We start from the raw sequence: 542,596 nt of genomic DNA on the forward strand, positions 1-542,596 counted from the left end.
CACACACACACCTTCCTGTGTTTTTATTGTATCTATATAAAAGTGTTGGTTTGGTTAAAAAATGGGAAGGTATATAAATTTTGTATTTTTCTCTATAAACCTTCATAAACTCTCTCTCTCTCTCTCTCTCTCTCTCTCTCTCTCTCTCTCTCTCTCATGTGTGTTTCTGGCATTGGACGATCTGGACAGATTAGGGACTGTGTTGGTTTACCGCCCGCCTCACTGCCCAGCAGTCTCCCTGCCTCAGTTGACAGAGGTTTTCTTAGAGGTGGTGTAGAGGACTCTGTTGGTTTGGGGGACTTCATCATCCATGTTGAGGCAACTGTTTCTGGGGTGGCTCAGGACTTCATGGCTGCCATGCTAACCATGGGGCTGTCCCAAAATATCACCATCCCAATGCATGTGACAGGCCACACTCTGTACCTTGTTTTCTGAACTGGGCAGGAAGAGGGTCATATGATAGTGTGGGACATTGCCATCAGTCCCTTGTCAAGTTCAGATCACTTCCTGTTAAGACTGAGTCTATCACCAACTTTTAGGCTTGGCAGAGGCAGGGCAACTCTTTGGATGGTTCGTCTTTGGAGGCTGGTGGATTCAATGGGTTTCCAGATGGCTGCTGGGAGCCATAATCAAGCAAAATCTGGAGGACACCATGCTAGTGCCCCCTGTTCTGGAATGGTAAACATTCAAAATATTTGGAGAAATGAAAAAGCTTGGTTTAGGAGTAAGGATTTAAAAGAAGAACTCTGCCCTACTTAAAAATGAGAGACAGGCTGACATGACCTCACCTTGTGTCTGTCCCAATGCTTCACTTTGGCACAAGACACAGTCACTTCCACTCCATCCAGTGAAATCACTCTTATGCCAACACTCGGCAGTGAGGGGGGGGGTGTCTGTGGCCTGGTGTTGGAGGACCACAACCATGCGAAGGTTGTCATTGGGTTGGATTCAGAAATTTTGAGAAGAGGATGCTGGACTTTATGGGCCCTTCACCTGATCCAGCTTCAGGGCTCTTCTGATGTCAATCATGTTCAGCCAAACTCAACTTTCTCCCTCCTTGAATCTTGTCAGTCTCTTGAGTCTATGTTGCGTTCGCAAAGTAAAGGGAGGACTGGACCCTGATTAAAAACAAGACACGAGGCTTTGACCAGCAAGGCTCTCGGAGAAAGTGCGTAAACCACACCCCTCACCAGGCCATTTTATTAGCAAAAGAATCTTTTACACAGTGCTCGTAAGAACCAATCATATTTCCTCTGAGCATTTCATCAAACCCCACGTGGGGAAAAAGTTACACTACAACACTAATTAGCATGCATATATTTTGGGGTAAATATGTTGAGAACTACAAAGGGGTAGTAAATAAGTTGAGAACTACAAAGGGGTGGTAAATAAGTTGAGAACTACAAAGGGGTGCATCTGGCAACCCCAGAGCTGAGAAATAAACATGATAAGAAGGATGGCCAGAAAGATGAGATCACTACCACCTTCATGTGAGATCTGTTTTCTGGCTTCAAGATTAACATTTTAAGATTATATATAAGAAAACTACATCAAAGTAACTTGCCCACTATCTTTATGGCACAGGATGCCTGCCTGGCGAAGCAACTGCTGTGTACTGCTGTGTACGTGACGTGAGGATAGAGAAATGGGCAGTAGAGTCAAAAGGGCATGAAAAGGGCATGAATGTAGAATCTTATGGGATTTAATCAGAAATTATCGTCAATATATCAAACCCAGTCAACACAATGTCTTCATCGTGGACACGATGGCTTGATGTATATTTTATAATTCCTCATGGTAATCCCATCTGATCCCTACAAGTCAACATGTTTTTCTCCTGCTCTGCACCTGCTCCTAGAGGAGACCTTTCTTCCTCTTACTATTATCAGAACCACAGTGATCTATTATTATCCCTCTTGCACACCCTTCAAATGTTGCCTTTGGGAACAATAACACAAACATCAAAATCAAGAGCAGCAGGAGGTTATTTATTCCACCATACCTGAAAACTATGATATATAAAATGTATTTTGTGCAACAGAGTCCTTACAGTCAAGATATAGATCAGATGAAAAGGTGCAGGAGATAAGTCCTTGTGAAACTTAATCAGAACATAGGAAGCTGCCTTCTAGCTTAGTACTATCTACTGACTGGTAGCAGCTCTCCAAGTAGAGGACATCCTTAGCCCTACCTGGAACAGTTAGGAGAGGTTGGACCTGGCACTTTTGGGTGCAAGCAAATGCTCTACCACTGAGCGAAATACCTTCCTCTTTGTCTCTGAAGCCAGAGCTGGAAACGTCTTTGCAAGAGTTTAGGCTTCTTCTGATTAGCTGGCTGTGGAGTTCAGAGAAACAGACAGAAGGGAAGTGTAGCAGGTGGATTCAGAATGCTAACACTGCTTTTGTTGCTCCCTCTTGTAACCTACGGAATGCAGCAGAAAGCAAAATGCTCACTGAATCTGATCAAAGATTACAATCATGCTGTGAATTTTTACAGGCCAGGAAACTATCTTATTAGTGGGATTGTATCTTCAAGATTCATTGGAGATCGTTTGCCCTTCACCTTCTCCAGCACCCCCTTGAACTTTGTTGATGCGTGAGTAATGCATTGATGTGTTTCTGCTACACTCCAGTTTTCTTGATGCACCTAGAATCATAGAATCATAGAATCATAGAGTTGGAAGAGACCACAAGGGCCATCGAGTCCAACCCCCTGCCAAGCAGGAAACACCATCAGAGCACTCCTGACATATGGTTGTCAAGCCTCTGCTTAAAGACCTCCAAAGAAGGAGACTCCACCACACTCCTTGGCAGCAAATTCCACTGTCAAACAGCTCTTACTGTCAGGAAGTTCTTCCTAATGTTTAGGTGGAATCTTCTTTCTTGTAGTTTGGATCCATTGCTCCGTGTCCGCTTCTCTGGAGCAGCAGAAAACAACCTTTCTCCCTCCTCTATGTGACATCCTTTTATATATTTGAACATGGCTATCATATCACCCCTTAACTTCCTCTTCTCCAGGCTAAACATGCCCAGCTCCCTTAGCCGTTCCTCATAAGGCCTGGGTCAGCCCCTCTGAGATTAAAGTGACTGAAGCTAGGGTGGGTCTCTCCTGGAGGTCTATGGGGTCCTGGAGGTCTATGGGGTGTGCCTGTTTCAGGTTTTCTGTAGTTAGCAAAATGAGATTCATTCTTTCATTGTGTCTCATGGAACCTTGAAGCATTTTTTGGCAGGAAAACTTTGGAGTTCTCCCACTCTCAACCTGATAAAATCTTCTGGAAGTTTATGAATTCATGGCCCAGGACTGAGCCACTACCCTCACCTTGAGATGAATGGAAGGTTGGTTCTCTCACTCAAAAGTGAGTGAATGTTAAATGGCAGGTTTGTCCTTTATAGCTGGGTGCAATGATAGATGGGGAGCACAATTTTCAATGCACAATTATTTTCCCCAGGCTCAAAGCAATCTATGCAACTGAAAACTGTAACCCTCTACTATGCTTAGGCAGGTGTTCTTCTCATGCTTTGATTCCAAACATGCCAGCCATTTTATGGGAAGCAATATTTGTGAGATATATAATACCTGGAGAAGACCTTAGATAAAGTGGTAGCTACTAACCACTGGACAAAGTGGAGCAGGGCTTCCCCAATCTTCCCTTCCTGTAATGGAGAGGAGGATTCCATGCCATGGAAGGCTCTGAGTGTGAGAGATTTTATTTAAGTAGATATTATAATCATTTTATTTATAAAATATAGGGTGGGAAAGAAATGAGGAAGGAAGAAAGTAAGAATGAAAATAGAATGGTACATAGCCAAAATATTATTGAGCAGAGGATGCTCAGAGGGAGAGGCGTTGGTGAATCAGCCCTGTAAAACATGATCTATTGTGCTACCAATCTGTTCGGACCGGAGCCAAGAAGCACACAGAGTAGTTTTGATTTTGAGTCCATCAATGCCTTATGACAGGGCAGTTCACTGTGTTAATCATGGACAGCTGTAGAAATGCAGCAAAAGAACCACCTTGTTCATTATTGCTGTTGCGTAAAAAATAATGAATCGTGGCAAAGTGGCAAATGAGGAAGAATGGTTGAGTTGTGTTTCCTCTCCCCACAATTTCAAATCACACTTGAATGGGGCAAATATACAAGTCGTCCCAATAACAACCTTGTATTCATTGTGGGGGATACATGCATCTTGCAGCCATGCATGAGAGTCAGACTTGGTGGTGTCATAGCCAAAAACCAGTAATCTTCAGTGACAGAGTCCTTAAACAGGAGATGGATGGACATCCTGGTCCTTCCCGTGTGGAGCGGCAGCATAGCTGTCAACTTTTCCCTTTTCTTGTGAGGAATCCTATTTGGAATAAGGGGATTTCCCTTTAAAAGGGGGAAACGTTGACAGCTATGAGCTGCAGGTATCAAAACTTGCATCTCCTCCCCTGAACCCTGAGGAGACATTTCTATCACCGGACACTGGTAATTGGTCCACTGATTCCTAAGTTGATCAGGTGAGCCCTGAGGAGAAATCCTCATAGCTTGTATTCCTGAGGCCTAGAAGAAGGCAGTGACTTCAGAGAAAGGTGTTGGTGCTTTAACTAGCCAAACGCAACATTGAGGTCTGCCAGCTGCTTCAGGACACTGATGAGTCAATTTGAGTCATGTTTTTGTAGTTGGATTCCTCCTCTTCATGAAGGAGGAAGGAGAGAACTTTGAAGCCAAAGGGTAAGCCCACCCAAGGCCAGCCCTAGAAGCGCCTTGAAGTGAGCCTGTGGGGCTCAAACCTCTGTTCTCCCGAGGATGGGGCACTACCAACTTCTGACTTGAAGGACGCCACTGCAGGAGACTCAGTCAGACCAGAGGCCCCCTTGCTCTGTCAGTGTAGAAGGTCATTGAAGAAAGCTGGGTCCTTTCAGTCGAGCAACAAAGGTGGGGCCAACAATTAAGGGCTCGGTTTCAGCTTGTTCCTTGCTGGAGCAACTTCAGAACTAGTAAATCTATATGTCTACATGCTCTGACTTGCCTTTGTAATCGTTTGAACACATGAAACAATTAGTGTTCACTTTTCAACGTGATCCATTTTGTGTGTGAGAGAGAAAGTTCCTCCATGCAGTGAGAAATGAGGAGCCATCGGCAACTGTGTTTGCCTCTGTCCCCTGCTCCTCCCAAAATGTCATGTGATGTCACAAGTCATGCATGTGATGTCATATGCACAACCGTCCTCCTCAATCTTAGGTTCAAGTTTATTCATTCATTCATTCATTCAGTTTATATACTGCCATTCATCCTAAGATCTTGGGCCAGTTCACAGAATAAAATACTGTTGGCACCTCTGCCACTGGAGCTGGTGGTGGGTTCAGGGGGCTGATTTGTGTCCTGGTTTTTTCTCCATTCTCCTCTCCTGCAAAGATACCATGGGCATCGCCCCACTTTTCTCTACTTACTGGGCTCCTTACCCATTTGCCAGTGGCGTAGCGTGGGTTGTCAGCACCCGGGGCAAGGCAAGTAATTTGCGCCCCCTAACCCGTGGATTTGTGCCCCCTAACCCATGGATTTGCCCTAACCCCAGATGTTGCGCCCGGTGCGGCCCGCCCCCCCCTGCACCCCCCACGCTACGCCACTGCCATTTGCTTTGATTTACACAAAAAAGAATGTGACTTTCAATTTCACTGAACTGAACATGACTATGTGTCATAATTCTATTTACAGTTTTGTGAATAAGAGTGCATGGCAAATTCTTAACTTCGTGCTGGCTGTTCAGGATGTCAATCATAAACCCAAACTCCTACCCAACATCACCCTGGGTTACAGCATCTATGAGACCCTTTTTGATGGAAGAACCACTTCTGATGCTCTGACACATCTGCTTGCTGGTGGGAGAATCAATATCCCAAACTACACCTGTGGAAGGCAGAAAACATTACTAGCTGTTCTTGAACGGGGTGAATCCGACATCTCCATGCACATTGCAGGCATGTTGGGCATCTACAAAATCCCACAAGTAAGAATGGTCTTCAAGTCATTTGCCATTTCATGAACCTACAAGTTATGCTGAGGATGCTATAACTATTCTAATAAATAAATTGAGCAAAATGATAGTAAGAAAGGAACATAATGCTAAATGCACAACTGCTTCAAAATAGATATTCTTCAATATGCATTTACAAAACAATAAATAGCCAATCTTTTTAATTTTCCAAATCTAAAAATAATGTATTAAAAGCCATGCTAAAAAGAATAATGGAAGAAAATGGCTTTATAGATATTTGGAGATTCTACCACCCTAATGATAAAGACCTCGCTTTCTATTCTCATGTTCACAATTCATACATCCATAGAGATTTTCACCAATTGCTTCATTCCCAGAAGCAAAAATGACTGAAACTGAAATCCACCAAATGACTTATGCTGATTATGTTTGGACAACTTGTTGTTGTTTAGTCGTTTAGTCGTGTCTGACTCTTCATGACCCCCTGGACCAGAGCACGCCAGGCACTCCTGTCTTCCACTGCCTCCCGCAGTTTGGTCAAACTCATGCTGGTAGTTTCGAGCTTGTTTGGACAACTACGTCCTGCCAAATGAAATAGAGGTGAAGTAACACAATATAACCCTGAGCCTAGCCCACAGCCAGCCGGCCAAGAAGGGAACTCCATGGTGAGGACCAGCACCATTTTTCTAGAAAAAAAGGGCAATGCTCAAGCCTAAAGTTTCAGCTCAATATCTCAAAGTTTCTCTGAGAGTCATGAGTCACCAAGGAAGAGGAACAAAGCATAGTTTATTCAGAAGCAACCTTTATAAACTTTCCACTGAGAAAATAACAAGTTAATGCAGCATTGATCTACAAATCTTTCCCCCAATAAACCTCCTAGGGCTCAGAAGCTATAATTACAGCTATTCTTAACAAATGGACCTAAACTTGCTGAATCATATAGAAAACTTCCTTTGCTAAACCAAGGTGGCAAGATATGGTCCTAAGTAATTGCTAAACTTTTGATTTATACTATACATAAATATGTACCGGTATATCCACACAAAAGCAGCTTTATAAAAAATAGGAAACTATGAGAGAAAATAAAAAGAATTACTGACTGCTTCAAATTCAGTAAAAAATTAAGCTAAAACCAATCTTACTGGTTTCAAACGTGGGGGGGGGGGACTTTGGATAGGGTTGAATGGCCCTTTCTAGAAAGAATCCTTCAAAAATGTATAGTATAGTTGTTTTATTATTTTCAATGACCAATATCAATATAAAAACACCAATTACAAAAATTAGAAGTTCAGAACAAAATTAAATAGTATAAAATCACATACACAATAAAAAACAGTGTGTGTATGTGTGTGTGTATGATTTTCTGTTTTTCAACTAAAATACTAATTTAAACATCCTTGCAATATCAGTGACTTCCCTTCTTCACTTTCCATAGTTCATTTTGCATAACATTAATCTCTGCATATTTTACAAAACTAAACCATTCAGTATTCCATTATTACATCCATCAAAACTTATTTACACTGTTGAATTTATCTTAATGCTGCCAGCATTTAAAGTGTACACAATTTCCCCCATATATTCAATAAACATTTTCCTATCTTCTTTAAATGTATGTTCTTCTTATTCTATTTGTTAAATCTGCAAGTTGTGCATATTCCACCAGTTTAAGTTGCCATTCTTCTTTGGTTGCGACCTCTCCCGTTTTCCATTTCTGGGCTAACAAAACACAGGTGGCAGTAGTGGCATACATAAATAACTTTTTTTTTGACACTTGGAAATTTCTGTCTGAATTATCCCAGACAAAAAGGACTCTGGCTTTTTTGGGAAGGTACCTTTAAACATTTATTTTATTTTATTTTATTTTATTTTATTTTATTTTATTTTATTTTATTTTATTTTATTTTATTTTATTTTATTTTATTTTATTTTATTTTATTTTATTTTATTTTATTTTATTTTATTTTATTTTATTTTATTTTATTTTATTTTATTTTATTTTATTTTATTTTATTATCATTTCCCAATACTCTTTTACCCTTTTACAAGTCCACCACATGTGACAGAACATACCCTCAACTTCCTAGCAACTCCAGCACTTATCTGATTCAGTCGTATACATCTTAGCAAGCCTACTCGGACTTAGATACCTTCTGTAAATCATTTTCATGTAGTTCTCCTTCAAAGAATAACATGCTGTGAACTTCAAATCACTTTTCCAAAGTTTTTCCCAGAGGCTAAAGTCTATATTTTGATCTATATCCATTGCCTAGTGTGTCATAGAAGCTTTGAGAAGCTCGTCTTTTGTTTCCCAATCTAATAAGAGATTGTACATTTTAGATAAAAGTTTTTCTTTATTTTGTAGATCTTTTTCAAATGTCAAGCTTTGGTCTAAAAAGTCATTTTTCCTGTCTGTTTTAAACATTTCATGTAACTGATGATATTGTCACCAATCATGGCTCTTTACATTTTCCATTGATTTCAGTTTAGGTTCCCCTCTGTAAATTGTAGCAATTCTCTGTAAGTTGCCCACTGCCTATCCATATTGACTCTCTTGATTCTAATAGCCTCTATAGGAGATAATCATAAAGGTGTTTTCTTTTCCAGCAGATTTTTATATTTCCTCCCAAACTCTATATAGATTCTCCCTTAGAATATGGTTCATAAAACTTTTATAAATTTTTGCCTTCCCATACCAAAGACATGCATGCCAGACAAATTTTAGATCCTGACCTTCTAAATCCAGGATGTCTGCACTATCCAGTAATCCATTCTTTTAACCAGCAGAAGCAGGCTGCCTCATAATACATTTGCAAGTCTAGCAGGGCAAAGCCTCTTCTTTCAATTATGTCTATGGAAATTTTATGTTTAATTCCTGGCTTTCCCCCTGCCAGATAAATATAGAAATGTCCTCCTTCCATTTTTGGGAAGCAGCCTGAATTATTTAAATAGTTTGTGGCTCAGTTGCACAGCTCGTTTCCAACCTGAGCTGCGTGCGGATTATTGTGGGACCAATTTTATATAACTCCCTTCCAGTTGAGGTCAAACAGGGCCCTTCTACACTGAACTTATGCGGCCTGATGAAGACTTGTTATCATTAATGCTGCAGGCATTTTAATTGAAGTTTGGTTTAATAGTTTCTTGGTTTTTTCCTATTGACTCTTTCTTAACTGCTTAGTGACAACTGCAGTAAAGTGCAGTACATTGGAAAAGTAAAATTGAAATACTTTTTTTCAAATAAGGTGTTAATTAAATTTGTCATCTAATCTTCATCCTGAAAAGCAAAGCTCGGTCTCTTTCCCTTCTCTCACCAGCTCAGTTCTGGCTTTGTTCTTCACGATAAAAAACAGTCGCCTTTTGTCAACTGCATGGTTCCAAATGAAGCAGCTCAGTATGATGGGGTAGTTCAGCTCCTCCTGCACTTCAGATGGACATGGGTCGGCCTCCTTGCTTCAGACAATGACAATGGAGAAAAGTTCCTGAACACCTTGATGCCTAAGATGAGCAAAAGGGAAATTTGTGCTGCCTTCACTAAAAGAGTACAACGGAAAACTTCCTTATGGTTTTCTCATGAACCATCTCCCTTGTGGAGACAGGTCACTGTATTTGTTTACTATACAGATTCTCAGTATGGATTTTATGCTATCATAGAGGTACAATATTTCTTTGAAAGGACACAAACTGGGGGGAAAGTCTGGATCACCACAGGTGTTCAGGACAACATCTTGTTTTATGAGACTGAAGCCTTCCGGTATGCCCATGGTTCTTTGTCCTTTGCAATGAAGACCAAAAAAGGGGCAGAAAAGGACTACTATGAGCCAAAAGCTTCTGCTTCTTGGCATGAAGCATTTGGTTGTTCATATTCAAAGCATCCCATATCTGTGAGGAATTGGGAAAGATGCAGAGAGAAGGAGAATCAGATGCTGCTGCCCCATGAGGAGATTGAAGGGATCCACTCCCAAGATAGCTACATAACTTACTACAGTGTCCAAGTTGTGGCTCAGGCCTTGAATGCAGCCTATTCATCCAGATCAAAGCAGAGGTTGATGGTGGGTGGAGGAGACAAGATGGAACGTCAAAATCTACAGTCATGGCAGGTATGGCACCTCGCATCACACACACACACACACACACACACACACCCTACATGCCCATGGGGATTTTTGGTGGGGGTTTTCAGAGAGATACCTCTCATATTTAGGTTGAGGTCACCTCCCAGGATTGATTCTTCTTTGGAGAAGGAGAGGAATTTGTTTAGGGGTTTTGGGGGGTTTTTGGATGAACTCTAGATGTTTTGTGTTTGGGGCATATATGGAGCCAATTGTCTGTTTAGTTTTGCCTATCTAGTGCCCCTTTAGCAAAAATGAATCTGCCTCTTTTATCTTTTAGAACTGTCATGGTTTTGAGGTTCAGGTCTCTACTGAGCACTATAGCTACTCCACAAGTCCTTCCTGAGCCGGCTGCAACCCATTGTTGCTAGTGTTTCTCACCTTACATTGTCTACATCGGACCTATTCAGTTGCGCTGACATAAAGTGTGAAAGTGGGGGGCAAGGGGGATTAAAATTAGATTTGGGTTAAAGAGTGGGGTGTAGATTACAGAAATTGTCTCTCGCTTTTGAAGATTGTGATCTATTTTCCAACTCTGGAATCATCATAATAAGAACATAGCATACCCTACAAGTGTCCTGGAAAAACTGGGACATCCCATTTTTTTCTCATGTGCATATGACAAATGGAAGGAATATCCAGCCAATGATTTCCAACTCCAAACATCTTTATAATCTATGACTGCCAGGGTCCTGATGCCACTGTATAATCATCCTAAAGTCTAAACTACTGGGCCTCTTGCCGATTGGTGGTAAGCTCCTGTTGCTTTGTCCCAGCTCCTGCCAACCTAGCGGTTTGAAAGCTTACCAGTGTGAGTAGATAAAAAGGTACCACAGTGGTGGGAAGGTAAACAGCATTTCTGTGTGCTCTGGGACTCGTCACAGTCCTCCCTGCACCAGAAGTGGTCTAGTCAAGCTGACCACATGACTTGGAAAGCTGTCTGCAGACAAATGTCGGCTCCCTCGGCCTGAAAGTGGAGAAGAGCGCCACACGCCAAAGTCAAATTTAACTGGACTTAACCATCCAGGGGTCCCTTTCTTCTTCTTCTTCTTCTTCTTTTACATTACAGCAATTTATATAGTTTCCTTTAAGACTGGTACTATAAAAAAGGATCCTGTAGTAGAACGATAACTGCATCCTTCTTAGAACTTTGTGTTCCACCTTTACTAAATCCATGATGACCATTCTTTACATAACTTCTCAGAATCATAGCCAATCTTTTCTAATGGATGCCATCCAACATGATTTTCTCTGTTGTTCTAGCTTCATTCATTCTTGAAGAAAGTCAATACTTCAGCTGATGGACAGTACTTGGATGAGAATGGGGCACTGGCCATTGATTTTGATATTGTGAATTGGGTGCTGTTCCCTAATAATTCTCATGCTAGTGTGAAAATTGGGAGCATAGAGAGACAGAAATCTGCAAATCTGAAGTTCACCATTAGCCCAGAAACAATAGTATGGCCCACACTGTGTAAGAAGGTAGGAGATATGTTATGTGCCTTTTTAATATCTATGATATCTGCTACATTCTAACAGCTTGTTGAACATTACATATGAGGTTTTTATTGCAATCATGGACACTTCCCTGGAGCTAAATCCCATTGAGTTTAAAGGATCTCCCTCTTGAATAAGCATCTATAAAATTTGACAGTGAAAAAGTGGCTTACAAAATGAACAGCTATGATAAATATATATTCATCCAGTTGGGAAAGCTTCCTAAAATGAAAATGGGAAGTGCAGATATACCTCACGAGAAAACTAGGCGCTAATTTTTGCACTAGGTTCAGCCTTCATGCCAACCTCAACAATGCCATTTTGCCTTTGAAGCAAAGCAGAAATCAGTCAGTCCAGCATAATCTCACAACTGCACAAACACATAGCAGATGCGATGGCAACTGTGTCAGGAGTTTAGTACCCCATTTTGTAGGAGTATTTTTTATGAAGGCTGGTTCAATTCTGATGTTTGTGCTTATTTTGATCCTAGCATTGCTGTTAGGTTCTTGTTCCTCATATCTTTCATGCTGCCTGGATTGTCTGTATGTATAGAAAAGTGCAGTATATCATTATTAAAGGGAAGTAGAAACACTAAAGAAATGTCACAGCCATACTGCTCTACAAAAAGCAAAAAATAAATCATTCCTAATTGGGTCTGAGCTCATTTTAGGCCATTGGAAGATGCTTTTAATGTTTCATGCTTTATTATATTTTAAACAGGGTGAGTCTTTTAAAAGAGGTCCCGTGGAACATGGAGCTCTAAAGGGCAGGGCATTCTTTTCACACATGTTCCACAGGGCATGTGCTGGAAGCTGCCCAGAGTGGCTGGGGAAACCCAGCCAGATGGGTGGGGTATAAATCATAATAATGATTATTATTCTGGGATCCTTCCAAAACTCAACAATCCATTTCCTAAAGCCTCGAAGCTCCTCCTTCTATTTATTTCCAGACCACGCCTCATGCAAGATGCACAAAGAGCTGTTGCCCTGGATATGCCAAGAAGATTCAGGAAGGGAAACCCCCGTGCTGCTATGATTGCACTCCCTGCTCAGAAGGGACAATCTCTACTCAGGAAGGTAGGACATAACACCGGTGGAAAGAAGCCATGGGTTGAAGGTTCTCTACCAGTGAACACAGCGTTCTTTCTTGATTTTTCCCATATGCCAACCAATTCCCACAATGGTAACAGCATTCAGACTGCTGTAGGTGTATGACTAATGTTAACATACTGAAGTCTCTCTTTCTCTGTGCAGATGCCAGTGAATGCACCAAATGTCCAGAAGATCAGCATCCAAACAAGGAGCAAGATCATTGTGTCCCCAAAATGATCACTTTCTTGTCCTATGAAGAATATTTGGGGGTCCTCCTGGCTTCCTTCGCCCTACTCTTATCTTCAACCACAGGCTGCATTTTGGGAATATTCATGAAATACAATGAAACTCCCCTAGTCAAAGCCAACAACAGAGACCTCACTTACATCCTCCTCTTCTCCCTCCTCCTCTGCTTTTTGTCCTCTTTCCTCTTCATCGGCCGGCCAAGGAAAGTCACCTGTCTTCTCCGACAAACGGTCTTCAGCATCGTCTTCTCATCTGCTGTCTCTTCTGTGTTGGCAAAAACCATCACTGTGGTTCTGGCCTTCTTGGCTACCAAGCCTGGGAACAGGCTGAGGAAATGGCTGGGGAAGAGTCTGGCCAACTCCATTGTCATTTCCTGCTCCAGTGTGCAAGTTGTCATCTGCACCACCTGGCTGGGACTTTCTCCTCCATTCCCAGACTCTGACATAAGCTCCCAACCTGCAGAGATCATCTTGCAATGCAATGAAGGGTCTGTGGCCATGTTTTACGCTGCCCTCAGCTACATGGGCTTCCTGGCTGCCGTCTGCTTCACAGTGGCTTTCCTAGCTAGGAATCTGCCCGGGGCCTTCAATGAAGCCAAGCTGATCACCTTCAGCATGCTGGTCTTCTGCAGTGTTTGGGTGTCCTTTGTGCCCACCTACCTGAGCACCAAGGGGAAATACATGGTAGCTGTGCAGGTCTTTTCCATCTTGGCTTCCAGTGCTGGGCTTCTGGGCTGCATCTTCATGCCCAAGTGCTACATTATTATACTGAAGCCCGAACTGAACACGAAGGAGTACCTGACAGCAAAAAACTAAACAGAGGGAGGGAGGGAGGGAGAAATAACCATCTTTCCTGAGGATGATTGTCTCTATATCACAGAGATTTGAGTGGAAGAGTGAACAGGCTGGAGTTGGCCTCACCCAGCTGTGCCCACCTGGGTATTTGGTGCAGCATCAGGGGAGACCTGAGGGTCAGGGAGGGGTAGTATCTGGGTCTAAAGAGAACCCACGTCTCTGTCTAGTTGGGGGGGTAACTAGAATGTGTGTTCCTCTTTGGAATCATCATATACGATCATGGCTGCGAAACTTTTATATGCACAAAGAAGCAAGGACACATCATGACCAACAATGGAATAATGGCTGTTAAAGCTAACAGGTTTAGCTGAGCTGGCAAAATTGACATGTTGAATCAGAGAAAGCCATTATTAACATTTTTAAAGACCGGAAACCTCTCATAGACTTTTTGCTTGAAAAAAAATTGGAATAATGACATCTGGATTTGAGGGTTGAAAATAAGGTTTGTTTATAGGTTTATAGATTCTCTCTCTCTCTCTCTCTCTCTCTCTCTCCCCCTCTCTCTTTCCCACAAACACCTTTCTGTGTTTTTATTGTATCCATATAAAAGTCTTGGTTTGGTTTAAAAAGGGGAAAGTATATAATTTTTGTAATTTTCTCTGTAAACCTTAATAAACTATGTAGACATGTAGAAGTTGACATGTTCTTTAATCTTTCTTTAGCTTAACTTTTTACTTAACAATAGTTTGGATTTCTAAATATATCTGTTTTTATCGTTGTCTTTTCCCCAGAAATTTATTCTTCTTCTTGGGTTATTTTTTGTAAACCTCTATCTATAATAAAGTGGTATGTGAATTTTGTTTAAAATAAAAATAGTAATTTAGGCCACATTATGGAGGTGGATAAGGCTATAAACAGCCACTAGCTCTTATGAAGATGACCTCCCTTCACTGTTTGAGGCAGGAAGACTGTGAGTGCTAGTTTTTGGGAATCCCATGTAGGGAAAGGGCTGCTGCACTGATCCCCCTGCTAGTGGCCTTCCCTTTGGGGCAATTGGTTGTCCATTTTGAGAAGAGGATGCTGGACTTTATGGGCCCTTCACCTGATCCAGCTTCAGGGCATTTTTGATGTCAATCATGTTCAGCCAAACTCAACTTTCTACCTCCTTGAAACTTGTCAGTCTCTTGAGTCAACATGTTTTTCTCCTGCCCTGCACCTGCTCCTAGAGGAGACCTTTCTTCCCCTTACAATTATCAGAACCACAGTGATCTATTTTTATCCCCCATGAACCCCCTTCCAATGTTGCCTTTAAGAACAATAACACAAACATCACAATCAAGAGCAGCAGGAGTTTATTTACTCCACCGTGCCTGAAAAGTTTGATATATAAAATATTTTGTGTGCCTCAGAGTCCTTGTAGTCAAAGTCAGGTGAAAGGGTGTAGGAGATAAGTCCTTGTGTAGCTTAATCAGAATATAGGAAGCTGCCTTCTAGCTTAGTACTATCTACTGACTGGTAACAGCTCTCCAAGTAAAGGATGCTCCAAGCCCTACCTGGAACAGTTAGCAACAGTTAGGAGAGGTTGAACCTGGCACTTTTTGGGTGCAAACCAATGCTCTACCACTCAGCTATATCCTTTCCTCTTTGTCTCTGCAGCCAGAGCTGGAAACGTCTTTACAGGAGTTTTGGCTTCTTCTGATTAGCTGGCTATGGAGTTGAGAGGAACAGTCAGAAGGGACGTGTAGCAGGTGGATTCAGAATGATAACACTGCTCTTGTTGCTCCCTCTTGTAACCTACGGGATGCAGCAGAAGGCCAAATGCTCACTGAATCTGATCAGGGATGTCAATTACGTTGCAAATTTTTACAGGCCAGGAAACCATCTCATTAGTGCATTAGTATCTGCAAAAATCATTGGAGAGCAGTACCCCTTCACCTTCTCCAGAACCCCCTTGAACTGGGTTTCTGCGTGAGTAATGTATTGACGTGTTTCTGCTGCACTCCTGGTCTCATGATGCACCTGGGTCAGCCCCTCTGAGATGAAAGTGACTGAAGCAAGGGTGGGTCACTCCTGGAGGTCTATGGGCTCCTAGAGGTCTATGGAGGTACATGGGATATGGCTGTTGCAGGTTTTCTGTAGTTTGCCAAATGATAATCATTCTTTCATTGTGTCTCATGGAACCTTGGAGCATTTCTTGGCATGAAAACTGTGGAGTTCTCCCACTCTCAACCCAATAAAATCTTCTAGAAGTTTATGAATTAGTGCCCCAGAACTGAGCCACAACCCTCACCTGGAGATGAACGGGAGATTGGTTCTCTCACTCAGAAAAGGTTGAAAGGCAGGCTTATCCTTTATAGCTGGGTGCAGTGATAGGCACAAAGGATCTGATTTCTTTCCGCAGGGTCTGTAAGACAGAGTTGTTCTGCCTGGCTTTTGGCTTGGAATCAACTTGATCCCCTTCCCCTCTTTCCTTTTTCTTTTCTCCTTCTGTGATGGAACTCTATTTGGGGACTTCCCTGGCTTTTTTTCTGGCCCACCTAGGACCAGTCTGGATAGTTGGCCTTGGTGAAGATTTGACGTTTTCATCCCCAAAAGGTTTTTGATTTGAGTTTCTACTGAAACCAGGCTGTATGGTAATGTTGTATTTTAATCTTGTTTTTAAGTTGTATTTTAATCAATTGTTTTTATACCTGGTGTTAGCTGCCCTGAGCCCGGTCTTGGCTGGGGAGGGCAGGGTATAAATAAAATTTTTTATTATTATTAAAGTAATCTTTGCAACTGAAAACTGTAGCTCTCTACTATGCTTAGGCAGGTGCTCTTCTCATGCTTTGATTCCAAACATGCCAACCATTTTATGGGAAGCAATGTTTGTGAGCTATATAATGCCTGGAGAAGACCTTAGATACAGTGGTAGCTACTGACCACTGGACAAAAAGGAGCCAGACTTCCCCAATCTTCCCGGCCCTCGTGGGGTGGAGGATTCTAAGCCATGAAAAGCTGCTGAGTGTCAGAGATTTTATTGAAAAAAGTATTAGAAGCATTTGATTTATAAAAAGGGTGAGAAAGAAATGAGGAAAAAAGTGAGTAAGAATGAAAAAAGAGTAAAAATGTTGTTACAATACCATACAATAACCGAATATATTCTGTGTAAACACATTCCAAATACTATTGTATTTATACCAATAAAGTCTGTGTCTATAAGCTGTCTGTTCATATGCTGCCAGTGTTGCAGGGAGACAATATACAGCCTTTCCGTACTCCTTTCCCAATTTTGAACCAATCAGTTGTTCCATATCCAGTTCTAACTATAGCTTCTCGTCCCACATAGAGATTTCTCAGGAGACAGACGAGGTGATCAGGCACTCCCATTTCTTTAAGAACTTGCCATAGTTTGCTGTGGTCGACACAGTCAAAGGCTTTTGCATAGTTAATGAAGCAGAAGTAGATGTCTTTCTGGAACTCTCCAGCTTTCTCCATAATCCAGCGCATGCTTGCAATTTGGTCTCTGGTTCCTCTGCCCCTTCGAAATCCAGCTTGCGCTTCTGGGAGTTTTCAGTCCACATACTGCTTGAGCCTGCCTTGTAGAATTTTAAGCATAACCTTGCTAGCGTGTGAAATGAGTGCAGTTGTGCGGTAGTTGGAGCATTCTTTGGCACTGCCCTTCTTTGGGATTGGGATGTAGACTGATCTTCTCCAATCCTCTGGCCACTGCTGAGTTTTCCAAACTTGCTGGCATATTGAGTGTAGCACCTTAACAGCGTCATCTTTTAAAATTTTAAATAGTTCAGCTGGAATATCATCACTTCCACTGGCCTTGTTATTAGCAGTGCTTTCTAAGGCCCATTTGACTTCATTCTCCAGGATGTCTGGCTCAAGATCAGCAACCACGCTACCTGGGGTGTACGAGACATCCATATCTTTCTGGTATAATTCCTCTGTGTATTCTTGCCACCTCTTCATGGTGTCTTCTGCTTCTGTTAGGTCCTTACCACTTTTGTCCTTTATTATGGTAATCTTTATACGAAATGTTCCTTTTATATCTCCAATTTTCTTGAACAGGTCTCTGGTTTTCCCCATTCTATTGTTTTCCTCTATTTCTTTGCATTGCTCGCTTAAGAAGGCCTTCTTGTCTCTCCTTGCTATTCTTTGGAAATCTGCATTCAACTTCCTGTATCTTTCACTATCTCCCTCGCATTTTGCTTGCCTTCTCTCCCCCGCTATTTGTAAGGCCTCGTTGGACAGCCACTTTGCTTTTTTGCATTTCCTTTTCATTGGGATGGCTTTTTGTTGCTGCCTCCTGTATAATGTTATGAACATCCATCCATAGTTCTTCAGGCACTCTCTCCACCAAATCTAAATCCTTAAACCTGTCCTGTGGTTTTTCCTACTTTCTTCAGTTTAAGCTTGAATTTTGTTATAAGAAGCTGATGATCTGAGCCACAGTCAGCTTCAGGTCTTGTTTTTACTGAATTTCAGTTTCTTCAGCACCAGTAGTTGGTGAATATACCTGGATTACTGTGACGTTAAAAGGTCTGCCTTGGATTCGTATCGAGATCATTCTGTCATTTTTGAGATTGCGTCCCAGTACAGCTTTTGCCACTCTTTTGTTGACTATGAGGGCCACTCCATTTCTTTTACGGCATTCTTGCCCACAGTAGTAGATATGATGGTCATCCGAACTGAATTCGCCCTTCCCATCCATTTTAGTTCACTGATGCCCAGGATGCCAATATTTATTCTTGCCATCTCATTTTTGACCACATCCGACTTACCAAGGTTCATGGTTCTTACATTCCAGGTTCCTATGGAATATTTTTCTTTACAGCATTGGACTTTCCTTTCGCTTCCAGGCATATCCGCAACTGAGCGACCTTTCGGCTTTGGCCCAGACGCTTCATCAGCTCTGAATCTACTTGTCCTCCGCTCTTCCTCAGTAGCATGTTGGACGCCTTCCAACCTGAGGGGCTCATCTTCCAGCGTCATAACTTTTATATGCCTGTTGTCTTTGTCCATGGAGTTTTCTTGGCAGGGATACTGGAGTGGCTTGCTGGTTCCTGCTCCAGGTGGATCACGTTTGGTCAAAACTCTCCACTATGACCTGTCCATCTTAGGTGGCCCTGCATGGCATAGCTCATAGCTTCTCTGAGTTATTCAAGCCCCTTCACCACAGCAAGGCAGTGATCCATGAAGGGGGTTCTGGTATTTATGTTGCTCATAATTAAGCCTCTTCAAGATTAGGAGTAAAATAAGGTAGCAGATACAATATTACCCAATTAGCCATCATTTTTGTTCACACAGATTAGCATTGTTTGCAGTTTAGCATTATTTATGGACATCTCAGACCGGAAGTGTTGAGCGTGAGAAATGAGGAGCCGTCGGCAACTGTGTTTGGCTCTGTTCCCTGGCTCCTCCCGAAACGTCATGCATGTGATGTCATATGCGCAGCCATCCTCCTCAATCTTAGGTTCAAGTTTTTATTATTTATTTATTTATTTATTCATTCATTCATTCAATTAATTTATAAACTGCCATTCATCCTAATATCTCAGGCCAGTTCACAGAATAAAATACTGTTGGCACCTCTGCCACTGGAGCTGGTGGTGGGTTCAGGGGGCCGATTTGTGTCCTGGTTTTTTCTCCATTCTTCTCTCCTGCAAAGATACTGTGGACATTGCTGCTCTTTGCCCAACTTACTGTGCTCCTTTCCCATTAGCTTTGATTTATACAAAAAAGAATGTGACTCTCAATTTCACTGAATCTAACATGAATATGTGACATAATTATTTTTGCAGTTTTGTGACTAAGAGGGGATGGCAAATTCTTAGCTTCTTGCTGGCTGTTCAGGATGTCAATCATAACTCCAGGCTCCTACCCAACATCACCCTGGGCTACAGCATCTATGAGACTCATTTTGATGGAAGAACCACTTCTGATGCTCTAACAGATCTGCTTGCCGGGGGGGAAATCAATATCCCAAACTATACCTGTGGAAGGCAGAAAAGGTTACTGGCTGTTCTTGAACGGGGTGAATCCGACATCTCCATGCACATTGCAGGCATATTGGGCATCTACAAAATCCCACAAGTAAGAATGGGCTTCAAGTCAGGCACACCCCACATTTGCCATCTCATGAAACAACGAGTTTTGCTGAGGATAATATAACTATTTTATTAAATAAATTGAGCAAAATGATAGTAAGAAAGGAACTTAATGCTAAATGTACAATTGTTTCAATATAGATCATCTTCAATATGCATTTACAAAACAATAAATAACCAACCAACCCCCCAAAAAAGCCATGCTAAAGGTGGAATTATACTTGGAGGTGTTTCAATGTTATGATTTCATCTATGATCTGAAGCAAGGCAACGTAGCCAATACCATTATTATTATTATTATTATTATTATTATTATTATTATTATTTTATTTATACCCCGCCCATCTGGCTGGGTTTCAAAAGCCACTCTGAGCAGCTCCAAACAGAATATTAAAAACACGATAAAACATCATTGAAAGAAAATGGCTTTATAGATATTCAATATGCATTTACAAAACGATAAATAACCATTCCCCCCCCAAAAAAAATCTCCAAATAATGTAATAAAAAGATATGCTAAAGGTGGAATTATACTTGGAGGTGTTTCAATGTTATGATTTCATCTATGATCTGAAGCAAGGCAGCCTAGCCAATACCTTTAAAATAATAATAATAATAATAATAATAAATAATAATTTTATTATTTAAACCCTGCCCATCTGGCTGGGTTTCAAAAACCACTCTGAGTGGCTCCAAACAGAATATTAAAAACATGATAAAACATCAGTGGAAATAAATGGCTTTATAGATATTTGGAGATTCTACCATCCTACTGATAAAGACCTCTCCTTCTATTCTCATGTCCACAATTCATATATCCATAGAGATTTCCCCCCATTACTTCATTCCCAGTAGCAAAAATGACTGAAACTGAAATCCACCCAATGACATATGCTGATCGTGCCCCAATATTGATAAAATACAACTTGCAGAAGTTCTAGCTCACAAAATACTATGTTTGGACAACTACATCTTGCCAAATGAAAGAGTTAGAGGTGAGGTAGCACAATATCTTTATTAATGTTTTTGGCCACAATATTACTCCAGAGGTAACCTGATCCATTCTGACTCATCTCTATTGACCTTATGCGGCCTGATGAAGATTTTTTATTATTATTCCTGCAGGCATTTTAAGTGACGTTTGGTTTAATAGATGTACCTTCTTGGGTTTTTTCCCTATCAACTCTTTCTTAACTGCTTAGGGACTACGGCAGTTAAGTGGAATACATTGCTAAAATAAAATAAAAATAGCTTATTTCAAATAAGGTTGATAATTAAATTTGTCCTGAAAAGCAAAACATCACTCTCTTTCCCTTCCCTCACCAGCTCAGTTCTGGCTTTGTTCTTCATGATAAAAAACAGTCCCCTTTTGTCAACTCAATGGTCCCAAATGAAGAAGCTCAGTGCCAGGGGGTGGTGGAACTCCTCCTGCACTTCAGATGGACATGGGTCGGCCTCTTTGCTTCAGACAATGGCAATGGAGAAAGGTTCCTGAGCACCTTGACACCTCTGATGAGCAAAAGGGAAATTTGTGCTGCCTTCACTGAAAGAGTAAAACGGAAAACTTCCATGTGGTTCTCTCATGAGCCATCTGCCATGTGGACACAAGTCAATATATTTGTTTACTATACAGATTCTCAGTATGGATTTTATGCTATCATGGAGGTACAATCTTTCTTTGAAAGGACACAAACCGTGGGGAAAGTCTGGATCACCACCGGTCTTCAGGACAACATCTTGTTTTATGAGACTGAAGCCTTCCGGCATGCCCATGGTTCTTTGTCCTTCGTAATGAAGACCAAAAAGGAAGCAAAAAAGGACTACTATGAGCCAAAAGCTTCTGCTTATTGGAAGAAAGCATTTGTATGTTCATATTCAAAGCATGCCTTATCTGTGAGGAATTGGGAAAGATGCAGAGAGAAGGAGAATCAGATGCTGCTGCCCCATGAGGAGATTGAAGGGATCCACTCCCAAGATAGCTATATAACTTACTATAGTGTCCAAGTTGTGGCTCAGGCCTTGAATGCAGCCTATTCATCCAGATCAAAGCAGAGGTTGATGGTGGGTGGAGGAGACAAGATGGAACGTCAAAGTCTACAGTCATGGCAGGTATGGCCTCTCGCATCACACACACACACACACCCTACATGCCCATGGGGATTTAAGGTGGGGGGTTTTCAGAGAGATGCCTCTCATATTTAGGTTGAGGTCACCTCCCAGGATTGATTCTTCTTTGGAGAAGGAGAGGAATTTGTTTAGGGGTTTTGGGGGGTTTTTGGATGAACTCTAGATGTTTTGTGTTTGGGGCATATATGGAGCCAATTGTCTGTTTAGTTTTGCCTATCTAGTGCCCCTTTAGCAAAAATGAATCTGCCTCTTTTATCTTTTAGAACTGTCATGGCTTTGAGGTTCAGGTCTCTACTGAGCACTATAGCTACTCCACAAGTCCTTCCTGAGCCGGCTGCAACCCACTGTTGCTAGTGTTTCTCACCTTACATTGTCTACATCGGACCTATTCAGTTGCGCTGACATAAAGTGTGAAAGTGGGGGGCAAGGGGGATTAAAATTAGATTTGGGTTAAAGAGTGGGGTGTAGATTACAGAAATTGTCTCTCGCTTTTGAAGATTGTGATCTATTTTCCAACTCTGGAATCATCATAATAAGAACATAGCATACCCTACAAGTGTCCTGGAAAAACTGGGACATCCCATTTTTTTCTCATGTGCATATGACAAATGGAAGGAATATCCAGCCAATGATTTCCAACTCCAAACATCTTTATAATCTATGACTGCCAGGGTCCTGATGCCACTGTATAATCATCCTAAAGTCTAAACTACTGGGCCTCTTGCCGATTGGTGGTAAGCTCCTGTTGCTTTGTCCCAGCTCCTGCCAACCTAGCGGTTTGAAAGCTTACCAGTGTGAGTAGATAAAAAGGTACCACAGTGGTGGGAAGGTAAACAGCATTTCTGTGTGCTCTGGGACTCGTCACAGTCCTCCCTGCACCAGAAGTGGTCTAGTCAAGCTGACCACATGACTTGGAAAGCTGTCTGCAGACAAATGTCGGCTCCCTCGGCCTGAAAGTGGAGAAGAGCGCCACACGCCAAAGTCAAATTTAACTGGACTTAACCATCCAGGGGTCCCTTTCTTCTTCTTCTTCTTCTTTTACATTACAGCAATTTATATAGTTTCCTTTAAGACTGGTACTATAAAAAAGGATCCTGTAGTAGAACGATAACTGCATCCTTCTTAGAACTTTGTGTTCCACCTTTACTAAATCCATGATGACCATTCTTTACATAACTTCTCAGAATCATAGCCAATCTTTTCTAATGGATGCCATCCAACATGATTTTCTCTGTTGTTCTAGCTTCATTCATTTTTGAAGAAAGTCAATACTTCAGCTGATGGACAGTACTTGGATGAGAATGGGGCACTGGCCATTGATTTTGATATTGTGAATTGGGTGCTGTTCCCTAATAATTCTCATGCTAGTGTGAAAATTGGGAGCATAGAGAGACAGAAATCTGCAAATCTGAAGTTCACCATTAGCCCAGAAACAATAGTATGGCCCACACTGTGTAAGAAGGTAGGAGATATGTTATGTGCCTTTTTAATATCTATGATATCTGCTACATTCTAACAGCTTGTTGAACATTACATATGAGGTTTTTATTGCAATCATGGACACTTCCCTGGAGCTAAATCCCATTGAGTTTAAAGGATCTCCCTCTTGAATAAGCATCTATAAAATTTGACAGTGAAAAAGTGGCTTACAAAATGAACAGCTATGATAAATATATATTCATCCAGTTGGGAAAGCTTCCTAAAATGAAAATGGGAAGTGCAGATATACCTCACGAGAAAACTAGGCGCTAATTTTTGCACTAGGTTCAGCCTTCATGCCAACCTCAACAATGCCATTTTGCCTTTGAAGCAAAGCAGAAATCAGTCAGTCCAGCATAATCTCACAACTGCACAAACACATAGCAGATGCGATGGCAACTGTGTCAGGAGTTTAGTACCCCATTTTGTAGGAGTATTTTTTATGAAGGCTGGTTCAATTCTGATGTTTGTGCTTATTTTGATCCTAGCATTGCTGTTAGGTTCTTGTTCCTCATATCTTTCATGCTGCCTGGATTGTCTGTATGTATAGAAAAGTGCAGTATATCATTATTAAAGGGAAGTAGAAACACTAAAGAGATGTCACAGCCATACTGCTCTACAAAAAGCAAAAAATAAATCATTCCTAATTGGGTCTGAGCTCATTTTAGGCCATTGGAACATGCTTTTAATGTTTCATGCTTTATTATATTTTAAACAGGGTGAGTCTTTTAAAAGAGGTCCTGTGGAACATGGAGCTCTAAAGGGCAGGGCATTCTTTTCACACATGTTCCACAGGGCATGTGCTGGAAGCTGCCCAGAGTGGCTGGGGAAACCCAGCCAGATGGGTGGGGTATAAATCATAATAATGATTATTATTCTGGGATCCTTCCAAAACTCAACAATCCATTTCCTAAAGCCTCGAAGCTCCTCCTTCTATTGATTTCCAGACCACGCCTCATGCAAGATGCACAAAGAGCTGTTGCCCTGGATATGCCAAGAAGATTCAGGAAGGGAAACCCCCGTGCTGCTATGATTGCACTCCCTGCTCAGAAGGGACAATCTCTACTCAGGAAGGTAGGACATAACACCGGTGGAAAGAAGCCATGGGTTGAAGGTTCTCTACCAGTGAACACAGCGTTCTTTCTTGATTTTTCCCATATGCCAACCATTCCCCACAATGGTAACAGCATTCAGACTGCTCTAGGTGTATGACTAATGTTAACATACTGAAGTCTCTCTTTCTCTGTGCAGATGCCAGTGAATGCACCAAATGTCCAGAAGATCAGCATCCAAACAAGGAGCAAGATCATTGTGTCCCCAAAGCAATCACCTTCTTGTCCTATGAAGATTATTTGGGGGTCCTCCTGGCTTCCTTCGCGCTACTCTTATCCTCAACCACAGGCTGCATTTTGGGACTATTCATGAAATACAATGAAACTCCCCTAGTCAAAGCCAACAACAGAGACCTCACTTACATCCTCCTCTTCTCCCTCCTCCTCTGCTTTTTGTCCTCTTTCCTCTTCATCGGCCGGCCAAGGAAAGTCACCTGTCTTCTCCGACAAACGGTCTTCAGCATCGTCTTCTCATCTGCTGTCTCTTCTGTGTTGGCAAAAACCATCACTGTGGTTCTGGCCTTCTTGGCTACCAAGCCTGGGAACAGGCTGAGGAAATGGCTGGGCAAGAGTCTGGCCAACTCCATTGTCATTTCCTGCTCCAGTGTGCAAGTTGTCATCTGCACCACCTGGCTGGGACTTTCTCCTCCATTCCCAGACTCTGACATAAGCTCCCAACCTGCAGAGATCATCTTGCAATGCAATGAAGGGTCTGTGGCCATGTTTTACGCTGCCCTCAGCTACATGGGCTTCCTGGCTGCCGTCTGCTTCACAGTGGCTTTCCTAGCTAGGAATCTGCCCGGGGCCTTCAATGAAGCCAAGCTGATCACCTTCAGCATGCTGGTCTTCTGCAGTGTTTGGGTGTCCTTTGTGCCCACCTACCTGAGCACCAAGGGGAAATACATGGTAGCTGTGCAGGTCTTTTCCATCTTGGCTTCCAGTGCTGGGCTTCTGGGCTGCATCTTCATGCCCAAGTGCTACATTATTATACTGAAGCCCGAACTGAACACGAAGGAGTACCTGACAGCAAAAAACTAAACAGAGGGAGGGAGGGAGGGAGAAATAACCATCTTTCCTGAGGATGATTGTCTCTATATCACAGAGATTTGAGTGGAAGAGTGAACAGGCTGGAGTTGGCCTCACCCAGCTGTGCCCACCTGGGTATTTGGTGCAGCATCAGGGGAGACCTGAGGGTCAGGGAGGGGTAGTATCTGGGTCTAAAGAGAACCCACGTCTCTGTCTAGTTGGGGGGGTAACTAGAATGTGTGTTCCTCTTTGGAATCATCATATACGATCATGGCTGCGAAACTTTTATATGCACAAAGAAGCAAGGACACATCATGACCAACAATGGAATAATGGCTGTTAAAGCTAACAGGTTTAGCTGAGCTGGCAAAATTGACATGTTGAATCAGAGAAAGCCATTATTAATATTTTTAAAGACCGGAAACCTCTCATAGACTTTTTGCTTGAAAAAAAATTGAAATAATGACATCTGGATTTGAGGGTTGAAAATAAGGTTTGTTTATAGGTTTATAGATTCTCTCTCTCTCTCTCTCTCTCTCTCTCTCTCTCTCTCTCTCTCTCTCTCTCTCTCTCTCTCCCACACACACCTTTCTGTGTTTTTATTGTATCCATATAAAAGTCTTGGTTTGGTTTAAAAAGGGGAAAGTATATAATTTTTGTAATTTTCTCTGTAAACCTTAATAAACTATGTAGACATGTAGAAGTTGACATGTTCTTTAATCTTTCTTTAGCTTAACTTTTTACTTAACAATAGTTTGGATTTCTAAATATATCTGTTTTTATCGTTGTCTTTTCCCCAGAAATTTATTCTTCTTCTTGGGTTATTTTTTGTAAACCTCCATCTATAATAAAGTGGTATGTGAATTTTGTTTAAAATAAAAATAGTAATTTAGGCCACATTATGGAGGTAGATAAGGCTATAAACAGCCACTAGCCCTTATGAAGATGACCTCCCTTCACTGTTTGAGGCAGGAAGACTGTGAGTGCTAGTTTTTGGGAATCCCATGTAGGGAAAGGGCTGCTGCACTGATCCCCCTGCTAGTGGCCTTCCCTTTCGGGCAACTGGTTGTCCATTTTGAGAAGAGGATGCTGGATTTTATGGGCCCTTCACCTGATCCAGTTTCAGGGCTCTTCTGATGTCAATCATGTTCAGCCAAACTCAACTTTCTCCCTCCTTGAAACTTGTCAGTCTCTTGAGTCAACATGTTTTTCTCCTGCCCTGCACCTGCTCCTAGAGGAGACCTTTCTTCCCCTTACAATTATCAGAACCACAGTGATCTATTTTTATCCCCCATAAACCCCCTTCCAATGTTGCCTTTAAGAACAATAACACAAACATCACAATCAAGAGCAGCAGGAGGTTATTTACTCCACCGTGCCTGAAAAGTTTGATATATAAAATATTTTGTGTGCCTCAGAGTCCTTGTAGTCAAAGTCAGGTGAAAGGGTGTAGGAGATAAGTCCTTGTGTAGCTTAATCAGAATATAGGAAGCTGCCTTCTAGCTTAGTACTATCTACTGACTGGTAACAGCTCTCCAAGTAAAGGATGCTCCAAGCCCTACCTGGAACAGTTAGCAACAGTTAGGAGAGGTTGAACCTGGCACTTTTTGGGTGCAAACCAATGCTCTACCACTCAGCTATATCCTTTCCTCTTTGTCTCTGAAGCCAGAGCTGGAAACGTCTTTACAGGAGTTTTGGCTTCTTCTGATAAGCTGGCTATGGAGTTGAGAGGAACAGTCAGAAGGGAAGTGTAGCAGGTGGATTCAGAATGATAACACTGCTCTTGTTGCTCCCTCTTGTAACCTACGGGATGCAGCAGAAGGCAAAATGCTCACTGAATCTGATCAGGGATGTCAATTACGTTGCGAATTTTTACAGGCCAGGAAACCATCTCATTAGTGCATTAGTATCTGCAAAAATCATTGGAGAGCAGTACCCCTTCACCTTCTCCAGAACCCCCTTGAACTGGGTTTCTGCGTGAGTAATGTATTGATGTGTTTCTGCTGCACTCCTGGTCTCATGATGCACCTGGGTCAGCCCCTCTGAGATGAAAGTGACTGACACAAGGGTGGGTCACTCCTGGAGGTCTATGGGCTCCTAGAGGTCTATGGAGGTCTATGGGGTGTGCCTGTTGCAGGTTTTCTGTAGTTAGCCAAATGAAATTCATTCTTTCATTGTGTCTCATGGAACCTTGGAGCATTTCTTGGCATGAAAACTGTGGAGTTCTCCCACTCTCAACCCAATAAAATCTTCTAGAAGTTTATGAATTAGTGCCCCAGAACTGAGCCACAACCCTCACCTGGAGATGAACGGGAGATTGGTTCTCTCACTCAGAAAAGTGAAGGTTGAAAGGCAGGCTTGTCCTTTATAGCTGGGTGCAGTGATAGGCACAAAGGATCTGATTTCTTTCCGCAGGGTCTGTAAGACAGAGTTGTTCTGCCTGGCCTTTGGCTTGCAATCAACTTGATCCCCTTCCCCTCTTTCCTTTTTCTTTTCTCCTTCTGTGATGGAACTCTATTTGGGGACTTCCCTGGCTTTTTTTCTGGCCCACCTAGGACCAGTCTGGGTAGTTGGCCTTGGTGAAGATTTGACGTTTTCATCCCCAAAAAGTTTTTGATTTGAGTTTCTACTGAAACGAGGCTGTATGTTAATGTTGTATTTTAATCTTGTTTTTAAGTTGTATTTTAATCAATTGTTTTTATACCTGGTGTTAGCTGCCCTGAGCCCGGTCTTGGCTGGGGAGGGCAGGGTATAAATAAAATTTATTATTATTATTAAAGTAATCTTTGCAACTGAAAACTGTAGCTCTCTACTATGCTTAGGCAGGTGCTCTTCTCATGCTTTGATTCCAAACATGCCAACCATTTTATGGGAAGCAATGTTTGTGAGATATATAATGCCTGGAGAAGACCTTAGATACAGTGGTAGCTACTGACCACTGGACAAAAAGGAGCCAGACTTCCCCAATCTTCCCGGCCCTCGTGGGGTGGAGGATTCTAAGCCATGAAAAGCTGCTGAGTGTCAAAGATTTTATTGAAAAAAGTATTAGAAGCATTTGATTTATAAAAAGGGTGAGAAAGAAATGAGGAAAAAAGTGAGTAAGAATGAAAAAAGAGTAAAAATGTTGTTACAATACCATACAATAACCTAATATATTCTGTGTAAACACATTCCAAACACTATTGCATTTATACCAAGAAAGTCTGTGTCTATAAGCTGTCTGTTCATATGCTGCCAGTGTTGCAGGGAGACAATATACAGCCTTGCCGTACTCCTTTCCCAATTTTGAACCAATCAGTTGTTCCATATCCAGTTCTAACTATAGCTTCTCGTCCCACATAGAGATTTCTCAGGAGACAGACGAGGTGATCAGGCACTCCCATTTCTTTAAGAACTTGCCATAGTTTGAATTTGATATGTGGTTTGTTCTGTGTTGGTGTTTTCTTCATGTAATGTCTTTTTCTTTTTGTTTATAAGCTTTTGTTTTTGTTTATCTTGTATGTTCTTGGTTATGTTGTTTTCCTGTCTTAAAAGAAAAGAATTCAATAAAAAGAAATTTAAAAAAAAAAGAACTTGCCATAGTTTGCTGTGGTCGACACAGTCAAAGGCTTTTGCATAGTCAATGAAGCAGAAGTAGATGTCTTTCTGGAACTCTCTAGCTTTCTCCATAATCCAGCGCATGCTTGCAATTTGGTCTCTAGTTCCTCAGCTTCTTCTAAATCCAGCTTGCACTTCTGGGAGTTTTCGGTCCACATACTGCTTGAGCCTGCCTTGTAGAATTTTAAGCATAACCTTGCTAGCGTGTGAAATGAGTGCAATTGTGTGGTAGTTGGAGCATTCTTTAGCACTGCCCTTCTTTGGGATTGGGATGTAGACTGATCTTCTCCAATCCTCTGGCCACTGCTGAGTTTTCCAAACTTGCTGGCATATTGAGTGTAGCACCTTAACAGCATCATCTTTTAAAATTTTAAATAGTTCAGCTGGAATATCATCAGTTCCACTTGCCTTGTTATTAGCAGTGCTTTCTAAGGCCCATTTGACTTCATTCTCCAGGATGTCTGGCTCAAGGTCAGCAACCACACTACCTGGGGTGTACGAGCCATCCATATCTTTCTGGTATAATTCCTCTGTGTATTCTTGCCACCTCTTCTTGATGTCTTCTGCTTCTGTTAGGTCCTTGCCACTTTTTCCTTTATTATGGTAATCTTTGTACGAAATGTTCCTTTCATATCTCCAATTTTCTTGAACAGATCTCTGGTTCTTCCCATTCTGTTGTTTTCCTCTATTTCTTTGCATTGCTCGCTTAAGAAGGCCTTCTTGTCTCTCCTTGCTATTCTTTGGAAATCTGCATTCAATTTCCTGTATCTTTCACTATCTCCCTCGCATTTTGCTTGCCTTCTCTCCCCCGCTATTTGTAAGGCCTCGTTGGACAGCCACTCTGCTTTCTTGCATTTCCTTTTCATTGGGATGGTTTTCGTTGCTGCCTCCTGTATAATGTTGTGAGCCTCCATCCATAGTTCTTCAGGCATTCTGTCCACCAAATCTAAATCCTTAAACCTGTTTTCTTGGCAGGGATACTGGAGTGGCTTGCTGGTTCCTGCTCCAGGTGGATTACATTTGTCAAAACTCTCCACTATGACCTGTCCACAGCAAGGCAGTGATCCATGAAGGGGGTTCTGCTATTTATGTTGCTCATAATTAAGCCTCTTCAAGATTAGGAGTAAAATAAGGTAGCAGATACAATATTACCCAATTAGCCATGATTTTTGGTCACACAGATTAGCATTATTTATGGACATCTCAGACCAGAAGTGTTGAGCGTGAGAAATGAGGAGCCGTCGGCAACTGTGTTTGGCTCTGTTCCCTGACTCCTCCCAAAATGTCATGCATGTGATGTCATATGCGCAGCCATCTTCCTCAATCTTAGGTGCAAGTTTTTATTTATTTATTTATTCAATGAGTTTATATATTGCCATTCATCCTAATATCTCGGGCCAGTTCACAGAATAAAATGCAGTTTGCACCTCTGCCACTGGAGCTGGTGGTGGGTTCAGGGGGCTGATTTGTGTCCTGGTTTTTTCTCCATTCTTCTCTCCTGCAAAGATACTGTGGACATTGCTGCTCTTTGTCCTACTTACTGAGCTCCTTTCCCACTTGCTTTGATTTATACAAAAAAGAATGCGACTTTCAAATTCACTAAATCGAACATGACTATGCGACGTTTTCTTTTTGCAGTTTTGTGACTAAGAGGGGATGGCAAATTCTTAGCTTCTTGCTGGCCATTCAGGATGTCAATCATAACCCCAGGCTCCTACCCAACATCACCCTGGGCTACAGCATCTATGAGACCCATTTTGATGGAAGAACCACTTCTGATGCTCTGACAGATCTACTTGCTGGTGGGGAAATCAATATCCCAAACTATACCTGTGGAAGGCAGAAAACGTTACTGGCTGTTCTTGAACGGGGTGAATCCGACATCTCCATGCACATTGCAGGCATGTTGGGCATCTACAAAGTCCCACAGGTAAGAATGGGCTTCAAGTCAGGCACACTCCACATTTGCCATCTCATGAAACAACAAGTTATGTTGAGGTTAATATAACTATTCTAATAAATAAATTGAGCAAAATGATAGTAAGAAAGGAACTTAATGCTAAATGTACAATTGTTTCAATATAGATCATCTTCAATATGCATTTACAAAACAATAAATAACCAACCCCCCCCCAAAAAAGCCATGCTAAAGGTGGAATTATATTTGGAGGTGTTTCAATGTTATGATTTCATCTATGATCTGAAGCAAGGCAGCCTAGCCAATACCTTTAAAATAATAATAATAATAATAATAATAATAATAATAATAATAATAATAATTAATAATTAATAATAATAATAATTTTATTATTTAAACCCTGCCCATCTGGCTGGGTTTCAAAAGCCACTCTGAGTGGCTCCAAACAGAATATTAAAAACATGATAAAACATCAGTGGAAATAAATGGCTTTATAGATATTTGGACATTCTACCATCCTACTAATAAATACCTCTCCTTCTATTCTCATGTCCACAATTCATATATCCCTAGAGATTTTCTTTTTTAAAAAAAGATATTTATTGAAGTTTTACAAAAACATAAATTTAAAAGATCATATAAAAAGAAAGAAATACAATAAAAGAAACATAGAAAAATACATAAAATAAGAAAAAGAAGAGTAAAAACAAATCCATTTTTGTAACCCTAACTCATTATCTTATTTCCTTGGCCTCCTCACACCTCCCCTTTTTGTATACCCATTTAAATTATCAAATCAGCAAATCCTTACCCTCTTTCGTTTATCTTAACTCTATATCTTAACATATTATAACTCTATATTTTCATCCATTATCAGTTCAATTTTGCATACTCTTATTAACTTTGTTGCTAATGCCACTTATTTTCAATCCAACATCATTTTAACATTCATTAATTTTACAGTGTTTCTGCAGATAGTCTTTAAATTTCTTCCAGTCTTCTCCCACCAACTCTTCCCCCAGGTCTCGGATTCTGCCAGTCATTTCCGCCAATTCCATATAGTCCATCACCTTCATCTGCCACTCTTCCAGGGTGGGTAAATCTTGTGTCTTCCAGTACTTTGCAATCAGTATTCTTGCTGCTGTTGTTGCATACGTAAAGAAAGTTCTGTCCTTCTTTGGCACCAATTGGCTGACTATGCCCAGGAGAAAGGCCTCTGGTTTCTTCAAGAAGGTATATTTAAATACCTTTTTCATTTCATTATAGATCATCTCCCAGAAAGCCTTAATCTTTGGGCACGTCCACCAAAGGTGAAAGAATGTACCTTCACTTTCTTTACATTTCCAACATTTATTATCGGTCAGATGATATATTTTTGCAAGCTTGACTGGTGTCATGTACCACCTGTATATCATTTTCATAATATTCTCTCTTAAGGCGTTACATGCCGTAAATTTCATACCGGTGGTCCACAACTGTTCCCAGTCAGCAAACATAATGTTATGACCAACATCTTGTGCCCATTTAATCATAGCAGATTTAACCGTTTCATCCTGCATATTCCATTTTAACAGCAAGTTATACATTCTTGAAAGCATCTTAGTTTTGGGATCTAACAGTTCTGTTTCCAATTTTGATTTTTCCACCTGGAAGCCAATTTTTTTATCCAAATTGTAGGCCTCTCTTATTTGATAATAATGTAGCCAGTCTCGCACTTTATCTTTTAATTTCTCAAAACTGCAATTTCAATTTGTCTCCATCTTATTCCAATATTTCCCAATATTTCGGCCAATTGGCCTCCATATTGAGCTTTTTCTGAGCCTTTGCTTCCATTGATGACAACCACCTTGGGGTTTTATTTTCCAGTAAATCTTTGTATCTTATCCAGACATTGAACAATGCTTTCCTGACAATATGGTTTTTAAATGCTTTATGTGCTTTAACCTTGTCGTACCACAAATATGCATGCCACGCAAAAACATTATTAAAACCTTCTTAGTCCAAAATGTCTGTGTTCTCAAGAAACAGCCAATCTTTCAACCAGCAGAATGCTACTGATTCATAGTAAAGTTTAAGGTCCGGCAGGGCAAATCCACCTCTTTCCTTTGCGTCAGTTAGTATTTTAAATTTTATTCTAGGCTTCTTGCCCTGCCAGACAAATCTAGAAATATCTTTCTGCCACTTCTTGAAACAGTCCATCTTGTCCAAAATTTGCAATGACTGAAACAGAAATAACATTTTTGGCAATACATTCATCTTTATAGCTGCAATTCGACCCAACAAAGAAAGCTTCAAATTTGACCATATTTCTAAGTCTATCCCTAGAGATTTTCACCAATTACTTTATTCCCAGTAGCAAAAATGACTGAAACTGAAATCCACCCAATGACTTATGCTGATCGTGCCCCAATATTGATAAAATACAACTTTCAGAAGTTCTAGCTAACAAAATATTATGTTTGGACAACTACATCTTGCCAAATGAAAGAGTTAGAGGTGAGGTAGCACAATATCTTTATTAATGTTTTTGGCCACAATATTACTCCAGAGGTAACCTGATCCATTCTGACTCATCTCTATTGACCTTATGCGGCCTGATGAAGATTTATTTATTATTATTCCTGCAGGCATTTTAAGTGACGTTTGGTTTAATAGATGTACCTTCTTGGGGTTTTTTCCTATTGACTCTTTCTTAACTGCTTAGGGACTACGGCAGTTAAGTGGAATACATTGCTAAAACAAAATAAAAATAGTTTATTTCAAATAAGGTTGATGTTGATAATTGAATTTGTCCTGAAAATCAAAGCATCAGTGTCAGGGAACTGTCATCTGAGATGAAGGAGGTGAAAGGGCTCATGGAGGGTGAGAGAGACCACTCAGCGGAGGAGGGGACCAGCAGGGGGAGAAGTGGAGTTCCAAGGGAAAGTGAGTCGGAGGGAGGGCTCAGAGACACTTCAAGCGAGAACAGTGGGGAGGTTTCAGGACCTCCCGTAGGGACACCCACTCCTCGGCGGAAACTGTCACGCCGAGAGTCCAGAAGACGCGTTTCCGTTAAGGAGCTTTTATGCTGGAAGAAGTTCCGTAAACGCCCACTGTCCGATTCAACAAGCGATTGATGGAGCCATGCTTAAGGAGCTCCATCACAGACAGAGGTTTGGGGACTTAGCCAAACTCTGAGGGATCAGGATTTTACGCACAAGCAGCTCACCATCCCATCACAATCAGTCTCTTTCCCTTCCCTCACCAGCTCAGTTCTGGCTTTGTTCTTCATGATAAAAAACAGTCTCCTTTTGTCAACTCAATGGTCCCAAATGAAGAAGCTCAGAACCAGGGGGTGGTGGAACTCCTCCTGCACTTCAGATGGACATGGGTGGGCCTCTTTGCTTCAGACAATGACAATGGAGAAAGGTTCTTGAGCACCTTGACACCTCTGATGAGCAAAAGGGAAATTTGTGCTGCCTTCACTGAACGAGTACAACGGAAAACTTCCTTGTGGTTCTCTCATGAGTCATCTGCCATGTGGACACAAGTCAATGTATTTGTTTACTATACAGATTCTCAGTATGGATTTTATGTTATCATAGAGGTCCAATCTTTCTTTGAAAGGACACAAACCGAGGGGAAAGTCTGGATCACCACCGGTCTTCAGGACAACATCTTGTTTTATGAGATGGAAGCCTTCCGATATGCCCGTGGTTCTTTGTCCTTTGTAATGAAGACCAAAAAGGGGGCAAAAAAGGACTACTATGAGCCAAGAGCTTCTGCTTCTTGGTGGAAAGCATTTGGTTGTTCATATTCAGAGCATGCCTTATCTGTGAGGAGTTGGGAAAGATGCAGGGAGGAGAAGAATCAGATGCTGCTGCCCCAGGAGGAGATTGAAGGAATCCACTCCCAAGATAGCTATATAACTTACTATAGTGTCCAGGTTCTGGCTCAGGCCTTGAATGCAGCTTATTCATCCAGATCAAAGCAGAGGTTGATGGTGGGTGGAGGAGACAAGATGGAACTTCAAAGTCTACAGCCATGGCAGGTATGGCCTCTTGCTTTTGAAGACTGTGATTTATTTTCCAACTCTGGAATCATCATGATAGAAACATAGCATACTGTACCCCACAAGTGTCCTGGAAAAACTGGGACATCCCATCCCCCCCCCTCATTTGCACACAGCAGCTATGTACCCATGTGACAAATGGAAGGAATGTCCAACCAATGATTTCCACCTCCAAACATCTTTATAATCTGTGACTACCAGGGTCCTGATGCCACTGAATAACCATCTTGTGGTCTAAACTATTGAGCCTCTTGCCGATTGCAAGGTTGGCATCTCAAATCTGCACTAGGTGGTGAGTTCTCATTGCTTTGTCCATCTCCTGCCAATCTAGCAGTTTGAAAGCTTTCCAGTGTGAGTAGATAAATAAGTACCCCTGCAGTGGGACTCATTACGGTCCTCTGTGCACCAGAAGTGGTTTACTCATGCTGGCCACATAACTTGGAAAGCTGTTTGCCGACAAACGCCAGATCCCTCAGCTTGAAAGCAGAGATGAGCACCACACTCAAAATCGAATTCGCCTGGTTTTAACTGTCCAGAAGTCCTTAACTTATAGCTTTCTTTATATCTTTTCCTTTAAGATTGGTGCTATAGAAAACAGGATCCTGTAGTAGAATGATGACTCCATCCTTCTCAGAACTTTGTGTTCCACCTTTACTAAATTATGACCATTCTTTAGATAATTTCTCAAAATCATATCCAGTCTTTTCTAATGGATGCCATCCAACGTAGTTTTCTCTTTATTTCTAGCTTCATTCATTCTTTAAAGAAGTCCATCTCTCTTCCAATACTTCAGCTGATGGACAGTACTTGGATAAGAATGGGGCACTGGCCATTGACTTTGATATTGTGAATTGGGTGCTGTTTCCTAATAAATCTCATGCTAGTGTGAAAATTGGGAGCATAGAGAGACAGAAGTCCTCAAATCTAAAGTTCACCATTAGCCCAGAAACAATAGTATGGCCCACACTGTGGAAGAAGGTAGGAGAAATGTTATGTGCTTTTTTGATATCTATGATTTCTGTTACACTCCAGTGGCTAGTTGAACAGTATTTATGAGGCCTTTATTGCAATCATGGACATTCCCCTGGAGCTAAATCCCATGGAGCTTAACGGATCTCACACTTGAATATGTATAAAATTTGACAATGAATAAGAGGTCTACAAAATGAATTACCAAATGAACAGTTGTAATAAATATATATTCATCCAGCTGTGAAAGCTTTCTTATTATTATAATTTTTATTAGTTTTTTAACATATCATTTTCAACAGTAATTAAACATGCTTTTACATCTTATTCAAATTTTTGACTTCCATCAATCCTGTCTGAAAATTTTCCAATCTAATCGCTCAGTATGCATTTCTTATCTTTCCTATTACATTTCAAACTCATAACCAATATCTCTGTCTTTTTCTACTTTGTAACATTTCGTATATTTCTCCTTACAAAACTTCTTGTAGTCCTACTAGTGTAATTTGCTGATTACAGTTGCTCTTCAAATAATTCATATACTTCTTCCAATCTTCTGTAAATCTCTGGTCCTGCAGGTTTTGAATCCTTCCTGTCATTTTGTCCAATTCTGCATAGTCCATTAATTTCGTCTGCCATTCTTCTTTCATCAGAATTTCTTCTTGTTTCCATTTCTGGGCTAACAATACTCTTGGCGCAGTTGTTGCATATAAAAACAATTTAACATCTTGCCTATTAATGAAAAACTTTCTAAAATGAAAACACTTAAGAGGTTTCACAGCCATGCTGCTCAGCAAAAAGCAAAAAAGGAATCATTCCTAATTGGGCCTGAGCTCACTTTGGGTCATAGAAAGTAAATATGCCTTTTCATGTTTCATGTTTCATTATCTTTTTATATGTGCTAGAAACTGCCCAGAGTGTCTGGGGAAACCCAACCAGATGGGTGGGGAATAAACAACAACAACAATAATGATAATCCTCCAAAAACTCAACAATCCATTTCCTAAAGCCTTGATGCTGCTCCTTCTATTGATTTCCAGACCACGCCTCATGCAAGATGCACAAAGAGCTGTTGCCCTGGATATGCCAAGAAGATTCAGGAAGGGAACCCTCCGTGCTGCTATGACTGTGCTCCCTGCTCAGAAGGGACAATCTCCACTCAGGAAGGTAGGACACGACACCAGTGGAAAGAAGCCATGGAACTTCTCTACCTGTGAACACAGCGTTCTTTCTTGATCTTTCCCATATGCCAACCAATTCCCACAATTGTAACAGCATTCAGACTGCTGTAGGTGTGTGACTTATGTTAACATACTGAAGTCTTTCTTTCTCTGTGCAGATGCCAGTGAATGCACCAAATGTCCAGAAGATCAGCATCCAAACAAGGAGCAAGATCATTGTGTCCCCAAAGCAATCACCTTCTTGTCCTATGAAGATTATTTGGGGGTCCTCCTGGCTTCCTTCGCCCTACTCTTATCCTCAACCACAGGCTGCATTTTGGGAATATTCATGAAATACAATGAAACACCCCTAGTCAAAGCCAACAACAGAGACCTCACTTACATCCTCCTCTTCTCCCTCCTGCTTTGCTTTTTGTCCTCTTTCCTCTTCATCGGCCGGCCAAGGAAAGTCACCTGTCTTCTCCGACAAACAGTCTTCAGCATTGTCTTTTCATCTGCCGTCTCTTCTGTGTTGGCAAAAACCATCACTGTGGTTCTGGCCTTCTTGGCTACCAAGCCTGGGAACAGGCTGAGGAAATGGCTGGGGAAGAGTCTGGCCAACTCCATTGTCATTTTCTGCTCCAGTGTGCAAGTTGTTATCTGCACCACCTGGCTGGGACTTTCTCCTCCATTCGCAGACTCTGACATGAGCTCCCAACCTGCAGAGATCATCTTGCAATGCAATGAAGGGTCTGTGGCCATGTTTTACGCTGCCCTTGGCTACATGGGCTTCCTGGCTGCCATCAGCTTCACGGTAGCTTTTTTAGCCAGGAATCTGCCCGGGGCCTTCAATGAAGCCAAGCTGATCACCTTCAGCATGCTGGTCTTCTGCAGTGTTTGGGTGTCCTTTGTGCCCACCTACCTGAGCACAAAGGGGAAATACATGGTAGCCGTGCAGGTCTTCTCTATCTTGGCTTCCAGTGCTGGGCTTCTGGGCTGCATCTTCATGCCCAAGTGCTACATTATTGTACTCAGGCCTGAGCTGAACATGAAGGTGCATCTGACAACAACTAAGCATGGCATTTGTATTTAGCACTGGGGGTAGGACTGGGTCATTACATTTTGGCACCTGAAGCAAACCATAAAATGATACACAAAGGCACACACCAGGGAAGAAGGGGTGATTGAAGATCGACATTGGGAACAAGGGAGGAATCAAATCAACTTTACAAGCCTCGCTTGTCTACACATACATGTACCTGTAACTATGCTCCATTAATTTCTTCGCTGCCGCCCATTCCCTCAGAATGGTTCAAAGAAATGAATGAGGTATAGTGGAGACTGGTGTCTTTGTCATACATGGTTTATTTACACATATGTACAACCTGAGCCTGCCATAGAGAGGTTCACAGCTCTGACTCTCTCGCTTCCTGGCTTACTACTTTGCCACCCATTTGGCCTCTCACACAGAGCCCCATCCTTTGTTTCTCTTAATGGCACCTTGCCCTTGCTATCACCTCACCAGGAAGCTAGCCTGGCTATTAGAAGGGAGCCCAGTCGTTCAGCCCAACCTCACTGAATTCATAACAGTATTAACAAGTGAAAATCATTATCTAGCAGAGTGCATTCCAGTTGCTTAACAGCTTCCAGAAAAGCCATTAAGTGGCTTGCCAAGACCTCCTTGTTGTTGTTTGTTGTTTTTTTTTTTTTTTAAATACATATTTATTAAAGTTTTAGAAAACAAAGAGTTCATCATTTCAAAATGTATCATTTCCATACATAAAGCTCAAGAAAAACAACAATATGTGACAGAAAAAAGAAAAAAAGAAAAGAAGAAAAATAAAAAAAACAGAAAAAAGAAAAACACTCTTTCTTAAATTTGTAAAGTTCCATACCCCTCTGTCTTGACCTCCTCACATCCCCCTTTTTTGTGTTCCACTTTACTCCAATCAGATTCAGCAAATTCAAAACCTTGTTTCAACCATACTTAATGTTATATTCTAATTATTATGTCCCCATTTTCCATTTTTTTTTTTAATCCGTACCTCATCTTATAAAATATGACATAATATTGTTCTGTTCATAACCCCTTATCCTTTTTTTTCTTGGATTCTTCTTTTCACACACCTTTGGCCAAGGTCACACAAACCCTGTTACTTTTACTTCTCACATCCTATTGACACTCGAAGATTTTACAGTATTTTTGTAGATAGTCCTTAAACTTTTTCCAGTCCTGTTCCATCGATTCTTCTCCCTGGTCACGGATTCTGCCAGTCATTTCAGCCATCTCCATGTAGTCTATCACTTGCGTCTGCCATTCCTCCACGGTGGGTAGATCCTGTGTCTTCCAATATTTAGCTAAAAGTATTCTTGCTGCTGTTGTTGCATACATAAAGAATGTTGTTGTTTGTTGTTTAGTCGTTTAGTCATGTCCGACTCTTCGTGACCCCATGGACCAGAGCACGCCAGGCACTCCTGTCTTCCTCTGCCTCCCGCAGTTTGGTCAAACTCATGCTGGTAGCTTCGAGACCCCCTTAGCCCCTTTCAATTGGTCCAGAGTGGCGGAGGGAGTTTGGGAACATTTTAGGCAAATCCTCTATACTCCTTGTTGACTTGTGAGGTAATCTGATTATAAATTTAGTTTCAAACTGTCACTATTTAGGAAAGCTAGTTTGAGTTTTCACAAATGCCTGTTATGGGGCTTTGCCTCAGGAACAAAACACAAAAATACTTTGAATCCTCACATGACAAAACTCCTGAGGTAATTTGTATTTATTCAATTATTTTAATGTGGCCCCCTAGAAAAAGGAACAACCCTTCCCTCTTCAGACCTTGCGTGGAAAGAGGGCAGCATTTCTCCACAGAGAGACCATTTGGGCATGACCTTTCAGCACCCTCAGGAAAAAAGAGCGGGAGACTCCCATGTCTCTGCCCAGATGGTTCATATATCCGTGCTTGTTCTGAGGAGAAAAGTTTAACCTTTTCTCCACAGAAGCATCCAAATGCATGGCACCACTCCTTGGCCTAAACACCCAACATTTCAGGTCTGAAAAACGAGGAAGAAAGACTGTGTCAAATGTAGAGGGTTATTCACCACAGACTAGTCAATCTCCCAAACTTTTGATTAACACCATTTCCAGCAGCTGGCAGACTCTGCATCAGATACAGCATCAGCCATCAAGGCAGGAAACTAGTAACCAACTTAAATGGGGCTTTTTTTCCAGCTGGAGCTTGCCGGAACAGAGTGGGTGCCATTGCTATTATAAGAGAAAGAGTGATGCGTTCGTGGTGAGTTCCGGCACCTCTTTTTCTAGAAAAAGAGCACTGAACTTTACCCTGATGGGAAGGGAGAGAATCCACTCAGCCAGCCAAACAGTTTGGAAGGCTTGTGGGAAAGCACTGCAAGAGGGTATTGTGTGTGCCAGACTGCATACGCACGGTATCCTTAAAGGGCCATTTAAATAACGTCCCCCATCCCTTGTAAATAAGGCTGGCTATAAGCAAGAAGATAGGCAGGTGGCGGGTGGAGGAGGCTGAGGTTGGTGTGGCAGTGCCCCAGTTGTGCTACTGGACAAGCCTCCATTGGTCATTTGGACTGATCCAGGTGTAGGGCTTTTCTAACGCTCTTGTATGCAAAGTTCAGGCCAAACTCAAACACCTGACTGATGACAAACTTGGACATCTTCATGCCCAAGTGCTATATTATTATTCTAAGGCCTGATCTGAATATGAAGGAGCACAAGATGACAAAACACTAAAGATGGCATCTGATCTTTATCAGAGCTGAACTCTAATAAAGAGGTCGACGCAACATCTTGCAGGAATGAACTCTCTTGTTCAGGTGTGGGAATGACACGGAGCATCTCCTTCAAGTTATGAAAAATAAGATTCCGGCTTTTATTTTATTTTATTTCTGTACAGAAATGACCAGGAGAGATTTCTTCCCAAATTCTCTGGCCCCGTTCTAATGCATTCCATACCATTTTTATACATTGATAAACCACATTCCACAAATTAAGTTTAAATTTTCTATCCAATCCAAATACTGGGTTTCCCTCACTCCATTTTCCTTATAAGGAACTAACCCATGTGATTGCTCTAAAGTTACCACAGTGGAAAGCATGCGCACTGACTACCAGTTTAAGCAAAGGAGCTTCCTCATGATCTGCTAAAATTTTATTGCAGGATCAGATTTCACCTCCAGTTACCAACCACATCCTTCTGAGCATGCTCAGTAAGTCAAAAGCTTATATGGTATGATTCTCTACTACAGACTCTCCTTCATTTGAGGTTTTAAAGAAAAGGTTGGATGGCCACAGTCCATTTGTCCACTGGCTGTATGGACTGACCCATTTGTAGGGCTCTTCAAATCCTATTGTCACAAAAGTTCAGGCCAAACTCTCTCACACACACAAACACATGGCTGATGTCAGACGGAAAGTTGCATCTGCTATCCCTCACAAACATATTTTTCTCCAGTTCTGTCCCTTCCCCTCAAACCTCAAGGATGTCACAGAGATGAGCTTTCTCCCTATTGTAATTACAGAAATAATGGTGGTTTTCTATAGCCGAAGCCCAAGAGAGATTTATGGATGTTGCCAAGGCATCAGAATCAAGGCCAACATGAGGTTACTCATTGCATCGTTCCTGGGGGAATAATATCTCTGTCGGAGACAGAGTGAGTCAAGATTTAGAGCAGGTGTAATTGGGGGAGATGTGTGTGTGATCTTTAAAAGCTCTGAAGTCACCAGTGACCACGAGCTCCATGGGTGATGACACTGCAGCTTTGGTTTTGCGTGAGATTCCCCTTGCATAAACTCACAGAACAGGTGCAGGAGCTACAGCCAGAATGGTATCCCTGCTGCTACTTCTACTGGTCCTATTGATGCCTCGGGGAGTCTTTGGAAACCCCAAGGCAAAATGCCCCCTGAATCTGATCAGGGAAGAAAAGGGAGCGCAGAATTACTTCCGACCTGGAGACTTCCTCGTTAGTGGGATCATCTCTCCAAAACAATTTTTCGATCAACTTCCATATATCTTTTCTCAGCCCCCGTTAACTAGGTTTGATGAGTAAGTAACTGTATTCTGGTGTCTCTTATGTTTCTTTACATACATACACACACACACACACACAGAGAGAGAGAGAGAGAGAGAGAGAGAGAGAGAGAGAGAGAGAGAGAGAGAATTCTGAAGCAGGAAATGGATTTTCACCTTGAAACAAGGATATGTCTCTTCTCACGACAAACATACAAGCTGTTCTTTGGTGATCAAATCACAATTCTTTTCATTAAATGGTGAAGAGCAGTTTCAAATTGTTTTATTAATCTGTTTATTGCAGTTTATTGCAGTCAGCTAGACACTACTGGCACATTTTGTCTTTCCTGTTCACCATCCAAGAGATCAACAGGGACCCCAGGATCTTACCCAACGTCACCCTGGGCTACAACCTCTATGAGAACTTTTTCGATGCAAGGATGACTTCTGACGTCATGCTAGATCTGCTTTCAGGTGGGGAAAGCAACATCCCAAACTATACCTGTGGAAAAGCGAATAATAACCTGCTGGGTGTTCTTGAAGGGGCCAATTCTGTAATCTCAAAACAGATTTCGACCATGTCAGGCATCTACAAAATCCCACAGGTATGAAGGACAGAATAAAATCCAACTTTTTATTCAGGGGAGTCAAGATCTGCATCCTGAGACCAAAACAAATCACTAATCTCTCCCTTCCCTCACTAGATCACTTATGGCTTTAATGCTCAGGCTATGGATGATAAATCCCAGTTCCCTTTTGTCTACCGGATGCTCCCCAAAGAAGATACTCAGTCCCAGGGGATTGTCAAGTTGCTCCTGCATTTCGGATGGACGTGGGTTGGCCTCTATGCTTCGGACAATGAGAATGGAGAAAGGTTTGTGGGTGCCCTGTCAGCTCTGATGATCCTCCGTGGAATCTGTGTTGCCTTCACACATAGGCTAGCAGAAAGCAATCCATATCGATCACTCGGGCCAAAGGTGCCATTTATCATATGGAGGCAAGTCAATGTATTTCTTTACTACGATAACACTTACACGGGATGGGCACCAGTCATGGCACTACAAAATATAATCATGGGAGGAGCTGGGGCAAGAGTTTGGATCACAACAGATTTTCAGGACATCAACATGAATTTGCATTCAGCTCCAAAGGATTTTGAGAACATCCATGGTTCCTTCTCCTTTGTAATGAACACCAAAAAACTAACCAAACGTGATTACTATGCACCATCTTCATATCTTCTTTATTGGTTTTGGAGAAAAGCATTTTATTGCTTATATTCGAAGCATACCTTGTCTGTGAAAGGTCGGACAAAATGCACCGGGAAGGAGAAGCTGGAGACTCTGCCCCAGGAGGAGCTGGAGAGATCCCTGTCCCAAGACAGCTACAGCACTTACTTCCATGTCCAGGCCGTGGCGCACGCTTTACATGCTGCATGTTCATCGAGATCAAAACGGATGCCGAGGATGAGTGGAACAGACAGTTTGGGGTGTCAAAGTCTACAGCCATGGCAGGTATTTCCTTTCGCCTTTTCGCAAACTTCAATCCATCCTTCCAACTGTGAAATAAGATCTAGTAGCAGGACAAGAATTTGTCCTTTCCTGAGGCAAATCCAATTGATGAGGTTCTTGTGCAGATAAATATTTCTGCCCACCATGGGGATTTCATAAGAAGACCATCCCACTTTCCTATGGTTACTCCTTAGTGCTCTGAGAGGAACCCAGCCATCTTAACTGTGAGTACTGTGTCCAGTTCTGGGCACCACAGTTCAAGAAGGACACTGACAAACTGGAACGTGTCCAGAGGAGGGCAACCAAAATGGTCAAAGGCCTGGAAACGATGTCTTATGAGGAACGGCTAAGGGAGCTGGGCATGTTTAGCCTGGAGAAGAGGAGGTTAAGGGGTGATATGATAGCCATGTTCAAATATATAAAAGGATGTCACATAGAGGAGGGAGAAAGGTTGTTTTCTGCTGCTCCAGAGAAGCGGACACGGAGCAATGGATCCAAACTACAAGAAAGAAGATTCCACCTAAACATTAGGAAGAACTTCCTGACAGTAAGAGCTGTTCGACAGTGGAATTTGCTGCCAAGGAGTGTGGTGGAGTCTCCTTCTTTGGAGGTCTTTAAGCAGAGACTTGACAACCGTATGTCAGGAGTGCTCTGATGGTGTTTCCTGCTTGGCAGGGGGTTGGACTCGATGGCCCTTGTGGTCTCTTCCAACTCTATGATTCTATGATTCTATGATTAACTGATGTTGGTGTGTCCTCATCTCCTCCTCTGTCTCTGCTGGCCTTCAGTGAGCAGCTGCAACATTGACAGAGCAGGGACACAAGCCTTCTGGTCACACAGGTCTTCCCCACGATGCTGAGATGTACACTCATTTAGCTTTTTCTATTTTAATGTTTATATACTGCCCTTTGTTCTCTCTCTCTCTGTGTGTGTGTGTGTGTGTACACTGGTTGGTTTATAATATATCAACAGAACGCAATTACTAAAAGTGCTTCAAAACAATACCAACTGTGTATAGGATAAAACAGAAGAAAAAAAGAATAGCCATAGCAAGGACCTTTTCCACGTACTAACAATGCTTATTGAAACAAAGATATTAAATAATAGGAACTTTCTAACTTTGTGTCCATGTGCAGAAATTAGCACCAGGTGTGTAACAAAGCAGCAATTGGCACAATTGGCACGGTTTTGGTTCTTCTCCAATATGTTGTTTCCACTAAGATGTACGCTGCGATGGAATGACTGGCTCTCAAATTGCTGCTAAAAATTCAATAAGAAATCACCCCATATGTCCATTAGCATAAGCCAGGCATAGACAAACTCGGCCCTCCAGATGTTTTGTTACTTAATTCCCATCATCCCTGACCACTGGTCCTGTTAGCTAGGGATGATGGGAGTTGTAGTCCCGAAACATCTGGAGGGCTGAGTTTGCCTATCCCTGGCATAAGCGTTGATTCTGCATTCACCGCTCTTGTCCCCAAGAGCTCTAAGAGCTCTGGCCAGCTGGTCATTAATGCCCAAAGTGTCCAGGGCAACCCAATCAAATGGGTGGGTACAAATATCATCATCATCATCTAGGTCAGTGGTTCCCACTGGGGGTCCTTGTAACCCACCGAGGGGGTCTTTGACACTATTCACATAACAAAAACACTCTGCCCGCCTGTGACTCCCAGCAACTTTCATTGCAGCTTCACCCCTTCTTAAGAGCAACCCAGTTTTCTAATACCTCCATGGGTGGAATGCATTTGGATGAGAATGGGGAGCTGCCAGGCAACTATGACCTTGTGAACTGGGTGGTGTTTCCCAACGAGTCTCGTGCCAGAGTGAAAGTTGGGAGTATAGAGAGAGAGACATCCATTGACACAAAGTTCACTATCAACCCGGATGCTATTTTGTGGCCCCAGAGGTTTAACAAGGTAGGGGAAACTTTTTCTATATGGCATCTGTTGGTATGTATTAAGTTGTGGAATAATTCACACAGGACTTGGACTGCAGTCCTTTGCCCAGTGCAGGGGTGGGAGCTGACATACAAGGGTGTCCCCCTCATACTGGGAGCCCCATATCCATGAAATGGACATGGAATATCCACATTCCATTTTGAAATCTGGAAATTTGGGTTTCATAGTGACACCATATATAGGCATAGAAACAAGGAACAATGAATGTTGAAACAAGCAAGGAAACACACCAAAGAGGTTTTTCAGGAATGTGCCAGAAGTCCTGGCAGGGCTAGTGGTCCATGAGATGCTGTTGGGCCCATTCCAGACTCTATCAACCAATTCCATAGAGAGAAATTGTCCCCTTGATGCACCTTCCTCTCTTTGTGCTTAGACTGTGCCTTGCTCCAGATGCACAGAAAGCTGTCACCCTGGATATTTCAAGGTGATCCAAGAAGGGGAGCCGGTTTGCTGCTATGTTTGTTCTCCGTGTGCGGAAGGGACCATCTCCACCCAGGAAGGTGGGTGACTCCAAGGGAGAGGCCATTTCTTGGGGGAATAGAAAGAGGGCGAAGATTCACTCAGATACATTTTCTGTTGAGATCTGAGAGCAATTTCTTAACAAGCATCTAGGGCTGAATTTAGACATACAAAAAAAGTTTCAGGAAAATGTGTTGTAAACATCATAATGGGAAATCACTCTACAGTGTCATCTGGTGCCACAGTGTTATAACACATTTTAAATACTTTTAAAAAAACAACAACCCACTGTAGCTGAGTTGAGTCACCTTCAGAGTTTGTAATCATCTCCCACAAAACAAAATACCTTAACTGCCAAGGCTGAAGGTACAGAAATGTGTCTTCACTAGGCAAAGAGAGTGGGAGAATGAAGACTATAGACACACCTCTGGAGGGAGGTCATTGCCTCCCAGCTTTACCTACATCTCAAGGTGATGAAAAGTGAGAAAAATATTGTGTGTCAACTCTATGTCCTTGGAGAAAAGGAGGGGTGCAACAGTGGAAATTAAATAAGTACACAGATAAAACTAAATTTTTCACATTGTTATTTCCTGAACTCCAGAACATCAGCAGAACATCTGATGGTGTTTCCTGCTTGGCAGGGGGTTGGACTCGATGGCCCTTGTGGTCTCTTCCAACTCTATGATTCTATGATTCTACGAGCAGCACCCCCCAAAAAAGTATAAAAGCTACGTGGTTATGGGTGCAAGGAATACTAAAGCCACTCTTTTTCTCATTCTCAGATGCAACACACTGCACCAAATGTCCAGAAGATCAGCATCCAAACAAGGATCAAGATCAATGTCTTCCCAAGATTATCAACTTCCTAGACTACGAAGAGAATTGGGGGATCCTCTTGGCTTCCCTAGCCCTCTTCCTGTCATTAGCCGCAGGCTTTGTGTTGGCAATCTTCATTAAATTCCTAGAAACTCCAATAGTCAAAGCCAACAACAGGGACCTCTCCTACATCCTCCTCATCTCCCTCCTGCTCTGCTTTTTGTCCTCTTTCCTCTTCATTGGACGGCCAAGGAAAATAACTTGCCTTCTCCGACAGACAACCTTCAGCATCATCTTCTCAGTTGCTGTCTCTTCTGTCTTGGCAAAAACCATCACTGTGGTGCTGGCCTTCTTGGCCACTAAGCCAGGGAACATGGTGAGGAGATGGCTGGGGAAGAGTTTGGCCAACTCCATTGTCATTTCCTGTTCCAGTGTACAAGTTCTCATCTGCATCCTATGGTTGGGACTGTCTCCCCCATTCCCAGACTCTGACATGAGCTCCCAACCTGCAGAGATCATTCTGCAATGCAACGAAGGGTCTGTTGCTATGTTTTATGCTGTCCTTGGCTACATGGGCTTCCTGGCTGCCATCTGCTTCACAGTGGCTTTCCTAGCCAGGAAGCTGCCTGGGTCGTTCAATGAGGCCAAACTGATCACCTTCAGTATGCTGGTCTTCTGCAGTGTTTGGGTGTCCTTTGTGCCCACTTACCTGAGCACCAAGGGGAAATACATGGTAGCTGTGCAAGTCTTTTCTATCTTGGCCTCCAGTGCTGGACTTCTGGGCTGCATCTTCATCCCAAAGTGCTACATCATTATACTGAGGCCTGATCTGAACACAAAGGAGCACCTGACAACAAAACACTAAAGACAACATCGGATCTGTAATAGGGTGGAACTCTAATACAGCGGTACCTTGGTTCTCAAACGCCTTAGTACTCAAACAACTTGGAACCCAAACAATACAAACCCGAAGTAAGTGTTCTGGTTTGCGAACTTTTTTGGGAAGCTAAATGTGCTCCGTTTTGAGTCTTACGCTTCCGATTTGAGTACCACACTTCTGTTTTGGGTGCCACAGTTCCGTTTTGAGCGTTACGTTCAGGTCTGTCTGTTTTTGTTATTTATTTTGCGTTTTTGTTTTTGCAGCTCCGTTTTGTTTTTGTGACTGTGTGGAACCCAGTTCAGCTACTGATTGATTGATTGATTGATTGATTGTGTGATCGCAGTACATTGTTTATTGCTTTCATTTTATGGATCAATGGTCTTGTTAGATAGTAAAATTCATGTTAAATTGCTGTTTTAGGGGTTGTTTTTAAAAGTCTGGAAGGAATTAATCCATTTTGCATTACTTTCTATGGGAAAGCGTGCCTTGGTTTTGGAACGCTTTGGTTTTGGAATGGACTTCCAGAATGGATTAAGTTTGAGAACCAAGGTACCACTGCAAAGAGTCTGAAGCAGCCCCATGCAGAATTGAACTCTCTTGTTCAGGTGTGGGAGTGAAATGGAGCATTTCCTTCTCCTGTCACCCTCTGAACCATATATTTAATTGGACTTAATTTAGGGTTAGATCCAGGGGGGTATGCCCCAAATGGGCCAGGGTTGGGTGGAGGAGGAGCTGTGTGCTACTTCTTAGTAGTAAGTAAAATACTTACTAAAATACTTACTAATTAATACTTCTACAGCAGAATCTGGACCAGAACCATGGCTTCCTGTTGGGACAAAAAACATTTCTGGATGGGATCCATTCCACAATTCTGTGAAATATATTTGTGTTAGTTTTTTTATTAGGGATCAGATCTCCCTCCACCTCTGGAAAATGATCTGTTTTGCCAACAGAGTGACAATATTAAGGAGAAATGTTTGTGGTGTTCGTAAGTTAGATTCCTCAGGGAATCAAACTCTACCCTGGCAGAATTCCTGGTTTCAATAATTATTTTAACTTTGTAATGCATTTTATTGTGTTTTAAGTTTTTGTTTCTTGTAACGGCTTCAGCTACACAAATAAATAATATTCATATTTGGATGGGATCCAAGGCCTGTGGCTTTCTATTTTGCTTCTTTTTCCACAGCACAATAATTACTTATTTCAAACTTCCATACGTCATATAGAGTGTGAAATTGTTTGTCCTTCTTTTGGTTTATATTCAAAGCATCATCCATCGTTTTCAGCAGGTGGTGCTGAGTTGTAGTGTTTCTCCAAGGAGTTCAACAGATCTGATGTTGTAAAGGACCCCTGACAGTTAAGTCCAGTTGCAAACAACTCTGTGGTTGCAGTGCTCATCTCACTTTATTGGCCAAGGGAGCCAGCGTACAGCTTCTGGGTCATGTGGCTAGCATGACTAAGCCGCTTCTGGGTAACCAGAATAGTGCACGGAAACGCCGTACCTTCTCGCCAGAGCGGTACCTATTTATCTACTTGCACTGTGTGCTTTCGAATTGCTATGTTGGCAGGAGCTGGGACCGAACAACGGGAGCTCACCTCATTGTGGGGATTCAAACCGCTGACCTTCCAGTTGGCAAACCCTAGACTCAGTGGTTTCTCTACTGAAAAACCAAAAATGCACCAGTCTGTACTCAAATGCTCCAAGCTCTTTATTATTCCAGGAATCTTTTCCTGTGCCTCTCGCTTCCCTGAAATACTTTTTGAGAAGTAACTCGAATGGCAGACAGCATCTTTAATATCTTTGCAGCAAAGACCCTAGGCTGAATCTTTCACATAGGCAATCAAAAGAATCTCAGAAAGTCCAGGGAAGACTGCTGTAAATATGTGGGACAGAAATCCCATCCCCCAAATGTCTTCTAAAAGTTGTGTAGTTATTTATGTCCTTGACATCTGAAGGGAGGGTTTTACACAAGGAGGGAGCTACCGCCGAGAAGGCCCTCTGCCTGGATCCCTGTGACCTCACTTCCCACAGGGAGGGAACTGCCAGAAGGTTCTTGGAGCTGGACCTCAGTGTCCGGGCTGAACGATGGAGGTGGAGACTCTCCTTCAGGTATACTGGGCCAAGGCCGTTTAGGGCTTTAAAGGTCAGCACCAACACATTGAATTGTGCTTGGAGCCAGTGTAGGTCTTTCAGGACCAGTGTTATATTGTCTTGGCGGCAACTCCCAGTCACCAGTCTAGCGGATGCCAGAAGGTCATTGGAGCTGGACCTCAGTGTCCAGGCTGAATGATGGAGGTGGAAACTGGACTGAGGTCATGTATGATTTGATCCCCAGATATAGGCCTCTGGCTTTGTGATGAGGGAGAAAAGGCATATCCTCATTGCAAGGTGAAAACCCATTTCCTACTTGGATGCAATCCAAGCACATCAAACCACAATTGTGACCTTTATATTAGGAATTTCTGCTGTAGGTTGACAGAATAATCTGTGCACATGCTTTTGTTTTATCACATTGTATGTGATCCTACCTGGATTAGGTGCTGCCTTAGTGTTCAGGGAGTCCCCAACATGCCTTTTTTTTTTTTTAGAAAGTTACAAAAACACCGTGGATTTGATTAGAAAAAATGTTGTGTCAAAATTATTCAGATAGTCATAAATATATATTAAACAGGGTAATCCAAAGTTTGTTTTGGTGTGTAGAGACCTAAAAGTCAGAACTTTATTGGGGCAGCTCATTCAACTAGTTGGAGTCCAGCTGGGCCTTCAGATCTAAAGTACATGATGGAAAATATCACTGAAAGATTCTCCTCCCCTTCAAACTTTGCCAGGCTCTCAGGGGCATCTGAGTATTTGACACATAGACATGAAAACTACTTACTGTTGCTCTTGATTGTGATGTTTATATTGCTAGGCTCAATGAGGTTGTGGGAGGTTAAGGGCCCTTTGTGCTTTGGAAAGAACAAGAATAAATGACAATGACTTTGGTAATTATAGGGGGAATACACAAGCGCCTTGCAACATCCTCCATCTGACTCAATGCACAACTGTATGGCTGGAGAAAAACAAAGCGTGTGCAAACGCAATGATATAATAATAATCATACTTTATTATTTGTACCCTGCCCATCTGACTGGGTTGCCTCAGCCACTCTGGGAAACTTCTGATAAATGGCTAGCAAAGGGAAAGTTGGGTTTGGACGGGCCTTTACCAGTCCAAACAGGGGTCATCTACATGGTGCCCTCCAGATTTTGTTTGATTACAGCTCCTAGCAGCTAGCATAGCCAATGGTTAGGGCTGATGTGAGTTGTCTTCCCGCAATATTTGGAGGGTCACAGCACATGGCCCACCCCTCTTGTTTATGAACATCTACATAACACAGAGTAACTGGCTTCCTTTAATGAGGTCTACATGGTACTGCCATCTGGTCTGGTCTTCTGTCAACATTCAATACCCTACTTTTTGATTTTCTTATATCAATTTTATATCCCAACATCCTGCTAAATTAATCAAGCAGTCAGGACATTTCCAAGGGTTTCTTTCAGGTTTCCCCCACAAATTATGCGACATGGTCATTGCAGAGATCAATTTTTTTCTCTCTCTACTAGTTGTAACTCTGTGGGTTATATCATTACATCTGATTGCCTCTGCTAGAATAGAATAGAATCATAGAATCATAGAGTTGGAAGAGACCACAAGGGCCATCGAGTCCAACCCCCTGCCAAGCAGGAAACACCATCAGAGCACTCCTGACATATGGTTGTCAAGCCTCTGCTTAAAGACCTCCAAAGAAGGAGACTCCACCACACTCATTGGCAGCAAATTCCACTGTCAAACAGCTCTTACTGTCAGGAAGTTCTTCCTAATGTTTAGGTGGAATCTTCTTTCTTGTAGTTTGGATCCATTGCTCCGTGTCTGCTTCTCTGGAAACAACCTTTCTCCCTCCTCTATATGACATCCTTTTATATATTTGAACATGGCTATCATATCACCCCTTAACCTCCTCTTCTCCAGGCTAAACCTGCCCAGCTCCCTTAGCCGTTCCTCATAAGGCATCGTTTCCAGGCCTTTGACCATGTTGGTTGCCCTCCTCTGGACACGTTCCAGTTTGTCAGTGTCCTTCTTGAACTGTGGTGCCCAAAACTGGACACAGTACTCCAGGTGAGGTCTGACCAGAGCAGAATACAGTGGCACTATTACTTCCCTTGATCTAGATGCTATACTCCTATTGATGCAGCCCAGAACTGCATTGGCTTTTTTAGCTGCCGCGTCACCCTGTTGGCTCATGTCAAGTTTGTGGTCAACCAAGACTCCTAGATCCTTTTCACATGTACTGCTCTCAAGCCAGGTGTCACCCGTCTTGTATTTGTGCCTCTCATTTTTTTTGCCCAAGTGCAATACTTTACATTTCTCCCTGTTAAAATTCATCTTGTTTGTTTTGGCCCAGTTCTCCAATCTGTCAAGGTCGTTTTGAAATGTGATCCTGCCCTCTGGGGTGTTAGCCACCCCTCCCAGTTTGGTGTCATCTGCAAATTTGATCAGGATGCCCTTGAGTCCATCATCCAAGTCGTTGATAAAGATGTTGAATAAGACCGGGCCCAAGACAGAACCCTGTGGCACCCCACTAGTCACTCTTCTCCAGGATGAAGAGGAACCATTGATGAGCACCCTTTGGGTTCGGTCTAATTGGGAGTGTAAACAACAAGGGGAATAAAGAACAGTCTCTGCAAAATCTGAATGAGTCTGATTTTGTCCTGTTCTCTGAAATATAGACTTTAGAATTAAAATATATGAACTTGATCCATGTGATAGATTCCCTGCCTAGCCCAATATAATCCAATACACGATATATAAAGCCCCATTCTAAACGATCAAAAGCTTTCTCTGCATCAAGAAATAATATGCCATATGGTTGTTTCACTTTATTGGTAACAATAATGTAAAGTAACACCTTATATATGTTTGAAGAGAATTTATGTCCAAGGAACATGAAATAGATTCAAAACTGAATTATTGTCAAATATACAAATACATAGGGACGCGAGTGGCACTGTGGGTAAAAGCCTCAGCGCCTAGGGCTTGCCGATCGAAAGGTCGGCGGTTCGAATCCCTGTGGCGAGGTGCGCTCCTGTTGCTCGGTCCCAGCGCCTGCCAACCTAGCAGTTCGAAAGCACCCCCAGGTGCAAGTAGATAAATAGGGACCGCTTACTGTCAGGAAGGCAAACGGCGTTTCCATGTGCTGCGCTAGCTCACCAGATGCAGCTTTGTCACGCTGGCCATGTGACCCGGAAGTGTCTCTGGACAGCGCTGGCCCCCGGCCTCTTGAGTGAGATGGGCGCACAACCCCAGAGTCTGTCAAGACTGGCCCTTACGGGCAGGGGTACCTTTACCTTTACATACAAATACATATTGACTGGAAAATACCACAGAGCAATCTAGAAACCCATTGGATCAAGTAGCCTCCAAGGGTGGACCAACTGCAAAGAGGAAAAGGTGCTGATAGCCTCAATCTTAACAGGAAGTGATCTGAACTTGACAAGGAACTGATGGCAATGTCCCCCACTTTCAGATCACCCTCTTCCTGCCCAGTTGAAAATACAAGGTCCAGAATGTAGCCTGTCACATACGATGGGATGGTGACATGTTGGGACAGCCCCATGGTCATCCTGACAGCCATGAAGTCCTGAGCCACCCTGGAATCATTTGCCTTGGCCTGGAAGTCCACCCAAATTAACAGTCTGGGAGTCCTCTACACTACCTCCGAGATCACTTCTGTCAGCTGAGGCAGAGAGACTGCTGAGGAGTGAGATGGGTGGTAAACCAGCAGAGTCCCTCATCTGTCCTTACTACTCAATGCCAGGAACACACACTCTAGATCCCCCAACTTGACAGAGAACTTGGGGAGAGAGAGATGGGATCTCTACAGACCACAGCAACTCCCCCTCCCTGACCCTGAAGTCGACCCTGATGCTGCCCTGAATACCTAGGTGGACATAGCTGGGTGAGACCAACTCCACCCTAATCACCCACCCAAGTCTCTATGATATAGACACGATTGGCCTTGTCATCCACAATGAAATCATGGACAAAAGAGGTCTTACTCTGAGCTGACCTGAGATGCAACAGCAGAAGCCGCAGGCCAAAGAGCTGGCTGATAGGACAGCTGCAATTCCCCAGGTTGGAGGAGCAGATAGCACACAGCACAATCACTAACTGCCTGTGCCATGTGCTCCTGGTCTGGCCTGCCTCACCACCCACACTATACCTCCCCCTACTCTGAACAAGTGCAACTGGGGGCACCCTGCTCTCCCCAGCTCCTCTCTTCCCAGAGACATCGCCCTTCCTTCAATAGAAATAACAACAAAACCCCACAAACGTTAAACCCAGTTAATTCTCTAAACAAGATCCCAACCCAAAATGTTGTTCAGCAGCCTCAGCCTTTACACCTGGTCAGTCAGGACCCAGTGCTGTCTAAGATCAGGCAGGAAAAGGCTTGTTAAATAGAGTGCAGGTCTAGCAGACCTCACAGCCAGGAGGCAACTGAGGAATAGATAGTGGGGAGAGATTACAGTGAGAAGAGAGGGACATGGACAGATAAAATGTGGTTGTTTAAACCACTGAAAGAGATTACAGAGAGACTGAAAGGAAAATGACAGTTTAAAACAAAAGCTGAATGTCTGAACTCCCTGGAGGAATACAAGAACTCAGCATAACCTGTTGAAAGTGATTGACAATGCTTTAAATAGAAAAAGGAAAGATTGATAATATCTCTCTCTCTCTCTCTCTCTCTCTCTCTCTCTCTCTCTCTCTCTAGTTTTTTGCCATCAGGTACTCCTTAGTGTTCAGTTCAGGCTTCATTATAATAATGTAGCACTTGGGCACGAAGATGCAGCCCAGAAGCCCAGCACTGGAAGCCAAGATGGAGAAGACCTGCACAGCTACCATGTATTTCCCCTTTGTGCTCAGGTAGGTGGGCACAAAGGACACCCAAACACTGCAGAAGACCAGCATGCTGAAGGTGATCAGCTTGGCTTCATTGAAGGCCCCAGGCAGCTTCCTGGCTAGGAAAGCCACCGTGAAGCAGATGGCAGCCAGGAAGCCCATGTAGCAGAGGGCAGCGTAAAACATAGCAACAGACCCTTCATTGCATTGCAAGATGATCTCTCCAGGTAAGGAACTCATGTCAGAGTCTGGGAATGGAGGAAAAAGTACCAGCCAGGTAGTGCAGATGACAACTTGGACAGTGGAACAAGAAATGACAATGGAGTTGGCCAGACTCTTCCCCAGCCATTTCCTCAGCCTGTTCCCTGGCTTGGTAGCCAAGAAGGCCAACACCACAGTGATGGTTTTTGCCAGCACAGAAGAGATGGCAGATGAAAAGACAATGCTGAAGACTGTTTGTCGGAGAAGACAGGTGACTTTCCTTGGCCGGCCGATGAAGAGGAAAGAGGACAAAAAGCAAAGCAGGAGGGAGAAGAGGAGGATGTAGGAGAGGTCCCTGTTGTTGGCCTTGACTAGGGGAGTTTCATTGTATTTCATGAATATTCCCAAAATAAAGCCTGTGGTTGAGGATAAGAGTAGGGCAACGGAAGCCAGGAGGACCCCCAAATAATCTTCATAGGACAAGAAGGTGATCATTTTGGGGACACATTGACCTCGCTCTTTGTTTGGATGCTGATCTTCTGGACATTTGATGCATTCATTGGCATCTGCACAGAGAAAAAGAGACTTTAGTCATACACTTACAGCAATCTGAATGCTGTTACAATTGTGGGGAATGGTTGGCATATGGGAGAGATCAAGAAAGAACACTGAGTTCACAGGTAGAGAAGTTCCATGGCTTCTTTCCATGGATGTTGTGTCCTACCTTCCTGAGTGGAGATTGTCCCTTCTGAGCAGGGAGCACAGTCATAGCAGCACGGAGGCTTCCCTTCCTGAATCTTCTTGGCATATCCAGGGCAACAGCTCTTTGTGCATCTTGCATGAGGCGTGGTCTGGAAATGAAGAGAAGGAGCAGCATCGAGGCTTTAGGAAATGGATTGTTGAGTTTTTGGAGGATTATCATTATTGTTGTTTATACCCCACCCATCTGGTTGGGTTTCCCCAGACACTCTGAGCAGTTTCTAGCGCATATAAAAAGATAATAAAACATGAAGCATGAAAAGGCATATTTACTTTCTATGACCCAAAGAGAGCTCAGGCCCAATTAGGAATGATTCCTTTTTTGCTTTTTGTTGAGCAGCATGGCTGTGAAACCTCTTAAGTGTTTTCATTTTAGGAAGCTCTCCCAGCTGGATGAATATATATATTTATTACAACTGTTCATTTGGTAATTCATTTTGTAGGCCTCTTATTCATTGTCAAATTTTATACATATTCAAGTTTGAGATCCATTAAGCTCCATGGGATTTAGCTCCAGGGAAGTGTCCATGATGGCAATAAAAACCTCATATGTAATGTTCAACAAGCTGTTAGAATGTAGAATATACCATGGATATTAAAAAGGCATGTAAAATTTATCCTACCTTCTTCCACAGTGTGGGCCATACTATTGTTTCTGGGCTAATGGTGAACTTTAGATTTGAGGACTTCTGTCTCTCTATGCTCCCAATTTTCACACTAGCATGAGAATTATTAGGAAACAGCACCCAATTCACAATATCAAAGTCAATGGCCAGTGCCCCATTCTCATCCAAGTACTGTGCATCAGTTGAAGTATTAGAAGAGAGATGAACTTCTTTAAAGAATGAATGAAGCTAGAAAAACAGAGAAAACCACGTTGGATGGCATCCATTAGAAAAGACTGGATATGATTTTGAGAAATTATCTAAAGAATGGTCATAATTTATCTAGTAAAGGTGGAACACAAAGTTCTAAGAAGGAAGGCGTCATCGTTCTACTACAGGATCCTGTTTTCTATAGCACCAATCTTAAAGGAAAAGATATAAATAAAGCTATAAGTTAAAAATAAGAAAGATAAAGGACTTCTGGACAGTTAAATCCAGGCAAATTCGATTTTGAGTGTGGTGCTCATCTCTGCTTTCAGGCTGAGGGACCTGGCATTTGTCGGCAAACAGCTTTCCAAGTTATGTGGCCAGCATGAGTAAACCACTTCTGGTGCACAGAGGACCGTAATGAGTCCCACTGCAGGGGTACTTATTTATCTACTCACACTGGAAAGCTTTCAAACTGCTAGATTGGCAGGAGATGGACAAAGCAATGAGAACTCACCACCTAGTGCAGATTTGAGATGCCAACCTTGCAATCGGCAAGAGGCTCAATAGTTTAGACCACAAGATGGTTATTCAGTGGCATCAGGACCCTGGTAGTCACAGATTATAAAGGTGTTTGGAAGTGGAAATCATTGGTTGGATATTCCTTTCATTTGTCACATGGGTACATAGCTGCTGTGTGCAAATGAGGGGGGGGGATGGGATGTCCCAGTTTTTCCAGGACACTTTTGGGTTACAGTATGCTATGTTCCTATCATGATGATTCCAGAGTTGGAAAATAAATCACAATCTTCAAAAGCAAGAGGCCATACCTGCCATGGCTGTAGACTTTGAAGCTCCATCTTGTCTCCTCCACCCACCATCAACCTCTGCTTTGATCTGGATGAAGAGGCTGCATTCAAGGCCTGAGCCACAACTTGGACACTGTAGTAAGTGATATAACTGTCTTGGGAGTGGATCCCATCAATCTCCTCCTGGGGCAGCAGCATCTGATTCTCCTCCTCTCTGCATCTTTCCCAATTCCTCACAGATAAGGCATGCTTTGAATATGAACATACAAATGCTTTCTTCCAATAAGCAGAAGCTCTTGGCTCATAGTAGTCCTTTTTTGCTTCCTTTTTGGTCTTCATTACAAAGGACAAAGAACCATGGGCATATCGGAAGGCTTCCGTCTCATAAAACAAGATGTTGTCCTGACGACCAGTGGTGATCCAGACTTTCCCCCTGGTTTGTGTCCTTTCAAAGAAAGATTGGACCTCTATGATAACATAAAATCCATACTGAGAATCTGTATAGTAAACAAATACATTGACTTGTCTCCACATGGCAGATGGCTCATGAGAGAACCACAGGGAGGTTTTCCGTTGCACTCTTTCTGTGAAGGCAGCACAAATTTCCCTTTTGCTCATCAGAGGTGTCAAGGTGCTCAGGAACTTTTCTCCACTGTCATTGTCTGAAGCAAAGAGGCCGACCCATGTCCATCTGAAGTGCAGGAGGAGTTCCACCACCCCCTGGTTCTGAGCTTCTTCATTTGGGACCATCGAGTTGACAAAAGGAGACTGTTTTTTATCACGAAGAACAAAGCCAGAACTGAGCTGGTGAGGGAAGGGAAAGAGACCGATGCTTTGCTTTTCAGGACAAATTTAATTATCAACATCAACCTTATTTGAAATAAACTATTTTTATTTTATTTTAGCAATGTATTCCACTTAACCGCCGTAGTCCTTAAGCAGTTAAGAAAGAGTCGATAGGAAAAAAAACCCCAAGAAGGTACATCTATTAAACCAAACTTCAATTAAAATGTCTGCAGGATTAATAATAATAAATCTTCATCAGGCCGCATAAGGTCAATAGAGAAGAGTCATAATGGATCAGTTTACCTCTGGAGTAATACTGTGGCCAAAAACATTAATAAAGATATTGTGCTACCTCACCTCTAACTCTTTCATTTAGCAAGATGTAGTTGTCCAAACATAATATTTTGTTAGATCGAGTTTCTGCAAGTTGTATCTTTATCAATATTGGGGCACGATCAGCATAAGTCATTGGGTGGATTTCAGGTTCAGTCATTTTTTCTACTGGGAATAAAGTAATTGTTGAAAATCTCTATGGATATATGGATTGTGGACATGAGAATAGAAAGAGAGGTCTTTATCAGTAGGATGGTAGAATCTCCAGATATCTATAAAGCCATTTTCTTCCACTGATGTTTTATCGTGTTTTTAATATTCTGTTTGGAGCTGCTCAGTGTGGCTTTTGAAACCCAGCCAGATGGGTGGGGTATAAAATAATAATAATAATAATAATTAATAATAATTTTAAAGGTATTGGCTATTTTGCCTTGCTTCAGATCACAGATGAAATCATACCATTGAAACATCTCCAAGTATAATTCCACCTTTAGCATTCCACCTTTTTATTACATTATTTGTAGATTTGGGGGGGAAGTGGTTATTTATTGTTTTGTAAATGCATATTGAAGAAGATCTATATTGAAACAGTGGTACATTTAGCATTAAGTTCCTTTCTTACTATGATTTTGCTCAATTTATTTAATAAAATAGTTATATTATCCTCAGTATAACTTGTTGTTTCATGAAATGGCAAACGTCAGGTGTGCCTGACTTGAAGACCATTCTTACTTGTGGGATTTTGTAGATGCCCAACATGCCTGCAATGTGCATGGAGATGTCGGATTCACCCCGTTCAAGAACAGCCAGTAACCTTTTCTGCCTTCCACAGGTGTAGTTTGGGATATTGATTTTCCCACCAGCAAGCAGATCTGTCAGGGCATCAGAAGTGGTTCTTCCATCAAAATGGGTCTCATAGATGCTGTAGCCCAGGGTGATGTTGGGTAGGAGCCTGGAGTTATGATTGACATCCTGAACAGCCAGCAAGAAGCTAAGGATTTGCCATCCCCTCTTAGTCACAAAACTGCAAAAAGAATTATGTCACATATTCATGTTAGATTCAGTGAAATTGAGAGTCACATTCTTTTTTGTATAAATCAAAGCCAATGGGAAGGGAGCCCAGTAAGTAGAGAAAAGTAGGGCGATGCCCATGGTATCTTTGCAGGAGAGGAGAATGGAGAAAAAACCAGGACACAAATCAGCCCCCTGAACCCACCACCAGCTCCAGTGGCAGAGGTGCCAACAGTATTTTATTCTGTGAACTGGTCTGAGATATTGGGATGAATGGCAGTATATAAATTAATTGAATAAATAAATAAATAAAAACTTGCACCTAAGATTGAGGAAGATGGCTGCTCATATGACATCACATGCATGACATTTTGGGAGGAGCCAGGGAACAGAGCCAAACACAGTTGCCGATGGCTCCTCATTTCTCACGCTCAACACATCCGGTCTGAGATGTCCATAAATAATGCTAAACTGCAAACAATGCTAATCTGTGTGAACAAAAATCATGGCTAATTGGGTAATATTGTATCTGCTACCTTATTTTACTCCTAATCTTGAAGAGGCTTAATTATGAGCAACTTAAATACCAGAACCCCCTTCATGGATCACTGCCTTGCTGTGGACAGGTCATAGTGGAGAGTTTTGACCAAACATGATCCACCTGAAGCAGGAACCAGCAAGCCACTCCAGTATCCCTGCCAAGAAAACAGGTTTAAGGATTTAAATTTGGTGGACAGAATGCCTGAAGAACTATGGATGGAGGCTCGCAACATTATACAGGAGGCAGCAACGAAAACCATCCCAATGAAAAGGAAATGCAAGAAAGCAAAGTGGCTGTCCAACGAGACCTTACAAATAGTGGGGGGGAGAAGGCAAGCAAAATGCGAGGGAGATAGTGAAAGATACAGGAAATTGAATGCAGATTTCCAAAGAATAGCAAGGAGAGACAAGAAGGCCTTCTTAAACGAGCAATGCAAAGAAATAGAGGAAAACAACAGAATGGGAAGAACCAGAGATCTGTTCAAGAAAATTGGAGATATGAAAGGAACATTTCGTACAAAGATTACCATAATAAAGGACAAAAGTGGTAAGAACCTGACAGAAGCAGAACACATCAAGAAGAGGTGGCAAGAATTCACAGAAGAATTATACCAGAAAGATATGGATGGCTCGTACACCTCAGGTAGTGTGGTTGCTGACCTTGAGCCAGACATCCTGGAGAGTGAAGACAAATGGGCCTTAGAAAGCACTGCAACTAACAAGGCAAGTGGAACTGATGGTATTCCAGCTGAACTATTTAAAATTTTAAAAGATGATGCTGTTGAGGTGCTACATTCAATATGCCAGCAAGTTTGGAAAACTCAGCAGTGGCCAGAGGATTAGAGAAGATCAGTCTACATCCCAATCCCAAAGAAGGGCAGTGCCAAAGAATGCTCCAACTACCGCACAATTGCACTCATTTCACACACTAGCAAGGTTATGCTTAAAATTCTACAAGGAAGGCTCAAGCAGTATGTGGACCAAGAACTCCCTGAAGTGTAAGCTGGATTTAGAAGAGGCAGAGGAACTAGAGACCAAATTGCAAACATGCGCTGGATTATGGAGAAAGCTAGAGAGTTCCAGAAAGACATCTACTTCTGCTTCATTGACTATGCAAAAGCCTTTGACTGTGTCGACCACAGCAAACTATGGCAAGTTCTTAAAGAAATGGGATTGCCTGATCACCTCATCTGTCTCCTGAGAAATCTCTATGTGGGACAAGAAGCTACAGTTAGAACTGGATATGGAACAACTGATTGGTTAAAAATTGGGGGAAATTCCCCTTAATCAAAGGCTTGACAACATGACAACACTGGCAACATATGAACAAACAGCTTATAGACACAGACTTTCTTGGTATAAATGCAATAGTATTTGGAATGTGGTTACACAGAATATATTAGCTTATTGTATGGTATTATAACAACATTTTTACTCTTTTTTCATTCTTACTCACTTTTTTCCTCATTTCTTTCTCACCCTTTTTATAAATCAAATGCTTCTAATACTTTTTTCAATAAAATCTCTGACACTCAGCAGCTTTTCATGGCTTAGAATCCTCCACCCCACGAGGGCCGGGAAGATTGGGGAAGTCTGGCTCCTTTTTGTCCAGTGGTCAGTTAGCTACCACTGTATCTAAGGTCTTCTCCAGGCATTATATATCTCACAAACATTGCTTCCCATAAAATGGTTGGCATGTTTGGAATCAAAGCATGAGAAGAGCACCTGCCTAAGCATAGTAGAGAGTTACAGTTTTCAGTTGCAAAGATTACTTTAATAATAATAATAATAAATTTTATTTATACCCCGCCCTCCCCAGCCAAGACCGGGCTCAGGGCGGCTAACACCAGGTATAAAAACAATTGATTAAAATACAACTTAAAAACAAGATTAAAATATAACATTAAAATGCAGCCTCATTTCAGTAGACGCTCAAATCAAAAAATTTTGGGGGGATGAAAACGTCAAATCTTCACCAAGGCCAACTATCCAGACTGGTCTTACGTGGGCCAGAAAAAAAGCCAGGGAAGTCCCCAAATAGGAGTTCCATCACAGAAGGAGAAAAGAAAAAGGAAAGAGGGGAAGGGGATCAAGTTGATTCCAAGCCAAAGGCCAGATGGAATAACTCTGTCTTACAGACCCTGCAGAAAGAAATCAGATCCTTTGTGCCTTTCACTGCACCCAGCTATAAAGGACAAGCCTGCCTTGCAACATTCACTTTTGAGAGTGAGAGAACCAATCTCCCGTTCATCTCCAGGTGAGGGTAGTGGCTCAGTTCTGGGGCACTAATTCATAAACTTCTAGAAGATTTTATTGGGTTGAGAGTGGGAAAACTCCACAGTTTTCATGCCAAGAAATGCTCCAAGGTTCCATGAGACACAATGAAAGAATGATTATCATTTGGCTAACTACAAAAAAACCTGCAATAGGCATATCCCATAGACCTCCATCGACCTCTAGGAGCCCATAGACCTCCAGGAGTGACCCACCCTTGTGTCAGTCACTTTCATCTCAGAGGGGCTGACCCAGGTGCATCATGAGACCAGGAGTGCAGCAGAAACACATCAATACATTACTCACGCAGAAACCCAGTTCAAGGGGGTTCTGGAGAAGGTGAAGGGGTACTGCTCTCCAATGATTTTTGCAGATACTAATGCACTAATGAGATGGTTTCCTGGCCTGTAATAATTCACAACGTAATTGACATCCCTGATCAGGTTCAGTGGGCATTTTGCCTTCTGCTGCTTCCCGTAGGTTACAAGAGGGAGCAACAAGAGCAGTGTTATCATTCTGAATCTACCTGCTACACGTCCCTTCTGACTGTTCCTCTCAACTCCATAGCCAGCTTATCAGAAGAAGCCTAAACTCCTGTAAAGACGTTTCCAGCTCTGGCTGCAGAGACAAAGAGGAAAGGATATAGCTAAGTGGTAGAGCATTTGCTTGCACCCAAAAAGTGCCAGGTTCAACCTCTCCTAACTGTTCCAGGTAGGGCTTGGAGCATCCTTTACTTGGAGAGCTGTTACCAGTCAGTAGATAGTACTAAGGCAGCTTCCTATATTCTGATTAAGCTACACAAGGACTTATCTCCTACACCCTTTCACCTGACTTTGACTACAAGGACTCTGAGGCACACAAAATATTTTATATATCAAACTTTTCAGGCACTGTGGAGTAAATAACCTCCTGCTGCTATTGATTGTGATGTTTGTGTTATTGTTCTTAAAGGCAACATTGGAAGGGGGTTTATGGGGGATAAAAATAGATCACTGTGGTTCTGATAATTGTAAGGGGAAGAAAGGTCTCCTCTAGGAGCAGGTGCAGGGCAGGAGAAAAACATGTTGACTCAAGAGACTGACAAGTTTCAAGGAGGGAGAAAGTTGAGTTTGGCTGAACATGATTGACATCAGAAGAGCCCTGAAACTGGATCAGGTGAAGGGCCCATAAAATCCAGCATCCTCTTCTCAAAATGGACAACCAGTTGCCCGAAAGGGAAGGCCACTAGCAGGGGGATCAGTGCAGCAGCCCTTTCCCTACATGGGATTCCCAAAAACTAGCACTCACAGTCTTCCTGCCTCAAACAGTGAAGGGAGGTCATCTTCATAAGGGCTAGTGGCTGTTTATAGCCTTATCTACCTCCATAATGTGGCCTAAATTACTATTTTTATTTTAAACAAAATTCACATACCACTTTATTATAGATGGAGGTTTACAAAAAATAACCCAAGAAGAAGAATAAATTTCTGGGGAAAAGACAACGATAAAAACAGATATATTTAGAAATCCAAACTATTGTTAAGTAAAAAGTTAAGCTAAAGAAAGATTAAAGAACATGTCAACTTCTACATGTCTACATAGTTTATTAAGGTTTACAGAGAAAATTACAAAATTTATATACTTTCCCCTTTTTAAACCAAACCAAGACTTTTATGTGGATACAATAAAAACACAGAAAGGTGTGTGTGGGAGAGAGAGAGAGAGAGAGAGAGAGAGAGAGAGAGAGAGAGAGAGAGAGAATCTATAAACCTATAAACAAACCTTATTTTCAACCCTCAAATCCAGATGTCATTATTTCAATTTTTTTTCAAGCAAAAAGTCTATGAGAGGTTTCCGGTCTTTAAAAATGTTAATAATGGCTTTCTCTGATTCAACATGTCAACTTTGCCAGCTCAGCTAAACCTGTTAGCTTTAACAGCCATTATTCCATTGTTGGTCATGATGTGTCCTTGCATCTTTGTGCATATAAACCTTTCGCAGCCATGATCATATATGATGATTCCAAAGAGGAACACACATTCTAGTTACCCCCCCCCCAACTAGACAGAGACGTGGGTTCTCTTTAGACCCAGATACTACCCCTCCCTGACCCTCAGGTCTGCCCTGATGCTGCACCAAATACCCAGGTGGGCACAGCTGGGTGAGGCCAGCTCCAGCCTGTTCACTCTTCCACTCAATCTCAGTGATATAGAGACAATCAGCCTCAGGAAAGATGGATAATCTCTCTCTCCCTCCCTCTCCTCCCTCTCCCTCCCTCCCTCTCTCTGTTTAGTTTTTTGCTGTCAGGTACTCCTTCGTGTTCAGTTTGGGCTTCAGTATAATAATGTAACACTTGGGCATGAAGATACAGCCCAGAAGCCCAGCACTGGAAGCCAAGATGGAGAAGACCTGAACGGCTACCATGTATTTCCCTTTGGTGCTCAGGTAGGTGGGCACAAAGGACACCCAAACACTGCAGAAGACCAGCATGCTGAAGGTGATCAGCTTGGCTTCATTGAAGGCCCCAGGCAGATTCCTAGCTAGGAAAGCCACCATGAAGCAGATGGCAGACAGGAAGCCCATGTAGCCAAGAACAGCGTAAAACATAGCAACAGACCCTTCATTGCATTGCAAGATGATCTCGCCGGGTTGGGAGCTCATGTCAGAGTTCGGGAATGGAGGAGAAAGTCCCAGCCAGATGGTGCAGATGACAACTTGGACAGTGGAACAGGAAATGACAATGGAGTTGGCCAGACTCTTCCCCAGCCATTTCCTCAGCCTGTTCCCTGGCTTGGTGGCCAAGAAGGCCAGAACCACAGTGATGGTTTTTGCCAACACAGAAGAGACGGCAGATGAAAAGACAATGCTGAAGACTGTTTGTCGGAGAAGACAGGTGACTTTCCTTGGCCGGCCGATGAAGAGGAAAGAGGACAAAAAGCAGAGCAGGAGGGAGAAGAGGAGGATGTAGGAGAGGTCCCGGTTGTTGGCTTTGACTAGGGGAGTTTCATTGTATTTCATGAATATTCCCAAAATGCAGCCTGTGGTTGAGGATAAGAGTAGCGCGAAGGAAGCCAGGAGGACCCCCAAATAATCTTCATAGGACAAGAAGGTGATTGCTTTGGGGACACATTGATCTCGCTCCTTGTTTGGATGCTGATCTTCTGGACATTTGATGCATTCATTGGCATCTGCATAGAGAAAGAGAGACTTCAGTATGTTAACATAAGTCATACACCTACAGCAGTCTGAATGCTGTTACCATTGTGGGGAATGGTTGGCATATGGTGAGAGATCAATAAAGAACACTGTGTTCACTGGTAGAGAAGTTCCATGGCTTCTTTCCACTGGTGTCGTGTCCTACCTTCCTGAGTGGAGATTGTCCCTTCTGAGCAGGGAGCACAGTCATAGCAGCACGGAGGGTTCCCTTCCTGAATCTTCTTGGCATATCCAGGGCAACAGCTCTTTGAGCATCTTGAATGAGGCGTGGTCTGGAAATAAATAGAAGGAGCAGCATCTAGGCTTTAGAAATTGGATTGTTAAGTTTTGGAAGGCTCCCAGTATAATAATTATGCAGCCACTGGGAGAGATCATCAGGAGGTTTGGGCTGGGTGTTCATCAGTATGCAGATGATACCCAGCTCTACCTCTCTTTTAAATCAGAACCAATGAAGGCGGTGAAGGTCCTGTGTGAGTGTCTGGAAGCGGTTGGAGGATGGATGGCGGCTAACAGATTGAGGTTGAATCCTGACAAGACAGAAGTACTGTTTTGGGGGGACAGGAGGCGGGCAGGTGTGGAGGATTCCCTGGTCCTGAATGGGGTAACTGTGCCCCTGAAGGACCAGGTGCGCAGCCTGGGAGTCATTTTGGACTGACAGCTGTCCATGGAGGCACAGGTCAAATCTGTATCCAGGGCAGCTGTTTACCAGCTCCATCTGGTACGTAGGCTGAGACCCTATCTGCCTGCAGACTGTCTCGCCAGAGTGGTACATGCTCTGGTTATCTCCCGCTTGGACTACTGCAATGCGCTCTACGTGGGGCTACCTTTGAAGGTGACCCGGAAACTACAACTAATCCAGAATGCGGCAGCTAGACTGGTGACTGGGAGCGGCCGCCGAGACCGCTTGAAAGACCTACATTGGCTCCCAGTACGTTTCCGAGCACAATTCAAAGTGTTGGTGCTGACCTTTAAAGCCCTAAACAGCCTCGGTCCAGTATAGCTGAAGGAGCGTCTCCTCCCCCATCATTCTGCCCGGACACTGAGGTCCAGCTCCGAGGGCCTTCTGGTGGTTCCCTCACTGCGAGAGGCCAAGTTACATGGAACCAGGCAGAGGGCCTTCTCGGTAGTGGCGCCCGCCCTGTGGAACGCCCTCCCATCAGATGTCAAAGCGATAAACCTGACATTCAGAAGACATCTGAAGGCAGCCCTGTTCAGGGAAGTTTTTAATATGTGACATTTTAGTGTATCTTTCATCTTTGTTGGAAGCCGCCCAGAGTGGCTGGGGAAACCCAGCCAGATGGGTGGGGTGCAAATAATAAATTATTATTTATTATTTATTATTATTAATTATTATTATTATTATTATTATTATTACCATCATCATTTATACCCCACCCACTCTGGCCAGTTTCCAGCACATATAAAAAGATGATTAAAACATGAAACATTAAAAGTGATTTCTTTTTTGCTTATTGTCAAGCAGAATGGCTGTGAAACCTCTTTTGTGTTTCTACTTCTTCCCTTTAAGATTGTTACTGCACTTTTCTACACATACAGACAATCCAGGCAGCATGAAAGTGTTTAGGAACAAGAACCTAACAGTAATGCTAGAATCAAAATAAGAACAAACATTGAACCAGCCATCATAAAAAGGTCCGACAAAATGCAGCACTAAAACAACTCCTGACACAGTTGCCATCACATCTGCTATGTGTTGGTGCAGTTGTGAAATAAGGCTGGACTGACTGATTTCTGCTTTGCTTGAAATGCTAAATGGCATCGTCGAGGTTGGCATGAAGGCTGCACTTAGTGCAAAAATTGACACCTAGTTTGCTCGTGAGGCATATCTGCACTTCCCATTTTCATTTTAGGAAGCTTTTCCAGCTGGATGAGTATATATTTATTACAGATGTTCATTTTGTAATTCAGTTTGTAAGTCTCTTACTCATTGTCAACTTTTATACATGCTTATTCAAGAGTGAGATCCAATCAGCGCAAGGTCCATGCTTGCAATAAAAGCCTCCTATGTACTGTTCAACTAGCTATTAGAGCGTAACAGAAATCATAATATTAAAAAGGCACATAACATTTCTCCTACCTTCTTCCACAGTGTGGGCCATACTATTATTTCTGGCCTAATGGTGAACTTTAGATTTGAGGACTCCTGTCTCTCTATGCTCCCGATTTTCACACTAGCATGCGACTTATTAGGAAAAAGCACCCAATTCACAATATCAAAGTCAATGGCCAGTGCCCTATTCTCATCCAAGTACTGTCCATCAGCTGAAGTATTGGAAGAGAGATGGACTTTCTTCAAGAATGAATGAAGCTAGAAAAACAGATAAAACCATGTTGGATGGCATCCATTAGAAAAGATTGGATATGATTTTGAGAAATGATATAAAGAATGGTCATCATGGAATTAATAAAGGTGGAACACAAAGTTCTAAGAAGGATGGAGTCATCTGTCTGCTACAGGATCCTGTTTTCTATAGCACCAGTCTTAAAGGAAACTATATAAAAAAGGCTATAAGCTTAAAAAGAAAAAAGGTAAAGGACCCCTGGACAGTTAAATCTAGTCGAATTCGATTTTGAGAGTGATGCTCATCTCCACTTTCAGGCCAAGGGAGCCGGCATTTGTCCGCAGACAGCTTTCCAAGACATGTGGCCAGCATGACTAAACCACTTCTGGTGCAGGACGAGTCCCAAATCACAATCTTCAAAAGCAAGAGGCCATACCTGCCATGGCTGTAGCCTTTGAAGTTCCATCTCGTCTTCTCCACCCACCATCAACCTCTGCTTTGATCTGGATGAATAGGCTGCATTCAAGGCCTGAGCCACGACTTGGACACTGTAGTAAGTGATATAACTGTCTTGGGAGTGGATCCCTTCAATCTCCTCATGGGGCAGCAGCATCTGATTCTCCTTCTCTCTGCATCTTTTCCAACTCCTCACAGATAAGGCATGCTTTGAATATGAACATACAACTGCGTCATACCACGAAGCAGAAGCTACTGGTTCATAGTAGTCTTTTTTTGTCCCTTTTCGGGTCTTCGTTACAAAGGACAAAGAACCATGGGCATATTGGAAGGCTTCCGTCTCATAAAACAAGATGGTGTCCTGAAGGCCTGTGGTGATCCAGACTTTCCCCCCGGTTTGTGTCCTTTCAAAGAAAGATTGGACCTCTATGATAACATAAAATCCATACTGAGAATCTGTATAGTAAACAAATACATTGACTTGTCTCCACATGGCAGATGGCTCATGAGAGAACCACAGGGAGGTTTTCCGTTGCACTCTTTCTGTGAAGGCAGCACAAATTTCCCTTTTGCTCATCAGAGGTGTCAAGGTGCTCAGGAACTTTTCTCCATTGCCGTTGTCTGAAGCAAAGAGGCCGACCCATGTCCATCTGAAGTGCAGGAGGAGTTCCACCACCCCCTGGCATTGAGCTTCTTCATTTGGGACCATTGAGTTGACAAAAGGGGACTGCTTTTTATCATGAAGAACAAAGCCAGAACTGAGCTGTTGAGAGAAGGGATAGAGAATGGTGCTTTGCTTTTCAGGACAAATTTAATTATCAACCTCAACCTTATTTGAAATATAGTATTTTAATTTTATTTTAGCAATGTTTGTACCACTTAAGTGCAGTGGTCACTAAGCAGTTAAGAAAGACTCAGCAGGGGGGTGGAGAAGGTGCATCTATTAAAATAAACCAAAATAAAAATGGCTGCAGTAATAATGATAATAAGTCTTCAGCAAACTGCATAAGGTCAGTAGAGAAGGGCCCTGTTTGACTTCAACAGAAAGGGAGTTATATAAAATTGTTCCCACAATAATGCACACACAGCTCAGGTTGGAAATGAGCTGTGCATCTGAGCCACTGGGGACCGCAAACCATGACTCAACCTTAAGGCTTAGTGATTGAGTAGGGTCATAATGGATCAGGTGGTTCTTTTAAACAATCCTTTTAAACAAATACAAGAAACGTGAACCTAGCTCGGTAGCATAAGGGCAGGCAGGGCAAATTTAGAGCACTGGTGTTACATGCTGGCAATAGCCTGTTCCTGTCAGTGGTCTAGCTGTAGAATTTTGCTTCCCTTGGAGGCTCCAGACCAGGTCCAGGGGTAGCCCCATATAGAGCACTTTGCACTAATCAAGTCTTGTGGGTCACCATGTCCAAACTATCCCAAAGACAGCAACCTGTTATTTTGTATGAAGTCCAACCCCATCCAGAACAATTATATTAAAGGTCAATCCACTCTTTGAGTCTGCCGCTGAGATTCATTTGACGGATGGTCATCTCTAGGTCAGAACGGTTCTGTTCTGACAGATAAATAAACATCTAGAACTGCTTTTTAATGTTTATGTGATTTTATACTATTTTATTTTGTTCTGAGCTTTAAAATTTTGTAATTCGTATTTTTATCTTGATACTGGCCATTGACCGTAATAAAACAACTATACTTTCCATCGTTCAGATATTTTTTGTATCTATATTCCACAAATATAGGTTTCTGCTGTATCACAGATTACTGGCCAGGTTATGTCTGGAGTAATATTCTGGATAAAAAAAAAAATCAAGCTATTGTGCTATCTCATTTCTAACTCTTTCAATTGGCAAGACATAGTTGTCCAAACATAATACTTTGTCAGATCGAGTTTTTGCAAATTGTATCTTTATCGATATTGGGGCATAATCAGCAGAAGTCATTGGGTGGATTTCAGTTCCAGTCATTTTTGCTACTGGGCATGAAGTAATTAGAGGAAATCTCTATGGATATATGAATTGTGGACACGAGAATAGAACGTGAGGTCTTTATCAGTAGGCTGGTAGAATCTCAAAATATCTATTAAGCTATTTTCTTCCATTATTCTTTTAAAGTTATTGGTTTGATTGCCTTGTTTTGTAGCACCCTGCTTGTGGTTAACGCTTAGCTGGAATGAAATATTCAACGCAGCAATAGAGAAATTAAAATAATAATTTATTTGTCAGACAAATAAATGAGAGACACAGCGGTATATGGTTACCAAAGCTCTGCCCTTTCAGCCCTGATGGCCAGCACTTATATTCCCTCAGCCCAGCCCCCTTGCTCCTCCTTTGGCTGCCTCTGTCCAATCAGCCTGGTTGAAATTCCTATTGGCTGTTTGCTAGAACCAATCATAAAAGATACACCCATTTCCTATTACCTTTTATGGGAGACAAAGAGCTATATTTCCTTCTATCTATAAATGGCAAACAAGTAGCCATATATCTTACATTTGCCTCAACAAGGCACCTTAATTACCAGATCACCTTTTGCCCTATTGCCCTATTGCCCTATTCCAAAATAGATGGCTAAAACAGATGCTCATTCTGTCTTAAACAGATCTTGGGTTCACATTCTCACACACCATCAATGAAATAAGAATCTAACATAAGAATCTAACATTTCTTACTTTCTAAATCCTTTGCATAATTACATTTAAGCCAATATATTTCATACATAACATATATAGATTTTTAGAAGCAAAGGCCTTTTCAAAGTAAAAAAGGAACTTAGTAAAAACACTTTCCAAAAGCAATCACTTAAATTTACACCCCCCTTTCAAGCCAGCTGCTGTTTCTATTAGCTCTTGCCCTTTAACCTTAGGAAAATGTGGCTAAAGTCTCTAATGGGAGACACATGGTATTATATTTTGTTAAACAATGAATCCTACTATTTACCAACTCTTAATTAGTGCTTTTGCAGCTTGATTGTATTCTGTTAATATGTAGGGTCAATAACCTTTTGCTCCCAGCCTGTAATTCCCTTTTACAACTTTGAGAATTTTGGCTCCTGCTATAAATCAAGGGGGCCCTTGTCCAGGAGGATAAACATCTGCCAAAGTCTTTTAGCCAGCTTGTCTTCTGCCTGGCATAAAAACACACAAGCATCTGCAGATATATATATTTTTTAAGCTCATTTTAAAATACAAGTCTTGATCAGATGCCTCAGTTTGAGATATGACAATCAGAGATGAAATCATACCATTGAAGTCACCTCCAAGTATTATTTCACCTTTAGTGTGGCTTTTTATTACATTATTTGTAGATTTGGGGGCGGGGAAGATTAGTGATTTATTGGTGTGTAAATGCGTATTGAAGAATATTTCTATTGAAGCACTTGAACATTTAGCATTATGCTCCTTTCTTAATTTGCTTAATTTATATATTAAAATAGTTATATTATCCTCAGCATAACTTGCCTAACTTGAAGCCCATTCTTACTTGTGGGATTTTGTAGATGCCCAACATGCCTGCAATGTGCATGGAGATGTCAGATTCACCCCGTTCAAGAACAGCCAGTAATGGTTTCTGCCTTCCACAGGTGTAGTTTGGAATATTGATTTTCCCACCAGCAAGCAGATCTGTCAGAGCATCAGAAGTGGTTCTTCCATCAAAATGGGTCTCATAGATGCTGTAGCCCAGGGTGATGTTGGGTAGGAGCCTGGGGTTACGATTGACATCCTGAACGGCCAGCACGAAGCTAAGAATTTGCCATGCCCTCTTATTCACAAAACTGTAAATAGAATTATGCCACATAGTCATGTTCAGTTCAGTGAAACTGAAAGTCACATTTTTTTTGTATAAATTAAAGCAAATGGGAAAGCAGCCCAGTAAGTAAGGCAAAGTGTGGCAATGTCCACGGTATCTTTGCAGGAGAGGAGAAATTATTTATTTAATTTCTATACTGCCCTACAGTGGTACCTCTGGTTACGTACTTAATTCGTTCCGGAGGTCCGTTCTTAACCTGAAACTGTTCTTAACCTGAGGTACCACTTTAGCTAATGGGGCCTCCCGCTGCTGCTGCCGTGCCACCACTGCACGATTTCTGTTCTCATCCTGAAGCAAAGTTCTTAACCCGAGGTAATATTTCTGGGTTAGCGGAGTCTGTAACCTGAAGCCAGTGGCGTAGCGTGGGGGGTGCCAGGGGTGCCGGCCGCACCGGGCGCAACATCTGGGGGGGCGCGAGTCCAGAGGGAAGGGACAAGTTCCTTCCTCCGCCAGGCTCCCCGCCACCACCGCCACCGCCAGCCTTGCGCCCTAGCGCGTGCGCGCCCCCTGCCGCCGCTGCGGCTGCGCTCCACTCACTGCTCGCAGGAGGAGCAGCCGCTGCAGCAGCGCCGACGCCGCCACCGACGCCTGGTTGGGCGCGGGCAGCCTCCGCACCCCGACGCCGACGCCATCCCCTCGGCCCAGCCACAGGCGGGGGCTGCTTCTGCTGACTGGGAGGGAGGAGAGCTCCGAGGGGCCTCGCCGCGCCCTGTGCTCCCCAAAACCCTTCCGAGAGGAAGCCGGCGGGCAGGCGAGGGTCTCCCAGTGGAAGGGGGTGCCACTGGCTCCAGCTGTCAGTGCAAGTCTCAGCCGCGGGGGGGGGGGGGGCGAGGACGGAGCGCGGCTGGAAGCCCCCGGACCTGGCCGGGAGGAGGAGAGGCGCTCGCCAAGCCCGGATCTGGAGCGCCTCGGAGCGCGGGCTCCACCTACAGCCCAAGGAGAGGAGGGGGCGCGGAGGCGCCCGAGGGGAGGGGGCTTCGGCTGCCTCGGCCCACGGGGGCTCCACAAATAATAAATTTAATAAATTCCTGCTGAGCATTTGGGGCGGTCCTTGGCTCCTTCGCTCGCCCCCAGCCCCAGTGGCGTAGCGTGGGGGTGCAGGGGGGCCGGCTGCAACATCTGGGGGGGGCGCGCTCGCACTCGAGTGCTAAAATCCACAGGTTAGGGGGCGCAAATTACTTGCCTTGCCCCGGGTGCTGACAACCCACGCTACGCCACTGCCTGAAGCGTATGTAACCCGAGGTACCACTGTATACCCAAAGGTCTCAGGGCTGTTGGCATAAAGGATCACATACATAAAATCAAAATAAAAACAGTAACTCTAAACAAAAATAAAAAACAAAATAAAACAACAACAACAACAACAACAACAAAACAAAAAGAGCCAGCATTTTTAAAAGGGTATTGGATGTAGATCAGGTCAGGCAAAGGCCTAGATACAAAGGAATATTTTTGCCTGGTGCCTAAAGGTGAACAGTGGTACCCCCGGTTGCAAACGGGATCTGTTCCGAAGGTCCAGCCACATCCCGAGGAATTTGCAACCAGAGGTGCTGCTTCTGCACATGCGTGTGGCACTGTTTAGCAGTTCTGCGCATGTGCATGGTGTGTAGAGCGCTTCTGCGTATGCACACACGGTGAAACCCAGAAAAATACTTATGGGTTTGCTGCATACATATCCCGAAGGATACATAACTGGAGGTGAACACAACTAAAGGTACCACTGTATAGTGAAGACGCCAGGCGATCTTCCCTGGGTAGAGCATTCCACAGACAAGGAGCCACTGCAGAGAAGAACCTGTTCTCGTGTTGCCACCCTCCTTACCTCTTGAGGAGGAGGCACACAAAGAAGGGCCTCAGAAGATAATCTCAGGGTCTGGGTAGGTTCATATGGAAAGAGGTGGTCCTTGAGGTGTTGTGGTTCTGAGCCATTTAAGGCTTTATAGGTCAAACCAGCACTTTGAATTGGGCCCGGAAACTAATCAGTAGCCAGTGCAGTTGGACCAGTATCAGTATAATATGCTCAAACTGTCTTGCTCCGGCGAGCAACCTGGCTGCTAAACTCTGCACTAGCTGAAGTTTCCAAACTGTCTTCAGAGGCAGCCCTACGTATAACGCATTGCAGTAATCTAACCTTGAGATTACCAGCGCATAGAAAACAGCAGTTAGGCTATCCCTGTCCAGATAGGGGTGAAGCTTGGCCACCTAGGACTTATTTCTATTATTATTATAGAAATACTTCTATAATAATAAAGTGTGCAAACAAAAGGTAAATATCTTCTCTGCTACCTTATTTTACTCCTAATCTTATAGACACAGACTTTCTTTCTTTGTATAAACACAATGATATCTGGAATGAGTTTACACAGAATATATTAGGTTATTATTATAAATTATATGTGTATTAGGATAACATGAGTATCCACACCTGTATGGTATGTATGGTAATGTAACAGTATTTTTTTCTCTTTCTTTATTCTTACTCATTTTATTTTTCATTTTTCTTCACCCTATCTTTTTATAAATGAAATGCTTGTAATATTTTTAAAATAAAACCTCTCACACTCAGCAGCCTTCCAGGGCTTGGAATCTTCCACCCCATGATGGTAGGGAAGATTGAGAAAGCCCTGCTCCACTTTGTCCTACAGTGCTACCACTATATCTAAGGTCTTCTCCAGGCATTATATATCTCAGAAACATTGCTTCCCATAAAAGGGTTGGCATGTTTGGAATCAAAGCATGAGAAGAGCACCTGCCTAAGCATAGTAGAGAGCTACAGTTTTCAGTTGCATAGATTGCTTTGTGCCTGGGGAAACTAATTGTGCATTGAACATTGTGCTCCCCATCTATCATTGCACCCAGCTATAAAGGATAAGCCTGCCTTTTAACATTCACTCACTTCTGAGTGAGAGAACCAATCTCTTCTTCATCTCCAGGTGAGGGTAGTGGCTTCATAAACTTCTAGAGGTTCATGCCAATAAATCCTCCAAGGTTCCATGAGACACAATGAGAGAATGAATTTCATTTTGCTAACTACAGAAGACCGGCATCAGCCACACCCCATAGACCTCAATGAAAGACACACACACCCTTGGCTTCAGTCACTTTCATCTCAGAGGGGCTGATCCAGGTGCATCCAGGGAACTGAAGTGAAGCAGAAACACATCAATACATTACTCACGCATCAACCCAGTTCAAGGGGGTTCTGGAGAAGGTGAAGGGCAAACGATCTCCAATGAATTTTGAAGATACGATTCCACTAATGAGATGGTTTCCTGGTCTGTAAAAATTCACAGCATAATTGAAATCCCTGACCAGATTCAGTGAGCATTTTGCCTTCTGCTGCATCCCGCAGGTTACAAGAGGGAGCAACAAGAGCTGTGCTATCATTCTGAATCCACTGCCTACACTTCCCTTCTGACTGTTTCTCTCAATTTCATAACTAGCTAATCAGAAGAAGCCTAAACTCTTGCAAAGACATGTCCAGCTTTGGCTTCAGAGACAAAGAGGAAAGGATATAGCTCAGCGGTAGATCATTGGCTTGCACCCAAAAGTGCCAGGTTCAACCTCTCCTAACTGTTCCAGGTAGGGCTGAAGATGTCCTCTACTTGGAGAGCTGCTTCCAGTCAGTAGATAGTACTAAGCTAGAAGGCAGCTTCCTATGCTCCGATTAAGTTTCACAAGGACTTATCCCCTACACCCTTTCACCTGAACTCTATATTGACTGCAAGGACTCGTTGTGGCACACAATACATTTTATACATCAAACTTTTCAGGCACAGTGGAGTAAATAATCTCTTGCTGCTCTTGATTTTGATGTTTGTGTTATTATTCCCAAAGGCAACATTTGAAGGGTGTGCAAGGAGGATAAGAACAGATCACTGTGGTTCTGATAATTGTAAGTGGAAGAGAGGTCTCCTCTGGGAGCAGGTGCAGAGCAGGAGAAAAACATGTTGACTCAAGAGACTGACATGGTTCAAGGAGGGGAAAAGTTGAGTTTGGCTGAACGTGATGGACATCAAAAGAGCCCTGAAACTGGATCAGGCGAAGGGCCCATAAAGTCCAGCATCCTCTTCTCAAAATGGACAGCCAGTTGCCCCAAAGGGAAGCCCACAAGAAAGGGGTCAGTGCAGCAGCCCTTTCCCTACATGGGATTCCCAAAAACTAGCACTCAGAGTCTTCCTGCCTCAAACAGTGGATGGAGGCCATATTCATAAGGGCTAGAAGCTGTTTATGGCCTTATCCACCTCCATGATGTGGCCTAAATCTCTATTTTTATTTTAAACAAAATTCACATACCACTTTTTTGTAGAGGGGTCACTAATATGGTGTCCTCCAGATTTTGTTTGATTATAGCTCCCAGCAGACACATCTTGTAATTTATTTTTCCTCTCATCATTTATATTTTTAACCAATAGTTTTATCTTTATTAATCCTAAGACCTGCTACCTCACCAAAAACTTTTTATCTCTTGTGATACTTTCGTGATTGACTCTATTGGTTCATCTACAGAGTGGCTGGGGAAACCCAGCCAGATGGGCGGGTATAAATAATTTATTTTTTAAAATTATTATTATTATTATTATTATTATTATTATTATTATTATTATTATTTCACCACATCGTCTGCAAATGTTCTTAATTTATATTGCCTCTGTCCCACTCTTACTTATGGATTCATTGTTAAAACTGTGTTTCTGCAAGACAATCTTACTTGGCTTCGAGTGATCGCTAAAGAAGAAGAAGATACCTTTAATGTCTTGATTACATCTTATTATTTGCGCCAATACTTCTAAAACTATTATAAACAACAAAGGTGAGAATGGGCAGCCTTATTTTGTTCCTTTAGCTATTTCACAATTCTCAGTCAGGGCATTATTTACTATCAACTTAGTATATGTTGCCTTGACTCCTTTTATGAAAGTGTTTCCACAACTCATATATTCTAAAATGTTAAATTTACTGAATCTGAAGCAGTCGATAAATCTTTTTTTGTTCTCTCACAGTTTCCTATATTCTTATAAAGTTGGTTTTGTGTGGATATACATATTTCTGTATAGCATAACTCAAAAGCTTAGCAATTACTGAGCGTGATCCCGGTGGGTGCCATCGTGGCTGCCCCCCTGCCCGCACTGGGCGCCACTGCCCCGTGGGCAGTGTGCCACGACCCCAGGACGCACACCACACCATGTCCCCAGTACGCATGGCGCGCCATGGCCCCAGGACGCGTGCCAGCCCCGTCCCCACCTGCTCTCCGCCCCACCCCCACCCCACCCCCGGTACCGGAGCATGAAGCGCCGCCACTGACCTGCTGCCCACCATGCAACATCCACCAGCCACAGAGGGAAAAATACAAATGGTAGCAAATCATCATTGTCCTTTAGTAAGGCTTATGGAATACAGTTAACAGCCAGATAATGTATAAACATTTGCTACGAAGATATTAAGAATGCTGTCTGCCATTCGAGTTACTTCTCAAAAAGTACCATATTTTTTGCTCTATAAGACTCACTTTTTCCCTCTTAAAAAGTAAGGGGAAATGTGTGTGCGTCTTATGGAGCGAATGCAGACTGCGCAGCTATCACAGAAGCCAAAACAGCAAGAGGGATTGCTGCTTTCACTGCGCAGCAATCCCTCTTGCTGTTCTGGCTTCTGAGATTCAGAATATTTTTTTTCTTGTTTTCCTCCTCCAAAATCTAGGTGCGTCTTGTGGTCTGGTGCGTCTTATAGAGCAAAAAATGCGGTATTTCGGGGAAGCGAGAGGCACAGGAAAAGATTCCTGAAATAATAAAGAGCTTGGAGCATGTGAGGACAGACTGATGACTTTTCATTTTTCAGTAGTGAGAAGCTAGAATTAAATCAAGTTGGAAAAACACTAGAACTCAGCACTACCTGCTGAAAATGATGGACGATGCTTTGAATACAAACCAAAAGAAGGACAAATAATTTCACACTCTCTATATTTTTATTTATTTCTTTAAGATTTTTCACTTGCTCTTTGCCATAAAGCCCCAGGATGGATTACAATATATAATTAAAACAACAACAACAACAAACTGTTACAATAATTAAACAATTAGAACCACTCCAAAGAGAACAGAATAGTATGACATATGGAAGTCTGAAATAAGTAATTATTGTGCTGTGGGAAAAGAAGCGAAATAGAAAGCCACAGGCCTTGGATCCCATCCAAATATGAATATGAATATTATTTATTTGTGTAGCTGAAGCCATTACAAGAGACAAAAAATGAAAACAGAATAAAATGCATTACACAGTTATAATAAATATTAAACCAGGAATTCTGTCAGGGAAGGGTTTGCTCCTCTGAATAATCTAACTTATAAACACCACAAACTTTTCTCCTTAATATTGCCACTCTGATGGCAAAACAGATCATTTTTCAGAGGTGGAGGGAGATCTGATCCCTAATAAAAAATTAACACAACTATATTTATTCCAGGGTATTTCCAAATTCTTTTTTCTTTCTTTCATTTTAGAAATACCCGTATTTCTGCACCATAACTGATTTGTAGAATGGATCCTACCCAGAAATGGTTTTTGTCCCAACAGGAAGCCATGGTTCTGGTCCAGATTCTGCTGTAGGAAGTATTTATTAGTAAGTATTTTAGTAAGTATTTCACTTACTACTAAGAAGTAGTGCACAGCTCCTCCCCCACCCAATCCAAAGACCCCAAAGCCTACTGGATCTAGCCCCAAATTAAGCCTAATAAAATATATCGTTGAGAAGGTGACAGGGGAAGGAGATACTCTGTCGGCCTCCAACACCTGAACAAGAGAGTTCAATTCTGCAGGGGACTATTTATTAGAGTTCCGCCCTATTACAGATCTGATGTTTAGTGTTTTGTCGTCAGATGCTCCTTCGTGTTCAGATCAGGCCTCAGTAAAATAATGTAGCACTTGGGCATGAAGATGCAGCCCAGGAGCCCAGCACTGGAGACCAAGATGGAGAAGACCTGAACGGCTACCATGTACTTCCCCTTGGTGCTCAGGTAGGTGGGCACAAAAGACACCCAAACACTGCAGAAGACCAGCATGCTGAAGGTGATCAGCTTGGCTTCATTGAAGGCCCCAGGCAGCTTCCTGGCTAGGAAAGCCACTGTGAAGCAGATGGCCGCCAAGAAGCCCATGTAGCCGAGAGCAGCGTAAAACATGGCAACAGACCCTTCGTTGCATTGGACAATGATCTCTCCAAGTTGGGAGCTCATGTCAAATTCTGGGAATGGAGGAGAGATCCCTAGCCAGATGGTACAGATGAGACCTTGGACACTGGAGCAGGAAATGACAATGGAGTTGGCCAGACTCTTTCCCAGCCATCTCCTCACCCTGTTCCCAGGCTTGGTGGCCAGGAAAGCCAGCACCACAGTGGTGGTTTTTGCCAAGACAGAAGAGACAGCAACTGAGAAGATGAGGCTGAAGGTTGTCTGTCGGAGAAGGCAGGTCACTTTCCTTGGCTGTCCAATGAAGAGGAAGGAGAACAAAAATGAGAGAAGGAGGGAGATGAGGAGGATGTAGGTGAGGTCCCTGTTGTTGGCTTTGACTATAGGAGTTTCATTGTATTTAATGAAAATTGCCAGCACAAAGCCTGTGGTTAAGGATAAGAAGAGAGCAAGGCAAGCCAAGAGGATCCCCCAATACTCTTTGTAGTCTAGGAAGTTGATAATTTTGGGAATACATTGAACTTGGTCCTTGTTTGGATGCTGATCTTCTGAACATTTGGTGCAGTGCGTTGCATCTGAGAATGAGAAAAAGAGTGGCTTTAGTATTCCTTGCATCCATAACCACGTAGCTTCTAATACTTCTTGGGGGCGGGTAATGATCTTCTGGAGGTTAGGAAATAACGATGTGAAAGATTTAGTTTTATTTGTGTATGGAGTGGTACCTCTGGATACACATTCTTCTGGTTGTATATCCTTCAAGTTACGCACGCGGTAAACCCTGAAGTATTTTTCCAGGTTTCGCCACGCATGAATGTGCAGAAGCACTCCCTGCACTGTTCGCATGCGCAGAACAGGCACCTCTGGTTGCAAATTCCTCGGGATCCAACCGGAGCTCCAGAACGGATCCTGTGCCAACCAGAGGTACCACTGCATATTAAATTATCACTGTTGCACCCCTCCTTTCCTCCAAGGACCTAGAGTTGTCACACAAGATTTTTCTCACTTTTCCTCCCCTTGGAATGTAGGTAAAGCTGAGAGGCAATGACCTCCCTCCAGAGGTGTCTCTGCTGTCTTCATTCTCCCACTCTCTTTGCCTGGTGAAGACACATTTCTGTACCTTCACCTTTGGCAGCTAAGGTGTTTTGTTTTGTTGGAGATGATTACAAACTCCAAAGGTGACTCAGCTACAGTGGGTTGTTGTTTTTGAAAAGTATTTAAAATGTGTTATAACACTGTGGCACCAGATGACACTATAGAGTGATTTCCCATTATGATGTTTACAACACATTTTCCTGAAACTTTTTTTGTATGTCTAAATTCAGCCCTAGATGCTTGTTAAGAAATTGCTCTCAGATCTCAACAGAAAATGTATCTGAGTGAATCTTCGCCCTCTTTCTATTCCCCCAAGAAATGGCCTCTCCCTTGGAGTCACCCACCTTCCTGAGTGGAGATGGTCCCTTCCGCACACGGAGAACAAACATAGCAGCAAACCGGCTCCCCTTCTTGGATCACCTTGAAATATCCAGGGTGACAGCTTTCGGTGCATCTGGAGCAAGGCACAGTCTAAGCACAAAGAGAGGAAGGTGCATCAAGGGGACAATTTCTCTCTATGGAATTGGTTGATAGAGTCTGGATTTGGCCCAACAGCATCTCATGGACCACTAGCCCTGCCAGGACTTCTGGCACGTTCCTCAAAAACCTATTTGGTGTGTTTCCTTGCTTGTTTCAACATTCATTGTTCCTCATTTCTATACCTATATATGGTGTCACTGTCAAACCCAAATTTCCAGATTTCAAAATGGAATGTGGATATTCCATGTCCACTTCATGGATATGGGGCTCACAGTATGAGGGGGACACCCTTGTATGTCAGCTCCCACCCCTGCACTGGGCAAAGGACTGGAGTCCAAGTCCTGTGTGAATTATTCCACAAATTAATGTATATCAACAGATGCCATATAGAAAAAGTTCCCCCTACCTTGTTAAACCTCTGGGGCCACAAAATAGCATCTGGGTTGATAGTGAACTTTGTGTCAATGGATGTCTCTCTCTCTATACTCCCAACTTTCACTCTGGCACGAGACTTGTTGGGAAACACCACCCAGTTCACAAGGTCATAGTTGCCTGGCAGCTCCCCGTTCTCATCCAAATGCATTCCACCCATGGAGGTATTAGAAAACTGGGTTGCTCTTAAGAAGGGGTGAAGCTGGAATGAAGGTTGCTGAGAGTCACAGGCAGGCAGAGTGTTTTTGTTATGTGAATAGTGTCAAAGACCCCCTCGGTGGGTTACAAGGACCCCCAGTGGGAACCACTGATCTAGATCAGTTTGAGAGCCAGTCATTCCATCCCAGTGTACATTGAAGAAGAAGAAGAAGAAGAAGAAGAAGAAGAAGAAGAAGAAGAAGAAGAAGAAGAAGAAGAAGAAGAAGAATAGTAGTAGTAGTAGTAGTAGTAGTAGTAGTAGTTTGGATTTGATATCCCGCTTTATCACTGCCCTAGGGAGTCTCAAAGCGGCCAACAATCTCCTTTCCCTTCCTCCCCCACAACAAACACTCTGTGAGGTGAGTGAGGCTGAGAGACTTCAGAGAAGGGGTGAAGTGTTACTAGCCCAAGGTCACCCAGCAGCTGCATGTGGAGGAGTGGGGACGAGAACCCGGTTCACCAGATTACAAGTCTACCTCTCTTAACCACTACACCACACTGGCTCTCATCTTAGTGGAATGAAACATTGTAGAAGAACAGAAACAGTGCTAATTGCGACAATCACTGCTTCGTTGCACCCCTGGTGCTAATTTCTGCACATAGACACAAAGTTAGAAAGTTCCAATTATTTAACATCTTTGCTTTCAATAAGCATTTCCAGCATGTGGAAAAGGTCCCTGCGATGGCTATTCTTTTTGTCTTTTGTTTTATCCAATACACAGTTGGTTGGTATTGTTTTGAAACTTTCAGCACTTTTAATAATTCTGTTCTGTTGATATATTATAAACCAACAAGTGTTTACACACACACACACACACACACACACACACACACACACAGTATATAAAGATTAAAATAGAAAAAGCTCAATGAGTGTACATCACAGCATCATGAGGAAGACCTGCGTGACCAGAAGGCTTGTGTCCCTGCTCTGTCCGTGTTGCAGCTGCTCACTGAAGGCCAGCAGAGACAGAGGAGGAGATGCGGACACACCAAGTGGGTCTTTCTCAGAGCCCTAAGGAGTAACCACTGGAAAATGAGAGGGTCTTCTTCTGACATAACCATGGTGGGCAGAAATATTGCTCTGCACAAGAACCTCATCAATTGGATTTACATCAAAAAAGGACAAATTATTTGTCCCCATACTAGATCTTATTTCACAGTTGGAAGGATGGATTGAAGTTTGCAAAAAGGTGAAAGGAAATACCTGCCATGGCTGTAGACTTTGACACCCCAAACTGTCTGTTCCACTCATCCTCGGCATCCGTTTTGATCTTGATGAACATGCAGCATGTAAAGCGTGCGCCACGGCCTGGACATGGAAGTAAGTGCTGTAGCTGTCTTGGGACAGGGATCTCTCCAGCTCCTCCTGGGGCAGAGTGTCCAGCTTCTCCTTCTCGGTGCATTTTGTCCGACCTTTCACAGACAAGGTATGCTTCGCATATAAGCAATAAAATGCTTTTCTCCAAAACCAATAAAGGAGATATGAAGATGGTGTATAGTAGTCATGTATGGTTCTTTTTTTGGTCTTCATTACAAAAGAGAAGGAGCCATGAATGGGATGGAAAAACTCTGGACCCAAAAGTAAACTATAGTTGATATCATGAAAATCTGTTGTGATCCAAACTCTTGCCTCAGCTTCTTTATGGTATCTTTGTTGTAGGGCCATGACTGGTAGCCATCCTGTGTAAGTGTTCTCATAGTAAACAAATACATTGACTTGTCTCCATATCATAACTGGCACATTTGGCACAAGTGATCGATATGGATTGCTTTCTGATAGCCTATGTGTGAAGGTGACACAGATTCCATGGAGGATCATCTGAGATGTCAAGGCACCCACAAACCTTTCTCCATTCTCATTTTCTGGAGCAAAGAGGCCAACCCACGTCCATCCAAAATGCAGGAGCAGCTGGACAATCCCCTGGGACTGAGTATCTTCTTTGGGGAGCATCCGGTAGACAAAAGGGAACTGGGATTTATCATCCAGAGTCTGAGCATTAAAGCCATAACTGATCTAGTGAGGGAAGGGAGAGAATAGTGATTTGTTTTGGTCTCAAGGTAAAAATCTTGACTCCTCTGAAGAAAAATGAGGTTTTATGCCCTCCTTCATACCTGTGGGATTTTGTAGATGCCTGACATGGTCGAAATCTGTTTTGAGATTACAGAATTGGCCCCTTCAAGAACACCCAGCAGGTTATTATTCGCTTTTCCACAGGTATAGTTTGGGATGTTGCTTTCCCCACCCGAAAGCAGGTCTAGCATGACATCGGAAGTCATCCTTGCATCGAAAAAGTTCTCATAGAGGTTGTAGCCCAAGGTGATGTTGGGTAAGAGCCCAGGGTCCCCATTGATCTCCTGCATGGTGAACTGGAAGGATAAGATGTGCCAGTAGCGTCTGTCTGACACACTGCAATAAACAGATTAATAAAAACAATGTGAAACTGCTCTTCACCATTTAATGAAAATAACTATGATATGATCACCAAAGAACAGCTTGTACGTTTGTAGTGAGGGGTGAGAAGAGACATATCCTTGTTTCAAGTTGGAAATTAATTCCCCGCTTCAGAAGAGGTGTACTCTCTTCATTGAAGCAGAAAAACACACAACTTTAAAAAAACAAAACTGAATGAAGACATTCCTTTTTGAAAGTTTGTGGAACCTTGTTGCCAAGGTTGCTGTTGCTTTGGGGGTCCCTTTGTCTTCTTGCATAGATGCCCAGTTGCTGAAATGGAGAGCTCAGCCTGCAAGTCTATTCCCACCACCACCACCATATCCAGTCCTAGCATCTTCTTCCCTCACCTCAATGCATCCTTTTCATCCCTGATCAGATTCCTTTGAGCAAGCAACAAAGCAGGGATGACAAAGGGAAACAGGACAGGTGTGTTATAAACCTGTGGCCCTCCATATGTTGCAGGACTCCAATTCCCATCAGCCCCCAGGGAACATAGCCAGTGACCAGGAGTCAGAGAGATGAAGTCCAGCAACAACATGATGGTCCCAGTCATGAAATAGGGGCATTTTCCCTAGTAAGTAGGGAGTGGAAGTGTGTGTGTGTGTGTGTGTGTGTGTGTGTGTGTGTGTGTGTGTAAAGAAGCATAAGAGACACCAGAATACAGTTACTTACTCATCAAACCTAGTTAATGGGGGCTGAGAAAAGACATATGGAAATTGATCGTAAAATTGTTTTGGAGAGATGACCCCACTAACGAGGAAGTCTCCAGGCCGGAAGAAATTCTGCGCTCCCTTTTCTTCCCTGATCAGATTCAGATGGCATTTTGCCTTGGGGTTTCCAAAGACCCCGTGAGGCATCAATAGCAGCGGCAGAAGTAGCAACAGCAGGGATACCATTCTGGCTGTAGCTCCTGCACCTCTCCTGAGAGCCAGTGTGGTGTAGTGGTTAAGAGTGGTGGACTCGTAATCTGGTGAACCGGGTTCGCTTCCCCGCTCCTCCACATGCAGCTGCTGGGTGACCTTGGGCCAGTCACACTTCTTTGAAGTCCCTCAGCCCCTCTCACCTCACAGTGTTTGTTGTGGGGGAGGAAGGGAAAGGAGAATGTTAGCCGCTTTGAGACTCCTTCGGGTAGTGATAAAGTGGGATATCAAATCCAAACTCTTCTTCTTCTTCTTCCTGTGAGCTTATGCAAGGGAAATCTCATGCAAGACCAAAGCTGCAGTGTCATCACCCATGGAGCTAGTGGTCACTGACTTCAGAGTTTTTAAAGATCACACACACATCTCCCCCACTTAACACCTGCTCTAAATCTTGACTCACTCTGTCTCCGACAGAGATATTATTCCCCCAGGAATGATGCAATGAGTAACCTCATGTTGGCCTTGATTATGAAGCCTGGGCAACGTCCAGAAATCTCTCTTGGGCTTCAGCTATAGAAAATCACCATGATTTCTGTAATTACAATAGGAGGAAAGCTCCTCTCTGCAACATCCTGGAGCCATTCTGTGGTTTGAGGGGAAGCGACAGAGCTGGAGAAAAACATGTTTGTGAGGGATTGCAGATGCAACTCTCTGTCTGACATCAGCCATGTGTTTGCATGCGAGAGACTTTGGCCTGAACTTTGCTGACGATAGTATTAGAAGAGCACGACAACAGTTCCCTTTTTTTAACAGTTAAGATCAGCTTGACAGTGGAATGGTCTCCCTGGGGGGGGGGGGGAGTTTGGACTCTCCTTCCTTTGGGGTTTTTTAAAGGGGAGGTTGAACGGCCGTCTGTCATGGATGCTTGAGCTGAGGTTCCTGCATTGCAGGGACTTAGACTAGATGCCACTTGGGTTCCTCTTCCACCTCTACAATTCTATGATTTACACATATATACATACACCTGAGTCCAGTCAAAGAGTTCAGAGCTTTTGCATGACACAAGGGCCTGTTAGGATTTTTATCCACCCGTGCTGCTCCAGTACGTAGCACTAAGTTAACAACAACAACAACAACAACAATTTATTATTTATACCCCGCCCATCTGGCTGGGTTTCCCCAGCCACTCTGGGTGGCTTCCAACAAAACACTAAAATACAATAACCTATTAAACATTAATAGCTTTCCTAAACAGGGCTGCTTTCAGATGTCTTCTAAAAGTTTGGTAGTTATTTTTCTCTTTGACATCTGGTGGGAGAGCATTCCACAGAGTGGGTGCCACTACCGAGAAGGCCCTCTGCCTGGTTCCCTATAACTTGGCTTCTTGCAGCGAGGGAACCACCAGAAGGCCCTCGGCGCTGGACCTCAGTGTCTGGGCAGAACAATGGAGGTGGAGACGCTCCTTCAGGTATACTGGACCAAGGTATATCATGTTAGTGTCTGAGAGTGTGAGACAGGAAGTCTCAGCACTGTTGGAAGTTTAGTTTCACTTCTGTGTGTGATACTGTTCTGTACTGCTGCTGAGAGAGCACAGACATGCTGATGGATTCTTTGTATATAGACTGTAAAATAGTTTAGAGCTACTAATTGACTCTTCCTTCTGCTATGAGATGCCAGAAGACAAGTGTGCTCCTTTCAGGAGGGAGGGGTTGCTTACTGCCAGTCTCTCTGGACTGAGGGAGATTTACAGCCAGAGAGTGACCATCGGAGAGATGCCCCGGTGTCTTGGGAAGTTGGCAGCCTTCCAACAGGGTCCTCTCAACTCCAGACACCAACCGCCAAGCTCTGGCCCTCAACTGCCTTCTCATTCACATTCAACATTCGCTTTCAAACTCCCAGCCAATCATCACTCGCCACCAACATTCCGGTTCTCTCTCCCAGGGCCGGCCCACCAATGAGGCGAGGGGCTGCAACCGCTTCAAGTGGCAGGATCCACAGGGGCAGATCTGGCCTCCAAGGGATGCATTGCCTGCTGCTCCTGCCACAGTGGCAACAACAGCTGAGGCATTGCCCCTTCGAAGCCAGATCTGCCCCTTCCATGGCATCCCTGCCCATGCTGCCGCTTGGTGAGCAGGAGGGGCTGCTGGTCTCCCTCCCCCTCGTTCCCAATGTAGCTCTTTGTTCCCCCCTTGTTTCCAACCTAGATCTTCACTCACCCCGTCTTCCTTGGCAGGTGGACACCATTTTGTGGTTCTCCTCAGGTGCCAAAATGTCTTGGGCCAGCCTCTGTGACTGATCCTTAAGGAGGCTGTGCTTATGTAAATAAAGGCCCACTTTTCCACTTAAATCGTTGGTCTGCTGGCGTTCCTCTGTAGAATCAGGAGATTCATTTGGGAGACCATGAAGGGAGAGGAAATAAAACCCTACCGAGGAAATAGGGGTGATGTATTTGAAGGCTTTATTAACCCAACCTACAAAAAAACCACCATAAAATAACACCCACTCAGGTTAGGAAGCTATCGGATTATTAGATTGATAGATATAGGCAAGCTCTAACACTTACACGGGTTTCTCAGTTAGGAGAAGGCAAGCAGTTTTAATTAAGAGTAGAAATCCAGTAAATGAGAAAAACATCACAGGAAGACAAGACGGCAAGTTTCCAGCAGGGTCCACAGCATGCCAAAAATGAGAGAGGGCGCTTCCCTTCCACGTAGATGAGGTCAGGTGTTTTTGAATAGCCTGCCCACCCCATGTAAAAAATAATGATGATCAAGTGTCCTCGGTTTTCTAAATATTCTCCTCATCACGCTCTACACAAAAGCTTTGACATCCTTAAGCGATGGAACATGCACAGGGACCGATTCTGAGCGTTTTGCTCCATCTCCAAGAAATTAACCAAAAAGATGCACGTGTAGCAACCGGTGGAAGTGCCAGGTTTTGAAGTGGAAGACCCGCCGGGTCTGATGGCACATGAACCCAAAAGCCTTTGAGCTTTGCCAGTTACCTGAGGTTTTCGTGGCTGCCTTCCCGGGACTTCCGGGGTTCCTCCTAGCCACAAGGTCCCCATTGAGAAGGCGCACTGAGAAACCCCCAGGGTAAAAGTGAGGGCTGCAATGGAGTGCTTCCACCCAGCGCTCCAGCCAGCCACGAAAGCCTGCCCTTTCCCAGGTCACTCCATTCCCTATCCCTTCTGCTCCAACATTCAGCATCGAGTCGCAGGACCGAAATTCGGCTGTTTCAGGTCCTCCCACCCCACTGCTATCCCTGGCCCCAAATGGTGTGTTGTGCGTTTCCCAAAGAGGAGGGTGGGGTTATGGGCAAGGGAGTGGCGGTGGGGCACTGGAGGTATAAATGACTGACGACATTGAAAAGCTGGTATCACTGAACCTAAAGAGTTTTAACTAGCTTCTGAATAAATGTGCAGTAAATTGTTACTGTTTGGAAATTTAATTGCGTCCTTAGCTGCAAGTTTTGGTGTTCCCTCAAGCCAGCAGATCCACTCCCCCCTCCCCGGAAAAAATGCATGCGATGGGGCCATTTTTACTTCACAAGGATCCATGCTATGAGGATCCTATAGATGCAGAGCTCCTTCAAGGCTGTGTTTTCTTATTGGGGGTGGGCTGGGGAGGGAGTGCATTTGTGGCAACTACAGGAAACTACAGGAGGTGCCTCAACAGGAAGCAATGTAGGGATCCAGGAAATTGCAGGCCTTAACAGCTGCTCTGGGTAAATTGATGGAAAGCATTAATAAAGATAGAACTACCAAATGTATAGAAGAACAAGTCTTGCTGTAGAAGTGCCAGCATGGCTTCTGCTACTGAAATAGTTCTTTGAAGAGTCGAGCAAGTAGATACAGAGAAGGGGATGATCCAGCTGACATTGTGTAGCTCGGTTTTGTGAAAATGTCCCCCATCAAAGACTCCTGGGCAAACCTCTGCTTGGCCGCTGTGAGGAGAACCATGCAGCCCAGGACTCCCTGCACCTCTGCCCCCGAAGGTATTCACTTCCTTGGTGTGATGACGAAGCAACGTAAATGAATAAACGACGGCAAAATAAATGCCCCCATGTGGCAAAGCAGGTAAGAAAGGGGATCCATCCTTGCGGTCATGGATACTCACACTGAAACCAGGAGACAAACAGGATGGGATCACAGAACAGCAGCCTCCACCTTTTTCACACCTTGGACCCACCTTTCACCAAAGAAGGATCCATTTCTTAATTTTGTGGGGTGCTAGTGCCGCTGTAGTGACCCACCTTGAGACCGAGACACAACCTGGTAAAAGGGTAAGAGAACTTCCTCATGCAGCGCACAGTTAAACCACGGAACTCCCTGCCACCGGAGGCAGGAACGGCCACCAACTTGGATGGTTTTAAAAGAGGATTAGACAAATTTGTGAGGGAGGAGTGGGCTATAGATGGCTCTGCATACCAGTTTCTGGAAACCACAGGAGTGGAGAGTTGCTCTTGTGCTTGCGGGTTTTCTATGGGCCCCTGATTGGCCCCTGTGAGAACAGGATGCTGGACTAGATGGTCCATTGGCCTGATCCAGAAGACTCTCCTTACGTTTTTATGTTAAGACGAAATGCCAGACAACATGGAGCCTCTAAGGGCAGCTGATTTCTCAACCCCACACATTATCTAGAGGACAGTTTGCATGCTGGTTGGGTCCATTGGCCCGGTCACCTTTGCCTGTGGTTGGGCCTGACAGGCTAAGAAAGCTCATCTAATTACAGTGGTACCTCGGGTTAAGTACTTAATTCGTTCCGGAGGTCCGTTCTTAACCTGAAACTGTTCTTAACCTGAAGCACCACCTTAGCTAATGGGGCCTCCGGCTGCCACCGCGCCACCGGAGCACAATTTTTGTTCTCATCCTGAAGCAAAGTTCTTAATCCAAGGTGCTATTTCTGGGTTAGCGGAGTCTGTAACCTGAAGCGCCTGTAACCTGAAGCGTATGTAACCCGTGGTACCACTGTATTCATACATTTCTTCTTGGAAGGTGGTAGGCTCTCCTTCACTGGAGGTTTTTCAAAGGAGTCTGGGACGCCACCTGTCAGGGGTCCTTTTGCTGTGATTCCTGCACGGCAGGGGGTTGGACTAGATGACCTTTGGGTCACCCTTCCAACTCTGTGAGTCTATGACCACCAGAGACACAAGTCATTTAAAAGGTAGGACCAATGCACCATCTCAAGTTCTGAGTGTTTCTAAAAATTCCCCAGAGTTTCCCCCGTTTTAAAAAATTACCACTGATCTATGGTTTCTCTTCCGGCACAAGTTCAACGCACTGAACATTTATGTGGTGCTTCAAGTGATAAGCGAGGCTGTTGCTTCGGCTGAAGCTTTTCCCGCACTCGGAGCACTGGTACGGTTTTTCCCCCGTGTGGGTCCTCTGGTGCGAGGTGAGGTTGATCCGCTGGCTGAAGCCCTTCCCGCACTCCGAGCACTTGTAGGGCTTCTCCCCGGTGTGGATGGTGCGGTGCAGAGTCAGACTCACCCTCTGACTGAAGCTCTTCCCGCACTCGGCGCACGGGTACGGCCTCTCCCCCGTGTGGACCGTCCGGTGGCGGGTGAGGTTGATCTTCTGGCGGAAGCTCTTCCCGCAGTCCAGGCATTTGTACGGCTTCTCCCCGGTGTGGACCCTCTGGTGCTTGTACAGCGTGGAGCTCTCGCTGAAGCGCCTCCCGCACTCGGAGCACTCAAACGGCTTTTCGCCCGTGTGGATCCTTTGGTGCCTCAGGCGGCTGTTGCTGCACCGGAAGCTCTTCCCGCACACCGTGCAGATCCACCACTCCTCCCCTGTGTGGACTCGCTGGTGCCGAGTGAGGTGGTACCTCTGGCTGAAGCTCTTCCCGCAAACCGAGCAGATCCACCACTTCTCGCCCGTGTGGACTCTCTGGTGCCTGGTGAGGCTGTAGCGCCGGTTGAAGACCTTTCCGCACTCAGAGCATTCCAGGAGGGTCTCCCGCTTGTTGATCCTCTGATGCCTTCGGACGCTGGGCTTGCTCGCCATACTTTCCGCGCACAAGGGAGGGAGCGCCTGCATTTCGTTCCCATCCCAACGTTTTTCTTGCATCGGGGCTTCGTGGAAGTTGGCTCCTTCAAGCAAGACACCCTCCGCCTTGCAAACCAGTTCTCGCGGCTCCAAGTCACTTCTCTGCTGTTTGGCAATGATCCCGCTCTCCATCGCTTCACCTGAAGGGAGAAAGAGGAAAATGAACCTCACGCCACCAAGCAAAAGCCCAACTCACTTCTACAGTGGTACCTTGGTAGTCGAACGGCTTAGTTGTCGAACAAATCGGCTCCCGAACGTCGCAAACCCAGAAGTGAGTGTTGCGAACGTTCTTTGGAAGCCGAACGTCCGACACAGCTTCCATGGCTTCCGATTGAGTGCAGGAAGCTCCTGCAGCCAATCAGAAGCCACACCTTGGTTTTCAAACCATTCCATGAGTCGAACGGACTCCCGGAATGGATTAAATTTGAGAACCAAGGTACCACTGTATATCCCAGTTGTATCATAACTTTTTTATTTGAAACTGTGATGCGACTACATTTGGAGTATTGAGTACAGTTCCGGTTGCCACACCTCAAAAAGGATATTGTAGAGCTGGAAAAGTTTCAGAAAAGGGCAAGGGGATGCAGCGACTTCCCTTTAAGGGAATGTTACAGCACGTGGGACTTTTTAGTTTAGAGAGAAGATGAGTAAGAGGCGATATGGGAGAAGCAAATATGGAGGAAATGGGCAGAGAAAAGCTTTTCTTCCATTCTTACAACACTGTGGGCAAATTAAATCTGCATACCGCTCTTTATCGGAAGATACCAGGGTGGTTCACAACAGAAAAATACAAAATGAGAACAATGAGTACATAAGGAAACAAAAACAAAACGAAGAGCTCCCCTCCTACAAACACATTTTAAAAGTCATAGCATGTTAATCAGCCAAACACCTGATTGGAGAGAAATGCTTTTCGCCTGGCGCCTAAAGACATGTAATGAAGGTGCCAGGCAAGCCTCCCTGAGGAGAGCATTCCGCAATAGGGAGCCACTGCAGAAAAGGCCCCGTTCTCATTTTGCCACCCTCCAGGCAACCCTCCATCCCAACCCTTTTCTTGCGTTGGTAAGAAAGAGATGGTACCTGAATAAGTGCCTCCAGAGGATGATGATCGCAGGGTCCAGGTTGGTTCATAACTATGGGCCTAACCCCACACAGGAGACAGTGATGGCCTCCAACCTAGATGGCTTAGAAAGAGGACTGGACAATGCCATGGAGGAGAGCTCCAGCTATCAATGGCTACTAGCCATGATGGATATGTTCTGGCTCCCATCAGAGGCAGCAATGCTTCTGAGTACCAGTTACTGGAAACCACAGGAGGGAAGAGTTGCCCTTGTGTTCGTGTCCTGCTTGCAAGTTTCCCATAACAAGCATCTGGTTGGCCACCGCGAGAACAGGGCACTGGATTCCATGGGCTTCCAGCCTGATCCAGCGGGCTCTTCTTACATTCTTAAGTCTGGATAACTGGTCCATTGCCTGTTTTTGGATGGCATTGTACCCCCACTCATCACCCGAGACCCAGTGGCTAAGAGTGCCTTGCACCAGCTTCAGCGGATGGGACAGCTACAGCTGTTTCTTGACCAGGACAGACTGACCTCTGTGACCCATCACTGCATAGCTTCTGTTAACAGGGGAAAAGGTGAGCCTTACCCAGAGAGACCAAGTTCCCATAATTCTCCACCATGACCTCCCACTGCAGAGATCTTTGGTCTGGATGCAGCAGAGCCCACTCCTCCTCTGTGAAGTACACAGCCACCTCCTCAAAGGTCACCGGGCCCTGGAAAGAAGAGGAAAAGAAAATGCTCATCACAGCTAATGGAACAATTTAAAAGAGAGAGCTGTGAGCCCTACATACGCAGGCTGAGACCCTACCTGCCCACAGACTGTCTCGCCAGAGTGGTGAATGCTCTAGTTATCTCCCGCTTGGGCTATCGCAATGCGCTCTACATGGGGCTACCTTTGAAGGTGACCCGGAAATTACAAATGATCCAGAATGTGGCAGCTAGACTGGTGACTGGAGTGGCCACAGGGACCACAAAACACTGGTCTTGGAAGACCTACATTGGCTCCCAGTACGTTTCCGAGCACAATTCAACGTATTGGTGCTGACCTTTAAAGCCCTAAACAGCCTCGGCCCAGTATACCCAAAGAAGCATCTCCACCCCCATCGTTCAGCACGGACACTGAGGTCCAGCTCCAAGGGCCTTCTGGTGATTCCCTCCCTGCGAGAAGTGAGGTTACAGAGAACCAGGCAGAGGGCCTCCTGAGTAGTGGCGTTGGCCCTGTGGAATGCCCTCCCATCAGCTGTCAAGAAAATAAAGAACTATCTAACTATCAGAAGACATTTGAAGGCTGTTTAGGGAAGTTTTTAATGTTTGATATTTATTGTGATTTTAATATTCTGTTGGGAGAACAAGAAGAAGAGTTTGGATTTGATATCCCGTTTTATCACTACCCTAAGGAGTCTCAAAGCTGCTAACAATCTCCTTTCCCTTCCTCCCCCACAACAAACACCCTGTGAGGTGAGTGAGGCTGAAAGACTTCAGAGAAGTGTGACTAGCCCAAGGTCACCCAGCAGCTGCAGGTGGAGGAGCAGGGAATCCAACCCGGTTCACTAGATTACAAGTCCACTGCTCTTAACCACAACACCACACTGGCTGGGGAAACCCAGCCAGATGGGCAGGCTATAAATAATAATATATGATGATGATGATGATGATGATGATGATGATGATGGTGATGATGATGATGTTACAGGGGACTGGACTAGATGACCCTTTGGTTCCCTTCCAACTCCACAACTCCACAATTCTATGATAAACCTTTGAAAGGGACAGAGGCTCTCCCTGCAAGATCCAGAGTTCGCTCAGGGACGCTCAGATCCTTCTCAGCTTTGGAACATCCTTTGATTGGGGTTAAGAGACACATCCTTTCAGGCCCACAGACGTGTACAGGTGATGGAGGCACCCAAGTTGACCCTCCTTCCTCAGTTCCCCAGTTCTTCCGCTCCTACCTGTCCGGGCAACTGCGCAGCAACCATTTCCGCTCTGTCACACATTAAGGAAGGGCTGAGACCATCCGCCAGAGGAGCTTGGCTATCTGTGAAGGAAGAGAAAGGAAGGAAGTGGAAAGGAGGCGAGATGCTGCACCCGCCACCTCAGTTGTTTCTCAGTCCTGAACTGCCTGGGGCTTAATTACCACATTGGCCCAAATATAAGCCACACTTTTTTCTCTGACAGTGAAAAGTTAAAGTGTGCCCCCTCCTTCATGTGCCCCCTCCTTGAGAGGTCTGGAGGGTGGCAACATAAGAACGGGCCTTCTCTACAGTGGCTCCCCATCTATGGAATGCTCTCCCCAGGGAAGTTCGCCTGGCACCTTCATTATACACCTTTAGGCGCCAGGCAAAAACGTTCCTTTTTAACCAGGCCTTTGGTTGATCCAATTTCCATCCTATGCCCTTTTAAAATGTTTGTGTTTTTGTGGTGGGTGGGGCTATTGGGTGGTTGTTTTTATTTTTATTAGGTACTTTGTGGTTTTATATCTTGATTTTATTCTGTGAACCGCTCTGAGACTCCCGGGTATAGGGCAGTATATAAATTCAATTAATAATAATAATAATAATAATAATAATAATAATAATAATAATACAATTATACAAAAAAACTTGGATTCCCACCCCTCACCCCAGTTTTAAAAAGGGCTGGAGATGAGGGCAAAATTCCCACCTCCCCACCCTTTCACCACTGATGGAAGGGAAACTTAAAAGTATGCAAGTTTCCCATTGGGGCATGGGAGGGGCACCGTGAGAAAAGGATGGTTCATTACGTGGGCAAGGCTATTCTTACATACCCACCTTCCCATTTTATCCTCACAACAACCCTGCAAAGCAGGTCTGGCTGCGAGGCAGTAACTCTTCTTATGTCCTAAAAAGCAACGTCCAGATTCTAGGCAACCCCCTCGAGAGACCAAGATCAAGCCAAAATGTGCTCCCAATTCCTCCTTACCCAGCAAGGTAGAAGCATCCCCTCCAACGCCCCCCGGAATGGCTCCTCGGAACAGCTGCCTCCTCCTCCTGCTGGCTGGCGGGACCTTATCTACTTTGGGGGAAGAAGGAGCCCCTTTTCTCGTACCTTGAACCTGAAACAAAATGTGGGGATCCTCAAGTGGGGAATGGAGAAAAGGGATTAGGAAGAGGGATTTGGATGGGAACTTCCATCCAACTGTTGGAATCGGTTTTGGCATAGAGTTCCTCAGCAAATAGGTAATGTGATTCTAAAAGAAATATTTTACAAGCTTCTGTTCCACTGTAACAGTGTCGTTAAGCCCGGACATTGAGGTCCAGCTCCGAGGGCCTTCTGGCGGTTCCCTCGCTGCGAGAAGCAAAATTACAGGATATCAGGCAGAGGGCCTTCTCGGTAGTGGCCCTGTGGAACGCCCTCCCATCAGATGTCAAGGAAATAAACAACTATCTGACTTTTACAAGACATCTGGAGGCAACCTTGTTTAGGGAAGTTTTTAATGTTTGATGTTTTATCGTGTTTTAAATATTCTGTTGGGAGCTGCCCAGAGTGGCTGGGGAAACCCAGTCGGTTTTATGTATGCATGCATGCATGTATGTGTGTATGTATGTATTTTTATTATACCTAACACCACCACATCTTACCTGGATATACAGAATAACCAATGTTGCTTGTGGAGGTGTAAAGCCACAAAAGCTGGGGTATGGCATATACTCTGGGCATGTCCCAAAATCAGAAAATTCTAGGAAGATATGGCGAAGGAAACTCAAGTAATAGCTTGCTATATTTTTACCCATGGATCCCCCAATTTTTGCTATTCAGACACATTAAACAAACAACCAATAGATAACAGGGAATGAATGCAACACCTCATAACTGCTTCTAGAATTATTATTTTTGTCAAATCTGGGTGGGGTAGGGGAATGAGAAGACCGTCCATGACAGAATGGATAATGAAAATCAGGAACACAGTGAGCATGGTTAAGCTAACGTATGCGGCAAAAACCAGAAAGGACAGAAAACAATATAATGTCTTTATTGAGAAATTGAGTCTTTTAATATAAAAGTACTGGAGCAGTAACATGCAGGATAAGGTAAATCCATTTGTGCTACTAATTGATTGAATTTTGCTCCTGTCTCGTTAGTTTTAGATACCCCTTCTGCTTTTGCTTTATTTTATTTGGCCTCTGCTATTAAACTTTGCTTTCTTTTATTATAACAAATTAATGGGGCGGGCAGGGGGAGGAATTCCAGGGGGTTGGACTCTGGCTCCTTCCCAACTCCCATGATTTAAAGAAAGCGCTCTCACCTGCTCCCTTTCTTCCTGCCTCTTCTCTTCCACCTGGCTCAGGAGGAAGCCTTCTGCCAGGGCCACTGCCTGGGAGCTGGTCTCCGCTCTGCACTCCCTGACCCAGCTCTCCATCTCCGGGGGGAGGATAGTCAGGAACTGCTCCAGAACCACCAGGTCCAGCATCTGGGCCTTCGAGTGCTTTTCCGGCTTCAGCCACTGGCGGTAGAGGTGGTGGAGGCGGCTGCAGACCTCGCGGGGGCCCTCGGCCTCCTGGTAGCAAAACGCCCGGAAGTGTTGGCGCTGGACGTCTGAGCTGGCATTGCCCTCGCCCAGGATCTGCTGCACGTTCCTTTCCCAGACCTCCCCAGTGCTCCCAGTCTGGGGGACGTAGGGGTCCTTTCCTCCCCAGGGAGCCACTGAGTCTGGCTTTTCCATCTCCCAAAGTTCCCAGAAGGAATCCAAGGATTGCCTTGTTTTTGTTCCCAAGCCAAAGGCTTGATTGGCGTTGGAGGGGAGGGCGTCGATGTCCGGCAAAGTCTGCAAGCCCCCCTCTTGCACACGCCTAAGGGAAAGATGCTTTGCTAGGAGCGAATGGTGACCCCGGCTGGAACCTGTAAAAGACGGCAGAGACTTATAAGCAGCCAAGACAAAGTCCCGTCCCCGTAGGCTGGATGAGGTAACTGTTAGGTGGATTTGTAGCTGGTTGACTGACTGAACCCAAAGAATACTCACTGGTGGTTCCTTGTCATCCTGGGGGAAAGTGACAACTGGGGCGCCGCAGGGTTCTGTCCTGGGCCCGTTGTTGCTCAACATCTTTATAAATGACTTGGGCAAAGGAATTTGAGGGGAAGTTAATCAAATTTGCAGATGTCATCACATTGGGAGAGGTAGCTATCACTGAAGAAGGCGGAATCGGGATTCAAGGTTCTTACACTTGGGCAAGAATAACAGCTGCACAAATATGAGATTGGGGACACCTGGCTTACTAGTCATACATGTCAAAAGGATCTAGGGGTCTTAGTGGACCGTAATCTTAACAAGAGTCAACAGTGTGATGCAGCTGGGGGGGGGGGGTTAATGCTATTCAAGGATATCAACAGAAGTCTAGTGTCCAGATCAAGGGAAGTCATAGTACCACTCTATTCTGTCTTCGTCAGACGACACCTGGAGTACTATGTACAGTTCCGGGCAGCATAATTCAAAAAGGATGTTGTCAAGCAGGAACGTGTGCAGAGGAGGGCAACCATGATGATCAAGGGTCTGGAAACCAGGCCTTATGAGGAACGATTGAGGGAGCTGGGCAAGTTTAGTCAGGATAAGGGGAGACTGAGAGGAGATATGATAGCCATCTTCAAATATCTCAAGGGCTGATGCATGGAGGATGGAGCAAGCTTATTTTCTCGTGCTCTGGTGGGACAGTCTCCCTGGGAAAGCTGTGGACTCTCCTTCACTGGAGGATTTTAAGCAGAGGTTGGGTGGCCATCTGTCATGGATGCTTTAGCTGAGATTCCTGCATGGCAGGGGGTTGGGCTAACTCTACCATTCTATGATTCTATGAATTTAAGGGACTAGAGGTAGAAGAGGCAGTGTGGTGCAGTGCTTAGTGTGTTGGGTGTGGAGGTGGGAACATAAGAAGAGCCTGCTGGGTCAGGCCAATGGCCTCTAAAGTCCAGTGTTCTTTTCTCATGGGGGCCAATCAAATGCCTGATAGAAACCTGCAAGCAGCATCTGAACAGAATGCTTTCCAGCAACTGGCATTTGGAAGCACTGATGCTTCCAATTGTGAAGGGAGATCATGGCCACTGGGCCCATCACCTCCTGGCAAACAGAAGGGGAAGAAATGGAGGCAGTGAGAGATTTTACTTTCTTGGGTTCCATGATCACTGCAGATGGTGACAGCAGCCATGAAATTAAAAGATGCCTGCTTCTTGTGAGAAAAGCTATGACAAACCTAGACAGCATCTTAAAAGCAGAGACATCACCTTGCCAACAAAGGTCCGTATAGTTAAACCTGTGGTTTTCCTAGTAGTGATGTATGGAAGTGAGAGCTGGACCATAAAGAAGGCTGATCGCCGAAGAATTGATGCTTTTGAATTCTGGTGCTGGAGGAGACTCTTGAGAGTCCCATGGACTGCAAGAAGATCAAACCTCTCCATTCTTAAGGAAATCAGCCCTGAGTGCTCACTGGAAGGACAGATCCTACTTTGGCCACCTCATGAGAAGAGAAGACTCCCTGGAAAAGACCCTGATGTTGGGAAAGATGGAGGGCACAAGGAGAAGGGGATGGCAGAGGACGAGATGGTTGGACAGTGTTCTCGAAGCTACAAACATGAGTCTGACCAAACTGCGGGAGGCAGTGGAAGACAGGAGTGCCTGGCGTGCTCTGGTCCAGGGGGTCACGAAGAGTCGGACACGACTAAATGACTAAACAACAACAACAATAGGTAGCCCTCTCCACTTTGTCTACAGTAATCCTCTTTCAAAGCCATCCGGGAGCCACTTGGCTCCCCCCCCCCCAAGAATCATGGGAACTATAGTTTACCCCCTCACCGAACTACAAATCCCAGAACCCACTCAGTCATGAATCTGGCACCATCCCACACTCCAACCTACCCCAAGGGGCAGTTGAGAGGTTTAAAACTTGGGACGGGAGGCCTCTCTTTGGAGAGAGAAAAAACAAACTGTAAAAAATCAAGACCAATCAGCAACAAAGGAGGCTAAAACCAGCTTTCTGCTTGCCAACCCCACAGCGAGAGGTTCTGCCCTTGAGCCCCAGCCCCAACCGGTGCGCTCCCCCAACACCTATTTCTCTCCTCCTAATGCAAACTGGTTTGATACTGGTTCCAGTGCAAATCTTTTGTTCTGACGCTGGCAGCCGGGAGAGGAGGTGGGAGAGGGCTGGCCAGAGCAGCCCACCTCTTTTTGGAGGAAGGGAATAACTGGAGTGGGACGGGGGGGGGGAGCGGGGAGAAGATCTCCCCCACCCTTTCTCCCCAGCCAAGCGCCTGGTACCCCTCCCTCCTTTTGTCTCCACCCGCTGCTGAGCCTTTCCCCTCTTCTCCCCACCCCCACCTTTGCAGCCCGCCCCCAAATGAATTTGCCACTCACCTGCTCCCCACTCCCACCCCCAGCTTGGAGGAAGAGCCAGCCTGAGTGGGTGGCTGGGGGGTCCCGGTGGTGGTGGGAGGAGGGGAGAAAACCCCCAGGCTGGTTGGATGCTCTGTGCGCCGCGCAGCCACCCGCCCCCTCCTTCCCTCCCGTGCCCCCTCCCCTCCTCCTCCTTGCACGCCTCTCCAGGAACCCAGCCTCGCTCGCTTTAACCCCTTCCTCGCCGCGGACCCACACAGAGAGGGCCTCCCTCCCCATCGCCCCCCACCCACCCCCGGGATCCCTTGGCAAATGCCCGGAGAGCAGCCGCAAGAGGACTTTGCAGCTGGGGACGCGGCAGAGGGGCTCCCCTTCTCTCCAGGATCTTGCATACAGAAGCCCACCCACTCCACTCCCTCTGCCTGCTGCCACCCCCACCCCACCCCACGCTAAGGGGTCCACCGCGGCTGCAGAAACGCCCTTGGGGCTCTTTTTCCATAAAAGAGCAGCCCCGTGACGTGACGCCCCCAGAGGCTGAGCCTCCTGAAGTGAGCTGGGAAAGGAATCCAGTTTCTTGTGTTGCAGGAATTTATGTATAGGTTGAGGGGGGGTTGCCCCTCCAGCAGATATCATGCACGTGCAGCCCACTACCAAAACCAGCGCAATCACTTTTGTGACTTTTATGATTTGTCGCCACAAAACACTTCATCACAGTTTCTTCCTATCTATTCAAAGGGCCTTTGCTGCACAATACCAAATGTAAGAATTCACTGATCAATGTATCTATGTACTGGCTCACTGGAAAACTTCAGAAATTCATATAGACAGGTGAGCTCAGCTCCTCAGCAGCCCCTCTGCCTGAGGGATAATTCCTGGCATCCTGATACCTGAGTGCCAGACAGGTAGCCATTCCAGAAGTAACAAACCCAGATGAAGGGTGTGATTAACTTAGTTGGGAAACAGGGAAATGTAAATATCTTTTTTGTTACACTTGATAGGTGTTTGGTGGAGGGCAAGGAGAACCATGGGGCAGGGTCCAGGATGCTCAGATTACTGCCACCAGACCTCCCCTTTCATGATGTAACCGTGATGTATGAGTGATGTGGTTTGGGGGGGTGTAACATGGGGATTAGCAGCTAATAAAAGTTTGGGTTCTCTTTTGTTCGGGGCTTCCATCTTGTTCCACCTGGTGGCAGGTGGGAGTCCTGTCGTGACAATCTTCAATAAAGACCAAGCCTACTAGCTGCTGTTTTACTCTGGTATTCCTGGCTGGTGTCCTTGTTTTTTGTCCAAGTGAGCCGATACCTCATATCAAGACACAAGAGGGGATGAATCCACAAACCCTGGGCCCCAGGCATTGGGGGTGGGGGGAGCAGATCTTGGCAAGATCCCAGATCTCATGCCCGAGATCCCCATAACCTTCCTAATCGGCCAAAGTCTTGCATGCTAAGCTCTAGTTCGGTGTTTCCCAACCTTGGGTCATCACCAGCTGTTTTTGGACTACAACTCCCATCATCCCTAGCTAGCAAGACCGGTGGTCAGGGATGATGGGAATTGTAGTCTGGAAAAAACAGCTGGAGACCCAAGGTTGGGAAATGCTGCAAGTCTAGTTGGTCTTCTCCCGGTTTGTGGGGGCCTCTCGTGTTTTGTTCCCCTCCAACGTTTCTCCGATGACAAGAGGCACGTCCTAATCATCCTGGTCATTTTAATATTTACACCCCACTCTTCTGACTGGGTTGCCCCAGCCACTCTGGGCAGCTTCCAAGATATATAAAAACATAATACAACATTTTTTAGAAAAACCTTCCCTATACAGGATTGCCTTCAGATGACTCAGGGGTCAGATAATTCCATCCCCTCCAACATTCCTCCGATGGAAACACGGACGTCCTAAGGAAAAGTTGGACCTTCTCGGATCAAATCAGAAACCAGGGCGGCTCCTCTAAAGCAGGGACTGTCCCTGGAAAACAAGGACACTTGGAGGGCCTGACTACTGGGAAGTTTTTAATGTTTCATTTTTTTTTACTGTGTTTTTAATATTCTGTTGGGAGCATCCCAGAGTGGCTGGGGAAACTCAGCCAGATGGGCAGGGTATAAATAAGAAATTATTATTATTATTATTATTATTATTATTAAGGCACTTTCCAGATCCGTACTTTCCAGACCCTAAATGTTACATCTGCTGTGTTTGCAAAGCCGACTGGTTCTTATCTGCTACTGGGGCAGTTTTGCGGTTCAGGGAAGCCATAATGAAGCCTTCTGCCTAAAACCTTTGCTATATGGGAGGGGAAGCAGTTACAGGAAAGCAAAGGAAATTGTTGAAAAGCTTGGAAAGGTCTGTTAATAACAGCTGCCCACTTGGGTCCACGCAGGCCTAGATGCCTTCTGGCTGGCGATCCGATGGATTCCAGAAAGACGAGGGGAGATCCCCTTCTTCTAGAGCCCAAAGACTGAAGCGGCCTTGATGAGGGGCCGTCGTTGAGCCACTTGGTCCTTGAGGTTCATACACAGTACAAAATTGTGTGGAGATGGAAGATGTCCCAAGGGTCACCTAGTCCAACCCCCTGCAACGCAGGAATCGCATCTGTGTTATATATTCTGCATGCACAGAATCATAGTTGGAAGGGGCCTCATCTGGTCCAATCCTGCTCTCCAGGATTCCCCAACAGATTCATCACCCAATTCGTGTTTGTTTGTTTGTTTGTTTGTTTGTTTGTGAAACTGAAAAAATAACCTCCATGTCGACCGAAGTTTGAGAGAACCTCCTGGAGGTTATTTTGTCAGATTCCCTCAGAAACAAAAAAAAGGGGGGGAGTGAGGAGTCCCTCAAACCTCAAGTTTAATTTCGACCGTAGCTATTAAGGAAGCCAAATGCCCTTGTAAGCATTCCCACAAATGTCCATTGCAAGGGTCTTCCCTGGTGACTGGGAGCGGCCGCCGAGACACACCAGTCTTGAAAGATCTACATTGGCTCCCAGTACGTTTCCGAGCACAATTCAAAGTGTTGGTGCTGACCTTTAAAGCCCTAAATGGCCTCAGCCCAGTATACCTGAAGGAGTGTCTCCACCCCCATAGTTCTGCCCGGACACTGAGGTCCAGCACTGAGGGCTTTCTGGTGGTTCCCTCACTGCGAGAAGTCAAGTTACAGGGAACCAGGCAGAGAGCCTTCTCGGTGGTGGCACCCGCCCTGTGGAACGCCCTCCCACCAGATGTCAAAGAGAACAACAACTACCAGACTTTTAGAAGACATCTGAAGGCAGCCCTGTTTAGGGAAGCTTTTAATGTTTAACAGACCACTGTATTTTAATACTTTGTTGGAAGCCACCCAGAGTGGCTGGGGAGACTGAGCCAGATGGGCGGGGTATAAATAATAAATTATTATTATTATAAATTATTATTGGAGAGGGCCCAAAGCCTTCGAATCCTCACATAACTGAAACTCCTGAGGGGATTCATATTTAGCCGTTCATCTGACTGCGGCCCCCTAGGCGAGGGTATCTTGTGTCCACAACAAGCTTTCAGGCCTAGAGGAAAGACATGGAAAGGGGGCTTTCCTCACAGAAACCGTTTGTTTTTTTGTTTGTTTTTGTTTTGTTTTACCCAGACATTTTGCCACCTTCGGGAAAAAAGAGCGGCAAACTCCTCAGATGGAGGGAGGCTCCCTTGTCTCTGCCCAGATTGATCATATATTGATCCCTGCCTGTTCTGAGAAAAAGTGTGTCCCACCTTTTCTCCACAGAAACGTCTCTGGAAACTCTCCAGGCTTCCAATCCAGGCTCCTCATCCCCTTTTTTAATTTCTGAGGGAAACCGACCCAATAACCTCCACGACGACCACGGTTTGAGGGAACCTCCTTGAATCCCCTCAGCACAAAGAGGGAACACAATGGTTGCCCATGTAACCACAATCTGCCACACCATACAAGTCTCTGGCAGTGATGATAAGACACAAATCCGTGGCCCAACAACTCCTTGACCCAAACCCCCAACGCTTCAGGGTTGGAAAACGTGGAGGTGAGACTTCCGGAGGCGGCGCGACCGGTAATGGCTGCCTTCTCCGAGTAAGGAGAAGGGAGCTCCGCTGTAAACGGGTCGTCCGCTACGGCGAAGCGGAGACCCATTCAGGAAAACCACAGGTGGCAGAAGCCTGTGGTCTCGGGACCCGGCGGGCGCCAGAAGCAGCCCCCAAAACGTTGAAGGGACCCCGTAAGGGGCTCCGGATCGCGGAGGGGGTAGCGGCGCTGTGGGTCGTTGCGCAAACAGCGAAGTGAAGCCGCATTGCTGTTGCCGGTCAGCGCTGTCCTTTCTTCCTGCAACTTTTCTGAACTTTGGAAACTACAACCCGTGAGTAAATTTGGACATTGAAAACTTTCTGAAACTTTTGTCAACTTTCTGAAACTTTTTGAGAACTTTATGAAACTTTTAAAACTTTTTTAAAAAAGTTGAAATCTGGCTGAAAACGGAGTGAGGATAAGCAGGAAGCCCATCTCCCGCTATACTGAACTTTAAGCAAAGAGCAGGAGGAGTGGAGACAAAAAGTTATGCGTTAACTAAATGCTGGCACCCTGTTAAAGCAGTTTTCTGAGTGAAAGACTTTGAGCTATTGACTTTTGCTGGTTATATTCGGGGTGCACTGATATCCTTCTTCTGTGGCACCAGTGGATTATAAAATAAATAAGAATCTCTGGTGCTGGAGCTGCCTGGATGAGCACCAGTTTGCAACTTTGGATACATTGAATTCAGATTTTGAAACATTCTGAGTTGGAACTGGATACTTTGAAACTGTTGCAGTCAAGGCACTGTAAGAAACACTGTTTTGCTTTAAGTTTTACTCTGCTAAAAATAATACATTGTGGAGGCGATAGACATGGATTTAAATTTATAAGTTTAACTTGGATTTGATCTTTTCCCTGAAGACGTATTAAGCTCCCTCTAGAGGATTTTGGACTTACAGCAGTGACTTTGTTTTACTTTCCCTTTCCCGGCCTCTGTTTGACTATTGCATCTGGGACTCTGCTTTCTCATGGGAACAACTTGGATTGACCTTGGATTACAGATAACTTTGGAATGAGTGGCGCAAGGAGAAGAGGAAGGACTAAACAAACAACTCTAACTTTATCTGCAGCCTCACAGCGTAGATCTTCTGTGCCGGCCTTGCCTTCCACTTTGCCTCCAGACATAGAGGCGGCCTCCCTAATACAGGCAGGGGAGGGTGAGACAGAGGAGCTGCACCTGGGAGATATGGCTTCAGGGACAAGTAGCTCTGTCTTGGAGAAAATTTTGGAGAAACTGGAGGCTCTGGACAAGAAGGCTGATTTGCATACAGCTAAAATTGAACAGAACACAGAAAGCTTGAATAAGCTGACTGGACAAGTTGCACAGAATGCCCAGTCTATTGGAGAATTAAAGGAGGCTGTAGGTGAAAATCGTAAACTGGCTGAAGATACTAGTCAAAGATTGGAAGAACTTGAGAAAGAAGTAAGACCACTCAGCAAACAAGTTGGAGAACATCAGATTTACTTTTTGATGACAGAACTGCGAAACAGGGAGACCAACTTGAGGATACGGTCAATACCAGAGGTGGAAGAAGATAATTTTATTGAATTTCTAAATAAGGAATTTGCCAAGTTTTGGAAGTTAGAGGAAAAAGACTTTAAAATTGTATCTGCTTTCAGGCTTGGCAGAGTCAGAAGGACAGAGAAGCCCAGAGATTGTTTGATAACACTGAGATCAAAGGAGGAAAGGGACAAGATTTTGGGCCTGCACTACGAAAAGTCACTAGACATTTTGGGCAAGAGAATTGAAATCTACAAGGACATTCCTAAGCAGTTGCTGGACCTTAGATCTAACTACACGGAATTGGCAAGACTGTTGAGAAGCAACGCAATTATCTTCAGGTGGGAGTTTCCACAAGGATTATCCTTTACCTACAGAGGGAGAAAGATCAAAATCAAAACGGTGGAAGATAGAGACAAGTTTTTGGGAGCACACGGAGAAGACCTCCACAAAGGACTTGGATTGCCAGCGCCAGAACTTCCAGGGGAGCCCGCCCCCTCGGATCCTCAAGGACCGGAGAACAAGGTACCACCCCAGAAAGAATAACCAGATCTATCCAGGATGTCTCTGCAGCTTTTGAGTTGGAACATAAATGGCTGTAACAGTCCCGAAAAAAGGTCTAAAATTTTTCATATTCTAAAAAAGGAACAATTGGACATTATATGCTTACAAGAAACACATGTGATTAGGCTCCATAGAAAGGTGTTAATAAATAAAAGGCTTGGTCAAGAATTTATATCATCGGATACAGTTAAAAAGAGAGGTGTAGTGATCTATGCAAAAGAGAGCCTTTCACCAAAATTTCTCTTTAAAGATGAAAGTGGAAGAATCCTCGCAATAGAAGTACAGTATCAAGGAGAAAAAATTTTGATATTAGGAATTTATGCTCCAAATGAAGGAAAATCGGATTTTTATAAGAAGTTGCACGAGATCATGCTGGATTATCTGGATTACAACAACGTCATCATGATGGGGGACATGAACGGGGTCGTATCAACAAATATGGATAAGTCACAGAACCAGAACATTACTAAAGAGGGAAGACTACCTAAGACCTTTTTTGAAATGACTGACAATATGGACTGGGTTGACATCTGGAGAGTTAGAAACCCCCTGGGAAGAGAAGGAACATTCTTTTCTGAAGCTCAACTGACTTGGACACGAATCGACCAAATATGGATAACTAGAAGTCTGGCACCTAAGGTGAGGAAGGTGGAAATCTGCCCCAAAACATGCTCCGACCATAACGCCTTGAGAATGGATATGACATTGATCCCAATCGGCTCCTTTAGATGGAAGATGAATGATGGCCTGTTTAGAGATCAAAGAATTGTAAAGAAGGCCCAAAAAACCTTAAAGGACTATTTTGAGATTAATTTGAACACTACGGTGGAAAAAAGAACTATCTGGGATGCAAGTAAAGCTGTGATGAGAGGGTTCTTGATTCAACAGAATTCCTTAAAGAAAAGACTGCAAAATGAAAAGAAAGATAAAATTCTGGAAAGTATCAAAGAGTTGGAGAAGAAGTTAAGATCTAACCCGAAGTCCCAACCGATTCTGAGAGAAATTAAACTTTATCAGGCGCAATATTCCAAGCTGATAAATCAGGAAATAGAATGGAAGATTAAAACAATGAAACAAAAAACTTTTGAATCGGCAAATAAATGTGGGAAACTGCTAGCTTGGCAGTTGAAAAGGAGACAAAGATTAAATACAGTAACAAACTTAGAGGTTGAAGGAAGGAACATTCAGAACCCGGGAGAGATTAGAAAGTGCTTCCAGAGGTATTTTAAAAAGTTATATACTCAAGGGCCACAAGATGAAATAGAGATTACACAATTTTTGGAGAGAAATGGATTAGCAAAGCTGTCAGAAGAAAATAGAACAATTTTAAATGGCAAAATAACACGACAAGAGATTGAACAGGCCATCCTGAGTCTGAAACAGGGCAAATCACCAGGGCCAGATGGACTGACCTCTAACTACTACAAGACATTGAAGGATTATTTGATACAACCTTTGTTGGAGGTCAGTAATGAAATAATGGAGGGGAAGAAGGCGCCTGAATCGTGGAAAGAAGCATTTATCACATTGATTCCAAAGTCAGAAACTGAAAAGACACAACTCAAGAATTACCGTCCCATCTCCCTTTTAAATGTGGATTACAAAATATTTGCAGATGTTTTGGCACGAAGATTTAAGAAAGTTTTAAGTGAGATAATCCATAAAGACCAGGCAGGCTTTCTCCCGGGCAGACATATGTTTACTAACACAAGGAATATCATAGACATATTGGAACTTTTACAAACAAACATAAACACTAAAGCAGTTTTAATTTTTATAGACGCGGAGAAAGCCTTTGACAACATTTCTTGGAAATTTATGAAGGGGAATTTAAAAGAAATGGGAGTGGGACGGTGGTTTGAGAACGGGATTGAGGCAATATATTCAGAACAAAAGGCTAAACTGATAGTTAACAATGTGGTTACAGAAGAGTTTAAAATTGAAAAAGGTACACGACAAGGCTGCCCGATTTCCCCATTACTGTTTATTTCGGTTCTGGAAGTGCTCCTGAATATGATTAGGGGGGACCGGTTGGTGGAAGGGATTCAGGTCGGAGCGAAACAATATAAACTTAAAGCTTTTGCAGATGACCTAGTTCTGACATTACAGGAGCCGGAGTCTAGTTTGAAAAGAGTACTACAACTGATTCAAAACTTTGGTCGAGTGGCAGGATTTAAGTTAAATAAGCAAAAAACTAAAGTTTTGGGGAAAAACGTGACAGATATTGAGTTGGAACAGCTTCAGAAAGAGACAGAACTAAATGTGGTTAAAAAAGTTAAATACCTAGGGGTAAACATAACAGCAAAAAATCTGAGTTTATTTAAAGATAATTATGAAAAATGTTGGTCAGAGATTAAGAGAGACTTGGATAGTTGGTCAAGACTAAAACTTTCTTTGCTAGGCCGAATAGCTGCCATCAAGATGAATGTATTGCCAAAAATGTTATTTTTGTTTCAGACACTGCAGATTGTAGACAAGACAGAGTGCTTCCGGAAGTGGCAGAAAGATATTTCTAAATTTGTCTGGCAGGGCAAAAAGCCCAGAATCAAATTTAAAATATTAACAGATGCGAAAGAAAGAGGGGGCTTTGCCCTGCCAGATTTAAAGTTGTATTATGAAGCTGCAGCTTTCTGCTGGTTAAAAGATTGGTTACTTCTTGAAGATACGGATGTCTTGGATTTGGAAGGTTTTAATAATGCGTTTGGATGGCATGCATATTTATGGTATGATAAAGCTAAGATAAATAAGGCCTTCAAGAACCATATTGTCAGAAAATCAGTCTTTAATGTCTGGACAAAATATAAAGACTTACTGGAGAATAAAACTCCGAGGTGGCTGTCACCCCTGGAGGCTAAGGCTCGGAAAAGAGCCAATATGGAGGCCAACTGGCCAAAATATTGGGAGATAATAGAAAAGGATGGTGACAACTGGAAATTGCAGAGTTTAGAAAAGATGAGAGACAAAGTGCGAGACTGGTTACACTATGCTCAGATTAAAGAAGTGTTTAAAAATGACAAAAAGCTAGGATTCCAAGTGGAAAAGTCAAAGTTAGAAACTGAACTGTTAGAACCTAAGACTAAGGTACTTTCAAGAATGTATAACTTGCTGCTGAAATGGAACACACATGACGAAATGGTAAAATCAACAATGATAAAATGGGCGCAGGATATTGGGTATAATATTATGTTTGAAGATTGGGAAAGGTTGTGGACCTCTGGGCTGAACTTCACTGCATGTAATGCGTTGAAGGAAAATGTGATGAAAATGATGTATAGATGGTACATGACCCCTGTTAAACTGGCTAAAATATACCATTCGTCTGATAGCAAATGTTGGAAATGTAAGGAAAATGAAGGAACATTTTTTCACCTCTGGTGGACCTGCCCTAGAGTGAAGGCCTTTTGGGAGAAAATATATAATGAATTAAAAAAGGTGTTTAAATACACCTTCACTAAGAAATCAGAGGCCTTTCTCCTGGGTATTGTCGGCCAGAGTGTGTTAAAAGAGGACAGAACATTCTTTTTGTACGCAACAACAGCAGCAAGAATATTAATTGCCAAGAATTGGAAAACTCAGGAGCTACCCACTGTGGAAGAATGGCAGATGCAACTGATGGACTATATGCAATTAGCCGAGATGACCGGCAGAATTCGAGACCAGGGAGAAGAAAGGATGGAAGAAGACTGGAGGAAATTTAAGATTTATTTACAAAAATATTGTAATTTGGCTGAGTGCTGAATTGGATGCCAGTGCAGACAATTGTCTACCATTAAATTAGATTTAAGGTTGAATTATATGTCAAAACCAAATTAAGATTATTAATTAAGATGAATTAAATGATAATTTGTTTGAAACTAATTTAATAATGATGTAAGTGTATGCGGGAGGTGTGGGGGAGTCCCATGTAATAATTGAGAGATGTTAAATGGACAATGATAAGTGCTTATCTAATATATGCTTTATTTGAAAACTTTAATAAATATATTATAAAAAAAAAATAAAAAAAAAAAAGGAAAACGTGGAGGTGATCCTTTGTCAAATGTAGCCTTGGCTTTATTCATCACAGACCTTACTCAAATCTCACAAACCCTGGATTGCTACCTTTTCTAGCAGCTGACAGACTCTGGGGAAAAGGGACAGAGCACCAGACACCAATGTAGGAAAAAAGAAACTAACTTAACCACCTTGTGGGACATCATAGAATCTTAAGAGTGGGAAGGGACCCCGAGGCTCATCTAGTCCAACCCCCTGCAATGTAGGAATCTCAGCTGAAGTGGCTTGTGAAACACACTGTAGGAGAGAAGTGTGTGTGGGTCAGGCTGTGCTCACAGAGTGCCGTTAAAGTGCATTAAAAAAATGTCCCCCTGTCCAAAAACAAAAATAAGAATCTTTATAATGTTGGTTTATCGAAAGTAGTTTAGTTGGGCGTTACATCGGAATGGATGAGTTGAATAATGTTTATATATAGCTGACACACAAAGAATCGCAAGTTCTTTATTCTCTTTTTTTCCTTTCCCTTTCTCATATCTTTCTCTCATTATTTCCTCCTGTTTCTCTTCCCCTTCCCCCCTTTATTCCTTCTCATGCTCTTTTCAAATTCTAATAAAAATTACTCCAAAAAAGAAAAAGAAAAAACAGAATTTTTAATTTAGCGAAGTACAGATTCAGTTTGTGGTGTTTGGGGGCTCATTCTTTATAAGCTAATAACATTTGTTCCTGCTTTTTTATGACTTCTGTTTTTGCTTAATTAGCCTTTATCAATTATTGCTTATTATTCATTACTGGATTTGTACATTACCTGCACTGGAACTTATAGGTGACTTACATACATTCAAATGGTTTACCCCAGTTGTCATTTCTTGAAGCATAGTAAGGTTACCTCTCCACCTGAAGCTCTTTCCACACTCCATGCATTTAAACTGTTTCTCCCCATAGTTTTAGTTACAGGTAAGTAGCCGTGTTGGTCTGCCATAGTTGAAACAAAATAAAAAAATTCCTTCCAATAGCACCTTAGAGACCAACCAAGTTTGTTATTGGTATGAGCTTTCATGTGCATGCAAACTTAGTTGGTCTCTAAGGTGCTACTGGAAGGAATTTTTTAATTTTGTTTCTCCCCAGTGTGGGTTATCTGATGTAAAGTAAGGTGAGCACTCTGACCGGGTTTGAAATTAGCAGGGCGCCAGGTGCGTTTTGTGCCTAAAGATTCTCCATTTGTGAGCACCTCAAAAAAGTATGGGTGCCACTTTTTGCATAGAAAGAATGTTAAGGACTTTTGGGGAAACTACTCACCCATCCTTCGCCTGGACCGTCCCTTTTTCCTCCACCTGCCCTGACTCCAACCTTGTGGTGTTAATGTTTAGTCGTTTAGTCGTGTCCGACTCTTCGTGACCCCATGGGCCAGAGCACGCCAGGCACTCCTATCTTCCACTGGTGGGTGTCGTGACACCCCATAAATCACAGGTCCCCTCTCCTGGGTCACTTCCCTGCCCCCCTTCCTCTGCCACATAAGGTGTGCAAGCAGCACTCTATTCTTTTGTAGTCCTCAGCAACATTTGACACCCCACCAGCCCTCACACCACCTTCCCAAAGTGGGGAGAGTAAGGTGCTGGGCTCCAAAAAGAGGTGTGAGGGTCGTGTCAGGGTCCTAGAGTCCTCCTACCTCCTTCCCAAAGCCAAGTTAGCACTTTTCCAGCTTTAGGAAGTAGGTGGGAGGGCTCTAAGATTTGGGCCATGCTGTTCTAATACGGAGGCCACGCATACAGCTGTTTTAATCTAAGCATCATTTATGTTGATATTTGATGTGCATCTGAGCAGATGGTATCCCAAAGAGCTTCAGCAACAGGGCAAACTGAAGAGCTGTTCAGATTGCGAAACTTTATTTAGAATAAAAGATAGGGGGAAAGCAAGAAAACAGGTTGAACAGCTCAGGTTTTAATTTTAAGGTCTGGCACCACCATCCCTTTGGAAGGACTGGCCTGTGATTCTTTCCCTATGTGGAGAGTCTGATGTAATAAATAAATAAATAGTCACAGTCATTTATATCACATTTCCCAACTAGGCACTCTAAGCCACTTGGGGACTCTGAATACTTGATGGGTGAAACCTGAGACACATGAGAGTTTCACTTAAAGAAAGGGTGACAGCAGCAGACCAATGCCTTTTGCCACACCTCTGACCAAGTGCCTAAACTTTGCCTCCTTTCTTTCTCCACTTACTGCATTAATAATAATATGCCAGATGGCCAAGACATTAGGCCGAATGGGGAGACCATCTTGGGCAATTAGCATAGAAGTTGCTAGGAATTTCTTATTTTTCTTAGAGGCAACAAAACCTATCATCATGCATTTTGAGGTGCCACAAGATGCTCAAGTTTCCTCCCTGCTATGGTTCTTCCATGTGTGGTAAATACTTCAGTTTCTAGTGAAGTGCTGTTTACACTCAGTGAATCTCGATTTGTTACTCCCTCTGTAAATTCTTCTGTGTTAAGCAAGTTTGCTGCATTTACTGCTGTTCTTCATATTCCAATCACTTAGAGGTGTTCTCCCCTGTGTGAGTTCTCAGATGCAGCCAGGTCTTCACTCCCACTGAAGCGCTTTCCACACTCTCTACATTTTAATGGTTTCCCCTAGTGTGGGCCCTTTGATGTACAGTAAGACTTCCGCTATATCTGAAGCTCTTTCCACACTCCATGCAGTTAAACGGTCTCTCCCCAGTGTGGGTTCTGTGATGAAATGTAAGTGCACTCGCACAACTGAAACTCTTTCCACACTCCATGCATTCATACGGTTTCTCCCTCGTGTGGGTTCTTTGGTGTAAAGTAAGTTCACTCCTACAACTGCAGCTCTTTCCACATTCCATGCATTCATATGGTTTCTCCCCAGTGTGCTCTCTTTGATGTACTGTTAGTGTAGTCCTCCGGTTGAAGCTCTTTCCACACTCCATGCATTCAAACGGCTTCTCCCCGGTGTGGGTTCTTTGATGTGTAGTAAGGCTTCCATTCCGACTGAAGCTCTTTCCACAATCCATACATTTAAATGGTTTCTCCCCAGTGTGGGCTCTTTGATGCACAGTAATTGCACTCCTACAACTGAAGCTCTTTCCACACTCCATGCATACATAGGGTTTCTCTCCAGTGTGGTTTCCTTGATGTGCAGTAAGGCTTCTTCTTTGTCTGAAGCTATTTCCACACTCCATACACTTAAATGGTTTCTCCCCAGTGTGGGTTCTTTGATGTAAAGTAAGTGCACTCTTATAACTGAAGCTCTTTCCACACTCCATGCATTTATGCAGATTCTCCCCAGTGTGCACTCTTTGGTGTATTGTAAGATGGTGATTGAGACTGAAACTCTTTCCACACACCATACATTTAAATGGTTTCTCCCCAGTATGGGTTCTTTGATGTCCGATAAGCAAACTGCTTGTACAGAAGCTCTTTCCACACTCCATGCATTTATGCGGTTTCTCCCCAGTGTGGGTTCTTTGATGTAAAGTAAGATGGTGATTGAGACTGAAGCTCTTTCCACACACCATACATTTAAATGGTTTTTCCCCAGTGTGGATTCTTTGGTGGGCAATAAGGTTTCCGCTCTGGCTGAAGCTCTTTCCACACTCCATGCATTTGAATGGTTTCTCCCCTGTGTGGGTTTTTTTATGCTTAATAAGGTTACCAGCACTGCTTAAGCTCTTTCCACATTCCGTGCATTGAAATGCTTTCTCCCCCGTTTGGGTTCTTTGACGCAAACTAATGCTTCCACTCTGACTGAAGCCCTTTTCACACTCCACACTGCTCCTTCCTGTGAATTCCTCCTGTGAGTTCAGGGTTACATGGAAACCAATGTCCTGAGTAGTGGAAGATTCCCTTTTCCCATTATTTGACATGTTTCTGCCTACATGCTTTTGGCGTGACAGTTGATTTACAAATGTCTCTTTCCCTACATTATGCTCCACATTTCCTGACGGCTCCTCATAATTCTCTCTCCTCTGCCCATTACCTGTTTTGGGGGTGGAAGAAAAAGAAAATGTTGTTCAAACTGCAAGGTAGAAGCAGAGACTCCCATTGAGAATCGAGCCCTGTTCTCTGCCTCTTCTACCATTTTCAAACACGTCCCCCACTTATCTCCCCACACAGCTGAATCTGAAGTTAATTTCTCAAGACAACACAACGAGTCCATTCCTGCTCCACCTCACACAAGCTGTCACCTCGCACTTCTGTGTCTGATTATCTCCCCCCTTTCTCAGAGCACCACCCAATTGGATCGTCTCCTTCCACCCAAGCGATGAAGTCTGGTTTGGGAAATGTTTTCAAAGCAGCCAGTTAATTCCAAGTGCAAAATACCCAGGCATGCCAAGCCCTACTACTGCCATGGCTCCCTTCCCAAAATAAGGGAAAGGCAAGATCTTAACACTCCGTCTGAGGGATAGAAGAAGGGCACATGGTCCCAGCAGAATCCACCTGGCACTTGGGAAGAGGATCTCACTGTACATTAACCTCAGAGGCAATGTGGAGGCTATTTTAAATTTAAACCTCAGCCTGGATGCCATCTCTGCTCTTTAGAAGAAAACCCTGTTGGACCCTGTGTGGGCAGCTTTTTACAGCCTTAGGGCCGGGTGCTCGCACTCTGTGGGACCAGAGGCAGAACTGGGTGTAACAACGAATGTAAATGCAACCTTTGGACAGGAGCAGTTTCTACACACACTCTTTCCTCTACCCAGGCAAGCAAGAAACACCTTCAGATTTCAAGGACACAACCCAGGCAGGAAAAGAGGACTCAAGGAGGATGTGAAGCAGAGGTGGTCATGGATCATGGCCTGGGGACAGCGGTAACTGGGGCGGGGGTGGAGTCCCATGGGCTGCCCCCCCCCGGGTCTATTTAGTCCCAGAGTCCTATAGGAGCCAACTAGATGCTGACAGGAAGCACAGAAGCAGGACATAAAGGCAACAGGCTTCTGCTCTCTCTCTTTCCAGAGGAAAGAAAGGACCCCAAAATGCAGCTAAACATCTACCTTCTGATATCTCCCCTTCTTTAGGGACCTGGAGAAATGGATCTTGTTTTTCTTCCCAACAGGAACCGAGGTCTGATTCTACCAAGGAAAGCAATAATATTAGCTACTTTTGGCCACAAATCACCTGGCCATTTCAAATCAATCCATATCTACGACCGCAAAAGCAAAGAGGAGGGATTACCATACCCGGATCCTATAAAGACATGCAACATGAGCAGGAGAGGGCCTTGTGGTCCCCACTGTCACAAGGGGCGTTTGTGTGAATATATGGATGCTGCTTCAGAGAGCAAAGCTGCAAATATTGTAGGGTACATCTCCAAAAATGGGGATCCAAGCTGGCTATTCTTCTTAAATTATTCCTACTCTGCATGAATAAATGGCACAAAGAGCTGGTTGACACCTTCCACATCTAACAGGCAAGAGGGATAAAAATGCTTCCTCACCTAGAGAGGCCACCATCTCATAATTCTCCTCCATGACTTCCTTGTGCAGAGCTCTTTGGCCACGATCCAGCAGAGCCCACTCCTCCTCCGTGAAAAAGACAGCCACCTCCTCAAAGGTCAAGAGGGCCTGGAAGAAGAAGAAGAAGAAGAAGAAGAAGAAGAAGAAGAAGAAGAAGAAGAGGAGGAGGAGGAGGAGATAACTTCTCTTAGATCCCCTTCATCCCTGTCTGTTTTGTTGGTTGGTCGTAAGCCTCTTTGGATCGCCCTGGGCAAGATAAATCCACTAATAGAAATACAGTGGTACCTGTGGTTACGTACTTAATTCATTCCGGAGGTCCGTTCTTAACCTGAAACTGTTCTTAACCTGAGGTACCACTTTAGCTAATGGGGACTCACGCTGCCGCCGCACAATTTCTGTTCTCATCCTGAAGCAAAGTTCTTAACCCGAGGTACTATTTCTGGGTTAGCAGAGTCTGTAACCTGAAGTGTCTGTAACCTGAGGTACCACTGTAATAACAAATATTCCCCACGCAACACAGAGGCTGGTTTGTCCCCCTCTCTTCCCCTTCTCCCCTCTCCTCCCCACACCAGATACTCTTTCCCTACCTGAGGGAGCTGCCTGGCAACTCTTTCCATCCAACCCCTAAGAAGAGACGGTCCAAACGGTGCCTCTGAGGCCATTGCGCTGCCTGTGGAAGACAGAGGGAATGGAGGCGTAAACTGGGACACTCCTGGGACTCTCTCAGGTGTTGCCACGATGCACTTCAAAGCAGGGAGCAGCTCTCAAGAGGCCATTCCTGGGCCTGCAGGGGAAAGACAGGGAACAGGAAGGATGTCATGAAGATCATGATATTAAAAGTTGCTTCAGTTTTTAGGGGATTGTGGCTTGGGGGATGGAGGCATGCTGGCGAACTATGGCGCCCCAGGCCTTCCTCTAAGGAATGTACATATGTGTGTACATCTTGCTCAGCCTATAGCATTACGAAGCCCTCCTGCCAACCTCAATGTTTTCATGGCAAGCGAGGAGACTGGGCAGGAGTGAGGCTGGCAGCAACAGAGAAGAAAGACCTTCAGCATCCCTGTGCTGCGCCAGTCCTGCAAGAGGGGCCAGATCCCTCCCCCATGCCCACCCACCCGGCTTTCATCTCCCCCCCCCCCCAACAATCTTCCCAGAGCATGTCTAGAGAAGCCTCTTTTTGGAGGCAGCATCAGAATCAGATGGGAGGTAATGTATTTCTTCCCCCCAAGTCCAAAACTGGGGAGTGGGCATTTATTTAATTCATCCGGTCTTTTGCCATGAGGCTTTTAAAAGTGCCCTTAAGATCCCAATCAATTTCAAATACCGCCATCCATGCACCCATTTCCCTTGAATTAATTTTATAATGAATGGTTTTAGAGTGTTGTTTGTGCTGTACTTTTGTACTGTTTTATTGTTGTTAGCCGCCCTGAGCCCGGTTTCGGCTGGGGAGGGCAGGATATAAATAATTTTTATTATTATTATTATTATTATTATTATTATTATTATTATTGCCTAGCGGGAGGGAGACTGACTGGGTGTTTTTTCAGGCTCCAGGAAATCCAAAATATGCCCTTTCCCTCCTGTTTTGAAGCAGGGACTCCTCCCCATTTGCCTCCCCCCTCAACATGACCAACCTCAGAAAGACCCTTTCCTTTGTTCCAAGGAAACCACAGTCCACCAGCCCCCCCCATCTACGAGTTCTGAAAGGGGAGATGGGGGGCTTCCCCCTCCCCAAAAACCCACATTTTGCTTCCCTTTGACTCTTTCCAATAGCAGCCTCTTTCTTGCTAAGGAATCTCACAAGATGATCGAGGGTCTGGAAACCAAGCCTTATGAGGAACGGTTCAAGGACTTGGATATGTTTAGTCCAGAAAAGAGGAGACTGAGAGGAGATGGGATAGCCATTGTCAAATATCTTAAAGGCTGTCACGTGGAGGAGGGTGCGTGCTTGTTTCTGTCCTGCTCTGGAGTTTAGGACTCCTAAACACCAGGAAGAAGAACTTTCTGACAATAAGAACTGTTCAACGGTGGAACTGTCTCCCTCTGGAGGTAGTGGACTCTCCTTTCCTCTGATGTTTCTAAGCAGAGGCTGGAGGGCCATCAGTCCTGGATGCTTTAGCTGAGATTCCTGCATTGCCAGGGGTTGGACTAGATGACATTTGGGGGTCCCCTTCCAAACTCTATCTAAGGCCGACTTCCTTTAGCATTTTGTCTGCTCCTCAGCCGCTGTGAGTTAAACCACAGAGCCTAGGACTTGCCGATCAGAAGATCAGCGGTTTGAATCCCTGCGAGGGGGCGAGCTCTCGTTCCTCTGTCCCTGCTCCTGCCAACCTAGCAGTTCGAAAGCATGCAGTGCAAGTAGATAAATAGGTACCGCTCCGGCGGGAAGGTAAACGGCGTTTCCATGCGCTGCTCTGGTTTGCCAGAAGTGGCTTAGTCATGATGGCCACATGACCTGGAACCTGTACGCCGGCTTCCTCGGCCAATAAAGCGAGATGAGCGCCGCAACCCCAGAGTGGGCCACGACTGGACCTAATGGTCAGGGGTCCCTTTACCTTTTACAGCCCCACCTCCTATTCAAAATCTCCTCCATCTCCCGCAACCCAAAGGCGACTCTGCTCTCCAGCTCTGGGGCTACAAAAGCAGCTCACCAAGCCCCCCCCATATAGGGCACTGCTTCTACTGCGCCAAATCCTTCCTCCCCGCTGCTATCTCCCCACCCCAAGGGGGCTTTAGCAAAGGAGCGGAGGGAGGGGGCGAGTGGAGGGGAATTGCAGATATAAACGAGAGCGCTATTAGATAGTACGGACAGAGCAGGACTTACTTCTGAGTAAACATGCATGAGACTGGGCTGCACAGCGGTGCTTCCCGAAGAAACGAGATCCACTGGGGAGGCGGACTACAGTTCCCAAGAGGGAAAAGTGGGAGCGGGGAGACTTTGCAAAGGGAATCCTTTCCCTCTCCCCCCACCAGCTGCTTGCAGATTCAGGTGCAAGGAAAGCGAATCTTTCCCCTCCCCTCCCCCACCAACCCCGAAACACCCCCAAATACGCAGCACCTCTTTCTCCTCTCTACGCCTCCTCCTCGCCTGGGAATGTGCATGGAGTCCCCACCCCTCCATCCAGCCTCTACAACCCCACCCCACCCGCGCCACAAACTTCCTGCCTCTCTAGGAAGCGGAGCTCATTGACCCTGGGAGAGGAAGGGGGGAGTGGCAGGAGATCCGCCCTCCCCCTCCCCCTCCCTGCAAAGAAAAATCCCCATTTCTTTTGTGAGCAGGTCGGAGGTTCGATCCCCGGTAGCGGCACGGAAAGAGACCCACCCACAGCCCCCCACCTCTGGAAAAACTACTCCTGGATCTGAAGGTTACACAGGTTTACATTTATCTCTGTTAATTGGGGTGGGGGGAGAGATCCCGCCACTGTGACACCCATTTTCCAAGGGGAGTGTCGGCCTGCAAAGTAGGCCGGTGTTGTTCTTCCCGTTTTGCTGGAGGGGGTCAAAGTCAGTTCCTTGGGGGGGGGGGCAGCTCAATGACAGAGGAAATGCTTTGCATGTATAGAGAAGTCCCAGGTTTGATCTCCGGCGTGAAAAGAGGACCAAACCCCCCCCCCCATTTTCAATTCTCCGCTGTGGGGAGGAGACCCCCCCGTCCGACTCCAACCATGTGCAAACCCTAAGTGCAGGCGGGGGGGGGAGCTGCTTCACTGGGGGGAGGGGTGTACTCCCCCCCCCCCCACCCAGCACCCAATTTTAATCTCGATCCGCCTGCAGCAGTTGCCCCCACGGTAAATGGAGGGTGGGCATAGCTGTCAACTTTTCCCTTTTCTTGCCAGGAATCCTATCCTATTTTTTTAAGGGAATTTCCCTTAAAAAAAGGAAAAAGTTGACAGCTATTGGGGGGGGGCGTGTTGCAATTTCCTACGGAGCCCAAAGAGGAAGAGGCAAAAGGCAGCGCCCTCACGTCCGGTTCCCATCCGAGCGCAGGGCGTGGGGAGCAGAGGGAGGTCTTAAAAGGGGGGAGGAGGAGTATCAGTGGAAAGCACACCCTCCTTCCGCGTTCATATTGCAAGGAAGGTAATCGGAAAAGCGAACAAAGGAAGCGGGTGGCCAGAGAAGACAAAGAGGTAAAGGTGCAGCAAGGGGGGGGGACGGCGGCAAAGAGACACCCTCCCAAAAAAAACCCAGCGACAGGGGCCTGGATCTATGCAATACAGCTGCAAACCCAACATTTGCAAGGTTTCCGTTGCACGATCTCCTTTCGTGCAACCCCCCCCCCCAACACGCGTTTTCCTTGGGGGGGGGGGCAAGAGATACTCAGCTGCCCTGCACTCTCCCCCCCCTTTCTGGCGCCTGTGCTGGAATTGAAATGCGGTGCCCACCATTAGGGGGTCCTTGCGGGAGCCCCCGTCCCCAAGCAGGGCTGTGTTTGAACCGAGGCCTCAGACGTGACGCCGACGCTGCGGATTCCTGTTTCTCCCAGGCAGGGATCCCTGGGGCGTGCCTGGCTCCGCGCGTGTAGCGAGAGGCGCATCCGTGTCGCGTGGGGCCCTTTTGGCGGTAGAGGCGGAGCCAGCCTTTCTCAACCTGTGGGTCCCCAGATGTTGTTGAACTACAACTCCCATCACCCCTAGCTAGCAAGGCCAGAGCTCAGGGATGATGGGAGTTGTAGTCCAACAACATCTGGGGACCCACAGGTTGAGAACCGTGGTCCACGCAAGGGTTTAAGGAAGCGAGAGGGGCCTGGATAGAGACCCATCCCCACTTTCTTCTTCTGCTTATCCCCCCTCTGTGTTCTTCTTGCCAAGCCCCTCCAGGTGGAGAGGATGGCGCGCTGGGGAGCACGGCTGTCAACTTTTCCCTTTTCTTGCGAGGAATCCTATTCAGAATAAGGGAATGTCCCTTTTAAAAAGGGAAACGTTGACAGCTATGGCTGGGGAGACCTTGGGTGAGAGGGGAGCCGGTCCAAGGGCGCAGGGGAGACTCCGGGAAGTAGGGGGACAGTGGATGTTTTGGGGGGCTGGGGAATGAATAGAAACATCCTTTGGGAAGATAAGAACAGCCGAGCACTGGCAGAGAGAAAGGTAAGAGACAGAAGCGGCCTTTGGTGTGGGAGATGTCTCCATCCTGGGCGCTGGCTTATGGGGGGTCCAGAGGGCATGGGTGTAGCCAGGATTTATAGGGGGGCACATTTTGGGGGGGCAGGGCAGAACCGAATTGTCTGTGACACAATTGGTCAGTTAGTTAAGTATTTTTATTTATTTACTTGATGGGGGAACAGCCTCCCTGCACCCCCCTGAAAAGAGTGGTTAAATTCCCCCACCCCCACCCCAGGTTTTCAGGGTGTGTGTTTTTTGTTGTTTCATAAAATTTCATTGAAACTTTTTCATAATACCATATGATTAAAAAACAAAACAAAATTAATTTAAATGACAACAAAAAGAAAGAATACAATGTCTACCTGTCTCAAAGCAGCGTTTGAAACTCCTGTTGCTCTGGGCGAATTTTGCGACAGGGAGTTTCATTAGCACGAGCAGTTTCTGAGCTCTGGGCTCAGATTTCAGATTAAAATTGCAGAGTGAAAGGAAAGGAGAGCCTTTTCTGCCTCCCCACTTCCAGCCACTCTCTGAATTCTGGAGAAGAGACCATCTTAAGAATATTAGGGGAGCAGGCAGGAGAAGCATGGATTTGTTTTTTGCAGCCTAGACAATCCGTTGTTGTGCCCATAACCTAAGTGGAAGGTGCCATTTAGCTGCTAGCTTTCATATATCAGTTTCTAACACTGTCTCAAAGGTAGATCTTAACCCTTGTCTCACACAGAAAGGGGAGGGACCTCACCTGGGGGGGCTTCCATTTCTTCTCCCAGCTTGAAACCATGGGAGACTGCCCATTTCCAGCTTTTCGCACAGGGTCCTTAACCAGTCATTCAACACCTTCAGGTGTGTACACAGCCCACAAAAACATGAGTCATAATATGTTCATTAGCCTTTAACTTGTGCTAATAATTGCGGTACATGGAGGATGCTGTGAAAATGCTTTTGGGATTTATATATCAATTATATATTGAAATCATCTTCATTACTTCTGGTTTTTGGTAGAGTGAGTTGCAACCTGTGATACTGTCCATCGGCACCAAGTGAGAATAGATGTATGCACTTTCACAGCCTGGTTGGCTTCAAGGGTAAAGGCCCCAAGATCATGATAGACAATGCCCATTGCTGGAGGGTTTACATGGAGACATCTGAATAATAAATATAATTTCAGTTATAGAAAATAAAGTGAGAAAAAATAAGAGAGAGAAAAGGTGCAAAAAATACCATATTATTCTCATACTGCATATATGGTTATTAGAAACCTACTATGTTCTCTATGAACTCAGTCCAAATGTCAGTATGTTTATCCAGACAAAGTCTACGTATGTAAGTAATCCATTCATCCGTAGTAAGTGTTGTCATATCATCAATCCATCTGAAGACAGCCCTATTTAATGAAGTTTTTAATGTTTGATGTTTTATCATGTTTTTAATAGTCTGTTGGGAGCCACCCAGAGTGGCTGGGGAAACCCAGCTAGACGGGCAGCAGAGAAATAACAACAACAAAAGCAACAACTAATATTAATTAAAGAGGAACTTGTCTTTATTCCTCCAATTCATCAATATCAGTCTCTTGGGCACATTTAGGAAGCGCATAATCAACTTTTGTAATCCAGTTGATATCTTACATGCAATCGGTATATAATTCCAAAAGATATTTTCCTCTGAAAGTCTTCACTGTTAGAATTCAGCTTTTTCAGTGTCACACATATTCCTTTGGCCACCACCCCCCCAAAAGAGAAAGGAAAGTGAGAGAGTCCTGGACAGAGCAGAGGGGAGAATATAATGATGATGATGATGATGATGATATAATAATAATAATAATAATAATAATAATAATAATAATAATAATAATAAATTTATACCCCGCCCTCCCCAGCCAAGGCCGGGCTCAGGGCGGCTAACAACCAATAATAAAAACAAGTTGAATGAATACAACTTAAAAACAAGATTAAAATACAACAATTAAAATATTGAAACATTAAAATATTAAAATGCAGCCTCATCACAGGAGGAGAAAGGAAAAAGGAAAAAAAAGGGGGGGAGGGAATCAAATTGGCTCCAAGCCAAAGGCCAGGCGGAACAACTCTGTCTTATAGGCCCTACGGAAAGAAAACAGATCCCGCAGGGCCCTGGTCTCATGAGGCAGAGCGTTCCACCAGGCCGGAGCCAGAGTTGAAAAGGCCCTGGCTCTGGTTGAAGCCAATCTAACTTCCTTAGGGTCCGGGACCACTAGGGTGTTGCTATTTATGGACCTTGAGGCTCTCCGTGGGGCATACCTGGAGAGGCGATCCCGTAGGTACGAGGGTCGTAGGCTGTGATGTTAAATTTAAGAAGTTCCTTTTTCTTCTTTGAAACCCTAACAGGATTTTTTTCCTCCACTCGCAAACAGCAACAGAGAAGGCATTCAGAATTCTGAGAGGCCATCTGCAATTTCACTGGGAATAATGAAGAGAACATTAAAATGTGTGTAATATGCTTCAGCCAGTGTATGCACTTAGTTAACATCAATGAACTCACCCAGTAGACAAAACATTTGAAACTATGGAGAGTGGAAAGAGCTTGAACTGGATTGAAACTCCTAAGAAACATCAACAAACTCGCACAGGAGAGAAGTCATTTAAATGTATGCAGTGTGGAAAGAGCTTCAGTATAAAGAGAAGCCTTACAATACATCAACGAACTCATACAGGGGAGAAACCATTTAAATGTATGGAGTGTGGAAAGAGCTTCAGTATAAATAGAAGCCTTATAATACATCAACGAACTCACACAGGGGAGAAACCATTTAAATGTCTGCAGTGTGGAAAGAGCTTCAGTCAAAGTGGACACTATAAAATACATCAGCAAACTCACACAGGAGAGAAACCATTTAAATGTTTGGAGTGTGGAAAGAGCTTCAGTCAAAGTGGACACTATAAAATACATCAGCGAACTCACACAGGTGAGAAACCATTTAAATGTTTGGAGTGTGGAAAGAGCTTCAGTCGAAGTGAACACTATAAAATACATCAGCGAACTCACACAGGGGAGAAATCGTTTAAATGTATGGAGTGTGGAAAGAGCTTTGGTCATAGCGTAACCCTTAGAATACATCAGCGAACTCACACAGGGGAGAAACCATTTAAATGTATGCACTGTGGAAAGAGCTTCATTATAAAGGGAAAACTTACAATACATCAACGCACTCACACAGGGGAGAAACCATATAAATGTATAGTGTGTGGAAAAAGCTTTACTTCAACCAAAAACCTCAGACTACACCAAAGACATCACACAGGGGAAAAACCATTTAATTGTATGGAGTGTGGAAAGAGCTTCAGTCAAAGTGGATCCCTTAAAATGCATCAACGAATTCACACAGGGGAGAAACCATTTAAATGTATGGAGTGTGGAAAGAGCTTCAGTCATAGTGAAACCCTTAAAATGCATCATCGAACTCACACAGGGGAGAAACCATTTAAATGTATGGAGTGTGGAAAGAGCTTTTCTCATAGTGTAGCCTTTAGAGTACATCAACGAACTCACACAGGGGAGAAACCATTTAAATGTATGGATTGTGGAAAAAGCTTCAGTGAATGTGGTAAGCTTAGACTACATCAACGAACTCATACAGGGGAGAAACCCTTTAAATGTATGGAGTGTGGAAAGAGCTTCAGTGATAATGGGAACCTCAAAAGCCATCAGCGAACTCATACAGGGGAGAAACCATTTCAGTGTATGGATTGTGGAAAAAGCTTCAGTCAAAGTGGATACTATAAAATACATCGACGAACTCATACAGGGGAGAAACCCTTTAAATGCAAGAAGTGTGGAAAGAGCTTCCATCATAGTGGACATTTTAAACTACATCAACGAACTCATACAGGGGAGAAACCATTTAAATGTATGGAGTGTGGAAAGAGCTATAGTCAAAGTACACATTTAAAAATACATCAGCGAACTCATACAGGGGAGAAACCATATAAATGTATGGAGTGTGGAAAGAGCTTCATTGATAGTGGGTACCTCAGAAGCCATCAGCGAACTCATACAGGGGAGAAACCATATAAATGTATGGAGTGTGGAAAGAGTTTCAGTCAAAGTGGAAGCCTTAGAGTACACAAAAGAACTCACACAGGGGAGAAGCCATTTAAATGAATGGAGTGTGGAAAGAGCTTCAGTCAGGGGACATTTTAAAATACATCAGTGAACTCATTTATAGAGTGCTGGAAGAGCGGCAGTTGATTTGGACATTTTAAGATACATCAACGAACACACTCATGGGGGGAGGAACTTAAATGTGTGGGTTGTGTTTGCAAAGAGCTTCCCTAAGAGTGGAGCACTTAGAAAACAGCAGTGGATTCACACGGGGAGAAACCATTTAAATTTATGGAGTATGAAAAGAACTTCAGTCAGAGTGAAAACATCTCTGAAGAATAGTGAACTCACATGTGAAGAAACCATTTAAATGCATGGAGTGTGGAAGGAGCTTCAGTTGGAGTGGAGATCCTTATATACATCAGCCGTTAAATGCATAGAGTATATGTGACGTTCTGGTGTCTGCATGTAAAGTTGTACCCATGTATTAAAGTAATGAAGGTAATGTCTCACAATAGTAAATGCAATATAATAGGTCATGAACTGCTTGCAGTTTGTGGAGAACATGAATCTGCAATGCTGGTGGGAACGTTGATGCTCTTTTAGTTGGCTGAAGTTTGGTCTTCAGTTGAGAGAGTTGGAAATGTTGGTGTTTTGGGTTGCTAATAGAGTATTGTGGAAATTAGAGGGTGAAAGTTGTGATGCTTTGGAAGCAGGGATGGTTAAATTAGTAGTATACGAACAACCGTATAACACCTATTGTTGTAATTACACTAAATGAACAAATAAGACACAGAAAGAGTGAAATAATCTTATGTACATAAAGTAATGTTGAAACCCCTGTATAGTTTTTGTTATTGATAAATGTGCTACAACTCCTCCTCATTCTTGCTTATTTGAAGGACTCAATGTGCAATTAAAACATTATCTCCTGTGGCAGCAGGAATAAAGGATTAAATAAAGCTTTGAGCCCCAGGCCCTCCTCTCTGTGGCTGGGCTGCACATCTGTGCCTCAGGAGATCTGAAACTGTCACGGTCAGAGCCACTCAAGTAGCAGCTCGAAGCAGGCAGGGTGATGGTGGTGGACACGAATCTCCCTTTCCCCTTGGATCGTGTTGGGCTGGAGGCTGTTAGTTAACCCATTTAACAAGTAAACAATAGATTTCATATAATTTAGCGCTGAATGAAATGTATGTATTAAATCGTTTTAGAAATAGCACTTTTATGTGACCGACTGTTCTCACCTTGAGTTTTCCAGGCATAGGAAGCTATGGAAATGGAATGCTAAGGATTGGTAGGTGGACAAAAAGTGAGTGAAATATAAATCCTAAGATTCCAAGACACCTGGACACCCAAGATAACGGACAGAAAAAGAGTTTTAGCTCCCTGACCTGTGACCTTCCCTTTCATGTATAACTTCTATGAGCTAATGCCTGTACATTTCTTTCAAAACTGTTTTAAAATGAACTCCTGACTTGGAGTCACTGACACTATTGCAATAGCTTATCTCAAAATAAACTGGGTCTCTTCCGGATGTTGAGTTTTCCTATCTCTTGGCTGTGTTTTTCTTTGAGGTGTTACTCCCTCCCCTGGACATTAACCTTTGAGAGAATGTAGTCTAAACACCGACAATCGGGAAACTCTGACCTGTGAGTGCTCCAATGGGAGAACAGCCTTTAGCAAAGGTGTCATGGACTTTAAAGGTGATCAAAACCATGACAAAAGGGGGGAGTGTTCTAAGAGGAAAGCACGTTTGGCAAACCCTCACCACAATCGACTCCCACCTGGAAACCTATGTCCCCAACAGTGGTGTAGCTAGCCGCTTGGACACCCAGGGCGGTGGGGCTTGTGCCAGGCGCACCAGAATATCAGCGCCTGAGGCCCGTTCTGCTCCAACACCCAGCAGACTCACATTGCTTTTTGTGGGCAGCCCAGAGCCTGCATGCGCCCAAGTCATCGTATCACTCCCAGGAGAGACGCATGGCTCTGGCGTAGTGCCACTCCCTGTGGTGTGGCGCTCATTGCCCCTGACCCCTAGCTATGCCTCAGATCCCCACTGTGGAAGGATGTATGGATCCAGAATTTGCCTCCACAGTCAGATTTCCCTCACCCTGTTCATTCCTGGGAAAGGCCTTTTCCAAAGTGGCTCCTAGTTTCTGGAAAGAACTTTCATAAAGGAGCCCCAAACTCTCTTCCTCTCAGAGGCAAACTCCTGATTTTGCCACCTCTGCTCTTAGAGTAGCCATAACGTGAAACCTCAGGCAATGTAGGTATGTGGGGATTCCCAAATCCTGAGGTTTTCCTCTGAAAGTATTGACCTTTAGTAGGTCTGGTGGTTGTGATCAGGGACCGAAATTTCCAACAGCTGATCTGTACTGGTTGTTGTCAGGCAGAAGTGTGACGGACGGCAGAGCCGGACCAGAGTCTGGTCATTCAGTCCCCCTGAAATTCCACTGGAGGGATGGAGCCTCTCTCTGATTGGACAACAGCACTTTTGGAGGGAAACTAAAAGGAGTCCTTTCTGAGGGAGAGAGTTAGATAGGGTTTGATATGAGAGAAGATGAAGAGGGATTGTTTTGGGGTGGGAGTTGGGGAGGAGGATAGGATTTGCCTGAGGGAGAACTGGTTCTGGTTTCAGTTAAACACCCACCCTGAGGAGAACGTCCATGCCGTTGGGGGTCTGGGGAAGGTCTACAAACGGGTGTCGTGGGAGGGCTGACTCTGAGGCAGGAGAAGCAGATCCTGGGGGGATTCAGGCTCCCCTGGGTCTCCTTCCAGTCAGGAGGGGGCAGTTCTTCTAGGGAGAGAAGACCCCCCCAAGCCAGTCACAAGGGGGGAAGGGGACCCCTGGGTCTGTTACGCCATTTTGGAATTACCTCAGCAGTGCTTAGAGAGAAGGGGGGGCTGAGGAAAAATGCCCCTCGCTCATGAACCTGGGCATTGATCGGGGAAGGAAGATGTGTTGTATTATCAGTATTTAACTGAACCACCTGACATAACTAAGGAAAAGAAACTGAAATATAACAACTGATATTTGAGTAAAGAGAGGTTAAGTAACACTGTGTTTAAGCCTGAGACAGCTTATATTTTATGTAAATAAGTTGACTTCTACCAAGGAAAACGCATTTCCTGACCCATTTTCTTTCACAAACTTCTTTTTTGTTAATAAAACTTTCATGGTTGTTTGTTATTCACTCACTACAAGATAAACTGTGGTAAATTGGTGAGATCTTTGAGGTTGGTGTACTGTTAGGTGTGCACACTCTATTTAAAGGGGGGCAGTTAGTGGGGTGAGTCTGCCGCATTCTTGACTGGTGGTTAATCATAGATCTGCAGAGTTGGAAAGGACCCCTGAGGGTCATCTAGTCCAACCCCCAACAATGCAGGAATCTTTTTGCCCAATGTGAGACTTGAACCCACAGCCCCGAGATTAGGACTCTCGTGCTTTGCAAACTGACCTATCCCAATGAATTCAGTGGAACCTCCTCCAAGGTAACTGGGTAAAGTACTCATTCTTGAAGTGGGAAGTTTTTAATCCTTGCAAAGCAAACAAAGCTGCACCTTCAGTCTTCCAAAATGGTATTCAAGATGCAATACCCAGACATGACCGCAGTTTTGAAAATCCTCCATACAATTCCAGTTTCAGTTGCTTCAAATGCAAACTGGAAGTGATAAAGTGTGGTGGGATTTCATACAGTATTCTCTGGGCATGTGCAGAGTTTGCTGCTCTCTCTAGACAAGAGGCAGGGAAGCCGTGGCCAAAGAACCGCCCTGCAGGCTTGGTGTAACCGCAGAAAAGGGGCCTTGCGGGCTGAGATGCAGGATCCCAGAGCCTCCAGTATAGGAAGAACTGAGCAGGGAAGAACAGCCCCCCCCCCTTCTATCATAGAGAGGAGAGAGATAGAGAGGCCTCCCTGCAACCCCTGGGAAAATCCTCAGTGCAGGTTCCCTTCCGAGCACCGGCAAGGGCTGCTCTGCCCCATAGCTCTATGGGCCGGACTTTTCCTGGCCGGCGGGAAAAAGGAGCATCGGGAGGGGCTTTAGAAAGGGGGGGGCGTCGCTGGACTAACTCCTCCCGCCCTGCTCTTTCTGTTGCAGGAAAAGACATCGGAAGAGCGAGCAAGGGAGGCGGAGGGGCAGAAGAGAGGACAAAGGGGTAAAGATGCAGGGATGGGGAAGGGGGGTGAAATGGGGAGGGGGGAGGAAAGGACAAAGACCCCCTCCTTATCCCCCCCAAAAACCCAGATCTTACATGGGACGATGAAGCCCCTCCAACACAAGAGATTCCCCCCCCCCATTACACTTGGCTATGGGATATGCATGGGGGGGGGGTGCAGGGGCCTTTCTGCAGAGGAAGTCCTTGCAGGGTTTCCGTGGCGGCTTCTGCTTTGAAGGACCCCCGCCACGAACATTAGTTCCTGAGGGAGATAGAGGGAGTCCGTGGAAGGGTGAAGGGGCGAGAGAGGCCTGGATAGAGACCCCCCCTTCCTTCCTTCCTTCCTTCCTTCCTTCCTTCCTTCCTTCCTTCCTTCCTTCCTTCCTTCCGTCTCTCCCCCTCCCCCCGTCAGTGGCTCGTCTTGCGAGGCCCCTCCGGATGGAGAGGTGGGCGCGCTTGGGAGATATAGTGCGCGCAGGGCGAGGGTGGATTGCTGTCAAGGGGGGCGGGTTTCTGGGCGCAGGGGAGACGGAGGGAGGAGGGCAGAGGAAGTTGGGGGGCTGAGTGATCAATGGAAGCGTCCATGGCGGGGGGAGGGGAGCCCTGCCGAACAGAGAGATGCACGTGGCCTTTTGGAAGAGATGTCTCCATCTTGGATGTTGGAGGGGGAATCTCCGGAGGGACAGGAAGGAATCCCTGAAAAGGGGGGTCCCATTTCCCCACCCACTTATTGCCAGGAAGCGGATTCTCCCCGCTCCCCCCATATGCTCTGGCTAGACGCTGGGGGCTCCGGAGACAGGACACTTCTTTCTCCCAAGTCCAGCCACTGGAGAGAAAAGGCAGGAAGATCCTGGGAGGAACCCCTCCCTTAAGTTACTGGAGACTTCCCCCCTCACTCAGGCTTCCAGTTTATTGGAGGAGGGGGGTCCCGTGTGGGTGGTCCTTGCCGTGTGCTGGCAGGAGGTCCAAATTTCAAGAGGGCAGACCTGGTGGGCAGAGCAACCCCCTGGCCAGGTCAGCTGCATGAGAGCTCCAGGGAGGGCAGAAGAGAAAAGTCAGGAACGCCATTTCCGAAGGGATCTTCCTTTCTTCTTCCCTTTCTCCTCCTTTGTCTCCTCTGAGTTCCTTTATCCTAAGAAGTTGTCTTCCTTTTTCTTCCTGTTCTGTTGTTCTTGCTATACAGTTACCTGCTGAAGCACAAATTGAGCTGGCGAGAGGGTCGTCTTGCCCATCTCGAAAGTTTGACTTCCAGGGGAGAGGGGATGTTGACAACTCACACGAGACCCACTTCCTCCCTGCAGAGAAGAAACCTATCACGGTAAGTAGCAATGTTCACTTTCCACTGCACGACTGATCATTGATGCTGGTGTACAGTGGTATCTCGGGTTAAGAACTTAATTCGTTCTGGAGGTCCATTCTTAACCTGAAACTGTTCTTAACCTGAGGTACCACTTTAGCTAATGGGGCCTCCCACTGCTGCCGCGCCGCTACCATGCGATTTCTGTTCTCATCCTGAAGCAAAGTTCTTAACCCGATGTACTATTTCTGGATTAGAGGAGTCTGTAACCTGAAGCGTCTGTAAGCTGAGGTACCACTGGAAAGCAATAAAAAATATGGGTGGAGGGTGCTATGAAAATGCTTTCGGGATTCATATATCCTTGATACATTGGTGGGCTTCAAGGGTAAAGGACCCATTATCATGATAGACAATGCCCATTGCTGGAGGGTTCTGACTGATAATCCTTTAATTCCTTCTGCTAAGCTTATATTATTCAGGAGAACATCCAGAACTGATATGAATAACAATGGTGATAGTGGACACCCTTGTTTTGTCCCTTTTGTAATTTCAATATTTCAATATTTTCTGTTAATACATTATTTACAATAAGTTTTGCCTTTTGTCTTGAATATATTGCTTTTATACTTCTCATAAACAATTGACCCATTTTGCATCATTTCTAAGTTTTTAATCTTAAATTCCCAAGATATATTATCAAAGGCCATCTCAGCATCCACAAATATTATGGCTGCCTGCTTTTCATTCCTGGCCGTCAAGTACTGAATAATATTCCTTATATTGTCCTTCATCTGGCAGTCAGGAATAAAGCCTTAATATTTGCAAATAGTTCATAATCACTGTTCAACAAAGAAATCGGCCTGTAGATTTTAACCTGTAATAAGTGAGTCTGGTTTGGGTATCAGTGTAATATATGCTTCTTTCCAAGTCTCTGGTATTTCTCCTTTTTTCAAAATATTGTTCATCGCTTCCTCCAATGGTGCCAGTAGGCTGTAGCTGAAATTTTTATAATATTTAATAACAACAACAACAATTTATTACGTATACCCCGCCCATCTGACTGGGCTTCCCCAGCCACTCTGCACGGCTTCCAACAAAATATTAAAATAGGGTAATGCATCAAACATTAAAAGCTTCCCTAAACAGGGCTGCCTTCAGATGTCTTCTAAAAGTCTGATATTTAATGTTTTCTTTGACATCTGGTCGGAGGGCGTTCCACAGGACAAGTGCCACTACCAAGAAGGCCCTCTGCCTGGTTCCCTGTAACTTGGCTTCTTGTAGCGAGGGAACCGCCTGAAGGCCCATGGCGCTGGACCTCAGTGTCCGGCTAGAACGATGAGGGTGAACACGCTGCTTCAGATATACTAGACCGTTTAGGGCTTTAAAGGTCAGCACCAACACTTTGAACTGTGCTTGGAAACGTACTGGGAGCCAATGTAGGTCTTTCAAGACCGGAGTTATGTGGTCTTGGCGGCTGCACCCAGTCACCAGTCTAGCTGCCGCATTCTGGATTAGTTGTAGTTTCTGGGTCACCTTCAAAGGTAGCCCCACGTAGAGCGCATTGCAGTAGTCCAAGCGAGAGATAACCAGAGCATGCACCCCTCTGGTGAGGCAGTCTGTGGGCAGATAGGGTCTCAGCCTGTGTACCAGATGGAGCTGATAAACAGCTGCCTGGAACACAGAAATGACCTGCGCCTCCATGGACAGCTGTGATTCCAAAATGACTCCCAGGCTGCGCACCTGGTCCTTCAGGGGCACAGTTACCCCATTCAGGACCAGGGAGTCTGCCACACCCACCCGCCTCGTGTCCCCTAAAAACGGTACTTCTGTCTTGCAGTAACTCCATCCAGTCCTGGTGCTTTTCCTGATTTTAAGTCCTTTATTGCTCTCCAAATTTCTTCCACTTCTATTAATTCATTCAGTCTGTCCTTCTTTTCTGTTGGGATTTGTTGCACTCCGTTCTTCTTTAAAAATTCTGCTATTTTGACTATATTATCTTTTCCAGCTTTTTTATACAACTGTCTATAGAAATTTACAAATCATTTTCTTATTTCTTTCAGATTCTCTATTTCTTTCTCTCCAATTTTAATTTTATATATGTCTTTTGAGATTTTCTTTTATTTATCTGCCATGCTAGCCATTTTCCTGGTTTATTTGCGTTTTCAAAGTTCTTTTGTTTCATCGTTTTAATTTTCCATTCTACTTCCTGATTCACAATTGTTGAAAATTGACTTTGTAATATCTTAATATTTTGATTAATCATTATATCATTTGGGTTTTTAGCTAGTTTTTTTCCATTTTCCATTATCTCATTTAAAATTTCAATTTTTTTATTTTCTCAGAAAGTTTTGGGTAGTTCCCTTCTTTTGATTTTATTCTCTTTCTCATTCTATCAATTTCCAATGATCCACAAAGTCAAATAATTTCTCTTCCAACTTTCTATAAAATTCAGTCTTACTGCCATTTGGTGCATAAATCCTGACAATTATCAGTTTTCCTGCCTTCTTTGTCCTTAAAGATTTGTCTCACTTCATTTTTTTTTTAATACAACACCGTCTGATGAAATAAATTCACTTCCTAATTTCTTTTTTACCAAAATTCTTCTGTTTCCTTGCATCATGGGTCTATCAAAAACAAATAATATCAGAGTTCTTATTAATTGAATATTTTCAATACTATATCTTTTAGTTTTGTTATTCAAACCATTAACATTCTATGTCATATGTTTTAATGCCATTTTGTTACTATTTATTTTTGAACTAAAGTCTTTTAAACTTGTCCTTCTTCTCCTCCTCCTAATTTATTTTCTTCTTCTTCTTCTTGGTCTATGGTAGTTCCCTGTACCTTCGGAGGAAATTCTTTACTTCATCCATCTTTTTCAGTTTAAATTTCTTTTCCTTGTAGTAGAATGAGACTCCTTCCAGATACTCCCATTTAAAATCTATATTGTTTTTTCTCAGCACTTGTGTCAGAGGTTTATATCTGTCGCGTCTTTTCAGCAGATGAAGTGGAATGTCCTTAAATATGATTATCATTGCGCCATCAATACAGAGCTTCTTTTCTCTATCTTTTTAGCAAAATTAAATTTCTCATCTTCTTATCTTTAAATATAATCAAACAACTTCCTGGAAACTTTTTTCCTTTTTTTTAATTTAACTTTTATTCTAAAAGCATTCAATACTGTATTGGCAAATTCATCTTTTTCAATTCCTACCCATTGTGCAATTTCAGTAATCAATTTTTCTCTCCTGCTGTTTCTGGGAGAGATCTGGTTTTCAAATTTGTCTCTCTTTGCATCACAATGGGGTGGGGTGGGTGTTTAGTTGGGTGTGGGAATTTAATTATGTTGTGTTTGTAACTTTGTTTTTTGTTTCTATAGTTTTATTGTTCTGTTAGTTTGTTTTCTGTATAGGTTTTAATTTGATTTTAAGGGGAGGGGTCAGGGCTGCCCGGGAGTGGGTCCCAGCAAACAAAATGGCTGGGGCAGGTTCCACAGGGGGGATGCACTGGGACAACCGATCTCAGTGATCATGGCTGGGAGGAGGAGTTACGCTAAGACTACACCATGTCATTACCGAGGAAGCAGGCTTAGTTGTTGTCTGAGCACTATCCCTGCCTCCAGGTCTGGTCCTGACCGGACGGATACTGGAATCAGCAAGGGATACCCACACGACTTGAAGGTGCTGCTGTGCAATGCCAGGTCAATGATCCATAAAACCACTGTGATCCATGACTTGATTGTGGATGGAAGATTTGACCTGGCATGTGTAACAGAAACTTGGTTGGATGAAGCAGATGGGCCTGTCCTTGCCGCTGCTTGTCCACCAGGTTTCTCTTACGCACAGCAACCCAGGCCTTGTGGGCGGGGAGGGGGGGTGATTTTTAGGAAGTCATTAGTTTGCACCAGGTGTCCTGAGTGCATGTTCTGGAAGTTGGGCAATAGGGGCAGTACAGGATTCCTATTGGTGTACCGACCTCCCCGCTGCACCAAGGATTCCCTGCCCGAGCTGCTTCAGGTCTTGGTGGATGTCCTCCTGGAGACACCTAGTTTGGTTGTCCTAGGGGATTTTAACATCCATGCCGAAACGACCTTACAAGGGGCCTCTCGGGACTTCATAGAAAGCATGGCCTCCATGGGGCTGTCCCTGAATAAGTCTGGCCCAACTCATAGCCACGGGCATGCCTTAGACCTGGTGTTCACCTCTATGGATGTTGCTGATCTGACACTAAGTAAAAGTGAAACCAAAGAAGTGCCATGGTCAGATCACTTCCTGGTGCAACTGGACTTCTCCGCGACCCTTCCCCTCTGCAGGGAGGTGGGACCGATTCAGATGGTCCGCCCCCGCCACTTAATGGATCCAAATGGTTTCCAGAGAGTGGTAGGGGATGTTTTATCCCATGTTGATGGCCTTTCAGCTGATTCCCTGGTGGCCCGCTGGAATGTGGAGTTAACCAGGGCTATTGACTGTTTGGCTCCAATGCGCCCTCTCCGATTGCATGGAGCCCGGAGAGCCCCGTGGTTTTCCACGGATCTGAGGGCAATGAAACAATCGTTGAGACGGCTAGAGCACCGGTGGCGGATAACCCATTCTGAATCTGACCGGACACGGGTTAGAGCTCAATGTCGAGCCTACCAAGTGGCAATAGCGACGGTGAAGAAGACTTTCTTCACCACCTCTAGCATCTGCGGAAAACAGCAGCAGGAGACTCTTTCAGGTGGTTCGCAATTTAGCGGAACCACCTGCTCCATCAGGGCCCAGTACGGGCCACATGATCTCCTGCAATGCCTTTGCAAAGTTTTTTTGCAGATAAAGTCGCTGTGATTCGAGAAGAGATAGACTCCACCGTGGGAGCAGGGCCGGGGCGGGAGAGTGCTAGAGTCCTGTTTAGTCAAGTTGTGTGGGATCAATTCCAATCTGTTACCCCCGAGGATGTGGACGAGTGAAACCAACCACTTGTCTCCTTGATCCTTGCCCATCCTGGCTTATAAAAGCTAGCCGGGAAGGACTGGGCGATGGGCTTTGTGGGGTGGTGAGGGCTTCCCTCCGTGAGGGAGCCTTCCCAGACCCGGTGAAAGAGGTGGTTATTAAACCGCTTCTTTAAAAACCATCTTTAGATGTGGCCACGATGGCCAACTATCGCCCAGTCTCAAATCTTCCATTCTTGGGCAAGGTGATCGAGCAAGTGGTTGCTGAACAACTCCAGGCATGCCTGGAGGATGCGGACCATTTGGATCCCTTCCAGTCGGGATTCAGGCCTCATCATGGGACTGAAGCTGCCTTGGTCGCACTGGTTGATGATCTCCGGCGGGCTAGAACAAAGGTGAGAGCTGTTTCCTAGTTCTGCTGGATCTCTCGGCGGCATTTGATACCATCGACCATAACATCCTTCTGGACCGTCTTGAGGGGCTGGGAGCTGGGAGCACTGTCATACAGTGGTTCCGCTCCTTCCTCCTGGGCAGTGTTCAGAAAGTGGTGGTGGGGGATGAGTGTTCAGACCCCTGGGCTCTCACTTGTGGGGTGCCTCAGGGTTCTGTCCTCTCCCCCATGCTTTTCAACATCTACATGAAGCCGCTGGGAGAGATCATCAGGGGATTTGGGCTGGGTGTTCATCAGTATGCGGATGATACCCAGCTCTACCTCTCTTTCAAATCGGAACCAGTGAAGGCAGTGAAGGTCCTGTGTGAGTGCCTGGAGGCGGTTGGAGGTTGGATGGCGGCTAACAGATTGAGGTTGAATCCTGACAAGACAGAAGTACTGTTTTTGGGGGACAGGAGGCGAGCAGGTGTGGAGGATTCCCTGGTCGTGAATGGGGTAACTGTGCCCCTGAAGGACCAGGTGCGCAGCCTGGGAGTCATTTTGGACTCACAGCTGTCCATGGAGGCACAGGTCAAATCTGTGTCCAGGGCAGCTGTTTACCAGCTCCATCTGGTACGCAGGCTGAGACCCTATCTGCCTGCGTACTGCCGCGCTAGAGTGCTGCATGCTCTGGTTATCTCCCGCTTGGATTACTGCAATGCGCTCTACGCGGGGCTACCTTTGAAGGTGACCCAGAAACTACAACTAATCCAGAACGCGGCAGCTAAACTGGTGACTGGGAGCGGCCGCAGAGACCACATAACACCGGTTTTGAAAGACCTACATTGGCTCCCAGTACGTTTCCGAGCACAATTCAAAGTGTTGGTGCTGACCTTTAAAGCCCTAAACGGCCTTGGTCCAGTATATCTGAAGGAGCGTCTCCACCCCCATCGTTCTACCCGGACACTGAGGTCCAGCACCGAGGGCCTTCTGGCGGTTCCCTCACTGCGAGAAGCCAAGTTACAGGGAACCAGGCAGAGGGCCTTCTCGGTAGTGGCTCCTTCCCTATGGAACACCCTCCCACCAGATGTCAAAGAGAACAACAACTACCAGGCTTTTAGAAGACATCTGAAGGCAGCCCTGTTTAGGGAAGCTTTTAATGTTTGATGTATTTTAATATTCTTTGGGAAGCCGCCCAGAGTGCCTGGGGAAGCCCAGCCAGATGGGCGGGGTATAAATAATAAATTATTATTATTATTATCCCACAATTCCTCCTGTTCCTTATTCAGCTCTGACACTGCACTTTTATTTTTCTCATCCTCCTTTTTTAAATCCTTTCTTGTTGCATAGGTTTCAATCCTTCCTCTAAATTTTGTGTTCTCTTGCTTACATCTTTTATCTGGGCTTTCATCTCATTCACAGTTAAATCTAATTTTTTGTCCGTCTGCTCCCATCTGCTTTCCATATTTTTCTCACTTTGTTTAATTTCTTTAATATCTTTATTCTGTTACAAAAACAGTTTTGCAACATCTCCTTCCCTTCCATTTCTTGTTTGACCCTCTCCGGGTCCCTCCTGGTGTTGCCCCCTCCCCTCCTTTTTTCTGTTATTTCCTCTTTCACCACTAGGTGGCCCTTTCATCTCCAACCAGTTCTATATCAAATGTATATAGCTGAGAGGGGGACAAAGGGTAAATGCTGCAATAATCCAATAATTATTTGTACAAAAAGAATAAGAGAAAGGAAGAGAAAACGTCTTCCACCATTTGGTTGGCTAATCCACAGATCTTTCGCACTTTCCACTGTATCCCCGTCCCAAGAGCAAGAAGAAATCAAAACCATGTCCCAACGAAACCAAATTATTCCGCCTCTTGGTGGCTTAATTCAACTTCCATCGCTTTATATTCCAGGAGAAAGGAAAAGAGGAAGGTATTCCCTACAATTATAATGTCTTAACAATGAAAAAGGTGAAGTTAAAAGAGAGAGAGAGAAAATAAATCCACCATGCTCAGTAACCAAAAGAGGGGGTTGTCCCCAAGTCTCTTCCTGTAAATATCTCCTCGATTTTCTTACAGTACCAGACTTTTGCAGTTTTTTTATATTTGTCTCTTCTGGTCTGGTATTTTAACTCACAAAAATAGCTCCATAAACATATTTTTTTACAAATTGCGCAGTTTAAATTAAAATTGAAAGTAAAAGCCGGAAGCTCCTTCTCCAGAGATCTCCTTCAACTCCCAAAGGGCTTCAAATAAGTTTATTTTCTAGGCATTTCCACCTCCCTTTCTGTAAACCAAATCTTCACAACTAAAAGAGTATATTTATTATTTTTTATTCACTGTAGGAGATTAGAATCTTACTCAGTTTTGCAGGTAATTCATGCAGTGTAAATCAATCAGTCGGGGCTGACCTCCTTTTTTATCCCTGCTGTCTTCCGAATCTTTTCTCAATTAAAATTTCCCACCAACCTTTTGCCAGATTCAGGTTTCTTTTTCTTCGAGAACTGGCTGCTGTGCAGGATAGACTTGAGGATTCACTCCTTGCGAGTAGTTAATGGCCTCCGGCGCCGGCATCTTGATCTCGCAGCACTTTCCGCTCCCCAAGGGGAGAATTTTCGGCGGTGGAGAGAACTCCTTATGGCGCTGCTGGCCTCAAAATAATCCTTTTGAGTGTTTTGGGTGGGCTGCGGCCCCCTTGGACTCCCCCTTTGTCTCGCAAAGAGCTGAACTGTCCCCTAAGGGCTGAGTCCCGTCTCTTCTCAGCTCTGCAGACCAACCGGAAGTCGCTGTTTGATGTTTAATCATGTTTTAATATTCCATTGGGAGCTGCCCAGAGGGCTGGGGAAACCCAGCCGGATGGCTGGGGTTTGAATAATATATTATAATTAATATATTAATTATATATTTCCCCCCTTTAATTTATAGTATCATTCTCTTGGCCACATTTAGGAAAGGCATAATCCACTTTTGTAATCCAATTGACAGCTTACATGCAAATGGGATATTATTCCAAAGGATATTTTCTTCTGAAAGTCTTCCCGTTAGAATTCAGCTTTTTCAGTGTCACACATATTTGCTTAGCCACCCACCCAAAGGAGAAAGGAAAGTGAGAGAGTCCTGGACAGATAATTTCCATGAGGATAGTTCTATATTACAAGAAGGGCATGAGTTCAAGTAGTCCATTCCCAGGCCCTACTTCCTCAGGGAGACGTAGAGAAGAGAGGGGAGAATCTAGGAGATGCTTTTTTTAAAAAAAAGGTGATGTTAATTAGACTCACTTTGTGTTAAGTTCCTTTTCCCTCTTCCTTGAAACCCTAAAATGATTTTCTTTCCCCCCAAAGGAGAAGGCGATCCAAATTCTGAGGAGACACCTTCAATTTCATTGAGAATAATGAAGGCAAAGTTAAAATGTACATAATGTCCTTCTGTCAGTGTGTACACTGAGTTTACAATAATGAACTCAACAGAAGAGAAACCATCTAAAGCTATGCAGAGCAAAAAGAGCTTGAACTGCACCAAAATTCTTAGGAAACATCAACAAACTCCCAAGGGAGAGAAACCAATTAAATGTATGGAGTGTGGAAAGAGCTTCAGTCAAAGTGGGAACCTTAGAACACATCAGCGAATTCACATGGGAGAGAAACCGTTTAAATGTATGGAATGTGGAAAGAGCTTTGGTCGTAGGGACACCCTTACAATACATCAGCGAACTCACACAGGGATGAAACCATTTAAATGTATGGAATGTGGAAAGAACTTCAGTCAAAGTGGAAACCTTAGTACCCATCAGAAAACTCACACAGGGGAGAAACCATTCCACTGTATGGAGTGCGGAAAGAGCTTCCATCAGAGTGGGCACCTTCGAATACATCAGCAAACTCACACAGGGAAGAAACCATTTAAATGTATGGAATGTGGAAAGAGCTTCAATCAAATTGGATACCTCAGAACACATCAGAAAACTCACACAGGGGAGAAACCATTTAAATGTATGGAGTGTGGAAGGAGCTTCAGTCAAAGTAAACTCCTTAGACTGCACCAAAGAACTCACACAGGGGAGAGCCCATATAACTGTATAGAGTGTGGAAAGAGCTTCAGTCAAATTGGAAATTATAGAAGACACCAAAGAACTCACACAGGGGAGAAACCATATAAATGTATAGAGTGTGCAAAGAGTTTTCGTCATAGTGTAACCTTTAGAATACATCAGCGAACTCACACAGGGGAGAAACCATATAAATGTATGGAGTGTGGAAAGAGCTTCACTTCAACCAAAAACCTTAGACTTCACCAAAGAACTCACACAGGGGAGAACCCATATAACTGTATAGACTGTGGAAAGAGCTTCAGTCAAAGTGGAAGTTATAAAAGCCACCAAAGAACTCACACAGGGGAGAAACCTTTTAAATGTATGGAGTGTGGAAAGAGCTTCCGTAATGGTGGAACCCTTAGAAGCCATCTACAGACGCACACAAAGGAGAAACCATTTAAATGTATGGAATGTGGAAAGCTCTTCAGTCAAAGTGGAAACCTTAAGAGACATCAGCAAACTCACACCAGAGAATAACCATTTAAATGTAAGGAGTGCAGAAAGAGCCTCGGTCAAAGCAGACATTTTAAAGACCCCAGAGAACATTCACAGCAGGGGGGGGAGCATTTAAATATGAGGATTGTGTGTGCAAAGAGGTTTACTGATAGTGAGAAATCATTTAAATATATGGAATGTGGAAAGTGCTTCAGTCAGTGTGGAAGGAACTTCAGTTGGAGTGCAGATCTTAATATACATCAGCCGTTAGATGCATAGAGTATATGCGAAGTTCTGGTGTCTGCATGTAAATTTGTACCCATGTATTCAAGTAATGAAGGTGATGTCTCACAATAGTAAACGCAATATCATATGTCATGAACTGTTTGCAGTTTGCGGAGAGTGTGAACCTGCAATGCTGGTGGTCAATGTTGATGCTCTTTGAGTCGGCTGAAGTTCAGTCTTTCGTAGAGCGAGTTAGTAATGTTGGTGTTTTTGGGGTTGCTAATAGAGCATTGTGGAAATTACAGGGTGAAAATTGTGATGCTTCGGAAGCAGAGTTGTTTAAATTAGTAGTATACGAACAACCGTATAACACCTATTGTTGTAGTTATACTAAATGAACAAATAAGACACAATAAGACACAGAGTGAGGCCATCTACTTATGTGCATAAACCCCTTCTGTAGTTTTTATAATTGATACACTAATAGTGTTACAAGCCTTCCTCTTCCTTGGTTTTCTGAAGGGCGCAATGTTCAGATAAAACATTCTTTCCAGTGGCAGCAGGAAAAGAGGAATGAAGAAAGCAGGGTTCCTGGGGTGTCCAGAGGGGGTGTGAAAGAGACCCCCACCCCCCACTCCTCTGGATGAATAAAAGCAACCCTGGGGGAAGAGAAGGTGGTGGAGAGAGAGAAACATGGCCTTTGGTGGGTGATTCTGTTTGGGGTGCTGTCAATAAGTTCTCCACAGGGGCTCGGGGGCATCCTTTGCTACTCTCTCCTTCCCAAGGGTCTGTGGCTCCTCCAAGTCCTCCTAGGGAAGGATCCATTAAAAAGGCTTGGAGGGAAAGAGTGTTCTAGACCAGCTGCTGCATCCTTGTTTCTCTTTGGGGGGCTGGATCTGCCCCCACGTAACAGTGAATGAAACATATGTACCTTTGTTATACCTTCATCTTACTTTCTGTAATGGAAGCTACTGTTTAAAAAGTTTAGAAATAGGAAATTTATGTGTCTGACACTTTCCCCTTGAGTCTTCTTCCCAGGCGTTGGGAGCTATTGGAATGGTAAGCTAAGGACTTTCTAAAGGTCTGGTTGTCTTTTTTTATATATATATATAAATTTTTATTAATTTTCCAGTATATATTAAAACACAATACAACTGACAATACTTAAACAAACAAACATACAAACACGTATAATTTCATACCCTCTTTTTCTTAAACCTTGTTTCAACGACTTCCCCATACCTCCCTTTTCTGCATCCCTGTTTTAAACTTTTCCAGCAACCCCTAATTTCAATTACTTATAATTCACTTTCTTTAATCTTTTTTCTCTTACCCAATTTTTTGTCACTGCAGTTCTGTTTTACGTTACCGATGACATTTTAGCACTCATTAATTTTACAACAGCTCTTAAGATAAACTTTAAATTTCTTCCAATCTTCTTCCACCGTCTCTTTTCCTTGGTCACGGATTCTGCCAGTCATCTCGGCCAGTCCCATATAGTCTATCACCTTCGTCTGCCACTCTTCCAGCGTGGGTAGTTCTTGTGTCTTCCAATACTTTGCTAAAAGAACTCTTGCTGCTGTTGTAGCATACATAAAGAACGTCCTACCTTTCCTTGACACCAATTGGCCTACCATGCCCAGGAGAAAGGCCTCTGGTTTCTTATGAAAGGTACACTTAAGTACCTTCTTAATTTCATTATAGATCATTTCCCAGAAGACCTTGATCCTTGGGCACGTCCACCAAAGGTGGTAGAAAGTACCTTCAGTTTCATTACATTTCCAGCATTTATTATTGGGCGTATGATAGATTTTTGCAAGCTTGACTGGGGTCATGTACCACCTATAAATCATTTTCATAATGTTCTCTCTTAAGGCATTACATGCCGTAAACTTTATACCGGTAGTCCATAACTGTTCCCAGTCAGCAAACATAATGTCATGACCAATGTCTTGTGCCCATTTAATCATAGCTGATTTAACCATCTCATCCTGTGTATTCCATTTCAACAGCAAGTTATACATTCTTGACAAATTCTTAGTATTGGGTTCCAACAATTCTGTTTCTAATTTTGATCTCTCCACCTGAAAGCCAATTTTCCTGTCCTGTTTGAAAACTTCATTTATCTGGTAATAATGAAGCCAGTCTCTTACTTTAGACTTCAATTTCTCATAGCTCTGCAATTTCACTTTTACCTCCTCTTGTTCTATAATTTCCCAGTATTTTGGCCATTTAGATTCCATATTGTTTTTTCACTTCCTTAGCTTCCATTGGTGACAGCCACCTAGGGGTTTTATTTTCCAGCAAGTCTTTATACCGAATCCAAACATTATATAGTGCTTTCCTAACAATATGGTTTTTGAAACCTTGGTGAATTTTAACCTTGTCATACCATATATATGCATGCCAACCAAACCTATTATTGAACCCTTCCAAATCCAAAATGTCTGTGTTTTCAAGAAGCAGCCAGTTTTTCAGCCAGCAAAAAGCCACTGATTCATAATACAATTTTAAGTCCGGCAGGGCAAACCCCCCTCTTTCTTTTGCATCAGTTAATATCTTGAATTTTATTCTGGGCTTTTTGCCCTGCCAGACAAATCTAGATATGTCTTTCTGCCACCTCTTGAAACAGTCCATTTTATCCACAATCTGCAATGTTTGAAACAAAAACAACATTCTCGGCAAAACATTCATCCTAATAACAGCAATTCGGCCTAACAAGGAAAGTCTCAAATTTGACCATATTTCTAAATCTTTCTTAACTTCTGTCCAACATTTCTCATAATTGTCTTTAAATAAGTTCACATTCTTAGATGTCAAATTAATCCCCAGGTATTTCACTTTCTTTGCTACCATTAATCCGGTTTCACTCTGAAACCTCTCTCTTTCAACAACCGTTAGATTTTTCTCCAATACTTTCGTTTTCTGTTTATTCAGCTTAAAACCTGCTACTTGACCAAATACTTGTATTAGCTCTAAAACTCTTTTTGTACTAGTGTCTGGCTCTTGTAAAGTTAATACTAGGTCATCTGCAAATGCTCTCAGTTTATATTGTTTAGCTCCGACCTGAATCCCTTTAACCAGCTGGTCCCCTCTGATCATGTTTAATAAAACCTCCAAGACAGATATAAAAAGTAATGGGGACATTGGGCACCCCTGTCGTGTCCCTTTTTCAATAGCAAATTCTTCAGTAACCACATTATTTACAATTAATTTTGCTTTTTGTTCAGAATAAATTGCACCTATACCATTCTCAAAACCTTGGCCTACCTCCATCCCTTCAAGATTCTTCTTCATAAAACTCCAAGAGATATTGTCAAAGGCTTTCTCCGCGTCCACAAATATTAATACTGCCTTAGTATTAATATTAGCTTCTAATAGCTCCATAATGTCTATTATATTTCTCACATTGTCAGATAAATGTCTTCCTGGAAGAAAGCCAGCCTGATCTTTATGAATCTCTCCCACCAAAACTCTCTTCAGTCTTTTTGCCAAAATGTCTGCAAAAATTTTGTAATCCACATTAAGTAGTGATATAGGGCGGTAGTTCTTAATCTGGTTCTTCTCAGTCTCAGATTTTGGTATAAGTGTAATATACGCTTCTTTCCACGATTCGGGTGCCTTCTTCCCCTCTAAAATTTCATTGCAGACTTCCTTCAGCGGTTGTACCAGCCATTCTCTCAATGCTTTGTAGTATCTGGAAGTCAATCCATCTGGTCCTGGAGATTTTCCCAATTGCATATTTTGAATGGCTCCCTCTATTTCTTGCTCAGTTATCTTCTGGTTCAAAATCACTTTACTTTGTTCAGAAATTTTTTGTAATCCATATTTTTTAAGAAATTCTTCTATCTCTTTTTCATTCACCGGCCCTTGTGCATAAAGTCTCCTGAAATAACTCTGAAAACAGTTTCTAATCTCATTTGGTTTATAAATGTTCCTTCCTTCAACTTCTAGGCTTGTAACCATATTCAATTTTTGTCTCTTCAATTGCCATGCCAGAAGTTTCCCACATTTATCTGCCGATTCAAATGTCTTTTGTCTCATTTGTTTTATTTTCCATTCTATCTCCTGATTCATCATTTCCATATACTGCCTCTGATAAAACTTAATTTCTCTCAAAATTTCATGTGACTTTGGCTTTGATCTCAGTTTTTTTTCTCCTTCTTTTATCCTTTCCAGAATCTTATCCTTCTTCTCATTCTGTCTCTTCCTTTTTATAGCGTTCTGCTGTATTAAAAATCCTCGCATAACGGCTTTACTTGCGTCCCAAATTACTCTTTTCTCCACCTCTGTTCTCAGATTTATCTCAAAGTAGTCCTTCACCACTTTCTGGGCCTTTTTGTACACCTCTTCATCTCTAAATAGGGAGTCATTCATCCTCCATCTGAAGGAGCCAGCTGTTGTTAAGTTCATCTCCATCTTTACAGCATTATGGTCGGAGCAAGTCTTTGGGCAGATTTCCACTTTCTTTATCTTTGGTGCCATCCCACTAGTTACCCAAATTTGGTCAATTCTAGTCAGGTCATTTTTGCTTCAGAAAAGAAAGTTCCTTCCCTCTCGAGAGGGTTCCTTGTTCTCCAAATGTGAATCAGGTTCATATTATCTGTCATTTCAAAAAAAGTCTTTGGTAGTCTCCCATCCTTGGAAACCACCTGTCTTTGTGCTTTATCCATGTTTGTAGAGACCACTCCATTCATATCTCCCATCAAAATTACATTGTAATCCAGATAGTCCATTAATGTCTCATGCAATTTCTTGAAGAATTCTGACTTCCCTTCATTTGGAGCATAAATTCCTATTATCAATAATTTTTCTCCTTGAACTTGAATTTCAATTGCCAAATATCTTCCTTGTTCATCTTTAAAAATTAATTTAGGAGCCAACTTTTCCTTTGCATAGATCACCACTCCTCTTTTCTTCACTTTGTCTGATGAAATAAATTCCTGTCCTAATCTTTTGTTAATAAGTAATTTTCGATGTACTCTGGTCACGTGGGTTTCTTGCAAACAAATCAAATCCAATTGTTCTCTTTTTAAAATATGAAAAACCTCACGCCTTTTTCTGGGAAGATTCAGTCCATTACAATTCCAACTTAGAAATTGCAGAGACATCTTGTTATTTACTTAATTGTTCCCCCAACTGCCCCAAGCAGTTGTTCTTCCTCTGTTGGTGTTTTAAGCCCGAAAGATAAATTTGAAATATCTGTTACTTCCTTTACATTTGTAGGTTCCACCACTTCCTTCAAAAGGTCCTCCTCATTCCTTTCCAGAAATTGTTCTTTATCTTGCACTGTTTTTATTTTAATTTTCTTTCCTTTGTAGTTAAAAGACAAGCCTTGTGGAAACTCCCATCTAAATAGTATATTATTCTTTCTCAGCAGAGTGACCAAGTCCTTGTAATGAGCTCTCACTTCCAAAATATATTTAGGGATGTCTTTGTATATCTGCACATAAGAATCCAATCTCCAGAGTTCTTTGAAAATGTAAGTTTAATATTTTATCCCTCTCCTCCTTAGATCTTAAAGTTATCAAACAGTCCCTTGGACTCTTTCTATTTTGTCTCCTGCCCAGTCTAAAGGCGGTTACTATCTTGAATTCCTCCTCTTTCAAATTTCCCTGCCAAAATTCCAAAAACTCTTTTGTAAGAAAGTCTATCAAATTATCATTTTCACTTTCTGGAACCAATCTCAGTCTCAAATTCCTATCTTTTCTCTGCAGTTCCAATAAAGACAGGGCCGCCTCGTGCTCATCCAGCTTTTTGCAGACTGGTACTAACTTTTCCTGTGTAGTTTCTGCAGAAATTTTTGCCTCCTCAGCAATATTTTGGATTACAGCATTTTCTTCAATTAATTTATTTATTGTCTCTGTATTGGATGTGACACTTTTAGTATTTAAATCTAATTTTGTTGACAGTTCTGTCAGCTGTTTGGAATTTTCTGTGCTCTGCTTTGTCAGAGCTTCCAAGGCTTCATTTATTTTGACTAATGCCTGTGTCACTGGCTCCATAGGTATAGTTGTAACTACGCCTGCTGAAGCTGAACCTGATATTGAGCCCCTTTTCCTCTGTGCAGCTTTACTTTTAGCTCTTGTTGTTATCTCTTCTGCTGGGCCACTCATGTCCCAAGGTCTTTCCCACAGGAATTACTTTCAGATGGAAAACTCCACCAGCTTGCTCTTTACAGTGTAATTAGTAACTATTTCCCTACAACCCTCTAGAGGGAGCAGTCCAAAGTTCAAAATACAAAGAAACAAGGATTCCCTTCAAAAGTAGCAACAAATTTTCCAATATGTTTCCAATAGTAGAACTGTCAATTAGTAACTTCTCCAGAGTCCCAAACTTATAACAAATAAAGTCCCCACTTTGTAGTAAATAGGCAAAGCACCGACTTTGTAACAAATCTCTAATGGCAGTTCTCAGTCCCGGTGACTTACTTTCCAGGCAGTCCTTCCCAAGGATTTAAAACGGTAGAAAACTCCACTTCTTTACTTCTTTCATGCAGGTAATACAAATTAAAATCTCCCCCCCAGCTCCTGCTTGCTGAGGGGGAGGTTCAGATCCAATGTCCGAGTCCGTCAGTTTTAAAGCTATTTTCTGTCAAATTGCAGTTTTGTATTTCGTTGCTTTAGCTGTCATGCAGTCCGGGGAAGGCAGACTTCCTTACTTTTTACCTTCCCCGTTTTCAGCCAAATTTCAGGAATTATTTTAAAGTTGTTGTTCAGTCCTACTCACGGGTAATCCAATTAAGTTCCAAATGTCAGGAAGGAATCGGCGCTCTCCGTCTATGGCGACGCGGCTTCACTCCACGGGCTGGGTAGCGAATCTCAGCACCGCGCTCACCCGATGCCGCTCTGGAGCCTTTAAAAAGGCTCCTTTGCAGTAAGGGGGGGCGCTTAAGGTGCCCACCGAGTCTCCGTGTTCACAGGCTTCCGCGCCTGTGATTTTAGGGGTCCCCGCTTCGCCGTAGCGGTCAGACCCGAACTCGTGGAGCAGTCTCCCTGAGCGGAGCTCAGCGAGAGACCGCCATTAAACGCTGGCGCCGACCGGAAGTCTTACGAACAACTGTTTAAAAAGTTTAGAAATAGAAAATTCATGTGACTGACTCTTCTTCCCTTGAGTCTTCTTCCCAGGCGTTGGGAGCTATTGGAATGGTAAGCTAAGGACTTTCTAAAGGTCTGGTTGTCAGGGAGATGGACAATAAACAAATGAAATGTAAATCCGAAGACAGCAAGACACCCGGAAACCCAAAATAACGGACAGAAGAACAGTTTTAGCTCCCTGACCTGTGACCTTCCCTTACATGTATAACTTCTATGAGCTAATGCCTGTACCATTCTCCAAAAAAGCCCTCTCAAAGTTGTACTAAATTGAACCTCTGGTTTTGAGTCACTAGAGCTATTGCAACAGCTTATCTCTCAATAAACTGGGTCCCTTCCGGACGTTGAATTTTCCTATCTCTTGACTGTGTTTTTCTTTGAGGTGTTATTCCTTCCCCTGGCCAGGAACCATTGAGGGGTGGTTTGGAAGGAAATTCTTACCCCGTATTGTAAAGCCTGGAATAAACTATTTCAAAATGAACAAGGGAGTGTCAGATTTCCCTCACTTCCTTTCCATCCTGGGAAAGGCCTTGTCTGAAGTGGTTCCTGGTTCCTGGAATTTCCTTTTCACAAGGAGCCCAAAACTCTTCCTCTCACAGGCAAACACCTGCTTTCCCCACCTCTGCTCTTAGAACTGCCATATCGTGAAACCCAAGGTGATGTAGTTACATGGTGATTCCAGATTCCTGAAGTTTTCCTTACAAAGTATTGACCTTTAGTAGGTCTGGTGGTTGTGATCAGGGACCGAAATTTCCTACAGCTGATCTGTACTGGTTGTTGTCAGGCAGAAGTGTGACGGACGGACGGCAGAGCCGGACCAGAGTCTGGTCATTCAGTCCCCCTGAAATTCCACCAGAGGGATGGAACCTCTCTCTGATTGGACAACAGCACTTTTGGAGGGAAAATAAAAGGAGTCCATTCTGAGGGAGAGAGTTAGATAGGGTTTGATATGAGAGAAGATGGAGAGGGATTGTTTTCAGAAGGGAGTTGGGGAGGAGGATAGGATTTGCCTGAGGGAGAACTGGTTCTGGTTTGACCCGGTTGGGGGTCTGGGGGAGGTCGACAAACAGGGGTGTCCTGGGAGGGATGACTCTTGAGGCAGAAGGAGCAGATCCTGGGGGGATTCAGGCTCCCCTGGGTCTCCTTCCAGTCAGGAGGGGGCAGTTTTTCCAGGGAGAGAGGACCCCTAAGCCAGTCACAATGGGGGGAGGGGATCCCCTGGGTCTGTTACGCCATTTTGGAATTACCTCAGCAGTGGGGTTGCTTAGAGAGGGGGAGCTGGGGGAAAGTGCCCCTCGCTCATGAACCAAGGTAATGATTGGGGAAGGAAGCTGTGCTGTATTTAACTGAACCACCTGTCCTAACTAAGTAACAGAAAATGAAGTATAACAACTTTTTTTAAGTGAAGAGAGTTTAAGAGAAGCTGTGATTGTAATCCTGTGTTTAAGCATGAAACATAGTTTAAGTAAATAAGTTGAGTTCTACCCAGGAGAACACATTTCCTTAAAGTTTAAGTATATAAATTGACGTTCTTTCAAAAGCTTCTTTTTATTAATAAAACTCTCCTTGTTGTTTGTTCAACTTCTGCTCGAGACGATATTCACTCACTACAAGATAAACTGTGGTAAATTGTATGGATTTTTATAGTTTGCATACAGTGAGATGTGCGCACTACAGTGGTACCTCGGGTTAAGTACTTTATTAGTTCTGGAGGTCCATACTTAACCTGAAACTGTTCTTAACCTGAAGCACCACTTTAGCTAATGGGGCCTCCTGCTGCTGGGGCGCCGCGTGGCACGATTTCTGTTCTCATCCTGAAGCAAAGTTCTTAACCTGAAGCACTATTTCTGGATTAGCTGAGTCTGTAACCTGAAGCGTATGTACCTGAAGCATATGCTACCCGAGGTACCACTGTATATTTAATAGGGGGCAGTTAGCGGGTGAGTCCCCCACATTATTGACTGGCGGTTAATCATAGAACTGCAGAGTTGGAAGCGACCCCCGAGGGTTATCAAGTCCAACCCCTGCAATGCAGGAATCTTTTTGCCCAATAATAATAATAAACTTGGGGGGGGGGGCTTCCAGTTTTTTTATTTATTAAAGTTCTTATGTTACATTGGTAAACATCATATTATATCACAAGGCTTATACTGTAATTTTCAGCTTGTATACAAAGTTTATATACTTAAAGGGGGGGAAAACACAAGGACAAAAAACTATTCCAAAGTCATATATATTCCAACACTTCAGACTTCCTGTCTATCCCGTTGTGCAGTCATACCTCAGGTTAAAGTAGCTTCGGGTTGAGCATTTTCGGGTTGATGAGACGAGGCGGCCCAGGTCCCTTAGGGGCGAAAGGTGGGAGAGCTCAGTGGGTACAGCATGAGGCTCTTCCTTTCAGGGTTGCGGGTTCGTGATCCACGTGGGGCAAAAGAGCCCTGCATTATTGACTGGTGGGTCATTTAGTGGCAAACTAAAACTGATAACGGTGTGGTGGGAGTTCATACAGTATTCTCTGGGCATGTGCAGAGTTTGCCGCTCTGCCTTATTGACTGGTGGTTAATCATAGAAACGCAGAGTTGCAAGGCACCTCCAAGGGTCATCTAGTCCAACCCCCTGCAATGCTGGAAACTCTAATGTGTGACTAGGCAAACTAAAACTGGTACTGTAACAGTGTGGTGGGAGTTACAGATAGGTAGCCGTGTTGGTCTGCCATAGTCAAAACAAAAAAGATTTTTTTCTTTCCAGTAGCACCTTAAAGACCAACTAAGTTAGTTCTTGGTATGAGCTTTCGTGTGCATGCACACTTCTTCATGAAATGAAGTTTCTGTTTCTTCATGAAACTCTAATGTGTGACTAGGCAAACTAAAACTGGTACTGTAAAAGCGTGGTGGGAGTTCATACAATATACTCTGGACATGTGCAGAGTTTGCTGCTCCCTCTAGACAAGAGGCAGGGAAGCCGTGGCCAAAGAACCGCTCTGCAGGCTTGGTGTAACCGCAGAAAAGGGGCCTTGCGGGCTGAGGTGCAGGATCCCAGAGCCTCCAGTATAGGAAGAACTGAGCAGGGAAGAACAGCCCCCCCTCTATCATAGAGAGGAGAGAGATAGAGAGGCCTCCCATGCAACCCCTGGGAAAATCCTCAGTGCAGATTCCCTTCCGAGCACCGGCAAGGGCTGCTCTGCCCCATAGCTCTATGGGCCGGACTTTTCCTGGCAGGCGGGAAAAAGGAGCATCGGGAGGGGCTTGAGAAAGGGGGGGGGCGTCGCTGGACTAACTCCTCCCGCCCTGCTCTTTCTGTTGCAGGAAAAGACATCGGAAGAGCGAGCAAGGGAGGCGGAGGGGCAGAAGAGAGGACAAAGGGGTAAAGATGCAGGGATGGGGAAGGGGGGTGAAATGGGGAGGGGGGAGGAAAGGACAAAGACCCCCTCCTTATCCCCCCAAAAACCAAGATCTTACATGGGACGATGAAGCCCCTCCAACACAAGAGATTCCCCCCCCATTACACTTGGCTATGGGATATGCATGGGGGGGTGCAGGGGCCTTTCTGCAGAGGAAGTCCTTGCAGGGTTTCCGTGGCGACTTCTGCTTTGAAGCACCCCCGCCACGAACATTAGTTCCTGAGGGAGATAGAGGGAGTCCGTGGAAGGGTGAAGGGGCGAGAGAGGCCTGGATAGAGACCCCCCCTTCCTTCCTTCCTTCCGTCTCTCCCCCTCCCCCCGTCAGTGGCTCGTCCTGCGAGGCCCCTCCGGATGGAGAGGTGGGCGCGCTTGGGAGATATAGTGCGCGCAGGGCGAGGGTTGATAGCTGTCAAGGGGGGCGGGTTTCTGGGCGCAGGGGAGACGGAGGGAGGAGGGCAGAGGAAGTTGGGGGGCTGAGTGATCAATGGAAGCGTCCATGGCGGGGGGAGGGGAGCCCTGCCGAACAGAGAGATGCACGTGGCCTTTTGGAAGAGATGTCTCCATCTTGGATGTTGGAGGGGGAATCTCCGGAGGGACAGGAAGGAATCCCTGAAAAGGGGGGTCCCATTTCCCCACCCACTTATTGCCAGGAAGCGGATTCTCCCCGCTCCCCCCATATGCTCTGGCTAGACGCTGGGGGCTCCGGAGACAGGGCACTTCTTTCTCCCAAGTCCAGCCACTGGAGAGAAAAGGCAAGAAGATCCTGGGAGAAATCCCCTCCCTTAAGTTACTGGAGACTTCCCCCCTCGCTCAGGCTTCCAGTTTATTGCAGGAGAAGGGTCCCGTGTGGGTGGTCCTGGCCCACCTCTGTGCTGGCAGGAGGTCCAGATTTCAAGAGGGCAGACCTGGTGGGCAGAGCAACCCCCTGGCCAGGTCAGCTGCATGAGAGCTCCAGGGAGGGCAGAAGAGAAAAGTCAGGAACGCCATTTCGGAAGGGATCTTCCTTTCTTCTTCCCTTTCTCCTCCTTTGTCTCCTCTTTCCTCTCTTCTCTTCCTGCGGCCTTTTCACTCTCTGTGGAGGGGGAGACCATCAGATTCAGAGAAACAAGGGTTGTCCTGGGGGTTGGGACTCCCCCACCCAAATGTCCAGAATCCTCCTGTGTCCTCTTCTCCTCCTTCTCCCTTCTTTTTCATTTCCACCCTTACCTGGGTTTTCTTCTCTTCTTTACCTGGACTACCTTACAGGGACCTTTAGGAAGTTCTCCACAGTAACTGTGAGACCACTGAGTTCCTTTATCCTAAGAAGTTGTCTTCCTTTTTCTTCCTGTTCTGTTGTTCTTGCTATACAGTTACCTGCTGAAGCACAAATTGAGCTGGCGAGAGTGTCGTCTTGCCCATCTCGAAAGTTTGACTTCCAGGGGAGAGGGGATGTTGACAACTCACACGAGACCCACTTCCTCCCTGCAGAGAAGAAACCTATCACTGTAAGTAGCAATGTTCACTTTCCACTGCACGACTGATCATTGATGCTGTTGTACAGTGGTATCTCGGGTTAAGAACTTAATTCGTTCTGGAGGTTCATTCTTAACCTGAAACTGTTCTTAACCTGAGGTACCACTTTAGCTAATGGGGCCTCCCACTGCTGCCACGCTGCTACCATGCGATTTCTGTTCTCATCCTGAAGCAAAGTTCTTAACCCGATGTACTATTTCTGGATTAGAGGAGTCTGTAACCTGAAGCGTCTGTAAGCTGAGGTACCACTGGAAAGCAATAAAAAATATGGGTGGAGGGTGCTATGAAAATGCTTTCGGGATTCATATATCCTTGATACATTGGTGGGCTTCAAGGGTAAAGGACCCATTATCATGATAGACAATGCCCATTGCTGGAGGGTTCTGACTGATAATCCTTTAATTCCTTCTGCTAAGCTTATATTATTCAGGAGAACATCCAGAACCGATATGAATAACAATGGTGATAGTGGACAATATTTTCTGTTAATACATTATTTACAATACGTTTTGCCTTTTGTCTTGAATATATTGCTTTTATACTTCTCATAAACAATTGACCCATTTTGCATCATTTCTAAGTTTTTAATCTTAAATTCCCAAGATATATTATCAAAGGCCATCTCAGCATCCACAAATATTATGGCTGCCTGCTTTTCATTCCTGGCCGTCAAGTACTGAATAATATTCCTTATATTGTCCTTCATCTGGCAGTCAGGAATAAAGCCTTAATATTTGCAAATAGTTCATAATCACTGTTCAACAAAGAAATCGGCCTGTAGATTTTAACCTGTAATAAGTGAGTCTGGTTTGGGTATCAGTGTAATATATGCTTCTTTCCAAGTCTCTGGTATTTCTCCTTTTTTCAAAATATTGTTCATCGCTTCCTCCAATGGTGCCAGTAGGGTGTAGCTGAAATTTTTATAATATTTAATAACAACAACAACAATTTATTACGTATACCCCGCCCATCTGACTGGGCTTCCCCAGCCACTCTGGGCGGCTTCCAACAAAATATTAAAATACGGTAATGCATCAAACATTAAAAGCTTCCCTAAACAGGGCTGCCTTCAGATGTCTTCTAAAAGTCTGATATTTAATGTTTTCTTTGACATCTGGCGGGAGGGCATTCCACAGGACAAGTGCCACTACCAAGAAGGCCCTCTGCCTGGTTCCCTGTAACTTGGCTTCTCGTAGCGAGGGAACCGCCCGAAGGCCCTTGGCGCTGGACCTCAGTGTCCGGCTAGAACGATGAGGGTGAACACGCTGCTTCAGATATACTAGACCGTTTAGGGCTTTAAAGGTCAGCACCAACACTTTGAACTGTGCTCGGAAACGTACTGAGAGCCAATCTAGGTCTTTCAAGACCGGAGTTATGTGGTCTTGGCGGCCGCACCCAGTCACCAGTCTAGCTGCCGCATTCTGGATTAGTTGTAGTTTCTGGGTCACCTTCAAAGGTAGCCCCACATAGAGCGCATTGCAGTAGTCCAAGCGAGAGATAACCAGAGCATGCACCCCTCTGGTGAGGCAGTCTGTGGGCAGATAGGGTCTCAGCCTGTGTACCAGATGGAGCTGATAAACAGCTGCCTGGAACACAGAAATGACCTGCGCCTCCATGGACAGCTGTGTGTCCAAAATGACTCCCAGGCTGCGCACCTGGTCCTTCAGGGGCACAGTTACCCCATTCACGACCAGGGAGTCATCCACACCCACCTGCCTCCTGTCCCCTAAAAACGGTACTTCTGTCTTGCAGTAACTCCATCCAGTCCTGGTGCTTTTCCTGATTTTAAGTCCTTTATTGCTCTCCAAATTTCTTCCACTTCTATTAATTCATTCAGTCTGTCCTTCTTTTCTGTTGGGATTTGTTGCACTCCGTTCTTCTTTAAAAATTCTGCTATTTTGACTATATTATCTTTTCCAGCTTTTTTATATAACTGTCTATAGAAATTTACAAATCATTTTCTTATTTCTTTCAGATTCTCTATTTCTTTCTCTCCAATTTTAATTTTATATATGTCTTTTGAGATTTTCTTTTATTTATCTGCCATGCTAGCCATTTTCCTGGTTTATTTGCGTTTTCAAAGTTCTTTTGTTTCATCGTTTTAATTTTCCATTCTACTTCCTGATTCACAATTGTTGAAAATTGACTTTGTAATATCTTAATATTTTGATTAATCATTATATCATTTGGGTTTTTAGCTAGTTTTTTTCCATTTTCCATTATCTCATTTAAAATTTCAATTTTTTTATTTTCTCAGAAAGTTTTGGGTAGTTTCCCTTCTTTTGATTTTATTCTCTTTCTCATTCTATCAATTTCCAATGAAACTACCCCCTTCAGGTCCCCCATAATTATTTTTTGATCCACAAAGTCAAATAATTTCTCTTCCAACTTTCTATAAAATTCAGTCTTACTGCCATTTGGTGCATAAATCCTGACAATTATCAGTTTTCCTCCCTTCTTTATCCTTAAAGATTTGTCTCACTTCTTTTTTTTTTTAATACAACACCACCCCTCTCTTTTTACCCCGTCTGATGAAATAAATTCACTTCCTAATTTCTTTTTTACCAAAATTCTTCTGTTTCCTTGCAACATGGGTCTATCAAAAACAAATAATATCAGAGTTTTTATTAATAGAATATTTTCAATACTATTTCTTTTAGTTTTGTTATTCAAACCATTAACATTCTATGTCATATGTTTTAATGCCATTTTGTTACTATTTATTTTTGAACTAAAGTCTTTTAAACTTGTCCTTCTTCTCCCCCTCCTAATTTATTTTCTTCTTCTTCTTCTTGGTCTATGGTAGTTCCCTGCACCTTCGGAGGAAATTTTTTACTTCATCCGTCTTTTTCAGTTTAAATTTCTTTTCCTTGTAGTAGAATGAGACTCCTTCCGGATACTCCCATTTAAAATCTATATTTTTTTTCTCAGCACTTGTGTCAGAGGTTTATATCTGTCGCGTCTTTTCAGCAGACGAAGTGGAATGTCCTTAAATATGATTATCATTGCGCCCTCAATATAGAGCTTCTTTTCTCTATCTTTTTAGCAAAATTAAATTTCTCATCTTCTTATCTTTAAATATAATCAAACAACTTCCTGGAAACTTTTTTCCTTTTTTATTATTTAACTTTTATTCTAAAAGCATTCAATACTGTATTGGCAAATTCATCTTTTTCAATTCCTACCCATTGTGCAATTTCAGTAATCAATTTTTCTAAAATATTCTCTCCTGCTGTTTCTGGGAGAGATCTGGTTCTCAAATTTCTCTCTTTGCATCATAATGGGGTGGGGTGGGTGTTTACTTGGGTGTGGGAATTTAATTATGTTGTGTTTGTAACTTTGTTTTTTGTTTTTATAGTTTTATTGTTCTGTTAGTTTGTTTTCTGTATAGGTTTTAATTTGATTTTAAGGGGAGGGGTCAGGGCTGCCCGGGAGTGGGTCCCAGCAAACAAAATGGCTGGGGCAGGTTCCACAGGGGGGATGCACTGGGACAACCGATCTCAGTGATCATGGGTAGGAGGAGGAGTTACGCTAAGACTAGACCATGTCATTACCAAGGAAGCAGGCTTAGTTGTTGTCTGAGGACTATCCCTGCCTCCAGGTCTGGTCCTGACCGGACGGATACTGGAATCAGCAAGGGATACCCACACGACCTGAAGGTGCTGCTGTGCAATGCCAGGTCAATGATCCATAAAACCACTGTGATCCATGACTTGATTGTGGATGGAGGATTTGACCTGGCATGTGTAACAGAAACTTGGTTGGATGAAGCAGATGGGCCTGTCCTTGCCGCTGCTTGTCCACCAGGTTTCTCTTACGCACAGCAACCCAGGCCTTGTGCGCGGGGAGGGGGGGTTGCAGTGATTTTTAGGAAGTCATTAGTTTGCACCAGGTGTCCTATTGGAAAGACCCAGTTCTCTGAGTGCATGTTCTGGAAGTTGGGCAATAGGGGCAGTACAGGATTCCTATTGGTGTACCGACCTCCCCACTGCACCAAGGATTCCCTGCCCGAGCTGCTTCAGGTCGTGGTGGATGGCCTCCTGGAGACACCTAGTTTGGTTGTCCTAGGGGATTTTAACATCCATGCCGACACGACCTTACAAGGGGCCTCTCGGGACTTCATAGAAAGCATGGCCTCCATGGGGCTGTCCCTGAATAAGTCTGGCCCAACTCATAGCCACGGGCATGCCTTAGACCTGGTGTTCACCTCTATGGATGTTGCTGATCTGGCACTAAGTAAAAGTGAAACCAAAGAAGTGCCATGGTCAGATCACTTCCTGGTGCAACTGGACTTCTCCGCGACCCTTCCCCTCTGCAGGGAGGTGGGACCGATTCAGATGGTCCGCCCCCGCAACTTAATGGATCCAAATGGTTTCCAGAGAGTGGTAGGGGATGTTTTATCCCATGTTGATGGCCTTTCAGCTGATTCCCTGGTGGCCCACTGGAATGTGGAGTTAACCAGGGCTATTGACTGTTTGGCTCCAAAGCGCCCTCTCCGATTGCATGGAGCCCGGAGAGCCCCGTGGTTTTCCACGGATCTGAGGGCAATGAAACAATCGTTGAGACGGCTAGAGCGCCGGTGGCAGATAACCCATTCTGAATCTGACTGGACACGGGTTAGAGCTCAATGTCGAGCCTACCAAGTGGCGATAGCGACGGCGAAGAAGACTTTCTTCACCGCCTCTTGCATCTGCGGAAACCAGCAGCAGGAGACTCTTTCAGGTGGTTCGCAATTTAGCGGAACCACCTGCTCCATCAGGGCCCAGTACGGGCCACATGATCTCCTGCAATGACTTTGCAAAGTTTTTTGCAGATAAAGTCGCTGTGATTCGAGAAGAGATAGACTCCACCGTGGGAGCAGGGCTGGGGCGGGAGAGTGCTAGAGTCCTGTTTAGTCAAGTTGTGTGGGATCAATTCCAATCTGTTACCCCCGAGGATGTGGACGAGTGAAACCAACCACTTGTCTCCTTGATCCTTGCCCATCCTGGCTTATAAAAGCTAGCCGGGAAGGACTGGGCGATGGGCTTTGTGGGGTGGTGAAGGCTTCCCTCCGTGAGGGAGCCTTCCCAGACCCGCTGAAAGAGGTGGTTATTAAACCGCTTCTTAAAAAACCATCTTTAGATGTGGCCACGATGGCCAACTATCGCCCAGTCTCAAATCTTCCATTCTTGGGCAAGGTGATCGAGCGAGTGGTTGCTGAACAACTCCAGGCAGGCCTGGAGGATGCGGACCATTTGGATCCCTTCCAGTCGGGATTCAGGCCTCATCATGGGACTGAAACTGCCTTGGTCGTACTGGTTGATGATCTCCGGCGGGCTAGGGACAAAGGTGAGAGCTGTTTCCTAGTTCTGCTGGATCTCTCAGCGGCGTTTGATACCATCAACCATAACATCCTTCTGGACCGTCTTGAGGAGCTGGGAGCACTGTCATACAGTGGTTCCGCTCCTTCCTCCTGGGCAGTGATCAGAAAGTGGTGGTGGGGGATGAGTGTTCAGACCCCTGGGCTCTCACTTGTGGGGTGCCTCAGGGTTCTGTCCTCTCCCCCATGCTTTTCAACATCTACATGAAGCCACTGGGAGAGATCATCAGGGGGTTTGGACTGGGTGTCCATCAGTATGCGGATGATACCCAGCTCTACCTCTCTTTCAAATCGGAACCAGTGAAGGCAGTGAAGGTCCTGTGTGAGTGCCTGGAGGCGGTTGGAGGTTGGATGGCGGCTAATAGATTGAGGTTGAATCCTGACAAGACAGAAGTACTGTTTTTGGGGGACAGGAGCCGGGCAGGTGTGGAGGATTCCCTGGTCGTGAATGGGGTAACTGTGCCCCTGAAGGACCAGGTGCGCAGCTTGGGAGTCATTTTGGACTCACAGCTGTCCATGGAGGCACAGGTCAAATCTGTGTCCAGGGCAGCTGTTTACCAGCTCCATCTGGTACGCAGGCTGAGACCCTATCTGCATGCGGACTGCCTCGCCAGAGTGCTGCATGCTCTGGTTATCTCCCGCTTGGATTACTGCAGTGCACTCTACGTGGGGCTACCTTTGAAGGTGACCCAGAAACTACAACTAATCCAGAACGCGGCAGCTAGACTGGTGACTGGGAGCGGCTGCAGAGACCACATAACACCGGTCTTGAAAGACCTACATTGGCTCCCAGTATGTTTCCGAGCACAATTCAAAGTGTTGGTGCTGACCTTTAAAGCCCTAAACGGCCTTGGTCCAGTATATCTGAAGGAGCGTCTCCACCCGCATCGTTCTACCCGGACACTGAGGTCCAGCACCGAGGGCCTTCTGGCGGTTCCCTCACTGCGAGAAGCCAAGTTACAGGGAACCAGGCAGAGGGCCTTCTCGGTAGTGGCTCCTTCCCTATGGAACACCCTCCCACCAGATGTCAAAGAGAACAACAACTACCAGGCTTTTAGAAGACATCTGAAGGCAGCCCTGTTTAGGGAAGCTTTTAATGTTTGATGTATTTTAATATTCTTTGGGAAGCCGCCCAGAGTGGCTGGGGAAGCCCAGCCAGATGGGCGGGGTATAAATAATAAATTATTATTATTATTATTATCCCACAATTCCTCCTGTTCCTTATTCAGCTCTGACACTGCACTTTTATTTTTCTCATCCTCCTTTTTTAAATCCTTTCTTGTTGCATAGGTTTCAATCCTTCCTCTAAATTTTGTGTTCTCTTGCTTACATCTTTTATCTGGGCTTTCATCTCATTCACAGTTAAATCTAATTTTTTGTCTGTCTGCTCCCATCTGCTTTCCATATTTTTCTCACTTTGTTTAATTTCTTTAATATCTTTATTCTGTTACAAAAACAGTTTTGCAACATCTCCTTCCCTTCCATTTCTTGTTTGACCCTCTCCGGGTCCCTCCTGGTGTTGCCCCCTCCCCTCCTTTTTTCTGTTATTTCCTCTTTCACCACCAGGTGGCCCTTTCATCTCCAACCAGTTCTATATCAAATGTATATAGCTGAGAGGGGGACAAAGGGTAAATGCTGCAATAATCCAATAATTATTTGTACAAAAAGAATAAGAGAAAGCAAGAGAAAACGTCTTCCACCATTTGGTTGGCTAATCCACAGATCTTTCGCACTTTCCACTGTATCCCCGTCCCAAGAGCAAGAAGAAATCAAAACCATGTCCCAACAAAACAAATTATTTCGCCTCTTGGTGGCTTAATTCAACTTCCATCGCTTTATATTCCAGGAGAAAGGAAAAGAGGAAGGTATTCCCTACAATTATAATGTCTTAACAATGAAAAAGGTGAAGTTAAAAGAGAGAGAGAAAATAAATCCACCATGCTCAGTAACCAAAAGAGGGGGTTGTCCCCAAGTCTCTTCCTGTAAATATCTCCTCGATTTTTTTACAGTACCAGACTTTTGCAGTTTTTTTATATTTGTCTCTTCTGGTCTGGTATTTTAACTCACAAAAATAGCTCCATAAACATATTTTTTTACAAATTGCGCAGTTTAAATTAAAATTGAAAGTAAAAGCCGGAAGCTCCTTCTCCAGAGATCTCCTTCAACTCCCAAAGGGCTTCAGATAAGTTTATTTTCTAGGCATTTCCACCTCTCTTTCTGTAAACCAAATCTTCACAACTAAAAGAGTATATTTATTATTTTTTATTCGCTGTAGGAGATTAGAATCTTACTCAGTTTTGCAGGTAATTCATGCAGTGTAAATCAATCACAGTCGGGGCTGACTTCCTTTTTTATCCCTGCTGTCTTCCGAATCTTTTCTCAATTAAAATTTTCCACCAACCTTTTGCCAGATTCAGGTTTCTTTTTCTTCGAGAACTGGCTGCTGTGCAGGATAGACTTGAGGATTCACTCCTCGCGAGTAGTTAATGGCCTCCGGCGCCGGCATCTTGATCTCGCAGCACTTTCCTCTCCCCAAGGGGAGAATTTTCGGTGGTGGAGAGAACTCCTTATGGCGCTGCTGGCCTCAAAATAATCCTTTTGAGTGTTTTGGGTGGGCTGCGGCCCCCTTGGACTCCCCCTTTGTCTCGCAAAGAGCTGAACTCTCTCCAAAGGGCTGAGTCCCGTCTCTTCTCAGCTCTGCAGACCAACCGGAAGTCGATGTCTGATGTTTAATCATGTTTTAATATTCAATTGGGAGCTGCCCTGAGGGCTGGGGAAACCCAGCCGGATGGCTGGGGTTTGAATAATATATTATAATTAATATATTAATTATATATTTCCCCCCTTTAATTTATAGTATCATTCTCTTGGCCACATTTAGGAAAGGCATAATCCACTTTTGTAATCCAATTGACAGCTTACATGCAAATGGGATATTATTCCAAAGGATATTTTCTTCTGAAAGTCTTCCCGTTAGAATTCAGCTTTTTCAGTGTCACACATATTTGCTTAGCCACCCACCCAAAGGAGAAAGGAAAGTGAGAGAGTCCTGGACAGATAATTTCCATGAGGATAGTTCTATATTACAAGAAGGGCATGAGTTCAAGTAGTCCATTCCCAGGCCCTACTTCCTCAGGGAGACGTAGAGAAGAGAGGGGAGAATCTAGGAGATGCTTTTTTTTAAAAAAGGTGATGTTAATTAGACTCACTTTGTGTTAAGTTCCTTTTCCCTCTTCCTTGAAACCCTAAAATGATTTTCTTTCCCCCCAAAGGAGAAGGCGATCCAAATTCTGAGGAGACACCTTCAATTTCATTGAGAATAATGAAGGCAAAGTTAAAATGTACATAATATCCTTCTGTCAGTGTGTACACTGAGTTTACAATAATGAACTCAACAGAAGAGAAACCATCTAAAGCTATGCAGTGCAAAAAGAGCTTGAACTGCACCAAAATTCTTAGGAAACATCAACAAACTCCCAAGGGAGAGAAACCAATTAAATGTATGGAGTGTGGAAAGAGCTTCAGTCAAAGTGGGAACCTTAGAACACATCAGCGAATTCACATGGGAGAGAAACCGTTTAAATGTATGGAATGTGGAAAGAGCTTTGGTCGTAGGGACGCCCTTACAATACACCAGCGAACTCACACTGGGGAGAAACCGTTTAAATGTATGGAATGTGGAAAGAACTTCAGTCAAAGTGGAAACCTTAGTACCCATCAGAAAACTCACACAGGGGAGAAACCATTCCACTGTATGGAGTGTGGAAAGAGCTTCCATCAAAGTGGATCCCTTCGAATACATCAGCAAACTCACACAGGGAAGAAACCATTTAAATGTATGGAATGTGGAAAGAGCTTCAATCAAAGTGGATACCTCAGAACACATCAGAAAACTCACACAGGGGAGAAACCATTTAAATGTATGGAGTGTGGAAAGAGCTTCAATCGAAGTGGATACCTTAGACTGCACCAAAGAACTCACACAGGGGAGAACTCGTATAACTGTATACAGTGTGGAAAGAGCTTCAGTCAAAGAGGAAATTATAAAAGACACCAAAGAACACACACAGGGGAGAAGCCATTTAAATGTATGGAGTGTGGAAAGAGTTTTCGTCATAGTCTAACCTTTAGAATACATCAGCGAACTCACACAGGGGAGAAACCATATAAATGTATGGAGTGTGGAAAGAGCTTCACTTCAACCAAAAATCTTAGACTGCACCAAAGAACTCACACAGGGGAGAACCCATATAACTGTATAGACTGTGGAAAGAGCTTCAGTCAAAGTGGAAATTATAAAAGCCACCAAAGAACTCACACAGGGGAGAAACCATTTAAATGTATGGAGTGTGGAAAGAGCTTCCGTAATGGTGAAACCCTTAGAAGCCATCTACGGACTCACACAGGGGAGAAACCATTTATGTGTATGGAATGTGGAAAGCTCTTCAGTCAAAGTGGAAACCTTAAGAGACATCAGCGAACTCACACCAGAGAATAACCATTTAAATGTAAGGAGTGTGGAGAGAGCCTCGGTCAAAGCGGACATTTTAAAGACACCAGAGAACATTCACAGGAGGGGGGAAAGCATTTGAATGTGAGGTTTGTGTGTGCAAAGAGCTTTACTGATAGTGAGAAATCATTTAAATATATGGAATGTGCAAAGAGCTTCAGTCAGTGTGGAAGGAACTTCAGTTGGAGTGCAGATCTTAATATACATCAGCCGTTAGATGCATAGAGTATATGCGAAGTTCTGGTGTCTGCATGTAAATTTGTACCCATGTATTCAAGTAATGAAGGTGATGTCTCACAATAGTAAACGCAATATCATATGTCATGAACTGTTTGCAGTTTGCGGAGAGCGTGAACCTGTAATGCTGGTGGTCAACGTTGATGCTCTTTGAGTCGGCTGAAGTTCAGTCTTTGGTAGAGAGAGTTGGAAATGTTGGTGTTTTTGGGGTTGCTAATAGGGCATTGTGGAAATTACAGGGTGAAAATTGTGGTGCTTCGGAAGCAGAGTTGTTTAAATTAGTAGTATACGAACAACCGTATAACACCTATTGTTGTAGTTATACTAAATGAACAAATAAGACACAATAAGACACAGAGTGAGGCCATCTACTTATGTGCATAAACCCCTTCTGTAGTTTTTATAATTGATACACTAATTGTGTTACAACCCTTCCTCTTCCTTGGTTTTCTGAAGGGCGCAATGTTCAGATAAAACATTCTTTCCAGTGGCAGCAGGAAAAGAGGAATGAAGAAAGCAGGGTTCCTGGGGTGTCCAGAGGGGGTGTGAAAGAGACCCCCTCCCCCCACTCCTCTGGATGAATAAAATCAACCCTGGGGGAAGAGAAGGTGGTGGAGAGAGAGAAACATGGCCTTTGGTGGGTGATTCTGTTCTGGGTGCTGTCAATAAGTTCTCCACAGGGGCTCGGGGGCATCCTTTTCTACTCTCTCCTTCCCAAGGGTCTGTGGCTCCTCCAAGTCCTCCTAGGGAAGGATCCATTAAAAAGGCTTGGAGGGAAAGAGTGTTCTAGACCAGCTGCTGCAGCCTTGTTTCTCTTTGGGGGGCTGGATCTGCCTTCTGGATCTGCCCCCACGTTTTGCAACCTCTCAAGTCGAGACTGAACTGGTGTTTCTGTTGTAAAGTTAGTTAAAACATTTAGCATATGCGAGAATTCATACAACAGTGAATGAAACATATGTACCTTTGTTATACCTTCATCTTACTTTCTGTAATGGAAGCTACTGTTTAAAAAGTTTAGAAATAGGAAATTTATGTGTCTGACACTTTTCCCTTGAGTCTTCTTCCCAGGCGTTGGGAGCTATTGGAATGGTAAGCTAAGGACTTTCTAAAGGTCTGGTTGTCAGGGAGATGGACAATAAACAAATGAAATGTAGAGAAAGGGACACGACAGGGATGCCCAATTTCCCCATTGCTTTTCATTTCGGTCCTGGAGGTCCTGCTAAACATGATTAGAAGGGACCGGTTGGTTAAAGGTATACAGGTCGGAGCTAAACAGTACAAACTGAGAGCATTTGCAGATGACCTAGTTCTGACGTTACAGGAGCCAGAATCTAGTACCAAATGAGTTTTAGAACTAATTCAAGAATTTGGCCAAGTGGCAGGATTTAAATTGAATAAGTCAAAAACTAAGGTTTTAGAGAAAAACTTAACACCGACTGAAAGAGAGAAGTTTCAGAATGAAACAGGTTTAACTGTTGCGAAGAAAGTGAAATACCTGGGGATCAATATGACAGCTAAAAATGGGAATTTGTTTAAAGATAACTATGAAAAATGTTGGATGGAAGTGAAAAAAGATTTAGAAATTTGGTCAAATTTGAAGCTTTCCTTGTTGGGTCGAATTGCAGCTATAAAGATGAATGTATTGCCTAGAATGTTGTTTTTGTTTCAAACATTGCAAATTGTGGACAAGATGGACTGTTTCAAGAAGTGGCAGAAAGACATTTCTAAATTTGTCTGGCAGGGCAAGAAGCCAAGAATAAAATTTAAGATATTAACTGATGCAAAAGAAAGGGGTGGATTTGCCCTGCCAGACTTTAAACTATACTATGAATCAGCAGCGTTCTGCTGGCTGAAAGACTGGCTACTTCTTGAGAACACAGACATTTTGGATTTAGAAGGTTTTAACAATGTTTTTGGGTGGCATGCATATTTGTGGTATGACAAGGTTAAAGCACATAAAGCATTTAAAAATCATATTGTTAGGAAAGCTTTGTTTAACGTTTGGATTAGATATAAGGATTTATTGGAAAATAAAACCCCAAGGTGGTTGTCGCCAATGGAAGCGAAAGCTCAGAAAAAGCTCAATATGGAGGCCAAATGGAGATAGATGGAAACTGCAGAGTTTTGAGAAATTAAAAAACAAAGTGCAAGACTGGCTTCATTACTTTCAGATAATGGAGGCTTATAATTTGGATAAGAAAATTGGCTTCCAGGTGGAAAAATCTAAACTAGAAACAGAACTGTTAGAACCCAAAACTAAGATTTTGTCAAAAATGTATAACTTGCTGTTGAAATGGAACACTCAGGATGAGACAGTTAAATCTGCTATGATTAAATGGGCACAAGATGTTGGACATAACATTATGTTTGCTGACTGGGAACAGTTGTGGACCACTGGGATGAAATTTATGGCATGTAATGCCTTAAGAGAAAATATTATGAAAATGATATACAGGTGGTACATGACCCCAGTCAAGCTTGCAAAAATTTGCCATTTGCCCGATAATAAATGTTGGAAATGTAAAGAAAATGAAGGTACATTTTTTCACCTTTGGTGGACGTGCCCCAGGATTAAGGCTTTCTGGGAAATGATTTATAATGAATTGAAAAAGGTATTTAGATATACCTTTGTGAAGAAACCAGAGGCCTTTCTCTTGGGCATGGTCGGCCAATTGGTGTTAAAAAAGGATAGAACTTTCTTTATGTACGCTACAACAGCAGCAAGAATACTCATCGCAAAGTATTGGAAGACGCAAGATTTACCCACTCTGGAAGAATGGCAGATGAAGTTGATTGACTTTATGGGATTGGCAGAAATGATCGGCAGAATCCGCGACCAGGGAGAAGAGTCGGCAGAAGAAGAATGGAAGAAATTCAAGGACTATTTACAGAAACACTGCAATACTAATGAATGTTGAGTGATGTTGGATTGAAATTAAGTGGTTTCTAGCTGTAATGGTACAAAAGAATATGAAAAAATGGTTCATTTTTCTTTTTATATAAGTAAAAGTTTAAGCCACAATAATTTAAGAAGTTGGATAGAAGATAAGGTGTTTTTTAATTGTAATGCTATGAGATAAGGATTTGCTGGATAAATAATTTGAACTGGAATACAAGAAGGGGAGGTATGAGGAGGTCAGGGAAATATGTTATTGAAAAATAAGTTGTGAACTTTATGTGTTTTAATATATTTTTTTTTTGTTTGTTTGTATATAATGGAAAATTCTAATAAATATCTTATAAAAAATAAATAAATAAACAAATGAAATGTAAATCCTATGACAGCAAGACACCCGGAAACCCAAAATAATGGACAGAAGAACAGTTTTAGCTCCCTGACCTGTGACCTTCCCTTACATGTATAACTTCTATGAGCTAATGCCTGTACCATTCTCCAAAAAAGCCCTCTCAAAGTTGTACTAAATTGAACCTCGGGTTTTGAGTCACTAGAGCTATTGCAACAGCTTATCTCTCAATAAACTGGGTGCCTTCCAGACGTTGACTTTTCCTATCTCTTGGCTGTGTTTTTCTTTGAGGTGTTATTCCTTCCCTTTGCCATGGGCCATTGAGGGGTAGTTTGGAAGGAAATTCTTACCCCGTATCTTAAAGCCTGGAATAAACTATTTCAAAAGGAATAAGGGAGTGTCAGATTTCCCTCACTTCCTTTCCATCCTGGGAAAGGCCTTGTCTGAAGTGGTTCCTGGTTCCTGGAATTTCCTTTTCACAAGGAGCCCAAAACTCTTCCTCTCACAGGCAAACACCTGCTTTCCCCACCTCTGCTCTTAGAACTGCCATATCATGAAACCCAAGGTGATGTAGTTACATGGTGATTCCAGATTCCTGAAGTTTTCCTTACAAAGTATTGACCTTTAGTAGGTCTGGTGGTTGTGATCAGGGACCGAAATTTCCAACAGCTGATCTGTACTGGTTGTTGTCAGGCAGAAGTGTGACGGACGGCAGAGCCGGACCAGAGTCTGGTCATTCAGTCCCCCTGAAATTCCACTGGAGGGATGGAGCCTCTCTCTGATTGGACAACAGCACTTTTGAAGGGAAAATAAAAGGAGCCATTTCTGAGGGAGAGAGTTAGATAGTGTTTGATATGAGAGAAGATGAAGAGGGATTGTTTTGAGGTGGGAGTTGGGAAGGAGGATAGGATTTGCCTGAGGGAGAACTGGTTCTGGTTTGAGTTGAACACCCTCCCTGAGAGAGGAAAGACCCTCCCAGCCAGGAGAGGGAGACCCAGTTGGGGGTCTGGGGGAGGTCGACAAACAGAGGTGTCCTGGGAGGGATGACTCTGAGGCAGGAGAAGCAGATCCTGGGGGGATTCAGGCTCCCCTGGGTCTCCTTCCAGTCAGGAGGGGGCAGTTCTTCTAGGGAGAGAAGACCCCCCAAGCCAGTCACAAGGGGGGAAGGGGACCCCTGGGTCTGTTACGCCATTTTGGAATTACCTCAGCAGTGCTTAGAGAGAAGGGGGGGCTGAGGAAAAATGCCCCTCGCTCATGAACCTGGGCATTGATCGGGGAAGGAAGATGTGTTGTATTATCAGTATTTAACTGAACCACCTGACATAACTAAGGAAAAGAAACTGAAATATAACAACTGATATTTGAGTAAAGAGAGGTTAAGTAACACTGTGTTTAAGCCTGAGACAGCTTATATTTTATGTAAATAAGTTGACTTCTACCAAGGAAAACGCATTTCCTGACCCACTTTCTTTCACAAACTTCTTTTTTGTTAATAAAACTTTCATGGTTGTTTGTTATTCACTCACTACAAGATAAACTGTGGTAAATTGGTGAGATCTTTGAGGTTGGTGTACTGTTAGGTGCGCACACTCTATTTAAAGGGGGGCAGTTAGTGGGGTGAGTCTGCCACATTCTTGACTGGTGGTTAATCATAGAACTGCAGAGTTGGAAAGGACCCCTGAGGGTCATCTAGTCCAACCCCCAAAAATGCAGGAATCTTTTTGCCCAATGTGAGACTTGAACCCACAGCCCCGAGATTAGGACTCTCGTGCTTTGCAAACTGACCTATCCCAATGAATTCAGTGGAACCTCCTCCAAGGTAACTGGGTAAAGTACTCATTCTTGAAGTGGGAAGTTTTTAATCCTTGCAAAGCAAACAAAGCTGCACCTTCAGTCTTCCAAAATGGTATTCAAGATGCAATCCCCAGACATGACCGCAGTTTTGAAAATCCTCCATACAATTCCAGTTTCAGTTGCTTCAAATGCAAGCTGGAAGTGATAAAGTGTGGTGGGATTTCATACAGTATTCTCTGGGCATGGGCAGAGTTTGCTGCTCTTTCTGTAAAGCAGGGGCAGGGAAGCAGTGGCCTAAGAACCGCCTTGCAAGCTTGGTGTAACAGCAGAAAGGGGGCCTTGCGAGCTGAGGTGCAGGATGCCAGAGCGTCCACTATAGGAAGAACTGAGCAGGGAAGAACTGCCCCCCCTCTATCATAGAGAGGAGAGAGATAGAGAGGCCTCCCTGCAACCCCTGGGAAAATCCTCAGTGCAGGTTCCCTTCCGAGCACCGGCAAGGGCTGCTCTGCCCCATAGCTCTATGGGCCGGACTTTTCCTGCCAGGCGGGAAAAAGGAGCATTGGGAGGGGCTTGAGAAAGGGGGGGGGGCGTCGCTGGACTAACTCCTCCCGCCCTGCTCTTTCTGTTGCAGGAAAAGACATCGGAAGAGCGAGCAAGGGAGGCGGAGGGGCAGAAGAGAGGACAAAGGGGTAAAGATGCAGGGATGGGGAAGGGGGGTGAAATGGGGAGGGGGGAGGAAAGGACAAAGACCCCTTCATATCTCCCCACCTTCCCCAAAAGCGCCTTTACTGGGGCCCTTCAGGAGGGTCTGGATCCATGCAATGCCGCTGCGAAGTGGGGACCCAAGACCTGCAGGACTTGCGTGGCTCGATCTCCTTTGGAGCCCCTCCCCCACAAGAGATCACCCCCCCACAATAACACTATGGGATATGCACAAGGGCGGGGGTGCGGGGGTCCTTTCTACAGAGGAGGCCCCTGCCGGGTTTCCGTGGCGCCTTCTCCTTGGAAGCACCCGCGCCACGCGCATTTGGGGGCGAGGGGCGTGCGGAGCCAAGGGGGGTTTCTGGGCGCAGGGGAGTCTCAGGGACGGAGGGAGGAGGGCATAGGAAGTTGGGGGGCTGAGGGATCAATTAAAGCATCCTTGGCGGGGGCGGGGGAACCCTGGGGTGGCGAGAGAGAGGGAGAGACCCGTGGCCTTTTGGAAGAGATGTCTCCATCTTGGGCGCTGGGGGGGCGGAATCCCCGGAGGGGTTGCCTTGGCTTTTTCCTTCCCGGCAAGAAATCTGCCCTGGAGAGAGGGACAGGGAGGGATCCTTGAAAAAAAGGGGGGTCCCATTTCCCCAGTTCTTTCCAGGATGCTTCTTTCCAGCCACTGGAGAGAAAAGGCAGGTAGATCCTGCGAGGAACCCCCTCCCTTAAGTAACCGAAAACTTTCCCCCTTGCTCAGACTTCGAGTTTATTGCAGGAGGGGGGTCCCGTGTGGGTGGTCCTGGCCCACCTCTGTGCTGGCAGGAGGTCCAAATTTCATAGAATCATAGAGTTGGAATAGACCCCAAGGGCCATCGAGTCCAACCCCCTGCCAAGCAGGAAACACCATCAGAGCACTCCTGACATATGGTTGTCAAGCCTCTGCTTAAAGACCTCCAAAGAAGGAGACTCCACCACACTCCTTGGCAGCAAATTCCACTGTCGAACAGCTCTTACTGTCAGGAAGGCAGCAGCTGAAGGAGGAGCAAAAGGGTTTTCTTGTGTATGTGTTTCTTTGTGGCTGATTAGCTGCTCTTCCTGTGCAAAGGTCAGAGGGGGCAGGGTTTCTGTTGAGTCAGGTGATTAGCTGTGGGAGGAGCTTATTATGGTGAGAGTCAGAACTTACAGGGTTAAGAAGTTCTGAGTGACGTCTCACATTCTTGGAGGCGGGCATAGAACACTGACTGAAGTGGGAGTGTCTGACTACGCTTACACACAGTGTGCGCTCAGCTCCGGTTTGGAACGTACCGGGAAAATGAGTTGCGTGTCACCGGGATTTACGATCTGTTGATTTGTACGAGATTAAAGCTACTTGTAAGATAAGGAAGACACCGAGCGTCTGCCTGATTTATTGAGCACACAAGGCTATCATCGGCTCTTACTTCTGTCGCTGTGCTAAGCTCTGCTAACTGCAGCTGGAGGCCCGGAGCAGCAGAGACACGCAGGGAAGCGTGTGGGCTCCAAGGAGGGCAAGCGAAGCTGCCAATCAATTTCCGCAAACTTATCAGAGCTTGCAGGGCAGCAACTGAAGAAGGAGCAAAAGAGTTTTCTTGTGTGTGTTTTTCTTTGTGGCTGATTAGCTGCTCTTCCTGTGCAAAGGTCAGAGGCCTGGTGGCGCGCGCAGTTTGATCCATCTTTTAGATTTAGGGGAGCTAGTCTCAAACGTTTGTTGGGGGAGACCTAGGTTTTTTGGGGGGATTATTTGTCCTGTCTTCACGCTTTTTAAGATGGAGGACCACTGTAGCCACCCCCCACGACACGTTTTCAAGGTGGAGGTTGAGGGAACAGCTGCAGTCGCCTGCGGTTCCTGCGCAATGTTTGCCATCTTGCCAAAGGTTGCAGGCAGCTTTACCTGCAGCAATTGTATGTTGATTGCCCTTAGAAGACAAAGTCCAGCAACTGGAGGAACGTGTAGCTCTGCTTCTAAAGATGAATATTTTTGAATACTTTTAACAATCACATAGGACATCAATAACACTTCTGTTTTGTTTATTCCAGTTAGGACAGAGTCTGATACACCAGTCTGACATCAGCTGCATTGAAACAGAAAAACATGGAGGCATGTCCTGGAGAAATTGAGAGGTCTGTACTTCCACTTTTCTGTGAGACTGTATCTTTGTGTGTTTCCTTTCAGCGTGTAGAAACATAGAAAGAGCCCTTCCAGATCTGTAGGATATTAAGGAATTATGGTATTCTGCTCATAATTCACTGACTACTTGGGTCCAGTATCATTTCGCCAAACTGGCCTCTCCACAGAGTTCACACAAACAGCAGCATTCAGAGCGCAGGAAACCAAAGCACGAAGAAGAGCTATAAATCCACATGACATTCCAGACTTCAAGTGGAATGGCTTAGTCCTGGCCAATTACATCTGAATGGTTGCAAATAAGCCCAGAGTCCATAAACATGCACCAGAGCCCTTGTTTATCCAAACAAAGTCTATGTCTATAAGCAATCCATTCAACCATTGTGAGTGTTCTCATATTGTCAATTCATCTGAAGGCAGCCCTATTTAGGGAAGTTTTTGATGTTTGATGTTTTTATTATTATTATTATTATAATTTTTAAAGATTTTTAACATAAACTTTCCAAACAAAACATCCATCTTATCATCTCTTACACATCTTGGCTACTTTTAGCCAGTGACTTCCATCATTCCCTTCTAATGATTTTACCCTATCTGTGATCAGGGTCAGAAATTTCCTACAGCTGACCTGTACTGGTTGTTGTCAGGCAGAAGTGTGACGGACAGCAGAGCCGGACCGGAGTCTGGTCATTCAGTCCCCCTGAAATTCCACCAGAGGGATGGAACCTCTCTCTGATTGGACAACAGCACTTTTGGAGGGAAAATAAAAGGAGCCATTTCTGAGGGAGAAAGTGAGATAGTGTTTGATATGAGAGAAGATGAAGAGGGATTGTTTTGAGGTGGGAGTTGGGGAGGAGGATAGGATTTGCCTGAGGGAGAACTGGTTCTGGTTTGAGTTGAACACCCTCCCTGAGAGAGGAAAGACCCTCCCAGCCTGGAGAGGGAGACCCGGTTGGGGGTCTGGGGGAGGTCGACAAACAGAGGTGTCCTCGGAGGGCTTGCAGGCTTGGTGTAACCGCAGAAAAGGGGCCTTGCGGGCTGAGATGCAGGATGCCAGAGCGTCCAGTATAGGAAGAACTGAGCAGGGAAGAACAGGCCCCCCTCTATCATAGAGAGGAGAGAGATAGAGAGGCCTCCCATGCAACCCCTGGGAAAATCCTCAGTGCAGGTTCCCTTCCGAGCACCGGCAGGGGCTGCTCTGCCCCATAGCTCTATGGGCCGGACTTTTCCTGGCAGGCGGGAAAAAGGAGCATTGGGAGGGGCTTTAGAAAGGGGGGGGCGTCGCTGGACTAACTCCTCCCACCCTGCTCTTTCTGTTGCAGGAAAAGACATCGGAAGAGAGAGCAAGGGAGGCGGAGGGGCAGAGAGGACAAAGGGGTAAAGATGGAGGGATGGGGGGTTGAAATGGGGAGGGGGGGAAGGACAAAGACCCTTCCATATCTCCCCACCTTCCCCAAAAGCGCCTTTACTGGGGCCCATCAGGAGGGTCTGGATCCATGCAATCCCGCTGCGAAGTGGGGACCCAAGACCAGGAGGGGGGTCCCGTGTGGGTGGTCCTGGCCCACCTCTGTGCTGGCAGGAGGTCCAAATTTCAAGAGGGCAGACCTGGCGGGCAGAGCAACCCCCTGGCCAGGTCAGCTGCATGAGAGCTCCAGGGAGGGCAGAAGAGAAAAGTCAGGAACGTGATTTCGGAAAGGATCTTCCTTCCTTCTTCCCTTTCTCCTCCTTTGTCTCCTGCCTCCTCTTTCCTCTCTTCTCTTCCTGCGGCCTTTTCACTCTCTGTGGAGGGGGAGACCATCAGATTCAGAGAAACAAGGGTTGTCCTGGGGGTTGGGACTCCCCCACCCAAATGTCCAGAATCCTCCTGTGTCCTCTTCTCCTCCTTCTCCCTTCTCTTTCATTTCCACCCTTACCTGGGTTTTCTTCTCTTCTTTACCTGGACTACCTTACAGGGACCTTTAGGAAGTTCTCCACAGTAACTGTGAGACCACTGAGTTCCTTTATCCTAAGAAGTTGTCTTCCTTTTTCTTCCTGTTCTGTTGTTTATTTCTTGCTATATAGTTACCTGCTTAAGCGCAAATTGAGCTGGTGAGAAGGGTTGTCTGCCCATCTCGAAAGTTTGACTTCCTTCCTGGGGAGAGGGGGAGTGTTGACACCCCACAAAGTACCCCCATCCTCAATGCAGAGAAGGAACCTATCACGGTCAGTACCAATGTTCACTTTCCACTGCACGACTGATCATTGATGCTGTTGAACACCAGTCCAAAAATATGGGCGGAGGGAGCTGTAGAAATGCTTTCGGGGTTTATTGATATATTGAAAGCATCTTTATTACTTCTTATTTTTGGAGGAGTGAGTTACAAGCTGCGATACAATGTATCAGCATCAAAATATATGGGTGTATGCACTTTCTCAGTCTGGTGGGCTTCAAGGGTAAAGGACCCAAGATCATGATAGACAATGCCCATTGCTGCAGGGTTTACATGTAGGTACATGAATAACAATAAAAATAATAATAATTCATTAAATGCCTCCCATCTGACTGGATTGCAGGACAAGGATTGCCTGTACAATGGTGCCTTGGTTTACCACCATAATCCGTTCCGGGGCTCCATTTGTAAACCAAAACAGGTTGTAACACAAGGTGCATTTTCGCCAATGGGGCCTCCAGTTTTTTTTGGTTGTAATCCCAAAAAAGTTTGCAAACCGGGACACGCGCTTCCGGGTTTGACGTGTTTGTAATCCAAACTGTTTGCAAACCAAGGTACCACTTGTATTACAAGTAAGGTGTGTCAAATTCTAGATACAGTTAGGTAGCCGTATTGGGCTGCCAAAGTTAAAACAAAATTTAAAAAATGCTTCCAGTAGCACCTTAGACTTCAACTAAGTTTGTTCTTGGTATGAGCTTTCATGTGCATGCACACTGTGTATCTGAAGAAGTGTGCATGCACACAAAAGCTCATATCAGTAAGAAACTTAGTTGGTTTCTAAGGTGCTACTGGAAGGAATTTTTTTATTGTTTGTCAACTTGTCAATCCTGCAAACTGTGAAACATAGTAAATTGGTGGGATTATAGTTTATAGGAATCCTGTAATTTTGAGCTTTCTTGTCTACATCATCGGACTGGTGCCCACAAAAACCAAAGCCCATTAGCCTTTAATGGGCCACTAGATACTTTGTTAGCTCTGCTTCTAAAGATGAATATTTTTGAATACTTTTAACAAGCACATAGGACATCAATAACACTTCTGTTTTGTTTATTCCAGTTAGGACAGAGTCTGATACACCAGTCTGACATCAGCTGCATTGAAACAGAAAAACACGGAGGCGTGTCCTGGAGAAATTGAGAGGTCTGTACTTCCACTTTTCTGTGAGACTGTATCTTTGTGTGTTTCCTTTCAGCGTGTAGGAACATAGAAAGAGCCCTTCCAGATCTGTAGGATATTAAGGAATTGTGGTATTCTGCTCATAATTCACTGACTACTTGGGTCCAGTATCATTTCGCCAAACTGGCCTCTCCACAGAGTTCACACAAACAGCAGCATTCAGAGCGCAGGAAACCAAAGCACGAAGAAGAGCTATAAATCCACATGACATTCCAGACTTCAAGTAGAATGGCTTAGTCCTGGCCAATTACATCTGAATGGTTGCAGATAAGCCCAGAGTCCATAAACATGCACCAGAGCCCTTGTGAAGGCAATCCTTAGAGAGAATCTTTCACTCTCAGTCCCGAAACAGTCACAATCCAGATGGAAAGTGCGAGTGAGCAAGCCACAGTCCACAGAATCTCCTCTGAAATTCAGTTCCACACCTTCCCATTTCCAGGAAAATTGTGCAGGTCACCAATCCCCAACACAGAAGGGCCCCTCTTTTCCAGCATCCTGTTCTCAGAGTGACCAGCTGTGATGGCTTGTGAATGCTCTTCGCAAGAAATGCCTCTGCTCACTCAGAGATACATATATGCAGTCTTTATTTTACATATGTACAAGCGGCACGTTACAATCAGGCATCCAAATCCTCCGGCTCAGATTCCGGGAGTGACTTATGCCCGCCCCTTCTCCAGCAGAAAAGGCGGGGAAGTTTCCCGTCATGCTTCTGTTCCCTCCTCTTTAACTCTCTCCTTTCTTTGGCAGACGGAATAGGCATTGTTTCACTGTCTGTGCCAGAACTTCCGGTACGCTATTGAGGCTCTGGTTCAACACCTGTGAGCCGTTCCACCTACTGGCTTTCCCTTCTTTCCTCAATCTCCACTTCCTGCCCCCCTTCCTACCTGTCTCTGCTCCTCCCCTTCATTCTCTAGCAATACCATGACACCAGCCAAGGAGAAACTCACCAGCAGGGCCTGAGGGCAAAAGCTGCCTCCCCAGCCGTGATTCCCATCCCCTGGGATTCAGAAGATTATTACCTCTGAAGGTGGAAGGAGAAGAATGCTGGTTGTTGGGAACTAACTGACTGAAATAATTTCAGTTATAGAAAATAAAGTGAGAACAGATAAAAGAGAGAGAAGAGAAAAAAGTTCAAATAATACCATAATATTAAATATTCTCGTACTGTACATATGTTTATTAGATATCTACTATATTCTCTATGAACTTATTCCACATGTCATTCTGTTTATCCAGACAAAGTCTACGTCTATAAGCAATCCATTCAAGCGTTGTGTTGTCATATCATCAATCGATCTGAAGGCAGCTCTGTTTAGGGAAATTTTTGATTATTATTATTATTATTATTATTATTATTATTATTAATGATTTTAACATAAACTTTCCAAACAAAACATCCATTTTATCATCTCTTACACATCTTGGCTATTTTTAGCCAGTGACTTCCATCATTCCCTTCTAATGATTTCACCCTATCTCTCTTCTGTTTACAATTTGTGTCTTTACTACTGTTTATATAATCAAAATGTTAACATCCTATCTTTTAACCTTGATTAACAATATTTCTTATCTCCATTTTTCACAAGACTTCTTGTTATCCTACAAGCGTATTCAAGTGAATACCATTGTCCTACAAATAATTCACAAATTTACTCCAGTCCTTCAGGAATTTTTGGTCCCGCTGTTCTCCAATTCTCCCGGTCATCTTAGCTAATTCTGTGTACTCCATCAATTGACTGAAAGAAAAATAACATTTTTGATAGCACAAAATCATTTCTATAACTGATATCCTTCCCCAAAGTGATAATTTCATCCTTCCCCACACTTCCAAATCTCTCTTAATCTTATTCCATACCTGGTTGTGGTTGTCTTGACATCAATTTATATTTTGGGGGGCTAACAATATTCTTAGGTATTTCACTTTCTTTACCACCCCTATTTCTGTTTGTTGTTGCAACTGGTCCACTATCTTTTTGTCCAAATTTTTAACAAACTTTTTATTTTTATTTACTTGTCTAAACTATCCACTTTTTTCTAGTACTTCTAGTACTTTTCTAGTACTTCTAGTACTTGTTATTGGTTCAATTGTTATTACTAAGTCATCCATAAAGGCTTTTACTTTATATTCTTTCCTTCTGACTGATATTCCTTTAATTCCTTCTGCTAGCCTTATATTATTCAGGAGAATTCCAGAAGCGATATGAATAACAATGGTGATAGTGGACACCCTTGTCTTGTCCCTTTTGTAATTTCAATATTTTCTGTTAATACATTATCCACAATAGATTTTGCCTTTTGACTTGAATATATTGCTTTTAAACTTCTCATAAACAATTGACCCATTTCCATCATTTCTAAGTTTTTAATCATAAATTCCCAAATATATTATCAAAGGCCTTCTCAGCTTCCACAAATATTATGGCTGCCTGCTTTTCATTCATGGCCGTCAAGTATTCATCCAGTCCTGGTGCTTTTCCTGATTTTAAGTCCTTTATTGCTCTCAAAATTTCTTTCTCTTCTATTAATTCATTCAGTCTGTCCTTCTTTTCTGTGGGATTTGTTGCACTCCATTCTTCTTTAAAAATTCTTCTATTTTGACTATGTTCTCTTTTCCACCTTTTTTATACAATTGTCGGTAGAAGTTTACAAATCCTTTTCTTATTTCTTTTGGATTCTCTAGTTCTTTCTCTCCAATTTTAATTTTATTAATTGTCTTTTGAGATTTTCTTTTGTTTATCTGCCATGCTAGCCATTTTCCTGGTTTATTTGCGTATTCAAAGTTCTTTTGTTTCATCATTTTAATTTTCCATTCTACTTCCTGATTCACAATTGTTGAAAATTGACTTTGTAATATCTTAATATTATGATTAATCATTAGGCTTTTTAGCTAGCTTTTTTCATTTTCCATTATCTCATTTAAAATTTCCATCTTTTTCTTTTCTCTGAGTCTTCTATATATTCTATTCTGTTGAATAAAGAATCCTCTCATGACTGCCTTGCCTGCATCCTATCCTTGTGGCGCAGCTGGCCTCAAAATAATCCTTTTTTGAGTGTTTTGAGGGGGCTGCTCCACCCTTGCAGACTCCCCCTTTGTCTCGCAAAGAGCTGAACTCTCCCCTAAGAGCTGAGTCCTGTCTCTTCTCAGCTCTGCGGACCGACCGGAAATCAATGTTTGATGTTTTATCGTGTTTTTAATATTTTGTTCGGTGCTGCCCAGAGGACTGGGGAAACCCAGCCGGATGGCCGGGGTTTGAATAATATATATTAATTAATTAATTGATTAATTAAGGTGGAACATATTTTCCCCCTTTAATTTATAGTATCATTCTCTTGGCCACATTTAGGAAAGGCATAATCCACTTTTGTAATCCAATTGACAGCTTACATGCAATTGGTATATTATTCCAAAGGATATTTTCCTCTGAAAGTCTTCCCGTTAGAATTCAGCTTTTTCAGTGTCACACATATTTGCTTAGCCACTCACCCAAAGAAGAAAGGAAAGTGAGAGAGTCCTGGACAGATAATTTCCACAAGGATATTTGTATATCACAAGACGGGCATGACATCAGGTGGTCCATTCCCTGGCCATACTTCCTCAGGGAGACGTAGAGAAGAGAGGGGAGAATTTAGGAGATGCTTTTAAAAAAAAGATGGTGCTGTTAATTAGACTCACTTTGTGTTAAGTTCCTTTTCCCTCTTCCTTGAAACCCTAAAATGATTTTCTTTCCTCCCAAAGGAGAAGGTGATCCAAATTCTGAGGAGACAACTTCAATTTCATTGAGAATAATGAAGGCAAAGTTAAAATGTACATAATATCCTTCTGTCAGTGTGTACACTGAGTTTACAATAATGAACTCAACAGAAGAGAAACCATCTAAAGCTATGCAGTGCAAAAAGAGCTTGAACTGCACCAAAATTCTTAGGAAACATCAACAAACTCCCAAGGGAGAGAAACCAATTAAATGTATGGAGTGTGGAAAGAGCTTCAGTCAGCATGGAGCACTTAGAATCCACCAAAGAATTCACACAAGGGAGAAACCATTTAAATGTGTTGAGTGTGGAAAGAGCTTCAGTCAAAGTGGACACCTTAGAACACATCAGCGAATTCACACGGGAGAAAAACCATTCCATTGTATGGAGTGTGGAAAGAGCTTCAGTAAAAGTGGGGACCTTAGAACACACCAGCGAATTCACACGGGAGAAAAACCATTTAAATGTATAGAATGTGGAAAGAGCTTTGGTCGTAGGGACGCCCTTACAATACATCAACGAACTCACACAGGGACGAAACCATTTAAATGTATGGAATGTGGAAAGAACTTCAGTCAAAGTGGAAACCTTAGTACACATCAGAAATCTCACACAGGGGAGAAACCATTCCACTGTATGGAGTGTGGAAAGAGCTTCCATCAAAGTGGGGCCCTTCGAATACATCAGCAAACTCACATAGGGAAGAAACCATTTAAATGTATGGAATGTGGGAAGAGCTTCAGTCAAAGTGGATACCTCAGAACACATCAGAAAACTCACACAGGGGAGAAACCATTTAAATGTATGGAGTGTGGAAAGAGCTTCAATCGAAGTGGATACCTTAGACTGCACCAAAGAACTCACACAGGGGAGAACCCATATAACTGTATAGACTGTGGAAAGAGCTTCAGTCAAAGTGGAAATTATAAAAGACACCAAAGAACACACACAGGGGAGAAGCCATTTAAATGTATGGAGTGTGGAAAGAGTTTTCGTCATAGTCTAACCTTTAGAATACATCAGCGAACTCACACAGGGGAGAAACCATATAAATGTATGGAGTGTGGAAAGAGCTTCACTTCAACCAAAAACCTTAGACTGCACCAAAGAACTCACACAGGGGAGAACCCATATAACCGTATAGACTGTGGAAAGAGCTTCAGTCAAAGTGGAAATTATAAAAGCCACCAAAGAACACACACAGGGGAGAAACCATTTAAATGTATCGAGTGTGGAAAGAGCTTCTGTAATGGTGAAACCCTTAGAAGCCATCTACGGACTCACACAAAGGAGAAACCATTTACATGTATGGAATGTGGAAAAAGCTTCAGTCAAAGTGGAAACCTTAAGAGACATCAGCGAACTCACACCAGAGAATAACCATTTAAATGTAAGGAGTGTGGAAAGAGCCTCGGTCAAAGTGGACATTTTAAAGACACCAGAGAACATTCACAGCAGGGGGGAAAGCATTTAAATGTGAGGATTGTGTGTGCAAAGAGCTTTACTGATAGTGAGAAATCATTTAAATATATGGAATATGGAAAGAGCTTCAGTCAGTGTGGAAGGAGCTTCAGTTGGAGTGCAGATCTTAATATACATCAGCCGTTAGATACATAGAGCACATGTGAAGTTCTGGTGTCTGCATGTAAATTTGTACCCATGTATTCAAGTAATGAAGCTGATGTCTCACAATAGTATATGCAATATCATATGTCATGAACTGTTTGCAGAGAGTGTGAACCTGCAATGCTGGTGGTCAATGTTGATGCTCTTTGAGTCGGCTGAAGTTCAGTCTTTGGTAGAGAGAGTTGGAAATGTTGGTAGAGCATTGTGGAAATTACAGGGTGAAAGTTGTGATGCTTTGGAAGCAGGGTTCATTATATTAGTAGTATACGAACAACCGTATAACACCTATTGTTGTAATTATACTAAATGAACAAATAAGACACATAAAGAGTGAGGCCATCTTCTTATGTGCATAAACCCCTTCTGTAGTTTTTATAATTGATACACTAATTGTGTTACAACCCTTCCTTTTACTTGGTTCTCTGATGGGCACAATGTTCAGATAAAACATTATTTCCAGTGGCAGCAGGAAAAGAGGAATGAAGAAAGCAGGGTTCCTGGGGTGTCCAGAGGGGGTGTGAAAGAGACCCTCTCCCCCGCTCCTCTAGATGAATAAAAGCAATTGGGGGGACAGAAGGTGGTGGAGAGAGAGAAACATGGCCTTTGGTGGGTGATTCTGTTTGGGGTGCTGTCAGTAACGTCTCCAGAGGGGCTCTGGGGAATCCTTTGCTACTCTCTCCTTCCCAAGGGTCTGTGGCTTCTCCAAGTCCTCCTAGAGAAGGATCCATTAATACGGCTTGGAGGGAAACAGTGTTCTAGACCAGCTCCTGCATCCTTGTTTCTCTTTGGGGGGCTGGATCTGCCTTCTGTATCTGCCCCCTCGTTTTGCGGCCTCTCAAGTCGAGACTGAACTGGTGTTTCTGTTGTAAAATTAGTTAAAACATTTAGCATATGATAGAATTCATATAACCTAACAGTGAATGAAATATATGTACCTTTCTTATACCTTCATCTTACTTTCTCTGATGGAAGCTATGTCTCAGTGCTCTAATAATTTCTAGGCTATGTGGACTTCTCAACCCCGACTTCCACCCGCTTATCTTTCGAACAACTGTTTAAAAAGTTTAGAAATAGAAAATTTATGTGACCAACTCTTCTTCCCTTGAGTCTTCTTCCCATTCGTTGGGAGCCATTGGAATGGTAAGCTAAGGACTTTCTAAAGGTCTAGTTGTCAGGTAGATGGACAATAAATGAATGAAATGTAAATCCTAAGACAGCAAGACACCAGGATACCCAAAATAATGGACAAAAGAACAGTTTTGGCTCCCTGACAGACCTTCCCTTACATGTATAACTTCTATGAGCTAATGCCTGTACCTTTCTCAAAAAATCCCTCTCAAAGTTGTACTAAAATGAACCTCTGGTTTTGAGTCGCTGGAGGTATTGCAATAGCATTTCTCTCAATAAACTGGGTCCCTTCCGGACGTTGAATTTTCCTGTCTCTTGACTGTGTTTTTCTTTGAGGTGTTATTCCTTCCCCTGGCCATGGGCCATTGAGGGGTAGTTTGGAAGGAAATTCTTACCCTGTATCTTAAAGCCTGGAATAAACTATTTCAAAAGGAATAAGGGAGGGTCAGATTTCCCTCACTCTCTTTCCATCCTAGGAAAGGCCTTGTCTGAAGTTGTTCCTGGTTCCTGGAATTTCCTTTCATAAGGAGCCCAAAACTCTTCCTCTCACAGGCAAACTCCTGCTTTCCCCACCTCTGCTCTTAGAACTGCCATATTGTGAAACCCAAGGTGATGTAGTTACATGGAGATTCCAGGTTCCTGAAGTTTTCCTTACAAAGTATTGACCTTTAGTAGGTCTGGTGGTTGTGATCAGGGTCAGAAATTTCCTACAGCTGACCTGTACTGGTTGTTGTCAGGCAGAAGTGTGACGGACAGCAGAGCTGGACCAGAGTCTGGTCATTCAGTCCCCCTGAAATTCCACCAGAGGGATGGAACCTCTCTCTGATTGGACAACAGCACTTTTGGAGGGAAAATAAAAGGAGCCATTTCTGAGGGAGAGAGTTAGATAGTGTTTGATATGAGAGAAGATGAAGAGGGATTGTTTTGAGGTGGGAGTTGGGAAGGAGGATAGGATTTGCCTGAGGGAGAACTGGTTCTGGTTTGAGTTGAACACCCTCCCTGAGAGAGGAAAGATCCTCCCAGCCTGGAGAGGGAGACCCGGTTGGGGGTCTGGGGGAGGTCGACAAACAGAGGTGTCCTGGGAGGGCTGACTCTTGAGGCAGGAGAAGCAGATCCTGGGGGATTCAGGCTCTTCTGGGTCCCCTTCCAGTCAGGAGGGGGCAGTTCTTCTAGGGAGAGAAGACCCCCCCAAGCCAGTCACAAGGGGGGAAGGGGACCCCTGGGTCTGTTACGCCATTTTGGAATTACCTCAGCAGTGGGGTTGCTTAGAGAGGGGGAGCTGGGGAAAAGTGCCCCTCGCTCATGAACCAGGGTATTGATCGGGGAAGGAAGCTGTGCTGTATTTAACTGAACCACCTGTCATAACTAAGTAACAGAAAATGAAGTATAACAACTTTTTTTTAGTGAAGAGAGCTTAAGAGAAGCTTTGACTGTAATCCTATGTTTAAGCCTGAGACATTTTAAAGTTTAAGTATATAAGTTGACTTCTACCCAGGAGAACACTTTCTGACCCACTTTCTTTCAAAAGCTTCTTTTGGTTCATAAAACTCTCCTTGGTGTTTGTTCAGCTTCTGCCCGAGACGATATTCACTCACTACAAGATAAACTGTGGTAAATTGTATAGATTTAGGTAGTTTGTATACAGTGAGATGTGCACACTGTATTTTAATTTAATAGGGGGCAGTAAGTGGGTGAGTCCCCCACATTATTGACTGGTGGTTAATCATAGAACTGCAGAGTTGGAAGGGACCCCCCCGAAGGTCATCAAGTCCAACCCCCTGCAATGCAGGAATATTTTGCCCAATAATAATGATAATAATAAACTCCCCCCCGAACATAAGTTTTATTTATTTATTATAATAATAAACGTCTTTTTTTGGAACTTCGTTTTATTTATTTATTAAAGTTCTTATGTTAAATTATCATAATACATCACAAGACTTATTATACTGTAATTTTCAGCATGTATACAAATTTTATATACTTAAAGAGGGGGAACACAAGGACAAAAAACAATTCCAAAATCACACACACACACACACACCAACACTTTGAACATCCTGTCTATTCTGCTGTATATTCCTTTTTTACAAATGAATGTACACTTATTATTTTATATTTCCTTACATTTTATCTAATACATTGCAATATCAATATGTACCCTTGGTCTCATTTCTCAACTTAGTCTCTCTCCAACGTCAATCGAATGCTGAATTTTGGACATTAACATATGTGAGAACCCACAGTTCAGGTCACACAAGGAGCCCCGTTTTTAAATGTTTTCTGGTGATACTTATTCAATCTGTCCTCTGCCCCCCAGAACCATAAAACTGTGGCGCTCGAAGGGACCCCCAGGGTCATCTAATCCAACCCCTCTGCAATGCAGGGGTCACAAAGAAAGCATCTGCCAAATACAGGTGCCCACCCTCTTTCCCCACTTGGAGTCCTCCCCCCTTCTCAAGGGACACCCATTTCTGAGACCCTCAAAGAGCTCTCTCCCCCCCCCCCCGGGTTCGTGGGGGTTGGGCAGGGGGTTGCAGGGACCTCAAAGGCCTTGGGTCCCATGGTTTCCTTTCTACCCACCCAGGGGATCCTCCAATTCATCTCTCAGCCCCCCAACAGCCTTTTCTGCACCCCAACCGCCCCAGAGCCTCCCCTTCACCCAAAGGACTTGCCACCCCAGAGGCCTCCCAAAACAAGCGGAAGGAGAAGTGGGGTGGTGGAGAGAAGGGCCTTTTTTCTCTCTCTCCCCTTAACCCTTACGTGGCCTCGCCGCTCGGGGATTTCTGCCCAGGGAGAAAGTGGGCAAGGCACCGGGAGGGATCCGGATCCCGCCATGGGATCCCACCAGATTCTGGACGTGGCAACGCTCGGCTAGGCTCCCGTGCTGGGAAAGGTGCATCCAGAGGGGCCAACTCCTAGGGGCCCCGGTCCCTTAGGGGGGAGAGGTAGGAGAGCTCAGTGGGCACAGCATGAGGCCCCTCCTTTCAGGGTTGCGGGATCGTGATCCACGTGGGGCAAAAGAGCCCTGCATTATTGACTGGTGGTTCGTTTAGTGGCAAACGAAAAGTGAAAACGGTGTGGTGGGAGTTCATACAGGATTCTCTGGGCATGTGCAGAGTTTGCCGCTCTCTCTATAACAGAGGCAGGGAAGCAGTGGCCAAAGAACGGCCCTGCAGGCTTGGTGTAACCACAGAAAAGGGGCCTTGCGGGCTGAGATGCAGGATCCCAGAGCCTCCAGTATAGGAAGAACTGAGCAGGGAAGAACAGCCCCCCCCCCTTCTATCATAGAGAGGAGAGAGATAGAGAGGCCTCCCTGCAACCCCTGGGAAAATCCTCAGTGCAGGCTCCCTTCCGAGCACCGGCAAGGGCTGCTCTGCCCCATAGCTCTATGGGCCGGACTTTTCCTGGCAGGCGGGAAAAAGGAGCATCGGGAGGAGCTTGAGAAAGGGGGGGGGGCGTCGCTGGACTAACTCCTCCCGCCCTGCTCTTTCTGTTGCAGGAAAAGACATCGGAAGAGCGAGCAAGGGAGGCGGAGGGGCAGAAGAGAGGACAAAGGGGTAAAGATGCAGGGATGGGGAAGGGGGGTGAAATGGGGAGGGGGGAGGAAAGGACAAAGACCCCTTCATATCTCCCCACCTTCCCCAAAAGCGCCTTTACTGGGGCCCTTCAGGAGGGTCTGGATCCATGCAATCCCGCTGCGAAGTGGGGACCCAAGACCTGCAGGACTTGCATGGCTCCATCTCCTTTGGAGCCCCTCCCCACAAGAGATCTCCCCCCCAGAAACACCATAGCACTATGGGACATGCACAAGGGCGGGGGTGCAGGGGTCCTTTCTACAGAGGAGGCCCCTGCCGGGATTCCGTGGCGCCTTCTCCTTGGAAGCCCCCGCGCCACGCGCATTTGGGGGCGCAGGGGCGTGCGGAGCCAAGGCGGGTTTCTGGAGGGAGGAGGGCGAAGGGAGGAGGGCGAAGGAAGTTTGGAGGCCGGGGGATCAATGGAAGCATCTTTGGCGGGGGAGGGGAGAACCCTGTGGGGGGGGAGAGAGGGAGAGACCCGTGGCCTTTTGGAAGAGATGTCTCCATCTTGGGCGCTGGCGGGGGAATCTATAGAGGGGCTGCCTTGGCCTTTCCCTTCCTGGCAAGAAATCTGCCTTGGAGAGAGGGACGGGGAGGGATCCTTGAAAGGGGGGGTCCCATTTCCCCACCCAGTTCTTTCCAGGATGCGTCTTTCTCCCAAGTCCAGCCACTGGAGAGAAAAGGCAGGAAGATCCTGGGAGAAACCCCCTCACATAAGTTACCGGAAAATTTCTCACTTGCTCAGGCTTCGAGTTTATTGCAGGAGGGGGGTCCCGTGTGGGTGGTCCTGGCCCACCTCTGTGCTGGCAGGACGTCCAAATTTCATAGAATCATAGAGTTGGAAGAGACCACAAGGGCCATCGAGTCCAACCCCCTGCCAAGCAGGAAACACCATCAGAGCACTCCTGACATATGGTTGTCAAGCCTCTGCTTAAAAACCTCCAAAGAAGGAGACTCCACCACACTCCTTGGCAGCAAATTCCACTGTCAAACAGCTCTTACTGTCAGGAAGGCAGCAGCTGAAGGAGGAGCAAAAGGGTTTTCTTGTGTGTGTGTTTCTTTGTGGCTGATTAGCTGCTCTCCCTGTGCAAAGGTCAGAGGCCTGGCGGCGCGCGCAGTTTGATCCATCTTTCAGATTTAGGGGAGCTAGTCTCAAACGTTTGTTGGGGGAGACCTAGGTTTTGGGGGGGGGTTATTTTTTTTTAAATATTTTATTTAGGATTTTCTTGTTTTACAGAAGTGTAATGCCTCGTATTTCCCCCCCATGTAACATTTTTACAAATCCGTTTCATTTGTTCAGGCATTAGGGGGAGAAGAAAAAAAAAAGGGAAAAGAAAGGGGGTGGAGGGAGGGAAGATGGATGGGGGTGGGGTCAGGTGGTGGTGTTTCTATTATGCTTAGTGTATGTAGAGTTTGGTGTCAGCGTTGCTTGTGTTGTTCACTTGTGTTCCTTTGGTGGTGAGAGAGGTTGGGGTTGGCCTAGGGTGTGATTGTTTGCTTGTGATTGGCTGTGGTGATCTTTGTTTTCATGTGTGAATGGGGTGGGTGGGTGTTTTGGATCAGGTTAGCCATATTGATTTGTATGCTGTTGGTGGATTATTGTCATTGGCTTGTTGGGCTGTGTATGTGATAAAGGGGAGCCATACCGGGGTGAAGGTGTCTTCTTCTGTTTGTCCCCCTGTCAGTTTCAGTTTATTAGTTAATTTTTCCAGTAGGGCTGTTTCCCATACTATTTGGTACCATTGGTCCATGCTTACTCCTGACAGGTCTCTCCAGTGTCTGGTTATGGTGTTTCTGGCTGCTGAAAGTAGGTGGGTTATGAGTTCTTTGTGGTTGGGGGGGATTATTTGTCCTGTCTTCACGCTTTACAGTGGAGGACCACTGTAGCCACCTCCTACGATACGTTTTCAAGATGGAGGGTGAGGGAACAGCTGCAGTCGCCTGCGGTTCCTGCACAATGTTTGCCATCTTGCCAAAGGTTGCAGGCAGCTTTCCCTGCAGCAATTGTATGTTGATTGCCCTCTTAGAAGACAAAGTCCAGCAACTGGAGGAACGTGTAGCTCTGCTTCTAAAGATGAATATTTTTGAATACTTTTAACAATCACATAGGACATCAATAACACTTCTGTTTTGTTTATTCCAGTTAGGACAGAGTCTGATACACCAGTCTGACATCAGCTGCATTGAAAAAGAAAATCGCGGAGGCGTGTCCTGGAGAAATTGAGAGGTCTGTACTTCCACTTTTCTGTGAGACTGTATCTTTGTGTGTTTCCTTTCAGCGTGTAGGAACATAGAAAGAGCCCTTCCAGATCTGTAGGATATTAAGGAATTATGGTATTCTGCTCATAATTCACTGACTACTTGGGTCCAGTATCATTTCGCCAAACTGGCCTCTCCACAGAGTTCAAACAAACAGCAGCATTCAGAGCGCAGGAAACCAAAGCACGAAGAAGAGCTATAAAGCCACATGACATTCCAGACTTCAAGTGGAATGGCTTAGTACTGGCCAATTACATCTGAATGGTTGCAAATAAGCCCAGAGTCCATAAACATGCACCAGAGCCCTTGTTTATCCAAACAAAGTCTACGTCTATAAGCAATCCATTCAACCATTGTGAGTGTTCTCATATTGTCAATTCATCTGAAGGCAGCCCTATTTAGGGAAGTTTTTGATGTTTGATGTTGTTGTTGTTGTTGTTGTTGTTGTTGTTGTTGTTGTTGTTGTTATTATAATTTTTAAAGATTTTTAACATAAACTTTCCAAACAAAACATCCATCTTATCATCTCTTACACATCTTGGCTACTTTTAGCCAGTGACTTCCATCATTCCCTTCTAATGATTTCATCCTTTCTCTCTTCTGTTTACAATTTGTCTCTTTACTACTGTTTATATAATCAAAATCTTAACATCCTATCTTTTAACTCTTATTAACAATATTTCTTATCTCCATTTTTCACAAGACTTCTTGTTATCCTACAAGCGTATTCAATTGAACACCATTGCCCTTCAAATAATTCACAAATTTACTCCAGTCCTTCAGGAATTTTTGGTCCCGCTGTTCTCGGATTCTCCCAGTCATCTTAGCTACTCCATCAATTGACTGAAACAAAAATAACATTTTTGGTAGCACATTCATTTTTATAACCGATATCCTTCCCCAAAGTGACAATTTCATCCTTCCCCACACTTCCAAATCTCTCTGAATCTTATTCCATACCTGGTTGTGCTTTTCTTGATAGAAATTTATATTTTGTGGGGTTAACAATATTCTTAGGTATTTCACTTTCTTTACCACCCCTGTTTCTGTTTATTATTGCAACTGATCCACTATCTTTTTGTCCATATTTTTAACAAACTTTTTATTTTTATTTACTTTAAAGCCTGCTACTTGTCTAAACTGTTCACTTTTTTCTAGTACTTCCTTCGGACTTGTTATTGGTTCAATTGTTATTACCAACTCATCCATAAAGGCTTTTACTTTATATTCTTTCCTTCTGACTGATATTCCTTTAATTCCTTCTGCTAACCTTGTATTATTCAGGAGAATTCCAGGACCGATATGAATAACAATGGTGATAGTGGACACCCTTGTCTTGTCCCTTTTGTAATTTCAATATTTTCTGTTAATACATTATCCACAATAGATTTTGCCTTTTGACTTGAATATATTGCTTTTAAACTTCTCATAAACAATTGACCCATTTCCATCCTTTCTAAGTTTTTAATCATAAATTCCCAAATATATTATCAAAGGCCTTCTCAGCTTCCACAAATATTATGGCTGCCTGCTTTTCATTCCTGGCCGTCAAGTATTCAATAATATTCACAATATTCCTTATATTGTCCTTCATCTGGCGGCCAGGAAGAAAACCTTAATATTTGCAAATAGTTTATAATCACTGTTCAACAAAGAAATCGGCCTGTAGTTTTTAACCTGTCATAAGTCTGAGTCTGGTTTGGGTATCAGTATAATATATGCTTCTTTCCAAGTCTCTGGTGTATCTCCTTTTTTCAAAATATTGTTCATTACTTCCTCCAATGGTGCCAGTAGGGTCTAGCTGAAATTTTTATCAGTATTTATTTATTTATTTATTTATTACTTATTTACCCCACCCATCTGGCTGGGCTTCCTCAGGCACTCTGGGCGGCTTCCAACAAAATATTAAAATACGGTAATGCATCAAACATTAAAAGCTTCCCCAAACACGGCTGCCTTCAGATGTCTTCTAAAAGTCTGGTAGTTGTTTTTCTCTTTGACATCTTGTGGGAGGGCATTTGTCAGGATGGGTGCCACTACCGAGAAGGGCCTTTGCCTGGTTCCCTGTAACTTGGCTTCTCACAGTGAGGCAACCGCCAGAAGGCCCTTGGTGCTGGACCTCAGTGTCCGGGTAGAACGATGGGGGTGGAGATGCTCCTTCAGATATACTGGACTGAGGCTGTTTAGGGCTTTAAAGGTTACTTTGAATTGTGCTTGGAAACGTACTGGGAGCTAATGTAGGTCCTCTTTATGCAGTTCCCTGTACCTCTGGAGGAATTTTTTTACTTCATCTTTTTCAGTTTAACTTTTCCTTGTAGTAGAATGAGACTCCTTCCAGATACTCCCATTTAAAATCAATATTGTTTTTTCTCAGCACTTGTGTCAGAGGTTTATATCCATCACGTCATTTCAGCTGACAAAGTGGAATTTCCTTAAATATGATTATCATTGCTCTATCAATATAGAGCTTCTTTTCTCTTATTTTTTTAGCAAAATAAATTTCTCATCTACTTATCTTTAAATATCATCAAACAATCTCCTGGAAACTTTTTTCCTTTTTTTTATTTAACTTTTATCCTAAATGCATTCAATACTGTATTGGCAAATTCATCTTTTCCAATTCCTAGCCATTGTGCAATTTCAATAATTAATTCTTCTAAAATATTCTGTCCTGCTGTTTCTGGGAGAGATCTGATTCTCAAATTTATCTCTCTTTGCTTCAGTTCCTGCACCACAATTGCATCCCACAATTCCTCCTGTTCCTTATTCAGCTTTGACACTGCACTTTTATTTTTCTCATCCTCCTTTTTTAAATTCCTTACTTTTCGTTCCATAGGTTTCAATCTTTCCTCTAAATTTTGTGTTCTCTTGCTCACATCCTTTATCTGGGCTTTCATCTCATTCACAGTTAAATCGATAATTTTTTCTCCATCTGCTCCCATCTACTTTCCATATTTTTCTCACTTTGTTTAATATCTTTAATATCTTTCTTCAGTTCTGCAAACATTTTTGCAACATCTCCTTTCCCTTCCATTTCTTGCTTTGACCCTCTCCGGGTCTCCTGATGTTGCCCCTCCCCTCCTTTTTTCTGTGATGATGTCATTCTTAAACTGTTATTTCCTCTTTCACCACTAGGTGGCCCTTTTGCCTCCAACCAGTTCTATATCAAATGTATATAGCTGAGAGGGGGACAAAGGGTAGATGCTGCAATAATCCAATAATTATTTGTACAAAAACAAAGAGAAAGCAGGAGAAAAATGTCTTCCACCACTTCCACAGATTTTTCGCACTTTCCACTGTGTCCCCGTCCCAAGAAAAAGAAGAAATCAAAACCAAGTACCAACAAAACAAAACAAATTCTTCCGCCTCTTGGTGGCTTAATCCAACTTCCACCGCATTATATTCCAGGAGAAAGGAAAAGAGGAAGGTATTCACTACAATTATAATGTCTTAACAATGAAAAAGGTGAAGTTAAAAGAGAGAGAGAAAATAAATCCATCATGCTCATTAACCAAAAGGGGGAGGGTGTCCCCAAGTCTCTTCCTGTAAGTATCTCCTCAAATTTCTTACAGTACCAGACTTTAGCAGTCTTTTTATATTTGTCTCTGCTTGTCTGGTATGTTAACTCGCAAAAATAGCTCCATAAACATTTTTTACAAATTGCGCAGTTTAAATTAAAATTGAAAGTAGAAGCCGGAAGCTCCTTCTCCAGCATTCTCCTTCAACTCCCAAAGGGTTTCAAATAAGTTTATTTTCTAGGGATTTCCACCTCCCTTTCAGTAAACCAAACCTTCAGAACTAAAAAAGTATATTTATTATTTTTATTCGCTGTAGGAGATTAGAATCTTACTCCGTTTTGCAGGTAATTCATGCAGTGTAAATCAATCACAGTCGGGGCTGCCTCCTTTTTTATCCCTTCTGTCTTCCGAATCTTTCTCAATTAGAATTTCCCAACATTTTGCCAGATTCAGGTTTCTTTTTGTTCGAAAATCAGCCACTGTGCTGGATAGACTCAAGGCTTCAATCCTCCGAGTAGTTAATGGCGTCCTGCGCTGGCGTCTTGATCTCGCTGCACTTTCCGCTCTCCAAGGGGAGCGTTTTCGGCGCCGGAGAGACGTCCTTATAGTGCTGGTGGCCTCAAAATAATCCTTTTGAGGGTTTGGGGGGCTGCGGTGCCCTTGCAGACTCCCCCTTTGTTTCGCAAAGAGCTGAACTCTCCCCTAAGGGCTGAGTCCCATCTCTTCTCAGCTCTGTGGACCAACTGGAAGTCGATGTTTGATGTTTTAGCGTGTCTTTAATATTCTGTTGGGAGCTGCCCAGAGGGTTGGAAAACCCAGCCTTATGGATGGGGTTTGAATAATGATATATTATATTAATTAATTAAGGTGAAACATATCTTTATTCCTCTAATTTATCAGTATCAGTCTTTTGGCCACATTTAGGAAATGCATAATCCACTTTTGTAATCCAATTGACAGCTTACATGCAATTGGTATATTATTCCAAAGAATATTTTCCTCTGAAAGTCTTCCCATTAGAATTCAGCTTTTTCAGTGTCACACATATTTGCTTAACCACCCACCCCAAAGGAGAAAGGAAAGTGAGAGAGTCCTGGACAGATAATTTCCACAAGGATAGTTCTATATTACAAGAAGGGCATAAGATCAGGTGGTCCATTCCCTGGCCATACTTCCTCAGGGAGACATAGAGAGGAGAGGAGAGAATCTAGGAGATGCTTTTAAATAAAAAAGACGGTGGTGTTAATTAGGCTCACTTTATGTTAAGTTCCTTTTCCCTCTTCCGTGAAACTCTAAAATGGTTTTCTTTCCCCCAAAGGAGAAGGCGATCCAAATTCTGAGGAGACACCTTCAATTTCATTGAGAATAATGAAGACAAAGTTAAAATGTGCATAATGTTCTTCTGTCTGTGTGCACACTGAGTTTACAATAATGAACTCAACAGAAGATAAACCATCTAAAGCTATGCAGTGCAAAAAGAGCTTGAACTGGAGCAAAACTCATAGGAAACATCAACAAACTCCCAAGGGACAGAAACCAATTAAATGTATGGAGTGTGGAAAGAGCTTCAGTCAGTGTGGAGCACTTAGAATCCATCAAAGAATTCACACAAGGGAAAAACCATTTAAATGTGTTGAGTGTGGAAAGAGCTTCAGTCAAAGTGGGGACCTTAGAACACATCAGCAAATTCACACGGGAGAGAAACCATTTAAATGTATGGAATGTAGAAAGAGCTTTGGTCGTAGGGACGCCCTTACAATACATCAGCGAACTCACACAGGGATGAAACCATTTAAATGTATGGAATGTGGAAAGAACTTCAGTCAAAGTGGAAACCTTAGTAAACATCAGCAAACTCACACAGGGGAGAAACCATTTAAATGTATGGAATGTGGGAAGAGCTTCAGTCAAAGTGCATACCTCAGAACACATCAGGAAACTCACACAGGGGAGAAACCATTTAAATGTATGGAATGTGGGAAGAGCTTCAATCAAAGTGGATACCTCAGAACACATCAGAAAACTCACACAGGGGAGAAACCATTTAAATGTACGGAGTGTGGAAAGAGCTTCAATCGAAGTGGATACCTTAGACTGCACCAAAGAACTCACACAGGGGAGAACCCATATAACTGTATAGATTGTGGAAAGAGCTTCAGTCAAAGTGGAAATTATAAAAGACACCAAAGAACACACACAGGGGAGAAACCATTTAAATGTATGGAGTGTGGAAAGAGTTTTCGTCATAGTCTAACCTTTAGAATACATCAGCGAACTCACACAGGGGAGAAACCATATAAATGTATGGAGTGTGGAAAGAGCTTCACTTCAACCAAAAACCTTAGACTGCACCAAAGAACTCACACAGGGGAGAAACCATATAACTGTATAGACTGTGGAAAGAGCTTCAGTCAAAGTGGAAATTATAAAAGCCACCAAAGAACACACACAGGGGAGAAACCATTTAAATGTATGGAGTGTGGAAAGAGCTTCAGTAATGGTGAAACCCTTAGAAGCCATCTACAGACTCACACAAAGGAGAAACCATTTAAATGTATGGAATGTGGAAAAAGCTTCAGTCAAAGTGGAAACCTTAAGAGACATCAGCGAACTCACACCAGAGAATAACCATTGAATTGTAAGGAGTGTGGAAAGAGCCTCGGTCAAAGCGGACATTTTAAAGACACCAGAGAACATTCACAGCAGGGGGGAAAGCATTTAAATGTGAGGATTGTGTGTGCAAAGAGCTTTACTGATAGTGAGAAATCATTTAAATATATGGAATCTGGAAAGAGCTTCAGTCAGTGTGGAAGGAGCTTCAGTTGGAGTGCAGATCTTAATATACATCAGCCGTTGGATGCATAGAGTACATGCGAAGTTCTGGTGTCTGCATGTAAATTTGTACCCATGTATTCAAGTAATGAAGGTGATGTCTCACAATAGTAAATGCAATATCATATGTCATGAACTGTTTGCAGTTTGCAGAGAGTGTGAACCTGCAATGCTGGTGGTCAATGTTGATGCTCTTTGAGTCGGCTGAAGTTCAGTCTTTGGTAGAGAGAGTTGGAAATGTTGGTGTTTTGGGATTGCTAATAGAGCATTGTGGAAATTACAGGGTGAAAGTTGTGATGCTTTGGAAGCAGGGTTCGTTATATTAGTAGTATACGAACAACCGTATAACACCTATTGTTGTTATTATACGAAATGAACAATGAAGACACAGAAAGAGTGAGGCCATCTTCTTATGTGCATAAACCCCTTCTGTAGTTTTTATAATTGATACACTAATTGTGTTACAACCCTTCCTCTTACTTGGTTCTCTGAAGGGCACAATGTTCAGATAAAACATTATTTCCAGTGGCAGCAGGAATAGAGGAATGAAGAAAGCAGGGTTCCTGGAGTGTCCAGAGGGGGTGTGAAAGAGACCCCCTCCCCCACTCCTCTAGATGAATAAAAGCAACCCTGGGGGAAGAGAAGGTGGTGGAGAGAGAGAAACATGGCCTTGGGTGGGTGATTCTGTTTGGGGTGCTGTCAGTAACTTCTCCAGAGGGGCTCTGGGGCATCCTTTGCTCCTCTCTCCTTCCCAAGGGTCTGTGGCTCCTCCAAGTCCTCCTAGAGAAGGATCCATTAATACGGCTTGGAGGGAAAGAGTGTTCTAGACCAGCTGCTGCAGCCTTGTTTCCCTTTGGGGGGCTGGATCTGCCTTCTGTATCTGCCCCCACGTTATGCAACCTCTCAAGCCGAGACTGAACTGGTGTTTCTGTTGTAAAATTAGTTAACCCATTTAGCATATGATAGAATTCATATAACCTAACAGTGAATGAAACATATGTACCTTTGTTATACCTTCATCTTACTTTCTCTGATGGAAGCTGTCTCAGTGCTGTATTAATTTCTAGGCTACGTGGACTTCTCAACCCCGACTTCCACCCGCTTATCTTTCAAACTATTGTTTGAAACGTTTAGAAATAGAAAATTTATGTGTCCGACTCTTCTTCCCTTGAGTCTTCTTCCCAGGCGTTGGGAGCCATTGGAATGGTAAGCTAAGGACTTTCTAAAGGTCTGGTTGTCAGGGAGATGGACAATAAAGGAATGAAATGTAAATCCTAAAACAGCAAGACACCAGGATACCCAAAATAATGGACAGAAGAACCGTTTTAGCTCCCTGACAGACCTTCCCTTACGTGTATAACTTCTATGAGCTAATGCCTGTACCTTTCTCAAAAAATCCCTCTCAAAGTTGTACTAAAATGAACCTCTGGTTTTGAGTCGCTGGAGGTATTGCAATAGCATTTCTCTCAATAAACTGGGTCCCTTCCGGACGTTGAATTTTCCTGTTTCTTGACTGTTTTTCTTTGAGGTGTTATTCCTTCCCCTGGCCATGGGCCATTGAGGGGTAGTTTGGAAGGAAATTCTTACCCCGTATCTTAAAGCCTGGAATAAACTATTTCAAAAGGAATAAGGGAGTGTCAGATTTCCCTCACTCTCTTTCCATCCTAGGAAAGGCCTTGTCTGAAGTTGTTCCTGGTTCCTGGAATTTCCTTTCATAAGGAGCCCAAAACTCTTCCTCTCACAGGCAAACTCCTGCTTTCCCCACCTCTGCTCTTAGAACTGCCATATTGTGAAACCAAAGGTGATGTAGTTACATGGAGATTCCAGGTTCCTGAAGTTTTCCTTACAAAGTATTGACCTTTAGTAGGTCTGGTGGTTGTGATCAGGGTCAGAAATTTCCTACTGCTGACCTGTACTGGTTGTTGTCAGGCAGAAGCGTGACGGACGGACAGCAGAGAGGGACCGGAGTCTGGTCATTCAGTCCCCCAGAAATTCCACCAGAGGGATGGAACCTCTCTCTGATTGGACAACAGCACTTTTGGAGGGAAAATAAAAGCCATTTCTGAGGGAGAGAGTTAGATAGTGTTTTGATATGAGAGAAGATGAAGAGGGATTGTTTTGAGGTGGGAGTTGGGGAGGAGGATAGGATTTGCCTGAGGGAGAACTGGTTCTGGTTTGAGCTGAACACCCTCCCTGAGAGAGGAAAGACCCTCCCAGCCTGGAGAGGGAGACCCGGTTGGGGGTCTGGGGGAGGTCGACAAACAGAGGTGTCCTGGGAGGGCTGACTCTTGAGGCAGGAGAAGCAGATCCTGGGGGGATTCAGGCTCTTCTGGGTCCCCTTCCAGTCAGGAGGGGGCAGTTCTTCTAGGGAGAGAAGACCCCCCAAGCCAGTCACAAGGGGGGAAGGGGACCCCTGGGTCTGTTATGCCATTTTGGAATTACCTCAGCAGTGGGGTTGCTTAGAGGGGGAGCTGGGGAAAAGTGCCCCTCGCTCATGAACCAGGGTATTGATGGGGGAAATAAGATGTGCTGTATTTAACTGAACCACCTGTCATAACTAAGTAACAGAAAATGAAGTATAACAACTTTTTTTTAGTGAAGAGAGTTTAAGAGAAGCTTTGACTGTAATCCTGTGTTTAAGCCTGAGACATCTTAAAGTTTAAGTAAATAAGTTGACTTCTACCTAGGAGAACACATTTCCTGACCCACTTTCTTTCAAAAGCTTCTTTTTATTAATAAAACTCTCCTTGTTGTTTGTTCAACTTCTGCCCGAGACAATATTCACTCACTACAAGATAAACTGTGGTAAATTGTATGGATTTTTGTAGTTTGCATACAGTGAAATGTGCGCGCTACAGTGGTACCTCGGGTTAAGTACTTAATTCGTTCTGGAGGTCCGTACTTAACCTGAAACTGTTCTTAACCTGAAGCACCATTTTAGCTAATGGGGCCTCCAGCTGCTGCCACGCCGCGTGGCACGATTACTGTTCTCATCCTGAAGCAAAGTTCTTAACCTGAAGCACTATTTCTGGATTAGCTGAGTCTGTAACCTGAAGCGTATGTACCTGAAGCATATGTAACCAGAGGTACCACTGTATATTTAATAGGGGGCAGTTAGCGGGTGAGTCCCCCACATTATTGACTGGCAGTTAATCATAGAACTGCAGAGTTGGAAGCGACCCCCGAGGATCATGAAGTCCAACCCCTGCAATGCAGGAATTTTTTTGCCCAATAATAATAATAAACTTGGGGGTGGGCGTTCCAGTTTTATTTATTTATTAAAGTTCTTACGTTACATCGGTTAACATAATCATATTATATCACAAGGCTTATTATACTGTAATTTTCAGCTTGTATACAAAGTTAATATACTTAATGGGGGGGGAAACACAAGAAGAAAAAACTATTCCAAAATCATATATATTCCAACACTTCGGACTTCCTTTATATGTACAGTCGTACCTCAGTTTAAAGTAGTTTCGGGTTGAGCGTTTTCGTATTCCTTTTTTTACAAATGAATGTACTCTTCTTATTGTATATTTCTTTACATTTTATCTAATACATTGCAATATCAATATGTACCCTTGGTCTCATTTCTCAACTTAGTCTCTCCCCAACGTCAATCGAATGCTGAATTTTGGACATTAACATATGTGAGAACCCACAGTTCAGGTCACACAAGGAGCCCCGTTTTTAAATGTTTTCTGGTGATACTTATTCAATCTGTCCTCTACCCCCCAGAACCATAAAACTGTGGCGCTCGAAGGGACCCCCAGGGTCATCTAGTCCAACCCCTCTGCAATGCAGGGGTCACAAAGAAAGCATCTGCCAAATACAGGTGCCCACCCTCTTTCCCCACTTGGAGTCCTCCCCCCTTCTCAAGGGACACCCATTTCTGAGCCCTCCAAAGAGCTCTCTCCCCCCCCCCCGGGTTCGTGGGGGTTGGGCAGGGGGTTGCAGGGACCTCAAAGGCCTTGGGTCCCATGGTTTCCTTTCTACCCACCCACCCAGGGGATCCTCCAGTTCATCTCTCAGCCCCCCAACAGCCTTTTCTGCACCCCAACCGCCCCAGAGCCTCCCCTTCACCCAAAGGACTTGCCACCCCAGAGGCCTCCCAAAACAAGCGGAAAGAGAAGTGGGGTGATGGAGAGAGGGGCCTTTTTTTCTCTCTCCCCTTAACCCTTACGTGGCCTCGCCGCTCGGGGATTTCTGCCCAGGGAGAAAGTGGGCAAGGCACCGGGAGGGATCCGGATCCCGCCATGGGATCCCACCAGATTCTGGACGTGGCAACGCTCGGCTAGGCTCCCGTGCTGGGAAAGGTGCATCCAGAGGGGCCAACTCCTAGGGGCCCCGGTCCCTTAGGGGGGAGAGGTAGGAGAGCTCAGTGGGCACAGCATGAGGCCCCTCCTTTCAGGGTTGCGGGATCGTGATCCACGTGGGGCAAAAGAGCCCTGCATTATTGACTGGTGGTTCGTTTAGTGGCAAACGAAAAGTGAAAACGGTGTGGTGGGAGTTCATACAGGATTCTCTGGGCATGTGCAGAGTTTGCCGCTCTGCCTTATTGACTGGTGGTTAATCATAGAAACGCAGAGTTGCAAGGGACCTCCAAGGGTCATCTAGTCCAACCCCCTGCAATGCTGGAAACTCTAATGTGTGACTAGGCAAACTAAAACTGGTACTGTAACAGTGTGGTGGGAGTTCATACAATATACTCTGGACATGTGCAGAGTTTGCTGCTCTCTCTAGACAAGAGGCAGGGAAGCCGTGGCCAAAGAACCGCCCTGCAGGCTTGGTGTAACAGCAGAAAGGGGGCCTTGCGAGCTGAGGGGCAGGATCCCAGAGCCTCCAGTATAGGAAGAACTGAACAGGGAAGAACAGCCCCCCCTCTATCATAGAGAGGAGAGAGATAGAGAGGCCTCCCATGCAACCCCTGGGAAAATCCTCAGTGCAGGTTCCCTTCCGAGCACCGGCAAGGGTTGCTCTGCCCCATAGCTCTATGGGCCGGACTTTTCCTGGCAGGCGGGAAAAAGGAGCATCGGGAGGGGCTTTAGAAAGGGGGGGGCGTCGCTGGACTAACTCCTCCCGCCCTGCTCTTTCTGTTGCAGGAAAAGACATCGGAAGAGCGAGCAAGGGAGGCGGAGGGGCAGAAGAGAGGACAAAGGGGTAAAGATGCAGGGGTGGGGAAGGGGGCTGAAATGGGGAGGGGGGAGGAAAGGACAAAGACCCCTTCATATCTCCCCACCTTCCCCAAAAGCGCCTTTACTGGGGCCCTTCAGGAGGTTCTGGATCCATGCAATCCCGCTGGGAAGTGGGGACCCAAGACCTGCAGGACTTGCGTGGCTCGATCTCCTTTGGAGCCCCTCCCCCACAAGAGATCACCCCCCCACAATAACACTATGGGATATGCACAAGGGCGGGGGTGCAGGGGTCCTTTCTACAGAGGAGGCCCCTGCCGGGATTCCGTGGCGCCTTCTCCTTGGAAGCACCCGCGCCACGCGCATTTGGGGGCGAGGGGCGTGCGGAGCCAAGGGGGGTTTCTGGGCGCAGGGGAGTCTCAGGGACGGAGGGAGGAGGGCACGGGAAGATTGGAGGCTGGGGGATCAATGGAGCATCCTTGGCGGGGGAGGGGGGAACCGTGTGGGGGGGGGAGGGAGAGATCCGTGGCCTTTTGGAAGAGATGTCTCCATCTTGGGCTCTCCAGAGGGGCTGCCTTGGCTTTTTCCTTCCCGGCAAGAAATCTGCCTCGGGGAGAGGGACAGGGAGCGGGGGGGTCCCATTTCCCCAGCCAGTTCTTTCCAGGACGCTTCTTTCTACCAAGTCCAGCCACTGGAGAGAAAAGGCAGGAAGATCCTGGGAGGAACCCCCTCCCTTAAGTTACCGGAAACTTCCCCCCTCGCTCAGGCTTCCAGTTTATTGCAGGAGGGGGGTCCCGTGTGGGTGGTCCTTGCCGTGTGCTAGCAGGAGGTCCAAATTTCAAGAGGGCAGACCTGGCGGGCAGAGCAACCCCCTGGCCAGGTCAGCTGCATGAGAGCTCCAGGGAGGGCAGAAGAGAAAAGTCAGGAACGGCATTTCGGAAGGGATCTTCCTTTCTTCTTCCCTTTCTCCTCCTTTGTCTCTTCTTTCCTCTCTTCTCTTCCTGCGGCCTTTTCACTCTCTGTGGAGGGGGAGACCATCAGATTCAGAGAAACAAGGGTTGTCCTGGGGGTTGGGACTCCCCCACCCAAATGTCCAGAATCCTCCTGTGTCTCCTTCCACCCTTACCTGGGTTTTCTTCTCTTCTCTACCTGGACTACCTTACAGGGACCTTTAGGAAGTTCTCCAGAGTAACTGTGAGACCACTGAGTTCCTTTATCCTAAGAAGTTGTCTTCCTTTTTCTTCCTGTTCTGTTGTTCTTGCTATACAGTTATCTGCTGAAGCACAAATTGAGCTGGCGAGAGGGTCGTCTTGCCCATCTCGAAAGTTTCGATTTCTGTTCTCATCCTGAAGCAAAGTTCTTAACCAGATGTACTATTTCTGGGTTAGAGGAGTCTGTAACCTGAAGCGTCTGTAACCCGAGGTTCCACTGTACAGCAATCCAAAAATATGGGTGGAGGGTGCTATGAAAATGCTTTCGGGATTCATATATCATTGATATATTGGTGGGCTTCAAGGGTAAAGGACCCAATATCATGATAGACAATGCCCATAGCTGGAGGATTTACGTGTAGGTATCTGAATAACAATAATAGTTCATTTATATGCCGCCCATCTGACTGGGTTGCAGGACGGGGATTGCCAGTATTACAAGCAAGGTGTGTCAATTTGCCAATCTTACAAACTGTGCAAGAGAGTAAGTGGGTGGGGTTATAGTTTATAAGAATCCTGTGATTTTGTCCACCTGTAACTTTTCTTGTTCTAATAATTGTGGTACATCCTTGCTACAGTTTCTGAAGTAAACCTGCAAAATCTACAAAGAGACTCACAGGTTAATGGTGAAATGAGTTTATTTGTCTACATCATCGGACTGCTGCACACAAAAACAGCTGCCATCATATCTTTATTGGCATATCTTTTAATTGGCTGACAGATACTTTTGGCTTTGCTTCTAAAGATGAATATTTTTGAATACTTTTAACAGTCACATAGGACATCAATAACACTTCTGTTTTATTTATTCCAGTTAGGAGAGACTCTGATACACCAGTCTGAGCTCATCTCCATTGAAACAGAAAATCACGGAGACGTGTCCTGGAGAAATTGAGAGGTCTGTACTTTTCTGTGAGACTGTATCTTTTTGTGTCTCATTTCAGTGTGTGGGAACATAGAACGAGCCCTTCCAGGTCAGTAGGTTATTAAGGAATTGTAGTATTTTGGGTGCAATATCATTTCGCCAAACTGGCCTCTCCGCAGAGTTCACACAAACAGCAGCATTCAGAGCATAGGAAACCAAAGCACGAAGAAGAGCTATAAATCCACATGACATTCCAGACTTCAAGTAGAATGGCTTAGTACTGGCCAATTACATCTGAATGGTTGCAAATAAGTATTTCCTTAGCACTTGTTATTGGTTCTTCAATTGTTATTACCAAGTCATCCACAAAGGCTTTATATTCTTTCCTTCTGACTGATAATCCTTTAATTCCTTCTGCTAAGCCTATATTATTCAGGAGAACGTCCAGAACCGTTATGAATAACAATGGTGATACTGAAAACAAAAAAAATTTTTTCCTTCCAGTAGCACCTTAAAGACCAACTAAGTTAGTTCTTGGTATGAGCTTTTTTTTGTTTTGACTATGGCAGACCAACACGGCTACCTATCTGTAAATGGTGATACTGGACACCCTTGTCTTGTCCCTTTTGTAATTTCAATATTTTCTGTTAATACATTATTTACAGTAAGTTTCGCCTTTTGTCTTGAATATATTGCTTTTAAACTTCTCAAACAATTGACCCATTTGCATCATTTCTAAGTTTTTAATCTTAAATTCCCAAGATATTTTATCAAAGGCCTTTTCAGCATCCACAAATATTATGGCTGCCTGCTTTTCATTCCTGGCTGTCAAGTACTGAATAATATTCACAATATTCCTTATATTGTCCTTCATCTGTCCTTCATCTGGCGGCCAGGAAGAAAGCCTTAATATTAGCAAATAGTTCATAATCACTGTTCAACAAAGAAATCGGCCTGTAGATTTTAACCTGTAATAAGTCTGAGTCTGGTTTGGGTATCAGTGTAATATATGCTTCTTTCCAAGTCTCTGGTGTTTCTTCTTTTTTCAAAATATTGTTCATTACTTCCTCCAATGGTGCCAGTAGGGTCTAGCTGAAATTCTTATCATCATCTTCATTATTTATTTATTTATTTATTTATTACTTATTTACCCCACCCATCTGGCTGGGCTTCCTCGGGCACTCTGGGCGGCTTCCAGCAAAATATTAAAATACGGTAATGCATCAAACATTAAAAGCTTCCCCAAACAGGGCTGCCTTCAGATGTCTTCTAAAAGTCTGGTAGTTGTTTTTCTCTTTGACATCTTGTGGGAGGGCATTTGTCAGGATGGGTGCCACTACCGAGAAGGGCCTTTGCCTGGTTCCCTGTAACTTGGCTTCTCACAGTGAGGCAACCGCCAGAAGGCCCTTGGTGCTGGACCTCAGTGTCCGGGTAGAACGATGGGGGTGGAGATGCTCCTACAGATATACTGGACTGAGGCTGTTTAGAGCTTTAAAGGTTACTTTGAATTGTGCTCGGAAATGTACTGGGAGCTAATGTAGGTCTTTCAAGACCGATGTTATGTGGTCTTGGCGGCCACTCCCAGTCACCAGTCTAGCTGCCGCATTCTGGATTAGTTGTAGTTTCTGGGTCACCTTCAAAGGTAGCCCCACATAGAGCGCATTGCAGTACTCCAAGCGAGAGATAACCAGAGCATGCACCACTCTGGCAAAGCAGTCCGAGGGGAAGATAGGATCTCAGCCTGCATACCAGATGGAGCTGGTAAACAGCAGAAATAGTACCTGGGGTTAAGAACTTTGCTTCAGGATAAGAACAGAAATCTCGCAGCAGCAGCGGGAGGCCCCATTAGCTAAAGTGGTATCTCAGGTTAAGAACAGTGTCAGGTTAAGAACGGACCTCAAGAACGAATTAAGTTCTTAACCCGAGGTACCACTGTATATTGTTTCTCCAACGGGTGTTTTAATCTCCACACATCAATCAAATTGCAGCTTTCTACCATAGAGAAGAAAGTTTTGGGTAGTTTACCTTCTTTCTATTCTATTCCCATTTCTCATTCTATCAATTTCCAATGAAATTACCCCATTCAGGTCCCCCATAATTATTTTTTGATCCACAAAGATTTGTCTCGCTTCATATTTATTTTTTATATACAACACCACCCCTCTTTTTACTCCTGTCTGATGAAATAAATTCACTTCCTAATTTCTTTTTTACCAAAATTCTTCTATGTTTTCTTGCAACATGAGTCTCTTGTGAACAAATACCTAAGTTCTTTTTAATAGAATCTTTTCAACTTTATTTCTTTTAGTTTTGTTACTCAAACCATTAACACTCCATGTCATAAGTGTTCATGCCATTATGTTTTTGCTACTATTTGTGAACTAGTCTTTTAAACTTATCCTTCCTCCTCCTCCTCCTCTTCTTCTTCTTATAATTTATTATCTTCTACTTCTACTTCTTATTCTTGGTCTATGGTATCTGTTCCTGCTGCTGCTGCTGCCCCTTCTTCCTCTTTATCCAGTTCCCTGTACCTCTGGAGGAATTTTTTTACTTCATCTTTTTCAGTTTAACTTTTCCTTGTAGTAGAATGAGACTCCTTCCAGATACTCCCATTTAAAATCAATATTGTTTTTTCTCAGCACTTGTGTCAGAGGTTTATATCCATCACGTCATTTCAGCTGACAAAGTGGAATTTCCTTAAATATGATTATCATTGCTCTATCAATATAGAGCTTCTTTTCTCTTATTTTTTTAGCAAAATTAAATTTCTCATCTACTTATCTTTAAATATCATCAAACAACTTCCTGGAAACTTTCCATTTTTTTTATTTAACTTTTATCCTAAATGCATTCAATACTGTATTGGCAAATTCATCTTTTCCAATTCCTAGCCATTGTGCAATTTCAATAATTAATTCTAAAATATTCTGTCCTGCTGTTTCTGGGAGAGATCTGATTCTCAAATTTATCTCTCTTTGCTTCAATTCCTGCACCACAATTGCATCTCACAATTCCTCCTGTTCCTTATTCAGCTCTGACACTGCACTTTTATTTTTCTCATCCTCCTTTTTTAAAATCCTTACTTTTCGTTGCATAGGTTTCAATCTTTCCTCTAAATTTTGTGTTCTCTTGCTCACATCTTTTATCTGGACTTTCATCTCATTCACAGTTAAATCTAATTTTTTGCTACTGGAAGGAATTTTTTTTTTTGTTTTGATCTAATTTTTTGTCCATCTGCTCCCATCTACTTTCCATATTTTTCTCACTTTGTTTAATATTTTTAATATATTTCTTCAGTTCTGCAAACATTTTTGCAACATCTCCTTTCCCTTCCATTTCTTGCTTTGACCCTCTCCGGGTCTCTCCTGATGCTGCCCCTCCCCTCCTTTTTTCTGTGATGATGTCATTCTTAAACTGTTATTTCCTCTTTCACCGCTAGGTGGCCCTTTTGCCTCCAACCAGTTCTATATCAAATGTATATAGCTGAGAGGGGGACAAAGGGTAAATGCTGCAATAATCCAATAATTATTTGTACAAAAACAAAGAGAAAGCAGGAGAAAATGTCTTCCACCACTTCCACAGATTTTTCGCACTTTCCACTGTGTCCCCGTCCCAAGAAAAAGAAGAAATCAAAACCAAGTACCAACAAAACAAAACAAAACAAATTCTTCCGCCTCTTGGTGGCTTAATCCAACTTCCACCGCATTATATTCCAGGAGAAAGGAAAAGAGGAAGGTATTCACTACAATTATAATGTCTTAACAATGAAAAAGGTGAAGTTAAAAGAGAGAAAATAAATCCATCATGCTCATTAACCAAAAGGGGGAGGGTGTCCCCAAGTCTCTTCCTGTAAATATCTCCTCAAATTTCTTACAGTACCAGACTTTAGCAGTCTTTTTATATTTGTCTCTGCCTGTCTGGTATTTTAACTCACAAAAATAGCTCCATAAACATATTTTTTACAAATTGCGCAGTTTAAATTAAAATTGAAAGTGAAAGCCGGAAGCTCCTTCTCCAGCATTCTCCTTCAACTCCCAAAGGGTTTCAAATAAGTTTATTTTCTAGGGATTTCCACCTCCCTTTCAGTAAACCAAACCTTCAGAACTAAAAAAGTATATTTATTATTTTTATTCGCTGTAGGAGATTAGAATCTTACTCCGTTTTGCAGGTAATTCATGCAGTGTAAATCAATCACAGTCAGGGCTGACTTCCTTTTTTATCCCTGCTGTCTTCCGAATCTTTTCTCAATTAAAATTTTCCACCAACCTTTTGCCAGATTCAGGTTTCTTTTTCTTCGAAAACTGGCCGCTGTGCAGGATAGACTCGAGGCTTCAATCCTCCGAGTAGTTAATGGTGTCCCGCGCTGGCGTCTTGATCTCACTGCACTTTCCGCTCTCCAAGGGGAGCGTTTTCGGCGCCGGAGAGACGTCCTTATGCTGCTGGTGGCCTCAAAATAATCCTTTTGAGGGTTTGGGGGGGCTGCGGCGCCCTTGCAGCCTCCCCCTTTGTTTCGCAAAGAGCTGAACTCTCCCCTAAGGGCTGAGTCCCATCTCTTCTCAGCTCTGTGGACCAACTGGAAGTTGATGTTTGATGTTTTAACGTGTCCTTAATATTCTGTTGAGAGCTGCCCAGAGGGTTGGAAAACCCAGCCTTATGGATGGGGTTTGAATAATGATATATTATATTAATTAATTAATTAATTAATTAAGGTGAAACATATCTTTATTCCTCTAATTTATCAGTATCAGTCTTTTGGCCACATTTAGGAAATGCATAATCCACTTTTGTAATCCAATTGACAGCTTACATGCAATTGGTATATAATTCCAAAGGATATTTTCCTCTGAAAGTCTTCCCATTAGAATTCAACTTTTTCAGTGTCACACATATTTGCTTAACCACCCACCCCAAAGGAGAAAGGAAAGTGAGAGAGTCCTGGACAGATAATTTCCACAAGGATAGTTCTATATCACAAGACGGGCAGGAGATCAGGTGGTCCATTCCCTGGCCATACTTCCTCAGGGAGACATAGAGAAGAGAGGAGAGAATCTAGGAGATGCTTTTAAATAAAAAAGATGGTGGTGTTAATTAGGCTCACTTTGTGTTAAGTTCCTTTTCCCTCTTCCTTGAAACCCTAAAATGGTTTTCTTTCCCCCAAAGGAGAAGGCGATCCAAATTCTGAGGAGACACCTTCAATTTCATTGAGAATAATGAAGACAAAGTTAAAATGTGCATAATGTTCTTCTGTCTGTGTGCACACTGAGTTTACAATAATGAACTCAACAGAAGATAAACCATCTAAAGCTATGCAGTGCAAAAAGAACTTGAACTGGAGCAAAACTCATAGGAAACATCAACAAATGCCCAAGGGAGAGAAACCAATTAAATGTATGGAGTGTGGAAAGAGCTTCAGTCAGCGTGGAGCACTTAGAATCCATGAAAGAATTCACACAGGAGAGAAACCATTTAAATGTATGGAATGTAGAAAGAGCTTTGGTCGTAGGGATGCCCTTACAATACATCAGCGAACTCACACAGGGATGAAACCATTTAAATGTATGGAATGTGGAAAGAACTTCAGTCAAAGTGGAAACCTTAGTATACATCAGAAAACTCACACAGGGGAGAAACCATTCCACTGTATGGAGTGTGGAAAGAGCTTCCATAAAAATGGCTCGCTTCGAATACATCAGCAAACTCACACAGGGGAGAAACCATTTAAATGTATGGAATGTGGAAAGAGCTTCAGTCAAAGTGGAAACCTTAGTACACATCAGAAAACTCACACAGGGGAGAAATCATTTAAATGTATGGAATGTGGGAAGAGCTTCAGTCAAAGTGGATACCTCAGAACACATCAGAAAACTCACACAGGGGAGAAACCATTTAAATGTATGGAGTGTGGAAAGAGCTTCAGTCAAAGTGGATACCTCATAACACATCAGAAAACTCACACAGGGGAGAAACCATTTAAATGTATGGAATGTGGGAAGAGCTTCAGTCAAAGTGGATACCTCAGAACACATCAGAAAACTCACACAGGGGAGAAACCATTTAAATGTATGGAGTGTGGAAAGAGCTTCAGTCAAAGTGTACTCCTTAGACTGCACCAAAGAAGTCACACAGGGGAGAACCCATATAACTGTAAAGAGTGTGGAAAGAGCTTCAGTCAAATTGGAAATTATAAAAGCCACCAAAGAACACACACAGGGGAGAAACCATTTAAATGTATGGAGTGTGGAAAGAGTTTTCGTCATAGTGTAACCTTTAGAACACATCAGCGAACTCACACAGGGGAGAAACCATATAAATGTATGGAGTGTGGAAAGAGCTTCACTTCAACCAAATACCTTAGACAGCACCAAAGAACTCACACAGGGGAGAAACCATATAACTGTATAGACTGTGGAAAGAGCTTCAGTCAAAGTGGAAATTATAAAAGCCACCAAAGAACTCACACAGGGGAGAAACCATTTAAATGTATGGAGTGTGGAAAGAGCTTCTGTAATGGTGGAACCCTTAGAAGGCATCTACAGACTCACACAAAGGAGAAACCATTTAAATGTATGGAATGTGGGAAAAGCTTCAGTCAAAGTGGAAACCTTAAGAAACACCAGCGAACTCACACCAGAGAATAACCATTTAAATGTAAGGAGTGTGGAAAGAGCCTCGGTCAAAGCGGACATTTTAAAGACACCAGAGAACATTCACAGCAGGGGGGAAAGCATTTAAATGTGAGGATTGTGTGTGCAAAACTTTACTGATAGTGAGAAATCATTTAAATATATGGAATCTGGAAAGAGCTTCAGTCAGTGTGGAAGGAGCTTCAGTTGGAGTGCAGATCTTAATATACATCAGCCGTTAGATGCATAGAGTACATGCGAAGTTCTGGTGTCTGCATGTAAATTTGTACCCATGTATTCAAGTAATGAAGGTGATGTCTCACAATAGTAAATGCAATATCATATGTCATGAACTGTTTGCAGTTTGCAGAGAGCGTGAACCTGCAATGCTGGTGGTCAATGTTGATGCTCTTTGAGTTGGCTGAAGTTGTCTTTCGTAGAGGGAGTTGGAAATGTTGGTGTTTTGGGATTGCTAATAGAGCATTGTGGAAATTACAGGGTCAAAGTTGTGATGCTTTGGAAGCAGAGTTTTTTATATTAGTAGTATACGAACAACCATATAACACCTATTGTTGTAATTATACTAAATGAACAATGAAGACACAGAAGGAGTGAGGCCATCTTCTTATGTGTATAAACCCCTTCTGTAGTTTTTATAATTGATACACTAATTGTGTTACAACCCTTCCTCTTCCTTGGTTCTCTGATGGGCACAATGTTCAGATAAAACATTATTTCCAGTGGCAGGAGGAATAGAGGAATGAAGAAAGCACGGTTCCTGGGGTGTCCAGAGGGGGTGTGAAAGAGACCCCCTCCCCCGCTCCTCTAGATGAATAAAAGCAACTGGGGGAAGAGAAGGTGATGGAGAGAGAGAAACATGGCCTTGGGTGGGTGATTCTGTTTGGGGTGCTGTCAGTAACGTCTCCAGAGGGGCTCTGGGGAATCCTTTGCTCCTCTCCACTTCCCAAGGGTCTGTGGCTCCTCCAAGTCCTCCTAGAGAAGGATCCATTAATACGGCTTGGAGGGAAACAGTGTTCTAGACCAGCTCCTGCATCCTTGTTTCTCTTTGGGGTCTGCCTTATGTATCTGCCCCCTCGTTTTGCGACCTCTCAGGTCGAGACTGAACTGGCGTTTCTGTTGTAAAATTAGTTAACCCATTTAGCATATGATAGAATTCATATAACTTAACAGTGAATGAAACATATGTACCTTTGTGTCTCAGTGCTCTAATAATTTCTAGGCTATGTGGACTTCTCAACCCCGACTTCCACCCGCTTATCTTTCAAACTATTGTTTAAAATGTTTAGAAATAGGAAATTTATGTGACCGACTCTTCTTCCCTTGAGTCTTCTACCCAGGCGTTGGGAGCCATTGGAGTGGTAAGCTGAGGACTTTTTAAAGGTCTGGTTGTCAGGGAGATGGACAATAAGTGAGTGAAATGTAAATCCTAAGACAGCAAGACACCAGGATACCCAAAATAATGGACAGAAGAACCGTTTTAGCTCCCTGACAGACCTTCCCTTACATGTATAACTTCTATGAGCTAATGCCTATACCTTTCTCAAAAAAACGCTCTCAAAGTTGTACTAAAATGAACCTCTGGTTTTGAGTCACTGGAGCTTTTGCAATAACTTATCTCTAAATAAACTGGGTCCCTTCCGGACGTTGAATTTTCCTATCTCTTGACTGTGTTTTTCTTTGAGGTGTTATTCCTTCCCCTGGCCATGAACCATTGAGGGGTGGTTTGGAAGGAAATTCTTACCCCGTATTGTAAAGCCCGGAATAAACTATTTCAAAATGAACAAGGGAGTGTCAGATTTCCCTCACTTCCTTTCCATCCTGGGAAAGGCCTTGTCTGAAGGGAATGAAGGGAACGCAGTGGATGTAGCCTACCTTGATTTCAGCAAGGTATTTGACAATGTGCCCCATGATATTCTTGTAAAGAAGCTGGTAAGATGCGGTCTTGACTATGCTACCACTCAGTGGATTTGTAACTGGCTGACTGACCGAACCCAAAGGGTGCTCATCAATGGTTCCTCTTCATCCTGGAGAAGAGTGACTAGTGGGGTGCCACAGGGTTCTGTCTTGGGCCCGGTCTTATTCAACATCTTTATCAACGACTTGGATGATGGACTTAAGGGCATCCTGATCAAATTTGCAGATGACACCAAACTGGGAGGGGTGGCTAACACCCCAGAGGACAGGATCACACTTCAAAACGACCTTGATAGATTAGAGAACTGGGCAAAAACAAACGATGAATTTTAACAGGGAGAAATGTAAAGTATTGCACTTGGGCAAAAAAAAAATGAGAGGCACAAATACAAGATGGGTGACACCTGGCTTGAGAGCAGTACATGTGAAAAGGATCTAGGAGTCTTGGTTGACCACAAACTTGACATGAGCCAACAGTGTGACGCAGCAGCTAAAAAAGCCAATGCAATTCTGGGCTGCATCAATAGGAGTATAGCATCTAGATCAAGGGAAGTAATAGTGCCACTGTATTCTGCTCTGGTCAGACCTCACCTGGAGTACTGTGTCCAGTTCTGGGCACCACAGTTCAAGAAGGACACTGACAAACTGGAACGTGTCCAAAGGAGGGCAACCAAAATGGTCAAAGGCCTGGAAACGATGCCTTATGAGGAACGGCTAAGGGAGCTGGGCATGTTTAGCCAGGAGAAGAGGAGGTTAAGGGGTGATATGATAGCCATGTTCAAATATATAAAAGGATGTCACATAGAGGAGGGAGAAAGGTTGTTTTCTGCTGCTCCAGAGAAGCGGACACGGAGCAATGGTTCCAAACTATAAGAAAGAAGATTCCACCTAAGCATTAGGAAGAACTTCCTGACAGTAAGAGCTGTTCGACAGTGGAATTTGCTGCCAAGGAGTGTGGTGGAGTCTCCTTTGGAGGTCTTTAAGCAGAGGCTTGACAACCATATGTCAGGAGTGCTCTGATGGTGTTTCCTGCTTGGCAGGGGGTTGGACTCGATGGCCCTTGTCGTCTCTTCCAAATCTTTGATTCTATGAAGTGGTTTCTGCTTCCTGGAATTCCCTTTCACAAGGAGCCCAAAACTCTTCCTCTCACAGGCAAACTCCTTATCCCACCTCTGCTCTTAGAACTGCCATATCGTGAAACCCAAGGTGATGTAGATACATGGAGATTCCAGGTTCCTGAAGTTTTCCTTACAAAGTATTGACCTTTAGTAGGTCTGGTGGTTGTGATGAGGGACAGAAATTTCCTACTGCTGACCTGTACTGGTTGTTGTCAGGCAGAAGTGTGACGGACGGACGGCAGAGCCGGACCGGAGTCTGGTCATTCAGTCCCCCTGAAATTCCACCAGAGGGATGGAACCTCTCTCTGATTGGACAACAGCACTTTTAGAGGGAAAATAAAAGGAGCCGTTACTGAGGGAGAGAGTTTGATATGAGAGAAGATGAAGAGGGATTGTTTTGAGGTGGGAGTTAGGGAGGAGGATAGGATTTGCCTGAGGGAGAACTGGTTCTGGTTTGAGTTGAACACCCTCCCTGAGAGAGGAAAAACCCTCCCAGCCTGGAGAGGGAGACCCGGTTGGGGGTCTGGGGGAGGCCGACAAACAGAGGTGTCCTGGGAGGGCTGACTCTTGAGGCAGGAGAAGCAGATCCTGGGGGGATTCAGGCTCTTCTGGGTCCCCTTCCAGTCAGGAGGGGGCAGTTCTTCTAGGGAGAGAAGACCCCCCCAAGCCAGTCACAAGGGGGGAAGGGATCCCCTGGGTCTGTTATGCCATTTTGGAATTACCTCAGCAGAGGGGTTGCTTAGAGAGGGGGAGCTGGGGGAAAGTGCCCTCGCTCATGAACCAGGGCATTGATGGGGGAAAGAAGATCCGTTGTATTATTTAACTGAACCACCTGTCCTAACTAAGTAACAGAAACTGACATATAACAACTTTTTTTTTTAAGTGAAGAGAGTTTAAGAGAAGCGGTGACTGTAATCCTGTGTTTAAGACTGAAATATCTTATAGTTTAAGTAAATAAGTTGACTTCTACCTGGGAGAACACATTTCCTGACCCACATTCTTTCAAAAGCTTATTTTTATTAATAAAACTCTGTTTTTTGTTCAATATTCACTCACTACAAGATAAACACTGGTAAATTGTATAGATTTTTGTAGTTTGCATACAGTGAGATGTGTACACTTTATTTAATGGGGGCATAACCGCAGTTTTGAAAATCCTCCATACAATTCCAGTTTCAGTTGCCTCAAATGAAAGGAGCTTTAGCAAACTAAAACTGGTATCTCTGTGGTGGGTTTTAATCCAGTAGAATCTGGTCAGGTGTCTGGGTGGCTGTGAAACCTGCAAGGCCCCTGGGGAGAGAGGGTGTTTGCTAGACCAGATGCTGTAGCCTTTTTTCCCTTGGGGGAGCTGGCCCCACATCTTGCAACCTCCCAAGTCGAGACTGAAGAGGTTTATCTCTTATAAAATTAGTTAACCCATTTAGCATACAAGACAATTTATTCAATGCTAAATTTTACAAATTTATGTATTTTTGTAATACCTGAATATACTCCATGTAGTAGTAGTAGTAATATTAACAACAACAACAATACCCTGCTCATCTGGCTGGGTCTCCCCAGCCACTCTGGGCAGCTTACAGCATATATAAAAACACAGGGGGAAAATCTAACATTAAAAACTTCCCTGAACAGGGCTGCCTTCAGATGTTTTCTAAAAGTCAAGTAGTTGTTTATTTCCTTGGGAGGGCATTCCACAGGGATGGCCTTCCCTGGTTCCCTGTAACATCACTTCTTGTAGTGAGGGAACCGCCAGAAGGCCCTCAGAGGAGGACTTCCATGTTCAGGCTGGATGATGGGGGTGGAGATGCTCCTTCAGGTCTACAGGGCTAGGCCATTTTGGATTTAAAGGTCAGCACCAACACTTTGCATTGTGCTTGGTAACGTACAGGGAGCCAATGTACTTCTTTTAGGACCAGTGTTATGTGGTCCCAGCAGCCGCTCCCAATCACCAGTCTAGCTGCTGCATTCTGGATTAGTTGTAGTTTCCACGTCACCTTTAAAGGTAGCCCCACATAGAGCACATTGCAGTAGTCCAAGTGGGAGATAACCGTAGTATGTATGAATGCTCTAATAATTTCTATGCTATGTCGACTTCTCAACCTGACTCCCACCCTGTAATTTTTCTTAGTGCTGATTGCGTATTTTAGGAATAGAATGTTTCTGTGGCAGGCTTTTCTGACCTTGAGTATTTTTATACCATCTGTTCCACATCTCTATAGTTCATTGTGTGAAAGGCTTGGATATAGACTTCCATATTGACCTGTTTGGGGATCACAGCTTGTGAGAGGGGGGAGCTCGTGCCTCCAGCGTGACCCAAGATGTTACTACATTTGCTGAAAGCATGGGAATGATTTGCCATAACTGAAAGGTGTCAAAATATGTTGATAAATGAGGGACTCGCCATTTTCTCAAGCTGGATTTATAATACAACAATGAAGAGGATAATCTGGGCTGCTTAGAACAAAAAATAAACCTGTTAACAAGGCATTGCGAAGAGGTCAGGGCATTACTTTCCCCCAGAGTGGCTGGGGAAACCCAGCCAGGTGGGCGGGGTATAAATAATAAATTATTATTATTATTATTATTATTATTATTATTATTATTATTATTATTATTATTATTAGAAACTGAAAGGGGAAGGACCTGAAAGTGAATGAAGATTGTGGGCAGGGCTAGAATGGACACCCTCCCAAGAATGGAAAAATTCAAAGGCCGGCAAGTTCCCCCTCTCCAAATACTGATGGAGTAAGATGTCCAAAAACCAGACACCCCCATCTCCTTGTATTAGCAGAGTAGTGGAAGCAAACCAAAGAGCAATTACCTGAGATCAAAAACACACAAAGAGGCAGCAGAAGTTTCTTCAGTAGCAATTTGCTGAGGTTCAAAAACCATACAGTTAATGCTGAAATTCAGCAGCTACAACTTAGCTCCTGAGAGGGCATCCAGTTGCAACCAGTAAAAAACACACCACACAGTATGAAATAATTACAAAATGAAATGTAAAGTTCAGTAGAAAAGGTAGAAATAACAGATCTACCCAGTAGAGAGTAGATACAGGCTGTCCCCGGAGCAAATAACCTTGAAATTCAGATAACACACACAGCCTGTAAACACCAGCTGTGCTTTGAGAATCTTAGAGGTGACTTAAAGACCCAGAATGTTCTAGAAACTTCTGGTAGATTCTACACCCATAAAACGTACCCCTTGACAAATATCACAAGGAGGTGGAAGATGTCTTAATGCTGGTGGGCCATCTAATAGCTGGTTCACACAGACGATGCTTAAAGCATGGAAGGAAGAAGCAGGTAAACTTAACAAGCAGATACAAGGGACCAGTGGGGTGGGGCCAGAGGGAGAGAGGGTTGTTTGTGGATACACATGTGCGCACAGACCTACACACTCATACACACAAGTGGGGGAATGAAGTTAGGGCTTCATAGTAAAAAGTTAAAAATTAGAGGCTCTCTCGATGGCTGTGGTGGCAGAGGCTAGTAAATTTTTGGGGGGGGGGGTTCCGCTACGTTACCTGCTCAGCTCTGGAGGCCTCCAGACCTCTGAGCTCTGCTGGATCACTGCTGGGATGATCCCAGTCCTAGTGGAGCCAAGGTCATTGGGGAAGGGGGGGGGCTTCGCACAGCCCTCTCAATCTTTGCGTTTGGCAGCCCTGGCTCCCCTTTAACCAGCCAGAGAGCCCTGTTGGTGCTGGTGATCCTTTTAAAACAGCAAAAATATACGGCCACTCAAGATAGTCAAATGCCTTGAAGGCATCGAACGTGATAGAAGTCTCAGGCTGACAGAAGGCCTTAGCATTTCTAATTACATTGAGCAGCCATCTAGTGGAATATGAGATCTACGCAACCTGCCTGGTCTGGATGAACATATGAAGTGATTCCCCTATTAAATCGCACCATAATAAGCACTGTAAACATTCTTCTGGTCCTGGCTTAGGAGTGACTCAATTTTTTCTGGGTCTTTGCCTGCTTTTGGGGATTATCACCATTCTGGTCCAGGATTCAGGGACAATATCACCATCTAGGATCCCATTAAAAAGGGTGGGACTAGGATCTCCTTAAATCTGTCTGGATAAGGGGACTCCACTGATGGGAATTTGGACACAGACAGAAACAATAGTAAGAGTAAAGAATGTCCCTCAGGATCTCTCTCCTGGCGTTCTGAACACTGTTCGTGGCGTGGTAAAAGGTAAAGGTCCCCTGGAGGGTTAAGTCCAGTCAAAATCAACTATGGGGTGCAGTGCTCATCTCAACTCTCAGGCCGAGGGAGCCAGTGTTTGCCCACAGACAGCTTTTCCGAGTCATGTGGCCAGCATGACTAAACCGCTTCTGGTGCAACGGGACTCCATGATGGAAGCCAGAGCACACGGAAACACCATTTGCCTTCCCGCCACAGTGGTACCTATTTATTTACTTGCACTGGTATGCTTTCGAACTGCCAGGTTGGCAGTAGCTGGGACAGAGGAACGGGAGCTCACCATGCAGCAACAATGGGGACCCTCCCCTCCTCCCCTGATGGGTTGCTGCCTGAAACTACGGAAGTCGTAGCTGCTCTTCACTTTTCAAGCTCCTCCTGGTTCTATGAGAGAATGGGGCAGAGGAAGGTGGAGAATCTACTGACCTGTTTTTCACCTGGACTGTCCCTTCTTCCTCCATTACGTCCTGCATGCCTTCCTCGGTCTCAGAGCTGCTTTATGGGTGATGTGACACCCCATAAATCACTCAATGCAACACATTCAGCAGCTTTAAACTAAGCATCCTTTACAAGACTGAGTTGGTGCAACCAAAATGTCAAACTGTGTAGCCCATCTCCCCTTTTAAGAGGATAATTTGGTAATATGAATCCAAAATGTTTGGTTATCTCCACATTTGTCAGAGACAACATTTCTCTTTCGGATCAAAGGAAATCTGATTCGTAGGACACCTGCATATGGGAAAAGAAAGCAATAGTTCTAACATGAATGCCTCACCTGCAGCTGTTTTAATCTAAACATCCTTTATGCTGATATTTTATGTGCTTCTGAATAAAGTAAAAGTTGCATTCAAAAATGGTTCAGTGATAGGACAAACTGAAGAGGTGGTCGGACTGTGAACTTTATTTATAATAAAAGATCGGGTGCCAGCAAGGAAACAGGTTGCATTGATTACAAAATAAAGCAGAGCACTGTAGCTCTGCACCTGGACTAATCACAGCCTACCCACGAACAATATAGTATTCCTAGTGTACTATTTTCTTTCGCTTTCTTTCTTTGGCCATCACTCGTAGCCGAACAAGATTGTCTTCCATAACACGGTTTTAACAATGAATCTGTCAGTGACTGCTGAGGCCAATTCTGGATCCACACGTCCTTCCACAGTGGGGACATTGGTTTCCGGGTGGTAGTTGATCACAGTGTGGATTTGCCAAGCGTGCCTTCCTCTTAGCACGTTTCTCCCTTGCGTCCTGAGTTCAAATGTCTTCAAAGTCCAGGACACCTTTGGTAAAGGCTGTTCTCCAACTGGAGCGCTCGCAGGCTAGTGTACTAAAGTGTAGCCCAATGTGTAGTTTCTGGCTGGTATGGAAGATGCAGTGTGGACCCAGTGATGGAGGGGGCTGAGGGGGAAACTGATTGGGCAGCTCAGATTTTAAGGTCTGGCACCACCTCCCTTTGGGAGGACTGGCCTGTGGCTCTTTCTGTACATGGAGATCCAATCAGTTATATCACATTTCCAAAAATGGGGAGACCATTTAATATTCTACTTAGTGGCTAAGCTTTGTCTTCACTGCTTCTCCACCTCTGGGATTCTCACCGGTTTCTACGCCTGTGCATTCTTTGATGTGCAATAAAGTTTCTACTCTGGCTGAAGATCATTACACATTCCATACGTTTAAATGGTTTCTGCCCAGTATGGGTTCTTAGGTGTAAAGTAGGTGCTGGCCGAACATTAGGCAGAAAGGGGAGACTGCCTTGGGCAATTGAAAGTTTCAGTGCTAGCAATTTCTTTTTTTTCTTAGGGAAGATGAAACCTTACATTGTAATGCATTTTCAGGTGCCACAAGATTGTTGTTTCTACACTCTAACTTTTTTCCTGTTTTGGTTCCCCCCTGTGCAATGATGGCTTCAGTCGCTAACGAAGTGCTGTTCACATTCCATGAATTTTGTTAGTTTTTCTCTCTGTGTGAATTATCTTGTGTGAAGTTAAGTTTGCTGCTCCCACTGGAGCTCTTTTCATATTCCATTTACTTGGAAGGTTTCTCCCGTGTGTGGGTTCTCGGATGCAGTCAAGTCATCACCCTCACTGAAGCTCTTTACACACTCCATGCATCTTAATGGTTTCTCCCCAATGTTGATTCTTTGATGTAAGGTAACTGTAGTCCGCTGAATGTTCTTTCCACACTCCATACATTTTAATGGTTTCTCTCCAGAGTGGGTTCTCTGATGAAAAGTAAGTGCGCTCCTACAACTGAAGCTTTTCCCGCAATCTTCGCATTTAAATGGTTTCTCCCCAGTGTGGGCTCTCTGATGTATATTAAGTGTAGTCCTTCGACTGAAACTCTTTCCACACTCCATACACTTAAAAGGTTTCTCCCCGGTGTGTATTCTTTGATGTGCAGTAAGGCTTCCGCTATGCCTGAAGGCCTTTCCACACTCCATGCATTTAAATGGTTTCTCACCAGTGTGGCCTCTTTGATGTACAATAAGTGTACTCCTACGACTGAAGCTCTTTCCACACTCCATGCAATCATATGGTTTCTCCCCTGTGTGGGTTCTTTGATGTAAAGTAAGGGCACTTCGACAACGGAAGTTCTTTCCACACTCCATACATTCTAATGGTTTCTGCCCAGTGTCTGTTTTATGATGTTCTATAAAGCTTCTGTTTTCAAACTCCACACATTTAAAGGGCTTCTCCCTGGTGTGTCTTCTTTGATGTACAGTAAGTGTACTCCGTCGACTGAAACTCTTTCCACACTGCAAACATTTAAATGGTTTCTCCCCAGTGTGCATTCTTTGATGTACAATAAGTGTAGTACTCCGGCTGAAGCTCTTTCCACACTCCATACACTTATACGGTTTATCCCCAATGTGGGCTTTTTGATGCAAAGTAAGGTAGTAATTGACACTGAAACCTTTTCCACAAACCATACATTTAAATGGTTTATCTGTTGTGTGGGTTATTTGATGTGCAGTAAGCCTTCCACTCTGTTTGAAGCTCTTTCCACACTCCATACATTTAAATGGTTTCTCTCCACTGTGGGCTCTTTGATGTAAAATAAGTGTAGTTCTCCAACGAAAGCTCTTTCCACATTCCATACATTTAAATGGTTTCTCTCCACTGTGCGTTCTTTGATGTAAAGTAAGGTAGTAATTGAAACTGAAACTCTTTCCACACACCATACATTTAAATGGTTTCTCTGCTGTGTGGGTTCTTTGATGTGCAGTAAGGCTTCCACTTTGGCTGAAGCTCTTTCCGCACTCTGTACATTTAAATGGCTTCTCCCCAGTGTGGGTTCTTTGATGCACAATAAGGATGCTACTCGCACGAAAGCTCTTTCCACACTCCATGCACTTATGCAGTTTTTCCCTAGTGTGGGCTCCCTGATGTAAAGTGAGATGATTGAGTCCCAAACTCTTTCCAAACACCACAGATTTACATGGTTTCACCCCTGTGTGTGTTCTTTCATGTGCAGTTAGGTTTCCGCTCTGGCTGAAGCTCTTTCCACACTCCATACATTTAAATGGTTTCTCCCCCGTGTGGGTTCTTAGATGTAAAGTAAGCTTACTCCTACGACTGAAGCTCTTTCCACACTCCATGCATTTAAATGGTTTCTCCTCTGCGTGCTTTTCTTGATGCAAAGTAAGCTGGCAATTGGGGCTTAAACTATTTCCAAACACCATGGATTTAAACGGTTTCTCTTGAGTGTGGGTTCTTTGATGTTTAGTAAGGTTTCCACTCTGGCTGAAGCTCTTTCCACACTCCGTACATTTAAATGGTTTCTCCCCAGTGTGCTTTCTTTGATGTACAATAAGGAAACTACTGGTACAGAAGCTTTTTCCACACTCCATGCATGTATGTGGTTTCTCCCCTGTGTGGGTTCTTTGGTGTAAAGTAAGATGGTGATTGAGACTGAAACTCTTCCCACACACCATACATGTAAACGGTTTCTCCCCTGTGTGGGTTCTTTGATGTGCAGTCAGGTTCCCACTCTGTCTGAAGCTCTTTCCACACTGCATGCATTTAAATGGCTTCTCCCCTGTGTGGGTTTTTCTGTGCTTAATAAGGTTACCAGCACTACTTAACCTCTTTCCACACTCAACGCACTGAAACGCTTTCTCCCCTGTTTGGGTTCTCTGATGTAAACTGAAGCTTCCACTCTGACTGGAGCTCTTTCCACACTCCACACTGCTGCTTCCTGTGAATTCTTCATGTGAATTCAGCTCGACATTGACATCAGTGTTCTGAGGAGTGGAGGATTTCCTTTCTCCATTTTCCAACATGGTTCCTACATGCTTTTGGGGTGATCGTTGATTTACAAATTTCTCTTTCGCTGTTTCACACTCCACATTTCCTGATGACCCCACAGATGGCTCTCCATGATTCTCGCTCTTCTGCCCATTACCTGTTTTGAGCGAGAAAAAGAAAATGCCATTCAAATCACAAGGCAGAAGTAGAGACTCTCAATACACATTGAACTCAGTTCTTTGCTTATACCTTTTTTCAAGCTTGTCCCCCTCCCTCTCCAGCTGAATCTGAAGTTAATTTCTGAATGTGCTACAATCTCAAGGTCCCTTTCCGCTCCACCTCCCACCTGCTGTGACTCCCACCTGCTGATCTTTACCTTTCCTTAGAACCCCATCCAAATGGATCTTCTATTGGAGGTCACCACCCACACACTTCGGCTGCCCTTTCTGCTTGTGTGATGGCACCTCGTTGTAGCAGAATATTTCCCAGGAGGCAGATGACAAGAGCAGTAAGGTAAAGGTACCCCTGACCGTTAGGTCCAGTCGCGACTCTGGGGTTGCGGCGTTCATCTCGCTTTACTGGCCGAGGGAGCCAGCGTACAGCTTCTGGGTCATGTGGCCAGCATGACTAAGCCGCTTCCGGCGAACCAGAGCAGCGCACGGAAATGCTGTTTACCTTCCCACCAGAACAGTACCTATTTATCTACTTGCACTTTGTTTTTTGTTTTTTTATAAAATATTTATTAGATTTTGCAAAAAGCAGAAAATTACAGAATAGAAAAAAACACAAAAAGAACAAAAAATACAAAAATACATAAAAAAGAAAAATACAAAGTACAAAAAAGAAGTAAGTAAAAAAGGTTAAAAACAAATCCATTTTTTGTGTGTGTGCTTTCCTTGTGCAGAATTGCAGCCTGCAATTTCCTTCCTTTATTTGCACCAATCAAGCTAAGACTGGCACTCCCACACACTAAAGAAAATTCTGGAATCCTCTTTAAAGCTTAAAGGAACTTTTATCTGTTTCTTGAATGTTTTCCTAACATCTTCTCCTTCCACCCAAGTGATGAAGTCTGGTTTGGGAAATACTTTCCAAAAGGCCAGTTAAATCTCAGTACAGTGGTACCTCTGGTTGTGAACGGGATCCATTCCGGAGACCCATTCGCAACCTGAGCAGAACGCAACCCACGTCTGCGCGTGCAAGGGTCGCGATTCGCCGCTTCTGCACATGCGTGTAACGTCATTTTGAGTGTCTGCACATGCACAAGCGGCGAAACCCAGAAGTAACCCTTTCCGGTACTTCTGGGTCCCCGCGAGACGCAACCTGAAAAGATTTAACCCGAAGTGTCTTTAAGCCGAGGTATGACTGTACAATATGCCCAGACACTCCTACTGCTACTACTGCCATGGCTCCCTTCCCAAAAGCAGGGAAAGGCAAGATCTTAAATCCCCTGCTGAGGTGATAGCAGAGGGGACACGTGGACCCAGCAGAATCCACCTGGCACCCGTGAAGAGGATCTCACTGTACACTGACTTCAATTCAAGGGAACCACAGAGGATATTTGGAACTTGAGGGAATATCTCAGCACATTGGAAGGGGAAACTCAGCCTGGAGGACATCTCTGCTCTCTAGAGGCCTAGTAGCGACCCAAAGTTTCATCAAGCAGAGATGTTTGATGGAGTTGGGAGGTCAATAAAGGAGGAACATAGTCTTGCTGGAGTAGACCAAAAGTCTTCCAGACAGCTTCAGGTATACATACATGTTCATGCTCTGTGGGGCAGAAGGGGGTGTAACAACAAATGCAAATGTCATCTTCGGACAGGAGCAGAGTTGCTGCATCCTCCTCTCTGTCGTCTATCCAGCTAAGCAAGAAGCCCCATCAGATTTCAAGGAAGCAAAGCAGCCAGGAAAAAGCACTCAAGGAGAATGTGAAGCAGGACATAAAGGCATCAGGCTTCTCCTCCCTCTCTTCCTGGAGTAAAAGGGCCCCCTCCCAACACTGGTACCTGCTGAGGTCTCCCCTTCTTTGGGGTCCTGGAGGAATGGCTCTTGTCCTTCTTCCCAACAGGAACTGAGGTCTGATTCTGCCAAGGAAAGAGATATTATTAGCTACTTTGGGCCACAAAACTCTCAGTCATTTCAAATCAATCTGTATCTACGTCAACAAAGGCAAAGAGGAGGGATTGCCATATCCAGATCCTATAAAGACATGCAACATGAGCAGGAGAGGGCCTTGTGGTCCCCACTGTCACAAGGGGCGTTTGTGTGAATATATGGATGCTTCTTCAGAGAACAAAGCTGCAAATATTGTAGAGTACATCTGCAAAAATGGGGATCCAAGCGGGCTATTCTTCTTAAATTATTCCTACTCTGCATGAATAAATGCACATAAGCTGCTTGACGCCTTCAACGTCTAGCAGTCCAGAGGCATAAAAATGTGCCCTTACCTAGAGAGGCCAGCATCTCATAATTCTCCTCCATGACTTCCTTGTGCAGAGCTCTTTGGCCAGGATCCAGCAAAGCCCACTCCTCCTCCGTGAAATGCACAGCCACCTCCTCAAAGGTCAAGAGGGCCTGGAAGGTCACCAGATCCTGGAAGAAGAAGCCAAGACAACTTCTCTTAGATCCCCCTCATCTCTGTCTGTTTGGTTTCTTGGTTCTCGGTTGCTTTTGGTGGCCCTGGGCAGGATAAAGTAACTAGCAAATTCAATCGTTAATCATAAATAATACCCAACCAACTCCTACCTGCCCTCCCTCCCTGATGCTGTTTCCTTACCTGAGGGAGCTGCCTGGCACCTTTTCCCACCACACCTGTAAGAAGAGATGGTCCAGATGGTGTCTCTGTGGCCATCAGGCTGCCTGTCGGAGAGAAGGTGAATGAGGAGGCCTGAAGGGAACACTTCAAAACAGGAAGCAGCTCTCTAGAGAAGCCCTCCCTGGGCCTGCAGGGAAGAGACAGGGAACGGGAACAATGCCATCCTTTATACAGGAACTTTCTAATACTATAAGCTACTTAATCGGACTTCACAGAAAGCATTATGGTCACTGCAGAACTCACTTATTGCTTGCTCCAAAACAGCCATCCAGGAAATCCCCTTTCTGACATTTTGACACATTTATAAATAAAGAAAAGCCCTAAGATATTGACAAGACTCTCTGGTTGGAAGAAAGCTGACATCTGGAGGGCACTGGGGTGCAGAGACTCCATCTCAGCTCAAACATGGATTTGGGGGGGCAGAGATAGGAAGATTAGTGACTTTTGGCCCTCCAGGGCTTCCTCTAAGAGCGTCGGTGTGTGTGAACTGTTTAATATTCCAGCACAGCGAGGTGAAACAGGGTGAGAAATAACCAGAGGGTCTCTTGCCCTGACCTAGCCACTGACCTCGCCACTGTGATCCACACGACAGTTACCTCCAGACTTGATTATTGTAACTCACTCTATGTGGGGCTGCCCTTGAGACCGACCCAGAAACTCCAGCGGGTGCAGAATGCCGTGGTGAGACTCCTTACGGGGTCATCGCCGCGGGATCACATTCACCCAGTGCTCTACCAGCTGCACTGGCTCCCGGTGGAGTACAGGATCAGGTGTAAGGTGCTGGTTTTAACCTTTAAAGCCCTATATGGCCTAGGACCCTCGTACCTACAGGACCGCCTCTCCTGGTCTGTCCCATGGAGGACCTTACGGTCTTCAAACATAAACATCTTGGAGGTCCCGGGCCACAGGGAGGTTAGGCTGGCCTCAACCAGAGTCAGGGCTTTTTCAGCCGTGGCCCCGATCTGGTGGAACGCTCTGTCACAAGAGACTAGGGCCCTGCAGGACTTGACATCTTTCCGCAGGGCCTGCAAGACAGGGCTGTTCTGCCTGGCCTTTGGCCAAGGCACAGTCTGACCCCCTCCTTCGGTAATCCTCACAGAACTCTAGCCCAATGGTTGCCATTAATTTGATTTTGAACTGAATTTAAAAATAATTGATTTTAGAATGATGTGTTACTTTTATTGTTGTTAGCCACTTTGAGCCTGGCTTCGGCTGGGGAGGGCAGGATATAAATAAATTATTATTATTATTATTATTATTATTATTATTATTATTATTATTGGCTCCAGGACATGAGTTTCGAACCCGCCTCTGTCTTGATGTGGTACATAGAAAATAATAGCAAGATTGACATTATACACACGAGGCAAAAATGCAAACATTTCTAAGCTCTCTTCTCACACACACACCCAGAGATGTCCAAAATTCAGGAATGATATACAGAGAGAAGAGACAGAAGAGAAAAGAGGGAATTGAGGGTGCAAGCAAGTGAAAAGTGCCCTTTCTTCTAGTGACCAAAGGAGTCCAAGAGGGGACCCTTGGAAGCAGGCAATTTGCAGTAATAACAACAGAAAACCTCACCGTTCATGGAGAGGAAGTTCCGCAAAGGTTTCAAGAGTGGCACACCAAGTCCTCCAACCTTTATCCTTACAACAAGAGCAGTGCAGCACCCCCTCCCCATTTGCCTCCCCCCTCAACTCCCCCTCCCAAAGTATCATTGATTCCTTTTGGCTCCTTCTCACATCAGCCTCTTTCTTGCTAAGGAAGCTCCCAAAGCCAATAATAATAATAACAACAACAATAATAATAATAATAATAATAATAATAATATTAAATGCACTATACATGAGACTACCTTTGAAGGTGACTTGGAAACTGCAATTAATGCAGAATACAGCAGACAGACTGGTGACTGGAAGTGGTCGCCAAGACCACGTAACACCAGTCCTGAAAGATCTTCATTGGCTCCCAGTACGTTTCCAAGCACAATTCAAAGTGTTGGTGCTGACCTTTAAAGCCCTAAACGACCTCGGCCCTGTATACCTGAAGGAGCGTTTCCACCCCCATCGTTCAGCCCGGACACTGAGGTCCAGCTCTGAGGGCTTTCTGGCAGTTCCCTTGCTGAGAGGGCAACCAGGCAGAGGGCCTTCTCGGTAGTGGCGCCTGCCCTGTGGAACGTCCTCCCAGCAGATGTCAAGGCAATAAACAACTACAGTGGTATCTAAGGTTACAGACGCTTCAGGTTACAGATGCTTCAGGTTACAGAATCCGCTAACCCAGAAATAGTACCTCAGGTTAAGAACTTTGCTTCAGGATGAGAACAGAAATCACGCGGCAGCAGCAGGAGGCCCCATTAGCTAAAGTTGTGCTTCAGGTTAAGGATAGTTTCAGCTTAAGAACGGACCTCCAAAATGAATTAAGTTCTTAACCCAAGCTACCACTGTATTTTACTTTTAAAAGACAACTGAAGGTGGCCCTGTTTAGGGAAGTTTTTAATGTCTGACACTGTGGTTTTTTTAATATTCGGTTGGAAGCCGCCCAGAGTGGCTCAGGAAACCCAGCCAGATGGGCGGGGTATGTATAAATAAATAAATAAATAAATAATATATTTATATGCCACCCATCTGACCGGGTTCCCCCAGCCACTCTGGGTGGCTTCCAACAAATCAAAACACATGAAAAAACTTCCCTGGCATTGTGCATTCAACAAAACCCACACCTCCCCATTCAAAATCCCCTCCCTCTCTGGGAACACAAAGGTGTCTGTATTCTCCTGCTCTGGGGCTACAAAAGCAGCACAGCAAACGCCACACACCGATCCCCACACCGCCCTGCATAGCTGTCAACATTTCCCTTTTTTAAAGGGAAATTCCCTTATTTCGAATAGGATTCCTCGCAAGAAAAGGGAAAAGTTGACAACTATGCCCCCCCTCCTTTCCTGTCAAGCTGTTTCCACTGTACAACAGCAGCCTCCCTGCCCCCCCTCCCTATCTCCTCCCCCCCCCCCCCGCAGCCTGGAAGGAGCAGTGGCTGAAAGAAGGAACGGGTCATAGGGCGATGAGGGGGTGGCAGGAGGTAGGGGGGTTGTAAGACAAAGCCGGAGCATCCCTAGCCAGGCTGGGGGGCTGCAATCCCTCCGAGCTCAGCAGGATTTGCGCAATTCTGAGCAAGCATGCGCGGAAGTCCAAACCCGCTGCTCAGTGTGCAAAGATGCACAAAACATCGCTGTAGCAAACCCCGAATGAAATATTTGTAATCGATTATGTTATATATCATAATAATATTTAATGCAAGTTGGTCATTGTGGGAGGGGGAGCAGCTGTCACCTGGCACCAAAATGTCTTCGCCTGCTTCCAAGGACGCAGATCTTGCAAAAGACAAGCCCGGAGGGAAAGGGTGGGAGAGCCAATTCCCTGCTTTCCTCTCATTCCCCACGCGCCCCCCCCAATAAAACCCTTTCCCTCCTCCTCCCCCCACCCCCAGCTGCGCTGTTTGCAGATGCAAATCCTACCCGCACCTTCTACTCCTCCTCCTCCTCCTCCTCCTCTCCACGGCTGCTTCTCTTCCGGGAATATGGTCGGAGACCCCTCCCAGACTGCCTCACCCCCCCCCACTCCAAAACATCCTGCCTCTCTAGGAAGCGGAGCTCGTTGACCCAGGTGGAGGGACTGGGTGGCAGAAGGTTCCCCTCCCTGTAAGCAGAAATTCCCTTCCCCGCTGCAAACAAGCTCTGTAATCCCATTTATTTTGCAAGAAGGTGCAAGGTTCAGTCTCTGGCAGCGGCAGGAAATTTACGACAACCCGAAAGGGCAGTCCAGTGTTGTTATAATGCACACTTTTTTAAAAAAGGGGGGGGAGTGTATGAAGTTGTATGGAGAGGCGCAGAACAGCTGCTTTGCATGCAGAAGGTCTCAGATTCAATGCGTTGCATGCAAAAGGAGACACCAGGTTCAGTCCTCGACAGGGAAAGACACCCCCCGCCCCTTTTAAAAAAAACCTCTGGTGGATGAAGGTTGGACAGCTTTACTCCCCTCCCCTATGCATATTTTGCACCAGCCTGACTCGCACTGGGATCCTGAAATGCAGGCGGGGGCTGCTCTGCCACTATAGTTCTATGGGCCCGCGCGTTCAAAGGGGAACCCGAAGTGTCGCTACTCAATGTGTCGGAAGTTTCAAGACAAAGGCAATAGGAGTCCCTCGAGAGGCGGGAGGTTTTAGAAAAGGGAGGAGGGGTGTGTCGGTGGAGGAAAACGCCCCCCCCCCTTTATTGCAGGAATGGAAGCTGGATTAACGATTTAGGGAGGCAAGCGGCCGGAGATGACAAAGAGGTAAAGACGCAGCCTGGGGGGGGAGGGGTGATGAGAGGGGGACAGGGAAAGAAGCCCCCCCCCAACACCCCCCCCACAAGAGCCGTTCCTGGGACCCATCGGCAGGGGCCCAGATCTATGCATCCCAGCTGCAAAGTGGGGACTCAACACCTGCAAGGTTTGCATTGCATTTGAGATCACCCCCACTTTCAAATCCACTCTGTGCAGCGCGGTGTGGGGTGCACGGCGTCTTACTCCAGAGGAAACGCCCGCAGGGATTCCATTGCACCATCTCTTTTGAGGGCCAAGGGATGCTCACCTGCCCTGCTGGGGTCCGAGCCGAGGTCCCAAACCTGGCAGGAGATCCCCAGGGGTCTCCGCGCGTGTTGCGCCTTGTCGGGTCCTTTTGGCAGGAGAGATGGAGAGAAGGGAGTCCATGCAAGGCTTAAAGGAAGCGAGGGAGACCAGGAGAGAGATCCCCCCTCCTTTCTCTTCGCTCTCCCCCCCCCCTCTTGCGAAGCCCCTCCGGATGGAGAGTTTTACGTGCTGCTCGGGGCGCAGGGCGAGGGGTGAGCTGCGCCAAGGGGACGGAGAGAGGAGGGCAGAGGAAGCTGGGGGTTGAGGGAGCCATTGGGGGGGGGGGGAGCCAAGCCCAGCATTGCCAGTAGGTGGAACTGCATTTTTGTAAACAGAATTTCCTTTGTTCTTGCATTTGCTTCCCCATTCCACTCCTCCAACAATTTTTCCTATCTGTGATGGGGAGACCATTGAACCAAGAGCTGAGGGTTACACACACATTAATGCTCAGGGGTCTCCTGTCCCACCCGCTTTCTCTTACTCTTCCTCCCTTACCTGGGTTTTCTTCTCTTCCTTACCTGGACTACCCTACAGGGACCTTTAGGAAGTTCTCCAGAGAAATATGCCCCACTGTGGGACCACTGAGTTCCTTTATCCTAAGAAGTTGTCTTCCTTTTTCTTCCTGTTCTGTTGTTCTTGCTATACAGTTACCTGCTTAAGCACAAATTGAGCTGGCGAGAGGGTTGGCTTGCCCATCTCGAAAGTTTGACTAACTGCTGTGGGGAGGGGAATGTTGAAAACCCACACGGGACCCCCTTTCTCCCCGCAGAGAAGGATCCTATCATGATCAGTAGCAATGTTCACTTTCCACTGCATGGCTGATTATTTATACTGTTGGACAGCAGTCCAAAAATATGGGTGGAGGGTGCTATTGAAATGCTTTTGGATTTTTATTATTATTATTATTATTATTTCTATTTATACCCTGCCCTTCCCAGTTCAAAAACCAGGCTCAGGGCGGCTAACAACATATTTAAAACACTTAATTATAAAAGCAGCATAAAATACAGTATAAAAACATGAATAACAATATAATTCAAAAATCAATTTAGGGGAAATAAACATTAGATGATCACCAGGGCTAGCTGGCTTAATTAGTCCTATTTGGGCCAGTGAGGAGACCAGGGGAGAATTAGCTGTGGGATCCCAGAGCGGGTAATCTTCATAAAAAGGGGAGGGAAGGAAGAGGAACAAAAGATCGGGCCAGGTTCAAATTGAAAGCCAGGCGGAATTGCTCTGTCTTTACAGGCCCTGCGGGAGGAAGTTAAATGCTGCAGGGCCCTGGTCTCATGGGGCAGAGCATTCCACCAGGTCGGAGCCAGTGTTGAAAAGGCCCTGGTGCTGGTGGAGGATAGTCTGACTTCCTTAGGGCCCGAGACCTCTAAACTATAGTTGTTCATGGACCTTAACGTCCTCCTGGGCATACCAGGAGAGGCAGTTCCATAGATACGAGGGCCCTAAGCCACAAAGGGCTTTAAAGGTCAAGACCAGCATCTTGAACCTGACCCTATACTCCACCAGGAGCCAGTGCAACTGTTAAAGCACTGGGTGAATATGCTCCCATGGCAGTGGTGCCTCAGGCTAAGAACTTAATTCGTTCTGGAGGTCTTTCTTAACCTGAAACTGTTCCTAACCTGAGGTACCACTTTAGATAATGGGGCCTCCCGCTGCCACTGCGCCACCACCACACGATTTCTGTTCTCATCCTAAAGCAAAGTTCTTAACCCGAGGTACTATTTCTGGGTTAGTGGAGTCTGTAACCTGAAGCATATGTAACCTGAAGCGTATGTAACCTGAGGTACCACTGTATTGAAAGCTTCTATATTACTTCTTATTTTGGTAGAGTGAGTTACAAGCTGTAATACAATCCATCAGCATCAAAAGATAATAGATGTATTCACATTCCCAGTCTGGTGGGTTTCAAGGGTAAAGGACCCAAATTCATGATAGACAATCCCCATTGCTGGAGGGTTTGCATGTGGGCATGTGCATATGCAGGCCAAGGATTGCCAGTATCACAGCTGAGCTGTGTGAGACAGTTGGTGGGTGGGATTGCTCTTTACGCACAAGTTTTTAATCTCTTCTAGTGGAAACATCTCTTGTTTGAACCTCCTTCCTCTAAAATAATATTCATTCAGTTCATCCTTACAAGTGATCTTTAACATTAACTGTTTTCAGTGCCACACATATTCTCTGTTGGAGCAAAGATGGTACGTCCGGGAGACCTTGGCCACCCAACCCAAAGGAGGAAGGATAATGAGAGGGTCCTGGACAGGGAATTTCCACTAAGATATTCCTATATTACAATATGGGCAGAAGGTCAGGCAGAACTAACTAGTCTTCCTCAGGGAGACATAGAGAGGAGAGGATCTAGGAGATGTTAAAATAAGAAAAGGTGCTAATTGGGCTTACTGTGTGTTAACATCTCTTTTACTCTTCCTTGAAACACTAACAAGATTTTCTTTCCACCCCATTCCCAGAAAGGCAACAGAGAAGACATTCAGAATTCTGAGGGGCCACTTGCAATTTCATTGGGAAAAACAAATAAAATGTTCAGATTAAGAAAATATTTAGACATGTGGAATGCGCTTCAGTCAGTCTGCATGGTTATCCCATCAATGAACTCATACAATGGAGAAACCATTTAAAGGCATGGAGTGCGGAAAGAGCTTAAGTGGTAATGGAACTCTTGCAAAATGTCAAACTCAAGCTGAGAAGAAACAATTTCAATGTATGGAGTGTGGAAAGATCTTCAATCATAGTTCGCACCTTACTGTACATCATCGAATTCACACAGGTGAGAAACCATATAAATGTTCAGAGTGTGGAAAGAGCTTCAGTAATAATGGAGCGTGTAAAAAACACCAACGAATTCACACAGGGGAGAAACCATTTAAGTGCACACAGTGTGGAAAATGCTTCAGTTGTAGTGGAAAACTTACTTTACATCAACGAACTCATACAGGGGAGAAACCATTTAAATGCACACAGTGTGAAAAGTGCTTCACTAATAGTGGAAGTCTTAATTCACATATCCAAACTCACACAGGAGAAAAGACATTTGTATGTATGGAGTGTGGAAAGGCCTTCTGTCATAGTGGATCTCTTATAACACATCAGCGAACACACACGGGAGAAAAACCATTTACATGTATGGAGTGTGGGAAAGGCTTCATTCATAGTGGAAATCTTAATTTACATCTACGGTCTCACACAGGGGAGAAACCATTTAAATGTACAGAGTGTGGAAAGAGCTTCACTCAAAGTGCACATTTTAGAATTCATCAAGTAACCCACACAGGAGAGAAACCATTTAAATGTATGGAGTGTGGAAAGAGCTTCAGTTATAGTGGAAATCTTGATATACATCTACGAACTCATACAGGGGAGAAACCATTTAAATGTATGGAATGTGGAAAGAGCTTCACTCAAAGTGGACATTTTAGAATACATCAACAAAGCCACACAGGGGAGAAACCATTTAAATGTATGGAGTGTGGAAGGAGCTTCAGTGATAAAGGAAGTCTTACAAAACACCAACAAACTCACACAGGGGAGAAAACTTAAAAATGTTTGGAGTGCGCGAAGTGCTTTAGTGAGTGGCGATCTTACAAAACATTGTCAGACTCACACAGAAGAGAAAACATTTAAATGTATGGAGTGTGGAAAGAGCTTCACTAAGAGTGGAAGCCTTGCAAACCATCAACAAACTCACAGAGGAGAAACCGTTTAAATGGATGGAGTGCTGTAAGCACTTCAGTTATAACTGAATGCTTGTGAAACACCCCCTGCCCTCTCATGCGGGAGAAACCTTTTAGTTGTATGGAGTGTGGAGAGTATTACCCTCAGAGTTTGCTCTTCCCATGACATCACAGATTCCTATAGGAGAAAATTGGTGGTGGAAGCATGGTGTGTATTTGATGTATTTGGTGTTTCCATGTAAAGCTATACATATATGTGTTAAAATAATGAAAGTAATGTCTCATAATAAATTTAATAATATGTAATGTACTGTTAGATAGTGGGGGGAGTGTGAACCTGCTGATGTGAATGATGGTGGGCTGAGGAGAGAGACAGAGAGAGGAAAGAAGGAAGGAAGGAAGGAAGGAAGGAAGGAAGGAAGGAAGGAAGGAAGACGGGAAGAGAGAAAGGCATAACATTCATATTGCATTTTGGGAAAGATTATGGAAAACAGATCTGAAATTCATGGCATGTTGTACACTGAAAGAAAATTATATGAGAATGATGTACCTGTGCTATTTGACTCCTAGTAAGCTACCAAAAAAGGATGCGGGTGACGCTGTGGTCTAAACCACAGAGCCTAAGGCTTGCCGATCAGAAGGTTGGCAGTTCGAATCCCCGCGACGGGGTGAGCTCCTGTTGCTCGGTCCCAGCTCCTGCCAACCTAGCAGTTCAAAAGCACGTCAAAGTGCAAGTAGATAAATAGGTACCGCTCCGGCGGGAAGGTAAACGGCGTTTCCCTGTGCTGCTCTGGTTTGCCAGAAGTGGCTTAGTCATGCTGGCCACATGACCCAGAAGTTGTACGCCGGCTCCCTTGGCCAGTAAAGCGAGATGAGTGCCGCAACCTCAGAGTCATCTGCAACTGGACCTAACGGTCAGGGTTCCCTTTACCTTTACCTTTAAGCTACCAAAAATGTATAGAACAAGTACAAATATGTGCTGGGAGTGTAAAGAAAAAGAAGGTACCTTTTATCATACGTGGTGGTTGTGTAAGGTAATAAAGTCTTTATGGGAAATGATATATAACGAACTGAAAAAATATGTTTAAAACAACTTTTGTATAAAAAAGCACACCTAGAAGCCTTCTTATTAGGAATTGTAGGTTCCGACATTCCAAAGGAACAGAAAAGGCTCTTCATGTATGTGAAAACAGCAGTACAGATGCTATTAGCCCAGAGATTGAAAGAAAAAAGAGTCCCTACTAGAGAGGAATGGCGAACCGAGTTGTTAGACTACCCTGAAATAGCAAAACTCACCGGAAAGGTCAGGGACCAAAAAGACAAAAACATCAAGAAAGAATGGCGAAAATTTATAATTTACTTAAGAGACTACCTTAACCAGAAGAAAACATTAGCAGAATTTTAATCTCATTTGTAATGTAACAAATACAATGGACAGTAAGGATATGAAACATGAAATGATATGCAGTTGAAAATGTTGACAATAGCATTGGGGGAAAGTCTTGAGATTTAAAAAAAAATCTCTGTATGGATATGTATTCGGTTTTGCTATAAATTTTTATTTGGAAAATCAAATAAAAAATAGAGAGAGAGAGAAAGCCTGCCTGCCTGATCCAATTTCTTTTTTTTTTAAATGAATATTTATTAAATTTTCCAATTTTATATAAAGACAAAAAGAAAAAGAAAAAGAAAAGAATTAAAAACAATTCAGTTTCAATAACAGTTTTCAGTCACATGTTTCTTTGACTTCCTCATACCTCCCCTTCTTGTTCTCTAGTTCAATTTGTTAATTCAGCAAATCCTAATCTCTTAACATTCCTTTTAAAATATCACCTTATTTTCCACTCAACTTTTTTAAATTTAGTAACAAAAGCAATTATAATCCCCATTATCTTTATCATAACAGCTGAAGACCACCAAAGTTCAAACCAACATCTTTTCAAAGTTCATTAATTTTATAATATTTCTGTAGATATTCCTTAAATTTCTTCCAATCTTCTTCTGCTGACTTTTCTCCCTGGTCGCGGATTCTGCCGGTCATTTCTGCTAGTCCCATACAGTCAATCAACTTCATCTGCCATTCTTCCAGAGTGGGTAAATCTTGAGTCTTCCAGTGCTTTGCTATAAGTATTCTTGCTGCCGTTGTAGCATACATAAATAAGATTCTGTCCTTCTTTGGCACCAAATGGCCGACTATACCCAAGAGAAAAGCCTCTGGTTTTTTCAGGGAAGTATACTTAAATATCTTTTTCATTTCATTATAAATCATTTCCCAAAAGGCCTTGATCTTTGGGCACGTCCACCATAGGTGAAAAAATGTACCTTCCACTTCCTTACATTTCCAGCATTTATTATCGGGCAAGTGATATATTTTTGCGAGCTTGACTGGGGTTATGTACCACCTGTATATCATTTTCATAATATTCTCTCTTAAGGCATTACATGCCGTGAATTTCATACCTGTGGTCCATAACTGTTCCCAATCAGCAAACATAATGTTATGTCCAAGATCTTGTGCCCATTTAATCATAGCTGACTTAACCGTTTCATCCTGTGTATTCCATTTCAGCAGCAAGTTATACATTTTTGACATGATTTTAGTTTTAGGTTCTAGCACTTCCTGCCTGATCCAATCTCCCCCCTTCTCTCCTTTGTAGCCCCTCACCCAGCTCTCCCCGTTGGACTTTTAATATGGTAAGTGGCATGAAGAGACAAAACAGGCAGCCTTCATCTTCCTCATCCCCAGTTTGCTTTTTATTTTAGATTAATTTTTCTCTTCACCCCCCCCCCTTTCACCCATCTTGTCTTGCCCCTCCCACCCACTCCTTTCTTCCTTAATGCTGGGGGGGGGGAACCCCCGCAACATCCTCTCTCATTCTCTTACCATATTTTTCGCTCTATAAGACACACTTTTCCCCTCCTAAAAAGTAAGGGGAAATGCGTGTGCATCTGAGCGAATGCAGGCAGGAGGCTCTGCTCAGCGCTCCGAGCTGCCTGGAGCGTGTGTGCGGCTCTTGGGGGCCCTAACATCTTCCATTCTGTGTACATGACCAAGCCAGTGTGGTCAATGCTGCAACCCGCAAGTGAGGTGGGGGGAGGGAGGGTTATTGGTTAGTGGGGTGTTTATTTCTCTTGTTTTTATGATGCATTTTGTGTTTCTTTATTGTATTATGGTGTTGTGAGCTACCCTGAGATCTATGGGCAAAGAAAATAATAAATTTAATATAATAATAAATTTTATTTATACCCTGCCCTCCCCAGCTAAGGCAGGGGTCAGGGCGGCTAACAACCAATAATAAAAACAAGTTGAATGAATACAACTTAAAAACAAGATTAAAATACAACATTAAAACATTAAAATGCAGCCTCATCATAGGAGGAGAAAGGAAAAAAGAAAGAGGGGAAGGGAATCAAATTGGCTCCAAGCCAAAGGCCAGGCAGAACAACTCTGTCTTACAGGCCCTGTGGAAAGAACTCAGATCCCGCAGGGCCCTGGTCTCATGAGGCAGAGCGTTCCACCAGGGCGGAGCCAGTGTTGAAAAGGCCCTGGCTCTGGTTGAGGCTAATCTGACCTCCTTAGGGCCCGGGACCTCTAGGGTGTTGCTATTTATGGACCTTAAGGTCCTCCGTGGGGCATACCGGGAGAGGCAGTCCCGTAGGTATGAGGGTCCTCGGCCGTGATAAAATAAAAAAGAAAGAGCACATATTTGTTTGAGAATGTCCTGTCACATGCTGCCCAAAATCTTCCTGATGCAACCATATGGAGGGCAATGAGGCATCGCTACTGGAGGGTATAAGTTGCCCATGGCTATCTTAACTTGCCAGTTTCACACGTGAACAGGATCCAGTGGTCGTAGTACACAAGCTTAACATGAGTCAACAGTGTGATGCAGGAGCAAAAAAAGCTAATGCTGTTCTCGGATGCATCAACAGAAGTCTAGCGTCCTGATCAAGAAAAGTCCTAGTCCCTCTGCGTTCTGCCTGGGTCAGATCGCACCTGGAGTACGGTGTCTAGTTCTTGGTGCCACAATTTGAGGGTATTGACAAGCTGGAAAATGTGCAGACTTTAAAGGATCTTAAAGCCAAGCCTTATGAGGAGCGGTTAAGGGAGTGGGTTGTGTTTAGCTTAGAAAAGCAGAGATATGAGACCCATCTTCAGATATCTAAAGGGCTGCCCCTTGGAAGATGGAGGGTAGGAGCACACATCCACCCGCCAGGTGTGGAACACACCCGCCTGCAGACAAACCACAGCTGTCTGAACATCATGCCCTCTATCTAACCTTTGGCTTTCTCAGTGGTCTGCCGTGCCCTGTCTGTGACCTTTGTCTCCTTCATTATACATTGTGCAAGGGGAGAATGACGCGGTGGAAACAGGTGCCAAAATAACTTTGTACAACCCCTCAATCTCGGGATGTGTAAAGGTCACAGTCCAAAATGTATCTGACTGGTTTTGCATATTGTGCTAATAAAAAGAGCCTTAGCAGAGCTAGCTGGCAGCTTGCCTGTGCACAGCTCACCTGCATTACCAACTCCTGCCTCATGCCTTCACTTCACCTGTGACTTCCAAGTTACAAGAAAGGAGATTCTGACTAAACATTAGGAAAAACTTGCTGGCAGTAAGAGCTGTTCGACAGTGGAACAGACTCCCTCAGGAGGTTGTGGACACTTTCTTTTGAAGTTTCTGAGCAGAGGTTAAGGGCCATCTCTCAGGGATGCTTTAGTTAAGATTCCTGCATTGCAGGGAGTTGGACTAGGGTCCCTCCCAATTCTATAATCAGTGACAGAAGGGACTTAAGAGCACTGTGTCACCTTATCATTTGGTTAAAGCAGAGGTCGTCAAACTAAAGCCCGCGGGCTGGATACGGCCCACCGGGCTCATTAATCCGGCCCACGAACCTTGTGGACCCTGCTGCCCGCTCAGTCAGCCCCTACACTAAACAGGCGTGGCGTAGAGGCCTCGCCGTGCGGAGACTGACTTCCGTGACGCGGCACAGCTTCTGATTGGCTGCAGGAAGTTCCTACAGCCAATCAAAAGCTGCATATGCCTCTGGGTGGGCAGTGATGCTGGCATGGCTTCCGATTGGCTGCAGGAAGCTCCTGCAGCCAATCAGAAGCCACAGACGCCTCTGGGTGCCGTCCCTTCCTTCCCGCTGAGGCGGCCAGCAGCTTGGGCTCTGTGCCCCACTGAGACAGAGGACGCTGCCGCTGCCAAAGACGAGGCAGTGTCAGCTGCTGTGGCATGAGTGGTATAGGCGGGGGGGGGGGCTTTTGGGAGGGGGGGGCTTTAGGGTGATGGTGGGTCCGGCCCCCCACAAGGTCTGAGGGACAGTGGACCAACCCCGTCCTGAAAAAGGTTTGCTGATCCCTGGGTTAAAGTAATAACTTTATTTCAGAAATAGTTGGGGGGGGGTGTTTACACCCACCATATAAGCACACAGAATATACAGTCTTCAGTGAAGATTTCGGTCACATAACCTTAGTTAATAGATTTATTTAGTCAAGATGCTAGTAGTAGTAGTATACTGCTGTTCATCCATAGATCTCACGACAGTTCAGGATTACAGAAGATAAAAACGTAAGGTTGTTTTTACACACATACAGAAAATATATTCTAAGAAATCAATGCAAAAGAATTCCAAGTTGTCCAATTGCAGAGTTGAGAAAAAAGGACTAATTTCCTTGTCGCAAGCCTGATTCTCTCAGCAAGAAAAGGCCGAGTTAGTGCCCCAAAGGAGGCCCATCTCTCCTTTGAAGAGGAGAATTTTATGATATGCATCCAAAATGCTTGGTTATTTTCACAAAGGCCAAAAGGAGATTTCTCTTTTTTGATGAAAGGAAATATGATTTGTGGGATATTTGTATATATGAAAAGTAGGCAATAGTTGTAATATGAAGGCTACACATTCAGCTGTTTTAATCTGAGCATCCTTTACATTGATATTCAGTCGAAATTAAAAATGAATTTTAAAAAAGTCCAGTAGCACCTTAGAGACCAACTTCATCTTACTTCTTAGTTGGTCTCTAAGGTGCTCCTGAACTATTTTTAAATTTTTTATTTTGACTGCGTCAGACCAACACGGCTACCTACCTGAATCTAGAATTGATATTCACTGTTCTTCTGAGTAGACTAAAAGCTGGTACTCAGAAGAGCTTAAGTGATAGGATAAAGTGAAGAGCTGGTCAGATTGTGAAACTTTATTTTGTATGAAATGTAAGGGGATAGCAAGTAAACAGCTTAAACAGATTACAAAATAAAACACTTTGTCGCTTTGCAGCAGGACTAATCATAGCCTACCCATAAAAATAATATTATTTCTAGTGTAGTCCAGAGGATAACCAGTTTCCTGGTGGTATGGGAGATGCAGTAGACTGTGCTGAAGGCAGCTGGGGACACTCTGCTAGGGCATCTCAGGTTTCATAATCTTGAACACACACTCTCACACTCTTTGAAGGGAGTGGCATGTGGTTCTCTACACAGAAAGCCATAGCCAGTTCTATTACATTTCCCAAGGAAGCACCCTACTTGATGGGTGATACACAAGATGGGAGTTCTGTTTTATTGAAAGGAAAGAATGATGGCAGCAGACCAATGCCTTTCACTGAACCCCTGACCAAGTGGCGAAACTTCGCCTCCTCTCTTTCTCCACATCTTGGATTCACAATGAAATGCTCTCCAAATGACGAGGCCGGCCCAAACATTAGGCAGAATGGGGAGACCATTTCTTATTCTTCTTAGTGGCTAAGCTTTGTCTTCTCTGCTTCTCCACCTCTGGGATTCACAACAGTTTCTACAGTGTGTGCATTCTTTGGTGTGCAATAAGGTTACCACCCTGGCTGAAGCTTATTCCACATTCAATACATTTAAATGGTTTCTGCCCAGTATGGGTTCTTTGATGTAAATTAAGGTTACTCATACGCCTGAAGCTCTTTCCACACACCATGCATTCATATGGTTTCCCCAATGTGTGGGTTTTTTGATGTGCGGTAAGAGCACTCCTACAACTAAAGCTCTTTCCACACTCCAGGCATTCAAAAAGTTTTTCACCGGTGTGGGTTTTCTGATGTAAAGTAAGATCGTAATTAAGACTGAAACTCTTTCCACACACCATACATTTAAATGGTTTCTCTGTTTTGTGGGTTCTTTGATGTGTGGTAAGGTTTCCACTCTGGCTGAAGCTCTTTCCACACTCCATACATTTAAATGGTTTCTCCCCAGTGTGCGTTCTCTGATGTGCAGTCAGTCTTCCACTCTGCCTGAAGCTCTTTCCACACTCCATACATTTAAATGGCTTCTCCCCAGTGTGGGTTCTTTGATGCACAATTAGCACACTACTTGCACGAAAGCTCTTTCCACATTCCATGCATTTGAACGGTTTCTCCCCGGTGTGGGTTCTTTGATGCAAAGTGAGAGAGTAATTGAAACTGAAACTCTTTCCACATACCATACATTTAAATGGTTTATCTGCTGTGTGGGTTCTTTGATGTGCAGTAAGATTTCCGCTCTGGCTGAAGCTCTTTCCACACTCCGTACATTTAAAGGGTTTCTCCCCAGTATGGGTTCTTTGATGTAAAGTAAGGTTACTCCTACAACTGAAGCTCTTTCCACACACCAAGCATTTATGCGGTTTCTCCCCACCGGGGGTCCTTTGATGTAGCGTAAAATGGTAATTAAGACTGAAGCTATTTTCACACACCATAGATTTAAATTGTTTCTCCTCAGTATGGGTTCTCTGATGTGCAGTAAGGAAACTACTGGTACAGAAGCTCTTTCCACACTCCATGCATTTATGCAGATTCTCCCCAGCATGCGTTCTTTGATGTAAAGTAAGATGGTGATTGAGACTGAAACTCTTCCCACACACCATACATGTAAATGGTTTCTCCCCTGTGTGGGTTCTTTGATGTGCAATAAGGTTTCCGCTCTGGCTGAAGCTCTTTCCGCACTCCATGCATTTAAATGGCTTCTCCCCTGTGTGGGTTTTTTTATGCTTGACCAGGTTACCAGCACTACTTAAGCTCTTTCCACACTCTGTGCATTGAAACGCTTTCTCCCCTGTTTGGGTTCTTTGATGTAAACTAACACCTCCACTCTGACTGAAGCTTTTTCCACACTCTACACTGCTGTTCCCAGTACATTCTTCCTGTGGATTTAGGGCGACGTGGATATCAATGTCCTTCGTAGTAAATGATTTCCTTTCCGTCTTTTTCCCTGCTTCATGCTCCACATTTTCTGATGACACCATCAATGGCTCCCCATAACTCTCGCTCTTCTGCCTGTAACCTGTTTAGGGAGAGGGAGAGAATGAAAATATCACTCACACTGCATGGCAGAAGCCGACATGCTCATTATGCATCGAGTCCAGTTCTTTGCTTCTCTGATTTTACTGTTGTCAAGCATGTCCCTTCTCTTCCTGCAAAGCTGAATCTGAATTTAGCTTCAGTATATGGTACAGCTCCCTTCCTGTTCCACCTTCCACATGCTGTCACTAAGCACAGTTGTGTCTGCTGATCTCTCCCCTTTCTCAGAGCCCTATCCAACTGGATCTTCTCCTTCCACCCAAGCGATGAAGTCTGGTTTGGGAAACGGTTTCAAAGAGAGCAGTGCAAATTCCAAGTGCAAAATGCCCAGACACTCCTACTGCTACTACTGCCATGGCTCCATTCCCAAAAGCAGGGAAAGGCAAGATCTTAGCCCTCCTGCTGAGGGACAGCAGAAGGGCCATAGCTGTCAACTTTTCCCTTTACTTGCGAGGAATCCTATTCAGAAAAAGGGAATTTCCCTTAAAAAAAGGAAAACATTGACAGCTATGAGAAGGGCACATGGGCACTTGTAAAAAGAATCTCACAGTACATTAACCTGAGCTCAGTGGCACTACAGAGGATATTTTAATTTGAGGCATATCTCAGCACAAAGAAAGGGAAAACTCAAGCCTGGAGGACATCTCTGGTCTTTAGAAGAATGGACCAGACCAAAGGCCTCCCAGACATGGTCAATTTTTGCAGCTTCAGGTGTGCATGTTCATGCTCTGTGGGGCCAGGGACAGAAGGGGGTGTAACAACAAACGTAAAACGTTTTATGACATTTTATGATGCTTTTGTATGTACAGTGGTACCTCGGGTTACAAACGCTTCGGGTTACAAACTACGCTAACCCGGAAGTAGTACCTCGGGTTATGAACTTTGCGCCAGCGGCATGGGAGGCCTCCTTCGGGAAAGCGTGCCTCAGGTTAAGAACGGTTTCGGGTTAAGAACGGACCTCCGCAACGAATTAAGTTCGTAACCCGAGGTACCACTGTACTGGAAGCCAGTCAGAGTGGCTAGGAAAACCAAGCCAGATGGGCAGGGTATTATTATTATTATTATTATTATTATTATTATTATTATTATTCAATGTCCCCTTCAGGGAGCAGCGGAGTTACTACAAAACCCACCCTCTGTCCTCCAATCAGGCAAGCAGATTTCAAGGACACAGCCCAGCCAAGGAAAAAGGACTCAAGGAGGGTGTGAAGCAGGGCAGGCGATGGGTCATGGCCTAGGGAGGGAGATGGCCGAGGAGAAGATAGCCCCAAGGGCCAGCAGGAGAGCATTTGAAGGCTGCATTTGCCCAACTGGTCTATTTAGTCCTACAGAAGCCAACTAGATGCTGTGAGAGGAAGCCCAGAATCAGGACATAAAGGCAGCAGGCTTATGCTCCCTCTCTTTCCGGAGGAAAAAGGGCCACACAACACAGCTAAGCAGGTACCTTCTGAGATCTCCCCTTCTTTGGGATCCTGGAGAAATGGCTCTTGTCTCTCTTTCCAACAGGAACTGAGGTCTGATTCTGCCAAGGAAAAAGACAATATTAGTTACTTTTGGCTGCAAATCATCCAGCCGTTTCAAATTAATCTGTATCCATGACCTCAAAGGAAGGGATTATGTAACCAGAGCCTATAAAAATGCACCACACGAGTAGGGGAAAGCAAAGTTGCAAATATCGTAAGAGTACATACAGGATTTGACCTAAGGTTTCACACCTTCAACGTCTAACAGCCAAGAGGAATAAAAATGTGCCCTCACCTAGAGAGGCCACCATCTCATAATTCTCCTCCATGACTTCCTTGTGCAGAGCTCTTTGGCCTGGATCCAGCAGAGCCCACTCCTCCTCCGTGAAAAACACAGCCACCTCCTCAAAGGTCAAGAGGGCCTGGAAGAAGAAGAGGAAGAAAACAGAGCTCCTCTTTGATCCCCATCATCCCCACTCAACACAGAGGGAGGCTGGGTGGTCCCATCTGTGCCTCTTCCCTCCTCCCTGCTCCCGTTGCTCTTTCCCTACCTGAGGAAGCTGCCTGGCTCCTCTTTCCACTCCACCTGTAAGAAGAGGCCGTTCAGAGGGGGGCTCGGAGGCCATTGCGTTGGCAGTGGAAAGGACAGGAGGAGGAGGCGTAAACTGGGCCACTTCTGGTACGCTCTCAGCTGTTGCCACGATGCACTTCAATGCAAGGAGCAAGGAGCAGCTCTTTAAGGAAAACAATGCATAAATTATTATTATTACTAATTGAATTTATATACCCCCCTATACCCGGAGGTCTGAGAGCGGTTCACAGAAAGGCGGATTTATTTAGGGTGGGAGACATTTACACAGATGACATACCTTTGACTGGGGAACAAATGCTAAGTAAAGCTAGACAACATCTGGAATTTGCTAAACGTGCATCAAATCACACATTTTTCTAACAAACCCAGCAGTTACTGCACATGCCTCTTTAAACTTCGGCTGAAATTCTAATTGCAAATACAAATGCAAAATCCAAACACGTATTATCAAAAATGAATTAAAGCAGTTGGTGGTATTCATTTAGGTGAAACCAACTTAGTGAAACATACCTGGGAATCAGATGTAGGGACAGTAATCGAAGAGGCCAGCTGGCAGAGACTGTGGGAAGGAACCCTGAGGTGTAGCTATATGAACAAAGCTATATTCCATCTCAGAACTGGATATGGAACTGGATATGGAACAACTGATTGGTTCAAAATTGGGAAAGGAGTACGGCAAGGCTGTATATTGTCTCCCTCCTTATTTAACTTATATGCAGAATACATCATGCGAAAGGCTGGGCTGGATGAATCCCAAGCCAGAATTAAGATCGCCGGAAGAAATATCAACAACCTCAGATATGCAGATGACACAACCTTGATGGCAGAAAGTGAGGAGGAATTAAAGAACCTTTTAATGAGGGTGAAAGAGGAGAGCACAAAATAATTTTTGGGGAAAGAAATGTTTATGAAATAAGCTTGATCCCTAAACAAAAAAATCCTACATATCCCAACTTTGGAATTGTTAACTATTTTTAAAGATGAAAATGCTAATATGAAATATAAAGAACTCATCACCTTTATTTCAGCAGGGGCTAAAAAACTCATTGCTCAAAACGAGAAATCTCTGGAAGACTTGCATTTATCACAATGGAATCAGAAAATCTGGACTACAACACTTTCCAAAAAACCCCACAGATTTTTATACCTACTGCTTTTTGTAATTTTACTGTTGCTACAATAATTGCTTTTGTTTCTTATGTTTTTGATCTGTGTTATATTCTTGTTCTCTTTCGTAGGCTATCTTGAAAATATAGACTAATAAAATTATGGTCCTCTACAAAAAAACCCACAACCTGACAAAAAGGAGTTGAAGCATTTGCTGGAAAAAGAAGTACTGGGGATGATTTCGTTCTGACAGAGAAACTTTTCACCCCTTACTCTAAAGGACGTCAACTGCCTTGGCATCCACCAGATTCGCACCCAACACTTTGGAACAATGTTTTCCCATAAGGACACACATTTGTGTGTGTTGTTTTGACGGGGATTCAGTTTATGTTTGCTATTTTCAACTTTTTTTGGGGTGGGGAGGGAGACTTTAAAGGGGGGAAACTCATTTTCCAATTTATTAAGATGTCAAAGCCAAATTATAATTAATTTAATACACTCCCCCCTCCAAAAAAACCCTGCTTTCCCACTCTCTCAGATATATTCCAGTTCATCCACTCTTACATGCTGCTTATTTTACAGATTTATCTCTAATTAACATGCTTTATTATTATTATTTTTAGCAAATTCCTTGTCCCTCAGCTGCCCTTTTACCAACTCCTACATGTAGGGGGTGTTTATTTAATGCCTCCAGCCAATGCCTTGAGACCATCTGGAAGGTGCTTAAGACCGACTTGCCCATTCTTGTTCCCAGTCTCCTAGCCCCCCATCTATGATTTCTGAAAGGGGGACTGCAGGAGGGACCTCTCCCTTCCCAACAAGCAAATTCTTGTTTCCTTTTGCTTCCTTCTCACATCAGCCTCTTTCTTACTAGAACCCACGTACCTACAGGACCGCTTCTCCTGGTATGCCCCGCGGAGGACCTTAAGGTCCACAAATAACAACACTTTGGAGGTTCCGGGTCTCAGGGAGGTTAGATTGGTTTCAACTAAGGCCAGGGCCTTCTCAGCACTGGCCCCGACGTGGTGGAACGCTCTGTCACAAGAGACCAGGGCCCTGCGGGATTTGACATCTTTCCGCAGGGCCTGCAAGACAGGCCTTTGGTTTGGACTTGGTCTGACCCTTATGTTTCCCTCCCCTTATGGTCTTGATTTATCAGCTATTTTAAAATGAGGATGCATTTTAATTAATTTTTTTCCCTTTTCTTTCCCCCCCCTCCTTCTCTTTTCTCCCATTATATTTTTACTGTGATTTTATTGGTGTTAGCCGCCCTGAGCCCGGCTCTAGCCGGGGAGGGCGGGGAGGGCGGGGTATAAATAAAATTTATTATTATTATTATTATTATTATTATTATTATTATGGAAGTTCCGGAGGCCGATTTCCCTTGACACTGCCCATCTCTCACCCCCCACCCAATTCGAAATCTCCTCCCTCTCTCCCAATCCAGAGGCGACTCTCTTCTCCAGCTCGGGGGCTACAAAAGCAGCACAGCAACACCCTCCTCCCCAATTCCCCCCCCCCCAAATGCAAGGCGGCTTCCACTGCAGCAAAACCCGCCCCCACCCCAGCGAGCTTGACCATGAGACTGCAAGGAACGGGGGGAGGGAGGGGGTGGATTAGGAGGCTGCGTCTAAGATACCTTTTTTGGGGGGTGGGGGGGAGTGTCTGGTTGTCAGCTTGTGACTGTTCAGTATCCGATTCTGGTTGCATGCGGGGGGTGGGGGAGCGAGCGCCCTTTCCTGGTTCTCTGGCCCCGAAGGGTCTTTGTTCCCCCGCCCCCACCCCAAAGAATATCTTGCAATGCAGACCTTGTTGGGATGAACCCCACTTTGCAGCCCCCTCCCACCCCCTACAGACCTTCCCTGATTTTCTCTCATTCCGCGCCCCCCACCCAAAACCACCTCTCCCTGGTAGCCCTGCTTGTAAATTCAAGGGGAGGGGAAAGAAATCCTTCTCCCAGCCCCCTACCCAGCCCCTACCTCAATTCCTCCCCCCCAGCAAAAAATATACTGCACCTCAATTCCTCCCCCCCAACAAAAAATATACTGCACCTTTTTCTCCTCCTCTGCAAGCCCTTTTCTTTTCTGTTAATATGCATGGAGATGCCTCTATACCCCAAAAAACGTCCTGCCTCTCTAGGAAGCCGAGCTCATTGACCCAGAGGGAGGGGGAGTGACCCCCTCCCGGAAAACGGGTTTGTTTTTGTTGTTTTTTTTCTGGAATTTCCTCAAAGAGGAGGAAGCCAAAGGCAGCGCCGTCATATCCGGTTACCAGGCGAGCGCTGGAAGGGGCTTCTCTCGGGAAGTTTGGTCGGAAGTTTGCAAAAGGAGCGTCTCTAGAGGACAAAGAGGGAAAGATTCCGCGTGGGGGAGAAAAGGACAGAGTTTGCAGTTGCAAAGCGGGGACCCAACACCTGCAGGGTTTCTATGCACCGTCTCCTTTGAAGCCCCCACCCCAAAAAACACGGTTTCCCACCAAGGGAACTCCTGAATGGGGGCCATCCAGAGAATTTGAAGGCAAAAAGTTCCCGTCACAGCTCACGAGGAGGATATTCTTTCACATTCTTAATTTGCAAGCTGGGCGAGGTGAAGATGGGAGGAAATATAATAATAATAATAATAATAATAATAACAACAATAATAATAATAATAATAATAATAATAATAATAATAATAATTAATTAATTAATAATTTTATTTATACCCTGCCCTCCCCAGCCATAGCCAGGCTCAGGGTGGCTAACACCAATAGAATCACAGTAAAAACATAATGGGGGGAGGGACCGATTTAAAATACAGGTTAAAATGCAATTTAAAATGCAGCCTCATTTTAAAAGTAGCCGATAGATCAAGACCGTAAGGGGAGGGAAACATAAGGCTCAGACGGAGTCCAAACCAAAGGCCATATTTATATATAAATTGTATATGTATATGTATAAAATTGTATATGTGTATTGTATATGTATTGTGTATATATATATATATATATATATATATATATATATATATGTATATATATGTATATATCTATGGATCCAGCCCATGGCATTATAAGAGATTGGCAGAAAGCAGGTGCCAACTTAGCCACCCTTGAAAGTTGGAAATCAGCTCAGCCTGATGTCAAGGGTTCTGGGAATTGAAGCTCTGCGAGGGGTAAACTACAGTTTTCTGGATTCTTTGAAGGAAAGAATCTGCTTTAAGTGTATATTCCGTACACAGCCTTTGGAGGTGGGGTGTTCTGGACAATTCCAGCAAAATAGGGTTTTATAGTGATCCAAACAGTTTCTGTGGGTTTTGTATCTATGCCCCACACCTGTTATGTTCACAGCCCAGCTCTTTCTCTCCAGGACGCATTCCAGGCTTCTGAATGTCAGGTAGTTGTTTATCGCTTTGACATCTGCTGGAAGGGCGTTCCACAGGGTGGGCGCCACTGCCGAGAAGGCCCTCTGCCTGGTTCCCTGTAGCTTTGCTTCTCGCAATGAGGGAACCGCCAGAAGGCCCTCGGCACTGGACCTGGACTGTCTGGGCAGAACGATGGGGGTGGAGACGCTCCTTCAGGTATACTGGACCGAGGCCGTTTAGGGCTTTAAAGGTCAACACCAACACTTTGAATTGTGCTCGGAAACGTACTGGGAGCCAATGTAGGTCTTTCAAGACCGGTGTTATATGGTCCCGGCGGCCGCCCCCAGTCACCAGTCTAGCTGCCGCATTCTGGATTAGTTGTAGTTTCCGAGTCACCTTCAAAGGTAGCCCCATGCAGAGTGCATTGCAGTAGTCCAAGCGGGAGATAACCAGAGCATGCACCACTCTGGCGAGACTGTCCGCAGGCAGATAGGGTCTCAGCCTACGTACCAGATGGAGCTGGTAAACAGCTGCCCTGGACCCAGATTTGACCTGTGCCTCCATGGACAGCTGTGAGTCCAAAATGACTCCCAGGCTGCGCACCTGGTCCTTCAGGGGCACAGTTACCCCATTCAGGACCAGGGAATCCTCCACACCTGCCCGCCTCCTGTCCCCCAAAAACAGTACTTCTGTCTTGTCAGGATTCAACCTCAATCTGTTAGCCGCTATCCATCCTCCAACCGCCTCCAGACACTCACACAGGACCTTCACTGCCTTCACTGGTTCTGATTTAAAAGAGAGGTAGAGCTGGGTATCATCCGCATACTGATGAACACCCAGCCCAAACCTCCTGATGATCTCTCCCAGCGGCTGCATGTAAATGTTGAAAAGCATGGGGGAGAGGACAGAACCCTGAGGCACCCCACAAGTGAGAGCCCAGGGGGTCTGAACACTCATCCCCCCCCCACCACTTTATGACAGTGCCCCTAGCTCCCAGCCCCTCAAGACGGTCTAGAAGGATGTTAAGGTCGATGGTATTGAATGCCGCTGAGAGATCCAGCAGAACTAGGAAACAGCTCTCACCTTTGTCCCTAGCCCGCCGGAGATCATCAACCAGTGCGACCAAGGCAGTTTCAGTCCCATGATGAGGCCTGAATCCCGACTGGAAGGGATCCAAATGGTCCGCTTCTTCCAGGCGTGCCTGGAGTTGTTCGGCAACCGCTCGCTCAATCACCTTGCCCAAGAATGGAAGTTTTGAGACTGGGCGATAGTTGGCCATCATGGCCGCATCTAAAGATGGTTTTTTAAGAAGCGGTTTAATAACCGCCTCTTTCAGCGGGTCTGGGAAGGCTCCCTCACGGAGGGAAGCATTCACCACCCCACGAAGCCCATCGCCCAGTCCTTCCTGGCTAGCTTTTATAAGCCAGGATGGGCAAGGATCCAGGAGACAGGTGGTTGGTTTCACTCGTCCAAGCAGCCTGTCCACATCCTCGGAGGTAACAGATTGGAATTGATCCCACTCAACTTGACTAGACAGAACTCTAGCACTCTCCCGCCCCAGCCCTGCTCCCACGGTGGAGTCTACTTCTTCCCGAATCTGAGCGATTTTATCTGCAAAAAACTTTGCAAAATCATTGCAGGAGAACATGTGGCCCGTACTGGGCCCTGATGTTGCAGGTGGTTCCACTAAATTGTGAACCACCTGAAAAAGTCTCCTGCTGCTTTTTCTGCAGATGCAATAGAGGCGGTGAAGAAATTTAAAATGTAAAAGATTGGGACGTGGGTGGCACTGTGGGTTAAACCACTGTGCCTAGGGCTTGCCGATCAGAAGGTTGCGGTACGAATCCCCGCAACGGGGTGAGCTCCCGTTGCTCGGTCCCTGCTCCTGCCCACCTAGCAGTTCGAAAGCACGTCAAAGTGCAAGTAGATAAATAGGTACCACTCCGGCAGGAAGGTAAGCGGTGTTTCTGTGCGCTGCTCTGGTTTGCCAGAAGCGGCTTAGTCATGCTGGCCACATGACTGTACACCGGCTCCCTCGGCCAATAAAGCGAGATGAGCGCCACAACCCCAGAATCAGCCACGACTGGACCTAATGGTCAGGGGTCCCTTTACTTTAATGTAAAAGATCAAAGAGGAAGTTGAAAATGGAATACAGGCATTTAGCATTTTCAAGATCATTTACCTGTTTGTGTATATGCACCTTCAGGAAGAATCCCTGAGTCTTCTCCCCAACGAGGATGAATCAGGTGTGCACCCACCTCCCTTCATTTTGGGGGGGTCCCTCCCCCCACCTGTCAGGCAGCTTCCCTGTTTGCTCTCTTTCCGTCTCCACATCCCACTAGCACTGCATTGCATTGCAATCCCGCCCCCAAAAAGCATGTTTTTATGCCTGCACTAGGCCCATCCTGCACCCTGGATTTGATCTCTCTCAGGAAAGAAAGAGCATCAAAATCTACTGGAGGGGGAACCCATTTTCTCCTCCCACTTTGCCCCACGTCCAGTTGGGGAGGAGGGGGCATTTATTTAATTCATCCAGCCTTGAGGCTATTTAAAAGGTCCTTAAGACCCTAATCAGTTTCAAATCCCGTCACCAATGCGCCCATTTCCCTTCCAGAAGGGAAAGTGAGCAGGTGCTTTTTCAGGGTTCAGGAAATCCAAAATGTGCCTCTCTCTTCCAGTTTTGGGGCACAAAAGCAGCACAGCCAACCCTCACTGATTCCTCTCCGCCCCCCAACATGGGCATTTCCAGCTAGGGTGTTCACTTTCTAGCAAGGCAACCCCAGCTTGTCAGCCCCCCATCCTTGAATTTTGAAAGGGGGGGCTTCTTCTCACCTTTGAAAAAAGCAAATTCTTTGCTCTTTTTGCCTCCTTCTTCTATCAGCCTCCCACTGGGTGTGGCTTTCGGTTATGAGCTACCCCTCCCAGTTTGATGCCATCTGCAAATTGGTGGTCTGACACCCCATAAACCACTCGAGGCGACACATTCAACTGCTTTAAACTAAGCATTCTTTATGAGACTGAGTTGGCGCTACCAAAATGGCAATATGTGTAGCCCATCTCCCCTTTTCAAGAGGAGAATTTGGTAATAATAATAATAATAATAATAATAATAATAATAATAATAAATTTTATTTATATCCCGCCCTCCCCAACCGAAGCTGGGCTCAGGGCGGCTAACAACAATCAAAATAATCCAACATTCTAAAAACATTCATTATAAAATTAATTAAAATCAAATTAAAATCAAATTGATGGCAACCATTAAGCAAAATTCTGTGCAGATTGCCAGAGGAGGGGGTCAGGCTGCGCCCTGACCAAAGGCCTGGTGGAACAGCTCTGTCTTGCAGGCCCTGCGGAAAGATGTCAGGTCCCGCAGGGCCCTAGTCTCTTGTGACAGAGCGTTCCACCAGATTGGAGCCGCGGCCGAGAAAGCCCTGGCTCTAGTTGAGGCCAGCCTAACCTCTCTGTAGCCTGGGATCTTCAGGATGTTTTTATTTGCAGACCGTAAATTTCTCTGTGGGACATACCAGGAGAGGCGGTCCTGTAGGTACGAGGGTCCTAGGCCCTCGTAATATGAATCCAAAACGTTTGGTTACCTCCACATTTGTCAGAGATAAATTTCTCCTTTGGATCAGTGGAAATTTGATTTGTAAGAGATTTGTATATGTGAAAAGAAAGCAAATCAGCAAATTGTCAGAGATAAATTTCTCCTTTGGATCAGTGGAAATTTGATTTGTAAGAGATTTGTATATGTGAAAAGAAAGCAAATCAGATCCAAAAGAGAAATTTATCTCTGACAAGTGTGGAGATAACCAAACATTTTGGATTCATCTCCACTCCCATCGTTCAACCCAGACGGGCCAGGGGCCTTCTGGCGGTTCCCTCACTGCAAGGAGCGAAGTTACAGGGAATCAGGCAGAGGGCCTTCTCCGTGGTGGCACCCGCCCTGTGTAGCACCCTCCCACCAGATGTCAAGGAAATAATCAACTATGTGACTTTTAGAAGACATCTGAAGGCAGTCCTATTTAGGGAAGATTTTAATGTTTAATGCTGTATCATGTTTTTAATATCACATTCATCCAGTGCTTTACCAACTGCACTGGCTCCCAGTGGAGTACAGGGTCAGGTTTAAGGTGATGGTTTTGACCTTTAAAACCCTATGCGGCCTAGGACCCACATACCTACGGGACTGCCTCTCCTGGTATGCCCCATGGAGGACCTTAAGGTCCACAAATAACAACACTTTGGTGGTCCCGAGCCTCAAGGAGGTTAGATTGGTTTCAACTAGGGCCAGGGCCTTTTCAGCCCTGGCCCCGACTTGGCAGAATGCTCTGTCACAAGAGACTAGGGCCCTGCAGGACTTGACATCTTTCCGCAGGGCCTGCAAGACAGAGCTGTTCCGCCTGGCCTTTGGTTTGGACTCAGTCTAACCCTTATGTTTCCCCTCCCCTTACGGTTTTGATCTATGGGCTACTATTAAAATGAGGCTGCATTTTAAATTGTATTTTAACCCATATTTTAAATGCCCCCCCACGCTATTATGTTATTATTGTAATTTTACTGGTGTTAGCTGCCCTGAACCCAGCTCTGACCGGGGTATAAATAATTTTAAAAAATTATTTATTTATTTATTTATTATTTATTTATTGTTTGGAATCTGCCCAGAGTGGCTGGGGAAACCCAGCCAGATGGGTGGGATATAAATAAAATTATTACCACTGCAGCAGTTTTAATCAAAACATCCTCTATGTTGATATTTGATATGCTTCTGAATAGATTAAAGGTTGGTACTCAAAAGAGCCCCAGTGACAGGACAGTCTGAAGATTGTGAAACTTTATTTAGAAAAAAAGGTAGGAGGCCATAAGACGCACACACATTTCCCCTTACTTTTTAGGAGGGAAAAAGTGAGTCTTATAGAGCAAGTATAACATCCTAAGCCACCAGAAGACTCCAAATACAGGCCACTCGCAATTGGCGTACGATGGTGAAGCACTCATAAGCCTGTCCCCTCCCCATTCTGCCCCCTTCCGGCTTGTCACGATGCACATATCAAATGCATGTCAATCAGTCGTTGCTTGTAGTCGCCTTGTGATACCTGAGATATGTGACTGTTTTCCTTAAAGGAAACGGTGATGGCAGCAGAACAGTGCCTTTAGCCACACCTCTGACCAAGGAGCTACGTTTTGTCTTATCTCCTTTTCCATCACTTGGATTTACACCAAATCTGTGCCCCATTCCAAATTTCAAACAGGGCCAGCCCAAACATTAGGCAGAGTGAGGATACTGCCTCAGCCACTTAACATAGCAGTGCTAGGAATATCTTCTTTCCCCCTTATAATCAATTATGGCGGCTGTGAATGGGCATTGATTACTTTGGATAACTCTAAGATGAAACATAGCTGCCATACATTGTACTTTTGGCAGTTCGGTTCCATTAGGCTTCACTGTTGACAGTTTTTTCTCACCAAGCAGGAACAAAACCTTACATCATAGTACATTGCAGCTCTTCTCATGCTCCATTCTCTGCTTTGTGGGTTCTTTGATGTGTAGCAAGGTTTCCACTCTGGCTGAAGCTCTTTCCACACTCCATACATTTAAATGGTTTCTCCCCAGTGTGGGTTCTTTGATGTAAAGTAAGGTTACTCCTACGACGAAAGCTCTTTCCACACTCAAGGCATTGAAATGGTTTTTCCCCTGTGTGGGCTCTTTGATGCACAGTCAGTCCACTCCTACAACTGAAGCCCTTTCCACACTCCATGCATTCAAATGGTTTCTCCCCAGTGTGGGTTCTCTGATGTATAGTAAGTGCACTCCTACAAGTGAAGCTCTTTCCACACTTCATGCATAAAAATGGTTTCTCCCCAGTGTGGGTTCTTTGATGTAAAGTAAGATAATAATTGAGACTAAAACTCTTTCCACACTCCATACATTGAAATGGTTTCTCTCCAGTGTGGGTCCTTTGATGTGCAGTAAGGCTTCCGCTATGTCTGAAGCTCTTTCCACACTCCATACATTTGAATGGTTTCTCCCCGGTGTGGGCTCTTTGATGGAAAGTAAGGTTACTCCTACGACGAAAGGTCTTTCTACACTCCATGCATTCATACGGTTTCTCCCCGGTGTGTGTTCTTTGATGTACAGTAAGTGCACTCCTACAATTGAAGCTCTTTCCACACTCCGTGCATTCAAATGGTTTCTCCCCGGTGTGGGTTCTTTGATGTAAAGTAAGAGAGTGACTAAAAGTGAAACTCTTCCCACACACCATACATTTAAATGGTTTCTCTGCTGTGTGGGTTCTTTGATGTGCAGTAAGGTTTCCACTCTGGCTGAAGCTCTTTCCACACACCATACATTCAAATGGTTTCTCCCCAGTGTGGGTTCTTTCATGTAAACTAAGGTTACTCCTATGACTGAAGCTCTTTCCACACTCTACGCATTTATGCAGTTTTTCCCCAGTGTGGGATCTCTGATGTAAAGTAAGATGGTGATTTTGACTGAAAGTCTTTTCACACAACATAGGTTTAAATCGATTTCCCCCGGTGTGGGTTCTTTGATGCACAATAAGGACACTACTCGAACAGACGCTTTTTCCACACTCCATGGATGTATGTGGTTTCTCCCCAGTATGGGTTCTTTGATGTAACATAAGATGGTGATTGAGACTGAAACACTTTCCACACACCATACATTTAAATGGTTTCTCCCCTGTGTGGGTTCTTTGATGTGCAATAAGGTTTCCGCTCTGGCTGAAACTCTTTCCACACTCCATGCATTTGAACGGTTTCTCCCCCGTGTGGGTTTTTTTATGCTTGACAAGGTTACCAGCACTGCTTAAGCTCTTTCCACACTCTGTGCACTTAAACATTTTCTCCCCTGTTTGGGTTCCTTGATGTAAACTAACGCTTCCACTCTGACTGAAGCTCTTTCCACACTCTACACTGCTACTTCCTGTGCATTCTTCCTGTGGATTCAGGGATACATGGACACCAATATCCTGAGTAGTAAGGGAGTTCTTTTTCCAGTTCTCCCACGTATTTCCTACATACTTTTCGGTTGATTGTTGATTTACAAAGGTCTCTTTCTGTGCTTCATGCTCCATGTTTTCTACAGACACCATGGATGGCTCATCAGATTTCTCACTCTTCTGCCCATTACCTGTTTTGAGGCAGAAAAAGCAAATGCCATTCAAATTGCAAGGTAAAGCAGAGACTCTCATTGTAAGTCAGGCCCAGTTCTCAGCTTCTCTGATTTTACCATTTTCAAGCATGTCTCCCTACTTCTCTCCCTCCTCAGCTGAATCTGAAGTTAGCTTCTGAATATCCTACAGTCTCAGCTAAGCACCTACCTGCTGATATCTCCCCTTCTTTGGGATTATGGAGAAATGGATCTTGTATTTCTTCGCAACAGGAGTTGAGGTCTGATTCTTTTAGGGAAAGAGACAATATTAGTTACTTTGGGCCACAAAATATAAAGCCATTTCAAATCAATGCATATACCTATGACCTCAAATCCAAGATACAAAATAATAATAATATTATTCCGACTAAACATCAGGAAGAGCTTTCTGACGGTAAGAGCTGTTCGACAATGGAACAGTCTCTCTCTGGAGGTTATGGACTCTCCTTCCTTGCATGTTCTTAAGCAGAGGTTGGGTGGCCATCTGTCATGGATGCTTGAGTTGAGATTTTTGCATTGCAGGGGGTTGGGTTAGATGACCTTTGGGGTCCCTTCCAACTCTACATTTCAATGATCCAATGAAAAGGGATCACATAACCGGACCAGATACATCACTTGAAAATTTGTCACTGACCCATGCTAAACTAAAGTAAAGAACTCCAGGGAAACAGGTACAGTGGATGCTTGGGTTGCGAACGTGATCCATGCGGGAGGCACGTTCACAACCCACAGCGTTTGCAACCCGTCTGCGAACCCGCGGGTTGCAATTCGGCGCTTCTGCGCATGCGTAAAGTGTGATTTAGCGCATGCGCGAGCGCCAAAACCCAGAAGTAACCCTTTCTGGTACTTCCTGGTTTCGGTGTATCCGTAACCCGAAAACGCGCAACCTGAAGCGCCTGTAACCCAATATATGACTGTACTCTTAAAAGTGTGTTGAAAATAATAATAATAATAATACTTTTGTACTGTTTTGTACTGTTTTATTGCTGTTAGCCGCCCTGAGCCCGGCTTCGGCTGGGGAGGGCGGGATATAAATAAAATTTATTATTATTAATTATTATTATTATTATTATTATTATTATTATTATTATTAACTACAGGGGTACCTCAAGTTACAAACACCTCAGGTTACAAATGCTTCAGGTTACAAACTCCACTAACCTGGAAGAGTTACCTCAAGTTGAGAAATTTGCCCCAGGATAAGAACGGAAATCATGTGCTGATGGTGCAGCGGCAGCAAGAGGCCCCATTAGCGAAAGCACGCCTCGAGTTAAGAACAGTTTCAGGTTAAGAACGGACCTCCGGAATGAATTAAGTTGGTAACTAGAGGTACCACTGTAGTTAGCCTTTTTCAGGAGCTTATATTGGCCCAAATATAAGCCGCACTCCCCCCCAACAGTGAAAAGTTAAAGTGCGGCTTAAATTTGCAATATTACAAAAAATGGCTTTTATGATATTGCAGCTGAAACAGACATACAGTAAAATGGAACGTGTGTGAGTGCCTGCTGAATTTTAAGGGAGCGACTTATATTCACGTATTGTCTTTTTATCTCCCCCACCCCATGAATTTTAAACGTGCGGCTTATTTGCGGGTGCAGCTTATATTCGGTATGTAATTTGTCCCTTGGGCATATCTGAGGATTGGAAAGTAGCCAATGGAATAATTTTTCATTTTATTTTTTAGAAAAAGGGAATGGAAGTGACAGGCTGGTTAATTTAACATCTGTCCCTGGACTAGATGACCTGTGGGGTCCCTTCCAACTCTTATGATTCTAAGCCATGGGTAGGCAAACTAAGGCCTGGGGGCTGGATCCAACCCAATTGCCTTCTAAATCCGGCCCACGGACGGTCCGGGAATCAGTATGTTTTTACATGAGTAAAATGTGTCCTTTTATTTAAAATGCATCTCTGGGTTATTTGTGGCACATAGGAATTTGTTCATTTCCCCACAAAGTATAGTCCGGCCCCCCGCAAGGTCTGAGGGGCAGTGGACCGGCCCCCTGCTGAAAAAATCTGCTGTCTATAAAAATTCACAAATCCTTTCCTGATTTCTTTCGGATTTTCTATTTATTTACCTTCCACTGTAATTTTATTTATTGTATTTTGCGCTTTTCTTTTTTTAATCTGCCAAGCCAACCGTTTTCCTGATTTATTAGCACGTTCGAAATTTTTCTGTTCCATTCTTTCCATTCCACTTCTTGATTTATTAACATTGCAAACTGGCTTTGTAGCATTTTAATATTTTGATTTGGAATACTGTGTGCAGTTCTGGCCGCCTTACCTCCAAACGAATAAGTATAAAGTTGGAGGAGGTTTGGAAATGGACAATGTAAACGATGAAGGGGATGCAGCAATTCCTTTATGCTGAATGTGACGCGCAGCGTAAATTAATAATGCAGAGTTTTTAAGTGAAAGAATAAGAGCTTTACTGAGTTAAAATAAACTTCTTCATAAGCAACATGGTTCCAAACAGTTTGACTGTGTTAACGGAGAAATCTGAAGGCTCCCTTGGACAAAAAACAAGGACACCAGCCAGGAATACCAGAGCAAAAGAGCAGCCAGTAGGCTTGGTCTTTATTGAAGACTGTCAGGACAGGACTCCCACCTGCCACAAGGTGGAACAAGATGGAAGCCCCGAACAAAATAAGACCCCAACTTTTATTAGATGATAATCCCCATGTAAGGGGCGCGGGTGGCACTGTGGGTTAAACCACAGAGCCTATGACTTGCTGATCAGAAGGTTGCCGGTTCGAGTGCCCGCGACGGGGTGAGCTCCCGTTGCTCGGTCCCTGCTCCTGCCAACCTAGCAGTTCAAAAGCACCTCAAAGTGCAAGTAGATAAATAGGTACCACTCCGGCGGGAAGGTAAACGGCGTTTCCGTGTGCTGCTCTGGTTTGCCAGAAGTGGCTTAGTCATGCTGGCCACATGACCCGGAAGCTGTACGCTGGCTCCCTCGGCCAATAAAGCGAGATGAGCGCTGCAACGAGTGGACCTAATGGTCAGGGGTCCCTTTACCTTTAGTCCCCATGTTACACCCCCTCCAAACTACATCACGGTTACATCATGAAAAGGGAGGTCTGGTGGCAGTAATCTGAGCATCCTGGACACTACCCCATGGTTCCCCTTGCCCTCCACCAAACACCCATCAAGTGTAACAAAAAAGATATTTACATTTCCCTGTTTCCCAGCAAAGTTTATCTTCATCTGGGTTTGCTATTTCTAGAATGGCTACCTGTCTGGCACTCAGGTATCAGGATGCCAGGAATTATCCCTCAGGCAGAGGGGCTGCTGAGGAGCTGAGCTCACCTGTCTATATGAATTTCTGAAGTTTTCCCAGTGAGCCAGTACATAGGTACATTTATCAGTGAATTCTTACATTTCGTATTGTGCAGCAAAGGCCCTTTGAATAGTCAGGAAGAAACTGTGACGAAGTGTTTTGTGGGGACAAATCACAAAAGTCACAAAAGTGATTGTGCTGATTTTGGTAGTGGGCTGCATGTGCATGATATCTGCATGTGCAAACCCCCCCACAACAAATAAATTCCCACAACAACTGAGATTACATACTGACTCTGCTATAACTGAGGGAGACTGACTCTGACTGAAATCTTACAGAGAACACAGAGAGAAAATGGCTGCTACTTATAAGGAGAATGAGTCACATGTCAGAGTGACTCAGCAGTTAGGCCTGAATGACTTTAGTAGGCCCAAATGATTGCGCAGTCCCAGCACTTCCCAGCCTGCTTTGCTGCTTCTGCTCTCATGTGTCTTTGTCACATGACAGAATGTTGGAAGGTTGAGGACAGATAAAAGTACAGTGGTGCCCTGCAAGACGAATGCCTCGCAAGACGGAAAACCCGCTAGACGAAAGGGTTTTCTGTTTTGGAGGTGCTTCGCAAAACGAATTTCCTATGGGCTTGCTTCGCAAGACGAAAATGTCTTGCGAGTTCCTGCAGGGTTTTTTTCCTTTTCCGCCCCTTTTTCCCAAGCCGCTAAGCCGCTTATCAGCTGATCCGCTAAGCCGCTAATAGCGCTAATCCGCTAAGCCGCTAATGGGCTTGCTTCGCAAGATGAAAAAACCGCAAGACGAAGAGACTCGCGGAACGGATTCTTTTCGTCTTGTGAGGCACCGCTGTAGGTCCTTCCAAACAGAGTGAATAGTTAAACTAGGGAACTTTCCCACAGGGGGCAGTGATGGCCACAAACTTGGGTGGCTTAAAAAGAATAGAAGACAACTGCTTTGAGAAGAGGTCTTTCGATGGTTACTGCTTGTTCCTACATGGCATGAATGAATGGCTCAAACAGCAGAGTCACACCTCCAACATCTAACAGCCAAGAGGAATAAAAATCTGCCCTTACCTAGAGAGGCCACCATCTCATAATTCTCCTCCATGACTTCCTTGTGCAGAGCTCTTTGGCCAGGATCCAGCAGAGCCCACTCCTCCTCCGTGAAAAACACAGCCACCTCCTCAAAGGTCAAGAGGGCCTGGAAGAAGAAGAGGAAGAGGAAGGAAACAGAGCTTCTCTTAGATCCCCATCATCCCCACTCAACACAGAGGGAGGCTGGGTGGTCCCATCTGTGCCTCTTCCCTGCTTCCGTTGCTCTTTCCCTACCTGAGGAAGCTGCCTGGCTCCTCTTTCCACTCCATCTTTAAGAAGAGGCCGTTCAGAGGGGGTCTTGAAGGCCATTGCGCTTCCACTTCTGGGACTCCCTCACCTGTTGCCAAGATGCACTTCAAAGCAGGGAGAAGGTCTTTGATGTGAGCAATGGAGAAAGACAGATTTATTTAGGGTGGGAGACAAATAATAATAATAATAATAATAATAATAATTTATTTATATCCCGCCCTCCCCAGCCAAAGCCGGGCTCAGAGCGGCTAACAACAATAAAAGTAACACAACATTCCAAAATCAATTCATTTTAATATCAATTTAAAGTCAAATTAATGGCACCCACTGGGCTATAGTTCTGCGGGGATTACCAAAGGAGGGGGTCAGACTGTGCCTTGGCCAAAGGCCTGGTGGAGCAGCTCTGTCTTGCAGGCCCTGCGGAAATATATCAAGTCCCGCAGGGCCCTAGTCTCTTGTGACAGAGCGTTCCACCTGATTGGGGCCACAGCCGAAAAAGCCCTGGCTCTGGTTGAGGCCAGCCTAAGCTCCCTGTGGCCCAGGACCTTACACAGATGGCATACCTTTGACAGGGAACAAATATTAAGCGAAGGTAGACATTATCTGGAATTCGCTTACCCTTCTCAATAGGCAAATTATTGTTTCCTTTTGCCTCCTTCTCACATCAGCCTCTTTCTTACTAAGGAAGCTCCAGAGGCCGATTTCCCTTGACATTGTCCTCTCTCTCACACAAACCCCCCCCCCCATCTACTTCACGCTCTCCCGCTCTCCAAATCAAAGGTGTCTCTGTTCTCCAGCTGTTTCCCCTGCACCAAAGCAGACCCCCCCCCACGAGCCCACTGAGGCAGAAGCTGGAAGGAGCGATGGAGGGGGTGGGCGGGCAGGAGGGGTCAGTGGTGAGAGGGGAGATGGAGGCTGTTCAACTGAGCATCACTAGGTGGAATGGGGCTGCAACCCCTCTGAATGGAGTAGGACCGACCAAGCTTGCACAAGATGGGGGCTGCCAACCTATTTGCAGTTAGGTTGCATGGGGGCGGGTTTGTCTCTGGCAGCCCCCCACCTCGCCCCCTCCCATCCCCTAGGGATGTTGGCTTGATCTCTCTGCTTCAAGGAGGATCTTGTAATGCAAACCCTGTTGGGGGAGGAGGGCTCTATTTTGCAGCCGGATTGCCTGGATCCCACCCCCCCCCCCCACTAAACGGATCCTACTTGCCTCTCATCCCCCTCCCCAAATCCTTCCTCCCCTCCCCTCCCAGCTGCCCAGTTTGTAGATTAAGGGGGAGGAAAAGCAAGTCCTTCACCCTCCTCCCACGCCCAAATATGCTGCACCTCTTTCTCCCCTTCAACCGGCCAGCTTCTCTTCTGGGGCTGTGCATGGAGACCCCCCCTCCCCTCCAACTTTGCCACTTCCATCCCTCCTCCCCCTGCAAAAAAACCCCTTCTTGCCTCTCTAGGAAGCGCAGCTCGATAGACCCAAGCGGAAATCCTGATTCCCCGCAAACAAAGCTCTATGTAATCTCGTTTATTTAGTGAGAAGGTCGCAGGTTCGATCCCCGGCAGCGGCAGCCAAAGAGACCCCCCCCCCCTGAAAAAACGGCGGTGGAAGAAGGTGAGCCTTCTACATTTCACTTGTTCCTGTTTTGCTGGAGGGGTTGGGAGAGAGCAGTTACTTGCGACCACCCTAAAGGGAAGTCGAACCGGGACCCCGAACCCTCTGCGGGTTCCGGACCCCTCGCGACGCGTCGGCCGGAGCCCCCCCGGCAGGAATCTCTCGGGGGGCTCCGGGCTCCGTGCGCGCTGCGAGGCGCATCCGTGGTGCGCCCTGGGGGGGGGGTCCCTTTGGGCTGCAGAGACGGAGAGAGGGAGTCCACATAAGGGTTAAAGGACGCGAGGGACGCCTGGCTAGAGACCCCCCCTTGCTACTCCCCCCCTCCCTGCGAGGCTCCTGCGAATGGAGATGTGGGCACGCTCGGGAGAGACTTGGTGCGCGGGGCGAGGAGTGAGATGTGCCAAGGGAGGTTTCTGGGCGCAGGGGAGCTTCGGGGAGGGCAGAGGATGCTGGGGAGGGGCTGGGGGGCATGGACGTATCCCCGGGGCAAGAACAAGATAAGTCCAGTGAGCACTGGCCGGGGGCGGAGGGCGGGCTGGAGACAGAGAACGGGAAACGTGGCCTTTCGGAGGGACGTCTCCACCTTGTGCGCTGTCGGGGAGCCGAGCTCCCTTCGCCCCTCCCCATAAAATATTTGAGGGGGCTGCTCCCCCCCCGCCCGAGTTGATGGGCATTGCCATTCAAATGGTGTATGCACGCTGTGTCGTGATCAATTATGTAGCCCCCTGTTGTAAACAAAATCTGTCCTTCTTCCCTTATGGGGTACCCAAGAGCCCATATAGAGTCCTTTCGTGGGCTCCCTATCGGTCGGAGAAAATAACAGAGGCCAGCCAGAGAATATTGAGAAGCAAAGCAGCTAGTAAGCCTGATCTTTATTAAAGCTGTTGCAACAGGGTGCTCCCCTCACAGGGAGGAGGACCCAGAACAAAGGTGTGCCCGGCCCTATATAGACATTTTAAATTCCCTGCCCTGGAGCTCAAGACCACCCCTCCTTACATCATACATACATAACAGAAAAGGCGGTCTACAACAGAAATTTGAATGTTGTTGTTTTTCCTGTCTGCCAGGTTATCTGATAATGCCTTATCTGATTGCCTTTCCTGATAGTGTGCCTATTCCTTTGAGATGGCGATTACCCCATTCCTGAGACAATGGGAAGGTTCCCTCACCCCCTCCCTCCTTGCAGAGAAAACATTTGGTCAGTTTGCTAGTCAAAATGGTTTCAAGTGGGTCTTCCTGTGCTGCTCCAGGCATTTGCTCCACATATCTATGTACGTCCTTGGTTGATACATTTATGAACATTTATTATATATATAAGACCTTAATTTTTTTATTACACCCCCCCATATTTTATTCAAGTTGGCACCCTTGTCTGGAGGGGTCTCCCTCAGCTTCTCCCTCCTGCCTAGGAATCTGACTCGCTCCAAGTCCGTGGAGAGATGGATCCCTGAAAAAGGGGGTGGGTCCAAATGACCCCCCCCCCTCACACACACCTTCCTTTCTGGGAGCTGAACCACGGTCTTTGGATAGAATTTCAAAATGTCAAGTTGTTTTGCAGGCAGACACAAATTCCTACAGGTGTTGTGGAAGATGCAGCAAGCAGGAAAGAGAGGGGCAGAGTTAGGCTTCCCATATATCAGGAAAATTCCTCACATGTCCTTGGTTTTGGGGTGTAAAAATGGCATCGTGAGGGAATTTGGCTAAATCGGCAACATCTCAGGGGAAACCCTAGGCAAAATTAATTTTTATTATTATTTTTTAGTGGAAAATCTAGTTTTTGGCAAATATATGCTACCTCAGGGCCTTATAATGAGACCAGAGTGGGTAAGAAGAAGCCTGCATACCTGAGGCAATGTATTGTTTATTCTTTCTGTAACATTTAAATCGAGTTTCTGGAAGTAAAGCTTTTAAACTCAGCTCAGTCAGTAAAGCATAAGACTCTTAATCTCAGGGAAGTGAGTTGGAGACCCATGTGGGGCAAAAGATTCCTTTATTGCAGGGGGCTGGATTTCATTTTTTTTAAACAGGAACACAGGAGAAGGGAGCATGTGTGAAATGTTAAACAAATGTTAACACAAGAGAAGGTGCCATTGCTTTGTTCCCTTTTAACAGGATTTCCTTTCCCCCAACTCCCAACCAGGTGATGGAGAAGGCAGTCAGAATTCGGAGGGGCCACCAGAGATTTCATTAGGAATAAAAAAGATAGAATTTAAATATGCGGAATGTACAATGTGATTCAGTCAGGGAGCACACTGAGTTCACATCAGTGAACTGAAACAGTGGAGACACCATTTAAAGGCATGGATTGCGGAAAGGACTTCCGTGGGAGTGGAATTCCTTCAAAACATCAAGGAACTCCCACAGGGGAGAAACCATATAAATGTATAGAGTGTGGAAAGAGCTTCCTCTTGAGTAAGCACCTTAATGCACATCATCGAACTCACACTGGTGAGAAACCATTTAGTTGCATGGAGTGCGGAAAGACCTTCAGTCAGAGTGGAAACTTTAAAAGACATCAGCGAATTCACACTGGGGAGAAACCATTTAAATGCATGGAATGTGGAAAGTGCTTCAGTGATAGTGGAAACCTTACAAACCATCAACTGACTCACACAGAAGAGAAGCCATTTAAATGCATAGTGTGTGAAAAGAGCTTCAATTGTAGAGGAAACCTTAGAAGACATAAGCGAATTCACACAGGGGAAAAATCATTTAAATGTATGGCATGTGGAAAGACCTTTTGTGAAAGGGCAAAACTTACCATACATCTACGAACTCACACAGGGGAAAAACCATTTAAATGCATGGAGTGTGGAACATGCTTCCGTCATAGAGAATCGCTGAAAATGCATCAATATACTCATACAGGAAATAAACCATATCAATGTTTTGAGTGTGGAAAATGCTTCAGTCAGAGAGAATCGATGAAAATACATCAATATACGCATACAGGAGAGAAACCATATAAATGTTTTGAGTGTGGAAAATGCTTCATTCAGAGTGGAAGCCTTAATGTACATCTACAAACTCACACAAGGGAGAAACCTTTTAAATGCATGGATTGTGGAAAGAGCTTCATTAATAGTGGAACGCTTAGAAAACATCAGCAAACTCACATGGGAAAAACAATTTAAATGTATGTTTGGTTGCAGAATAAATCCAGGCATATCTGGAGGATATGGACCATGTGGACTGCATTTCTTCCAGTTGGGTTTCAGGCCCTGCCATCAGACTGAGACCGCGTTGTTGGCTGTTACGGAAAAATCGAGGTGTGAGGCTGCTTAGTCACCCAGCTCGTCGGGCAGAGCCCGCGGGTCCCTGTGGAATAAAGGAAGGAGTCCAGCCACCAACCGGAGGAAATAGCTGAAGATCAAAAATTATTGTGCAACAGGTTCAAAGAGGAATTTTGAACTCCGAGGATGGGGTGACTTTTAGAACTTTACCACTATATCCCAGAATACATTTCGTAGAGCATCATTGCTACATCACTGACATGTCACAAAAGGGGAGGGGTAGACAGGGGTTACACTAGTTTAACCTTGGCAAACATGTCCAGACAAGTCCTTGGTACAAGATTAGCATAAGCAGACATGTCAGGGCAAGACCCAGGTATAAGATTAGCACAGGCAAACACCTCTGAAGTCCCACCACCCAAAATACAAAAGAACTTCCTTTGCATGTCTGGCCCTTGGCAAGTTTGGTGATGGGATTAGGCTTTCCTTGGCCAACAATCAGCTCAGCAATTGTCACCTCTGGGAACTTCCTGGAGTCCCTTTGAAGAGGGGAATAGATTTGGAATGAAGGAAACTGGCAAAGAAGTTGATTTTAAATTATTTTTTAAAGCTAGGTAACTTCCCTGAGCTGTCATGTTGAAAGGATACATTCAGGCATAATATTTGTAACATTTAACTTTAATGTAATTTCTGTAACATTGGCGCTGGTTGATTATGTCTGGCTGGCAAAAAGGTAAAAGCTGTTTCCTGGTTCTGCTGGATCTCTCAGTTTCTTTTAATGCTGTTGACCACGGTATCTGGTTACCTATTTGTGATAAAAATATATACCTTACCCAATTTGTTGAGAATAAAGCTTTACTGGTCAGGTTGGCAACAGTTGAACCACGAGTATTATTTCCAAACTCCTCCAGTCATCGTGGGCACAAAGTCCCCACACCTCTCGCCTCTCCCTCTCAGCAGTCAAAAAAGAGCGAACTGAATTAAGCAAGTAAGCGCCACCTCATTTCCCCAATGCCACCTCTGCTTTGTGAAATACATTCCCAATTAAATGACATTATAAATACTGACACATCCTCATGGACGGTCTAGGAGGGTTGGGAGTTAGGGGCAGGGTTATGCAGTGGTTCCGCTCCTTCCTCCTGGGCCGTGTCCAGAAGGTGGTGTTGGGGGTTGAGTGTTTGGACCCCTGGGCGCTCACTTAGGGGGTGTCTCAGGGCTCCATCCTCTTCCCATGCTTTTAAACATTGCTTCCCTCTGGGAAGCAGGTCACGGGAAAATGCTTATATTTTCCCAGTCCTTGAATCACAGCATTTATAAAAAGAGTTTGTAAGCATTTATGTAAACACTGCCAACAGTACCTTTTCGCCTGTATTAAGAAAAGCTGAAATTTCTACAAAAATATTCCTCCACTGTGCAACAAAGGCAGGGGCTGCTCTCCCACTTGTAGCTCTATGGGCCCCCGTGGTGCAAAGCATACCTGAAGTGTTCCCCCTAAATCACGTTTCCTGGGCAATTGGACAAAAGGAGCCCCTGGAAGTGGGGAGGGGGACATTGGAAAGGAGAGGAGGGGTGACAGTGGATATTCTGCCCGCGTCTATAAATTGCAATAAGGGGAATTGGAAAAGTGGGTGGCAAGGGAGGACAAAAATAAGATGCTGCATGTGGGAAGGTGGTGGTGAGAGGGAGGAGGGGGAAGAAAAGAACAAAGGGACCTCTCCACCCCCCCCCCCAAAAAAAGCACCTTTCCTGGGACCCATTAGCAGGGACCTGGATGCACGCAGTCCAGTTGCCAAGTAAGGAACCCACAACTGCAGGGTCTGTATTGCACCATCTCCTTTGAAGAATCACACACGTTTCTTTTTCTCCTTAAAAGGTGTAACAAGAACAACAAGAACAATTTATTTCAACCCAGCCTCTTATGACTACATAATGAAACATTAAACTTTAAAAAGCATCCCTATGTAGGGCTGCCTTCAGATGTCTTCTAAAGGTTTAATAATAAAAATAAATTAAGGGCTGAGACCCTGCCTGCCTGCAGGTTGCCTTGCCAGAGTGGTGCATGCTGTGGTTATCCTTGGACTACTGCAATGGGCTCTACGTGGGGCTACCTTTGAAGGTGACACGGAAACTGCAACTAATCCAGAATGCGGCAACTAGACTGGTGACTGGGAGTGGCCTCAGGGACCATATAACACCAGTCCTAAAAGAAGTTCATTGGCACCCAATACATTTCTGAGCACAATACAAAATATTGGTGCTGACCTTTAAAGCCCTAAACGGCCACCTCCATTGCTCAGCCCAAACACTGAGGTCCTCCTCCAAGGGTCTTCTGGTGGTTCCCTAACTGCAAGAAGTGAAGTTACAGGGAACCAGACAGAGGGCCTTCTCGGTAGTGGCACCCTCTTAAAATATATCTGAAGGCAGCCTCGTTAGGGAAGTTTTTGCTTTTTTGTTTGTTTGCAGCCGTCCAGAGTGGCTGAGGAAACCCATTCAGGTGGGTAGCATACAAACAATAAAATTATCATTATCATCATTATAATCATCTTGCCCATCTGGCCGGGCACCTTTGCAGGAATGGAATTGAGATGGCCGCCAAGGGCGTCCCTATAAGGGCCCCCATCCCCAAACAGGGCTGGGGGGTTCAACCGAGGCCACCAAACAAGCGCCCCTCGGGATGCGTCCCCGTTTCCCCCTGGCAGGAATCTCTCGGGGCGCTCTTGGCGGCGCGCGTGAGGCGGGGCGCGCCTCTATTGGCTGGAGAGAAGGAGAGTGCATGAAAGCAAGAGAGCCGAGATGCCTAGACAGGCCTGGGAAGAGAGCCCTCCCTCACCAACTTCCGTCTCCTCCTCCCCCCCTCCCGCTCGTCTTGGATGGAGAGGTCGGTGCGCTCGAGAGAGATTCTGCGCGCAGGGCGAGGGGTGAGCCGTGCCAAGGGGGTCCCTGGGCGCAGGAAAGACTCGGGACGGAGGGGGCAGAGGAACTTGGGGAGGAAGGGAAGCCTCCCTGGGGGAGGAAAGCCCCGTCCAGCATTGGCAGGGGGTGCAGAGAGAGAAAGAGACGCTGCCTTTTGGAAGGGAGGTCTCCCACTTGGGCGCTGGCGGGGGAATCTCCGGAGAGGCTTGCCTTGGCTTTCCCCTCCTGCCCAGAAATCTGCCTTGGGGAGAGGGATCCCTGAAATTGGGAGGCGGTCCAATTCCTCACCCACCTCTCTTTCCCGGAAGCTGGACTCTCCTTCCCCCACCCCCAGGCCAGCTGCTGCTGGGGGCTCCAGAAGCGGGACTCTGCCGCTGCTGGGTTACACCAAGCCAGGCCATTGGTCCAGCTGGAGAGAAGAGGAAAGCGCAGGAAGTTCCTGAGAGGAAGGAGAGAGGGCGTCCAGAGGGGGTCTTTGCATCTGGAATCCTCTTCCACGAAGGGCCAGAAAAAACCCGTCTGCCTCTCCCAGGGTTTCATTTCTAAGCCTTAGTTCCACTGCATGTTTAATTGAGGTGATAATGTGGTCCACTACTCAAAAAAAACATGGCTGGAGGCGCTATGGAAATTCTTTCTGGATTTGTATATAATAGACATATGGACAGCCTTTCTATACCTTTCCAGTATTAACCACTATCTTTATTCCCATTTCTTTGGGATTTAAGGGATCGGGAAGATTGCTACTGAAATTCAGGGGTTCCTGTAGTCCAGGCACGTCCAACTCCCAACAGACTGCGATCTACTCCCAGTATAAAAAACTGGCAGTGATCTACCCATTGTCACTGGGGGAATGAGGAGTGGGGTGCGTGGGTGGAAGGAGGTGGCTTACTGGATGCAGGAGGGGGGAGTTTCAGTTGGGGGGGATTAAAGGGAGGCAAAACCTCTCTCTCTGAAGAGCCAGTTGTCTCTCCCCCCTCCCAAGCCAGCCCCCCCCCCAAGCCAGCCCTTTCCCTCTCCTCCCCATCAAAGGGAGCTGCACAACTGACGCCTATCCCAGTAATCCCATGATCAACCAGGATCACTCACATGATCTATTGGTCAATTGTGCTCGACCGGATGAACATGTCTGTAGTAGTCCATTATTATGATTAATTGAATTTGTTAGCCACTTTATCTTACCCAAAGAGACTTGCAACCAAACATTTAAGGGATTAGGACAAAAAAGTCATTAGGAATTCTGAACCTGAGAAATAAAGGGCATGTTCATGGATGGAGATCAGCTCACTTTCCTGTGAGGAACCTCTTTATTTAAATTGCCAGTTTTAGAGAAGGACTGTATCTTAGATCATGCTGCATTATTAACAATAATTGATTATTATTAAAAGTTGATGCAATGCTATTATCTGACATTATTTCATTTCCTAAACAATTGGCACATAGAAGAAGGAAGAGTGTATGAGATGTTAAAATATGAGAAGGTACCAAAGGCACTTGATGTGTGTTATATTCTTTTGTTTCTTCTTTGGAGAGCCAGTGTGGTTAAGAGCGGTAGTCTCCTAATCTGGTGAACCGGGTTCGATTCCCCGCTCCTCCACATGCAGCTGCTGGGTGACCTTGAGCTAGTTTCACTTCTTTGAAGTCTCTCAGCCTCACTCACCTCACAGACTGTTTGTTGTGGGGGAGGAAGGGAAAGGAGAATGTTAGCCGCTTTGAGACTCCTTAGGGTAGTGATAAAGCAGGATATCAAATCCAAACTCTTCTTCTCTTCTACAGGATTTCCTTTCCCCCTACGCCAATGCAAGCAATAGAGAAGACAGACAGAGCAATCTGTACTTTCATTAGGAATCACGAAAAAATCATTTAAATTTGTGGAACATACAATGTGATTCAGTCAGTGAACACAGTTCACATCAAGGAACTGAAAAAGTGGAGACACCATTTAAAGGTATGGATTGTGGAAAGGACGTCAGTAGGAGTGGAACTCCTACACAACATCAAGGAACTCACACAGGGGAGAAACCATTTAAATGCATTGAGTGTGGAAAGAGCTTCACAGAAAGTGGAACGCTTAGAAGACACCAGAGAACTCACACAGGGGAGAAACCATTTAAATGTATGGAGTGTGGAAAATGCTTTGGTCGTACAGATTCGCTGAAAATGCATCAATGTACTCATACAGGAGAGAAATCATTTAAATGTATGGAGTGTAGAATATGCTTCAAAAAAAGTGGATGCCTCTGTATACATGAGCAAACTCACAGGGGTGAGAAACCATTTAAATGTATGGAGTGCGGAAAGAGCTTCCTTTTGAGTAAGCACCTTAATGCACATCATCGCACTCACACTGGTGAGAAACCATTTAAATGTATGGAGTGTGGAAAGAGCTTCCTTTTGAGTAAGCACCTTAATGCACATCATCGCACTCACACTGGTGAGAAACCATACAGATGTATGGAGTGCGGAAAGAGCTTCAGTCAGAGTGAAACCCTTAGAATACACCAGCGAACTCACACAGGGGCAAGACCTTTTAAATGCATGGAGTGTGGAAAGAGCTTCATTCAAAGCGGACACCTTAAAAACCATCAGCGAACTCACACAGGGCAGAAACCATTTAAATGTATGGAGTGTGGAAAGAGCTTCAGTGATAGCGGAAAGCTAAGAATCCATCAGCGGACTCACACAGGGGAGAAACCATTTAAATGTATGGAGTGTGGAAAATGCTTTGGTCGTACAGATTCGCTGAAAATGCATCAATGTACTCATACAGGAGAGAAATCATTTAAATGTATGGAGTGTAGAATATGCTTCAAAAAAAGTGGATGCCTCTGTATACATGAGCAAACTCACAGGGGTGAGAAACCATTTAAATGTATGGAGTGCGGAAAGAGCTTCCTTTTGAGTAAGCACCTTAATGCACATCATCGCACTCACACTGGTGAGAAACCATTTAAATGTATGGAGTGTGGAAAGAGCTTCCTTTTGAGTAAGTACCTTAATGCACATCATCGCACTCACACTGGTGAGAAACCATACAGATGTATGGAGTGTGGAAAGGGCTTCAGTGACAGAGGAGGACTTAAAAGACATCAGAGAACTCACACAGGGTCAAGACCTTTTAAATGCATGGAGTGTTGGAGGAGCTTCAGTCAAAGCGGACAGCTTAAAAACCATCAGCGAACTCACACAGGGCAGAAACCATTTAAATGCATAGAGTGTGGAAAGAGCTTCAGAGAGAGTGGAACACTTAGAAGACATAATCAAATTCACACAGGGGAAAAACCATTTAAATGCACAGAGTGTGGCAAGATGTTCCGTCAAAGGGCAAAACTTTCCATGCATCTACGAACTCACACAGGCGAAAAACCATTTAGATGCATGGAGTGTGGAACATGCTTCCGTCATAGAAAATCGCTGAAAATGCATCAGTGTACTCATACAGGAGAGAAACCATATAAATGTTTTGAGTGTGGAAAATGCTTCATTCAGAGTTCAAGTCTTAATGTACATCTACAAACTCATACAGGGGAGAAACCTTGTAAATGCATGGATTGTGGGAAAAGCTTCACCCGTAGTACAACGCTTAGAAGACATCAGCAAACTCACACGGGAAAAACTATTTAAATGTATGTTTGGTTGCAGAATAAATCCAGGCATATCTGCAGGATATGGACCATTTAGACTGCATTCGTCCCAATTGGGTTTCAGGCCCTGCCATCAGACTGAGACCACCCTGGTGGCGCTGGTTGATTATCTCTGGCGAGCTAGGGATAGAGGTAAAAGCTGTTTCCTGGTTCTGCTGGATCTCTCAGTGGCTTTTTAAAAAATAAATAAATAAAATTAATCACTTTTAATCACGTTTATAAATCAATATAACTAATTACATTTTCCCCACTCCCTCCCTCTCCCCCCTTACAGAGACTTCCCTCAGCTCCCCTTTCTGATTTGTTTATACATATTATTCTCTGCATGTTATAAAATTGTACATATCATTGTACATTATCTATCATATGTTCTACTAATGAATTTGTGGATGTTTATTCAAAACCTGCCAAGGAGTCCAAATCCTTTTGTTGTCTTTTTAAATAGTTTGTAAATGGTTCCCATTCTTCCTTGAAATTACAATTGTCCTTCTCACGCAGTTGATATGTCAGCTTGGCAAATTCCGCACAGCTCATCAGTTTTTCTTCCCATTGTTCTTTCGTTGGGATTTCCTCATTCTTCCATCTTTGTGCTAACAAGACTTTTGCCGCTGTTGTAGCATACATAAATAAGTTCTTTGTTTTCTTTGGCAGGTCTCGTCCTAAAATCCCTAGCAAAAATGCTTCTGGGTTTTTTACAAATGTCATTTTAAACATTTTTTTCAATTCATTATATATCATCTCCCAATTTTTTTTAACTTCTGTACATTCCCACCACATATGATACAAAGTACCTTCTTTTCCTTTACATTTCCAACATGCATTTGACCCAGTTTTATACATTTTTGCCATTTTTACTGGTGTAATATACCATCTATACATCATGTTCATATAATTTTCTTTCAAAAGAGAACAGTCTCTAAATTTCAAATCTACCTCCCACAACTTTTCCCAGTCCTCAAATTGTATATTGTATCCTATATCTTGTGCCCATTTAATCATAACTGATTTGACCTCCTCACCTTTCGTTTCCCATTCTAGCAGAATACTATATGCTTTCTTCAACAGCTTCACTTCTTCTATAACCTCCTTTTGAAATCTTGAGGTTGTATGCCTAAACCCTTTTTTGTTATCTTCCTTGTACATCTCATATCATTGTCTATAACGCAACCAACTCTGAACATGGTCTTTGATTTCCTCATAATCTTTTAATTTCCATTTTCCAACTTGATCCCTCAGTAAATCTCTATATGTAGGCCACTTCCCCTTTTTGCCAAGCGGTTTGACTAACGAAGCTTCAATTGGTGATAGCCACCAAGGCGTTTTTTGTTCTATTAAATCTTTATACCTCTCCCACACTCTCATTAATGATCTCCTGATTATATGAGTGTAAAATCCTTTAAGTACTTTCCCTTTCCCATACTATAAGTATGCATGCCATCCATATCTGTTATCATGACCTTCCAAATCTAATGCTTCCTCCTTTTCCAGTTTTATCCAGTCCCTAATCCAAATCAAACATGCAGCCTCATAATACAGTTTAAGGTTTGGGAGGGCCTCCTCCTTTATATCTGTAAGTATAGTTAGGTTTAACCCTTTGCCTTCTCCCTCCCCCCCCCCCGAGATAAATTTAGAAATATCCTTCTGCCATCTTTTGAGGCAATCATCCTTGACCATCACTGGGACTGTCTGGAAAAGAAAGAGCATTTTCAGCAACACATTCATTTTTATCGCTGCAATTCTTCCTAGTAGGGAAAGGTTCATTCTACTTCATATTTCTAAATTTCTTTTTATCTCAGACCATACTTTTTCAGAATTGTCTTTCTACACATTTATATTTCTTGTTGTTAGCCGTATCCCTAAATATTTTACCTTTTTATGGATTTCTATCTCAATACTTTGCGCCAAATCGTTTTTCTCTTCCTCTTTTAAATTTTTAACTAATAATTTAGTTTTATTTCTATTTAATTTGAATCCTGCCACTTCCCCAAGTTCTTGAATTTTCTCTATAACTCTAGGGAGAGAATTTTTTGGATTTTGTACTGTGATTACTAAATCATCAGCAAAGACTTTCAGCTTAAATTCATTTTTTTCCAGTTTTTATCCCTTTAATCTCTTTGTCCACTTATGTTTCTTGCAAGTACTTCCAAGACCAGAATGAACAATACAGTGGTACCTCGGGTTAAGTACTTAATTTGTTCCGGAGGTCTGTCTTAATCTGAAACTGTTCTTAACCTGAAGCACCACTTTAGCTAATGGGGCCTCCTGCTGCCGCTGCGCTTTTGCTGCACGATTTCTGTTCTTATCCTGAAGCAAAGTTCTTAACCCAAGGTAATATTTCTGGGTTAGCGGAGTCTGTAACCTGAAGTGTACTTAACCTGAAGCGTATTTAACCTGAGGTACCACTGTAGCGGTGATAACGGGCATCCTTGCCTAGTTCCTTTTTGTATTTTACATTCATTCGTTATCACCTGGTTTACAATTAATTTCGCAGATGGTTCTGAATAAATGCTTGCATTCCTTTGTATCCACAATTAATTCCTTCAAGTAATTTTTTCATGAAATCCCAGGAGACGTTATCAAAAGCTTTTTCGGCATCTATAAACATCGTTGCTGCTTTTTCCATTTCATTTTTTAGCTCCAGGTATTCTATCACATTCAGAATATTTCTTATATTCTCTTTCATTTCCCTACCTGGAAGAAACCCTGCTTGATCTTGATGTATATATTCACCCAGAATTTCTTTCATCCTATTTGCTAGCATATTTAGAAATAATTTATAATCATTATTTAATAATGAGATAGGCCTGTGATTTTTTATTTGCATTAGATCCGAATCTTGTTTTGGAATCAATGTTATATAAGCTTCTTTCCATGTTCTGGGGATTTCACGGGTCTCTCAGTGGCTTTTAATACCACTGACTACTGTACCCTATTAGGTATTTGTGATAAAAATATTTGTTGTTTAGTGGTGTCCAATTCTTTGTGACCCCATGGACCAGAGCACGCCAGGCACTCCTGTCTTCCACTGCCTCCCGCAATTTGTTCAAACTCATGTTAGTAGCTTCGAGAACACTGTCCAACCATCTCGTCCTCTGTCGTCCCCTTCTCCTTGTGCCCTCCGTCTTTCCCAACATCAGGGTCTTTTCCAGGGAGTCTTCTCTTCTCATGAGGTGGCCAAAGTCTTGGAGCCTCAACTTCACGATCTGTCCTTCCAGTGAGCACTCAGGGCTGATTTCCTTAAGAATGGATAGGTTTGATCTTCTTGCAGTCCATGGGACTCTCAAGAGTCTCCTCCAGCACCATAATTCAAAAGCATCAATTCTTCGGCGATCAGCCTTCTTTATGGTCCAGCTTTATGGTTTGTCATTGCTTTTCTCCCAAGGAGCAGGCGTCTTTTAATTTCATGACTGCTGTCACCATCTGCAGTGATCATGGAGACCAAGAAAGTAAAATCTCTCACTGCCTCCATTTCTTCCCCTTCTGTTTGCCAGGAGGTGATGGGACCAGTGGCCATGATCTTCCTTTTTTTGATGTTGAGCTTCAGACCATATTTTGCACTCTCCTCTTTCACCCTCATTAAGAGGTTATTTAATTCCTCCTCGCTTTCTGCCATCAAGGTTGTGTCATCTGCATTTCTGAGGTTGTTGATATTTCTTCCGGCAATCTGAATTCCGGCTTGGGATTCATCCAGCCCAGCCTTTCGCATGATGAATTCTGCATATAAGTAAAATAAGCAGGGAGACAATATACAGCCTTGTCGTACCAGTTTCCCAATTTTGAACCAATCAGTTGTTCCATATCCCGTTCTAACTGTAGCTTCTTGTCCCACATAGAGATTTCTCAGGAGACAGATGAGGTGATCAGGCACTCCCATTTCTTTAAGAACTTGCCATAGTTTGCTGTGGTCGACATAGTCAAAGGCTTTTTGCGTAGTCATATGCCTTACCTAATTCATTGAAAATGAATCTTTTGTTGTCAGGCTTGCAAGAGTTGAGTCACAAGTATTATTTCCAAACTCCTCCAGTCATCATGCACAACCAAACAAGCACCACCTCATTTCCCCAATGCTACCTCTGCTTTGTGAAATACATTCCCAATTAAATGACATTGTAAATACTAACACATCCTCATGGACGGTCTAGGAGGGTTGGGAGTTAGGGGCAGGGTTATGCAGTGGTTCCACTCCTTCCTCCTGGGCCGTGTCCAGAAGGTGGTGTTGGGGGTTGAGTGTTTGGACCCCTGGGCGCTCACTTAGGGGGTGTCTCAGGGCTCCATCCTCTCCCCACGCTTTTAAACATTGGTTCCCTCTGGGAAGCAGGTCACGGGAAAATGCTTGTATTTCCCCAGTCCTTGAATCACAGCATTTATAAAAAGAGTTGGCAAGCATTTATGTAAACACTGCCAACAGTACCTTTTTGCCTGTGTTAAGAAAAGCTGAAATTTCTACAAAAATATTCCTCCACTGTGCAACAAAGGCAGGGGTTGTTCTCCCACTCGTAGCTCTATGGGCCCCCATGGTGCAAAGCATACCTGAAGTGTTCCCCCTAAATCAGATGTTTCCTCGGCAATTGGACAAAAGGAGCCCCTGGAAGTGGGGCGGGGGGCATTGGAAAAGAGAGGAGGGGTGACAGTGGATATTCTGCCCGCGTCTATAAATTGCAATAAGGGGAATTGGAAAAGTGGGTGGCAAGGGAGGACAAAAATAAGATGCTGCATGTGGGAAGGTGGTGGTGAGAGGGAGGAGGGGGAAGAAAAGAACAAAGGGACCTCTCCACCCCCCCCCAAAAAAAGCACCTTTCCTGGGACCCATTAGCAGGGACCTGGATGCACGCAGTCCAGTTGCCAAGTAAGGAACCCACAACTGCAGGGTCTGTATTGCACCATCTCCTTTGAAGAATCACACACGTTTCTTTTTCTCCTTAAAAGGTGTAACAAGAACCACAAGAACAATTTATTTCAACCCAGCCTCTTATGACTACATAATGAAACATTAAACTTTAAAAAGCATCCCTATGTAGGGCTGCCTTCAGATGTCTTCTAAAGGTTTAATAATAAAAATAAATTAAGGGCTGAGACCCTGCCTGCCTGCAGGTTGCCTTGCCAGAGTGGTGCATGCTGTGGTTATCCTTGGACTACTGCAATGGGCTCTACGTGGGGCTACCTTTGAAGGTGACACGGAAACTGCAACTAATCCAGAATGCGGCAACTAGACTGGTGACTGGGAGTGGCCTCAGGGACCATATAACACCAGTCCTAAAAGAAGTTCATTGGCACCCAATACATTTCTGAGCACAATACAAAATATTGGTGCTGACCTTTAAAGCCCTAAACGGCCACCTCCATTGCTCAGCCCAAACACTGAGGTCCTCCTCCAAGGGTCTTCTGGTGGTTCCCTAACTGCAAGAAGTGAAGTTACAGGGAACCAGACAGAGGGCCTTCTCGGTAGTGGCGCCCTCTTAAAATATATCTGAAGGCAGCCTCGTTAGGGAAGTTTTTGCTTTTTTGTTTGTTTGCAGCCGTCCAGAGTGGCTGAGGAAACCCATTCAGGTGGGTAGCATACAAACAATAAAATTATCATTATCATCATTATAATCATCTTGCCCATCTGGCCGGGCACCTTTGCAGGAATGGAATTGAGATGGCCGCCAAGGGCGTCCCTATAAGGGCCCCCATCCCCAAACAGGGCTGGGGGGTTCAACCGAGGCCACCAAACAAGCGCCCCTCGGGATGCGTCCCCGTTTCCCCCTGGCAGGAATCTCTCGGGGCGCTCTTGGCGGCGCGCGTGAGGCGGGGCGCGCCTCTATTGGCTGGAGAGAAGGAGAGTGCATGAAAGCAAGAGAGCCGAGATGCCTAGACAGGCCTGGGAAGAGAGCCCTCCCTCACCAACTTCCGTCTCCTCCTCCCCCCCTCCCGCTCGTCTTGGATGGAGAGGTCGGTGCGCTCGAGAGAGATTCTGCGCGCAGGGCGAGGGGTGAGCCGTGCCAAGGGGGTCCCTGGGCGCAGGAAAGACTCGGGACGGAGGGGGCAGAGGAACTTGGGGAGGAAGGGAAGCCTCCCTGGGGGAGGAAAGCCCCGTCCAGAATTGGCAGGGGGTGCAGAGAGAGAAAGAGACGCTGCCCTTTGGAAGGGAGGTCTCCCACTTGGGCGCTGGCGGGGGAATCTCCGGAGAGGCTTGCCTTGGCTTTCCCCTCCTGCCCAGAAATCTGCCTTGGGGAGAGGGATCCCTGAAATTGGGAGGCGGTCCAATTCCTCACCCTCCCCTCCTTCCCGGAAGCTGGACTCTCCTTCCCCCACCCCCAGGCCAGCTGCTGCTGGGGGCTCCAGAAGCGGGACTCTGCCGCTGCTGGGTTACACCAAGCCAGGCCATTGGTCCAGCTGGAGAGGAGAGGAGAGGAAAGCGCAGGAAGTTCCTGAGAGGAAGGAGAGAGGGCGTCCAGAGGGGGTCTTTGCATCTGGAATCCTCTTCCACGAAGGGCCAGAAAAAACCCGTCTGCCTCTCCCAGGGTTTCATTTCTAAGCCTTAGTTCCACTGCATGTTTAATTGAGGTGATAATGTGGTCCACTACTCAAAAAAACATGGCTGGAGATGCTATGGAAATTCTTTCAGGGTTTGTATATAATAGATATACGGACAGCCTTTCTATACCTTTCTATATGTCAAAGGGAGTTACAAGCCGAGACACAATCCATCAGCACCCAAAGACAGTAAGTGCATGCACCTTCCCAGTCTGGGGTGCTTCAAGGGCAAAGGGTCCATTATCAGGATAGGCAATGCCTGTGACTGGAGGCTTTACACACAGATAGGTGCAGATGCAGACCAATTATTGCCATTATTACTTGCGAGGTGTTTGAGATTCCCATATCTACAAACACTGTGTGAGAGAGAAAGGGAGTGGGTGCGATCATTTTTTATAGCAATGCTGTAATTTTGTCCGTAACATTTGATGAACTGATAATGTGGTGCAAATTCCTAAACAACTATGCAAAACCCACAAAGAAATACAGAGGATAATGGTGGCGTGAGCTTTCCTGGCCCGCAATACGCAGCATTCTCCTACTGTTCACAAAGGTTTAGGCCATTATACGTTTATTAGCCTCCAATGGGCCACCAGGAACTTTGTTGTTTTTGCTTCAAAAGATGAATGTTTCTGAAGACGTTGACAGTCACATATGACATAAACAGCACTTCTCTTTTACTTGTTCCACACAGGAGAGACTCTGACTCACAAGTCTAAGCACATTTTGCTAGAAAAAGAAAAATACAGAAACGTGAAGGGGAAATTGAGAGGTAAGCTCTTACAGTATGCAGTGAGACATTTCACTATGTAAAAATATATCAAAAGCCCTGCTGGATTGAGAGGATGACCCAATTTTGGCTTGTCTTCTGCAATTTCACCCATTTACCCATGTTTCTGTGGAGAGACATTGCCTCCAGTCCGCCCTTCCCTGCCCATTGCTATGAAGGTTGTAGGCAGAGATATCTTTTTTTTACCTTTACGCAGTGATAACTACGTCCCACTCCTCCTCTCTATTCCACCAGATTTCCAGTATTGACCACTATCTTTATTCTCATGTCTTTGGGATTTAAGGGATCGGGAAGATTGCTACTGAAATTCAGGGGTTCCTGTAGTCCAGGCATGTCCAACTCCCAACAGACTGTGATCTACTCCCAGTATAAAAAACTACCCAGTGATCTACGCATTGTCACTGGGGGAATGAGGAGTGGGGTGCGTGGGTGGACGGAGGTGGCTAACTGGATGCAGGAGGGGGGAGTTTCAGTTGGGGGGGATTAAAGGGAGGCAAAACTTCTCTCTCTGAAGAGCCAGTCGTCTCTCCACACTCCCAAGCCAGCCCCCCTCCCCCCTAAGCAGCTCTCTCCCCCCCTCCCAGCCAGCCCTTTCTCTCTCCTCCCCATCAAAGGGAGCTGCGCAGCTGAAGCCTATCCCAGTAATCCCATGATCAACCAGGATCACTCACATGATCTATTGGTCAATCGCGCTCGACCGGATGAACATGTGTGTTGTAGTCCATTATTATGATTAATTGAATTTGTTAGCCACTTTATCTTACCCAAAGAGACTTGCAACCAAACATTTAAGGCATTAGGACAAAAAAGTCATTAGGAATTCTGAACCTGAGAAATAAAGGGCATTTTCATGGAGGGATAGCAGCTCCCTTTCCTGTGAGGAACCTCTTTATTTAAACTGCCAGTTTTAGAGAAGCACTGTATCTTAGATCATGCTGCATTATTAACAATAATTGATTATTATTAAAAGTTGATGCAATGCTATTATCTGACATTATTTCATTTCCTAAACAATTGGCACATAGAAGAAGGAAGAGTGTATGAGATGTTAAAATATGAGAAGGTACCAAAGGCACTTGATGTGTGTTATATTCTTTTGTTTCTTCTTTGGAGAGCCAGTGTGGTTAAGAGCGGTAGATTCGTAATCTGGTGAACTGGGTTCGATTCCCCGCTCCTCCACATGCAGCTGCTGGGTGACCTTGAGCTAGTCACACTTCTTTGAAGTCTCTCAGCCCCACTCACCTCACAGACTGCTTGTTGTGGGGGAGGAAGGGAAAGGAGAATGTTAGCCGCTTTGAGACTCCTTAGGGTAGTGATAAAGCAGGATATCAAATCCAAACTCTTCTTCTCTTCTACAGGATTTCCTTTCCCCCTACGCCAGTGCAAGCAATAGAGAAGACAGACAGAGCAATCTGTACTTTCATTAGGAATCACGAAAAAATCATTTAAATTTGTGGAACATACAATGTGATTCAGTCAGTGAGCACACTTAGTTCACATCAAGGAACTGAAATAGTGGAGACACCATTTAAAAGTATGGATTGTGGAAAGGACGTCAGTAGGAGTGGAACTCCTACACAATATCAAGGAACTCACACAGAGGAGAAGCCATTTAAATGCATTGAGTGTGGAAAGAGCTTCACAGAAAGTGGAACGCTTAGAAGACACCAGAGAACTCACACAGGGGAGAAACCATTTAAATGCATTGAGTGTGGAAAGAGCTTCACAGAAAGTGGAACGCTTAGAAGACACCAGAGAACTCACACAGGGGAGAAACCATTTAAATGTATGGAGTGTGGAAAGAGCTTCCTTTTTAGTAAGCACCTTAATGCACATCATCGCACTCACACTGGTGAGAAACCATACAGATGTATGGAGTGCGGAAAGAGCTTCAGTCAGAGTCAAACCCTTAGAATACACCAGCGAACTCACACAGGGGCAAGACCTTTTAAATGCATGGAGTGTGGAAAGAGCTTCAGTCAAAGCGGACAACTTAAAAACCATCAGCGAACTCACACAGGGCAGAAACCATTTAAATGCATAGAGTGTGGAAAGAGCTTCAGAGAGAGTGGAACGCTTAGAAGACATAAACTAACTCACACAGGGGAAAAACCATTTAAATGCACAGAGTGTGGAAAGACGTTCCGTGAAAGGGCAAAACTTTCCATACATCTACGAACTCACACAGGCGAAAAACCATTTAGATGCATGGAGTGTGGAACATGCTTCCGTCATAGAGAATCGCTGAAAATGCATCAATGTACTCATACAGGAGAGAAACCATATAAATGTTTTGAGTGTGGAAAATGCTTCAGTCAGAGTGGAAGCTTTAATGTACATCTACAAACTCATACAGGGGAGAAACCTTTTAAATGCATGGATTGTGGGAAAAGCTTCACCAGTAGTACAACACTTAGAAGACATCAGCAAACTCACATGGGAAAAACTATTTAAATGTATGTTTGGTTGCAGAATAAATCCAGGCATATCTGCAGGATATGGACCATTTAGACTGCATTTGTCCCAGTTGGGTTTCTGGCCCTGCCATTGGACTGAGACCGCCCTGGTGGCGCTGGTTGATCATCTCTGGCGAGCTAGGGATAGAGGTAAAAGCTGTTTCCTGGTTCTGCTGGATCTCTCAGTGGCTTTTTAAAAAATAAATAAAATTAATCACTTTTAATCACGTTTATAAATCAATATAACTAATTACATTTTCCCCACTCCCTCCCTCTCCCCCCTTCCAGAGACTTCCCTCAGCTCCCCTCTCTGATTTGTTTATACATATTATTCTCTGCATGTTATAAAATTGTACATATCATTGTACATTATCTATCATATGTTCTACTAATGAATTTGTGGATGTTTATTCAAAACCTGCCAAGGAGTCCAAATCCTTTTGTTGTCTTTTTAAATAGTTTGTAAATAGTTCCCATTCTTCCTTGAAATTACAATTGTCCTTGTCACACAGTTGATACGTCAGGTTGGCAAATTCCGCACAGCTCATCAGTTTTTCTTCCCATTGTTCTTTCGTTGGGATTTCCTCATTCTTCCATCTTTGTGCTAACAAGACTTTTGCCGCTGTTGTAGCATACATAAATAAGTTCTTTGTTTTCTTTGGCAGGTCTCGTCCTAAAATCCCTAGCAAAAATGCTTCCGGGTTTTTTACAAATGTCATTTTAAACATTTTTTTCAATTCATTATATATCATCTCCCAATTTTTTTTAACTTCTGTACATTCCCACCACATATGATACAAAGTACCTTCTTTTTCTTTACATTTCCAACATGCATTTGACCCAGTTTTATACATTTTTGCCATTTTTACTGGTGTAATATACCATCTAAACATCATTTTCATATAATTTTCTTTCAAAAGAGAACAGTCTCTAAATTTCAAATCTACCTCCCACAACTTTTCCCAGTCCTCAAATTGTATATTGTATCCTATATCTTGTGCCCATTTAATCATAACTGATTTGACCTCCTCACCTTTCGTTTCCCATTCTAGCAGAATACTATCTGCTTTCTTCAACAGCTTCAGTTCTTCTATAACCTCCTTTTGAAATCTTGAGGTTGCATACCTAAACCCTTTTTTGTTATCTTCCTTGTACATCTCATATCATTGTCTATAACGCAACCAACTCTGAACATGGTCTTTGATTTCCTCATAATCTTTTAATTTCCATTTTCCATCTTGATCCCTCAGTAAATCTCTATATGTTGATGCATATCTCTATATGCATAAATCTCTATATGCATAAATCTCTATATGTTGATGCAATGCTACCATCTGACATTATTTCATTTCCTAAACAATTGGCACATAGAAGAAGGAAGAGTGAAGTCTCTTAGCCCCACTCACCTCACAGACTGTTTGTTGTGGGGGAGGAAGGGAAAGGAGAATGTCAGCCACTTTGAGACTCCTTCGGGTAGTGATAAAGCAGGATATCAAATCCAAACTCTTCTTCTCTTGTACAGGATTTCCTTTCCCCCTACGCCAGTGCAAGCAATAGAGAAGACAGACAGAGCAATCTGTACTTTCATTAGGAATCACGAAAAAATCATTTAAATTTGTGGAACATACAATGTGATTCAGTCAGTGAACACACTTAGTTCACATCAAGGAACTGAAATAGTGGAGACACCATTTAAAGGTATGGATTGTGGAAAGGACGTCAGTAGGAGTGGAACTCCTACACAGCATCAAGGAACTCACACAGGGGAGAAACCATATAAATGTATGGAGTGTGGAAAGAGCTTCAGTGATAGCGGAAAGCTAAGAATCCATCAAAGGACTCACACAGAGGAGAAGCCATTTAAATGCATTGAGTGTGAAAAGAGCTTCACAGAAAGTGGAATGCTTAGAAGACATCAGCAAATTCACACGGGAGAAACCATTTAAATGCATGGAGTGTGGAATATGCTTTGGTCGTACAGATTCGCTGAAAATGCATCAATGTACTCATACAGGAGAGAAATCATATAAATGTTTTGTGCGTGGAAAATTCCTCAAAAAAAGTGGAAGCCTGTGTATACATGAGCAAACTAACAGGGGTGAGAAACCATTTAAATGTATGGAGTGTGGAAAGGGCTTCAGTGAGAGAGGAGGACTCAAAAGACATCAGAGAACTCACACAGGGTCAAGACCTTTTAAATGCATGGAGTGTTGGAGGAGCTTCAGTCAGAGTGGAGACCTTAGAAACCATCAACGAACTCACACAGGGCAGAATCCATTTAAATGTATAGAGTGTGGAAAGAGCTTCAATCGTAGTGGAAACCTTAGAAGACATAAACTAACTCACACAGGGGAAAAGTCATTTAAATGTATGGCGTGTGGAAAGACTTTCCGTGAAAGGGCAAAACTTACCATACATCTACGAACTCACACAGGGGAAAAACCATTTAAATGTGTGGAGTGTGGAACATGCTTCCGTCATACACATTCGCTAAGAATGCATCAATATACTCATACAGGAGATAAACAATATAAATGTTTTGAATGTGGAAAATGCTTCTGTCAGAGTTCAAGCCTTAATGCACATCTACAAACTCATACAGGGGAGAAACCTTTTAAATGCATGGATTGTGGGAAAAGCTTCACTAGTAGTATAACGCTTAGAAGACATCAGGAAACTCACATGGAAAAAACCATTTAAATGTATGTTTGGTTGCAGAATAAATACAGGCATATCTGGAGGATGTGGACCATTTAGACTGCATTTGTCCCAATTGGGTTTCAGGCCCTGCCATCAGACTGAGACTGCCCTGGTGCCGCTGGTTGATTATCTCTGGCGGGCAAGGGACAGAGGTAAAAACTTTTTCCTGGTTGTGCTGGATCTCTCAGTGGCTTTTAATGCCATTGACCACAGTATCTGGTTAGCTATTTGTGAGAAAAATATCTGCATTACCCAATTGGTTGAAAATAAATCTTTACTTGTCAGGCTGGCAACAGTCAAACCACGAGTATTATTTACAAACTCCTCCAGTCATTGTGTGCATGAACTCTCCAGGAGAAAAACATTTAAATCATAGAATTGTCAAATTATTGAGTTGGATGGGCTCCCACAGGTTAGCTAGTCCAACCCACTGCCATACAGGAATCTCAACTAAAGCATCCATGCTGTTCTTGCTGCTAGGAAATTCTTTCTGATGTTTAGTCAGAACCTCCTTTCTTGTAAATTCAACCCCTGGGTGCACGTCCTACTATCCGGAGCATAGTTTTTCCCTCAAGTTCACTTCTTCCTTGAGATGAACAAATTTAATTTCATTCCGTGTATGTGATATTCTGGTGTTTCAATGTAAAGGTGTAGATTAATTTAGAAAAGTAATTGTTGCTTTGTATCTCGCCTTTCCTCCAAGGAAGTAGAGGTGACCTGGACGCTTCTCCAGCTCCCTTTTGATCCGCACATCAACCCCCCTGTGAGGTAGGCTAGGCTGAGACACAGCGGGTGGCCCAAGGTTTCCCAGGGATTGGATTTGAACCCTGGTCTCCCAGGTCCCACACAGGAGCCACTGCAGTACCTTGACTTGGGATTAATATGCTTTGTTGGGCCACAAAAGTCCAACCTCCCCCCCCCCCAGAAAGCACAGAACAGCAGGCCCAATGCACAGGAAGCTGCCTTCTAGGGAGTCAGGTAATTGGTCGATCTAGGCCAGGAATGTCTCCACTGACTGGCAGCAGCAACCTGGGATTTCAGACTTTGGGTCTCTCCCAGATGCCGGGGTGTGTGTGAACCTGGGACCTTTTTCTTGGATGCAAGGCAGATAGAATAACAGAATTATATTTAGTTAGCTTATTTATTTCATAAATTCAAACACTGCTTGATTGCCAAAACCCTCAAAGCCGTTAAAAATCAGATGAAACTAAAAGATCGAGGGAAATTCACAACCATGTAGTCCAGTCCTTTTCTGCGAACAGCAGTGCCAATGCCTATGATTTCAGAATCACAGCTGAACAATCCCCAAAAATTGAAAATGAAAGTTGACAACAGGACAAGAAAAATGGATTCTTTGTACCCTAATGATTGCCAAGAGGCTGATACTGATGAACTAACTGGAAGAATAAAAACATGACAACATGATAGAAGAGGCAACACATGAACGGATTGCCTATAGATGCAGGCTGTGTTTGGACATATATATTGATAATGGGAATGAATTCATACAAAATGTAGTGGGTTATTAGTTACCATGTATGTATTAGGATAAGTAATCTTGAAACCCTTATATAGTGTTATTATAAGTAAATTGCCATTCTTGGCTACGTGGAGGGCGAAATGTTCAGCTAAGACATTATCTTTGGTGGCAGCAGGAATAAAGGGGTGTTTAGTGGGACGCGGGTGGCGCTGTGGGTTAAACCACAGAGCCTAGGGCTTGCCGATCAGAAGGTCAGTGGTTCGAATCCCCACGACGGGGTGAGCTCCCGTTGCTCGGTCCCTGCTCCTGCCAACCTAACAGTTCGAAAGCACGTCAAAGTGCAAGTAGATAAATAGGTACTGCTCCGGCGGGAAGGTAAACAGCATTTCCGTGCGCTGCTCTGATTCGCCAGAAGCGGCTTAGTCATGCTGGCCACATGACCCAGAAGCTGTACGCCGGCTCCCTTGGCCAGTAAAGCGAGGTGAGCGGCGCAACCCCAGTCGGCCATCACTGGACCTAATGGTCAGGGGTCCCTTTACCTTTAGTGGGAGAACCAGGAAAGACCCAACTCCTCTCTGCATGTTTTGCACGACATGGGAAGGTGGCACAGGGGAGTGTGGGAGCATCTCGAATCAAGCAGGCGTGTGACAAGAGTGTGCAAAATGCTTCACTGTAAGCTCATAGCTAATTTCCCCCAAAATGACACCCATGGGGAGAAACCATAAGGGGGTGTACAATGTGGGGAAAGGTTCGGTCCGGTTCCTGAAATCAGAGCGCTAAAGCAGCTTTTCCCAATAGGTAGTCTGCCCACTCCAGGGAACCTTCCCCCCCCCAGGGGGTCCGCAGCACCATTCACACAACAGAAACTATGGAAGAGACAGGGGAAATATCGAAAGTGGGGGTCCATGACTTCGCTTTTGAAAAACAGGTTGGCCAGTTGGGAAAACCTGTTTCTATGGAGCTCAGTGGGAATGACTTCTGAGTAAAAATCCTTAGGATTGCACAAGTTTTACTCAGAAGTCAGTCCCACCGAATTCAATGGGGTTTACTCCCAGGTAGTTAAAGACTAGAACAGTGTTTCTAAGGGGGGGGGAGAGATGGATATTCCAAGGGGGTCACAGGTGAAGATCGTGTAAATGGGGGGGGGGCGCAGCACGAGACTCGGGGGCCACAGAGGGAAGTGAAGAAAAGAAAGCAGAGAAGTGTCCCTGCTTCGCATTGGATTTATAAATAAAAACTATAAATTTACAAGCAAAGCATTTAAATAGCTACCTTTCTACCGGCACAGGAAGGAAAGAAGGTCAGGAGGGGGCCACGGTCGGGAAAAAGCTGCGGGACACTGGGCTCCATGCGGGGGTGGGAGCCCCTTCCCACTACCTTTCTAGGTCTCTGCTTGCAGGGAGGGGGAGGGGGCAATGTCCTGCGCCTCCCCCCTCCCCTGGGTCAATGAACTCGCTTCCTAGAGAGGCAGGAAGTGACGGAGGAGGGCGGGGGGGTAGAGGCAATGTTGGAGGGGTGGGGTCTCCATGCACACCCCCGGAAGAGAAGGAGGCCTGCAAAAGAGGAGGGAAAAGGTGCAACATTTCGGGAAGGGGAGATTTGGGGTGCAGAATTTGCTTTCCCTCCCCCTGAACCTACAAACAGGGCACGGGGGGGATGAAAGCAAGGAAGGTCTCCCCCCTTTCCCTCTGGGAATCAGGAGAGACACTCTGCAATCAGCTGCAAAAGGGGGCAATTTGGAGGGGAGAAGGTCTCCATCCTCATTCGGGGGGTTATTTGGGGAGGGGGGGTGGAAGAAGGATTTGCTTTCCCTCTCCCGGAATCTACAAACAGGGCAGCTGGGAAAGGAGGATGGGGGGGGGTGAAAGGAAAGCAAGGAGGGGTCTCGCTCTTTTCCTGTGGGAATCGGGGGGGGGCGTGATAAAGACCACCCTGCTGCAAAGTGGCTCCCCTCCCCCAACACCTTTTGCATTGCAAGATCCTTTTTGAAGCGCAGAGATAAACCAGCCTTGTGGGGGGGGGGGGGAGGGAGACATTTTGCTTCCCGAGACGAACCAGAGCAGGGCTCTCCCCCCACCCCCACCCCTCATGCAACCTGACTGGGACACTGAACCGGTTGTGCCAGTTTCACCCCACAACCGTGGGTCCCCGGGGCTGTGGGTGCCATGCAGCGTACATTGCCGTGGCACCGAAATTTGTGGGTCCCTGGCCCCTTCATGGGGAATTGGCTGGGTGCTCAGGGACCCAGGGATCTGGCACCTATGCAATGAAAGTCACCAGGTGACCCCCCCCCATCTTAGACCCGGCCTCCTAACCCATTTTTGTGTATTTCTGCACACCCAGCCTGGAACACCCCCCTCCCTTGGCCTCCTGCGTCAGGGAGCCCGTCTGGGCGGGAGGGGAGAGAGAGACAGATACACAAATACTTACACCAAAAGTCAATAGTTTCTGTTTCTGTTGTGATAATCTCAAGCATTCCAGAGCTTTCGTAATTAGAATTTCGGAGTATAAATTTATTATTATTTTTATTTGTACAGTATTTGTAAAACGTATGCCCTCTGTGTAAATGTCTCCCACTCTAAATAAATCCGCCTTTCTATGAACTGCTCTCAGACCTCCGGGTATAGGGTGGTATATAAATTCAATCAATAATAATTATTATTATTATTTCTGCATTTTTCTCCTTAAAGAGCAGCTCCCTGCATTAAAATGCATCGTGGCAACAGCTGAGAGAGTCACAGAAGTGGCCCAGTTTACGCCTCCTCCGAATCTCCTACAGGCAGTGCAATGGCCTCAGAGGCACTGTTTGGACCATCTCTTCTTACAGGTGGAGTGAAAAGAGGAGCCAGGCAGCTTCCTCAGGTAGGGAAAGAGCCTTGGGGAATCGGGGAGGAGGGAAGAGGCACAGATGGGACCACTCAGCCTCCCTCTGTGTTGAGTGGGGATGATGGGGATCTAAGAGAAGCTCTGTCTTCTTCTTCTGCTTCCTCTTCTTCCTCTTCTTCTTCCAGGCCCTCTTGAACTTTGAGGAGGTGGCTGTGTTTTTCACGGAGGAGGAGTGGGCTCTGCTGGATCCAGGCCAAAGAGCTCTGCACAAGGAAGTCATGGAGGAGAATTATGAGATGGTGGCCTCTCTAGGTGAGGGCAGATTTTTATTCCTCCTGGCTGTTAGATGTTGGAGGTGTGGCTCCTCTGTTTGAGCCATTTATTCATGTCATATCTTCTTCTTTGGCGAATCCTCGTAGCTGAGTAAGATTGTCTTCCTTGAACACGGTCTTAACGGTGTGTGACTGTCTGTTGAGTTCAATTCTGGATCCACACCTCCTTATTATGGCCTTTCCCTCTATTTCTATTTGAGTATTCTGTAACAGCATCTACATTCTGGAGAGAGTCTTTTGGTTGTTCTGTAAAACCTCCTTCTCTAAGATTGATGCTTTATTATCAAACCCTTTTAACATCTTATCTTTTTCAAAGGTCGCCCTAAGCTGGTAATATTCTAGCCAATTTATCCCTAGTTGTTTGAGTTCTTCAGACCTTTTCAGTTTCATTCACCAAGTCTCTGTTAGTTGGCCCAGTTATTGTTCATGTTATTCTTATGAATGGCAGTTGACTCTATAGGTCAGGGGTCTACAACCTTTAAGACAAAAAGAGCCACTTGGACCCGTTTCCGGAAAGAAACAAAAACTGGGAGCCGCAAAAGAAGCCAAATGTAAATAACCGCACATTCTTCCCCTCCCCCATTCTCTCTCTTTTCCCTGAGTCTGTTTCAGATAGCAAAGAGGTGTGTGGTGCCTCTCCTATCCATTTTTTGCAAAGCACCATGTCCATAGAGGGCATTATACAAAGTAATACATAGAAAAGTGTCTGTCCCTCCCTGCAGTTCAACTCCCTCTCTTTTTACGAACAGCACATATCCATTCCTTCTGCTGGTGCAACTTTCTCACCATTTCTACATAGCAGCATTCTCTGGCAGTGCCAGAGAAATTGGGTGAAAGGAAGGTGAGAGGGAAGAGCTATGAATATTTATGTGTGTATATGTATACATACATACACCTACACAATTACAGGTTTAAAGCCAACTTAAAATAAAAAGAGCTGGTAAGCAAAGGAATCTGTGGTGCTTTCCATGGGATCCGGGGACATGTCAGCTAATACTCTTCCCTTTCTTCTTCATTTGCTTGTCTCTGCAGCAAATCTCGAGGGGGAAGGGAGAAGGGAAGGGAGAAGGGCAGGAATTGCATAGGCACGAGAGAACGGGGGAAATCCCGCATGCAGGATTTTGGTGCCTAACAGCCCCCCCTCCCTCTGCAGTGAGAGCCAGTGTGGTGTAGTGGTTAAGAGCGGTAATCACGTAATCTGGGGAACCGGGTTCGCGTCTCCGCTCCCCCACAAGCAGCTGCTGGGTGACCTTGGGCCAGTCATACTTCTTTGAAGTCTCTCAGCCCCACTCACCTCACAGAGTGTTTGTTGTGGGGGAGGAAGGGAAAGGAGATTGTTAGCCGCTTTGAGACTCCTGAAGGGGAGTGAAAGGCGGGATATCAAATCCAAACTCTTCTTCTTCTTCTTGCAATTGCTCTCGTGCTCCCCCGCCTCGGATGCTGCATCACGGCACCTCCTGGCTACCTCTGGACCCCCTCCTCGTCACTGACGTAATTCACCCCTTCCTCCCTGACAGGGAGGGCGGGCCCATTTTGTGGTTCACCTCAGGTGCTCTCCCTCAACTCGGCGGCCACTCAGAAGCAAGGCACGGAAAATGATCCCGAAGCACCACCGCCACCCCCCCCCAAACACGCACAAAAACCCTGCCCCACCATTTCCCTCGAGTGCGCGCGCTCTCTCTCCCTCGCCTCAGGTGCCTCGCACGCGGGGCTGAGGAGAGCGTGGCCTGGGTGGGCGGCTCTCGGCGGCGCGTGGGGCCTGAGGGCGGGCAGGCCGCTGCGACGGCGAAAGGGAGCGCGCCTGCGTGTGGCAGGCAGTGGCAGCCGCGTCCACCTGAGGGGAGAACCGTCGCGCCCTAGCGCACCTTCCTGCCACCGCCCTCCTCCTCTTCCTCCTCGCTCCCTGCACCATGAGGGAAGAGGCGCCGCCGTGAGCTGCTCGGCCGCTTCCTCACCGTCCTCCAGACGAGGCATCCCCCTCACCGCCGCCGCCCATCCTACCCTGGGGGAAGCTATGAGCCATGAAGCCGCCTGGCAGAACGTCCCTCCGGCGGCAGAAGCAGCAGCAGCAGCAGCCCTTCTCCGGCCTCCGCCGCCTCCTCCTCCATCCCAGCAGCCGCCGCCTCTTGAGCTCCGCTGCCGCCGCCTTGCTTTGCTTTGCCCGGCTCGGCTGCCCAGCTCCACCCCCCTCCTCTTCCTGGCGCTTCTGCTTTTCTGCTCAGGGTCCCTGAGGATCTGCGGAGCTGCGGCAAAGGTGTAAAAGAGCCGTATGCGGCTCCGGAGCCGCGGGTCGCCGACCCCTGGTATAGGTGATATCCACCAAGGGGTTTTTGTTATAACTTTGGATTATTCCTCTCCCAAACTTCGAATAAGGCCTTCCTCACTATGTGGTTCGTGAAGCCTTTACGTGCTTTTATTTTATCGTGGCATACATAGCCATGCCACCCAAAAACCTTGTCCCAGCCCTCTAAATCCAAGACTTTGGTATTCCTAAGCAACATCCAGTCTTTCAACCAAGTCCAGCATGCAGCCTCGAAGTACATTCTGAGGTCTGGGATCACGAACCCTCCTCTTTCTCTGGGTTCCGTCAACAATTTAAATTTCATGCTTGCTTTTCTGTCCTGCCAAATAAAATTGGCCAGGTCCCTCTGCCAATCTTTAAAACATTTTGTCCCAGTAATTATTGGAATTGTCTGAAAGACAAAGAGGATTTGAGGAAGTACTGTCATTTTAATCATTGATATTCTTTCCATTCTTCAGTTGGGAATAGAATAGTTGCTTTGGAAGAAGATAATCAGGCATCTGAACAACATGACCAGTCCAATGACGTTGATGTTGAAGATTGTAGTTTATAGCAATGCTGTACTTTTGTCAGTAAGGAACTCTTCATAAGCTGATATTGTTGTATGAAACCCTCACCCCCCAAAAAATCCTATGTAAAATACAGAAAGAGACTGACAAATTAATAATGGTGGCATGAGGTTTCCTGGTCCACGTCATTTATTAACTTTTAATGGTCCACCAGATACTTTGCTGTCTTTGCTTCAAAAGATTAATACTTTTGTATATTTTTACAGTCACATATATATAAACAGCACTTCTGTTTTCCTTATTCCACATAGCAGAGGGTCTGATACTCAAGTCTGAGCTCATCTCCTCACTTGGAACAGAAAAATACAGGGATGTTGTTCCGGACAAATTGAGAGGTAGATACTTCCACTTTGCTGTGAGACTGTACCTTTGTATGTCTCCTATCAGTGTGTAGGAATATGAAAAGAGCCCTTTTGGATCAGAACGAGGGCCCATCTTTCCCAGCATCCTGGTGCAGGTTTAGGTGATGTGTACAGTGGGTTGGACTGTATCAGCAATAAATTACAGATCAGGGAGGAAGGAGAAAACTGAATACAGAGGTGCAGCATTTTCACAGGAGGGGAAAGTGTCTCCCTCTGGATGTGGCTGCACTACAACTCCCATCATCCCTGGTCATTGCTTGGGTTGATGGTACTTAAGAGGCCATCCACATCTGAAGAGTCATAGAGGCCTCACCTCAGCATAGAAGGTTTCTCTTAGTGCTCAGTGTTGAAGGTAGAACTGGATACTAAGGGTTCTTGAGACTATTTTCAGATTTCCTTTCCTTTCCTGTAAATTTGGTACATAGGAGAGGGAGGAATGCTGGAGATGTTAAAAGAAGAGAAGGTGCTGATTGGTCTTGCTGTGTTTTAACTTCTCTGGTTTTCTTCCTTGAATACCTAACAATATTATCTTTCTCTCCCACTTTAAACCAGGTGATGGAGAAGGCAATCAGAATTTTGAGGAGCCATCTGTAAATTACTTCAGTGTGAGTGAACACCTTAGCACACAACTACAAACTAACACAGGGGAGAAACTCTTTAAATGTATGGAGTGTGGGAAGAGTTTCAGTGAAATTGGAATACTTACCATACATCAAGGAATTCACACAAAGGAGAAACCATTTAGATGTATGGAGTGTGGAAAGAGCTTCAGTAAGAATGGAACTCTTTCAAGACATCAACGAACTCACACAGGGGAGAAACCATTTAAATGTTTGGAGTGTGGGAAGAGCTTCAGTGAGAATGGATCTCTTGCAAAACATCAACGAACTCACACAGGGGAGAAACCATTTAAATGTATGGATTGTGGGAAGGGTTTCATTGAGAGAGGAGCTCTTACAAAACATCAACGAACTCACACGGGGGAGAAACCATTTAAATGTATGGAATGTGGAAAGAGCTTCAGTGAAAATGGAAAACTTACTGTACATCAACGAACTCACACAGGTGAGAAACCATTTAAATGTATGGAGTGTGGAAAGAGCTTCATTTGTAGTTGGAAACTCACCGAGCACCAACACAGTCACACCAGGGAGAAACTATTTAAATGCAAGGATTGTGGGAAGGGTTTCAGTGAAGGTGCAAAACTGACAATACATCAACGAACTCATATAGGGGAGAAACCGTATAAATGTATGGAGTGTGGCAAGGGTTTCATTCAGTGTGGAGCTCTTACAACGCATCTACGAACTCACACAGGAGAGAAACCCTTTAGATGTATGGTGTGTGGACAGAGCTTCAGTTACAATGGAATACTTACTGTACATGAACGAACTCACACGGGTGAGAAACCATTTAAATGTATGGAGTGCGGGAAGGGTTTCATTGAGAGTGGAGCTCTTAGAAAACATCAACGAACTCACACAGGGGAGAAACCATATAGATGTTTGTATTGTGGGAAGTGCTTCAGTCAGAGTGGAGCTCTTACAAGACATAAACGATCTCATACAGGGGAGAAACCATTTAAATGTTTGGAGTGTGGAAAGAGCTTTATTTGTAGTTGGAAACTCACTGTGCACCAACATAGTCACACCGGAAAAACCATTTAAATGTATGGATTGTGGGAAGGGTTTCAGTGAAGGTGGACAACTTACAAGACATCCACAAACACATACATGGGGGTAACCGTATAAATGTTTGGCGTGTGGAAAGAGTTTAAGTGAACCTTCAAATTTGACCATACATCTACAAACTCACATGAGAGAAACCTGTAGTGTGTGCATAGAGCTTCAGTCACAGTGGAATACAGTGGTACTTCAGGTTAAGAACTTAATTCGTTTTGGAGGTCTGTTCTTAACCTGAAACTGTTCTTAACCTGAGGTACCACTTTAGCTAATGGGGCCTCCCGCTGCTGCCACGTGATTTCTGTTCTCATCCTGAAGTAAAGTTCTTAACCCGTCTGTAACCTGAAGCATCTGTAACCCGAGGTACCACTGTGCTTACTGTACATGAATGAACCATTTAAATATATTGATCATGGGAAGAGTTTCAGTGAGAGTGGAGCTCTTACAAGACATCAACGAACTCACACAAGAGAGAAACCATTTAAATGTATGGATTGTGGAAGCTGCTTCAGTAAGAGTGTAACTCTTAGTGAACATCAACGATCTCACAGACAGTGAAGGATTTACGTATAAGCTAAACAAGCTATAGCTTAGGGCCTCACTCTCTTGGGGCCCCCCAAAAAATTTGAAGGAAAAAACCTGGATGTACATTTCCAAAATATAAGATAAAAAATAAAACCAACATACAGAAACAGTGTTTTGTGTTGTGTAGGTGCCTAGGATGAAAAATATTCATCTTTATTAGTAGGCCTATATTATTATTTGCATTCAGAAGCGAACACAACCTGCGTCTGCGCGGGTCACGATTCGCTGCTTCTGCACATGACGTCATTTTTACCGTATGCGCAAGCGGCAAAACCTGGAAGTAATGCGCTCCATTACTTCCAGGTCGCTGCAGTGCGCAACCCGAAAATACTTATCCTGAAGCTACTTTAACCCGAGGTATGACTCTACAGTTCCCTATTACCCCCACTTGCTACAATAATACTATATATAAATATTATAATTATATTAAATATTTTACTTACATTTTTTAAAATGTCATCCAGATGTTACAAAGACAGATACTTTTTCTGTGATCATTCGTAGCTGAGAAGGAGAAAAAGCCATCCTTTCCTCTTCTGGCTTTTTGTCCCATTCAGACTTCTCAGCACCGTTCTGGGCGGCTATGTCCCTGACAACCGTGGTGTTTAGGAAGCAGGATTGGCTCTAGAATCCTAGAACTGTAGAGTTGAAAGGGACTCCAAGGGTCAAGCCCAACTCCGTTATAGGAACAGCACCATAAAGCCCATTTTTATAATTGCAACAAAGGAACAATGAAAACACAGAAAGACTGGAATGGTTGTCTTACGTGCACAAAGTAAGCTTTAAACTGTCCTATGTCGTTTATATTTTATGAATTCATTGTTTTGCAATAGCTTCTCATTCATGGCTACGTTAACGGCAAAGTGGATAAAATCCCTGGTGGCAGCTGGAATAAAGGAGGTGCTGAGGGGGACAAACAATATACGGAGGGAAGGTGGCACAGGGAAATGTGGGCATCGCCAGTGGTTTCAGGAGAGTCATTTCCCTGTGGAGAGAGGGATCTCTGTGCCCACGTTTTTTATGTTTGATGTTTTATCATGTTTTTAATATTCTGTTGGGAGCTGCCCAGAGTGGCTGGGGGAACCCAGCCAGAGGAGCAGGGTATAAATAATAAATTATTATTGTAGCTATTACTTTTGGCCCATCTTTCAGAAATCTGTAGAAAGAGCAGGCAGTATAGGAGGCTGAAAGCAGAGTTCATCTGGAGCGGCTTCTCCCTCTGCCGGCATTGAGCATTTGCCCCTGACATGAAGCAGCCGCAGCAGGTGCTGCAAGATGCCCACAGTTGGACTCTGGGCCTGAAAGTGAGATGCCTTTGACTGGACTTAACCATCCAGGGAGGACCACCTTTTAGGGTTGTCTTCCATTAATGCTCTAAACCCCTTTCCAGGAGGCTTTTCAAAAATTGGTGTGTGTGTGTGTGTGGTCTTTCGCTGCCTCTGCGCGGAATCGAACCCATGAATTTCTCACTCAATAAACGGGAATATAGGGCTTGCCGGCTGGGAAGGGCATTTCTGTTTGCAGGGAGGGGGGCGGATCTCCTGCCCCTCCCCCTCCCTCTGGGTCAATGAGCTCCGCTTCCTAGAGAGGCAGGAAGCTATTTTTCTGTGGCGGGGGGAGGCAATTTGAAGGGGAGGGGTCAACATCCTCATTCGCGGAAGAGAAGCGGACTTGGAGAAGAGGAGAAAGAGGTGCCGCATATTGGGGGGTTATTTGGGGAGGGGGGTGGGAGAAGGATTTGCTTTGCCTCTCCCTGAATCTACAAACAGGGCAGCTGGGAAAGGAGGCGGGAGGATGGGGGGGGGAGAGAGAAGAGAAAGGAAAGCAGGGAGGGACTCTGCCCTTTCTCTGTGGGAATCAGTGGGGCGGGGGGGCTGGATGCAGGCCATCCTGTTGCAAAGTGGGGTCCTCTTCCCCCAGGAGGGTTTGCATTGCAAGATCCTTTTCGAAGCGCAGAGATCAAGCCAGGCTCCCATGGTGGGGGGGGGGTGAAGACATTTGAGAGGAACCAGAAAAGGGTCCCCCCCCCAGTGCAACTTAATTACAGAGGGATTTGCAGCCCCACCCTGTGCATGTTGACTCAGAGGTCAGTCCTCCTCTGTTCAAAGGGGGGCAGCCCCATTCCGCCTAGTGATGCTCCTCTCTGCTTAACACCCTCCATCTCCCTTCTCACTCCTGCCCCCCCCATCGCTCCCCCCAGGCTCTGCCTCCTGCGTCAGGGAGCCGGTCTGTAACGTAGGGGAGGGGGTGAGCTCCTCCAGGACCCTGACCTGCCCCCTCTTAAATCTGCTGCTGAAGCCCCTCCCTCAGTGGGGCGGAGATCGGGAGGGCAAGCAGGGGAGAGGAAGTGGAAGCAGCTGGAGAACAGAGTCACCTCTGGATTGGGAGAGAGGGGGGAGATTTCGAATTGGGTGGGGGGTGAAAGGTGGACAGTTCCCTTGACATTCCCTCGACATTGGCCTCCGGAGCTTCCTGAGTAAGAAAGAGGCTCATGTGAGAAGGAAACAAAAGGAAGCAATAATTTGCTTCTTGGGAAGGTGGAGGCCCTTTCAGAAATCCTAGTCTGGCTGGCTGAGGTTGCTTGGCACAAAGGAAAGAGCCTTGTTGGGTTTCCCATGTTGGGGGGTGCAGTTGGGGAGGGGCTGCTGTTCTGCTTTTGTGCCCCAAAACTGGAGGGAAGAGGAACATTTTCCATTTCCTGAAGCATGAAAAAGCCCCTCATCAGTTTCCCTCCTGCTTGGCAAATAGAAGGGGAAGAAATGGAGGCAGTGAGAGATTTTACTTTCTTGGGCTCCATGATCACTGCAGATGGTCACAGCAGCCACGAAATTAAAAGAGGCCTGCTTCTTGGGAGAAAAGCAATGACAAACCTAGACAGCATCTTAACAAGCAGAGACATCACCTTGCCAACAAAGTTCCATATAGTTAAAGTTATGGTTTTCCCAGTAGTGATGTATGGAAGTGAGAGCTGGACCATAAAGAAGGCTGATCGCCGAAGAATTGATGCTTTTGAATTATGGTGCTAGAGGAGACTCTTGAGAGTCCCATGGACTGCAAGAAGATCAAACCTCTCCATTCTGAAGGAAATCAGCCCTGAGTGCTCACTGGAAGGACAGATCCTGAAGCTGAGGCTCCAAGACTTTGGCCACCTCATGAGAAGAGAAGACTCCCTGGAAAAGACCCTGATGTTGGGAAAGATGGAGGGCACAAGGAGAAGGGGACGGCAGAGGACGAGATGGTGGGACAGTGTTCTCGAAGCTACCAGCATGAGTTTGACCAAACTGCAGGAGGCAGTGGAAGACAGGAGGGCCTGGCGTGCTCTGGTCCATGGGGTCACGAAGAGTTGGACACGACTAAATGACTAAACAACAACAACACAACTATTTAATATATGTTTCACAATATGTTTTTGGATTTCCCATTTGTAATTAGAATTGTTGAGTATTGATTTATTAGTACTGGTATTTGTAATTTGTAAAAGGTATGTTGTCTGTATAAATGTCTCCCACCCTAAATAAATCTGCCTTTCTATGAACCGCTGAGACCTCCGGGTATAGAGTGGAATATAAATTCAATTCTGTAATAATAATATTAATAATAATAATTTCTGCATTTTTCTCTTTAAAGACCTGCTCCCTGCAGTGAAATGCATTGTGGCAACAGCTGAGAGAGTCCCAGAAGTGGCCCTGTTTCCGCCTCCTCCTCCGTCCTTTCCACTGGCAACGCAATGGCTTCCGAGACCCCCTCTGAACGGTCTGTTCTTAAAGGTGGAGTGGAAAGAGGAGCCAGGCAGCTTCCTCAGGTAGGGAAAGAGCAACGGGAGGAGGGAAGAAGCACAGATGGGACCACCCAGCCTCCCTCTGTGTTGAGTGGGGATGATGGGGATCTAAGAGAACCTCTGTTTTCTTCTTCTTCTTCCAGGCCCTCTTGACCTTTGTGGAGGTGGCTGTGTTTTTCACGGAGGAGGAGTGGGCTCTGCTGGATCCTGGCCAAAGAGCTCTGTACAAGGAAGTCATGGAGGAGAATTATGAGATGGTGGCCTCTCTAGGTGAGGGTACATTTTTATTCCTCTTGGCTGTTAGACGTTGGAAGTGTAAAACTGCTGTTTGACCCATTTATTCATGTCGTGTCTTCTTCTTTGGCAAATCCTCGTAGTCAAGTCTTCCATGAACACGGTCTTAACGATGTGTCCGTAAGTGACTGCGGAGTCCAATTCTGGATCCATACATCCTGCCACAGTGGGGACATAGGTTTCCGGGCAGGAGTTAATCACAGCGAGGGTTTAGCAAACGTATTTTCCTCTTAGCTTGTTTCTCCCATTTGGCCTGAGCTTGTGTTTCTTCAAAGTCCATGAAGCCTTTGGTAAAGGCTATTTTCCAGTTGGCACTCTTGCAGGCCAGTGTTTTCTATGCCTGTACTTCATTTTTTTAGATTTGCCTTGAGAGTATCTTGAAGCCTCTTTTGTTGTCCGGTGTATCAATTTCCATTCTTAAGTTGGGAATAGAGTAGTTGCTTTTGAAGATGATAATCAGGCATCCGAACAACATGACCAGTCCAACGAAGTTGATGTTGAAGATTGTAGTTTATAGCAACGCAGTACTTTTGTCAGTAGGTAACTTCATAAGCTGATATTGTGGTATGAATTCCCCCCCAAAAAAAACCTAAAAAGGGAAACTCTACAAAGAGACTCACAAGTTAATAATGGTGGCATGAGGTTTCCTGGTCCACATCATTTATTAGCTTTTAATGGGCCAGCAGATACTTTATTGTCTTTGCTTCAAAAGATTAATATTTTTGTATCTTTTTAGAGTCATATAAAGTAATCTGTGGTTACAAACCGTCCTTCTTGTGAAAGCTTCGGGTTACATGCTCCGGTAACCTGGAAGTAGGTCTCCTGGTTGCGAACTTTGCACCAGGATGCGAGCGCAATCGCCCCATTAGCGAAAGTGTGCCTCAGGTTAAGAACGGTTTCGAGTTGAGAACAGACCTCTGGAACGAATTAAGTTCATAACCAGTTGTACTACTGTATTACCACGAACTCCCATCTCTTGCGGGGGCGCAATTAGTGCCAGTGCCTTCTGTCAAGAGTTTGGGTGTAATCCTTGACGCCTCCCTTTCTATGGAAGCGTAGGTTACAGCTAGAACAAAAGCGGCATTTTTCCATCTCCGCCAAGCTAAGCAGTTGGTCCCTTACCTCTCTTGCCCTGACCTAGCCACTGTGGTCCATGTCACAGTCACCTCCAGGCTTGATTATTGTAACTCGCTCTACGTGGGGCTGCCCTTGAAGCTGACCCCGAAACTCCAGCAGGTCCAGAATGCCGTGACAAGACTTCTTACGGGGTCTTTGCCGCGTGATCACATTCATCCAGTGCTATAACAGCTGCACTGGCTCCCAGTGTCATGTTTAAGGTGCTGGTTTTAACCTTTAAAGCCCTATACGGCCTAGGACCTTCTTACCTAAGGGACCACCTCTCCTGGTATGCCCCACGGTGGACCTTACAGTCTGCAAATAATAACATCCTGGAGATCCCGGGCCTTAGGGAGATTAAGCTGGCCAGGGCCAGGGCCAAGGCCTTTTTGGCCTTGGCCCCAGTCTGGTGGCACGCTATGCGACAAGAGATCAGGGCCCTGCGAGATTTGATATCTTTCCACAGGGCCTGTAAGACAGAGTTGTTTCGCCAGGCCTTTGATCACGGCTCAGCCTGACTCTCCTTCTCTTTTTGTATAAGAACTAGTACAAAAGAGGCCTCTCAGCATTCTCACAGGCCCATATAAGATCAGCATACACAGTTGGGCCTGATGAGCATTTACTGTTCCCAACGCTAACCCTGTGGAAAGCCATCTAATTAGAATTTTTTTTGATTCTGACCTGTTTTTAGGACGTAATATAATTATTGTTTGATTTTATATCAATGTTATATATTTGATGTTCGCCGCCCTGAGCCCAGTCTCAGCCGGGAAGGGCAGGATACAAAGAAAAGTTTATTATTATCATTATTATTATTATTATTATTACTACTACTACTACTACTAATACAGCAATGTTTTACTTAGTCCACATAGCAGAGACTCTGATACTCAAGTCTGAGTTCATCTCGTCGCTTGGAACAGAAAAATACAGGGATGTTGTCCTGGACCAATTGAGAGGTACATACTTCCACTTTGCTGTGAGGCTGTACTTTTGTATGTCTCCTTTCAGTGTGTAGGGATATAACAAGAGCCCTTTTGCATCAGAATGAGGGCCCATCTTCTCCAGCATCCTGGTGCAGGTTTAGGTGATGTGAACAGCTGGTTGGAAAGTATCAGTGAGATATTACAGATCAGGGAGGAAGGAGAAAACTGAATACAGAGGCGTAGCATTTTCACAGGAGGTGGAAGATGGAGAAAGTGTCTCCCTCTGGATGTGGCTGCACTACAACTCCCATCATCCCTGGTCATTGGCCATCTTTACTTGGGTTGATGGTACTTAGAGTCCAACCACATCTGGAGGGCCATAGATGCCTCAACTCAGCATAGAAGGTTCTCTTGGTGCTCAGTGTTACATGGGAGTTGAAGGTAGAACTGGATACTAAGGGTTCTTGAAACTATTTTCAGATTTCCTTTCCTTTCCTAAAAATTTGGTACATAGTAGAGGGAGGAATGATGAAGGTGTTAAAAGAGGAGAAGGTGCTGATTGGTCTTGCTGTGTCTTAAGTTCTCTGGTTCTCTTCCTTGAAGACCTAACAATATTTTCTTATCGCCCACTTTAAACCAGGTGATGGAGAAGGCAATCAGAATTTTGAGGGGCCATCTGTAAATTACTTCATTTTGAGTGAACACCTTAGCACACATCTACAAACTAACACAGAGGAAAAACCATTTAAATGTGTGGAGTGTGGGAAGAGTTTCAGACGGAATGGAACTCTTGCAACACATCTACGAATTCATACAGGGGAGAAACCCTTTAAATGTACGGAGTGTGGAAAGAGCTTCCGTCACAGTGTATCTCTCACAAAACATCAACAAATTCACAAAGGGGAGAAACCCTTTAAATGTATTGTGTGTGGAAGGAGCTTCAGGCAGTGTTCACACCTTACTAAACATCAACGAACTCACACAGGGGAGAAACCATTTAAATGTATGGAGTGTGGAAAGAGCTTCAGTCACAGTGGAGATCTTAAAAGACATCTCCAGACTCACACAGGGGAGAAACCATTTAAATGTATGGAGTGTGGGAAGAGCTTCAGTGAAAATGGAAAACTTAACATACATATACGAACTCATACAGGGGAAAAACCATTTAACTGTATGGAGTGTGGAAAGAGCTTCAGTGAAAGCGGAAATCTTAGTGTTCATCAACGAACTCACACAGGTGAGAAACCATTTAAATGTATGGAGTGTGGGAAGTGCTTCAGTGAGAATGGAACTCTTACAAGACATCAGCGAACTCACACAGGGGAGAAACCATATAAATGTGTGGCGTGTGGAATGTGCTTCATTTGTAGTTCGACACTCACTGTGCATCAGCAAAGTCACACCGGGGAGAAACCATTTAAATGTTTGGAGTGTGGCAAGTGTTTCCTTCAGTGCTCACACCTTACTATACATCAACGATATCACACAGGGGAGAAACCCTTTAAATGTATTGAGTGTGGAAGGAGCTTCAGACAGTGTTCACACCTTACTAGACATCAACGAACTCACACAGGGGAGAAACCATTTAAATGTATGGAATGTGGGAAGAGCTTCAGTCACAGTGGAGGTCTTACAACACATCTACAGACTCACACAGGGGAGAAACCATTTAAATGTATGGAGTGTGGGAAGAGCTTCAGTGAAAATGGAAAACTTACCATACATGTACGGACTCATACAGGGGAAAAACCATTTAAATGTATGGAGTGTGGAAAGAGCTTCAGCGAAAGCGGAAATCTTACTGTACATCAACGAATTCATACAGGGGAGAAACCGTTTAAATGTGAGGAGTGTGGGCAGAGCTTCAGTCGGAATGGAACTCTTACAACACATCTACGAATTCATACGGGGGAGAAACCATATAAATGTATGCAGTGTGGGCAGAGCTTCAGTGACAATGGATACCTTACTGTACATCAACGAACTCATACAGGAGAGAAACCATTTAGATGTATGGAGTGTGGGAAGTGCTTCAGTCACAGTGGAAACTTGAGACAACATCAGCGGATTCACACAGGGGAGAACCCATATAAATGCATGGAGTGTGGAAAGAGCTTCACTGAGAGTGGAACGCTTAGAAAACATCAACAGACTCACACAGGGGAGAAACCATATAAATGTATCGAATGTGGAAAGAGCTTCATCTGTAGTGGAACACTTAGAAATCATCAACGGACTCACACAAGGGAGTAACCATGTAGGAGTATGGAGTGTGGAAAGAACTTCAGTCAGAAGATTCTTTTTTTTTGCGATCCCACCACATGTGAAACTGAAGTGCTTCAGTTTAATAAAGTACATACAAAATGTTTACAGACTCATAGGGGAGAAACCATTTAGTTGTATGGAGGGTAGAAAGTTTTCCCCTCAAGAGTTCACTTCTTCCTTCAGATGAACAGGTTCCTATAGGTAGAAATCAAATTTAAACGCATTCTGTGTATGTGATATTCTGGTGTGTCAATGTAAAGTTGTACATTCATGTAGTAAAGTAATGAATACTCACACTACTTAGTAAAGTATAAGTTGCTTTGTATTATTAGATAGGGAGAAGGGGTGTGAATCTGGAGTTGTTGTGTTTAATGATGATGGGCTTGAGAGTCTGCTGAATTTTGGTCTTTGATCGAGAGAGTTGGAAAAGTTGATGTTTGGAGTTAGAAATGGATAGTTGTGAAAAGGGGAGTGTGACACACGTTGTGTTGCTTTGCAAAAAGAGTTGGTTAAACTAGTATTATAGGAACGGCGGCATGAGACGCATTGTTTTAACTGCAATAAAGCAACAAATAAGAAACAGGCTGAAAGCAACTTCTTATCTGCATAAAGTAATCCTGAAGCCCTCACACATGGTCTATAGGTCATACATTAATAGTGCTGCAATGCCTCCTCATTCTGTGAAGGGCAAGGTCTTCAGAAAAAACATAGCTGGTGGCAGCAGGAATAAAGGGGGGTTTTAAAATAAAGAGGCAGAAAAGTCTCAGCTCTTAGCTGTGCATCTTGCATGAGGTGGGAAGGTGGCAACAGGGCAGTGTGGGTCTAGAAGCAAGTGGCAGGTTACAGAAGAGGGTGTAAAATACATCAGTGGAAGCTCATGCCTAATTATCCCCAAATTAGCACCCAGAGGGGAGAAACCACAGGAGAACTTCCTACAAATCCATGAACTGCCATAAGGCTGCAACCACCTCAGGGCATTTAAGGGAAGAGAGGCTGCCTCCACATTTGCAAGCAGGATTTAAGACATACCTACTATTACAGCCAACAAGAAACTTCCTTCCAACCAATAGGGCATAGGGATAGGTCCACAAGTGTGAAGGGAAAGTTAACCCTTACTTCTCCATTTGTGGCACAAACACAATTCCAGTTGAAGAATGGAACACTTTTGGAAAGAAAAGATGCTGCAGGTACCAGTGAATCCCCTGGTTGGTCCATTTTCACTCCTAAACATCATGTGGCTACCCCAGGGCTACTGCTTTTGTGACAAGCAATAATATAATAATAATCTGATTGGGTTGACCCAGATACTCTGGACAACTTCCGACATAATAAAAACACACAAAACATCAATTATTAAATGCTTCCTGATACAGTACTATGTTTTGGAAAGTTGTGTACAGTGGTACCTCTGGTTACTAATGGAATCCATTCCGGAGGTCCGTTCATAACTGGAAACCGCTCGTAACATGAGGCGCACTTTCACTAATGGTGATTCCTGCTGCGTGCACGCTTCTGGTGTGTGATTTCCGCTCACATCCTGGGGCAAAGTTCGCAACTGGGAGTGGCTACTTCCGGGGTGGCGGAGCTTTTAACTCGGAGCATTTGCAACCAGAGGTACCACTGTAGCTGTTTATCTCTTTGACTTCTGATGGGAGGGCGCCACTACCGAGAAGGCCCTCTGCCTGCTACCCTGTAACTTCTCACAGTGAGGGAACTGCCAGAAGACCCTCTGAGGAAGACCTCATTGTCCAGTCTGGATGATGGGGGTGGAGACGCTCCTTCAGGTATACTGGGCCAAGGCTGTTTAGGCCAGCACCAACATTTTGAATTGTGCTCGTAAACATACAGGGAGCCAGTGAAGATACTTTAGGACCAGTGTTATATGGTCTCGGTGGCCACTCCCAGTCAATAGTGTGGCTGCCACATTCTGAATTAGTTGTAGTTTCCGGGTCACCTTCAAAGGTAGCCCCAAGCAGTTCGCATTGCAGTAGTGCAAGTGGGAGCATGCACCACTCTGGCAAGACAGTCTGCGGGCTGGTAGGGTCTCAGGAATAAAGGGGGAGTTTAGTGGGAGAACTAGGAAAGACTCAACTCCTCTGCATGTTTTGCACAACATGAGAAGGTGGGACAGGGGAGTGTGGGAGCATCTCGAATCAAGCAGGCGTGTGACAAGAGTGTGCAAAATGCTTCACTGTAGGCTCATTGCTTATTTTCCCCAAAATGAAACCCATGGGGAGAAACCATATGGGGTAGTCTGCCCACTCCAGGTAACACCCCCCCCCCGGGATCCACAGCACCATTCACACAACAGAATCTACCGTAGAGACAGGAAAAATCTCAAAAGTGGGGGTCTATGACTTTCTTTTGAAAAACAGGTTCTGCAGAACTTGCCCAATTGGGGAAATCTGTCCTATAGAACTCAGTGGGAATTACTTCTGAATAAAAATCCTTCGGATTGAACAGGATGTTTACTCAGAAGTCAGTCCCACTCAATTCAATGGGGTTTACTCCCAGGTAACTGGTTAAAGACTAAAACAGTGTTTCTAAAGGGGGGAGGGCATATGGATATTCCAAGGGGGCCACAGGTGAAGATCGTGTAAATGGGGGGCCAGGGCACGAGACTCGGGGGGGGGGCCACAGAGGGAAGTGAGAAGTGAAGAAAGAAAAGCAGAGAAGTGCCCGTGCTTCGCAGTGGATTTATAAATAAAAACTATAAATAAAAAAAGGTCTATGTACAAGCAAACATTTAAATAGCTACCTTTCTACCGTCGGGGGGGGGGGCAAAGGAAGGAAAGAAGGTCGGGAGGGGGCCATGGTTGGAAAAAGGCCGAGGGACACGAGACTCCGTGACCGTGGAGAGGGGGGTCCTTTCCCACTACATTCTTAGGTCTCTACTTGCAGGGAAGGGGAATGTCCCCCCCCCGGTCAATAACTCGCTTCCTAGAGAGGCAGGAAGTGACGGAGGAGGGGGAGTAGAGGCAATTTTGGAGGGGTGGGGTCCCGATGCACATCCCCGGAAGAGAAGGAGGCCTGCAAAGGAGGAGGGAAAAGGTGCAACATTTCGGATGGGGGTGATTTGGGGTGCAGAGAGGGAGAAGAATTTGCTTTTCTTCCACCTGAATCTACAATCATAGCAGCAGGGAGTGGGGGGGATGAAAGCAAGGAAGGTCTCCCCCCCCCCTTTCCCTCTGGGAACCAGGAGCGGCAATCTGCAGTCGGCTGCAAGGTGGGGGGGTCCTCTCCCCCAAACAAGGTTTGCATTGCAGGATCCTCTTGGAAGCGGAGATCAACCAGACTCCGTGGGGGGGGGGAGACATTTTGCTTCCCGAGACGAACCAGAGAAGGGCTCTCCCCCCCACCCCCCATGCAACCTGACTGGGACACCGAACCAGTTGTGCCAGTTTCACCCCACGACCGTGGGTCCCCGGGGCTGTGGGTGCCATTCAGTATGCATGGCCCTGGCACCGAAATTTGTGGGTGCCCGGCCCCTTCATGGGGAAATGGGTGGGTGCTCAGAGACCCGGGGAGCTGGCACCTATGCACTGAAAGTCACCAGCTGAAGCCCCCACCCCGATCCTAGACCCAGCCTCCTAACCCATTTTTATGTATTTCTTCACACTCAGCCTGGAACACCCCCCCCCCTCCGGAGCTTCCTGAGTAAGAAAGAGGCTGATGTGAGAAGGAAGCAAAAGGAAACAAGAACTTGCTTCTTGGGAAGGGGAGCCCCCCCCCCAGCTCCCTTTTCAGAAATCCTAGTCTGACAGGCTGAGGTTGCTTTGGCACAACGGAAAGAGCCTTGTTGTGTTTCCCATGTTGGGGGGGGGTTGCTGTGCTGCCTTTGTGCCCCAAAACTGGAGGGATGAGGCACATTTTCCATTTCCTGAAGCATGAAAAAGCACCTTGTCAGTTTCCCTCCTGCTTGGCAAGGGAAATGGGCCCATGGATGGCAGGATTTGAAACTGATCAAGGTCTCAGGAGCCCTTTAAAAAGCTTCAAGGCAAAGACTGGAACAATTAAAAAAATGCCCCCTCCCCAGCTGGACTTGGAGGAAAGAGGGGGGAAAGATTTTAAGGCTGTTTCTTTCCAAAAAGAGGCTTCTCCAGACATCCTCTTGGGATTTTGTCGGGAAGGAGAATCAAAGCTCCCAGGGGTGGGAGATCTGGCCTGCCTTGCAGGATTGGCCCAGCGCAGAGGTGCTGAGGGACTTTCTCTGCCGGTTCTGGCAGCCTCACTCCTGCCTGGCCTCGTCCCCATCTAGGTTGCCAGGAGGGTCTTATAATACTGTAGGTTATCTAAAGCCCACCACCTGGGCAATGCTCACACAAGAACCCTGCAGGGTGGGCCAAAACTAGGGTGAAGGGGCGCATTTTGGATTCCCTGGAGCCTGGAAAAGCACCTGATCCGTTTTCCTCCTACTCATCAAAGCAAATGGGTGGCAGGATTTGAAACGGATTAGATTCTTAGGGGACCTTTAAATATCCTTATGGCAAAGACTGGAGAGGAATTAAATGCCCCCTCCCTAACTGGAATTTCTGGGGACAGAAAAGGATTCGAGGGGGAGCAGAGTCTGGTTTCTCTTTCAGGATTGGCCCAGTGCAGGGGTCCTGAGGGTCTTGCTGCCACCCTCACCCCGGGAGGGCCTAGTGATAAGGGGGGCGGGATGAAAGCACAACAGCCCTGTAAGGTGGGTCAGTCTCAGCAAAATATAGCTGTTGTAACTGGTGTGGGCATGTTCTCCAGCCAGAGGGCCACATTTCCTTCTGAACAGTCATCCAGGGGCCACATTCCATTGATGAGTGGGGCCAGAGATCAAAGTGGGTGGAGCTATGGGTGCAAATATGACCTTTGTCCAGCAGCTACATTCATTCCAAGGGTCCTTCCCAGCTATGCAATAGGTAGATCCAGGGCAGTGATTTAAAAGGGGGTGTGGCCTGGGAGATTGCCGAGGCCTCAAGGGCTGGATTTGGCCCCTGCTACTGAGGTTCCCCAGCCCACAGTTAGGGTGCTGGGTTTGGACCAGGGAGACCCACACTTTGCTACACAGCTCCTGGGTGACCCTGAGTTAAAGGTCTGGAGACATGTGCAATTAATGCAAGGATTGTTAGAAAATGTGTAGTTTGATGCACGTTTTGCCAATTCCAGAGGTTGTCTAGCTCTACTTAATATTTGTTCCCCAGGCAAAGGTCTGCCATCTGTGTAAATGTCTCCCAACCAAAATAAATCCACCTTTCTCTATTGTTCCTGCATTGAAGTACATCGTGACAACAGCTGAGAGAGTCCCAGAAGTGACCCAGTTTAAGCCTCCTCCGAATCGCCTACAGGCAGCTCAATGGCCTCAGAGGCACTGTTTGGACTGTCTCTTCTTAGAGGTGGAGTGGAAAAAGAAGCCGGGCAGCTTCCTCAGGTAGGGAAAGAGCAATGGGAAATCAGGGAGGAGGGAAGAGAGGCAGGTGAGACCACCCAGCCTCCCTCTGTGTTGAGTGGGGATGATGGGGATCTAAGAGTAGCTCTGTCTTCTTCCTCTTCCTCTTCTTCGTCTTCTTCTACTTCTTCCAGGCCCTCTTGACCTTTGAGGAGGTGGCTGTGTTTTTCACGGAGGAGGAGTGGGCTCTGCTGGATCCTGGCCAAAGAGCTCTGCACAAGGAAGTCATGGAGGAGAATTATGAGATGGTGGCCTCATTAGGTAAGGATGCATTTTTATCCCTCTTGGCTGCTAGACGTTGGAGGTGGGAACCTTTGTGCCATTTATTCATGTCATATAGTGACAATGTAAGAACACCTGCTGTCTCCTCCTCTCCTCCCCCCCAAATCCCATGTGAGTGAGATACTCTCTATTGTTCAGGGCTGCAGGGGAGCTGCCACCCTCCTTTCCCCTCCCTCTGTCTTGTGGAATTGTAGGGAACTCCAATAATAATCATAATTATTTTATTCATTCATTCATTCCCAGCCCACCTGGCTGGGTTTCCCCAGCTACTCTGGGCGGCTCCCAACAGAATATTAAAAATGGAATCAAACATAAAAAAACTTTCCTAAAGCATCCAGAACAGATGGCCCCACCTATTTTGCTAAAGGAGCGTCTCCACCCCCATCATTCTACCCAGACACTGAGGTCCAGCGCCAAGGGCCTTCTGGCGGTTCCCTCACTGCGAGAAGCCAAGTTACAGGGAACCAGGCAGAGGGCCTTCTCGGTGGTGGCACCCGTCCTGTGGAATTCCCTCCCTTCAGATGTCAAAGAGAGCAACAACTACCAGACTTTTAGAAGACATCTGAAGGCAGCCCTGTTTAGGGAAGCCTTTAATGTTTGATGCATTACTGTATTTTAATATTTGGTTGGAAGCCACCCAGAGTGGATGGGGAAACCCAGTCAGATGGGCGGGGTCTAAATAATAAATTATTGTTGTTATTATTATTATTATTATAAAGCCACTGAAAAAGGGTAGGGAGCGCAGCAACTGCCGCCACCTCCTTTTCGGTTAGACATCTTCTGTGGAGAGACACCCTCCCTGCAGAGCTGGCTCAAGAGAGTCATGAAACACACACACACTGCCCACACCCTGTCTTCTTCGAAATTGCTTGAGAAAAAGGCACGGTTGCTGCTTGAGGAAATTCTGCAGATGTGAGGGACACTCCTCAATGGAGGGGGACCTGCTGGGAAAAGGGGAGAAGGAGAAGAGAAATGGAGTGGCTTGTGTACCACGCCTAGCAATGACACAGTCATTGCTGTGTGTTTGTGTGTGTGAGTGTGAGAGAGAGACAGAGAGAGGCGAAGCTGCACCAGCCCTGATTGGCATGTCTAGCCCCGCCCTTTTTTAACAATTTCCATGCCCCCTGTTTTGCATTTGAGTTTATTTTGAGCTTTCAGTCGGAATGAATGAGAGATAGCTACATTGGTATTACAACTGAGGCGGGTGCTGGAATAAATCACATGCCCTTTCGGTCGTATGTCTAAAATGCCGATTGAGCAAAAAATGGAAAAAAAAAGGTAGTTGTGACGGACGGCAGAGCCGGACCAGAGTCTGGCCGTTCAGTCCCCCAGAAATTCCACCAGAGGGATGGAGCCTCTCTCTGATTGGCCAGCAACACTTTTGGAGGGAAAATAAAAGGAGCCATTTCTGAGGGAGAGAGTTTGATTTGAGAGAAGATGGAGAGGAATTGTTTGGGAGTTAGGGAAGAGGATAGGATTTGTCTGAGGGAGAACTGGTTCTGGTTTGAGTCGTAGACCCACTCTGAGGAGACTGTCCATAGCCAGAGGAAAGACTCTCCCAGCTTGGATAGGGAGACCCAGTTGAGGGTCTGGGGAAGGTCTACAGCCGGCACCCCCAAATTCAGCCCTCCAGATGTTTTGGGACTACAACTCCCATCATCCCTAGCTAACAGAACCAGTGGTCAGGGATGATGGGAATTGTAGTCCCAAAACATCTGGAGGGCCGAGTTTGCAGATGCCTGGTCTACAAACGGGTGTCCTGGGAGGGCTGACTCTGAGGCAGGAGAAGCAGATCCTGGGGGAATTTAGGCTCCCCTGGGTCTCCTTCCAGTCAGGAGGGGGCAGATCTTCTAGGGAGAGAAGACCCCCCCCCAAGCCAGTCATAAGGGGGGAGGGGATCCCCTGTGTCTGTCATGCCATTTTGGAATTACCTCAGGAGTGGGGTTGCTTAGAGGGGGAGCTGGGGAAAAGTGCCCCTCGCTCATGAACCAGTGCATTGCTCAGTGAAGGAAGCTGTGTTGTTGTTGTTAATTGAACAACCTCTCATAACAAAGTAACAGAAACTGAGCATTTTGCCACCTATTTTGGAAACCAGAACACCTGCCTGAAGTGTACCAACTTATTTCTTTAGCAACTGAAGTTTAACGCAGACAGTTTTTCTGGGTCATGTGGCCAGCATGACTAAGCCACTTCTGGCGAACCAGAGCAGCGCACGGAAACGCCGTTTACCTTCCCGTCAGAGCAGTACCTATTTATCTACTTGCACTTTGACATGCTTTCAAACTGCTAGGTTGGCAGGAGCAGGGACCGAGGAACGGGAGCTCACCCCGTCGCAGGGATTCAAACCGCTGACCTTCTGGTCGGCAAGTCCTAAGCTCTGTGGTTTAACCCACAGCGCCACCCGCGTCCTAAATGCTACTATACCAGCTTTCAATTTATTTCTTCTTTTTATATCTATTTTATTCAACACTCTTTGTATTAGACATCTGTCTTCCTGCTAATAATAATAATAATAATTTATTATTTATACCCCGCCCATCTGGCTGGGCTTCCCCAGACACTCTGGGCGGCTTCCAAAAAAATATTAAAATACTGTAATACATCAAACATTAAATGCTTCCCTGAACAGGGCTGCCTTCAGATGTCTTCTAAAAGTCTGGTAGCTGTTGTTCTCTTTGACATCTGGTGGGAGCGCGTTCCACAGGGAGGGCGCCACTACCGAAAAGGCCCTCTGCCTGGTTCCCTGTAACTTGGCTTCTCGCAGTGAGGGAACCGCCAGAAGGCCCTCGGTGCTGGACCTCAGTGTCCGGGTAGAACGATGGGGGGAGACGCTCCTTCAGATATACTGGACCGAGGTTGTTAAGGGCTTTAAAGGTCAGCACCAACACTTTGAATTGTGCTCGGAAACGTACTGGGAGCCAATGTAGGTCTTTCAAGACGGGAGTTATATGGTCTCGGCGGCCGCTCCCAGTCACCAGTCTGGCTGCCGCGTTCTGGATTAGTTGTAGTTCCGGGTCACCTTCAAAGGTAGCCCCACGTAAAGCCACACTGCCACATTGGTTTTTATTTATATATTTATACATAAAATTATTTCTTAATTTCGGGCTCAAAACATGGGGGGCATCTTAAAGACGAAAAAATATTGTATTTCGCTATCTTATTTACTGTTTGACTATTATTGAAGATCCTTGTATCTAAACTCCATCTTCTGGCTTCCTTGTAATCTTTCTTTATTTTTAATACCATATTAACCAATGTGTGGTCAGTTACCTTTATTATTCCAATTTCCATATTCAGTATTTTTGATATTACTTTTTTTGGAACGAAGATATAATCTATCCTTCAGTAGGTCTTATGCACTGGTGAGAAGAACAAAAAATTCTTCTCTCCTCCCCTCATCACTCTCCAAACATCTTTCATATCTTTCCTTTTCATAATTTTAGCTAATCCTGTAATGTTCCTCTGAGGTAGGATTTGACATATCCAATCATTTATCTAATACCATATTGAAATATCCTGCCACAATCATATGGCCCTCCATTTCCTTAAATACTTTATCAAAAAATTCCACCTGATTTTCATTAGCAACATAAATATTAATTATAATGTATTTCCCCCCCTGCTATTGTTCCTTGAATTATAATGCATCTTCCCTCAGGATCTTTCTTCATTTTTAATATACTAAACCAGCATGTCTTTGAAATTGTAGTTGCCACCCCTCTTGATTTTGAAGTACCGTGTGCTTTTTCATAATTATTTATACCTCTCAGTAAGAGTTCATTAACCCCCTCTTTCGTCTGGTGCATTTCCTGTAAAAATATTATATCTTCTTTATCTTTATTCAGTAATGTTTCTATCCTCCTCCTTTTCCTAATCAACCTCAGCCCTTTAATGTTTAAGGTTGAAATCCTTATTTCATTATCCATGTGGTACCTCGGTTATCAAATGTCTCCGTTGACTAACATTTTGGTTTTCGAATGCCGTAAACCCAGAAGTTAATGCTTTGGTTTTTGAACATGCCTCAAAAGTCAAACATGGCATGTGGCTTCTGCTGAGTGCAAGATTCTGGGGCCTAGCTGTCGGCTGCTGAGCTTTTGGTTTTTGAACGCTTTGGAACTCAAACGGTCTTCCAGAACGGATTACATTCGAAAACGGAGGTACCACTGTAGTACTGTTTATTATTTCACTACTCCAGGTTACATTCCCGCTTGAAAAGTTTCTTAAGGACTAACCTGTATTCTTTGCTTCATAATACTTGTTCTTCAGAGAAATCCACCTTTTAAAATATTTTCTCTGGGAGCTCTCAGTTTTTACTCCATAGCCAGCAGGGCCCGCCCCCAAATGTGTATTTTAAATGCTGGTTTTAATGTATGTATTTGTTTTGTTTTGGGACTAAAATATTGCAAGTTGTGTTGAGTTCCCATACCCCCGAAAGTAACAAATACATTGAATAAATAGGCGGCAGCAGGACCTGGTGACTTAAGTTTTCCTGGTCCACAGTGCACATCATCAGATTGCAGCCCATAGAAGTTTAGGCCATAATATGTTTATTAGGCTTTAATGGGCCACGAGATATTTTGTTCTCTTTGCTTCAGATGATTATTTTTGAATATTTTTGCATATGACATAAATAGGAGGTCTCTTTTGCTTATTCCACACAGGAGAGACTCAGATACCTGAGTCCGAGCTCTTCTCCTCGCTCGAGACAGAAAAATACAGAGATGTTGTCCTGGACAAATGGAGAGGTAGGTGCTTCCACTTTGCTGTGACACTGTAGATTTGATTGCTTCGTTTCAGTGAGTATGAAAAGAGCCTTGCTGGATCAAAATGAGGGACCATCTTGTCCAGCATCATCTTCTCACAAGGACCAACCAGGGAGAATCCCACCAGCAGGGCCTGAGTACCAAAGCTCTCTCCCCCATTCACGATTCCCAGCCACTTGGATTCAGATAAATAATATTTCCAAAGGTGGGGGGAGAAGATGACAGCTGCTGAAATGGTGGGTGGTTCTGACAGTGGAGACACAGTGCAAGATTAGGGAATGTGTACAGTTGGTTGGAATGTATCAGGAAGATGATATAGTTCACGGAGAAAGGAGAAAATGGATTGCAGATATGTAGCATTTGCAGAAGAGGTGAAAGAGGGAGAAAGTGCGTCATACAGATGTTACTGCACTGAAACTCCTATCACCACTGGCCATTGGACATGCCTGCTTGGGCTGATGGTACTTTGAGTTCAACCACATCTGGCTCCTACATCTGCTTGGAAGGTTCCGCTTTGTGCTCAGTTACTTGGGAGCTGAAAGGTGAGTTCAACCACATCTGGCTCCTACATCTGCATGGAAGGTTCCTCTTTGTGCTCAGAGTTACTTGGGAGCTGAAGGTTGTACTGGATACTAACAGTTCCTGAAACTATTGTTAGGAATTCTTCCCTTTCCTTTCCTGAAAATCTGTTCAGTGGTGTAAAGAGAAGGTGGTGGTCTTACTGTATGCTAAGCTCTCTTGTTCTCTTCCTTGAAATTCTAACAAGGTTTTATTTTCCCCTACTCTCAAGCAGACGATGGAGAAGGGAGTCAGAATTCTGAAGGACCATCTGTGAAGTGCTTCAGTGTGGGTGAGCATGTTATCACAAATCTACAAACTCACATAGGGAAGAAACCCTTTACATGTATGGAGTGTGGAAAGAGCTTCAGTCGGAATGGAATTCTTACTGTACATCAACGAATTCACACAGGGGAAAAACCATATAAATGTATGGAATGTGGAAAGAGCTTCAGTTGTAGTGGAAAACTTCCTATACACCAACGAATTCATACAGGGGAAAAACCATTTAAATGTATGGAGTGTGGAAAGAGCTTCAGTGACAGTGGAGCATGTACAAAGCATCAACGAACTCACACAGGGGAGAAACCATATAAATGTTTGGAGTGTGGAAAGAACTTCAGTGAAACTGGAGCACTTACAAGACATCAACGAATTCACACAGGCGAGAAACCATTTAAATGTATGGAGTGTGGAAAGTCTTTCATTTGTACTGGAAGCCTTAGTGTACACCAACGAACTCACACGGGGGAGAAACCATATAAATGTTTGGAGTGTGGGAAGAGCTTCAGTGAAAGCGGAAAACTTACAAGACATCAACAAATTCACACAGGAGAGAAACCATTTAAATGTATGGTTTGTGGAAAGTGTTTCAGTGATACTGGAGCACTTACAAAACATCAACAAATGCACACGGGGGAGAAACCATTTAAATGTATGGCATGTGGAAAGAGCTTCAGTGAAAGTTCCCAGCTGACTATCCATCTCCGAACTCACACAGGGGAGAAACCATACAAATGTATAGAGTGTGAAAAGAGCTTCAGTCAGTGTTCCCACCTTACTATACATCAACGAATTCATACAGGGGAAAAACCATTTAAATGTATGGAGTGTGGCAAGAGCTTCAGTGCAAGTGGAAAACTTACAAGACATCAACGAATTCACACAGCAGAGAAACCATTTAGATGCATGGTATGTGGAAAGAGCTTTAGTCAAAGTGGAAGCCTTACTGTACATCAACGAACTCATACAGGGGAAAAACCATTTAAATGTATGGAGTGTGGAAAGAGCTTCAGTGAAGGTTCAAAACTGACCGTGCATCTAAGAATTCACACTGGTGAGAAACCATATAAGTGCTTAGAGTGTGGAAAGTGCTTCAATGTGACTGAACACCTTTATATACATCTACGAACTCACACAGGCGAGAAACCATTTAAATGTATGGAGTGTGGAAAGAGCTTCAGGGATAGGGGAAAACTTACTGTACATCAACGAATTCACACAGGGGAGAAACCATTCAGGTGTATGGTGTGTGGCAAGAGCTTCAATCGGAATGGAATTCTTACTGTACATCAACGAACTCATGCAGGAGAGAAACCATATAAATGTATGGAGTGTGGAAAAAGCTTCACTGAAGGTCCACAACTTACCATACATCTCCGAACTCACACAGGGGAGAAACCATTTAAATGTATGGAGTGTGGAAAAAGCTTCAGTCGGAAAGGAATTCTTACTGTACATCAACGAACTCATACAGGGGAGAAACCGTATAAATGTATGGAGTGTGGAAAGAGCTTCAGTTGTCGTGGGAAACTTACAAGACATCAACGAATTCATACAGGGGTCAAACCATATAACTGTATCGAGTGTGGAAAAAGCTTCAGTGAAGCTTCAAAATTGACCATACATCTGCGAACTCACACAGGGGAGAAACCCTTTAAATGTATAGTGTGTGGGCAGAGCTTCAGTCACAATGGAATACTTACTGTACACCTACGAACTCACACCGGGGAGAAACCATATAAGTGTTTGGTTTGTGGAAAGTGCTTCAGTGAGAGTGGAAGCCTTACTGTACATCAACGAACTCATACAGGGGACAAACCATATAAATGTTTGGAGTGTGGAAAGAGCTTCATTTGTAGTGGAAAACTCAGTGTACACCAACAAAGTCACACCGGGGAGAAACCATTTAAATGTGTGGATTGTGGGAAGTGCTTCAGTGAAAGTGGAGCTCTTGCAAGACATCAGCGAACTCACACAGGGGAGAAGCCATTTAAATGTTTGGAGTGTGGAAAGCGCTTCAGTGAGAATGGAACTCTTAGAAAACATCAACGGTCTCACAGAGAAGCAGTTGTTTAAATGGAAGTTCTTTATAAACACCTACCGACTCTCACAGGGGAGATCCCATTTAGATTTATGGAGTGTGCCAAGTTTTCCCCACAGTTCACTTTGTCCCTCATGTCAGCAAACTGATACAGTGGTACCTCGGGTTACAGACACTTCATGTTACAGACGCTTCAGGTTACAGACTCCACTAACCCAGAAATAGTACCTCGGGTTAAGAACTTTGCTTCAGGATGAGAACAGAAATCGTGGGGCAGCAGCAGGAGGCACCATTAGCCAAAGTGGTACCTCGGGTTAAGAACAGTTTCAGATTAAGAACGGACCTCCAGAACGAATTACATTCTTAACCTGAGGTACCACTGTATAGGGAAAAATCAATTGTAAATACATGGAGTGTATTTGATATTCTCGTGTTTGTATGGAAAGTTGTACATATATGTATTAAGGCAATGAAGGTAATGTCTCATAATAGTAAGTATAATGAAAGATACCATGTACTGTTAGAGATGTGCAGAATGTGACCCTGGAGTGCTTATTGTGAGTGAACATGTGCTGAGACAATGTTGATATTTGTTCTTTGGCAGAGAGAATTGGGATTGGAGAGTTGTGAAAAGTGGATCATGACAGTGGTGTTTAACAAGCAGGATTGGTTATAGAATCCTAGAACTGTAGAGTTGAAAGGGACTCTAAGGGTCTTCTAGTCCAATTCCCTGTCATAAGAACAGCAACATAAAACCCATTTTTATAATTGCAATAAAGGAACAATGAAAACACAGAACGACTGAAACCATTGTCTTATGTCCTATATTGTTTATATTTTATAAAGTCATTGTTTTACAATACCTTCTTATTCATGGCTACGTTAACAACTAAGTGGATGAAATCCCTGGTGGCAGACGGGATAAAGTGGTTCTATGGGGAACAACCTGTATGGGGAGGGAAGGTGGCACAGGGAAATGCAGGCATTGCCAGTGGTATCAGGAACGTCATTTCCCAGCGGGGAGAGGACTCTCTGTGGACCGGACACAGGTTAGAGCTCAACATTGAGCCTATTGTTGTTCAGTCATTTAGTCATGTCCGACTCTTCGTGACCCCATGGACCAGCGCACGCCAGGCACTCCTGTCTTCCACTGCCTCCCGTTGAGCCTCCCAAGTGGCTATAGCAATGGGGAAGTGGACCTTCATAACTGCATTTATTGCATCTGCAGAAAACAGCAGCAGGAGACTCAGGTGGTTTGCAATTTAACAGAACCACCTGTGCCATCGGGGCCATAAGGACCTCAAGATCTCCTGCAATGATTTTGCAATTTTTTTGGCAGATAAAAGTCACTTAGACTCAGAAAGAGGTAGACTCCACCATGGGAACAGGGCCTGGGCGGGAGGATGCTAGAGTCCTATCTAGTCAAGTTGCGTGGGTTCAATTCCAATTTGTTACCTCCAAGGATGTGGACAGGCTGCTTGGACGAGTGAAACCGACCACCTGTCTCCTTGATCTTTGCCCATCCTGGCTCATAAAAGTGAGCTGGGAATGGCTGGGCGATGGGCTCTGCGAGGTGGTGAATGCTACCCCCTGCAAGAGTCTTTCCAGACCCACTGAAAGAGGTGGTTATTAAACTGCTTCTTAAAAAAAACATCTTTGGACCTGGCCAGTATGGCCAACTATCACCCAGTCTCAAATCTTCCATTCTTGGGCAAGGTGATTGAGTGGGTGGTTGCTGAACAACTCCAGGCATGCCTGGAGGATGTGAACCATTTGAATCCCTTCCAATTCAGGCCTCATCATGGGACTGAAACTGCCTTGGCTGCACTGGTCAATGATCTCTGGTGGGCTAGGGACAAAGGTGAAAGCAGTTTCCTCATTCTGGATCTCTCAGCGGCCTTTGATGCCATCGACCGTGACATCCTTCTGGACTGTCTAGAGGAGCTGGGGGTACTGTTATACAGTGGTTCCGCTCTTTCCTTCTGGGCTGTGTCCAGAAAGAGTCTGACCCTTGTTCATTTAGTTCAATTTCTGAGTCTTTAACTCTTCCTTGCGATCTGGGGGGCCACGTTCCTGACACCGGATGATACCCAGCTCTTCCTCTCCTTTAAATCAGAACCAGTGAAGGTGGTGAAGGTCCTGTGTGTCTGGAGGCGGTTGCAGGATGGATGGTGGCTAACATATTGAGGTTGAATCCTGACAAGACGGAAGTACTGTTTTTGTGGGACGGTGGGTGGGCAGCTGTGGAGGACTTCCTGTGTCAGGAACCTGGCTCCCCAGGACCCAGTAGACTGTTACGAAAAAGGAGCAATGCTGCTGCGTGTTCCAGATGGCTGGAAAGCCAAACAGGATGTTGATGTTTTGGGACTGTACCGTGGGATTAAAGGAACAGTCTATTCACACCACTGAGCACCGGATGTTAGCTCAGAGTGTCATCTGACCTGTACTGGAAGTACATGGGAGGAGTTATTCTCTCTCTGCTGTTGATGTAAAGAGAGTGCAGACACGTTTTCTCTGTACTGCTGGAAAGACAGGAATAAAGGCATGTAAATACATTTCTGTCTGTCTCTCTCCCCTCCCTGGGGATGGTAGGGGAGGAGTGGTGTGTTCTTCTCACGTTGAGGAGGATCGCCGATTGAGATCTCGCCTTGTCTTGCCGGGAGTCGCTGACGGGGAGGTCAACAAGGAACTCAAGCCGGGCACCTGGAGAGTGGCCAATTCCTCTGACTAAGGCTTGATTCCGACATAGACAAGGCAACATCGGAGAGTGAGCGTGCAGATGAGGCAGAAGGCTCGACTTTCCTAGCTGACACCCCACAGCTTCAACCCCCCTCCCCTTCTGGAGCTGGCACTCCAATATCAGTGGGAAGGGAAGGGCTGGAAGACAGCCCAGATGAGGGCAGTCTGCCAAGGGGTCAGATATCTCAGGAAGCATTATCTAGTGACAGTGAAGCAGAGCCAATTAACTAAATCAGCCCCAGGAAGAATGGAAACACATTGCAAGAGGTGAGGTTACAGGCAGAGGATCTTCTCGGTGGTGGCACCCGACCTGCAGAACGCCTTCTCATCAGATGTCAAGGAAATAAACAACTAGCTGACTTTTAGAAGACATCTGAAGGCAGCCCTGTTTAGGAAAGTTTTTGGTGTTTGATGTTTTATTGTGTTTTTAATATTCTGTTGGGAGCTGCTCAGAGTGGCTTGGGAAACCCAGCCAGATGGGAGGGGTATAAATAACTGCCATAATATCACAGAATGATGACTCCAATCACTCTAATGTTATTTTAGAGGTTTCCTTCCATTGTTGGGCAATAACTGTAGTCTAGCTGCTGCGAGCAGAAAGGAAATTAATATTTTAGATTAAAGCGTACAATATGGGGTCTAATATGGTTATAATAAGGCAAATGCTAAATTCGGACGGATAGATTGTTTATTGGAGGTCTGATAAAAAACTTTCCTCCAGACGGCGTGGACCACGGTACACTCCCACCAAATGTGAAAATGGGAATCCGAGACCTTCTGCATGCAAAGCAACTGATCTACCACTGAGCTGCACCCCCCCCATAACAAAGCCTAAATTTATCCATCAGCTCCCTCTTTTTACAAAAGGTACACATTGTAATGACACTGGACCAGCCCTTAGTGTTGCCTTAAGTTACTGGTCTAAACCCCTTCCCAGGAGGAGGCTTTTTAGAAATGCGGGGGGGGGGTCGTCTTTCGCTGCCTCTGCGGGGAATTGAACCCATGAATTTCTCACTAAATAAATGGGAATATAGAGCTTCAGTGAAGCTTCAAATCTGACAGTACATCAACGAACGCACACAGGGGAGAAACCTTTTAAATGTATGGACTGTGGACAGAGCTTCAGTCACAATGGAATACTCTCTATTCATCAACGAACTCACATGGGTGAGAAACCATTTAAATGTCTGGAGTGTGGGAAGTGCTTTAGTAAGAGTGTAAGTCTTAGAAAACATCAACTATCTCACAGAGAAGTAACTGTTTAAATGGAAAAAGTGTGGAAATGTTTGAATTAAAATGGAGTTCTTAATATACATCTTCGGAGTCTCCCAGGGGAGAACCCATTTAGGCATATGGAGTGTGCTATGTTTTCAACACAGATTTCACTTTGTCTCTCGTATCAATAAACTGATATAGGGGGAAATCAATTGTAAATGCATGGAGTGTATTTGATGTTCTGGCGTTTGTATGTACATATATGTATTAAGGCAATGAAGGTAATGTCTCATAATAGTAAGTATAATGAAAGATATCATGTACTGTTAGGGATGTGCAGAATGTGACCCATGAGTGAAGAAGAAGAGTTTGGATTTTATATCCCGCCTTTCACTCCCCTTCAGGAGTCTCAAAGGGGCTAACATTCTCCTTTCCCTTCCTCCCCCACAACAAACACTCTGTGCGGTGAGTGGGGCTGAGAGACTTCAGAGAAGTGTGACTAGCCCAAGGTCACCCAGCAGCTGCATGTGGAGGAGCGGAGACGCGAACCCGGTTCACCAGAGTACGAGTCCACTGCTCTTAACCACTACACCACACTGAATATGTGCTGAGACTCCATTGATATTTGGTCTTTGGCAGAGAGAGTTGGGAATGGAGAGTTGCAAGAAGTAGAACACAACAGTGATGTTTAGGAAGCAGAATTGGCTCTGGAATCCTAGAACTGTAGAGTTTAAAGGGTCATGGTAGTCCAATTCCCTGTTATAAGAACTGCATAAAGCCCATTTTTCTAATTGCAATAAAGGAACAATGAAAACATAGAAAGACTGAAAAGAAATCTTTAAAGTGTCCTAAAGGTAAAGGTAACAGGACCCCTGACTATTAGGTACAGTCGAGGACGACTCTGGGGTTGCGGCGCTCATCTCGCTTTATTGGCTGAGGGAGCCAGCATACAGCTTCCGGGTCATGTGGTCAGCATGACTAAGCCGCTTCTAGCGAACCAGAGCAGCGCACGGAAACGCCGTTTACCTTTCCGCTGGAGTGGTACCTATTTATCTACTTGCACTTTGACATGCTTTTGAGCTGCTAGGTTGGCAGGAGCAGGGACCGAGCAACGGGAGCTCACCCCGTCGCGGGGATTCGAACCGCCAACCTTCTGATTGGCAAGCCCTAGGCTCTGTGGTTTAACCCACAGCGCCACCCGCGTCCCATTAAAGCGTCCTACGTTGTTTATATTTCATTAATTCATTGTTTTACAATACATTCTCAATTGAAATCAATGGAAAGTGTAACAAGCCACGTTAGACTGGCTACAATATCATCAGTTACATGAAATGTTTAAAACGGATAGGGAAACTTTTTTTGGGAACAAAGCTCACTATTTGAATAAAAGCTGCTACAAGATAAAGAAAAACTTTAGACCTTGTGATAATGGTTGAAGACCCTATAAACACCACATAAAGTATTAGAAAAAATATAGGAATTTGGACAGGTATCATGTTTTAAATTGAATAAAAATAAGACTGAGCTCTTAGTGAAGAATGTTTCAGAGCAAGACAAAAAGGAGATACAGCATAAGACACAAATATATATATCTGTTAAATATCTGGGAAAATGGTTTACAGTTAAGAATATTAATATATTTAAAGATAACTGAAAAATTATGGACAGAAATAAAAAGGAATTTAGAAATTTGCGGAAGGATGAATTTATCATTATTGGGCAGAATTTCAGTAATTAAGATGAATGTATTGCCTCATATATTTTTATTTCAATCAGTTCTGGTGATAAGCAATATGAGCTGCTTCAAATATATATCTCAAGATTTATCTGGAGAGGGAAGAAACCAAGAATAAAACATAAATTACTAATAGATGTCAAAGACAGAGGAGGTTTCTCTTTACCAGATTTAAGATTACCATATTTTTCGCTCTATTGGACACACCGGACGATAGGACGCACCGGACCATAGGGGGGGAGAATAGGGGAAAAAATTTTTTTTTATTGTTCTCCCCCTCAAAAACAAGGTGCGTTCAAGAGCAGGCCTTGCCGCTGCCTCCCAGCTTGTGGGGCTGGCGGTGGGGGGAAGCGCTGCTTTCCCCCACCGCTAGCCTCAAAGATCCCTGAAGCATTTGGAGCGCAGCTGCACTCCAAAGGCTTGAGGCTTCGGGGACATCCTTCGTAGCCTCCGCAGGGCGGCGTGGTGCCTTCACCCTGCCGCCCTGCGGAGGCATTGCGCAACCATCCCGAAGCTGGAACAGCGAGACGGAGGGCTGCACAGAGCCCCGTCTCGCTGTTTTGGCTTCAGGGACAGCAGGCTGTGGAGAGCTGCCCGAAGCCTGGGGTTCACAGCGCCGCGCTCCCCGTGCTCCGGGCTGCAGGCAGCTATTCGCAAGCCTGCAGAGCCCAGCGGGAGTTCCCGCCGGGCTCCGTAGGCTTGCGGATAGCTTCCTGAAGCCTGGAACGCGAGAGGGGTCAGTGCACACCGACCCTCTCGCTCTCCAGGTTTCAGCGAAAGCCTGCATTCGCTCCATAGGACGCACACACTTTCCCCCTTCATTTTTGGAGGGGGAAAAGTGTGTCCTATAGAGCGAAAAATACGGTATATTATGAAGCATCTTGCATTTGCTGAATCCAGGATAGGATAACTTTAAAAAATGTAGATTTGTTAGATTTGGAAGGTCACGATAAAAGATTCCGTTGGCATGTGTATTTATGATATCATAAGGCAAAAGCGCGGGTGGCGCTGTGGTCTAAACCACTGAGCCTAGGGCTTACCAATCGGAAGGATGGTGGTTCGAATCCCTGTGACAGGGTGAGCTCCCGTCGTTCGGTCCCAGCTCCTGCCAACCTAGCAGATCAAAAGCATGTCAAAGTGCAAGTAGATAAATAGGTACCACTCCGGCGGGATGGTAAACGGCATTTCCGTGCGCTGCTCTGGTTTGCCAGAAGCGGATCAGTCATGCTGGCTAAAAGACCCAGAAGCTGTATGCCGGCTCCCTCGGCCAGTAAAGCAAGATGAGCAGCACAACCCCAGAGTCTGAAGGCGGCCCTGTTCTGGGAAGTTTTTAATGTATGATGTTGTATTGTTTTTAATATTCGGTTGGAATCACTCCTGCAAATGTCATTTCATGTAATTTCATGAACCAATTTTCCTATCTCTATTCAAAGGGCCTCCACTGCAGATTTCCAAATGTAACAATTCACTGATAAATGTATCTCTCTACTGGCTCAATGGGAAAACTCTAGAAAGTCATATAACAAAGCCGAACTTTCTCCATCAGCTCCCTCTTTTTTAAAAAAGGTACCCATTGCAATGACAATGGAGCAGCCTTTAGGGTTGTCTTAAATTACTGCTCTAAACTCCTTCCCAGGACGAGAATTTTTAGAAATTCGGGGGGCGGGGGTCGCCCTTCGCTGCCTCTGCGGGGAACTGAACCATGAATTTCTCACTCAATAAACGGGAATATAGAGCTTGCCGACTGGGAAGGGCATTTCTGTTTGCAGGGAGGGGGGGACGGATCTCCTGCCGCTCCCCCTCCCTCTGGGTCAAGGAGCTCCGCTTCCTAGAGAGGCAGGAAGGGAGTTTTATTGCGGGGGAGGGAAGAGGCTATTTGGAGGGGAGGGGTCTCCATCCTCATTCCCGGAAGAGAAGCGGACGAGGAGAAAGAGGTGCCGCTTATTTGGGGGTGGGAGAAGGATTTGCTTTCCCTCTCCTTTAATGTACAAACAGAGCATTTGGGAAAGGAGGCGAGAGGTTGGGGGGGGGGTTAGAAAGGAAATCAGGGAAGGGCTCCGCCCTTTCTCTGTGGGGAGGAGGGGGCTTGATGCAGGCCATCCTGTTGCAAAGTAGGGTCCTCTCCCCCCAGGAGGGTTTGCATTGCAAGATCCTTTTCGAAGCGCAGAGATGAAAACAGGCTCCCATGGTGGGGGGAGGGGGGGCGAAGACACTAGAGACGAACCAGAAAAGGGTGCCCCCCGGTGCACCCAAACTACAAAGGGATTTCCAGCCCCACCCTGTGCCTGTTGACTCAGAAGTCCGTCCTATTCCGTTCAAGGGGGGGGCAGCCCCATTCCACCTTGTGATGCTCCTCTCTGACCTGCCCCCCTCCGAAATCTGCTGCTGAAGCCCCTGCCTCGGTGGGGCGGAGATCGGAAGGGCAAGCAGGGGAGAGGAAGTGGAAGCAGCTGGAGAACAGAGTCACCTCTGGATTGGGGGAGATTTCGAAATGGGTGGGGGGTGAGAGATGGACACTGTAAAGGGAAATAGGCCTCCGGAGCTTCCTGAGTAAGAAAGAGGCTGATGTGAGAAGGAAGGGGGAGGCCCCCCAGCTCCCCTTTCAGAAATCCTAGTCTGGCTGGCTGAGGTTGCTTTGGTACAAAGGAAAGAGTGTTGTTGGGTTTCCCATGTTGGGGGGGGGGTTGCTGTGCTGCTTTTGTGCCCCAAAACTGGAGGGATGAGGAACATTTTCCATTTCCTGAAGCATGAAAAAGCACCTTGTCAGTTTCCCTCCTGCTTGGCAAGGGAAATGGGCCCATGGATGGCAGGATTTGAAACTGATCAAGGTCTCAGGAGCCCTTTAAATATGTTCATGGCAAAGACTGGAGGAATTAAAGAAATGCCCCCTCCCCAGCTGGACTTGGGGGAAAGAGGGGGGAAGGATTTTAAGGCTGTTTCTTTCCAAAAAGCGGCTTCTCCAGACATCCTCTTGGGACTTTGTCGGGAAGGAGAATCAAAGCCCCAGGGGTGGGAGATCTGGCCTGCCTTGCAGGATTGGCCCAGCGCAGAGGTGCTGAGGGACTTTTTCTGCCGGTTCTGGCAGCCTCACTCCTGCCTGGCTTCGTCCCCATCCAGGTTGCCAGGAGGGCCTTCTAACACTGTAAGGTAAAGGTAAAGGAACCCCTGACCATTAGGTCCAGTCATAACCGACTCTGGGGTTGCGGCGCTCATTTCGCTTTATTGGCCGAGGGAGCCAGTGTACAGCTTCCAGGTCATGTGGCCAGCATAACTAAGCCGCTTCTGGCGAACCAGAGCAGTGCATGGAAACACCATTTACCTTCCTGCCGGGGAAAGGTAAACCTTTCCCTATTTATCTACTTGCACTTTGACATGCTTTCGAACTGCTAGGTTGGCAGGATAGCGTAGGTGATCTAAAACCCACCACCTGGGCAATGCTCACACAAGAACTCTGCAAGGTGGGCCAGGATTACAGCCTGTTCCGTGTTTGGAACAGGGGTGGAGACCGTTCTCCAGCCTGAGGTCCTCATTCGCTCCTGAGCAGCCTTCCAGGGTCCACTTTCCATTGATGGGCAGGGCCAGAGGACAGAGTTGGTGGGGCTATGGGGCTGACTCTGAGCTTTGTCCAGGAGCTGCCTGCCTTCCAGGGATATTTTCCAGCCACACAAAAGCCCCCCAGGAGGCAGCTGGGAAGTGATGGAAAGAGGGTGTGGTGCTGGGGAAATTCCTGAGGGCCAGAGAGAGAAAGAGAGAGAGGACTTGAGGGCCAATTTAGCCCCTGGGTCTGAGGTCCCCCACCTTGCAGTTTGGGTGCTGTGCTTCCACCAGGGAGACCCAGTCTCCCATCCCCCTGCTCAGGAGGGATGCCCTGTGCCCAGTTTGGACCCCCTGATTATTTCTCCTCCTGTCCTTCCTCCCAGTGTAGGGAAGATTAAAGGGGACACACACACACACAGGTTCCTAAGAGGAAGGACTAGGGGGCCATAAGCCACTGAACTTCCTATTTCTGTCCCCTAAACTACAATCCATGTTAGCGCATAAAGGTAAAGGTACCCCTGCCCGTACGGACCAGTCGTGTCCGACTCTAGGGTTACGCGCCCATCTCGCTTAAGAGGCCGGGGGCCAGCGCTGTCCGGAGACACTTCCGGGTCACGTGGCCAGCGTGATAAAGCTGCTCTGGCGAGCCAGCACCAGCGCAGCACACGGAAACGCCGTTTACCTTCCCGCTATACAGCGGTACCTATTTATCTACTTGCACTTAAGGGTGCTTTCAAACTGCTAGGTAGGCAGGAGCTGGGACCGAACGACGGGAGCTCGCCCCGCCATGGGTATTCGAACCGCCGACCATACGATCGGCAAGTCCTAGGCGCTGAGGTTTTACCCACAGCGCCACCCGCATCCCATGTTACTGTATAAAGTGCTCTAAATATTTCCATCTGCTCCCCTTGGATGGAGCTTCTGCACCCTGGTGCGCTTTAGATACTGCTTTTCTTCTGAGTGCAAATTCTGCACATAATTTAGGAGTTTTCCTTATTTTCTTTATTCTAAATGTATCAAAGGGTCAGAAACTGGTTTCCTGAGTGGCTGTTTGGAGGAAAGGAACAGTGAGATCTGCAGAGATACTGACCGTAATGCTTTCTGTGAAGCTTCATTCAGAGTTTGGGATTTGATCCTAGAACTTTAGAATCCGAAGCTGAATGTCCCCTAAAGACTGAGGCAGGTTATAGTATTATCAAGAGCCTGTAGAAAGGATTACATCCTTCCAGTTCTTTGTAATTAGGATTTATGGGTATTAGTTTATTAGTACTGGTATTTGTAATTTGTAAATAAATCTGCCATTCTGTGAACTGTTCTGAGACATCCGGGTATAGGGCCGTATATAAATTCAATAATAATAATAATAATAATAATTTCTCCATTGTTCTCCTTAAAGAGCTGCTCCCTGCATTGAAGTGCATCTTGTCAACAGCTGAGAGAGTCCTGGAAGTGGCCCTGTTTCCGCCTCCTCCTCCTCCTCCGTCCTTTCCACTGGCAACGCAATGGCCTCCGAGACCCCCTCTGAACGGCCTCTTCTCAGAGGTGGAGTGGAAAGAGGAGCCAGGCAGCTTCCTCAGGTAGGGAAAGAGCAACGGGAGCAGGGAGGAGGGAAGAGGCACAGATGGGACCACCCAGCCTCCCTCTGTGTTGAGTGGGGTTGGTGGGGATCTAAGAGAAGCTCTGTTTTCTTCTTCTTCTTCCAGGCCCTCTTGACCTTTGAGGAGGTGGCTGTGTTTTTCACGGAGGAGGAGTGGGCTCTGCTGGATCCAGGCCAAAGAGCTCTGCACAGGGAAGTCATGGAGGAGAATTATGAGATGGTGGCCTCTCTAGGTAAGGACACATTTTTATTCCTCCTGGCTGTTAGATGTTGGAGGTGTGGCTCCTCTGTTTGAGCCATTTATTCATGTCATATCTTCTTCTTTGGCGAATCCTCGTAGCTGAGTAAGATTGTCTTCCTTGAACACAGTTTTAACGGTGTGTCCGTAATTGACTGTAGAGTCCAATTCTGGATCCACACATCCAGAATTATTAGCTTTTAATGGGCCAGCAGATACTTTATTGTCTTTGCTTCAAAAGATTAATATTTTTCTATATTTTAAGAGTCATATAAAGTAATATCTCTGGTTACAAACCGTCCTTCTTGTGAAAGCTTCGGGTTACGTGCTCCGCTAACCTGGAAGTAGGTGCTCCTGGTTGCAAACTTTGCACCAGGATGCGAGCGGAATCGCCCCATTAGTGAAAGTGTGCCTCAGGTCAAGAACGGTTTCGAGTTGAGAACGGACCTCTGGAACGAATTAAGTTCATAACCAGAGGTACCACTGTATTAGTAATATAGCACTTATGTTTTACTTATTCCTCATAGAGTGGCTCTGATACTCAGGTCTGAGCTCATCTCCTCGTTTGGAACTGAAAAATACAGGCATGTTGTCCTGGACAGATTGAGAGGTACATACTTCCACTTTGCTGGGAGACTGTACCTTTGTACGTCTCCTTTTAGTGTGTAGGAATATAAAACCGGTCCTGAAAGACCTACATTGGCTCCCAGTACGTTTCCGAGCACAATTCAAAGTGTTGGTGTTGACCTTTAAAGCCCTAAATGGCCTTGTCCCAGTATACCTGAAGGAGCATCTCCACCCCCATTGTTCCGCCCGGACGCTGAGGATCAGAATGAGGGCCCATCTTTTCCAGCATCCTGGTGCAGGTGTAGGTGATGTGTACTGTGGGTTGGAATGCATCAGCAAGAAATTACAGATCATGGAGGAAGGAGAAAACTGAATACAGAGGGGTAGCATTTTCACAGGAGGGGGAAAGTGTGTCCCTCCAGATGTTGCTGCACTACAACTCCCGCCATCCCTGGTCATTAGCCGTCTTTGCTTGGGTTGATGCTGCTTAGAGTCCAACCCCATCTGGAGGGCCATAGATGTCTCTCCTCAGCACAGAAGAGAAGGTGCTGATTGGCCTTGCTGTGTGTTAAGTTCTCTGGTTCTCTTCCTTGAATACCTAACAATATTTTCTTACCTTCCACCCGCAACACTTTAAACCAGGTGATGGAGAAGGCAATCAGAATTTTGAGGGGCCATCTGTAAAGTACTTCAGTGTGAGTGAACACCTTAGGACACATCTTCAAACTAACACTGAAGAGAAACCCTTTAAATGTATGGAGTGCGGAAAAAGCTTCAGTGAAAAGGGAAAACTTACCATACATCAACGAATTCACACAGGGGAGAAACCATTTGAATGTATGCAGTGTGGAAAGAACTTCAGACAGTCTTCACACCTTACTGTACATCAACGAACTCACACTGGGGAGAAACCATTTAAATGTACAGAGTGCGGGAAGTGCTTCAGTGAAAGTGGAAGTTTTACTCTACATCAAAGAATTCATACAGGGGAAAAGCCATATAAATGTATTGAGTGTGGGAAGTGTTTCAGTGAAAGTAGAAAACTTACTGTACATCAACAAATTCACACAGGGGAGAAACCCTTTAATTGTACGGAATGCGGGAAAAGCTTCAGTCAGAGTGGAAGCCTTACTGTACATCAACAAATTCACAGAGAGGAAAAACCATTCAGATGTTTGGAGTGCGGAAAGAGCTTTAGTCAGAGTGGAAGCCTTACTATACATCAACGGAGTCACACAGGGGAGAAACCATTCAGATGTATGGAGTGTGGGAAATGCTTCAGTCAGTGTTCACACCTTACTAGACATCAGCGGACTCACACAGGGGAGAAACCATTTAAATGTATGGAGTGTGGGAAGGGCTTCAGTCACAATGGAATACTTACTGTTCATCTACGAACTCACACAGGGGAGAAACCATTTAAATGTATGGAGTGTGGGCAGAGCTTCATTCACAATGGAATACTTACTGTACATCAACGAACTCACACCGGGGAGAAACCATTTAAATGTATGGAGTGTGGAAAGACCTTCAGTCAGTGTTCACACCTTACTATACATCAACGAACTCACACAGGGGAGAAACCATTTAAATGTATGGAGTGTGGGAAGGGCTTCAGTCACAATGGAATACTTACTGTACATCAACGAACTCATACAGGGGAGAAACCATTTAAATGTATGGATTGTGGGAAGGGTTTCAGTGAGAGTGGAGCTCTTACAAGACATCAACAAACTCACACAGGGGAGAAACCATTTAAATGTATGGAGTGTGGAAAGAGCTTCAGACACACCTCACACCTTACTCTACACCTACGAACTCACACAGGGGAGAAACCATTTAGATGTACAGAGTGTGGAAAGAGCTTCAGTCGGTGTTCACATCTTAATATACATCTACGAACGCACACAGGGGAGAAACCATTTAAATGTATACATTGTGGAAAGGGTTTCATTGAGAGTGGATCTCTTACTAAACATCAACGATCTCACACAGGGGAGAAACCATTTAAATGTTTGGAGTGTGGGAAGTGCTTCGGTAAGAGTGTAACTCTTAGAAAACATCAGCAAACTCACAGAGAAGCAACTGTTTAAATGAAAGTGTCGAATGTCTTTCACTTATAATGGAGTTCTTAATCAACACCTATGGACTCTCACAGGGGAGAACCCATTTAGATGTATGGAGTGTTTCAAGTTTTCCCACAGAGTTCACTTTGTGCTTCATATCAACAATCTCAGATAGGGAAAAATCAATTGTAAATACATGGAGTATATTTGATGTTCTGGTGGAAAGTTGTACATATATGTGTTAAAGCAATGAAGGTAATTTCTCATAATTGTAAGTTTAATGCTAAAGATAATGTACTGTTAGGGATGTGCAGAATGTGACTCTGGAGTGCTCATTGAGAGTAAACGTGCTGAGAGTCTGTTGATATTTGGTATTTGGCAGAGAGAGTTGGGAATGGAGAGTTGTGAAAAGTGGAGCATGACAGTAGTGTTTAGGAAGCAGGATTGGCTCTGGAATCTGAAAGTGTGGAGCTGAAAGGGACTCTTAAGGTCTTCTAGTCCAGTTCCCCGTTATAAGAATAGCAGCATAAAGCCCATTTTTATAATTGCAATAAAGGAACAATTAAAACACAAAATGACTGAAAAGTAATCATTAAACCTTGCTACATTGTTTATATTTTAAAAATTCATTGTTTTACAATACCTTTTCATTCATGGCTACATTAATGGGAAAGTGGATAAAATCCTTGGTGGCAGCCGGAATACAGGAGGTGTTGAGGGCAACAACCAATATGGGGAGGGAAGGTGGCACAGGGAAATGTGGGCATTGCCAGTGGTTTCAGGAGAGTCCTTTCCCTGCGGAGAAAGGAATCTGTGCCCAAGTAATTGGCCCATCTTTCAGAAATCGAGATGATCTGGCAGATCTGCAAATCTATTATGAAGCAGCCTGCCTGAGTTGGTTAAAAGAATGGATTACACTGGATAATGCAGACTTCCTGCACCTAGAAGGCCATGATTTAAAATTTTGCTGGCATGCATGTTTATGTTATGGTGAGGTGAAAATTTACAAAAGCTTTACAGACCATATTGTAAGGAAGAATTTGTATGGAGTTTGGGAGAAATATAAAAGTCTGTTGAAAATTAAAGCACGTTTACTGCTATCTCCTATTGAGACTATTACAATAAAGAGAGGTAATATGGATAGACAATGGGCAATTTACAGGGAATTGTAACTTACAGGCCCATTTTTCAGAAATCTGTAGAAAGAGCAGGCAGTATAGGAGGCTGAAAGCGGAGTTCATCTGGAGCTGCTCCTCCAGGTCCTGGAAGCTGCCCACAGTTGGACTTCACCCCCAAAGGCCCCCTCCTCCATCGTCTCCTGAGACAGACAGATGCCAACAGGGTCTCTCTCTCTGCTTGACGAGGATTTCACCTGGGACCTCCTGCAGGCAAAAGCATTGAATTCAAGACCTTTTAAAATAAATCATTTATTCAAAATAAATACAGCTTTGTCCACTGCCATAGTATCACAGAATGATCACTCCAGTCCTCAATCCCACATCACGGTCATGTTGGCTCCCCCAGTACCCTCAGTAGGAACCCAACTACCGATCTGCTTGGCTAGACATTGCCAATCATTATATCCCCTCCACAAATACCTCCGTGGTGATGATGATGATGTTGATGGTGATGGCATTAAAATACTGTGTTCTTCAATAAAGGGAGACCAGATTGTGTCAAAGGTATCTTTTTTGGAGATGCCTTTGATTAGACACCGATGGCATGTAAGGTGTTCTGATAGAGCATGTACGCCCAATGCGTCAATCTCATTGTTCGCACGATGGATATTAGGGTCTCAGGTGCCTCAGGCACCCTGCTCCGCCCACTGGCAATGGTCCAGATGTTATTGATCCAAGCGCCTATTTTTTTTTTAGAGGTTTCCTTCCATCATTGGGCAATAATTGTAGTTTAGCTGCTGTGAACAGAAAGGAAATGAATTCTTTAGATTGAAGCCTAGAATATGGGATAAAATCTAGTTATAATGAGGCAAGTGCTGGATTAGGACAGATAAATTGTTTAGTGATTTGGGGGGTCAGGTAAAAAACTTTCCCCCAGAAGACGTGGACCACGGTACACCCCCACCAAACTTGAATCTGAGACCTTCTGCATGCAAAGCAACTGCTCTATCACTGAGCTGCATCCCCACACAACAAAGCCTAAATTTATCCATCAGCTCTCTCTTTTTTTAAAAAAGGAACTGGTGCCAGAATTTATGGAGTGGAATTTGTTTTTGGAAATTTGACTTATGTTCTTCTTTGAGTTTGCTTTTGAAAACTTAATAAACAGTATTTTTTTTAAAAAAGGAGGAAATTTATGAAATTTTCCAAAATCATCACAATCACTCCTGCAAATGTCCCTACAAAACATTTCATCAACCAGTTTTCCTATCACTATTCAAAGGGCCTCCACTGCAGATTTCCAAATGTAACAATTCACTGATAAATGTATCTATGTACTGTACTGGCTTACTGGGGAAACTTCAGAAAGTCATAAAATCGCTCAAGTATCAGATTTGCGCTATCCAACTTTGTTCTGTTCAGGAAAGGAATGGGCATTTTGGACACGGGCAGAGGCAGCCATAATCCCTTGAGCCTGAGACCACGTACTCAGCAGCCTCCTTGTCTGGCTGATAATCGCTGGCATTCTGTCTCCTGAGTGGTAGCCATATCCAAAACAAGGTAAACCCGGCCGCAGTTTTTTAAGGATCTTGATCAAGACAAAAGGGAGTGATTAACTCGACCAGGAGAACAGGAACATGTACATCAGGAATGTTCAACAGGTCGATCACGATCTACCTGTCAATCATGGGATGTGTAATAAACGTAAATCTGCCCTTATTCCCTTATGGGGAACACAAGAGCCCTTATGGAGTCCTTTGCAGGTCGGATAAAATAACAGAGGCCAATCAGAGAATATTGAGAAGCAAAGCAGCTACTAAGCCTGGTCTTTATTCAACTGTTGCAACAGGGTGCTCCCCTCACACGCAGGAGAAGGAGGAGGACACAGAACAAAGGTGCGTCTGCCCTTATATAGACATTTTAAATTGCCAGCCCTGGAGTCCAAGACCACCCCCAGAAACATCATACCTACATCACAGAAAGGGCTGTCTACAACAGAAATCTGAGTGCGTTATTTACCTCTTGTCTGTCAGATTACCTGTTAATGCTTACTTGATTGGATACCCTGGGGAGCCTGGCCAGTCTTCTGTAATGACAAATACTTAGTTCCTGAGCCAGGTCACAGGCTCACCCTATTCATACACAGACATACCCTTAAGACAGGATTTGTGAACAAAAAGACAATGGGGAGGCTCCCCCACCCCCTCCCTCCTTGCAGAGAAAACATTTGAAAATGGTTTCAGGGCGGTCCTCCTGTGCTGCTCCAGACATGTGGTCCACACATCTATGTATGTGCTTGGTTGGCACATTTATGAACAGTTATTATATATACATATAAGATCTTAAAATTTTTAGTTCAGATGTCATTGGTCAATTGTTGTCAATCACAGGACCTTTAGCGATCTACGTGACCCACGAAACGAAACAACGAAAAATGTTGGCGGGACCCTTTGTGACCAAAAAAAGAAAAATGTTCGCAACTGTTCAAACCCTCCTCCCCATAAAAAATGCTCAACAATTTTGGTCCCCCCCCCCCAAAAAAAGCTCAACAACTAGCTCAACAACTTTTCCTGTCAGTAACAACTGGTAGATCACAGCCAGTAGTTTAACACTGTGAGTAGATCGCTTTTTCTTGGGAGTTGGAGGTACCTAATGCACATAATCACCTTTGTTTTACTTAATGGGAGTGAAGTGCAGGTCAAGGGAGGGATGGAGGCAAACCTGCCAGAACTGTGTGACGCTGTATTGTTTTTAATATTCGGTTGGAAGCCGCCCAGAGTGGCTGGGGAAACCCAGCCAGATGGGCAGGGTATAAATAATAAATTATTATTATTTATTATTATATAGAAGACCCCTCCCAGGTTATGACATAGCTGTGATGTATATATGACGTATGTATAATGTTGCACTAAGGGTGTTGAGTGTAAAAAGGGAAGCTTATACAAAAGAGACCTTCTTGCTGCTTCTTCCATGTGGTGGGTAGAAGTCCCGTTGCAACAATAAAGATCCCGGGGGGAGGCTTTTCAGAAATCGGGGTGGGGGGTGGGTCGTCTTTCGCTGCCTCTGCGGGGAATTGAACCCATGAATTTATCACTAAATAAACGGGAATGTAGAGCTTGCCGGCTGGGAAGGAAATTCATGTTTGCAGCGAGCGGGAGGCGGATCTCCTGCCGCTCCCCCTCCCTCTGGGTCAATGAGCTCCGCTTCCTAGAGAGGCAGGAAGGGGGTTTTATGGGGGGGGGGGAAAGGCTATTTGGAGGGGAGGGGTCTCCATCCTCATTCGCGGAAGAGAAGCGGACTTGGAGAAGAGGAGAAAGAGGTGCCGCATATTGGGGGGTTATTTGGGGAGGGGGGTGGGAGAAGGATTTGCTTTCCCTCTCCCTGAATCTACAAACAGGGCAGCTGGGAAAGGAGGCGGGAGGATTGCGGGGGGGGGTGCAAAGAAAGCAGGGAGGGGCTCCGCTCTTTCCCTGTGGGAATCGGGGGGGGGGGGCGGAATGCAGCCCATCCTGTCGCAAAGTGGGGTCCCCCCCAAACAGGGTTTGCATTGCAAGATCTTCTCTGAAGCGCAGAGATCAAGCCAGGCTCCCATGGGGAGGGGAGGGGAGGGGGGGAGACACTTGAGAGGAACCACAAAAGGGTGCCCCCCGGTGCACCCTAACTACAAAGGGATTTTCAGCCCCACCCTGTGCATGTTGACTCAGAGGTCAGTCCTCCGTTCAAAGGGGGGGGGCAGCCCCATTCCACCTTGCGATGCTCCTCTCTGTTTAACACCCTCCATCTCCCTTCTCACTGCTGCCCCCTCCTGGCCCCCCAGGCTCTGTCTCCAGCGGCAGGGGAGGGCTGAGCTCCTCCAGGACCCTGCTTTGCCCCCCTTTAAATCTGCTGCTGAAGCCCCTGCCTCAGTGGGGCTCCTGGTAGAGCTGGTTCCATGGGGGAAGATATGGAGGGCAGGCAGTGGCTATTGTGAGGAGTTGGCAAAAAGAAACAAGGATTTGCTTCTTGGGAAGGGGGTGGCCCCCATGTCGGCAGAGGGGGGAACAATGGGGGAGGGTTTGCTGTCCTGTTTATGAGGCCCTGAAGCGGAGGGAAGAGGCACATTTTGGATTTTCACCTGCTGCTAAGCAAGGAAAATGGGTACATGAGTGGTGGGATTGAAAACTAATCAGGCAGGTTCAGGTCTGTGCTCACGAGGGACCAGTTTTGACCCCCTGGTTATCTTTCACCCTGTCCTATCTCACAGAGTTGGGAAGATAAAAGCACAGCTCCTTTCTTTGAAGTAGAACTGCAAAAGTCCCAGAAGTGGCCAACTTTACGGCTCCTCTGAATCGCCTCACCAATGGCCTCAGAGGCACCGTTTGGACCTTCTCTTTTTCAAGGTGGAGTGGAAAGAGGAGCCAGGCAGCTTCCTCAGGTAGGGAAAGAGCATTGGGGAATCAGGTTGGAGGGAAGAGGCACAGATGGGACCACCCAGCCTCCCTCTGTGTTGAGTGGGGATGAAGGGGATCTAAGAGAAGCTCTGGTTTCTTCTTCTTCTTCCAGGCCCTCCTGACCTTTGAGGAGGTGGCTGTGTTTTTCACGGAGGAGGAGTGGGCTCTGCTGGATCCAGGCCAAAGAGCTCTGCACAAGGAAGTCATGGAGGAGAATTATGAGATGGTGGCCTCTCTAGGTAAGGGCAGATTTGTAACCCTCTTGTCTGTTAGACGTTGGTGGTGTGAATCTCCTGTTTGAGCCATTTATCACGCTGTGAAGAAACAACATATGAATAGGATTTGGCCAGTGGCCCATCTAGTCCAGCATCCTGTTCTCCCACTGGCAAAACCAGATGCCTGTGGGAAACCAGCAAGCAGGATTCGAACACAAGAGCACTCTTGCCTCCTGTAGTTTCCAGTATTTAGGGACATTGCTGCTTCTGAGTGTGGAGGCATTGCAGAGCCATCATGGCGAGTGGCCGGCAATAGACTTCTCCTCCATGTATTTGGGCCATCATTGCTCCCTGTGGGATCGAGTTCCCTAGTTAAACTATGTGCTGTGTGAAGGAGGCTGATCTTTTATCTGTGCTTAGTGAATAATAATAATAATAATAATAATTCATTATTTCTACCCCACCCATCTGTCTGGGTTTCCCCAGCCACTCTGGGCGGCTTCCAACAAAATTAAAAGCATCTCCCTAAACAGGGCTGCCTTCAGATGTATTCTAAAAGTCGGGTAGTTGTTTATTTCCTTAACATCTGATGGGAGGGCGTACCACAGGGCGGGCGCCACTACCAAGAAGGCCCTCAGCCTGGTTCCTTGTAACCTCACTTCTCGCAGGGAGGGTACCTCCAGAAGGCCCTTGGAGCTGGACCTCAGTGTCTGGGCTGAACGATGGGGGTGGAGATGCTCCTTCAGGTATACTGGTCCAAGGCCGTTTAGAACTTTAAACATCAGCACCAACACTTTGAATTGTGCTTGGAAACTTACCGGGAGCCAGTGTAGGTCTTTCAGGACCAGTGTTATGTGGTCTTGGCTGCCACTCCCTGTCACCAGTCTAGCTGCCACATTCTGGATTAGTTGCAGTTTCCGGGTCATCTTCAAAGGTAGTCCCACATAGAGCGTGTTGCAGTAGTCCAAGCTGGAGTTAACTAGAGCATGCACCACTCTGGCGAGACAGTCTGCAGGCAGGTAGGGTCTCAGCCTGCGTACCAGATGAAGCTGGTAGGCAGCTGCCCTGGACACAGAGTTAACCTGCACCTCCATGGACAGTTGTGAGTCCAAAATGACTCCCAGGCTCCACACCTGCTCCTTCAGAGGTACAGTTACCCCATTCAGGAGCAGGGAGTCCCCCACACCCGCTCGCTCCCTGTCCCCCCAAAAGTGTACTTCTGTCTTGTCAGGATTCAACCTGTTAGCCACCATCCATCCTCCAACCACCTCCAGGCACTCACACAGGACCTTCACTGCCTTCAATGGTTCCAATTTGAAAGGGAGGTAGAGCTGGGTATCATCCGCATACTGATGAACACCCAGCCCAATCCCCCTGATGATCTCTCCCAGCGGCTTCATATAGATATTAAAAAGCATGGGGGAGAGGATGGAACCCTGAGGCTCCCCTAACAGCACTTTCTGGACACGGCCCAGGAGGAAGGAGCGGAACCACTGTATAACTGTGCCCCCAGTTCCGAGCTCCCCTAGACGTTCCTCAAGGTTGTAGTGATGGTCCAGCAGAACTAGGAAACAGCTTTCACCTTTGTCCCAGGCCCGCCGGAGATCAAGGTCCGCATCTTCCAGGCGTGCCTGGAGTTGTTCTGCAACCACCTGTTCAATCACCTTGCCCAAGAATGGATTATTTGAGACTGGGCTATAGTTGGCAATATTGGCCAGGTCTAAAGATGTTTTTTTAAGAAGCAGTTTAATAACCGCCTCTTTCAGCGGGTCTAGGAAAGCTCCCTCACAGAGGGAAGCATTCACCACCCCGTAGAGCCCAGAGCCCAGTCCTTCCCGGCTCGCTTTTATGAGCCAGGATGGGCAAGGATGAAGGAGACAGGTGGTCGGTTTCACTCGTTCAAGCAGCTTGTCCAGATCCTCAGAGGTAACAGATTGGAATTGATCCCATGAAACTTGACTAGACTGGCCCTGCTCCCATGGTGGAGTCTACCTCCTTCCAAATCTGAGTGACTTTATCTGCAAAAAAACTTTGCAAAATCATTGCAGGAGATCTTGGGGCCCTTATTGGGCCCTGATGGTGCAGGTGGTTCCTTTAAATTATGAACCACCTGAAAGAGCCTCCTCCTGCTGTTTGCTGCAGATGCAATAGAGGCAGCAAAGAAGGTCCTCTTCGCTGTTGCTATTGCCACTTGGTAGGCTTGACATTGAGCTCTAACCTGTGTCCGGTCTTATTCAGAATGAGTTTTCCGCCACCAGCACTGTAGCCGTCTCAGCGATTGTTTCATTGCCCTCAGCTCCAGGGAGCTCCATGCAATCGGAGAGAGCGCTTTGAGGCCAGACAGTCAATAGCCTGGTTAACTCTGCATTCCAGCGGGCCACCAGGGAATCAGCTGAAAGGGCATCAACGTGGCATAAAACATTCCCTACCACTCTCTGGAAACCAGTTGGATCCATTAAATAGCAGGGGCGGACCATCTGAATCGGTCCCATCTCCCTGCAGAGGGGAAGGGTCGGGGAGAAGTCCAGTTGCACCAGGAAGTGATCTGTCCATGGCACTTCTTTTGTTTCGCTTTTACCTAGTGTCAGATCACCCACATCACTAGAGGCGAACATCAGGTCCAAGGCATGTCTGTGACTATGAGTTGGGCCAAACTTATTCAGGGGCCATGGAGGCCATGCTTTCCACGAAGTCCTGAGTGACCCCATGTAAGGTCGTGTTGGCATGGATGTTAAAATCCCCCAGGACAACCAAACTAGGTGTCTCCAGAAGAACATCCACAACGACCTGAAGCAGCTTGGCCAGGGAATCCTTGGTGCAGTGGGGAGGTTGGGACACCAAAAGGAATCCTGTACTGCCCCTATTGCCCAACTTCCGGAACATGCACTCAGAAAACTGGGTCTTCCCAATAGAATGCCTGGTGCAAGCTAATGACTGCCTAAAAAATCACTGCAACCCCCCCTCCCCCGCCACCACCTGTATGACCTGGGTTGCTGTGTGTAAGAGAAACCTGGTGGACAAGCAGCAGCAAGCACAGACCAATCTGCTTCATCCAACCAAGTCTCAAGCCAGATCAAGTCATAGATGGCAGTGGTCTTATTTATCAGTGACCTAGCATTGCACAGCAGCACCTTTACGTCATATGGGTCTCCGTTGCTGATTCCAATATCCTTCTGGTCAAAACCAGACCCAGAGGCAGAAATAGTATTCAAATAACGACTAAACCTGCCTCCTCGGTAATGACATGGTCTAAGACATTACCTAGAGGAGGCAGGAGAAAATGGACTGCAGAAATCTAGCACTTTCAGAAGAGAGGGAAGGTGGAGAAAGTGTGTTACAGTGCAGTAAAGTGTAGTACAGTGCAGTAAACACAGTAAAGTGTGTTACAGTGCAGATGTTGCTGCACTGTAACTCCTATCATCCTGGCCATAGAATCATAGAATCATAGAGTTGGAAGAGAACCACAAGGGCCATCGAGTCCAACCCCCTGCCAAGCAGGAAACACCATCATAGCACTCCTGACATATGGTTGTCAAGCCTCTGCTTAAAGACCTCCAAAGAAGGAGACTCCACCACACTCCTTGGCAGCAAATTCCACTATCGAACAGCTCTTACTGTCAGGAAGTTCTTCCTAATGTTTAGGTGGAATCTTCTTTCTTGTAGTTTGGATCCATTGCTCCGTGTCCGCTTCTCTGGAGCAGCAGAAAACAACCTTTCTCCCTCCTCTATGTGACATCCTTTTATATACCGTATTTTTCACACCATTGGACGCACCGGAGCAAAGGACGCACCTAGTTTTTAGAGGAAGAAAACAAGTAAAAAATATTCCGAATCAAATGTTGTATAAACTACTGTATTTAATAAACAACCAGTATATCAGAATCATATTACAGCCATGTAAAGTGAACAGCAGCCAACAATGGCATTAAGAACCATCATCACTGTCATTAACAAATGAAGAGAGACTTTAAAGTTTGAGTACTCTTCTAGTCTTCTGTGAACTCCAAGAACTCATCACTGCTAGAGTCAGAATTTGTGGAGCTCGGTTGCTCACAATCACTGACATCACTTTCTTCGCTATCTTCATGTAAAATACCATCTTCGTTACCATCCAAAGCATTGCTAATGCCACATTTTTTGAATGACCGGACAACGATTTCCTCCTTCACTGAGTGCCATGATGTTTTCACCCATTCACAAACTTGAGTGATAGTGGGCCTCTTCATTCGTCCAGTGGGTGTTAGATCATGATTACCAGCAGCCATCCATTTGTTCCACTCTTCTCGCATAAAGATCTTAAATGGCTTGTTGATGGAAACATCGAGAGGTTGCAACTGGCTGGTAAGACCTCCAGGAATTACAGCTAGATGAGTCTTCACTTCTTTAAAGCACTTTTTTGTAGTTTCGCTAATATGTGCTCTAAACTGGTCAAGTACTAATAAGGCAGGTTTTTTCAAAAGCCCTCCAGGACGTTTGGACCACACTTTCCTCCACTGTCTTATCATTTTTTCAGTTGGAGGTGGTCCAAAATGTCTTTCTGTTGCTCTGTTTCCATGCTCCTTAGCATATTTTACTACCTCTAGTTTAAAAGGAATCTTATATGCTAGTCTTTTATGCTTTATCATCCTTATCAGAATGGGGGAGGTTTTCTGCAAGAAAATACAGTGGCAAGGAACTGTCAGTAATGTACAGTACAGTATCTCCAATGTTTACTATTGGGCGCTTAACTGCCCCCCCCAATATTTTTAAGTTGGAAGAGGGAGGGAGAGAGGGAGGGAGGGAGGGAAGGAAGGAAGGGAGAGGGAGAGCTCAGCCTGTGGGTCCCCAGATGTTGTTGGACTACAACTCCTATCATCTCTCAACTCCCATCTTCCCTGAGCTCTGGCCTTGCTACCTAGAGGCGTTCACATCTGGGGACCCACAGGTTGAGAAGGGCTGAATTGTGGTATGTGAGGTGGGGCTTTACTGCCCCCCCCCAATATTTTATTTAAGATGGAAGAGGGAGGGAGGGAAAGAAGGAAGAGAGAGGGAGATCTCACATTTCTGGATGTCTGTGGAGGGCAGCTGCCTTGCCTCGTGGAACTGGAGCAAAAGGAGGAAATGCCGGGAATTACCGACACAATAACCTGGGGGAGGGGCGGAAGGGGATGTCCAAATCTTCCGGCTCATTGTAAAGGGCTTCCCCAGCCAGCCCCCTAGAGCGGCTCACCTTGGACTCAATGGAGAAGCCCAGGGCTTCCCCAGCCAGCCCCCTAGAGCGGCTCACGGGACGGAGGGCAAGTTACAGGCAGCCTCTCTGCTGCGCACTGAGCGCCCTAAGCTCCTAGCACTGAATGGGGAATCCCAGGGCTTCCCCCAGCTGCCCACGCAGCCTCTCAGCTGCTTGTCGGGCTGAATGGGGAAGCCCGGGGTTTCCCCAGCCGCCCACGCAGCCTCTCCGCTGCAACCTGAGCTTGGAGGGGCTGGAGGGGGAAGTCCCAGGACCACACATTCGCTCCATAGGATGCACAGACTTTCCCCCTTAGTTTTTAAAGGAAAAAATGTGCGTCCAATGGTGCGAAAAATACGGTATTTGAACATGGCTATCATATCACCCCTTAACCTCCTCTTCTCCAGGCTAAACATGCCCAGCTCCCTTAGCCATTCCTCATAAGGCATCGTTTCCAGGCCTTTGACCATTTTGGTTGCCCTCCTCTGGACACGTTCCAGTTTGTCAGTGTCCTTCTTGAACTGTGGTGCCCAGAACTGGACGCAGTACTCCAGGTGAGGTCTGACCAGAGCAGAATACAGTGGCACTATTATTTCCCTTGATCTAGATGCTATACTCCTATTGATGCAGCCCAGAATTGCATTGGCTTTTTTAGCTGCCGCGTCACACTGTTGGCTCATGACAAGTTTGTGGTCAACCAAGACTCCTAGATCCTTTTCACATGTACTGCTCTCAAGCCAGGTGTCACCCATCTTGTATTTGTGCCTCTCATTTTTTTTGCCCAAGTGCAATACTTTACATTTCTCCCTGTTAAAATTCATCTTGTTTGTTTTGGCCCAGTTCTCTAATCTGCCAAGGTCGTTTTGAAGTGTGATCCTGTCCTCTGGGGTGTTAGCCACCCCTCCCAGTTTGGTGTCATCTGCAAATTTGATCAGGATGCCCTTGAGTCAATCATCCAAGTCATTGATAAAGATGTTGAATAAGACCGGGCCCAAGACAGAACTCTGTGGCACCCCACTAGTCACTCTTCTCCAGGATGAAGAGGAACCATTGATGAGCACCCTCTGGGTTCAGTCAGTCAGACAGTTACAAATCCACTGAGTGGTAGCATAGTCAAAACCGCATTTTACCAGCTTCTTTACAAGAATATCATGGGGCACCTTGCTGAAATCAAGGTTGGCTACATCCACTGCGTTCCCTTCATCTACCAGGCTTGTAATTCTGTCAAAGAACGAGATCAGGTTAGTCTGACATGACTTATTTTTCAGAAATCCATGCTGACTATTGGTGATCACAGCATTCCTTTCTAGGTGCTCACAGACTGTTTGCTTAATGATCTGCTCCAGAATCTTCCCTGGTATTGATGTCAGACTGACTGGGCGGTAATTATTTGGGTCCTCTCTTTTCCCCTTTTTGAAAATAGGGACAACATTTGCCCTCCTCCAGTCTGCCGGGACTTCGCCTGTTCTCCAGGAATTCTCAAAGATGACTGCCAGTGGTTCTGAGATCACATCTGCCAGTTCTTTTAATACTCTTGGATGCAGTTCATCTGGCCCCGGAGACTTGAATACATCTAGACTAGCCAAGTATTCTTGTACTATCTCCTTAGTTATTCTAGGCTGTGTTTCTTCTGCTGAATCATTTGCTCCAAATTCTTCAGGTCGGGCATTGTTTTCTTTATCGGAGAAGACTGAGGCAAAGAAGGCATTGAGGAGTTCAGCCCTTTCTGTGTCCCCTGTTTGCATTTCACCATCTTCTCCTCTGAGTGACCCCACTGTTTCTTTGTTCTTCCTTTTGCTACGAACATATCCATAAAAGCCTTTTTTGTTGCTTTTAACCTCTCTAGCAAGCCTGAGTTCATTCTGTGCTTTAGCTTTTCTGACTTTGTGTCTACACATCCTGGCTATTTGTTTGAATTCCTCTTTGGTGGTTTCCCCCCTTTTCCATTTTTTGTACACATCCTTTTTTAATCTTAACTCAGTTAAAAGTTCTTTAGATAGCCACCCTGGCTTCTTTAGGCACCTTCCATGTTTCCGTCTCATTGGTATTGCCTGAAGTTGTGCTTTTACTATCTCCCTCTTAACAAACTCCCAGCCATTGTGAACTCCCTTTCCTTTTAGTATTACTGTCCATGGGATCTCACCCAGCACTTCCCTAAGTTTTATGAAGTCGGCTTTCCTAAAGTCAAGAAATTGAGTCCTATGCTTGGCTGCTCCTTTCCGCTGTATAGTAAACTTCAGAAGAGCATGATCACTCGCGCCTAATGATCCTTCCACTTCTACCCCACTAACCAGGTCATCAACATTGGTTAGGACCAGATCTAAAATGGCTATTCCTCTTGTTGCTTCTCCCACTTTCTGGACAATGAAGTTGTCTGCAAGGCCAGTGAGGAATCTGTTTGACCTTATGCTCTTGGCTGAGTTTGACATCCAACAAATATCCGGGTAATTGAAGTCCCCCATTACTACTATCTCCCTTCCTTTTGCATGCTTGGCCATCTGTTCCAGGAAGGCATCATCTATGTCCTCCGTTTGGCTTGGGGATCTATAGTAAACTCCCACAATGAGGTCCCTGTTATTCTTCTCTCCCTTAATTTTGACCCAAATGCTCTCACTTTGGCTTTGAGGTTCTAAATCTTGGATCTCTTCACAGGTATACACATCCCTGACATATAACGCCTGACATATAACGCCAGACAGAAAGGAGTTTCTTGTCTGGTCTGTTTCTCTGAAATAGATTGTATCCCTCCATTATTACATTCCAATCGTAGGACTTATCCCACCAGGTTTCAGTGATGCCTATTATGTCATATTTAGTTTGCTAAATATGGAATACCCAGGAATGTTCCTGCCTGGGTTGATGCTAGTTTGAGTTCAGCCACATCTGGAAGACACATCTGGCCTCACCCCAGCATAGAAGGTTTCTCTTGGTGCTCACTGTTACATGGGAGTTCAAGGTGGAACTGGATACTAAGAGACAATTTTCTTATATATCTACATATCTATCTATCTACATATTTATATCATCTTTCTCTATCTAAATCTTATTTACCATTTTCATTTTTACACTTGAAACAATAACAATGCTTCCAATACAAAACACATAATTGATATTGACTCCCCTTCCTCTCCTTCCATGGTTCATTTTGTTAATTTATTTTCCACTACATATTCTAATTTTCCCCATATCTAATTTTATCTCAGTTTTATATCCCAGTATCCTTACTGCTGAATTCATTCTTTTACTGTTATCTTTTTAATGTGTTTACAGTAAGTTTCCAAAATAATCTACAAAGCATTTCCAATCTTCATTTTTAAAATTATTTTTAATTTTAATTTATATACATTACAACAATTATTTTGCCTAGTTTTAACATTTTCAATTTCAACTCCCTTCCATCTCGATTTATGCAGTTCCTTACATTTATTGTCTTCCTTTCCTGCATACTCCAAATTGTCTTAACTTATTCTTTTATTCATCTATTCTCATATATCTCTCATATATATATTTTAAGCTGCAGGTTTTTACAATAATCCTGCCAATGTCTTCATCTGTTTACAGTTTGTGAATACTCAATAAACCATTTCCATTCCTTTCTAAAGAAGTTTGCTATCTTGATTTCTTATTCTTCTGGTAAGTTTCACCATTTCTGCATACTCCATTAGTTTCTGTATGCAATCTTCTTTCGTTGGGACCCCTTCATCCTTCCATTTTTTGACAAATAACAGTCTTGCAGCTGTAGTCGTATACATAAATAAATTTCTATACTGTTTGGGTAGTTCTAATCCTATAATTCCCAAGAGAAAAGCTTCTGGGTTTTTTAAAGGGAAGATATTTTAAACATATTTTTCAGTCATTATGTATCATTTCCCAGTAAGCTTTAACCTTATTACAAGACCACCACATGTGCAAAAGGTACCTTCTTTCTCTTTACATTTCCAACATTTATTTCACTTTAATTTATACATTTTTGCCAAGCTACTAGGTGTTAAGTGCCATCTATATAGCATTTTCATATAATTTTCTCTTAAACCATAACATGCTGTAAATTTTATATCCGTATTCCATAATCTTTACCATGCTTCCATTTCTATATTATGACCAACATCTATTGCCCAGTGTATCATTGAAGATTTCACTTGCTCATTCTTTGTCTCCCATTCCAATAACATTGTGTACATTTTAGACATCACTTTAACATTACAACTTAACATGTCTCTCTCTAATTGTGATGGTTGTTCCCTAAACCCCCGCTTCATATCCTTTTTAAATATTTAATTCAAATGATGATATTGTAACCATGTTGTTAACATTCCTGGTAAATCCTTCAACTCTTTTAATTTAAATTCTCATCCTCTCTTAATAAATTTCTGTAAGTTGCCCAATTTTCCACCATATTTTTCTTTTTCTCCGCTATGGCTTTCAAAGGTGAAAGCCAAAGTGGTGTCTTAGTTCCCAGTAAATTTTTATATCAGTCCCATATTCTATACAATTTTTTCCTAATTCTATGGTTTGTAAAGCCTTTATGTACTTTCACCATTTCAATACCACAGATAAGCTTCATAATCTCATATCCGGCAGGGAGAAACCTCCTCTATCTTTCAGTTCTATCAGTATTTTCCCCCCTTGCCAGGTATATTTAGAAATATTTTTTTTTGCCATTTTTGAAGCAATCTGCATTGCAGATCATCAGCATTTCCAGTCTTCTTCAAATACTATTTTATCTTGATCTCTTATTCTATTTGTCAATCTTCCCATTTCTATACATTCTATTAATTCATCTGCCATTCCTCCTTCGTTGGCATCCTCCTTCCACTTCTGAGCATACACCATACATGCTGCTGTAGTTGCATATATAAAAAGAGATCTGTGATCCCTAGATATACTTGCATCTATTATACCTAAAAGAAAAGCTTCTGGGGTTTTAACAAAGGTCCTCTTAAACATTTTTTTCAGCTCATTAAATATCATTTCCCAGAAGTTCTTAACCATTTTGCATGTCAACCACATATGATGAAAAGTAACTACTTTCCCCTTACATTTCCAGCAGATATCTGATTCAGTCTTGTACATTTTAGCTAATTTACTCGGTGTCAGATACCACCTATATATCATTTTCATAAAATTCTCCTTCAGTGTGCAACATGCTGTAAATCTAAAATCTTTTCCCACATTTCTCCCAAGCACTCATCTCCATATTATGACCTATATCTCTTGCCCACCCATTATTATAATATCCAAATAATCAAATAACTTCTCCTTAAATACCTGGTTTTTCCCCTCATTTGGTGCAAAGACTCTCACCAAGAACATTTTTTCTCCATCAACAATTGCCTGTATCCTGATAATTCTTCTTGGTCATCTTTAAATAATTGTTATGGGTTCAAACCATGTTCTATATGCATTACCACACTTCTCTTTTGAGTTTTTCTGAGATTATAAACGCTTCAACAAATATATTGTTTACTAATACTCTGCTGTGTCGACTTGCAACATGTGTCTCCTGCACTAATAGACAATTTTCTGGGATTATTTCCTTTCCTAAAAATGTGGTACATAGGAGAGGAGAGATTGTTGGAGGTGTTGCTGTGTGTTAAGTTCTCTTGTTCTCTGTGTTAAGTTCTCTTGTTCTGTTCCTTGAAATCCTAACAATATTCTCTTTCTCTCCTACTTTAAACCAGGTGATGGAGAAGGCAATCAGAATTTTGAGGGGCCATCTGTAAAGTACTACAGTGTGAGTGAACACCTTAGCACACATCTACAAACTAACGCAGGGGAGAAACCCTTTAAATGTATGGAGTGTGGAAAGAGTTTCAGTGAAAGAGGAAAACTTACCGTACATCAACGAATTCACACCGGGGATAAACCATTTAGATGTATGGAGTGTGGGAAGAGCTTCAGTCAGTGTTCACACCTTACTATACATCAACGAATTCACACTGGGGAGAAACCATTTAAATGTATGGAGTGTGGAAAGAGCTTCAGTGAGAGTGGAAAACTTACCGTACATCAACGAACTCACACTGGGGAGAAACCCTTTAAATGTATGGAGTGTGGGAAGAGCTTCAGTGTAAGTGGAAAGCTTACTATACACCAACGAACTCACACAGGAGAGAAACCCTTTAAATGTATGGAGTGTGGAAAGAGCTTCAGTCAGTGTTCACAGCTTACTATACATCAACGAACTCACACAGGGGAGAAACCATTTAGATGCATGGAGTGTGGAAAGAGCTTCAGTGTAAGTGGAAAACTTACTGAACATCAACAAACCCACACAGGGGAGAAACCATTTAGATGTATGGAGTGTGGAAAGTGCTTCACTTGCAGTGGGAGCCTTACTGTACACCAACTAACTCACAAAGGTGAGAAACCATTTAAATGTATGGTGTGTGGAAGGTTCCTCAGTAGTAGGGGAGCACTTAAAAAACATCACTTAACTCACACAACAGATAAACCATTTAAATGTATGGAGTGTGGAAAGAGCTTCAGTGAAAGTTCACAATTTGCCATACATCTACGAACTCACACAGGGGAGAAACCCTTTAAATGTTTGGAATGTGGAAAGAGCTTCAGTACAAGTTCACAGCTTACTATACATCAGCGAACTCACACAGGGGAGAAACCTTTTAAATGTATGGAATGTGGAAAGCGCTTCATTGAAAGCGGAAAACTTATTGTACACCAACGAATTCACACAGGGGAGAAACCATTTAGATGTGTGGTGTGTGGAAAGAGTCTCAGTAGTAGTGGAGCACTTACAAAACATCAACTAATTCATGCAGGGGAGAAACCATTTAAATGTATGGAGTGTGGAAAGCGTTTTAGTGAAAGTTCACAACTGATCATACATCTTCGAATTCACTCAGGAGATAAACCCTTTAAATGTATGGAGTGTGGAAGGAGCTTCAGTCGGAAAGGAGTCCTTATTGTACATCAACGAACTCATATGGGGGAAAAACCATATAAATGTGTGGAGTGTGAGAAGAGCTTCAGTTGTTGTGAAAATCTTAATTTACATCAACGAACTCACACGGGGGAGAAACCCTTTAAATGCATCCATTGTGGAAACAGCTTCAGTAATAGTGGAAACCTTACAAGACATCAACGAACTCACACAGGAGAGAAACCCTTTAAATGTATGGAGTGTGGAAAGTGCTTCAGTAATAGTGGAGCACTTACAAAACATCAACTAACTCATACAGGTGAGAAACCCTTTAAATGTATGGAGTGTGGAAAGAGCTTCAGTGAAAGGGGGAAGCTTACTGTACATCTACGAATTCACACAGGGGAGAGACCCTTTAAATGTATGGAGTGTGGAAAGAGTTTCAGTGAAAGTGGAAAACTTACTGTACATCAACGAACTCACACAGGGGAGAAACCATTCAGATGTCTGGTATGTGGAAAGTGCTTCAGTCGGAATGGAATCCTTACTGTACATCAACAAACTCATATACGGGAGAAATCATTTAAATGCATGGAGTGTGAAAAGAGCTTCACTAAAGGTTCACAACTGATCATACACCTACGAACTCACACAGGGGAGAAACCCTTTAATTGTTTGGAGTGTGAAAAGAGTTTCACTTGTAGAGGAAGCCTTACTGTACATCAACGAACACACAGAGGGGAGAAACCATTTAAATGTTTGGAGTGTGGAAAGAGTTTCAGTCGAAGTGGGCATTTTAGAATCCATCAGCGAACTCACACAGGGGAGAAACCATTTAAATGTATGGAGTGTGGGAAGAGCTTCATTGAGAGTGGAGCTCTTACAAGACATCAACGAACTCACACAGGGGAGAAACCATTTAAATGTATGGAATGTGGGAAGAGTTTCAGAGAAAGGGGCAAACTTACAGTACATCAACAAATTCACACTGGGGAGAAACTGTTTAAATGTTTGGAGTGTGGAGAGAGTTTTAGTCAAAATGGACATTTTATAAGACATCAACAAACTCACACGGGAGAAACCATTTAAATGTATGGAGTGTGAGATGTGCTTCAATGAGAGTGGAGCACTTACAAAACATCAAGAAGCTCATAGAGGAGAAACCATGTAAATTGAAGGAGTGTGGACTGTGCTTCTGTTAAGGTCATCTACATACTCTCACAGGGGAAAACCCATTTAGATGTTTAGAGTGTGTCTTGTGTTTTCTTCGTTCTTCACATCAACAAACTTATATCAATTGTAAATGCATGGAGTGTTGTTGGTGTTCTGGGTTTTTTATGGAAAGTTGTAGACACATGTATTAAAGTAATGAAGGTAGCTTCTCCCAGTAGTAAGTATAATGAAAGATATGATGTACTCTTAGGGATGTGTAAAGTGTGAATCTGGAGTGCTGTTGGTGAGTGATGACTGGGCAATAATAGGCCCCTTAAGAAGCAAACAAATTTAGTCCTCATTTTGTACTGGAAAATCCTCTTCCAGAACAGGGTGCACGTTCTAATTTGTGAACCCTGTCCCTGATTGGCAACATTCACTGCCTAGGACCTGTTACAGAAATGTTAGTGATTTTGTATTAACTTTTAAACAAGGGAAGGCCAATCCTGTTCCAATAGCAGCAGTCACCACATAGTCATTCCTCCCTCTTTTGTATATGTGAAAAACCTCTTCATACACAAAACTCAGACAAATTTTGGCTGTTCTGTCCTGGTTGCTCTGCAGTTCATAAGCCTGAACTTTTATTTTCTTCAAGGCTGACAGCGTACGAATCAATATGGCTGACTTGACCCAACAACCCTTCCCCCCCCCCACGCAAACGAAACTCACTGCAGCCTACTTAAGACAACCAACCATGACCTGGGCCACCCCACCTCTCTCACCGCCAATGAAAACTTAAAAATGAATAGAAAGAGAACCTACCCACGTGATGCTGACACAAAAACCTTGCACATATGCTGTGTAAAAGAACCAATGTTTACTACCCCCTCTCTCTGCCTCTTTCTTCCCCCCTAACTTTATTAATGTCTCACATCGCGTGTAATATAATATGTAAATCTTTATTGCGGTCCAAAGACCCGTAACATAGATTCAGAATAAAATACAGATTCATACAGACAACCCCCTGGGAGAGGAAGACCAAGACGATATTTGTTCAGTCTTGAGTATGATGATCTTTGATACATATGACTACCAAAAGAAACTTTGCCACGGCCACTGTGATATCATTAGAAGATATTTAGTATAGCAGGCTTCAGATTTACCTGGGCGATTTGCCAGTAGGGGTTTAATCAATAGATCTCTAGCTTGCTCATATGGTCCGCAATGCAGTAGGATATGCCTCATACAATCGACGTCCTGAGAGCATACACAGAGCCTATTCTGATAAGGGATGCCTCTCAGTCTGCCATTTAGCACTTCTGATGGAAATACATTTAATCTGGCTTTGGTAAAAAGACGCCAATAAGTTGGTACAGACAGATTTCTAAGATATGCAGGTATCTGAAAAATGTACCTGTAATGAATTCCTACTGCTATCAGGCCACAGATAACATGAGGTTGAGATCGGAGATCACTATGTGATATGTCCCAGAGCCTTTGCCTCAGAGATTCAAGGGTGGTATCGTATCCCAGATGGTACAAGAGTGAAGGTGGCATTCCAATCGAAGTGGCTTTTCTGACCATAGTTTTAATCCATGAGCTGATAAGCTCCTCGTTGTTTAGGTGTGGAAGTAACCCCTTCCCTAGGCCAAAGACAAATCTTAAGCCAGTATCTCAGGGCAGCCCACCATGCTTTTGTGGAGGGAGGGCATTCCCCTGTTTCTAAAAATAGAATTGCATTTGGAACCTGTAAAAGGGACTGGTGAAACTTTGCCTGGAACCCATCAAACATGGAGAATGAGCCATTGAACCAGACGTTTGGGCGTAGACAGATTTTGCATTAAATACCCTAATGGCTGCTGGAACATAATGGCCTCCCCTTGTATAAAAGAATTGAATTATAGCTAGTTTGCTTACCTCCGCCTTTAGATAGGCGGTCTGCTAATGGTGTTTCCAGGACTTAGAATGATGGAATAGAAGCCCTAGGTACCTGAAATATTTGGTCTGCTCTAGTTTGTGATCATCCAGTACCCATTTACTAGGGAGAATCTTTTTTCAAACACCAGGACTTTTGATTTTCCATAATTAATGGATAACTCATTACCAGAGCAGTAGTCTGAGAATTTCCTTAGTTGGTAGTTCAGGCCAGGTCTGGATTGGGAGAGGCTGGCCGCGTCATCCACATACAGCAAGAGAGGGGTCTTTCTTGTTCCTATTTTTGGAAGATGGCCATCAGGATCCATCAAGTATAAGTGATCTGTAGAAAGGACTTTATGAAATGAAAACAGAGGTGGTGTATGTACTTTTGTAACCCAATAAAATCTTTAATAAAATAAAAATTCAAAAAACGACATCAGTATCTGAGATAAGCTAGATCAGTTCTGGCCTCTTATTGAGGGTAGACCCAACTCAGATGAGCCGCCAGAATCCCAGGAGGAAGCCCTAAAATCTGCCTTCTAGTTTGGATTTCACACTAATCCCCCAGACCTCAGCCCTGTAAAGCATTTGGGCAATGATCTTTGGCACATAAATCTTAATGTCTGGATTGATTAACTGCCCCCACCCTTCAAATGGAAAATACCTGTATAGCAGCCCAGTCGAGTGGGCAGGTAAGAACCTGACTGAATTCAGATGTATTCAAGTATGGTTGGAGGTAAACACTCAAAAGGTTTATCTACAAAACCTCAATGAATTAGGTTCCGAAATTTGAATTAATTCCCTTCAGTAAGAGGCCAAACCCAAAGATTTCCAACTATTTTCATAATGTTCCATTTTTAAAAATCTTTTTAATAACGTTTCATTTTTTAAATCCTTTTCATAATGTACCACTTTCTCTCACTCACTGTTGCAGTTATAAAAGAGAAATGGCCTCATCTGATCAGGCAAACTGAACTGATCAGGTTAATTTGGTCAGTTCTTTTTTCTTGGAGTTACAGTCCCTGTCAAACCAACTCCATGTGTTTATGTTAGCTATTTTTGAGTTATTTAGAGTGATGCAGTGCTTTCATCCTCAAACCTCCACATACAAGACTTGAAGATTAACATTTACTTCTCAGGGTGACAACAACTGAGCAATTTGTATTATTCATATATATTAAGCCCAAAGCAATGTGTTTCTTTCCCTTGAGCCTAAGAGAGGGTTTAATCTTTTTGCTTTCAAAAGCAGTGTATTTCATAGCAATGCATTAATCCAGAGGTTTTCAGCCTTTTTGAGTCCTGGCTCCCTTGACCAATTTCCTTCTTTCTGTGGCTCCTCTATGGGGCTGAGGAGCCCTGTTATGTCCCCCTTGCCTGCAGAGCTGGTAGCCTCTCACCCCTTTTCGAACACCCTTGTGCAGTGTTCCCTCAGTCTCCTCTCCTCTCCTTGGGAGTCCTCTGGGCAGCTGCTGCTGTATTCTCTGGGCTGCCCCCGCCCCCAAAAAGAGGTGCCTCCTCACACTGCCCCACAGGGGCCTGGGAAGAAGGTGCTCCCAGTCTTAGTGGCCCAACAGAGACTGGCCAAAGGTGAATGTGAGGCCAGCATCTTACCTTGGGAGGCAGCAGCGGGTCTTGCTGGGCCTGCATGGTGGAAAGGCTCCCCTTCAGCACCGGGCACACAGCTCCCAGCAAGCCTTGTACACAGCAAGCACAAGGCAGGCCAGGATGGCGCTGTTGGGATACTGCCAGGGAGATAAAGCCCATCATGGCCCCACGTCGTCTCCGGACGTCCATCGATCTCCCGTAGACACGCAGTATTAGCGACACGAGCTCCAGAAATAGCTTGCCACATTCCTGGGCTGATGCACGCTCTATCAGCAGAATTCACACAGCGAAAGTTGCACGCAGGAGAGTATAATTTAGAAGTTTATTCAGCGTTGGTCAGAACAAAGAAAAAACATGACTGCCTGCTTCGGTATACTCAGGCACAGAGAGTGAAACGAAAGCAATAGAAAACATAAACATCCTGTGAACAGGAAATACGCAGACTCTGTGACTCACAAAGCCTGCTCCCTTTTAAGGTGGAACGGAAATATCCTAACAGGTGCCTGCCTGTCTTCCACTTGTCTGTCCATTCCCAGCCTCAAGGACTGGTGGATTGGCTGGATGAGCTACCTTGACTGCTTGCTTGCTTACTCTGAGGACGCCTCAGGTCCTGATACCCAGCACCCCCTGGCCAGCCCAAGAAGCACCATTACCAACATTGCTTGCAACCAGGGCTGTTGCAACAAACAGCCTTTGGGAGGCAGAGATGCAAGAGGAGGGAGGGAAGGAAAGAAGACTAGAGGCCAGGGTTGCCTGCAGCACCCCTGAGCATCATTCAAGGCACCCCAGGGTGCCACGGCACACTGGTTGAAAACCACTGCTTTAGGGAACCCTCTGATTTTAACATTTGGGCCTCTATGGTTTGCAAAATCTCTCTTCAGTGGGGACAATCTCTTCAAGGAGCCTCTGGAGAAGGTTCTGGTGGAGACCAGGGACTAACAGAAGGCTCCCCAGAGTGCCAGGACGGATGGCAAGAAGGGAAAAACAGTGTTCCTTTCACTCCTCCTGATACTCCTCCAGCCACAGGACATCAAATTACTTTCTCTCCTGCTGGGACAAACCAAAGAGGTTCCTGCACACCAGCTGGTAGTGGCTTAACGTCCAGATTAAACAAAGGCCCCCCAAAGGGAAGGAGCTCCCCTTTAACTACCAATAAGGGAAGGGAAGGAGCTCTCCCTTAACTACCAATAAGAGGCAGACTATAGCACTTTACCCAGGTGTGGGCAGAGAGGACCTTGGATAGATGGGTCAACTGAATGATCTCTTGGGATTACTCCTTAGAGGTTTCAAAGAAGCCAAGAGAGATGTTTGTGGGTACGCCCCCCCATCCAAGATAGCAGACAAACACAAGGCTGACATGAAGCCAATAGGACACCTGAGAAGCATAAGGGCAATTGTGTTAGGATCGTCCTACTCTCGTGTAGGACCCTGGCAGAGACACATGCCTGGCATGTTCTCTCCCTCCTGGTTGATCGTATGGGAGCTTCAAAGGCTTTATTCTGCCCGAACATCAAAGCGACTGATGCCAACAGACATCAGCACACTCTGGGATCCGCAGAGTCTTTGCAGTTTGCGTAACAGACCTCAGCAACTCAGCATTTTGGCTAATCGACTTTATTTACATATAAAACACTCGGAGCATTCTGACTTAGCTCCTTCCTCTTTCTCATCAGACAGCAAAGAGAGAAAGAACAAAGGACAATAGTCCCACTTCGCAGAACACAGTAACACAAACATCCTGTCTCCGTCACTTTCCACTCTGTGGAATGAAAACATACACCATAATGTGACAGAAAACAATCCCATGACTGCAGGCACAGGGAATGAATCTCCAACAAATTGAGCTCATCTCACACGAGGAACAGGGTTGGTTCTGTTATCACCATGTTGAGCACTGCTTTCCTTTTGGGTGATGACACAGGCAAAGTAGGTGTTGAGCAGTTCCGCCTTCTCTGTATCACCCAATAGCATTTCTTCATTTTTTTTCAGAGGTCAGTCATATTATTATTACTATTATTATCATTAATCTCTTGCGAGCCTGAGCTCATTCTGAGCTTTGGCCTGCCAGACCTCGTGTATACTTTTCTTTCACGATTTCCCTTTTCTTCCATTTCTTATACGCACCCTTCTTAAATCTTAGCTCATTTATAAACACGGTGCAAGCTTGCTGAGTTGGTGCCCAGAAGGTGGCAACATCGATAGCCCATCTCTCCTTTAAAGAGAAGAATTTTGATATGCATCTACATATCGCCTGGCCTTTGGTATGGACTCAGTCTGACACTTATGTTTCCCTCCCCTTATGGTTTTGATCTATGGGCCACTTTTAAAATGAGGCTGCATTTTAAATTGCATTTTAACCTGTATTTTAAATTGGTCCCCTGTCCCCATTATGTTTTTACTGTAATTTTACTGCTGTTAGCCACCCTGAGCCCGGCTCTGGCCGGGGAGGGCAGGGTATAAATAAAATTTATTATTGTTGTTGTTGTTGTCTTTTTATCTCCACAATTGCCAGAAGGAATTTTCTCTCTTAGATCAAAGTATATCTGATTTGTAGGATCGCTGTGAGAAAAGAAGGCCATATTAAGGCAACTGATAGAGCTGCTTTAATCCAAGCATCCTTTGCTGTGCCTTCTTAGTGCCCTAAATGCTGGTACTCAAGATTGTTTCAGTAATAGGACAAACTGAAGGGCTGGTCAGACTGTGACACTTTATTTAGAATAAAATAGGGTTGAAATAAGAAGAAACAAACCTTTGAAGATGGAAGCCTGGCCTGAATTGGAAAATGAAAAATCGAGAGACCTCCTTATCTGGAGATCATATGACATTTGGATTATAAATTTGATTCAGTTGGAAGTTGGAGCTATAGGGACATTTGGAATTTTAAGGAGAATGAAACAAGATGTGGAATACCTTACAGGACTTACTTTCAAGTACGTAGGCCTGGCTGGAAGAAACCTGGACGCTGCAGGGCAGGAGTCCCATCGAGATTTGGTTTTGAATATTAAAGACTATCAAAGAGACTGGCAGAGGGGTCAGGAGAGAGACTTAAGAGCCTCGGATATAAGGTCACCGGGTTGATGGTTTTATTTTGAGATTTGTTGGGACTGAAACCGGGAAGGGGGGTGGGTGGAATGAAAAATGGGAAGGGTACATGATATAAGTTGCTTTTCTGTTCAATCTTTTTTTTTTTTGGTCTTATTTCTAGGAGAACTGGAAATTTGTGGAAGGGAACCTTCTTTCGACCTTAGGGAAATGTTTTAAGAATAAGCACTGTTATATAGGTTTGGATGAGAATTAAGCTTGGATAAAGTTAAAAAGCGGGTTATATAAAGAAAAATATGGTAAAACTAAGGTCTTGGTGATAAGGACTTGATGAATCAACAATTTGAACTGGAACATAAGGATTTGTTGAATTAAAAAGCAGGAGGTTAAAATTTATTGATAAGGATTTGTTGAATTAACAATTTGAATTGGAATACAAAAAAGGGAGGTAGGAGGAGGTCTGGGAAATAAGTTAATGGAAAATAAGTTATGGAAATTTTATGTGTTTTTAATTATTTTTATTTTTGTATTATTGTTATTTTTCCTTTTTTATTTTTGATTTTTTCTTATTGTATTAATATTGAAAACTTTAATAAATATCTTATGAAAAAAAAAGAAAGAATAAAATAGGGTTGCTGCTGCCACCCCTTGTCTTTGAGTACCCTGCCCCAATGACAAGTGCCTTCCAGAGGCACCATTCACACACAGAGCTTGCAGCCAAGCCTGCTGCGACAAACAGCAGTGCAAGCCTTTGGGAGGCAGAGATGGAAGAGGGGGCATCTGAGGAGGGAGGGAGGGAGGGAAGGAAGGAAGGAAAGAGGCCAGTGTTGCCCGTGGCACTCCAGACCATCCTTCAAGGCACACTGGTTGAAAACCACTACCCTAAGGAGTCTGGCCAAGCCTTCTCCCCCGACAAACTCCAACTTTCTATGCAGGAAGGAGATGGCCTCTACAGGCTTCCAAAAGATTAATTCTCCCACCTCCTGTCTCTGTCCTCAGATGATGCTTTTCTAGCTGGTGGGGGCAAAATGAAGAGAAATAATAATAATAATAATAATAATAATAATAATAATAATAATAATTTATTTGTTCTTTATTTTATAAAATTCCTACACTGCTTGATTGTAAAAAGAAGCAGCAGCATAACAGCCTCAAAGCGGTACATGAAAAAGATAAAATTATAAAATTATCAATAAGAAAAATTAACAAAAATAATGTGAAAATTTCCAAAGGTTTATATGACAATAGACTGAAAGCAGGTCAAAACCTGCATTAGCCTCCTAAGCATCTGGGTAGGCTTGTCTAAATAAGCTGAACAGTCACTGAAAAGAGCACAGTGTATCATAAAACAATTCCAGGCACCACAAGATGGTTGTTTCTGCACTCTGGTTTATTCTGTTCTGGTTCTTCCATGTCTAGTAAAGACTTCAGTTGCTAATGAAGTGCTGTTCACACTGAACAAATCTAGACTGTTTCTCCATCTTCAGAATCTTAGAATCATAGAATCATAGAATCATAGAGTTGGAAGAGACCACAAGGGCCATCGAGTCCAACCCCCTGCCAAGCAGGAAACACCATCAGAGCACTCCTGACATATGGTTGTCAAGCCTCTGCTTAAAGACCTCCAAAGAAGGAGACTCCACCACACTCCTTGGCAGCAAATTCCACTGTCAAACAGCTCTTACTGTCAGGAAGTTCTTCCTAATGTTTAGGTGGAATCTTCTTTCTTGTAGTTTGGATCCATTGCTCCGTGTCCGCTTCTCTGGAGCAGCAGAAAACAACCTTTCTCCCTCCTCTATGTGACATCCTTTTATATATTTGAACATGGCTATCATATCACCCCTTAACCTCCTCTTCTCCAGGCTAAACATGCCCAGCTCCCTTAGCCGTTCCTCATAAGGCATCGTTTCCAGGCCTTTGACCATTTTGGTTGCCCTCCTCTGGACACGTTCCAGTTTGTCAATGTCCTTCTTGAACTGTGGTGCCCAGAACTGGACACAGTACTCCAGGTGAGGTCTGACCAGAGCAGAATACAGTGGCACTATTACTTCCCTTGATCTAGATGCTATACTCCTATTGATGCAGCCCAGAATTGCATTGGCTTTTTTAGCTGCCGCGTCACACTGTTGGCTCATGTCAAGTTTGTGGTCAACCAAGACTCCTAGATCCTTTTCACATGTAGTGCTCTCAAGCCAGGTGTCACCCATCTTGTATTTGTGCCTCTCATTTTTTTTGCCCAAGTGCAATACTTTACATTTCTCCCTGTTAAAATTCATCTTGTTTGTTTTGGCCCAGTTCTCTAATCTGTCAAGGTCGTTTTGAAGTGTGATCCTGTCCTCTGGGGTGTTAGCCACCCCTCCCAGTTTGGTGTCATCTGCAAATTTGATCAGGATGCCCTTGAGTCCATCATCCAAGTCGTTGATAAAGATGTTGAATAAGACCGGGCCCAAGACAGAACCCTGTGGCACCCCACTAGTCACTCTTCTCCAGGATGAAGAGGAACCATTGATGAGCACCCTTTGGGTTCGGTCAGTCAGCCAGTTACAAATCCACTGAGTGGTAGCATAGTCAAGACCGCATTTTACCAGCTTCTTTACAAGAATATCATGGGGCACCTTGTCAAATGCCTTGCTGAAATCAAGGTAGGCTACATCCACTGCATTCCCTTCATCTACCAGGCTTGTAATTCTGTCAAAAAACGAGATCAGGTTAGTCTGACATGACTTATTTTTCAGAAATCCATGCTGACTATTGGTGATCTTTTGTGTGAAGTAAGTTTGCTGCTCATATTTCATTCACTTAAGAGTTAGTTATCTGGTGTGAGTTCTCAGATGCAAAGTCAGGCCACCAATCCCACTGAAACTCATTCCACACTCCACATGTTTTCATGGTATCTCCTTGGCGTGGGGTTTTTTTATGTAAGGTAAGGACACCCCCAATACAGAAGTGCTTTCCACAATCTAGGCATTCATACAGTTTCTCCCGTGTGGGTTCTTCGTTGGACAATAAGTGCACTCCTACAACTGAAACTCTTTCCACACTCCACACATGTATGCAGTTTCTCCCCTGCGTGAGTTTTTTGAGGTACTGCACAGGGAGATGGTGATAGAGACTGAAGCTCTTTCCCCATACCATACATTTAAAGAGTCTTTCGCCTGTAAGGGTTCTTCGATGTGCAGTGGATTCTTTGATGTAAAGTAAGGTGGTGATTTAGACTGAAACTCTTTGCACACACCATACAATGAAATGGTTTCTCCCCTGTGTGGGTTCTTCGATGCACAATAAGGTTTCCGTTCTGGCTGAAGCTCTTTCCACACTCCATACATTTAAATGGTTTCTCCCTGGTGTGAGTTCTTTGATGCAAAGTAAGGTTTCCACTCTGGCTGAAGCTCTTTCCACACACCACACATTTAAATGATTTATCTGCTGTGTGGGTTCTTTGATGTGCAGTAAGGCTTCCGCTCTGGCTGAAGCTCTTTCCACATGCCATACATTTAAATGGTTTCTCCCCAGTGTGAATTCTTTGATGTGCAGTAAGGTTTCCACTCTGACTGAAGCTCTTTCCACACTCCGTGCATTTAAATGGCTTCTCCCCAGTGTGGGTTTTTTGATGTAAAGTAAGGACACTCCCAATACGGAAGCGCTTTCCACAATGTATGCATTCATACGGTTTCTCCCCTGTGTGGATTCGTTGATGTTCTGTAAGGGCACTCCTACAAGTGAAACTCTTTCCGCACTCCATGCATTGATGCAGTTTCTCCCCTGTTTGGGTTTTTTGAGGTACAGTGAGATGGTGATGGAGACTGAAGCTCTTTCCACACACCATAGTTTTTAATGGCTTCTCCCCTGTGTGGGTTTTTTGATGTGCAATAAGGCTTCCACTCTGGCTGAAGCTCTTTCCACATTCTACACACTTAAATGGTTTTTCTCCTGTATGGGTTCTTTGATGTAAAGTAAGATGGTGATTGAGACTGAAACTCTTTCTGCACACCATACATTTAAATGGTTTCTCCCCTGTGTGGGTTCTTTGGTGTGCAATAAGGTTTCCACTCTGGCTGAAGCTCTTTCCACACTCCATGCATTTGAATGGTTTCTCCCCTTTGTGGGTTTTTGTATGCTTGACAAGGTTACCAGCACTACTGAGGCTCTTTCCACATTCCGTGCATTGAAACGCTTTCTCCCCTGTTTGGGTTCCTTGATGTAAACTAATGCTTCCACTCTGACTGAAGCTCTTTCCACACTCCACACTGCTACTTCCTGTGAATTCTTCCTGTGGACTCAGTGATACACGGACATCAGTGTTCTGAGTAGTAAGGGATTTGGTTTTGCAGTTCTTCAACACATTTCCTACATGCTTTTCAGGTGATCGTTGATTTACAAAGGTCTCTTTCTGTGCTTCATGCCCCACATTTTCTACAGACACCACAGATGGCTCACCATAATTCTTACTCTTCTGCCCATTACCTGTTTTGAGTCAGAAAAAGAAAATGCAATTCAAATTACAACTCAGAAGCAGAGACTCTCATCATGGATTGAGCCCTGTTCTCCACTTCTCTGAGTTTACCATTTTCAAGAATGTCCCCCTCCTTCCTTCCCTGCCCAGCTGAATCTGAAGTTAGCTTCTGAAGATGCTTCTGAATATGAACGTGTTGTCTCAAGACAACAACACAAGTCCCTTCCTGCTCCTCCTCAAACTTGCTGAGCTGTGTCTGCTCATCTCTCCACTTCATCAGAGCCCCACCCAAGTAGATCTTATCCTTCAACCCAAATGACGAAATACAAAATAGCCAGACACTCCTAGTGCTACTACTGCCATGGCTCTCTTCCCAAAAGCAGGGAAAGGCAAGATCTTAGCTCTCCTGCTGAGGGATAGCAGAGGGGACACGTGGACCCAACAGAATCCCCCTGGTGCCGTGAAGAGGATCTCAGCTCAGTGGCACTACAGAGGATATTTTAATTTGGGGTGCATCTCAGCACATGGAAGGGAAACCTCAGCCTGGAGGCCGTCTCTGCTCTTTAGAAGAAGACCCTGTGTGGGCAACATTATGCGGCTTGAGAGTGGCTTGCCTGTACACTGTGGGGCCAGAGGCATTTACAATGAATGTAAATGCAACCTTTGGACAAGATCAGAGCTTCCACACACCCTTCTCTGTCCTCCATCCAGGCTGGCAAGAAGCCCCATCAGATTTCAAGGAAACAACCCAGCCAGACCAAAAACACTCAAGGAAGATGGGAAGCAGGTCAGGGTCTGGGGAGAAGAGAGTGCCAAGGGCCAGCTGGAGAGGTTTGAAGGCTGCATTTGTCCATCTGGTCCATTTAATCCAAGAGCCCCAAAGGGGCCAACTAAATACTGATAGGAAGCCCAGAAGCAGGACTTATCTTCCTTGGCCCAGTATACCTGAAAGAGCATCTCCACCCCCATCGTTCAGCCCAGACACTGAGGTCTAGCACCAAGGACCTTCTGGCGGTTCCCTCACTGCAAGATGTGAGGTTACAGGGAACCAGGCAGAGGGCCTTCTCTGTGGTGGTGCCCGTTCTGTGAAACACCCTCCCATCAGATGTCAAGGAGATAAACAACTACTTGACTTTTAGGAGAAATCTGAAGGCAGATCTGTTTCAGGAAGTTTATAATGTTTGATGTTTTATTGTGTTTAATATTCTGTTGGGAGCCACCCCAGAGTGGCTGGGGAAACCCAGCCAGATGGGCAGGGCATAAATTATTTATTTATTAATATTAATATTAATATTAATATTAATATTAATATTAATATTAATATTAATATTAATATTACTGGAGCAAAAATGGCCCCACGACACAACTAAGCGCATACCTGCTGAGGTTTCCCCTTCTTTGGGTTCCTGGAGGAACAGATCTTGTTCTTCTTCCCAACAGGAACTGAGATCTGATTCTGCCAAGGAAAGAGTTAATATTAGCTACTTTTGGCCACAAAACCTCCAGCCCTTTCAAACCAATCTGTATTTTTGACCACAAAGGCAAAGAGGAGGAATTGCCATATCCAGATCCTATAAAGACATGCAATATGCACAGGAGTACTGTGACAAGGGTGTGTGTGTGTGTGTGTATGTGTGTGAATATATGGATGCTGCTTCGGAGAGCAAAGCTGCAAATATCGTACATACACATAAAGAGGGACCCAGCAGGCTATTCTTATTCCTACTCTGCATGAATAAATGGCACAGAAGAGTGGATTCACACCTTCAACATCTAGCAGTCCAGAGGCATAAAAATGTGCCCTTACCTAGAGAGGCCACCATCTCATAATTCTCCTCCATGACTTCCTTGTGCAGAGCTCTTTGGCCACGATCCAGCAGAGCCCACTCCTCCTCTGTGAAAAACACAGCCACCTCCTCAAAGGTCAAGAGGGCTTGGATGGTCACCAGATTCTGGAAGAAGAAAACTTTTTAAAGGTCCCTTCCCTACTTGACACACAAGCAAGTGTAAACTGGGCTACTTCTGGGACTCTCTCACCTGTTGCCACAAAGCAGAGAGCAGCTCTTTGATGTGAACAATGGACAAATACAGATTCATTTAGGGTCAGAGACATTTACACAGATGGCAGACCTATGACTGGCGAACAAATATTAAGCAAAGCTAGACAACATCTGGAACTGGCTAAATGTGCCTCAAATTACACATTTTCTAACAAACCAAACAGTTACTGCACATGCCTCTAGACCCTAGACCAGGGGTAGGCAAACTAAGGCCCGGGGGCAGGATGCGGCCCAATCGCCTTCTCAATCTGGCCCGTGGACGGTCCGGGAATCAGCGTGCTTTTACATGAGTAGAATGTATGCTTTTATTTAAAATGCATCTCTGGGTTATTTGTGGGGCATAGGAATTCGTTCACCCCCCCAAAAAATAATAGTCCAGCCCATCACATGGTCTGAGGGACAGCGGACCGGCCCCCTGCTGAAAAAGTCTGTTGACCCCTGCTCTAGACCCTAGACCCTTATCTCAAAGTTGAAATTCTAATTACAGATACCAATCCAAAATCCAAACACATATTATCAAAAAAACTAAAAAATGGTGAAAACAAAACATCCTATGTACCCCAACTTTGGTATTGTTAAAAAAAATTTTTTTAAAGAGATAACAATGCCAATTTTGAGCTTTAAAGAACTCAGAACCTTTGTTTTAGTAGCTGCTCGACAAGTCTTTGATCAAAATTGGAGATCTCTGGAACACTTGCAGTTATCACAATGGAAACAGAAAATCTGGACGATTGCACTTTCAGAAAAACTGACCAAGGGAGCTCAAGCATTAGTTGGAAAAAGCTATGAGGGTGACTTTGTTGTGACATGTACACTATGTTTCCCCACAGAGACACACATTGGGGGGGGACGCTTTGACAGAGAGTTGTTTTTATATGTTTGTTATGTTCAACATTCTAAAAAACAAAACTTATACAATACATATATATTTAAGGGGGGGGGGAGAAGCAGGGACCAGTCCAGGGACTGCAAGGGAGAGACAGGGAACAGGAAGAATGTCAAACTTTACATAGAAGCTTTAGAAAACCATGTCTTGGTCTTTAGGGGACGTTTAGCCTGGGTTTGCCCAGTCACTCAGCTTTGTGAGGTTTTAGGATCATATCCAAAATCTCTTAATGAGGTTTCATGGAAAATCTGCCTTCTAGGAAGCAGGAGGAGGGGTGCTTGGCAGGCGATTCCTCCTCCCCTCCCTGCAAACATAAATTCCCTTGCTCCCCCCCCCCAAAGCTCTATTTCCCCATTTGCTTTGTGAGAAGGTCCCAGGTCCAATCCCTGGCAGAGGCAAGGAAAGAGACCCCCCCTCCCAAAAAACTCATCATGTGAATGAAGGTTGCACAGTGTTACATCCCCCCCCTTTAACCCCATGGGAGAAAAGATCCCTCATTATTATACCTGTTTACAAAGAGGGGCAGGGCTGTGTCTGAGGGTGCCCCCCCCCGTTATAACAGCCCCTCAGAGCAGCCTGGTGTCGTTAGGCCCGTTTTGCTAGAGGGGTTTTGAGCAGTACCATACGACAACCCTCAAGGGTAGCCCAGTGTCATTATCATGGATAGCTTTTATTTTAAGGCAGGGTCCTGGAAGTTGGGCTATGCTATTAGGGGAGGGGGCGTAGCTCAATGGCAGAGCAGCTGCTTTGCATGCAGAAGGAGGTGCCCGGTTCAATTCTTCGATTCCTCAGGGGCAGCCTTACCATTGGGCAGCCTCAGGTGGTTTCCTCGGAGGGAAGGATCCCGGGAAGATGCAGACTGGAGGCGAAGCCTGTCTCTCCCCTGCAGAGGAGCAGCAGCAGCCGGGGCGGAAGAAGCTGAATGACCAAGACGCAACGCCTTCAATGGGCTTCCGGCTCCCCTGATTGGTTCGCCGCCGCCTCTCGGTTCTCTTCTGATTGGTTCTCTTTTACCCGGGCCTCCATTCATACTGTATTCCCTTTCTGCAGCAGAATTACTTGCACTTCTTGGCATTCTTCTGGTTATGAATATCATTTCCCAAGATTATTTTATTCCAAATAATAACGTATTCCAAACTGTGTCAGAAGTATTTCATTTTGTTTTAGTTGAGATCCCTGCATTGCAGGGGGTCGGACTAGATGACACTCGGGGCCCCTTCCGGTTCTATGGTTCTAATTCCTCCAGTTAATTGGGGCGGGGGAGGGGCAGTTTCCCAAGGAAGCCCCAAGAGGAGGAGGGCAAGAGGCAGCTCGTCACGTCCGGTTCCCATCCGACCACAGGCTGCTCTGTAGCTGTAGCTCTATGGTTAGGCGGTCTCCTGGGGGGTGGGGGTCAGTGGATGGGAAATCCAGAAGGGGAGGGCTGATTGCCAGAGAGGACAAAGAGGTAAAGACGCAGAGTGGTGGAAGGGCAAATATATAAAACTGCAAAATCAAGGCAGGTGTCAGTCAACACTGATGGCATTCTCCAATGACTGCTAGTAATGTTTTGGTCTAACGTTGCCTGCTGTTTTGTTCCTTCTGCTTCCAGAATTCCATGCGCTTAAATTTAGTAAGCACTAGTAAAAAACAAAACAGGGGCATCCCCATGCCGAAAATGGATGGGGGCGGAATGGGGTGGGGGCAGAACGGGAGAATCCCCAATGAATCCATGGGGCTAGCCGGGGGGGGGAGCAGGGAGAGGCAGGTGCCCACCCTTAAATCAATAACAATACATAGCTAATCGAGGTTCTGCCCCCCCCCAAAAGGCCTGTCTCCACAAACACCCCCCACAAAAATCCTGGCTACCCCCATGCCACTGATGTGCATCCCAGTGGCCATGAATGTAAGTGGGGATTTCTGCCCCCATTATCCCACAGGGGAGCTGCAGAAAGACTGTTCTTGGTCAAGGGAGCCGTGGACTCAGAAAGATTGAAAACCACCGGCATAAGTAAACAAACAAACTGCAAAGCTCTTTTACGTGGTATCAGCCCACCCACCTGCACCTCTCCCCCTGCCTTTTCTCTGCTTTTGGGGGTGGATTCTACCACCACCCCCTGTTTCAGAAAAGATGGGGTGTGCATGGGGTGCTTCTAAGCGAAATGAGCATTGTTCTGGAAGAGAAGTGAGAGAAGGTGATATAAGTAAAAAAAACCTGTTCCTTTTCCCTTATGGGGTACCCAAGAGCCCATATAGAGACCTTTTGTAGGTTCGCTGTCGGTGGGAGAAAATAACAGAGGCCAATCAGAGAATATTGAGAAGCAAAGCAGCTAGTAAGCCTGATCTTTATTAACTGTTGCAACAGGGTGCTCACAACCCCACGCAGGAGGCAGGAGGGACCCTGAACAATGGCGCACAAGCCCTTATATAAACCACTTATAAATGCCATCTCCAACATCAACGGTGTCTCCGAAAAATTTTAACACATCACTTGGGAAGACAGCGAACTAATATCAGTGTACTGGAAGAAGCAAATATCACCAGTGTTGAAGCAATGATTCTTCAACATCAACTTCCTCTGACTGGTCATGTTGTGCAGATGCCTGATGATCCTCTTCCAAAGCAACTACTCTATTCCGAACTTAAAAATGGAAAGCGTAATGCTGGTGGTCCACAAAAGAGGTTTAAAGACTGTCTCAAGGCAAATCTAAAAAAATGTAGTATAAACACTGACAACTGGGAAACACTGGCCTTCGAGCGCTCCAATTGGAGAACAGCCTTTACCAAATGTGTCATGCGCTTTGAAGACACTCGAACTCAGGATGCAAGGGAGAAACGTGCTAAGAGGAAGGCATGCTTGGCAAATCCATACCATGATCAACTCCCGCCCTGAAACCAATGTCCCCACTGTGGAATGACATGTGGATCCAGAATTGGCCTCCACAGTCACTTACGGACTCATTGTTAAAACCGTGTTTATGGAAGGCAATCTTACTCAGCTATGAGGGATCGCCAAAGAAGAAGATAGACATTTGAAATTGCCCATCCTGGAGCCCAAGACACCCCCCCCCAATACATCATACATACATCAGAGAAGGGGTGGTCTACAGCAGAAATCTGAGTGTGTTGTTTTTCTCCTGTCTGCCAGGATATTGGATCACTGATTGCATTACCTGGGCCATTTGGCCACTCTTTTGTGATGTTAACTACTTAATTCCTGAATCCAGCTCACAGGCTCACCCTATTAATACACAGACAGGATTTGTGAATAAAGAGACAGTGGGGAGGCTTTTCCATTTCCTTCCTCTTTGCAGAGAAATATTTGAGGTGCTTGAAAGAGTCAAAATGACTTTAGGACTGTTTTCCTGTACTTTTTCCAGACATGTGGTTTATATATTTATGTATGTGTTTGCCTTGTACAGTTATGAACATTTTATATATGTAAGACATTAAAATTCCTATAGCACCCCTCTTTATTTCTTTGTTTTTATTATTCAAATGTTCTCCATTGTGTGTGTGTGTGTGTGTGTGTGTGGTTGAACATGGAGCCAGGCCTGTTGGCCCTCATAATAACTTCGCTTTATTCATATCCGTGGGTCTCTCTTCGGAGTCAAATTCTGCTGGGGGATTCCCCTAGGCTTTGCGGGGCTCTGGCACGCGGCATAGTGATTTTCAATCACCTTAAACCCTAAGAGTTTAAAATAGACAGTTACTGAAAGACGGGATGTCCCCCTTGTTTGAGTCTGTGATGGACAGCAGAGCCAGGCCAGTCAGGGTGCGTAGCCTCTCAGAAATACCACCATGGGGCTGGAGCCTCGCTCTGATTGGCTCGCAAGACAGTGAGGGGCGGAGCCAGCCCTTTTGGAGGGAAAATAAAAGGAGCCATTTCTGAGGGAGTTTTCTGAGAGGGAGAAAGCGGGGACTGGGAGAGGGATGGTCGAGGGGGGACCTGGGAGGGGAAGGTGAGGAGAATCTCCACTGGGAGAGGAGGGTCTGGGGAGAGGAGTCAGGCGGGAATTCAACGGGAGAAGCTATGGGGAGGCGGAGGAAAGCGGAGTGTCCTTCCAGTGAGGAGGGGAAAAGGAGACCCCCCCCAAGCCAGGGCTGAGGGGATCCCTTGGGTCCGCGAGACTGACTGGAAATCCCTCCGGAGTGGCTGAGAGGGAGGAGAGCAGAGGAAAAGGGCCCCTTGCTCAAGGACCCCCCCCAGGTCTGAATCTGTGAGGGAAGCAGGGCTGCGTCCCAAGGATTGAACGGGGACAAAACTCAGGGAAGGAGCGAGAGGGAAGGAGCAGAAACCCAGGGGAACATTTGGCCCCCGTTTCTAGAAAGCGGAACATCCGCCTTAATTATTAATATTATTATTATTTTATTTCTACCCCACCCATCTGGGGGCAGGGCACAAAGCTGCTGTCTTCAGGGCCTCAGAGCCGAGAATCACAGAGAACTCTGCACATGCCCTGGACCACCCGGATTCTGGGAGGGAAGGAGGACAGCCAGCCAGCCAGGGGGCTGTGCTCAGCTTGCGAAGGGTTAAATCGACCAGAGCCGGAGTCCTAGAGAGGACAGGAAGTAGAGAGGCGGGGCGGGCCCTCCAGAGCAGGATCCCCTCCCTCCGTTACCAGTCCCTTGCGGGCGGCATCTTTTGTGTCTTGTCTCCTCTATTCGCTGCCTCGGTTTCCCTCCTGGGAAGAATCCGGTGAGTCTCCTCTCTCTTCCCCCTTGGGGTGCCCATGGGAGAAGGGGGTCCCGGGGCTGCAGGGGAAGACCCCCAAGTCTGGGAGCAGAGGGTCCTGCCCCCCCCATTCCTCTCTGCCAAGCCTGGGAGGGGGCGAGTTTCCAGGGGGTCTGCAGCTCTGCTCTTCCTTGGCATCCTCTTTGGGGAAGGAGGGAGGGGTCTGGGGGGGAGGGCATGCCCAGAATGCCCCTTCCAGTGGAGGAGCCCCTGCCAGGCCGTCCTTTCCCCCTGCCAGATCCTCCTCCAGATCAGCTCAGGTCTCCAGCCCAGAGCCTCAAGGGAAGCCTCTCTGGGCAGGGGCCACGCCTGGGGCCCCTCCGTGGAGAAAAGGGGAGAGCCAGAGGGCTAAACTGGCTGCACTGGGCTTGCCAATGCAGGGAGGAGAAGGAGGGGGCTCTGGGTGGCAGGTCTGCCAACTTTTCTCTCTCTGATCCCAGAGGGAGGTTTCAAGGATGTTCCCCATTTGGAGTTTCTCTGCAGCTGCTGCTGTTGCAGAATGTTTTATTTACATTAAACTTATAACTTCCACAGTGCGTAGGTAAAACTGGAACTCCAACCCGCAGGAGCCAGGGATTGGAGAGACTTTTCTAAAGGGAAATAATCTATACATGGCAAGCATGATTGTGAATAATATTCTCTTAGAAAAATGTAAGATACAGAAGGGGACATTTATTTATGTATTATCAAGAAGAATAAAGCAAGGATAAAAGACACCTACTCCCCACCTCTGGGACAAAAGAGGGATTATCAGTCACTGTGTGGCTCCTACTACTAACAGGGGACATTGGTGCTTTCTCAAAATAGACTAGTTCTATCAAGCTACCCTAAGCCTTTGGGAATCTTGTCACAAGAGGAGCTTAAAGCTCACCTCTGGAGTTTTTGGAGGATATACATGCCTGGTGTTCTTAAGAACACTGCAGATTTAGGACATGTGGAAGATCTATACTTTGATTGCTTCCGTGCCAGGGTGGGGGCCACATTTTGGGACTGGAGACTTGCAAAGATGGTGTATAAGCACAGACGATATCTAAGGAGGAGAGGTGTATTAGTTTCCTGATATTTCAAAAATGTGGCATCACCGGCTCCTCTGCTTCCACGTATAGATTTGGTCCCCATGCAACTCCTGACAGAGGCGGATACGGCCACAACATCTGTCTGGCTTCTGATGAGAGACCTCAAATACTGTGAACAGAGCATATCATACAAAGCACCCAGTATGGGGGCACTTATATGTAATATCTACTCTGCTATTTTTTGCCCATGATCTGGGGTTGCAGTTTTCAGGCTTGGGGACAGGACGGTGACTGGTTTTTTTTACCACGTTCTGTCAGTTATCCCCACTGAGTTCAATGGGATCTATTCTCAGGTCACTACTGTGCAGACCATGCCAGGCTTGCAAGTGGGGTGAGGAGCATACAGAAGAAATTGGAATCACTGGAGATCTTTAGAAATGGGGCTTCTCTTGGGAAGGGGCTGCCCCATTTGTGCTTCTCCTGGGGCAGGAGAATACCTAGGGCAAGAGAAAACCAGGTTTTATTTTAAAAGGAATGTTAAGAGATTAGGATTTGCTGAATTAATAAGATGAACTAGAGAACAAGAAGGGGAGGTATGAGGAAGTCAAAGAAACATGTGATTGAAAAACTGTTATTGAAACTGAATTGTTTTTAATATTTTCTTTTTCTTTTTGTGTTTATATAAAATTGGAAAATCTAATAAATATTCATTTAAAAAAAAGAGAGAAAACCCTGCAGGGCCTCTGAGGCTCCCTTTGCTTCTTCCTCTCTCCCAGAACCCTGCAGCTTGTTGTGGCTTCTCAACTCCTCAGGAAGGAAGAAAGAGACAGATCCTGCAAAGCTCGTAAGGATGGAAGGGGGAAGATGGACGGTTGACCTGGTCAGGTTGTCTCCTGCATCCCTCCTCACAACCTCTGAGCGTTCCCTCCCAGGGACCTCCGAGAGATCTGGTGAGTTCCAGGGGAGTGGAGATGGGGACATGGATGGATGGAGCCAGAGAGGTATTGGGGCTTGTTCAGGGGGGCACCATTTTGGGCTCCTCCACCTGCCTGCCTGCCTGCCTGCGCCTTTGTCATCTGCAGGCAATTTGAACTAGGAATACATCACAGCCCCCCGGCCACCGCGATGTATTGGCAGCTCAAAATGTCTAAAACCAGCACCGTGATTGACTGCTCTACCAATGTCAGACAACTTACCGATCCTTCAGGCAGCACTAGAAGTCATGATTCTTGAAAGTAACCTGATCCTGGGCTTCCGATTTGTCAGTGAAGGGAAATGGCAAGGCGGTGTGAGTCGTCTGTCTAAAAGAGGGACGTTACCGGGGCAGTGCCGTGATTGCCGGAGCCCTGACGCTGGCAGCGCCATCGGCAGCGCGTGGGGGTGTGTGTGTGTGTGAGAGACAGTGGCTTGAGCCTGCCCTTGGCTCCAGCGCAGCTCAGAAACCTGAAACCAGAAATCGCCACCTGAAGCAGCAGACTTTCAAAGGAAAAAAGGTATTATCAACAACAATGGACTTTTCAAAATAAAAAGAGTTGGATTTAATTTAGATTTGGCAAAGACAGAATCTAAACAGGAAGTCAGCTTCTGTCTTTTGAAGGGAAGATTTTGCAGTACAGGCTTGTGAATGGGGAAAAAACTTTGGAGACACACCAGTCTTTAGATACTTTTAAAACTACACTTTGTTACTTTGCTACCTATTAACACTATGTACTCTGGATACAAGAAGAAACTGTAGCTCTTTGTTCTTTGATTCCTTAAAAGGAAAATACAGGAAGCGATTGGAGTACTCTCAGATTTTTTTGAATGGGGATGCAGATTTTATGAATGAAAGCACTGAAAGGCTTGAAAACAATGCAAATTCTTTTTTAAAAAAACGTCTAAAAAGGACCCTGGATCTTGGCAAGTCCTACCAAAGCTTGGCAGGAGGACACTTTTCCATAACTGGGAGGTAATCCCAGGGAGGGGAGGTGCCTGGTAAGAGCTGGAGTAGGAGAAAGGGGGGAAAACGGGATTTATTTTTAAAGACCAGGTCCTGTATTGGAATAAAAACTGAATAAAAACTGAGAGAAATAGCATATATTGGATTACAATTAACATTTGGATTACAAATCTAATTTGGATTATAAATACGTCTGGAAAATATTTGAACTCACAGTGTAAATATTTTGGATTACAAGACACATTGTGGATTATAATATAACTAGAAGTTTGGCAAGTGCTTAATCATCATCAAGAAGACAATGTAACAGTGAGTTTGAACAATGGTAACTATTAGACTTTTGTTGTGGCCTGGTTTTTTATTTTTTTTGTAGTTTGTATATAAAGTTGATATTACCCACTTTTCTCTCTCTCTTTTGGATATTGTGGAACTTTTATAATTCTGTAAGTTTGAAAGTGTTGCTACAGTTTGGTTTAAAAGGGTGTGGGAATTGGATTGGTGGGAGAACTGTTGTATACAAGGCAAGAGTGAGAAAAAGACAGGAGGGCTGAAGGAAGTATCAAACCTGACATCAATTCTAAGAGGAGCAGGAATAAATTATAAATGGGAATTCCCGGAGGGAGTTTTGTTTACTTATAGGAGAAAGAGATTCAGATTAATGTCAGAGAGTCAGGTACAGGAATTTCTGGATAAACATGGCAAAGACCCAGAGTTTCAAAGCTCAGGGAGAGACTTCAGAACCCTCTTTGAGATGCAAAGAGATGAACTGGAAAAGACTGAAAGAACAGGGCAAAAAAGCAAATCTTTTTAAAATGAATCAGATCATGGCAAATCTTAAATTACTAACTGGCATGTCAATGGCCTTAACAATAATATTAAAAGGAACAGGGTGTGGCATGAAGTTTTAAAACTGAATTTGGATATAATTTGCCTACAGGAGACTCATGTTGCAAGAAAGCATGAGAAAATCTTGAGTAATAAGAATTAGGGAGCCAATTTATTGCATCAGATGTTTCCAAAAAACGTCGAATTGTTTTGCACATAAAACCTGCACTTGAACCACAATTAATTCAAAAGGATGAGAAAGGGAGAAAATTAATGGTACAAATTAAAGTTGAGGGAGAAAAAAATAATTTTGGTAGGGATATATGCACCAAATGAAAATAAATAAAAAAAATTCAGGATTTCGAAACAGAATTGCTAGAATTTGCAGATGAGAAAATAATAGTGCTGGGAGATCTTAATGGTGTCCCATCACTAGAGAAAGACAGAACGATAGGAAGAAAGACACGAAAGAAGGTAGACTTCCCAAAACTTTTTTTGAAATGACAGAAAATGTAAAATTGATAGATATTTGGAGAATTAAGCATCCATTTGAAAAACAGTTCACTTTTTTCTCTCATGTTTATGGAAGCAGTGCCCGACTGGATGCGGTTTGGGTCTCTAAGGAATTAGAGTCAAGAATCAAAAAAATTGAAATAGATCCAAGAACAATGTCAGACCATGATTCTATAATTATGGAAATACAGAAAGACACTCAGTCCACCTTTCGGTGGAGACTGAATGAAGAAATATTAGATGATAAAATCTTTCTGGAAATGACAGAAAAGACAATAAGTGAATATTTTGAACAAAATTTGAATAATGAGACCAAACTCCAAACAGTCTGGGACACAAGCAAAGCGGTGATGAGAGGCCTATTCATTCAAGAAAATTAAGGTAAAAAAGAAGAAAAACAAAGAGATTTTACATAAAATAGAAGAAAAAGAATTAATAAAAACATTAAATAAAGAAATAGTAAAGCAGGAGATAAAATTATTACAATCACAATATTCAGTGGTAATCAATGAGGAAATAGCATGGAAAATAAAACAAAAAACAAAAAGTCCAGTCGTGAACGACTCTAGGGTTGCTTTATTGGCCAAGGGAGCCGACGGTTGTCCACAGACAGTTTTTCCAGGTCATGTGGCCAGCATGACTAAGCTGCTTCTGGCAAAACCAGAGCAGTGCACGGAAACACCATTTATCTTCCTGCCGGAGCGGTACCTATTTATCTACTTGCACTTTGACGTGCTTTCGAACTGCTAGGTTGGCAGGAGCTGGGACCAAGCAATGGGAGCTCACCCCGTCGTGGGGATTCGAACCACTGACCTTTCGATCGGCAAGCCCTAGGCTCATTGGTTTAGACCACAGTGCCACCTGTGTCCTGATAGGTCCTTGTAAAACCTTTAGGAAAAAATCTAGCAGAGAGTCTGTGGGTTTTGATAAACAAGAAATGGCAATTGGTGCTATCTCAAAATAGACTAGTTCTATCAAGCTACCCTAAGCCTTTGGGAATCTTGTCACAAGAGGAGCGTAAAGCTCACCTCTGGAGTTTTTGGAGAGTATACATGCCTGGTGTTCTTAAGAACACTACAGATTTAGAACGTGTGGAAGATCTATACTTGGATGGCTTCCATGCCAGGGTGGGGGCCACATTTTGAGACTGGAGACTTGCGAAGATGGTGTATAAGCACAGACGAAATCTTAGGAGGAGGGGTGTATTAGTTTCCTGATATTTCAAAAATGTGGCATCACCGGCTCCTCTGCTTCCACGTATAGATTTGGTCCCCATGCAACCCCTGACAGAGGCCAATGTTAGATTTCTGTTTATGCCACTGTGCAGTTTCTGGAGTCACAAGACTCTGTTTACATTCCAGGCTGTTGGAAGTCTCACGGGAGATGGATGTTGATGTTTCTGGTTTCCTGTTTCTTTGTCCCAGTTGGTTCTGTGCTCTCACAGCGAGAGGATGTATATTCTTTTCTGTCTGCGTAGTTAGAAATAAAACGTAGCAATGTAGCTCATATATTTCTCGTCCTTCTGCTGCTGTTTGTACACTCTGCATAATGGGAACGTGCCTAGAGCCTCATCAAAGGTTTAGGTCGTTAATCACGTCGCAGGAGGAGATTCCGAAAACTCGAGCTGGAGGAGTAGCTCAGTCGAACGGAATTCCAACAGTGGATACAGCCACAACATCTGCCTGGCTTGTGATGAGAGAGCTCAAAGATTGTGAACAGGGCTCTCCATACAAAGCACCTAGCATGGGGGCACCTACATGTAATATCTACTCTGCTCTTTTCTGCCCATGCTCTGGGGTTGCAGTTTTCAGGCTTAGAGACAGGATGGTGACTGGTTTTTGTACCAAGTTCTGTCAATTATCCCCACTGCGTTCAATAGGATCTACTCTGAGGTCACTACTGTGTAGACCATGCCAAGCTTACAAGTGGGGTGAGGAGCATACAGAAGAAATTGGAATCACTGGAGATGTTTAGAAATGGGGCTTCTCTTGGGAAGGGGCTGCCCCATTTGTGCTTCTCCAGGGGCAGGGGAATATCTAGGGCAAGAGAATCCCTGCAGGGCCTCTGAGGCTCCCTTTGCTTCTTCCTCTCTCCCAGGACCCTGCAGCTTGTTTTCGCTTCTTGATTGCTCAGGAAGGATGAAAGAGACGGATCCTGCAAAGCTCATAAGGATGGAAGGGGGAAGATGGATGGTTGACCTGGTCAGGTTGTCTCCTGCATCCCTTCGCACAACCTCTGAGCATTCCCTCCCAGGGACCTCTGAGAGATCTGGTGAGTTCCAGGGGAGGGGAGATGGGGACATGGATGGAACCAGAGAGGTATTGGGGCTTGCTCGGGGGGCACCATTTCGGGCTCCTCCACCTGCCTGTCTGCACCTTTGACATCTGCAGGCAATTTGAACTAGGAATACATCACAGCTCCCCGACCACCACAATGTATTGGCAGCTCAAAATGTCTAAAACCAGTACCGTGATTGAATGCTCTACAATGTCAGACAACTTACCGATCCTTCAGGCAGCATTAGAAGTCATGACTCTTGAAAGTAACCTGATCCTGGGCTTCCGATTTGTCTGCGAAGGGAAATGGTGAGGCAGTTCGAGTCGTCCATTTAAAAGACGACTGTTACTGGGGCTTTTGAGCAGTGGGGGTGAGTGCCAGGGTTAGACACCCCCCCCCAAAAGTGCCCTACAGGTAGTGGGGTGTCGAGGGGACCAGCCGGGTGTGAAGAGGCTTGCCGTGATTGCCGGAGCCCTGATGCTGTATCGGCAGGTCAGCAACCACACTACCTGGGGTGTACGAGGCATCCATATCTTTCTGGTATAAGTCCTCTGTGTATTCTTGCCACCTCTTCTTCATGTCTTCTGCTTCTGTTAGGTCCTTACCACTTTTGTCTTTTATTATGGTAATCTTTGTACGAAATGTTCCTTTCATATCTCCAATTTTCTTGAACAGACCTCTGGTTTTTCCCATTCTATTGTTTTCCTCTATTTCTTTGCATTGCTCGTTTAAGAAGGCCTTCTTGTCTCTCCTTGCTATTTTTTGGAAATCTGCATTCAATTTCCTGTATTTTTCACTATCTCCCTCGCATTTTGCTTGCCTTTTCTCCCCCGCTATTTGTAAGGCCTCGTTGGGCAACCACTTTGCTTTCTTGCATTTCCTTTTCATTGGGATGGTTTTTCTTGCTGCCTCCTGTATAATGGTACGAGCCTCCATCCATAGTTCTTCAGGCACTCTGTCCACCAAATCTAAATCCTTAAACCTGTTCCTCACTTCCACTGTGTATTCATAAGGGATTTGATTTAGATTGTATCTTACCGGCCCAGTGGTTTTTCCTACTTTCTTCAGTTTAAGCTTGAATTTTGCTATAAGAAGCTGATGATCTGAGCCACAGTCAGCTCCAGGTCTTGTTTTTGCTGACTGTATAGAGCTTCTCCATCTTTGGCTGCAGAGAATATAATCAATCTGATTTCGATGCTGCTCATCTGGTGATGTCGATGTGTAGAGTCGTCTCTTGTGTTGTTGGAAAAGAGTGTTTGTGATGACCAGCTTGTTCTCTTGGCAGAACTCTATTAGCCTATGCCCTGCTTTGTTTGGAACTCTAAGGACAAACTTGCCAGTTGTTCCTTTTATCTCTTGACTCCCTACTTTAGCATTCCAATCCCCTATAATGAGAAGAACATCCTTGTTTGGTGTCATTTCTATAAGGTGTTGTAAGTCATCATAGAATTGGTCAATTTCAGTTTCTTCAGCACCAGTGGTTGGTGCATAAACCTGGATTACTGTGATGTTAAAAGGTCTGCCTTAGATTTGTATCGAGATCATTCTATCATTTTTGAGATTGCATCCCAGTACAGCTTTCGCCACTCTTTTGTTGACTATGAGGGCCACTCCATTTCTTTTACGGGACAGTAGTAGATATGATGGTCATCCGAACTGAATTCGCCCATTCCTGTCCATTTTTGTTCACTGATGCCCAGGATGTCAATATTTATTCTTGCCATCTCATTTTTGACCACATCCAACTTACCAAGGTTCACGGTTCTTACATTCCAGGTTTCTATGCAATATTTTTCTTTACAGCATTGGACTTTCCTTTCACTTCCAGGCATATACGCAACTGAGCAACCTTTCGGCTTTGGCCCAGCCGCTTCATCAGCTCTGAATATACTTGTACTTGTCCTCCGCTCTTCCTCAGTAGCATGTTGGACGCCTTCCGACCTGAGGGGCTCATCTTCCAGCGTCATAACTTTTATATGCCTGTTGTCTTTCTCCATGGAGTTTTCTTGGCAGGGATACTCGAGTGGCTTGCCAGTTCCTGCTCCAGGTGGATCACGTTTGGTCAAAACTCTCCACTATGACCTGTCCATCTTGGGTGGCCCTGCACGGCATAGCTCATAGCTTCTCTGAGTTATTCAAGCCCCTTCGCCACGGCAAGGCAGTGATCCATGAAAGGGGGAATAGCTTTTTATTTGCTTTTAAAAACAAGGATCATAGGACTAATATACAAATATGTAGACCAAGTATCTCTAGCATATGGTTCACCATTAGTGGTCAGTGTATGAGTTCTGGGTTCCTGAATTGGTTTAAATTGAAAGAAAAAAAGGGAAACAGGAGAGAACAGAGAACATTCAACATTGCATAGCCGAATGCCTAGTCAGGAGCTCTTGCGGCTGTTGTGTTTAGATTAAGTGTGAGTTAGTCACTTTTCCTCTTTTGTCACCAATGAAACGATACAGAGTTAGTCTACTCTTGAAAATGGGAGTGGGGTTCAAACTGAAGAGAGTGATTTAGGTATAAATTAAAATTTAGACCAAATTTAGATTGAGGCAACAGCTGGTGGGGAGTGTGCAGGTGAAGATGTTGCTGTTTGTTTCACAGACAATTTGCTGGATCTTGACCAGAGAGCTCTGCGTAAGGAAGTCAAGGAGGAGAATCGTGGGGTCATGGACCCTCTTGGTAACACTTCCTGTTGGATCATAATATCTGTTCTGAAATTAAGCAAGTAACTTTGAAAGTCCATACATACCTCTATGTGATGAACCTTCACTATTTAGATGGAGACCAACAGCATTCGGGATTCTAACATCCCCACCATGAACCCTGAATGGAGGGATATCCACTGTTTTCTCTGCAATTTTTTTCCTTCTAGTCATGCCTTTTAAAGCAATGACCAGGTTGTCTGAACTGCCCAGGCCTTCTTAAATGTCAGCCTCAGAGCTTTAAGGGAAATTGGAGATGGAGTGGATTCCAGGATTGAGCCAAACAAAATTTATCCCAGATAAAAACCAAGCAATATGTCAGTTAATACCAGCCAACAGTGAAAACTATAGTAAGGGCTCACATCTAACTCTCTTCAGTTCCTCCTCTATCACAAGCATTCATTAACTTTGTTCTTCCTGAGGCTCTAATTAGCTTCTCTCTTCATTGCAGATGGTGATGAATTGGAAGGGAAGACCAAGGGGGACCACAACAGAATTCACAAGGCAGAGAAGTCAGATAAATATACAAAGTGCGGAGAGAACATCTGCCAGAGCCCCCAGTCCACCTCACATCAAGGAAAGAGCTTTGTTCAGAGGGATAGAATCTCTTCACATGAAAGAACTAACAGCGGAGAGAAATTGTATCAGTGCAGAGAATGTGGGAAGAGCTTCAGTCACCGTCAGAATCTCACTTGCCATCAAAGAATTCATACAGGGGAGAAACCCTATCAGTGCTTGGAATGTGGAAATAACTTCAGTCGGAAGGAACATCTCACTTCCCATCAAATAATTCATACAGGGGAGAAACCCTATGAGTGCTTAAACTGTGGAAAGAGCTTCAATCGGAAAGATGGTCTCACTTCCCATCAAAGAATTCATACAGGGGAGAAACCCTTTCAATGCCTTGAGTGTGGAAAGAGCTTTCGTCACAGTTCCGGTCTCACTTCCCATCAAGGAATTCATAAAGGGGAGAAACCCTATCAGTGCTTAGAATGCGGAAAGAGCTTTAATCGGAAGGATGGTCTCAGTATCCATCAAAGAATTCATACAGGGGAGAAACCTTTTCAATGCCGTGAGTGTGGAAAGAGCTTTCGTCACAGTTCCAGTCTCACTTCCCATCAACGAATTCATACAGGGAAGAAACCCTATCAATGCTTAGAATGCGGAAAGAGCTTCAGTCAAAGTTCCAATCTAACTATGCACCATAGAGTTCATACACGGGAGAAACCCTATCAGTGCTTGAAATGTGGGAAGAGCTTCAGTCACAGAGAGATTCTCACTTGCCATCAAAGAATTCATACAGGGGAGAAACCCTATCAGTGCTTGGAATGTGGAAAGCGCTTTAGTCAAAGTGCACATCTCACTTCCCATCAAATAATTCATACAGGGAAGAAACCCTATCAGTGCTTAGAATGTGGAAAGAGCTTTCGTCAGAGGGTGCAGCTCACTTCCCATAACAGAATTCATACAGGGGAGAAACCCCATCAGTGCTTGGAATGTGGAAAGAGCTTTCGTCAGAGAGGTGATCTCACTTCCCATCAAAGAGTCCATACAGGCGAGAAACCATATCAGTGCTTGGAATGTGGAAAAAGCTTCACTAAGAGGATGCAGCTTACTTCCCATCACAGAATTCATACAGGGGAGAAACCATATCCATGCCTGGAATGTGGAAAGAGCTTCAGGTATATGCAGTGTCTTAGTTTGCATCAAAAACTTCATACGGGGGAGAAACCCTATCAGTGCTTTGAATGTGGAAAGAGCTTCAGCCAGGGGGCCCATCTCACTTCCCATCAAAGAATTCATACAGGGGAGAAACCATATCAATGCTTAAAATGTGGGAAGAGCTTCAGTCTCAGGCACAGTCTCACTTTGCACCAAAGAATTCACACAGGAAGGAAACCCTATCAGTGCTTGGAATGTGGAAAGAGCTTTCGTCACAGTTCCACTCTCACTTTCCATCAAAGAATTCATAAAGGGGAGAAACCATATCAGTGTTTGGAATGTGGAAAGAGCTTCCGGGAGGGGGCCAAGCTCACTTCCCATCAAAGAATTCACACAGGGGAGAAACCTTTTCAATGCCATGAGTGTGGAAAGAGCTTTGGTCACAGTTCCACTCTCACTTTCCATCAAAGAATTCACACAGGGGAGAAACCTTTTCAATGCCATGAGTGTGGAAAGAGCTTTGGTCACAATTCCTATCTCAGGATCCATGAAAGAACTCATACAGGTCAGAAACCATATCAGTGCTGTGAATGTGGGAAAAACTTCAGTCAAAGCACCCATCTCAAGACCCATCAAAGAATTCATGCAGGGGAGAAACCATATCAGTGCTTGGAATGTGGAAAGAGCTTCATTCGGAAGGATGTTCTCACTTCCCATCAAAGAATTCATACAGAGGAAAAACCCAAAAAGAAAAATAATAACACAAACATTATTGAACAACCCTTACAAAACACATTTGTATAGAAAAGAGAAAGGGCATGGGAAAATAACTAAAAATACCCTTTATCACATTTGTATCATATCATTTGTCAACACATAGAAAGGCAGGCTCCCCCAGCACTCCCCTGGGTGCCCCCTCTTCTCCCTGTCTCCCAACCTGAGTGATCGTTCCACTGTAGCAATAATTACTCAGAATATGCACTCCTGGATAAACCTAGCTGTATTTAGTATCCAGCCTTTTCCCTCCCCTTTAGCAAGATGGCACTTTCCCTACATTTGGCCCCCCCCCAGCCCAGCCTTCAAATCTTAACCACTCAGATAGTGCAGTATGACTCTTACTATGATTGTCTAATAACCCAAATTAGTATTTCTCCAGTTTCTAGGTCCAGTTTCTATAAAGCCTTCTTAAAACTGTTCCAACAAATCTCAGTCAAGTCACAGTCCAAAATTATTGTCCTTTTTAATGTTCATCCAATCCTGCTTCCTCTTCTTTTACTAATCTTTCCTAATCCACTGGGGGTGGGGAAGAATGCATATTAAATCCCTTTCCTCATACGAGATCATAGCTTGTGTTATGAACAGTTTCAGGAGTTGCACTGCATCCCCTTTTGCTGGATGTACCTTTTTCTCTGCTGATAATTCCCACACCAGCTCATCCCAACGCCGCCTTGTCTTTCCATGGAGCTCTTTCTCTCTCCTCCTGTTCTTCCCTTACCTGCTCAATAGAACCTTCTGCCACTTCCAGTGACTCCTTTCCAACGACTCCCAGTTTATGACCCACACATTCACCACAGTCTCTTTTTCTGGAACCCATCTTGGTCTTCAATGCCAAGGTACTCCATGTCTGGATGAAGAGCAGAGCTGCAGAAGTTTGTTTGGAGTGGATGCATCTGGTTCTCCATAAATCAGGCAGAGGCAAAGTTCATTGGCAAAAGAAGAACTTTCTACTAAAGGTTTTTCAGCTTTGTTACAGAACAAAGCTTCAGGGGACTTAGCAGATGCGAAAGTTAGAAAATGAAAGTAAGAAAGAGAAACCAGCCCACTGAGCTCACAGATTTATCTTTCTGGCTCTGGGTGACCTTGAGATAACAAAACACAAATCATAATAAATCCAGTTGCCTCAGCAGAAAAGAACAAAACCTTCTGGAAGGAACCAGTGTTTTCCAGTATTGTCGGGTTCCGCCCTCGGGATTTTATCTGTGACATTTTGTCCCACTGCCAGAAAAGCATCTTTAGCTCCCTAGTTCCTGTGGCAACACTTTGGCCCAAGTTTCAAACTTTTTAAATTAGCACGGTGGTTAGCTTGTTGAGGGCTGGCTTAAGCCTCTTTGAATATAGGATTTCTGGTAAGATCCCTTCTACTCCCTCATAAAAAGACACGACACAATCTTGTTAAAGTCAATGTAAAAGTAATTTACTCACTCATTCAGTTCACAGATGCATCCCTGAAGGCAGACTTAGGTTACAAAAGTGTCTAACTATATGAACTATCCCATAAGGGAGTTAGTCCCAAGTGACTGCAACTGAGCTGTCACTTCTAACATATAGAAAGACAAAATGGAGAAAAAGATCAGAACATGGAGGACATGTGCTCCTCTACCCAGAATAGGCCACACCTACTTCAAGTCACATGTAGTAGAAGTCTGTCCCAGCTCAGGAGGAAACAGGAAGTTTTCTCCTGAGTCGTAGAAAACATCCCCAAACATGTTCACTGTAGAAATGTACTTGACTGCTATAAGTTTCACATCCCACAGGAAGGAAGCCTAGGTGTCGTCTGGTCCTGCCCCCTGCAAGTCAGGAATCTCATCCAAGACAGATGGCCATCCAACCTCTGCTTTAAAAACTCCATGGAAGGAGAGTCCAGCACCTACCAAGGGAGTCTGTTTCACTCTGGAAGAACTTTCCTGTCCTAAAGTATTTCCTGAGGTTTAGCTGGAATCTCCTTTCTTGTAACTTGAAGCCATTGCTCCATCCTGAACACCTTGCTCCATCCTGCAGGTGACAGCCCTTTCATAACATGTATACGTTGTAGAAAATAACAATTCCATAAAACGGCATTTGGATGATTCCGATTTCTTTTAAGCCTATGGCCTAGCTTAACTGTAAAGGCCTGTGCCTGCCTACATTTGATGGAACAGAACGAGCTGCTTTTAGGTACTGTATGTAGCAAATGTCTGTTCCAGAACCCTGAAAAGAATAAAGTGGGAGTTGTATGCATGAAAAGAGAATCAGCCAGGCATGGCAATTGTGATTCATCTTGAACTGTTTTGTAGATGGATGAAAGAGGACTTTGGAAGACATTTAGTGAATAGGAATATTAGCCAAAGTCTTAAAAAGAAAGACAAAAAAATTGTTATATGTCGTCACATGATATGATGAGGGCTTATCTGAAGAGCCAAATGATTTTGGTTAGTTCAGGATGATGACATTGGGCTGCAACCGTTAAGATTGCTGTGATCCTTGAAGATGATGGGTTTTTTCGGAGCTAGCCAACCTAACAATGTTAATAAGTGTAATTTTTAATATGGTTATGATTTATGTTTGTTTGTTTTATGTGTTTGTTTATAATTTTGTGAAAACCAATAAAAAAATTGAAGTAAAAAAAAGATTGCTGTGATCCTTTGATTGGTGAATAGGAATGATGTGCAATTTGCCATTCCATCCAAAAAACACCTACAATAAAATATAAATTACTTATTGATCGGAGAAAGAGAGGCGGATTTGACCTACCTGACCTGGAATTATATCATGCTGCAGCAGGTCTGACCTGCTTAAGGGAGTGGATTAAGTTAAAGGACACTGATGTGTTAGATCTGGAGGAAGTAGGAACTCAATTTGGATGGCATGCATACCTAATAGATGGAAAGGAGAGAGTCCACATGGGTTTTATAAGGAAATCATTGTATAAAATATGGATGAAATATAAAGGGATTCTAGAACCCGAAACACCTTGGTGGACCTCACCTTAGAAATCATGACTGTAAAGAGAAAGAATATGAATAACAACTGGGCAACATATAAGGATTACTGGAAGAGGAAAATAATAAACTTACCGTATTTTTCGCTCTATAGGACGCACTTTTTCCCCTCCAAAAATGAAGGGGAAATGTGTGTGCGTCCTATGGAGCGAATGCAGGCTCCCTGGCTTCAGCGATAGCAAGGCAAAGCCTCCGAAGCCTGCGCTCCGGAGGCTTTGCGTTGCTTCCGCTGAAGCCAGGAGAGTCTGCTCTTTGAGGCTGGCGGTGGGGAAAGCAGTGCTTCCCCCATCGCCAGCCCCAGAGATTGGGGGGCAGCGGGAAGGCAAGCGATGCCTTCCCGCTACTCTCCAACCGGGGTTTGAGGCTGGCGGTGGGGAAAGCAGCGCTTCCCCCATTGCCAGCCCCAGAGATTGGGGGGCGGCGGGAAGGCGAGCGATGCCTTCCCGCTACTCTCCAACCGGGGTTTGAGGCTGGCGGTGGGGAAAGCAGCGCTTCCCCCATCGCCAGCCCCAGAGATTGGGGGGCAGCGGGAAGGCGTGCGACGCCTTCCCGCTACTCTCCAACCCTCCTGTGGGCTTTTGGGGGAGATGGGGGAATTCCCCCACCTCCCGCAAAAGCAGGCAAAAGCCGCGCGCTCTTTAAAGGGGCTCCGTGGCTTCTGCTGGCTTTTCTAGTAGGTGGGGGAATTCCCCCACCTCGCAGAAAAGCCTGCAAGAGCCGCACAGCCTTTAAAGAGCGCTCAGCTCTTGGGGGCTTTTCCCCAAGGAGGGAGAAGGGACTGACTGGCCGAGTCCGTCCCTTCTCCCTCCTGTGAGCTTTTGCGGGAGATGGGGGAATTCCCCCACCTCCCGCAAAAGCAGGCAAAAGCCGCGCGCTCTTTAAAGGGGCTCTGTGGCTTCTGCTGGCTTTTCTAGGAGGTGGGGGAATTCCCCCACCTCCTAGAAAAGCCTGCAGGAGCCGCGCAGCCTTTAAAGAGCGAGCGGTTCTTGGGGGCTTTTCCCCAAGGAGGGAGAAGGGACTGACGGGCCGTTTCAGTCCCTTCTCCCTCCTGGTCGAAAAGCCCGCAGGAGTCACGCGGGGCTCCTGTGGGCTTTTGCGGGAGGTGGGGGAATTCCGCCACCTCCCGCAAAAGCAGGGAGAAGGTCTTGGAGTAGCGCACAGGCTGCGTGCAGCCTGTCCACTGCTCCCAGAGCTGCGGGGGGGGGGGGAATCATTTTTTCCTTGATTTCCCCCCCCCCTGAAAACTAGGTGCGTCCTATGGTCCGGTGCGTCCAATCGTGCGAAAAATACGGTAAATTGAAAGGATATAAGGAAGTTAAGAAATATTTGAACAATTGGCTGCAATTTTTTTCAAATTAATCAGAGATGACAAAAGAGGAAGAAAAAGGATTTGAGAAAGAAATTTCAAGATTGGATGAGTACTTGCTCCAATCTAAAAGTAAACATATTTCCAAACTATATGATTTGCTCCTAGAATGGGAGGTAAAGGAGGAGCAAGTGAAGACAGCGATGGTAAAGTAGGCCCAGGATTTAGGGGGAAATATGATGAGCCAACTACTGTGAGACAGGGATATTAAATTTACGGCATGCTACAATTTAAGAGAGAATGTAACGAAAATGCAATACAGATGGTACCTGACCCTGGTTAGACTGGCAAAAATGTATAAAAACTGTAGTGATGTTTGTTGGAGATGCAACAACGGGGCGGGAACCTTTCTACACATGGGGTGGGAATGCAAAGAGATTGTGGGGTTCTGGGAAAATATTTACAACCAGTTGAAAAAGTGAATAAGGAGTGGGCTATCTTTAAGGAATACATCAAAAGCTATGTGGAAAAAGTCAAACTTTTGACAGATATTGAGTGAATCCAGAACATGATTAGAGTGAAAGGAGAGTAAAGTTAAGATAGAAGAAGAGATTAAAGAAATAATGAAATGTGTTTAAGGCAATTGGAAAAATAAAGTAGTGTAACAAGAACGGCTGGAAGTCAAGTCACTTTGTGGGTGTTCATGTGGGGTAGATGTGTTGGTATGTATAGTATAGGTAGGCATAATATAGAGTAACGTAGGTATGCTTTATGTTAGGAAAATAACGTATTGTGTATATGTACTGTGTAAATGTAAATGTATGTGTTCTATATGTATGTGGTTCTTTGCAGGAACATTTGTATTTCAATAAAGGCCTATCTTTCCACCTGGAGACTTCCTCCTTTTTTTGGGGGGGGGGGGTTTCTGTGTGGATAACCTCCAGTCTGGGAACCTCTTTTTGAATTTCTACTACATATACATGACAGGATTTTTTTAAAAAAAATTGAAAGTGATTTATAATGAGATTGAATATAATTATTGGTAGAAACTATTTAAAACATTCAAAAAATGAATCAGCAATACATTTTTTCTTAGTGTTTACAGTTCAGTTTACAGATGGTTGGGGCGGGGGGAGGGCACAACATGCCGAAGCAGAGCCCATCTTTTTCAAGGGATCCTTAGTAAACCTGGGAACGTCTGCATGTGATCCCACCATAAAGAAGGAGGCTGGAGCCTGAAAGGCTAAAGCATTGGCCCCGAAGGCCTCAAGGGCGATTTCCCCCATGGAGACCTGGGACCCCTTCTCCTCCTAAAGGGACCTCCAAGGAGGAAGCCAGGGCCGCCAGGGCAGATCATCGGGTGACGATGTTTCTATTTTACTTAATATATGTGGGGTTTTGTGTCAGCATTGCTTGTGCGGGTTCTCTGCTGTTCACCTGTGTCCCTTTGGTGATGAGAGAGGTTGGGGTTTGTTGTGTATTGAGTCAAAGGATCTTATATCTGTATTATTATTGTCGGTATTTGCATTCGGGTAAAGTAACTGCCTTTTGGTTCCAGAGGGTACAGCTACTATTGGTTCATTTAAGTTGCTGTATTTGGATCCTCTGTCTTATTGGTTTCCTCCAAAAGGCAGGACTGTGATTGCCTGATATTGTTCCCTCCAAAATGTATCCTTTCTAGCTAGTTCCCTGTCCCTATAAATGTAGCTCTCCCCTCCTCAGTTCCCAGTCTTGTTTGCTTTAATAAAGAAGTGTTACTACAGAACTGTCTCCAGCATATTATGTCAAGAGAGCTGAAATCACAAACCCCACGTCACAACAACTGGCGACGAGGATGGGATCCGGAATGCTGAGGAGCGGTTAAACGCAGCCCTGCCTCAGAGTCCGGATTGTAGCTAAGAACAAGACTCACTGGCCGGCTGAGAAGACGACCCTGCCCACAGGACAATGGAGAGTCCAAGGGTATTGGAGCCCTTCCAGCCATCAGATCCCCACACGTGGGAAGATTACGTCGAACGCTTTGAGTTCTTCGCAGTGGCTCAAGGGATCACCGATGCCAGCAAAAGAAGGGCCACATTCCTGAGCTACTGTGGGCCTGAGACCTTCAAGCTGGCCAAGGCATTGCTTGCTCCAGCGAAGCTAAGTGAGACACCTCTCAAAGATATTCTTGCCTGCCTGACAAGCCATTTGGCGCCTACTGAGACCAAGATGGCCCGGCGGTTGGAGTTTCATAAGAGGCAGCAGCGTGCTGGGGAGTCTGTATCTGCATTCCTAGCTGAACTGCGGAAGCTCGACTTCCAATGTCTGGAAGAGACTCTCCTGGATCGGTTTATCGGTGGTCTGAGCAGCAAGAAAGCCAGAAGACGCATCGTGGCTAAAGAAGAGGTTACCCTTGCTTCAGCCTTGAAGGAGGCCACCGCCACGGAGAATTATGAAAGAGAGGAGCTTGATGCCAGTCGCAAGGCCCCTAAGCCACAGATAGAAGTTGCGCATGCCATGGACGAGCTAGAGGCTACTCCGAGCCAAAGCCCAGTCCGTGGGGTCGAGTCAGTGCGTCAGGCCTGCACAGTGCACAAAGATCACCGAGGCAGGTGCCCTGGTTGTGGCGGAAACCATGAGCGGAAGAGTTGTCGTTTCCGGGATGCTATGTGCCGGACGTGCGGGAAGACAGGTCACATCGCCAGGGTCTGTAGATCAGCGGCGTTGGGAGCGACAGGAGCAACTAGACTGGAGCATCGCAGACCGTCCACGGCAAACCATGTTCTAAAGGACTGCCACTACGTAATGGAGATCAACGGGAGGGTCGTGCAGTTTCCAGCGCAAGGCAAGGCACACGTCAAGGTGAAGATTGAGGGTCAGCTGTGCGACATGGAGGTGGACTCCGGATCTGGATTCACTATCGTGTCGGACCAGACCGCGAGGACATTCTTCCCCAGGGGTAAGTTGCCCCCTCTGGAGCCCTTCCCGGCAACCTTGCAGTCATACTCAGCGGGCCGCATCCATGTCATGGGAATGTGTGCCGTGAGAGTACAGTTCCGGGACAAACAGGCGGTACTCAAACTGGTGATTGCGAAGGGCAGTCACCCCGGTCTCCTGGGCACTGACTGGTTCCCCGCCCTGGGACTGAGTATATCAGGGCTTAATTCAATCCAAACCTGCCCTGAGATGAGCGAGGCATTATCCAAAGAATTTGCCGGTCTCTCTAATGGAAAACTGGGTTGTTATAAAGGGCCCCCAGTTGATTTCGAATTGGACCCTGGGGTGGCCCCAATCCGACTCAAACCAAGGCGAGTGCCATTTGCACTGCAACCCAAGATCGAAGCAGAGCTGGATAAATTGGTCAAGCAGGGAGTTCTCTCACCCGTGGACTCTGCTAAGTGGGAGACTCCAATTGTCACGCCCCTTAAAGCAAATGGGGAAGTCAGGATCTGTGCAGATTACAAATGTACTATCAATAAGGCACTCAGGGGAAACTCATACCATATTCCAGTCGTATCACATCTGTTGGCTAAACTGGCTGGGGGCAAGGTGTTCGCCAAAATTGACCTGGCACAAGCTTACCAACAGCTGCCAGTAACCCCACAATCAGCGGAAGCACAGACTATTGTCACACATAAAGGGGCGTTCAGAGTTAACAGATTACAATTTGGAGTTTGTGTGGCCCCAGGGATTTTTCAAGGGCTCATGGAACGCCTGTTAAGAGGTCTGCCGGGGGTCTTGCCATTTTTTTATGACGTTTTGATTGCTGGAAAAGACCCACAGGAACTGGTTGCGCGTGTCCGTGCAGTGTTGCTCAAGTTCAAGGAGGTGGGGTTGCAACTGAAAAAGGAAAAATGCAGTTTTGGGGTGCCAACTGTGGATTTCTTGGGGTTTAAAATTGATGCATCAGGCATCCACCCCACAGATGCTAAGATTAAGGCCATCATCGAGGCACCACGACCACAGAACAAGACGCAGTTGCAGTCATTCCTGGGACTTATTAACTTTTATCATTCGTTCTTACCCCACAAAGCTTCGGTAGCTGAACCATTACATCGACTGTTGCAGAAAAAGAATGTGTGGCGATGGGGGCAGGGGCAGCAGAAGGCGCTTGACTCCTTGCGAGGAATGCTGAGTAGCAGGAGCGTCCTTGCTCATTATGATGAGTCGAAGCCGCTGGTCCTGGCATGTGATGCCTCTCAATACGGCCTAGGGGCGGTGCTGAGTCATAGGGAACCGGATGGGTCGGAAAAGCCCATCTCTTTCTATTCCCGTACGTTGTCGCCCACGGAGCGCAACTATGCTCAAATTGACAAAGAGGTGCTTGCAATTGTGGCAGGAATCAAAAAGTTCCATGATTATGTGTATGGTCGCCATTTCTCCATTGAAACGGACCACAAACCACTGTTAGGGTTGTTCAACCCGAACAAACAAACGCCACAAATTCTCTCCCCCAGAATGTCGCGTTGGTCTATATTCCTGAACGGGTTCCAGTACACCTTGACCCATGTGCCGGGGAAACGGTTGTGCCATGCTGATGCGCTGAGTTGATTGCCTCTTCCTGGCGGGAGCAATGTGGATCCTGCTCCAGCGGAGCACATAATGATGCTGGAAACACTTCCGGGGGCTCCTGTAACGGCTACTGATATAGCTGAGAAAACGAGGAAAGATGCTGTTCTCTCCCGTGTGCTCACTTGGGTGGGGAGGGGGTGGCCAGGTGGTCTGCATGAAGACAAATTCAGGCCTTATGCGACAAGGCAGCACGAGTTGTCCATGCATAAGGGTTGTCTCCTGTGGGGAGATAGGGTGATCATCCCAGCACCACTGAGAAACAGGGTTCTTGAGACGCTTCACATGGGACACCCAGGAATGGTCAGGATGAAGTCGCTAGCCCGATGTTATGTGTGGTGGCCTGGAATGGACCAGAACATAGAACAATGGGTACGAACATGCAAGGCATGCCAAGAGGTGCGGCCAGAAGTGGCCAGAGCACCAGTTCACTGGTGGGAGCAGTCCAGATCTCCCTGGAGCCGGCTGCACTTAGATTTTGCTGGGCCATTCCAGGGGAAGGTCTTTTTGGTTATCGTCGATGCATATTCCAAATGGTTAGAAGTGGCGATGGTCCCTAGCATGGCATCAGCTGCCGTAATCAAGGTGTTGAGGCAGCTGTTTGCAACCCACGGGTTACCTGAGACCATTGTATCAGATAATGGGGCAGCTTTTGTATCCCAAGAATTCAGGGCATTCTTGGCTGATAACTTCATAAGAGGGGTCACATCTGCGCCCTTTCACCCATCCTCCAATGGGCAGGCTGAGCACATGGTAAGAACAGCCAAAGAATCCATTGCGCGCTTAATGGAGGGTAACTGGTCAGCTCACATCGCGCGAATGTTATTCTTGCAGCATGCGACGCCGTGTACTGCGACGGTCAAGTCGCCAGCTGAGCTGCTCTTGGGTAGAAGACTGGTAACGGTGCTGGATTATGTCCACCCCGATAAAATGCCAAACCGTAATTCAAGAGCAACCCCGCAGGCTGAGGCTGACACAACAAGGTATCTCGCCCCTGAAGATCTGGTCTGGGTGAGGAACTATTCACGAGGTCCGCGGTGGGTGGCTGGTGTGGTCACCCGGACTAGTGGACCAGTGTCCTACTATGTGACCTTGGAAAATGGGCAAGTTTGGAAAAGACATATAGATCAGCTGAGGCGCTGGGCGCTCAGCAGGGAGGGGTCAGATAATTCATCCCTGGCTAACGACGCAGAGCTGCAAGACCAGAGTGAAAATGGCCCAGAGGTGCAGTCACCAGGGGCTTCAGCAAATGAACCAGGGTCTGCTAGTCCTCAGGATGACGAGGTACAGGTAGGGGACCCTGCGATGTCTGGGACTCCATCTGTTCCTGACGAAACCCCTATAGCACCCCCCTTACCACAGGTAACATCCAATCCAGAACCGGCAACACCTGTTGTCAGGAGATCAAGTAGAAGTTGTAGGACCCCACAGTACCTGAGAGATTACGTCTGCGGTGCTCACTAGGGGGGGAGGGGTGTTGTGTATTGAGTCAAAGGATTTTATATCTGTATTATTATTGTCTGTATTTGCATTAGGGTAAAGTAACTGCCTTTTGGTTCCAGAGGGTACAGCTACTATTGGTTCATTTAAGCTGCTGTATTTGGATCCTCTGTCTTATTGGTTTCCTCCAAAAGGCAGGACTGTGATTGCCTGATATTGTTCCCTCCAAAATGTATCCTTTCTAGCTAGTTCCCTGTCCCTATAAATGTAGCTCTCCCCTCCTCAGTTCCCAGTCTTGTTTGCTTTAATAAAGAAGTGTTACTACAGAACTGTCTCCAGCGTATTATGTCAAGAGAGCTGAAATCACAAACCCCACGTCACAACAGGGTTGGCCTAGGGTGTGGTTGTTCATTTGTGGTTGGCTGTGGTGGTCTTTGTTTTCATGGGTGAGTGGGGTGGGTGGGTGTTTTGCATCAGGTTAGCCACATTGATTTGTATGCTGTAGGTGGGTTTTTGTCATTGTCTTGTTGGGCTGTGTGTGTGATAAAGGGGAGTCATACTGGGGTGATGGCGTTAAGAATGGACCTCCAGAACGAATTAAGTACTTAACCCGAGGTACCACTGTAGTGTGTTGTTGTTGTTTAGTGTTGTTCAACACTGATCTTTTAAAAAGAAACTAATAATAATAGTAAACAACTGTGAGGTTGGACCCCAACGGACATCTAGTCCCACCCCCTGCAATAAAGAATCCCTGACATTTGGCCTTCCAGCCTCTGTTTGGAAAACCTCCAAAGAAAGCAATTCTGACACTGGTGGTTTACAAACAGAGATCAGGGAAGGAGTGTTTGCTGACACTGAAGATCCAGAGAATCATTTAATTTCGTTTTACTTCCTTCTTAACGCAGGAGTGCTGGAAAGGAGAAAAATCAATTGTGTGTGTGTGTGTGTGGGGGGGCATTATAATTAACTCATGCCCAGGTTGGGAAATGACGCATCAGCATCACAGTGAAATGGGTGCAGTTTCCCAGCCTCAGTTGTGGCGCCTGTGAAATGGGTATATCACAGTGAGGCTGAATTTAGAGGTGCTTCAAGGTGAATGAGAAGCAGGGATGGGAAGGGGGCCTGGTTTTTATTTTAAGGGTGGGGGTCTCCAGACCCAGGACCTGGAAGACCAGGCCAGCCTCAACATCCAGGGGCAACTCAGACTCCAGGGCAGATTCTTCCAGGCGTCTCCTGGGTGGGGGCAGGAACAAAATGGCAGGGTGCTGCTTGAGGGCACTGGGCATGACTAAGTCTCCACCCCCAGCCTCCTCCAGGAACCAGCAGCCCAGCTTGGCCACCAGAGGCAGGGATCTGCCAAATAACGCTCCTGCCTCCGGGTGTGAGCCCCAAAGCAGCAGCAGCAGCAGAATCTGGGTCCGGACCAAGGGGACCCCTCCCACCTAGCCCAGCCTCCTGTCCTCACAGCAGCCCAGTGCCCCACAGAACAGAGCTGCCTGGGTAGAGTGCCTCTGGGCCTGGAGGCTCCATAAGAAGAGCCCTGCTGGATCAGGACAAGGGCCCACCTAGCCCAGCCTCCTGGCAGCAGCCGATGACCAGGCGCCCCCCCCAGGGAACTCCGCAAGCAGGAGTTGAAGAGCATCCTCCCATTCTCCTTCTCCCCCGTTCCAAGGTAGACTGGCTCTGTCCATGGAGGATCCCCTTGGGCATCGCTGGGGACACAGCAGAGCCAAAGGGGACCAGGCTCCCCCCAAGCCAAGAGGCCCACGAGGGCAGCGGCACTCGCTTCCAGGAAAGCGGAGGGACTATCCCGGGCCAAATTCCCCTCCGCGCCCTCCCGGATCCTGGCCATGCCGCCCAACCTTCCCCCGCCTGGACTAGATGACCCTCAGGGTCCCTTCCAACTCCAGAATTCTGCGATCCTCTGAATTCTACGATTTTGAAGTTGAATCGGAAACAGCAGGAAACAAGCTGCCTCCAAGAGCCCTCCAGAATTTGGGAAGGGGGCGGGAGGGAGAGCAGCGAGGTGGGGGCGCCCCATCTGATATTTGGGCCTCGGAGTCTTCCTGCCTAAATGCAGAACCCGACCTTTGTCCCCACTGAAGGTCCCTTTCTAAGTCTGGAGCGAGTTCTCCAACTGGGGAGTGTACTGATTTATTTATTTGCATTTAACAGATTCACAGAGGGGTCGAGGGTCATCCAGTCCAACCCTTTGCAGTGCCTAAAGTGGGGCTTGAACCCAGGACCCTGAAATCGAGAGTCTCCTGCTTTACCAGCGGAGGCTTTTGCTCCCAAGGGACCGGTGTCTCCCTCAAGTACCCTCCTAATATTGCAACAGACTTTCACTCTGCTAGTGAGCAGGTGAAGCATTATTATTATTTTATTTATACCCCACCCATCTGGGGGCAGGGCACTAAGCGGCATCTGAGCCGAGAATCACAGAGAACTCTGCACATGCCCTGGACCCCCGGATTCTGGGAGGGAAGGAGGACAGCCAGCCAGCCAGGGGGCTGTGCTCAGCTTGCGAAGGGTTAAATCGACCAGAGCCGGAGTCCTAGAGAGGACAGGAAGTAGAGAGGCGGGGCGGGCCCTCCAGAGCAGAATCCCCTCCCTCCGTTCCCAGTCCCTTGCGGGCGGCATCTTTTGTGTCTTGTCTCCTCTATTCGCTGCCTCGGTTTCCCTCCTGGGAAGAATCCGGTGAGTCTCCTCTCTCTTCCCCCTTGGGGGGCCCATGGGAGAAGGGGGTCCCGGGGCTGCAGGGGAAGACCCCCAAGTCTGGGAGCAGAGGGTCCTGCCCCCCCCCATTCCTCTCTGCCAAGCCTGGGAGGGGGCGAGTTTCCAGGGGGTCTGCAGCTCTGCTCTTCCTTGGCATCCTCTTTGGGGAAGGAGGGAGGGGTCTGGGGGGGAGGGCATGCCCAGAATGCCCCTTCCAGTGGAGGAGCCCCTGCCAGGCCGTCCTTTCCCCCTGCCAGATCCTCCTCCAGATCAGCTCAGGTCTCCAGCCCAGAGCCTCAAGGGAAGCCTCTCTGGGCAGGGGCCACGCCTGGGGCCCCTCCGTGGAGAAAAGGGGAGAGCCAGAGGGCTAAACTGGCTGCACTGGGCTTGCCAATGCAGGGAGGAGAAGGAGGGGGCTCTGGGTGGCAGGTCTGCCAACTTTTCTCTCTCTGATCCCAGAGGGAGGTTTCAAGGATGTTCCCCATCCTGGAGTTTCTCTGCAGCTGCTGCTGTCGCAGAATGTTTTATTTACATTAAACTTATAACTTCCACAGTGCGTAGGTAAAACTGGAACTTCCTCCCGCAGGAGGCAAGCATGATTGTGAATAATACTCTTAGAAAAATGTAAGATACAGTAGGGGACATTTATTTATGTATTATCAAGAAGAATAAAGCAAGGATAAAAGACACCTACTCCCCACCTTCTGGGACAAAAGAGGGATTATCAGTCACTGTGTGGCTCCTACTACTAACAGGGGACATTGGTGCTTTCTCAAAATAGACTAGTTCTATCAAGCTACCCTAAGCCTTTGGGAATCTTGTCACAAGAGGAGCGTAAAGCTCGCCTCTGGAGTTTTTGGAGGATATACATGCCTGGTGTTCTTAAGAACACTGCAGATTTAGGACATGTGGAAGATCTATACTTTGATTGCTTCTGTGCCAGGGTGGGGGCCACATTTTGGGACTGTAGTCTTGCGAAGATGGTGTATAAGCACAGACGATATCTAAGGAGGAGAGGTGTATTAGTTTCCTGGTATTTCAAAAATGTGGCATCACCAGCTCCTCTACTTCCACATACAGATTTGGACCCCATGCAACTCCTGACAGAGGTGGATACGGCCACAACATCTGTCTGGCTTGTGATGAGAGAGCTCAAAGATTGTGAACAGGGCTCTCCATACAAAGCACCTAGCATGGGGGCACCTACATGTAATATCTACTCTGCTCTTTTCTGCCCATGCTCTGGGGTTGCAGTTTTCAGGCTTAGAGACAGGATGGTGACTGGTTTTTGTACCAAGTTCTGTCAATTATCCCCACTGCGTTCAATAGGATCTACTCTGAGGTCACTACTGTGTAGACCATGCCAAGCTTGCAAGTGGGGTGAGGAGCATACAGAAGAAATTGGAATCACTGGAGATGTTTAGAAATGGGGCTTCTCTTGGGAAGGGGCTGCCCCATTTGTGCTTCTCCAGGGGCAGGGGAATATCTAGGGCAAGAGAATCCCTGCAGGGCCTCTGAGGCTCCCTTTGCTTCTTCCTCTCTCCCAGGACCCTGCAGCTTGTTTTCGCTTCTTGATTGCTCAGGAAGGATGAAAGAGACGGATCCTGCAAAGCTCATAAGGATGGAAGGGGGAAGATGGATGGTTGACCTGGTCAGGTTGTCTCCTGCATCCCTTCGCACAACCTCTGAGCATTCCCTCCCAGGGACCTCTGAGAGATCTGGTGAGTTCCAGGGGAGTGGAGATGGGGACATGGATGGAACCAGAGAGGTATTGGGGCTTGCTCGGGGGGCACCATTTCGGGCTCCTCCACCTGCCTGTCTGCACCTTTGTCATCTGCAGGCAATTTGAACTAGGAATACATCACAGCCCCCCGACCACCACAATGTATTGGCAGCTCAAAATGTCTAAAACCAGTACCGTGATTGAATGCTCTACAATGTCAGACAACTTACCGATCCTTCAGGCAGCATTAGAAGTCATGACTCTTGAAAGTAACCTGATCCTGGGCTTCCGATTTGTCTGCGAAGGGAAATGGTGAGGCAGTTCGAGTCGTCCATTTAAAAGACGACTGTTACTGGGGCTTTTGAGCAGTGGGGGTGAGTGCCAGGGTTAGACACCCCCCCCCAAAAAAGTGCCCTACAGGTAGTGGGGTGTCGAGGGGACCAGCCGGGTGTGAAGAGGCTTGCCGTGATTGCCGGAGCCCTGACGCTGTATCGGCAGGTCAGCAACCACACTACCTGGGGTGTACGAGGCATCCATATCTTTCTGGTATAAGTCCTCTGTGTATTCTTGCCACCTCTTCTTCATGTCTTCTGCTTCTGTTAGGTCCTTACCACTTTTGTCTTTTATTATGGTAATCTTTGTACGAAATGTTCCTTTCATATCTCCAATTTTCTTGAACAGACCTCTGGTTTTTCCCATTCTATTGTTTTCCTCTATTTCTTTGCATTGCTCGTTTAAGAAGGCCTTCTTGTCTCTCCTTGCTATTTTTTGGAAATCTGCATTCAATTTCCTGTATTTTTCACTATCTCCCTCGCATTTTGCTTGCCTTTTCTCCCCCGCTATTTGTAAGGCCTCGTTGGGCAACCACTTTGCTTTCTTGCATTTCCTTTTCATTGGGATGGTTTTTCTTGCTGCCTCCTGTATAATGGTACGAGCCTCCATCCATAGTTCTTCAGGCACTCTGTCCACCAAATCTAAATCCTTAAACCTGTTCCTCACTTCCACTGTGTATTCATAAGGGATTTGATTTAGATTGTATCTTACCGGCCCAGTGGTTTTTCCTACTTTCTTCAGTTTAAGCTTGAATTTTGCTATAAGAAGCTGATGATCTGAGCCACAGTCAGCTCCAGGTCTTGTTTTTGCTGACTGTATAGAGCTTCTCCATCTTTGGCTGCAGAGAATATAATCAATCTGATTTCGATGCTGCTCATCTGGTGATGTCGATGTGTAGAGTCGTCTCTTGTGTTGTTGGAAAAGAGTGTTTGTGATGACCAGCTTGTTCTCTTGGCAGAACTCTATTAGCCTATGCCCTGCTTTGTTTGGAACTCTAAGGACAAACTTGCCAGTTGTTCCTTTTATCTCTTGACTCCCTACTTTAGCATTCCAATCCCCTATAATGAGAAGAACATCCTTGTTTGGTGTCATTTCTATAAGGTGTTGTAAGTCATCATAGAATTGGTCAATTTCAGTTTCTTCAGCACCAGTGGTTGGTGCATAAACCTGGATTACTGTGATGTTAAAAGGTCTGCCTTAGATTTGTATCGAGATCATTCTATCATTTTTGAGATTGCATCCCAGTACAGCTTTCGCCACTCTTTTGTTGACTATGAGGGCCACTCCATTTCTTTTACGGGACAGTAGTAGATATGATGGACATCCGAACTGAATTCGCCCATTCCTGTCCATTTTTGTTCACTGATGCCCAGGATGTCAATATTTATTCTTGACATCTCATTTTTGACCACATCCAACTTACCAAGGTTCACGGTTCTTACATTCCAGGTTTCTATGCAATATTTTTCTTTACAGCATTGGACTTTCCTTTCACTTCCAGGCATATACGCAACTGAGCAACCTTTCGGCTTTGGCCCAGCCGCTTCATCAGCTCTGAATATACTTGTACTTGTCCTCCGCTCTTCCTCAGTAGCATGTTGGACGCCTTCCGACCTGAGGGGCTCATCTTCCAGCGTCATAACTTTTATATGCCTGTTGTCTTTCTCCATGGAGTTTTCTTGGCAGGGATACTCGAGTGGCTTGCCAGTTCCTGCTCCAGGTGGATCACGTTTGGTCAAAACTCTCCACTATGACCTGTCCATCTTGGGTGGCCCTGCACGGCATAGCTCATAGCTTCTCTGAGTTATTCAAGCCCCTTCGCCACAGCAAGGCAGTGATCCATGAAGGGGGGAATAACTTTTTATTTGCTTTTAAAAACAAGGATCATAGGACTAATATACAAATATGTAGACCAAGTATCTCTAGCATATGGTTCACCATTAGTGGTCAGTGTATGAGTTCTGGGTTCCTGAATTGGTTTAAATTGAAAGAAAAAAAGGGAAACAGGAGAGAACAGAGAACATTCAACATTGCATAGCTGAATGCCTAGTCAGGAGCTCTTGCGGCTGTTGTGTTTAGATTAAGTGTGAGTTAGTCACTTTTCCTCTTTTGTCACCAATGAAACGATACAGAGTTAGTCTACTCTTGAAAATGGGAGTGGGGTTCAAACTGAAGAGAGTGATTTAGGTATAAATTAAAATTTAGACCAAATTTAGATTGAAGCAACAGCTGGTGGAGAGTGTGCAGGTGAAGATGTTGCTGTTTGTTTCACAGACAATTTGCTGGATCTTGACCAGAGAGCTCTGCATAAGGAAGTCAAGGAGGAGAATCGCGGGGTCATGGACCCTCTTGGTAATGCTTCCTGTTGGATCATAATATCTGTTCTGAAATTAAGCAAGTAACTTTGAAAGTCCATACATACCTCTATGTGATGAACCTTCACTATTTAGATGGAGACCAACAGCATTCGGGATTCTAACATCCCCACCATGAACCCTGAATGGAGGGATATCCACTGTTTTCTCTGCAATTTTTTTCCTTCTAGTCATGCCTTTTAAAGCAATGACCAGGTTGTCTGAACTGCCCAGGCCTTCTTAAATGTCAGCCTCAGAGCTTTAAGGGAAATTGGAGATGGAGTGGATTCCAGGATTGAGCCAAACAAAATTTATCCCAGATAAAAACCAAGCAATATGTCAGTTAATACCAGCCAACAGTGAAAACTATAGTAAGGGCTCACATCTAACTCTCTTCAGTTCCTCCTCTATCACAAGCATTCATTAACTTTGTTCTTCCTGAGGCTCTAATTAGCTTCTCTCTTCATTGCAGATGGTGATGAATTGGAAGGGAAGACCAAGGGGGACCACAACAGAATTCACATAGCAGAGAAGTCAGATAAATATACAAAGTGCGGAGAGAACATCTGCCAGAGCCCCCAGTCCACCTCACATCAAGGAAAGAGCTTTGTTCGGAGGGATAGAATCTCTTCACATGAAAGAACTAACAGCGGAGAGAAATTGTATCAGTGCAGAGAATGTGGGAAGAGCTTCCGTCACCGTCAGAATCTCACTTGCCATCAAAGAATTCATACAGGGGAGAAACCCTATCAGTGCTTGGAATGTGGAAAGAGCTTTTGTCACAGTTCCAGTCTCACTTCCCATCAAGGAATTCATAAAGGGGAGAAACCCTATGAGTGCTTGAAGTGTGGAAAGAGCTTCAATCGGAAAGATGGTCTCACTTCCCATCAAAGAATTCATACAGGGGAGAAACCCTTTCAATGCCTTGAGTGTGGAAACAGCTTTCGTCACAGTTCCGGTCTCACTTCCCATCAACGAATTCATAAAGGGGAGAAACCCTATCAGTGCTTAGAATGCGGAAAGAGCTTTAATCGGAAGGATGGTCTCAGTATCCATCAAAGAATTCATACAGGGGAGAAACCTTTTCAATGCCTTGAGTGTGGAAAGAGCTTTCGTCACAGTTCCAGTCTCACTTCCCATCAACGAATTCATACAGGGAAGAAACCCTATCAATGCTTAGAATGCGGAAAGAGCTTCAGTCAAAGTTGCAATCTAACTAAGCACCATAGAGTTCATACATGGGAGAAACCCTATCAGTGCTTGAAATGTGGGAAGAGCTTCAGTCACAGAGAGATTCTCACTTGCCATCAAAGAATTCATACAGGGGAGAAACCCTATCAGTGCTTGGAATGTGGAAAGAGCTTTAGTCAAAGTGCACATCTCACTTCCCATCAAATAATTCATACAGGGAAGAAACCCTATCAGTGCTTGGAATGTGGAAAGAGCTTTCGTCAGAGGGTGCAGCTCACTTCCCATAACAGAATTCATACAGGGGAGAAACCCCATCAGTGCTTGGAATGTGGAAAGAGCTTTCGTCGGAGAGGTGATCTCACTTCCCATCAAAGAGTCCATACAGGCGAGAAACCATATCAGTGCTTGGAATGTGGAAAAAGCTTCACTAAGAGGATGCAGCTTACTTCCCATCACAGAATTCATACAGGGGAGAAACCATATCCATGCCTGGAATGTGGAAAGAGCTTCAGGTATATGCAGTGTCTTAGTTTGCATCAAAAACTTCATACGGGGGAGAAACCCTATCAGTGCTTTGAATGTGGAAAGAGCTTCAGCCAGGGGATACATCTCACTTCCCATCAAAGAATTCATACAGGAGAGAAACCATATCAATGCTTAAAATGTGGGAAGAGCTTCAGTCTCAGGCACAGTCTCACTTTGCACCAAAGAATTCATACAGGAAGGAAACCCTATCAGTGCTTGGAATGTGGAAAGAGCTTTCGTCACAGTTACACTCTCACTTTGCACCAAAGAATTCATAAAGGGGAGAAACCATATCAGTGTTTGGAATGTGGAAAGAGCTTTCGTCACAGTTCCACTCTCACTTTGCACCAAAGAATTCATAAAGGGGAGAAACCCTATCAGTGCTTGGAATGTGGAAAGAGCTTTCGTCACAGTTCCACTCTCACTTTGCACCAAAGAATTCATAAAGGGGAGAAACCATATCAGTGTTTGGAATGTGGAAAGAGCTTCCGGGAGGGGGCCAAGCTCACTTCCCATCAAAGAATTCACACAGGGGAGAAACCTTTTCAATGCCATGAGTGTGGAAAGAGCTTTGGTCACAATTCCTATCTCAGGATCCATCAAAGAACTCATACAGGTCAGAAACCATATCAGTGCTGTGAATGTGGGAAAAACTTCAGTCAAAGCACCCATCTCAAGACCCATCAAAGAATTCATACAGGGGGGAAACCATATCAGTGCTTGGAATGTGGAAAGAGCTTCATTCGGAAGGATGTTCTCACTTCCCATCAAAGAATTCATACAGAGGGAAAACCAACAAAGAAAAATAATAACGCAAACATTATTGAACAACCCTTACAAAACACATTTGTATAGAAAAGAGAAAGGGCATGGGAGAATAACTAAAAATAGCCTATATCACATTTGTATCATATCATTTGTCAACACATAGAAAGGCAGGCTCCCCCAGCGCTCCCCTGGGTGCCCCCTCTTCTCCCTGTCTCCCACCCTGAGTGATCGTTCCACTGTAGCAATAATTACTCAGAATATGCACTCCTGGATAAACCCAGCTGTATTTAGTATCCAGCCTTTTCCCTCCCCTTTAGCAAGATGGCACTTTCCCTCCATTCCGCCGCCCCCAGCCCAGCCTTCAAATCTTAACCACTCAGATAGTGCAATATGACTCTTATTATGATTGTCTAATAACCCAAATTAGTATTTCTCCAGTTTCTAGGTCCAGTTTCTATAAAGCCTTATTAAAACTGTTCTAACAAATCTCAGTCAAGTCACAGTCCAAAATTATTGTCCTTTTTAATGTTCATCCAATCCTGCTTTCTCTTCTTTTACTAATCTTCTTTCCTAATCCACTGGGGGTGGGGAAGAATGCATATTAAATCCCTTTCCTCATACGAGATCATAGCTTGTGTTATGAACAGTTTCAGGAGTTGCACTGCATCTCCTTTTGCTGGATGTACATATTTCTCTGCTGACAATTCCCACACCAGCTCATCCCAATGCAGACTTGTCTTTCTATGGAGCTCTTTCTCTCTCCTCCTGTTCTTCCCTCACCTGCTCAACAGAACCTTCTGCCACTCCCAGCGACTCCTTTCCAACGACTCCCAGCTTATGACCCACACATTCACCACAGTCTCTTTTTCTGGCACCCGTCTTGGTCTTCAATGCCAAGGTGCTCCATGTCTGGATGGAGAGCAGAGCTGCAGAAGTTTGTTTGGAGTGGATGCATCTGGTTCTCCATAAATCAGGCAGAGGCAAAGTTCATTGGCAAAAGAAGAACTTTCTACTAAAGGTTTTTCAGCTTCGTTACAGAACAAAGCTTCAGGGGACTTAGCAGATGTGAAAGTTAGAAAATGAAAGTAAGAAAGAGAAACCAGCCCACTGAGCTCACAGATTTATCTTTCTGGCTGTGTGACCTTGAGATAACAAAACACAAATCATAATAAATCCAGCTGCCTCAGCAGAAAAGGACAAAACCTTCTGGAAGGAACCGGTTTCTCCTCTCAGGATTTTATCTGTGACATTTTGTCCCACTGCCAGAAAAGCATCTTTAGCTCCCTAGTTTCTGTGGCAACACTTTGGCCCAAGTTTCAAACTTTTAAAATTAGCATGGTGGTTAGCTTGTTGCAGGCTTGTTAAGCCTCTTTGAATATAGGATTTCTGGTAAGATCCCTTCTACTCCCTCATAAAAAGACACGACACAATCTTGTTAAAGTCAATATAAAAGTGGTTTACTCATTCAGTTCACAGATGCATCCCTGAAGGCAGACTTGGGTTACAAAAGTGTCTAACTATATGAACTATCCCATAAGGGAGTTAGTCCCAAGTAACCGCAACTGAGCTGTCACTTCTCCTAACATATAGGAAGACAAAATGGAGAAAAAGAGCAGAACATGGAGGACATATGATATTATGACCAGGGCTTATCTGAAGAGCCAAATGATTTTGGTTAGTTCAGGATGATGACATTGGGTTGCAACTATTAAGATTGCTGCGATCCTTTGATTGGTGAATAGGAATGATGTGCAATTTGCCATTCCATCCAAAAAAACCGTAGAATAAAATATAAATTACTTATTGATCGGAGAAAGAGAGGCGGATTTGACCTATGTGACCTGGAATTATATCATGCTGCAGCAGCTCTGACCTGCTTAAAGGAGTGGATTAAGTTGAAGGACACAGATGTGTTAGATCTGGAGGACGTAGGCACTCGATTTGGATGGTATGCATACCTAATACAGGGAAAGGAGAGAGTCCACAAGGGTTTTCTGGACCATATTATAAGGAAATCATTGTATAAAATATGGATGTATATAAAGGGATCCTAGAACCCAAAACTGTTGGATTTAAGCAGGTTTCTTGCACAGCCTGCTATGATTTCTGGCCATCCTTCACACTTCCCTGTGCCACTGGACGTGAGCCAGTGTGGTGTAGTGGTTAAGAGCGGTAGTCTCGTAATCTGGGGAACTGGGTTCGCGTCTTTGCTTCTCCACATGCAGCTGCTGGGTGACCTTGGGCCAGTCATGCTTCTTTGAAGTCTCTCAGCCCCACTCACCTCACAGAGTGTTTGTTGTGGGGGAGGAAGGGAAAGGAGAACGTTAGCCGCTTTGAGACTCCTTAAAGGGAGTGAAAGGCGGGATATCAAATCCAAACTCCTCCTCCTCCTCTTCTTCTTCTTCTTCTTCTTCCCAGTTTCAAGCAGAGTATCGCAGCAGTGGTGTGCCTTGTGTAGGTGCAATAAATAACAGGTCCATACACCAGCTTCTTCCTAATCTAAAGAAGCTTTAGGTAAAGATAAAGGGACCCTTGACCATTAGTTCCAGTCGCTGCCGACTCTGGGATCATCTCCCTTTATTGGCTGAGGGAGCCAGTGTACAGCTTCCGGGTCATGTGGCCAGCATGACTAAGCCACACCTCTCAGTAGGCAGGACGATACCTAGAGCTGTTTAACCCTGTAAGTTCTGATTCTCACAAAAACACCTTGGTGGACCTCACCTTAGAAATCATGACCGTAAAGAGAAAGAATATGAATAACAACTGGGCAGCATATAAGGATTACTGGAAGAGGAAAATAATAAACTTAAATTGAAAGGATATAAGGAAGTTAAGAAATATTTGAACAATTGGCTGCAGTTCTTTAAATTAATCAGAGATTGGCAAAAGATAAACAAAAGGGATTTGAGAAAGAAATTTCAAGATTGGATGAGTACTTAATCTAATCTAAAAGTAAACATATTTCCAAACTATATGATTTGCTCCTAGAATGCGAGGTAAAAGAGGAGCAAGTGAAGACAGAGAATTCAGAACATGATTAGAGTGAAAGTTAAGATAGAAGAGATTAAAGAAATAATGAAATGCGTTTAAGTCAATTGGAAAAATAAAGTAGTGTAACAAGAACGGCTGGAAGAAGAAGAGTTTGGATTTGATATCCCGCTTTATCACTACCCGAAGGAGTCTCAAAGCGGCTAACATTCTCCTTTCCCTTCCTCCCCCACAACAAACAGTGAGGTGGAGGAGCGGGGAAGCGAATCTGGTTCCCCAGATTACGAGTCTACCGCTCTTAACCACTACACCACACTGGCTCAAGTCACCTTGTGGCTGTTCATGTGGGGTAGGTGTGTTTGTATGTATAGTATAGGTAAGTATAATATAGAGTAATGTTAGGTATGCTTTATGTTAGGAAATAAGGTATTGTTTACAGAGTGGTACCTCGGGTTAAGTACTTAATTCGTTCCGGAGGTCCGTTCTGAACCTGAAACTGTTCTTAACCTGAAGCACCACTTTAGCTAATGGGGCCTCCTGCTGCCGCCGCGCCGCTGGAACACGATTTCTGTTCTCATCCTGAAGGAAAGTTCTTAACCTGAGGTACTATTTCTGGGTTAGCGGAGTCTGTAACCTGAAACGTATGTAACCTGAAGCGTATGTAACCTGAGGTACCACTTTATGTACTGTGTACATGTATGCGTTTTATGTGTTAATAAAATATTTTAATTTAAAAAAAGGAATGAGGGATGTGGTTCTTTGCAGACACATTTTTATTTCAATAAAGGCCTATCTTTCTACTTGGAGACTTCCTCCTTTTCTTTTGGCTTTCTGTGTGGATAACCTCCAGTCTGGGAACCACTTTTTGAATTTCTACTACATATACATGACAGGATTTTTAAAAAATAAAAAAGTGATTTATAATGAGACTGAATATAATTATTGGTAGAAACGACTTTAAAACTTTCAAAAAATGAATCAGCAATACATTTTAAGATAGAATTTTTTCTTACCGTGAAGTTTAGTTTACAGATGGTTGGGGAGGGGGCACAGCATGCCGAAGCAGAGCCCATTTTTCCCCCCAAATCATTTTTATTATTTTTTCTAGTAAGGCTATTTCCCATACTATTTGGTACCATTGGTCCATGCTTACTCCTGACAGGTCTCTCCAGTGTCTGGTTATGATGTTTCTGGCTGCTGATAGTAGGTGGGTTATGAGTGGCTGAGAGGGAGGAGAGCAGAGGAAAAGGGCCCCTCGCTCACGAACCCCCCAGGTCTGAATCTGTGAGGGAAGCAGGGCTGCGTCCCAAGGATTGAATGGGGACACAACTAAGGGAAGGAGCGAGAGGGAAGGAGCAGAAACCCAGGGAACATTTGGCCCCCGTTTCTAGAAAGCGGAACATCTGCCTGAAGTGGAGCAACTGCTTTTTGGCAAGCGGAGCAGAGGAAAAGCTGTGCCTGTCCTGCTGCGTTTAGTGCCGTGACATCCTCCAAGTTGAAGGAATAAGTTGACTTCCGCCAGAAAGAACACATCTCCTGACAGCAGGTTTTCCTGGGTAAATAGAATTTTTTGTGTTTGTTCAGCTTCAGACCAAGATTCTAAATTACCAAGTTTTCCCTCACACAGGAGATGCTGTGGTCAATGACAGAAATTCATTTAATGGGCGTACCGTGAGGCGGATCCACTATATTTCATTGGGGGCCATTAGCAGGGACATAATGCAACTTTATTAATGGGAGGCTTGAGGTGGGATCCGCTACAAGGCCATTATAAAATGATCAGAAAGAGTTGTAGAGTTGGAATGCATTTATACCAAATATAGTAGGTTAGGAATCAACATACATGTTTTTGAATAATAATATCACCTAGACATTAGATAAGCATATATGGAATTGGAATTGTTAACTCTTATAATGATATAGTGTCTTGTTGTTTAGTGTTGTTCAACACTGATCTTTTAAAAAGAAACTAATAATAATAGTAAACAACTGTGAGGTTGGACCCCAACGGATATCTAGTCCCACCCCCTGCAATAAAGAATCCCTGACATTTGGCCTTCCAGCCTCCGTTTGGAAAACCTCCAAAGAAAGCAATTCTGACACTGGTGGTTTAAAAACAGAGGTTGGGGAAGGAGTGTTTGCTGACACTGAAGATCCAGAGAATCATTTAATTTAATTTTACTTCTTAACGCAGGAGTGCTGGAAAGGAGACAAATCAAGGGTGTGTGTGTGTGTGGGGGGCATAATAATTAACTCATGCCCAGGTTGGGAAATGCCGCATCAGTCCCACAGCGAAATGGATGCAGTTTCCCAGCCTCAGTTGTGGCGCCTCTGAAATGGGTATATCACAGTGAGGCTGAATTTAGAGGTGCTTCAAGGTGAATGAGAAGCAGGGAAGGAAGGGGGCAGGCTGGGCTTTGCAAAGGGCCTGGTTTTTATTTTAAGGGTGGCGGTCTTATATCTCCAGACCCAGGACCTGGAAGACCAGGCCGGCCTCGACCTCCGGGGGCAACTCGGACTCCAGGGCAGATTCTTCCAGGCGTCTCCTGGGTGGGGGCAGGAACAAAATGGCAGGGTGCTGCTTGAGGGCACTGGGCATGACTGAGCCTCTGCCCCCAGCCTCCTCCAGGAACCAGCAGCCCAGCTTGGCCACCGGAGGCAAGGTTCTGCCGAAGGATGCTCCTGCGAGGAGGAGGAGAAAAAGGGGGTGGACTAGATGGCCCCTGGGTGTCATTCTAGGAGCGGAAGGGCCTCAGGAGAGCCCCAAAGCAGCAGCAGCAGCAGAATCTGGGTCCGGACCAAGGGGACCCCTCCCACCTAGCCCAGCCTCCTGTCCTCACAGCAGCCCAGTGCCCCACAGAACAGAGCTGCCTGGGTAGAGTGCCTCTGGGCCTGGAGGCTCCATAAGAAGAGCCCTGCTGGATCAGGACCAGGGCCCACCTAGCCCAGCCTCCTGGCAGCAGCCGATGACCAGGCGCCCCCCCCAGGGAACTCCGCAAGCAGGAGTTGAAGAGCATCCTCCCATTTTCCTTCTCCCCCGTTCCAAGGTAGACTGGCTCTGTCCATGGAGGATCCCCTTGGGCATCGCTGGGGACACAGCAGAGCCAAAGGGGACCAGGCTCCCCCCAAGCCAAGAGGCCCACGAGGGCAGCGGCACTCGCTTCAGGACTACGCTTCCAGGAAAGCGGAGGGACTATCCCGGGCCAAATTCTCCTCCTGAGTCTTCCTGCCTAAATGCAGAACCCGACCTTTGTCCCCACTGAAGGTCCCTTTCTAAGTCTGGAGCGAGTTCTCCAACTGGGGAGTGTACTGATTTATTTATTTGCATTTAATAGATTCACAGAGGGGCCGAGGGTCCTCCAGTCCAACCCTTTGCGATGCCTAAAGTGGGGCTTGAACCCAGGACCCCGAAATCGAGAGTCTCCTGCTTTACCAGCGGAGGCTTTTGCTCCCAAGGGACCGGTGTCTCCCTCAAGTACCCTCCTAATATTGCAACAGACTTTCATTCGGCTAGTGAGCAGGTGAAGCATTATTATTATTTCATTTCCACCCCACCCATCTGGGGGCAGGGCACTAAGCTGCTGTCTTGAGGGCCTCTGAGCCGAGAATCACAGAGAACTCTGCACATGCCCTGGACCACCCGGATTCTGAGAGGGAAGGACAGCCAGCCAGGGGCCTGTGCTCAGCTTGCGAAGGGTTAAATCGAACAGAGCCGGAGTCCTAGAGAGGACCGGAAGTAGAGAGGCGGGGCGGGCTCTCCAGAGCAGGATCCCCTCCCTCCATGCCCAGTCCCGTCTCTTGTCTTCTCTATTCGCTGCCTCGGTTTCCCTCCTGGGAAGAATCCGGTGAGTCTCCTCTCTCTTCCCCCTTGGGGTGCCCATGGGAGAAGGGGGTCCCGGGGCTGCAGGGAGAGACCCCCAAGTCTGGGAGCAGAGGGTCCTGCCCCCCATTCCTCTCTGCCGAGCCTGGGAGGGGGCGAGTTTCCAGGGGGTCTGCAGCTCTGCTCTTCCTTGGCATCCTCTTTGGGGAAGGAGGGAGGGGTCTGGGGGGGAGGGCATGCCCAGAATGCCCCTTCCAGTGGAGGAGCCCCTGCCAGGCCGTCCTTTCCCCCTGCCAGATCCTCCTCCAGATCAGCTCAGGTCTCCAGCCCAGAGCCTCAAGGGAAGCCTCTCTGGGCAGGGGCCGCGCCTGGGGCTCCTCCGTGGAGAAAAGGGGAGAGCCAGAGGGCTGAGCTGGCTGCACTGGGCTTGCCAGGGTTCAAGGGAACGGAGCTGCCTTCCTTGAGAGGAGAGGATGGAAAGCCGCCTTAAGGAGCCCAAGATCTTGTCCTGAAGGGGGTGAGGCAATGCAGGGAGGAGAAGGAGGGGGCTCTGGGTGGCAGGTCTGCCAACGTTTCTCTCTCTGATCCCAGAGTGAGCTTTCAAGGATGTTCCCCATTCTGGAGTTTCTCTGCAGCTGCTGCTGTTGCAGAATGTTTTATTTACATTAAACTTATAACTTCCACAGTGCGTAGGTAAAACTGGAACTCCAACCCGCAGGAGCCAGGGATTGGAGAGACTTTTCTAAAGGGAAATAATCTATACATGGCAAGCATGGTTGTGAATAATACTCTCTTAGAAAAATGTAATATACAGAAGGGGACATTTATTTATGTATTATCAAGAAGAATAAGGAAAACTCCAGCTATAAAAGGAGGTGAGGGTGGGGCAACAAAATGACAGACTGAAGTCCTCTGCATATGATGTGGTATTATCTTTCGGGGAACCTCTTAGTAGTGTATTAGAAGCAATAAGGCTGCTTGGAAATGCTGCAGGTTTTAAAATAAATAGAGGGGAAACTAAGGTTTAACAGTCAAAAAATGCACAGTCAAAAAATGAATTACAGAGAGTGAGTGGATTGGTGATAAAGAATAAAGTGAAATATATTGGAGTATCGTTAAGAGCATAAGCAACAACAACCCTCCTAATATTTCAAGATCATTAAAATCATATTAAATATTAAATATTAAAATCATTAACTTCAAAATAATATATATATATATACCAAGAAGTAGTCAATGTAATGGATTGCTGGTGGGGAACACCACGACGCCTTTCAATGGATGATGTCCAAGACAGTATAGCTTTGTCAGCTGATGATGAAATTGAATACATTACATAGAAAGAATGACAACAAAAATAATACTGAGCAACCTACAAATTAAATAATGAATAAATAATAAATGAGGAGTACATACCAAATAAATTTAAATAGAATAGCCATATAGGTAAATGTAATACTTGTGGATCAGAGCTCAGTTACTTACACCAACATTGTCTAATACTCATGTCATGGGATCTTATTTAATTATATGTTCTTGCAACTGTACATTGGATCCACCACACGAGCAGTCGGTGTTCGTATAGGTGAACATCGATCCCGTATAAGAAATGCAGTAATGGAGGCACCCCGAGTTGAACACTTTATCAAATACCATCATTCAGACATAGATTTATACATGGTTCTATGGGTCAACCAGAGAAAACGTGGGATCAGGAAAAATTTCAAGAAGTTCTTGTGACAACAGGAAACTAGGTTGATTTATTTATTCAAATCCACACATCTAGGGGGTTTGAATTCAGAGCTAGATTTCAACTGTTTTATTTAAAGTCTGTAACTTTATGGTTTCAGCTTGTGTTGTGATGCCAGATTTGATACTCTGTACCTTTCAAATTTCTTACATTGTCCTTAATTATTTGTTATTTCCCACGCCTGTGGATAAGCTTATAAGTTCTATACATCTGTTTTATCAGTATCAGTTAGCTACACTGGTTAGTGTGCTTACGGGGTCCTTGCCACGGGATCACATTAATCCAGTGCTTTACCAACTTCACTGGCTCCCGGTGGAGTACAGGGTCAGGTTTAAGGTGCTGGTTTTGACCTTTAAAGGCCTATGCGGCCTAGGACCCACGTACCTACGGGACCGCCTCTCTTGGTATGCCCCGCAGAAGAAGAAGAAGAAGAAGAAGAAGAAAAAGAAGAAGAAGAGGAGTTTGTCTTTGATATCCCACTTTATCACTACCCGAAGGAGTCTCAAAGCGGCTAACATTCTCCTTCCCCTTCCTCCCCCACAACAAACACTCTGTGAGGTGAGTGAGGCTGAGAGACTTCAGAAAAGTGTGACTAGCCCGAGGTCACCCAGCAGCTGCATGTGGAGAAGTGGAGACACGAACCCGGTTCCCCAGATTACGAATCTACTGCTCTTAACCACTACACCACACTGGCTCCCTTAAGGTCCACAAATGACAACATTTTGAAGGTCCCAGGTCGCAGGGTGGTTAGATTGGTCTCAACTAGGGCCTTTTCAGTACTGGCCCCGACTTGGTGGAATGCTCTGTCACAAGCGACTAGGGCCCTGCGGAACTTGACATCTTTCCGCAGGGCCTGCAAGACAGATCTGTTCCACTTGGCCTTAAGTTTGGACTCAGTCTGACCCTTATGTTTCCCTCCCCTTATGGTCTTGATTTATTGGCTACTTTTAAAACGAGGCTGCATTTTAAATTACATTCTAACCTGTAATTTAAATTGGGTCCCCCCCCCCTTATGTTTTTACTGTGATGTTGGTGTTAGCTGCCCTGAGCCCAGCCATTTACCTTCTCGCCGGAGCAGTACCTATTTATCTACTAGTACTTTGACGTGCTTTTGAACTGCTAGGTTGGCAGGAGCTGGGACCGAGCAATGGGAGCTCACCCCGTCGTGGGGATTCGAACCGCTAACCTTTTGATTGGTAAGCCCTAGGCTCATTGGTTTAGACCACAGTGCCACCTGTGTCCTGATAGGTCCTTGTAAAACCTTTACAAAAAAATCTAGCAGAGAATCTGTGGGTTTTGATAAACAAGAATTGGAAATTGGTGCTTTCTCAAAGTATACTAGTTCTATCAAGCTACCCTACGCCTTTGGGAATCTTGTCACAAGGGGAGCGTAAAGCTTAGCTCTGGAGTTTTTGGAGGATATACATGCCCGGTGTTCTTAAAAACACTACAGATTTAGGACATATGGAAGATCTATACTTTGATGGCCTCCATGCCAGGGTGGGGACCACATTTCAAGACTGAAGACTTGCGAAGATGGTGTATAAGCACAGACGATATCTAAGGAGGAGGGGTGTATTAGTCTCATGATATTTCAAAAATGTGGCATCACCAGCTCCTCTGCTTCCACATACAGATTGGGTCCCCATGCAACTCCTTACAGAGGCAAATATGGCCACAACATCTGCCTGGCTTGTGATGAGAGAGCTCAAAGATTGTGAACAGGGCTCTGCATACAAAGCACCTAGCATGGGGGCACCTACATGTAATATCTACTCTGCTCTTTTCTGCCCATGCTCTGGGGTTTCAGTTTTCAGGCTTGGGGACAGGACGGTGACTGGTTTTTGTACCAAGTTCTGTCAATTACCCTCACTGAGTTCAATGGGGTCCACTCTCAGGTCACTACTGTGCATACCATGCTAGCCTTACGAAGTGGGGTGAGGAGCATACAGAAGAAATTGGAATCACTGGAGATCTTTAGAAATGGGGCTTCTCTTGGGAAGGAGCTACCCCATTTGTGCTTCTCCAAGGGCAGGAGAATATCTAGGGCAAGAGAATCCCTGCAGGGCCTCTGAGGCTCCCTTTGCTTCCTCCTCTCTCCCAGGACCCTGCAGCTTGGTTTGGCTTCTTGACTCCTCAGGAAGGATGAAAGAGATGGATCCTGCAAAGCTCGTAAGGATGGATGGGGGAAGATGGATGGTTGATCTGGTCAGGTTGTTTCCTGCATCCCTTCGCACAATCTCTGAGCGTTCCCTCCCAGGGACCTCTGAGAGATCTGGTGAGTTCCAGGGGAGGGGAGATGCGGACATGGCTGGATGGAGCCGGAGAGGTACTGGGGCTTCCTCAGGGGGGCACCATTTCGGGCTCCTCCGCCTGCCTGTCTGCCTGCCTGCGCCTTTGTCATCTGCAGGCAATTTGAGCTAGGAATACATCACAGCTCCCCGACCACCATGATGTATCGGCAGCTCAAAATGTCTATAACCAGCACCGTGATTGAATGCTCTACCTGTTGGGATACTGCCAGGGAGACAAAGTCCATCATGGCCCCACGTCGCCTCCGGACGTCCATCAATCTCCCGTAGACGCAGTATCAGCAATTAGTGACACGAGCTCCAGAAATAGCTTGCCACATTCCTGAGCTTATGCACGCTCTTATCAGCAGATAATGCACAGCAAAAGATGCACGCAGGAGAGCATATTTACAAGTTTATTCAGCGTTGGTCAGAACAAAGAAAAACATGACTGCCTGCTTCAGTGTCTCTGACACACACAGAGAGAAACGAAAGCAACAGAAAACATAAACATCCTGTGCACAGGAAATACGCAGACTCTGTGACTCACAAAAGCCTGCTCCCTTTTAAGGTGGAACGGAAATATCCTAACATCCTCCCCCTTTCCATGTAACCTGTAGTACCTGTGGTTCAACCCAATTGCAACCTCTGTACATAAACCTTAAGCTGTTCTCTGTTAACAACCTTAGACAACAGATCAGCAGGATTTTCATTTCCTGGCATGTAGGACACCTGAATGAGTCCTTTCTGAATACACTCTCTTGCACGATGTAGCTTAATCTGCAAGTACTTGGTTCTTTGCTTGCAACTCTGAGTTCAGCAAAGCCAAACAGGATCTATTGTCTTGATACACTTGTATAGGACATTTCACAGAAACTCCGATGCCCTTAAACAGTTGCATCAACCATTCACAATCCATGAGTGAAAATGACAGAGCATTGAGTTCTGCTTCACAGGAACTTAGGCTCACTGTCGTCTGCTTTTTGCACAACCAGTCAAACAGGCAGTGGTTGTACATGTAGCATACTCCAGAAGTGCTTGTACCATCCGTGGTGTCACTTAGCATCTGCAAAGATTTCAAGACCTCCAGTCTTCTGACTGGTGAACCTCAGCCTGTAGTGCATAGTCCCTTTCAAATAGCGGGCTATGCGCTTCAGAGCTTTCCAATCCTGAACAGTAGGATTGTTAGCATGTCTGCTAAGCAGGTTAGTGCTTACAGCTATGTCAGGTCTTGAGCATCTAGCAATGAAATTCAACTTGCCTAGAATGCATCTGTACAGCGTAGTGTCAAAACGCTTCAGCAGTACTATCTACCTGGTAACCTGTCACCATCGGTGTGTCTGCTGGGTTTGCATCAACCAAATTCAACCTGGTTAATACATCAGCAATTTTCTGTGTTTGGTGTACCAGAAAATTACCTGCTTGGTCCCTCTCCACCTGCAGAGAAAGATAGTTGGATACCTCACCAAGATCCTTCATGTCAAAGTGCTCCTTCAGCTGAGCTAGGGTGCTTTGGTACAAAGCCTGATTCTTCCAAAACATCAGAAGATCATCAACAAAACATAAACAATACAGTTTGTTTTGCCCCTCCTCCTTGACAAACACACATGGATCAGCTTTGCCCTGGTGAAAACCTAGAGAAAGCAACGCCTCAGTGAGTTTTGTGTTCCAACACCTAGCACTCTGCTTGAGACCATATAAGGATTTCCGCAGTTTACAGACCATTCCCTTCTGTATCTGCATTCCATCAGGTGGAAGCATGTACAGCTCCTCCCCCAAAATCCCGTACAAAAAAAGCTGTATTAATGTCATGATGGGAAACATGCAGTTTCTCCTCTGCAGCAATCTTGAGCATCAGTCGAATGCTCTCATACTTGACGGTGGGTGAGTAGGTCTCGTGGTAATCCTGTCCTGGTACCTGTGAAAAACCTCTGGCAACCAATCTGGCTTTGTGCCTGACAACCTTGCCATTCTGGTCTGTCTTGGCCTTGAAGACCCATTTGCTGCCAACCAGTCTCATTCCTGGGACTACCAGTACCAGTTCCCAAGTTTGGTTCCTATTCAAGGAATCAACTTCAGCCTTCATGGCATTAAGCCAAGGCTCAGCATCTTTAGAGGTTAACTCCTGAACCTCTTTGAAGCTTGAAGGCTCCCACACCTTCTCTGAGCTACTAAGAACAGCAGTTGCCGTCTTAGCAAACTCATCAGCAAATCTCTTTGGAGGTTTGCCCTTCGTGGCTCTCTCAGATCTGCGTACTAGACGCAAGTCTTCTGGACTCATCTCTTCTCTCTTAGGAGAAAAGTGACCAATGGTGAACAGTGGTTCTTCCAGTTCATTGTCAGACACATCAGATGGTCTGACTGAGTCCTTTGCGCTCTTGTAGTCCACTGTGTCATCACTGTCGCTGACATCAGCAGCAGCGCCGCCCACTGAGCTGGAATCCGAACTCTGATCATCATCATCCTCAGCTTCCTCAGGTTCCTCAGCATCATCTGCTTTTTTCACATCACCTTCATCTTCCTCTGGGTAACTCTGGAAAATTCCCACATTTCCCCCCCACTTAGGATTGTACTCAACACTCCTTGTGAACTTTATGGACTTAGAGTCAGTCATCCATACCCTGTATGCACCTTTTTCGTACCCCATGAACAAACCATGTGCCCCACGCTTCCCAAGCTTGTTGCTCTGTGGGGTGTGTACCCACATGTCAGAACCAAAGATTCTCATGTGCTTGACGTGAGGTTTCTTACCAAACATCTTCTCATAGGGAGTGCAACCAATAGGTGATGACAATCTGTGATTAAAGGTGTAAACAAAATTCGACAGAGCCTCCCCTCAAAACTTCTCAAGGAGATTGGCATCATGCAACAAGGTTTTCAGGCCTTGAAGCAAAATTTGATTTGCTCGCTCCGCAAGCCCATTCATCCATGGCGATCTAGGCGTTGACAAGTCATGCTGGATTCCCTTCTCAGTCAGGAAAGCTTCAAACTGCTGAGAAGTGAACTCCCCGCCCTGATCAGTAAAGAGACAGCCGATACGTTTACCGTGAACATTCTCCAACCAAGCACAGAATGCCTTGAATCTAGGAAATGCTTGCGATTTCTGCTCGAGCATAAACACATGAATGTACCTGGAAAAAGAATCAATTAGAACCATGAAGTACTTTGCTCCACCCAAAGAGGGCGCAAGTGGACCAACCAGGTCTGCGTGGACTAGCTGGTAGGGTTTGGAAGCCTGCCTGCTAGACTCCTTGCCTTTTGGAGCAACCTTCACCTTGTTCTTTGCACAAGATACACATTTCATGTGAAACTTACAGGGTTTGATGTTCAAACCCTCAACCAACTCTGGCATCTTGGCCAGTGCCTGCCACGACAAGTGACAAAACCTTCTGTGTGCATCATGAATGCATCCTGCATGAAGAACTTTGTTAGTTTGTGCAACACAACAAGAATCAACATTAGACACAACAGCACCATTGTCATCATAAGTTATACAGAACAAACCATCTATAAACTTTGCATGCAAAATGTCCTCTTTGCCTTTCCTGATGACACAGACGCTCCTCTTGAAGGAAATCTCAAAACCACGCCCAGTCAGCTGTGGGACACTGAGCAAATTGTCTGCAGCACCTGGAACATAAAGTACATCTTTGATGGTTGTATGCAGACTTGCCAGTTTCACAGTCCCTTCTCCTGCAATTCGTAACGTCTTTCCGTCAGCCAGGTGGATCTCTCCGTCTTGAGGCTTGAAGGAGATAAAAAGATGCTTATCTTTTGCGAGATGGCGGGTGCATCCAGAATCCACAATAAATCTGGCCTTGGCCTTTGGAGCAGCTTTTGCAGCAAGCAAAACCTTGTTTTTCACCGGCATGGGCTTTTGCTGCTTGCCCCCCTGCTCCTGGCCATCAGACTTGCCTTTAGCCTTTGGTGAAGCTGTGCCAGCAAACAAAGCCTTGTTTTTCCCTGGCTTGGGCTTTTCACCCCCCCTTCTGCTCCGGGCCATCTGCAGGCATCTGTCTCTGTTTACTTCTGGCCTTCCAGTATCTGTGAAGATGACCTTGGCTCCCATGAGAAACAGAGCTCACAGCTGCCGACTCCTTGGCTCCCCCTGGAGGCTGGAATGCTGCCTGGGATGACATCACAGTCAGCTCCCCCTGCAGCTTGCAACTGGTGCCCTCAGCATCCCTGCATTCATTCACATTCTGGGAAATAGCGAGGACCTCCGATGCAGTCAAACTCTGGGCTGGGATGATTGGCAGATGGGCTACTTTCAAAGCTTTCCACATCTGACGTGCTGTAGTATTGCCAGCCAGCGTTTTAATTTCCTCCAGAGAGACGGATAAGACTATTACGTCTATGGCCTTTGAATGTTGGGCCTTCCATCTATCTGTCAGAGGAACTGGAGGGGCCTCACACACAGTATGCCACACTCCAAACTGTCGTAGTAAACTCTCACACCACACAGCCCAGGTTTTATAATTGTGCCAATTTAGCTTTGGGCACTCAGCAGCCTCAGAAGCTTGGAAAAGCTCCATTCCAGCTTTTTACTTGAGCCGTGAGTCTATTTCACTTCAGATACTTCTTATCTCGGCAGCTCATTAATCAAGAAGCCTTTGGCACTGCTCCCAGGCCCATTAGTCTGCCGGAGTTCAGTCTCTTGCCGCGGCAAACAGAAAAGCCTTATTTGCTTTCGCTTTTCCACACATACCTCAGCAATCTGTTGCAGTCTTACTCTCCTGTAAGTGCCGTGAATCTGGGCCCGAAACCTGTTGTTGGGATACTGCCAGGGAGACAAAGTCCATCATGGCCCCACGTCGCCTCCAGACGTCCATCAATCTCCCGTAGACACGCAGTATCAGCAATTAGCGACACGAGCTCCAGAAATAGCTTGCCACATTCCAGAGCTTATGCACGCTCTTATCAGCAGATAATGCACAGCAAAAGATGCACGCAGGAGAGCATATTTACAAGTTTATTCAGCGTTGGTCAGAACAAAGAAAAACATGACTGCCTGCTTCAGTGTCTCTGACACACACAGAGAGAAACGAAAGCAACAGAAAACATAAACATCCTGTGCACAGGAAATACGCAGACTCTGTGACTCACAAAAGCCTGCTCCCTTTTAAGGTGGAACGGAAATATCCTAACAATGTCCGACAACTTACCGATCCACTGGGCAGCACTAGAAGCCACGACTCTTGAAAGTAACCTGATCCTGCGTTGCAAATTGACCGCAGATGAGGCCTCCGTGTGTTGCCTTTTTCTTTTCTTTTTGGAATAACTTTTTATTTATTTTTAAAAACAAGGATCATAGGACTAATATACAAATATGTAGACGAAGTATGTATAACGTATGGTTCACCATTAGTGGTCAGTGTATGAGTTCTGGGTTCATGGAATTGTTTAAATTGAAAGAAAAAATGGGGAACAGGAGAGAACAGAGAACATTCAACATTGCATAGCCGAATGCCTAGTCAGGAGCTCTTATGGCCGTTGTGTTTAGATTAAGTGTGAGTTATAGTCACTTTTCCTCTACTGTTACCAATGAAACAATACAGCTAGTCTATTCTTGAACATGGGAGGGAGGTTCAAACAGAAGAAAGTGATTTAGGTATAAATTTAAATTTAGACCAACCAGATTGAGATAACTGCTGGTGGGGAGTGTGCAGGTGAAGATGTTTCACAATTTGCTGGATCTTGACCAGAGAACTCTGCATAAGGAAGTCAAGGAGGAGAATTGTGGGGTCATGGACCCTCTTGGTAACGCTTCCTGTGGGATCATAATACCTGTTTTGAAATTAAGCAAGTAACGACTTCCGGGTTGGCGCCATTGCTTAATGGCGGATTCCCTCTGAGCTCCGGAGGGAATCGGCTCCGTAGAGTTCGGGTTTGCCCGCTGCGGCGAAGCGGGGACCCTAAAAATCACAGGCGCGAAAGCCTGTGAACACAGAGACTCGGCGGGCACCATTTGCGCCCCCCCAATCCGTGAAGGAGCCTTTTTAAAGGCTTCAGAACGGGGACGGGGTGAGGCGTGGTGCTGAGAGTACTCCCTTGTCTACGGAGTGAAGCCGCAAGCCATTGACAGAGAGCGCTGACTTTTTCCTTGGATCAATTGGACTTTAAAACATCAACCCGTGAGTAATACGGAGATTGGAATCTTAAAATTTCTTTTTTGGATCAGGAACGAGCGGGGAAGGGTTAAAAAGGAAGTCCACCCCCCCTTTGTAAACAATCTAAAGCAAAGGACCGGTTAGCTAAGGTCGAGAGAATTTGTTTTTGCTTTTTAGTATAAGATTTTAACTTCACGGTTCTGACATTATAAGAAGATTTACTGGAGGATAAAAGATAAATTTTGGGAGCTGAAATTTCACTCCCCCCCTAGACCCGGGAGCGTCCCGCGAGAAAGCCTGCTGATGTAACATTGAAGAGTTTGACAGCTGTCAAGTTAGCTGTCAGACAGTTAGTTGTCAGCCGGAAAAAGAGAACTTTGTTTCTGTTGCTTCTGCTGGTTTATTTGTTATAACTTGCTGAAAATAAGGAAGGGCTGATACAAAATAACTGGACTTTTGGTTTTGAGCTGAAAGGAATATTAAGGAACTAAAATCCCCCTAGAGGGGTTTTAGTGATATTACATTACAAGAATGGCTGGAGGACGGAAAGTCCAAGCAGAATTGGACAGAGCATTTGTTCTCTTGGGAAAGTTACAAGATCAATTCAATGTTTTGGCTACAGAGGTTTCAGTACTACACTTGACAGTAAATAACAGTGTTGAATCTGATAAGGACTTGAAACAGGAAGCCCATTCAACTGAACAAATAGATGAAACTGAAAGTTTTGACAAGATGGAGCAATATGTTGCTTTAGAAGAAAATGAAGGAGGAGCTGGAATTCTGCAGAAGCCAAAGGAGAGTTGCAATTTGAGGCCTGACATGATGACAAAAAAGGAAAATAAAAATTTGATGTGGAAAGCCTGGCTTGAATTGGAGACTGAAAAATGGAGAGATCTCCTTTGGTGGAGATCTGAAGACCTGAGGATTACAAATTTGCTGAAGGTGAAAGTTGGAGCTCTGGGGACATTTGGATTTGAAAGGAGTATGAAACAAGAGTTGGAGTACCCCACAGGCTTTGTTTTTAAGTATGGAGGTCTGGCTGGAAGCAATATGGATCCTGTTGGGCCGGAGCCTCTCCGAGATTTGGGGTTTAATATCAAAGACTATCAAAAAGACCGGCAGAAAGGAACTGAGAGAGATATAAGGGCCTCGGACGTGAGATCTCCAGGCTAAATAACATAAAGACTGATGGATATTGGTTGGGGACTGGAACCGGGAAAAGGGTGGGTGGAGTTTGGGAATCCAAAGGGTATACAAATATAATCTGCTTTGCTTTTATATTTTTGTTAATTGTATGGAAATTGGGAAAATCGTGGAAGGGAAATTTTGGTCGACTTTAGGGAAAAGGTTTAAGAATAATTAATGAGGTATAAGTATTGATGTGTAAATTTGGATAAGGTAAAATTGGTTTTTAAATTAAATAGAAATAAGGCTTGTAAAAATAAATTGAGGAAATGGAAGAAAGAAGAAAAGTAAAATAACAGCAGGTTAGAACAAATTTTTAAGTTAAAGTGGAGAAATAAGTTAAGGATTTGCTGAATTGACAATCTAAATTGGAATACAAGAAGGGGAGGTGTGAGGAGGTCTGAGAAATAAGGTTAAAGAAAATAAGTAACTGAAACTTTATGTGTTTTTAATTGTTGTTTTGAATTTTTGGTATTTTTGTGTTGTTTTTATTTTGTTTATTTTGTGTTTTTGATCTTTATGCTGAAAATACCAATAAATATTTATTTTTTAAAAAATGAAATTAAGCAAGTAACTTCGGTTTTGAAATTCCATACATACCTCTATGTGATGAACCTCCACTATTTGGATGGAGACCAACACTATTTTCTCTGCAAATTTTTTTCATCTAGTCATGCCTTTTAAAGCAATGACCAGGTTGTCTGAACTGGCCAGGCCTTCTTAAATGTCAGCCTCAGAGCTTTAAGGGAAATTGGAGATGGAGTGGATTCCAGGATTGAGCCAAACAAAATTTATCCCAGATAAAAACCAAGCAATATGTCAGTTAATACCAGCCAACAGTGAAAACTATAGTAAGGGCTCACATCTAACTCTCTTCAGTTCCTCCTCTATCACAAGCATTCATTAACTTTGTTCTTCCTGAGGCTCTAATTAGCTTCTCTCTTCATTGCAGATGGTGATGAATTGGAAGGGAAGAACAAGGGGGACCACAACAGAATTCACATAGCAGAGAAGTCAGATAAATATACAAAGTGCGGAGAGAACATCTGCCAGAGCCCCCAGTCCACCTCACATCAAGGAAAGAGCTTTGTTCAGAGAGATAGAATCTCTTCACATGAAAAAACTAACAGCGGAGAGAAATTGTATCAGTGCAGAGAATGTGGGAAGAGCTTCAATCACCGTCAGAATCTGACTTGCCATCAAAGAATTCATACAGGGGAGAAACCTTATCAGTGCTTCGAATGTGGAAATAACTTCCGTTGGAAGGATCATCTCACTTCCCATCAAATAATTCATACAGGGCAGAAACCCTATGAGTGCTTGAAGTGTGGAAAGAGCTTCAGTCGGAAGGATGGTCTCACTTCCCATCAAAGAATTCATACAAAGGAAAAACCTTTTCAATGCCTTGAGTGTGGAAAGAGCTTTCGTCACAGTTCCGGTCTCACTTCCCATCAAGGAATTCATACAGGGGAGAAACCCCATCAATGCTTGAAATGTGGAAAGAGCTTCAATCAGAAAGTTGGTCTCACTTCCCATCAAAGAATTCATACAGGGGATAAACCTTTTCAATGCCTTGAGTGTGGAAAGAGCTTTCGTCACAGTTCCGGTCTCACTTCCCATCAAGGAATTCATACAGGGAAGAAACCCTATCAATGCTTAGAATGTGGAAAGAGCTTCAGTCAAAGTTCTAATCTAACTGTGCATCATAGAGTTCATACACGGGAGAAATCCTATCAGTGCTTGAAATGTGGGAAGAGCTTTCGTCACAGTTCCGGTCTCACTTCCCATAACAGAATTCATACAGGGGAGAAACCCTATCAGTGCTTGGAATGTGGAAAGAGCTTTCGTCAGAGAGGTGATCTCACTTCCCATCAAAGAATCCATACAGGGGAGAAACCATATCAGTGCTTGGAATGTGGAAAGAGCTTCAGTCAGAGGGTGCAACTCACTTCCCATAACAGAATTCATACAGGGGACAAACCCTATAAGTGCTTGGAATGTGGAAAGAGCTTTCGTCGGAGAGGTGATCTCACTTCCCATCAAAGAGTCCATACAGGCGAGAAACCATATCAGTGCTTGGAATGTGGAAAAAGCTTCCGTAAGAGGTGGCAGCTTACTTCCCATCACAGACTTCATACGGGGGAGAAACCATATCAGTGCTTTGAATGTGGAAAGAGCTTCAGCCAGGGGATACATCTCACTTACCATCAAAGAATTCATACAGGGGAGAAACCATATCAATGCTTAAAATGTGGGAAGAGCTTCAGTCTCAGGCACAGTCTCACTTTGCACCAAAGAATTCATACAGGAAGGAAACCCTATCAGTGTTTGGAATGTGGAAAGAGCTTTCGTCACAGTTCCACTCTCACTTTGCACCAAAGAATTCATAAAGGCGAGAAACCATATCAGTGTTTGGAATGTGGAAAGAGCTTCCGGGAGGGGGCCAAGCTCACTTCCCATCAAAGAATTCACACAGGGGAGAAACCTTTTCAATGCCATGAGTGTGGAAAGAGCTTTGGTCACAGTTCCACTCTCACTTTCCATCAAAGGATTCATACAGGGGAGAAACCTTTTCAATGCCATGAGTGTGGAAAGAGCTTTGGTCACAGTTCCTATCTCATGACCCATCAAAGAACTCATACAGGTCAGAAACCATATCAGTGCTGTGAATGTGGGAAAAACTTCAGTCAAAGCACCCATCTCAAGACCCATCAAAGAATTCATACAGGGGGGAAACCATATCAGTGCTTGGAATGTGGAAAGAGCTTCATTCGGAAGGATGTTCTCACTTCCCATCAAAGAATTCATACAGAGGGAAAACCAACAAAGAAAAATAATAAGGCAAACATTATTGAACAACCCTTACAAAACACATTTGTATAGAAAAGAGAAAGGGCAAGAGAGTAACTAAAAATACCCTTTATCACATTTGTACCATATATATCATATCATTTGTCAACACATAGAAAGGTGGGCTCCCCCAGCTCTCCCCTGGGTGCCCCCCCTTCTCCAAAAAAGAAAAATAACACAAATGATTTTGGTTAGTTCAGGATGATGACATTGGGTTGAAACTATTAAGATTGCTGCGATCCTTTGATTGGTGAATAGAAATGATGTGCAATTTGCCATTCCATCAAAAAAAAAACCACACACCTAGAATAAAATATAAATTACTTATTGATCGGAGAAAGAGAGGCGGATTTGACCTACCTGACCTGGAATTATATCATGCTGCAGCAGTTCTGACCTGCTTAAGGGAGTTAAAGGACGCTGATGTGTTAGATATGGAGGACATAGGCACTCGATTTGGATGGTATGCATACCTAATAGATGAAAAGGAGAGAGTCCACATGGGTTTTATAAGGAAATCATTGTATAAAATATGGATGAAATATAAAGGGATTCTAATACCCAAAACACCTTGGTGGACCTCACCTTAGAAATCATGACTAAAGAGAAAGAATATGAATAACAACTGGGCAACATATAAGGATTACTGGAAGAGGAAAATAATAAACTTAAATTGAAAGGATATAAGGAAGTTAAGAAATATTTGAACAAGTGGCTGCAGTTCTTTCAAATCAGAGATGACAAAAGAGAAAGAAAAAGGATTTGAGAAAGAAATTTTAAGATTGGATGAGTACTTACTCCAATCTAAAAGTAAACATATTTCCAAACTATATGATTTGCTCCTAGAATGGGAGGTAAAGGTGAAGTGAAGATAGCGATGGTAAAGTAGGCCCAGGATTTAGGGGAAAATATGATGAGCTAATGGGAACTGCTGTGAGACAGGGATATTACATTTACGGCATGCTACAATTTAAGAGAGAATGTAACGAAAATGCAATACAGATGGTACCTGACCCCGGTTAGACTGGCAAAAATGTATAAAAACTGTAGTGATGTTTGTTGGAGATACAACAATGGGGCGGGAACCTTTCTACACATGTGGTGGGAGTGCAAAGTGAATAAGGAGTGGGCTATCTTTAAGGAATACATCAAAAGCTATGTGGAAAAAGTAGAACTTTTGACAGATATTGAGTGAATCCAGAACATGATTAGAGTGAAAGGAGAGTAAAGTTAAGATAGAAGAAGAGATTAAATAAATAATGAAATGTGTTTAAGCCAATTGGAAAAATAGTGTAACAAGAACGGCTGGAAGTCAAGTCACTTTGAGGGTATTCGTGTGGGGTTAGGTGTGTTGGTATGTATAGTATGGGTAGGTATAATATAATGTAGGTATGCTTTATGTTATGAAAATAAGGTATTGTGTAAATGTACATGTATGGGTTCTATATGTTAATAAAATATTTTAATAAAAAAAGGAATGATGTGCAATTTGGAAGTTTATTTTAAAAAGCATTTTATCGGATATGGTTCTTTGCAGGAACATTTGTATTTCAATAAAGGCCTATATTTCCACCTGGAGACTTCCTCCTTTTCTTTTGGGTTTCTGTGTGGATAACCTCCAGTCTGGGAACCTCTTTTTGAATTTCGACTACATATACATGACAGGATTTATTTTTTAAAAAATTGAAAGGGATTTATAATGAGACTGAATATAATTATTGGTAGAAACAACTCTTTAAAACATTCAAAAAATGAATCAGCAATACATTTAAAAAATAAATTTTTATTATCGTGAAGTTCAGTTTACAGATGGTTGGAGGGGCACAACATGTTGAAGCAGAGCCCATCTTTTTCTTTTTTCCAAATCATTTTTATTAATTTTCCAATAAAAAACATCCGATCCACATATCCAATCATAATCCAAATAAAACAAAAAAACTAAAATTAAAAAAAGACCAAATTATAATTCAAATTGTAAGTATTGATTTTTCGGGGCTCCCCATAGTCTGGACCTCTGAAGCATATCTCCAATTCCTGCCTCTCCTCGTTTTCATATTTTCCACATCCTGATTTTAACGCTTTAAAGTTCTCCGTCCCTGGCTCTACGATTCTCAACCATGTCAGAAATCATATATCCTTTTGTCCTTTCGTCTGACTCAACAAAAAACTTCCATTGTTTGTCCTTTGAATTTCTAGACCGAGAAAATTTTTCACTGGTCCCAAATCTCTTACTTTAAACTCTTTTCTTAGTTCTGCAAATTGTTTCACTTATCATCAACATAAGACAAACATAATTCTTGTTTATCACCCTTTCCTTTAGTGTACAAGCAATTATCAGCTAGGCTTCTTTTAATGCCAAGATTTTTTAAAGCATTATCGAGAAGCTCGTTCCAATTTCTAGCTGATTGTTTGAGCCCATGGATTGCTTTGTGTAACCTATATACAGAATTCTGTTCACCTGCCTCAAATCCTGGTCCTTGATTCATAAAAATTTCTTCGTGCAGATTTGCATTAACATAAGCTGTTTCAATATCAAAATGGTTTACCTTAAACCCACGTTGTGCTGCAATAGCTAGCAATAAACGTACACTTTCACTCCTTGCAGTAGGAGAAAAGGTTTCATCAAAACTTTCACCTTTTCTTTGCATAAAGCCATGTGCTACCAGCCTAGCTTTGTACTTAACACTACCATCTGCCAAGTGTTTTATTTTATACACCCATCTACAGTCCGCTGCCTTTTTTCCTTCTGGCCATGGCTCAATACATTATGTTCTGCCAAAGATTTCATTTCTGCTCTCATTGCATTTTTCCACATTATTATTTCCTAGTGTGGTATCTTTAAAACCTCCTCATAATCACAAGGTTCGTTCTTCACATCAACAGTTTTAACTTCTTATATAGTAAACCTTTCTGGAGGTACCCCCTTACTGCTTCTTTGTGATTTTCTAACTTGAGCACTTTCCTCCTCTGAACTATCTTCCCCTCTTGATTCATCTCGCTCAGAAGAAATTGGTTCAGCTTTAGGAGATTGTGTACTGGGACCCTCATCCCCTGATTCCTCATCACTATCACTTTCAGAACTTTCTTTAATTTGTGGCTTTTCTTCCTCAGATTTCACAAATTTATCTGTACCTTCTGAAGATAAAACAACTTCTGAATTTCCATGTAAACGAGCCCAACCTGCCACACCCTACTGCAAAATGATACCCTTTTGACCAACTTTGATAACCAACAAATCTACCGTATTTTTCGCTCTATTGGACGCACCGGACCACAGGACGCACCTAGTTTTTAGAGGGGGAAATCAAGGAAAAAATATTATCCCCCCCCCCAGCCCCAAAGAGCAACAGACAGGCTGCGCGCAGCCTATCTGCTTCTCCCAGAGCTGCTCGGGGCTGCGGGGGAAGCCCGGGTTCCCCCACCAGCCCCAAAGAGCAAAGAAGCCAAGACAGCACGCGGGATCCATAGCCGCGCAACCTCTCCAGCCAGGAGCTAAACCTTTCCAGTGCGGCTAAAGAAGAAGACAAGGCAGTGAGCGCGATCCATCCCACTCGCTGCCCTGGCTTCCTCTTTAGCCCTGCGCAGCATCTTTATTCTTGCACAACGGGATGGATTGCGCCTGCTGTCCACCGGGGCTGGACTAGATGACTCCTGGGGTTCCCTTCCAACCCTGCAATTCTATGACCTCGGAAGGTGTTTGGGGTCTCCACCACTGGAGGCTTTTAAGCAGCGGTTGGGGGCCATCTGCCTGGCGTTCTTTAGCTGTGATTCCTACATTGTGAGGGGGCTGGGCTAGATGACCCTCGGGTGGCCCTCCCAACTCTATACAGTCCTACAGTTCTGCAGCAGGAGATCCACAGCCATTTCACACAATGCCCACTCCCAATTTTCATCTGAGAGACATGTGGCTTCAGTGTCTAGGTAGGTACCTGCCACACTTCCCCCACCCCACTTAAGCTGAGGGAATTCCTGCCCAGAGAAGCTCCCAGGTGAGGCAAGGGTTAAGATCTACCTCTGGTAGATCTCTTGCGGCTGGAGAGGCACGCAAGGCTAAAGAGGAAGCCAGGGCAGTGAACAGGATGGATCGCGCTCCCTGCCCTGGCTTCCTCTTTAGCCTTGCACAGCCTCCCGCGGCTGGAGGGGCGCACAAGGCTAAAGAGGAAGCCAGAGCAGCGAACGGGTTGGATCACGCTCACTGCCCTGGCTTCCTCTTCAGCCTTGCGAAGCCTCCCCCCAGCTGGAGAGGTTGTGCAAGGCTTTTCTAGAGGAGGGAGAAGGGACTGACTGGTGGTGTCAGTCCCTTCTCCCTGTTGGGGAAAAGCCCGCAAGAGCCGCGCGAAGCTTGTGTGGGGCTCTTGGTGGCTTTTCCTGCCTGCCTCCCCCCTGCATTCGCTCCATAGGACTTTTCCCCTTAGTTTTTAAGACGGGAAAAGTGCGTCCTATGGTGCGAAAAGTACGGTAAGTCTCTTTGCCTTGGGATCTCCTTTCCTTCTTTGTCCTTTTGGGATGTGAACCCAAGCCCAACAACCAAAAGTTTTAATGTGGTCCAAAAAAGGCTTTTTTTCATAAAGCAAAAAATGAGGGGTATTGTTTAAGGTAGAATGAAACAATTGGTTCTGTATGTAAATAGCACAGAGAATTGCTTCTCCCTAGAATTTTATGGATAAGCCAGAATCACATAGCATAGAGTCTACCATTGTTTGTAAATACCTTATCTTGCATTCTGCAATTGAATTTGAAAAAGGACACGATTTACAGTGACTAATGCCACATTTTTTCAACCATATCTGGAGGGCTTCAGACATGAACTCGCCTCCACGGTCACTCTGCAATTGGGTAACTTTGTAGGAAACTGCCTTTCTGTATAGTTGACCCAATTTTTAATCAGTTGACCAGTTTCACTTTTGTGTTTTAACAAGTATACCCAAGTATACCGGCTATAATCATCCAGAAGAACCAGAAAAAACTTTGCTCCTCCTTCGGATTCTGCAAATGGCCCACAAAAGTCTGAGTGTACTAAAGCAAATGGCTTCTTGTTAATTCTATTACTTTCAGGATAAGATCCCCGCTTACTTTTAGACTCCTTGCAGGTATTGCAGTCCAGAAAAGCTGAACATTTTTTCATTTTAATTCCCTTACTTAATTCTGGAATTTTTGCAATACTGCGGAAATTGGCATGCCCCAAGCAACGATGCCACAGATGCTGGCACTCATCATGCAAGGCTCTATTACAGGATTTAACACATGCCCCAGACTCACTTACTAGCTGGTCTTTAAAAACAAACAAACAAACCATTCTTTAGTGATGCTGTAACCACTTTTCCAGCTTTCTCTATTTTACAGCCTGAACCAGAGAAAGTTATCTTAAACCTCTGTTTAACAAGACTTGCAACTGAAAGCAAATTATTTTCTGAACTTTGTACACATAATACATTGGTAAATTTGGTGTTTAAACAGTTACTATTCAAACTACCTTTTCTAGCTGACTCACGCACTGTTCCGTCAGCTAGTACTACATTTACAGATTTACAAGGTTGCTTTTCTACAAGGGCTTGTGCAGACTTAACAAAAATGTTTGTCGCTGCAGAGTCTAAAATCCAGTCCTGTCCAAGGTCGTGACTGGTGCCTCAAACTGCTGCAGAAACATACTGGATTCGACTATTTCTGTCTCCTCACTTCTCAGCAAATGCAGGCCGCCATTTTCTTGTGTATTCTCCCACAAACACAGTGCACTGTCATACTAAATGCTTGGTTGACCCACAATGATAGCATATTCTGACTGTGAAAGCTGCTTCCTCTGTGTGGTCAATGACCTCTTTATGTTGCCGCTCCTCATCAGTTGCATATATTTTACTGGACCGCCTTCCATTTCCGGAGTTATGGTGAGGTGTTGTGGCCTTCCTCTCATGGCGTCTTTCCTCCTCATCATGCAAATGCCCAGTTAAGAAATGCATCGTTAATTGGCTTTCTGGAATTGCCTCCAGCGTCATCACAAAATTATCCCATGACTCAGGAAGTGAAGACAGCACAATATAAACCTTTCTCTGCTCAGAAAAATGTTCCCCAAGTTCATTTAACTGTGAAAATAAATGCATTCTTTGAAGGTGTTTTGAAACACATTCACCCTCACTTAGTCTGGCTCGGTACAGAGCTCTCATTAGAGTAATTTTACTACCAGCAGTATCTCTAACGTGTATCGCTCTCAGTGCTTTCCAAATCTCACTTGCTGTTTCAAGGTCTCACATTTGAGATAACTGTGACTTCTCTAAACTCAAAATTAGATTGACATAGGCTTTATCTTCCAGCCTTTGGTCTGTATCATCTAACTCTTCATCCTCCTCTTTTACAGGAGGGTTAACAATAACAGTCCAACATTGTTCTTTCTTGGCTGCATCTGTAAACTCCATGACATATAACTGGATTCTCCCAGTTTCTCTACTGGAAAATATGAAGCTCCCCCTTGAGCTCCAGCTCCAAGTCCAGCCATAGCTCCATCCAGCTTTCAGCTTTCCACTCAGTCTTTACTCACATGTGGCTTGAAGAAATGTTCGGCTCCTGGTCTCAAACAAACACTCCCTGCCGACGCCTTCACACAGCCAGCTGCTTGAGAAACGCTGAGTCACTTTTCGCTTTGCAGAGAGACGCGGGTATGACAATGCTTTAAAAAGAAAGAATAAGCGCTTACTCAGAAGTAAGCCCAGCTGCTTGTAATTGTGGCGGGGACCGGAGGTAGCGTGTCCTAGATTTATATAGTTCAGGCTTTTTAGAAGCAGCGTGTTTTCTCAAAAGTCAGCCCAGGTGACACTTGGGGACCCTTCTGGTTCTATAGTTCTAACAGTTAATTGGGGCGGGGGAGGGGCAGTTTCTCATCAAAGCCCCAAGAGCAGGAGGGCAAGAGGCAGCTTGTCATGTCTGGTTCCCATCCAACCACAAGCAGGAGTTGCTCTGTAGCCTTAGCTCTATGGTTAGGCAGTCTCTCCAGGCAGGGTGGGGGGTGGGGGTCAGTGGATGGGAAATCAGGAAGGGCAGGGCTGATTGCCAGAGAGGACACAGAGGTAAAGATGCGGAGTGGGGGAAGGGCAAATATATAAAACTGCAAAATCTTTTTTTTATATGTAAATATTTATTGAAATTTTCAAAAAATAAAGAAAAAACAAAAAAACAATTAAAAACACATAAAATTTACATTCCTTACTATCAATAACCAATTTCCTTGACTTCCCCACACCTCCCCTTCTTGTATTCCAGTTCCAATTTTTAGCTCAGCAAGTTCATGTCCCCAAACTTTACCTTATTTTCTTTAATTCATTTTAGTTAACCAATTTTAACTTATAAACCTCAGTCTTTATACATCAGTACTTATTCTTAAAAATCTTTTTCTAAGGTCGACCCCAATTCCCTTCCACGAATTCCCCATTTTTATATTAGTAGCAAAACAAAACTAAAAGAAACAGTATAATTTTACACCCTTTGGATTCCCAAAGCCCCACCCCCCCTTTCCCGGTTTCGACCCCCAGCAAATGTCCATCAGTCTATCTGCTGTCAGCCTGGCGACCTCACGTCCGAGGCTCTTAATTCTCTCTCAATTCCTCTCTGCCGGTTTTTTTGATAGTCCTTTATATTGAACACCAAATCTCGAAGAAGCTCTGTCCCAATAAAGTCCATGTTTCTTCCAGCCAGGCCTCCATATTTAAAAGTGGAGCCAAAATCTTGTTTCTTGCTTCTCTTAAGTCCAAGTGTCCCAAAAGCTCCAGTTTCCACTTTAGCCAGGTTTGTAATCCATAGGTCTTCAGATCTCCACATAAGGAGATCTCTCCATTCTCCATTCTTCAATTCAAACCAAATTTTCATCATCCTGATCTTATTTTCCTTTGTATCCATCTTGACCGGCCTCTGGCTCTCCTTAATCATCTGTGGCATTATAGCTCCTCCTTCCTTTTCCTTCAAATCATCATGTATCTCTTTCCTCACATTCTCAAATTTCTCAGATTTCTTTTCTTGTTCAGCTGCAAATATTTTTAGTTCAACTGCGAAATCTTTTTGTTTAGCTGCAAAGACTTGAGTCAAGTCCCTTCCAGGCTCAGTAGTTTTATTTACTGCTCCATTCAATATTGTGACATTTGTAGCCAAAACATCACTTTGTTCTTGTAACTTTCCCAAGAGAAAAAAAGTCCTCTCCAGTTCAGCCAGTGTTTTTCCACTTACAGCCATTCTTGTAATGTCCTGAACCCCCTCTAGAGGGGTTCTGGTTTCTTAGTATCTTCCAGTTCCAACCCAAAAGTCAAATTAGCCTTTTCTTATTTATTTTTAACAATTTATTACCAAATTGTAACAAATATAACCAGCAAAGACAACAGAAACAAAGTTCTCCTTTTCCCCCAACTTTGACAGCTAGTTTGACAGCTGTCAAAGTCTTCTATATCTCTTCAGCAGGCTCTCTCACTGATCGCTCCCGGGTCCTGGGGGAGGGGTGACAATTCCGCTCTCAATATTAGCTCTTATCCTCCAGCACAATCACTTATATTGCCAAAACGTGGAGTTAATTGCTTTTATCCACAAGAGAGAAAGGTGTTCTCTCAACCTTAGTTATAAAATCCTTGCTTTAAGATGTTTACAAGGCGGGTAGGCGGACTTCCTCTTTGCACCTTACCCGATCGTGCCTAATTCTCAAGAAAAATTTCCCTTTTTGAGTCCAATTTCCGTATTACTCACGGGTTGTTACTTTTAGTCCAAATGTTCAGAGAAAGAAGCCAGCACTCTCCGTCCATGGCATGCGGCTTCACTCAGTAGGGGAAGCAGTCGACTCACAGCACCGCACCGCTCTCTGTCCCCCGTTCCGGAGCCTTTAAAAAGGCTCCTTCGCGGGTCGGGGGGGCGCAAATGGTGCCCGCCGAGTCACCAAGTCCACAGGCTTCAGCGCCTGTGGTTTCTGAGGGTCCCCGCGTCGCCGCCGCGGCAGGACCCGACCCCTACTAAGCCGATTCCCTCCGGAGCTCGGAGGGAATCCGCCATTAGGCGATGGCACTAACCCGGAAGTCCCTAAAACTGCAAAATCAAGGTAGGTGTCAGTCAACACTGATGGCCTTCTCCTATGACTGCCAGTAAGTACGGCCTGCTGATGCATGTTTTGGCCTAATGTTGTGTTATGTACTGAGCTTGGATCCTAGAACAATAGGCAAGTAGGATCCTAGAAGGCAGCATCCTGATTGGTCTGCAGGAGCCGCCCAATCCGGCTCCAGGAGGAAGTGAATCAGCTCCAGGTGGGGAGTTGAATCAGCCAATCATGAGGGAGCCATTGTGTAAATAATGTATATATAGCCAGAGGTTTTTGGGAAAACTTACTCCGTTTGCTATGAGTTGAAATAAAGAACATGAAATCAACACTCATCTCCAAGTATATTTCACGTTGCCTATTTTGTTCCTTCTGCTTCCAGAATTTCATGCGTTTAAATTTAGCAAAGGTAAAGGACCCCTGAATGGTTAAGTCCAGTAAAAGGTGACTATGGGGTTGTGGTCATTATCTCGCTTTCAGGCCACGGGAGCCGGTGTTTGTCCGCAGACAGCTTTCCAGGTCATGTGGCCAGAATGACTAAACCGCTTCTGGTGCAATGGGACATACCTATTTATCTACTTGCACTGGTGTGCTTTCAAACTGCTAGGTTGGCAGGAGCTGGGACAGAGCGACGGGAGCTCACTCCATTGTGGGGATTTGAACCGCCAACCTTCCAATCGGCAAGCCCAAGAGGCTCCATGGTTTAGACCACAGCACCACCCATGTCCCTTTAAATTTAGCAAGCACTAGTAAAAATACAGTGTTACTGTGTGATTGCCTTTTCAAATAAAGAGGTTCCTCACAGGAAAGGGAGTTCTCTGTCCATGAAGTACAGGGAGATTTGGTTTTAAAACCCCCAGAAGGAAGAATCACACTGCTGAGATACATGGTTTTTGCAAATAAGAAAGGAGACTTGTAAAACCTCTGTTTGTATTAGGAGACAAAGTTGGGTTTAAAGGCTTTCTTATTTTATTTTTCTTTTCTATTCTTTTCTTTCGTATCCTGGGAAGCTTTGCAAATAAGTTGTAATGAAAGAGGGAAAACAGGAAATCAAATATCAAAATATTAGTTTAGAGGGAAAGTACACCATGAGAAAGTAGAGTGAGAGATTAAGGATGGAATTACAGTGATACAGTGACAGAGTGTGGCTAAAAAACAATTGCAGGGGTTTTATATTTTTCTTTTAAGTATTTCCCTATAATAAAGGACAAAGTGCCATCTAGTGATATTTGGATATAATTACAAGCATTGAAGACAGGAGTGCCTGGCGTGCTCTGGTCCATAGGGTCACGAAGAGTTGGACACAACTAAACGACTAAACAACAACACAAGCATTGGTGGGAAAAGAAAGCAATATATATATATCTTTACTTATTTTATTTCTTTTCTTTCTCTCCTTCCTCCCTTTTGCTTTTTCTCCTCTCTATACAGAAATCAAAAATTGAAACTTCATACATAAATGTAATTGTTGAAAATTGTTAAAAATCATTTAGTTATTCTGAATTAATATCTTAAATAATAACTGGAACTTTATTTTTTATTTGTTACTTTGTATTCTGAATATTTGAAAGGAAGTAGGGAAGGGAGAGAGTCTGCTTCTATTGTTGCGGACAAAACTATGGCTAATACAGGCAGAAAAACCACCTCCGGGCCCAACTACAACACCAAGTCAGATAAAAGGATCAATTGCAGAAGGGGACACAAAGTCTGATTTAACATCAATTTTATTAGAAATGGAGAAAGAGATGAGGAAAGGAATACAGAGGCTGGAACAAAAAGCGGATTTTAATACTGTGGCAGTCACAAAATTAACAGAAATTAAAGAATTGGAAAAAACTAGTAAAGGACAGTTACTATAACTGAAATACAAAATGCAATTAAAAACGCCAAGTTGCCTGGCCCTGGATGTGATACCCATTGAACTATATAAAAAACCTGAAGAGATATTGATAACACAATTAAAAGAAGTAGTCAATGATATTCTTAATAAAGGAAAGATGCCAGATTCTTGGAATGATGCATACGTGATTCTAAACAAGGATGTGACTTAGAGATAACCTTGAATTACAGACTGATATCTTTGCTGAACTGTGATTATAAAATCTATGCAGGCATTTTAGCAGATAGATTTAAAAATGTACTAAAAGATATAATTCCTTCAAACCAGGTAGGATTCCTTCCAGAACACCAGATTCAATATAATACCAGGAACACCATCAATATATTAGAATATCTGGAGTTCAAAAATGAAAAACAAGCAGCCATGATGCTCATACACCCCGAAAAGGCATTTGATAATATCTCATGGGGCTTTATGAAAAAATAGATAAACTTAATGGGCTGCAGAAAAAGGTTTGAAAGAGGTATAGAATCCACTTACTCTACACAAAGGGTGAAACTAATAATCAATGGCAATATCACAGATAGCATTGAAATCAGGAAAGGAACAAGACAAGGGTGCCCCCTATCGCTCCTTTTATTCATACTAGTGCTGGAAACCTTGCTGAATGAACTGAGGAAAGAAGAATAAAAGGTATCAGGATTGGAGAAAAAACACACAAAATAGGAGCATATGCAGATGATGTGATAGTGACAATCAGAAACCCCAAAGAAGGTATCCCATTGGCAACAGAGATAATTAATGAATTTGGACAATTGGCAGGACTCAAAATTAATAAAAAGAAAAACAATTTATTAGTTACAAATATGCGTTCAGAGGAAAAATTGGAATTACAGGAAATTACTGGCTTAGAAATTAAGAAAAAAGTAAAATATCTGGGAATTTGGTTTTCAAATAAATGTATTAATCTATATCAAGATAATTACGTTAAACTATGGAAGGAGATTAAGAGGGACCTGGAAATCTGGAGTAGGCTCCATCTCTCCTTTTGGGGCAAAATTTCTGTAATTAAAATGAGTGTTTTGCCAAAGTTGATGTTTTTGTTCCAAACGATCCCAATTTTGGGTGGTATAAGCTGCTTTAAAAATTGGAAAAAGGATATAGCAAGATTCATTTGGAATGGCAAGAAACCAAGAATCAAACACCAAATTTTCATAGACCAAAAGGAGAGAGGAGGATTTGCTTCGCTTGATTTGGAATTGTATCATGCGGCAGCCGGCTTAGTGTGGATCCAAGATTGGATAGTCTTGAAAGACTACTTGATCTAGAGGGCTATGACAATCATTGGGATGGCATGCAGATATGATATACGAGAAGGTGAAGGTCCGCAGGGTTTTTTTTAATCATATAGTAAGTAAATCATTATATAAGATATGGAATAAATATAAAGACCTTCTGGAACTCAAGACCCCCTTGGTTGACCTCCCCACTGGAAGCCATGGCTGTAAAAAATAAAGAAAGAAAGAATATGCAAGGAGATTGGGCAAGGTATAGAATGATTCTGGAAGAGAATAACAACAAATTAAAGCTGAAAGAATTTGGAAAAATTAGACTATATTTAACAGATTGGCTACAATACTTTCAACTGAAGGAAAGATTTAGTATTATAGACAAAGGAAAAGGATTTGCAAATAAAACTTCTAAATTTGAAAAGGAGCTCCTCTAATCTAAGAGTAAATATATTACAAAAATGTATAACCTCCTTCTGGATTGGGAGGTAAAGGAAGAGGAAGTGAAAGGATCTATGATATGTTGGGCCCAAGACTTAGGATACAACATATACATGAATCAGTGGGGAAAACTGTGGAGAGTGGATATCAAATTTACAGTATGCATGAACCTAAGAGAAAACATCATGAAAATGTTATATAGATGGCATTTGACACCAGCAAAACTAGCCAAAATGTACAAGAACAGGTCAGTGTTATGTTGGAGATGTAAGAAAGGAATTGGAACATATATGCATATTTGGTGGGCATGTGAAAAGATCAAAGAATTTGGGGACATCATTTATAATGAGTTAAAGAAAATATTTAAGATCCCATTCCCTAAAAGACCCGGGGCATTTCTAATAGGTATCATGACAGCAGAAATTAAGACGTTTAGACCATTATTCATGTATGCAACAACTGCAGCACGGATTCTAATAGCAAGAAACTGGAAAAGCGAAACCATCCCTTCAAAGATTGAGTGGCAAGCCAAATTGATAGAGTACTTACAATTAGCAAGGAGAACGCTGGCAGTGAGAGGAAACTCAACACAAGGAGGAGTGGATAGTAATTCAGGAATATCACTGCCAAAACTTTTGAATATATGGGTTTTATGCTGCTGTTCTTATAACAGGGAGTTGGACTAGAAGATCCTTGGACTCCCCTTGACCTCTACAGTTCTAGGATTCTAGAGCCAATCCTGCCTCCTAAACACCACTGTTGTGCTCCATTTTCCCCAACTCTGGATTCCCAATTCTCTCTGCAAAGACCCAATATCAACAGACTCTCAGCACATGTTCACTTTCAATGAGCACTCCACAGTCGCATTCTGCAGCCCTAACAGTACATTGTATCTTTCATTACACTTACTATTATGAGACATTACCTCCATTGCTTTAATACATATATGCACAACATTCCATACAAACACCAGAACACCAAACACAGTACATGATATTTCCCTCTATGGGTTTGTTGACATGAAGCACAAAGTGAACTCTGTGTGAAAAACTTGGCACACTCCATACATCTAAATAGGCTCTCCCCTGTGAGAGTCCATATGTCTTAATCAATAACTCCATTATAATTGAAACACATTCAACACTCCTTCCACTCAAACAATTGTTTCTCTGTGAGTTTGCTGATGTTTTCTAAGAGTTACACTCTTACTGAAGCACTTCCCACACTCCAAGCATTTAAATGGTTTCTCCCCTGTGTGAGTTCTAAGATGTATAGTAAGGTGTGAACATCGACTGAAGCTCTTCCCACACTCCATACATCTAAATGGTTTCTCCCCTGTGTGAATTCGTAGATGTGTTGTAAGAGCTGAACTCTGAATGAAAACTTTCCCACACTCCATACATTTAAATGGTTTCTCCCCTGTGTGAGTTCGTAGATGTAGAGTAAGGTGTGAACCGTGTCTGAAGCTCTTTCCACATTCCATACATTTAAATGGTTTCTCCCCTGTGTGACTTCGTTGATGTAAAGTAAGCTGTGAACACTGACTGAAGCACTTCCCACACTCCACACATTTAAATGGTTTCTCACCCGTGTGAGTTCTTTGATGTACAGTAAGTATTCCATTGTGATTGAAGCTCTTTCCACACTCCATACATTTAAATGGTTTCTCACCAGTGTGAGTACGTTGATGTACAATAAGTACTCCACTCTGGCTGAAGCACATCCCACAATCCATACATTCAAATGGTTTCTCTCCTGTGTGACTTCGTTGGTGCACAGTGAGTTTCGCACTACAAATGAAGCTTTGCCCACACTCAAAACATTTATATGGTTTCTCCCCTGTGTGAATTCGTTGATGTAAAATAAGGCTTCCACTCTGACTGAAACACTTCCCACACTCTATACATCTAAATGGTTTCTCCCCTGTGTGAGTTCGTTGATGAATAGTAAGTTGTGAAGACTTACTGAAGCTATTTCCGCACTCCATACATTTAAATGGTTTCTCCCCTGTGTGAGTTTGCTGATGTCTAGTAAGGTTTCCTCTTTCTCTGAAACACTTCCCACACTCCATACATCTAAATGGTTTCTCCGCTGTGTGAGTTCGTTGATGAATAGTAAGTTGTGAAGACTTACTGAAGCTCTTTCCACACTCCATACATTTAAAGGGTTTCTCCCCTGTGTGAGTCAGTTGATGATTTCTAAGCACTCCACTATTGGTGAAGCTCTTTCCACACTCCTTACATTTAAATTGTTTCTCCCTTGTGTGAGTTCGTTGATGTCTAGTAAAGTGTGAACACTGTCTGAAGCTCTTCCCACACTCCATACATTTATATGGTTTCTCCCCTGTGTGAGTCCGTTGATGTCTAGTAAGATGTGAACACCGCCTGAAGCTCTTTCCACACTCCATACATTTATACGGTTTCTCCCCTGTATGAGTTCGTTGATGTACAGTAAGTTTCCCTCTTTCACTGAAGCTTTTTCCACACTCCATACATCTAAATGGTTTCTCCCCTGTGTGAATTCGTTGATGTACAGTAAGTTTTCCTCTTTCACTGAAGCTCTTTCCACACTCCATACATTTAAAGAGTTTCTCCCCAGTGTTAGTTTGTAGATGTGTGCTAAGGTGTTCACTCACACTGAAGTACTTTACAGATGGCCCTTCAATATTCTGATTGCCTTCGCCATCACCTGGTTTAAAGTGGGAGATAGGAAAATATTGTTAGATATTCAGGGAATAGAACAAGGCAACTTAACACAGAGCAAGACCAATCAGACCTTCTCTTCTTTTAACATCTCCTGGATTCCTTCCTCTCCTAAGTACCAAATTTATAGGAAAGGTAATCTGAAAATAGCCTCAATAACCCCTAGTATCCAGTTCTACCTTCAACTCCCATGTAACACTGAGCACCAAGAGAAACCTTCTATGCTGAGGTGAGAGATCTATGGCCCTCCAGATGTGGTTGGACTCTTAGTACCATCAACCCAGGCAAAGATGGCCAATGACCAGTGATGACGGGAGTTGTAGTGCAGCCAAATCCAGAGGGAGACACTTTCCCCCTCCTGTGAAAATGCTGCACCTCTGTATTCAGTTTTCTCCTTCCTCCATGATCTGTAATTTCTTGCTGATACATTCCAACCCACTGTTCACATCACCTAAACCTGCACCAGGATGCTGGAAAAGATGGGCCCTCATTCTGATCCAAAAGGGCTTTTTTAATATTCATACACACTGAAAGGAGACATAGAAAGCTACAGTCTCACAGCAAAATGGAAGCATGTACCTCGCAATTTCTCCAGGACAACATCACTGTGTTTTTCTGTTCCAAACGACAAGATGAGCTCAGACTTGAGTATCAGAGTCCCTGCTATGTGGAATAAGTAAAATAGTAGTGTTGTTTATGTCATATGTAACTGTACAAATATTCAAAAATATTAATATTGTGAAGTACACAGCAAAGTATCTGGTTGCCCATTAAAAACTATTAAATGACATGGACCAGTAAACCTCATGCCATCATTATTATCCTGTGAGTCTCTGCAGAGAGCAAAACCAACCCCTGTACATGGTGTTTATTGACCTGACTAAGGCTTTCGACACTGTAAATCGTAATGCCCTGTGGACTGTCCTTCTGAAAATTGGCTGCCCAGATAAATTTGTGAACATCATCCAGCTCCTCCATGATAATATGACAGCAACAATCACAGATAACAATGGCTCTCAAAGTGAACCATTCACAGTGGGATCAGGTATTAAACAGGGTTGTGTTATTGCCACAACTCTATTCATTATTTTCATTGCCATGATCCTACACTTTGTCGCAGGGAAAATCCCCACCTGAGTAGAAATCATATATCAAACAGATTGAAAGCTCTTCAATCTGAGCAGGCTGAAAGCAAAGAGTAAGGTTACCATAACTTTTGTCATAGAGCTTCAGTATGCTGATGACAACGTAGTGTGTGCACGCTCAGAGGATGACCTCCAAACCATCCTAAATATCTTTGCAGAAGCTTACGAAAAGCTTGGCCTATCACTCAATATCCAAAAAACCAACTGCACCAACCAACTGCACCAACAAAATAACCACTCTGCAACGCCACAAATCCAACTCAATGGTGTAACGCTGGAAAATGTTGATCACTTCTCCTACCTAGGCAGTTATCTTTCCACAAGGGCCAACATTGATACCTAAACCCAGCATCGCCTGAGCTCTGCGGGTGCAGCTTTCTTCCAACTGAAGTGCAAAGTGTTTGAGGACTGGGACATTTGTAGGGAAACCAAAATGCTTGTTCACAAAGCTATTGTACTACCAACCTTACTATATGCTTGTGAAACATGGACCACTTATAAACACCATCTCCAACTCCTTGAAAGAGTCTTATCAACAGTGTCTCCAAAAAAATTTACACATCACTTGGGAAGATAGGCAAACTAATATCAGTGTACTGGAAGAAGCAAAGATCACCAGTGTTGAAGCAATGATTCTTCAACATCAACTTCGTTGGACTGGTCGTGTTGTGCAGATGCCTGATGATCGTCTTCCAAAGCAACTACTCTATTCCGAACTTAAAAATGGAAAGCGTAATGCTGGTGGTCCACAAAAGAGGTTTAAAGACTATCTCAAGGCAAATCTAAAAAAAAATAGAATAAACACTGACAACTGGGAAACACTGGCCTGCGAGTGCTCCAGTTGGAGAACAGCCTTTACCAAAGGTGTCACGGGCTTTGAAGACACTCAAACTCAGGACGCAAGGGAGAAATGTGCTAAGAGGAAGGCACGCTTGGCAAACCCTCACCTTGATCAACTCCCGCCCAGAAACCAATGTCCCCACTGTGGAAGGACGTGTGTATCCAGAATTGGGCTTTAAAGTCACGGACTCATTGTTAAAACTGTGTTTATGGAACACAATCTTACTCGGCTATGAAGAAGAGTTTGGATTTGATATCCCACTATATCACTACCCGAAGGAGTCTCAAAGCGGCTAACATTCTCCTTTCCCTTCCTCCCCCACAACAAACACTCTGTGAGGTGAGTGAGGCTGAGAGACTTCAAAGAAGTGTGACTAGCCCAAGGTCACCCAGCAGCTGCATGTGGAGGAGCGCAGATGCAAACCCGGTTCACCAGATTACAAGTCTACCGCTCTTAACCACTACACCACACTGGATGAAAGGGAGAAACAAGCTAAGAGGAAAGTACGTTTGGCAAACCCTCACTGTAATTAACTCCTGCCTGGAAACCTATGTCCCCACTGTGGAAGGATGTGTGGATCCAGAATCGGACTCCACAGTCACGGACACACTGTTAAGACCATGTTCATGGAAGACAATCTTATTCGGCTACAAGGATTTGCCAAAGAAGAAGACACGGCATGAATAAATGGCTCAAACAGTAGTTTCACACCTTCAATGTCTAACAGCCAGGAGGAATAAAAATCTGCCCTTACCTAGAGAGGCCACCATCTCATAATTCTCCTCCATGACTTCCTTGTGCAGAGCTCTTTGGCCTGGATCCAGCAGAGCCCACTCCTCCTCCGTGAAAAACACAGCCACCTCCTCAAAGGTCAAGAGGGCCTGGAAGAAGAAGAGGAAGAAGAAGACAGAGCTGCTCTTAGATCCCCATCATCCCCACTCAACACAGAGGGAGGCTGGGTGGTCCCATCTGTGCCTCTTCCCTCCTCCCGTTGCTCTTTCCCTACCTGAGGAAGCTGCCTGGCTCCTCTTTCCACTCCACCTCTGAGAAGAGACTGTTGAGAGGGTGTATCAGAGACCATTGCGTTGCCAGTGGAAAATACGGAGGAGGAGGAATCATAAACCAGGCCACTTCTGGGACTCTCTCAGCTGTTGCCAAGATGTTCTTCAAAGCAGGGAGCAGCTCTTTTAGGAGAACAATGCAGAAATTATTATTATTATTATTATTATTATTATTATTATTATTTGCTTTATATGCCGCCCTATACCCGGAGGTCTCAGGGCTGTTCAAAGAAAGGCAGATTTAATTAGGGTGGGAGACATTTACACAGATAGCATACCTTTTATAAATTACAAATACAGTGGTACCTTGGGTTACATACGCTTCAGGTTACAGACTCCACTAATCCAGAAATAGTACCTCAGGTTAAGAACTTTGCTTCAGGATGAGAACAGAAATCGTGCTGCAGTAGCAGGAGGCCCCATTAGCTAAAGTGGTACCTCAGGTTAAGAACAGTTGCAGGTGAAGAACGGACCTCCAGAATGAATTAAGTTCTTAACCTGAGTTATCACTGTACCAACACTAATAAATTAATACCCATAAATTCTAATTACAAAGGCAGAGAACTGGAAGGATGCAATCCTTTCTACAGGAACTTTATAATACTATAAGCTGCCTCAGTCTTTAGGGGGCATTCAGCTTCAGATTGTAAAGTTCTAGGATCAAATCCCAAACTTTTAACGAAGCTTTGCAGAAAGCATTATGGTCTGTACATCTGCAGACCTCGCTTTTTCTTTCCTCCGAACAGCCGCCCTGGAAACCAGTTTCTGACCCTTTGATACATTTAGAATGAAGAAAATAAGGGAAACTCCTAAATTATGGGCAGTATTTGCAGTCAGAGGAAAGCCAACATCTGGAGGGCACCAGGGTGAAGAAGCTCCATCCAAGGGGAGCAGATGGAAATATTTAGAGCACTCTATGCGCTAACATGGATTGTGGTTTAGGGGACAGAGATATGAAGTTCAGTGGCTTATGGCCCCCTAGTCCTTCCTCTTAGGAACCTGTGTGTGTGTGTGTGTGTGTCCCCTTTTATCTTCCCTACACTGTGTGGAAGGACAGGAGGAGAAATAATCAGGGGGTCCAAACTGGGCACAGGGCATCCCTCCTGAGCATGGAGATGGGAGACTGGGTCTCCCTGGTGGAAGCACAGCACCGGAACTGCAGGGTGGGGAACCTCAGACTCTGGGGCTAAATTGGCCCTCAGGTCACCTCTTTCATTTTCTCTGGCCCTCAGAGCTACACCTTTTTTCCAATACTTCCCAGCTGCCTCCTGAGGTTTTTTTGTGGGACTGGGAAAAATCCCTGGAAGGCAGGCAGCTCCTGGACAAAGCTCAGAGTCAGCCCCAAAGCCCCACCAACTCTGTCCTCTGGCCTGCCCATCAATCTGGCTGTCATCCTGGCCCACCTTGCAGGGTTCTTGTGTGAGCATTGCCCAGGTGGTGGGCTTTAGAAGACCTTTAGTGTTATAAGACCCTCCTGGCAACCTGGATGGGGATGAGACCAGGCAGGAGCGAGGCTGGCACCATTGGCAGAGAAAGTCCCTCAGCACCTCTGCGCTGGGCCAATCCTGCAAGACAGGCCAGATCTCCCACCCCTGGGGGCTTTGATTCTCCTTCCCGACAAAGTCCCAAGAGGATGTCTGGAGAAGCCTCTTTTTGGAAAGAAAGAGCATCAAAATCTGCGAGGGGGGATCAGTTTCATTCCCCAAGACTAGCTGGGGGTCAGCCCCCTTCCCAAGAAGTAAATTCTGGTTTCTTTTTGCTTCCTTCTCACATCAGCCTCTTTCTTACTCAGGAAGCTCCGGAGGCAGATTTCCCTTGACATTGTCCATCTCTCACCCCCCACCCAATTCGAAATCTCCCCCAATCCAGAGGTGACTCAGTTCTCCAGGTGCTTCCACTTCCTCTCCCCTGCTTGCCCCCCCATCTCCGCCCCACTGAGGCAGGGGCTTCAGCAGCAGATTTCGGGGGGGGGGGCAGATCAGGGTCCTGGAGGAGCTCAGCCCTCCCCTCCCGCCCAGACCGGCTCCCTGACGCAGGAGGCAGAGCCTGGGGGGGAGCGATGGGGGGGAGCAGTGAGAAGGGAGATGGGGGTGTTAAACAGAGAGGAGCATCACTAGGTGGAATGGGGCTGCCCCCCCCCTTTGAACGGAGGAGGACTGACTGCTGAGTCAACATGCACAGGGTGGGGCTGCAAATCCCTTTGTAATTAAGTTGCACTGGGGGGGGCACCCTTTTGTGGTTCGTCTCAAGTGTCAACGCCCCCCCCCCCACAGTCCCTCCACCATGGGAGCCTGGCTTGATCTCTGCGCTTCAAAAGAGATCTTGCAATGCAAACCCTGTTGGGGGAGGGGGACTCCACTTTGCAACAGGATGTCATGCATCCAGCCCTCCCCTCCATGATTTCTACAGAGAAAGGGCAGGCCCCCTCCCTGCTTTCTTTGCACCCCCCCCCGCAATCCTCCCGCCTCCTTTCCCAGCTGCCCTGTTTGTAGATTCAGGGAGAGGCAAAGCAAATCTTTCTCCCACCCCGCTCCCCAAATAACCCCCCAATATGCGGCACCTCTTTCTCCTCTTCTCCAAGTCCGCTTCTCTTCCCGGAATGAGGATGGAGACCCCTCCCCTCCAAATAGCCTCTCCCCCCCCCATAAACCCCCTTCCTGCCTCTCTAGGAAGCGGAGCTCCTTGACCCAGAGGGAGGGTGAGCGGCAGGAGATCCGCCTCCCCCTCCTTGCAAAACAGAAATTCCCTTCCCGGCCGGCAAGCTCTATATTCCCATTTATATAGTGAGAAATTCATGGGTTCGATTTCCTGCAGCGGCAGCCAAAGACAACTTTAATAACAAGTGAGCAACAGGACCCTTGACCGCAGGACCAAAGCCAAACCCCCAAAGATGGGCAAGATGGGGCATTTCTCTCCAGGGAGGGGCACCCCCTAGCTGCGTGGATATTGCTCATGGTCATTCAATGAAAGCCCTAACACCAGGGGTGCATTTTGAGGGGTGGTTGCTGTGGTATGCGGAAGGACCAGAGGAGAGCCAACTTTGACACTTGAGAACACAACAGAGGCAGAACACAACAAACGGCGCATCTCAATTATTATGGAACCTTCCTGCCAAGTGCAAAACATAGACGCTTATTGAGAGAACGTTTCTCCCAAAGTGCTAGAATGCCATAAGTAGTTTGGTAAAAGAACGGAAGATGTGCTATTATTGTATAATATCCCACGTCCACCTATATACAATGGATGCTTGGATTGCGAACGTGATCCGTGTGGGATGCACATTTGCAACCCGCAGCATTCGCAACCTGCAGTGGTGCATCTGCGCACATGTGGGTTGCGATTCAACGCTTCTGTGCATGCGTAAAGTGTGATTTAGCATCTGCAACCCAAGGTATGACTGTATAGTCGTACCATGGATCCCGAATGCCCTGGAACTCGGACGTTTTGTCTCCGAACGTGGCAAACTTGCAAGTGACTGTTCCGTTTGTGAACGTTGTTTTGGAACCTGAAAGTCCGAAGGGAAAGTCCTGATTGGGAAAGTTCAGCATCCACGCAGAACTAGGAGGGAGAGTGGTTTTTTCTTTCCATGGGAACTGGCGGGAGAGGGAGGAGGGATGTCATTGTCTCTCTTGCATACCCTCCACAGCTGCAGCACAAACAGAGCCCTTCTCTCTCTCCACCCCTCATTCCCGCCCCCCGTCTAATGCCTCTTTTACACCGGCGCCTTCTCATGTTCCCCACCATTTAAATAAAAATAAAAATCGGCAACCCGCTTTCATTCAAGTTAAGTGCCACGGAGTTCAGTGGGAGGTGCTCCCACGTATGTGCGCATGGGGTTGTACTCGTGATGCGATGAAATGTCAGGGTGATCTTTCCGTACTGGTGCATAAAGAGGGTCACTTCTCTGTAGGGTAAAAAAATAAAAAAATGCCCCTCAAGTGTAAGAAAATGACACACGTGCCCCTTTCCTCTCCTCTGCAAAGTGGACAGCTTGTTAACCTCCTACTCTGTGCAGTGAAAAAAGATTACAGCTGCAGTCCTGTGTGCACCTAGCTGGAAGTCCTGCTGTACGTGGTAGAAATACTTTTGAGTAAAAGCATGCCTAGGATCCAGCGGAGGGGAATGAATCAACTTCATGCACTTAACCACAGACAGTTTCAGGAATTTCTGTCTGAACTAAATGTTAGAATCATAGAATAGAATCATAGAATCATAGAGTTGGAAGAGACCACAAGGGCCATCGAGTCCAACCCCCTGCCAAGCAGGAAACACCATCAGAGCACTCCTGACATATGGTTGTCAAGCCTCTGCTTAAAGACCTCCAAAGAAGGAGACTCCACCACACTCCTTGGCAGCAAATTCCACTGTCAAACAGCTCTTACTGTCAGGAAGTTCTTCCTAATGTTTAGGTGGAATCTTCTTTCTTGTAGTTTGGAACCATTGCTATTTCTTGTAGTTTGGAACCATGTTGCCTATGAAGATATTCTTTAAAAAAAATTTTTTAAATAAATTTTATTAGTATTTTCCACACAACACAAAAAATATTGAATAACAATACACAAAAATCAACATTCGAAAAACAAAAATCCATATCTTACAAGTTAATAGTAAAAACACTAAAAAGAAAAACAAACATTGACTTCCACCAATCCCATAGCACCTCCTTTATCTTTCGTTGTATCTTCCTGTTTTCCTGATCATCTCTATCCTAACATCTAGATATAAATCCCTCTTTCTTATCCTTTCACTTCACAAGGTTATTCCAGACTCAGCCAGATTTCTGTCCTCAAACCTTGATTTTTAAGGTATTCATTTAGACACTCCCATTCCTTTTTCACTTCACTTTTTGGTTTTTGTGTCTGTGGTTTGGTTTTTGTGTCTGTCAATTTTGTGTCTGATATCTGTCAATTTGGCTAATTCTAAATATTCTGAAAGCTTACATAACCACTCTCCCCTAGTAGGTAACTGATTCCCTTTCCAATACTTAGCCACCAGGATTCTTGCTGCAGACGCTGTGTGTAAGAAAAAAATAGTTTTGTCTTTTGGAATATCATCATTTAAAACTCCTAAAAGAATGCCTCTGGCCTTTTACTATATGATATTAGTATTTTCTTTATTTCTTTGTGGATCGAGGGAGAGTTTTGACACATTTTTATGACTTACTTCCACAGGTTTCTGCTTTTATGCTTTCAAAAAACAAAGAAGTACCTGAGCTCAAAGATGCAGAATGGAAATGGCACCTTGCCTTTCTGACAGATGTAACAGAGCTACTCAACAGTTTCAATGTTCAACTTCAAGGAAAGGGGAAGCTCATCTGTGATACGTTTTCACATGTGAAAGCATTTCAAGTAAAATTAGACCTCCTCAACTGAAGGAGGAAAACTTCTGCCATCTCCCCACAACTCAAAACCTGTTAGCAGAAAAACCAGCAGTTGCATTCCCAAACAAAACGTGTGGATTTACTAGAAACGTTGCAAAAGGAGTTTCAAATTAGAATTAAAGAGCTTCATCTCCATGAACAGGGCATACAGCTTTCCCGGAACCCATTTTCTGTAGACACTGAAATTGTTGATCCGATTTACCAAATGGAATTGGCTGAACTACAGAACTGTGACTCTATGAAAAACGCATTCAGATCAAGCAGCCTCAGTAATTTCAATGCATCTCTCCCCTCTGAGACATATCTTACATCCCATGAGCCATGCACTCAAAATTGCAACCATCTTTGTCAGTACCTATGTCTGTGAACAGACTTTCCCCTGAATGAAACATCTAAAATCTCCAACCAGATCCAGACTAACTGATGAACATTTGCATCACTTGCTACGACTAGCAGCGACAAATATGGAACTGGATATTGACCATCTCATTAGCCAAAACCAGGTCCATACTTCCCATTGGAATACTTATAAGTTGACGTTGATTAAAATCATTTTTCATTTTAAGTATTGTATTGTTTTTCCTGGTTTTGTGTGCACTACAAATAAAATATGTGCAGTGTGCATAGGAATTCATTCATTTTTTCCCCCAAATTATAGTCTGGCCGGCAACAGTGGCTGAGGAAAGGTGAACCAGCTCCTCATTTAAAAAGTTTGAGGACCCCTGCTCCAGATGAGCTCTGCTTTCGGCCTCCTATACTGACAGCTCTTTCTACAGATTTCTGAAAGGTGGGCCAATTACCTGGGCACAGAGATCCCTCTCTCCACAGGGAAATGACTCTCCTGAAACCACTGGCAATGCCCACATTTTCCTGTGCCACCTTCCCTCCGTATATTGTTTGTCCCCCTCAGCACCTCCTTTATTCCAGCTGCCACCAAGGATTTTACCCCCTTTGCTGTTAATGAAGCCATGAATGAGAAGGTAATGTAAAACAATGAATTTATAAAATATAAACAACGTAGGACAGTTTAAGGATTACTTTCCAGTCTTTCTGTGTTTTCATTGTTCCTTTATTGCAAGTATAAAAATGTGATTTATGCTGCTGTTCTTATAACAAGGAGTTGGACTTGACCTTTGGAGTCCCTTTCAACTCTACAGTTCTAGGATTCCAGAGCCAATCCTGCTTCCTAAACACCACTTTTGTGCTCCACTTTTCACAATCCTCCATTCCCAACTCTCTCTGCCAAAGACCAAATATCAACTGAGTCTCAGGACATGTTCTATCACAAGGAGCACTCCAGAGCCACATTCTGCACATACCTTACAGTACATTATATCTTTCATCATACTTACTATTATGAGACATTTTATTTGCTTTAATACATGTATGTACAACTTTCCATACAAACACCAGAACATCAAATACACTCCATAAATTTACAATTAATTATCCCCTTATATGAGTTTGCTGATATGAGGGACAAAGTGAACCCTGTGGGAAAAACATGGCAAACTCCAAAAAACCGAAATGGTTTCTCCCCCATAACAGTCTGTGGTTGCTTATTAAGAAGGCCATTATAATTGAAATATTTTCTACACTCCATTCCATTTAAACAGTTGCTTCTCTGTGAGATCTTTGATGTCTTCTAAGACTTCCATTCCCATTGAAGCACTTCCCACAATCCATACATTTAAATGTTTTCTCCCCTGTATGAGTTCGTTGATGTCTTCTAAGAGATCCATTCTCACTGAAGCACCTCCCACAATCCGTACATATATACGGTTTCTCCCCTGTGTGAGTTCTCCAATGTATAGTAATTTGTGAACACCGTCTGAAGCTCTTTCCACACTCCTTACATTTAAATGGTTTCTCCCCTGTGTGAGTTCGTTGATGAATTCTAAGATTTCCACTACAACTGAATCTCTTTCCACACTCCATACATCTAAATGGTTTCTCCCCTGAGTGAGTTCGTTGATGTATTCTAAGATTTCCACTACGACTGAAGCCCTTCCCACACCTCATACATTTAAATGGTAACTCACCAGTGTGAGTTCGTACATGTGTTGCAAGATCTCCCCCCTGACTGAAGCTCTTTCCACAAACCATACACTTATATGGTTTCTCACCCGTGTGAGTTCGTTGATGTTTAGTAAGTGTTCCATTGTGACTGAAGCTCTGTCCACACTCTATACATTTAAATGGTTTCTCCCCAGTGTGAATCCGTTGATGTATTCTAAGAGTTCCACTCTCACTGAAGCTCTTTCCGCACTCCATACACTTAAAAGGTTTCTCCCCTGTGTGAGTTCGGTGATGTGTAGTAAGGTGTGAAGACAGTCTGAAGTTCTTTCCACATTCCATACACCTAAATGGTTTCTGCCCTGTATGAGTTCGTCGATGTACTGCAAGAGCTCCACTCTGACTGAAACCCTTCCCACAAATACATTTAAATGGTTTCTCCCCAGTGTGACTTTGTTGGTGCACAGTGAGTCTCCCACTACAAATGAAGCTCTTTCCACACTCCAAACATTTATATGGTTTCTCTCCTGTATGAGTACCCTGATGCAGAGTAAGGCTTCCACTGGCACTGAAGCACTTTCCACAAACCATACACTTATATGGTTTCTCACCCGTGTGAGTCCGTTGATGTCTAGAAAGGATTCCACTCTGACTGAAGCCCTTCCCACACTGCATACATTTAAATGGTTTCTCCCCAGTGTGAATCCGCTGATGTCTTCTAAGAGTTCCACTCGCACTAAAGCTCTTTCCGCACTCCATACAATTAAAGGGTTTCTCCCCGGTGTGAGTTCGTTGATGTACAGTAAGTTTTCCACTCTCACTGAAGCTCTTTCCGCACTCCATACATTTAAAAGGTTTCTCCCCTGTGTGAGTTCGTAGATGTATAGTAAGGTGTGAACACAGGCTGAAGCTCTTTCCACACTCCATACATCTAAATGGTTTGTTCCCTGTGTGAATTTGTTTATGTACAGTAAGGTTTCCATTTTTACTGAAGCTCTTTCCGCACTCCATGCATTTAAAAGGTTTCTCTCCTGTATTAGTTTGTAGATGTGTGCTAAGGTGTTCACTCACACTTAAGTACTTTACAGATGGCCCCTCAAAATTCTGATTGCCTTCTTCATCACCTGGTTTAAAGTGGGGGATAAGAAAATATTGTTAGGTATTCGAGCAAGAGAACTTAACACGCAACAAGACCAATCAGCACTTTCCCTTCTTTTAACACCTCCAGCATCCCTCCCTCTCCTATGTACCACATTTTTAGGAAAGGGGGGGGGAATCTGAAAATAGTCTCAAGAACCCTTAGTATCTAGTATTCTAGTATCTAGTATTCAACCCCCATACCAAGAACAAACTTAGTTGGTCTCTAAGGTGCTACTGGACAATTTTTAAAAATTTTTTAATATATATTTCGTCTGCGTCAGACCAACATGGCTACCTACCTGAACCTTCAACTCCCACTAAGCACCAAGAGAAAACATCTGTGTTGAGGTGAGGCATGTATGGCCCTCCAGATGTGGTTGGACTCTAAGTACCATCAGCCCAAGGAAAGATGGCCAATGACCAGTGATGATGGGAGTTGTAGTGCAGCCAAATCTGGAGGGACACCTTTCTCCATCTTCCCCCTCCTGTGAAAATGCTATACTGTTTTTTCTTTCCTCCTTGATCTGTAATATCTTGCTGATACATTCCAACCAGCTGTACACATCACCTAAACCTGCACCAGGATGCTGGCAAAGATTGGCCCTTGTTCTGATCCAAAAGGGCTCTTTTTATATTTGTACACACTGAAAGGAGACATACAAAAGTACAGCCTCACAGCAAAGTGGAAGTATGTACCTCTGAATTGGTCCAGGACAACATCCCTGTATTTTTCTGTTCCAAGCGAGGAGATGAGCTCAGACTTGAGTATCAGAGTCCCTGCTATGTGGAATAAGTAAAACAGAAGTGTTGTTTATGTATATGTGACTATAAAAATATACAAAAGTATTAATCTTTTGAAGCAAAGACAGCAAAGTATCTGGTGGCCCATTAAAAGTTGATAAATGACACTGACCAGCAAACCTCATGCCACCATTATTAACCTGTCAGTTTCCCTGTAGATTTTACATAGGTTTTAGGGGGAAATTCATACCACAATTTCAGCTTACGAAAAGTTACCTACTGACAAAAGTACAGAGTTGCTATAAACTACAATCTTCAACATCACCTTCGTTGGACTGGTCATGTTGTTCAGATGCCTGATTATCGTCATCCAAAGCAACTACTCTATTCCCAACTTAAGAATGGAAAGGGAAATATCGATGGACAACAAAAGAGGTTTCAAAATGCTCTGAAGGCAAATCTAAATACATGAAGTAGAAGCACAGAAAATTGGAAAACACTGGCGTGCGAGTGCTCCAATAGGAGAAAAGCCTTTACCAAGGCGTAATGGACTTTGAAGAAGCACAAGCTCAAGATGAAAAGGAGAAACAAGCTAAGAGGAAAGCACGTTTGGCAAACCCTCACTGTGATTAACTCCCTCCGGGAAACCTATGTCCCAACTGCCGAAGGATGTGTGGATCCAGAATTGGACTCCACAGTCACTTATGGACACACCGTTAAGACCGTGTTCATGGAATACAATCTTATTCGTCTACGAGGATTTGCCAAAGAAGAAGACACGGAATGAATAAATGGCTCAAATAGGAGATTTACTCTTTCAATGTTTAGCAGCCAAGAGGGATACAAATCTGCCCTTACCTAAAGAGGCCACCATCTCATAATTCTCCTCCATGACTTCCTTGTGCAGAGCTCGTTGGCCTGGATCCAGCAGAGCCCACTCCTCCTCCGTGAAAAACACAGCCACCTCCTCAAAGGTCAAGAGGGCCTGGAAGAAGAAGAAGAAAACAACAACAGAGCTTCTCTTAGATCCCCATCATCCCCACTCAACACAGTGGGAAGCTGGGTGGTCCCATCTGTGCCTCTTCCCTCCTCCCGTTGTTCTTTCCCTACCTGAGGAAGCTGCCTGGCTCCTCTTTCCACTCCACCTCTGAGAAGAGACCGTTCAGAGGGGGTCTCGCAGGCCATTGTGTTGCCAGTGGAAAGAACGGAGGAGGCGGAGGCGGAAACAGGGCCACTTCCAGGACTTTCTCAGCTGTTGCCACGATGCACTTCAATGCAGGGAGCAGCTCTTTAAGGAGAACAATGCAGAAATAATAATAATAAGAATTGATTGAATTTATATGCCGCCCTATACCCGGAGGTCTCAGGGCTGTTCAAAGAAAGGCAGATTTAATTAGGGTGGGAGACATTTACACAGATAGCATACCTTTTATAAATTACAAATACTGTGGTACCTCGGGTTACAGATGCTTCAGGTTACAGACTCCGCTAACCCAGAAATAGTAATTTGGGTTAAGAACTTTGCTTCAGGATGAGAACAGATATTGCACGGCGATGGCGCGGCAGCAGCGGGAGGCCCCATTAGCTAAATTCGTACCTCAGGTTAAGAAGTTTCAGGTTAAGAACGGATCTCCAGAACGAATTAAGTTCTTAACCCAAGGTACCACTGTACCAACATTAATAAACTAATGCTCATAAATTCTAATTACAAAGCCAGAGAACTGGAAGGATGTAATTCTTTCTACAGGAACTTTATAATAATAGAAGCTGCCTAAGTCTTTAGGGGACGTTCAGCTTTGGATTGTAAAGTTCTGGGATCAAATCCCAAACTCTTAATGAAGCTTCGCAGAAAGCATTATGGTCAGTACCTCTGCAGACCTCACTTTTCCTTTCCCCCAAACAGCCACCCAGGAAGAGTGGATGGAAATATTTAGAGCACTCTATCCGCTAATATGGATTGTAGTTTAGGGGACAGAGATATGAAGTTCAGTGGCTTATGCCCCCCTAGTCCTTCCTCTTTGGAACCTCTCTCTGTGTGTGTATGTGTGTCCCCCTTTTATCTTCCCTACACTGTGAGGAAGGACAGGAGGATAAATAATCAGGAGGTCCAAAGTGGGCACAGGGCATCCCTCCTGAGTAGGGGGATGGGAGACTGGGTCTCCCGGGTTGAAGCACAGCACCCAAACTGCAGGGTGGGGAACCTCAGACCCAGGGGCTAAATTGGCCCTCAAATCCTTTCTCTCTCTCTCTCTGGCCCTCAGGAATTTCCCCAGCGCCACACCCTCTTTCCAACGCTTCCCAGCTGCCTCCTGAGGTTTTTTTGTGGGGCTGGGAAAAATCCCTGGAAGGCAGGCAGCTCCTGGACAAAGCTCAGAGTCAGCCCCATAGCCCCACCCACTTTGTCCTCTGTCCCGCCCATCAATGGAAAGTGGTCCCTGAAAGGCTGCTCTGGAGCGAATATGGCCCTCAGGCTGGATAATGGTCTCCACCCCTGTTCCAAAGACGGAACAGGCTGTCATCCTGGCCCACCTTGCAGAGTTCTTGTGTGAGCATTGCCCAGGTGGTGGGCTTTAGAAGACCTATAGTGTTAAAAGGCCCTCCCGGCAACATGGAAGGGGATGAGGCCAGGCAGGAGTTAGGCTGGCAGCACCAGCAGAGAAAGTCCCTCAGCACCTCTGCGCTGGGCCAATCCTGCAAGGCAGGCCAGATCTCCCACCCCTGGGAGCTTTGATTCTCCTTCCCGACAAAGTCCCAAGAGGATATCTGGAGAAGCCGCTTTTTGGAGAGTAACAGCATCAAAATCTGCGAGGGGGGAACAGTTTCATTCCCCAAGACTAGCTGGGGGTCAGCCCCCTTCCCAAGAAGTAAATTCTGGTTTCTTTTTGCTTCCTTCTCACATCAGCCTCTTTCTTACTCAGGAAGCTCCGGAGGCCAATGTCAAGGGAATGTCAAGGGAACTGTCTACCCCTCACCCCCCACCCAACTCGAAATCCCCCCCCTCTCTCCCAATCCAGAGGTGACTCTGTTCTCCAGCTTCTTCCACTTCCTCTCCCCTGCTTGCCCTCCAGATCTCCGCCCCACCGAGGCAGGGGCTTCAGCAGCAGATTTCGGAGGAGGCAGATCAGGGTCCTGGAGGAGCTCAGCCCCCCCTCCCGCCCAGACCGGCCCCCTGATGCAGGAGGCAGAGCCTGGGGGGAAGCGATGGGTGGCGGGGCAGGAGGTGGCAGCCGTGAGAAGGGAGATGGAGGGTGTTAAGCAGAGAGGAGCATCACGAGGTGGGATGGGGCTGCCCCCCCCTTTGAACGGAGAAGGACTGACTGCTGAGTCAACATGCACAGGGTGGGGCTGCAAATCCCTTTGTAATTAAGTTGCACTGGGGGGGGGCACCCTTTTGTGGTTCGTCTCAAGTGTCTTCGCCCCCCCCCCCACAGTCCCTCCACCATGGGAGCCTGGCTTGATCTCTGCGCTTCGAAAAGGATCTTGCAATGCAAACCCTGTTGGGGGAGGGGGACTCCACTTTGCAACAGGATGTCATGCATCCAGCCCCCCCGCCCCGATTTCTACAGAGAAAGGGCAGGCCCCCTCCCTGCTTTCTTTGCACCCCCCCCGCAATCCTCCCGCCTCCTTTCCCAGCTGCCCTGTTTGTAGATTCAGGGAGAGGCAAAGCAAATCCTTCTCCCACCCCCCAAATAACCCCCCAATATGCGGCACCTCTTTCTCCTCTTCTCCAAGTACGCTTCTCTTCCGGGAATGAGGATGGAGACCCCTCCCCTCCAAATAGCCTCCCCCCAAAAAAAGAACTTCCTGCCTCTCTAGGAATCGGAGCTCATTGACCCAGAGGGAGGGGGAGGGGCAGGAGATCCGCCTCCCCCTCCCCCTCCCTGCAAACATGAATTTCCTTCCCAGCCGGCAAGCTCTATATTCCCGTTTACTTAGTGAGAAATTCTTGGGTTCAATTCCCCGCAGAGGCAGCGAAAGACGACCCCCCCCCCGCATTTCTGAAAAGCCGCATCCTGGGAAGGGGTTTAGAGCAGTAACTTAAGACAACACTAAGGGCTGGTCCAGTGTCATTACAATGTGTTCCTTTTGTAAAAAGAGGGAGCTGATGGAGAAAGTTAGGCTTTGTTATGGGGGGGGTGCAGCTCAGTGGTAGATCAGTTGCTTTGCATGCAGAAGGTATCGGATTCCCATTTTCACGTTTGGTGGGGGTGTACCATGGTCCATGTCTTCTGGGGAAGAGCTTTTTATCTGACCTCCAAAATCTCTAAACAATCTATCTGTCCTAATTCAGCACTTACCTTATTATAACCATTGTTGTTGTTTAGTTGTGTCTGACACTTCGTGACCCCATGGACCAGAGCATGCCAGGCACTCCTGTCTTCCAGTGCCTTCTCTTGTCTTCCATATTTATATATTTGACCCCATATTCTACGCTTCAATCTAAAGAATTAATTTCCTTTCTGTTCACAGCAGCTTTGTTGTTGTTTAGTCGTTTAGTCGTGTCCGACTCTTCGTGACCCCATGGACCAGAGCACGCCAGGCACTTCTGTCTTCCACTGCCTCCCGCAGTTTAGTCAGACTCATGTTTGTAGCTTCAAAGACACTATCCAACCATCTTGTCCTCTGCCGTCCCCTTCTCCTTGTGCCCTCAATCTTTCCCAACATCAGGGTCTTTTCCAGGGAGTCTTCTCTTCTCATGAGGTGGCCAAAGTATTGGAGCCTCAGCTTCAGGATCTGTCCTTCCAGTGAGCACTCAGGGCTGATTTCCTTCAGAATGGAGAGGTTTGATCTTCTTGCAGTCCATGGGACTCTCAAGAGTCTCCTCTTTCAAATCCTGCCATCCATGGGCCCATTTCCCTTGCCAAGCAGGAGGGAAACTGACAAGGTGCTTTTTCATGCTTCAGGAAATGGAAAATGTGCCTCTTCCCTCCAGTTTTGGGGCACAAAAGCAGCACAGCAACCCCTCCCCAACTGCACCCCCCAACATGGAAAACCCAACAGGGCTCTTTCCTTTGTGCCAAAGCAACCTCAGCCGGCCAAACTAGGATTTCTGAAAGGGGAGCTGGGGGTCTGCCCCCATCCTTCTCCCATCAGCCTCTTTCTTAGGAAGCTTCGGAGGCCGATTTCCCTGGGCATTGTCCATCTCTCACCCCCCACCCAATTCGAAATCTCCCCCCTATCTCCCAATCCAGAGGCGACTCTGTTCTCCAGCTGCTTCCCCTGCACCAAAGCAGACTCCCTCCCACCCTCCATATCTCCCCCCCCCCCGCCCCATACAGGGATGCCAACTTGAATAAAATATTGGGGGCAGCTCTTCCAAGTATCTTATGGGGGAGGAAGAAGACCCCTCGGGCCCCTATGAATTGGCTCCTATCCTTTCATGATCCCGACTGAGGCAGGGGGCGGCAGTTCAGGGTTCTGGGGTTCATCCTGCAATGCAAACCTTGTTTGAGGAAGAGGACCCCCCCCTTTGCAGCCGATTGCAGATCGCCTCTCCTGATTCCCAGAGGGAAAGGGGGGAGCCCTTCCTTGCTTTCACCCCCCTCCCCTTTCCCCCTCCCCTCCCCCCTTTGTAGATTCAGGGGCAGGAAAAGCAAATTCTTTCCCTCCCTGCATCCCAAATCACCCCCATCCGAAAAGTTGCACCTTTCCCCTCCTCCTTTGCAGGCCTCCTTCTCTTCTGGAGGTGTGCATGGAGACCCCACCCCCTCCAACATTGCCTCTACCCCCACCCCACCCTGCTCCGTCACTTCCTGCCTCTCTAGGAGTTCATTGACCGAGAAAGGTAGCTATTTAAATATTTTCCTTGTGAACAGACCATGTTTTATTTGTAGCTTTTATTTAGAAATCCACTGCAAAGCACGAGCACTTCTTTGCTTTCTTTTCTTCGCTTCTCACTTCCCTATGTGGCCTCTCATGCCCTGGCCCCCCATTGGAATATCATGTTCCCCTGTAACCCCCTTGGAATATCCATATGCGCCCCCCCCTTTAGAAACGCTGATCTACTCCATTGAATTGGGTGGGCCTGACTTCTGAGTAAAAATCCTGTTCAATCCTAAAGGTTGCCATGGAGCCACACATATGAAATTTCCCCTGTCTCTTCCATAGTTTCTGTTGTGTGAATGGTGCTGCGGACCCCCTGGGGGGGGGGAAGGTTCCCTGGAGTAGGCAGACCACCTATTGGGAAAAGCTGCTTTAGCGCTCTGATTTCAGGAGCTGGACCGAACCTTTCCCCACATTGTACATCCCCGTATGGTTTCTCCCCATGGGTGTCATTTTGGGGGAAATTAGCAATGAGCTTACTGTGAAGCATTTTGCACACTCTTGTCACACACCTGCATGATTCAAGGTGCTCCCACACTCCCCTGTGCCACCTTCTCATGCCCTGCAAAACATGCAGAGAGGAGTTGAATCTTTCCTGGTTCTCCCACTAAAGGTAAAGGGACCCTGACCATTAGGTCCAGTCGTGGCCGACTCTGGGGTTGCGGCGCTCATCTCGCTTTATTGGCCGAGGGAGCTGGCGTACAGCTTCCGGGTTATGTGGCCAGCATGACTAAGCTGCTTCTGGCGAACCAGAGCAGCGCACGGAAATGCCGTTTACCTTCCCGCCAGAGCAGTACCTATTTATCTACTTGCACTTTGATGTGCTTTCAAACTGCTAAGTCAGCAGGAGCAGGGACCAAGCAATGAGAGCTCACCCCGTCGTGGGGATTCGAACTGCCGACCTTATGATCGGCAAGCCCTTATGATCGGTTTAACCCACAGCACCACCCACATCCCACTAAACACCACTAACGCCAACCGCGTCCCACTAAACACCCCCTTTATTCCTGCTGCCACCAGAGATAATGTCTTAGCTGAACACTTCGCCCTCCATGTAGCCAAGAATGACAAGGTGTTGTTATTTACTTTACTTAAATATCATTTCTATTCATTACTATATAGATATAAGTGATGTTACTATCCTAATGCATACATGGCTACAAATATCCCACTACATTTAGTATTAATTCATTCCAAATATCAATATATATGTCCAAACAGAGTCTGCGTCTATAGGCAATCCATTCATGTGCTGCATCTTCTATCGTGTTGTCATGTTTTTATTCTTCCAGTTAGTTCATCAGTATCAGCCTCTTGGCAACCATTAGGGTGCAAAGAATCCATTCTTCTTGTCCTGTTGTCAACTTCCATTTTCATTTCTTGGGGATTGTTCAGCTGTGATTCTGAAATCATAGGCATTGACACTGCTGTTCTCAGAAAAGGATCGGACTGCATGCTGGTGACTTTTCCTCGATCTTTTAGTTTCATTTTACTTTTAACCACTTTTAGGGTTTTGCAATCAAGCAGTGATTGAATTTATGAAATACATAAACTAACTAAATATAATTCTGTTATTCTATCTGCCTTGCATCCAAGAAAAAGGTCCCAGGTTGACCCCCCCCCCGGCATCTGGGAGAAACCCTTGTTATGAAATCCCAGGTTGCTGCTGCCAGTCAGTGAAGACATTCCTGGCCTTTATTTGCAAAAGCATTTATTTGCAAATAATCCTGGCTTTTATTTGCAAAAGCGAATAAATAGAGTCCCACCCAGCTGCCCACAGCCAGGAGAGCCCCCCAACCCCAGCTGGCTGGCTCATGGGACATGGATGAAATTCCCAAAGTGGCCAAGGAAGAATTCAGGGCCTGGAAGACGTGCTGGAGAGAAAGAGGTGGGCTGTGAACAGAGCATGCAAAGCTCTGAAACGCTCAACCCCCAACACCACTTTCTGCGCATGGCCCAGGAGGAAGGAGTGGAACCACTGCATAACCCCGCCCCTAACTCCCAACCCTCCTAGACCGTCCATGAGGATATGTTAATATTTACAATTTAATTTTATTGGGAATGTATTTCGCAAAGCAGAGGTGGCATTGGGGAAATGAGGTGGCGCTTTCTGGGTTAATTCAGATCACTCTATCTTGACTTCTGAGAGGTCAAGCCGAGAGGTGAGAGGTGTGGGGACTTTGTGCGCACGATGACTGGAGTAGTTTGTAAATAATACTCGTGGTTCAACGGTTGCCAACCTGACCAGTAAAGCTTTACTCTCAACGAATTGGGTAAGGTATATATTTTTATCACAAATCGGTAACCGGATACCGTGGTCAATGGCATTAAAAGAAACTGAGAGATCCAGCAGAACCAGGAAACAGCTTTTACCTTTGTCCCTCACCTGCCAGAGATAATCAACCAGTGCCAACAAGGTGGTCTCAGTCTGAGGGCAGGGCCTGACACTCAACTGGAAGAAATGCAGTCCAAATGGTCCATATCCTCCAGATATGCCTGGATTTATCCTGCAACCAAACATACATTTAAATTGTTTTTCCCCTGTGAGTTTGCTGATGTCTTCTAAGCGTTCCACTTCTAGTGAAGCTTCCCCCACAATCCATGCATTTAAAAGGTTTCTCCCTTGTGTGAATTTGTAGATGTGCATTAAGGCTCGAACTCTGACCGAAGCATTTTCCACACTCCATGCATTTATATGGTTTCTCTCCTGTATGAGAAAATTGATGCATTCTTAGCGAATGTGTATGACGGAAGCATTTTCCACACTCCATGCATTCAAATGGTTTCTGCCCTGTGTGAATTCGTTGATGTCTTCTAAGCGTTCCACTTCTAGTGAAGCTTCTCCCACAATCCATGCATTTAAATGGTTTCTGCCCTGTGTGAGTTTGTTGATGGTTTTTAAGGTGTCCACTCAAAGAGAAGCTCTTTCCACACTCTATGCATTTAAATGGTTTTTCCCCTGTGTGAGTTTGATGATGTGCATTAAGATGATTACTCAAAAGGAAGCTCTTTCCACACTCCATGCATTTAAATGGTTTTTCCCCTGTGTGAGTTCGTTGATGGTAGTTAAGGTTTCCACTCTGACTGAAGCTCTTTCCACACTCTATGCATTTAAATGGTTTTTCCCCTGTGTGAGTTCGTTGATGGTATTTAAGGTTTCCACGCTGACTGAAGCTCTTTCCACACTCCATGCATTCAAATGGTTTCTGTCCTGTGTGAGTTTGCTTATGTCTTCTAAGCTTCCCACTCTTCGTGAAGCTCTTTCCACACTCCATGCATTTAAATAGTTTCTGCCCTGTGTGAGTTCGTTGATGGTTTTTAAGGTGTCCACTCCGAGAGAAGCTCTTTCCACACTCTGTGCATTTAAATGGTTTTTCCCCTGTGTGAGTTTGTTGATGCTTTTTAAGGATTCCACTCTGACTGAAGCTCTTTCCACACTCTATGCATTTAAATGGTTTTTCCCGTGTGACTTCGCTGATGTTTTTTAAGCTGTCCACTCCGAGAGAAGCTCTTTCCGCACTCCATACATCTGAATGGTTTCTCTCCAGTGTGAGTTTGATGATGTGCATTAAGGTGATTACTCAAAAGGAAGCTCTTTCCACGCTCAAAACATTTATATGTTTTTCCCCCTGTATGAGTACATTGATGCATTATTAGTGATTCTCTATGACGGAAGGTTGTTCCACACTCCATGCATTCAAATGGTTTCTGTCCTGTGTGAGTTTGCTTATGTCTTCTAAGCGTCCCACTCTTTGTGAAGCTCTTTCCACACTCCACGCATTTAAATAGTTTCTGCCCTGTGTGAGTTCGTTGATGGTTTTTAAGCTGTCCACTCCGAGAGAAGCTCTTTCCACACTCTGTGCATTTAAATGGTTTTTCCCCTGTGTGAGTTTGATGATGTGCATTAAGTTGATTACTCAAAAGGAAGCTCTTTCCACACTCCATACATTTAAATGGTTTCTCCCCCGTGTGAGTTCGCAGGGCTTTTTATATGTTTTAACGTAGTGAGTCTGACCAAACTGCAGGAGGCAGTGGAAGACAGGAGTGCCTGGCGTGCTCTGAGTCGGACACGACTAAAAGACTAAACAACAACAACAAACGTAGTGAAATGTCTCACTGCATACTCAAAGGGCTTACCTCTCAATTTCCCCTTCACATTTCTGTGTTTTTCTTTTTCTAGCAAGATGTGCTTAGACGTGTAAATCAGAGTCTCTCCTGTGTGGAACAAATAAAAGAGAAGTGCCGTTTATGTCATATGTGACTGTCAAAGTCTTCAGGAACATTTATCTTTTGAAGCAAAAACAAAGTTCCTGGTGGCCCATTGGAGGCGAATAAACCTATAATGGTCTAAACCTTTGTGGACAGGAGGAGAATGCTGCAGATTGCGGGCCAGGAAAGCTCACGCCACCATTAACCTGTGTGTTTCTTTGTGGGTTTTGCATAGTTGTTTTGGAATTCGCACCACAATATCAGTTCATCAAATGTTACAGACAAAATTTCAGCATTGCTATAAAAAATGATCCCACCCACTCCCTTTCTCTCTCACACAGTGTTTGTAGATATGGGAATCTCACACACCTCGCCAGTAATAATGGCAATGATTGATCTACATCTGCACCTATCTGTGTGTAAAGCCTCCAGTCACAGGCATTGTCTATCCTGATAATTGACACATTGCCCTTAAAGCACCCCAGACAGTGAAGGTGCATGCATTTACTGTCTTTGGGTGCTGATGGATTGTGTCTCAGCTTTTAACTCCCTTTGACATATAGAAAGATACAGAAAGGCTGTCCATATGTCTATTATATACAAATCCTGAAAGAATTTCCATAGCACCTCCAGCCATATTTTTTTGAGTAGTGGACCACAATATCCCCTCAATTAACCATGCAGTGGAACTAAGGCTTAGAACTGAAACCCTGGGAGAGGCAGACGGGGTTTTTCTGGTCCTTCCTGGAAGAGGATACCAGAAGCAAAGACCTGCTCTGGACAACCCTCTCTCCTTCCTCTCAGGAACTTCCTGCCCTTTCCTCTCCTCTCCTCTTCAGCTGGACCAATGGCCTGGCTTGGTGTAACGCTGCTCTACCTTCTGGAGCCCCCAGCAGCAGCTGGCCTGGGGGTGAGGGAAGGAGAGTCCAGCTTCCGGGAAGGAGGGGAGGGTGGGGAATTGGACCCCTCCCAATTTCAGGGATCCCTCTCTCCAAAGCAGATTTCTGGGCAGGAGGGGAAAGCCAAGGCAAGCCTCTCCGGAGATTCCCCCGCCAGCGCCCAAGTGGGAGACCTCCCTTCCAAAGGGCAGCGTCTCTTTCTCTCTCTGCACCCCCTGCCAATGCTGGACGGGGCTTTCCTCCCCCAGGGAGGCTTCCCTTCCTCCCCAAGTTCCTCTGCCCCCTCCGTCCCGAGTCTTTCCTGCGCCCAGGGACCCCCTTGGCACGGCTCACCCCTCGCCCCGCGTGCAGAATCTCCCTCGAGCGCACCGACCTCTCCATCCGCAGGAGCCTCCCAGGACGAGCAGGGAGGGGGAAGAAGGAGGTCAGAGACGGAAGGGGGGGAGGGAGGGGTCTCTTCCCAGGCCTCTCTAGGCAGCTCGGCTCTCTCGCTTCCGTAACCCCTTCCATGGACTCTCCTTCTGTCCAGCAAGAGGCGCGCCTCGCCACACGCGCGCAGCCAGGAGCTTCCCGAGGGATTCCTGCCAGGGGGAAACGGGGACGCGTCCCGAGGGGCGCTTGTTGGGGGGCCTTGGTTTTCGCCAGCCGAAGGGTCCCAGGAAAGGCCCTTTCTGGGGGGTGTGTGTGAAGTCCCTTTGTCCTTTTCTTCCCCCTCCTCGCTCTCCCCACCACCTTACCACATGCAGCATCTTAATTTGGCCTCCCTTGTTCACGTTTCCGATTCCCTTTCTTGTTGTTGTTTAGTCGTTTAGTCATGTCCGACTCTTTGTGGCCCCCTGGACCAGAGCACGCCAGGCACTTCTGTCCTCCACTGCCTCCCGCAGTTTGATCAAACTCATGCTGGTAGCTTCAAGAACACCATCCAACCATCTCATCCTCTGTCGTCCCCTTCTCCTTGTGCCCTCCATCTTTCCCAACATCAGGGTCTTTTCCAGGGAGTCTTCTCTTCTCATGAGGTGGCCAAAGTATTGGAGCCTCAGCTTCACGATCTGTCCTTCCAGTGAGCACTCAGGGCTGATTTCCTTCAAAATGGATACGTTTGATCTTCTTGCAGTCCATGGGACTCTCAAGAGTCTCCTCCAGCACCATAATTCAAAAGCATCAATTCTTTGGCAATCAGCCTTCTTTATGGTCCAGCTCTCACTTCCATACATCACTACTGGGAAAACCATAGCTTTAACTATACGGACCTTTGTTGGCAAGGTGATGTCTCTACTTTTTAAGATGCTGTCTAGGTTTGTCATTGATTTTCTCCCAAGAAGCAGGCGTCTTTTAATTTCGTGACTGCTGTCACCATCTGCAGTGATCATGGATCCCAAGAAAGTAAAATCTCTCACTGCCTCCATTTCTTCCCCTTCTATTTGCCAGGAGGTGATGGGACCAGTGGCCATGATCTTCGTTTTTTTGATGTTGAGCTTCAGACCATATTTTGCGCTCTCCTCTTTCACCCTCAATAGAAGGTTCTTTAATTCCTCCTCACTTTCTGCCATCAAGGTTGTGTCATCTGCATATCTGAGGTTGTTGATATTTCTTCCGGCAATCTTAATTCCGGCTTCGGATTCATCCAGCCCAGCCTTTCGCATGATGAATTCTGCATATAAGTTAAATAAGCAGGGAGACATTATACAGCCTTGTCGTACTTTCCCCCCTTTACTGCAATTTAAAGAGGGGGCAGGCTGTCCAACTGACCCCCTCCCGCCCTCCTTCGTCACTTCCTGCCTCTCTGGGAAGCGAGTTCATTGACCCAGGGGAGGGGGGAGAGGCAGGAGATTGCTCCCTGTAAGCAGAGTCTTAGGAATGTAGTGGGAAAGGACGCGCCACCAGGGTCATGGAGCCCAGTGTCCCTCAGCCTTTTCCCGACAATGGCCGCCTTCCGAGCTTCTTTCCTTACTGTGGGGGCCCCCCGTAGAAAGATAGCTATTTACACGTTTTGCTTTTACATAGACCTTTTTTTATTTATAGTTTTTATTTATAAATCCACTGCAAAGCATGGGCACTTCTCTGCTTTCTTTTCTTCACTTCTCACTTCGCCTCTGTGCCCCCCCCCCCATTTACACGATGTTTTCTTGTGCAATCCTAAAGACTTTACTCAGAAGTAATTCCCACTGAGTTCTCTAGGATAGGTTTTCCCAATTGGCCAAGTTCTGCAGAACTTGTGAAGCATTTTGCACACTCCTGTCACACACCTGGTCTTTCCTGGTTCTCCCACTAAGGTAAAGGGACCCCTGACCATTAGGTCCAGTAGTGACCAACTCTGGGGTTGTGACGCTCATTTCGCTTTATTGGCTGAGGGAGCCGGCGTACAGCTTCCGGGTCATGTGGCCAGCATGACTAAGCCACTTCTGGCGAACTAGAGCAGCACACGGAAATGCTGTTTACCTTCCCGCCGGAGCGGTACCTATTTATCTACTTGCACTTTGACGTGCTTTCGAACTGGTAGGTTGGCAGGAGCAGGGACCGAGCAACGGGAGCTCACCCCGTTGCGGGGATTCGAACCGCTGACCTTCTGGTCAGCAAGTCCAAGGCTCTGTGGTTTAACCCACAGCGCCACCCACGTCCCTCAAACACCCCCTTTATTCCTGCTACCACCAGAGATAATGTCTTATCTGACCACTTCTCCTTCCACGTAGCCAAGAATGAGGTGGTGTTGTTATTTACTTATAATAACACTATATAAGGGTTTCAAGATTACTTTGTGCACATAAGAAGGTGGTTTCAGTCTTTCTGTCTCTTCTTTGTTCCTTTATTAGGGCTGTTATATGTATTGCTGTTCTTAAAATACTAAGCTAACCAACACTTCATACCTGGTGCAAAATGCACACCAAATATAACGTTTTAGGGGGAAAGTACAGCAAAATTACTGAATGTATCACGCTGCACCTTTGCCTATTTTCTGCCCCACACACATTCTTCTTTTTTTATTGACTTTACTTAAATATCATTTCTATTCATTACTATATAGATATAAGTGATGTTACTATCCTAATGCATACATGGCTACGAATATCCCACTACATTTAGTATGAATTCATTTCAAATATCAATATATATGTCCAAACAGAGTCTGTGTCTATAGGCAATCCGTTCATGTGTTGCATTGTCTTTCGTGTTGTCATGTTTATATTCTTCCAGTTAGTTCATCAGTATCAGCCTCTTGGCAACCATTAGGGTGCAAAGAATCCATTTTTCTTGTCCTGTTGTCAACTTCCATTTTCATTTCTTGGGGATTGTTCAGCTGTGATTCTGAAATCATAGGCATTGACACTGCTGTTCTCAGAAAAGGATCGGACTGCATGCTGCTGACTTTTCCTCGATCTTTTAGTTTCATTTTACTTTTAACCACTTTTAGGGTTTTGCAATCAAGCAGTGATTGAATTTATGAAATACATAAACTAACTAAATATAATTCTGTTATTCTATCTGCCTTGCATCCAAGAAAAAGGTCCCAGGTTGACCCCCCCCGGCATCTGGGAGAAACCCTTGTTATGAAATCCCAGGTTGCTGCTGCCAGTCAGTGAAGACATTCCTGGCCTTTATTTGCAAAAGCATTTATTTGCAAATAATCCTGGCTTTTATTTGCAAAAGCGAATAAATAGAGTCCCACCCAGCTGCCCACAGCCAGGAGAGCCCCCCAACCCCAGCTGGCTGGCTCATGGGACATGGATGAAATTCCCAAAGTGGCCAAGGAAGAATTCAGGGCCTGGAAGACGTGCTGGAGAGAAAGAGGTGGGCTGTGAACAGAGCATGCAAAGCTCTGAAACGCTCAACCCCCAACACCACTTTCTGCGCATGGCCCAGGAGGAAGGAGTGGAACCACTGCATAACCCTGCCCCTAACTCCCAACCCTCCTAGACCGTCCATGAGGATATGTTAATATTTACAATGTCATTTTATTGGGAATGTATTTCACAAAGCAGAGGTGGCATTGGGGAAATGAGGTGGCGCTTTCTGGGTTAATTCAGATCACTCTATCTTGACTTCTGAGAGGTCAAGCCGAGAGGTGAGAGGTGTGGGGACTTTGTGCGCACGATGACTGGAGGAGTTTGTAAATAATACTCGTGGTTCAACGGTTGCCAACCTGACCAGTAAAGCTTTACTCTCAACGAATTGGGTAAGGTATATATTTTTATTACAAATCGGTAACCGGATACCGTGGTCAATGGCATTAAAAGAAACTGAGAGATCCAGCAGAACCAGGAAACAGCTTTTACCTTTGTCCCTCACCTGCCAGAGATAATCAACCAGTGCCAACAAGGTGGTCTCAGTCTGAGGGCAGGGCCTGACACTCAACTGGAAGAAATGCAGTCCAAATGGTCCATATCCTCCAGATATGCCTGGATTTATCCTGCAACCAAACATACATTTAAATTGTTTTTCCCCTGTGAGTTTGCTGATGTCTTCTAAGTGTTCCACTTCTAGATAGATAGATAGATAGATAGATAGATAGATTCTTTATTGTCATTACACACGTGCAACATTGCACAAGTGCAACGAAATTGGATGCCATCCCTTAAAAACAACAAAAGCAAAACAACAACAACAACCCACAAACCACATTCCAGCCACACCCACACCCACACCCATCAATCTCCCAAGTCACACTATCGAGTTACAGCATTCAAAAGGGCCACAGCTCTCGGGTAGAAACTGTTTTTCAGTCTATTTGTCCTTGACTTGATGTTTCTATATCTCCTGCCAGACGGCAGTAGTGCAAACAGACTGTATCCCGGGTGAGATGAATCCTGCAGGATGTTGTTTGCTTTCCTAAGACAACGGGAACCGTACAATTCTTCCAAGGATGGGAGAGGTTGACCAATAATCCTTTGTGCTGTGGTTATGACCTTCTGGAGCACCTTCCTCTCCCTAGCTGTGCAACTGGAGAACCAAGCACAAATACAGTATGTAAGAATGCTCTCTATGGAGCCTCGGTAGAAGGACACCAGCAGTCTCTCACTCAGATTGTTCTTCTTTAAAAGTCTGAGGAAATAAATTCTCTGCTGGGCCTTCTTCACCAGAGCAGTGGTATTTGCGCTCCAAGTCATGCCCTGATCGATAGTTACTCCCAAAAACCTGAATTCCGCCACCCTCTCCACCCGTTCCCCATTGATATGCAAGGGCTGAATGTCCGCCTTTTTTTTCCTGTAATCCACCACTAATTCCTTGGTCTTAGCCGTATTAAGAGCCAGATTGTTCTCTCCACACCAAACACAGAGCCGCTCCACCTCGTCCCGATAGGCGGACTCATCCCCTCCTGAAATGAGCCCTACCACCGTAGTGTCATCAGCAAACTTGATGATTTTGTTGCTGGAATAGATGGCTGTACAGTCATACGTATAGAGAGCATAGAGCAGGGGACTCAACACACAACCCTGTGGTGAGCCGGTGTTAAGGCTAAGGGCTGTGGACATATGTGACCCTACTCTAACCCTCTGAGAACGTTCTGACAAAAAATCCAAAACCCAGAGACAGGTGGAGTTGGAGAGTCCAATCGCCTCTAGCTTGGACACCAGTCTATGGGGGAGAATAGTGTTAAAAGCTGAGCTAAAATCCACAAACAGCAGCCTCACATAACTCCCCGGCTGCTCCAGATGGGACAGAGCAGCATGGAGAGTGGTGGTGATAGCGTCCTCTGTGGATCTATTTGCCCTGTATGCAAACTGGTAGTTGTCAAAAGTTGATGGAAGACAGGAAATAATATGACGGCGCACCAGTTTCTCAAAACACTTCATGATGATTGGAGTCAGTGCAACTGGTCTGTAGTCGTTCAAACTACTGATTGTGGATTTTTTGGGCAGAGGGACAATAGTTGACGACTTCAGGCAGGGTGGGACAATAGACTGGTGTAAGGACTTGTTGAAGATCTTAGTAAAGACCCTCGCCAGCTGATCCGCACAGCCCTTCAACACCTTTCCAGTGATGCCATCAGGTCCAGCCGCCTTCCTCGGATTCACCATCCTCAATACCTTTCTCACCTCATGCTCCTCTACCGTGAATGAGGGGCCCCTAAGGGCTGGTGGCTGTAATACCGGCGTCTCAGGTGGCTCCTTCTCGAAGCGAGCAAAGAAGAGGTTAAGCTCCTCCGCCAGCAAAGGGTCACCGTCGACAGCACCAAGGTTAGGTTTGTAGTTGGTAATGTGCTGAATCCCCTGCCACATCTGTCTTGTGTTGTTGCTCCTTAAATTATCCTCAATCCTCAGCCTATAATCCCGTTTTGCCTGTCGAATACCCCTCTTCAAGTTTGCTCTTGCCACACTGTAAAGCTGCACCTCGCCTGACCTGAAAGCCCTGTTCCTTTCCCGCAACAGGCCCTGGACCTCTCTATTCATCCAGGGCTTCTAGTGAAGCTTCCCCCACAATCCATGCATTTAAAAGGTTTCTCCCTTGTGTGAATTTGTAGATGTGCATTAAGGCTCGAACTCTGACCGAAGCATTTTCCACACTCCATGCATTTATATGGTTTCTCTCCTGTATGAGAAAATTGATGCATTCTTAGCGAATGTGTATGACGGAAGCATTTTCCACACTCCATGCATTCAAATGGTTTCTGCCCTGTGTGAATTCGTTGATGTCTTCTAAGAGTTCCACTTCTAGTGAAGCTTCTCCCACAATCCATGCATTTAAATGGTTTCTGCCCTGTGTGAGTTTGTTGATGGTTTTTAAGGTGTCCACTCAAAGAGAAGCTCTTTCCACACTCTATGCATTTAAATGGTTTTTCCCCTGTGTGAGTTCGTTGATGGTATTTAAGGTATCCACTCTGACTGAAGCTCTTTCCACACTCTATGCATTTAAATGGTTTTTCCCCTGTGTGAGTTCGTTGATGGTATTTAAGGTTTCCACGCTGACTGAAGCTCTTTCCACACTCCATGCATTTAAATGGTTTTTCCCCTGTGTGAGTTTGTTGATGCTTTTTAAGGATTCCACTCTCTGTGAAGCTCTTTCCACACTCTATGCATTTAAATGGTTCCTCCCCTGTGTGAGTCCATTGATGTTTTCTAAGGTTTCCACTCCGACTGAAGCTCTTTCCACACTCTATGCATTTAAATGGTTTTTCCCCTGTGTGACTTCGCTGATGTTTTTTAAGCTGTCCACTCCGAGAGAAGCTCTTTCCGCACTCCATACATCTGAATGGTTTCTCTCCAGTGTGAGTTTGATGATGTGCATTAAAGTGATTACTCAAAAGGAAGCTCTTTCCACGCTCAAAACATTTATATGGTTTTTCCCCTGTATGAGTACATTGATGCATTATTAATGATTCTCTATGACGGAAGGTTGTTCCACACTCCATGCATTCAAATGGTTTCTGCCCTGTGTGAGTTTGCTTATGTCTTCTAAGCGTCCCACTCTTTGTGAAGCTCTTTCCACACTCCATGCATTTAAATAGTTTCTGCCCTGTGTGAGTTCGTTGATGGTTTTTAAGGTGTCCAGTCCGAGAGAAGCTCTTTCCACACTCTGTGCATTTAAATGGTTTTTCCCCTGTGTGAGTTCGTTGATGGTATTTAAGGATTCCACTCTGACTGAAGCTCTTTCCACACTCTATGCATTTAAATGGTTTTCCCCCTGTGTGAGTCCATTGATGTTTTCTAAGTGTTCCACTATCGATGAAGCACTTCCCACACTCTATGCATTTAAATGGTTTTTCCCCTGTGTGACTTCGCTGATGTCTTTTAAGCTGTCCACTCTGAGAGAAGCTCTTTCCGCACTCCATACATCTGAATGGTTTCTCACCCGTGTGAGTTTGATGATGTGCATTAAGTTGATTACTCAAAAGGAAGCTCTTTCCACACTCCATACATTTAAATGGTTTCTCCCCCGCGTGAGTTCGCATATGTATATAGAGGTTTCCACTCTGTGTGAAGCATTTTCCACACTCAAAACATTTATATGGTTTCTCCCCTGTATGAGTATATTGATGCCTTCTTAGCGATTGTCTATGACGGAAGCATGTTCCACACTCCATGCATTTAAATGGTTTTTCCCCTGTGTGAGTTCCTTGATGCTTTGTAGGAGTTCCACTCCCACAGATGTCCTTGCCACAATCCATTCCTTTAAGTGGTATCTCCATTGTTTCAGTTCATTGATGTGAACTAAGTGTGTTCACTGACTGAATCACATTGTTTATTCCATATATTGAAATGGTTCATTCATCATTCCAAATGAAAGTACAGATTGCTCTGACTGTCCTTTCTATCGCTTGCTTCCGAGTAGGGGGAAAGGAAATCCTGTAAAGAAGAGGACAAAGGAATATAACACACATCAAGTGCCTTTGGTACCTTCTCTTAATTTAACATCTCCTACACTCTTCCTTTTTCTATGTACCTATTTTTTAGGAAATGAAATAATGTCAGATAATAGTAATGCATCATCAACTTTAATCATGATCAAGTATTGTTAATAATGCAGCATGATCCTAGATACACTGGTTCTCTTGAATTGCCAATTTAAATACAGAGGTTCCTCACCGGAAAGGGAGCTTCTCTCTCTCCATAATCCTGCTATTTATTTCTCCGGTTCAGAATTCCCAATGACAATTTTGTCCTAATCACTAAAATGTTTGGTTGCAAGTTTCTTTGGGTTGACCTGGTAAACTAAAGGGACTAACAAATTCAATCAATCGTAATAATGGACTACAGGAACCCCTGAATTTCAGTAGCAATCTTCCCGTTCCCTTAAATCCCAAAGACATGAGAATAAATATAGTGGTTAATACTGGGAATTTGGTGGAATGGAGAGGAAGAGTGGGACGTAGTTATCTCTGCGTAAAGGTAAAAAAGAAAGAAAAAGGTATCTCTGCCTACAACCTGCCTAGCGATGGGCAGGGAAGGGCGGACTGGAGGCAATGTCTCTCCACAGAAACATGGGTAAATGGGTGAAATTGCAGAAGACAAGCCAAAAGTGGGTCATCTTCTCGATCCAGCAGGGCTTTTTATATGTTTTAACGTAGTGAGTCTGACCAAACTGCAGGAGGCAGTGGAAGACAGGAGTGCCTGGCGTGCTCTGAGTTGGACACGACTAAAAGACTAAACAACAACAACAAACGTAGTGAAATGTCTCACTGCATACTCAAAGGGCTTACCTCTCAATTTCCCCTTCACATTTCTGTGTTTTTCTTTTTCTAGCAAGATGTGCTTAGACTTGTGAATCAAGTATGGGCCAATGGCCGCAATAAATAAATCTATCTATCTACCTGGTGGCCCATTGGAGGCGAATAAACCTATAATGGTCTAAACCTTTGTGGACAGCAGGAGAATGCTGCAGATTGCGGGCCAGGAAAGCTCACGTCACCATTAACCTGTGTGTTTCTTTGTGAGTTTTGCATAGTTGTTTTGGAATTCGCACCACAATATCAGTTCATCAAATGTTACAGACAAAATTTCAGCATTGCTATAAAAAATGATCCCACCCACTCCCTTTCTCTCTCACACAGTGTTTGTAGATATGGGAATCTCACACACCTCGCTAGTAATAATGGCAGTAACTGGTCTGCATCTGCACATGTCTGTGTGGAAAGCCTCCAGTCACAGGCATTGTCTATCATGATAATGCGCCTTTTGCCCTTGAAGCACCCCAGACTGGGAAGGTGCATGCATTTACTCTCTTTGGGTGCCGATGGATTGTGTCTCAGCTTGTAAATCCCTCTGACATTGCCTAAACAAGAAAAAAGTTATAGAAAGGCTGTCCATTTGTAAATTACAGTGGTACCTCATGTTAGGAACTTAATTCTTTCTGGAGGTCTGTTCTTAACCTGAAACTGTTCTTAACCTGTGGACTCTTGGCACCCTTCCCAGGAAAAGGGGAATGAGAACGGTTCAGCATGTCCAAAGATGTTGCAACTGAATGAGATAAAAGTCAGTTCTCAGGCCTGCTTTGAACAGAGCCTATTCATTAGCTTTTGTAGCCTTCTCGTGCTGATAAAAGAATAACATTTTGCCTATGTACCAGCATCTTGTGAGAATCCACAGAAAAGCTGTAGCTGTGGATTTTTAGAAGACAAAAGGAATTTTGGACAGTTTTGAGGCCTGGGGTGATTACTGAGGGGTGTGTGACTTCGGGCCTAGGTGGGGTCACCTGTCCTCACCTTCCTTCAGTACCACTTTAGCTATTGGGGCCTCCCACTGCCACCGCACGATTTCTGTTCTCATCCTGAAGCAAAGTTCTTAACCCGAGGCGCTATTTCTGGGTTAGCAGAGTCTGTAACCTGAAGCGTCTGTAACCCAAGGTACCACTGTATATACAAATCCTGAAAGAATTTCCATAGCACCTCCAGTCATTTTTTTTAAATAGTGCACTACATTATCACTGTCAATTAACCATGCAGTGGAATTGACACTTAAAACTGAAATCCAGGGAGAGGCAAACGAGTTTCTGTCCTTTCGTGGAAGAGGATTCCAGAAGCAAAGACCCGCTCTGGACAGCCCTCTCTCCTTCCTCTCAAGAGCTTCCTGCGCTTTCCTCTTCTCTCCAGCTGGACCAACGACCTGGCTTGGTGTAACCCAGCAGCGGCAGAGTCCCGCTTCTGGAGCCCCCAGCAGCAGCTGGCCTGGGGGTGGGGGAAGGAGAGTCCAGCTTCCGGGAAGGAGGGGAGGGTGGGGAATTGGACACCCTCTCATTTTCAGGGACCCCTCTCCCCAAGGCAGGTTTATGGGCAGGAGGGAAAAGCCAAGGCAGCGTCTCCGGAGATTCCCCCGCCAGCGCCCAAGTGGGAGACCTCCCTTCCAAAGGGCAGCGTCTCTTTCTCTCTCTGCACCCGCTGCCAATGCTGGACGGGGCTTTCCTTCCCCAGGGATGCTTCCCTTCCTCCCCAAGTTCCCCTGCCCCCTCCGTCCCAAGTCTCTCCTGCGCCCAGAGACCCCCTTGGCACGGCTCACCCCTCGCCCTGCGCGCAGAATCTCTCTCGAGCGCACCGACCTCTCCATCCGGAGGAGCCTCCCAGGACGAGCAGGGAGGGGGGGAGGAGGTAAGAGACGGCAGTGGGGGAGGGAGGGGTGTCTTTCCAGGCCTCTCTAGGCAGCTCGGCTCTCTCGCTTCCGTAACCCCTTCCATGCACTCTCCTTCTCTCCAGCCAAAAGAGGCGCGCCTCGCCACACGCGCGCAGCCAAGGGATTCCTGCCGGGGGAAACGGGGGCCGCGTCCCGAGAGTCCTGTTTGGGGATGGGGGCTCTCATAGGGATGTCCTTGGTGGACTTCTCATTTCCATTCCCACAAAGGTGCCCAAGGGGTGCAGGGCAGCTAAGCATCGCTTGGCCGGCGAGATTGGAGGGATGGTAGTAGTGGTAGTAGTAGTGGTAGTAGTAGTAGTAGTAGTAGTAGTAGTAGTAGTAGTAGTAATAATAATAATAATAATAATAATAATAATAATAATAATTTTATTGTTTGTAGGCTGCCCGCCTCACTTGGTTTCCCCAGCCACTCTGAGCGCCTCCCAACAAAAAATAGTAAAAACACATTACAACATCAAAACTAGAAACTTCCCCGAACAGGGCTTACCTTCAAAAACTTGTGCCATTTTTTATCTCCTTGACATCAACAAAATTGCCTGTGATGTGCAAACAGTAGCTCCCTCCTTTACAGCCAAGGGGAAGTTTCCAAGCACCCGAACTAGACAGAGGTGGACAGTGGGGGAGCTGTTTATATCTACACAGATTCTAACCACCCCACAGAGAAGCCAGTGCCTTCGAATGGACTCTCAGCCCCAGAAAACTGAACTGCAAGGACTTTGCCTATGGTGATTTTGTTGCCTCTGGGACATTGGAGTAACCACCAACTGGGAAGGGCCAGAATACCTAGAAGGCTGGCTTCACACTGCAGGGGCTGCACAAAACCCCAAGTTGGGATCACACCAGGCCTCAGAGGTGCCAGGGGGGGGGGTGTCACCAAGGACATGAGACTTCTGAAAACCAATGACCCTCTGCATCCCCTAGGCCACGCATCACCAAAGTCCATTTTGGGGGTCTAATCAACAACTTCAGTCCTAAAAAAGGTCAACAACTTTGGTTGGCCATTCCACATGTTCACTTCATCAAATCTGGCCCTCTTTGAAAGAAGTTTGGGCACCCCTGTCCGAGGCACGTTGGCCCAACCCCTTTGTACACAGAGCAAGATCTTCTTTCCTCCTGGGACCAAAACTCATATCCGACTGTTGAACAAGGTGGCCAGAGAAGCTCCCTACCCCAACTGCTGGATCTGTGCACATGCACCAAGTCACCAAAAGCAAGGCCTGCCTCTGGTAGCAGTGGCTGTGACCTGGGGCCAATACTACAGGGGAGACATCGCTTCCTGGAACCTGACAGCCCTGAACCTCACCCATCAATACCTGTATTTGAAGGGACCCACTAAAGGACCCCTTTGCCACCTCTTCACAGGGGAGGGAACCCCTGTTGGGAAAAGCACCTGTGACATCAACCTTGACATACCCTGTTTCCCCGGAAGTAAGACATCCCCTGAAAATAAGATCTACTTCCAGTTTTGCCTCTCGCTGTAATATAAGGCCCTCCCCAAATATAAGGCCTCCCTGATAATAAGGCCACCCCAGAATATAAGGCCCCTGAAGCTACCATAAGGTGTCTCCTATGGACCGTAGCAGCGGGCGCCGCTGCGCAACTCACTGATTGGCCGCAGCACAGCCGGAGCTGTTCAGACAGTGTGAAGTCTCTTTAAATCAGAGAGCCCACGCCGACACCAGGACAAGCTGGCGCCTGCTGCTTGCTCTGCCCTGACGGAGTCTGGCTGACTCACAATTAGACAGTGAGTGAGTCGTGCGGGGCAGGAGTCATGCACATTGTACCATATACAGGTAATAAATTTCCTTCTTTTTTTTTTTGTTCAACAATAAATGTGTACCGTATTCTTCTTCATGGAAAAATAAGACATCCCCTGAAAATAAGACCTATTGCATCTTTGGGAGCTAAAATTAATATAAGACACTGTCTTATTTTCGGGGAAACAGACTGAGCACAGGGCAAGTGACTGTCGCTGACTTCACTCAGTCTAGGACTTACCCAGACCTTACCCTTGCCGGCTGGCAGCCAGATTACCCCAAAGCCACGCTCCTCCAAGCCTTTGCTTCTGGGCACTGAGCATATACCTGGACTAGCCCCCACATGTCTGGGTCTTGCTTTGTGGGATATATTATCCCTTGATTATGGAAGGGCGACAGAGGAATAAAAGAGATCAAAAGACCCTGTCGGACCTGTCTGATGTGGCTGCAAATGGAGAAACTGTGGGAAGGGCGCTGTTTCCCGCCTGTGGAGCAGGGTCTAACCATGTGGACATTCTCAAACTCACTGATGTCCTACGTAACGGACCAATCCTTGAACATTATGGGACATTTAGATGCCATAGAGAGACCAGAGACTACAAGAGACTAGGGCCCTGCAGGACTTGACATCTTTCCGCAGGGCCTGCAAGACAGAGCTGTTCCACCTGGCCTTTGGTTTGGACTCAGTCTGACCCTTATGTTTCCCCTCCCCTTACAGTTTTGATCCATGGGCTGCTTTTAAAATGAGGCTGCCCATGAGCCCTATATTCTAAACACAATGCTTGATTAACCTGGAGGTAGGCTGTATGAATTGTGTATTGATTTGTAATGATTTGTTGGGTCTCTGGACCGTAATAAAGATTGATTGATTGAATATGTACTGTAAGCCGCCCAGAGTGGCTGGAGAAATAAATAAATAAATTATTATTATTATTATTATTATTATTATTATTATTATTATTATTAGATGTAGTAGTGGTATTAGTTGTATTATCAGAATCCCATACAACTTTTAAAGATATCCCTATGTACCCAGTTTAATATCATTTTCTTCTAATTTAGCTAAGTACATTTTGTACTTTAGTAATTCAGTTTGCAACTTCTTAAGCAGCTTATGAAATCCTGCTATGGGTCATGAACAGTTTAACTCCAGTTGAGATTGTGGCTGGGACTTCTACCTGTACAATTTTATGATACCCCTAGAACTAAGGATCAAATGCCATGTTTAGTTTTTTCTTGTCAGGTGCTCCTTTGTGTTCAAATCAGGCCTCAATATAATAATGTAGCATTTGGGAATGAAGATGCAGCCCAGGAGCCCAGCACTGGAGGCCAAGATAGAGAAGATCTGAACGGCTACCATGAATTTTCCCTTTGTGCTCAGGTAGGTGGGCACAAAGGACACCCAAACACTGCAGAAGACCAGCATGCTGAAGGTGATCAGCTTGGCCTCATTGAATGCCCCAGGCAGATTCCTTGCTAAGAAAGCCACTGTGAAGCAGATGGCAGCCAGGAAGCCCATGTAGCCAAGAGAACCATAAAACATGGCAACAGACCCTTCATTGCATTGGACAATGATCTCTCCAAGCTGGGAGCTGAGGTCAAAGTCTGGGAATGGAGGAGAGATCCCCAGCCAGATGGTGCAGATGAGAACTTGCACACTGGAGCAGGAAATGACAATGGAGTGGGCCAAACTCTTCCCCAGCCATCTCCTCACCTTGTTCCCTGGCTTAGTAGCCAGGAAGGCCAGGACTACAGTGATGGTTTTTGCCAAGACAGAAGAAACAGCAGCTGAGAAGATGATGCAGAAGGCTGTTTGACGGAGAAGACAGGTCACGTTCCTTGGCTTTCCAATGAAGAGGAAGGAGGACAAAAAGGAGAGCAGTAGAGACATGAGGAGGATGTAGGAGAGGTCCCTGTTGTTGGCTTTGACTATGGGAGTTTCTTTGTATTTAGTGAAGATTCCTAACACAAAACCTGTGGTTAAGGATAAGGAGAGAGCAAGGGAAGCCAGGAGGCTCCCCAAACATTCTTCATAGGACAGGAAGGTAAATATTTTGGGGACACATTGATCTCGGTCTTCATTTGGATGCTGATCTTCTGGACATCTGGTGCATTCATTAGCATCTGCATAGAGAAAAACACACTTCGGTATCCTAACATCAGTCACACACCTGAAATTTGCTGACAGCACTATTGCATTTGGTGATTGACAGGTTGGCAGCAGCACCCAACTGCTATTATTCACCGCGAAAAATTAACGTCTAGTGCAAAGACCAGGAAAAAATAATGAACACCTGGATTAGACAACTGTGGGTTAAATGGATCAGTAGATTGACTCAGTATAATGGCAGCTTCTTGTTATGTTTGAATACAGTCGTACCTCTGGTTAAGTACTTAATTTGTTCTGGAGGTTTGTTCTTAACCTGAAACTGTTCTTAACCTGAAGCACCACTTTAGCTAATGGGGCCTCCTGCTGCCGCTGCGTTCCTGGAGCATGATTTCTGTTCTTATCCTGAAGCAAAGTTCTTAACCTGAAGACAGGGTTCTGTCTTGGGCCCGGTCTTATTCAACATCTTTATCAACGACTTGGATGATGGACTCAAGGGCATCCTGATCAAATTTGCAGATGACACCAAACTGGGAGGGGTGGCTAACACCCCAGAGGACAGGATCACACTTCAAAATGACCTTGACACATTAGAGAACTGGGCCAAAACAAACAAGATGAATTTTAACAGGGAGAAATGTAAAGTATTGCACTTGGGCAAAAAAAATGAGAGGCACAAATACAAGATGGGTGACACCTGGCTTGAGAGCAGTACATGTGAAAAGGATCTAGGAGTCTTGGTTGACCACAAACTTGACATGAGCCAACAGTGTGACGCGGCAGCTCAAAAAGCCAATGCAATTCTGGGCTGCATCAATAGGAGTATAGCATCTAGATCAAGGGAAGTAATAGTGCCACTGTATTCTGCTCTGGTCAGACCTCACCTGGAGTACTGTGTCCAGTTCTGGGCACCACAGTTCAAGAAGGACACTGACAAACTGGAACGTGTCCAGAGGAGGGCAACCAAAATGGTCAAAGGCCTGGAAACGATGCCTTATGAGGAACGGCTAAGGGAGCTGGGCATGTTTAGCCTGGAGAAGAGGAGGTTAAGGGGTGATATGATAGCCATGTTCAAATATATAAAAGGATGTCACATAGAGGAGGGAGAAAGGTTGTTTTCTGCTGCTCCAGAGAAGCGGACACGGAGCAATGGATCCAAACTACAAGAAAGAAGATTCCACCTAAACATTAGGAAGAACTTCCTGACAGTAAGAGCTGTTCGACAGTGGAATTTGCTGCCAAGGAGTGTGGTGGAGTCTCCTTCTTTGGAGGTCTTTAAGCAGAGGCTTGACAACCATATGTCAGGAGTGCTCTGATGGTGTTTCCTGCTTGGCAGGGGGTTGGACTCGATGGCCCTGGTGGTCTCTTCCAACTCTATGATTCTATGATTCTATGATTCACTATTTCTGGGTTAGCGGAGTCTGTAACCTGAAGTGTATGTAACCAGAAGTGTATGTAACCTGATTGTAACCACTGTATTGAGAAGCAGATGTGTTAAACCCCAACTTTATTTATAATAAATGGAAGCTAGAATAATAATTTCCAAAATAAAGTATTACATTAGTGTTCCATGATTCCTCCGAGGAAGTTGGAGTCGTATTATTGTGTGGCACTATCTCCTTTCCTGATCTGCTGGGACCTCTCAGAAATTGTCTCTCTGGCCCTAGTGCTGACTGACTCCATGGCAGGGCGCGAACCCTCCTGAAGCCACAGGTTTAGGTGAACCCAATACACCCTGGCACTCTTGCTCACTTTCCCCTCACTCATCAAGAAAGTCCCCAGGACCTGATTCATTGACACGTGCTCCCTGCAACATTGGAGGTGTCCTTTGAATGCCTTTGAATACTAGTTGCTGCAGATCACATGGGGGTGGGAGGGCTGTTCTTTCCATGCAGCAAGTCCTTTCTTATATCCTTAAGTTTTCTTAGGGGTGGGGAAACTATGGAGACACCTGGTCTGAATAGAGACATTGGATTCATGTCTCATTACACATGCGTAAGCTATTTTTGGTCATCTCCATACTATCCATTGCTTTGTTCCTTTATGACTAATTGCAGTCGTTATCAGTCTTCAGCATATTTACCATACCCATTGAGCTAATCACCCATCCCCTAGTACCCTTCTGAGAAATACCCCACCCCACCCTCCCACTATATACAGTGGTACCTCAGGTTACATATGCTTCAGGTTACAGACTCTGCTAACCCAGAAATAGTGCTTCAGGTTAAGAACTTTGCTTCAGGATGAGAACAGAAATTGTGCTCCGGCGGCGTGGCAGCAGCAGGAGGCCCCATTAGCTAAAGTGGTGCTTCAGCTTAAGAACAGTTTCAGGTTAAGTACGGACCTCCAGAACGAATTAAGTACTTAACCTGAGGTACCACTGTATAAGGGTCTGGTGACTTCTGTTTCAGAGTAGCGCAGACATAGAACAAACTTAGTTGGTCTCTAAGGTGCTACTAGACTATATTTTCCTTTCCTTTCCTTATTTCCAGTGCTATTTTCTAGAAAAAGAGGTCCCTGTCAGGGCATGCTCTGAATCAGAGGATTGGGGATTGCATTCTCAGGCAGATCAGCTCCTTTCTGAAGAGGGAGAGACACAGACACCGAGCAGATTACACAAGAGTTACCTAGCTATGAGATAATGGAAAGAGAACAGAAGGGAGGGAACATAGGAGAGTCTGGGGGACCCTCCCTCCCCACAAACTAGGAGGTCCATCTGTATTAGAGAACAAAGAATGCAGAGAGGAGAAGGAACGTCTCGTTGGCACCAGGATGTTGTGCGGGGTAGAAAGGGGAGGATTTAGAGCAGCCAACTGCTCTCCTTGTGGAGGGATGTGGATCTTTGCTTGCAGCCAGATGACGGAATAAAAAGAGTATAAATTATAAACGGTTCATTAATTCTTATCTGTGCAGTTACCAAAGGGAGGCGAGGACTGTCCACACCTGACAGTGTTTGAACTCATCATGAATGCCTCCATTGTTCTCTGAGAATGTCAATGGTCTCCACCTGACAGATGATGGAACTAGCCATTACTAACATCATGTTTGCAGTAGTTCAAATATTTGCCCCATCCTCTCATCAAATGCCATTTTCTCTGAGATCCTCTCCTACCTTCCTGAGTGGAGATGGTCCCTTCAGAGCAGGGAGAACAATCATAGCAGCAGGGCGGCTTCCCTTCCTGAACTTTTCTGGAATATCCAGGGAGACAGCTTTCTGTGCATCTTGTACGAGGGACGGTCTAGGCATGAAGAGAAAATTGAGCATTAAGGAGAAAGTGATAGGTGCATTTATGCCTTGGGACACAGATAATAGAATTTTGGAAGGATCCCGGAGAGGAGATATTTGCTTCCAATAACCTCAGGTGACCCCAGACCATATTTTGGGCAGTTACATTTTTTTGTGTTTTTTTGCAGAGCTGCATGGCAGAGAAACCTTTTGGGTCCACTTCTGCCCCCGCCCTTAACATTGAAATCTCACATTTCTAAGCTACAATAGTATTACAAATTGCAATAGAAGATTAACAGTTAACAAGAAACAGGAGCATGGCATAAACCCTCATATGAACATCAGCAATAAAACAAGTCCTCCATCTGTTGCCATCACATCTGCCAATGATACTCCAGCCTTACCCAACCTGGTGCCCCTCAGATATCTTTGCATGATGCTGTCTGGGGTGCATGGGAGTTGTAGTCCACAATATTTAGAGGGCACCAAGGACAAGAAGCTACAGTTAGAACTGGGTATGGAAAAACGGATTTATTCAAAATTGGGAAAGGAGTACGACAAGGCTGGCAGACCCCCTCATTAGTGGGGTCACATTTTCAGGATTCTTTAATGCTCAATTTCCTTTCACCTTTTCCAGCACCCCTGTCAGCAGACTTGACTCGTAAGTAATGATGCATTGATTTATTTCTGCTTCCTACCTACTCTCCATTTCCCATGCTACACTTGTTTTCTGATACCCTTGATTTTTTTCATTTCATTTCATTTATTTAAAGAGTTCTATGTTTCTGTTCAGATGGTGGCTAGGAAAACCCAACCAGAAATTATTATTACTCTTATTGGTGAAAAGCCATGTTGCAACACATCTTATAATATGTTTTAAGTAATTAGTAGGCTGTATATTGTCTCCCTGCTTATTTAACTTATATGCAGAATTCATCAAGCGAAAGGATGGGCTGGATGAATCCCAAGCTGGAATTAAGATTGCCGGAAGAAAGATCAACAACCTCAGATATGCAGATGACACAACCTTGATGGCAGGAAGTGAGGAGATGAGGAAGTGAGAGATTTTACTTTCTTGGGCTCCATGATTACTGCAGTCACAAAATTAAAAGACGCCTGCTTCTTGGGAGAAAAGCAATGACAAACCTAGACAGCATCTTAAAAAGCAGAGACATCATCTTGCCAACAAAGGTCTGTATAGTTAAAGCCATGGTTTTCCCAATAGTGAAAGACAAAGAGGTAAAATTAGTCATGATCAAATGGGCACAAGATATAGGTCATAACATCATGATGGAAGATTGGGAAAGGTAATGGGGGAAAAAAATCCCCTTCATGGATCACTGCCTTGCCGTGGCGAAGGGGCTTGAATAACTCAGAGAAGCTATGAGCTATGCCGTGCAGGGCCACCCAAGATGGACAGGTCATAGTGGAGAGTTTTGACCAAATGTGATCCACCTGGAGCAGGAACCGGCAAGCCACTCCAGTATCCCTGCCAAGAAAACCCCATGGACAAAGACAAAAGGCATATAAAAGTTATGACGCTGGAAGATGAGCCCCTCAGGTCGGAAGGTGTCCAACATGCTACTGAGGAAGAGCGGAGGACAAGTGCAAGTAGATTCAGAGCTGATGAAGCGGCTGGGCCAAAGCCGAGAGGACGCTCAGTTGCGGATATGCCTGGAAGCGAAAGGAAAGTCCAATGCTGTAAAGAAAAATATTGCATAGGAACCTGGAATGTAAGAACCATGAACCTTGGTAAGTTGGATGTGGTCAAAAATGAGATGGCAAGAATAAATATTGACATCCTGGGCATCAGTGAACTAAAATGGACGGGAATGGGCAAATTCAGTTTGGATGACCATCATATCTACTACTGTGGGCAAGAATTCCGTAAAAGAAATGGAGTGGCCCTCATAGTCAACAAAAGAGTGGCAAAAGCTGTACTGGGATGCAATCTCAAAAATGATAGAATTATCTCGATACGAATCCAAGGCAGACCTTTTAACATCACAGTAATCCAAGTTTATGCACCAACCACTGGTGCTGAAGAAACTGAAATTGATCAATTCTATGAAGACTTACAACACCTTCTAGAAATGACACCAAAGAAGGATGTTCTTCTCATTAAAGGGGATTGGAATGCTAAAGTAGGGACTCAAGAGATAAAAGGAACAACTGGCAAGTTTGGCCTTGGAGTTCAAAATGAAGCAGGGCAAAGGCTAATAGAGTTATGCCAAGAGAACAAGCTGGTCATCACAAACACTCTTTTCCAACAACACAAGAGACGACTCTACACATGGACATTGCCAGATGGGCAGCATCGAAATCAGATTGATTATATTCTCTGCAGCCAAAGATGGAGAAGCTCTACACAGTCAGCAAAAACAAGACCTGGAGCTGACTGTGGCTCAGATCATCAGCTTCTTATAGCAAAATTCAAGCTTAAACTGAAGAAAGTAGGAAAAACCATTGGGCCGGTAAGATACAATCTAAGTCAAATCCCTTATGAATACACAGTGGAAGTGAGGAACAGGTTTAAGGATTTAGATTTGGTGGACAGAGTGCCTGAAGAACTATGGATGGAGGCTCGTAACATTATACAGGAGGCAGCAATTAAAACCATCCCAAAGAAAAGGAAATGCAAGAAAGCAAAGTGGCTGTCCAACGAGGCCTTACAAATAGCGGGGGAGAGAAGGCAAGCAAAATGTGAGGGAGATAGTGAAAGATACCGGAAATTGAATGCAAATTTCCAAAAAATAGCAAGGAGAGACAAGAAGGCCTTCTTAAACGAGCAATGCAAAGAAATACAGGAAAACAATAGAATGGGAAAAACCAGAGGTCTGTTCAAGAAAATTGGAGATATGAAAGGAACATTTCGTACAAAGATTATGATAATAAAAGACAAAAGTGGAAAGGACCTAACAGAAGCAGAAGACACCATGAAGAGGTGGCAAGAATACACAGAGGAATTATACCAGAAAGATATGGATGGCTCGTACACCCCAGGTAGTGTGGTTGCTGACCTTGAGCCAGACATCCTGGAGAGTGAAGTCAAATGGGCCTTAGAAAGCACTGCTAATAACAAGGCCAGTGGAAGTGATGATATTCCAGCTGAACTATTTAAAATTTTAAACGATGATGCTGTTAAGGTGCTACACTCAATAAGCCAGCAAATTTGGAAAACTCAGCAGTAGCCAGAGGATTGGAGAAGATCAGTCTACATCCCAATCCCAAAGAAGGGCAGTGCCAAAGAATGCTCCAGCTACCGCACAATTGCACTCATTTCACACGCTAGCAAAGTTATGCTTAAAATTTTACAAGGCAGGCTTAAGCAGTATGTGGACCGAGAACTCCCAGAAGTGCAAGCTGGATTTCGAAGGGGCAGAGGAACCAGAGACCAAATTGCAAACATGAGCTGGATTATGGAGAAAGCTAGAGAGTTCCAGAAAGACATCTCCTTCTGCTTCATTGACTATGCAAAAGCCTTTGACTGTGTCGACCACAGCAAACTATGGCAAGTTCTTAAAGAAATGGGAGTGCCTGATCACCTCATCTGTCTCCTGAGAAATCTCTACGTGGGACAAGAAGCTACAGTTAGAACTGGATATGGAACAACTGACTGGTTCAAAATTGGGAAAGGAGTACGGCAAGGCTGTATATTGTCTCCCTGCGTATTTAACTTATATGCAGAATTCATCATGCGAAAGGCTGGACTGGATGAATCCCAAGCCGGAATTAAGATCGCCGGAAGAAATATCAACAACCTCAGATATGCACATGACACAACCTTGATGGCAGAAAGTGAGGAGAAATTAAAGAACCTTTTAATGAGGGTGAAAGAGGAGAGCGCAAAATATGGTTTGAAGCTCAACATCAAAAAAACAAAGTTCATGGCCACTGGTCCCATCACCTCCTGGCAAATAGAAGGGGAAGAAATGGAGGCAGTGAGAGATTTTACTTTCTTGGGCTCCATGATCACTGCAGATGGTGACAGCAGTCACGAAATTAAAAGACGCCTGCTCCTTGGGAGAAAAGCGATGGAAAACCTAGACAACATCTTAAAAAGTAGAGACATCACCTTGCCAACAAAGGTCCGTATAGTTAAAGCCATGGTTTTCCTGGTAGTGATGTATGGAAGTGAGAGCTGGACCATAAAGAAGGCTGATCGCCGAAGAATTGATGCTTTTGAATTATGGTGTTGGAGGAGACTCTTGAGAGTCCCATGGACTGCAAGAAGATCAAACACATCCATTCTTAAGGAAATTAGCCCTGAGCGCTCACTGGAAGGACAGATCGTGAAGCTGAGGCTCCAATACTTTGGCCACCTCATGAGAAGAGAAGACTCCCTGGAAAAGACCCTGATGTCGGGAAAGATTGAGGGCACAAGGAGAAGGGGACGACAGAGGACGAAATGGTTGGACAGTGTTCTCGAAGCTACAAACATGAGTTTGACCAAACTGCGGGAGGCAGTGGAAGACAGGAGTGCCTGGCGCGCTGTGGTCCATGGGGTCATGAAGAGTTGGACAGGACTAAACGACTAAACAACAACAACAACAAAGCCAGGGAAATGTGTTCTGCTCTGCTTTGGAGATTCTCCTATTTATTTGAAATTTTATACATATTTACTCAAGAGCAGGTTCCACTAAACTCAGTGGGACATGGCTCCAAGGAAGCATCCACAAGATTGCAGTCAAAGCCTCATATGTACTATTCAAAATGTTATTAGAGCATAGCAGATGTCATAGATAATAAAATAGCAGATCCAATTTTTCCTACCTTCTTAAATCGCTTTGGCCACACAATTGCTTCTGGGTTAATGGTGAACTTCAGATTTGAGGACTTTAGTCTCTCTATTCTCCCAATTTTCACTCTATCATGAGAGTTATTAGGAAACAGCACCCAATTCACGATATCAAAGTCAACGGCCAGTGCCCCATTCTCATCCAGGTACTGTCCATCAGCTGAAGTATTAGAGTAGAACTGGACTTCTTTCAAGAAACGATGAAGCTAAAATGACAGAGGAAAATCCAACAATGAGTAAGCAGGGCTGAATTATGTAACATGGTTTCATGTTCTCTCTACATCCTAATCTTCTCTGAGTAAGCACTAAAGTATCTCTCGCCTGGATTCATCTGACCATGCTAGATTATTACCTGCCATGGCTGTAGCTTTTGAAGTTCCATGTTGCTTCCACCCAAAATCAACAACCTCTTTGACCTGGATGAATATGCGGCATTTAAAGCTTGAGCCACAGTTTGGATACTCAGGTAATTCACATAGCTGTCTTGGGACTGGATTCTTTCAATCTCTTCCTGGGGCAGCATCTTCACATTATCCTTCTCTTTGCATTTGGTCATACCCCTCACAGACAAGGCATGCTTTGAATAGGAACAATCAAATGCTTCTTCTGAATACCGTTGACTAGCCAAGGACATTGGCCCATAGTAGGCTTTCTTCGTCCTTTTTTTGGTCTTCATTACAAAGGACAAAGAGCCATGGGCATACCGGAAGCAGTCAATATCATGTAACCAAATTTTGTTATGAAAAACTGTGGTTATCCAGACTTTCCCCCCAGTTTGTATCCTTTCAAGTAAGGACTCAACCTCTATGATTATGAAAAGTCCACTTTGAGAGTCTGCAAAGTAAACAAATACATTGGCTTGTCTCCACAGGGCAGGTGCTTCATGGGGTATCCATAGCCAAGTTTCTCGTTGTACTCTTTGTGTGAAGGCAACACAAATTTCCCTTTTGTTCATTAGAGGTGTCAAGGTACTCAGGAAGCTTTCCCCATTGTCATTGTCTGGAGCAAAGAGGCCGACCCACGTCCACCTGAAATGCAGGAGGAGTTGGACCATCCCTTGGTACTGTGTTTCTTGGTTTGGTGTCATGCGGTAGACAAAAGGGGACTGGAATTTATCAGTAAGAGCAAAGCCATAACTGAGCTGGTAAAAAAAGAGAGAATTGTGGCTTGTATTTCAGGATTAAGACTGGATACTTCTATATGAAAGATGCCGACAGATTTATTCAAACATCACTGTTTTTTTTTGGAATTTAAACAACATTTTTTAAAAGTTCAAGCAATTCTTATACCGATTAATGGCAAAATTCTCTATGCAGTTAAGAAAGAGTCAATAAAAAAATGATCAAGAAGGTAAAACTCAATAATCAAACTTCAATTAAAATGCCTGATGCAAGCAAAGCAAAGCAAAGTTTTCTGTAGGCTTTAGAAAGTCAGTAGGATGGTCAAATGGGCCTAAGAATTTAGATCTAATATCCTTATGGAAGCATGAGAAGGATTGTGGAAGGAAGATCTTGTCAGTATTTGAAAAGGAACGAGTTCTGACCTTCTTTACCTGGTCCTCAGACCCTAGTCAGCACAATGAGTCCTTGAGTACTTTGCAGAAGGCTGCTTTTATTCTTAAAAGAAGTCTCCTCCAACCATGACTAACAGCTTTATACATACACCAAACTCAGCCAACTTTCTGCCATTCAAGCAACCCTCCACCACACACAATCAATGACCACTCTATATATACAGATATTTGTAGGTCAAAGGTTCATGAGTCATGCAGGCTTTGCCGATTCATTGTAGGCCGCTGACTCATGCTGACTTTGGTATTAAAGAAACAGCGGCTAATTTTAAGCTGTTACAGATCTGAGGTTTACTGCATGCTGTAACTGTAAAATTTTATGAAAATGCTCAATCACTGGTATTTAACTGTTAATAGCCAGAAACTGGAACGGAGACTCAATCCCGACCAAACTGGAGTGGCAAGAGAAATGGCTGGAGCATGCAGAGTTGGCATGAATGACGGGGAAACTAAGAGACCACATGGAACAAACATTTAGGAGAGAATGGAACTTGTATAGAAAATATCTCAGTGAGCACCGTAAAAATATGAATTCACTGGTAGGTCTGCAGTGACTGCTGCAGAAATGTAGGAAATCATAGGAAAACAAAATAATGGAGATTCATTTGGAATGATAAAAAAAAAGTGTGACAGGTTAAAAGCATTTAGGATCCGCAATGGGCCGATCGGAAGTCGTTATAAAAGTTATTTATAATGAAAGAAGCTAATCATGTGGGGATATGTATTTTTCTTTTTCTGAATGTACGCTTTTTTGGAATTCAAAAGAGCATTTGAAGAAAGAAAGAAAGAGAGAAAGAAAGAAAGAAAGAAAGAAAGAAAGAGGCCTGTCTCTACTCAACTGCAAGGGAGTTCCATAACCCTTCATACCCTCCAACATATGGGAGAAGAAAAGGCTAAGGAGTAAACCCTGCACAAATCCTGCACCAGCTGAGTGGTGCTTTGTTTGCCTCCTTCCAGCAACTCCTGCAGCCAAGCTTGTGCCAAATGCATTGCTCTGCTTTTCTTTGGAGCACAGCAGTGAGGCTGAGAGGGAGGTCTTGTCATCTTGGCAACCCAGGATTTCTGTACCTACTGCCCAGGCTTGCGCACCGTGGAGGTCACTTTGATACTGCCAACAGAGTGGTTTGACTACATCCCAGAGGCTCATTCCATTGTCTTTCAAGACAGACAGATGCCAACAACAACAACAACAACAACAACAACAACCATGTGGCTAATGTTGCCAGGTGTGTTTCACTTTTCACTTGGACCCATTGATTACCTGTGGGATCTTGTAGATGCCCAATATGCTTGCAATGTGTGTGGAGATGTCAAATTCACTCTTTTCAAGAACAGCTAGCAGCCTTTTCTGCTTCCCACAGCTGTAGTTTGGAATATTGATTTTCCCACCAGCAAGCAGGTCTGTCATGGAGTCAGAAGTCAGTCTTCCCTCAGAACAGGTATCATAGATGCTGTAGCCGAGGGTGATGTTGGGTAAGAGGCTGGGGTTGTGATTAATATCCCGAACAGCAAGGGAGAAGGAAATAACGTGCGAGTTCTTCCTATCCACCCAGCTGTGAAAAAGTCACATTCTTTTTTGTATTAATCAAAGCAACTATGAAAAGAGGTCAAAGTAGAGCAAAGAGAGACAGCGATCTACCAGTACCTGTGTCTGCAGTATTTTTGCAAGGGAGGAGTATGGAGGAAAGACCAGAACACAAATCAGCCTCATTTCTGGTGACTTACCAAAAGTCCCTTGAGCCAAATTGAGCCCCAGGCTGCATTGCAAATGACAAAGCACAGTTAACATTTACAATTTGCAGCTGCATAGATTTTGTTGTGCATGGGGGAAAGAAATGTGTTCACATTTTATTTACTACAGAAAACTCGCAACTCAAACACATCCCAAAGCACTTCCAACCCTTTAGAAAACAAGTTATGACTTGGAGAGCAGTACATGTCAAAAATACCAATAATTACTTAAAACACATTATAAGCTATGTTGCAACATGGTTTTTCACTAATAATAATAATAATAATAATAATAATAATAATAATAATTTATTTATACCCCACCATTCTGGTTAGGTTTCCCTAGCCAGCATCTGCACAGAAACATAAAACTTGTTAACTAAATGAAATAAATGAACTGAAATGAAATGAAATGAAATTTTTCAAGGATATCAGAAAACAAGTGTATCACGGAAAATGGAAAAATGGAAAATCAATGCATCATTGCTTACGAGTCAAGTCTGCTGATGGGGATGCTGAAAAAGGTGAAAGGAGGTTGATCGTTAAAGAATCCTGAAAATGTGACTCCACTAATGAGGTGGTCTGCTAGCCAGTAAAAATTTGCAGCCAATATTTCCTCCTTGATTGGATTCAGTGGGCATTTTGCCCTCTGCTGCAACCCATTGGTTGCAAGAGGCAGCAACACAAGCAGTGTTATCATTGTGGGTCTACCTGCTACGCTTTCCTTGTAGCTGTTCCACCAAACATTAGCTGCTGGTCTTAATAAGGATAAGGATACTACTACTACTACTACTACTATATTATTTATACCCTGCCTATCTGGCTGCATTTCCCCAGCCGCTCTGGGCAGCTTCCAACAAAATATTAAAATATAATAGTCTGTTAAACATTAAAAGCTTCCCTGTACAGGGCTGCCTTCTGATGTCTTCTAAAAGTCATGTACAGTAGTTCTTTATCTCCTTGACATCTGATAAGAGGGCGTTCCACAGGGTGGGTGCCACTACCGAGAAGGCCCTCTGCCTGGTTCCCTGTAACTTGGCTTCTTGCAGCGAGGGAACCGCCAGAAGGCCCTCAGTGCTGGACCTCAGTGTCTGGGCAAACGATGGGGGTGAAGATGCTCCTTCAGGTAAACTGGACCGAGGGCGTCTTTCCTGGAAAGCCAGTCAGTCAAAATTTCTGATCTAGAAGGCAGCATCACACAGATGTAGCTTCCCACTTCACCTGCTCTCTCTCTATATATATAATACATCCAACCTTTCAGGCACCGTTGAATAAAAAACTTCCTGCTGCCCTTAATTGCGATATTTACCTTATTGGTCCCAAAGGCAATATTCAACAGGTGAGGTGGGGGCTACTTGGACTCAGGAAAGAATAAAAATAGGTCACTGTGATTGTGATTATTGTTAAGGGAATAAAGTTGTCCCCTGCAACTTTATGGGAGCAGGTGCAGGGCAGGAGAAAACATGTTTACTCAACAGGCTGCAACGGATCATGAAGGGTAAAGGTGACTTTGCCAAAACATGATTGACATCAGAAGAGCCTTGATGTTGGATTAGGCCAAAGGCCAAAACATGATTGACATCAGAAGAGCCTTGATGTTGGATTAGGCCAAAGGCCCACAATGTCCAGCATCCTGTTCTCACAATGGTCAACCAGTTGACACAAAGGGAAACCCACAAGCTGGAGATGCCATTTTCCTACCTCCAAAGGAGGAACATAGTGGTTAAGAGTGGTGGACTTATAATCTGGTGAACTGGGTTCGCTTCCCTGCTCCTCCACATGCAGCTGCTGGGTGACCTTGGGCTAGTCACACTTCTCTGAAGTCTCTCAGCCCCGCTCACCTCACAGAGTGTTTGTTGTGGGGGAGGAAGGGAAAGGAGAATGTTAGCCGCTTTGAGACTCCTTAGGGTAGTGATAAAGCGGGATATCAAATCCAAACTCTCCTCTTCTTCTCTGCCCTTGTTCCCTGTAACTTCACTTGTTGCAGTGAGGGAACTAGCAAAAGGCCCTCAAAGGGGGACCTCAGTGTCCAGGCAGAATGTCTGAGTGTAGATGTTCCTTCAGGTATACATGGCAGAGGCCAGTTAGGTCAGCACCAACACTTTGAATTGTGCTCAGCAATGTACTAAGAGCCTCTGAAGATCCTTTAGGACCGATGCTATATGGTCTTGGCGGCCACTCCCAATCAACTAGTCTAGCTGCCACATTGTGGATTAGTTGTAGTTTCCGAGTCACCTTCAAGGGTAGCCCCATGTAAAGCACATTGTAGTAGTCCAAGCGGAAAATAACCAGGGCTTGAACCCCTCTGGGGAGACTGTGGGCAGTTAGGGTCTCAGTCAGTATCTTAAAAAGTTCATACACATTTACAAATAGTTTATGAGAAGAGAGATGAATTTGGCAGATGATTCTTGATGAGGATGAAAAATGCAAGACTAGGAGAAAACTAGGACATGGAAGGACATGACTGAAGTTTTGGTTTTGGACTGGACATGGACATTGATTTTACATAGTCAGATAAGAGACAAATGGTCTCAGAAAATTAAAGTTGTCAGACTTGTAGATAAAGAGAACTTGGTAAAGTTTTGTGACATCTATGGCAATTGTCCATAGAAGATCCCAGGGCTGTTCAAAAGGGGAATTCAAATCAGGCGCACCGAGTTCTACCCAATATTATGGGTGCCCAGTGTGTACTTCCATAAAGAAGGCTGATCACCGAAGAATTGATGCTTTTGAATTATGGTGTTGGAGGAGACTCTTGAGAGTCCCATGGACTGCAAGAAGATCAAACCTATCCATTCTTAAGGAAATCAGCCCTGAGTGCTCCCTGGAAGGACAGATCCTGAAGCTGAGGCTCCATGACTTTGGCCACCTCATGAGAAGAGAAGACTCCCTGGAAAAGACCCTGATGCTGGGAAAGATGGAGGGCACAAGGAGAAGGGGACGACGGAGGACGAGATGGTTGGACAGTGTTCTCGAAGCTACCAGCATGAGTTTGACCAAACTGCGGGAGGCAGTGGAAGACAGGAGGGCCTGGCGTGCTCTGGTCCATGGGGTCATGAAGAGTCGGACACGACTAAATGACTACACAACAACAAAAGTGTGTACTTGTGACGTCATGTGTGTTTGTGATGTCACATCTTCGCTGCAAAAGGCAGGTCTGACATCTCCAATGTTGGACCACCCTAAACTTCCCACAATTCTTCCTCCCTTGTGCTGAATGGGTTTTCATCAGGTGTGAACATGCCATGTCTTGTTTTTGTTTATCTGACCCAGTAACTTGGAATTGGATCCATTTCACGTTCATTGGACACATGACCACCTATTGTAAATATTAATACCCTTACCACGCTGGTTCTTTAAGGGGAGAAGAGACCCTTTTTCTCTCCCCTTCTCTTATTGCTGTTTGGCTCTGCATTAAGCTGCTTCTTCTGCTGCTGACCACTAGGTGCCATCCCTTTTGCACCTCATCCATTAACAACTCTGCTGCTGGATAAAGTGAGTAGAGCAATAATGGGAGCTCTCAGTTAAGATGAAATTCTCAACTCTGCCCCTTCTATCACTATTAGACACTCAGGGCCTACTTTGCTTTACCCAAGCTTCTAGTTAAACCAGAGCCTGGTGCAAAATAATATGGGGAGGAGCATCATAAGAACATCAGATGAGCCCTGCACCTGTGTTGGGAGGAATGAGGCTAATGTAGTCCAGCATCCTGTTTTCACATCAGCCAAACAGATACCCCAAGGAAGCCTGTAAGCACACTGGAGCTGATTTCTGCAGCAATCTCCCAATGTGTAATTCAGAACTAAGGTCCAGGATTCCTCTGAGCACATACTCACATCAGGAATTTATTTTTAGCACCAGAATTAGGGATTATATTTGGGATTACACTCCTAATTCCCATCAATTTATCCTTACTGAGCAACCTCATTGAGGGATATGGTGGAGAAGGCCTTTTTTGTTGTTTGTTGTGCAGGATTTTAATTTACAGTCACCCCTCTAATGGTGTGAGATTAATCAAACTGAGATGTCTGACTGCGGGCAGCAATTGTACAGATTCTAGACAGATGAGGGGCTTGTCAGTTATTAAGACCATACAGAAAGACACCAGAAATAATGTCATAAAAGGAGATTTTACTTCAAGAATTAGAGTCTGAAATACAGGGAAGAAATCTGAAGGAACCAGCATGAGAGATCAGTATAAATTGACACATGCAAAGCAGCAAAGGTATTTCCAGAGAGACGGATTATGCCCAGGTGCAGCTATTTCTGAAGAGCAGACAATCGCTTGACTTAAATACACTTGGTGCTATACTTTGAAATTGTTAAAACAAAAAAATATTTTTTTCTTCCAGTAGCACCTTAAAGACCAACTAAGTCTTTACTTTGAAAATTGTTAGTATTACTTTGAAATTGTTAGCATTGAAAATCAAGCATCATTTGTGATATTAAATTGTTGGCAAAGAAACTAGAAAATGCCTACATGAGGCCATTATCACATGCATACCGATATTCTCTAGATGAAACAAAACTCTAGCCAAGTTCTCTTTATGTCCAAGTCTAACAATTTAATTTTCCTGAGACCACTCATCTCCTTTCTTACTATCTAAAAACAATGTCCATGTCCATGTCCGGTCCAAAACCAAAACTTTAGTCATGTCCTTCCATGTTCTGTGTTTTTCCTAGCCTTGCATTTTTAATCCTCATCAAGAGCCTTCTGCCAAAACCATCTCACTTCTCATAAACTATTTGTAAATGTGTATCAACTTTGTAGATACCGGCTGAGACCCTACCTGCCCGCAGAACGTCTCCCCAGAGTGGTGCAGGCCCTGGTTGTCTCCCACTTGGACTACTACATTGTACTTTACGTGGGGCTACCCTTGAAGGAGATTCAGTGACTACAACCAATCCACAATGCGGTAGCTAGACTGGTTGATTGGGAGTCGCCGCCCAAACCGTGTAACATTAGTCCTAAAGGATCTTCACGGGCTCCCAGTACGTTTCTGAGAATGCTCCCAGTACGTTTCTGGACACAGAGATTTAGCTACGAGGGCCTTCTGGTGGTTCCCTCACTGCGAGAAGTGAGGTTACAGGGAAGCAAGCAGAGTGCCTTCTCAGTTGTGGCACATTCACTGTGGAACACCCCGCCCCATGTCAACGAGATAAAGAATTACATAACTTTTAGAAGGCATCTGAAAGCAACTCTGTATCAGGAAGTTTCATGTTTTATTATGTTTCAATATGTACTGTAAGCCTCCCAGAGTGGTTGGAGAAATAAATTATTACTATTATTATTATTAGAAGTAGTAGTGGTATTAGTTGTATCAGAATCCCATACAACATTTAAAGATATCCCTATGTACCCAGTTCAATATCATTTTCTTCTAATTTAGCTAAGTACATTTTGTACTTTAGTAATTCAGTTTGCAACTTCTTAAGCAGCTTATGAAATCCTGCTATGGGTCATAAACAGTTTAACTGCAGTTGAGATTGTGGCTGGGACTTCTACCTGTACAATTTTATGATACCCCTAGAACTAAGGATCAAATGTCATATTTAGTTTTTTCTTGTCAGGTGCTCCTTTGTGTTGAAATCAGGCCTCAATATAATAATGTAGCATTTGGGAATGAAGATGCAGCCCAGAAGCCCAGCACTGGAGGCCAAGATGGAGAAGATCTGCACGGCTACCATGTATTTCCCCTTTGTGCTCAGGTAGGTGGGCACAAAGGACACCCAAACACTGCAGAAGACCAGCATGCTGAAGGTGATCAGCTTGGCTTCATTGAAGGCCCCAGGAAGCTTCCTGGCTAGGAAAGCCACCGTGAAGCAGATGGCAGCCAGGAAGCCCATGTAGCCAAGGGAACTGTATAACATGGCAACAGATCCTTCGTTGCATTGGACAATGATCTCTCCAAGCTGGGAGCTCAGGTCAAAATCTGGGAATGGAGGAGAGATCCCCAGCCAGATGGTACAGATGAGAACTTGCACGCTGGAGCAGGAAATGACAATGGAGTGGGCCAAACTCTTCCCCAGCCATCTCCTCACCTTGTTCCCTGGCTTAGTGGCCAGGAAGGCCAGGACCACAGTGATGGTTTTTGCCAAGACAGAAGAGACAGCAACTGAGAAGATGATACAGAAGGCTGTTTGTCGGAGAAGGCAGGTCACTTTCCTTGGCCTCCCAATGAAGAGGAAGGAGGACAAAAAGGAGAGCAGTAGAGAGATGAGGAGGATGTAGGAGAGGTCTCTGTTGTTGGCTTTGACTATTGGAGTTTCTTTGTATTTAGTGAAGATTCCTAACACAAAGCCGGTGGTTAAGGATAAGGAGAGAGCAAGGGAAGCCAGGAGGCTCCCCAAACTTTCTTCATAGGACAGGAAGGTAAATATTTTGGGGACACATTGATGTCTATCCTCATTTGGATGCTGATCTTCTGGACATCTGGTGCATTCATTAGCATCTGCAGAGAGGAAAACACCCTTCAGTATCCTAACATCAGTCACACACCTGAAATTTGCTGACAACACTATTGCATTTGGTGATTTCTCAGAAGGAAAAACTATGGAGAAACCTAGTCTGAATAGAGACAATGGATTCATATCTCATTACACATGCTAAACTATTTTTGGTCACCTGCATACTGTCCCTTGCTTTTTTCCTGTCTGACTAATTGCAGTCATTATCAGTCTTCAGCAGGTTTACCCATTGAGCTAATCAGCCATGCCCTAGTACCCTTCTGAGAAATACCCCACCCCACCCTACCACTATATATAAGGGTCTGGTGACTTCTGTTTCAGAGTATCTGAAGAAGTGTGCATGCACACCAAAGCTCAGGCCTAGAACAAACTTAGTTGGTCTCTAAGGTGCTACTATTTTATTTTATTTCCAGTGCTATTTTCTAGAAGAAGAGGTGCCTGTCAGCGAATGGTCTGAATCAGAGGATTGGGGAATGCATTCTCAGGCAGATCAGCTCCTCTCTGAAGAGGGAGAGACACAAACACTGCACAGATTAGAACAGAGTTACCTAGCTATGAGATAATGGAAAGAGAACAGAAGGGAGGGAACAGCGAGCAAGGATGTCATAGGAGAGTGTGGGGGACCCCCCCTCCCCACAAACTAAGAAGTCCATACGTATTAGAGAACAAAGGATGCAGAGAGCAGGAGGAACATCTTGTTGGCACCAGGATGTTGTGCGGGGTAGAAGGGGGAGGATTTAGAGTAGCCAACTGTTCTACTTGTGGAGTGATGTGGATCTTTGCTTGCAACCAGATGACGGAATAAAAAGAGTATAAATTATAAACTTCTAATTTATTCTTATTTGTGAAGTTACCAAAGGGAGGGGAGGACTGTCCACACCTGACAGTGCCGGAACTCACCATGAATGTCTCCATTGTTCTCTGAGAATGCCAATGGTCTCCACCTGACAGATGACGGAACTAGCCATTACTAACATCATGTTTGCAGTGGCTCAAATATTTGCCCCATCCTCCCATCAAAGGCCATTTTCTCTGAGATCCTCTCCTACCTTCCTGAGTGGAGATGGTCCCTTCAGAGCAGGGAGAACAATCATAGCAGCAGGGCGGCTTCCCTTCCTGAACTTTTCTGGAATATCCAGGGAGACAGCTTTCTGTGCATCTTGTACGAGGGACGGTCTAGGCATGAAGAGAAAACTGAGCACTAAGGAGAAAGTGAAAGGTGTATTTATACCTTGGGACACAGATAATAGAATTTTGGAAGGATCCCGGAGAGGAGATATTTGCTTCCAATAACCTCAGGTGACCCCAGACCATATTTTGGGCAGTTACTTTTTTCTTTGATTTTTTGCAGAGCTGCATGGCAGAGAAACCTTTTAGGTTCTTCTGATCCCCCCGCCTTTAACACTGAAATAGAATTGTTTGCAAATATATTAGCCAATAGACTAAAAAAAATACTAAATGAATATATACATCAAGATCAAGCAGGGTTTTTACCAGGTAGACAAATGAAGGAGAATATAAGAAATATTTTGAATATAATAGAATACCTGGAGGCTAAAAATGAAAGGAAAGCGGCAATGATGTTTATACATGCTGAAAAAGCCTTCGATAATATTTCTTGGAAATTCCTGACAAAGTTTTTAGAACAAATTAGATGTGGTTCTAAATTTTTAAAAGGAATAGCAGCAATTTATTCAGAACAAAAAGCAGAATTAATTATAAATCAGGTGATAACAGACGATTGTAAGATTCAAAAAGGAACAAGACAAGGATGCCCATTATCACCATTACTATTCATCCTGGTACTGGAAGTACTTGCCAGAAATATAAGAGCAGACAAAGAGATTATAGGTGTAAAAACTGGGAAAAGTGAGTTCAAGTTAAAAGCATATGTAGATGATTTAGTGATAACAGTGAAAGAAGCCAAAACGTCACTCCCTAAAGTAATAGAAAAGATTCAGAAATTTGAGGAAGTTGCAGGATTTAAGTTAAATAGGAATAAAACTAAATTATTAGTTAAAAACATGAAGGAAGAAGAAAGAACCGAATTAGAACAAAACATTGAGATTGAAGTCCATAAAAAAGTTAAATATTTAGGGATTTGGTTAACATCAAGAAATATAAACCTATTTAAAAATAACTATGAAAAAATTTGGCTTGAGGTAAAAAGAAATGTAGAAATATGGAGCAGAATGAATCTCTCGATGTTAGGAAAAATATCAGCGATTAAAATGAATGTGTTGCCAAAAATGCTATTTCTTTTTCAATCAATATCAGTCATCCTGAAAGATGAATGCTTTAAAAAATGGCAGAAAGAGATTTTAAGATTTATCTGGGGGGGCAAAAGGCCAAGGATAAAACATAAAATACTTACAGATGTAAAAGATAGAGGTGGGTTTGCCCTCCCAGACCTTAAATTGTATTACAAATCTGCTTGTTTGGTATGGATCAGGGACTGGATGAGATTGGACAAGCAAGAGGCATTAGAACTAGAAGGACATGACAACAGATTTGGCTGGCATGCATACTTAGGGTACGGGAAAGGGAAGATTCATAGAAGCTTTTACAGCCATATAATTAGGAAATCATTAATGAGAGTATGAGAAAGATACAAAGACTTATTGGAACAAAAGACCCCATGGTGGCTTTCACCACATGAAGCATTACTGCTCAAACCACTTGGAAAAAAAGGAAAATGGCTCACATATGTTGACTTATTAAAGGACCATGATGGAAAATGGAAATTAATAGATCTCATCATAGATCAAAGTTCATTTTCAGAGTTAGTTGCATTATCGACAATTATATGAAACATAAGGAAGACAGCAAGAAAGGATTCAGCTATACAAGATCTAGGTTTCAAATAGAAGTGATTGAAGGGAAAGTGAAACTATTCAAGGCCGCATACAGCATACTGGTAGAATGGGAGATGAAAGACAAAGAGGTAAAATTAGTCATGATGAAATGGGCACAAGATATAGGTCATAACATCATGATGGAAGATTGGGAAAGGTAATGGGGAAAAAAATCCCCTTCATGGATCACTACCTTGCCGTGGCGAAGGGGCTTGAATAACTCAGAGAAGCTATGAGCTATGCCGTGCAGGGCCACCCAAGATGGACAGGTCATAGTGGAGAGTTTTGACCAAATGTGATCCATCTGGAGCAGGAACCGGCAAGCCACTCCAGTATCCCTGCCAAGAAAACCCCATGGACAAAGACAACAGGCATATAAAAGTTATGACGCTGGAAGACGAGCCCCTCAGGTCGGAAGGCGTCTAACATGCTACTGAGGAAGAGCGGAGGACAAGTTCAAGTAGATTCAGAGCTGATGAAGCGGCTGGGCCAAAGCCGAAAGGACGCTCAGTTGCGGATATGCCTGGAAGCGAAAGGTTTCTGCTGTAAAGAAAAATATTGCATAGGAACCTGGAATGTAAGAACCATGAACCTTGGTAAGTTGGATGTGGTCAAAAATGAGATGGCGAGAATAAATATTGACATCCTGGGCATCAGTGAACTAAAATGGATGGGAATGGGCAAATTCAGTTCGGATGACCATCATATCTACTACTGTGGGCAAGAATCCCATAAAAGAAATGGAGTGGCCCTCATAGTCAACAAAAGAGTGGCAAAAGCTGTACTGGGATGCAATCTCAAAAATGATAGAATGATCTCGAAACGAATCCAAGACAGACCTTTTAACATCACAGTAATCCAAGTTTATGCACCAACCACTGGTGCTGAAGAAATTGAAATTGATCAATTCTATGAAGACTTACAACACCTTATAGAAATGACACCAAACAAGGATGTTCTTCTCATTATAGGGGATTGGAATGCTAAAGTAGGGAGTCAAGAGATAAAAGGAACAACTGGCAAGTTTGGCCTTGGAGTTCAAAATGAAGCAGGGCACAGGCTAATAAAGTTCTGCCAAGAGAACAAGCTGGTCATCACAAACACTCTTTTCCAACAACACAAGAGACGACTCTACACATGGACATTGCCAGATGGGCAGCATCGAAATCAGATTGATTATATTCTCTGCAGCCAAAGATGGAGAAGCTCTACACAGTCAGCAAAAACAAGACCTGGAGCTGACTGTGGCTCAGATCATCAGCTTCTTATAGCAAAATTCAAGCTTAAACTGAAGAAAGTAGGAAAAACCATTGGGCCGGTAAGATACAATCTAAGTCAAATCCCTTATGAATACACAGTGGAAGTGAGGAACAGGTTTAAGGATTTAGATTTGGTGGACAGAGTGCCTGAAGAACTATGGATGGAGGCTCGTAACATTATACAAGAGGCAGCAACAAAAACCATCCCAAAGAAAAGGAAATGCAAGAAAGCAAAGTGGCTGTCCAACGAGGCCTTACAAATAGCGGGGGAGAGAAGGCAAGCAAAATGCGAGGGAGATAGTGAAAGATACAGGAAATTGAATGCAGATTTCCAAAAAATAGCAAGGAGAGACAAGAAGGCCTTCTTAAACGAGCAATGCAAAGAAATAGAGGAAAACAATAGAATGGGAAAAACCAGAGGTCTGTTCAAGAAAATTGGAGATATGAAAGGAACATTTCGTACAAAGATTACCATAGTAAAGGACAAAAGTGGCAAGGACCTAACAGAAGCAGAAGACATCAAGAAGAGGTGGCAAGAATACACAGAGGAATTATACCGGAAAGATATGGATGTCTCTTATACCCCAGGTAGTGTGGCTGCTGACCTTGAGCCAGACATCCTGGAGAGTGAAGTCAAATGGGCCTTAGAAAGCACTGCAAATAACAAGGCCAGTGGAAGTGATGATATTCCAGCTGAACTATTTAAAATTTTAAACGATGGTGCTGTTAAGGTGCTACACTCAATATGCCAGCAAATTTGGAAAACTCAGCAGTGGCCAGAGGATTGGAGAAGATCAGTCTACATCCCAATCCCAAAGAAGGGCAGTGCCAAAGAATGCTCCAACTATCGCACAATTGCACTCATCTCACACGCCAGCAAGGTTATGCTTAAAATTCTACAAGGCAGGCTTAAGCAGTATGTGGACCGAGAACTCCCAGAAGTGCAAGCTGGATTTCGAAGGGGCAGAGGAACCAGAGACCAAATTGCAAACATGCGCTGGATTATGGAGAAAGCTAGAGAGTTCCAGAAAGACATCTCCTTCTGCTTCATTGACTATGCAAAAGCCTTTGACTGTGTCGACCACAGCAAACTATGGCAAGTTCTTAAAGAAATGGGAGTGCCTGATCACCTCATCTGTCTCCTGAGAAATCTCTACGTGGGACAAGAAGCTACAGTTAGAACTGGATATGGAACAACTGACTGGTTCAAAATTGGGAAAGGAGTACGGTAAGGCTGTATATTGTCTCCCTGCTTATTTAACTTATATGCAGAATTCATCATGCGAAAGGCTGGGCTGGATGAATCCCAAGCTGGAATTAAGATTGCCGGAAGAAAGATCAACAACCTCAGATATGCGGTTGACACAACCTTGATGGCAGAAAGTGAGGAGGAATTAAAGAACCTTTTAATGAGGGTGAAAGAGGAGAGCGCAAAATATGGTTTGAAGCTCAACATCAAAAAAACGAAGATCATGGCCACTGGGCCCATCACCTCCTGGCAAATAGAAGGGGAAGAAATGGAGGCAGTGAGAGATTTTACTTTCTTGGGCTCCATGATCACTGCAGATGGTGACAGCAGTCACGAAATTAAAAGAAGCCTGCTCCTTGGGAGAAAAGCGATGGCAAACCTAGACAACATCTTAAAAAGTAGAGACATCACCTTGCCAACGAAGGTCCGTATAGTTAAAGCCATGGTTTTCCCGGTAGTGATGTATGGAAGTGAGAGCTGGACCATAAAGAAGGCTGATCGCCGAAGAATTGATGCTTTTGAATTATGGTGCTGGAGGAGACTCTTGAGAGTCCCATGGACTGCAAGAAGATCAAACGCATCCATTCTTAAGGAAATTAGCCCTGAGCGCTCACTGGAAGGACAGATCGTGAAGCTGAGGCTCCAATACTTTGGCCACCTCGTGAGAAGAGAAGACTCCCTGGAAAAGACCCTGATGTTGGGAAAGATTGAGGGCACAAGGAGAAGGGGACGACAGAGGACGAGATGGTTGGACAGTGTTCTCGAAACTACAAGCATGAGTTTGACCAAACTGCGGGAGACAGGCGTGCCTGGCGTGCTCTGGTCCATGGGGTCACGAAGAGTCGGACACGACTAAACGACTAAACAACAAATGGAAAATTGATTTCAAATTTACAGATTGTTCTTTGCTGAAAGAAAATTATATGAAGATGATGTATAGATGGTATATGACTACAGTGCAGTTAGGAAAAATGTATAAAACTAGCTCAAATATGTGTTGGAAGTGTAAGGAAAAGGAGGGGACATTTTACCATATGTGGTGGGATTGTAATGAAATTTAAAAAAATTGAAATGATATACAATGAATTGAAGAAAATGTTCTATCTAACATTTGTTAAGAAACCTGAAGCATTTCTGTTAGGGATTGTGGGAAAAGATCTGCCAAGGAAGTTGAAAAATATCTTCATGTATGCGACAACAGTGGCGAGAGTCTTAATAGCACAAGGATGGAAGAACGAGGAAACCCCGACTAAAGAACTGTGGCAAGAGAAACTGATGGACTATGCAGAACTGGCAAAATTGACACATAAACTACAGGACAAGGATAACTGTGACTTTAAAGATGAATGGGAAACTTTTACAAAGTATTTAAAGAAGCAACAAAGCGAACTGGACTCCTTGGCAGGCTTTGAATGCTTCAAGAAAGCATCCACAAGATTGCAGTCAAAGCCTCATATGTAGTATTCAAAATGTTATTAGAGCATAGCAGATGTCATAGTTAATAAAATGACAGATCCAATCTTTCCTACCTTCTTAAATCGCTTGGGCCACACAATTGCTTCTGGGTTAATGGTGAACTTCAGATTTGAGGACTTTAGTCTCTCTATTCTCCCAATTTTCACTCTATCATGAGAGTTATTAGGAAACAGCACCCAATTCACGATATCAAAGTCAACGGCCAGTGCCCCATTCTCATCCAGGTACTGTCCATCAGCTGAAGTATTAGAGTAGAACTGGACTTCTTTCAAGAAACGATGAAGCTAAAATGACAGAGGAAAATCCAACAATGAGTAAGCAGGGCTGAATTATGTAACATGGTTTCATGTTCTCTCTACATCCTAATCTTCTCTGAGTAAGCACTAAAGTATCTCTCGCCTGGATTCATCTGACCATGCTAGATTATTACCTGCCATGGCTGTAGCTTTTGAAGTTCCATGTTGCTTCCACCCAAAATCAACAACCTCTTTGACCTGGATGAATATGCGGCATTTAAAGCTTGAGCCACAGTTTGGATACTCAGGTAATTCACATAGCTGTCTTGGGACTGGATTCTTTCAATCTCTTCCTGGGGCAGCATCTTCACATTATCCTTCTCTTTGCATTTGGTCATACCCCTCACAGACAAGGCATGCTTTGAATAGGAACAATCAAATGCTTCTTCTGAATACCGTTGACTAGCCAAGGACATTGGCCCATAGTAGGCTTTCTTCGTCCTTTTTTTGGTCTTCATTACAAAGGACAAAGAGCCATGGGCATACCGGAAGCAGTCAATATCATGTAACCAAATTTTGTTATGAAAAACTGTGGTTATCCAGACTTTCCCCCCAGTTTGTATCCTTTCAAGTAAGGACTCAACCTCTATGATTATGAAAAGTCCACTTTGAGAGTCTGCAAAGTAAACAAATACATTGGCTTGTCTCCACAGGGCAGGTGCTTCATGGGGTATCCATAGCCAAGTTTCTCGTTGTACTCTTTGTGTGAAGGCAACACAAATTTCCCTTTTGTTCATTAGAGGTGTCAAGGTACTCAGGAAGCTTTCCCCATTGTCATTGTCTGGAGCAAAGAGGCCGACCCACGTCCACCTGAAATGCAGGAGGAGTTGGACCATCCCTTGGTACTGTGTTTCTTGGTTTGGTGTCATGCGGTAGACAAAAGGGGACTGGAATTTATCAGTAAGAGCAAAGCCATAACTGAGCTGGTAAAAAAAGAGAGAATTGTGGCTTGTATTTCAGGATTAAGACTGGATACTTCTATATGAAAGATGCCGACAGATTTATTCAAACATCACTGTTTTTTTTTGGAATTTAAACAACATTTTTTAAAAGTTCAAGCAATTCTTATACCGATTAATGGCAAAATTCTCTATGCAGTTAAGAAAGAGTCAATAAAAAAATGATCAAGAAGGTAAAACTCAATAATCAAACTTCAATTAAAATGCCTGCTGCAAGCAAAGCAAAGCAAAGTTTTCTGTAGGCTTTAGAAAGTCAGTAGGATGGTCAAATGGGCCTAAGAATTTAGATCTAATATCCTTATGGAAGCATGAGAAGGATTGTGGAAGGAAGATCTTGTCAGTATTTGAAAAGGAACGAGTTCTGACCTTCTTTACCTGGTCCTCAGACCCTAGTCAGCACAAAGAGTCCTTGAGAAAGAGTACTTTGCAGAATGCTGCTTTTATTCTTAAAAGAAGTCTCCTCCAACCATGACTAACAGCTTTATACATACACCAAACTCAGCCAACTTTCTGCCATTCAAGCAACCCTCCACCACACACAATCAATGACCACTCTATATATACAGATATTTGTAGGTCAAAGGTTCATGAGTCATGCAGGCTTTGCCGATTCATTGTAGGCCGCTGACTCATGCTGACTTTGGTATTAAAGAAACAGCGGCTAATTTTAAGCTGTTACAGATCTGAGGTTTACTGCATGCTGTAACTGTAAAATTTTATGAAAATGCTCAATCACTGGTATTTAACTGTTAATAGCCAGAAACTGGAACGGAGACTCAATCCCGACCAAACTGGAGTGGCAAGAGAAATGGCTGGAGCATGCAGAGTTGGCATGAATGACGGGGAAACTAAGAGACCACATGGAACAAACATTTAGGAGAGAATGGAACTTGTATAGAAAATATCTCAGTGAGCACCGTAAAAATATGAATTCACTGGTAGGTCTGCAGTGACTGCTGCAGAAATGTAGGAAATCATAGGAAAACAAAATAATGGAGATTCATTTGGAATGATAAAAAAAAAGTGTGACAGGTTAAAAGCATTTAGGATCCGCAATGGGCCGATCGGAAGTCGTTATAAAAGTTATTTATAATGAAAGAAGCTAATCATGTGGGGATATGTATTTTTCTTTTTCTGAATGTACGCTTTTTTGGAATTCAAAAGAGCATTTGAAGAAAGAAAGAAAGAAAGAAAGAAAGAAAGAAAGAAAGAAAGAAAGAAAGAAAGAAAGAGGCCTGTCTCTACTCAACTGCAAGGGAGTTCCATAACCCTTCATACCCTCCAACATATGGGAGAAGAAAAGGCTAAGGAGTAAACCCTGCACAAATCCTGCACCAGCTGAGTGGTGCTTTGTTTGCCTCCTTCCAGCAACTCCTGCAGCTAAGCTTGTGCCAAATGCATTGCTCTGCTTTTCTTTGGAGCACAGCAGTGAGGCTGAGAGGGAGGTCTTGTCATCTTGGCAACCCAGGATTTCTGTACCTACTGCCCAGGCTTGCGCACCGTGGAGGTCACTTTGATACTGCCAACAGAGTGGTTTGACTACATCCCAGAGGCTCATTCCATTGTCTTTCAAGACAGACAGATGCCAACAACAACAACAACAACAACAACCAGGTGGCTAATGTTGCCAGGTGTGTTTCACTTTTCACTTGGACCCATTGATTACCTGTGGGATCTTGTAGATGCCCAATATGCTTGCAATGTGTGTGGAGATGTCAAATTCACTCTTTTCAAGAACAGCTAGCAGCCTTTTCTGCTTCCCACAGCTGTAGTTTGGAATGTTGATTTTCCCACCAGCAAGCAGGTCTGTCATGGAGTCAGAAGTCAGTCTTCCCTCAGAATAGGTATCATAGATGCTGTAGCCCAGGGTGATGTTGGGTAAGAGGCTGGGGTTGTGATTAATATCCCGAACAGCAAAGGAGGAGGAAATAACATGTGAGTTTTTCTTATCCACCCAGCTGCGAAAAAAGTGTGTCACACAGTCAGTCTCAATTCAGTGAAAATGAAAGTCACATTCATTTTCGTATAAAGGCAGCTAGGAAAATAGGTCAGGAAGTAGAGCAAAGAGAGACATAGGTCCACCTGTACCTGTGTCTGGAGTATCTTTGCAAGGGAGGAGTGTGGAGGGAAGACCAGAACACAAATCAGCCTCATTTCTGGTGACCTACCAAAAGTCCCTTGAGCCAAAATGACCCCCAGGCTGCATTGCAAATGACAAAGCACAGTTGACAATTATGATTTGCAGTTGCATAGATTTTGTTGTGCATGGGGGAAAGAAATGTGTTCACATTTTATTTACTATAGAAAGCTTGCAACTGAAACACATTCCAAAGCACTTCCAACCCTTTAGAAAACAAGTTATGCTTTGGAGAACAGTACCTGCCAAAACTCCTACTAATTACTTAAAACATATTATAAGATGTGTTGCAACATGGCTTTTCACCAATAAGAGTAATAATAATTTCTGGTTGGGTTTTCCTAGCCACCATCTGAACAGAAACATAGAACTCTTTAAATAAATGAAATGAAATGAAAAAATTCAAGGGTATCAAAAAACAAGTGTATCACGGGAAATGGAGAGTAGGTAGGAAGCAGAAATAAATCAATGCATCATTACTTACGAGTCAAGTCTGCTGACAGGGCTGCTGGAAAAGGTGAAAGGAAATTGAGCATTAAAGAATCCTGAAAATGTGACCCCACTAATGAGGTGGTCTGCTAGCCTGCAAAAATTTGCAGCTAATTTTCGCTCCTTGATTGGATTCAGTGGGCATTTTTCCCTCAGCTGCATCCCATTGGTTGCAAGAGGCAGCAACACAAGCAGTGTTATCATTCTGGGTCTACCTGCTACGCTTTCCTTGTAGCTGTTCCACCCAACACTAGCTGCTGTTTATACTAAGCCCCAAATTCTTGCAAATCGGAGATTGCAGTAAATTGACAAATGTAGCTTCCCACTTCACCTGCTCTATATCTTGCCCCCCTAGATTTTGTGACACGATATATATCTTATAGATCCAATGTTTCTGGCACAGTGGAATAAAAAACTTCCTGCTGCCCTTAATTGCGATATTTACCTTATTTGTCCCAAAGGCAATATTCAAGCGGTGGGGTGGGGGCTTCTTGGACTCAGGAAATAATAAAAATAGCTCACTGTGATTCTGATGATTGTAAAGGGAAGAAAGATCTCCCCTGAAACTTGATGGGAGCAGGTGCAGAGCCGAAGAAAACATGTTTACTCAATAGGCTGCCACATATCATCAAGGGTAAAGGTGACTTTGGCAAAACATGACTGACATCAGAAGAGCCCTGAGGTTGCATCAGGCCAAAGGCCCACAAAGTCCAGCATCCTGTTCTCACAATGGCCAACAGTTGACACAAAGGGAAGCCCACAAGCTGGAGATGAGAGCAGAACTTTCCCTGTATGCCATTTTCCTACCTCCAAAGGAGGAGTGATAACCAATGGCTTCAAGTTGCAGGAAACAAGATTCCAACTAGACATATGGATAAACTTTCTGACAGTAAAAACTGTTTGACAGTGGAACGTCTCCCTCTGGAGGTTGTGGGCTCTCCTTCCCTGGAGGTTTTTAAGCAAATGTTGGACCTATATAATGAATTCAAAAAACCAACAAAAGTACTGAAACTCTCAGTAAAAGACCCAGAGAGAGTGCATTGCAGCATCCCAATCTTGAATTCAAGTGTGTGCCCATTTGAGTAAATCCAGTTATTGTCATGGAAGCCCTTAAGTCCTAATTGGGCCCAATGGCAAGTTCTGCATGGGTATGGTCCTCCAAAACTATGCCAGTGACCACCTGTGCCAGTTCAGTCAGTGGTGCCCCTGGGCATGGTTCATACACCATCAACATCCCCTAGCTGTCTCTCCAGCCCAACAAATACATTCCAAGAGCTAGAGATATTGTTGGAAAGGAAATAATGCTTCTATGGACAATTGCAGCAGGGCAATTGTCCATTGAAGATCCCAGGGCTGTTCAAAACAGAAAAATCCAAAAGGGGAGTTAAAAATCAAGCGTGCTGAGTTCCACCCAACATTATGGGTGCCCAGTGCGTGCTTGTGACGCCACGTGTGCTTGTGACATCACTCCTCATCGCTGCAGCAAGAGGGTCCAACATATCCAATGGAGGACCACACTAAACTGCCCACCATTCTTCCTCCTTTGTGCTGAATAGGTTTTCATCAGGTGTGAACATGCCATGTCTTGTTTTTGTTTATCTGACCCAGTAACTTGGAATTGGATCCATTTCACGTTCTTTGGATACATGACCACCTATTGTAAATATTCATACCTTTACCACTTTTTACTTTTTAAAAAAACTTTTACCACATACCTTTATAAGGGGAGAAGAGAGCCATTTTCTCTCCCCTTCTCTTATTGCTGTTTGACTCTGCATTAAAGTGCTTGTTCTGCTGCTGACCACTAGGTGCCATTTCTTTAATCTGGGCATTGGCTGTCCCTTTTGGACCCCATCCATTATCACCTGTGCTTCTGGATAAAGCGGGTGGGTCAAACAAGCAAAAATGGGAGATCTCAGTTAAGATGAAATTCTCAATTCTGCCCCTTCTATCACTATTAGACTCTTAGAGAGCCTACTTTGCTTTACCCAAGCTTCTAGTTAAACCAGAGCCTGGTACAAAATAATGACAACTATGGGGAGGGGCACCATAGAACATCAGATGAGCCCTGCACCTATGTTGGGATGAATGAGGCTAATGTAGCCCAGCATCCTGTTTTCACATCAGCCAAACAGATACCCCAAGGATGCCTAGAGCTGATTTCTGCAATGCATAATTCCAATGCGTAATTCAGAACTAAGGCCCAGGATTCCTCTGAGCACATACTCACATCAGGAATTTATTTTTGGCACCAGAATATGGATTTATATTGTGTCACATAAAATTACTCTTCTTATCCCCCTCAATTTCTTTTACCTGACGCAACCTCATTGAGGGGTGGGGTGGAGAAGGCCTTTTTTGTTCTTTGTTGTGCAGGATTTTAATATAGGGTCACCCCTCTGACGGTTTAGGATTAATCACACTGAGATGGCTGACTGCAGGCAGCAATCATACAGATTCTAGACAGGTGAGGGGCTTGTCAGTTATTAAGACCATACAGGAAGACATCAGGAACAATATAATAAAAGGAGATTTTACTTCAAGGATCAGAGTGCGAAATACAGGGAAAAAATCTGAAGGAAACAGCACGAGAGCTCAATATAAACTGACACATGCAAAGCAGCAAAGGCATTTCCAGAGAGACGTATTCTGCCCAGGTGCAGCTATTTCTGAATAGGAGACAACTTTCTATGCTTTCAAATTACTTTTATCAAGAATCATATGTGTTATTAAATTGTTGGCATAGAAATGAGAAAATGCCTACATGAGGCCATTATCACATGCATACCAATATTCTGTAGATGGCACAAAACTTTAGCCAAGTTCTCTTTATGTCCGAGTCTGACAACTTTAATTTTCCTTAGACCACTCATCTCCCTTCTGACTATCTAAAATCAGTGTCCATGTCCAGTCCAAAACCAAAACTTCAGTCATATCCTTCCATGTTCTGTGTTTCTCCTAGACTTGCATTTTTGATTCTCATCAAGAGTCATTTGCCCAAACCATCTCTCTTCTCATAAACTTTTTGTAAATGTGTATCATTTTTTTAGATACTGGCTGAGACCCTACCTGCCTGCAGACTGTTTCCCCTGAGTGGTGCAGGCCCTGGTGACCTCCCGCTTGGACTACTACAATGTGCTTTACATGGAGTTACCCTTGAAGGAGATTCAGTGACGACAACTAATCCACAATGCGGCAGCTAGACTGGTGCCTGGGAGTGGCCACCGAGACAATGTAACATTGGTCCTAAAGGGTCTTCACTGGCTCCCGGTACATTTCTGAGCACGATTCAAAGTGTTGGTGCTGACCTTGAAAGCCCTTAACAGCCTCAGCCCTGTATACCTGAAGGAGTGTCTCCACTCCCATCGCTACACCTGGACACTGAAGTCCTCCTTGGAGAACCTTCTGCTGGGTCCCTCATTGCAAGAAGCAAGAGTTACAGAGAAGAAGGTAGATGGCCTTTTCGGTTGTTGCACCCTCTCTGTGGAACACCCTCCCCCCTCGGATGTCAAAGAGATAAAGAACTAAATAACTTTTCTAAAACTCTGTATCAGGAAGTTTAATGTTTGATGCTTTATTAAGTCTCAATATGTGCTGTAAGACACCCAGAGTCGCTGGAGAAATAAATAAAATAGTAGTAGTAGTATCAGATTCCCATAAGACCTTTATTGATATCCCTTATGTAGCCAGTTTAGCATCATTTTTCTTCTAATTTAGCTAAGTTCATTTTGTACTTTAGCAATTCAGTTTGCAATGTCTTAAGCAGCTTATGAAATCCTGCTATGGGTAATGAGCAGTTTTACTCCAGTTGAGATTGTGGCTGGGACTTCCAGCTGTACAATTTTATGATATCCCTAGAACTAAGGATCAAATGCCATGTTTAGTTTTTTCTTGTCAGGTGCTCCCTCATGTTCAAATCAGGCCTCAATATAATAATGTGGCATTTGGGAATAAAAATGCAGCCCAGAAGCCCAGCACTGGAGGCCAAGATAGAGAAGATCTGCACAGCTACCATGAATTTTCCCTTTGTGCTCAGATAAGTGGGCACAAAGGACACCCAAACACTGCAGAAGACCAGCATGCTGAAGGTGATCAGCTTGGCTTCGTTGAAGGCCCCAGGCAGATTCCTTGCTAAGAAAGCCACTGTGAAGCAGATGGCAGCCAGGAAGCCCATGTAGCCAAGAGAACTGTAAAACATGGCAACAGAGCCTTCGTTGCATTGGACAGTGATCTCCCCAAGCTGGGAGCTGAGGTCAAAGTCTGGGAATGGAGGAGAGATCGCCAGCCAGATGGTGCAGATGAGAACTTGCACACTGGAGCACGAAAAGACAATGGAGTGGGCCAAACTCTTTCCCAGCCATCTCCTCACCTTGTTCCCTGGCTTAGTGGCTAGGAAGGCCAGGACCACAGTGATGGTTTTTGCCAAGACAGAAGAGACAGCAACTGAGAAGATGATGCAGAAGGCTGTTTGTCGGAGAAGGCAGGTCACTTTCCTTGGCCTCCCAATGAAGAGGAAGGAGGACAAAAAGGAGAGCAGTAGAGAGATGAGGAGGATGTAGGAGAGGTCCCTGTTGTTGGCCTTGACTATTGGTGTTTCCTTGTATTTGATGAAGATTCCTAACACAAAACATGTGGCTAATGATAAGAGGAGGGCAAGGGAAGCCAGGAGGCTCCCCAAACATTCTTCATAGGACAGGAAGGTTATTTCTTTGGGGACACATTGATCTCGGTCTTCATTTGGATGCTGATCTTCTGGACATTTGGTGCAATCATCAGCATCTGCATAGAGAAAAACACACTTTGGTATCCTAACATCAGTCACACACCTCAAATTTGCTGACATCACTGTTGCATTTGTTGATTGACAGGTTGGCAGCAGCACCCACCTGCTTTTTTCACCTGGGAAATTAAGATCTAGTGCAAAGACCAGAAAAAATTCTGGACCCCTGGATTAAACAACTGTGGTTAAATAGATCAATAGTTTGACTCACTATAAAGGCACTTCTTGTAATATTGAAATATTGAGAAGCAAATGTGTTAAGCTAGAATTATAATTTGTAAAATCACGTATTGCATTAAAATTCTATGATTCCTCCAAGGAACTCGGAGGAGTATTATTGTGTGGCACTGCCTCCATTCCTGAACTGCTGGGACCTCTCAGAAATAGTCAGGTGGTCTCTCTAGCCCTAGTGCTGACTGACTCCATGGCAGGACCAAGAATGTTATTTTTGCTTCAATCATTACCCATGATCAGTGGCCCAAGGCACTTTAAAGAATGGCAAAAAGTGATATCTAAATTTATCTGGCAGGGGGCAAAACCAAGGATAAAATATAAACTGCTGGTAGACTCCAAAGAAAGAGGTGGTTTCTCCTTGCCAGACTCAAAGTTATGTTATGAAGCGTCCTTGCTATGCTGGTTTCGGGAATGGATACTGTTAAAAAATACTGATATATTAGACTTAGAAGGTCATTATAACAGGTACGGGTGACATGCATATTTAAGGTATGGAATAACCAAAGTACATATGGGATTCCTGAACTACTTGATAAGAAAATCAATCTACAAGGTTTGGGAGAGATATAAAAATTTACTAGAGTGGAGGATACCATGGTGGCTCTCCCCGCTAGAAACTATATTGGTTAAAAAATTAATATGAGAGGTGATTGGGCAATTTATAAAGAATTGCTAAGTAGAAGATCAATTAAAACTGTAAAAGTTTGAAGACATTAGAGAGCTATTAACAGATTGGTTACTGTATCATCAATTAAATTATGTCTTCAAAAAAGGGTTTTGATACACAGATGTCAAGGTTTGAAAAATATCTGTTGGAAAATAATGTGAAATTACTTTCAAAAATGTACAAATTACTCTTAGAATGGTTTACTAAAGATGAAGAAGTTAAACCAGTAATGATTCACTGGGCAATGGATTTTGGTTATAACATACAGTTTTCATCATAAGAAAAATTATGGAAAGAGGATTCAAAGTTTACAGCTTGCGGTTTGTTGAAAGAAAATTACATGAAAATGATGTACCGTTGGTATTTGACACCCATTAAACCTGAAAAAATGTATAGAACCAGCTCGAATCTATGCTAGAAATGTAAAAGGAAAGAGGGTACTTTTTTTTAGAAATGGAACCCATGGGAGGGAAGGAGATCTGAAGGTTTGAAATAATAATAATATAATAATAATTTATACCCCGCCCATCTGTCTGGGTTTCCCCAGCCACTCTGGGTGGCTTCCAGCAGAATATTAAAATACAATGATTCATCAAAAATTAAAACTTCCCTAAACAGGGCTGCTTTCAGATGCCCCTGCAGCGCAGTCCCCCAGGACACGCGCCCCGCCCCTGTGGGTGACGCGCACCACCCCCAGGACACACGCCACCCCCACCCCCGCCTGCTCTCTGCCCCCGGAGTGGGCTGGGAATCTGCTGAAAGGTCATCAACATGGGTTTTGGAAATGGTATAGGTGCAATTTATTCAGAACAAAAGGCCAAATTAATTGTGAATAATGTAGTGGCAGAAGAATTTAAGATAGAGAAAGGAACACGACAAGGTTGCCCAATCTCTCCATTGCTTTTTATATCGGTCCTGGAGGTCCTTTTAAACATGATTAGAAGGGACCAATTGGTTAAAGGTATACAAGTCGGAGCTAAACAGTACAAATTGAAAGCATTTGCCGATGATTTGGTATTGACACTACAGGAGCCAGAATCTAGTACTAGAAGAGTACTGGAACTAATTCAAGAATTTGGTCAGGTAGCGGGTTTTAAGTTGAACAAGATGAAAACTAAGGTTTTAGAGAAAAATCTAACAGTGACTGAGAGAGAGATGTTTCAGAAGGAGACAGGATTAACATTGGTTAAGAAAGTGAAATACCTAGGGGTTAATATTTTGGAGAACTTTACTGGCAGCTTCGCTTGCCCACGGAGTCCACACGCTTCCCTGCGTCTCTGCTCCCTCCGGGCCCCCAGCTGCAGTTAGCAGAGCTTAGCACAGCGACGGAAGTAAGCCTTGTGTGCTCAATAAATCAGGCAGACGCTCGGTGTCTTCCTTATCTTACAAGTAGCTTTAATCTCGTACAAAAACAACAGATCGTTACTTTCCCGGTGACAGCGCACTCATCTTGATCCTCTCCCGGATCTGGTTAGACTCACACTGCGTGTGTCTCTCTCTCTCTCTCAGAGATACTGACCACTCCCAGTGTTCTAAACACGCCTCCAAGAATGTGAGGCGTCACTCAGAACTTCTTAACCCTGTAAGTTCTGACTCTCTCAATAAATATGACTGCTAAGAATGTGAATTTATTTAAGGATAACTATGAAAAATGTTGGACGGAAGTGAAAAAGGATTTAGAAATATGGTCAAATCTGAAGCTATCATTGCTAGGCTGAATTGCTGTGATAAAAATGAATGCCAAGGATGCTGTTCTTGTTTCAAACATTGCAAATTTTGGATAAAATGGATTGTTTCAAGAAGTGGCAGAGAGATATTTCTAGATTTGTCTGGCAGGGCAAGAAGCCTCAAACAAAATTTAAGATATTAACTGATGCTAAAGAAAGAGGTGGATTTGCCCTGCCAGACTTTAAACTTTATTATGAATCAGCCGCTTTTTGCTGGCTGAGAGAATGGCTGCTTCTTGAAAACACTGACGTGCTGGACCTAGAAGGTTTTAACAATGTATTTGGGTGGCATGCATATTTGTGGTATGATAAGGTCAAAGCACATAAAGCGTTTAAAAACCATATTGTCAGAAAAGCACTGTTTAATGTTTGGATAAGATATAAGGACTTGCTTGAAAATAAAACCCCAAGGTGGTTGTCACCAATGGAAGCGAAGGCTCAGAAAAAGCTCAATATGGAGGCCAAATGGCCGAAATATTGGGAAATTTTGGAACAAGAGGGAGATAAATTAAAACTACAGAGTTTTGAAAAACTAAAAAATAGAGTGCGAGACTGGCTCCATTATTACCAAATAATGGAGACATATAATTTGGACAAAAAAATTGGCTTCCAGGTGGAAAAATCAAAATTGGAAACAGAACTGTTAGATCCCAAAATTAAGAATTTGTCAAGAATGTATAACTTGCTGTTGAAATGGAACACTCAGGATGAAACGGTGAAATCAGCTATGATTAAATGGGCACAAGATGTTGGACATAATATTATGATGGCTGACTGGGAACAGTTATGGACCACAGGTATGAAGTTCACGGCATGTAATGCCTTAAGAGAGAATATAATGAAAATGATCTACAGGTGGTACATGACACCAGTCAAGCTTGCAAAAATTTATCATTTGCCCGATAATAAATGTTGGAAATGTAAAGAGAATGAAGGTACATTCTTTCACCTTTGGTGGACATGCCCAAGGATTAAGACTTTCTGGGAGATGATCTATAATGAAATGAAAAAGGTATTTAAATATACCTTTCTGAAGAAACCAGAGGCCTTTCTCCTGGGCATGGTCAGCCAATTGGTGCCAAAGAAGGATAGAACTTTCTTTATGTATGCTACAACAGCAGCAAGAATACTTATTGCAAAGTATTGGAAGACACAAGATTTACCCACCCGGGAAGAGTGGCAGATGAAGGTGATGGACTACATGGAACTGGCGGAAATGACTGGCAGAATCCGAGACCAGGGAGAAGAGTCGGTGGAAGAAGACTGGAAGAAATTTAAAGTTTATTTACAGAAACATTGTAAAATTAATGAATGTTAGAAGGATGTTGGAATGAAGTTATGTGGCTTTAGCAGAAATGTTATAAAGGATTAAGTAAAAATAGACTGTTAATTGGTGAAAAGAGGGAAAGTAAAGTTACATTATATTAAGATAAATTATAGGACAAAAACTGGGAAAGATGGAAAGGATTTGCTGAAATAGCTAACTGAACTAGAATACAAAAAAGGGAGGTGTGAGGAGGTCAAGGAAACAAGCAAATGAAAGATAAGTTATGGGAAGGTTTGTTGTGTTTTTTAATTGTTTCTATTTTTCTTTCTTCTTTTTTTCTTTTTCCTTATTGTGATGTGTTGGCTTGTTTTTGCTTAATTTGGTGTTTTCTTTTTTTTCTTGTTGTAACCTTTAAAACTTTAATAAATATTACTTTTTTTAAAAAAAAAAAAGAAAGGCCATCAACATGGGATAAAACATCCCCTACCACTCTCTAGAAACAATTTGGATCCATTAAGTGGCGGGGGCGGACCATCTGAATTGGTCCCACCTCCCTGTAGAGGGGAAGGGTCATAGAGAAGTCCAGTTGCATAAGCTCTTTTTATTTTTTTTATTTTTGAAATGGCTATGTTTAATGTGTACAACTTTATGTAAAACAAATAAAAAAATATTTTAAAAAATAAATGAATGCCTCCAGTGTTCTCTTAGAATGGCAACAGTGCTCACCTAACAGATGATGGAAATGAATTCCAACGAGTACCAGCTGAAAAAAAAGAGCTGGCCATTACTAACGTCTTGGTTGGACTGGCTCAAATATTAGCCCCATCCTCCCATCAAAGGCCATTTTCTTTGAGATCCTCTCCTACCTTCCTGAGTGGAGATGGTCCCTTCTGAGCAGGGAGAACAATCATAGCAGCAGGGTGGTTTCCCTTCCTGAACTTTTCTGGAATATCCAGGGAGACAGCTTTCTGTGCATCTTGATCGAAGCACCGTCTAGGCACGAAGAGAAAATTGAGCATGAAGGAGAAAGTGATAGGTGCATTTGTGCTACAATAGTATTGCAAATTACAATACTAGGATAACAGTTAACAACAAACAGGAGCATGGCATAAACCATCATATGAACATCAGCAATGAAACAAGTCCTCCATTTGTTGCCATCACATCTTCTACCGGGTTGACCACTTCTAAGACTGACTGATGTTTTGCTCCAAAGACTAAATGGAGTCCTTGGTGTTGCTTCTAAAGACTGCACCGAGTGCAGAATTTCATGCCCAATTTCTCTATGCCCAAACAAATGTGGAATACCTAACTATACTCCAGCCTTACCCAACCTGGTGTCCTTTATATATCTTTGCACAATGCTGGCTGGCGTGCATGGGAGTTGTAGTCCACATTATTTAGTGGGCACCAGGTTGGGGAAATGTGTTCGGCTCTGGTTTGGAAATTCTCTTATTTACTTTGACATTTTATACATGTTTACTCAAGAGCAGGGTCCATTAAACTCAGTGGGACTTAGCTCCAAGGAAGCATCCACAAGATTGCAGTCAAAGCCTCATATGTATTATTCAAAATGTTATTAGAGCATAGCAGATGTCATAGATAATAAAATGGCAGATCCAATTTTTCCTACTTTCTTAAATCGCTTGGGCCACACAATTGCTTCTGGGTTAATGGTGAACTTCAGATTTGAGGACTTTAGTCTCTCTATTCTCCCAATTTTCACTCTATCATGAGAATTATTAGGAAACAGCACCCAATTCACGATATCAAAGTCAACGGCCAGTGCCCCATTCTCATCCAGGTACTGTCCATCAGCTGAAGTATTATAGTAGAACTGGACTTCTTTCAAGAAATGATGAAGCTAGAATGACAGAGGAAAATCCAGGAATGAGTAAGCAGGGCTGAATTATGCAACATGGTTTCATGTTCTCCCTGCATCGTAATCTTCTCTGAATAAGAACCACTGTATCTCTCGCCTGGATTCATCTGACCATGCTAGATTATTACCTGCCATGGCTGTAGCTTTTGAAGTTCCATGTTGCTTCCACCCAAAATCAACAACCTCTTTGACCTGGATGAATATGCGGCATTTAAAGCCTGAGCCACAGTTTGGATACTCAGGTAATTCACATAGCTGTCTTGGGACTGGATTCTTTCAATCTCTTCCTGGGGCAGCATCTTCACATTATCCTTCTCTCTGCATTTGATCATACCTCTCACAGACAAGGCATGCTTGGAAAATGAACAATCAAATGCTTCTTTTGAGTACCGTTGACTAGCCAATGACATTGGCCCATAATAGTCTTTCTTCATCTTTTTTTGGGTCTTCACTACAAAGGACAAAGAGCCATGAGCATACTGTAAGCAGTCAATATCACATAAGAAAATTTTGTTCTGAGGAACTGTGATTATCCAGACTTTCCCCCCAGTCTGTATCCTTTCAAGTAAGGACTCAACCTCTATGATTATGTAAAGTCCACTTTGAAAGTCTGCAAAGTAAACAAATACATTGACTTCTCTCCACAGGGCAGGTGCTTCATGGGGTATCCATAGCCACGTTTCTCGTTGTACTGTTTGTGTGAAGGCAACACAAATTTCCCTTTTGTTCATTAGAGGTGTCAAGGTACTCAGGAAGCTTTCTCCATTGTCATTGTCAGGAGCAAAGAGGCCGACCCATGTCCACCTGAAATGCAGGAGGAGTTGGACCATCCCTTGGTACTGCGTTTCTTGTTTTGGTACCATTTGGTAGACAAAAGGGGACTGGAATTTATCAGTAAGAGCAAAGCCATTACTGAGCTGGTGAAAAAAGGGGGAAAGAATGATAGATTGTGTTTCAGGATTAAGCCTGGATACTTCTATGCGAAAGACGCTGACAGATTTAGTGTAAATCTCAAAATTTTTTGGAGGTAAACAAAAAAAAAAGTTAAGCATTTTTTAATACCGATTAATGGCAAAGTTTTATATGAAATTAAGAAACATTCAATAAAAAACAATCAAGAAGCTAAAGCACTGTTATGTACTAAGCTTGGATCATAGAACAATAGGCAGGTAGGATCCTAGAATGCAAAAACTGATTGTCTTGCAGGAAAAGAGCAATCAGGCTCCAGGAGGGATGCAGAATCAGCCAATCAGACCAGACTCATTGTGTAAATAATGTATATAGAAGCCTGAGATTTGGTGGGCAATTCAATCACTGTTTTACAAGCTGCAATAAAGAGCATGAAATCACTGCAGAACTCCAAGTATATTTCAAGCACTATAATCAAACTTAAATTAAAATGTCTGCTGAAATAAAATTCAAGTTTTGATTAGGCCCTAGAAAGACAGTAGGAAAGGGGCCTGTCTGTCCTCAACTGCAAGGGAGTTCCATAACCCTCCAACATATGGGAGAAGAAAAGGCTAAGGAGTAAAAGCTGCACAAATCCTAAGTCAGCTGAGTGGTGCTTTGTTTGCCTCCTTCCAGAAAATCCTGCAGCCAAGCTTGTGCCAAATGCATTGTTCTTCTTTCCTTTGGAGCACAGCAGTGAGGCTGAGAGGGAGGTCTTGTCGTCTTGGCAACCCAGGACCTCCGTACCCACTGCCCAGGCTTGTGCACTGTGGAGGTCACTTAGATACTGTCAACACAGTGGTTTGACTTCATCCCAGAGGCTCACTCCATTGTCTTTCAAGACAGACAGATGCCAACAACAACAAAAACAACAACCATGTGGCTAATGTTGCCAGGTGTGTATAACTTGGGCCAATAGATTACCTGTGGGATCTTGTAGATGCCCAACATGCTTGCAATGTGTGTGGAGATGTCAAGTTCACTCTTTTCCAGAACAGCTAGCAGCCTTTTCTGCTTTCCACAGCTGTAGTTTGGAATATTGATTTTCCCACCAGCAAGCAGGTCTGTCATGGAGTCAGAAGTCAGTCTTCCCTCAGAATAGGTATCATAGATGCTGTAGCCCAGGGTAATGTTGGGTAGCAGACTGGGGTTATGATTAATATCCCGAACAGCAAGGGAGAAGGAAATAATGTGTGAGTTTCTCTTATCCACCCAGCTGCAAAACAAAGTGTGTCACACAGTCAGTGTCAATTCAGTGAAAATGAAAGTCACATTATTTTTTTGTATTAATCAAAGCAACTAGGAAAAGAGGCTAGGAGGTAGAGCAAAGTGAGACAGAGGTCTGCCTGTGTCTACAGTATTTTTGTAAGGGAGGAGCATGGAGGAAAGACCAGAACACAAATCAGCCTCATTTCTGGTGACCTACCAAAAGTCCCTTGAGCCACATTGACCCCCAGGCTGCATTGCAAGTGATTAAGCACAGTAGACATTTATGATTTGCAGTTGCATAGATTTTGTTGTGCATGAAGAAAAGAATGTTCCCATTTTATTTACGACAGAAAACCTGCAGCTCAAAAACATCCCACAACACTTCCTATCCTTTAGAAAACAAGTTATGCTTTGGAGAGCAGTACATGTTAAAACTACTACTAATTCCTTAAAATACATTATACAACACTTTGAAACATGCCTTTTCACCAACTGAACAGACATATAGAACTCTATAAATGAAATGAAAATTTTCAAAATTATCAAACTGTATCATGGGAAATGGAGAGCAGATAGGAAGCAGAAATACATCAATGCATCATTACTTACGTCTCAAGTCTGCTGACGGGGGTGCTGGAAAACGTGAAAGGATATTGAATATTAAAGTATCTTGGAGATGCGACTCCACTAATGAGGTAGTCTGCTAGCCAGTAAAAATTTGCAGCCAATATTTGCTCCTTGATTGGATTCAGTGGGCATTTTCCCCTCAGCTGCATCCCATTGGTTGCAAGAGGCAGCAACACAAGCAGTGTTATCATTCTGGGTCTACCTGCTACGCTTTCCTTGTAGCTGTTCCACCCAAGCTATTGACAAAAACAGGGAGGTGTCCAGCACTGGGCTCAGAGCTACAGGGTGATGGTTCAGTGGTGGAGCATCTATTTTGCACCAAGGTGGTGAGAGGGTGCAATATCTCCTCCCTGTTCCAGGCAGGGCTGAGGATGTCCCCTTCCTGGAAAGCCAGTCAGTCGAAATTACTGATCTAAAAGGCAGCATCACACAAATGTACCTTCTGACTTCACCTGCTCTGTGTCTTGGCCCCCAGGATTTTGTGGCACAATATATATTTTATACATCCAACCTTCCGGGCACAGTGGAATAAAAATCTTCCTGCTGCCCTTAATTAAATATTTACCTTATTGGTCCCAAAGGCAATATTCAAGGGGGGGGGGCTACTTGGACTCAGGAAAGAATAAAAATAGATCACTGTGATTCTGAATATTGTAAAGGGAAGAAGAAATCTCCCCTGAAACTTGATAGGAGCAGGTGCAGAGCAGGAGAAAACATGTTTACTCAATGGGGTGAGTTGGGCAGAACATGACTGACATCAGAAGAGCCCTGAGGTTGAATCAGGCCAAAGTCCAGCATCCTGTTCTCACAATGGCCAACCAGGTGACCCTAAGGGAAGCCCACAAGCTGCAGATGAGAGCAGAACTTTCCCTACATGCTATTTTCTTACTTCCAACAGAGGAGCAATAGTATATCAACTTAATTGCAAGAGGAGGTCCAATATGATGATCAATATGATAAGTCAAGCCTTATGAGGAACGGTTGAAGGAGCTGCGTATGTCTAGCCTGGGAAAGAGGAGACTGAAGGGAGATATGATAGCCATCTTCAAATATCTGAAGGGCTGTCACATGGAAGAGGAAGCAAGCTTGTTTTCTCCTGGAAGGTAGGAGTTGAACCAATGGCTTCAAGTTGCAGGAAAGGAGGTTCCCTCTAGACAGACGGAAAAACTTTCTGACAGTAAGAACTGTTTGACAGTGGAAAGGTCTCCCTCAGGAGGTTGTGGGCTCTCCTTCCCTGGAGGTTTTTTAAGCAGAGGTCTGAGGGCCACATGTTCTGACTGCCTCAGCTGATATTCCTGCATTGCAGGGGGTTGGACTAGATGATTCTTGGGTCCCTTCCAACTCTAAGATTCTATGGTTCTATGAAACAGGCCTACACAATGAATTTCAAAAACCAGCAAAAGTACTAAATCTCTCAATAAAAGATGTCACACATCGCCGCCGCAGTAGGAGAGTCCTACATCTCCAATGTTTGACCATCCTAATCTGCCTGCCATTCTTCCTCCTTTTGCTGAATGGGTTTTCATCAGGTGCAAACATGGCATGTCTTGTTTTTATGTATCTGACCCAGTAACTTAGAATTGGATCCATTTCACATTCCTTGGAAAAATGACCTCATATTGTAAATATTCATACCCTTACCACTCTGGTTCTTTAAGGGGAGGAGAGAGCCATTTTCTCTCCCCTTCTCTTATTGCTGTTTGGCTCTGCATTAAACTGCTTGTTCTGCTGCTGACCACTAGGTGCCATTTCTTCATTCTGTGCATTTTGTGTCCCTTTTGGACCCTATCCATTAACCCCTGTGCTGCTGGATGTGGCAGGTGGGCCAAACCAGCAATAATGGGAGCTCTCAGTTAAGATGAAATTCTCAACTCTGCCCCTTCTATCACTATCAGACTCTCAGGGCCTACTTTGCTTTACTCAAGCTTCTAGTTAAACCAGAGCCTGGTGCAAAATAATGACAACTATGGGGAGGGGCATCATAAGAACATCAGATGAGCCCTGCACCTGTGTTGGGATGAATGAGGCTAATGTAGTCCAGCATTCTGTTCTCACAGCAGCCAAACAGATACCCCAAGGAAGCCTGTAAGCACACTGGAGCTGATTTCTGCAGCAATCTCCCAATGTGTAATTCAGAAGTAAGGCTCAGAATTTCTCTAAGAACATGCTCACACCAGGAATGTATTTTTAGCACCAGAATATGGATTTATATGGTAGTCACATAAAATTACTCTTATAATCCACCTCAATTTCTCTACACTGAAGCGGCCTCATTTTGGGGTGGGGTGGAGAAGGCCTTTTTTGTTGTTGTGCAGGATTTTAATATAGGGTCACCCCTCTGATGGTTTAGGATTAATCAAACTGAGATGTCTGACTGCAGGCAGCAATCATACAGATTCTAGATGGGTGAGGAGCTTCTCAGTTATTAAGACCATACAGGAAGACACCAGGAACAATATAATAAAAGGTGATTTTACTTCAAGAATTTACTTCAGAAGGAATTTACAGGGAAGGAATCTGAAGGAAACAGCACGAGAGCTGAAAACAGTGGTACCTTGGGTTACATATGCTTCAGGTTACATACGCTTCAGGTTACAGACTCCGCTAACCCAGAAATATTACCTCAGGTTAAGAACTTTAAGAACTGGAAGGACAGATTGTGAAACTGAGGCTCCAATACTTTGGCCACCTCATGAGAAGAGAAGACTCCCTGGAAAAGACCCTGATGTTGGGAAAGATTGAGGGCACAAGAAGAAGGGGACGACAGAGGACGAGATGGTTGGACAGTGTTCATAGTCTGACCAAACTGCGGGAGGCAGTGGAAGACAGAAGTGCCTGGCGTGCTCTGGTCCATGGCGTCATGAAGAGTCGGACACGACTAAACGACAACAACAAGAACTTTGCTTCAGGATGAGAACAGAAATTGTGTTCCTGTGGCGCGGCAGCAGGAGGCCCCATTAGCTAAAGTGGTGCTTCAGGTTAAGAAGAGTTTCAGGTTAAGAACAGACCTCCAGAACAAATTAAATTCTTAACCTGAGGTACCACTGTATAAATTGACACATGCAAAGCAGCAAAGGCATTTCCAGAGAGACAGATTATGCCTAGGTGCAGCTATTTCTGAAGAGGAGAGCCAGTGTGGTGTAGTGGTTAAGAGCGGTAGACTCGTAATCTGGGGAACCGGGTTCGTGTCTCTGCTCCTCCACATGCAGCTGCTGGGTGACCTTGGGCTAGTCATACTTCTCTGAAGTCCCTCAGCCCATTCACCTCACAGAGTGTTTGTTGTGGGGGAGGAAGGGAAAGGAGAATGTTAACCGCTTTGAGACCTCTTAGGGTAGTGATAAAGCGGGATATCAGATCCAGACGACGCCTTCTCCTCCTCCTCTTCTTCTTCTTCTTCTTCAAAACACTTTCTATACTTTCAAATTGCCTTTATCAAGCATCATTTGTGATATTAAATTGTTGGCATAGAAACGAGAAAATGCCTACATGAGGCCATTATCACATGCATACCAATATTCTGTAGATGACACAAACCTTTAGTCAAGTTCTCTTTATTCCGAGTCTAACAATTTAATTTTCCTGAGACCACTCATCTCCTTTCTGACTATCTAAAATCAATGTCCATGTCCAGTCCAAAGCCAAAACCAAAACTTCATTCATATCCTTCTTAGTTTCTCCTAGCCTTGCCCATACCATCTCTCTTCTCATAAACTTTGTAAATGTGTATCATTTTTTTAAGATACTGGCTGAGACCCTACCTGTCTGCAGACTGTCTCCCCTGAGTGGAGTCTCCACAGGCCCTGGTGACCTCCCGCTTGGACTACTACAATGTGCTTTACATGGAGTTACCCTTGAAGGAGATTCAGTGACTACAACTAATTCACAATGCAGCAGCTAGACTGGTGCCTGGGAGTGGCCACCGAGACAATGTAACATCGGTCCTAAAGGGTCTTCACTGGCTCCTGGTACATTTCTGAGCACGATTCAAAGTGTTGGTGCTGACCTTGAAAACCCTTAACAGCCTCAGCCATGTATACCTGAAGGAGTGTCTCCTTCCCCATCGCAACACCTGGACTCTGAGGTCCCCCTCCGAGAGCCTTCTGCTGGGTCCCTCATTGCAAGAAGCAAGAGTTACAGAGAAGAAGGCAGATGGCCTTCTCGGTTGTTGCACCCTCTCTGTGGAACACCCTCCCCCCTCGGATGTCAAGGAGATAAAGAACTAAATAACTTTTAGAAGACACCAGAAGCAACTCTGTATCAGGAAGTTTAATGTTTGATGCTTTATTAAGTCTCGATATGTGCTGTAAGATGCCCAGAGTGGCTGGAGAAATAAATAAAATAGTTGTTGTAGTAGTAGTAGTAGTAGTAGTAGTAGTGGTAGTAGTAGTAGTAGTAGTATCAGATTCCCTAAAGATCTTTACTGATATTCCTTATGTAGCCAGTTTAGTATCATTTTTCTTCTAATATAGCTAAGTTCATTTTGCACTTTAGCAATTCAGTTTGCAACTTCATAAGCATATTTTGAACTCCTGCTATGGGTAAGGAGTAGTTGAAATCTAGTTGAAATTCTGGCTGGGACTTCCAGCTGTACAATTTTATGCTATACCTAGAGCTAAGGATCGAATGCCATGTTTAGTTTTTTCTTGTCAGGTGCTCCCTCGTGTTCAAATCAGGCCTCAATATAATAATGTGGCATTTGGGAATGAAGATGCAGCCCAGGAGCCCAGCACTGGAGGCCAAGATAGAGAAGATCTGCACGGCTACCATGAATTTTCCCTTTGTGCTCAGATAAGTGGGCACAAAGGACACCCAAACACTGCAGAAGACCAGCATGCTGAAAGTGATCAGCTTGGCTTCATTGAAGGCCCCAGGAAGCTTCCTTGCTAAGAAAGCCACCGTGAAGCAGATGGCAGCCAGGAAGCCCATGTAGCCAAGAGAACTGTAAAACATGGCAACAGAGCCTTCGTTGCATTGGACAATGATCTCTCCAAGCTGGGAGCTGAGGTCAAAGTCTGGGAATGGAGGAGAGAACCCCAGCCAGATGGTGCAGATGAGAACTTGCACACTGGAGCAGGAAATGACAACGGAGTGGGCCAAACTCTTTCCCAGCCATCTCCTCACCTTGTTCCCTGGCTTAGTGGCCAGGAAGGCCAGGACTACAGTGATGGTTTTTGCCAAGACAGAAGAGACAGCAACTGAGAAGATGATACAGAAGGCTGTTTGTCGTAGAAGGCAGGTAACTTTCCTTGGCCTCTCAATGAAGAGGAAGGAGGACAAAAAGGAGAGCAGTAGAGAGATGAGGAGGATGTAGGAGAGGTCTCTGTTGTTGGCCTTGACTATTGGTGTTTCCTTGTATTTAATGAAGATTCCTAACACAAAACATGTGGCTAATGATAAGAGGAGGGCAAGGGAAGCCAGGAGGCTCCCCAAACATTCTTCATAGGACAGGAAGGTTATTACTTTGGGGACACATTGATTTTGGTCTTCATTTGGATGCTGATCTTCTGTACATTTGGTGCATTCATCAGCATCTGCAGAGAGGAAAACACACTTCAGTATCCTAACATCAGTCATACACCTCAAATTTGCTGACATCACTGTTGCATTTGTTAATTGACAGGTTGGCAGCAGCACCCTCCTGCTTTTTTCACCTGGGAAATTTAGATCTAGTGCAAAGACCAGAAAAAATTCTGGACCCCTGGATTAGACAACTGTGGGTTAAATGGATCAATAGTTTGACTCACTATAGTGGCAGATTCTTGTAATGTTGAAATACTGAGAAGCAGATGTGTTAAGCTAGAATTATAATTTGTAAAATCACGTATTGCATTAGAATTCTATGATTCCTCCAAGGAACTCGGAGGAGTATTATTGTGTGGCACTGCCTCCATTCCTGAACTGCTGGAGACCTCTCAGTTGCTTTGCTTTCACTGAGCAAGGCTTTTCTTTATACACTTGAGGTTTCTGGCAATAGGTGGACCCTCCTTGAAGAGGGCATTTCATTCATAGGCTGCCATTACCTGTGCTATTTTCTAGAAAAAGATATGCTGGAACTCACTATGAATGCCTCCAGTTTTCTCTTGTGCTACCAAGAATGTTATTTTTGCTTCAATCAATACTCATGATCAGTGGCGCAAGGCACTTTAAAGAATGGCAAAAAGTGATATCTAAATTTATCTTGCAGGGGGGAAAACCAAGGATAAAATATAAACTGTTGGTAGACTCCAAAGAAAGAGGTGTTTTCTCTCTGCCAGAGTCAAAGTTATGTTATGAACTCCTGCCTATGCTGGCTTCGGAAATGGATACTGTTAAAAAATACTGATATATTAGACTTAGAAGATCATTATAAGAGGTACAGGTGACATGCATATTTATGGTATGGAAAAACCAAAGTACATAAGGGATTCCTGAACTACTTGAAGGTGAAGGTCCTGTGTGAGTGTCTGAAGGCGGTTGGAGGATGCATGGTGGCTAACAGATTGAGGTTGAATCCTGACACGACAGAAGTACTGTTTTTGGGGGACAGGAGGCGGGCAGGTGTGGAGGACTCCCTGGTCCTGAATGGAGTAACTGTGCCCCTGAAGGACCAGGTGCGCAGCCTGGGAGTCATTCTGGACTCACAGCTGTCCATGGAGGCACAGGTCAATTCTTTTTCCAGGGCAGCTGTTTATCAGCTCCATCTGGTACGCAGGCTGAGACCCTACCGGCCCGCGGACTGTCTGGCCAGAGTGGTGCATGCTCTGGTTATCTCTCGCTTGGACTACTGCAATGCGCTCTATGTGGGGCTACCTTTGAAGGTGACCCGGAAACTACAACTAATCCAGAATGCGGCATCTAGACTGATGATTGGGAACGGCTGCCGAGACCATATAACACCGGTCTTGAAAGACTTACACTGGCTCCCAGTACGTTTCCGAGCACAATTCAAAGTGTCGGTGCTGACCTTTAAAGCCCTAAACGACCTTGGTCCAGTATACCTGAAGGAGCGTCTCCATCTCCATCGTTCTGCCCGGACACTGAGGTCCAGCGCCGAGGGCCTTCTGGCGGTTCCCTCACTGCGAGAAGCCAAGTTACAGGGAACCAGGCAGAGGGCCTTCTCGGTAGTGGCACCCGCCCTGTGGAACGCCCTCCCACCAGATGTCAAAGAGAAAAATAACTACCAAACTTTTAGAAGACATCTAAAGGCAGCCCGGTTTAGGGAAGCTTTTAATGTTTAATAGGTTATTGTATTTTAGTGTTTTGTTGGAAGCCGCCCAGAGTGGCTGGGGAAACCCAGCCAGATGGGTGGGGTATAAATTATAAATTACTATTACTATTACTATTGATACAGAGATGTCAAGGTTTGAAAAATATCTGTTGGAAAATAATGTGAAATTACTTTCCAAAATGTAGAAATTACTCTTAGAATGGTTTACTAAAGATGAAGAAGTTAAACCAGTAATGATTCACTGGGCAATGGATTTTGGTTATAACATACAGTTTTCATCATAAGAAAAATTATGGAAAGAGGATTCAAAGTTTACAGCTTGCTGTTTGTTGAAAGAAAATTACATGAAAATGATGTACCGTTGGTATTTGACACCCATTAAACCTGCAAAAATGTATAGAACCAGCTCAAATCTGTGCTAGAAATGTAAAAGGAAAGAGGGTACTTTTTATCATATGTGGTGGTCCTGTGGGGTGGTAAAAGCTTTATGGGAAATGATATGCAATGAGTTAAAGAAAATGTTTAAGAAAACTTTTGTTCAAAAACCAGAGGCTTTTTTGGAAGTTATAACAGTTTAGGAACTACCAAAAGAAAATAAAAGATTGCTTATGTGTGCAACGGTGGCAGCAAGAATGCTTCTGGCCCAGATATGGAAAGAAGGAGAAGGAGAAGGACCAACCAGAGAAGAGTGGCAGACCAAGCTGATGGAATATGCAGAAATGGCAAGATGGACAGGAAAGATCAGAAACCAGGAAGACCAAGTATTTTTAAAAGACCGGAATAACTTTTTAATATAGCTGAAAGATAACTGTAGACAGTTATAATCATTAGCAGGAATACAAGGACACTTAGAAAATAAAATTAACTTTGGTTACCATGATTATATAAAAGATGGATAATGGTAAAAGATGCAGGCATAAAACCTTTAGAAATGGAACGCATGGAGGTAGGCAAGCAGGTCTGAAGATTCGAAAGAACCTCTTTTTGTTTTTTGTTTTTTAAATGGCTATGTTTATTGTGTACAATTTTATGGAAAATGAATTTTAAAATTTTAAAAACATAAATGAATGCCTCTTAGAATGGCAATGGTGCCCAACTGACAGATGATGGAGCAGAGTTCTGACGAGTTCTGGCTGAAAAAAAGAGCTGGCCATTACTAACATCTTGGTTGGACCGACTCAAATATTTGCCCCATCTTCCCATCAAAGGCCATTTTCTCTGAGATCCTCTCCTACCTTCCTGAGTGGAGATGGTCCCTTCTGAGCAGGGAGAACAATCATAGCAGCATGGCGGCTTCCCTTCCTGAACTTTTCTGGAATATCCAGGGAGACAGCTTTCTGTGCATCTTGATCGAGGCACGGTCTAGGCATGAAGCGAAAATTGAGCATTAAGGAGAAAGTGATAGGCACATTTATGTCTTTGGACACAAATAATAGAATTTTGGAAGGATCCCGGAGAAGAGATATTTGCTTCCGATAACCTCAGGTGACCCCAGACCATATTTTGGGGCAATTACCTTTTTGTTTGTTTTTTGCAGAGGTGCGAGGCAGAGAAACATGTTCGGTGCTTCTTCTTCCCCACCCCCACCGCCTTGACATTGATATCTCACAGTTAACAACAAACAGGAGCATGGCATAAACCATCATATGAACAGCAATAAAAATCCTCCATCTGTTGCCATCACATCTGCCAACGGAGACATTGGTGTTGCTTCCAAAGACTGCACCTAAGTGCAGAATTTAGTGCCCAGTTTGCTTGTTTGCCATGTGTCTATGCACATAAGGTATGTGGAATACCTTACTATACTCCAGCCTTACCCAACTTGGTGCCCCTCAGATATTTTTGCACAATGCTGGCTGGGGTGCATGGGAGTAGTAGTCCACAATATTTGGAGGTCACCAAGTTGGGGAAATGTGTTCTGCTCTGGTTTGGAAAATCTCCTACATACTTTGAAATTTTATACATGTTTACTCAAGAGCAGGATCCATCAAAAGTGGAACTTAGCTTCAAGAAAGTATCCACAAGATTGCAGACAAAGCCTCATATGTATTATTCAAAATGTTATTAGAGCATAGCAGATGTCATAGTCAATAAAACGACAGATCAATTTTTTCCTACATTCTTGAATAACTTGGGCCATACAATTGCTCCTGGGTTAATGGTGAACTTCAGATTTGAGGACTTTAGTCTCTCTATTCTTCCAATTTTCACTCTATCATGAGAGTTATTAGGAAACAGCACCCAATTCTCAATATCGAAGTCCACGGCCAATGCCCCATTCTCATCCAGGTACTGTCCATCAGCTGAAGTATTAGAGTAGAACTGGACTTCTTTCAAGAAACGATGAAACTAGAATGACAGAGGAAAATCCAGCAATGAGTAAGCAGGGCTGAATTATAAACATGGTTTCATGTTCTCTCTACATCCTAATCTTGATGTAATATGCTAAAAAAGTGTTGTCCCAGGGCGCAACATGACTGCTGAATTTTGAATCTTCTGAAGTTTCTGAACTGTCTTCAGAGGCAGCCCTAAGTATAATGCAGATGTGTGGTTTTAATTGGAAGATAAACGCTTGCAAGAGTATTCCTGTCTAATGATAGTCTAATGTGGCAATGTCTAGTCCCAGTGTGTTTATTACATTTTGTAAAAAGTCATCCCCAATATTCATATTAGATTTAGATTCTACATGTTTAGACCTTTTGTGGATTCCCAAACTTTGCAGTTTAGGAGGCTGCTAAGATGTTGAATCAGAGCATTCTTCCGATGAGCTCCACATCTTTCTCTATATTTTGCTGACTTTGAAGTCAGTCTGTGAATTGTTTCCTGCAAATTACTGGATGATACTGCTGTCTGCAGAAATATAGCACTGAATTTGTGAGCTTGACCTCCCGTATAGTGATGGACCAATTCTGTTGTGCTCCACCTGTAACACATGTAGAATTCCCTTCCCCTGTGAACCTAGATGGGAGAAACTGATGGATTTCTACCAACAGGTGAAAACAATGTCAACGGCCAGTCAGTGGTCTGACTTGGTGCAAGACAATTTCCGATGACCATATCTTGGTGATCCCAGAGGTGTGTGTGGGGGGGGGAACAACAAATTGCAGTTTGCAAAATAAGAACGACATACCTGCCATGGCTGTAACTTTTGAAGATCCAAGCTGCCTCCACCCACAATCGACATCCTCTTTGACCTGGATGAAAATGCAGCATTTAAAGCTTGAGCCACAGTTTGGATACTCAAGTAATTCACATAGCTGTCTTGGGAAAGGATTCTTTCAATCTCTTCCTGGGGCAGCATCTTCACATTATCCTTCTCTCTGCATTTGGTCATACCCCTCACAGAGAAGGCATGCTTGGAATAGGAACAATCAAATGCTTCTTTTGAATACCGTTGACTAGTCAAGGACATTGGCTCATAGTAGTCCTTTTTCATACTTTTTTTGGTCTTCATTACAAAGGACAAAGAGCCATGGGTATACTTAAGGCAGTCAATATCACGTAACAAAATTTTGTTCTGAAGAAGTGTGGTTATCCAGACTTTCCCCCCAGTTTGTATCCTTTCAAGTAAGGACTGTACCTCTATGATTATGTAAAGTCCATTTTGAGAATCTGCAAAGTAAACAAATACATTGACTTGTCTCCACAGGGCAGGTGCTTCATGGGGTATCCATAGCCAAGTTTCTTGTTGTACTCTTTGTGTGAAGGCAACACAAATTTCCCTTTTGTTCATTAGAGGTGTCAAGGTACGCAGGAACCTTTCTCCATTGTCATTGTTGGGAGCAAAGAGGCCCACCCATGTCCACCTGAAATGCAGGAGGAGTTGAACCATCCCCTGGTACTGTGTTTCTTGGTTTGGGGCCATTTGGTAGACAAAAGGGGACTGGAATTTATCAGAAAGAACAAAGCCATAACTGAGCTGGTGAGGAAAGAGAAAGAGATTGATGGCTTGTGTTTCAGGACTAAGACTGGATACTTCTATGTGAAATATGATAGATTCAGTGGAAACCTCAATTTTTTTTGGAAATAAAACAATATTATTTTAAGCAGTAAATTTCCATATCCCCATAATGTAATAGAGCGAAAAAGGGAACCTTACAAAAGAAACTACAACTGAACAAATATATTTGGCATCAAGAAAATTGATTAATAAATTGATTGACAGAGAAAAAATGAGGAACCAAAAAAATATATAAACAACAGTTTCTTGACATACTTCAGAGAACTCTACAAAAATGGTAAAGAAAATCAAGAAAGAATGGACGAGTTTCTAAATCAAAACAAACTCTGGAAGATCTCAAAGGAGGAAACGGACCAACTAAATGCCCCAATTAGGATGATGGAAATACAGCCGGTAATGAAAAAGAAATACAGCAGGCAATGGAAGCTCCGGGGCCAGATGGATTGCCAGCCAAATATTATAAAAAGTTAAAACTACTGGCATTACCATTTAAAGAAGTAGCAAATAACATCTTAAACACAGGAAAATTGCCAAGATCATGGGGGAGGCCTACATAACTCTGATTCCAAAGGGAACAGAGTCAACAGTTATTAAAAACTACAGACCCATTTCACTACTCAATAATGATTACAAAATCTTCACAGACATCATAGTGAGTAGATTAAAATGGATACTGAAAAAGTATATCCACGAGGATCAAGCAGGATTTATTCCAGGTCATCATATGAAAAATAATGTAAGACGCATGATAAACATCTTAGAGTATCTAGAAGCAAGAAATGACAAACAGGCGGTGTTGCTGTTTATCAATGCAGAAAAGGCACTTAAAAATGATAGGAGCAGGAGAAAACTTTTGTAAAGGTATAAACACAATATACGCACAACAAAGAGCTAAATTAATTATTAATAACAATTTAACAAAGAACTGTGACATTAAGAAAGGAACGAGACAGGGATGTCCTTTATCCCCATTATTATTCATATTAGTGGTGGAGATTCTAAATATGAACATCAGAAAAGGAAAAAAGTATAAGGGGAATAGTGGTTGGAAGTAGGGCCTAGAAGGTAAAGGCATTCGCCAATGACTTGATAATAACGATGGAGAATCCAAGTGAAAGTGTTCCAGCAGTCATAGAGAAGATTAATGAATTTGGGTCAGTAGCAGGTTTCAAATTAAATAAAGACAAAACCAATATGTTAGTAAAAAAGATGAAAGTAGAGATTAAAAGACAACTATAACAGGCTACAGGTCTCATGATCAGCAAGAGAATCAAATATTTAGGTATTTGGATAACAGCTAAAAATATAAATTTGTATAAAGATAATTACATACCAATTTGGAGAGAGATAAAAAGAAACTAGGAAATATGGGATGGATTAAAATTGTCACTCTGGGGTAGGATTTCAATGATAACAATGAATGTTTTGCCTAAAATATTGTTTTTGTTTCAACTATTCCAGTAGCAGGAAGTACAAGACATTTTAAAATTGGGCAGGAGGAAATAACAAAATTTATCTGGCAGGCCAGATAACCGTTTTGGCTGGCACGTCTGTCTCTGGTACAAGAAAGCAAGAGTTCATAGAGAATTTACGAACCATGTAATAAGAAGATCTCTATACGCAGTTTGGGTAAAAAATAAGAGTATCTTGGAGGAGAAAACACCATGGTGGCTGTCACCAATGGAAGCTATGGCTGTAAGAAAGGTCAACATGAGGGACGAGTGGGTAACATATAAAGAAATTATCTGGGAGGAAGATAATCAATTAAAGCTTTAAAATTTTGATGAGATAAAAAATAAGGTTACACTCTGGCTAGAGTATCACCAAATACATGACTTATTCAAACAAGATAAAAAGATGGGATTTGGTCAAGAGCTTTCAAGATTCAAAAATGACTGATATAAACAGAAATCTCTATCTAAAATGTATAAAATTTTATTAGAATGGTCAGTAAAGGATGAGGAAGTTAAATCAGCTATGATGAAGTGGGCAGTGGACTTGAAGGTAAAGCACTATACCCAAATTTAATTAAAATGTCTGCTGAAAGAAAAGTGTTGAGTAGGCCCTAGAAAGAAAGAAGGAAAGGGGCCTGTCTGTCCTCAACTGCAAGGGAGTTCCATAATCCTTCATACCCTCCAACATCTGGGTGAAGAAAAGGCTAAGGAGTAAACCCTGCACAAATCCTAAGTCAGCTGAGTGGTGCTTTGCTTGCCTCCTTCCAGCAACTCCTGCAGCCAAGCTTGTGCCAAATGTATTGCTCTGCTTTCCTTTGGAGCACAGCAGTGAGGCTGAGAGGGAGGTCTTGTCGTCTTGGCAACCCAGGACCTCCGTACCCACTGCCCAGGCTTGTGCACTGTGGAGGTCACTTTGATACTGTCAACACAGTGGTTTGACTTCATCCCAGAGGCTCACTCCATTGTCTTTCAATACAGACAGATGCCAACAACAACAACAACCATGTGGCTAATGTTGCCAGGTGTGTTTCACTTGGACCCATTGATTACCTGTGGGATCTTGTAGATGCCCAACATGCTTGCAATGTGTGTGGAGATGTCAAATTTACTCTTTTCAAGAACAGCTAGCAGGCATTTCTGTTTCCCACAGTGGTAGTTTGGAATATTGATTTTCCCACCAGCAAGCAGGTCTGTCATGCACTCAGAAGTCAGTCTTCCCTTAGAATAGGTATCATAGATGCTGTAGCCGAGGGTAATGTTGGGTAAGAGACTAGGATTATGATTAATATCCCGAACAGCAAGGGAGAAGGAAATAATGTGTGAGTTCTTCCTATCCACAAAGCTGTGAAATAAGTGTGTCGCACAGTTATTCAGTGAAATGAAAGTCACATTATTATTATTTTTGTATTAATCAAAGCAACTAGGAAAAAAGTTGAGGAAGTAGAGCAAAGTGAGACAGAGGTCTACCTATACCTGTGTCTACAGTATTTTTGCAAGGGAGGAGGATGGAGGAAAGACCAGAACACAAATCAGCCTCATTTCTGGTGTCCTACCAAAACTCCCTTGAGCCAAATTGAGCCCGCAGGCTACATTGCAAGTGACTAAGCACAGCGGACATTTACAATTTGCAGTAGCACAGAATTTGTTGTCCACGGAGAAAAGAATTGTGCTCACATTTCAGTTACTGCAGAAAACCTGCAACTCAAAAACAACCCACAACTCTTCAAACCCTTTAGAAAACAAGTTATGCTTTGGAGAGCAGTACATGTCAAAACTACTACTAATTACTTAAAATACATTATAAATTGCTTTGAAACATGGTTTCCTTCCAACTGAACAAACACAAAGAATTCTTTGAAAAAATTAATGAAATAAAATGAAAATGCGAAAGGGTGACAGAAAACAAGTGTAGCATGGGAAATGGAGAGTAGGTAGGAAGCATAGAATCATAGAATCATAGAGTTGGAAGAGACCACAAGGGCCATCGAGTCCAACCCCCTGCCAAGCAGAAATAAATCAATGCATCATTACTTACGAGTCAAGTCTGCTGACAGGGGTGCTGGAAAAGGTGAAAGGATATTGTATATTAAAGTATCTTGGAGCTGTGACTCCACTAATGAGGTAGTCTGCTAGCTGGTAAAAATTTGAAGCCAATATTTGCTCCTTGATCGTGTTCAGTGGGCATTTTGCCCTCAGCTGCATCCCATTGGTTGCAAGAGGCAGCAACACAAGCAGTGTTATCATTCTGGGTCTACCTGCTACGCTTTCCTTGTAGCTGTTCATAATAAGCCCCAAGTTCTTGCAAATCAGAGATTGCAGTGAATTGACAAATACAGGGAGGTGTCCAACTCTGGTCTCAGAGCTATAGGGTGATGGTTCAGTGGTGGAGCATCTATTTTGCACCAAGAAGGTGAGAGGGTGCAATCTCTGCTCAGCAAAGCTGAGGATGTTCACTTCCTGGAAAGCCAGTCAGTCAAAATTTCTGATCTAGAAGGCAGCATCACACAGATGTACCTTCTCACTTCACCAGCTCTATATCTGGCCCCCAGGATTTTTTGGCACAATATATATTTTATACATCCAACCTTTCAGGCAGAGTTGAATAAAAAACTTCCTGCTGCTCTTAATTATGATATTTACCTCATTGGTCCCAAAGGCAATATTCAAGCAGAGGGGTGGGGGTTCCTTGGACTCAGGAAAGAATAAAAATAGATCACTGTGATTGTGATTATTGTTAAGGAAAGAAGGTTCTCCCCTGAAACTTGATAGGAGCAGGTGCAGAGCAGAAGAAAACATGTTTACTCAATTGGCTGTCACAAATCTCGAAGGGTAAAGGTCACATTGGCAGAACCTGATTGACATCAGAAGAGCCTTGATGTTGGATCAGGCCAAAGGCCCACAAAGTCCAGCAACCTGTTCTCACAATGGTCAACCAGGTGACACAAAGAGAAGCCCACAAGCTGGAGATGAGAGCAGAACTTTTCCTACATGCTATTTTACTACCTCCAACAGAGGAGCGATAGCATATCAATTCACTTAATTGCAAGAGGAGGTCCACCAGGATGATCAAGGGTCTAGAAGTCAAGCCTTATGAGGAACGATTGAAGGAGGTGCGTATGTCTAGCCTGGGAAAGAGGAGTCTGAGAGGAGATATGATAGCTATCGTTAAATATCTGAAGGGCTGTCACATGGAGGATGGAGCAATGTTGTGGTTCTGGAATGTCAGGAGTTAACGCTCCAGGAGCGTTCTTATCAACTGGGTGCACTGCCCACATGATCCATGCTTGGTACTTTGATCTGTGCTTTGTGGGGGCTGAGCTCTCCCTGGAGAGCAGTCTGTCTGGGAACATTAACAAGGTCATTTCGGTTTTTGTTAAGAGCTGTTAGACAGTGGAAAGGTCTCCCTCAGGAGGTTGTGGACTCTCCTTCACTGAAGGTTTTTAAGCAGAGGTCGGAGGGCCACATGTTCTGACTGCCTTAGGGGATTTGGACTAGATGACCTTTGGGTCCCTTCCAACTCTTAACATTCTATGATTCTATGAAATAGGCTTACACAATGAATTTCAAAAACCAACAAGAGTACTAAATCTTTCAATAAAAGACGTCACACATAGCCACCACAGTAGGAGGGTTCGACATCTCCAATGTTGGACCATCCTAATCTGCCCACCATTCTTCCTCCTTTTGCTGAATTGGTTTTCATCAGGTGCGAACATGGCATGTCTTGTTTTTGTATATCTGACCCAGTAACTTGGAATTGGATCCATTTCACATTCCTTGGAAAAATGACCACGTATTGTAAATATTCATACGCCAAACACCATGGTCCTTTAAAGGAAGGAGAGAGCCATTTTCTCTCCCCTTCTCTTATTGCTGTTTGGCTCTGCATTAAATTGCTTGTTCTGCTGCTGACCACTAGGTACCATTTCTTCATTCTGGGCATTGGGCGTCCCTTTTGGACCCCGTCCATTATCACCTGTGCTGCTGGATAAAGCGAGTGGGTCAAGCAAGCAAAAATGGGAGCTGCCAGTTAAGATGAAATTCTCAACTCTGCCCCTACTAGCACTATTAGAATCTCAGGGACTAATTTGCTTTTAACTAGAAGCCCAAGCTTCTTGCTCAACCACAGCCTGGTGCAAAATGATGTCTATGGGGAGGGGCATCATAAGAACATGACATGAGCCCTGCACCTGTGTTGGGATGAATGAGGCTAATGTAGTCCAGCATCCTGTTCTCACAGCAGCCAAACAGATACCCCAAGGAAACCTGTAAGCACACTGGAGCTGATTTCTGCATCACTCTCCCAATGCGTAATTCAGAACTAAGGCCCAGGATTCCTCTGAGCACATGCTCACATCAAGAATTTATTTTTAGCACCAGAATTTGTGTTTATATGGTTGTAACACAATGTTACTCTCCTAATCCCCATCAATTTCTCTTTACTGAAGCAGCCTTATGGTGGAGAAGGCCTTTTTTGTTGTTGTGCAGGGTTTTCATTTAGGGTCACCCCTCTGATGGTTTAGGATTAATCAAACTGAGATGTCTGACTGCAGGCTGCAGACTGCAGGTCAGCAATTGCACAGATTCTAGATGGGTGAGGGGCTTGTCAGTTATTAAGACCATAAAGGAAGACACCAGAAATAATGTCATAAAAGGAGATTTTACTTCGAGATTCAGAGTCTGTAATACAGGGAAGAAATCTGAAAGAACCAGCACAAGATATCAATATAAATTGACACATGCAAAGCAGCAAAGGTATTTCCAGAGAGACGGATTCTGCCCAGGTGCAGCTACTTCTGAAGAGCAGACAATCGATTGACTTAAAAACTTTTGGTTCTATTCTTTGAAATTGCTGGCAAAGAAACGAGAAAATGCCTACATGAGGCCATTATCACATGCATACCGATATTCTGTAGATGACACAAAACTTTAGCCAAGTTCTCTTTATGTCCAAGTCTGGCAATTTTAATTTTCCTGAGACTGCTCATCTCCTTTCTGACTATCTAAAATCAATGTCCATGTCCGGTTCAAAACCAAAACTTCAGTCATGTCCTTCCATGTTCTATGTTTTCTTCTAGCCTTCTTCATCAAGAATCATCTGCCAAAAACATCTCTCTTCTCATAAGCTTTTTGTATAATGCTGGTCCTAAAGGGTCTTCACTGGCTCCCAGTACATTTCTGAGCACAATTCAGTGTTGGTACTGACCTTTAAAGCCCTAAATGGCCTCGGCCCTGTATACCGTTCTGCCTGGACACTGAGGTCCCCCTTCGAGGGCCTTTTGCTGAATCCCTCACTGTGAGAAGCAAATTACAGGGAAGAGGTAGAGGGCCTTCTCGGTAGTGGCACCCTCCCTTTTGAACATGTCCCCTCAAATGTCAAGGAAATAAAGAACGACATTAATTTTAGAAGACACCTGAAGTCAAGCCTGTATCAGGAATTTTTTAATGGTTGGTGTTTTATAATGTTTCGTTATGTGCTATAATCTGCCCAGAGTGGCTGGAGAAATAAATAATAAATTATTCTTATTCTTATATTCCCAAAAGACCTTTTACCGATATCTCTTATGTAGCTAGTTTAATGTCATTTCTTTATAATTAGCTAAATTATAAAGATTTTGTACTTTAACCATTCAGTTTGCAACTTCTTAAGAAACTTATGAAATCCTGCTATGGGTAATGAGCAGTTTTACTCCAGTTGAGATTGTGGCTGGGACTTCCAACTGTACAATTTTATGATATCCCTAGAACTAAGGATCAAATGTCATGTTTAGTTTTTTGTTGTCAGGTGCTCCTTTGTGTTCAAATCAGGCCTCAATATAATAATGTAGCATTTGGGAATGAAGATGCAGCCCAGGAGCCCAGCACTGGAGGCCAAGATAGAAAAGACCTGCACAGCTACCATGAATTTTCCCTTTGTGCTCAGGTAGGTGGGCAGAAAGGACACCCAAACACTGCAGAAGACCAGCATGCTGAAAGTGATCAGCTTGGCTTCATTGAAGGCCCCGGGCAGCTTCCTTGCTAAGAAAGCCACTGAGAAGCAGATGGCAGCCAGGAAGCCCATGTAGCCAAGGGAACTGTAAAGCATGGCAGCAGAGCCTTCATTGCATTGGACAATGATCTCTCCAAGTTGGGAGCTGAGGTCGAATTCTGGGAATGGAGGAGAGATCCCCAGCCAGATGGTACAGATGAGACCTTGGACACTGGAGCAGGAAATGACAATGGAGTGGGCCAAACTCTTCCCCAGCCATCTCCTCACCTTGTTCCCTGGCTTAGTGGCCAGGAAGGCCAGGACTACAGTGATGGTTTTTGCCAAGACAGAAGAGACAGCAACTGAGAAGATGATGCAGAAGGCTGTTTGACGGAGAAGGCAGTTCACTTTCCTTGGATTCCCGATAAAGAGGAAGGAGGACAAAAAGGAGAGCAATAGAGAGATGAGGAGGATGTAGGAGAGGTCCCTGTTGTTGGCTTTGACTATTGGGGTTTCTTTGTATTTAGTGAAGATTCCTAACACAAAGCCTGTGGTTAAGGATAAGGAGAGAGCAAGGAAAGCCAGGAGGATCCCCAAACTTTCTTCATAGGACAGGAAAGTAAATATTTTGGGGACACATTGATGTCTATCGTCATTTGGATGCTGATCTTCTGGACATTTGGTGCATTCATCAGCATCTGCAGAGAGGAAAACACAGTTCAGTATCCTAACATCAGTCACAAACCTACAGTAGTCTGCATGCTGTCAAGCTGCTCGTAAGGGTTTTCAAAAAGACCCACACTGTACTTTGAAGTGCTAGCAATCAGGGCTTTAAATCATGAAATCAGCTGACATCACTATTGCATTTGGTGATCGACAGGTTGTCAGCAGCACCCAGCTGCTATTTTTCACCTGGGAAATTGAGATCTAGTGCAAAGGCCAGAAAAAATTCTGGACCGCTGGATTATACAACCTTGGGTTAAATGAATCAATAGGTTGACTCAGTATAATGGCAGTTTCTTGTGATGTTTGAATATTGTGAAGCATATGGGTTAAGACTAAACTTATTTTAGAATATATTGAAGCTATAATTATCCTCTGTTTCGGGAAGTTTTTAATAACAGATGTTTTAATGTATATTTAACCTTCTTTTGGAAGCCGCCCAGAGTGGCTGGGGAGGCCCAGCCAGATGGGTTGGGTAGAAATAATAAATCATGTTGTTGTTGTTGTTGTTGTTTCTAAAATCACGTATTGCTTTAGAATTCTATGATTCCTCCAAGGAACTCGGAGGAGTATAATTGTGCGGCACTACCTCCATTCCTGAACTTCTGGGGACCTCTCAGAAATGGTCAGCTGGTCTCTCTGGCCCTAGTGCCGACTGACTCCATGGCAGGACAACAACCCTCCTGAGACCACAGGTTTGGTGAACCCATTACACCCTGTTTCTCCTCCCCACTTTCCCCTCATCAAGATATTCCCGAGGACCAGATTCACTGACATATACTCCCTGCAACATTTGAATGCCTTTGAATACTAGTTGCTGGAGATCACATGGGGTGGGAGGGCTGTTCTTTCTACGTAGCAATACTTTTCTTATATCCTCGATTTTTCTTATGAGTTACTTTTTATTACTGGATACATTTTGAAGATGTTCCACCTATCCATCTGTAAAACTAAATGGGTGATCATGGGAAAACAACAATATAAAAACCAGAACATAAAATTCCACAGGGGAGCTGCCATAATTAAATCCTGAAAATTCTACAAGTCTCTGAAGAGGGGCAAATTAAATTTTACATGGACAGAAAAATTTCCTGGTGCTGTGGGGACATTACTGGCTGGCAATAGGTGACCCTCTTGAAGAGCACATTTCATTCATGGGGTGACATTTCCAGTTCTATTTTCTAGAAAAAGTGGTGTCTGTCAGGGAATGGTCTGAATCAGAGGATTGGGGAATGCATTCTCAGGCAGATCAGCTCCTCTCTGAAGTGGGAGAGACACGGACACTGAGCAGATTACACAAGAGTTACCTAGCTATGAGATAATGGAAAGAGAAACAGAAGGGAGGGAAAAGCCAGCAAGGACGTCATAAGAGAGTGGGGGGGGGGCACCCTCTCTTGCCACAAACTAGGAGGTCCATCTGTATTAGAGAACAAAGAATGCAGATAGACTATAAAATATAAACTGCTTGTTAATTATGGTTATTAACATCTTATTTGGACTGGCTCAAATATTTGCCCCATCCTCCCATCAAAGGCCATTTTCTCTGAGATCCTCTCCTACCTTCCTGAGTGGAGATGGTCCCTTCTGAGCAGGGAGAACAATCATAGCAGCAGGGCGGCTTCCCTTCCTGAACTTTTCTGGAATATCCAGGGAGACAACTTTCTGTGCATCTTGAACGAGGCACCGTCTAGGCATGAAGAGAAAATTGAGCACTAAGGAGAAAGTGATAGGTGAATTTGTGGCTTTGGACACAGACCTAAGTTGACCCCAGGCCCTATTTTGGGACAGTTACGTTTCTCTTTATTTTTTGCGGAGTTGCATGGAAGATAATTTGTGTGTGTGTGTTTCTGCTCCATTGTATCTTCTTGAACTTTTTTCATCTCTATCATTTCTGCATTCATTATGTATTGTCCTTTCCTTAGATATTTCTTTTCCCATTGTAATTTTTTGGTGGTTTCTTTCATTAATTCCTCTTGTTTATGCATTTTTGTTTTTAGCTCTACCACTGCAGGAACAGCTGCTAGAATAGTGATTACTGCTAGGTGGAAGTCACAAACTATACCCACAAAGCAGGAATGGATTTGTAAACTAAATGAATATTTAATTTTGGCAAAATTAACTGCTATAATAAGAAATCAGTCGAACCAAAAATTAAAAAGGAGTGGAAATGTTTTGATGAATATATGGCAAAATATTGCTCAAAAAAAGATACGCTAATATGCCTAGATTAAAATGTGAAGTACTGGATGGAAGAAAAATTAGTAAGGAAAGATGATAATAATAATATATAGATGATTTGAGAAGATTGTAGAATACAAGGTTTTTGTAAATGGTATAGAAGAGTTTGGATTTGACACCCCGCTTTATCACTACCCGAAGGAGTCTCAAAATTCTCCTTTCCCTTTCCCTATAATGTGGAGGAAATCGAGTGGGGGCGAAGGGAAGTGGGAGGAAGGAGAAAAGAATAATATGATGGATTGAGGAAATAGAAATGTAAATGTATGGAGGGATGGGGAGGAAGTGGTGTTGGCTTTGGAACATCTGTATTGTAATGCAATATGTGAAAACCAATTTTTTAAAAAACGATTGCAGTCAAAGCCTCATATGTACTATTCAAAATGTTATTAGAGCATAAAAAGAGTTATTAGAGTCATAGTTAATAAAATGACAGTTCCAATTTTTCCTACCTTCTTAAATAGCTTGGGCCACACAATTGCTTCTGGGTTAATGGTGAACTTCAGATTTGAGGACTTTAGTCTCTCTATTCTCCCAATTTTCACTCTATCATGAGAGTTATTAGGAAACAGCACCCAATTCACTATATCGAAGTCAATGGCCAGTGCCCCATTCTCATCCAGGTACTGCCCATCAGCTGAAGTATTAGAGTAGAACTGGACTTCTTTCAAGAAACGATGAAACTAGAATGACAGAGCAAAACCCAGCAATGAGTACACAGAAAGCTTGATTTGAAGGGATAGATCAGTCGTTAGACCATCATATACGGATATATAGGGAATATAAGAATATAATATCACAAATACATGATAACACACACACACACACACACACACACACACACACACACCCCACACACAAATAACAACATTCCCCCAACCCCTTACACAAACACATTTAAAAGGGGTATAGGATGTTAATCAGATAAGTGCCGTGTTGAAGAGGAACAGTTTTGCATGGAACCAAAAGCTGTATAGTGAAGGTGCCAGCCGAACTTCCATAAGGAGAACATTCCATGAATGGACTTCTTTCAAGAAATGATGAAACTAGAATGACAGAGGAAAATCCAGCAGTGAGTAAGCAGGGCTGAATTATAAACATGGTTTCATGTTCTCTCTGCACCCTAATCTTCTCTGAATAAGAACCATTGTATCTCTCACCTGGAATCATCTGACTGTTCTAGATCATTAGACACCCTCAATCTGCTTCATCATTTTTGGGATGGCCAAAATCAGCATTATTACTTATATTAGAAAAGTTGATTTGGAGGGATAGATCAGTTGGTAGACCTTGAGACTCTTAATCTGATGGTCATGAGTTTAAGCCCTATGTTGTGCAAAAGATCCTTGCATTGTAGGGGGTTGGACTACGTGACCCTCATGGTACAGATATAACGGTGGTTCACAACATAAAAACACAATATAAAGGTACAAGCTACAAGATAAAAAGAACACACCCACCCCACAAACGAATAACAACCCACCCCAACCCCTCACAAAAAGCACATGGAAAGGGGGTATAGGATGTTAATCAGACAAACGCCAGGATAAAGAGGAATAGCTTTGCATGGCACCTAAAGCTGAACAGTGAAGGTGCCAGCCACACTTCCCTGAGGAAAACATTCCACGAATGGGGAGCCACTGCAGAGAAGGCCAGCTCTTGTGTTGCCACCCTCTGGAGCTCTTGAGGAGGAGGCATGCAAAGAAGGGCCTCAGATGATGACCTCAGGGTCTGGGTAGGTTTATATGGAGAGAGGTGTCCTTGAGGTATTGTGGTCCTCAACCGTTTAAGGCTTTATAGGTCAAAACCAGGACTTTGAATTGGGTCTGGAAACTAATTGGCAGCAAGTGTGGTTGTAGTTGGACCAGGATCAGTGTAATATGCTCAAACAGTGTTGTCCCAGTGAGCAATATGACTCCCCTGGGACCTCAAAAAGCTTACAAGTGTATTGCTGTCTTGTTGTTGTTGTTGTTTAGTCGTTTAGTCGTGTCCGACTCTTCGTGACCCCATGGACCAGAGCACGCCAGGCACTTCTGTCTTCCACTGCCTCCCGCAGTTTGGTCAGACTCATGTTTGTAGCTTCAAAGACACTATCCAACCATCTCATCCTCTGTCGTCCCCTTCTCCTTGTGCCCTCCATCTTTCCCAACATCAGGGTCTTTTCCAAGGAGTCTTCTCTTCTCATGAGGTGGCCAAAGTATTGGAGCCTCAGCTTCACGATCTGTCCTTCCAGTGAGCACTCAGGGCTGATTTCCTTAAGAATGGATAGGTTTGATCTTCTTGCAGTCCATGGGACTCTCAAGAGTCTCCTCCAGCACCATAATTCAAAAGCATCAATTCGTTGTCTTTGTCCATGGAGTTTTCTTGGCAGGGATACTGGAGTGGCTTGCCGGTTCCTCCTCCAGGTGGATCACATTTGGTCAAAACTCTCCACTATGACCTGTTCATCTTGGGTGCCCTGCTCGGCATAGTTCATAGCTTCTCTGAGTTCTTCAAGCCCCTTCGCCACGGCAAGGCAGTGATCCATGAAGTATTGCTGTCTAATGATAGTCTAATATGGCAGTGTCTAGTCCTAGTGTGTTTATTACATTTTGTAAAAAGTCATCCTCAATACGGTGGTACCTCAGGTTACATATGCTTCAGGTTACATACGCTTCAGGTTACAGACTCCGCTAACACAGAAATAGTACCTCGGGTTAAGAACTTTGCTTCAGGATGAGAACAGAAATCATGCTTCGGCGGCGCGGCAGCAGCGGGAGACCCCATTAGCTAAAGTGGTGCTTCAGGTTAAGAACAGTTTCAGGTTAAGAATGGACCTCCGGAATGAATTAAGTACTTAACCCGAGGTACCACTGTATTCATGTTAGAGGCTGCTAAGGTCCTCGTACCTACGGGACCGCCTCTCCTGGTATGCCCCACAGAGAAACTTACGGTCTTCAAATAAAAATATCTTGAAGGTCCCAGGCCACAGAGAAGTTAGGCTGGCCTCAACTAGAGCCAGGGCTTTTTCGGCTGTGGCTCCGACCTGGTGGAACACTCTGTCACAAGAGACTAGGGCCCTGCAGGACTTGACATCTTTCCGCAGGGCCTGCAAGACAGAGCTGTTCCGCCAGGCCTTTGGCCAGGGCACAGCCTGACTCCCTCCCTCGGCAATCTTCGCGGAGCTCTGGCCCAATAGTGGCCAGTGGCTTGAACTTAATTAATTTTATAATGAATGATTTTAGAGCGTTGTTTGTGTTGTACTTTTGTATTGTTTTATTGTTGTTAGCCGCCCTGAGCCCAGCTTCGGCTGGGGAGGGCGGGATATAAATAAAATTTATTATTATTTATTATTATATTATTAAGTTGAATCAGAGCATTGGTTCAATGAGTTCCACATCTCTTTCTATGTTTTGCCGTCTCTGCCTGCAAATTATTGGATGATACTTCTGTCAGCAGGAATATAGCACTGTATCTGTGATCGTGACTTCCCGTACACCAATGGGTCATTTCTGTTGTGCTCCACCTGTAACTCGTGTAGAATTCCTTTCCCCTGGGAACCTGGATGGGAGAAACTCTGATGGACTTCTGCCAGCAGGTGAAAACAATGTCAACGGCCAATCAGTCAATGTAGACAATACCAACCAACGTTCTGACTCAATTCAAGACCAATTCTGATGATGTTATCATGGTGATTCCAGAGAAGGCACAACAAATTCCAGTTTGCAAGAGGAAAAGGACTTACCTGCCATGGCTGTAGCTTTTGAAGTTCCATGCTGCCTCCACCCACAATCGACATCCTCTTTGACCTGGATGAATATGCAGCATTGAAGGCCTGAGCCACAGTTTGGATACTAAAGTAATTCACATAGCTGTCTTGGGACTGGATTCTTTCAATCTCTTCCTGGGGCAGCATCTTCACATTATGCTTCTCTCTGCATTTGGTCATACCCCTCACAGAGAAGGCATGCTTGGAATATGAACAATCAAATGCTTCTTCTGAATACTGTTGACTAGCCAAGGACATTGGCCCATAGTAGTCCTTTCTCATCCTTTTTTTGGTCTTCATTACAAAGGACAAAGAGCCATGGGCATACCGGAAGCAGTGAACATCACATAACAACATTTTGTTTGAAGGAACTGTGGTTATCCAGACTTTCCCCCCAGTTTGTATCCTTTCCAGTAAGGACTGTACCTCTATGATTATGTAAAGTCCACTTTGAGAGTCTGCAAAGTAAACAAATACATTGACTTGTCTCCACAGGGCAGGTGCTTCATGGGGTATCCATAGCCATGTTTCTCGTAGTACTCTTTGTGTGAAGGCAACACAAATTTCCTTTTTGTTCATTAGAGGTGTCAAGGTACTCAGGAACCTTTCTCCAGTGTCATTGTCTGGAGCAAAGAGGCCGACCCACGTCCACCTGAAATGCAGAAGGAGTTGGACCATCCCTTGGTACTGAGTTTCTTGGTTTGGGACCATCCGGTAGACAAAAGGGGACTGGAATTTATCCATAAGAGCAAAGCCATAACTGAGCTGGTGAGGAAAGGGAAAGAGACTGATGGCTTGTGTTTCAGGATTAAGACCCAATACGTCTATGTGAAGGATGCTGACAGATTTAGTGCAAACCTCACCATTTGCACTAATTATTATACTGATTAATGGCAAAATTCTCTATGCAGTTAAAAAAGATTCAATAAAAAAATCAAGATGGTAAAACTGTATAATAAAACTTCAATTAAAATGCCTGTTGTAAAGAAAGGGAAAGGAAGGGAAAGGGGGAAGGGGGGGGAGAAAAGAAAAAGTAGTAGGCCCTAGAAAAAGTAGTAGTTTGCAGTAGGCCCTAGAAAAACAGTAGGAAAGCGGCCTGTCTGTCCTCAACTGCAAGGGAGTTCCATAATCCTTCATACCCTCCAACATCTGGGAAAAGGCTAAGGAGTAAACCCTGCACAAATCCTAAGTCAGCTGAGTGGTGCTTTGTTTGCCTCCTTCCAGCCACTCCTGCAGCCAAGCTTGTGCCAAATGTATTGCTCTGCTTTCCTTTGGAGCACAGCAGTGAGGCTGAGAGGGAGGTCTTGTCGTCTGGGCAGCCCTGGACCTCCATACCCACTGCCTAAGCTTGTGCACTGTGGACGTCACTTTGATAGTGCTAACACAGCGGTTTGACTTCATCCCAGAGGCTCACTCCATTGTCTTTCAAGACAGACAGATGCCAACAACAACAACCATGTGGCTAATGTTGCCAGGTGTGTTTCACTTGCACCCACTGATTACCTGTGGGATCTTGTAGATGCCCAACATGTTTGCAATGTGTGTGGAGACATCATATCTACTCTTTTCAAGAACAGCTAGCAGGCTTTTCTGCTTCCCACAGCTGTAGTTTGGAATGTTGATTTTCCCACCAGCAAGCAGGTCTGTCATGGAGTCAGAAGTCAGTCTTCCCTCAGAACAGGTATCATAGATGCTGTAGCCCAGTGTAATGTTGGGTAAGATGCTGGGGTTGTGATTAATATCCCGAACAGCAAGGGAGAAGGAAATAACATGTGAGTTCTTCTTATCCACCCAGCTGCAAAAAAGTGTATCACACAGTCAGCCTCAATTCAGTGAAAATGAAAATCACGTTATTTTTTGTAATAATCAAAGCAACTTGAAAAAGGAGCCAGGAGGAAGAGCAAAGTGTGACAGAGGTCTACCTGTACTTGTGTCTGCAGTATTTTTGCAAGGGAGGAGGATGAAGGGAAGCAAAGTCGACATTTGTAATTTGAAGTTGCATTGAATATGTTGTGCATGGGGAAAAGAATTGTTTTCACATTTTATTTATTACAAAAAGTTGCAACTCAAACACCCCAGAACACTTCCTTCCCTTTAGAAAACAAGTTATGCTTTGTAGAGTAATACATGTCATAACTAGTACTAATTACTTAAAATGCATTATAAAAAGCTTTGAAACATGGCTTTAAATTAATGAAATGAAATGAACATTTTCAAGTTTATCAGAAAACAAGTGTATCACGGGAAATGGAGAGCAGGAAGGAAGCAGAACAACATCAATGCCTCATTACTTACGACTCAAGTTTGCTGACAGGGGTGCTGGAAAAGGTGAAAGGAGGTTGATCGTTAAAGAATCTTGGAGATGCGAATCCAGTAATGAGGTCGTCTGCTAGCCGGTAAAAATTTACTGCCAACATTTGCTCCTTGATCACATTCAGTGGGCATTTTGCCCTCTGCTGCATCCCATTGGTTGCAAGAGGCAGCAACACAAGCAGTGTTATCATTCTGGATCTACCTGCTATGCTTACCTTGTAGCTGTTCCACCCAACACTAGCTGCTCGTCAAATCAGAGATTGCAGTGAATTGACAAATACAGGGAGGTGTCCAACTCTGGTCTCAGAGCTATAGGGTGATGGTTCAGAGGTGGAGCATCTATTTTGCACCAAGAAGGTGAGAGGGTGCAATCTCTGCTCCCTGTTCCAGGCAGGGCTGAGAACGTCCCCTTTCTGGAAAGGCAGTCAGCCTAATTGTCGGATCTAGAAGGCAGCATCACACAGATGTTGCTTCCCACTTCACCTGCTCTGTGTCTTGGCCCCCAGGATTTTGTGGCACAATACATATTTTATATATCCAACCTTCCAGGCAGAGTGGAATAAAAAACTTTCTGCTGTCCTTAATTGCAATATTTACCCTATAGGTCCCAAAGGCAATATTCAACGACTGGTATGGGGGCTACTCATTCTCAGGAAAGAGTAAAAATAGATCACTGTGATTGTGATTATTGTTAAGGGAAGAAAGATCTCCCCTGAAACTTGATAGGAGCAGGTGCAGAGCAGGAGAAAACATGTTTACTCAATAGGCTGCCACAAATCTTCAAGGGTAAAGGTGAGTTGGGCAGAACATGATTGACATCAGAAGAGCCCTGAGGTTGGATCAGGCCAAAGGCCCACAAAGTCCAGCATCCTGTTCTCACAATGGCCAACCAGGTGACCCAAAGGGAAGCCCACAAGCCAGAGATAAGAGCAGAACTTTCCCTACATGCTATTTTTCAACCTCCAACAGAAGAGCAATAACATATCAATTTACTCAATTGCAGGAGGAGGTAAGCTAGGATGATCAAGAGTCTAGAAGCCAAGCCTTATGAGCAGCCTCCCCCCAACTCGGCCCTCCAGATGTTCTTGGACTACAACTCCCATCATCCCTAGCTAACAGGACTAGTGGTCAAGGATGATGGGAATTGTAGTCTCAAAACATCTGGAGGGCCAAGTTGGGGGGTGCCTGCTTATGAGGAATGGTTGAAGGAGCTGGGTATGTCTAGCCTGGGAAAGAGGAATCTGAGAGGAGATACGATAGCTATCGTCAAATATCTGTAGGGCTGTCATATGGAGGATGGAGCAAGCTTGTTTTCTCCTGGAAGGTAGGACTCGAACCAATGGCTTCAACTTGTAGGAAAGGAGATTCCCACTAGACATACGGAAAAACCTTCTAACAGTAAGAGCTGTTAGACCATGGAACAGTCTCCATCAGGAGGTTGTGGGCTCTCCTTCCCTGCAGATTTTTAAGCAGAGGTCAGAGGGTCATCTGTCCTGGATGCTTTAGCTGACATTCCTGCATTGATGCAGGTTGGACTAGATGACCCTTGGGTCCCTTCCAACTGTAAGAATCAATGATTCTACGAAATAGGTCTACACAATGAATTTCAAAAAACCAACAAATGTACTAAATCTTTCAATAAAAGACCCAGAGAGAGTGCATTGCAGCAACCCAATGTTGAATTCAAGAGTGTGCCCATTTGAGTAAGTCCAGTAATTGTACCAACTGGGTGGGCCCAATGGCAAGTTCTGCATTGTAATGGTCCTCCAAAACCATGCCAGAGACCATCTCTGCCAGCTAAGTTAGTGGTGCCATACACCACTGATATCCCCTATCTGTCTCTCCAGCCCAACAAATATATTTCAAGAGCTAGAGATATTATTGTAAGGAAATAATGCTTCTATGGACAATTGCAGCAACATTTAGGCCTTTGAACCACCATTCAACCTTTTATCCAGTATCCAGAAGAGTTTGATGAGGTCCACCCAGCTTACACATCCAAGTTGTTGTTGTTGTTATTTATTATGTGTAATGTTCTCAGGCAGGCAAGCAAGCCCTGGTAAGATGTAATGACTCTTTGGCAGTTTTATGTTACGTTTATTTACAAAAAACACATCCAGAGAACGCTCTGGCTGCCTCCTAACTCTCCCGTTTGTTGAGAGCTAACAGTGGCTTCTTAGGGAAGTGGGGGTGTCAAACTGCCCCTTCTTGGCTCTGTCAACCAGCTCTCATCTCCAGAGTCGTTCCCTCTCTCACTTAGCTTAATTTCTGAGTCTCACTCTTCCCCTGCACTCGGGTGAGCCATGTTCCTGACATTACGTTTGTATTCCATCTTTCATCCAAAGATCCCAGGGCAGCTCACAACATAAAAATCCCAAAGGGGAGTGTCAGGGAACTGACATCGGAGCCAGAAGTGGAGGCAGGGCTCCCAAGCGATGCCGGAGAAGGGCCAAGCAGGGAGAGAGGGGACTCATCAGCTGGGGAAGGAAATCAGCGTAACACCAGGGATAAAGGGGGGCGGATGGGGGAATCGGAGAGAGGGCTCCAGGACTCTTTGCCGGAGACCAGCGGGGAGAGCACAGGTCCTCCGCTACCCACACCCACCCTGCGCAGAAGACTTCTGTGCAGGGAAAGTAGGCGTAGACTTGGCGTCAAAGAACTTCTTTGCTGGAAGAAGTTCAAGAAACGCCCACTGACGGATTCTGCTAGCGACTGAACATGGAGTGAATGGCTGTCCAGACAGAAAAGGCTTAACCAGGCAACCTAGCCCAGAGCGGCAGCAACTTACGCACGAGCAACCCCTAAAACCATTACAGGGAGTTCAAAATCAGGCATGCCGAGTACCACCCAACATTATGGGTGACTGGTGATGTCATGTGCACTTGTGATATCACACATCGCTGACGCATGAAGATGATCTGACATCTCTAATATTGGACCATCCTAATCTGCCCACCATTCTTCCTCCTTTGTGCTGAGGTAATGGGTTTTCATCAGGTGTGAACATGCCATATCTTGTTTTTGTGTATCTGACACAGTAACTTGGTCTTGGATCTATTTTACTTGGTCTTGGATACATGACCACCTTTTGTAAATATCCATACCTTTACCACCCTGGTTCTTTAAGGGGAGGAGAGAGCCATTTTCTCTCCCCTTCTCTTATCGCTATTTGGCTCTGCATTAAACTGCTTATTCTGCTGCTGACCACTAGGTGCCATTTCTTCATTCTGGGCATTGGGCATCCCTTTTGGAGCCCATCCATTATCACCTGTGCTGCTGGATAAAGCGAGTGGGTCAAGCAAGCAAAAATGGGAGCTGCCAGTTAAGATGAAATTCTCAACTTTGCCCCTACTAGCACTATTAGACTCTCAGGGTCTAAACTGCTTTTAACCAGAAGCCCAAGCTTCTAGCTCAACCAGAGCCTGGTGTCTATGGGGAGGGGCATCATAAGAACATGACATGAGCCCTGCACCTGTGTTAGGATGAATGAGGCTAATATAGTCCAGCATCCTGTTTTCACATCAGCCAAACAGATACCCCAAGGAAACCTGTAAGCACACTGGAGCTGATTTCTGCAGCACTCTCCCAATGCGTAATTCAGAACTAAGGCCCAGGATTCCTCTGAGCTCATGCTCACATCAGGAATTTATTTTTAGCACCAGAATTTGGGTTTATATTGTAGTCACAGAAAATGCCTACGTGAGGCCATTATCACATGCATTACAATACTCTGCAGATGGCACAAAACTTTACCAAGTTCTCTTTATCTACAAGTCTGACAACTTTAATTTTCTGAGACCATTCGTCTCTTATCTGACTATGTAAAATCAATGTCCATGTCCAGTCCAAAACCAAAACTTCAGTCATGTCCTTCCATATTCTAAGTTTTCTCCAAGTCTTGCATTTTTGATCCTCATCAAGAATCATCTGCCAAAATCATCTCTCATCTCATAAACTATATGTAAATGTGTATGAACTTTTTAAGATACTGGCTGAGACCCTAACTGCCCACAGTCTCACCAGAGGGGTTCAAGCCCTGGTTATTTTCCACTTGGACTACTACAATGTGCTTTACATGGGGCTACCCTTGGGACTTCCGGGTTGGTGCCTCCGGCAATGGCGGAATTCCTCCGATCGGGAGGAACCCGCTCCGTGAGAAATAGGGTCTGAACCGCCACGGCGAAGGCGGAGACCCCCAGAAATCACAGGCGGAAGAAGCCTGTGAACTTGGGATTCGGCTGGCACCTTTTGCGCCCCCCTACTCGCAGGGAGACCCGGCAATGGGAATCCGGAGTGACGTGGGGTGAGCGGCGCGGTGCTTTGAATCGACTGCTTCTTTCACGGAGTGAAGCCGCATTGCCGCTGTCGGGGAGCGCTGACTTTTTTCCTGTGGACAATTGGATTTTAAACAACAACCCGTGAGTAGAACGGAAAATTGGACATTTAAATAAGTTAATTTGGCACCGAACGGGGAAGGTTCAAACAGGAAGTCCACCTCCCCTTTCTGTAAATGGACTGAAGCAAAGTACTTGCTAACTAAGGTCTTGGAAAGTTTTATGTAAAGGATCCAAAACTCCACTGATTGAAATTATTTAATCCCCCCTGGAAGCGGGGGGAGAACCTTTAGGAGAAGGTGGAATTTAAAATTGAAGCACCACGTTTCTGAACCTGGGAGCGGTTTGTAAAAAGCCCATCGACGGTGAACAGGATAAATTTGACAGCTAGTCTAAAAGAAGGACATTGTTTCCATTGTCCGCTTCTGCACTTAAAAAGAAGAAGAAAGTAACTAAAAATTGTTACTAAACTTACTTTTGGAATTGTGCTGGAAAGGATTGATACAAATGAAGTCTGGCTTCCTCTAGAGGGAGCATTGGGACATTGTTACAAGAGTGCAGCTGCTAAGATAAAGACTGTGGGAAACTAGTTTTGACCTTGAGCATCTCAAGAATGTAGGCTAAGGAAGAAGTAATCTCTGCACTGAATAGGACAATCTATTTGTTGGGAAAGTTGCATAAACAGATAGATGTCATGGCTACCAATATTGACATTTTGGGAACGAAAGTGGGCAGCAGTACAGAAGTGGACAAGAATCTGGCACAGGAATCTATTTTAATTGAACAAATTGATGAATTGGAGAAGGAGAAAGTCGCTGTTGTTGAATATAATGCAATACAAGGGGGAGCCTTAACCTTACAGTGGCAAATGGAGGATTATAAGTTGAAGCCCTAT

The 542,596-nt window shown here is 44.5% G+C and overlaps 33 protein-coding genes and 4 long non-coding RNA genes across 74 annotated transcripts; 19 read left to right on the forward strand and 18 right to left on the reverse strand.

Moving 5' to 3' along the window:
* Positions 1 to 2,428: 2,428 nt before the first annotated feature.
* Positions 2,429 to 25,569, forward strand: LOC310758152 (uncharacterized protein; the record flags this gene model as incomplete). Its single annotated transcript, XM_083604082.1, has 13 exons — positions 2,429 to 2,595; positions 5,699 to 5,990; positions 9,293 to 10,075; positions 11,351 to 11,569; positions 12,534 to 12,660; positions 12,838 to 13,472; positions 13,801 to 13,891; positions 15,419 to 15,683; positions 19,508 to 19,799; positions 21,140 to 21,922; positions 23,184 to 23,402; positions 24,367 to 24,493; positions 24,671 to 25,569. The coding sequence occupies 13 exons, from the start codon at positions 2,429 to 2,431 to the stop codon at positions 25,567 to 25,569; spliced, it is 4,899 nt and encodes a 1,632-aa protein (XP_083460208.1).
* A 1,798-nt stretch (positions 25,570 to 27,367) lies between these two features.
* Positions 27,368 to 48,523, forward strand: LOC310758153 (uncharacterized protein; the record flags this gene model as incomplete). Its single annotated transcript, XM_083604083.1, has 11 exons — positions 27,368 to 27,534; positions 30,793 to 31,084; positions 34,320 to 35,102; positions 35,871 to 36,101; positions 37,133 to 37,259; positions 37,432 to 38,002; positions 42,591 to 42,891; positions 42,991 to 43,800; positions 46,129 to 46,255; positions 46,997 to 47,938; positions 48,476 to 48,523. The coding sequence occupies 10 exons, from the start codon at positions 27,368 to 27,370 to the stop codon at positions 47,893 to 47,895; spliced, it is 4,308 nt and encodes a 1,435-aa protein (XP_083460209.1). The 3' UTR covers positions 47,896 to 47,938; positions 48,476 to 48,523.
* A 6,195-nt stretch (positions 48,524 to 54,718) lies between these two features.
* Positions 54,719 to 75,489, reverse strand: LOC310758154 (vomeronasal type-2 receptor 26-like; the record flags this gene model as incomplete). Its single annotated transcript, XM_083604084.1, has 10 exons — positions 54,719 to 55,617; positions 55,776 to 55,902; positions 56,434 to 56,664; positions 57,453 to 58,235; positions 59,283 to 59,574; positions 62,682 to 62,946; positions 65,716 to 65,842; positions 68,310 to 69,092; positions 71,818 to 72,109; positions 75,323 to 75,489. The coding sequence occupies 10 exons, from the start codon at positions 75,487 to 75,489 to the stop codon at positions 54,719 to 54,721; spliced, it is 3,966 nt and encodes a 1,321-aa protein (XP_083460210.1).
* A 2,598-nt stretch (positions 75,490 to 78,087) lies between these two features.
* LOC310756636 (vomeronasal type-2 receptor 26-like) lies at positions 78,088 to 87,214 on the reverse strand. 3 transcript variants are annotated; one of them, XM_083601091.1, is made up of 5 exons: positions 86,557 to 87,214; positions 83,640 to 83,882; positions 82,732 to 83,541; positions 80,759 to 80,885; positions 78,088 to 79,897 (listed from the first exon to the last, which is right to left on the reverse strand). In XM_083601091.1, the coding sequence occupies exons 2-5, from the start codon at positions 83,802 to 83,804 to the stop codon at positions 78,999 to 79,001; spliced, it is 2,001 nt and encodes a 666-aa protein (XP_083457217.1). In that variant the 5' UTR covers positions 83,805 to 83,882; positions 86,557 to 87,214; the 3' UTR covers positions 78,088 to 78,998. The 3 variants fall into 3 exon arrangements, with proteins under 3 accessions (XP_083457217.1, XP_083457216.1, XP_083457218.1); XM_083601090.1 differs by lacking the exon at positions 86,557 to 87,214 and having other exon boundaries at positions 83,640 to 84,595; XM_083601092.1 differs by lacking the exon at positions 86,557 to 87,214 and having other exon boundaries at positions 83,771 to 83,827.
* Positions 87,215 to 87,274: 60 nt separating this feature from the next.
* Positions 87,275 to 99,435, reverse strand: LOC310756933 (zinc finger protein 213-like). The gene is made up of 6 exons (XM_083601891.1): positions 99,304 to 99,435; positions 96,214 to 96,806; positions 94,890 to 95,022; positions 93,899 to 93,984; positions 92,536 to 92,662; positions 87,275 to 91,028 (listed from the first exon to the last, which is right to left on the reverse strand). The coding sequence occupies exons 2-6, from the start codon at positions 96,628 to 96,630 to the stop codon at positions 90,088 to 90,090; spliced, it is 1,704 nt and encodes a 567-aa protein (XP_083458017.1). The 5' UTR covers positions 96,631 to 96,806; positions 99,304 to 99,435; the 3' UTR covers positions 87,275 to 90,087.
* An 11,821-nt stretch (positions 99,436 to 111,256) lies between these two features.
* Positions 111,257 to 118,026, reverse strand: LOC310756792 (uncharacterized protein). 2 transcript variants are annotated; one of them, XM_083601571.1, is made up of 5 exons: positions 117,691 to 118,026; positions 115,454 to 115,650; positions 114,848 to 114,974; positions 114,405 to 114,482; positions 111,257 to 113,392 (listed from the first exon to the last, which is right to left on the reverse strand). In XM_083601571.1, the coding sequence occupies exons 2-5, from the start codon at positions 115,526 to 115,528 to the stop codon at positions 112,014 to 112,016; spliced, it is 1,659 nt and encodes a 552-aa protein (XP_083457697.1). In that variant the 5' UTR covers positions 115,529 to 115,650; positions 117,691 to 118,026; the 3' UTR covers positions 111,257 to 112,013. The 2 variants fall into 2 exon arrangements, with proteins under 2 accessions (XP_083457697.1, XP_083457696.1); XM_083601570.1 differs by lacking the exon at positions 117,691 to 118,026 and having other exon boundaries at positions 115,454 to 115,955.
* LOC310756816 (uncharacterized protein) lies at positions 117,966 to 125,588 on the forward strand. 3 transcript variants are annotated; one of them, XM_083601636.1, is made up of 2 exons: positions 117,966 to 118,231; positions 122,352 to 125,588. In XM_083601636.1, the coding sequence occupies exon 2, from the start codon at positions 122,504 to 122,506 to the stop codon at positions 124,097 to 124,099; it is 1,596 nt and encodes a 531-aa protein (XP_083457762.1). In that variant the 5' UTR covers positions 117,966 to 118,231; positions 122,352 to 122,503; the 3' UTR covers positions 124,100 to 125,588. The 3 variants fall into 3 exon arrangements, with proteins under 3 accessions (XP_083457762.1, XP_083457764.1, XP_083457763.1); XM_083601638.1 differs by having other exon boundaries at positions 118,085 to 118,231; positions 122,326 to 124,880; XM_083601637.1 differs by lacking the exon at positions 117,966 to 118,231 and adding an exon at positions 118,834 to 118,993 and having other exon boundaries at positions 122,352 to 124,880.
* Positions 125,589 to 127,233: 1,645 nt separating this feature from the next.
* On the reverse strand, positions 127,234 to 150,003 carry LOC310757500. The gene is made up of 3 exons (XR_014545272.1): positions 149,574 to 150,003; positions 149,107 to 149,178; positions 127,234 to 127,688 (listed from the first exon to the last, which is right to left on the reverse strand). It is a non-coding gene; the product is annotated as an uncharacterized lncRNA (long non-coding RNA).
* On the forward strand, positions 129,379 to 179,713 carry LOC310756997 (uncharacterized protein). Of its 3 annotated transcripts, none has more exons than XM_083602065.1 (3): positions 167,269 to 167,372; positions 169,429 to 169,512; positions 176,639 to 179,713. In XM_083602065.1, exon 3 carries the CDS (start codon positions 176,752 to 176,754, stop codon positions 178,030 to 178,032), a length of 1,281 nt encoding a protein of 426 aa, XP_083458191.1. In that variant the 5' UTR covers positions 167,269 to 167,372; positions 169,429 to 169,512; positions 176,639 to 176,751; the 3' UTR covers positions 178,033 to 179,713. The 3 variants fall into 3 exon arrangements, with proteins under 3 accessions (XP_083458192.1, XP_083458191.1, XP_083458190.1); XM_083602064.1 differs by lacking the exon at positions 169,429 to 169,512 and adding an exon at positions 172,783 to 172,866; XM_083602066.1 differs by lacking the exons at positions 167,269 to 167,372; positions 169,429 to 169,512 and adding an exon at positions 129,379 to 129,513.
* LOC310757051 (uncharacterized protein) lies at positions 150,749 to 161,990 on the forward strand. The gene is made up of 2 exons (XM_083602166.1): positions 150,749 to 151,510; positions 160,170 to 161,990. Exon 2 carries the CDS (start codon positions 160,283 to 160,285, stop codon positions 161,393 to 161,395), a length of 1,113 nt encoding a protein of 370 aa, XP_083458292.1. The 5' UTR covers positions 150,749 to 151,510; positions 160,170 to 160,282; the 3' UTR covers positions 161,396 to 161,990.
* On the forward strand, positions 171,138 to 206,022 carry LOC310756951 (uncharacterized protein). 3 transcript variants are annotated; one of them, XM_083601929.1, is made up of 3 exons: positions 171,138 to 171,718; positions 197,998 to 198,837; positions 203,965 to 206,022. In XM_083601929.1, exon 3 carries the CDS (start codon positions 204,078 to 204,080, stop codon positions 205,440 to 205,442), a length of 1,365 nt encoding a protein of 454 aa, XP_083458055.1. In that variant the 5' UTR covers positions 171,138 to 171,718; positions 197,998 to 198,837; positions 203,965 to 204,077; the 3' UTR covers positions 205,443 to 206,022. The 3 variants fall into 3 exon arrangements, with proteins under 3 accessions (XP_083458055.1, XP_083458057.1, XP_083458056.1); XM_083601931.1 differs by lacking the exons at positions 171,138 to 171,718; positions 197,998 to 198,837 and adding an exon at positions 198,896 to 198,913; XM_083601930.1 differs by lacking the exons at positions 171,138 to 171,718; positions 197,998 to 198,837 and adding an exon at positions 202,521 to 202,539.
* On the forward strand, positions 182,903 to 193,097 carry LOC310757023 (uncharacterized protein). Its single transcript, XM_083602109.1, has 3 exons — positions 182,903 to 182,966; positions 185,128 to 185,211; positions 190,080 to 193,097. The coding sequence occupies exon 3, from the start codon at positions 190,193 to 190,195 to the stop codon at positions 191,387 to 191,389; it is 1,197 nt and encodes a 398-aa protein (XP_083458235.1). The 5' UTR covers positions 182,903 to 182,966; positions 185,128 to 185,211; positions 190,080 to 190,192; the 3' UTR covers positions 191,390 to 193,097.
* LOC310757135 (uncharacterized protein) lies at positions 196,744 to 229,436 on the forward strand. 3 transcript variants are annotated; one of them, XM_083602334.1, is made up of 2 exons: positions 196,744 to 196,756; positions 226,890 to 229,436. In XM_083602334.1, exon 2 carries the CDS (start codon positions 227,041 to 227,043, stop codon positions 227,974 to 227,976), a length of 936 nt encoding a protein of 311 aa, XP_083458460.1. In that variant the 5' UTR covers positions 196,744 to 196,756; positions 226,890 to 227,040; the 3' UTR covers positions 227,977 to 229,436. The 3 variants fall into 3 exon arrangements, with proteins under 3 accessions (XP_083458460.1, XP_083458458.1, XP_083458459.1); XM_083602332.1 differs by lacking the exon at positions 196,744 to 196,756 and adding an exon at positions 223,778 to 224,073; XM_083602333.1 differs by lacking the exon at positions 196,744 to 196,756 and adding an exon at positions 224,115 to 224,230.
* LOC310756491 (uncharacterized protein) lies at positions 213,581 to 223,319 on the reverse strand. The gene is made up of 5 exons (XM_083600663.1): positions 223,263 to 223,319; positions 219,707 to 219,789; positions 219,378 to 219,522; positions 218,937 to 219,014; positions 213,581 to 217,090 (listed from the first exon to the last, which is right to left on the reverse strand). Exons 2-5 carry the CDS (start codon positions 219,779 to 219,781, stop codon positions 214,701 to 214,703), a joined length of 2,688 nt encoding a protein of 895 aa, XP_083456789.1. The 5' UTR covers positions 219,782 to 219,789; positions 223,263 to 223,319; the 3' UTR covers positions 213,581 to 214,700.
* LOC310756738 (uncharacterized protein) lies at positions 213,581 to 241,814 on the reverse strand. 3 transcript variants are annotated; one of them, XM_083601380.1, is made up of 6 exons: positions 241,622 to 241,679; positions 238,423 to 238,605; positions 238,167 to 238,293; positions 237,853 to 237,930; positions 234,878 to 236,391; positions 213,581 to 214,266 (listed from the first exon to the last, which is right to left on the reverse strand). In XM_083601380.1, the coding sequence occupies exons 2-5, from the start codon at positions 238,495 to 238,497 to the stop codon at positions 234,899 to 234,901; spliced, it is 1,773 nt and encodes a 590-aa protein (XP_083457506.1). In that variant the 5' UTR covers positions 238,498 to 238,605; positions 241,622 to 241,679; the 3' UTR covers positions 213,581 to 214,266; positions 234,878 to 234,898. The 3 variants fall into 3 exon arrangements, with proteins under 3 accessions (XP_083457506.1, XP_083457504.1, XP_083457505.1); XM_083601378.1 differs by lacking the exon at positions 213,581 to 214,266 and having other exon boundaries at positions 234,291 to 236,391; positions 241,622 to 241,814; XM_083601379.1 differs by lacking the exons at positions 213,581 to 214,266; positions 241,622 to 241,679 and adding an exon at positions 238,974 to 239,333 and having other exon boundaries at positions 234,291 to 236,391.
* Positions 241,815 to 247,832: 6,018 nt separating this feature from the next.
* On the reverse strand, positions 247,833 to 256,144 carry LOC310756696 (uncharacterized protein). 3 transcript variants are annotated; one of them, XM_083601285.1, is made up of 5 exons: positions 256,044 to 256,144; positions 254,700 to 254,838; positions 254,445 to 254,571; positions 250,255 to 250,332; positions 247,833 to 250,064 (listed from the first exon to the last, which is right to left on the reverse strand). In XM_083601285.1, the coding sequence occupies exons 2-5, from the start codon at positions 254,772 to 254,774 to the stop codon at positions 248,422 to 248,424; spliced, it is 1,923 nt and encodes a 640-aa protein (XP_083457411.1). In that variant the 5' UTR covers positions 254,775 to 254,838; positions 256,044 to 256,144; the 3' UTR covers positions 247,833 to 248,421. The 3 variants fall into 3 exon arrangements, with proteins under 3 accessions (XP_083457411.1, XP_083457412.1, XP_083457413.1); XM_083601286.1 differs by lacking the exon at positions 256,044 to 256,144 and adding an exon at positions 255,333 to 255,994; XM_083601287.1 differs by lacking the exons at positions 250,255 to 250,332; positions 256,044 to 256,144 and adding an exon at positions 255,333 to 255,994 and having other exon boundaries at positions 247,846 to 250,064.
* A 43-nt stretch (positions 256,145 to 256,187) lies between these two features.
* On the forward strand, positions 256,188 to 260,430 carry LOC310757169 (uncharacterized protein). Of its 2 annotated transcripts, none has more exons than XM_083602395.1 (2): positions 256,188 to 256,323; positions 258,464 to 260,430. In XM_083602395.1, exon 2 carries the CDS (start codon positions 258,624 to 258,626, stop codon positions 259,455 to 259,457), a length of 834 nt encoding a protein of 277 aa, XP_083458521.1. In that variant the 5' UTR covers positions 256,188 to 256,323; positions 258,464 to 258,623; the 3' UTR covers positions 259,458 to 260,430. The 2 variants fall into 2 exon arrangements, with proteins under 2 accessions (XP_083458521.1, XP_083458522.1); XM_083602396.1 differs by having other exon boundaries at positions 256,200 to 256,323; positions 258,436 to 260,430.
* A 2,027-nt stretch (positions 260,431 to 262,457) lies between these two features.
* Positions 262,458 to 276,293, forward strand: LOC310756742 (uncharacterized protein). Its single transcript, XM_083601389.1, has 3 exons — positions 262,458 to 262,474; positions 264,243 to 265,488; positions 275,185 to 276,293. The coding sequence occupies exons 2-3, from the start codon at positions 264,417 to 264,419 to the stop codon at positions 275,868 to 275,870; spliced, it is 1,758 nt and encodes a 585-aa protein (XP_083457515.1). The 5' UTR covers positions 262,458 to 262,474; positions 264,243 to 264,416; the 3' UTR covers positions 275,871 to 276,293.
* LOC310757361 lies at positions 272,022 to 274,767 on the forward strand. Its single transcript, XR_014545103.1, has 3 exons — positions 272,022 to 272,081; positions 273,321 to 273,398; positions 274,554 to 274,767. It is a non-coding gene; the product is annotated as an uncharacterized lncRNA (long non-coding RNA).
* Positions 276,294 to 281,549: 5,256 nt separating the features above from the next.
* On the forward strand, positions 281,550 to 311,235 carry LOC310756540 (uncharacterized protein). 6 transcript variants are annotated; one of them, XM_083600784.1, is made up of 6 exons: positions 281,550 to 281,626; positions 282,743 to 282,879; positions 292,478 to 292,512; positions 292,632 to 292,758; positions 307,455 to 307,538; positions 308,347 to 311,235. In XM_083600784.1, exons 2-6 carry the CDS (start codon positions 282,840 to 282,842, stop codon positions 310,470 to 310,472), a joined length of 2,412 nt encoding a protein of 803 aa, XP_083456910.1. In that variant the 5' UTR covers positions 281,550 to 281,626; positions 282,743 to 282,839; the 3' UTR covers positions 310,473 to 311,235. The 6 variants fall into 6 exon arrangements, with proteins under 6 accessions (XP_083456910.1, XP_083456907.1, XP_083456911.1 ...); XM_083600781.1 differs by lacking the exons at positions 292,478 to 292,512; positions 292,632 to 292,758 and adding an exon at positions 283,064 to 283,190 and having other exon boundaries at positions 282,743 to 282,914; XM_083600785.1 differs by lacking the exons at positions 292,478 to 292,512; positions 292,632 to 292,758 and adding an exon at positions 283,064 to 283,190 and having other exon boundaries at positions 282,743 to 282,914; positions 308,350 to 311,235.
* A 3,746-nt stretch (positions 311,236 to 314,981) lies between these two features.
* LOC310757438 lies at positions 314,982 to 324,706 on the forward strand. Its single transcript, XR_014545207.1, has 2 exons — positions 314,982 to 315,128; positions 324,621 to 324,706. It is a non-coding gene; the product is annotated as an uncharacterized lncRNA (long non-coding RNA).
* Positions 321,060 to 324,490, forward strand: LOC310756794 (uncharacterized protein). Its single transcript, XM_083601573.1, has 3 exons — positions 321,060 to 321,240; positions 321,367 to 321,493; positions 322,708 to 324,490. The coding sequence occupies exons 1-3, from the start codon at positions 321,166 to 321,168 to the stop codon at positions 324,156 to 324,158; spliced, it is 1,653 nt and encodes a 550-aa protein (XP_083457699.1). The 5' UTR covers positions 321,060 to 321,165; the 3' UTR covers positions 324,159 to 324,490.
* A 3,473-nt stretch (positions 324,707 to 328,179) lies between the features above and the next one.
* Positions 328,180 to 345,486, forward strand: LOC310756530 (uncharacterized protein). Of its 2 annotated transcripts, none has more exons than XM_083600763.1 (4): positions 328,180 to 328,224; positions 329,493 to 329,663; positions 329,792 to 329,918; positions 340,785 to 345,486. In XM_083600763.1, exons 2-4 carry the CDS (start codon positions 329,589 to 329,591, stop codon positions 343,073 to 343,075), a joined length of 2,493 nt encoding a protein of 830 aa, XP_083456889.1. In that variant the 5' UTR covers positions 328,180 to 328,224; positions 329,493 to 329,588; the 3' UTR covers positions 343,076 to 345,486. The 2 variants fall into 2 exon arrangements, with proteins under 2 accessions (XP_083456889.1, XP_083456888.1); XM_083600762.1 differs by lacking the exon at positions 328,180 to 328,224 and adding an exon at positions 328,474 to 328,568.
* Positions 345,487 to 352,465: 6,979 nt separating this feature from the next.
* Positions 352,466 to 358,763, reverse strand: LOC310756835 (uncharacterized protein). 2 transcript variants are annotated; one of them, XM_083601674.1, is made up of 4 exons: positions 357,906 to 358,763; positions 355,963 to 356,107; positions 355,534 to 355,611; positions 352,466 to 354,166 (listed from the first exon to the last, which is right to left on the reverse strand). In XM_083601674.1, exons 1-4 carry the CDS (start codon positions 357,906 to 357,908, stop codon positions 352,842 to 352,844), a joined length of 1,551 nt encoding a protein of 516 aa, XP_083457800.1. In that variant the 5' UTR covers positions 357,909 to 358,763; the 3' UTR covers positions 352,466 to 352,841. The 2 variants fall into 2 exon arrangements, with proteins under 2 accessions (XP_083457800.1, XP_083457801.1); XM_083601675.1 differs by lacking the exon at positions 355,534 to 355,611 and having other exon boundaries at positions 357,906 to 358,762.
* Positions 358,764 to 361,014: 2,251 nt separating this feature from the next.
* Positions 361,015 to 374,682, forward strand: LOC310756554 (uncharacterized protein). 4 transcript variants are annotated; one of them, XM_083600823.1, is made up of 5 exons: positions 361,015 to 361,779; positions 363,608 to 363,781; positions 368,206 to 368,379; positions 370,987 to 371,064; positions 371,539 to 374,682. In XM_083600823.1, the coding sequence occupies exons 2-5, from the start codon at positions 363,682 to 363,684 to the stop codon at positions 373,551 to 373,553; spliced, it is 2,367 nt and encodes a 788-aa protein (XP_083456949.1). In that variant the 5' UTR covers positions 361,015 to 361,779; positions 363,608 to 363,681; the 3' UTR covers positions 373,554 to 374,682. The 4 variants fall into 4 exon arrangements, with proteins under 4 accessions (XP_083456949.1, XP_083456950.1, XP_083456951.1 ...); XM_083600824.1 differs by lacking the exon at positions 370,987 to 371,064 and having other exon boundaries at positions 361,016 to 361,779; XM_083600825.1 differs by lacking the exon at positions 368,206 to 368,379 and having other exon boundaries at positions 361,016 to 361,779.
* A 3,812-nt stretch (positions 374,683 to 378,494) lies between these two features.
* LOC310757367 lies at positions 378,495 to 415,982 on the forward strand. Its single transcript, XR_014545112.1, has 2 exons — positions 378,495 to 378,607; positions 415,819 to 415,982. It is a non-coding gene; the product is annotated as an uncharacterized lncRNA (long non-coding RNA).
* Positions 386,176 to 393,896, forward strand: LOC310756598 (uncharacterized protein). 2 transcript variants are annotated; one of them, XM_083600928.1, is made up of 3 exons: positions 386,176 to 386,498; positions 388,100 to 388,237; positions 391,399 to 393,896. In XM_083600928.1, exons 2-3 carry the CDS (start codon positions 388,105 to 388,107, stop codon positions 393,495 to 393,497), a joined length of 2,232 nt encoding a protein of 743 aa, XP_083457054.1. In that variant the 5' UTR covers positions 386,176 to 386,498; positions 388,100 to 388,104; the 3' UTR covers positions 393,498 to 393,896. The 2 variants fall into 2 exon arrangements, with proteins under 2 accessions (XP_083457054.1, XP_083457053.1); XM_083600927.1 differs by having other exon boundaries at positions 386,177 to 386,498; positions 388,064 to 388,237.
* On the forward strand, positions 399,737 to 415,982 carry LOC310756611 (uncharacterized protein). 5 transcript variants are annotated; one of them, XM_083600959.1, is made up of 3 exons: positions 399,737 to 400,243; positions 404,073 to 404,246; positions 412,507 to 415,982. In XM_083600959.1, the coding sequence occupies exons 1-3, from the start codon at positions 400,180 to 400,182 to the stop codon at positions 414,435 to 414,437; spliced, it is 2,169 nt and encodes a 722-aa protein (XP_083457085.1). In that variant the 5' UTR covers positions 399,737 to 400,179; the 3' UTR covers positions 414,438 to 415,982. The 5 variants fall into 5 exon arrangements, with proteins under 5 accessions (XP_083457085.1, XP_083457086.1, XP_083457088.1 ...); XM_083600960.1 differs by having other exon boundaries at positions 399,738 to 400,243; positions 404,109 to 404,246; XM_083600962.1 differs by lacking the exon at positions 404,073 to 404,246 and having other exon boundaries at positions 399,738 to 400,243.
* Positions 415,983 to 427,947: 11,965 nt separating this feature from the next.
* LOC310756721 (uncharacterized protein) lies at positions 427,948 to 435,416 on the reverse strand. 5 transcript variants are annotated; one of them, XM_083601343.1, is made up of 5 exons: positions 435,336 to 435,416; positions 432,721 to 432,898; positions 432,469 to 432,595; positions 430,308 to 430,391; positions 427,948 to 429,714 (listed from the first exon to the last, which is right to left on the reverse strand). In XM_083601343.1, exons 2-5 carry the CDS (start codon positions 432,793 to 432,795, stop codon positions 428,180 to 428,182), a joined length of 1,821 nt encoding a protein of 606 aa, XP_083457469.1. In that variant the 5' UTR covers positions 432,796 to 432,898; positions 435,336 to 435,416; the 3' UTR covers positions 427,948 to 428,179. The 5 variants fall into 5 exon arrangements, with proteins under 5 accessions (XP_083457469.1, XP_083457470.1, XP_083457468.1 ...); XM_083601344.1 differs by having other exon boundaries at positions 432,721 to 432,878; positions 435,336 to 435,399; XM_083601342.1 differs by having other exon boundaries at positions 432,721 to 433,081; positions 435,336 to 435,371.
* Positions 435,417 to 439,202: 3,786 nt separating this feature from the next.
* LOC310756725 (uncharacterized protein) lies at positions 439,203 to 445,888 on the reverse strand. 3 transcript variants are annotated; one of them, XM_083601353.1, is made up of 5 exons: positions 445,764 to 445,888; positions 443,163 to 443,340; positions 442,911 to 443,037; positions 442,008 to 442,091; positions 439,203 to 441,295 (listed from the first exon to the last, which is right to left on the reverse strand). In XM_083601353.1, exons 2-5 carry the CDS (start codon positions 443,235 to 443,237, stop codon positions 439,764 to 439,766), a joined length of 1,818 nt encoding a protein of 605 aa, XP_083457479.1. In that variant the 5' UTR covers positions 443,238 to 443,340; positions 445,764 to 445,888; the 3' UTR covers positions 439,203 to 439,763. The 3 variants fall into 3 exon arrangements, with proteins under 3 accessions (XP_083457479.1, XP_083457480.1, XP_083457481.1); XM_083601354.1 differs by having other exon boundaries at positions 442,008 to 442,088; positions 445,764 to 445,848; XM_083601355.1 differs by lacking the exon at positions 442,008 to 442,091 and having other exon boundaries at positions 445,764 to 445,865.
* Positions 445,889 to 448,948: 3,060 nt separating this feature from the next.
* On the reverse strand, positions 448,949 to 451,851 carry LOC310757088 (uncharacterized protein). Its single transcript, XM_083602238.1, has 2 exons — positions 450,391 to 451,851; positions 448,949 to 450,235 (listed from the first exon to the last, which is right to left on the reverse strand). Exon 1 carries the CDS (start codon positions 451,442 to 451,444, stop codon positions 450,401 to 450,403), a length of 1,044 nt encoding a protein of 347 aa, XP_083458364.1. The 5' UTR covers positions 451,445 to 451,851; the 3' UTR covers positions 448,949 to 450,235; positions 450,391 to 450,400.
* A 7,514-nt stretch (positions 451,852 to 459,365) lies between these two features.
* Positions 459,366 to 462,185, reverse strand: LOC310758058 (uncharacterized protein; the record flags this gene model as incomplete). Its single annotated transcript, XM_083603996.1, has 2 exons — positions 462,117 to 462,185; positions 459,366 to 461,262 (listed from the first exon to the last, which is right to left on the reverse strand). Exon 2 carries the CDS (start codon positions 461,103 to 461,105, stop codon positions 459,366 to 459,368), a length of 1,740 nt encoding a protein of 579 aa, XP_083460122.1. The 5' UTR covers positions 461,106 to 461,262; positions 462,117 to 462,185.
* Positions 462,186 to 465,607: 3,422 nt separating this feature from the next.
* Positions 465,608 to 479,929, reverse strand: LOC310758059 (vomeronasal type-2 receptor 26-like; the record flags this gene model as incomplete). The annotated part of the gene is made up of 8 exons (XM_083603997.1): positions 465,608 to 465,669; positions 467,121 to 467,511; positions 467,548 to 467,921; positions 471,017 to 471,143; positions 475,904 to 476,134; positions 476,281 to 477,069; positions 478,760 to 479,051; positions 479,721 to 479,929. The coding sequence occupies 8 exons, from the start codon at positions 479,927 to 479,929 to the stop codon at positions 465,608 to 465,610; spliced, it is 2,475 nt and encodes an 824-aa protein (XP_083460123.1).
* A 4,853-nt stretch (positions 479,930 to 484,782) lies between these two features.
* On the reverse strand, positions 484,783 to 496,621 carry LOC310758060 (vomeronasal type-2 receptor 26-like; the record flags this gene model as incomplete). The annotated part of the gene is made up of 6 exons (XM_083603998.1): positions 484,783 to 485,681; positions 486,747 to 486,873; positions 492,590 to 492,820; positions 492,967 to 493,755; positions 495,458 to 495,749; positions 496,413 to 496,621. 6 exons carry the CDS (start codon positions 496,619 to 496,621, stop codon positions 484,783 to 484,785), a joined length of 2,547 nt encoding a protein of 848 aa, XP_083460124.1.
* Positions 496,622 to 500,014: 3,393 nt separating this feature from the next.
* On the reverse strand, positions 500,015 to 509,949 carry LOC310758061 (vomeronasal type-2 receptor 26-like; the record flags this gene model as incomplete). The annotated part of the gene is made up of 6 exons (XM_083603999.1): positions 500,015 to 501,196; positions 505,959 to 506,085; positions 506,726 to 506,956; positions 507,103 to 507,891; positions 508,847 to 509,138; positions 509,741 to 509,949. 6 exons carry the CDS (start codon positions 509,947 to 509,949, stop codon positions 500,298 to 500,300), a joined length of 2,547 nt encoding a protein of 848 aa, XP_083460125.1. The 3' UTR covers positions 500,015 to 500,297.
* A 4,417-nt stretch (positions 509,950 to 514,366) lies between these two features.
* On the reverse strand, positions 514,367 to 524,624 carry LOC310758155 (vomeronasal type-2 receptor 26-like; the record flags this gene model as incomplete). The annotated part of the gene is made up of 6 exons (XM_083604085.1): positions 514,367 to 515,289; positions 518,201 to 518,327; positions 519,084 to 519,314; positions 520,096 to 520,884; positions 523,431 to 523,722; positions 524,416 to 524,624. 6 exons carry the CDS (start codon positions 524,622 to 524,624, stop codon positions 514,391 to 514,393), a joined length of 2,547 nt encoding a protein of 848 aa, XP_083460211.1. The 3' UTR covers positions 514,367 to 514,390.
* Positions 524,625 to 526,986: 2,362 nt separating this feature from the next.
* On the reverse strand, positions 526,987 to 537,558 carry LOC310758156 (vomeronasal type-2 receptor 26-like; the record flags this gene model as incomplete). Its single annotated transcript, XM_083604086.1, has 7 exons — positions 526,987 to 527,060; positions 528,948 to 529,046; positions 530,632 to 530,758; positions 531,759 to 531,989; positions 535,031 to 535,819; positions 536,558 to 536,849; positions 537,350 to 537,558. The coding sequence occupies 7 exons, from the start codon at positions 537,556 to 537,558 to the stop codon at positions 526,987 to 526,989; spliced, it is 1,821 nt and encodes a 606-aa protein (XP_083460212.1).
* Between the last annotated feature and the right edge of the window lie 5,038 nt (positions 537,559 to 542,596).

The sequence above is a fragment of the Podarcis filfolensis genome (assembly GCF_964270895.1).
Source record: "Podarcis filfolensis genome assembly, chromosome: 2".
Classification (NCBI taxonomy): Eukaryota; Metazoa; Chordata; class Lepidosauria; order Squamata; family Lacertidae; genus Podarcis; species Podarcis filfolensis.

Excerpts from the sequence above, each read along its gene's own strand:
- LOC310756636 (XM_083601090.1), bottom strand. The coding sequence starts at position 83,888 with ATGCAGGAGATCAATGGGGACCCTGGGCTCTTACCCAACATCACCTTG. Across the intron at positions 83,542-83,639 it reads GCATCTACAAAATCCCACAG|ATCAGTTATGGCTTTAATGC; the intron begins GTATGAAGGAGG and ends TTCCCTCACTAG. Across the intron at positions 79,898-80,758 it reads GACCATCTCCACTCAGGAAG|ATGCAACGCACTGCACCAAA; the intron begins GTGGGTGACTCC and ends TCTCATTCTCAG.
- LOC310756933 (XM_083601891.1), bottom strand. The coding sequence starts at position 96,630 with ATGGAAAAGCCAGACTCAGTGGCTCCCTGGGGAGGAAAGGACCCCTAC. Across the intron at positions 95,023-96,213 it reads GGCAGGAAGAAAGGGAGCAG|GTTCAAGGTACGAGAAAAGG; the intron begins GTGAGAGCGCTT and ends ATTTTGTTTCAG. Across the intron at positions 91,029-92,535 it reads TGGGAACTTGGTCTCTCTGG|GTGAAGCGATGGAGAGCGGG; the intron begins GTAAGGCTCACC and ends TTCTCCCTTCAG.
- LOC310756792 (XM_083601571.1), bottom strand. The coding sequence starts at position 115,528 with ATGGCCTCAGAGGCACCGTTTGGACCGTCTCTTCTTAGGGGTTGGATG. Across the intron at positions 114,975-115,453 it reads TTGCCAGGCAGCTCCCTCAG|GCCCTCTTGACCTTTGAGGA; the intron begins GTAGGGAAAGAG and ends TTCTTCTTCCAG. Across the intron at positions 113,393-114,404 it reads AGAAGGGGAGATATCAGAAG|GTAATGGGCAGAGGAGAGAG; the intron begins GTAGATGTTTAG and ends CCCCCAAAACAG.
- LOC310756816 (XM_083601636.1), top strand. The coding sequence starts at position 122,504 with ATGGAGAGTGGAAAGAGCTTGAACTGGATTGAAACTCCTAAGAAACAT.
- LOC310757051 (XM_083602166.1), top strand. The coding sequence starts at position 160,283 with ATGAACTCAACAGAAGAGAAACCATCTAAAGCTATGCAGTGCAAAAAG.
- LOC310756997 (XM_083602066.1), top strand. The coding sequence starts at position 176,752 with ATGAACTCAACAGAAGAGAAACCATCTAAAGCTATGCAGTGCAAAAAG.
- LOC310757023 (XM_083602109.1), top strand. The coding sequence starts at position 190,193 with ATGAACTCAACAGAAGATAAACCATCTAAAGCTATGCAGTGCAAAAAG.
- LOC310756951 (XM_083601929.1), top strand. The coding sequence starts at position 204,078 with ATGAACTCAACAGAAGATAAACCATCTAAAGCTATGCAGTGCAAAAAG.
- LOC310756491 (XM_083600663.1), bottom strand. The coding sequence starts at position 219,781 with ATGGCCACAGAGACACCATCTGGACCATCTCTTCTTACAGGTGTGGTG. Across the intron at positions 219,523-219,706 it reads GTGCCAGGCAGCTCCCTCAG|GATCTGGTGACCTTCCAGGC; the intron begins GTAAGGAAACAG and ends TTCTTCTTCCAG. Across the intron at positions 217,091-218,936 it reads AGAAGGGGAGACCTCAGCAG|GTAATGGGCAGAAGAGCGAG; the intron begins GTACCAGTGTTG and ends CGCTCAAAACAG.
- LOC310757135 (XM_083602334.1), top strand. The coding sequence starts at position 227,041 with ATGGAGAAACCATTTAAAGGCATGGAGTGCGGAAAGAGCTTAAGTGGT.
- LOC310756738 (XM_083601380.1), bottom strand. The coding sequence starts at position 238,497 with ATGGCCTCCGAGCCCCCCTCTGAACGGCCTCTTCTTACAGGTGGAGTG. Across the intron at positions 238,294-238,422 it reads GAGCCAGGCAGCTTCCTCAG|GCCCTCTTGACCTTTGAGGA; the intron begins GTAGGGAAAGAG and ends TTCTTCTTCCAG. Across the intron at positions 236,392-237,852 it reads AGAAGGGGAGATCTCAGAAG|GTTACAGGCAGAAGAGCGAG; the intron begins GTACCTGCTTAG and ends CTCCCTAAACAG.
- LOC310756696 (XM_083601285.1), bottom strand. The coding sequence starts at position 254,774 with ATGGCCTTCAAGACCCCCTCTGAACGGCCTCTTCTTAAAGATGGAGTG. Across the intron at positions 254,572-254,699 it reads GAGCCAGGCAGCTTCCTCAG|GCCCTCTTGACCTTTGAGGA; the intron begins GTAGGGAAAGAG and ends TTCTTCTTCCAG. Across the intron at positions 250,333-254,444 it reads TGAGATGGTGGCCTCTCTAG|AATCAGACCTCAACTCCTGT; the intron begins GTAAGGGCAGAT and ends TTTCCCTAAAAG.
- LOC310757169 (XM_083602395.1), top strand. The coding sequence starts at position 258,624 with ATGGATTGCGGAAAGGACTTCCGTGGGAGTGGAATTCCTTCAAAACAT.
- LOC310756742 (XM_083601389.1), top strand. The coding sequence starts at position 264,417 with ATGGATTGTGGAAAGGACGTCAGTAGGAGTGGAACTCCTACACAACAT. Across the intron at positions 265,489-275,184 it reads ACATCATCGCACTCACACTG|GGGAGAAACCATTTAAATGT; the intron begins GTGAGAAACCAT and ends GAACTCACACAG.
- LOC310756540 (XM_083600781.1), top strand. The coding sequence starts at position 282,840 with ATGGCCTCAGAGGCACTGTTTGGACCATCTCTTCTTACAGGTGGAGTG. Across the intron at positions 282,915-283,063 it reads GAGCCAGGCAGCTTCCTCAG|GCCCTCTTGAACTTTGAGGA; the intron begins GTAGGGAAAGAG and ends TTCTTCTTCCAG. Across the intron at positions 307,539-308,346 it reads TGTCCTGGACAAATGGAGAG|CAGACGATGGAGAAGGGAGT; the intron begins GTAGGTGCTTCC and ends CCTACTCTCAAG.
- LOC310756794 (XM_083601573.1), top strand. The coding sequence starts at position 321,166 with ATGGCCTCCGAGACCCCCTCTGAACGGCCTCTTCTCAGAGGTGGAGTG. Across the intron at positions 321,241-321,366 it reads GAGCCAGGCAGCTTCCTCAG|GCCCTCTTGACCTTTGAGGA; the intron begins GTAGGGAAAGAG and ends TTCTTCTTCCAG. Across the intron at positions 321,494-322,707 it reads TGAGATGGTGGCCTCTCTAG|GTGATGGAGAAGGCAATCAG; the intron begins GTAAGGACACAT and ends ACTTTAAACCAG.
- LOC310756530 (XM_083600763.1), top strand. The coding sequence starts at position 329,589 with ATGGCCTCAGAGGCACCGTTTGGACCTTCTCTTTTTCAAGGTGGAGTG. Across the intron at positions 329,664-329,791 it reads GAGCCAGGCAGCTTCCTCAG|GCCCTCCTGACCTTTGAGGA; the intron begins GTAGGGAAAGAG and ends TTCTTCTTCCAG. Across the intron at positions 329,919-340,784 it reads TGAGATGGTGGCCTCTCTAG|GTGATGGAGAAGGCAATCAG; the intron begins GTAAGGGCAGAT and ends ACTTTAAACCAG.
- LOC310756835 (XM_083601674.1), bottom strand. Across the intron at positions 355,612-355,962 it reads TGAGATGGTGGCCTCTCTAG|AATCAGATCTCAGTTCCTGT; the intron begins GTAAGGGCACAT and ends TTTCCTTGGCAG. Across the intron at positions 354,167-355,533 it reads AGAAGGGGAAACCTCAGCAG|GTAATGGGCAGAAGAGTAAG; the intron begins GTATGCGCTTAG and ends GACTCAAAACAG.
- LOC310756554 (XM_083600823.1), top strand. The coding sequence starts at position 363,682 with ATGGAAGGGGGAAGATGGACGGTTGACCTGGTCAGGTTGTCTCCTGCA. Across the intron at positions 368,380-370,986 it reads AGGGACCTCTGAGAGATCTG|ACAATTTGCTGGATCTTGAC; the intron begins GTGAGTTCCAGG and ends TTTGTTTCACAG. Across the intron at positions 371,065-371,538 it reads TGGGGTCATGGACCCTCTTG|ATGGTGATGAATTGGAAGGG; the intron begins GTAACACTTCCT and ends TCTTCATTGCAG.
- LOC310756598 (XM_083600928.1), top strand. The coding sequence starts at position 388,105 with ATGAAAGAGACGGATCCTGCAAAGCTCATAAGGATGGAAGGGGGAAGA. Across the intron at positions 388,238-391,398 it reads AGGGACCTCTGAGAGATCTG|ATGGTGATGAATTGGAAGGG; the intron begins GTGAGTTCCAGG and ends TCTTCATTGCAG.
- LOC310756611 (XM_083600959.1), top strand. The coding sequence starts at position 400,180 with ATGCCCAGTCCCGTCTCTTGTCTTCTCTATTCGCTGCCTCGGTTTCCC. Across the intron at positions 400,244-404,072 it reads TCCCTCCTGGGAAGAATCCG|GACCCTGCAGCTTGGTTTGG; the intron begins GTGAGTCTCCTC and ends CCTCTCTCCCAG. Across the intron at positions 404,247-412,506 it reads AGGGACCTCTGAGAGATCTG|ATGGTGATGAATTGGAAGGG; the intron begins GTGAGTTCCAGG and ends TCTTCATTGCAG.
- LOC310756721 (XM_083601343.1), bottom strand. The coding sequence starts at position 432,795 with ATGGTCTCTGATACACCCTCTCAACAGTCTCTTCTCAGAGGTGGAGTG. Across the intron at positions 432,596-432,720 it reads GAGCCAGGCAGCTTCCTCAG|GCCCTCTTGACCTTTGAGGA; the intron begins GTAGGGAAAGAG and ends TTCTTCTTCCAG. Across the intron at positions 430,392-432,468 it reads TGAGATGGTGGCCTCTCTAG|CAGGGACTCTGATACTCAAG; the intron begins GTAAGGGCAGAT and ends TATTCCACATAG.
- LOC310756725 (XM_083601353.1), bottom strand. The coding sequence starts at position 443,237 with ATGGCCTGCGAGACCCCCTCTGAACGGTCTCTTCTCAGAGGTGGAGTG. Across the intron at positions 443,038-443,162 it reads GAGCCAGGCAGCTTCCTCAG|GCCCTCTTGACCTTTGAGGA; the intron begins GTAGGGAAAGAA and ends TTCTTCTTCCAG. Across the intron at positions 441,296-442,007 it reads TGTCCTGGACCAATTCAGAG|GTGATGAAGAAGGCAATCAG; the intron begins GTACATACTTCC and ends ACTTTAAACCAG.
- LOC310757088 (XM_083602238.1), bottom strand. The coding sequence starts at position 451,444 with ATGCACATCATCAAACTCACACTGGAGAGAAACCATTCAGATGTATGG.